General features: G+C 46.5%; 16 protein-coding genes across 47 annotated transcripts in view; 6 read left to right on the forward strand and 10 right to left on the reverse strand.

Moving 5' to 3' along the window:
• MEGF6 (multiple EGF like domains 6) overlaps window positions 1-27,002 on the reverse strand; it is a 201,376-nt gene extending 174,374 nt beyond the window's left edge. For 3 of the 4 annotated variants that reach the window (XM_060276165.2, XM_088671671.1, XM_060276164.2), the window contains exons 1-3: window positions 26,078-26,999; window positions 19,993-20,127; window positions 10,567-10,676 (exon numbers count right to left, since the gene is read on the reverse strand). In XM_060276165.2, the coding sequence (XP_060132148.2) occupies window positions 10,567-10,676; window positions 19,993-20,127; window positions 26,078-26,169 (337 nt within the window). In that variant the 5' untranslated portion in view covers window positions 26,170-26,999. Of the gene's footprint in view, window positions 1-10,566; window positions 10,677-19,992; window positions 20,128-26,077 lie in introns of all 4 variants that reach the window. The other variant, XM_088671670.1, reaches the window with a different exon arrangement.
• An 11,421-nt stretch (window positions 27,003-38,423) lies between these two features.
• On the forward strand, window positions 38,424-46,781 carry TPRG1L (tumor protein p63 regulated 1 like). Its single transcript, XM_035117823.3, has 5 exons — window positions 38,424-38,725; window positions 40,192-40,283; window positions 41,303-41,479; window positions 41,811-41,964; window positions 45,334-46,781. The coding sequence occupies exons 1-5, from the start codon at window positions 38,492-38,494 to the stop codon at window positions 45,526-45,528; spliced, it is 852 nt and encodes a 283-aa protein (XP_034973714.2). The 5' UTR covers window positions 38,424-38,491; the 3' UTR covers window positions 45,529-46,781.
• Window positions 46,782-46,980: 199 nt separating this feature from the next.
• On the reverse strand, window positions 46,981-80,900 carry WRAP73 (WD repeat containing, antisense to TP73). Of its 4 annotated transcripts, none has more exons than XM_088671678.1 (13): window positions 68,152-69,200; window positions 66,059-66,211; window positions 64,441-64,557; window positions 56,810-56,882; window positions 54,688-54,791; window positions 53,167-53,253; window positions 52,469-52,603; window positions 52,280-52,357; window positions 51,410-51,515; window positions 50,927-51,052; window positions 49,483-49,674; window positions 48,164-48,223; window positions 46,981-47,759 (listed from the first exon to the last, which is right to left on the reverse strand). In XM_088671678.1, the coding sequence occupies exons 1-13, from the start codon at window positions 68,218-68,220 to the stop codon at window positions 47,716-47,718; spliced, it is 1,344 nt and encodes a 447-aa protein (XP_088527804.1). In that variant the 5' UTR covers window positions 68,221-69,200; the 3' UTR covers window positions 46,981-47,715. The 4 variants fall into 4 exon arrangements, with proteins under 4 accessions (XP_088527804.1, XP_088527803.1, XP_060132146.1 ...); XM_088671677.1 differs by having other exon boundaries at window positions 46,990-47,147; XM_060276163.2 differs by lacking the exons at window positions 46,981-47,759; window positions 68,152-69,200 and adding exons at window positions 70,118-70,321; window positions 80,820-80,900 and having other exon boundaries at window positions 47,796-48,223.
• On the forward strand, window positions 77,030-168,893 carry TP73 (tumor protein p73). Of its 4 annotated transcripts, none has more exons than XM_088671676.1 (14): window positions 77,030-77,048; window positions 96,113-96,208; window positions 98,046-98,169; window positions 119,632-119,877; window positions 153,268-153,454; window positions 154,380-154,495; window positions 157,781-157,890; window positions 159,171-159,313; window positions 159,854-159,942; window positions 160,989-161,113; window positions 161,502-161,656; window positions 163,298-163,430; window positions 164,281-164,374; window positions 167,440-168,893. In XM_088671676.1, the coding sequence occupies exons 2-14, from the start codon at window positions 96,150-96,152 to the stop codon at window positions 167,758-167,760; spliced, it is 1,902 nt and encodes a 633-aa protein (XP_088527802.1). In that variant the 5' UTR covers window positions 77,030-77,048; window positions 96,113-96,149; the 3' UTR covers window positions 167,761-168,893. The 4 variants fall into 4 exon arrangements, with proteins under 4 accessions (XP_088527802.1, XP_060132144.2, XP_060132142.2 ...); XM_060276159.2 differs by lacking the exon at window positions 77,030-77,048 and adding an exon at window positions 89,032-89,094; XM_060276161.2 differs by lacking the exons at window positions 77,030-77,048; window positions 163,298-163,430; window positions 164,281-164,374 and adding an exon at window positions 88,978-89,094.
• A 5,108-nt stretch (window positions 168,894-174,001) lies between these two features.
• LOC118086823 (uncharacterized) lies at window positions 174,002-190,851 on the reverse strand. Its single transcript, XM_088671686.1, has 13 exons — window positions 190,662-190,851; window positions 189,880-190,017; window positions 188,095-188,281; window positions 186,376-186,623; window positions 185,011-185,185; window positions 183,035-183,135; window positions 181,930-182,016; window positions 181,139-181,267; window positions 180,058-180,180; window positions 178,649-178,813; window positions 176,584-176,751; window positions 175,176-175,336; window positions 174,002-174,601 (listed from the first exon to the last, which is right to left on the reverse strand). The coding sequence occupies exons 1-13, from the start codon at window positions 190,726-190,728 to the stop codon at window positions 174,545-174,547; spliced, it is 1,806 nt and encodes a 601-aa protein (XP_088527812.1). The 5' UTR covers window positions 190,729-190,851; the 3' UTR covers window positions 174,002-174,544.
• Window positions 190,852-193,214: 2,363 nt separating this feature from the next.
• On the reverse strand, window positions 193,215-207,836 carry CCDC27 (coiled-coil domain containing 27). Of its 6 annotated transcripts, none has more exons than XM_060276158.2 (14): window positions 207,704-207,836; window positions 207,038-207,137; window positions 206,045-206,260; window positions 205,744-205,873; window positions 204,325-204,456; window positions 203,332-203,477; window positions 201,865-202,044; window positions 199,891-200,121; window positions 198,513-198,708; window positions 197,684-197,814; window positions 196,562-196,639; window positions 195,326-195,538; window positions 193,583-193,687; window positions 193,215-193,462 (listed from the first exon to the last, which is right to left on the reverse strand). In XM_060276158.2, exons 3-14 carry the CDS (start codon window positions 206,210-206,212, stop codon window positions 193,331-193,333), a joined length of 1,842 nt encoding a protein of 613 aa, XP_060132141.1. In that variant the 5' UTR covers window positions 206,213-206,260; window positions 207,038-207,137; window positions 207,704-207,836; the 3' UTR covers window positions 193,215-193,330. The 6 variants fall into 6 exon arrangements, with proteins under 6 accessions (XP_060132141.1, XP_060132140.1, XP_088527808.1 ...); XM_060276157.2 differs by having other exon boundaries at window positions 207,038-207,220; window positions 207,704-207,811; XM_088671682.1 differs by having other exon boundaries at window positions 207,499-207,704.
• Window positions 207,837-207,898: 62 nt separating this feature from the next.
• Window positions 207,899-212,430, forward strand: MRPS16 (mitochondrial ribosomal protein S16). Of its 4 annotated transcripts, none has more exons than XM_035119844.3 (4): window positions 207,899-208,004; window positions 208,907-208,931; window positions 210,316-210,576; window positions 211,620-212,430. In XM_035119844.3, exons 2-4 carry the CDS (start codon window positions 208,919-208,921, stop codon window positions 211,742-211,744), a joined length of 399 nt encoding a protein of 132 aa, XP_034975735.1. In that variant the 5' UTR covers window positions 207,899-208,004; window positions 208,907-208,918; the 3' UTR covers window positions 211,745-212,430. The 4 variants fall into 4 exon arrangements, with proteins under 4 accessions (XP_034975735.1, XP_088527810.1, XP_034975734.1 ...); XM_088671684.1 differs by having other exon boundaries at window positions 207,997-208,113; XM_035119843.3 differs by lacking the exon at window positions 207,899-208,004 and adding an exon at window positions 208,024-208,316.
• A 2,617-nt stretch (window positions 212,431-215,047) lies between these two features.
• Window positions 215,048-234,190, reverse strand: LOC118087303 (uncharacterized). Of its 3 annotated transcripts, XM_035119837.3 has the most exons (15): window positions 234,079-234,146; window positions 232,241-232,390; window positions 231,188-231,298; window positions 229,919-230,003; window positions 228,420-228,493; window positions 227,024-227,083; window positions 225,211-225,318; window positions 223,984-224,040; window positions 222,313-222,443; window positions 220,355-220,409; window positions 219,529-219,621; window positions 218,476-218,610; window positions 216,674-216,775; window positions 216,191-216,355; window positions 215,048-215,753 (listed from the first exon to the last, which is right to left on the reverse strand). In XM_035119837.3, the coding sequence occupies exons 2-15, from the start codon at window positions 232,334-232,336 to the stop codon at window positions 215,637-215,639; spliced, it is 1,389 nt and encodes a 462-aa protein (XP_034975728.2). In that variant the 5' UTR covers window positions 232,337-232,390; window positions 234,079-234,146; the 3' UTR covers window positions 215,048-215,636. The 3 variants fall into 3 exon arrangements, with proteins under 3 accessions (XP_034975728.2, XP_034975731.2, XP_034975732.2); XM_035119840.3 differs by lacking the exon at window positions 232,241-232,390 and having other exon boundaries at window positions 234,079-234,190; XM_035119841.3 differs by lacking the exons at window positions 232,241-232,390; window positions 234,079-234,146 and adding an exon at window positions 231,697-231,860.
• A 3,603-nt stretch (window positions 234,191-237,793) lies between these two features.
• Window positions 237,794-247,601, reverse strand: SLC45A1 (solute carrier family 45 member 1). Of its 2 annotated transcripts, none has more exons than XM_035119906.2 (8): window positions 247,202-247,601; window positions 245,760-245,852; window positions 244,506-244,730; window positions 242,336-243,075; window positions 241,616-241,769; window positions 239,826-240,002; window positions 238,312-238,517; window positions 237,794-238,110 (listed from the first exon to the last, which is right to left on the reverse strand). In XM_035119906.2, exons 1-8 carry the CDS (start codon window positions 247,596-247,598, stop codon window positions 237,844-237,846), a joined length of 2,259 nt encoding a protein of 752 aa, XP_034975797.1. In that variant the 5' UTR covers window positions 247,599-247,601; the 3' UTR covers window positions 237,794-237,843. The 2 variants fall into 2 exon arrangements, with proteins under 2 accessions (XP_034975797.1, XP_034975796.1); XM_035119905.2 differs by having other exon boundaries at window positions 239,826-240,021; window positions 241,611-241,769; window positions 247,202-247,598.
• Window positions 247,602-253,903: 6,302 nt separating this feature from the next.
• Window positions 253,904-261,318, forward strand: LOC118086822 (claudin-16-like). Its single transcript, XM_035118818.2, has 5 exons — window positions 253,904-254,011; window positions 255,783-255,918; window positions 258,410-258,574; window positions 259,923-259,987; window positions 260,887-261,318. The coding sequence occupies exons 1-5, from the start codon at window positions 253,904-253,906 to the stop codon at window positions 261,079-261,081; spliced, it is 669 nt and encodes a 222-aa protein (XP_034974709.2). The 3' UTR covers window positions 261,082-261,318.
• A 1,450-nt stretch (window positions 261,319-262,768) lies between these two features.
• LOC118086821 (claudin-16-like) lies at window positions 262,769-267,380 on the reverse strand. Its single transcript, XM_035118817.1, has 5 exons — window positions 267,267-267,380; window positions 265,425-265,527; window positions 264,763-264,927; window positions 264,083-264,277; window positions 262,769-262,857 (listed from the first exon to the last, which is right to left on the reverse strand). Exons 1-5 carry the CDS (start codon window positions 267,378-267,380, stop codon window positions 262,769-262,771), a joined length of 666 nt encoding a protein of 221 aa, XP_034974708.1.
• Window positions 267,381-274,355: 6,975 nt separating this feature from the next.
• On the reverse strand, window positions 274,356-283,919 carry CLDN19 (claudin 19). 2 transcript variants are annotated; one of them, XM_035119096.3, is made up of 5 exons: window positions 283,529-283,910; window positions 279,219-279,383; window positions 276,825-276,909; window positions 275,103-275,249; window positions 274,356-274,741 (listed from the first exon to the last, which is right to left on the reverse strand). In XM_035119096.3, the coding sequence occupies exons 1-5, from the start codon at window positions 283,749-283,751 to the stop codon at window positions 274,708-274,710; spliced, it is 654 nt and encodes a 217-aa protein (XP_034974987.1). In that variant the 5' UTR covers window positions 283,752-283,910; the 3' UTR covers window positions 274,356-274,707. The 2 variants fall into 2 exon arrangements, with proteins under 2 accessions (XP_034974987.1, XP_034974986.1); XM_035119095.3 differs by having other exon boundaries at window positions 274,604-274,917; window positions 283,529-283,919.
• A 7,326-nt stretch (window positions 283,920-291,245) lies between these two features.
• P3H1 (prolyl 3-hydroxylase 1) lies at window positions 291,246-317,218 on the reverse strand. Of its 6 annotated transcripts, none has more exons than XM_088671691.1 (17): window positions 316,600-317,218; window positions 311,611-311,763; window positions 310,092-310,281; window positions 309,108-309,239; window positions 307,014-307,153; window positions 305,814-305,903; window positions 305,429-305,481; window positions 304,841-304,962; window positions 303,061-303,188; window positions 301,274-301,369; window positions 299,277-299,427; window positions 298,856-298,973; window positions 296,707-296,782; window positions 295,277-295,417; window positions 292,089-292,199; window positions 291,981-291,998; window positions 291,246-291,944 (listed from the first exon to the last, which is right to left on the reverse strand). In XM_088671691.1, the coding sequence occupies exons 1-17, from the start codon at window positions 317,158-317,160 to the stop codon at window positions 291,849-291,851; spliced, it is 2,376 nt and encodes a 791-aa protein (XP_088527817.1). In that variant the 5' UTR covers window positions 317,161-317,218; the 3' UTR covers window positions 291,246-291,848. The 6 variants fall into 6 exon arrangements, with proteins under 6 accessions (XP_088527817.1, XP_088527815.1, XP_088527816.1 ...); XM_088671689.1 differs by having other exon boundaries at window positions 292,035-292,199; XM_088671690.1 differs by having other exon boundaries at window positions 291,246-291,998.
• Window positions 317,219-318,215: 997 nt separating this feature from the next.
• On the forward strand, window positions 318,216-321,703 carry C6H1orf50 (chromosome 6 C1orf50 homolog). The gene is made up of 4 exons (XM_035120980.3): window positions 318,216-318,390; window positions 319,100-319,186; window positions 319,811-319,942; window positions 321,123-321,703. Exons 1-4 carry the CDS (start codon window positions 318,226-318,228, stop codon window positions 321,306-321,308), a joined length of 570 nt encoding a protein of 189 aa, XP_034976871.1. The 5' UTR covers window positions 318,216-318,225; the 3' UTR covers window positions 321,309-321,703.
• A 3,038-nt stretch (window positions 321,704-324,741) lies between these two features.
• CDC42 (cell division cycle 42) lies at window positions 324,742-348,293 on the forward strand. 6 transcript variants are annotated; one of them, XM_088671695.1, is made up of 7 exons: window positions 324,742-324,814; window positions 330,851-330,903; window positions 335,149-335,290; window positions 339,343-339,415; window positions 341,754-341,863; window positions 341,978-342,175; window positions 345,436-348,293. In XM_088671695.1, the coding sequence occupies exons 3-7, from the start codon at window positions 335,186-335,188 to the stop codon at window positions 345,523-345,525; spliced, it is 576 nt and encodes a 191-aa protein (XP_088527821.1). In that variant the 5' UTR covers window positions 324,742-324,814; window positions 330,851-330,903; window positions 335,149-335,185; the 3' UTR covers window positions 345,526-348,293. The 6 variants fall into 6 exon arrangements, with proteins under 6 accessions (XP_088527821.1, XP_088527819.1, XP_088527820.1 ...); XM_088671693.1 differs by having other exon boundaries at window positions 346,908-348,293; XM_088671694.1 differs by lacking the exon at window positions 330,851-330,903 and having other exon boundaries at window positions 324,742-324,856.
• A 21,179-nt stretch (window positions 348,294-369,472) lies between these two features.
• Window positions 369,473-415,863, reverse strand: WNT4 (Wnt family member 4). Its single transcript, XM_035118064.3, has 5 exons — window positions 415,558-415,863; window positions 377,319-377,554; window positions 373,381-373,512; window positions 371,798-371,940; window positions 369,473-370,507 (listed from the first exon to the last, which is right to left on the reverse strand). Exons 1-5 carry the CDS (start codon window positions 415,632-415,634, stop codon window positions 370,040-370,042), a joined length of 1,056 nt encoding a protein of 351 aa, XP_034973955.1. The 5' UTR covers window positions 415,635-415,863; the 3' UTR covers window positions 369,473-370,039.
• Between the last annotated feature and the right edge of the window lie 156,826 nt (window positions 415,864-572,689).

Genomic DNA, 572,689 nt, shown 5'->3' on the forward strand with positions numbered 1-572,689 from the left:
GCTCACTGGAAGGACAGATCGTGAAGCTGAGGCTCCAATACTTTGGCCACCTCATGAGAAGAGAAGAATCCTTGGAAAAGACCTTGATGTTGGGAAAGATGGAGGGCACTAGGAGAAGGGGACGACAGAGGACGAGATGGTTGGACAGTGTTCTCGAAGCTACGAACATGAGTTTGACCAAACTGCGGGAGGCAGTGGAAGACAGGAGTGCCTGGCGTGCTATGGTCCATGGGGTCACGAAGAGTCGGACACAACTAAACGACTAAACAACAACAACAACAGCTCTCAGCACCCTTAACAAACTACAGTTCCCTGTATTCTTTGAGGGAAGGTGTGCTTGCTTAAAGTTACCATGCTTTAAATGTATAATGCAGATGAGGCCTTAGACTCTTTTCCAAATCCTCCTTCATATTCACAAAGGACTTGGGCAGTTCTTTTAGCACTGAGTCAGACCACTGGTCCACCTTAGTATTGTCTACACTGACTGGCAGCATCTTTCCAGGATTTCAGACAGTGGGGCTTTCCCAGCCCCAACTAGAGGTGCCAGGTTTTGAACCTGCAACCTTCTGCATGCAAAGCAGATACTTTACCACTGAGCCGTGACTCTTCCCACAACAGCTTAAGTATTTGCAGTTGTGTTAAGACATTTGGGGCGTGCACAGGGGAAGCAGCTCTTTTGCACCACTCTTTATATTACTGATGATAATATTCATAAACACTTCTTTTGTTGAGTTTTATCATGGTGCCCCATCAATTATGACCCCGGTAATACAGAACAAGTTACACTCTGACAACATTTCCTGCTATTCTTGTTTCTGCCATGGGAAATTAAAGGCATTAAAATTTCAGCTCTCAGGAAGAATAAGGGAGGGACCTCAGTGAAGTGGTACCACTCGTTCTTTCCATACATAATAAAGGAGCCAGTTTCACCTCTTGGCATCTCCAGGAAAAGACCTATATTTGAGGTCACCTCCAGGCTGTCAGCATTTTGTGGGAGAGATTCAAGCGCATACCAGGAATTTAAGTTTGCTGAATTAAGCGGATTAAAGAACTCTGTCGTCCTGGCGCAACAAACCCACTTTTTTTTTTAAAAAAATGACTCTTTGCAATTGGGAGAGTTAACAGGGAAAGCATGGGGTGAATGAACGATTAATGGGAAGATGTATAAGCACTGCACAAGCAAATCAGGACGAATTTAGGAAAAATGCTGCCCACAAACAAATGAGAACAATGCTCAATATAGGCCAGCTGTAGCCTACTGTCTGCATAAGGTTTCTGCAAGCAAAGTTGGACATAGTCTAACCTCCGCATGAGCTTCACACAAGCAAATCAAGATGAATTCTAAATAAATAGGTCACCGAATGGAGCCCGGAGACTTCCGATAAACATTACCAATAGAGAGAGACTTTACCTGACCTTTGCCCTGATCCACCCAACTTGGTATCCAAAACCAGACCCTCCAAGTGTCCCTATTTTCTAGGGAAGTCACAGATTTACAGACACCATCCTGGTTTCTCAATTGATCCCGGGATGTCCTGCCTTTCCTTAGGACGTTCCTATTTTCAGCTGAGAGATGTTGAAGGGTATGGAGTTATTGCAACCCCCAAGCTAATGAAATAAGTACGGTAACTATACAGTCTTTAGAAGACATCTGAAGGCAGCCCTGCATTGGAAAGTATGTTTAATGTTTTATTATGCTTTTATTTATGTTGGAAGCCATCTAGAGTGGCTGTGGCAACCCAGTCAGATGGGCTGGGCATGATGATGATGATGATGATGATGGATGTCCCTATTTTCATAGAAGAAATATCGGAGGGTATATGCATTCCTAATGGCATGTTTAGCATGACATCGATTTTGGCTCCTAGGAAACAATGTGACAGCACAAACATCTGTTTGCTGTCATCCAAGGAAAGGCCGTAGCTCAGTGGCTGAGCATCTGCTATGCATGTAAAAGGTCCCATGTTCAATCCCCAGCATCTCCAGGTCGCAGTGGGAAGATCGCTGTCCAAAATTCTGGAGAGACATCACCAGTCAGCATGGGCAATACTGAACTGGACAGAACAATGGTTTGACTCTGGATCAGGCGGTTTCCTTGGTTCTCCATCCTGCCTATGCGCACAGCACCAGAGTCTCTCTTTCCTCTTGGCTTACATCTCAGCTTGACCGACACCTGAACCCCGCCACTACTTTGGCTGCATCAGAAGAGCCACGCCTGAGCTTTGGGACCTGCTTGAATTGAATTGCGGGTCACAAGTCTGTTCAGAAGCATCCCTATCAACGGATGCTTAGCCAGACAAAGGGCTCAAGCCAATGCTGCCTGTACCCACAAGGTAATGAAAAGTCGCCACCAGAATTCTACTTAAGATGTCAAGGGGGAGGAGGAGTCCATAATCTGCTCGGACCCTTTGCAACCATATCAGATACCTATGGCTAAATCTGCATATTTCATTTGTGTTCATTGATTGCTTCACCTCTCTGGAAACTCTAGCTCTGTGAAGGAAACAGGGTTCTCCTAAAACCTGCCGGCACCCTTAACAAACTACAGCTCCCAGAATTCTACGAGGGAAGCCATGACTGTTTAAAGTGGTATCATACTGGGTTCCGGTTTCCGCCTGCAGGAATGGCGGACCTGTTTTCCATCCCTCTGACCTTCGTAAGGAAATTGGCGGTTGCTAGGGGAGTAAATGGCAACCCCCTACCCTCTCCGGGGGTTACGGAGAGGGGCCGCTGGCCCGCGATGCCCCCAGACCCACTCCGACTGTTTATGGAGTGGGGGGAGCTTGGGCTGAAGCACTTACGAGGGTCAGGACTCCCGGACGCTAATCTGCATGGCGGGGATTTCCATGATTAAAGAAGATAATTAGGCTTAAATCTATGGACATACTTCAGAAGGAGGGGCAGAAGCGCTGTTTACTGCCGAGAAATCTATGCTGCTGAGGGTGAGGAGTTAAAGGCTGTATTTCATCTGGAAGAAGGATTGATGGGGACGGAGCGATAAGGGAAGCAAGTCTTTCTTTTTTATTTTATTTTCATATGAGTTACTTCGTACCTTCCCAGACGTGATGTCCTGGCTTGTTTGGAGTGAAAGAGAAGCAAAAGACTGTGTGAGTTGAACTTTATAAACTGTTGTTATTGAGTATATTTTTTGAAGATGAGGAGTTGCTGACGAGAAAAGCCCCCCGCTAGTTGGATGGGAGGAATGCCTGGACGCGTTCGGAGGATTTATGAGTTGTGACGCACTTTGAATTGGAGCAGCGACCTGAAGCTAAGTTCAGCTATAGGGCAAGGAGATCCATTAATTTACCAAGAGTCTATGCATGGTGTGAGGTCTGGTTCTTCTGCCTGGAAAAGCTGTAAATTTTATAAAGATCGTTAATCTATGAGAGAAAACGAAAGTGATTTGAGTTTTTTTAAGATGGCGCTGCTTCATGTTGAGAGTCGACGCAATAGGGACGCTCCAGACCAAGAAGATTTATGGGGAGGCTGGACTGATTAACTCACACAGGAGAAAGAACATTTGTGAAACTTTGTTTGACATTTATCTCAGCAGCTGGGAAATAATCGGTTGAAAGAGGAAAACATCTATGTGACTGTAAGGGAAAGATCTGGATTATTATGAACTCGGAGAGACGATTTGAACTTTAGAAAAAAGACGGCAGTGGACGGTTGCGAGGAATCCCCAATTTCTTGAAGCATGGGAACCCAAAAAAATTTTCTAGGTGATTTGGCATAACATTCGGTTTGATTGATATATATGTGTATAATTTGAAATAATGAATGTGATATAATTTGTTTTAATTGGAAAATTAATAAAAATATATTAAAAAAAATAATTAAGTGGTATCATACTGCTTTAAATGTATAATGCGGATGTACCCCATGTCTCAACTATGCTCGAGTAACATTCTGGTGTTTCTTTTGAACCTTTAAGCAAACCTTGGCCATCCAAACAGCCCAAAGCAAAAGACAAGAGGGTTTAAAGAAAAAAAGCTAAACATGAAACCAAGAGAGAGAGAGAGAGAGAGAGAGAGAGAGAGAGAGAGAGAGAGAGAGACCCCGTTTATGAGGTGCGATCTGACAGCATGAGAGGACATTATGAATCCAGCAGACACAATCACACACACACGATGGAAAGAAGCCGCTAGGAAGCCCAATATTTCACAAGGCATTTTACAGATCCCCTTGGAGCTGTTTTAAGTATACAGGCCTCTTCTTGCGGTGTCTTGTTCACCATCTGTTTTCCGTGAAAATTTTCCATCCATCTCCCAGCTTTCCTTTCACAGGGATGACGAAATTCTGAACTCAGTGATGGGGTTGTTTAAAAAAGGGGGGGTGCCGACCTGACAGCCCGTATGGCGTTCCTTCAGTCAAACAGGAATGAATTTGTAAGAATGATTTTGTAAGGGGGGCAGTACTCCTGGGCAAATTTCACACAGTTTGCATTGACATGTTCAAGGTCAATGTTTGCAAGAAGTAAAAAGTGGGTCAAATCATGAGAAGGTCCCGAGGAATTGGGGGGGGGATCACGATGCACTTTACAGAGGACAGCCCTCAATATCACAGGTGATCAGATGGAAGTCCTCTAACTGAAAGAATGACATTAATAAAATTATATTTACTCATATCAATTTTATCACAGGGTCTTAAATATTTTAAGCGGTTTTAACAGTATAGTGATGTGTGCTATTTAATGCGTACAAAGTGGTATAATGTGCATTATTGCACACCATTTTAGATTTAGCCTCTAATAAACATGTATAGATCTCAAGGTACATGAAGGGCAGTATTCAACTAAATTTTATGCAGAGTAGAAAACAATACGCCTAAGTTAACCATGTACATTCATTTCAATGGGTGTACTCTGCATAAACATAAAACCACCCTATGCACAGAGGGAGAGAGCTTGGAAAAATCATTTTCAAAAGAAACTAGTTCTAGTTGAATACGTCCTAAAAGAAACTAATTCTATTTCACATTCATCCCCCCCTTTAATATAAAATTCGCAAACAAGTTCCGTTCACAGCTCAATTCAAGTTCAACCAAATGATCCTTTAAAAAAAAAAGCATTCAAAATGTTACAAGTTTTGCCAAACTACAAAATGTACTTATGTAAACATCAACACACACCAACACAAACACACACACACACTGGAATCTGAATGGTTTAATTTATACCCCCTCCCCAAATATTTATGATATTTAGGCTATAAGGGCTTAAGGGGGGGAGGTGTCAGAGAATGAACTTGAAGATTATAGATCTATAATTTTTTAAAAATAGATTTTTTAAATAAAAAAAAGTTCTCCCTGAAAATGAACTTAATTCATATTCAGTTCACCCGGCACTTACAGAAATTACTTTTAAGTGTAGTTCAGAGATTCTTGAACTAATTCAATGAGCATCATGTAACTGAACTAGTTTATTTCAAGCACGGTAGTGTGCGCACACGCATGTGTATAGATACATAGCATGGTGGAAGGATGTATATTTATTAGTTTCTATCGCGTCATCTTTAACTCCCTTTTTACCTAAACGAAAAAGCCCCAAACATTTCAACTTTTTCCCATAGGGGAGTCGCTCCATCCCCTTGACAGTTTTTATTGCCCATTTGCTGAACCTTCTCCAGCTCCTTTTTGAGGTGAGGCAACCAGAACTATACCCAGTACAGTAAGCCCGCGACTTAACGTTATGTTCCAGGGATCGTGCCTAAAGCCAAAATCAAGTACAGTGGTACCTCGACATACGAATGCCTCGACTTCCGAAGGTTTCGACTTATGAAGTTGACAACCCCAGAAGTCTTTTCGCCATGCGCGCGGTCCACACATGCGCAGAAGATCTCAACTTACGAAGAGCACCGCGGAACGGATCACCTTCGTAAGTCGAGGCACCACTGTATAGTAAAGACCCTCTGGGCTCAATGGAGGTTGGCATCGCCAAAGACATTTTCCCTGGAACCCATTTTTTAAAATTGCCCTGCATGTAAGCTAAATGCAGACAAGTTAAACACATTACATGTAGGCTTACTGTATTCCAAACATGGTCACACCATAGATTTGTACAATGGCATTATGATACGAGGAGTTTTATTTTCAATTCCTTTCCTAATGATCCCTAGCATGGAATTTGCCTTTTTCACAGCTGGTGGGCCGATGTCTTCAGAGCTTCACTGGATGGTTCCTGGGGTGTGGTGTGGGTGTGGGTGTGGTGTGGTGTGGTGTGGTGTGTTTCCCCTCTCCCCTTTCTCCACAGCATGCCCGCTGTTGCTCAAACTGCAGCCATACAAAAACTCGTGACAATTGCTAGCTGGCAACAACACAGAGACCGGCAAATGCAGAAGCTCATTAGCTTTTAAGGCCGCTCCTGTTAGCAGGCAGAAAAAAAAGAAAAAGAAAGCAAAAACACAAACATTCCTAACTTTGGGTTCCTCCGACAAATTACACAGCAGTTCATAAACAGACGCAGACTATTATTATCATTTTTCTTCTGCACAGACGCTCTTCCTCTTCGTGTCTGCCCCCATTATCTCTCTCGCCCCTTTCCAGCTACAAATGAGAGATTTCCTTCTCCGGAGAGTTATCCATGCCAGCAGTTCAAATGGCAAGCTAAGATGCTGCTCTAGGCGTCTCTCTTTCCTATACTGGACTTCTGCTTTCCTGAATGGAATTATTCACTTCCCCTGCAGGAAACCTTTATGAAAGTTCTTTTCCCTCCTGAGTTGAGCTAATTGGCTGATTGCCAATTTGGGTGTACTTTTTTTCTTCTTCTTCTTTTTGCCGAGTTCAGATAAGGCCATTATGTGGTCCTCCTCCAAAGTTTCCTTTGAATTGTTGTTGTTATTTGTTTTATTTTTTTTACTCTCTTCATCACCCTCCCACAGCAGACAAACTGACCACATCTTGAGTTAAGCCAGGCATCCCCAAACTTCGGCCCTCCAGATGTTTTGGACTACAATTCCCATCCTCCCCGACCACTGGTCCTGTTAGCTAGGGGTCATGGGAGTTGTAGGCCAAAACATCTGGAGGGCCGTAGTTTGGGGATGCTTGAGTTAAGCATTATGGTTGTTGTTGTCACAAATTCACTGTTTATTCATTTGTAGACTGCTTTGCGGCAAGACAGGTTTCTAAGCAGTATTAACCCAGTTACACAACCACTGAACTATAAAACATCCATCGTGAATCAGAGAATTGTAGCACCGGAAAGGACCCCAGGGGCTATCTAGACCTAACCCCTGCAATGCAAGAATCGCAGCTGGCCACTGTTTAAAAGCCACCAGTGTAGGAGACTCCCAACACCTTCTGAGGTAGCCCATTCCACAGTCAGCCAGATCTTCATGTCAGAAAGTCCTTCCTAATGTTGAGTTGGAATCTCAGTTCTTGCGATTTAAAAATACACAATAAAGCAAAGCAATCCAGCTTCAAAGGGAATTCCTGAGCAATGTTTTGTTTATCTTCAACGTGATTTTATAATGCTAGGGGTGCCGTCTACCAGCGTTGGCTGGTACAGCCAATTTCTGGGCCCGGAATTATATAGTTTAATCTCAGGCATCCCCAAACTTCGGCCCTCCAGATGTTTTGGACTACAATTCCCATCTTCCCTGACCCCTGGTCCTGTTAGCTAGGGATCATGGGAGTTGTAGGCCAAAACATCTGGAGGGCCGCAGTTTGGGGGTGCCTGCTTTATCTACACATAAACACAACCTGAGCATGGCAGGGAGGGGCTCACAGCATTAACACTCCAAAAAATGCTGCTTCCCCATTAGGTTTCCAAAATCCAGAACCTGTCTCACTCCTTCCATTCGTCAGCATCCGTCCAGCTCTCACACTCTGCTCTGGCTATTGATGGGGTAGGGAAAGGCCCACCCATTTGCTTCTATGGCAACCTTTTGGACTTTTAAATTGCAGTACTTAGCTGGCCAGCCAAAGCCATTGCCTTGACAAAGGAAATTGGGTTGGCAAAGCTTGCTTGTATGCATTCCGCCCTCACGGATACGAGATTGCGGGTTGGGGAAGGAAATCCAGGGATTCATCTAGACAGACTCGCCAAATTCATAATAATCGTCACCACCACTGCATCTCTCTAAACTTTGGGAATGGAATGCTGGACTACAATGGGCCTGCGGTCTTATCCAGCTATGAGCAACAATGCCTGGCTCCTTTCCCCACACAATTAATCAGCGTACATAGAGTGATTCCCAATTTACCTTCTTCAGCCCAAGCTATTAGGAAAAACTCCAGAACGCATCGCACTAGCGGAGCGCAAAGGCATATCAGGCAACTCCCGGCAGCCTGATCATTTCTGCAAACATTCTGAAAAATGAGGAAGATGGATCTCGAAAACAGTCCAGAGTTAAATATCCTCAGTACAGGTCTTGGCTTTAAATAGGAACAGACCTCGAGCCAACTAGAATTTCAGTGATGTAAACTTAGAACACCTTCCATGCTAAGAAGAAGAAAGAACCAACCAAGAACAATGGAAAGGGTAAAAAACAAAAACAAGATTCTTCAGAATATTTCTCTTGCTTTGCTACACACTTGTGGGAAACAAACAAAAAACCCAACTTTTGAGGTCCTATGTAAGAATAAGCCACAATGTCTTTGCAAACCGGAATAGAGTTGATTCTCCTTCTCCCCAAACCCCTTTAGGCCAGGAGTGGAGAACTTCTTTCAGCCCTCTGGGCAACCCTGGGAAGGGCACATGCCACTCAGGCCATAAGATCACCTTTGGCAAGTTTCATGCTACTAATGAACTGGAAGAATAGAGATATGATTCCCCCTTAATCAATGGCTTGACAACGTGACAACATTGGCAACATACGAACAGACAGCTTAGAGATGCAGACTTTGGATAAATACAGCCGTATATGGTATGAGTTTACAAAGAATATATTGGGTTACTGACAATTATATGTGTATTAGGATAATAACAATATGCACATCTGTATATTAATGTATTAAAATGTAGTAGTATTTTTTCTTTTTTTATTCCCACTTTCTTTCTTTCTTTTCTTTTCATAGATGAAATTCTTGTTTGAAAAAAAGTTTCAGTTCAAGTTGTTTCAGAGCTCAGGACTTGAAATACCTCTATTTAGTTGTTTTTTTTTCTCCACAAATGAGGATGGCAGATGGGTATAGGTTATGCAAGCCGGTAATTTTTCTGAGGTTTTCGCCTCAATGCTGGAACCAAAACGGAGTCTTGCGCAATGATATCCTTGCTGACTGTAACAAAAATTCCAGGGGTTTGGGGGGGGGATTGGAGAGGGGTGGTGGTGGTAGAGAGAGTACTGTTCACCCTAGGGGGTGAGTGGCGGATCTTTTTCAGCCCAAAATCTTCATCCCTTCTGAGCAACTTTTTGATGACCACACGGCAGTGGAGCCAGAGGCAAGAGTAGGCAGAGCAATGAATGCAAATTTTACGTTTGTACAGTTGCCTTGTTTCTACACTAAAGGTAAAGGGACCCCTGACCCGGTCCAGTCGCGGACGACTCTGGGGTTGCGGCGCTCATCTCGCTTTACTGGCCAAGGGAGCCAGCGTACAGCTTCTGGGTCATGTGGCCAGCATGACTAAGCCACTTCTGGCAAACCAGAGCAGCACACGGAAACGCTGTTTACCTTCCCGCCGGAGCGGTACCTATTTATCTACTTGCACTTTGATGTGCTTTCAAACTGCTAGGTGGGCAGGAGCTGGGACCAAGCAACGGGAGCTCACCCCATCGCGGGGATTTGAACTGCCAATCTTGTGATCGGCAAGCCCTAGGCTCTGTGGTTTAGACCACAGCGCCACCCGCGTGGACTGTTTGTACAGTCACCTTGTTTCTACAGTACACCACACCAAAGCACACTCCTCTCTATTCTACATCCCTGACAAGCAAGAGGCATTAGCGGAGTTCAGTGATGCACTCCAGCCAGGCAAAAACACTTGAGGAGGGTGCAAAATGTAACTGGCAAGGGGTATGGCCTGTGGAGAGAAGGTGTGGCCTAAGAGAGACATGAGGGCCACATTTGGCCCCCGAGCCAGAGCTTCCTAGCCTTGTACAGTGTCCGCTTCCATCTGGGAAAGATGCCCACATGAGGCTCCCACCCTCTCTGAGAAGGTCCCTTTGGCCCTCCATACTATCACCACCTCCCATTCATTTGCTCTGTGTTCCTTTGAGTGCATACAACTGCTCAGAGATTCAGCAAATGTCTGGTCCCTCTGCTCTGCCACACACAAAGAGGATTTGTCTTTGCTACCCCACTATTAAAAAGCACAACATGCTTTGCCTTGGGTCAGCAGGGGTGTTCACACCCCACACATTCTGCATACACAAACGTTACGGTTGCTCACCTACACCATCCTACGAGGGTGCATTCTGCACCCCTGTATTCGCAATTAAAGAGACACATCATAGAACTGTAGAGTTGGAAGGGAGCGTGTGGGTCGTCTATTCCAGCCCACCTGCAATGCAGGAAATCTTTTGCCCAACGTGGGGCTCAAACCCACAACCCTGAGATTTTAGAGCCCCATGCTCTACCGACTGAGCTATGCCAGGTGACAAAACATGGCAGGAGGAAGGAGGGACCACTTACGATAAAGGCAGCCCGCGTCCTCTCCAAACTGAGACCACCCTGGGCAGCACCTGTACACCGTCTGGTACTGCATGCTGTAGAGCTGCCTGTTGTCCATGTAATACACCATCCTGAGAAAAGAAAACATCAAAACAAGCAGCATTATATTTTACTGCAGCCGGAGGCTACAGCTGCATAATTCAGCAGAAATCAGATGCAGAAAGTTGAATCCAGTGTTAGTCCTACTCTGAGTAGACCAGTTGAACTTTAATGGACGTAAATTAGCTCTGTCTATTAATTTCAGTGGGTCTGCTCTAACACTGGCTGCAACCCAGAGCAATCAAGCCATTGCAAATAGGGAGCAACATAGGAATCTGCCTTATCAGACCAAAGGTTCATCTGGGCCAATAACGTCTACACTGACTGGCAGTGGATCTCCAGGTTTTCAGACAGGAATCTTCCCCAGCCTTACCGGGATCAGCTTTAACTATGCAACCAGAACTTCGCAGTATGTGGTTGACTCCCACACCCCACCCCACACACCCCAAAAAAACAGGGGAGGTCTGTAAGCGACCCAAAATACAGGTGAAAAAACACTTTAACATCACATATAGCTAAGACTCCAGTTGAGTTAGTCTAACTTCACTGTTAGACCATTCTGGTGGTTTTAACATATGTTTTCAACACATCACATTGGCAAGAGATGAAACACAACTAACTGTAAAAGCCCACAGAATGACTGGATTTATTTGAGTGTAGCACTCTCACACACTTTCCTGCATAGCAGAAAATGCCAGGTGTGTCCATTAAAATTCTTTATATATAAAAAAGTGTCCAAAAAATTCCTGGTTACTTAGTGCTTTTAATTTACAAAAAAATCAAATCATCATCACCCTCATAATAAATAAATTAATAATAATAATAATAATAATAATAATAATAATAATAATAATAATATATTTATACCCCGCCCATCTGGCTGGGTTTCCCCAGCCATTCTGGGTGGCTTACAACAGAAAAATGAAATAAAATAATCTATTAAACATTAAAAGCCTCCCTAAACAGGGCTGCCTTCAGATGTCTTCTAAAAATCTGGTAGCTGTTTTTTTCTTTGACATCTGATGGGAGGGCATTCCACAGGGCGGGTGTCACTACCCGAGAAGGCCCTCTGCCTGGTTCCCTGCAACTTGGCTTCTCGCAACGAGGGAACCGCCAGAAGGCCCTCGGTACTGGACCTCAGTGTCCGGGCAGAATGATGGGGGTGGAGATGCTCCTTCAAGTATACTGGACCGAGGCCATTTATAAAAACATAGATTTGTACAATTGTTTCCCCAAGGGTGACCCAGCCCAACCCCTTGCAATGCAGGGCAAATGATCAGGGTTGTATCCAACTCAGTTCCACTCAAAGTAGACTCAATGAAATTAAGGAGCCCAAGTTAGCCATGCCCATTAACTTCAAAAAGTCAAAATAGGGCACAAGCCTTAAGGCATAATCCAGCTTCATCCAAATGCACGACATCTCCAGTCCGTTTTTGCAAGGAGGAAAAGAGAAATAAAACGGGGTTGTGGAAAACACGAAAATATTTTACCCATTTCAGCCAAGCATGGAGAAAGCAATCAGGGCCCAGATGTGTCTGGGAAAGCAATATCCAGTCATTAGACAGCAAAACAGCTCGCAAACTGGCAAAAGCCCAACTGGGTTGCGTGCTGCCAAAAAGACTCCCTTCTCCATTGTGCTCAAAACACATATTGCTTTCAACGTCACGCAATCGGCTTTTTAAAAAATCCGCAGGTTTAACATAAGTGATGGAGCAGATGCCCTGCAAGGGAAGCATGCTGAGGTTGAAAAAAATGAATGAAAACTCATTGTTACATTCCCTCCATGGTTAACAGTTCGCCTCAAGAGGGGTGTGTGGATTGTTTAGAACCAGGAGAAATTATTTGGGCTTCAAGAAACTCTCCAAGGTGACAAGAGACTTCTTCCCAAGCTGCTTACACACAGGAGGTAGGAGGACCTAACAAGATCTCTGCTGGATCAGGCCAGTGGCCCTTCTAGCCCAGTATCCTGTTCTTACAGGGCCCAGCCAAATGCCCCTGAGAAGCCTGCAAGCAGGACTTGGGCACAACAGCACTCTCCCCACTTGGAATTTCCAGGACCTAGTATTCAAAGTCATACTGTGTCTAACAGTGGAGGTAGAACATAGCAAGCATAGCTAGTCACCATTGATAGCCTTGCCCTCCATGAATTTGGCTAATCCCAAGGGTCATCTAATCCAACTCCATGCAATGAAGGAACCACAGCTGAAGAATCCCTGACAGATGGCCATTCAACTTCTGTTTAAAACCCTCCAGGGAAGGAAAGCCCACCACCTTCCAAGAGAGTCTGTTCCTCTGTCAAATAGCTTTCCCCATTGGATAATTCTTCCTAATATTTAGTCGGAACCTCCTTTCTTGCAATATGAATTGATTTGGATCCTACCCTCTGGAGCAGCAGAAAACAAGTTTGTTCCGTGTCATGGAAGAAGAAGAAGAAGAAGAAGAAGAAGAAGAAGAAGAAGAAGAAGAAGAAGAAGAAGAAGAAGAAGAAGAAGAAGAAGAGTTTGGATTTGATATCCCGCTTTATCACTAGCTTAAAAGGTAAAGGTAAAGGGACCCCTGACCATTAGGTCCAGTCGTGACCGACTCTGGGGTTGCGCGCTCATCTCGCATTATTGGCCGAGGGAGCCGGCGTATAGCTTCCAGGTCATGTGGCCAGCATGACAAAGCCGCTTCTGGCAAACCAGAGCAGCACATGGAACGCCGTTTACCTTCCCGCTGTAGCGGTTCCTATTTATCTACTTGCATTTTGACGTGCTTTCGAACTGCTAGGTTGGCAGGAGCTGGGACCAAGCAACGGGAGCTCACCCCGTCACAGGGATTCGAACCGGCGACCTTCTGATCAGCAAGCCCTAGGCTCTGTGATTTAACCACAGCGCCACCTGGGTCCCACTTAAGGAGTCTCAAAGCGGCTAACAATCTCCTTTCCCTTCCTCTCCCACAACAAACACTCTGTGAGGTGAGTGGGGCTGAGAGACTTCAGAGAAGTGTGACTAGCCCAAGGTTACCCAGCAGCTGCATGTGGAGGAGACACAAACCCAGTTCACCAGATTACGCGTCTACCACTCTTAACCACTACACCAAACTGGATTTGGGAGGGAAAGCCCCCCCCCACACACACACACACTAAATACTAGAAATGGATAAATGGTAGGATTTTGATTAGTTAGGATATGTATGAAAAACACAAGCTGCAGAACTGTGCCAGGCAAGGAACCCCTAGCAAAAGGGGACGGTGGTCCCTCAGGGAGGAATCCTTTGGCCTGGGGGGACAGATGTAGCCTATGTGATGGGGTGTGTGTTTGAGGTGACAGAAAAAAAGTTTGGGAGCAAGGGGTTTTGGGAAGAAGGCGGCAGAAGAAAGACTGGGATCCATCTTGGGCAGGTTGGCTGAAGGCTGCCTGCACTGCTGTGGGGGACAGACCCCTCTTGATATGGCCATGCTGTAAGATCTGGACCCCCTCCATGCAGACTGAAGGTGTAAATAGGCAAATAAACCATATTTCTTATAGCAGGCATCCCCAAACTGTGGCCCTCCAGATGTTTTGGCCTACAACTCCCATGATCCCTAGCTAACAGGACCAGTGGTCAGGGATTATGGGAACTGTAGTCCAAAACATCTGGAGGGCCGAAGTTTGGGGATGCCTGTCTTATAGCTACAACAGTCTCCACTGTGTCTCAGTCTTCCAAAGATACACAGTCCCGGGGGTGGGGGTTGAGGTCTGGAACCCCATGGACTCTTGCCACCACTCGTAAGAGAGAGGAGGAAGCACCCAACTTTTGTAACCCTCCATCTTCCATGCCACGGCCCTTCAGATATTTGAAGACGGCTATCGAATCACCTCTCAGGCAATTGGAACTTTGGTTTCACTCTGCATAAGGCAGCACCCAATGTTGCTATTCGTGCAACAGGAAGGCCAAGGTGCCCTGCAACAATCTGACATGTTTGGTTTCTGACCCGGGTAGTACAGCAAGAGACACGGTGTGGGAGCGGCCAGTTGGCAGAAGAGTCCGCCTAGGAAGGATTCCCCACAAGGAGGAGAACTATCAGGCAATGCGGTTTCAAGGAGGGATGCCAATAAAAGCTCATGTTGTCGAGCCCAATAAAAATTAATATGGCTCCTTATTGCATTGAGAACTAAGCTGGAGAAAAATAGCCATACTTAACAGGACCCAGAGGAGGGGGGAGAGGAAAGGCAGGTGGAACTACTCCGGCCGTCTTGCTCTGGGCTTGGCAGAAAATGCTGCTCTCATCTCCAGAGCCCGCCACTGCTCCAGGACGGAGGAGGTCAAGTATTCTACCTTCCAGATATGAGTTGCTCACAGGAGAGAAAGGGAGAGGGAGAGAATGTGGGTGCAGACAGTTGCTTAAAAGCTATTCAGGCCAGCTCGAGCACTTTGGCTACAGGCAGACTTTTTTCAGACCTTTGTCTTTTGACCCAGGCTCAGCTACAGGTTTTGAGGGCCTTGGGGCAAGAGACCACCGGCTCCCCCTAGCCTTGAGCAGCTCCCCCATCAGGGGCATAGGAGGTGGGGGTTGAGGTGGTCCGCCCCAGGTGTCATCCTTGAGGGGGGTGACAAAATCCCACCCCCGGGCTGGATCACCACACCGCCACCCCCTAATCAGATCGCCCCCCCGCCCCCCTGGGCACCGATCACCACAGCCGATTGCCCCCAATGGGCGCAGATTGCCCCCTTGGGCAGCTCACCCCGCCCCCTGGGCACACAGCATATGTGCCACTCCGGGTGCCCAAGCGGCTAGCTCCGCCACTGCCCCCATCCTCTGTGGCTCAGCAGCAAATCGTCCCAAGTCAATCCATTTTGTCTCCTTGTAAGGCTGGAAGAAATCTCTCTCTCCCCCCCTTTTTCTCTCTCCATATATATATATATATATATATATATATATATATATATATATATTGTTGTTGTTGTTTAGTCGTTTAGTCGTGTCCGACTCTTCGTGACCCCATGGACCAGAGCACGCCAGGCACTCCTGTCTTGCACTGCCTCCCGCAGTTTGGTCAAACTCATGTTCGTAGCTTCGAGAACACTGTCCAACCATCTTGTCCTTTGTCGTCCCCTTCTCCTAGTGCCCTCAATCTTTCCCAACATCAGGGTCTTTTCCAAGGATTCTTCTCTTCTCATGAGGTGGCCAAAGTATTGGAGCCTCAGCTTCACGATCTGTCCTTCCAGGGAGCACTCAGGGCTGATATTTAATAGGTATGTTTTGAACACTGTATTGGGCTTCATTCATAAGTCTGATGCACATCAGAGAAAGGGCCATTAATAAATTTATTGTTGTTACTAATGTTAAGGACTACTGTGATCATCTGGCATCTAAGGAAGTCCAGCTTTCTCAAAATGCTAAGAACCTCCTCTCGCTATCCTAGTTCAATTCATTGAAGGCTGGATGGCCCTCTGTCGGGGTTTCTTTAACTGTGATTCCTGCATTGCAGTGGGTTGGACTAGATGATGCTTGGGTGCCTTCCTATAATTTTACGACAGAGTGGTCTGGATGGGCACATTTGGCCCCTGGACCTGAAGCTCCCCACCTTTGGTCTAAAGTTACATAACTGCATACTCCCGGAATGACAAGGCAAAATCGGTCGTAATTGTTCCCTGCCAAAAATTAAAACATTAAATAATGTGTGACTTCTTCCAGAACTGCCAACGTGGTGCATGCCCTTTGCCTGCCGTTTTGCAACCCCTGCTTGGGCCATGCCCATGGCTAAGTGCCCCTGTTGTCCTATCTTCATCACACAACTGCTTATAACATAAAAAAAGGTGGAGCAGCTGCTGTGCCTCCCTAGTCCCATGAAGGAAATCCGCAATGCTGCAGCCAAGCTCCCGATTCATCTGCTTCCACAGCCCAGTGTTGGCCAATTGAAACAGCTCCAGAAGCCAACACAGAGGCCAGGAAACATACTTTGCATGATATGAACCATACACAGCGGAGCTATGAGCTTTCACTCCCAAGGAATATGGATAGATGGGCTGCAACCTTTGACTAGTTAAACTGGTTAATCAGCCAACTAATATTTTAGGTTGATTAACAAGGGATAGCAAGTCACAGTCATACCTGTTGATTAGTAACACTCACACTCATTTATTAGTGTTTTCAAACACTATTTTGGTTCTAGTGAGGTCTGAAGGATTATCATGAACCCAGCTGCAAACTTTGACTGCTTTAACTGGTAGATCAGCCAACTATTATTTTAAGGTTGATTAACATGGGTAATGCAGGTGAAATACATACTTGTTGATTAATATTTTCAAAAGCTGTTGTGGTTCTGGTGTGTTATCAACAATAGAGAAGGATAAAGAAATTAAAAGGTCTTCACCCACAGGTGCTGCCTTTTGTTTATTAAACAGAGAGCTATCTGAAGACAATTTCAGATTGTTGGCACATGTATTTAATAATTATTATTATTATTATTATTATTATTATTTATTATTATTTATACCCCGCCCATCTGGCCGGGTTCCCCCAGCCACTCTGGGCGGCTTCCAACAAAACAGAAATTCTAAAATACAGAAATCCATCAAACATTAAAATACAGAAATCCATTAAACATTAAAAGCTTCCCTAAACAGGGCTGCCTTGAGATGCCTTAAGCTTATATATATTATTAACAACTTGCACTAAAAAGAAAATCTAGCCTCCTGGTGTTCAGCTGAAATCTAGCCTAACTCAAGCTCAATAATAACACAGGGATCATGGGGGTCATCTAGTCCAACCCCCGGCAATACAGGAATCTTTTACCCAACATGGGGTTCGAACCCACAACCCTGAGATTACGACTGAGCCAGCTCTTGAGTTGCCTTATACCAAGTCAGACCGTAAGTCCATCTAGCTCAGCACAGTGGGAGTTGGTCCATTTCGGCAAATACCGGTATCATCCGCATACTGATGAACACTCAGCCCAAACCCCCTGATGATCTCTCCCAGCGGCTGCATGTAGATGTTGAAAAGCATGGGGGAGAGGACAGAACCCTGAGGCACCCCAGAAGTGAGAGCCCAGGGGTCTGAGCACTCATCCCCCACCACCACTTTCTGAACACGGCCCAGGAGGAAGGAGCGGAACCACTGTATGACAGTGCCCCCAGCTTCCAGTCCCTCTAGACGGTCCAGAAGGATGTTATGGTCGATGGTGTCAAAAGCCGCTGAGAGATCCAACAGAACTAGGAATCAGCTCTCACCTTTGTCCCATAATGAGGTCTGAATCCCGACTGGAAGGGATCCAAATGGTCCGCTTCTTCCAGGCATGCCTGGAGTTATTATTGATATTCATGGCATGGCCTCTTGGGGGCAAGACCCCTGCCTATTTGCTTATGTAACTCTTGCAAAATAATATACACAGCCATGGAATAACCTGGGATTTACTACCACTTTACCGGGTTGCCGTGCTCCGACTTGACGGTAAGCACAAACCCCTTTTGACTTTGCGTGCCAAAAACGTGCATGTTTTTCAAGCCAGGAAGAGAGCAGCTAGAGCCTCACAGAGAAGAGAAGAGAGATTGTGTTTATGCTTCCTGATTTACAATGTTAAAAAGAGGGGATGGAGGGAGATTCATCGCATGAGAGCGAGCCGAACATTTGCAAGACGGAGGATTCTGAGCCTTTGAAGTGCTGCAGCAGCAACAGACAAAGCCCCTCACATTTCAAAGTGTCCTCTCTGCACCAGACAGAGACACAGACTTTGAAACAAAAAAAAAAGAGAGAAATAAATCAGTAAGTTCAGCCTTACTGGCGGACAGCTCTCCATCAGCAAGGTAATTGCTGACAATTACAGGCTGCAAGGGATTCCTTAAATACAAGACAGGACTTTCTTAAAAAAAGAAAGAAGGAGCTGTTTTCATTTCTTTCAGGGACACAGGGTTGCACAAAAACTTTAATCCTCTTTAGAGTGAACCCACTGAAACTGATAGACAGGAATCTACTCTGAGTAGAGGTGCAACAAGCTATCCTTTTCTGTTTCTGTATTTGTTGCATGCAGCACTGTCTCCATTCCACTGCAGTTCATCTGCTGCCCGAAACTGCATTATTCACCTTGCTGCCCACTGCGGTAAAATTAAACAATCCAGACTAGATGGACCAATGGTTTGATTTTTGTGCGCAGCAGGGGTGCGGAGCCCCTCCAGATATTGCTGAACTCCAGCTCCCATCAGCCCCAGCCAGCATGACCAATGGTCAGGGATGAAGATGGGAGTTGTGGTCCCGAAACATCTGCAGGCACACAGGTTAGCCAGCCCAGCTGTAAGCAACTTCATATATTTATACTGGGTTGTGTCCAAGGTTGGTCCTACTCAGGCCACCTCTGCACCATACATTTAATACAGCATGACACAACTTTATAATATAATAATATTATAATAATTTATTATTTATACCTCGTCCATCTGGCTGGGTTTCCCCAGCCACTCTGGGGGGCTTCCAACAGAACATTAAAATACAATAAACTTTAAGCATGTCTTCCCTTCCAAAATAAATAAATACATCTGGAAGCTGTAGTTTAAGAGTGCTGTGAGTTGCTAGTTAGAAGACCCCTCTTCCTCTCACAGAGCTACAAATCTCAGAGTGATTTAACCAGGCATCCCCAAACTGCAGCCCTCCAGATATTTTGGCCTACAACTCCCATGATCCCTAGCTAACAGGACCAGTGGTCAGGGATGATGGGAATTGTAGTCCAAAACATCTGGAGGGCCAAAGTTTGGGGATGCCTGGATTTAACCATCAATCCTTCCCAAAAAAAACCTCTGGGAATTGTAGCTCTGTGAGGGGAAGAGGGATCTCCTAACAATTCTCAGCACCAGGGCTTTTTTTCCAGCCGGAACTCAGTTCTGGCACCTCTCAGGTGGGCGCCATTGCCATTATAAGAGAACAAGGGAGGCGTTCATGGTGAGTTCTGGCACCTCTTTTTTTCTAGAAGAAGAAAAAAAGCACTGCTTGGCACCCTTAACAAACTGCAGCTCCCAAGATTCCTTGGGGGAAGCTATTAAAGCTGTGCCATTTAAAGCACTGGTATAATAGTGCTTTAATTGAAGGTGTGGGTGCAGCCTTAGAGACGGCCCTATGACATCAGTGAGCATGACTGCAATAGGCCCATTCACTTTGACGGCTGTACGCACCCCCAACTAAGTCCTACTCGCTGAAATCAGTGGGCCTAAGTTAGCCGTGTCCATTAACTTCAATGGTTCCACTCTGAATGAACGTAACTGGCACTGAACGCATTCCATTATGGTCCAGGGGTGGAGAGGCTGCTCCACCAAGCTTTCAAGATGCGGGCAACGTAGCAATTGGAAAGAGCGACAAAACAAATACGGGAGACCCAGTGCAGCGACGGCACATACCTCCGTTCATAGCCCAAGCACCACGGATGCCCTCGACAACTTGGATTCCACACTTTAACCAACCGAGAGAAGGAGCTGACGCGTGGCTGTCGGTGACTGACCATTGCAAGCTGTTGCTCTGCACAGACGTTTGGCCTGGAGGGAAAAGAAAGATGTTATTTCTTTGCGTGGCTGAATAGTGGGACATTCTTTTCAGGCACAAGTGGCAAACCTGGCCCTCTAGGCTTTGTTCTTCTCTGGCCCTCAGACTATACTTCCTCTAACTCGCTCTCCTTGATTGCTTTTGCCTGGTTGGAATACGTCCTTGATCTTTGGCCATGCTTTCCTCTTGCCTGGACAGATGATGCCAAAAGGTGTGTGTAGGAACTAGCCTACCATAGAAAGGCAAAATTTACATGCATCGCTCCAGCTGCCTTTCCCTCTGGCATCTGCCCCTCGGGGAAGAAGGCAGCCCCCTGGCTGAAAACAGGTTGTGCGCCCCTACTTTTCAAGGTAGGCATCACAACTGCCTTCTTTCAAAATAATTTAGGGATTGGCACATGGGGGATATGGATTCCTTAGTGATTATGGTATGAATCCCTCCCCAACACCACCACACACACACTATTTTGGGCAGGGTGGGTGGAGGGAGGGAGAATAACCTTTCAGGAATGCATCGTTTCGTAAAATTAGCTAGCAGTGTAATGCAAGAAAACACAATGCAAGTGAAACTGGGGAATGGAAATGGATCCAATACCAGTCCAATCTGAAAATAATTTGTTGTATCCACCTAATTCCTCCCGAATGGGCCTATGTTGGTTGTTCCCATTCATTTCAGTGGATCTGCTCTAACTAATGGTGGATTCGACCCAGGTTCCACCCCCTACATCTCAATATAAAGACTGCCCACTCTCTCCTTGTTCCTATTTCCCACCTGCTTTTTGCTGGCTGGAATGTAACCAATACCGCAAAGTTAGGAGTCGCTTTGCCTCTGGCCCTACCAACACTTACGTGTGTGTGTCCCCCCCCCCCTTGTTGTCCACAAGGGAATGTGGCCCTCGGGCTCCAAGAAAGTCCCCCACTCTGGCTCTAACTACTACACCAGCATCTCAGCCACTCTAGGTGAGGAAACGCAGATCCTACGGACGTTGCACGAGTCACGTTTGGCTCTCTGGGGTTCCATAACCCCCAAACAGAAATGTTTGTTTACTGCCAGGCTAATTTTGTTCTTCATTCAGCTAAAACCGTGTCCTGAGAGTGAAATCTATTGTCTCCAGGGAAGCTGGAATGGAGAGGCAGGATGTGCTAAGCTAAATCAAGAGCTCATCAAAAGAAGCGTTCCAGTCAGTGATGATGAGTTAAGCTAACAGGGCTAGATTAAAGGCTGCAAGGGAGCCTCAGGATAAACCCCATGTGTGTGGGGGGGGGGAATCCTCCCCACCTGTCTCTACTTTACTGAGACGTGCAGAGATGAACACTGTCCTGGGCTGGGCTGCAAAACTGCCAACTTTTGCTTTCAGAGGTTTTGGCAGGTGAAGTTGAAAGGCTTTGGGTCGCAGCCAATGCTAGCCCTACTCAGAGCAGACCTGTCGACATTAATGGATCTAAAGTTGTCATGTCCATTAATTTCAAAGGGCTTATTCCAAGTAGGTCCAGCATAAGTATATCCAAAATGGAGCAGAGCTTTGCTTCCTTTAAAACAAAAAACAAAAACAAATCTAAGGACAAAAGGGCGTTCCTGAGAGTACACAGAGTGCTTTGACTCCCATTCTGAGCACATCAAACATTTGATTGAGCGCATCCATTTGGCAATTGGATCGCTGCGGACCCAAATGCGCAAGCTGCCTTTGTACTGAGACAGAGCGTCCATGCAGTATTATCTATGCTGACTGCCAGTGTTTCAAGCAGGGGTCTTCCCCAGAATTACCTGGAGATGCCGGGGATTGAACCGGCACCTCCTGCATGCAAAGCAGATGCTGTTACCATGAGCTACGGCTCCTTCCTCAATGGAAGACACAGCATTCGCTTCAAGTTAGACCACTGGCCCATCGAGCCAATATTATCCGTTCTGAGTAGCAGCGGCTCTCCAAGACCCTGAGAGAGAGAGAAGATTGTCTCCCATTATCTGCTCTCCCAACTCCTTTAATTGAACCACACCACCCCTCCCTTGAGCCACACACACAGTTGACCAAAGTGTACAAACATGCACCCAAATTTCCATATATCATGGATTCCAACTGCACAGTCTATGGATGTCTAACCAGTAGTCCCACCGACTTCAATGGGCCAGGCAAGATGTTTAGGCAGAAGGGGAGGCATGTCTTGTTGCTGCTGTTGTTAGACAACAGGGAAACCTTCCACAGCAAATCACCTTGCAGCACCCAATTTATCTTCTCCCTACAGTGGACTAGAATACTCAGACCAGCCTTTGCCAGCCAGGTGTGCTCCAGATGTTTTAGACTACAACTCCCATCAGCCCCAGCCAATCTGATAAACCTCCAGATGTAGTGCAAAACATCTGGAGGGCACCAGGTTGACAAAGGCCGATGGAGATTTGTGGTGAGCCAATCCAAAGGGCAATAAATCCACTTGAATCCAAGCATTTTGGGGTCTGACGGAATTGTAACAACGGCTTTCTCAAAATGCATTTGCGCTCAACCAGCCTAAGTTATGCCTGCCTCAAGCTGCTCAGCTTATAAACTTAATGAGTTTTCCAGAAATACGGGAAATGTCATCATGGCGGAGTCTTTCAAAGCGCATCAATGAGCATGGTCCTGTCCCTCTGTCCTCAACGCTAACACACACACCCCATCGCAAGGCAAACAACATATGGAAAAGATGGTCTGGATTTACTCTGTTGTTCAATCCTGGTTCAGTTTACAAAGGAAAACAAAAAGATTTCGCTGAGTCGAGAATGGCGCTCTTGGCCAGAGCTCAAGCTTGTAAGGAAACTTTCCAAAGATTCACATAGTCGTATGCCGATTGCCAGAGCTATAAGCTTTAATTGCGAGGAGAGGAAGACAGGAGGCAAATACTGCGCTCGTAAAAATGAGCAATCCTTTCAACTGAGCAGTGTGGACAACTTTCTCCTGGTTGAGCACTTTAAGAAGGCAGCCTTAAAACACACACTTCCTGGGGGTAGGGGTGGGACAACTGAAAGCCCTTCCAGAAATCCATTTTATTCTGCATTTGCGATGATTTGAGTTCATGATGGTATCAGGGCAGTTAATACACAATCCAATACTGTTTCAGCCTGCAAGAGTTCCGGGGCAGATGTCCTGTAGCTTCCTGGTAAAATCCTGCAACTTTTCATAACACAAATGTTCTGGGTTGTTTGGGGGGGGCAGAGGGTGTTGCTCTTTAGTTACACTGTAGGTAAAAAAAGGTAAAGGACCCCTGGACGGTTAAGTCCAGTCAAATTTGACTATGGGGTATCATGCTCATCTCGCTTTCAGGCCAAGGGAGCCAGCATTTGTCTGCAGACAGCTTTTCTGGGTCATGTGGCCAGCATGACTAAACTGCTTCTGGCGCACAAACACCATGATGGAGGTCAGAGCGCACAGAAACATCATTTACCTTCCTGCTGCAGCGGTACCTATTTATTTACTCGGGCTGGTATGGTTTCGAACTTCTAGGTTGGCAGGAGCTGGGACAGAGGAATTCGAATCACCGACCTTGTGATCAGCAAGCCCAAAAGGCTCGGTGGTTTAGACCACAGCACCACCCATGTCCCATGCTGCAAAAGTGCCCCTCCACACAGCAATGATGCAGTAACATCGGGGAATCCTTCCAGAACCACCGAGTGAATTGACGTGCTGATGGTCCAAGAGAAATCCACCACTATTGCTGCATAGATGGCATGTTGCAGAAGACACATACATAAAAGCTTCTAAATTTGTCTTTAAGTGGTTGACTTTGCTACAAGAGACTAACATGACTGCCCCTGTGGAACTTTCTCGGGTGGGGTGAGGGATGCTTTTTCAGCTCAAGGGCTGAGCGGCACCGGAAGTCGCTTCTATGCACTTCCGGACATGTGTATAAACGACTTCCGATGCTGGCACCGCCCGATTTCCGGTGCCTATACATGGGCAGAGCGGCACCAGAAACATGGCCGCCGGCAGGAGCTGCTTTCCAGGGGATTTAAAGGATATAAATCCATTCGGGAGATCAGCGGGAAACGGTAAGAAAATACGGGGGTTTCCTGGGAAAAACAGGGTACTTGACAGCTATGGGTGGAGCTGGGGCAAAAGTGAGCAGATCAATCCATGTGACTTTTGCCTTTGTACAGAGTACACGCACGCACACACACGCACACACACACACACAAACTGCCCTCTGTCCTTTATCCAAGCAAGCAGGAACTATTATCAGAGATCAAGGGCATATTCCAGCCAGGCAAAAACACTCAAGGAGTGTGCAAAGCAGGGCAAGTGAGAGGCGTGCAGCCTGGGAAGATTTCCGGGGGCCAGACAGAAAGCCCTGGAGGGCCACATTTGGACCCTGGTCCCAAGGCTCTGCACCTCTGCTCTAGTGAATACAGGGCAGTCTCGAGCAGGCCGGCCGCCCTGGCGCTGAGGGGCGGAGATCGCTCCGGTGCCCCCGCCCTCGAAAGGTGCAGCATGCCCCACCGGGGGTCTACCTAGAGCCGGCCCTGAGTGAATAGGTCCCATTGCACAGAGCAGAAATCACTTTCTGCACACATGTGTTCTGTGAGTCTTAACAGCTGCACAATACACAGATACTCAACTGGTAGAGCTTTTCCCATGTGGGCCAGGGGAAAAGCTAAGAAAAATGCTTCACCTACTGAACTGCTGCTTGACACTAAAGTGTTCAACACACAGGGGGAAGTGCTGGCTGCCTCCTATACTTAAAATTCCTTCGCTGGCTTAGAGAGCATGAAAGGATTATTTAAACTACCTGGGATTTTATTTTATTTTTGCAAATGGAGTAGATTAGCGCTCATTCTCCTGTGTCCTCCAGATGCACCAGCTTGGCAAAGGCTGGGAGAGTAGGTTGTCAAAATGCATTTATTATTTTATGGCATTGCTCTCATATCCCAGCTCTTTCTCCAAGGAGCTCAAAGTGGCGCACACAGTTTTCCCCTCTCCAATTAATCCTTACAGCAACCCTGCGAGGTGGGTCAGTGACTGGCTCAAGGTCACCCAGTGAGCTTCATGGCCGAGTGGGGAGATTTGAACCCTGGTCTCCCAGGTTCTAGGCAGAAACTCTAACCACTACTCCACACTGTCTTTTTATTAATCTATCCCAATACTGTGTTTGATTGGTTGTGGCTCTGAGCAATATGCACTATCCAGGTTAGGCTGGCTAACCTGCAGTACTCCAGATGTTGTTCAGATCTCATCAGCCCTCCCTGCTAACCGTGCTGGCTGGGGCGAATGGGAATTGGGAAGTCCAACAACATCTGGGAAGTCCAACAACATCTGGAAGACCCCACTTGGACTACCTCTGATTTAAACTAACCCCCTTCCTCGGGTTTTTTAAAAAACTGCCTGGTTCCCTGTAACTTGGCTTCTCGCAGTGAGGGAACCGCCAGAAGGCCCTTGGCGCTGGACCTCAGTGTCCGGGCAGAACAAGGGGGGTGGAGATGTTTCTTCAGGAATATCTTTGCCCCATGAATGATAAAAGTACAGGAGTCCAACAGGAGAAAAGAAATACAGAACCTTGCTAACCCTCATACTTAGCATTCACCATAGCACCTTAGCGTAATCATAGCAATTCACAACTATTATTAACTCAGGAATTCTTGCACCAGCTTTCCTAGGTAGGTCAGTATTAGTACCCCCTCCAATACTGCAGATTTGGAGTGGGGGGTGGCATGGGCAGCTGCACCCCCTAGATCAAGTAAAACAATAGAAATACTTAACTGACCAATCACGTTGGTTCTGCCCCCCCCAAAAAAAACCCTGGCTACGCCCATGGGTAGAGGGGGTGCACGGAGGAACAGCTGCAGAGAGCAGAATCTGAATCCAGGGCTTCCCACTTCACAGTTCAGTTTCTTAGCCACCATTATCCTTTTCACACAGCATATAAAAAAAGTTTTCCGCCCAGCTTTGGCCCCAATCCAAAGACAAGTTTGAATACCTACATGTTGGGCAGCAGCTTGTTCCCGTAGGCAGGGAAAAGCAGCTTGAGGACAAAGATGTACCGGGCGAGGGCATGGATCGCCATCGCTGCCATCCTCGGCCCCTCACCTCCCGCAGGATCGAGGTGCCTCCAGCAAGTTGCAGCGAAGTCACAGTTCTGGCAGGTCCCCGATTTTCGGAGGAAGGAAGTTCATTGCTACCATTTGAACCAGCCGGGTCTGTTTGTCGCTGTTCCTCCTGCCGCTGCTGTTCCTTTACAAAAGAGCACTTTTGGAACTCTCTGTCCCCCTTGCCGGGAGACAAATATATCTGTCACCCGGGGGACATTCCCTCTGGGGAGCAACCGAGCTCTCCTCTCCCTCCTCCTCACACATCCACGGGAAAGCAGGGAGACTTAAAGCCAAAAGGCGCAACAAACAGCTGCCCTCTCCGGAGTGCTGCAGCCCAGCCTTAAAGGGCTTTGCTGCGACGGTGGCATTCAAGAGAAGCCCATGGATGGCAGGATCCGTCCAGACAAAGGGAGATGCATTCGCGAGCTCGATCCATGCTTCTTAAAGTATAGTATTTTTGCAGCAAAATCCAGGCACGGTGAAAGAGAGGGAGAAGGAAAAAGCGCGCGCACACCTTTGCTCCCTCCAAACAGGATACAATGCGCATTCCAGGGCGCCTTCACGCACAATGGGGAGAAACTCCCATTAATTCTCTCTGTCTCTCTCTCTCTTTCTTTGCAGAATGCGAGCTATCCCGTTGCAGGAGAAGCTGTTCTCTCCCCTCCTTCCCTCCCCTTTAAACAAGCCGCTGAATTTTGGAGACTCAAGTTAAACAGAAAGCCATCCCACCCCACTTTTTCAGGTTCGGAGGAGGAGGAGGGGAGCCAGCTGGAAAGAGGAAGAGGATTCGGCTAGGGCAATTAATATATGTGTTTTCTTTTTGCTCGTGTTACAAGGATCTGCGTCCCAAGGTGGGAGCTTCCATCGGTGCCTCTTTCTCTCCCTCACTTAAAATACCCAAAGAAAAGCTGGATTTAGACCAAAACATGAAGATTCCCCCTCTCCACCAACTTTGTAGCCTGATCTGATTGCTCGTTTACTCTGAATGAAGCTGGCAAGAGCTTATTCCTCAGTCAGAATTGCAGAGATGGAAAGGACCCCGTGGGTCACATAGTCCAACTGCCTGCAATGCCTGAATCTTAACCACATGAATCTCAACATGCTCCCCACCATCCAATTTGAAACCACACCAGATCCTGCTCAGCTTTGCAAATATGCTAGTAGTTTTACGGCTGGTGTAGTGGTTAGAGTGCTGGACTAGGACCTGGGAGACCAGGGTTTGAATCCTCACTGGGCTGTGAAGCTCCCTGGGCGGCTTTAGGCCAGTCACTCACTCTCAGCCTAACCTACCTGGCAGGATTGTTGTGCAGGAGAACCACACAAGCCACCTTGAGTTCCAGGGAGGGAAAGGGTGGGCTATATATTCACATAGGTGCCAAGTTTTCCCTTTTCTTGTGAGGAAGCCTATTCAGCATAAGGGAAAATCCCTTTTAAAAAGGGATAACTTGGCAGCTATGATATTCAGGCACTAAATAAATTCTAACCCTGCTTACCCCAAAGCATAGCTGCCAAGTTTTCCCTTTTCTCGCGAGGAAGCCTATTCAGCATAAGGGAAAATCCCTGTAAAAAAGGGATAACTTGGCAGCTATGCCCCAAAGCAACCTGCACTGGCTTCTGTAGGACTTGCTTCTGAGTAGGGCATGGCTAGGATTGCACTGTTATAGACTGCAAACTTAACTTGGGATGGCCGCTGAACATGGGAGAGTTGCTTTTGAGTAGACAGGTTCTGTAAGCAAATGGGCAAATTTTTGATTGTACCCTTGCCAGTGCAAGCTTATCAAAGCCTGCTCAAGGAGTAAGTCAATTTAGTTGTGCGTCTACTCATAAAATCCATTGAGTTCAGTGGGATTTAATTCCAGGTAAGTGTAACTAGGATTGCATCCTTAACTGGGAAAAAGGTTCAAGGAGGGATTTGGATATGTACACCTGAGAGCCCGTAACCCACACATAGAGAACATAAGAGGCTGCCTTGTCCTAAGCTTGAGCCATCTAGCTTAGTACTGCCTACACTGACTGGCAGCAGCTCCCCATGGTTTCAGACACAGGTGTCTCTCTGTCCTACCTCAAGATGCCAGGGATTGAGCCTGGGACCTTCTGCATGCAAAGCAGATGTTTCCTTGTGGAGCCACATCCTTTCCCTGGTTGTAGAAGGAGGGTGTTGCGAGCAGGGAGAGGACATTTATGCCTGTGCTCATTTCTCTTCTTAAAGCTCATCTTACAAAGTTCACACAGCTGTGTTCATCAAGGGGCCACGTTGGAACCTGATGCCATTCATGCAATCAGCAATTTTGTGATTTTTTTTTAAAAAAGAAATAAATAAAAGTAAACAGCAGGTGTGTGCCCCACCCACCTCTTTCCTGACTGGGACCCTGGCAGGGGGAGGTAAGGGGGCTTTAATCCTTATTCTCCCTGCCACACACACAAACACACACTGCAGTCCTGTTCTGGATCAGAGCCCAGATGGCTCTTTGCTTGGGAAGGAAAGGCTCCCTGGGCAACAAATAATAATAATGATAACTTTCAGGTGTGGCTGGCTCAGGCCTCCCAGATCAGCTGCAACTGGATCTTCACTCTCCCCCTCTGACTTAAGGGTTTTCTCCATCCATTTCATTGGCACCTTTGGCCACCACAAACTAAGTGACCTCCTGCAGAGATGGGAGACTTGTTTTTCCACCAGAAGGCCTCTTTCTTTCATTGACAGCCTACCAAGGTTCCAGCGGCGGGTGGAGCCAGAAACAATAGTGGGCGTGGCCATGTGATTCCTGCACTGCACAGCTGTGATTCCTGCACTGCACAGCTCTCCCTCCCTCCACCTGAGCTAGCAGGAGGCAATCAAGGGCACATTCCAGTCATGCAAAGTCAATCAAGGAAGGTGCAAGAGCAGCACCAGTGAAGGCTGTGGCCTGGGGAGAAGGGCGTGGCTTAGGGAGAGCAGCATTTGATCCCTGGCCTGAGGTTCCCCCACCATTATCATATGCAAACTACTCAGGGATGAGGGACCCTATGGCGCTTCAGATGTTGTCAATCCCCATTGTCTCTGACCATGCTGGCTGAGGATGATGGGAGTTGGAGTCCCACAACATCTGGAGGGCAGCAGGTTCCCCACCATGGGATTTTAGGAGCTGAAAAGGATGCCTAGACCAACCAGCCTGGCAGTAGTCCAGGATCTTGCAGGTTGAGCATCCTTGGCAAGGGGGCCACCCACTGTCTGCTTAAATACCTCCCGCAGCCACCAGCTCCTGGGGCAGATCGTTCTTCTGCCAGAACAGCTCTTACCATCCGGAAGTCCATGGAGCAGGCTCCCCCAACCTTCAGCTCTCAAAATGTTTTGGACTACAATTCCCATCATCCCTGACCACTGGTCCTGTTAGCTAGGGATCATGAGAGTTGTAGGCCAAAACATCTGGAGGGCCACAGGTTGGGGATGCCTGCCATGGAGCAACAGAGGCTGAGAGCAGCAGCAAAGGCAGAGCTAAGTGTGGCCTCCTGTCTTGCTATCAGTGTTGAGTTAGCTGCAACTGGAAGTCTGGATGTCCCAGGGAACACAATATATATATTTGGGGGGGGGGTCATTTTCTTCTTCATGGACTTGCAAGATCCCTTTATTTTCAAGTGGGACTTGCTCCTAAGTAGAGGTGGGCATATCTGTCAATTCTGCTTTTCCTCCTAGTCTACAATTTCCAGTCTTAAGGTCAGTTCTCCACATTTCCACATCAGTTTGCATTTTTAAAAAAGCAACTAATATAAAAAGGTTTGCGTGCAGTTTTGCCTTACATGCACATTATTGCAAAGCAATATCCCATGACATAATGTATTCGTAGGTTATTTTCGTTTTTTATGTACACATTGCCTTAATATATGCCCCCTTTTGTACACATCACTCTGTTGCAGAACCTCATTTCGAAATTCAGAGAAGCGTGAATTTTGATGAAGCGCTACATTTCAGTTAGTGTATTGTTTGAAAAAGTACAAAATAGGCAGAGTCACCTTTCAGTGTGAAGTGAATTGAAGTTCTGCACCACCTCTCCTCTGAAGTAAACCCTGCCAAAATATAAAGATGCAAAAGTGCTTCTAAAGTTGCATCTGTGGGCTTTCTTTTTTAATAATAATAATAATAATAATAATAATTTTGTAAATACAGAAAAGGAGAGAGAGAAATCAAACAGGCCCACCTCCAACCTCCCTAGTCAACCTGGTTGGTTCAAAACAAATTATCCCAAAGTGCTGTTCCACATTATGTCCATGTCTGCTAGGCGAGAGAAAGCTCTATTCCTCTGCTACTGCATACAAAATAAAACTTCACCAGATGGTGTAAAACTTATGAGGAGCATGTTCATTGCTTAGGGCTCGAAGTTTACGAGTCGGTTGTTCCATCAGTGCCAAAGTCCCCATCTGAATAGTTCATTCTTTTGACAAGTTCTACAAAGCTTAGCTATAGCCTAGCTGCTTCGATAAGGTGTGCAATTAAAACTTGCCGCCGTAATAATGTTTCAGAATCAAAGAGAGAAAGGAGGGTGAGTTTAGGACTGGGTGGTGGAAGCTTTGGTTTAGGTATACATGTGAAACTCAGAAAATTAGAATATCATTGAAAAGTGCATTTATTTCAGTATTGCAACTTATTATTTATTATTTTTATTTTTATTTTTAAAAATGCTTTCCTTTGGAAATTCCACAGTAATAAAACAAATAGTTACAATAATACAAAAATAAACATTGCTATTACATTTCATTAATTACATTCCATTTATAATTGACCTGCCTAACAACAAATAATTATAGTTACAGGTAGGTAGCCGTGTTGGTCTGAGTCGAAGCGAAATAAAAAAAATCCTTCAGTAGCACCTTAAGGACCAACTAAGTTTTTGTTTTGGTATGAGCTTTCGTGTGCATGCACACTTCTTCTGTTTCAAGTGTATCTGAAGAAGTGTGCATGCACACGAAAGCTCATACCAAAACAAAAACTTAGTTGGTCTTTAAGGTGCTACTGGACAAATAATTATATTTACAACAAATAAAGGCTTGACATATCTTGCTTTGCATGTCATGCATCTATCTCATATATTGGTTTCACCTTTTAAGTTGTATTACTGAAATAAATGCACTTTTCGATGATATTCTAATTTTCAAAGTTTCACCTGTATGTTCCATTTCCAAAAATGCTTTCCAAAAATGCTTTGGGCAGGACCACGCATGTGATAACAAGAACCAGGGGCCCAGCATGCTCTCTGGCATTTATTGCCTGCAGACTTCAAGTTACCAATGGCGAGCGAGTTTAAACTCTGGCAGAAACTGACCTGGCATAAACCCAGCCCAGATTTCTTGCCAGTCTTTATCAGTTATGGGTTCCCCAATGTCATGCTCCTGCCTTTTTCTCAATCCATTGCCTAATGGGGTTTGAGTAAGGATTTAATAGAGTCTACGCCCCCTGATCCAAAAGTAATACAGTTTTATTATGGGAAAGGAGACCAACATTCATCCCTGGGGGTTTGACCAGAGAAGGTATACAATCATGCACAAATAGTTAAACATACACAGCACATGATTTTCACACACACACACCAAGAAACCTTCTAATGTCCTAATACAGAAAACAAAACAAAAATCTGCATTTCAAAACAAAAAACCAGTGAATGTGAAATCCATGTACACTTACCAAGAACCGAACCCCATTGGGCACCTATCATAATCTGGAAGATCTAGCACAATTTTGCCTGCTTCCACAGTCAGATAATTGAAATATGTGGATATCTTCTTTTATGCATATCTTAAAGAAAAAAGGGAAGCCATCAAGCACGTTTGAAAATGAGACATGATCCATTACTGTCTATTGTGACTTATAAATTACCATTATGTATTAGATTTGGTTTTTATATTTTTTAAAAAAACATTTTTAAAAAACCCAACAAATTACCAGTCCGAAGGATTGTTTGTTTCTTTGCAAACCACAATTAAGCTGTACTAAGTCCTTCAGAGGAAGAACGGGGTAGTAGTATAATAGATATTGTAGCTGACATCTGCCGTATTAGGAGTAAACCCTTTGAAATTAATTAATCAGTGCTTATGTGAAAAGATCTATACTGGCCACATTTGACTCCTGAAGCGAGGTTCCCCTAAATGCGAGGCTCCCTGACATACAGCAAAGTTAAATGCAGGAGGAGTGCCCATTTCCTCTAAACAGCCTGCTTTTTGCTAACACTCCCCCTGCAAACATGCTTTGTAAAGCCAAACCGTTCGACAGAACTATTTGGTTGTCATTTTAAATCTGACTCAGAAAGCAGAAAACACTGCCTCCACCTGCAACAGACATTAAGGTTTTGGCTAAGGAGAAAAAATTGCAGGCAAAGCCACAAGCAATTCTTCTTTATTGACTTTGGAATCGTGTTGCAAGTCAAGAGTGCCTAGTTCAGGAAGTGGAATACACAGGGATTTTCGTTTCTCGGTCCAAGCCCACAGGGGAACAAAAACATGCTGTTAAGTGAGCAACCGTGAAGCTGAGCTATTTCTGAACAGCAATGAATGCTTTAAATCAGGCATGTCCAACAGGTAGATCGTGATCTACCAGTAGATCACTGGACGTCTGTGGTAGATCACTGGTAGATCACTGGCTCCTTCCAAAGAAGCTCAACAACTTTGGCTCCCCTAAAAATGCTCAACATTTTAGCCCTTCACCCCCCAAAACAGGGCTTTCTTCCCACCTCAGAAAAGCTCAACAACTCTGACCTGAACCCCTAAAAAACAAGGCTTTCCTCCTCCCTAAACAACTTTGACCTGAACACCCCAAAAGGGGGTAGATCACTGCCAGTTTTTAACTCTGTGAGTTAGATCGCAGTCTCTTCGGAGTTGGCCACCCCTGCTTTAAATGATTTGGACAGATCGATATATCGGTCATTTTCGGCCTGTCACCACTAGGGAAGATCAAGGGAATCTCCTCCTTCCATCTTATCAGCAAGGCAGAAGAGGCCAATGGCCGATTAAAGCCAAGGCCCACAAGACCCACTCATGAGAATCAAGGAATTAAACTTTTTCCACATTGCAATGGTCCATCGTTCCATTCAAGCTCGCCTCCAGGCTGTCAGCATTTTGTTGGAGGGAGTCGTTCAGTCGCACACCGGAAATTTAGGTTTCTGCAATCAAAGTGGATTAAAATGCTCTGGCTCAACCAACCCACTTTTTTTATATAAAAAAAATGGCTTTGTATAGTTAGGAAAGTGATGAGGGGGTGCTCTACAAAGTGTGGAATGAGCAGATTATTAATGGGAATATGTATAATGACATATCAGTCACTCAGTAAAGAAGAGGCGTTGTCTAATCTCCACATTAGCTTTGCGCCAGCCTTCAGGATGAATGCTCCACAAACAGGCCACCTGGAGCAGAACCACACCTTCTGATGGCTCGGAGAAATCATGGGGAGACTGAATGCGCTCACAGGATCAGTAGGGTTGCCAGATTCAACAGAGGACAGGACTTCTGTGTCTTTAATTGCCCTGCTCTCTTTTGAGTCTGGAAACCTTAAAGAGAAACCAGCAGACCCTTTGCTAGGAAATTAAACAAAGGGTCTGCTGGTTTCTCTTTAAGGTTTCCAGACTCAAAAGAGAGCAGGGCAATTAAAGGCACAGAAGTCCTGTCCTCTATTGAGTCTGGCAACCCTAAGGATCAGTACCATCCTCTTGGGGACTGATTGCCAAGCCATTCTAGCTGACAAGAGGTCCAGGCCAGCTGTGAGGAGCACCGAAGCCGAAATCATTAGAAATAGAACACAGTATCAGGAAAGTCCGTTTACAATGCTTTGAAAACAAGCCCCTGAGACGGCTGGATTTGTGCATCCATGTCGATGATGTTCATTCCAGACACTTCCAGCTACGGTCCCTCGCTGGGCTGGAAGAAATGCAGTTGCCTCTTTGTGACAGGGCTTAAATGAATTACAATATATATTTTTGCAGTGGAGGAAGAACCAAAGCACATGCAAAATATAGTGAACAACAGGGAGAAATAACTTGCAAACCTGTTAAGGGATAAAGGCATTTCCTGTTAAAACTGTTTAGTGACTGGCTCCCCCTTGTGTGCGTGGAATAGAGGAGCAACTAGAAAAAGGTGCTTCACATAAGACAAATTCCCTGGTAGGGGGTCGATATCCCACAAAGGAATGGGTATGACTCGCATCTGCTTAGTGGTGGGTATAGGGCATTGGTGTTCAGCGGAAGGAAGAGATTCTCAGCCAGATTCAAGGAGCCCCTTTGGGTGTATTCAGAAGGATACAATGCAAGGTTTTTAAGAACCTTTGTTGTGGAAAAATGGGAAATTAGTACGGGAAATGACATGTCGAAGGGAGAAGGGGCCCGAATTTGGAGGGATGTGGCCTAGTATATGATTGGTGTAAATATGCAAGAGAACCTTTACAAAATAAATATTGGTATTTGAGGCTTCTATACAGTTGAAAGGTATGTATAACATATAATGCGACTGTGCTTTGTTGCAAATTCCCACTCCCTCACAGCGAGTCCCTAATCTAAGCTCACAAACTGCTGTCCACCCCTTAGATTTCAAAGATCTACATACACAAACCTTCCACCGATTTAAAAAGAAATCCATTTCCATAAAATGGAAGGTGCCTGCTTGAGATTATGGTGGCCAGAGATGAAGGAGGTCAAAGGCCACTGAAATTTTTAAAGAGTTTGATAGCAGATGAAACTTTTGCTTTCATCGATGATCACTGAACATTCGAGGAGGGAGAGCACAGTTGAAGAAAAGGCACGTTTTGTTGCAGATCCCTCTTGTGTTTCTCTGCCTACCAAACATGCCATCGCATATATTGCTATGGTCACTTCCAGACAGCCTGTTTATATTCATCCTTACGGAGTGGTGGACTTGCACAAAGTTTGCAGAAGTTGATTAGGCAACATCAATCAACCCTTTATCAAATATTCATTCCGATTTGTCTGCAAGGAAGCTTTGCGACACTGCACCAATCTACTGTTACCCCAAACTTCCCAGAGCAGTTGCCTATCACACAAATTTCAGGGGGGGGCAGGTTTCTTACACAACAGTGCCAAGCCAGTTTTACGTTGTGAACCGCCCCGAGATCTACAGATGAAGGGCGGCATACAGATTTAACAAACAAATAAATAATAACTGTGCCACCTAAAACTGCAGGTGACTGAATCCCACCATAAAATTGCAACAGTCTGGGCAACATCCTATGAGAGGCACAGGATCCGACCTTCTTTGGCATCTGCTCCCCAGAGTTGGGGAAGTCACACCTGTTCCCCCCCCCCCCGCTGTTGTTTATGGACAGGAGTGAGCCAGCGGTCAGTCACACAAAGCAAGTGGATTTAACTCTTCATTAGGAAATACAGGATCTGAACAGGAGTGCCAGGCCTAATGAGCATCACAACACATCTCTGGTAGGTCTTGCCCCCATGAAGCAGGAGGGTGCGATGCAGAACCTGGGGGGGGGGGCATGGCTTGGGAAAGTACCAAGACAGGGAGCCATGGAAGGCTGCCTTTGCCCACCCATTCCTGACCTGACACTCTCCAGACCTGGTTTAGAGTGAATAAATGGCTATGTTGCAAGTGAATGAAAACGTGATGAAAACACAGATATCCAATAAAACAGAAGGAATGCTATCAATGGGCTTAAAACCCAATAACTGCTGTTCTTGCTCAGTTTCTATTTGCATGGGCTCAGACTCATGTGCATTGAAACCACCACCACCCTGCCTTGAACATGCCCACATTTCATTGGGCACCAATTGCTAGCCCCTCCTGTCACATGCCAGCCAAAATAAATGCTCTCTTTAGAGATAGAGCTCTCGGGACTGAATATTTCGAAATCATGTCACTAGATGGCAGCACTTACCTGTAATCACATCAGTGCAGGTGAGATGGAACATATTAAACCGCAGAGTTGTCACCTGAAGAACTCCCAAGAAAACGACATATATTGCCTTTGTCACCAAAGCCAAACCCCACCTGGAGTTCTGGGCACCCCCGTTTAAGAATTCTTCTGCTTCTTCTTCTTCTTCTTCTTCTTCTTCTTCTTCTTCTTCTTCTTCTTCTTCTTCTTCTTCTTCTTCTTCTTCTTCTTCTTCTCCTCCTCCTCCTCCTCCTCCTCCTCCTCCTCCTCCTCCTCCTCCTCCTGGACTGGATGGCCCTTGTGGTCTCTTCCAACTCTATGATTCTATGATTCTTCTTCTTCTTCTTCGGTGATCACTTGTAGCTGAGTAAGATTGTCTTCCATGAACATGGTCTTAACACTGAGTCTGTAAGTGACTGTGGAGGCCAATTCTGGATCCACACATCCTTCCACAGTGGAGACATAGGTTTCTGGGTGGGAGTTGATCACGGTGAGGGTTTGCCAAGCATGCCTTCCTCTTAGCTTGTTTCTCCTTTTCACCTTGGGTTTGTGCTTCTTCAAAGTCCATGACACCTTTGGTAAAGGGTGTTTTCCAATTGGAGAGCTCGCAGGCCAGTGTTTCCCAGTTAATAGTGCTTATACTACATTTTTTAAAGATTTGCCTTGATAGCATCTTTAAACTTCGTGTTGTCCACCAGTATTTCACTTTCCATTCTTGAGTTGGGAATAGAATAGTTGCTTTGGAAGATGATAATCAGGTATCCGAACAACATGACCAGTCCAACGATGTTGATGTTGAGGAAACGTTGCTTCAAAACTAGTGGTCTTTGCTTCTTCCAGTACACTGACATTAATTTGCTTTTCTTCCCAAGTGAAGCAGAGGTTGGATGCCTATCTGTCAGGGATTCTTTAGCCAAAACCATACCAATGGGACTAGCCAGGTTTTTTGCCCCAGGCGAAGCCCCTAGAGGGGTGCCATTGAGGCTCCCAGACTGTGTGTGTGTGTCTACAGAAATGCATGTGGGTGCTGTGGTCTAAACCACTGAGCCTAGGGCTTGCCGATCGGAAGGTTGGCGGTTTGAATCTCTGCGACTGGGTGAGGCCTCGTTGCTTGGTCCCACCTTCTGGTTTCGCCAGAAGCAGCTTAGTCATGCTGGCCACAATGCCCCGGAAAAACTGTCTGCGGACAAACGTCGGCTCCCTCGGCCAGTAAAGCGAGATGAGCGCCGTAACCCCAGAGTCGTTTGTGACTGGACTTAACTGTCAGGGGTCCTTTATCTTTACCTTTTGTTTGCCAAACTAGGTCTTTGACCCGGGTGGAACAACAACTAGTTTCATCCCTTCTTTAGCTAAATGATTTCTGCATTGCAGGGGTTTGGACTAGGTGTGCATTATCTATCTATCTATCTATCTATTTATTTATTTATTGGAAGTGTTTATAGCCTACTCTTTATTGAATGTTTTCAATCCCAGAGCAGGGAACATAATAAAAATGAAGAGAGAAAAGTGATATACTGTACATGTATTTCAATTGTTTTTAAAAGCACTTAATATATCTATCTATCTATCTATCTATCTATGTGGTGTACAATGTAAATATAACAGTGAACGTTCTCACTAAAACAAAAATGCAAAACACAAACAATACAACAGTAGTATAAGGAAAGCATGTTAAAAACCAATAAAAACAGGAGCTCCAGGTATTCGGACAAATCAAAACCTGGGCATTGGTTTTAGTGAAAGGGTAGAGATGTAGATGGTGAAGTCAGAAGGGAGCTGAATGCCTGCAGCACTGAACACTGGCTGTTGCAAGGGCAGTTCACAGCAAGCACAGACAGCAACATCCTCTGTTGTTCCTTTCCACGTGCTATGCTGTGAGCAATACTTAAACATTGTCAGATCTGATTCCTGACATCTCAGGGTCTGGGATGCTCCTAGAGCTGGAAGGGATTCAGCGGGTCATCCTGCAATGCAGGAATCTCAACGAAGGCATTCGTGACAGGTGGCCACCCTGGCTTGGCAACCTCAATCGTGAACTACAAAAACAGCCCCCCTGGATCAGGGCAAAGGTTGCCCACCTAAGTCCAGCAAACTGCTTCTCACAGCGACCAACCAGCTGCCCGTTACGGGAAGCCAGCAAGCAGGTGCTGAGCGCACCAGCAGCAACAACTCTCCTGGCACTGAGCATCCCCCAGCAGCTGATACACGTGGAACGTATGAAGGAAGCCGACCCGGAAGTTGCGCCTTCGACCTCCACAGGTGATGAGTCTAATTTCCCTCTCCGCGTGAGTCTACGGGCTGCCGAGTCCCCGCCCCTCAGGACGGCCGTTGGACGGCGCGCGGGGGAAAGAGGAGAGAGGCTGCCGTTGCACGCCGCCGCCGCGCAGGCGCAGAAGGCGCTGCTGTGAGGCGGCCGCCGAAGAGGCCTGGCGCGCTGGGCGCCGGTGTGCGCGATGCTGCAGATGCGGGACTCGGTGGAAGGCGTCGGGCCGGGCTCCTGCGAGGGCTCCGGCGGGGCGGCGCTGCTGGTGCCCGCGGCCGAGGCCGACGTGCCCTTCACGCCGACGGGAGAGCTGTCGCCCTCCGCCTCGCTGTTGGCGCAGGCGCCGCCCAGGCAGACCCTCCGGCCCCTCAGCGTCCGAAACCCCACCCGCGGGGGCCGCCTCAAGGAGTACTTCGTCTTCCGGGTGAGGAGGGGGGAGGGAGCGGCGGAGGCCACGCCCACCTGTCTCGCGCCCGGGCGCTCCTCTGCGGGTAGACTGCCACTGTGGCTGGAGGCTCTCTTTGGAGGGGGGAGGGAGAGGAGAGAGAAACGGACACGCGATTCTGGGCGCGGTTAGGGGGATATTCTAGTGGGAAACCGTGGCTTGGAAACTCTGGAGCGGGAGCGGAAGAGGATCGCCGAATCGTAGACTTGGAAGGGACCCTGAAGGTCATTCAGTCCAACCCCCTTGCAATGCAGGAACACGCAGCTGTCCCACACGGGGATCGAGCCTGCGCCCTTTGTATCCTCAGCACCGTGCTCCAACCAGCTGAGCTATCCAAGGGCACAAAGTTTTGGAGTTTCAGTGCAGTTTCCCTCCATAATTTTGGATGGTAGGAGGGGGATGCTCGATGGAGTGGGGGTTGTTAGACTGCAGTTATGGAGAGAAGAGGGCAGAGAGAAATTTACTTTTGAAAGGAAAATATATTTGGGTAGGCCGCCCCTGTGGCTGGAGGCTCTTGTTTGGGAGGGCAGAAGAGAGGAGACCAAAGGACACATAATTTTGAGTCGAAACAAAAAAATATATAAAAATTCATTCCAGTAGCACCTTGGAGACCAACTAAGTTTGTCATAGGTATGAGTTTTCGTGTGCATGCACACTTCTTCAGATACACTGAAACGGAAGTCACCAGACCCTTATGTATAGTCAGAGGGTGGGGAGGGGTATTTCTCAGAAGGCTGGTGGGAATGGGTGATTGGCTGATAGGAGTGGTAAACTTATTGACTGTTAAAGACTGCAATTGGTCTTGTAGGAAAAAGCAATGGGTGAGATGGCTAAAGAAAGCTTTATCATGTATAATGAGATAAGAATCCAATGTTCTTATTCAGACCAGGTCTCTCTAATTTTGGGTAGTGAGGAATATTTAGCAGAGTAGACTGCAACTGTGGTGAGAAGAAAGACAAGAGAAGGAAATTAATTTTCAAGGGAAAGAAAGCCGCTCTAGGGGCAGACTGCTCTGGGAAGCAGACAGAAGAAGGGACCCCTGGCCAATAGGTCCAGTCGTGACTAATTCTGGGGTTGTGGCACTCATTTCGCTTTACTGGCCGAGGGAGCCAGTGTACAGCTTCTGGGTCATGTGGCCAGCATGACAAAGCCGCTTCTGGCGAACCAGAGCAGCACATGGAAACACCTTTTACCTTCCCGCTGTAGCTGTACCTATTTATCTACTTGCACTTTGAGGTGCTTTCGAACTACTAGGTTGGCAGGAGCTGGGACCGAGCAACATCACCCTGTCGCAGGGATTCGAACCGCCGACCTTCTGATCGGCAAGGCGTGTAATTTTTTTGGTGGGGGGGACTGCAATTGTGTATGGAGGCTCTGTTAGGGGTGAGAATATGTCAATATTACTCTAACTGGGGAAAATTTATTTCCTTTTTGTTTTTATTTAGCCAGGAACAATAGAGCAGGCAGTGAACGAGATACGAGTGGTGGTGATGCCAACTGAAGATGGAGAAGTGCAGAGTGTATGGCTGCTGACTGAGTAAGTAGCAGATCTGATATGCAGTTTCAGTGCAGTTTCCATCCTTTCATTCTTTCCAACAAAACAGGTGAAACTTAGGAGTGGTGGTTCAATTAACATCAGAAAAGCAAGCCAAACTGCATGCAGAAGATCTTGTGATCTGGCAGGAGCAATCTTTACAAAGTTCTTGACTCCAACCTCTTTAAAAGAAGCACTTGACCATGCCACCCCCAGGGCTCCCAAAAGCAGGGTGAGATGTAAACAGAATGACCAGGCGCAGGAACCAGACTGACTTGTTTTAATCCAGGCAGTAAGACAGGGGTGGGAAACCACAAGCCCAGAGGCCAAAGGTGACTCTGCGGGCCTCTCCATTTGACCCTCAGGACTCCCACAAGCCCCGCTCCTTGCATGTTCTTGCCTTGCTAGAATTTTTATTGAACTAAGATCCAGCTTCTTTGCCTGTCTGCAAGAAGGATGGACAGGGGTAGAATACCCAGACCTATTGACTTTTGCAGAGCTGGAATGTATGGTTCAAAGATAAGGATCATATCCATTGCTCTGCCCACTTTTGCCTCTGCCCTAGAAGGTGCAAGGGTGAAAGCATGTCAAAGTGCAAGTAGATAAATAGGTACCGCTCCGGCGGGAAGGTAAACGGTGTTTCCGTGCGCTACTCTGGTTCACCAGAAGCGGCTTAGTCATGCTAGCCACATGACCCAGAAGCTGTACACCGGCTCCCTCTGCCAGTAAAGCGAGATGAGTGCCGTAACCCCAGAGTCGTCCGCGACTGGACCTAATGGTCAGGGGTCCCTTTACCTTTACGGTGAATTATCATTCTATACTTCTTGATTTCAGGATTAGCTAATCATGCCACAAACCTTTTAGTGTGTATCTAATTGCAGTAAAAATAGACTTTCGATTTAAACTCGGACGGGCATGCGTACAAATTATTTATTTCTTAAAAGCCCTCCTCAGTTTATCATCTGTGTTAAGTTTAGGGAGATAAACCATGCTAACTCATCTTTATTTTTTCCCCTTTCCAGAATTGATCACTGGAACAATGAGAAGGAGCGCTTGGTTCTCATTACTGATTGGTCCCTTTTGATCTGTAAATATGACTTCATCAGCCTGCAGTGCCAGCAAGTGACTAGAATATCACTTAATGCCGTTGATACAATTTCGATTGGAGAATTTGAGTTTCCTCCTAAATCACTGAACAAGTGGGTTCTGGTTCTGTTTCCTGTTCTTTGTTTTGTCTATCTTGTAAATCCCACTACATTAAAGAAGACTTGCAGTTGTTAGCTCCTGTCTTCCAGTAGATATGGACTGTAGCAGCTTTTTGCTTAAGCTTCTAGCTTCCGGATCTCCATTTAAGCTCCTCATGCATCTTTAATTACTACAAAAACTATCAGATTTCACAGTGTAACATATTTTTATATAGGTTCTGTGTCATTGCTTTCCCATAACACAGTTTAAATGGTTGCAGGGTTCACAGAAACTGCATGACTGAAGGGGGAGCTTGAGTGAGCATACAATCTTTCCCTTTTTCAGACGAGAAGGCTTTGGAATCAGAGTCCAGTGGGATAAACAAAGCCGTGCCTCCTTCATAAATAGATGGAACCCATGGTCCACAAATGTGCCATATGCCACCTTCACAGAACATCCGATGGCTGATGCTGATGAAAAGATTGCATCTCTTTGTCAAGTAAGGTGTTGCCATATGTGCATTCTTTGGGTGACTTTAGTCGAGGTCAAGTTCTTTAGGTAGAAATCATAACAGAACTTTAGTACGGTGGTACGTCTAGTTACGAACTTAATTCATTCCAGAGGTCGTTTCTTAACCTGAAACTGTTCTTAACTAGAGGCATGCTTTCACTAATGGGGCCTCTTGCTGCCGCTGTGCCGCTAGCACACGATTTCCGTTCTCATCCTGAGGCAAAGTTCTCAACTCGAGGTAACTCTTCCAGGTTAGTAACATGAAGTGTTTGTAACCTGAAGCGTTTGTAACTCGAGGTACCACTGTACATAAGGACAGACCAGCATCCTACACTTCGTCCTTTCTGAGGGTTTGATGGAAGTGTAAAGGCTTGATTTGGAGGAGAAAGGGCTGGGGTTGATTTTAGCTGCCTTAATATTGTTCTCCATTGCTACTGACTCCTTCTCCACTTGCCTTTTAAAAAATAATGTGTGTCTTCTCTTTGGTTTTCTTAGCACAAAATCCACCCATCTAAGCATTCATGCAAAGGACAGTTGTTTGGTTTGCTTCCAAGAAAGGTAGACAAGAGTTTGCAGTATAGACAACTTGATGCCAACTGAAAGGTCTTGAGACTTTCAAATAAATAAATTTGTAGGTACATCTAAGGTTCTGGACCCATCCTGTGAGGGTCGTTCTTTTATACTGCAGATACCAGCATCCTACACTTCGTCCTTTCTGAGGGTTTTTTTTTTTTTTTAAATATAATTTTTATTAGATTTTATTAGATTTTAACAAGAAATACAAGAAAAAAGAAAAAGGCACAAAAAAGAAAAACGACAAAAAAACAAAAAAAACAAAAAACAAAAACAGATTCAGACTTCCTCATTTCCCCTTCTTGAGTTCTTATTGTTAAAAATAGTTCTCGCATTTTCCCATTCTAACTTCACATTCTTTTTTCTAAATTTCAACTTTTTCATCTTTTTCATTGCTATTATCCATTCTCCTTGTACTTTAACCTCTTTTCTCTTAACATCCTCTCTCCAAAATTATTATTATCTAATCCCTAATCTCTTTCCCTTACCCAAAAATATATAAGATTAACATCCTAATTTATTACCCATTTACTTCCACCCACACAACAAAGTTCCCACCCCCCCTTCCCTGGAATCGAAGTCTCCAGATGAATCAGCCAGGTTCTTCATACAATCCTTAATACATTCCGAGATCAGACCATATTATTTCAGACAATACCAAATGATCCAAGACCTCTCAACCCACCCCTAGTCTGTCCCATACCAACTTTTGCCGAACTCTTGCCCCCCTCTTCTGTAATCCCATCACTTTGTATCTTTGCACCTTTTCATCCTCTTTCTGCCCCCCAACTGTTTGTGTCCTCCCCTCTCTCACCGGGGCGCTGATTTTCCCAACCTCTTTTTTGGGGTGCTTTTTTGCTTTTACCCTCTCCTGTTTCACTTCTCTCACCAGTGAAACAGTGTTTTCTCCTACTTTCCCTCCCTGTTCCACCCCTCCCACCAGTAAAACAGTGTTCTTTTCAGGAAATAAATCCATTGGTTCAGCATATTGTCCTTCAGTATTATCTTTCTCCTCTTCTATGTTTTTTACATACGTCACTCCAGCACAGTCCTGGTCTTCCAATCTTTTTTCTTCTCCCTTCTCCTGATCTTCTATATCTGTTGGATCCTGTGTTTTACAGTCAAAAACAAATGTCTCGACAGTCTCTTCTCTCAGAAAGTTTACATCAAGCTTGGAGATGCTCACTTGCTTAGTAAGATCCAAAATTGTTGCCAATATTAAGTCCCACTGTGTGACTTCCTGTCCACTCTCTGGAACCTTCTCTCCTATTCCTTTGTCTAAAACCTCCTCCATCTTTGTACAGACCGGCCGTGGAGTTGAAATTTTAGTCCAATATATATGAAAAGTGAACAAATAGGCAAAAAGCCAAGAATCCAGTCCCACTTGGTCAGAATCTCTCTCTTTACTCCTTCTTTTCCTCAGAGTCAATACTGAGCAGCCTCAAGGCAAAACAAATCCTCTTTCACTGTTTACAGCTCTCAGTCTCTCACATTCAGCCAGACACATTCCTTTGTATTGTGACATTAATCAGTAAACTGACTGATCTTTCCTTTGACCCGACTCCAGGCTCGCAGGGGGCTTTTCTCATGCTGGATCTCAGTCTTTTGCAGAGATAAATACACCGCTTACTTTTTCCTTTACTCTGCCTCAGGAAAAAGCTCTTTTTACAGCATTTCTGGGTTTTCTAGCTTGCTGCGATCTTTAGTTACTCAGTCGGGGGGAGATGACTTCCCTTTTTAATCTCCGCCTCCCACTGCCAAATTCTTGTTTCAAATTGATTGGTTTCAACTTACTTCGTCCAGATCGTAACTTTTTCAGGAAGAATCCACCGCCTGCAGGTTGGAGGCTCGGAGCTTCGCTTCTTGGAGGTAACGATGGTATGCCTAAAATGGCTCCCGCGACTGCCACTCGGCTGGCTCTCAGGGGCTCTTGCGGGCTTCCTGGGCAGCTGAGGAGTCGCTTCTGGAGCTCCGCCAGGCAAAATTTGCCCCCTGGACGCTCAACCAGGGGTATTTACGGGGATCCGCGTACCCCCGCGGATTTCCCCCCCCCTCCGCGATGCCAGAAACCTCGCAGCGCGAGGTTTCTGCGCCTCCATTTTCCAGCGCGGCAGACCGGAAGTCCCTTTCTGAGGGTTTGATGGAAGTGTAAAGGCTTGATTTGGAGGAGAAAGGGCTGGGGTTGATTTTAGCTGCCTTAATATTGTTCTCCATTGCTACTGACTCCTTCTCCACTTGCCTTTTAAAAAATAATGTGTGTCTTCTCTTTGGTTTTCTTAGCACAAAATCCACCCATCTAAGCATTCATGCAAAGGACAGTTGTTTGGTTTGCTTCCAAGAAAGGTAGACAAGAGTTTGCAGTATAGACAACTTGATGCCAACTGAAAGGTCTTGAGACTTTCAAATAAATAAATTTGTAGGTACATCTAAGGTTCTGGACCCATCCTGTGAGGGTCGTTCTTTTATACTGCAGATACACTTGCTATGCCAACAAACTCTTGAGAGTCACCATGCTTTCAAAAGTAACTTGCCATATGGCACGGAGGGATGCTGTTTGAGAAACAAGCCCTATTCCAAAGTCCCATTGGCTGTGCTAATTGTATGGCTTCTTACATCCTTCTGTTATGGACTTAGAATGAAACCTGTTATTTCATGGCATACTTCTGGTGAGGGGTTAAAAAAAAGCGCTTAGTTGTACACGGATACAGAAGTTCTGCAGTGTTGGTTTACTGACTATCGTGACATCGGTATAATTAACAGGTATGGTTTGTGTTTGTTTTTTAAGTTGGAGAACTTCAAAACTCAACTGATCCAAGCTGTGAAGAAGGCCCACAAGGAGTGCCCTCTGCCTGGGAGGGCAAATGGAGTTCTGCTGCTGGAGCGCCCTCTTCTCATTGAGACCTATGTGGGATTGATGTCTTTCATCAATAATGAGGCCAAGTTGGGCTATTCAATGACAAGAGGCAAAATTGGATTTTAAAAGTCTGCTTCCAAAAAAAGGGTGGAGAGATCACTGCCTATCAAGTCCCTGGAAGAAGAGAGAGAGAGAGAGAGACGAACAAATAGAGGAGTTTCCAGCTCATCTAATAGAAGTCCTGCTTGTCATAAAATTCATTTGGTGAGTCAAATAAATATTCCAGTGAAAAGTTCTTTCCCTCTGTCAGTGTGTCTCAAGTAAGCCACCTGTATATTTTGAAGCATGGTTTCATTTTTAACTCTTATCAGTAAACCTATTACTTTTGCAAGTGTCCTATTTACATATGCTTGAGGTTCTGTTTTGCAGGGATAAAAGTTCTCTCTCTCTTGATTTAAAGAGAGCACCTGTCGGTTTGACAGGTTGTGAACTGTTTTGCTAATGTGATTATTTTGTCGGAACCCAAGTTATTTTCTGTTTATCTTTGGAGACTGCACATTTGAGTGGAAATGTGGTTGAGTGATGGTAGTTGCCTTTAATAACCTTCTATAGTCAGATGCAAATGCATCTAGCTACAGCTTCTCGTTGCAGTCAGATATCCAAAGAAGTCTCACTGTGAACACACAAGCAGCAGTGTCTGATTTTTATATTAACTTTTGCCACATGGGATCAAGTTTTTTTATCTTACAGGAAAAGGGAATTTTTGATTAGCTTTCTACTTTGTTTTAATCTAAACTAGATGAATGGCACCAAAGTACCTCTCTAATAAGAGGGCTAGGAGAAAAGACTATGGACATTTCCTTAAAACTAGACAAACCTGTATCTCTTAAAAGTCAAGTATATAGAGACTTTCTGCTCTATTGCATGAATAATGTTCTCTGGCTGGGATCCAAAGGGCCATGTGAGGTTTGTGCATAAGGATTTATCGGAAACTCCTCATACCCTTCCTCCAAAAAGGTATCCCAAAAGGTCAAGGATCTTCCCAAGTGGCATTCCATAAGATAAGATGCTGCCAGAAGGGAGGAAATAGCAACCATGCCAGCCCTCCCAGTGCCTGCACATAAGCTTTGGCTCCCGGCCTGTGTCACCTTTGCTGGTTGAATCTTTCTATGCTTACTGAAAGTTTGTCACTAATATGCAAGAAATCCCGCTTTGATACTGGTAATCCAATGTTTTATAGCGCTTATTTCTCTGAACCATTTTTTTTTCCTCTCTGAAAATTTGTGTCAAAATATATGGTGCTGGAATGGAACAGAATGCATGACCTTTTTTGTCTTAAGCAAGGTATATTTAAGCTTAATAAACAAAGTAAATGTGAATCTTAAATGTTATCTATTCCTTGTGGCAGGTTCAACAGTACTGGGTCAAAGGTTGGGCAGGGAAGAGCAAACCATTGTTTAATGGAAGGGAAACAAGTAAAAAAAAAAGCACACACAGACACACACTTACTACATTGAGTGCTGCCAGTGGCCTTCTTACACTATTTTGTATACCAAAGAAAAGCATTTTTAACCTAAAGCCCTTATCAGAATTCAATTTATTAGACCAGCTAACGTACCGTAATTACAAAATGATGTGCAGGGTTGCGTTGACAGACCTCTTTGTCCAGCTATATAGTAAAAATACGGGACAGGGGGCAGAATTGGCTGGTACTGTTCCCATCTGTGTCTGCATCTGGTAACAGCCTTTACCTTAAGTAGGTAAGAGTAGGAGGGGGTAGCAGGCATTCAAATGAGGTTTTGTTAAGTGTGGTTTGTGTAGTACCAAGGCATACTGGGGAGAACAAACTGGCTGGAGATTTTAGGCTGTATGCTAATTGTATGTATGTATGTATGTATGTATGTATATATATATAAACAACCAATTGGGTAACTTTACTTAACAAACAGGTAGATGTTTGCAGCTGCTAATATACAGACTGCCTAGCTTTTCTTCATTTCTGTTTTCCATTTACCAAGGAACTGCAGTGGAGGCGTGGGGTGGAATCAAATGAACTGCACTCCTTGCTCTTGATCCAAGCAGTTCTGTGTTTTCTAAGTCAGTCAACGTGACAAGCAGCTCTTCTATCCAAATTGTTGCCTTGGTTATCATTGACTGCATCCGTAACAGTGAGTGGCGGACTGAAGGGGCAAGTGCCAGGCCCTTCAAAACTAGCCCAAGTCCTGCTTCAGGCAGACCACTTCTGGGAACATTTCAGGTGCTGAGTTTAACCTGAGAGCTTTCCCTTTATAAGTCAGCACTGCACACCTTCATTCAATTTTTAGTTTTCATAGGCAACAGCACATACTGTTCATACTCTGAAGAATGAAAAAAATGGCACCCTTGTAGCCATGTTTTAATAAAGCATTATGTAACAAAAATGTTTTATTTTATTTTCAAAATAAACTAGGTAGTTTACACACTAAGATATACATTATGTTGTAGAAGGATCTAGAAGTTTAAAGCTAAAACACCTGCTTTCTCACTATTTCATAACATTTTATACTGCTTAGCTGTTTAAAGTGCATCAAGGGCAAATACAAGCTTCCATACATCTATATACAAACTAAGCCCAGCAGCAGTTTCTCTCCACCCTCCCCCTCCACTTGCAATGCTGGAGACTAAAACGAGGCTTCCGTTTTAACCCAGCTTAGCTTTGGGTGTAGCTATTTCACATCTTCCTCTTCTTTATCTAAGTAACACATACAAAAATTGTCCTTACTCAGGAGAGCCAGAGAGTCCCCACTGGAGTGCCAGCACAGAGAAGTCACCTGGAAGTCACCTGTGGACATGGAGCAAAAAATTTTAATGGCAAATAACCCTTTACACACATTTTGCTAGGTGATCATTATGATACCCTCCCCTTCAGATAAAAGATAGTCAACATCCTGTGGCCTCTTAAGCATGCTCAGAACTCGTTGGGCTGTTTTGAGGTTCTTCAAATACATATATTTGTTCTGCAAACCTTAGACCTCCTGATATCTCCCCTTTTGGTTGTGGGTGGGGCTGATTTGGTCACAGCTTCAGAATTTGAAAGGATGATTAAGATCATAATAATCCTAATAGATTTTAGGATTCCTTTGTGTTTTCTTCAGTATCTTAAAAGTGCACAAAGCACTCTAGAATGTGTGCTGTAGCAGCTGATGTAGGAAGATGACTCAGATCAAATCAGATTGACCATCTAGCCTAGTGTTGTCTGTTCTGACTAGCAGTGACTCTCTTCTAGAGTCTCCATCAGACAGTTTCATTCATCACCTGTTACTACTCCTTTTAACTGGAGATGTGAAGGATTGAACCTTGACATGGGCTGAATTCCACTGTTAGTCCTACTCTGAGAAGGTTTACACACACAGTGGTATCTCTACTTACGAATGGAGCTCCGTCCACCATCTTGGATGCGGTTTAGATAGGATTTTTTCTACTTACGAATTTTTAGATAGGGTGCTTCGACTTACGAATTTTTTCTCCCAATGCATTCCTATGGGATTCGACTTACAATTTTTTTCGACTTACGAATGTGCGTTCGGAACGCATTCAATTCGTAAGTAGAGTTACCAATGTATATGTGTGTGTGTGTGTGCGCGCACACACACACACACCGTGTGCTTCATGACAGCAATGCAAGTATGATCTATATGATTTTGGAGATTAGCACAGACTTAATCTCCAGTTGTGACATCTGCCTGTTTTTTCACTGTCACATTCAATACATTTAATCACCACTGCATATTTAAGAACCAAATGAGGGCCAACCAGCACACTGCTTTCAGTTCCTTTCTGATGTGGCAACATCAATCCAAGCATTGACCTAGAGTTGTTGAAATGATCACACATCTAGAGAATGTGAGCTGTATATTAAAGACGTGGAAATGATCAGCCAGTTTACAAAAAGGCTTCCCAGTTTAAGAAAATGTTAACGAAACCTGTTGTTGCTAATTGCCCAGTAGGTAATGGCAACCCATTCAAGGATACCCTTCTCCACTGTAGCAAAATTGCCCCTAGGCCTGACCTGTCTGCAGTATCAGTTTGGAGCTTCCTTACCTCCCACTGGTATCTGTACAGACACACATCCTGCTGGGGACCAGAGGTACACTCTGCTGCTCCCAGTACAAATGGCAAGCCGGGACTGACGGGGATCCCACTGGAAAAGCTGGATGGGGCACAGCTGCTCCAGGATCACAAACAGCTTCATCTTTTGGACATCCCAGATCCAAAGAGCGTTAGGAATATTATCTGTTAGACGCAAAACAGCAATTAAAGGTACAATACAGGCACACAATGCAATCAGTCCCTGGTTCACAATTGTACTAATATTGGTCTATGGAACTGAGGCAGACAGACCTCAGCAACCACCCACAATGAAAGCTTACTGCAAAGCCCATCAGGCAGTGAGTTTGATCTTTTGTTAATCTGGATAAAGATAAACAACCTGTTCTGGAACCAGGTACTGTGTTAGTCACCAAATACTAGAGAACCAAGCACAGAGTTTGGAGTTCCTCCTGGAACCAGGGTTATTTCTACATGCCCAAGTTGCATCTGCAGCCAGGAATGCATTCTACTAGCTTTGGCTAGTTCACTGGCTGCAACCTGGAGGAAGCCCATTGAGCCTCAGTTAACCATCTGCTTGTTACAGCCATACTAGATTACTTGCAATGCATTTAAAATTGAGCTGTCTTTAAAGACAAGCCAGAAGCTGCAGTTTATTGCTGGTTATTGCTCGAACCACCTGTGCCATGGGTGGGGAAACTGTGGCCTCCCAAGTGTTCTTAGGAACCATCAGCCCGAGTCAGCATGCCCAGTGGTCAAGAATGAGGGCAATAAGGTGGCAGGTTGTGCAAACCATTCTGCAGGACAAGACCTCACAAAGTTTATGGTGGAATGTTCTGGGCATGCTCCCAGAGCAAGTGTTTCACGGTGTTATTATTGCACGGGCATGAGAGAGAGAGAGACGTGTTTCATTTTTCTCTTAAGGTCCATCCTCAAAAGCATATAATAATAATAATAACAATAATAATTTATTATTTATACCCTGCCCATCTGGCTGGATTTCCCCAGCCACTCCGGGCGGCTTCCAACAAAATATTTAAAATATAGTCAACAAGAATTCATATTCCAAGCTAATCAAGATGTTTATAAAACAAGATAAGAACACATAGCTTCACAGAAGTTACTGGCTGATGTCATGATGAAAACATACAGTGCTGAATATTACAGCTGCTAGGTCCCTGTGCTCAATGTAAGAGCATTTTCATGTGCTAACCACTGATCACCCTGCTCAGTCTGAACTGGAGAAACCTCCACAATGGGTCACTCCTACTAAAGAGACCCTTGCCATGTAAGATGGGGCAGTTACTTTCCAAACTAAAACATGGGAAGTGAGTCATATACACAAAGCCATACAATGAGTACATTCTAGAGGCAGGACTTGAACTCGAAGTCACTAGGATACACGTTGGTCCTCATTCACCCCTCTTGAGATACTAACCATTTCTGGTCGCCAGGAAGCAGTTATCTGAGCTAAAAGCTAACATTCCGACTCCAATTCTAGGATTTGCTCGGTCCACCGCAGGTTTGACATGATGCAAAGAAACTGGGACCTGGGCAATTTCATCTGGAAGGAGGGGGGAAATTAAGAGTCATAATGACACTTAAACCACAGATCATTCTATTTTATGGATCCTGGAATAAACTTCCTTTTAATATTATGCACACAGAGTACTAGGGCTGTGTGCATCCTCCCACTGCTTCAATTCAGGGCCCAATCAGGTGCCCCAATGGGGACCTTGCAAAGTGTTTGATTAGCATTTAAAAACAATTACACATGCATCAGCAGAGGGAACGTCTTGTATTTCACTATGGGGGTCTTTTGAGCAGCAGAAGAGAGTAAAAGTTATTGCAAATACTTTTAAGTAAGTAAACAGACAAGTAATAACGTGGGTTTGTACACGCGGCCCCTGCTTTGACTTACATTTGCTCTTCGTGCTGAAGAGAGAGCTTGCCATTTTCTTGGTAGGGGGGAAGGCAAGTTTCTCCACTTCCACTGCTGGCGATTTCTCCACCTCCTTATAGACAATCTGAAGAGAAAGGCAAGTCAGCCCTGCACCTCTTTATAGGAGACACATTGCTAGATCATCCACGCTTGGGCTGGAAAGCATGGTTGTAAGCAAGGTCTGAGTGGTGGGGATGTAATCAGATGAAAACAGAAACTTAAGGATAAACAGGATGTGGGGTTTGGGTGAGAAGTCTCTTTAATCCTTCTCGACTATTGTTCTAACACAAATGAGAACATGGATATCCAGACTGTGTGATGTAAAGAGAAATAGAAATGCAAGAGAATTTGCAGAATAGAAGCTGCAGCATGGGTGTCCATGTTTTAAAAACCATTTCCATGGGGGAGGAAGAGCAGGAAGAAGAACACATGAACCAAGGCAGTGAATCACATTTCTCCTAATCTCCGATTCCCCTTGAATCTGCATATGTTTTTGGTTCAAACAAACAAACAAAAAGAAAATAATTATCAAAGCTGTCTATACTAACCAGCACTTGGCTGGTTTACATCAAGTGACTAAAAGGCTGAGATGTGAACAGGAAGACCCGTGTTCAAATCTCAGCTCAGCTGCATGCTTACTAAATGACCTTAAGCAAGCAGGCCACACAGCCTGAGCACCCTCATTGCTGGGGACAATGATACTGACCGCCCTTACAGAGTTTTGTAAGGACTGCTGAAAACATTTTGAAGAATTATACAAATACCAAGTATTATCATTATAAGAGGTCTCAGTGCCCCCCAAGTGTGTTTCCTGCAGCATGAGCCAACCACTCTTCTTTTTCTACTTACTATCTTTGGGCTAGCAATGTTGGCAGGATGCTCAAATTCTGTAATTTTCTTCCAAGTCACATGGTTCAGAATGCGCACCTGATTAAGAGAGGAGAAAGCCCAGGGTGAACACACACGCACAGAGAGAGAGTGAGTGAGAGAGAGTACTGTGGCACAAACTCAACTTTGGCAGGGCTTCAGAAGCCTTACCTTTTCATCATAGCTGCCGATTGCCAAGAACTGGCTGCTGGGGCTCCAGGCGATAGATTTAATGCCTAGTGACCATTCATAAGCACAGTATGTGGACAGCAGACGCCCATCGAGGGAGTACAGCAAAACTTTATACTGAAATAAAAGGTTTACATGTTTAAGACTGGCAATGGCTTAAGAGTTTTAGTCTGTCCCATCTGAAGGTCTTGAAGCAAGCAACCTCCACCCCAGTCCAAAAATGCATATGCACGGCCTGTCAATTATCCACACCCAAGTGCTGAGTGCTAAGCACTAAAGAAAGAGAATCTTCTCTGCATTTTGCAAAATCTCAAAGTGTTTTCACATTCAGATCCCAGCAACAGAATGCATGTGCTCAAAAAGTTGGTGCAAAGGCCATCTCTTGAGACAGGAAGGGGCAACCTGTGGCCCTCCAGATGTTGTTTGGAACTCCAGATCCCATCAGGCAGCATAGCTAATTGTCAGTCATTGGGCATTGCAGCCCAGCAACATCTGGAGGGCCACAGACTATCCATGCCTGTTCTCAAGAGGCCATTACCTAGATAATGCTCTCGTTAAAGCCACCTCTCAGCCACATTTCCATGTGGGCTATTAAATCAATATGGATGCAGCTGCTCTGAAACGCTGCAATGGGTTTGACAAAAGATCCCTCCACTGAGGCACTGGCAGTTTCCCCTCACCTCCAGGCAGCTGTCCCACACCGCCAACACGCAGCCGTTCGGGGCCCATTCTGTCCCAGCCAGGTCCTGTGTTTCAGTATCAAAATGCTTCCAAACAGAAACAAAGGAAATAATTTCAGTGTGACATTAAGGTGGGGAAACAGCAGAAGTGAGAGATGCAGGTGCTTCCTATGCTTCTATAGTGGGTGGGTGGGGGCTGGTTGTCTCTGCTGTACTGCTACATCTTGGATCTGCCCATAGATATGGTCCCCATTAAGAGAGCTGTTTCCATTTCTACTAATGTTCAAGAAGGCATCTTACATAATTGTTATATGAGGTACTGTAAAAAAAACAATATTATTTTGACTTGGCTATCTGTGATATTTTAGGATGTGGAAAACAGCTTAGATGAAGAGGTAAATGACTCTCCTTCATTTGCTGTTTTTAAACAGAGGCTGGGTGGCCATCTGTCAGGGATTCTTTAGCTGCGATTCCTACAATGCAGAAGATTGCACTAAATGACCCTTGGGGTCCCTTCCAACTCCGCAATTATGTGATTCTAAATACATTACGCAAATAAATAAATAGTTTATATTCATTTATGAATATTGGACCAGTTTGAGAAGAATGATTGTGGGCACCCACGGGGTGTCCCCCTGCCCCATACCTGATTGAACTATAATCCCGATTCCCAGCTTTCTTTTTAAAATGTGTGTGTGTGTGTGTGTGTGTGTGTGTGTGTGTGTGTGACATGAGCAACTTGTATCCATTAATGAATACAATCCTAACAGTGGAATTCAATATCCCGCTCTTCCAACTGTTCTATCTGTGCAAGCATACACACCCTCCTTGCTGTTCTGGGGATATTTTCCTGACACTCCCTGAGCCAATTTCAGAGGGCGGAAAGCCCCATTGTGCATGAGGAAGTGCTTATACAGGCCTTAGGTTAATGGAACTGGCTAGGTGAATCTAGCCCTGAAGTTCTAGCATTTGTAGAACCTGAGACATGAAGCAAAAATATTCAAGCACTATTCTTCTCACTTTTTGCAAAAAAACTAGCCTGCTCCCCACCCCTACAATTCACTGTCTTACTTTGCCTTCTCCCCTGGAATACAGTCATACCTCGACATCCGAACGACTCAACTTCCAAAGGTTTCGACTTCCGAAGTCGACAAACCCGGAAGTCTTTTCGCCATGCGCACGTTCTGCACCTGCGCAGAAGCGGTGCGCGCGGTCGGCGCATGCGCAGAACGAGCGCTTCAACAATCTTACGTGGAACGGATCGTCTTCGTAAGTCGAGGTACCACTGTAAGTCCTCTGGATTCCCAGGAGGATTAGCATTAACCATGGTTAAAGACAGCACCAGCTCTAGCCTATCAAAGAGAATTTCCAAACTGAACGAGGTGGGAGGAAAAGGCACAAACTGGTGGTTAACTCCTTATCATTAAAGGGATTTGGAACATTACATCTGCACAGGCCCTATAAGGGTACAAGGCACACGGGAGCCTACAAGGGGAAGGTTAATAATGGTGGGAGGGGTACCCTCAGAAGCTGCCAATCACTGCAAACAAAGAGGCTGATGTAGTCTTTGCAGTCCCTCCTCTCTGCCAAGGCCATGTACCGTCCATCCTTTGTGAATGCTATTCCTGCCAAACACACACACAAAAACGGCAGCACTTAGGAGAGAGGGAAATAGAGCAATTAATAATACCAGCCAAGGAATGGGCCAAACCCAAAGAAAAACAAAACCTGGACAGAAGAGGCATTTTTATTTTTTTATTTTGAGGATGGATGAGTATGACTTAAGGCATATTTGTTGCTGCTTAGTTCCTGTTCTCTTGAGAGGCCTTGCATAACACACACACTATACTTGCTCTGAAGTGGAGGTCTATTGCTTTCATTCGACTCTTCAAGGCCCTGAAGTGCCACCATTGCAAACTCCGCTACTGTCAAGACCAAGTAATGGAAACCCTGTCTGCGTGTGAAAGGAAAACAAAACCCTGACCCAGGACCCTTGACTCCCAGCTGTTTTTGTCTTATGTAGGTAAGAAATGCTTTCTGAAAGGCCACACAAAACCACAAATGTTTAATTCAAAATACTGCTATGAACTATGTAAGGGGAGGGGTGGAGGTTAGTATTCTCACCTCTAGTTTAGACAAGAGATATTAGAATACTTCCCTAAGGCACATGATTTGAGTAACAAACTGGCACTTATAACTACAAAGAATCCATATCTTGTGGAGTGAGGAGAGCCAGTCTAACAGCAGATTCATGAGACTGGTTATGTAATAACTACTATAGTCATCAAAAACAACTGGGTGCATGTAACCTGAGATCAGATATCAGGGAGATACTGTTTTTGCAAGATGAAGCTACTTCTCAGTGCGTTCTTTAACCCTTCCACTTTTCTTGAACATTTCCACACATGCCATTCAAAGCATTTTCAGCCTCTCCTATGGTATTCATATTCATGTGTGTGCAAGAACATAGTAAATACAGAGGAGAAAGAGAAAAACGTCATATTTAATTAAATTGCATGGGCTGCCCAATGGAATATGAACCTAAAATTAGCGCTGTTCAGTCGGGCCAAAGGGTCCAGCTTCCAGTTCTGTGGCCAACCAAATGCCCCCAGGAAGCCCACAAGCAGGACTCAAGTGCAACAGCAGCTCTCCCCTCCTGTGATTCCCAGCTACCAGTATTCAGAGGCACACTGCCTCCAACAGCGGAGATAGGACATAATCACCAAGGCCTGTAGAAATGAACAGCCACATTTTTCAAGTTGACACACATATAGAATCATAGAATCATAGAATCATAGAGTTGGAAGAGACCACAAGGGCCATCCAGTCCAACCCCCTGCCAAGCAGGAAACACCATCAAAGCATTCCTGACAGATGGCTGTCAAGCCTCTGCTTAAAGACCTCCAAAGAAGGAGACTCCACCACACTCCTTGGCAGCAAATTCCACTGCCGAACAGCTCTTACTGTCAGGAAGTAAGTATCAGGAAGTAAGTATCAGGAAGTAAGTGTCAGGAAGTATCTTCCATGTTGGCATTGTTCTTCTACCCAAACACCTTTGTTGTTTCGTATGTGTGACAAGGCCTTCCCCAATTGTACCAGGGGCAAAAAACCTTTCTCTCTTCAGTGCTATATCCCCTGAACAGAAGCACCACTTCATAGTGACATGTATGTGAGCAGAACTGGTTGTGGTTATTCAGTGGTAACAGAAAGATAATACTACACATTCTCAGACATTCTGTCCTCCAGTCAGCCTGCACATGTTGGCTTAACAATATCAGGCTGCTCACCTGACTTACTTCCTGCTCCAAAACTTTACCTACACTGAAGTCAGGAGTGTACTTTAAAGCTCACACACCCCTAATGTGACTTTGGATTTTTATTCCACAGATCTCCACCAGTCCAACAGGTGCCTGCATCTGACAGAATATGGCTTGGGAACAAGAGGGGATTGTTCACTTTTGAACACCAACATTCACGAGGACAAAAACATACACTACAGTTACCCTGCCATATCAGCACCCTTCCTGCTGGTAGACATATATCATTTGAAGGGGATATGGGATATCCCCAGATCATAGCAATCTTCGCTATAATAATAATTTTTTAAAAAACCATTCCTGTTTTATAGGTCAACTCCACTTACCCTGCTGACAGGCCTTGGGATACTTGATATAAGACACAGATTTTGTACACAAGGACCAGACAGTTATCCGCAGCTGTTGGAAACAGAGAAAGAGACAGAGGAAGCATTTGTTTATCTTTGCAGATGAAATGCATGCAGGGGGAATGTTTTTTTATACAGAACCCACTGAGCTTCGTTTCCGCACTCGACAACGGCGTGGTTTTCATTCTGCAGAAAGAATGGGGAACCAAACTAGAGGACAAAACTTGAAGACATATGGCAGTTTTGCTTCAGGTACCTTCTTCCCAGCACACAAGCAAAAGCAAACTTACATCCCTCAAGTATCTTAACTGGTGCTTCCCTAAAGTTCTAAAAAAGTGGTCTTCAACTGGTACACACCTGTGACCCCAATCTCCGACTCCCAAGCTGCATCATGGGGTGCACTTTTGTGTTTTCACTTTTGATTTATACTTAATTATGGCAATATTGCATGTTGTTAATCCTAAAATGGCAATTCACAGAGCAACACATGCAGTGTTAACTTAGCATTACTACTAAAGGAAAACCAGTGCTGCCATGTGGCAGGAGAAAGTGCTTGATCAGAAATACGTATCTTATTTAAAAAACAACTGGTGCCTTCTCCTGCCACACTGCAGCACTTGTGGAAACAGATGAAATGAGTGCCTTATTAAAATGCGTCCTGGTCCAGACATACATGTAGTTAACGCTCCTTAGACTAAGCTGGAAACCCACATGGCAGCAACAGCTTCTGAAAGTGTGGAACGCACATATAGCTGGGCTTTAGTTTACTACAGGGTTTCCCAAACTTGGGTCCCCAGCTGTTTTCAGATTACAATTCCCATCATTCCTGACCGCTGGTCTTACTGGCTAGGGATAATGAGGGTTGTAGTCCAAAATCAGCTGGAGACCCAAGTTTGCGAAACACTGGTTTACTATCTTGTGGCCCTAATCTCCCAGCTGTAAATGGGGTGTGTGTGTGAATAATGATGCTCTAAAGTGTCTGGGTGGGCAAGTAGCAGGGAGTGGTAAAGATGCCTCCCCAATTTCAGTGGTGGTTGGCAGGGTGAGGTACAGTCAGAGTGGAGGGGCTGATTACCATCAAGTGCAAGGGCCTAGGTGTTTGATCTCTTTTGCTTGTTCCAGCCCTCTCACAAAAGGAATCAGTAGCATATACCTTTTTTATTTACTGTACTTTTATTTTTTTACAATCAAGCTATGTACAAATTTTGTGAGATAAATAAATAAACAAATTATTAGCATTCAAGGGCACATTCAAGCCAGGCAAAAATACTCAACAGAGGCTGTAAGGCAGGGCCAGTGAAGGGTGTGGCCTGGAAAGAGGAAGTGTGGCTCAGAAAGAGGTGGGGCATAGTTAAAGTCCCAAGGGCCAGGTAGAGAGGCTTGGAGGGCCATATTTGGCCTTTGTGCCTTAGGTTCCTTATCCCTACTCTATTCTTTCAATCCGCATACTTTTAGTCGAGTTTGAAGTTTCCCTCAGCAATGCAACATTAATCACAAGGTAGCAAGCAATAATTTTCTATGTCCACTAAAAAAAAGATTAATTCTGGGTCTGAGCCAGTGAAAGGCTTTTTAGACCATCGTCTCATCAGCTTGTTTGCAGTCATGCCAAAATATAAATTTCAGACTACACTCCTGAAACCGGATATTTCTTTCGAAACAGCAACACAATGCTTATCTCAGCAGAAGAGAGATTGCAGTACGCTGCCCAAGAAAATCTAGGGATGATCAGGGAGCTACAGAGGTGATTTCAAATCTAGGCTGGAAAGAGGCATCCCCTTTCTCAGCCTTCGCCCACTTTGTGCCCTCAAGAATGTTGTTCGCCTACAACTCACATCTTCCCCAGTAGTCAGTGGGAGTTGTAGTCCAACATCTGCAGGGCAGCAGGTTGGTAAAGACTGCCCTATCTGCAAGCAAGTGCATGATGATAAAGACACACTCGTAGACAAGTGGCGAAAAGGGATGGCCCCCTGCTACTTATTTGATATCCTTAGATCCATTTATAAACCGTTCAGAAAATTACAGAGCAGTTTCCAAAATATATTCTCCAGATTTTGCCGATAGGCAGAGCCAAGAAATTCTGGTTTTGCCCCCATCCTCCTCTCTGCTGAGTTCTGCAAGGAGCAACACTGAGGCTAAGGAGGAGGAAGGTGATAGGCAGTGCCACCCTCTGGACTGTAAGTGAGGTGGCAACTGCATTAGGAAAGGCTGAGGTTGGTGGGGCTGTGTGAGCTTCACCCTAACAGGCCGGGCTCCAGTGCCAACACCGTTTCCCTGAATGTTTACTTTAAAAGAAAAATATTTAGCCTTTCTGCTTACAGTGATAAGGAACAACAAGAGGGCAGATCATCCACAATTCATGTGTCAACCTGCTCCCACCTTCCAGCATTGCAGATAATGCCAAAGCACTTAGGCACCCAACACCTACCACCATGAGATTCTCTCTAGTCAGCCCTCTTTTAAGTACGAGATCGAGAAAGTGAGAAATTTAACAACAGATTGTAATGCGGGGTGTGGGTGTGCAAATCCCAGCAAATGCCACTACAGGGGCTTTTAGCCAGCTTTTCCCTAACAGATTTTCCTTCCCGCCCACCCCCACCCCCAAATGTGGGGGTTACGGACTTAATTAAAATTTCCAAACTCACATCCTACTGCTAAGGTGCCTGAGGAGCATACAGCTGTTGTTTTGCAGCACAGGGCAGGGAAGGGTGGGAGGCGAAGCAGAAGCAGCATTTTTCAAATAGCCTAAAAACAGCTGAGAAACAAGAGGTATTTAGACAGTAACGCGATAAAACAGTCTGAAGTGCTGGGCTAAGGAGCTGCACCCAAGCTTTGACAACCCCAGGCAGGTGGCAAGACTGGCCATTTTCATTACACAAAACCCACGCTTAACAACCTTGTGTTCTCAAGTGACTGTCAACTTTTGTCCCAGACTTGACTAGGTCACTGGGCCTCCTTACATAGCTGTGTCTGTCAGCACAGGATTTCAGGGGATTACGCAGCACACATTCCTCGACAGAAAGTATTTTTCAACCAATATAGCCATTTACAGTTACTAAGGATTAGAGCGACAGGGCACCCAAGTATTCGCTGAAAGAGGGAAAACTACCGCTGGCAGCTCCAGTGGCCCATTCAGAGCACAAACATTGCTCCAAATGGTAATGAGTCAAGCAGCGACCCTGGAGCATTTTTAGTGTGCAAATACAAGCATCATACAACTAAGTTCACACCCGTCCTGCAAAATAAGAGGGGTGTGTGTGTAGCAGAGGAATTACAATGCTGGACTGAAATGGGCTCTGGGCTCTGCATGAAACATACTAAATAGCCTTGGCCAGTCCCACCTTCTCAGCCCAGCCTACCTCACAAGGTTGATGTGAGGATAAAATGGGATAGATAACCCATTGTATACAGTACTGGCTTCAGCTTCTTAGAGAAAGGATAGGAAACAAAACATGATAAATAAATAGGAGTGGCTCACTCCTCAGCTCTACATGCTGTCTAGCAGATGCATGAGAGTAAATATATGTCTTATAACAATAACATGTATATTTTGGTCAGCAAACAGCTTCTCAATAATTTGGTTCTCGGTGGCTGCCCCACCACTGTGCAATGCACTTCCCAAATCTTTTAAAGCTCATGGCACAAATACCATCCAGATGTTTTCTGAGGACTTTTCTTGTCTGGGCTGGCATTCAATGGCTAGAAGTTAAGCGGGCATGGGAATTTAATGTTTAAATGCTTTCCCTAGAGCTGTTGTTGGACTACAACTCATGGTATGCTTGACCGCTAGCCATGCTGACTGAGGATGATGGGAGATGCAACGCAACAACATCTGGAAGACTTCAGACAATTTTTAATGCCTCAGCCTTATAAAGGAAAAGTTAACCCTTTCCGTCCCATCAATCAGCTACAACTATTTGAGTAAAACTAACAGCTTTAAAAACTATATCAGTGTAAGAAATAAGGAGCCTCCCTTTAAAATCAGCACCTCACAGGAATATAAACTCTCCTCAATGGTATCACTTGCCTTCTTAAAATAGCTAGCATTACCAGAAATCATCCAAGAGTCACATAAAAGGAACTTGTTAGCACACTCTTCACTTTTTTACAGTCCTATTAGCTTACCAGGAGACACATCAGAAAAGGATCTTTCAGATACAATTTATTGCCACAGGTTAAGAAGACCTGCCGCTGTGAACCCAGTTATAGAAGCGAGTGACTAGAACACCCAAGTGAATACCACTGCATGCAACTGTTTCATAATTAATACTAGCTTATCTATCTATTGGACTTACAGCCCACCCAATTTAGAGAGCTCACATTAGGCAACAGTGTTTGCAAGCTTCCTCTACACTATCCCTAGCCACTGGTGCCAGTCTGGAAAAGAAATATTTCCAGAAGTCGAATCTGCAAAGAAACAGAATTTCACTGCCAACAATATCTCCTTGCTTTAGGCCCTTACGGACTGATTTGGCACATTTAGGGAGCATTCCCAGTAAACCTTAAACATCATTCCCAGTCCTGCAAAACGTTTATTACAGTGGGCTAGCCTCAAATCTATGAAGGTACAACATGACAGTCACTAGGTGTGCACCACTATGCAAAAGCAAGTCTTCTATCCATGAAGCTGGTAGAAACCACTTGCGACAAAACCGAGAGAGGAGGAGGACTGTAGCTCAATGGTTAAGAGCGCCTAATCTACATGCAGCAGGTACCAGGTTCAAGTCCCGGCATCTCCAAGTAGGACTTGGGAAAACTTCTGCATGAAAGCCCAGTGCACCACTGCCAGTCAGTGCAGACAATACTGAGCTAGATGAACCAGGGGTCTGACTCAGTACAAGGCAGCTTCCCATGTTCCAGTACCGTAACCTGGAACCCAGGCACCTCCCAAGGCTACAAAACTGAGTGATCAGAAGCAATGGGAATTCCAGTCCCCTCCCAGTTGTAATGCCTGCCAATCATTATCGTGGCCACCAACTCTGACAGATTTAAAATAGGACTAGACAAATATATGCAGGAGGTGGCTATCAATGGCTACTGGGTCATGATCCTCCCTCAACTGTCATCAGGCTGCAGGGGAGAAAGAGAGGGAAAGAGAGATGGGACCACAGAGCCTCTCCATTGGCAGGATGCATTAAATAATTAAAATACATGGAAACCTGATCAGAGCGAACTATGTTTATACTCTGAAACTATGTCCATTAACTTCAATGGGTCGACTTTGAGCAGCACTAGTGTTGGACACAACCCGGCCTTCTGAATGTGAGCAGCAGCGGCTGAGGAATAACTTGCAAAACCTTCTAAGCGATCCCTGAAATGGGCAATGTGCACAATGCAAGGATATTATGTATCCTTAAAGTGCTCATCTCAAAACACTAGTCCACAGTCTGCTCCAGCAGACGATGGATTTAGAGGACCTGAGAGAGTAAACAGTGCAGACATCAACATATCCCAGCCAGCTGTCTGCCACAAGTTAATTTAGCAACCTGTTTACAGCTGGGGAGAAAGTCTATCCCAAACACACATGCCAACTTGGCAAGGGCTTAATGAAAATCCTGCAGGGTCAAATGGAGTTCTGGTGGCGGGTAATAAATAACTTGTCAGCCCGCCCCCACGTACATGTGCCATTTGGAAGCCGTGAGAGGTATGCAGAGGGAGCCCACCATCTTCGATTCCTCAGTATGCTGTTAGCCATGCATCTGACTAACAAAATGAAGCCGGATAACTGGAATAGTTTTCACCCTATTAAAACTATCCAATACGGTGAAGTCTCGTGCCTGCTTTTTTGCCCCCATGGCCCCGGAAGAGCCATGGATCAAAAGGATGAACTGGCAAAGATGCAGGGAGAGGATAAGCCCGCACCATGAGGATAATATACACCTGTACTATGGGAGATTACTAGTAGCCTTGCCACAAAAAAAACCTAGAAGATATGATTGCTGAGAAATGTGAGTGAAGCACTGTAAGCACGTGGGGGACACTGGCAGCAGAAGAGACCAAAATGAGCAAAGGGACAGAGCGACCTCCCTTTGAGGAAAGGATGTAGCATTCGGGACTTCTTGGTTTGTAAAAAGGCAAGTTAAGAGGTGGCATGGTAGAAGTTTAAAAAATTATGCATGGCCTGGGGAAAGTAGAAAGAGAAAAGTTTTTCTCACTTTCATCACACTAGAACTCGTGGATAACTGATGATGCTAAAAGATTCAGGACAGATAAAAGAAAACACTTCTTCAGGCAGCGCATAGTTAAACTATGGAACTCACCCCACACAGGAGACAGGGAAGGCCACCAACTTGGATGGCTTTAAAAGAGAATCAAACAAATTCATGGAGGCTATGCTCTGCTTCCATGGTTGGAGGCAACACTGCTTCTGAATACAGTAAGCCCCCAACTTACACACATTTAACTTGTGCACACTGAGCTTAACACGTGTGACAAAGCGGGTGGAAAGGGGGCTGGGTTCCGGGGGGGGGGGGCAAATGACTTGGGCAATCCAATCCCCCATTGAACCCAGTGGGTTTTGACTATACATGATTTTGGCTTTAGGCACGATTGCCAGGAACATAACCCCTACGTAAGCTGTGGGCTTACTGTACCAGTTGCTGGAAACCACAGGACAGGGGAGTGCTCTTGCACTCAGGTCCAGCTTGCAATTTCCCACAGGTATCTGGTTGAGCTGTGAGAACAGGATGCTGGATAAGATGGGCCACTGATCTGATCCAGCAGGCTCTTCTTAGACAGTTGAGGAAAAGCATCCGACGGGCTCTAATGCAATACGGGGGGGGGGGGGATATCCTTCCCAAACTAGCCCTTCAATTCACTCAATAAGAAAAACAGAAAGGTGTTTTCTCTCTCTTCCTTTTGGAACATGTCCACATTTGGGGAATTAGAGAACAGTCCCAAGCAGAGACTCTCCACAACAGGCCTTCACTTCACACATACATCTAACTGACTGCATATTTGGAGATGGAAATAAGCTTTCTCCGAGATTCGGTAAGAAAGTGACCCTGTATTTTCTGACATGTGTTAGGGGGGGGGGAGGTTCACCATGTGCATGGTGACCTGCACAAAGCCATCTCAAGCTACTGTGCCATATTAAAAATATCAGTGGGAGAATAATTCCAATTCTAATTTGTATATTGCTTTGAAGTGTCCATATGCATCAATCACCTCAGTAGTCCTTACCTGTGAGGTAGCTCAGTAACATGCACATAAATCCAAAATAAAAAAAAGTGGCTGAGATAGTGGTTTAATTAAATTAGTGGTGGTGAACAAGGAAACAAAGACTTCATGGCTCACTAATCCTGTTCTTGGCTACTAAACAATGCATCAGTCCTCAGGAGAGCTGGAGATAATGTTTATGATTCCTTATATACCCAAGATTATGTGACTAAAATCTGAGACTTGTTACCTTTCTTTGTTGTATTCTCCTGCAAAGAATATTAAAGGAGCCTTTCCTTAATCATGCAGCCGCACTTTTTTTTTAAAAAAAAAAGGTCTCACAAGTACAACTTAGCAGCACGCTGCAGCTTTAAGAGCTTCAAGCTATTTTAGGGACTAGGATGTAGACAGTAACATTTGATATCTTAGAAGAGCAGCCCCAATTTCACACTTACGTGGAACTCTGTAGTATTGAGAATGTGACGGCCATCCGGACTCCAGCAAGAAGCCACTAGTCCCGCTGAGCCTTCATCGATCTTGCAGTGCCAGTCAGGCTGCTCCAAGGACCAGACCTAAGCCAAGGGAGGAAGAAGAGTCAGGTCAGCACTGACTTGAACAAGGCACCCAAAGCCCTACCAGCTTCCTCTCAAGGATCACTCTTCAACAGAAAAAGACAAGCCCACCAACAAAAGACCATGAAAGACTGGCGCTGGATCCCACTACAGAGGTAAGCCTTTTCTTCTTCTTCTTTACATTCAGTTAGATCCACAAAACTATTCCAAAAGAGCGTCTGTAAAGATCAAGAAGTTTGTTGTGGCACAGGATTGTACTGTATAGGCCTCCAGTAAAGATGGTGGCTGTCTTTAAGAGATCTGGACCACAATATATTTGTTTGACTTTAAAGATGCCATAAAACTCTGATATTATTAAAGACCCACCACACATTAAAATTTCAAAAAATTGAAAGGGTTTGCTTAAATTATTTTTTGTTTATTGAATTTACATACTGCCCTATTTATATGGTGCTTTTCAGATGCAAAGTGCTTCACAACAGGCTCACACTTACCAAGTTGCCTGTGGTAAGCATAATAATAATGATAATGATAATAATTTATTTTTTATTCCTGGCCATCTGGCTGGGTTTCCCCAGCCACTCTGGGCGGCTTCCAACAGAAGAATAAAATAATCAATTAAAGATTAAAACCCTCTCTAAACAAGCATGAATCACCTCCAGGTGACCAGGCAGGGAAATTTTATAACTGGTCTTTCATTAAGCATGACGTTGTTTCACTAAGTATATGTGAGCCATTAAAATAAAATGTATGGGCTAGGCAGTTTTGTGAAATTACTTTCAAGTCTGCTTTGCTAAGCATCACCTTGATGGTCCACCACTGCTATTCCCAGTTTGCAAATGATGACACCAAGCAAGTCTGGAAATCACCTGGGTCCTTAACTCAGCTGCCCAGCCCAGTCATTGTCCACAGGACTGAAAGCAGCTGTTTCTTTCTGAAACTAGTGAAACCCTAAGGCTACTTAAAAACCACAATTTTGCATCAGGGAGTGTAGTTCTGCGGTTTGTTGGTTTGTTTGTTTCTGGAAAAGACATGCTCTTTTCAACCTTTTCAATCTAGCTCAGTACTGTCTAAAGTGACTGGGAGCAGCAATACAGGATTTCAGGGAGAAGTCTCTCTCAGCCCTACCTGGAGATGTCAGTGGTTGGACTTGGGATCTTCTGCATGCAAAACAGAGATGCTCTGCCACGGAGATATGGTCCTTCCCCTAAACATTAAAACTTCTAGTCCTCATGTTTCTGAATAAAGACCTGATATTAATAGGAAGCAGCTTTAAACAGGGTCAGGCCAGCGGTCCATCCACACTAGGCTGGTAGAGGCTTTCCATGGTTTCAAGAAGAGTCTACCATCCCTATCTAAAGATGCCAGTTTGAACTTGGGGCATTCTGTATGTAAAGTGCATTTGTTTCCTCAGAACCTGTATTAAATACTTGCTACTTAACACCATCAGTTTAGAAACTGGCAAGTTCCAGAAAAGAAAGCATATTACATGGGTGCCCACCTGCACAATTCCACGCTTGTACATTGCACATAATATAAAAAGAGAATCTGAAGACCACTCAATGTGCTGGATTTGGTCTAGGCAGGTGAAGAGCTGCAGAATTTGGAGAGTGTTTACATCACGAACCACCAAACGATACTGCACACCTGAGGCCTGAATAGAACAAAAAATGAATAGCTTAGCTGAGGCGCTTTAGCTCAGTGACAGGGGGCAAAATTATTTCAGATGCGATTCCTAAATCCTCTAGTATTAGAGACAGGAGAAACCATCAGAAAACCTGTAGAACAAGATGAAAGCTCTTCAAAATATAGACTGATGACATACCGAAGACCTGTCAAGCAGTAAAAATAACTGATTTGTCAATTGCCAATTAATATATTAAATGTACCTGTTTTACAAATTTCAATATAGGTGCTTATTTGATATAAAATGAAGTGTAAGAAAAATATCTTAGGTTTTAATAGGAGCTGCCACTCTTACCACAGGGACTGCAAAAGAAAGGCAATCTTTCATACTTTCTTTTGCATTCCCTACTTTGTAACACAGCAAAACAACACATACACAAAGATTTTTAGACCTGATAGATTTTCTGATGAGCTTCAGTAACTACAAGCCCTGAAATTTAGAGTCAGCTCCCAAACCTTTGTAGGGTTTTGTAGTCGTTTAATAGGGTTTTGTAGGATGAATCCTGCATTTTGTAGGGCCCCTCAAACCAGGGGACATAGGTATCCCCCAGAAAGCCAACTTGGTCTGGTTCGTAGTTAATGAAACTCTCCTGATGGCTTTAGTGGAAGTCTCTACCCCCATACACATAGCTTGGTTCACACATAACTTCAGCCAACGACACAGAAACTATTCTTAGGCCTATGCAGGACAACCAATGCAATAAATGTGGCGGCTTCTCCAACTGTAACTGTCACATCACACAAGCTTCAGTTGCTGAAGCTCCCTTTTCATGTAACTATTACAGGTTCAGAAGCCCCCCTCCTCTTTTATATCTGAACACCTTTGGTTTATGCACTCCTCCTCCTCTTGAACTTCCTCGTCCTTGGCAAAGCATTGTTTGTCATTTCATCAGAACAAGGCAAACTATGGTTTGCTACAAAATAGGAAGTGCAGCTGGGGGAAAGAGGAACCCAAAATTGTTCATTTAAACCAAACGGGGGCATTGGAATAGGTCAGTGGGGTTGATGCTCCAAAGAAGCAATGCACAGGACTGCAACTCTAAACAACTACACCAGTTCTGCATACCCGTGTTTCTCATATTATAAGACCCATGTTTCTCATATTATAAGAAATATAAGTCTTATATTTATTTTTTCCGCAAAAAAAAAACACTATGGCTTATTTTCAAGGGATGTCTTATTTTTTTCCTCCTCCTCCTGCCTCGGCCGGCATTGCTGCTGCGCCTATCACTAGGTCTTATTTTCGGGGTATGGCTTATATTCCTTGAATGCTTAAAAATCCTGCTATGGCTTATTTTATGGGTATGTCTTAAAATATGAGAAACAGGGTACTAATGTCGCAGTAAACGTGCACTTCTGCAGATATACTACAAGGCAAAGATTTCACATCATCATAATCCAGGTTGTTAGAACTACTAACCAAACATAGTAATAAAAGCTTATAAATTAAAAGACAAGACATATTAAGTAGGAAAGAGAAGGGGGGTCAAAGGTGGCGCTGATTAAAATGGTTGTTATTTAAAATCAGTCAATGTATAATTCAATATTACTATGCACATCTTCTGGGAAGAGATTTTTCTGGGGTCATTTAAAAACAGTTAAGAATTTAATGGGCAAATGTCATACAAGGTTGCTAACTAGGTGGAAAGGCTCGTTTTATGGATGCTGCCCTCCTCAGCATGAATCAGATACTGTTTGGCTAAGGCTGTCCCAACATAAAACTGAGTAACAAGAAAATCATGTGTGTTATCATCAAATAACAAAGCCACCCCTGGTCCCCACATCTTCCATTCCTTCCCTGAATCCACAGCCAACCCTCCTGTCCGTCCACTCTTAGTCCTTGCCCCCCCCCACCAACCCGTTATCTGTAAAATAGACACACACAGCACACCACAAGGCTAAGCTCACCAAGCATTTTCCATCCGGAGAGAACCTGCACAACTGACTGGAGAGTTTAAATACCTCGGAGAAATTCATGTTGACCAAATAACAAGGGAGAAGGGGAGCCTTGCGAATGAGCAGGACCAAATCTAGTCTCCCAAGGGCGGAAGGCCCGTTCCTCTACCTTGTTGTATGTAGAGGCTAAGGAACAGGGAGCTTTCACATTAGAGTTTTGCTCCAAGCAGAGAGCGATGTTCAGTGTAAGGGCTCTGTCCTAGGGAGCAGATCCTGGGAAAGATGCCACTTTCCATAAAGAAAGGTGTATGAGTGTGGGTGAAGGGGTGATATGAACTACCCCAGCCTTGGGAAATATATAATACAGAGGTATCCGGAATAGTAGAGACTTGCCCACAGGATGCTGTATTTTGAGAAGTCTCAGAAAGTAGGGGAGGGGGACACATACAGAGGGAAAGAAATTTTCAAAATAAAAACACAGCCTCAAAGGAGAAGGTGCTGCCCATCAATGTCTAGGAGATGGAGGAGGGTGAGAATTTGAGTAAGAGGAGGGGGGACCCCAAGGAAGGAGTGGATGACTCCCCCGCCCAAAAACCCCCAAACCTTGCAGATATATAATATATATCATTATCCCCAATAAAAGAAAACAGGGGAGAGGTCCTCCTCAAAGGTGTTGAATGCAACTCTTAAGGGGGGGGTGAGGGAGATCTGGTCTTTGAAGTGAGGAAGAAACTGGGGCAACCCTATGATACTCCTCACAAACCCTCCCCCCCCCCAAAAAAAGAACAATACAGGGGAAGTGAGAAGTGGCCCACCCAGCCAGCCACCCTTCTGCGCAAAGGGGGCTGATTTGTAAGGCGCCCCCGCTGCCACCTCACTGACAGAGGAGATAAGACCACCACCCAAAAAAACCAGGCCCCCCTCTCTCTCTCTCGGGGGTGGGGTGGGTGGGCAGTGGAATAGGGTGGGGGAAGGGGAAGGTGCAGCTGCCGAGGCGAAGAGGCGGCCTCGCGCCCGCTTCAAAGCCGCCCGCCAATCAACCGGCTCTTCCCGGGCCGGAAACAGTTATCCGCTCCCTTCCGGAAAAGGCACGGGGTGGGGAGGAGGCCGCGAGGCACGCTGGGAGGTGTAGTTCTGTAGCGCGGACTGTCGAGCTGAAGGTTGCAAGCTAGGAAGGTCGGCCAAGGAGTTGTCAGCTGGCCGGATTGCAGGGAAGGGGAGGCTGCTTTTATTGTTGATGATAATGATGATTCCACTAGGCCAGTAGGGGAGATAGATAGGGGTGTGTGTGTGTGAATATATGTGCAGTATACACACACACACACACACACACACACACACACACACACACACAATAATACTATATCTAGATATAGATATAGATAAAGCAGTATACTGGTTAGAGAATCAGATCCGGGAGAGAGACCAGGGTTCAAATCACCCCACCGGGGCATGAAGCTTGCTGGGTGATCTTGGGGGTGGGGGGAGTCTCTGCTTCTTAGTCTTCTAGCCCATTTTGCAGAGTTTTATTATTAAACCACAAAATCATAGTGTTGGGTTTTTGGATACAATTTCGATACAATGGTGAAAGACTCTCTTTCGGTTCCAGCATTGGGGCCAACACACTCAGGAAAGTTACCAGCTTGCTCAGGTTTGCCCAACTCATACTCTGCACTCATCTGTCTTTCTCATTTGCGGAGGAAAGATCAACTAAGAGAAGGTAGTCTATGGCCTACAACGATGGTAAGAGTTGGAAGGGGCCTCAAGGGTCATCTAATCCTCAACAGTGCAGGAATTGCACCTAAAAAAGAATCTCTGACAGGTAGCCACCCAATAAGGGTCATGGGTTCGAGCCCCACGTTGGGCAAAAGATTCCTACATTGCAGATGACCCGGGTGGTCCCTTCCAACTTTACAATGCTGTGATTCTATGATTCTGACCTCTGTTTAAAAACCTAAAATGAAGGAGAGTGCCCCACCTTCCTAGGAAGTCCTTTCCACTGTCAAACAGCTCTTAACATTTTTCCTAATGTCCAGTCGGGATCTCCTTTCTTGTCCTTTGAATCCATTGGTTTGGGCCCCACCCTCTGTAGCAGTAGCAAACAAGCTTGCTCCATCTTCCATGTGGCAGCCCTTCAGATATTGGAGTGTGGAGGGGGACAAACAATGTATCCCACCTTGAGCTGTATGGAGAAAAAGGTCGGATGGAAATGCAATAAATAAATAAATAAAATAATATGGCATTTCAGCCATAAACAGATAAAATCCACTCAATGACAATTCAAACAAGGGCTGTAGCTTGGTGATAGAACAATTTGTTTTGCATGCAAAACGTCCCAGGTTCAGTCCCGGACAACTCCAGAAAGGGTTGGAGGACTTTTTCCTGAAAACCCAGAAAGCTGCTGCCAGTCAGTGTAGAAAATATAGAGCTAGTTGGACCACTGCTCTGATTTGGCAGCTTCCTCTGTTCCTGTTTAAACTGCATTTCATCAAGAACCACAGCGTCAACTTTGCAGGTAGAAGCTCCCAGTGTCTCTGAACAAGGCTGGGAATGTCTCCTGTCTGAAACCCTGCACAGCTTGCTGCTGCCTGTCAGTGTAGACACTACCAAGCTAGATGGACCAAAATTCTGACTCAATATCAAGCAGTTTTCTGGGTTCCTAATTAAGTTTTCAAGGGAGAGCCATAGCTCAGTGGTGAAGCATCTACTTTGCGTGCAACAGATCGCAGGTTCGATCCCTGGTATATCCAGACAGGGCTGGGAACCTTGAAGAGCCGCTGCCAGCAGTCAGTGTAGTACTGAGCTTGATGGACCCAAACCTCTAGTTCTATGTGGTACTTCTGGTAGAGTACTGTGCATGCATTGCATGCCAAAGAAGGTCCCAGATTCAGTCTCCAGATAGGGATTGGAATGCCCCCTCTGCCAGTTATTTTCCTAATGGAGAAATGCTGCCCTGCTTTCCCGCTCAGCAAACAGGAAAAAAAAAACCCACAAGCAATTCCCGGGAAAGAGCGCGCCACCTTCCTAACGATCATCTGGGCAAACAGAGCTGCTCCGCCCCCAGCTATTTCTTTCTCTCTCTCTCTCTCTCTCTCTCTCTCTCTCTCTCTCTCTCTCTCTCTCTCTCTCTCCTCTCTCTCTCTCTCTCTCTCTCTCTCACACACACACACACACACACACACACACACACACACACACACACCACCAGTCCATTCGTCGCCCTTTAATTCCCAATACAATTTAAAACCCAGCCAAAAATTTCCTTCTCCCTCCCACCCTCTCTCCTCTCCGTCCGATTTGCTCCGATCATGCATCCACAACCTGGATCCGATTCTTATGACAAACTCACTTTTCAGTCCTGTGCATGTTTTCTTGGAAGTCCTGTATTCAGGAAGGTTTACTCCCAGAGAAGTGGGCGCGTAGGATGGCAACCAGACTGAGGCTGAGCCAGTGTTTTTTTTTGGGGGGGGGAGTGTTCGCAAAAATGAGAGCGGTTTTTCCTCTCTATCTTTAATCGAAAGAGGTAGGCTATAATTATTTATTAGAGACAAAGAAAGGAAGTCAATGGGGTTTATACCTTCCTTCTTCCCATTACTCGGAAGTAAGTCCCGCCGAAATCAATGGCACGTGCTCCCAGGTAATGCGTGCCTAGTCAACATGGGTGTAGCCAGGGGGGGGGCAGGCCTTTTGTTTTGGGGGGAGGAGGATAACCTCAGTTAGCAATAAATTTTTATTTATTTTTATTGATGGGTGCATCTGCCCCTCCCCCTACGCCCATGATAGCAGGTACCCTGCAGTGCTGCAGGTATGTGAACTCACATTTTCCTGACGCCACGAGCATGTATTTCTTCTTTTGAGGTTAGGTCGGTGTGCCTATGCAGTGGTGGCCAAACTTTTTTCCAAGAGGGACAGATTTGATGAAGTGAAGGGCCGTGGGGGCCGACCAAAGTTGCTTTTTTGGAGTTGAGGGTTTTTTTTAAAAGGATTTTACCCCAGGAAATAAACTGCCACAGGGGCCGGATTAAACCGACCGGCGGGCCGGATTAGGTCCCCGAAACGGACTTCGGACATGCCTAGCCTATTGAGTTCTAGTCTATGACGAGCTTCAGTCCATTAATTTCAATGATTCTACTCTGAGTAGGACCGGACCAAAGCATTATACAAGGCACATCATGGCTTCCTCAAGGGATAAAAAGTCCCAGAGTTCATGTTTCATACATTAAAAAGCCTCCAAATGTCCATATTATTGCCTATGTGTGTGTGTGTTTTGAAAGTCTTTGCTGGGTGCATATGTAATAAAGTTATGCATATATTGATTGGTTGTATTTCCAATGCTGCTTTTCATTCAAATGAAGCCTAAAGCGGCTTACAAACAATAAATAACAATAGAGTGAATCGTATAACATAATCATATAAAATAACAAATCAACAGAAAAACAACACAGCAGCAACTAAAAAAAAATAAGCTAAGCATCCCAATCACAGCAAAAGACATATTATATGATTAAATAAACAGCAGCTAATAAATAAGCTAAGAATTGCACGGCAGCCATAATAATATCTAAAAATTTATCTAGAAAAATGGAAACTACTCAGGTGAAGTAAGTGCTATGCCTCAAACATATCTCCTAAAGTGCCTTACTAATAGCTTTGCAGCGAAACTCCATCCTTGACAATTAACAGGGACGCCTCGCTTGTACTCTCCCTCTTAAATAGTGATGGAGGCAACTGAGGGGCAGTAAAGGCAAGTGACGGTCCAAATCGGAGCTGGGGAACCTGCTTCTCCCCAGATGTTGCTGGACTTTCAACTCCCATCAGTCCCAGCCAGCATGATCAATGGTTAGGGGCTATGGAAGTTGGAGTCACGGGGAAATCAGCCAGGCACTTCCACTATATCATCCCAACTCCATGACCAGAAGCCAGCGGGGCTTTAGCGATCCCTATAAACACCGGAAACAAGTGCCATTGAACTCAATGGGGCTTCGTTTTGAACTGACGTGTATAGGGCTCCATTGAATCAAATGGGAGAGCTCACCTTCTGCTGAAATGGCAAGGCTGTGATTGCATCGTAGCCCTTCTAGTCAGGGCTTCGACCTGATTTCGCAGATGTCAAACTTGCCTGCAAATCCAGACTTTTTTTTTCTTTTTGCTTGAAAGCTGATTCTCCACATCCGTGGGTAGGAGGGGTTGTTTAGCGGAGAGGGGCCCTTTGTGTGTGGTCAGAGGTCCTGTTTGCTGCTTTCTCGTTGTTCCGGTTCTGAATGATGAGCCTCAACGTTAGTGGTGATATTTTACTATTTATTTCGTGTTATTACTATTGTTGCTGCTGTTCTTTCGAAAGGACAGTTTGAGAAATAATGAAATCCCGTTACAGGAAGTTCAACCGTGAAATCACGACTACTCAGAACTAAGTCCATCGAGTTCAATGGCTTTTACTCCCAAGTAAAACGGGGTTGGAGGGCTTTTAGTTGTTCACTTTCTTTCTTTCTTTGTCCGGGAGAAAATTGGGTTCTGCCACCCTCTTGCAAATTTTTATAGAGCACTTCTCGCGTTCAAATTCTGCTGAGTTAAGTGGGTCAGATTTATTTCTGAATTAAAGCTGCATTCTGAAAAGTGCGTTCCCATTCAAAATTTTTGTTGTTCTATTCGTTTTACTATCTGTTCCAGCCCGGATTTCTGCTCCTCTTTGGCCACATCAGGGCCCCGAGGGCGGCTCACGTGCATTAAAACAGCCTTCGCCAACCTGGTGCCCTCCAGAGGCCATTTGAAGTACAACTCCCACCAGCCCCCTGCCAGCACCTGCTCATGGGAATTGTAGTCCAGCAACATCTGGAGAGCACCAGGTTGAAGAAGCTGCATAAAAACAAGAACATCTAAATATGGATAAAATATTGACAGGACCAGAGTCTCACTTTTTCATCAAGCGTTCTACCAGGGTCCTGACATTATTACTAGTTATGACTTATTAAATAACCATAACCAGTGATTTTTAATGGGCTGTCGTTTTTTGTGTGGTTTTTAAAAATAGATTTCGTGTATTACCGCCTTGCGGCCTGTGCAAAGGTATATAAGTCACCTGAAGGTAGGAGTGGATAAAATATAACAACTTTAAAAGCAGCATCTTAATGCGAATAATACGATTTAATACAGAACAAACGGCAATCTATGCGTTGCACCCGATGCTAGTCCTCCTCAGAGCAGACCGTTTGGACATGACTAACAGGTTCATTCATTTCACTGGGTCTACTCTAAGCAGGACTTAGTTGGCTACACGCGAACTTAGAGGCCAGAGTCCCCACCGACCGTACTGATCGGACTCGCTCCGCCGTGGTAACGACGCTTGCCCCCGTTTACACCTGATGTGGAACACTTTGATTCGGATTGATCCTTGCAGCAGGGTCCAGCAATCCCGTCTATCTTGAAACATTCTGCATGCCATTTCGGCCCTGCGCTGCTGTTTTGTTGATGTCTCGAATCTCACTTCGCCGCCCCTCCCAATTTATTTATTTTTGCATCCACACGGGGCTCTGCGCTCTCCGGCTGCGGGTTCTTTTGGCGCACGGGCTAATTTGACACACGACCAGCGCTGGCAGAGTTAGGCAATTGCCGCCACCCCCTCCACCCGCCTCTATAATAAGCTCAAATAAACAACAAATGAACACCAAGGAAGAAGGGGGGAAACACCCTCAAAAACACCCACAAAGGAAGGGATCCACCAGGAACCCGCAGCAAGCTGCAAAACCGCCTGCGATCCCGGAGCAATTTCCAAAAAGGTACATTCACGTCTACATCTATATTTATATATGGCCTGATTGATGGGGGGTCCCCATTAACAGTGGCGTGTTTTGTTTTGTTCCATAAAAAAAACAATAGAGAATTCCGTTTGTTTAAAAACAAACAAATCTGTGTGCATTTTCGTTTCTTCTGTGCTTAAAAAATAAATAAAGCCACAGCCTTCGACGGCTATTCAACCATTGGGGAAATGTTTAAAAGAAAACTCCCAGGAGGAGGAGTGGGTTGGTGTGTGTCTCTCTCTGTGTGTGTTAGTTTGCAAGAGGGCGAGCCGAGCATCGTAATAAATTGCTATGATAAAAGATGGACTTTAAAGAGTTGGAACAGGGGAAGGGTAAGGTAACTTTTTTTATAATTTATAATGATAAACATTGGAGGGGAGAATCTTTTGCGATTTGAGAAGCAAGCACGGGTAGGTGCTGCAGGAAAGTCCATGATGTGTACGCGTGTGTGTGTGTAAAGAAATAGGATGGGATCAGGAACAGGAGGGGTGGCATGATCGCAGAGATCAATGTAAACAGATCCCTTTGGCATACAAAACATCGGGTGTCGTTTAACCTACATGATAGCAATTTCCCCCCTGGAGTGCAATGCGAACAGTGCCTACCTACTCAGAAGTAAACCGTATTGTATCCGATGGGGAGGTGCGGCTAGGATTGCAGCCTCGATTTGTCAATAGATGTCTAAAATCCTGCTTCCCCTCCAACCCCCCAACCCCCCACTACCACCACCCGGTTATGTGGGTTGCAGTCAGACGCTTCGGATTCTGTAGTTCCTGAACCGCCTCCCAAATTTGAAACAAGCGTGAGGTATAAATGGTGCGGAAAGGAAGGTCTCTAGTTCATGAATTCGCAAACAGAAACCCCAAAAGAGGAGACCATTTTCTCCTTTTGCTGCTGTCCTGCTTGGCACGCGTGTGTGTGAGGTATCTGGCCATGGGCGTCTACGGGGTGCAAGGAGGGCACCCCACTTACCCACCCATGAACCATAATTTCCAGATCCGCCCCCATCTTAAAAAAACGTTTTTAGCATTTGTAGAATGCAAAATATGCAAGCAAGATTCTTCTATTAAAAAAAAAATTAGGGGTGAGAAATTAACCTAGACCCAACGAAAAAAATATTGCGGATACCCAAGTGCCCACTTTGAGTGACAATTGCCAAGCTGAATTACCTATATACCTATTTGACATAGAGTGAAACGCAACCCCACCCCATAGTTCAAAAGTAAGTCCCACTGAGATGTATCTAGCTAAGTCCTACAGAGAGTTAAACCTATTAAGGGTCCTTAGTTACCATGGCTGTATTCAATGTTAAGACTAACATTGTCTAAAACCCGCTGAATGTAATCAACGGGATATTTAGCAAGGTGATATTGAAGCCAGCATTAGAAGGGAGAGGTCTAACCACATCTGCGCAGAAGTAAACCGCATTTAATTCAGCCGGGTTTATTCCCAGGAATGTGGGGTTATGATTGCAGCAGCTCTAGGGTTGCATCCAACCAATTTCCAGTCAGAGGCAGACCCACTGAAATTAACGGGCCTAAATTAAGCATGCCCATTAACTTCAATGGGTTTACTCTGAGCAGGATTCGTATGAGCTGCAACCCATAGTCTACGGTCCTCATCCACCTGACTAACTTCTGAAGAGACAAGAGTTAGGATTGTGCCTGTTTGTCAATGAACATGGGAATAGAGAAGGTAGTTTATCTGCAACAATGAAAGATGCTTGTCGTAGGTTAGTTTGGGTGTGGGCGATGTAGGTGGGAGAGTTGCCTTGAGGACCTCTGTGTGAGTCTCCTCCCCATCTTTCCCCCCTCTGCCTCTCTTTCTCTGCCTTCCCGCCTGCTCAGAGCAAAAAGGCGCCTTTCCTCCTGGCTATCCGCTTCCAAGAATGCCAGGGAAGGGTTAAAAAGGCAATGCATTGGGGGAAACACCCCCCTCCCAACAACCTGGAACCAAAGAGGGAGGGGAAGGAGGGGAGTAAAGCTCCATCTCATCCCTCCCAGCCCAGGCCAAAGTCAAGTGGGGAAACAAGAGAAGACTAGATGAGCAAGCTTGGCTCTGTTGGAAGAGGGAGCCAACCTCTGTCGTGCCCCGCCCCGCCCCCCAGTCAGCCAGGTAGGGAAGGGGGAATTGGGTTAGGCGGGCAGAGGGGCAAATGGCCCTAAGGAAGGCTGGAGTGCCTGGCCAGCTGCTAGGCTAGGGTGTTTTGCTTTCTCTAATTCCTAAACTTCTCTAGTTATTTATTTATTCTGCAAATAAAGCGGGGGGGGGGGGGAGCCACAGGTCAGTGGCAGAGCATCTGCTTTGATGCAGAAGGTCCCAGGTTCAATCTTTGGCTTCTCCAGGTAGGGTTGGGAAAGACACCTGAAGAGCCACTGCCAGTCAGTGTGGGCAATACTGAGCTAGATGGACCAAGAATTTGATTTTGCATAATGTGGCTTCCAATGTACCTATGTCTTAAGAGGAGGGTCGTAGTTTGGTGGTTAGAACACCTTGCACCAGAGTTTTGGTCCCTGACATTCTGCATGTACGGCTAGGAGTCTCCCCTGTCTGAAATCCTGGAGAGCTGCTGCCAGTTAAGTGTAGGCAGTACTGAGCTAGATGGACTAATGGTTTGACTTGGGAAAAGGCACCTTTCCACAGTCCTTACTGATTTTCTTTATTTACTACATTTATACCCCTCCATTTTCCCCAAGGAGTCCAAGGCGGTAAACACGCTTTTTATTTCATCTTTGTAACAACCTTGCAAGGTAGGCAAGGCTGAGAAAGAACAACTGGTCCAAGGTCATGCAATAAGCTTCTTGGCTGAGTGGGGATTTGAAGCTGGGTCTCTGGTCTTAACCCAACATTCTTAACTGCTATACTTCCCTGGCTCTTATTTGCTTAATCCTATTTCCACCCCCACCCCCCATAAAGGAGAATCCTCTCCCCTCACACACACACACCCCGGTCCATTATATGGGGCAACCTCCTCCCCAATGCCAGTTTAACAGGGGACAAAGGGCCTTATGAAATGAAATATTACTTTTATAGAGGGATGACTTAACCAGAGTTGGATCATTGGCCTACCTAGCTCCATAGTGTCTACACTGACTGACAGCAGCCCTCTGGGATTTTTACAGGGTCCTATCCCAGCATACCTGGAGATGCCAGGGACTGAACCAGGGGCCTTCCGCATGCCAAGAAGATGTTCAGCCGTTGACACCAGTTCTAGACCACACATTTAAAGCACGTGGCTTCCTCTAGAGAATCTTGGGAACTGTAGCTCTGTGAGCAGGAAGCTACAGTTCCCACGATTCTCTGGGGGAAATAATGTGCTTTAAATGTGTGTTGAATGTATGGTGTGGATATGATCTGAGCTACAATCCTTCCTGAGGAACAGGTGGGTCAACCCTCTGCTCCAGCAAATGAAAAAGAAAAGGGCCTTGGATGGTACCTTAAAGACGGATGATAGCATCAACTAGCATCGACTAGTCCAAAAAAGGGGAAAGAAAAACAAAATCCTATGCCACAATCAAACCTGTTAGCCTTTATGTGACTTCAAGACTCTGGTTGTTTCAATAGCGAGATTCGATTCTTCGTGGGATGTTGTTTAGGACTGGAAAAACAGTGTTGGCTGCCTCCCATTGAGACTGGTAGGGTGGAAGGCAGGGAGCCCAACAGTAGGGGGCGCCATAGTCAATTATAGGCAAAGCCAACAATTTCTAGTTTTGTTCCCATCCTCTTCCTCCCTGCTGAGTTCTACAAGGGCAACACTGAGACTGAGGAGGAAGAGGAAACTGGAGGGCAGTGCCACCCCTTGGGCTGGATGTAAGTAAGAAGGCAGGTTGGTGGGAGTTGGGTGAAGGCAGACTGAGCTTGGTGGGGCAGTGCTTCATTCACCCTAGTGGACTAGCCACCAGTACTGAAAAAGTAAGAGACGTGTTGGTCCACCAAGCCTAGTGCTGTGCTGAGGAGCAGCTCCGCAAAGCCCTAACACAAGATGAGGGAACCTCAAGTCCAGGGGCTGAATAAATCACCCTCCAGGTCTTTCCATCCTGTCCATTCTCCAGTCCACAGTCCATAACTATCTGGTGAGTTTTTGCTTGGCTGGAATGTGTCCTTGGGCTCAAATGATTCCTCTTGCTTGCCTGGTTGGAGAATAGAAGGGTGTGTGAGTGTGTGTAGGCACTAGCCTCCCACCCTACCAATCAGCCAGTCTAAATATAAGTCAGGGCAGCCACTCATGCAGGGATACTGCAGGGAGCCTCCTTCCTGGATTGTGGTCTCAGTCAGCCCCAGGAGCCTTTAGTCCAGGAATAGGAGCCCTCTAGCTTTCCAGAAGTCACTGGACTCCAGTTCCCATCACCCCTACCCATTAGTCATGCCATCTGGGGCTGATGGGACTTGTAGTTTAACAACACCTGGAATACATCTTAGCTACCTCTGGCCTAAGTTATCACAGGGCACCTCCTCTCTTTGAGCAAAGTTCTGCCTGCTGTTAATGTACTGAAGAGTGATGTGCTCTTTCCCTGATAGCAGCTGTGGCAATAAAAAAATTAGGGTCCGGGACTTGGTGAGAGCAAAAGGATGCACCCCGGTTTCCCTCTCAAAAGCTCAGGTTAACACAGATGGGTTTCTGCCCAACAACAACCTTGTTGTTGGATTAGCAAACATGATTTGCCCGGAAAAGCAACCTTGCAGTCAAGAGCGAGTGATTAGCAGAGTTGGGCTTTTCCCATCAACAGCCATCCTGTTAGAGTAAGTCAGAGCGAATGAGTATCATGCATGGGTTTTCTGCCAAACAACAACCTTGTGGATCAGATCAGGGTGAGATTCACTGTTGGGCAAGGATTTGAGCAAATATCCAATACGCAGAGTCTAATATAATAAATGCTTTTGCAAATCAGTAGAAATCATAGGGGGGGATAGGTGACAGACTGTTATGATTGATGGAACTATTCAGTTTAAATATTCTTCTCTTCTTCCCCAGTACCCTTAAATTGTTTGATGGAACTGCTGATCTCTTTGATCTCCTGATTCCTTCCTTTTTTCCAACATCCGGAGAGGTAGCCATGCTACCAATATACCGGCTGCTTGGGGTTGCCAACGGGGTGCCCGTGGGCATGACAGTGTTCATGAGGACTTCCCTTGGTGACTGTGCAGTCTCTCCTGTCACATCACATGGTGTTCAGGGTGGTTAGCTCCTTCCCCTGCAATAGAGCTGAAGGAGGAAGTGAGAAGAGGGTTACTCTTTCAAACCTCCTCTTTCAGCTCTATGGACTTTTGGAGGCTCTGATCAGCCGGTGAGGCACTGAATGGAACGCAGGGTGGGGGAGAGAGAAAGGGAGCATTCTGGGATACTGTGAGGAGAAGAATGGGGAGAAAGTGGGATGTTACAAGAGGGGAGGGAAAGAACGAACACACACACACACACACACACACACACACACACACACACACACCCAGTAAAATGGGTCCTCTGGTTAATTTATTCACGAGTTTGTCTCTCCCGCGGCCGCAACCATCACCAAATCATAAATCACATCTGCATCCACTGACTACACTGAGAATATCAGTATCTCCTTGCTTTCCAAACCGATTATGGCTCAAAAACACGGATCCAAAGTACTGTACAGGTTCTCTCCCCGAGGAAGCCTGGCTGGTTGCTGTAGTTTACCCCTCACAGAGCTGCAGTTCTCAGCACCCTTAGCAAGCTAAGGTTTCCAGGATTCATTGGAGGAAAAAGAAAGGAACCTTAAATGCATGAAAACAAATCAGGACGAATACCCAAACAATAAGGCTGTCTGGATGCACCCGAAGTGATCTGTTCCAAATTGTAAGCGCAAAGCAGCAAAGGACCTGAGTCAAGAGCCCCCCCTTTAAGACAATGAGCCAAGTTTTTACCTGCAAGAGAGCGGGGCCCTCTGGGTTATCCCACACGCCCAGCCCAGCCGGCAAAAGCTTGGTGGCCCTGCCTTTGCATTGTGCAATTGTGTTACTATGGCGGTTGCCATAGAGGCTAGTGTAACCAACAAGGGGATATTGCAAGGAGCAGGTACAAAATGTAACAGAACTAGTCTAAAGAGCTTGTCCCTGGTGAAATCAGAGAAAACAAGAGCCTTCCAAAGGAGGGACAATAGCGCTGCATCTGTTTCGGGCTGTAATCTGGGGCGGAGGATCCTCCCACCTGTCACGCCTCCTCTCCCCAAGCTTGGGAAGGAGGCTCATTAAAACCACGCTTCAAAATTCCTGGCTGACTGGTCCAGAATATCTTCCCTGAGCTTCCCATTGTGGTGCCTTAAGACGAGTTAAAAATAAAACCACTGCAGCAAAAAACAACAACAACAAAACAGAAGAAGCAGAGTGCAGGAGCTGGTGGCTTCGAACTGAAGCCCAGTGTACATAACTAAAGTTGGCTTTGTATGGAGTTGTCACCCAAGACTGAGAACCTGCTTTTGAAGGTTCTCGCATAAGCAGGGTCTTCCCTGTTGTTGTTGTTGTTGTTTAGTTGTTTAGTTGTGTCTGACTCTTTGTGACCCCATGGACCAGCGCACACCAGACACTCCTGTCTTCTACTGCCTCCCCCAGTTTGGTCAGACTCATGTTGGTAGCTTCGAGAACACTGTCCAACCATCTCGGCCTCTGTCATCCCCTTCTCCTTGTGCCCTCAATTTTTCCCAACATCACGGTCTTTTCCAGGGAGTCTTCTCCTCTCATGAGGTGGCTGAAGTATTGGAGCCTCAGCTTCAGGATCTGTCCTTCCAGTGAGCACCCAGGGCTGTTTTCCTTAAGAATGGATAGGTTTGTTCTTATGGTGCTGGATGAGACTTCTGGACTTCTCAAGAGTCTCCTCCAGCAACATAATTCAAAAGCATCAATTCTTCATCGATCAGCCTTCTTTATGGTCCAGCTCTCACTTCCATACATCACTAGGGAAAACCATATCTTTAACTATACGGACCTTTGTCGGCAAGGTGATGTCTCTGCTTTTTAAGATGCTGTCTAGGTTTGTCATCGCTTTACTCCCAAGAAGCAGGAGTCTTTTAATTTCGTGCCTGCTGTCACCATCTGCAGTGATTATGGAACCCAAGAAAGTAAAATCTCTCACTGCCTCCATTTCTTCCCCTTCTATTTGCCAGGAGGTGATGGGACCAGTGGCCATGATCTTAGTTTTTTTGATGTTGAGCTTCAGACCATATTTTGCACTCTCCTCTTTCACCCTCAGTAAAAGGTTCTTTAATTCCTCCTCACTTTCTGCCATCAAGGTTGTGTCATCAGCATATCTGAGGTTGTTGATATTTCTTCCAGCAATCTTAATTCCAGCTTGGGATTCATCCAGCCCAGCCTTTCGCATGATGAATTCTGCATTATAAGTTAAGTAATCAGGGAGACAATATACAGCCTTGTTGTACTCCTTCCCCAATTTTGAACCAACCAGTTATTCCATATCCAGTTCTAACTGTAGCTTCTTGTCCCACATAGAGATTTCTCAGGAGACAGATGAAGTGATCAGGCGCTCCCATTTCTTTAAGAACTTGCCATAGTTTGCTGTGGTCGACACAGTCAAATGTTTTTGTGTAGTCAATGAAGCAGAAGTAGGTGTTTTTCTGGAACTCTCTAGCTTTCTCCATAATCCAGTGCATGTTTGCAATTTGGTCTCTGGTTCCTCTTCCCCTTTGAAATCCAGCTTGCTCTTCTGGGAGTTCTCGGTCCACATATTGCTAAAGCCTGCCTTGTACCAACCTGTAACCCTCTAACTGGAGACAGCGGCACCCGGACCCGGGAACTTCTGCATGCAAAGCGGGTGTTTTGCCACTGAGCTACGAATCCTTGACTGGCTAAGTGCATCATGAGTTGGAGGGGGTGGGGAGATGTATCCCCACTTCTGCCATGAATTCGCTAGTAAAGAAATCACAGAAGCCCTGCTTCACGGTGGATACATAACAGCAGTGTAACGTCAGCAGGATGTAGCTGGCACCATATGCCCTGTTATCATTGTGTACAGGCAGTGCCGGATTTAGGTAAAGGTAAAGGGACCCCTGACCATTAGGTCCAGTCGTGACCGACTCTGGGGTTGCGTGCTCATCTCGCATTATTGGCCGAGGGAGCCGGCGTATAGCTTCCAGGTCATGTGGCCAGCATGACAAAGCCACTTCTGGCAAACCAGAGCAGCACACGGAAACGCCGTTTACCTTCCCGCTGTAGCGGTTCCTATTTATCTACTTGCATTTTGATGTGCTTTCGAACTGCTAGGTTGGCAGGAGCTGGGACCGAGCAACGGGAGCTCACCCCGTCACAGGGATTCGAACTGCCGACCTTCTGATCGGCAAGCCCTAGGCTCAGTGGTTTAACCCACAGCGCCACCTGGGTCCCAGTGCCGGATTTACATATAAGCTAAACAAGCTATAGCTTATATAGCTATATTTAAAAGAAAAATAAACACTGGATGTACATTTCCAAAATATAAGATAAAAAACAAATAAAATAAAGCCTACATACAGCAACAGTGTTTTGTTTTGTGTAGGCTCCTATGATGTAAGAAATGGCCCCTGCCTGCTAACTTGTTCCCTAAAATATCACTGGTTTGCTCATTTCTAACAGCGACAATTTGTTGTTGACAAAGGACAACTGGACATATAAAGGACCCCATTACCTTCAGTAGCTTAGGGCCTCATCCAACCTAAATACGGCCCTGTGTACAGGGCTGGCACCAGATTTCAGGTGACCCTTGGCAGCCCACCACCATTGCCCCTCCACACATGGTTTTATGGGTTCAAATCTCCCCTCAGGCATAATGCTCACAGGGTAACCTTGGGCTCCAGGTTCCTCACCTGTAGGAGCATACAATCTGAATTTCAACACTGGGGAATAATCCCTAACAAGCAGCAGAGAAAGTCTCCTGCTTTGCGGCCCCATTCAGCTCCCTGAGTTGCCACAGAACAACATGCTCCCTGCAAGGTACCAGCTGGAGAATCAATTCACCTTTCATTGCCTTTGCCAGTTGTGCGGGCCTTTAATTGCCTGCCTGCTGCTGCTTGCAGTTCTGCTGCTCTCCAAGGAGCGCCTCTCCAGGGCTGGGTGGGGACCTTCCTGCATAATTGGGCAGGCGTGCGTACATTTTGAACTGCCGCCACTGTTTCAGTCTCCTAGGGTGTCCCCAGCTCCAGCTTGTGGCTCCACACCCGAACCAAGAGTTTGGTTTAATAGCCGGATTTCTAAAATCCAGACTTGAATTTTTGCAGTAGATCAGAGGCGAGGAGCTTCCCCCACCCCAAGGGCCACATCCCCATGGGTGGGTGGTACCTGAGGCAAGAGTGGGTGGAGCAATGAATGCAAACTTCACCTTTGTAAAAATGGCTAGAGCAATGAAATTAAATTTTACTTTTTTGTCCATAGGCTAGTTGTTCCACACATTGTCCTCCACCCAGTCAGGCAAGAGACGTTATCTGGATTCAGTCCACTGTCATTATATCAGTGATACTATTCACTAGTCCTACCCATTATAGTAGCCTGAAAGTGGTTTTGTGGTTATGGTATGTAAGAGCAATGCCCTTCAACCAGTGATGCTGAGTGAGTTCATTTCCTGAGTCCAGACAAGACAAAGTTACAATAGGCAAAGTTTCTGCAAATATTCCTCTCTGTCCTCCATCCAGACAGGCAAGCGGCATTATAGATCATAGATAGAATCATAGAGTTGGAAGGGATCCAGAGGATCATCTAGTCCAAACTTCTGCAAGGCAGGAATATGCAACTGTCCCATATGGGGATCAAACCTGTAACCTTGGCATTATCAGCACCATGCTCTAACCAACTGAGCTATCCAGGGGCTGCCATGTAACTCATTATCTGAGTTCATTTTACCTTGCACAACAGGCTAATTTCTACACCAACACCCTTCTTGGTCCTCTATCCAGGCAAGCAAGAGGTATGATCAGAGCTCAAGGCAAAACCAGCCAGGCAAAAACACTCAAGGAGAGTGTAAGGCAAGACCCATGAGAGGTGTGGCCTGAGAAGAGAGAGAGAGAGCGGCCAGGGGAAAATCCCAAAGGGCAGATAGAAAAAGGGCCCTTGGTTATGGGGCTCCCCTGCTGCATTGTAATGCCGACTAACATCCTTACACATTAATAACGGCAAACGATGTTGAATATTTTTATATTGGAAAGGAATCTGTACCACACTTAATTACATGCAACACACTTCACCAGGCAATTAAACCTCCATTTCCCCCATCCCGTCACTCATTCCCCAAAGCCTAGAAATGTCAACAAAACTCCGTTGTAATTAGAAGAGTCTCCTATAATATTTACCCCCCTTTTTTTGTACATAAAGCATGTTCCAACTTGTTCCCCGATTCTTAATTTCTGATCACGGCCAGCATCCCTGCTAATTATGGGACGTAATGAGAGAAAATCGATAACAACAGCTTGTGGAAGTTGCCCTCAGCTTTTAGGGAAAGGCTGCAAATTACAAAAGGAGAGGTAGGTAAACAAGTCACTAATTGGGTTAAAATGAGAAATTATAGAGACTCCGGGGCTGATTTTGCATATATGGCATTAGTGTAGCTTTTATATACTATGCCTATAACAACACAATAAACAGCAGTAAAATCCAATGCAACACATTACCATTTTTATAAAAAAATTTTATGGGTGCATTTGCAATTCATATTACAGGTAGTTCAAAACCAAACCAGTTTAAAATTCAATGTGCTCAGAGAAATGTGTGTATTAAATTGATGAAGATTCATACTCCCCTTATTCTCCAGAAATGTCATTCCTAAAATGAACACGACTCTATTCCAGTACTGTATGCTGAGAGCTTGCATCCACCCTCCCTGCGGGAAAGAATGCTTGTGCCTGAGTTTGCTTTTCACCTCTTCCCTCCCAGTCAATTTTCCTTTTGTGTTGTGTCACGATAGTAAGTGCAAGGGCAGGGACTGCCTTATTGATAATTGCAATCTGTTTGGGAGCTTTATTTGGCTGAAGAATGGGGTAAAATACCTTAAATAAAATAACTGTTTCCTCCCCCCAATAGAAGTCCCTGGGCGAGATCCTAGACTGAGGCATCACTTATTTTGGAGTAAACCCCATTGCATTCCAGTGAACTTTCTTCTTGAGCATACATGCTTAGAATTGCATGGTGGTTTAGTTAATTTAGCTCCAATCAAAATCAGCCTGGTGCAAGTTAGGTGATGAGAAAGGACGAGGGATAAATTCACACATCAACCTACATTATATTAGGATAAAAATGTCCTTACAAGGCAAAAATCACATTAAAAAATGAGTACAGTATATTGGAAGAAATATGCTGTAGAATGCTGATGGGTTTTTGTATGTAATAGCAAGCTGATCTCGAAATGTAGTATTCTTAAGACTGACAAAATGAGAATCAGAGAGAATTTGAAAATGGCAGCATTGCCCATCCTTGGCCATTGATTTCAGTGGGGTCAATGCTCAGCTCACTTGTTCTGGATTTGACCCAGGCACAGAGCCATAGCTAGGTGATCTTGCGCCCCTGGCAGAACCATCCAGATTGCACCCCCTATTTAAAGAAAAAGGAATGTGGCACAGAAAAATATATAGAGAAAAACAGGGCCTCCACATATCATATAAAGACCCTTTATTAAAAACCTTTTCTTATGAGGCAATAATCAATCTTTTTATTTATAGACATATTTAAAAGCCAATTTCGCGTGCCTCCCCTGCGCCTCTTGGCGGGGGCCTTCCTCACCTACCCCCAAGCTATGGCCCTGCCCTGACATTTCTTTAGGATTAAGTTGGCCTCTTCCTGAGACAAATGGGAGAGAGAATTAATTTACAGATGGAGTGATGGCGACTGGCGACCCAATCTGGCTCCAGAATATGGTAGTTCCTGATTCTGAAGATATCTCCCCCAATTAATAAAGCCTTGCATTTGCTTATCAAGTTGGGAGAAAACAGAAAAACGCTTTAGCAGCCCTCTTTCCCAGGACAGCCAAAAAACGATCAAGGGACTGGTTGTGAAATGACCTATCTGAATCAGAGAGCCACCAAAACACACACACACACACACACACACACACACACACACACACACACACACCTTGGTGCCAGACACATGACACAGGCAGAAACCCAACAGGTATGTCATTGATTGCTCATTACTGCATCACCTTACTGGTGATGGAAAAGCTTTACCAGCTAAGTTCCACCTGTTATGTAGCTCCCACAGTCTTAGATGGTGATGTGTATCATATTGCTTATCCAGTTCCCATCTTTTGCAGACAATTTAAGTGTGTGTGTGTGTGTGTGTGTGTGTGTGTGTGTGTTTAAAAAACCCCAGTAAATAATGGGATGGGATGGAATGAATTTATGGATCAGCAACATATGACACCGACACAGAAAAGAAGCAGAGGGTTGCCTCCAGCTATGTTTTACTCACCTTGAAATTAATGGACCTAAGTTAGCCATGGCCATTAACTTCAGTGGGTCTGCTATGAGTAGGACTAGCATTGGACAAAAGTAGGAGAAGTAAAATTGGCTAAGCATCAGAGCAGGGATTCCTTTGATCTGCATGGTGGTTCCATGGATCTAGTGCCGGTATAAGGAGAATGTTGCAGGATTAAGCAAAGCAGTCTGGAAAAAGAAGCATGATGCATGTGTGGGTGTGCATGTCTGTGCATTTCAAGACTTTATGCAGAAGTTTTAACAGGCCTTAGCCCCAGCTTGACCCAAAGCTTCATGTCTGCCAAATTGCTACGCCTGATGATAAGGAAGCAAAGTTGTTTGCTGCGGCTGCACAGGTCACTCTTATCCAAATAATCAGATCAGGTGTGCTTCAATAAAACAATACAGGGCTGTTTGCATGAAATGGAAGGTCCAATGTCAGGTGATCAATTTGTGCAGCCTTTGCCAACCTGGTGCCTTTCAACTAGAAACATAGAATTGTAGAGTTGAAAGGTACCCTGAGGGTCATCTAGTCCGCTTAAAAACCTCCAATGAAGGAGAGTCTACCACCCTCCAAAGCAGTCTGTTCCACCTTCAAACAGCTCTTCCCACCATAAAGTTCTCCCCATAGCCCTCCAGATGCTTTTGGGCACCAGTTCCTAGTAGCCCCAGACAACCTAGTCAGGAAACTGGAGTGCTGTGATTCCTGCATTTCAAGGGGTTGGATTAGATGACCCTTGGAGATCCCTTCTAACTCTACAGTTCTGTGATTCTAGGTTCCTCCTTCCTGGCTAAGATGGTGCCTGCTGCCAGAATTTTGCCTAGACTATTTAACCAACAAAGGCAACCACTTAATTGGATAACAATGTGATTTGAAGCACCTTTACTCAGAAATAAATTGGGCTGTGTTTGAGCGGGCTGACTCCTAAGTATGTACATACAGGATGTCAGCTGAAACATAACAGTCAGCGGCCTCTTCCAGAGCAACTATCTATTGAGCATTCATCTCCCAGATTGCTTCTACAAAGCTTACGCAGTGGTTAGATGGCATTCAGGTCTGTTCATTCAGAGGTTATCTGACAATAAACATTCATCACAATTTGCTTACACAATCTGTCATTCCATTAATCATTTACTCATCTCACACTTTTCAGTGCACTTTCTCCCAACAGTTTCCTGCTGCAGTTTCCTAACTGCAAAAAAGGAGGTCTGTTTCTTTTTCAAAGAGGCTTTGTTGGGCTGAGGCAACGGAGTACTTTAATCCACTTTGATTGCTGCGTAAACCTGAATTTCCCCAGTATGCCTTTTAAATCCCTTCTGCAAAAATACGGATAGCCTGGGAGGCACCCCAAGTTACAAAGCCAGATGTGAGCAGGGTCATATACCTATGCAGAAGGTGTTGGATGCTTTTAGGAGAGTTTTCAGGAAAAGAAAAAAAGAAAGAAAAGGGGGACCAGGTGAGGCAAGTTGTCTAGGGTTTCCGCTCCAGGGCCTGCTCTCTAATTCCTCAAGGCAGGGACATAGTTGGGGGAGTGAACAGCCCCTCCCCGCCACACTTGGCGTTCCAGGAAGGAGTGTGCGGGCCTTTGCCACACATTTCACATAGCTTTCGACAGCTCCAATGTCATCACCTAGGCGACCGCGACGCTACTTTGTCAGCGGGTGCAGTTAAATAACTCAGAATCTCAACTCTTTAGGCCTCTCTCTCTCTCTCTCTTTGAGGGAAACCCAAACTTACTGGGGGCTGCGAACAGGTAAGAGGACACATTCCCCTTCCCCTCCTTCGCTCTGCTCTAGAAACTCTTTTTTTTTTTGCTTTTAAAAGAAGGTGTGATTTGCACACTTTTGATGGTCACAATCAGATCCTGGTGTTGCAGGCTGCAATGCAAGGGAGAGGGGGTGGGGTTTGCTTCCCTGGCTAATCCCCCTCTGGCAGGAAAGATAGGTCTGCATTTTTGGATGGGGCATTAGCACTACAGCAGACACATGGCCCATTTGCAAAAGTTGTGTGTGGATGACTTGGCTCTAGAGAGTGATGCTCGCCGGCATTTGCGTTCAGCTGTTTCTATAATTTCAATAGGAATGGAAGGTTCTGCTCAGTTTTGGTTCTCTGGGGTTCTCATTTTACCCAGTCTTGAATTCAGTTGTCCTTGTTTTTGCAGCAATTTGCACTTAAAAACAACAACTCATCAGCATTTTAGCGCAAATTTCTTCTAATAAGCATATTTCAGCAAAGCAATTTCCACCAATACATGCATTTGCACACACGCTTTCTGCCCAAGTATCTGCCCTTTTTTTGTACACATTACTTGGATGGAAACCTGCATTGCAAAATCCAGACACATGTGAATTTCAGGTGATGGTTGTGTATTGGTTCGCATATTGTGTGGCGATACCCCGATGCCACACAGGATGACACAGGACACATTGCATAAGGTTAATGGGCGTAGAAGGCCACAACTTTATTGATTACGGATGTAGAGAGGTATTGGCATAGGCATTGGATCTAACTGACTATATTCGACTCCAGCCCACTCTGCTGGCAGTCTGTGAAGGGTTAACCACTGTTGGATGAGTCCTGCGATGCACATCAACTAGGAGCTCACCCTGGGGCCACCACTAGGGCGCATGCCCTCTGACCCTCACCTACCATGGCTTCGGACTTGGCAACACCCCCGGACTCCTTAAGGGAGTACCCTTCCGCATTTGGGGGAGGTGATGGCAGCAACCTCCCCCCCCACACCTGTACCTTTCAGAGATAATCCAATGCCTACCACCAAAACCAAAGTTGTGACGAGTTGCTACGAGGTAGGCGAAAACCACCAGGCCAGAGCCAGTTTGCCCAGTGGGAAAATTCCTACCAGGCCCCTCAACGGCGACCAACCGAGGTCCACAGCAATGCCAAAGTAGAACCTTGCCTAAAGGGGTGGGGGTGGGTGGGAAAATGAAGTAGCTGGGGGTCCGAAAGAAGCGAGGCCGATTCCCTGCCGCACGCTCGCTTAAATCAGCGAGCCACGCCCCCTTGGAACCTCCTAATTGGATGAGCCAAGGGTGCAACGTGGCAGGGAGCTGACCAATGGGCTGGGGGGAATGGCAACCATTCCCCCCCCCACGTGAAGGCCTCGTGGGCCCACAATGTGGGTGGAAGAAAGTACGGGTTGCACAGGCTCGCCTTTAAATGTGAACTGAATCACCCCCAAACATATATGTGTTCTGAATCACAGCCTCAGTCTCCCACTGAAACCGCCAACAATTCCCAAGTGTTGAAGCTTGACCAGATTGAGCCAATGCTCTCATAAAGTTGTGGATTACTGTATGTGGCAAGTGGTTATTGTTGCGGCACCACCAATGAAAATGCGTTAAAAGGTTACATAAATAGAGAAGTATTTGATTCATTCTAAAATGGGCAGTGAGAAACAGTCACAGAAGGGAGGGGGTCAAATCACCTACACCTCCCCACCCCGATTCCACAAATAATATCCAAAAGCATCGAAAATTTTCTGAGGTTCTGTCCCCTCGCGTGCAGAAGTGTGCCCCCCGCAATGTCCTACTGATGGGTTATTTTTTATTTTTTACCTGTGATTTCCCAAGAATGGCTCAACAACTTTAATTCCCTAAAAAAAGTTCAACAATGCGGGCTGCCCAAAAAGAGCTGTTTTAACCGTAAAAATATAAATACCATAAATGTGTCTTCAGCAGCTGGTTGTGGGGAAAGGCAGACTGCAGCCTTTCGTTTGGGCTGATGAGAACAAAATGAAAGCAGGGGGCATGGAGGGAGACAGCACCCAGCAAAACATCGCCACAGGGAAGGCTTTTTTTCAGTCAAAACTCACAGAAACCCAGTTCCGGCACCTCTCAGGTGGGCACCAGTGCCATCGTAAGAGAACAAGGGGAGGTGTTTGTGGTGATTTCTGACACATCTTTTTTCTAGAGAAATAGCACTGATCACACCCACACACCCTCCCATCACCCACGAGCAGGCAATAGCCCAATCAAACAGGCCCCCCCGCCAAAACCCCCCCACCACATTTCACAACATAGGAGTACTGTGAGCAGGAGCTGGGCGAACCACATTGGAGACCCCAGGCCTAGTAGTAGGGGCAATCTCATCCTTTATTTGCACACTGTGGCTCCAGTTCAAATCATCTGTCAGGAGAGTTATTCCCAGGATGCAGGCAGGAGGCACCCATGAGGTTGCTGCTGGGGTGGGGTGGGGTGGGTGGGCTTCTGTTGCCTCAGGCAGTTACTTCACACCACTTCTTGGGGGGGGGGGCCTGGCCTTGCCTGAGGTCATTATGGGCATGCACACTGGTACCTGTTTACCTGTAAGCACAAACCCTTTGTTTGTTTGTTTCTTAAATACATGTTTCTCAATCTACCAGATTTGTACAAAACAGCAGCCGTGTGTGTGTGTGTGTGTGTGTGTGTGTGTGTGTGTGTGTTGCTCCAAGCCAAGAAACCTGAGATCCACGGGTATTTGTCTACATGTGCACATACACCTTTTGTGATCTACTTTTTGCTTGCACAAAATAGCAATCCAAAAAAACTAAAAATACAGTAAGCGATGCCTCACTCCAAACTAGGTAAGGATTTGGAATGAGGCATATTGAAAAGCATTGAAAGTACTCAGTTATCTGAGGTTCTGCCCCCCCCCCACACCCCACCCCCACACAGAAACCTGTCCCCCGCAATGTCCTATTTACAGGGTATATTTATCTGTGATTTCCTAAGAAAAGCTTAACAACTTCAGTTTGGCCCATGGGTCAAATCAATGATGTACCGTTACTTAGAATTTGGAAGGAATACTGAATGGATGAGCCAAAGACCATACAGTATTTAAAAGCAGGGGGTTTGTGAATAAAAGGAGAAAGAAATGGAAGGACTGTAGCTCGGTTGCAGAGTTTCTGCTTTGCATGCAGAAGGTCCTAGGTTTAATTACCAGCATTGTCGGATAGGATTGGGGTAGATCCCTGCCTGCATCTCCAGATAGGACTGCCTGCATTTTTGGAGAGCCACTGCCTGTCAACGCAGGCAATACTATGGGGGTAGCTTTCTGTTTAAACAACTATTCATTTAGAACTATTCATGATAACCGGAATCTTATTATCATTGAGAATGGGGCTGGGGTACAGTGGGAGAGCAGCTTCCTGTGTTTCTGTGTGACAGCAAGGGTTTGTCTAGAAAGAGCAGGGCTGGTGTCTGGTTTGACAGGGCCCTGATCAGTTCTTACTAGAGGGCAGCAGCACTGGGACAACTGAGCAGGCAGTGGAGCAGAACAGCAGCAAAGAGCCCAGAACTCTGAAAGTGCTGGACAAGGTGGCTGAAGACTCTGCCCCCTTAATTTCCCGAGAATGCCTCTGAACATGAGAAAAGTCTTGCTAGAGCAAGCCAAGGGCCCATGCCAGTTGCTGGGGAATTGCAAGAGGTGAAAGCATGGCTGATCTCTGGTGCTGCAGTTGGATTTCCCAGAGGTTGCTGGTTGGCTGTGGTTGAAAACCAAATTCTTATGATAACCTCAGGAGAAAAACCCTGTCCAGTTTCCCTACAAGTCACCACAGTTTCATATATGCAGGTCCACTGTGACACCTCTATGAGGAAAGGTCGCAGCCTTAGGGACTTTTTAGTTTGGAGAATGGAGAAAACTTGTCCTCTCTCTCTTGTAATGTTAGAACTCATGAACATCCCATGAAGCTGCAAGGCTCAGCACAGATAAAAGGAAGTCCCTGCAAGAAGTGAGGTTATAGGCAACCAGGCAGAGGGCCTTCTTGGTAGTGGCGCCACAGGAACACCCTCCCTTCAGATGTCAAGGAAATAAACAACCACCTGACTTTTAGAAGACATCTGAAGGCAGCCCTGTATTAGGAAGTTTTTAATGTTTGATGTTTTAGTATGTTCTGAAATATGCTGTGAGCTACCCAGAGTGGCTGGGGAAACCCAGCCAGATGGGTGGGGTATAAATAAAATCATCATCAATGACTACTAACCATGACAGTTATGCTCTGCCTCCATGTTCAGAGCCAGTAATGCTTCTGGGATGTACATCATAACCTTTTCTTGCAGAGGTGTTGCTCCAGCCCTTTGGTCATTTTAAGGGTCCAGAAGCATTCTGGGAACTTCAGGTGGTGGCTGCAGTTGCCTCACTAAAGGCTTATTTATGGAGTGCCTGGCTGTTAATAAACGCCCTTCCCCAAGGAGGCTGATGTCACCAGCATGGATGTCTATGTCAAGGCTAGCACCAGCAGTCAGCCAGGCTGATCCCTTGCCGAGGGCCCCAGGACTTGGCCCAACTCATGGCCTGTTACTGGCTTCCCACCTTGACCTCCTTGCCATGTCTGGGCTCAGAGAAATTGCCAAGTGGGACCTTCACAGAGCCTGTCTTTTTTGGGAGAGGTGGCCAGTCACTGCCTGCTCTTCCCCATGGGATTCAGAATCCACCTGAAGAAGGGGAACATCACCCAAGCACATGGCGATTAGCAAGGGAACAAAAGAGATATTTATTGATGCAAAGTTGCAGCAGCTCTAAATGTTGTATCTTTCCCCAAATTCCAACAAAGAAGAACCACTAGAACTTGAAATGTGGTGGATTAATACTTTCCTGGCTCCCCTCCCCCCTTTTGCTCCTACTTCCAGTTCGTTTGGGGTCAATTCTCTTAACAGTTTTGCTCAATAAGTTGTTCAGTAGATGTAAGAGTCCTCAGAAATGGATAACAGGGAAGGGGCACAGATTAGGGGTAAAGCATTTATTTTGCATGTAGAACCTGCTTTCCCAGGAATCTGTTCCCCCAGGTTTTAATTCCTGGCATCTCCAGGTAGGGCTGGGAACATTCACTATCTGAAACCCAGAAGGGCTGCTGTCTGTTAGTGTAGGTGATACTGGAGTAGATGGACCAACAGGACCATAGCAGCACAAGGCAGCTTCTTGTCTTTTGAGGAAGGGCCATAGCACCTGATTTGCATGCAAGAAGGTCCCAGGATCAATCTCCAGCACCCCCATGTACTGGGAGAGACTCCCTGCTGCTGCCTGTCAGTGTAGGCAGTACAGAGCTAGATGGACCAATGGTTCTGACCCACTTTAAGGCAGTGTGTTATGTTCCTAACAAGGTTTAGAAAACACAACTGATATGTCAAGAGCCACAAGCTCAAGAAACCCAGAAGACAACCAGCAGCTCCTCTGGGGTAGGAGCCAGTGTGAACTAGCTGCCCACCCCAATCCATTGAGATGAGATGGGGGCACCTGCATATTCCTGCACTGCAGGGTGTTGGACTAGATCACCCTTGGGGTCCCACCATTTCTGCAATTCTATGATTCTAAGTAAACAGGCTATATATATGAAGAGTTTGGATTTGATATCCTGCTTTATCACTACCCGAAGGAGTCTCAAAGCGGCTAACATTCTCCTTTCCCTTCCTCCCCCACAACAGACACCCTGTGGGGTAGGTGGGGCTGAGAGATTTCAGAGAAGTGTGACTAGCCCAGGGTCACCCAGCAGCTGCATGTGGAGGAGTGGAGACGCGAACCCGGCTCCCCAGATTATGAGTCTACCACTCTTAACCACTACACCACACATATATATAATGCCAGAAGCTGTTTACCTTTGACAGCCAAATAGCAGGCTGAAATGGGGAGGGCAAAGCTTTCCTAGCAAGGACATGATGAGGGGGGGATACTCTATACCTGCTGAATTTCTACCTGTGACCCCAATATGGAAAGTGAAAAGAGCATCCGTCCATAAAGCTGCTGGCTGGGCTAATTAATTATGTTGTATTTTTATATAGAGGAACACCAGAGCCTCCGACCTAACTGGTGTGCAGGTTGCTTCCTTCCTTAATCCCTTGGCTGGTCCCCTGGTTCCAAGAGCTTGGGGATCTAGCACTCATCTCCTCTGCGGCCTTGTGCTTGGAAACAAAAGCCCTGTAGAACTCATTACATTGAATTGTTACCATTTCAGCTCTAGGCAGAACTGGAACCTGGCCTCAGATGTAGTAGCAAAGCACTGCAGCGCAGCCTGGGGCAGAGGGAGGCGGTAAACCAGATTGTTATCCTCCCCCCCCCCCCCTGCATGCAGACCAAATTTGACAACTGAGTGGTACATCACAGTGACGCCTGGTTGACCCTTTTTGCCTACATCTTTTGACACCAAACCATGCTGGCAAATGCACTCCACAGGATTCAGCAATCAGCTTATTGGGGTATTATTATTTTTTTGTAAAGGGCTTTACAGATGCTGATCAGCTGATTGGTGGTGTTTGTCCTTCCACTTTTGCCTGAACCAGGACTTTTACCTCTACATAGGAAGAGAGAACGCTGCAGAGCCAGTCCATCTAGTTCAGCATTGTCTACACTGTCTGGCAGTGGGACATTCCTAGCCCTGAAATGCTCTGCCACTGAACTAGGGCTCCTCCCCTGCACAATACCTAACTTCTTCTATGACATATCAGGTGTTGGGCAGATGGCTGTGGCTTGGCTGAAATGGCCTTGAGGGCCAAATGGTGAGGCTTAGTAGACCTAATCTGGTTTGAAGGCTGGAAGTTTCCCAACCTTGATCTAGCTTCACAGTCAAATGGCTGTTAAAGAGCTTCACATCTATGGCTGTTCAAAATCACCTTATAATTATCTGTACTTCTATTTTATTTTATTTTTAAGGCACTTTGTGTTTTAACATGGTACATCACCTTATTTTATGACGCAGCAGTACAGTATATGAGCACTTCTTTAAATAAAATATCTCTGAGCTAGCTAAGCTGATTTCCTCCTCCCTTTCTCCCCTTTAGGGCCATCTATCCTTCATCAGAGACCCCTGCTGTGAAGATGTCTGAGTCTTCCCCAGCAGACGAAGGCACCACATTCGAGCACCTTTGGAGCACCCTGTAAGTTTCATTTGTATGCCACTGTCTAGGTGAACGGAGCTTTGCGGTGACGAGCCCCTGCCCCAAAGAGCTTACAGTAATGTCATTGTTGCCCTGAGTGCCTTTCCATGCACAATTTTGGCTAGTTTTTTCTCCCCTTCCAGGCAAACAGGAGACCCCGCATGTATTGTTTTTTGACGCCATAGCTGGATTTAGGAGCTTCACCTAGCTGATGCAGATAGTAGAAAGGGCTTGTCCCCCCCCCCCATTGTCAAGCAGGTGACATCAAACTGCACAGACGCCATCATTACAGTAACCTGTGCTTTTGGCCAGGACCCCACAGAGGAGCTGGCATGACTCAGTAACAGGACAGGCGTTCAGGACCCTGGCCAGCTCCTTGAAGCACAGATACCACCAGCTAAGGATGCAGCTCCAGCAAAGGTGCAGAGCCACCTGGGGGGTTTAAATAATATTGCAGCCATCTAGCTCCACCCCCCTCTGGGGGAAACTGCTGCACTTGAAGAGGTCATGCCCTATTTAAGCCGGAGGTTGCTAACCTTTCTGGGGCCCATGGGCCCATCTGTAAGTAGAAGAAACTGTTGAGGTCAACAGGTGCACAGACTCTGTTCAACTAGCTGCAGCAAAGTGCTGCCTTCAAGTCTAATTTTAGCAGAAGGAAAGGAACTGTGGGATCTTACAGAGACAACTCCTATCTGAGGCATTGGCGCCAGCAGGATTGGGGACCAGCACTGCTGCTCTAGGCTGCAGAGTGGTAATAGCAAAGTGCCCTCCCTCCACTGTGGACAGTTCCAAAAGGGATTTGTCCTCAGAGTCAGACCCCTATCCAGTGGGAGTTGACAGTGCAGGGTTGGTGTTTTCAGGGCTCTTACCAGGCCTGGCTCTGTCTGAACAGTTTCCCCCATCATCTCTATCATCTCTTCACCAATATTTCAGCCTTCACCAATCGCCATACAACAACCAAGTGCATGCATTTGTATTCCAGATGAAATTAGTTTGCAGAGATGCACAGTTTCGAAAGGCAATTTTAAAATGCATGCATTCAAAATGATGTATATCACAGGGACATAGGAAGCAGCCTTCTTCGGAGTCAGGCTATTGGTCTTACAAGCTTAATTTGGTCTGAACTACTTATATTGACTGGCATCAGCTCTCCAGAGTTACAGGCAGGGATCTATCTCCCAGCCCTACCTAGAGATTCCAGGGATTGGATCTTCTGCAGGCAAAGAGCACCACATAATGCCTGCTCTATGCTTGCAAGGAATCAGTCCTTCAGTGTGGCAGCACTTCTTATTTGAAACACACTGTCCATTGATATTAAGTAAGTGCCTCCACTGTACCGTTTTCTGTGCCCCAGACAGCTAAATTTGACATGCTATTAAATTTGCAAATTTATTTCATTATGTATATATTTAAACTGCTGGCTGTATTTTGCAAAAAGCAGCCCAGCTAAGACATGATTTTATTGGTAATTTTAATAAGTGCCTTATATTGCATGCCTGCCATGTACCAAGCAATCCTAAGTTTTGCCAGATGAGCCTCAACTCAGCTGGCAGAGCCCTGCTTAAGCTGTGGGACTTACTGACTGAGCTGAGGGTGGGGAACTTACTTTAGTGTAGCTCCAAATCAGTTGTGAAAATGCAAGATCCTCTAAACCCATACTCTCTCATCCCAGGGAATCTTGAATTTTGATTGCACCATTGAAGATTTTGGGGATTAAGCTGGTATATATATACCTTGCTAAATATGAATGAATGAATGAGTAGAAGTGCAAGGTGAGGCTGCATTCAGTGGAGACCAGACCAGATGCACTGAAGCCTTCTTGTTTCCTTTCCACCAGGGAACCTGACAGCACTTATTTTGACCTTCCCCAGTCGGGGCATGCAGGGAGCAGTGAAGCTTCTAACCGCACAGAGGTCACCATGGATGTCTTCCAGATGAGAAGCATGAATGACTCTGTAATGGTAAGAGATGGCAAGAAATTGGAAGGCTTTGTTGATTCAGTTGAGGCTGCAGAGGAATGACATGGTGATAAGGTGGTACAAGGGACACTTCAGACTTCAAGCAGTGGTGTCTGGACTGGTAGGGTGGAAGGTGGGGAGATGAACAGTAGGTGGCGCCAGAGCCAAGGGTAGCCAGAGCCAACTGATCCCAGTTTTGTCTCCATCTTCCTCTCTGTTGAGTTCTGCAAGAGGCAACACTGAGACTAAGGAAGTGGAAGCTGATAGGCAGTGCCACCTCCTGGGCTGTAAGTAAGAAGGCAATACAGCTGGAGACTAGCTGAGATCATAGGGCCCCTTTGGCCCTAGTGGAACAGCCTCCTTCAACTACTACTACTTCTACCACCACCACCACCACCACTACTACTACTACACACACACTGATATTTCACACTCCTAGTCTGAAATGGTACTGTTTCTCTATCATTTCAACACTCTACCAACTTGTCCTGCAGAGATTTGGCCTCAGGAAGTGTTTGCACCAGCTAAATTCTCAAGGAAAGGAGGAGGTGAGCTCTTTCAAGGTTGCCCCAATCCAGTAGATTGCTGCTTTAACACTACATCCTTTTCTTTTACATTTTGAATTTTGTGTGATGTGATTTCCTCACAATAAACCTCATTTTTGTTAATCACACTCTTAAACTACATATATAGTGAAAAGGAAACAATTTGGGGGACCACTTTTGTCATCATGTCATCACAGCAGGGGAGCAAAAGAGCAGCCAGTTCTTCTTCTTCTTCTTCTTCTTCTTCTTCTTCTTCTTCTTCTTCTTCTTCTTCTTCTTCTTCTTCTTCTTCTTCTTCTTCTTCTTCTTCTCCTCCTCCTCCTCCTCCTCCTCCTCCTCCTCCTCCTCCTCCTCCTCCCTTTGTTGGTCCACATCCAGGACCTAAGACCTTCTGGATGCAAAGCAGATGCTCTACCATTGAGCTATGCTCCATCTTCCAGAGTTGCTTTTTGGCTGAATCAGACCATTGGGCCACCTTTTGTCTCCTCTAATTGGCAGCCGCTCTCCAGAATCTCAGGCAGATGTCTTTCCTATCAGATGGTGAACTCAAGCCCCTACCACCCCATTAGCCTGCGGATATCCCCTCCAAACTCTATGCTCGCCATCTGCTCACCAAACTAACAGCCTGGCTAAGTGAAAATAACACCTTACATGAGGAACAAGCAGGGTTCGGAGCTGGATATAGTACCACTGACCAGTGTTTTACACTAACTCATATTATCAACAAATATACCAATCAAAACAAATGTAATCTGTTCGCTGCTTTCATTGACCTATCTGCTGCTTTTGACTCAATCAACCGTAATAGACTGTGGGAGATACTCTCAAATGCCAATATAGACTTACGGCTATTATAATTAATTCGTGAATTGTATTGCGGCACTGGAACACGAGTCAGAGTGGGTTTAAAGGGAGGTCTGTCGGAAGCATTCAAGACATCAAAAGGAGCGAAACAAGGCTGCATAATGGCTCTCACACTCTTCAACTTTTACATAAATGATATGGTGCCACACCTAGCACTGGTGCAATCCCCCACCCCATCAATTAGCAATAGGAAAATATCTTGTCTGCTGTATGCCAATGATGTGGTGCTCCTATCAGTCTCCCGATTACGGTAGGTCTTAACAATCTGCTTGCAGCATTTAGCATGTATTGCAAGCGGGAAGACCTCATTGTGAATTACCCTAAGACCAAAATTATGGTCTTTGGGAAGCGTAGTCCCAGATTCAAATGGAAAATGAATCAGCAGAATCTGGAGCAAACATGCTCCTTCTGATATCTGGGAGTTCTCTTCACTGAGATGCTATCATGGAAGGGGCACATTGAGGCTACGAAACTCAAAGTGCAGAAAGCTTGTGGGGCATTAATGAAATTCTATTTTATGGTGGGTGGACCTGTGCTGAAAATCTTTGCCAGCAAAGTTGTTTCCCAGATGCTCCATGGAGTAGCGATATGGGGCATGGACCCAAAGGCTAACAAAGCCCTAGAAATAGTGCAGAACAAATTCCTCAGGAAAGTGCTCTCGCTCCCCAACGGGACTCTAGCTGCTCTTCGTGCTGAAGTTGACGTGACAACAATACAGGCTAGAATTGATTACCTGTGCCTAAATTATGTGAAAAGACTTCAATCTCTTTCGGAGGACAGATTCCCCGCTATGTCTTACACAGAATGGGAACAGACCAAATGCTGGAAGGCTGGCATCCAACGCCTCTTGTCCCAATATCAATTACAAGATCTTCAGGTGACCATGAAGATAGATAAGAGGCACTTAAGAGACTGTCTCTTTAGGTCCGATGCAGAAAGGACATTACGAAGAGAGACTCTGTCTGTGTGGACAACCCTGTGCCATTATTTATTGCAGTGCCCATTATATATAGACCCAAGAGACCGATTTATAAAACCCCTGTTTACGAATGAAACACATTTGAATAGGGTGGAAAGGGTGAAATGGCTGCTGAGCGACACCAATGACTTTGTTACTTATAAAGTAGCACTCTATGTGCTAGCAGCTAAGAAGATCAGGAGGAAGGAACTAGACAAAATAGCAGTCAACTGCAAAGGGGATTTGGATATTTAATTTGGCACATCTTACCTGAGAATCTTCTGCTATTCTATTCTATTTAATGCAACAAATAATTTTAGTAGCCATGACCGAGGTTTTATTGTATGTATGTGCCCGATGATTTTTATGGTGGTGGTTGTTGTTGTTGTTGTTGTTCTTGTTGTTCTCCTTCTGAATGATGCCATGGCCTATGGCTAGTGCAATAAAAAGTTTAATTGGAAATGGAAATTGGAACTCAAGCCCCTTGACCTTACCCACACAACAGCCTTGTGAAATAGGTCAGGCCGGGAGACTGATCCAAAGTCCTCCAGTAAACTTCACAAGTGAGCAGAGATTTGAACCTGCCCCACCCCCAGACACTCTCAGTGCCCTAGCAGTGTGCTGAAATGTGTCCTCCGTTTTCTCAAAAGCTTGCTTTCCTCGCAAATGAGGCTTCAGATTTTCTGCCACATTCTCCAGGCATTTTAGAATTTCTGTAGGATTTCTCTCATTGTTGAGCTCACTTTATCACTGCAAAGGGTGCGTGTGTGTCACAGGTGGTTGATGTTACTTTCTTCCCCAGTAAACATTTCTCCAGGGCTCTGCAGCCTCCTGCCCAGTCACCCCGTCTGAAAAAGATCTACGGGATGAGTCACTCACAATGGCTTTCCCTGTTCTTTGATTGGAACGTGGGCACCCAGGAAGGCTGCAGACCACTGATGAGATGATGTGTAGAATAAAAGCAAGGACATTCACAGACCACTCCCTTGGCTCCCTCAAAAGGTATGCACGGCAAATGAATAAACAAACCAACAACATGAGAATTTCTCTGAAATTTTCACCTCCCCTTTCAATATTTTCCAAATGCAATTTCTTTTCATATTATTGGATGGGGAAATTGGGGGGGGGGGGAATGCAGGATGCAGGAGAAAATTTTGGCACAGCCCTCCTTTACATGCTGGATCAAATCAGGGACCCTCTGCATTCAAAAAGGAGTGATTTACCATGGAGTTGTGTGCCATCCTCTTCACACAGAGGTACCTCTGGTAACTTTCCATGGATCCTTCAAGGCTTCTTTCTGGGAGACAGTGGTGGAGGCCACTCCATTAGGGCCAGTGTGGCACACTGCCCCACCCATATCAGTGCAGGATCTTTGCCTGCCACGTTGCTTACACCCAGTCAAGGGAGTAGCACTGCCCACCACTTCCCCTTCCTTCGTCTCTGTGTAGAATCAGCTGGCTCTGCCTGTCATTGGTTCTGGCACCACCTACTGCTGGGCTCCTGCCTCCTGCCCCACTAACCCCAGGGGGCACCAGTTGCCTGAGTTTCAAAACCAAAGCTGAAGCCACTGCTTATAGTTTCTCTTGGTTGGTTCCCTCTCCTTCCCCTCCCCATTCTCTTACCATGGATGGGCCCATGGCTGCTGGGGTGGGGGAGGATATGAAGCAAGAGTCCCAAGAGGGAAGACCAGCTTTCTTCCTCCTTAAAAAAAAGTTCATCCACCTCAGCTGAACAGCAAAATGTCTTTCAGGTGTAGGAATGTGAATCATAGAACTGTAAACTTGGAAGGGACCCTGAGGATCATCTACTTCAACCCCCTGCAAAGCAGGAATATGCAGCCAGGGATTGAACCTGCAACCTTGGTGTTTATCAGCACCATGCTCTAACCAACTGTGCTATCCAGGTTTAAAGCTTCTGTTGCTTGACTGGACAAGTGGAAGGCAAACATTCTTGCAGTAGGTGGAGCACGTCAACAGCACAAAAGCAGAGGCCCTAATTCGTGCTGGTATAGAGTTATGCCGCAAGGAACCGTGAAAATGTTTTCCTGTGATAGTTCTAGGAATACAGAAAGTAGCCTTATACTGACTCAGACCGTTGGTCCACCTGGCTCAGTATTGTCTGCACAGAGGGCTCATCCACACTTCCGCTTGTTCCATGCCTAGGAAGCAGGGTCTGAGCGGATTCCTGCTTGCCTCGTGCTTTCTAGGCATGAGTCCGAGTGGTTTTGCCTTTGCCCCAGAAAACCTACTCTTTAGCCCTAAATTGGAGCAAAACTGCATTCTGCAGGGAACCCGGTTGCTGTTTGTTTCAATTTCGCACTAAACTACAGATTTTCCCTGGAAAAAGCAGGCGACAAACAGAGGAGATGATAAGCACTGAGTCGCAGGTTTTCAGGCAGGGCTTTCTCACCAGCCCTACCCTTAGATTCTGTGGACTGGACCTTCCACACAAAATGCAGATGCTCTACTGCTGAGCTACAAATGTTCCCTGAAGACACAGCAGCAAAGCACAGTGAGTCAGACCATTAGTGCATTTCACTATTGCCTACACTGGCTGGCAACAACTCTTCAGGGTTTCATACAGGATCTCTCCCAGCTCTACCTGGAGGTGCTGGGGATTGGACCTGGGACCTTTTGCATGCAAAGCAAATGTTCTACCACTGAGCTATGGCCCTTTCCCCTATGCACATTTACTTAGGGAGTCAGCCCGTCTGAACTCATTGAGTAGATATGCCTAGGTGGAGTAGCATTGTCTACAGAGTGGCAGGAGTTCTCCAGGGATTCAGTTAGAGGTCTTTCTATTGGGGTAACAGGGTCCTATTACATACTGAAACCCTTCATATGCATATTGAGCAGTGTTTGTCTACTGAAGCTTGGTTAGAGAATAGACTTTGTCTGTTGAAATCACACATAGAGAGATGCAAGGGAATAATAAAGTTGTTTGTTGTAGGAAATACATCACAAGGATTTTAGGAAATACATAGCTAGAAAGGTTTCTAGTTCTAGTCTAACTAGCCCAGAGAAGAACAAGGCAGCCATGCTTGCTCCTTCGATCTCTCAGAGGCTAGTTCAAAGAGGACCTGTCATCTTGAGGTCTAAGAATGAAGTGTGAGGAGGAGGAGGAAGTTGCAAACACGTCGCCTAAGATGTATCAGCCTAAACAGACAGAAGACAGAGAAAGAAGCTGACAGGTTAAATGCACAGGGATCATCTGGGGATATGGATGCCACTCACTCTATCTGTCTCAACCTCAAGCGGAGTTGCACCCAAACTTCCAACACTTTCATCACCTAGCTGAAGAGTCTGGGAATTGAACCTGGAGCCAGCTGGTTGTGGGAAGAGGGGCAAGACACTCTGACTAGAGATCTGAACTGATAGTTTGCAGAGGGTTTTTGAAAGTTGAGTGCATGCAACCCCAGAGGCAGTGGAGACTAGTCCATTAGAGCAAATTAGAGCAAATGGGGCACTACCCCACCAACCTTGATTCCTCTGGATGGGCCTGGATAGCTCAGTTGGCTGGAGCGTGGTGCTGATAAGATTGCAGGTTTGATCCTCGTATGGGACAGCTGCATGTTTCTGCATTGCAGGGGGTTACACTAGTAGATGATCCGCAGAGTCCCTTCCAACTCTATAATTCTATTATTCTATGTCCACCTGCCTTCTTACTTGCAACTTGCCTACAGGGTGGCCCTGGCTGTCTTCTTTATACTCAGTCTCAGTCCTTGCCCTGATAGAATTTAGCAGGTATGAAGAATAGGATGGGGAGTAAAACTAGAATTAGTTGGCTCTGTCATTGCTTCTGGTGCCACCTGCTGTTGACGTCCCTGCTTTCTGCCCTATCAGTACCACTAGGCATCAGCTACCATGGGATGCGAGTGGCGCTGTGGGTTAAACCACAAAGCCTGCCGATCAGAAGGTCGGCAGTCCGAATCTCCATGATGGGGTGAGCTCCCGTTGCTCGGTCCCAGCTCCTGCCAACCAAGCAGTTCGAAAGCGTGTCAAAGTGTAAGTAGGTACCGCTCCAGCGGGAAGGTAAACGGCGTTTCTGTGTGCTGCTCTGGTTCGCCAGAAGCGGCTTTGTCATGCTGGCCACATGACCTGGAAGCTCCCTCAGCCAATAATGCGAGATGAGCGCCGCAACCTCAGAGTCAGTCACGACTGGACCTAATGGTCAGGGGTCCCTTTACCTTTACCTTACCATTGCCTAGGGCAAGGATAGCCAATGCAGTGCTCTCTGTGTTGTTGGACTACAGTTCCCATCAGCCCCCAAGACAAATGATTTGGGATGATGGGCGTTGGAAGCCAACATCTGGAGAGCACGACATGGCTAGGACCACAGGTTTCCCAGCCCTCTTGGAAGCAATGATCCTCTGTAACATTTTATTGTAGGTTCTGCTTGTGGAGTGCTAATATGCCAAGCCCTGTCCATAATATCTAAGCTGAATAGCTGTAACCCCGCAATAACAGCCCCTTACACGGGAGCCCAGAGGATGTGGTTGCATCCAGGTGAGTCCTGCTCAGAGAAGACCCACTGAAATCATTGGACCTAAGTTAGTAATTTTGAGGACCTTCAGTGGGTATACTCTGAGTAGGATCCAATCCATGGTTTACAGAAGAACAGATCTTGCCCAGGATCTATATCTGGGTTTCCCAAACTTCGGCCTTGAGCCGTTTTTGGAATACAATTCCCATCATCCCTGACTAGCTCCTGCTAGCTAGGGATGATGGGAGTTGTAGTCCAAAAACAGCTGGAGACCCAATTTTGGGAAACTCTGGTCTATAGTCTAAGATACTGTGGGCTACAGGGCAGGGTTGAGGTCACTTGACCCAACACAAACCATGTCATGTACTCTACTTTATAGAGGACAGCCCTCTGTTGGAAGAGGATGAAGGAGAGACCTGGGAGATGCCCAACCACAGTTTCCACCTGGGCAGTAGGTCAAGCTGACCAAGCATGGTCATCCTCACTATGCTGAGAAGTTCCAATTAAATTGTTCCAATTAAATTGCTGTCTTTATCTCTAAATCTGCCCCTGCACATATAAATTAGCATTATGCGAATGTGACACGCATCTCTTTCCTCTTTTGCCCTCTTCTCCAGAGAAGTGAGAGTGGTCGTTCTTGCTGCCCCTCAGACTTTTTCAAGCCTGCTGGGAAAATGGAGCTCCGTTGCTCATGGAAAGTGTATGGATAAAGGGATGGGGGATGAATGCAAGAGGGATGGGCAGGAGGCAGGGAATGATAAAAGGAGGCTTCATCCCAATATCTCCAATGGTCCTGAGAGTGCGAATGTGGATCCAGATGAGCCTGCTGGTGGATATGCATGCACTTGTTAGTATGTGGACTCTGCATCCCTGAGTGTTGAGAAGTTCTTCTCCTATGGTTGGTAATTACTGGGCTAGGTTCAAAGTGCTGGTTTTGGAGTACAAAGCTGTCTATGGGGCCAGGACACCTGAAAGATCATCTCACCCCTTATATACCCAATCACTGTGCTCTGCAGGTGAGGGCCTCCTGCAAATGCCATCTTACCAGGAGGCCCTTTGCTCACAACATAGAAATTGGGCCTTCAGTGTAGTGGCTCCTGCCCTGTGGAATGCCTTCCCCTTGAATATTTGACAGCTGCTGTCTCCATCATATTTTCAGTGCCTACCCTCCTCCTCTCCCAACAAGCCTTTTAAGTTGAGATCTCTCCCAGTCTGCATCTGTATTGGAAATGTTTTCAAGGTGGTCTTTATTGTTTTATCACTTGTTACTTGATGCCCTTGGCTCCTTTGAGAAGGAAGCTCAGGACAGAAACAATTCCTTTGGAAGGAGAGGCGACTTGGAGTCCTGCTTTTGGCAGGCAAAAGCTGCTAGGTTTGGTTCTTGATAGAATTGGAAATGAGCCCTGTCAGAAAGGGTGGAGAGTCACTGTGGTTCAGCATAGACCAGGGGTTAGGAACCTCAGGCTGAATGTGGCCCTCCAAACCTCACATTTTAGCCCTTGGAACTCTTCCCAAGCCACAACTCTCAACTCTCAACATAGGCCCTGGGGAACAAGGTGGACACTGAAGAATCACCACGGTGTCAGGATTCTTTCTTGCTCAGATCTGGAACCAGGGGGTTCATTGGAGGAAGAGCAGGGGGAGCATAGCATCTCCTGGAGTGCTTCTGCCTAGCTGGACCATCAATCTTGCTTGCCTGGTGAAGGATAGAGATGAGTGTCTGAAAGTGTGAGTAGAAACCAATCTACTGCACAAAGCTGAAGCTTACATTCATTGCTCCACCTGCTCTTGCCTCTGGTACCACCCACCACTGGCATGTGGCCCCTCGAATATTGCCCAGAAGGCAATGTGGCCCTCAAGCTGGAAAAAAAAATTCTGCATCTTTGCCGTTGATGATTCTGAGCTGGATGGACCAGTGGTCTGATGTAGTAAATAAGGCAGCTGCCCATCACCCTCCATGCTTCCCAATCCTCTCTTTGCCAGTCCTTAAGACTAAAAATAAATAAATAAATAAATAAATAATAATACTCAAAAGACAAACTATTGCAGTTCCACACCATACATTCAAAGCATGTTCAGCACTCATGACTTCCCCCAGATAATTTTGGGAACTGTAGTATGTTAAAGGCATGGGGATTGTTGCTCCATGAGGGGTAAACTACAGTTCCCAGGGTACTTTGGGTGAAAGCCAGGTATTTTAAATGTGTGCTGGAGAGGCTTTAAATGTATAATGTGCAGGGTTGCCATATTTCAGAAAGTGGAAATCCGGACACAAAAGTTGTTCAGCTTCTTTTGAGAAATCTCTTGCAAAAAACATGGGTTTGCCATATGCCTGGGTTTTCACAGACATTTTGACCAATTTTCGGAAATTCCACCCAGTCACTATTTTTGGCGGTTGAATCCCAGCTATTTCCAGGAAATTCCGGACGTATGGCAGCCCTAATGGTGTGGACCAAGCAACCCCAAACTTCGGCCCTCCAGATGTTTTGGACTACAATTCCCACCATCCCTGACCACTGGTCCTGTTAGCTAGGGATCATGGGAGTTGTAGGCCAAAACATCTGGAGGGCCGCAGTTTGGGGATGCCTGGTGTGGACCGAAGCCTTATAGGTCAACAGAGAGAAGCTTTCATGGAGCTTGCCAGCTTGCAGAATCCATGATATTAAAATCCATTCACACCAGTGGTATGGAAGCAGCACAATCAGTACCTCGCTTTGCACTCTTGCGTATATCTGCATCTATCGATCAATGGATTGATACATGGTTTTTGTTGCAGAAAGAAGGCCTTCTCTTTAAAGCACAGACTTCTATAATCTATTACTATCTGTCTTGGGAACAGACCTTTTTTTCCAGCTTCACACACACACACACACACACACACACACACACACACACACACCTGGGGACAATTTCCAAATCGTTCCGTTTGCCCGTGCAGAGAAATCTCACTCTGTCCATGACAAAGGATAGCAATGTACCACTGAGATTTGTTTCATGCAGCTAAAAAAATATTTTGGACATGGGAATTAAGTCTGGCTCGGTTTTATTCTGTAGAAAGGATACCCACCTCACACTCCAACCCCCCCCCTTTCCACCGAGAACCAGTGGTACTGTCCAATACATCACCGGGCAAGTCTAGGCCTGCCTATTTCTTTAATGAATAGTCATGAGAGAGGAAAAGGGGTGGGTATGAGTTTTGTTGTTAGATGCAGCTAGATGACAGAACTAAGGTGTGGGGAGGGTGCCGGGGAGTGGGGGTAGAGAAGCAAGCAAAATAGCCAGCCACCAAAGTAGCCAGCCCCACATCTTTCCGCTGCCCTTTCCCCATTGGCACACCACAGGCACTTCACCGCCCTCCCCACTTTTGCATGCCATTTAATGCCCCCCGCGGCTCCACCGTCCACCCCTTGACTCCATGACTCCGGCGACAGGGATTTCCCCTGTTACTTTTAAACCCCAAGAAGACTAAAATGCTGTACGCTAGCAATCCAATGCAGCACTACACCACGGTAGGTGTCGACTTTTCTTCTGCCGAGGGCTCGGTTCCCGTGACGCGGTGGTGCTTGGCTAGACCAAAACAGGGCACCTGTGGATTCTTGAGGAATGCCAGTGTGGGCTGTCTCAGGATGGGTTGAAACAGGGTAGCGTTTGCTTTGCCGGTTAGCAAATGGTTCAGTGGCATAGGGCATCTGCTTTGCATGCAGAAGGTCCCGGGTTTAATCCCTGGCATCCCCAGGCGGGACTGAGTCTGAAAACCTGGAGAGATGCTGCCACTCACTGTCTTTGCACTTCTGAGCATGTGGGGAGAAGCATTGATCTCACTCTAGCAGGCTTGCATTGAAGATGGATTTGGGTCCCACAGCACAGGATGCTTGTTTGGCAATGCATCTGGTACAGTGGCTCAGTGGTGTATTTTGACCTTTGTCTCCAGTTGAGATAAAGGTTGGGCTCTGACTTGACTCCCACATGTCAATTTTTTTAATGCTTCTCTTGCGGGTCTGGAGGTGGTATTTCCTTCGCATCCATAACTTTGTAAGGGAGACTGTTTAGGAAGCTGCTCAAGAGAACTGGGGACAAAAAATGATCTGTTAAATCAAAGACCCAGTACATTTAGGATATGGCAGTCAACAAAGACCACAGGGGAATCCACGTTGTCCTTTTTAGGAATGGGATCATGCGATGTAGCCTACACTGTGACAGTTCAGCTGTTTGCAGGGGTTCCAACCCAATGCAGCACAATGTTTTGGTCCTCAGCATGGTCTTCAAAGAGTGACAGAGGAGGGTTTGTCAACATGCCCACAGAATTTGGCTCCTTACCACAGTGCATCGGAAACGAGCTTCCTTAGAATCAAAGAAAGGCACTCACTGGCAATTACTGATGAATGTGCTTGGCTCTTATTTCAAATATTATAAGTAGATAAATGCCTTTAGTCCATAGTATGTGTCAGTTAAGTAGTCTATTAAGTGTTCCATTAAGTAGTACGTTAGATTTTGCTCAGAGTAGACGCATTAGGCTTTATCTAACATTAGTCCTAGAGTAGACCAATTCATTCCAATGAGTATTTTAGGTTAAACTTGGTTGGATACAACCCATTGAAATTAATGGGACTAATGTTTGATAAACCCAAACTCTTGTGTTGGTGCCCTAGCCTTTGAAGTTATTGGATTATTGCTTGGTTACATATATGAAGGCTTGTTTCTTTATGGGTTTTCTGGGTTTCACTGATGGCATTCATACATTACTGTATGTGCTTTTAAGGCAAGTATATTAAGCACTCTTAACAAGCGAGAAAGGAAGCCTGAGTTCAATGAGACTTCTGCTTAAACATGTTACGTTCAGGTGGCGTGCTTCTTAGCTGTTCTGACATTATCCTTGGCAATCTCAAATAGTAAATACCTTTTTTATATAGAAAAATCACAACGTTATACTCTTAAAGCTATCTTGCAAAGAAAGCAATTTCACAGTAATTCTTTTCGTTTCTCTTTTGCTTTGATCCATGAAATTGCTGAACAATTAAGAACCCGCAAGAACATCTCCAATGGCTCAGAAATTTCCATGAAGTTTACAACAAACAATCTCTCTCTCCCCCTCCCAATATATATGAACAATGGCAATGTTAATTCATGCTCAAACCCTTTGCTGTAACTTTAAAAGTCGCTCCAGAGCCTGGCTTCTAAGTTGCGTTCATTAAATTCTGGCCATTTCATTGAGATCCTGCTTCCAAGCTTGGACCCTAAATGTATTACCTAGAAGTGAATTGCACTAAAATAAAAGGGATTTATAATCTGATTCATCACAGTTAGAAGTTGTCTGTCAATTTATCGCTCGGCATTTAAGGTGATCTGCCTTAGACCTTGTTGACTACCAAACAGTGTAACACAGCTATGGTGTGCGCTCAGTGGGGTCTGACTCTTAACATTGCACTAATTGGCATGAGTCACTCACGGTAGCTGCCTCCGATCCTGTGTAAGGCTCACAGGCCATGTGTTTTCTGTAACCTTAGGAGATAATTGCCAGAGTCAGAGTGACTGTGTCTCTTTAATTTACTTCACCAGTAATCGCCACCGTTGTGGTTTTGTTTCTTCTTCTTCTTTTAAAACAAGCCATTTATTATCTGTATATCTTGCGCTCCTGGTAATCTCTCATCTAGATTTCTGATCTAATCCATGCTGGATTACATTTAGTAATTCTGCTATACCACATACTAAAGCTCTTGAGGGTGTAGCGCAATAAAAATGCTGACCAAGTTCATGGCATTTTCTCGTAATAGTATGCACAATTTAAATGACATACATACACTTACTCGCAAGGAGTCTTCCCTAACATGATGCATTTTCACTAATATATGCATTACACTATGCACACTGCCCCCGCTCCCATATATTCACAGCTTTGTACACATCAAATGGTTATTGAACTGCCACCAACTTTGATGGCCTTCAAAAGAGGATTGGACAAGGACTGGAGAAGAGGGCTACCAATGGCTACTAGTCGTGATGGCTATTCTCTGCCTCCATAGTTGGAGACAGTCATATTTCTGAATACCAGTTGCTGAAAATCAATGGAGGGGAGAGTGATCTTGTACTCGGATCCTGCTTCCGGGTTTCCCATTGAGGCATCTGGTAGGCTACCATGAGAACAGGATGCCGGGCTAGATGAGCCATTGTGCTGATCTTACAGGCTGTCACTGTGTTCTTTTATCTTTTCAGAAAGTGCCAGTTAGGCAGAGGTCCGCAATAGCATCCTAACCAAAGTGAATCCATACCTTCTGCCCCCATTGCAATACTTCCATAGAAATCTATGGTGCAGTCACATGTGGAATGCTGTGCCCAGTCTCAGAAGAGGTTACAAATCAGAAAAAAGGAGTAGGAAAGGGCAACTAAAATGATCACCAGGGTGCAGCAACACCCGTATAAGAAAAAGCTGCAGGGATAGAAACTTTTTAGTTCAAGAAAAGAAAAGAAAAGAAAGTTCAGATTCTCCAAGTGCCCCTATTTTCCAGGGACAGTCCCAGATTTAAAGAAGTTGTCTGGGTTTCTGATTTGATCCAGGAATGTGCTGCTTTTCCTTAAAGGTAAAGGGACCCCTGACCATTAGGTCCAGTCGTGGACGACTCTGGGGTTGCGGTGCTCATCTCGCTCTATAGGCCGAGGGAGCCGGCGTACAGCTTCCAGGTCATGTGGCCAGCATGACAAAGCCACTTCTGGCGAACCAGAGCAGCACACGGAAATGCCGTTTACCTTCCCACCGGAGCGGTACCTCCATAGTTGGAGACAGTCATATTTCTGAATACCAGTTGCTGAAAATCAATGGAGGGGAGAGTGTATTTATCTACTTGCACTTTGATGTGCTTTCGAACTGCTAGGTTGGCAGGAGCAGGGACTGAGCAATGGGAGCTCACCCTGTTGTGGGGATTCGACCCATCGACCTTCCCATCGGCAAGCCCTAGGCTCTGTGGTTTAACCCACAGCGCCACCTGCGTCCTAAGGATTTTCCTTAGGATGTCCCTATTTTCATCAGAGAAATATTGGGGGGTATGGAATGGGACACCTCTATTTTCACAAGGGAAATGTTTGAGTAAAGGTGGGTGTGGGACTTGGCAGAGGTTTTTAGAAAGTTAGGCATGGTGTGGAGAGAGTGGATGGGGAGGTTTTTTTTTAACCCTCTCTAATGAGACATTGGTCACGAAGAGTCGTACATGACTAAATGACTAAACAACAACAACAATGAGACAAGGGCACAGGATCAGCCGAAGAAATGGATTGGTAGGAGATTCCAGCCCAAAGGAAGGACCGCACACAGGACATAGATAAACTATGGAAGCTGCTACTGCAAAATTAGGTGATGGCTTGAAAATGGGGGTAAGACACATTCTCGGTGGTGGAGGAGCAAGCTATCAGCGGCATCTAGTCATGATGGCTGTATATTATGCCCCTTATTGGGGATTGTTGTTGGGGAACAATGGTAGGATGGGCTTCTTGCAGCCATGTCCTTATGGCAGGCTTCTCATGTTCATCTGGTTGACCAGCTTGGGAAACTGGATGCTGTTCCTTTAGTCAGATCCAGAAAGACACCTCTGGTGTTCTTGTTGTTGTTGTTTAGTTGTTTAGTCGTGTCCGACTCTTCGTGACCCCATGGACCAGAGCACACCAGGCACTCCTGTCTTCCACTGCCTCCCGCAGTTTGGTCAAACTCACGTTGGTAGCTTCGAGAACACTGTCCAACCATCTTGTCCTCTGTCGTCCCCTTCTCCTTGTGCCCTCAATCTTTCCCAACATCAGGGTCTTTTCCAGGGAGTCTTCTCTTCTCATGAGGTGGCCAGAGTATGTTCTTATGCCTTTTCAATTCCCCATCATTAGCAATGGAAGGATCTGCTAGTTTGTGGCATCTCAGTGTCTCATTTTTCCAATCTTAAATTCAGTTCTATCTCTTTCTGCAGCAATTCGCAATTCAATCATCCTCATCATGAAAATTCTCCAGCATTTTAGTGTGAATTTCCTCCTGATAAACACATTTATGTATGTTCATGTGTTTTCCAGCCAGAAGTCTGTCCTGTCCTGTTTTTTAATAGTTTTTTTTTTAAATTGTTTTAAATGAAAATGTACTTAAATTATATACATACATCCTTGTGCACACTTTCCTCTGAAATATGCATTTTCCCCCACATACATTTTGTGCATTTCTATTATAAAGTGCACACTTTTTATGCCTTCCACCTTTGTATGCATTAGATGGTATCCAGTGCTAGTCCTACTCAGAGTAGATCTTCTGAAGTTAATGGGCATGACTACCTTAGTTTCGGTAATTTCATTAAGCCCAGCATTGGACACAACCCATTATCCTCATAAAATACAGATTTCATTTTATGTCTTTTGAACCAAAACTGCATTAAAAGAAATGGACTCTGCCAACTCTGTTCAAGCCACATATTAGCTGGAAAACTGTGAATTAGGTTGGTTTGTTAAAATGCAGACAAAATGAATTTCTTCCCCGTTCCTATTCTTGGGGATTTCTGTCTGAGGAGGCACCTCGAGATCCATGGTGCAGAGGGCGAAAGCATCCTGGAACTGTATTATCAAAAAGGACAAAGGAGTTTTGCATGCATATTTTCGGGGAGAAAAGAGGTGTTCTCCACCAGTGCAAGTTCAGTCTTGCTCCGAATTCCAACTGTTACTCACTGAACACTGATGATATTGTAGGAGTTGCAACGCGCTGGAGGTCTTGCTTGACATGGATGTCTCATGTTGGTACTTTTTTTAAAAAAAGGAAAAAAGAAAAAGAAAGGAAGCTATTAGAGTGCAACATCAGAAAGTTATCCGTGGGTGAGGTTCGAGAATCCCAAGTTATAACTTGTCGCTTGATTCCAAAGTCTGGTTAGTTTTAAAAATCTTAAGATTGATGGCACGTTGGTAAGAAGGGGAGGGTAACTAAGTTCCGTTGCTGTTTTGAACTGGGGATCTGCAAAATGAAATCCACCCAGCTTCTGTTGCTTTGGAGACACATCTTCAGAGTTTTGCTTTATCTGGTGTAGAGTCAGGTCGTTGGGTGGGATCCAGTGCTAGAGTAGACCCATTGATGTTGATGGGTGTGGCCAAAGAATGTATATGATAGGGTTTCCCCCAGAGATGCCTGGGATTGCAATGGCAGAATTAGCGTCTGGAGTGGGGAGGATTTTGGGAAATTGGCAAAATGTCTGGGTTTTAGAAAACCTCCCCCCCCCCATGTCTGGATTTTTAGTTCTTGAAATATGGCAACCCTAGTACATGCCGACCAGATGACCCTTGGGGTCCCTTACAAGTCTACAGTCCTATGATTCTATGGCTTTACTACCCTCTCACTAGCAGAGCCGTCTTTCCCATTGGGCTTACTGGCGCATTGCACCAGGGCGCCGGCCTCTCAGGGGAGCCCCAGTGAGTGGGGGAGCTGTGCGGCTTTGCCAGCGGCCTTCCCTTTCCCTCCTGCATGCCTGCCAGCTGTGCCCCGCCAACCATATGGCTAGCAGGCATGCAGCTTCCTTGCCAAGCCTCCGCGGGAGGAGAACGATCCTTGCAGAGGCTTAGGATGGAAGCTGAACCCCACCAACTATATGGCTGGTGGACGTGCAGCTTCCTTCCCAAGCCTCCGCAGGAGGAGAACGATCCCTGCAGAGGCTTGGGAAAAGGTCGACAACTCTGGGAAATGGGGGTGGGCCGCTGGAGGGATCTTTGCACCACGGCGCCGGATATGCTTAAGACGGCCCTGCTCACCAGCAAGGCAAGGTTAGCTCCAACAGTTTCCGGCGTATGCTGATAACAAACAAAGCCACAAACTTATTTGCCCAAGCATTTTTCTAGACACAGATATTGTGCTGATAATTGCTGCTGGATGTTGTAGGTGCTGTTGCTCTGGCATTTCAGTGTTGGCTAATTGCATTTTTATATTATTATTATTATTATTATTATTATTTATTAATTAATTAATTTATACCCCGCCCATCTGGCTGGGTTTCCCCCGCCACTCTGGGCGGCTTCCAACAAATACCAAAATACATTAAAATATCACAGATTAAAAACTTCCTTAAACAGGGCTGCCTTTAGGTGTTTTCTAAATGTCAGGTAGTTGTTTATCTCCTTGACCTCTGATGGGAGGGCGTTCCACAGGGCGGGTGCCACTACCGAGAAGGCCCTCTGCCTAGTTCCCTGTAGCTTTGCTTCTCGCAGTGAGGGAACCGCCAGAAGTGTCTGGGCTGAACAACGGGGGTGGAGACGCTCCTTCAGGTATACAGGACCGAGGCCGTTTAGGGCTTTAGTACATTATAGTACATCATCATCATCATCATCATCATCATTATAGTTTGACTGTAAACTGCCCTTAAATCTTCTGAATAGAAGCAGCGGTGTAGCATATGCCCAAGCTGCCCAGGGCAGGCACGCACCCGAGGGGCATGCGGGCGCTCGGGGGGGGGCAGAGCGCATTCCCGAGGGGGCCAGGGTGTGGAGTGTGCCCTCCCAGGCACGGGATAGCGACCCAGGTGTATGGAGAGGCACGCGCGTCTGCAGCCAGGGGTGGAGCGAGCCACCCACGGGGGCAGAGTGAGCCGCTGATGGGGGACATTCAGTGCACCACCCACCCAGGGCCATCTTAAGCATAGCTGGCGCCCTGGCGCTGTGACGCGAACTATCCCTTCGGCGCCCCCTCCCGGTTCCGAGCAGCTCAGCGCCCCCCTGGCAGCCCAGCGCCCTGGCGCCTTGTGCCACCCAGCCTTGCCTTAGGGCCGGCCCTGCACCCACCCATTACTCCTAAGCCTCCCCGAGCTGTCAAAATGAAGGGGGAAGGGGGGATACCACCGGGAAAGCGGCGCAGCTTCCCCTTTCCCCCGACGGCTTGCAAGTCGTGGGTGGGTGGCGTGACAAATGTCACCCCCCCTCAGCGAAGATACCTGGGGCGAACCACCCCCACCGCCCCCTTTCTCCTCCCCTGAATAGAAGGTAGCATATAAGTTTGTTTTTTTAAATATATTTATAAATTAATTTAACTCATATGAGTAGATGATGATGATGATGGTGATGATATTGTACTGATGTTTGATTCTTATGTACACTGCTCACACATTCATGTTCTGGATGAAGGTGCAGTTTAGGAATTTCCCAAAGAAATAAATGACAGTATTTTTCATGCCAGTTGTGAGGAAGGTCAGTTACAGGGCCTGAATATGCCTCTCCAAGCCTCTCTGTTTGACCTATCCGCATCCTCACACCTTCCTGGGCTGGTTTCACACCCTCCTTAAACCATCATAACCCCTCCTTCTTGGACCACTTTGGGTATCTCCCTCTCTCCTTCACATTTGCTTCAGATCTGGGCTTAACCAATCAGTTGTTGTGCTCTCTATTTTTTCCCTTGCATGCCATTGTGGCTGGTGGATGTTTGGACTGGTGGGGCGGAAAGCAAGGAGCCCAACAGCAGGTGGCGCCAGAGCCAATGACAGGCACAGCTAACTGATTCTAGCTAGGGTTGCCAGACTCAATGGAGGACAGGACTTCTGTGCCTTTAATTGCCCTGCTCGCTTTTGAGTCTGGAAACCTTAAAGAGAAACCAGCAGACCCTTTGTTTAATTTCCAAGCAAAGGGTCTGCTGGTTTCTCTTTAAGGTTTCCAGACTCAAAAGAGAGCAGGGCAATTAAAGGCACAGAAGTCCTGTCCTCTATTGAGTCTGGCAACCCTAATTCTAGCTTTGTCACCCTTCCTTCTCCCAACTGCATTCTGTAATGGCAATCAGGAAGCGGACTTTATTTTTTTGAGCCTGAGACCTAGAGTGTGGATACAGGTAATGACCCAGGCTTTCTTTTGAACACACCAGAGTAGACTTTCCTGTTGTTCAACCACAGCTCCCATCACCCCTGGCAGCTAAGGATGATGGGAGTTGTAGTGCAACAACTTCTGGGGACCCAAGGTTGAGAAAGGCTTGAAGAATTCAGCAGATAGGAGAATGGCAGCAGAAACTAATTAGTTAGAATCATAGAAGCTTATAATCGTTGAGCTGGAAGGGATCCCAAGGGTCATCTAGTCCAACCCGCTGCAATGCAGGAATTACAGCTAAGTGGTAGTTGGCCCTGCTTGTCATGTGTTCAGTGTTCCGGGCAGGGGATATTCCCAGCTGTACCAGGAGATGCCAGCAATTCAACCCGGGGTCTTCTCTGTGCAAAGCAGGAGCTCTAACCATTGAGTTTATGGTCCCTCCCCAGAGAGTGATGCTAGAAAGCTATTGAAGCCCTGGCATGGGCCTTCAGCATGGACACCAAGCACAGGGCAAGGGAATTTGTGTGCTTGTTCTGGGGTGGAAGACCTACGTACATGTGGAGGCTTGCCTCTGCCAAGACCAAAAATATACTTTGTTCAAACACGCTCACGAACTGCCTCGAAGACCTCAAAAAGGTGGGAGATGCATACGTTAAAATTAGGAAAGTGGATCGGAAGAAGGCTTTGTAACTCAGCAAGAGGGCCTTTGCTTTCTGCGCAGCATCCTCAGGTGTGGCACTGTGGTGCCCATTGGGAGTGGTGGGGCCAAAGGGAGGAGGCCCAACAGCAGGTGGTGTCAGAGGCAGAGCCAACGTATTCTAGCGGTACCCAATCTGCCTCCTTCTCCCTGCTGAGTTATACAATGGGCAACACTCAGGCTAAGGTGGACAAAGCCGTTGGACAGTGCCCCCCCCACTGACTAGTGGAAAGTAAGAAGGCTGGCAGGTGGGGGTTGGCTAAATGTAGCTGGCAAGTCAGGACCCTATTTGCCCCCGGGGAAGATTCTTTGCAAAGTCTTCAAGATTCATTTGCCCGTCCAGGGAGAAATCAGTGGGGTAGCCTCATGGGTGCCATGCCCAAAACCCATGGGCCACATCCATTGCAGGGGACTCACCAGCCCCCAGCAAAATCAGCACCCTCTTTTCTCCATCTCAGCACTGAGCTGAGCGGCTTAAAGCCCCTCTGCACAGCCCAGCACTGTAATGGTGAAATGGCCCGGTCAAAGCATGGAGTTGTATAGAGAGGTTTACGCCACTCAGCCCAGCACTTCAGTTGCAATGAGCGTTGCATGCACATGACCTGTGTGAGTGGCTTTATATCTGCTGCGTGTGTGTGGCATACAACCCTTGAACCTTCAGCACACAGTCCTCATGCTGAAAAAGAGTAGATGGGTTTTGTGTAAGGCAATTATCACCTGCTTCCAGTTCCTTGGACAAGTTTACCTGCACAAGGAAGTAGAGAACTGCTTTATTCTGAGCCAGACCCATTGGTCTATCTAGCTCAGTATTGTCTACACTGACTGGCTGTGGCTCTCCTGGGTTTTGGACAGCTCTGCCTGGAGATGTCACAGTTTGAAGCTCTGCTCTGCAAGCAAAGTTGATGCAGTTCTCTTAATAGTTGTATGCTTCTCCACAGATGACTACTGTGCTCATTCATTACATCTGTGGATGAGAATGCACTGTGGCCCATTGCAAGTAAACTTGCCCATAGACTTATAAAGCTGGAAGGATTCTTGGACATCACCTCCAGGTGTGGGGAACCTATGGGGCATCCAGAGGTTGCTGAACTGCAGCTCCCATCATCACTTTTGGCTGTATGCTGGCTGGGGCTCAGGGATGGAGGGGAAATTCATGTGGTCTGCATTTTAATACAAACTCCTCCAATCTGCCCCCCCCAACCGCTATGTGAACCAAAACACAGTTCTCCTTTGAAATGAGCACTTCTCCAAGAGAATATTTTCAACGAAATAGTCCAAGCAAAGACTGCATACAAGCAAGCATGCATGTATTAGTGAAAATAACAGTCAAACTTGCATCCTGTTGGAATGTGGGGTAATGGCTTTCAAAAATGCTCACAGGAGGTAAATATGTGTTGCAAAAATAAGGAGAAATGTGTGTAAAAATGCACACACACAAACACACATTTTCATGCTGTCTTATGTAAAAAATAATAATGCAATGTGTAAACTACGGTAGATTTAAGACTGGGAAAAGGAGAGAAACTGAAATTGACATCTCTGCCTATCTCTACCCACAGCTACACCTAGAGATAGTTCATGAGGGTCAGTCACTTATGCAAATGCCTTTAGTCTCACTTTCAGAATGGACAGCGCCCAAATCACAAGACCTTTAGCTCTTCCCAAGGGCAAAATGCAAGGCTTCCATTTTGCTAAATTCGTTATATGTATTCTATATGTATGCATGTATGTATATATCCTAGGTTGTGGTTTTTTTGGAGGGGGAGGGTTGCACACATGTCATCTCCATCCTGGATCAAGTTGAGGAACAAGGTCAGTCTTGTTAGAAAAAAAGGAAAAAGGCAAAAAAGAGAGTAGAGTATCCTTCTCTTTTTCTAACAAGTGGTGGCTTGTTTGGAATTGGGGGTGGTGTAGTGGCTAAAGATAAGAAGCTGAGCCATGAATGGCCCACGCTGGTTTTCTCTGGAGTGAGGCTACCCCTTTATAGGTGCCTGTAACAAGACACCTGGAAAACTTTTTTTTTTGCAAAATAAGGAGTGTGTTGAGATTTCCATGTGTTTAAACTGGCAGTGTTATTTCTCTCCATCCCTTCCTTCCTCCACCCCCCCTTCCATCCTCCTCCCCCTCCGTTTCCTTTCCTCCAGTCTCAGTTTAATTTGCTAAACAACAGCATGGATCAGAGCACTGACAGCAGGGCCGCCTCCTCTAGCCCTTATAGCTCCGAGCACGCCTCCAATGTCCCGACGCTCTCGCCTTACTCGCAGCCCAGCTCCACCTTCGACACCATGTCCCCAGCGCCTGTCATCCCGTCCAACACTGACTACCCGGGACCGCATCACTTCGAGGTCACCTTCCAGCAATCCAGCACAGCTAAATCTGCGACCTGGACAGTAAGTTGCATGGCTTGGTTTGGGGGCTCTTTTGGGGGGCAAGGCCACAGCTCAGTGGAGGAACAACTTCCCAGATTTGATCCCTGGTGTCCCAGGTTTGATCCCTGGTGACGCCAGGTAAATCTCATGCCTGAAGGTATAGGCTGGAAAAGGGGAGACTGAGAGGTGATAGGAGAGCCATCTTCAAATGCCTGAAGGGCTGCTGCATAGAATATGGAGAGAGCTTGTTTTCTCAAGCGCGTAGGACCCAAGCCAATGGATTCAAATTCCAAGAAAGGAGATTCTACCTAAATATTGTGAAGAACTTCCTGACAGTAAGAGCTGGTTTGATAGTGGGATGGACCACCTCGGAAGGTGGCAGACTCTCCTTCCTTGGAGGTTTTTAAGCAGAGGTTGGATGGCCACCTGCCATGGATGCTTTAGTTGAGATTCCTGCATTGCAGGGGGTTGGACTAGATGGCCCTTGAGGTCCCCTCCAACTCTACAATTCTGTGATTCAGTGAAGCCCCGGAACACAACTGCAAGGCAGAGAAGACAATACTTGGGTAGATTGACCAATGGTCCTACTCAGTGCTTTATTTCAAGGGGTACTCAAGGGCAGGACCTTTTTTGTTGTTGTTAAAAAGTGTGGCACTTACTATAACAACTTCATGGTGAGTACTGGTACCTATTTTTCTAGGGGGGAGAGCACTGGTCCTACTCCATATAAGGCAGCTTCTCATGTCCTTCATGATTTGGGGATTTGCCAGCCAGGAATGCACTCCCAATAGGTTGCTATCTTATTTATTTATTTTAGAACCTAAGCAGCTGCCTTGTGCAAACTCAGGCCATTGATACATCTAACTCAGTGCTGCCTACACTGATGGGCAGAAGCCCTCCAGGGTTTCTGAAGGACCTGGTGATGCCAGGGATTGAATCTGAGCCCCTTTCCATGCTCAACATGTGCTCAACCCACTGAGTTATGGCCTTTCCGCAAATGCTGGTGCATGCCAATAGGCTTTCTTTTAAATATGCATTTGCCTGTATTTGGCAAGCGGACTTTTCAGACGTGTCAATGCATCTTACAACTATCTTGCCTTTTTTGCTCTTCAGTCCAACTTTGGGAGCTAGGCCGCCGGTATGTCCATTATTTGGAACCTCTCTCTCAATAGGCCAGTTCCAAAATCCCATTACACCAGTTGCAATCAAGCAAAAGTGTGCAGGGCATAGCCGAACAGATGTGGCATTTACTGTTCACTTATTACACATATATCTGATCATACAACTTTGTGCAGCATAGGCGGGTTTTCCATGTAGCATTGCATCCACGTGCTGACCAGATCTGATGATGATAATAATAATAATAATAATAATAATAATAATAATAATAATAATAATATATTATTTGTACCCTGCCCATCTGACTGGGTTGCCCCAGCCACTCTGGGCAGCTCCAGCCACTCTGCTTAAGTATGGCAAGTTGGCTGTGTCATATTCCTTTAGATTGGCAGTAGCCAAAAGTGTTGCCTTCCAGATTTTGTTGGGCTACAATGCCCATCACCCCTGGCCTTGCTGGCTTGGGCTGATGGGAGTTGTAGTCCAACAACACCTGGGGAGAGCACCCTGTTGGCTGTAACTCTTCAGAACTGGCTTCACCCACTGAGCTCTATCAGACAAAGCGAACTAGCCACTTTCCACAGCAAGGTTGAGAGGGGTCTGAACCCATTTCTCCTGTATCACTCAGGTTAAGCAGCAGGTTTAGCCAGTTCCCTTCCACAGCAAGTCTCCAAATGGTCACCAGACACGTGGTACATGGTACATAGAGAGGCAGCCCTCTACGCTGCTCCTGCGACACACAGAGTCTTTCTTCCCACATGGTCCCTGGCAGTAGGGATGGAGGAGAAACTCGATTCACTTCACAGTTAAAGGCGAGCCTACCTTTTCCACGCTTTCTGAAACAACATGCGAACGGATACATGGCCATCCTTTGAAATTTGCGCTTCTTTTTCAAGGCAGCCAAGTTACGGTACTTGCACCAAAAGTGCATTGGCTGGGGTGAAGAAGCAGGCATGAAAATGCATGGCATTAAGGGAAAACAACATGCAAAACTGTATTCTGTTAGGGGAAACTGCTTTGCAAAAATGTGTATATTAGACAGAATTGCAGACAAGCATGCGTTTATAAGGAGATTGTCACATTTAAATCTTGGAGAATTTTCACGAGCACTTTATTGGGTGTGTTTTTTGAGAGGGAGGGGGGAAATCAGGAAATTGATGTGGAAATGTGGCAAACTGAACTTAAGACTAAGAAAAGAAGCCAAGAAGCTGATGCTGACAGATTCACTCATCCTTATCAGTCAGGATAATGGAGCGTGAGTGGTGAGGAGAGTGCCAAGGGTACCACAGCACCATTCTCCTCCTAAGTAAACTGTTTATTTGGGTACAAGGGCATTCTTGTTGGCAGACACGTGGCTTTGGAATTCATTGCCAGACCACAAATGCTGCAGGCTTTCCTGAGATATGTGGGGACTCGGCCCCAACCCCAACCCTTTGCAGGCTCTCCCTTGAAGGGTTGTTACTGGGTTTCCCTTTGCTTCAGACCTTTGATGATATTGTAGTAATTTTGAGTGGGTCGGCCTGCCTTGTCCATTACTGTTCTCCCAGTATTCTATTCACTAACTGTCGTCATTACATTTCTGAGTTTTATTGCAAGCTGCCATGAAGGAGGCAGCCTATAGCTATTTCAAACCAATAAAATTGTGCTGTTAAGGGCACCATCTCTGAGAAAAGCCTAGCCTCCATCACAGAATATAAGAAGCCACCTTAGACTGAATCAGACCACTGGTCCTTCTAACTCAGTACTGTCTTCACTGACTGCCAGGAAATCTATGCAGGAGTTTCTCTCTGCCATCCTTGAAGATGCTGGGGATTGAACCTGGGACCTTCTGTATTCAATGCAGGTGCTCCATCACCGAGCCACAGCCCTTTCCTTAAAACACAGGAACATAGTCAGCTGCTGTATAACGAGCCAGACCATTGGTCCATCTCGCTCTGTCTTTTGGACACTGGCTGGCAGCAACTTTCCAGGGCTTCAGGCAGAGGACATTTCCAGCCCTCCCTGGTGATTCTGCAGGGTTGTAGGACCTGTGCTCTTCTGCATGAAAAGCAGCTGGTCCACCACCAGGCTCCCCTTCCCTAAACTGAACTTCCTGAGCTGAGTGCCCCAGCCCAGAGTGACCAGGACCCCACAGGAAGGCAGAATTTCTTTTCATGGCACAGACCTTAACGTCTGTGCTGGTAATGGTGCTGGTAATGCTAAGGTTGCAGGTTCAATCGCTGTATGGGATGGCTGCATATTGCAGGGGGTAGATCCTCAGGGTCCCTTCCAACTTTACAATTCTATGATCACTGACTAGTAGTTGTTAAAAGGAGAGCTGGCACTCAGGCATACAAGCCCGTTGTCTGCACACACATGCAAATATTGTAGCAAGTGTCCCGCTAGCTGTTAAATCATTGTGGTCATATTTATAAACCAACCAAAGTTAAATGGCACGCACAAAACTCTTCTCATACTGGATGGTGTTAAGATAAGCTCATACCGGTCTTACATGCTACTGTCTAGCATTAAGATTTTAACTGATTTTTCACTAACAAGCTTAAGCACACTTACAGTACCTGGGAGTATGCTGGGGGGAGAAATATGATTCAGTTTGCATTTAAAGGTAAACCTAATCTGTACTTTGTGCAACAAGACACAGTCATCTTTCAGAATCTGGATGTCTCTGAATCTTGCTGTGTCTTTCTCCAGCGTATCAGAATGCATATACTGTGGTAAAGATGTCCATAAAAGATGCATATATTGGTGTAAGTGATGTACCAAAATGCACTGAGGGGGAAACTGCTTTGGAAAAACTGCGCACTTTGGGAAAACTTCATACCAAAAACTGTGCATACTAGCAGGAATTCACAAATGCACGTGAATTTTCATGAGAAGTATATAAAAAATGGAATACAGGCACTGATGTGGAGAAAACATGGGCTTGAGATCGGAAAAGCAAGAAACTGAAACAGACAGATTTTGTCCATTCACACTTGGGAGTAGTCCCGTTGAATTCAATGGAGCCCAACTCCAGAGGAAACGCACACAGACTCTGGATGCACATTTCCTTGACTATAGTTCTGCAGACAGTTAGGCAGTTGCAATCTCAATGTGGAGATGCCTAGAGGGACAAACTCACCCGGGAGTAAGCACCACCAAACATACTTCCAAATAAACAGGCATAGAACATGACTGCAATTGTGTTCAGAATCTGAGATGTTGCCTGCTCTGTGCAATGGCAGCTTGCTTATCTTTATCTATCTATCTATCTATCTATCTATCTATCTATCTATCTATCATCTATCTATCTATCATCTATCTATCTATCTATCTATCTATCTATCTATCTATCTATCTATCTATCTATCATCTATCTATCTATCATCTATCTATCTATCTATCCTCTCTCTCCCCCCCCCTCTCCCTATGCTTTTATTTCCCACCTTTCCTTCAAGGAGCTCAAGGTGACATACACACACGGCACTCTTCCTCTCCATTTTATTTTCACAACCCTGTGAGGTAGGTTAGGCTGAGATGATGACTGCCCCAAGAAGACCTACTTGGAATGTAAACTGTTTTGCCATCAGTTGGGATACTTTTGAGTAAGTGTTGCTAGGGACAGTGTGTCCATTGATTAGATATCCTGGGATTGCACATTATTTATTTATTAGTTAGCATAATGTATATACCACTTGAATGCAACAAACCTCTAAGTAGTGGTTTTCAAGAAATATTAAAATGATCAATTTTTAAAAAGTAACGCTATACACATTGAAAAGAGAATTAACACTGGTAATTAAAATGAGATCAAAACACTTGTCAGCATTGTTGTATTTAAATATTTTGCTGGAAGCCGCCCAGAGTGGCTGGGGAAACCCAGCCAAATAATAATAATAATAATAATAATAATAATAATAATAATAATATGATTAACAAATCTGAAATAATATTATTCCATATATATTATTCTATATATATTGCCCAGGGCTTTTTATCAGCTGGAACTCACTGGACAGCTATCTGATAGGGAGATGCAGGCTCTGAATTTCTATATTATAATAATATTATTAACAAATCAATAAATAATAATAATAATAATAATTCTGCATGTCTGCATAGGCTTGCCAAAACAAAAATATTTCAATCAGGTGCCAAAAAGAGTATAGCACAAAGGCCTCTCTGCCTTGTATCAATAGGCAGGGAGCGCCAAAGTGTAGGTGCTCCCACACTAAATGATTGATTTCTTACAATTGTAGAACGAGTATTATGTGGCATCTGTAACAGGGCCAGTTCTGCTAATTGAAGCAGTCAACTGGGCACACATGGGGTAAGGCTACCCGCAAGTAAACTTTCTCCAAGCCATTAAGGGCTTTATATACCAATTGTGGTGCCCTGAACTAGTAATGAACAGGCAAACACTCCAGGTCTCTGAGCAGAGGTATTGCATGCTGACAGGGCCACTCCTGTCTGCTCTATCTGCAATTCCTGGGTCAAGCGCAAGGGAAACCCCACATAGAGTGCATTGCAGTTATCCAGTACAGAGGTCACCATTGCCTGATGTTCTATAGTTAAGCTGGCACATCTGGTTAAAGTAGCTTCTAGCTACTGTAAGTTCATGGGTCTCTAGTGGTAAAGCTGAGTTGAGATAACAGCTTGTACAGGGCAATCCAGTGATGTCACAAGAGTTTGGACATACAGTAGATTCTCCAAGTCAATCCTATGGACCAAAGCAGATCTTTCTCCATTTCTCTCTCTCTCTCTCTCTTTAATTTTTTTTATTAATATATTTAAAATCTTACAAAGAGAAAATATATGGAAATCAAAATAACATCGAGTCTTACAAATCATAACAGTTACCCACAGTTATGCGAAAGAAAGAAAAACAAAAATCAAGAGAGAATGTTATAATCTTTCTCAATTTCTCAATGTGCAGTATGGGAAAATCAGCCTCCTGGTGGTTTGAGAGAGGCTGTGCTTCCAGAAGAGAAAACAACCCCCACCCCCACCCAGGGTTGCTTTCAAGTATGCTATACTCAGAGTAGACCCATTGAAATTAATGAATGCTGTAGGGGCCTCCCATTCTAGGGCAGAGATACCTGTATCCATTGATTATTGCAGGCATAGGCAAACTTGGGCCTCCAGATGTTTTGAGAATACAATTCCCATCATCCCTGACTACTGGTCCTGTTATCTAGGGGTGATGGGAGTTGTAGTCCCAAAACATCTGGAGGGCCAAGTTTGCCTATGCCTGGATTATTGAGAGTCACTAGGGGAGAGTAGAAATCTTCCAACAGCTACTGTTTCCCTCGCTCCGCCTCTGAAGAGAAAGATATTTAAGGAGGATATTGACAACCTGGAACATGTGCAGAAGAGGGTGACCAGGACGACAAAGGGCCTGGAAGCCAAGCCTTATTAGGAACGGTTGAGGGAGTTGGGTATATTTAACCTGGAGAATAAACGACTGAGAGGTGATATGATAGGCATCTTCAAATATCTGAAAGATGCCCCATGGAAGATGGAGCAAGCTTGTTTTCTGCTGCTCCAGAGGAGAGGACATCAACCAATGGATTAAAACAGCAATAAAGGAGATTCCAGTTAAATATTAGGAAGAACTGATTAATGGTGGAGCAAATTACCTTGGAAGGTGGTGTGAACTCTCATTCATTGGATGTTTTTAAGCAGAGGTTGGGTGGCCATTTGTCAGGGATTCTTTAGCTGTGATTCCTGCATTGCAGGGGATTGGACTAGATGACCCTTGAGGTCCCTTCCAATCCTATAGTTCTATGATTCTATATATATTGCCCAGGGCTTTTTATCAGCTGGAACTCACTGGACAGCTATCTGATAGGGAGATGCGGGCTCTGAATTTCTATAACTCAATAGGGGTTCAGATAGGATCACCTTTAGATGAACTATTTATTCTGCATTAATTATGATTTGTTTGCTGGGAGGTTATAAGATGTTGCATTAAGCAATCATTACCCCACACTTTCCATTTCATTTTCTGTTCACTTTCCTTATTCCATAATTTTTTGGGGGTGGTGGTGGTGGGTTTGCTGTGCAAATCAACTTTAATTGTACACCCTGGATTTGCTAGTGTGTGATTGAATCCTACATGAAAATATCGGCAGTCTTGAAGTACCCCAGATGCCCCATCAGCAGTGTTGCAGAGAGGCAAAATGTAATGCAAAATTTTGCTGCTAAACTAACTCTCTCTCTCTCTCTCTCTCTCTCTCTCTCTCTCTCACACACACACACACACACACACACACACACACACACACACACACACAAATATTTAGGGGTATGGGTACCCCTGCACCCCTCCGAAAAAGCACGATATATATATATATATATATGAGACTGTGTCCTGCAAAAATCTATCTATATATGCTACTCAATGCATTCCAAATTTAATAAATCCTGTCTTTATTTATCCGCTCCTCAAAGTACTGAAATAATCCTGTAATGAAAACGCTAGCATGTATGAAGGAGTCAATAAATTTTGACTTTGAATGTTTTAGTATTAGTATTATTTCTGTGATGGGATGTTTTTAGATGACAGTGGCTAACTGTTGTTGTTTAGCAATTAAAATATCATTCGGCGCCTGGGTGTTCTGTTCTGTTATTCTGGTTCATCTTGGTACTCTTCCTCACACTTTTTTGTTTTGTTTTAAGCTTTGTGTTCTTGGGGGGTTCATCACATTTGCTAAGGGGGTGAATTCCATGGAACTCTTCAGCAAAGATTGGGAGGAACTGAGGTCCTTAGAGAGCACCTGCTGGCTGTGCCTTCTGAAGACAATAGGATGGGCTTGGGTGATTGACCACACAAATCTGGCTTCCTTGGAGAACAGCAGAGCAGTTCCTTGGAGAACATGACAGAGGCATGTACTGTACTATTATGCATGGCGTAGACAGGAAGAAGTGCTTCTCCCTCATAGAATACTACATCTTTGAGACCATCCAATGAATCTGAATGCTGGAAGATTCAGGACAGACAAAATAAAATACCTCTCCACACAGCCCATAGTTAAACTATGGAATTTGCTCCCATGAGAGATAATGATGGCCACCAACTTGGTTGGCTTTCAAATACATTTATGTTGGAGAGAGAGGTTTGGAAGAGAGATTCAAGTTTGCTTCAGCATATAAGACACCATCTTTAACTACCTTGCATTTGTTCTTCTCAAAGTGCACTGCAAACCCTTTCTTGTCTAATGCAGAGACGTTTAGCATGTTGCAGCTCAGACTTGGAGCATACGAAAACATCAACCCTATTATTGTTGGCCTCTTGGATTGTCATTTACTCTGACATCTTAACGTTCTGGATCCCTTGTTTTGGATCTCCATTACATCACTGTTAGAAATCAGAATGTTCCTGCTCGTGGGTTCTAGACTCTTAAAGAAATTCCTGTTATGGGAACGGTGAGAAGAACACCCACTGTTGATAATCCTGCGAGAGGGATCCTGTAGGAACATATTGCTCATGTTGATCTGTCTCCTTCTATTTGTTCACATTCTTCTGCGGCTTCCCCCATTGTTGTCTAGAATGTGTTGCCTTGTGGGTAGGGTTGCTACTCCAGCACACATTGACCTTGTGCCCCTCCTACCCACATCTGAAGCAACTAAGAGGCTCTCTCTTGGGCAGGGCATTCTCCCTTGAATGGGAGAAGTCATTTGAGTCAGAAGGCTGTCTTTGTGATGGGGAACAGTGTTCTTTCAGAAATGCCATGGCTCTGTCCAGGGCATCTCATCCTTCCAACACTGTTGCAAAAGCATCAAGATTATCTCCTAGTGCAGTGTTTCTCAACCTTTTTTGGGCCAAGGCACACTTGTTCCATGAAAAAAATCACGAGGCACACCACCATTAAAAAAGTTAAAAAATTTAACTCTGTGCCGCCTTATATTGACTATATAATTATGACTGTAAGAAACACTTGCCAATTGCTGTGTTGGTTGCAATCTCCTGTAATAAGGCTTCACAAGCCACTGATTTCTCTGCCAGCACAATCCTTTGCTCAGCAAGTTTCAGGTTGAGCTCATCCAGCCAGCTTCTTTAAGTTTGTCTAAAACCACCCTCCCGTGGTGGTGGCTGTTGAGAGCTGCGCTCGCCCCGCGTCGTGACCCGGCCGGCTTCCTTTCCGGTGGATCAGTGTTGTTTATTGGCGGCCGCCAGGCACGCGACAATGCAAATTGCCCTTCTTGTCGCCGCACGTCGCGGCACACCAGCCAGTGTCTTGCGGCACACTAGTGTGCCGTGGAACAGCAGTTGAGAAACGCTGTCCTAGTGAGCTGATCAGAACTGAGACCTTTTGCTGGTCATAAAAAAAAGCCTGTTAGGGCCAGTTGGTGTTAGCACCTAGGTTAAATGCTTGCCACAGTCTCTTTCAGAATTCAGCCTTAGCCTGAATAGTTCCTTCCCCCATCTTGCCTGAGACCTCTTGCTAACAAATCCAAATGGAAATTCTAGCTTTCTTAAAGCTTCAGCTGCAGTTTCACAATGCTCAATGTGGATCAGCTGGCAATTCTCTAGGCTTTGCATAACGATCCCCATGGCAGAATTGCTTTCTCTGTCCCATTGGCATGCTTCCTTATCATCAGCTTTGGGCCTGGGATTCTCAATGCAATTTAATATGCCTTTCACCTTTAAAAAGGATCTCCAATCTCATTTTGCAATGGACAATTGTGGAATTTGTAAGCTTTGCAAGGGTGGAACTATGAAAGATCATTGGATCCAGGGCTGTCATGGTTAAAAAACAAGTTTCCCCAAAATGCTGGAACCCCCCTGCCTCTGCTAAAATTGCAAAAAAGCAGCTTAATAATAATAATAATAATAATAATAATAATAATAATAATACCTTCCTGGAGACTTGAACACAAATCTGGTGGGTGGGGATGGGGAGAAAAAAATGGTGGTGGGTACCTTTCCCCCTCAGTAAAAACAAATGGACAAAAAGAATTCTCAAAAACCCTTTCATGCACACAAGTGTGAGTCAGTAACTGTATATTACAACAGTTTCGACACATAATGTACATGGAGGATGAGCCTATCAATGGCTACTAGTTGCTGGAAATTGCAGGAGGGGAGAGTTGCTATTATACTCAGGCCCAACCTCTGGGCTTCCCATTGAGGTATCTGCTTAGCCACTAGGAAAACAGGATGATGCACCAGGTAGGCTATTGGCCTGATTTTGTAGGGTTTTTTTTTTAATGATGAGGAAGTTCTCTGGCAAAACCCTCACTAAAATAAATGGAAGATACACAAAGGAGAGGTGGACAAGCCTTTAGCCAGTGCTAACCCAAGACATTTTGCTTCATGAGGCAAAGGATAAGATGCCCTTCCCCCAATTACACCCCCAAAATCTGGCCAGATGGACAGTTGATTCTTATTTCAGCTCTGGTGGTGGGACAGCAGACTAGTTTGGAGGCTGAAGGTCAGACGGTGGGTGGCATCTACAGGACTTCTTTCCAACGTGCTGCCACCATTTTCTGCTTCTCTTCATTTGTCACCAGAGGCAGCCACCTCACTGAACCTTGGCTGCAGGCAGCTGTCCAAGTTGAGAGTGAAGAGGACCAGGAGGGTGCAACCAATGAATTAGCCAGAGAGTCAGAAACAGGGAACCAATCAGTAGGGATGGAAAAGAAAGCCACTTCTCTTTGCATCTAAAAGCGACCTTATTTACTCCCTGAAACAAATGGGTGAACCGAAACAACAGCCATCCTCCAAAATATGCACTCTAAATTTTATAGTGCAGTTCTCCAGCAGAGTAAAATTCACTAAATAAATAAATAAATAAATAAATAAATAAATAAATAAATAAAGCATCTACATGGGTAATGTGTCTCTAGCTGTAGTTCCCAGAGAAAAGGATCAATATTGTGGGCTCTCCTAATAACTCTCAGAATCCTTAGCAAACTACAGTTCCCCTGGATTCTTTGCCATTTTAAGTGGCACCATAGGACTTTAACTGTATTGTGCAGATGAAGCTTTAGAGTTGAACAGCCGCTGGAATGCCGCAGCTTCCCCACCCCTGACTTCTGGAAGTGTTCAATGCTGCAGTTCTCCGGCTCGCCAGAGGAGTCCCAGTTTGATCCCTGGAATCTTCCTACAGACACCTTCACAACTGCCATGCAAAGCGCCTGGTATTTACAGCAGCCCCAGCCAATCCAGAGGCTTCCCCTCTGCCAGCCAATCAAAGTTCTGGCATTACAAGCCATCATTCCCTTTTGTGCCTGAAGGGGGTGCGCCTGAGCTCTGAGCATACTAAAGTCCTCGGGTAGCTTATCATGGCTAGCCCTCAGCCTCAAGGCATGGTGAATGCTGCTACAAAGGATTGCTTGTGTCTCTCTTTATAGCAGCTTCTGCTGCATCTCAGTTGTCTATATCATCACCCACCCCTGAACAAGGGCCTCATAGGGTTAATGCATTTATTTAGAGCAGGGGTGGTGAAGCTCAGGCCTATGGACAGAATGTGGCCATCCAGATTTCTCAAGGCTTGCTCCAGGCCACACTCCTTCTCCACCTATATCCCCTTCCCCAAGGTCACACTTGTCACCAGCCCCAGCCTGGGTGGAATGTGTCATTGACCATGACTCTTGCTGACCTGGATGGAGAATAGAGAGAGGGGTGTTTGTGTGTGCTTGTAGAAACTGGTCCATTTTACGAAGGCAAAACTTTACATTTCTTGCTCTGACTCCTTTTGTCTCTGGCCGAACCTGCCACCAGTGTGGGGCCTCTGGAAGGTTGCCCAGATGAGAATGTAGCCCCTCAAGCAGGAAAAGGTTCCCCACCCTTGATTTAGGAGATTTACACCCAACTTTTTAATCAAAGTGACTTGTAATAGATTGCAACAACATGCCCTCAATCCACGCAGCCAAGCACTCTCTTCGTCCTCTGGCTGGTGGATGGTGCCTGGCTGGTTGCCCCCCAAACTATGATGTGCTTCCTGAGAAGCAGAGGGTGAAATTTCTCATTAGCCTTAGTATTGCAGCTGTTAAGATCACAGAATCATAGAACTAGAGTTGGAAGGGATCCTGAGGATCATCTAGCCCAGGCATAGGCAAATTTGGCTGTCCAGATGTTTTCGGACTACAACTCCCATCATCCCTAGTTAACAGGACCAGTGGTCAGGGATGATGGGAATTGTACTCTCTAAACATCTGGAGGGCCGAGTTTGCTTATGCCTGATCTAACCCAACCCCCAGCAATGCAGGAATATGCAGCTGTCCCATACGGGGATCGAACCTGCAACCTTGGCATTACCAACACCATGCTCTAACCAAATATAAATAATAGTACCAGAGTGTGTCTCTGTTCAGTTTTTTTGGTTTTTTTAAAATTTATATACCCCTTGATTGTAGGGAAAGCGGTATACAAATGAAAAGAAAAGAAAAAAACCAATAAACTTATCAGTAAAAAACAAATAAATACAACTATGATTTAAAACATACAGAAAGTTAAAACTGCAATAGAATAGATGAAAGACAAATGGAAACTCTACAAACTTCCTAAACATCTGGGTAGGCTTGTCTAAATAAGAAGGGAGGGACCTGGGCAACTGGCAGATGGAAGAAAGAGGGAGAAGTCCACTTCCTGCATCTGCTCCTTCTCTGGCTGATGGAGGGGGCCTGGCTAGTCTTGCCCCCTTGCTACAAGCTCTTCCTTGAGAGGCAGCAGGTGCACCCTCCTAGTGCCCTTTGGCCTCCTGACTAATGGACCAGTGGGTGCTCCCCTTCAGCTCTGAGGTCCTGGGTCAACTCATAGAAACCCCACATCCTGGCAGCCACACACCCCACCGCCACTCTCCTGTTTGTGATTCATTTTCATAGTGGGTGGGAGGCCAGAGAAGCTGGCTCTCTGATCCATGGGCATGATGGAGCATGTCAGTAGCCCGACAGCATGTGCAAAGCTATCAGGCTGTCTGCCTGCAGGAGCTGCCTGGACGTGTCAAAACCGGGAGCTGATCGCAGCTGCCATATCTGCCCCATACCCCCCCTCCCCTTGCCACGCCAGCCAGCTGGTAACTGATAGATAATTAGTATTTTTCTCAAGTCCAATTGCGGCAGCAGCAATGGCAGCTGTGGGCCACGCTGCCTCCCTTCTTTAGCACTCCCCCCCAAAAGCATGGGGGGTGCTTGAAGTGAGAAAAGCACCTTTGGCCCTCCATGCCTTGCATGCCGTGGAGGAGACTTGCAAGAACGTAAGGACATAAGCACACAGAAGAAGAGGAGGCCTGATGGACACCTAGCCCAGTGTCCTGCTCTCAGGGTCGCCAGCCAAATGCTTGCGGGAAGCCCACAAGTAAGAGTTGGATGTAGCAGGGAACGCAAACTTCACTGGAGGCTTCTAAGCAGAGGTTGACGGTGGCCATAATGACAGTGATTCTTTAACTGTGATTCTGGCATTGCAGGGGGTTGGACTAGATGGCCCTTCCAACTCTCCAATTCCATGATTCTGTGATCCCCTGCAATTCCCAGCAACTGGTACCCAAAGCCACACATTATCTCCATCTGCGGAGGCAGAACATAGCCATAGCAGAGAGTAGCCACTGATGGGTATCCTCCATGAATTTGTCTAACCCTTGTTTAAAACTTATTCAAGTTGGTGGTCATCACTGCCCCTTGTGGGTGTTAGTTCCATCATTTAATTATGCACTGTGTGAAGAGGTACTTTTGCCTGTCCTGAATCGTCCAGCATTCCGCTCCATCGGATGGTCCTAGTATTACAAGAGGAAGAGGGCGAACTTCTTCCCGTCCTCTTTCTCCACAAAACTGCATACAACTTTATCATGATTTCCCATTGGGAGCTGCCCTGGTGTTCTGCAAGGGAGTGGCCTTGTATGGTCCAGAACCCAAACTGTCTCCCGCTTCGGGCAAAAGAAGGGGTAATGAACATCTCTAGTTTGCATTGTATTCTGCCATCAGCTTACACTACACTTAATAAATTTAACTCTCTGCTCAAGATTCTTCAAGTCCAAATTCAGACCAAGGAGTTGGAATAGGTTTGCCATGTTGTTGTTGTTTAGTCGTTTAGTCGTGTCCGACTCTTCGTGACCCCATGGACCATAGCACGCCAGGCACTCCTGTCTTGCACTGCCTCCCGCAGTTTGGTCAAACTCATGTTCGTAGCTTCGAGAACACTGTCCAACCATCTCATCCTCTGTCGTCCCCTTCTCCTAGTGCCCTCAATCTTTCCCAACATCAGGGTCTTTTCCAAGGTTTGCCATATGTCTAGAATTTCCTGGATATAGCTGGCATTCGGAAACAGTGTCTGGGCAGAAATAGCTGAAATTATGGCAAGCCATGTAGGCAGTGTCATTTTTGGTGTTCCCCCACCTTAAAAATAGCTCAAAAACTTCAATATTTTCGAGCTCAACAACTTTTCCGTCCAGATTTGAAATATGGAAACTCTAGTTTGGAGTGAGGAAGTGGGCAAAAGAGGAGGAGATAAAATGAATTGAGAGGAAAAGGAAATGGGGATTATTTCCAGCAATTCAGCAATCACTATCATGCACACACACTGGTTTCTTCCAGTTTAAAAGTGCTCATGTGACGCAGCCTTATAGCTCAGACTCTCTGTTAGTCTCACCTAGGCTGCATTCACATAACAGTTTGTAGCATAGTCACAACTTTCCCCTTACTGTAACGTTCCACATTAAATTTGAGCTTTCATGCGATGTAAAAGCCACTTCTGGAACGATAGAGGAATATATAGTGTAACTTTAGTGCTCATTTTCGTGTTATTTGCTTCCAGGAAAAAGAAAATTTGTTTGCAAATAATATGGAAACGAATGCTAAACTTGCACTATATTCTCTATAGTTCTGGAAGTGACTTCTACATTGTATGAAATTTCAAGAGTTAGGAGGGCCATAGTATGATGAATTCACTAGCAGGATTTGTTCTATGAGAAACAGAAAGAATTAGAGATGGTTGCATCATTGTTATGATATAAAAGATAGAAGATAGGGTGCAGCAAGGGGGAGAAATAAAAAAATACAATGGAAAAGGGGATGCGAAGTTGACAGAACAAAACAAAAATTCGTGATTTATTGGAGTGTATATGTTACATTGCTGTGTATTGGAATGTTTATGTGAAATTGCTGTACATTTATTAAAATATATTGGAAGGGGGGGGGAGTTAGCAGGACCAGCCCACCCATTAGACAGGGCAAAGCAGCTGCCCCAGGCAGTGGAAGCTGCCAAGGTGATGCTTTGTGGGTGCCAGCAGAGAAGTGGCACCAGCACCGGTGCCAATTTCTGGCAAGATCTTGCTGGAAATTGACACCAATGCCAATGGCAGAGGCGGCACTGTGTAGGTGGCACGGCAGGAGGCTCAGTGGGTGGAGCTACACCTCAAGTTTCAAAACAGGATGTGCTGCCCCTGACAGTTGGGGAAATGTCATGCGAAATGGAATAAAGTGCCCTATGAATGCAGCCCCAGTTTTTAGCCAGCAAACAGAGTCTTTGGGTCTCTCCAGGTAACCCTCTTTACTGAGCCTTCATCCAGATTTGCTTACACAGACAAGGGAGAGATTTGACTGGGTTGTCTCCCACATTAATCCTACTCATTGCAAACACACAGGAATTAAGGGATGTGACTAACCTCAGTCCATTCACTTCAGTGGGACTACTCTGGGTATGACTTAGTTGGCTGCAACCCTATGCCCAGCCTTTATCAAGTGTTTGTTATATGACATCAATCATTTCTGCTGATTTGCTTGCACAGTGTTCACACATCTTTGTGTTGGTTGGTTGTTCATCCCATGCCTTTCGATCCCGTTTCCTTGTCACTTTCCTAATTGCTGAATGCCTTTTTCTTTAAGTGCATTTGTTGTGCTAGGAGAGACAGAGTACTTGAATCCAATTTAATGGTGCAAACCCCAATTAACAGATATGTGCTTGAAGCCTCCCTGCAAAATACTATCTGAAGATGCCCGAAATGAGAAACGATGATAAATTACAGGTGATCAATGGCTCCTTGGCAAGATGGCTGTGTATTACCTCCCATTTCAGAGGCAGTATGGCACTGAATACTGGTTGCTGCAAATCACAAGTGGGGAGCATAGCTGCCAAGTTTTCCCTTTTCTCGCGAGGAAGCCTATTCAGCATAAGGGAAAATCCCTTTAAAAAGGGATAACTTGGCAGCTATGGTGGGGAGAGTGCTGTTGTACTTGGGTCCTGCTTGTGAGCTTCTCAGAGGCATCTGGTTTGCCAGTATAGGGATAAGATAGCCCCTTGGTCCAATTCAGCAAGGCACCTCGCCGATTGCTAGAAGTCCAAGTGCAATGGTTGCTTTTCTTGTTGTTGAGTTCACCTAGAAGGCATTCCTGCCATTCCCCTCCCCCTTTAGTTTGTTGAGGCTCTCCAATTGCATGGGCAGGATCAAAGATGATCCTTGTTGCATTAAGGCCAGATTAAGAGCATTAACCATAAACTCCCACAAATACTCATGCCAGATTTTGACAAGAGTCTCGCATATTTGAATGCAACACTAATTTTAATTGCTTTGTTTTCCTTGCATTGGAGTGATTCTGTGAAGTCAACACAGGCTCCCTCTGGGACCCTTCCCCATATCTCAGTTTCACCTTCTTGCACTCTAAACCTGGGTTTGTTGACATCAGTTCCATACCGGGCAGCTAGAAATTTTTGCCCATATAAAGCAGGAGGGGGAATCTCTTTCAACCTGGGGGCCACATTTTCTTCCAGACAACCTTCCAAGGGCCACATGCTAATAATGGGTTGGTCCAGTGGCTATACTGGGTGGAGCAATTAATGTAAATTTCACCTTTGTACAGTAGACTAGTTTCCACACACACACACACACACACACCCACCCACACACACACACACACACACACCTCTCTATCTTCCATCCAGACAAGCAAGAAGCATGGTCAGAGTTCAATGACACATTCCAGAGAGGCAAAAACACACACGGAGGGTGCAAAATAGGGCACGGCCATTCTGGCTGGTGTTGATGGAAGTTGTAGTCCGAAACATTTGCAGGGTACTAGGTTGGTGAAGTCTGTCCTGAAAGTAGCCAGGGTTGTTATCTTGGTAACATAGCAATATCTATCAAGTTCCTTCCCTTGTAGGGAAAGTGGTTTTGATTTCACAGGGCCATTCATGTTTGTTATCAAAGGCCTCGTTTATTTTATTACTCATTAATTGAAATGATATTGGGTTGGTCACTTGGGGTGATAACCAACAGCATCCTACTTGGCATCCATTGAAATTAATGGAACTAAATTAGGCATGCCCATTAATTTCAATGGGTCTGCTTCATATAGGACTATGGTTGAATGCAACTCACATTCATAAATGTTACATTCATTTTGTTCCTCACATATTTATTAATTTACACATTCTTAAAATATACTGGTTAATACAACATTGAAGTGTGTTATGAAAAGACATTTCTTAGAATTAAAATTTAGCCAAAATAAATTAAAACCAGGCACTCCCAAACTGCAGCCCTCCAGATGTTTTGGCCTTCAACTCCCATGATCCCTAGCTAACAGGACCAGTGGTCGGGGAAGATGGGAATTGTAGTCCAAAACATCTGGAGGGCCGAATTTTGGGGATGCCTGATTAAAACCTAGATAAAAATCAAGACAAAACTTTCTATCACAAATAAAGCTGAGCATTATACAGAGCAGAGTTATAAAGGTAAGAGTCCAGGGAAGCTTGGGGGGGCCCTTTAAGTTTTAAAGATGTCTTTAAAGATCATTATGGCCTCTGCCTGCCTCACAGATTCAACTGGACTTGCTCCCAAGTAAGTGGAATTAGGGTTTTAGCCTAATTTGGTTTCCCCCCCTTCCACTGGGGCAATTGAGAAAATAAATCGAAAGCTACTAAGAGGAGTTACTAACATCAGCTCTACTGTGGACAGAGATGGTTAAGCACTCTCACTCAGCACAGATTGAGTCATGAAAACAAAGCCCATTCATTTCCACTAGTATTTGAAAAAATGAAAGGCCTCGTTCTTTTTATTCATTACAAAATGCACCCACCACTACCCTACTCTGTATAAGCGCACATTATCTGTGTTATTCTGAGTTGTTCCATTGGCTATTGGATAGTTGGAGATTGTAGAGCGCAGAAAAGTTTCAGAAAAGGGCAGCAAAAATAATCATTTGGATGGAGCAACTCCCTTATGATGAAAGGTTACATTTGGTCTTGGGTTTTCCTTTCTCTTTTTTAGTTTAGATAAAAGGCAAGTAAGAGAAGACATAGTTGTTGTTGCTTTTGTTATCTGACTGTTTGAGAGACAATGGATAGGAGTGTATAAAATCTGACATGGTGTGAAAGTTGCCGGGAAATGCATGGGCGGCGGCGGGGGGGGGGACTTCTTCATGCAGTGAATAAACTGTGGAATCAGTGATGACCATCAACCCAGAAGGCTTTAAAAAGGGAGTTGAATACATTCGTGGAGAATAAGGCTCCATTAGCAACTAGCCGAGATGGGCTACATTTTACCTGCATTGTCAGAGGCAGGATCCCTCTAAATACCAGTTGCTAGGAATCACAAGTGGGGAGAGAGCCCTCTTTGCAGGCTTCTCGTAACAGGCAACTGGTTGGCCACTGTGAAAACCAGCAAGCCCAGCATTGTCTGTGTCAGGGGTAGCAAGATCTACAAAACCTGCTTCTCATTGTGCAAAGATTCCTCCAGTTCTGGACCAAAATTCCTTCCAAGAATGTCCCCATCCCACCCCACCGCGCTCCACACCCCGATTCTGGGTGGGTGGGTGATTCTTGCTCTTATCCATAATAATGAAAAAAATAAAATAAGGAGGCAAGCTTTGTGGTAGGCATGTGCTCTCATCTCCCAGGATCCGTCCTAACAGATTTGGCCAAGCTGGTTAACGGTATTTGCGGTTTGCAAGATCCTACATGTTGAAGGGAAATGACAGACGCATTATTATCACCTCTCCGCTGCTATCTGCCCAAACCTGCCCAAACCAGGGAAGGGGGTCCTTGCAGCTGCTTGCTCAGGGAACGCAGAGAAATTAGCAGCCCAGGGCGCAATTTTTTCCCCTTTCTTCCCCCACCCCCCTTGTCTTGCTCCCTCTTTCCAGGGTAGCAGTTTCCTTATGATCCATTGACTGCTGCATCCCCAAACACGTCTGCAGGAGAACTCTAATGAGCAGAATGGAATGCCAAAAAAAACCCCTAACAAAAGAAAAATTAAGGGTGTGGCTTTTTGGGGGCGGTGGGGCGGTGGGAATGAGTAGGAAACAACAGTAATGGTTTGGATCATTTCCTTTAAGAAAGAAGGAGGACAAACCCCTCCCTGTGCTTTTCAAGTCTAGACACTTCTGTGTCAAAAGCTGATGATAAACGGGATCTTATCAGTTGGGATTCTGTTGAGACACATCCACCTAGCGGTTCCGGACACAGAGATATTTCTCCGAAGGAATATTTCTGGGCAAGGCAAGGCTAGCCTTCAGCTCTGCAAATGCTAAGGGGGGGGGGGGGAGAGAGAGGGACATTCATTGCATTGTCTCTGCCTTGTCTCCCTCTTTTATTTTCTACAATGGATAGGGAGAGGTGGATCTTGCTATGAGGCAGCCAGAAGAGATTTTGAGGGTCACAGAGTGGGAGGTGGAGAGATCCGATCTGGCAACTGGGTATGGGCTGCAGCTCTAGTGGGGGGGGGGGGCTCAACGCCTTGCATGAAGAAGGTCCCAGGTTCAATCCCCAACATCTTCAGGTAGGGCTCAGAGAAACTCCTTCCATAGCCTTGGAGAGTTGCTACCAGTCACTGTGGATAATCCTGAGCTAGATGGAGTAATGGCCAGGCAGTTTTTCTCTGCAAGAGTTTCTCCCCAAGTCAACTGAGAGAGACTATGATGCCCTGGCACAATTAGCAAATATTGTTAATCTATTTTTGATGGCCAGTCAGGCTTAGGACATGAGAGTCTAGGAAATACAGTGAAGGGTCTGCTATGACATATTGATTTGCATCCAACTGACTTTGTGCAAGACACCACTTTGGGGCAGGGATGTAACCAATATATAGATATAGGCACTGCAGGAATAACAAAACAATATCCTGTGGAATCTGTGGAATCCTCTCTCAAGAATCATCATAAGAGGGACGCAGTTGGCACTGTGGTCTAAACCACCGAGTTTCTTGGGCTCGCAGGTTGGAAGGTTGGTAGTTCGAATCCGTGTGATGGAGTGAGCTCCCGTTGCTCTGTCCCAGCTTCTGCCAACCTAGCAGTTCGAAAGCATGCCAGTGCAAGTAGATAAATAGGTACCGCTGTGTGTGCTCTGGTTTCCGCCACGGTGTTCCAATGCACCAAAAGCGGATTAGTCATGCTGCCCACATGACCCAGAAAGCTGTCTGTGGACAAACGCCGGCTCCCTCAGCCTGAAGCAAGATGAACACCCCATAGTCACCTTTAACTGGTTGTAAAGCACAGGACTCCTATAAGATGCAGTGATGTAAATCTTTAAAGGGGGAATTAGACAAATTCATGAAGGATAAGGCTGTCAGTGGCTACTGGCTGTGATGGCTATGTTCTGCCTGCATGTCTCAGAGGCAATTGCTGGGATACCAGTTTCTGGAGCTCACCAGTATGGAGAATGGTGTTCTATTCGGGTCCTGCTTGTGGGTTTCCCATTGGGGCATCTGGTTGGCCACTGTGAGAAAAGGGTGCTGGACCTGATGGGCCAACAGGAGTATTCTGAATGTTTAATACTCATAATGCATTCAAAGGAAAGAGAAAAGAAAATTCCCCATATTTGAAAAATCTGAACCAAGTGCCTAATTGCATGGGACATCCATTTGCATAAAAAATAGCAAAGCTATCACCTGTCCCTGTCACCACAAAAGTGTGTCTTACACCTGGTTTTCGTTTTACACCTAGACCAGGGTTTGGCATATTTCAGGCTAGTCAGTTCTACTCTGTCTTTTACTAGAACCCCCCAAGGTTTTCCAACCAGATGCAGAATAGTTGTTGTTGGCCATGATACAATACTTCACGATGTGAGAATGATTCTTGTTTATTGCCTCTCCTTCACCTTCTTCTCAGCCACAATGTCCACAGTATCAGCTGCTGTTGTTGTTTTCATTTCACTCCATAGGACAAATACCAAGGACAGCTCCTTTGACAAATTGCCAAATCAAAAGGCCAAACAACAAAGAACACCAGTCAGCTGTAATGGTCCTGAAATGATCTGGTCTTTTCTCCTTGCAATAAAGGAAGAGGGAAATGGAAACAATGAGCGTGATTTTCTTTTTACACCTAAACCAGGATTTGGCATATTTCAGGCTAGTCAGTTCTACTCTGCCTTTTGCTAGAACCCCAAGATCTTCCAACCAGATGCATAATAGGTATTGTTGGCCACATAATGAGCCCAGTGTTTGTTGGTGCCCCCTAGGACTGGTAGGGTGGGAGGCAGGGAGCCCAACAGTAGGTGGCGCCAGAGCCGATGACAGGCAGAGCCAACCCATTCCAGTTTTGCACCAATCCTCCTCCTTGCTGAGTTCTATGAGAAACAACACTGAGATTAAAGAGGAAGAGGTAGCTGACAGGCCATGCTGCCCCTCGAACTGAAATAAAGACTCACAATTAGAGACCTGTATTAGAGACCTGTATTAGAGACCTGTATTAGAGACCTGTATTAGAGACTCTGTATTAGAGACCAGCTAGGAGAACCAGCATAGGGCAGTGGTTAGTGTTGGACTAGGAACTGGGAGACCAGGCTTCAAATCCCCACTTAGACATGAATTTTACTGGGTGGCTATGGGTCCCTCACTGCCTCTCAGCCTAACCTGCCTCACACGCTTGTTAAATGAGGAAGAGGGGAGAACTATGTAACCCACCTTGAACTCCTTAGAGAAAAGGTGGGATATAAATGCAAAAAATAAACAAAAATAAGAATAGTTGAGGTGTTTGTCCAAATGGACCAGCCTCCACAGTCTGAGCATAAGAGTTTCCAGTTGTCACTTTGTTGTTTACTTTATTTGTTGGATATATAATCCACCCTTCATCTTGAAGGAGGCCAGGGTTGCATCCTTTGTTTAGCAGCCAGGAGCCGGAAAGCACTTGTTGATCTGCTTCAAATCACCCAGAGATCCACCAGAATAACCCAGCCTACTTTCTGCTCAGCCTAGAGTGCAACCTAGAAGAACCTCTTCCTCTGATTTCAGCCCACTAACCACTCATTAATTGGGTCCCATCATTAGTGTTTGCAAATGACGATATAAATCTCAGCCTAAGGCCCTCCTTGCCTGGAACTTGTTTTACTATAGAGTTTCTTGCCCTGGGCAGGTTGCAATAAAGCAAGGGGAAAGGTTTTAAAGCAAAAATGGAACCACTAGCCCAAAACAGTCTTACAATATTGTAGCGACTGGGAACGTCAGGCTTGAGGGCCAAATGCAGCCCTCTAGCCAGCCCTCAGAAAAATCTCCCAGAGCCACACTCTTCACCAGCTCTGCTCTGCATCCTCCTTGAGTATCTTGGTCTGGCTGGAATGTGCCCTTGAAATCTGACAATGCCTTTTGCTCACCAAGATGATGGGGGACAGAGTTGGGTGCCTGAACGTCTGTGCAGAAACTAGACCACTGTACAGCCCACCACTATTGCTTTGATCACTTTTACCTCTGGCCCCGCCTGCCCCTGGGAGAATAGGTGACCCTTGAGCTGAAAAAAGGTTCTTGCAATATTGTCTTGTCATAATTAGAGATATATTATTGTCAACAGCATGGGCTCTGAGGGGGTTAATGGGATCTGGAAAAGCAGGAATCAGCTCCCCATCTGCTCCCAGTAATTTTGAAACTGACTTGCACTGCTATACTTCCCACCTTTCTATTTTTCTCTCTCCAAGGGGCTCAGGGTGGTCTGTGTTGTCTCTCCCCCACGGCCAACATGTAGTTGGTGAAAGGACCATAGCTCAGTGGAGGAGGCTCTGCCTTGCAAGCAGGAGGCCACAGGTTCAATCCCTGGCATCTCCAGATATGACTGGGAGAAACTCCTGTCTGAAATCCTGGAGAGCTGCTTACAGTCAGTGTGGACAGTTCTAAGCTAGGTAGAGTAATGGCCTGACTCAGTATAAGGCAGCTTCCTGTGTTCCTATGCTTCCCAGTTTGCATGATCATTGGGGCAAGGAGTGGGAAGGTCTAGAAGCCAAAGTGGGTGGAGCAATGTCACAAATCACTGGTTATTTTCTCTATCCTACATCTAGAGAAGAAAGTTTGCAGTTCAAGGATGCATTTGGCCCAGACAACAAACAAACAAACATTCAGGATGCAAAGCAGGGACAGTGACAGATATGGGCCGGGAAGCGGATGTGTGACCTAGGGAGATTGAAGAGGGATTCCCTGGTGAATCAGGAGGTGCATTACATGTGTACATCTGTATCCAGCCTTTAAATCCCTGCTTGGCCATAAAGTTCACTGTGATTTTGGTGTGATTCCTGCATTGCAGGGGGTTTGAGTAGATGGCCCTTGGTTGGGGGGGGGGTTCCTTCAATCTCTGCAATTCAATGATTCACAAGATGACCTCGGTCCAAGAACTATCTCTCAATGTAATCTATCTCACGGGGGTTTTGGGTGGATAATGGCCTCATTTGGTTAATTTTTTTCATTTGTTCCTAAATGAGTTTTGTACAGGATTGTAGCTCAGTAGTAGAGCAGCTGCTGTGCAAAATATCCCAATGCTGATGACCCCTGAATCAGAGTATTTTAATATCACCTGCACACACATTTTGAATGACCTAGAAGGTGCCCTGATTTAGTTGGGCATCAGACTCAAGTACTTCTAAATATGACCTTCTAAAATGATGTCTGGTATGAAAGATGGTGGAGTAATCTAAAACAAAAATAGAATTATTTTTTTGCTCCAGAGCAGTTGTTTTAATTGCCGGGCAAATGTATGCAAATGCAATACTAGTCTATTAGTTGGCTACAAGTAAGACTTCTTTAATAAGATAATAGCTGCAATTATTATGCATGTCTGATGAAGCATGGGTGGGCAGATCAGTCTATTCCTGTTCATTCAGAAACCCAGTATGTCCTGGTTTTGCATTAATCTGCAATTACTTAAAAATGCATTCTAAACATATTTTATAGTTGGGAACTGCACCACAAGAGAGAGAGAGTAACCAGAGGCACAAAATAACTGTGGGGAATAACTGTGTTCTGGTTGTGCATATTACTCTAGAACAAGGGAGGTAAAAGGGTTTTTTAAACCCTCAGATAACAATGCCATCCCCTGCTCTACCCACTTTTGTCTCTGGCCCCACAGTCCATTGTCATGTGGGATTGTCACCTGTGGTCTGACAAAAGGTAACCCTGCTCCTGTTTTTGCAGAGATGGTCTCTTGCTACTCTCTGCTTCCTCCCTCCCTCTAGAAGCAAAGTGCATGGCTTGACTAGTCCTTACATGGCAAGGCATGTTTTTGCTGTCAAAAACATTCCTCCCATCTCCCCGCAAAATGCAACCCGAGCACCAAAACAACACGCACCACCAAAAAGTCCCTTAAAAACACCAGCTCACATCAAAAGCTCCCAAGGAATGTTCATCACCTGCCCAAACATGCCCTTCCAGGTAATATCCCAGGATTTAGAATGTGGTACCTAAGAGAGAAAAGGCAGGTAAAACCTCAAGTTTTGCTTTGCTTACATCCCCATAGTCACTTGGTGGAACCCCATAAGCCTACAAGGAGAGCCCTGGTGGATCGGGACAAAAGCTGGTTTAGTCCAGCACCCTCACAGTAACTAACCAGATTCCTCTGGAAGCCCGCAAGCAGAGCTCTCCCTGCTTGCAAATACCCAGCAACTGGTAGTGCCCGCAACAGTGAATGTAGTAGAACAGATGACTCCATTGTGTGCCAGAAAAGCAAGGTTTCCTTCTCTATTGTCCATGCTGAGATGGCGAGGTGCTTTGTCGAAAGCTTTTTGAAAGTCCAAGTAAGTACACTATGTCGACCAGATCACCACTATCTATATTCTTGTTGACACTCTCAAAAAATTGTGCATTAGTCCTTGCTGAGATGGGTACCAATTCTGTAGATTAGTTTTTTAAAAAAACAACTCAATCTGAAACAGGGAAGGGAGATGTTATTTTGACTTTTCACTTCAGATGTGAAATAGTCTAGAGTCAGCACTGCCTTTGGGGGTTATGCCTTTGCTTCACTTGGTTGTGAATCACTACTAAGACATACACACCCCAACAATGACTTGGGGTAGGGGGTGGGGATCTTACATTCCTTTCATCCTTAGACATGGAATCTTAACAATTATCTTCCTCTTTTTTATACTGTATATAAATGCTATTCTGTCACCACCTTGGTGGCTTCCAACTAGCCACAGGTAACAGAAACGCAAGGAGGGAGAAGGAGGAGGGGAGATACCCCACAAGTCAGGAAATCATTCATTTGAACCAGGCTAGCCAACATAAATACCATACTTTCTTTGTGCAAAGTTATGTTGTACATGTTTTGCCTCTCACGGTGGCCCACAAATTGCTGCTGCAGATTGAACGTGATAAGAGAAGCATTTAGGAAACTGGATTTTTATGATGTTTTATGGTATCATTTAAGAAGTTTGATGCAATTAAATCTTTTTTAAAAAATATATATGAAATGATGGTAAGTTTATCATTGCAGCATCGTGTACATTAAACAATTGTTAGCTGCCCAGAATTTGCAAATAAGGAAGAAGGGATATACAGCTTGGACACCAACAACAGACAACAGAGCACTGCCACAAAACGTTGCAGTGTGAAGTGCTTCTGTCCAGGGTTCCAACCAACCCGCTAGCCGGTTCCTCTTACACTCAAATGTGTTAGCAAGGCAGGATGTAGCCCAACATAAATGTTTGAGAATAATACATAATACATAACCACCCTGAGATCTACAGGTAAAGGGTGGCGTAATCAATCTATCTATCAGTCTCCACCCCCATTGTTCTGCCCGGACACTGAGGTCCAGCACCGAGGGCCTTCTGGTGGTTCCCTCATTGCGAGAAGCCAAGTTGCAGGGAACTAGGCAGAGGGCCTTCTCGGTGGTGGTTCCCGCCCTGTGGAATGCCCTCCCATCAGATGTCAAAGAGAACAACAACTACCAGACTTTTAGAAGACATCTGAAGGCAGCCCTGTTTAGGGAGGCTTTTAATGTTTAATAGATTACTGTATTTTATTTTTCTGTTGGAAGCCGTCCAGAGTGGCTGGGCGGGGTATAAATAATAAATTATTATTATTATTATTATTATTATTATTATTATTATTATTATTATTCAATCCCATATGCTGTTATCCGCATACTTCTAGACCTGGGGTATGAAATATATACATACATATATAGATAGATAGATAGATATAGATTAGATAGAGATTAGATAGAGAGAGATAGAGATAGAGATAGAGATAGAGATAGAGATAGAGATAGAGATAGAGATAGAGATAGAGATAGATAGAGATAGATAGATGCAAGGGCTGCATTCCTTTCAAGAGATGCATCCCAGTGAAAGACGGGGCAGAAGACAAAGTGGGTGGTTATCCTGCCCCTCCTCATTTAAGCTCAACAATAACCCTGTGAGGTAGGTTGGTTTGAGAGGCAGTGTCTGGCCCATGGTTACCCATTGAGCTTCATGGCCAAGTGGGGCTTTGAACCCTGGTTTCTCCCAGGCAGCAGCCTGCTACTCTAACCAGTGCATGGCTTTATTATACCAATTTGCCAAAAAGGCTCCTTCTGTATATTCCCCCCATCCCTATTGACATCAACAAAAGTCTCAAACTCTGGTCCTGCCAGTGAAACTGCCCTAATGTCTCCGCTGATTGTATGTGAATAAGGACCATTCCAACCTCTCCCCAGTTTCCCTGTGAGCTTCACTGTCCATTTGTGAGGAGTCCAATAATCCCTCTGGGGCTCCCCTTTGGGGAAGGGCTGGGGATTATAGCGGGGGGGGGAGGTATTTCCCCCTCACCTGGCCAGGTGTTAAACACATGGATGACTCCTGTCAAAGGATCCCTTTCATGGCCGACATTCCCAGGCACGTCCCCAGCATGTCTGGGAAACGAAAAAGTTCTGGGACAGCGGAGGTGCTTTACGCTAAGCCGCTCAGTACAAATTATCTCGTTATGCCATGTTATGACACGGAGAAGAAACCTTTTCTTGAGCAGCAGCAGCTCGGAGCCTTGCGCGGGGAGGGGGGGGGGAGGAGGCTGCCACAACCCCACACAGACAAGCCGCCTCTGATAACCCCATCAAGTCCCAACAGCTCCTGCGAGGCCTCCAGAGATTCTTCGAAAACAACAATCCCCCTTCGGCAGCACGTGCAAAGCGTTGCCGTGTTCGGAGGGAACCTGGATGGGCCACTGGGTTGGTGGTGCTTTAGGGTTGATTTATGTGGCTGGTTATTCCTATTGTTTTGCTCGGTGGAGCACGAAAAAGGGAACCTCAGGTCCCTTTGTGCGCAGAGAGGAAGCGTATGGACAGGCATGAAGGTTGATTTGACCCCCCCCCATCCAGATGTAGATCTTTACTCCCCCCCCCATTGTTCCCAATGTAGATCTTAATTTTTCATCCTTTTCCCCAATGCAGATATTTAAACACCCCCCCCCGGTTCCTGGTGTACCTCTTCATTCACCCCCTTCTTCCCTGCCTGGGGGGCGTGGGCGTTTTGTGGTTTGCCTCAGGTGCCAAGGCAAAATGTATTGGGCCAGCCCTGTGGGGAAGGAATAATAACCAGCGAAATCCTGTGACAGCCCCCACCTCCCTCACACACTGAAAGAACAATTACCTTATCTCAGCATGTTCAGTAAATGCAAGGGATGTAGAGCCCATCAGAAAATGCCCCTCAAACAACTTGAATAAAATACTGTGGAGGCCAGGTAAGCCCCGCCCCACATAATGGTTCACATGAAACAGCAGATGCACACCATATGAATGACAATGCCCATCAACTTGGGGGGCAGCCCCCTCAAGTATTTTATTGGGGGGAGCAGAAGGAACCTTGGCCCCTAGGAGTTCACTCCTATGTCCTCAAATGACTCCACCTTGAACTCCATATAGAATGTTTTTTCTCTGGCACAAAAGGAGTGTGGGGGGAGAGAATTATTAGTTTTCATGATAGCAATTATTCAAAATTTACTGCTCTTGTGCAACTTTTGGACTGATGGGCTTGGAATATGACAAAAATTAATCAGGCAACAAAGCAGGTGAACTGTATAAATTAGGAGGAGTGTCAGTATAAGTTGGGCTTTTCCTTACATTCCCCCCCCCAAAAAAAAACCTGAAGTCTGTCAGTGACAGTGGCTTGAACATTGTGAAGCCCAGAAAATCAACTACCCCTTAAGCATTGCATTTCAAAGCTGGAGTCCCTCCGCTAGGAAAATGGCATTTGCACTTTCACTGTGCCCTCTGTTGGGTGGGTGTGTTGAAGGTTTAAAAACTATGGACTAGAAGCTTGAAGTTGACAAAGCATGCAGGTGCACAATGGGATGAGGAGGAAAGGGAAGGGAGTGGAGGAAGAAAGTATTCTGCATCACAGGGGTCTCCCTTCAACTGAGTCAGGCCATTGCTCCATCAAGCTCAGTATTGCCAACACTGACTTGCAGTGGCTCTCCAGGGTTTCAGGCAGGGATCTTTTCCAGTCCTACCTGAAGATGCCAGGGACTGAACCTGGGGACTTCTGCATGCAAAGCATGTGCTCTACAACTGACCCATGACTCTTTCCAGATCAATGCAGAGGGGAGATTCGGTACTACACCAATATCCCACCAGATGTCCAAACATTAACAATGAGGGTTGCCACTTTTTTTTTTTTGCCCCAGAGCTCTAATAGCAATGTGGCAGGGGGTAAGTGATGGGATGTGCAATCATTTGCTAAATTATCAGTGTCAGGTTGCCATTGTCTTTACCTGTTCAAAGCTCTTTTTCTTTTTTTGGAGCTGGGTATTCTAGATTTTTCAACAGTGAGGTCTTGTTATTCTCAGCTTCCACCTCAAGCCAACTTGTCCCAGCAGATCCATGCAAGGAGCAAACTCAGTGTGAATTTTTGGGATCTCTGAGCAAAGGTGCTTGTTCCGGCATGTTGGGGAAACCCCTCCTATTCTCAGTCCTTGCCATGAAAGAGAGAGAGAGGCCAACCAAATAATCAGGATACCACTGGTTCGTGCAGAGGGGTGTGCCTAATAGAGGCTGGTCCACAATGGGTGGCAAAGTGGGCCTGTGGTCTTTGCTAGCGATGTTTGCATTCGAACAAGAAGCTACCTAATTTGCACTTCTTGGACCACTACATGAACCGAAATGCAGCTGTCATTCAGAATTTGCATTTTGCAAGGCTGCTCTCCTGCCAATGTTTGCAACAAAAACAAAAATGCATATATGAGGGGGGGGATGTGCATTAAAAATGAACATGTTAGGGGGAAATGACATACACAAATGCATTGTATATGGGAAAATTGCTAGCAGAAGTGTGTACCTGAGTCAAAAGCATTAATTACAGTAGGTCTACTTGGAGCAGGATTTAACTGGATACAACCATGTGCATTTGCACTTTGTCTTATGTCATCTGCTGGTACCCTGCTCAGATAGCTTTCTCTGTAGACAGACAGAGAGACAGGTAGATAACTAGCATGAGCTGGGCTTGGTGGTGGTGTATCTATTGACTGAACATGACACAGGTCAGCTTCTCACTCCTGATCATACATCTGCATCTGGCTATTGAAAACAAAAAGGAGTTCGGCAAGTAGATTTATGTATAATTTATTATTTCAAATTTTAATTAGTTCTACTTGGTTATACCGCATTGTTTATACAAAAGTTCAAAGTAGCTTGCATTTAAAACTAACTACCTACCCATCAAACTATGGAAATGGTTTAAGCTGACTTGGGTTGCATACACACTATGCAGTGCAAAAATGAAGTTTTTCTCAATCTTGAGTCATTCAAGCTCATCTTCAACATGCTGCTTCTATCTAGATTGAGTCTAGATCCTGCTGCCCACAAGGGTAGGTGCAGTTACTTGATATACAACTGAAAACCCTCCCCTTGATTAGGTTAGCCATGCCTTTTCCTCCTTGCACCTGCCTGAAGTGAATGAAGGAGGAAGTGGCAATTGTGATCTTGGTATATGCCCACACACAGTGTCATCGGACAGGTGTGGATGCATCTTCCCTCCATTGCCGGCCCTGCCTACACCTGTTTTCTAATGGACATGCTGTGGAGTAATGCAAGATCAATCTGCAATGAGCTTTTATTTTAAGAATGAAACCGATTCCACAAGAAACATTTGCCCACCCAAGGCATAGCTGCCAAGTTTTCCCTTTTCTCACGAGGAAGCCTATTCAGCATAAGGGAATTTCCCTTAAAAAGGGGGATAACTTGGCAGCTATGACCCAAGGCGAAAGAAAAAAGAAAGAAAGAAGACGTACTAGATCTAGATTGTGCATGGACAATGTCAATGAAACAAGTACTCAGTCTCCATTGATTCCATAATAAAATGACATGTGTATACAGCTTTTGAGTACTTGTCAATCAATTTCTCCCTGTCAAGCATATCCTATTAGCTGATTGGGATCAAGTGGAACTATAATTGGATGGGTGGATCAAAAGAGCAGTAGATTGAACTGCTTTGTAACAGAGATCTGCAATACTTTTTCTTCTATTTCATTATCACTTTTGGGTTGTTGTTTTTAGGACCCTAATTTGTTCCATTATAACTTAACAACTTAACTTAGTATTAGATTTACATTCCCAACTTTCTCCTAAGGTGCTCAAGGTAGCATATAGTGCTTTCCTCTTCCTCCCCATCTTGATCCTCACAACAACCCTGGGAGGTAGGCCATAGCTGCCAAGTTATCCCTTTTTTTAAGGGATTTTCCCTTATGCTGAATAGGCTTCCTCGCGAGAAAAGGGAAAACTTGGCAGCTATGAGGTAGGCTAATATGAGAGATTGTGTCCAGCCCAAGGCTACTCAACAAATGAAGGATTTGAATCCAAGTCTCCCAGATTCTAGCTTAGCCCTCTAACCACTGCACCATACTGGCATTAATTTAGTTGTTTGTTTATTTGGATTTTGTATTCATTTTGTTGATCATTTCCTCTTTTTTTCTTTAAAAAAAGTTTTTAAAATAAAAAATAGTTTTATTTTGGAATCCAGCAGCAAAGCTAGATTCTGGAGCCATTCCAAGAGACTTTCCCCCTTTCAGGACCCCCCCCCAATCCAGCATTTCTGAAGGGGGAAATGGTGGCCCCCACTAGTAGTTGTCATTTCCCCTCTAAAAGAACTATGCAACATCCAGGGCATTCTGGGAGGCAATAAATGATGGCCACTAGATACAGGACTCAGCTACATTTGTAAAGATAAAGTGGGTGGTGCTGTGGTCTAAACCACTGAGCCTAGGGCTTGCCAATTGGAAGGTCGGCGGTTTGAATCCCTGTGATGGGGTGAGCTCCCGTTGCTCGGTCCCAGTTCCTGCCAACCTAGCAGTTCGAAAGCATGTCAAAGTGCAAGTAGATAAATAGGTACCACTCCGGCGGGAAGGTAAATGGCGTTTCCGTGCTCTGCTCTGGTTTCTCCAGAAGCGGCTTAGTCATGTTGGCAACATGACCTGGAAAAACTGTCTGTGGACAAACATCAGCTCCCTCGGCCAGTAAAGCAAGATGAGCACCGCAACCCCAGAGTCGTTCACGACTGTACTTAACTATCAGGTGTCCTTTACCTTTTTTTAGATACAGGACTCAGCTACATTTGTAAAGATAAAGCACTTTATATGTGTTATAACACTATGACACTGACAGAACTTCCCTGTATGAAGTTTACAATGTGTTTAACTGAATTGCTTCTTTGATGTATCTAGATCCAGCCACAATTACAGACGTCAGCTCTATAACCACAAGCACCAAAACAGACCAGTGCTTCCCTCATGCTTCTAATAGGAGAACAAATGGGCATGAGCTGCAGTTCCACATCTGACTTGATAATTCATTCCTCTCTGCATCGATTTCAGAACATATCTGAAAACTGTACTGAGAGGTGCACATTCAGCCAAATTTTCCATTTGTTCTGAAATGAATTTTGTAAAGGGCTATAACTCAGTGGTAGATAACACATCTGCTTTGCATGCAGGAGGTCTCAGATTCATTCACTGCCATCGCAGGTAGGGTTAGGGGGGAAAAACCTGGAAAGTTGCTGTCGGCCCATGACAGTACTAAGTTTGACAGACCCATGGTCTGACTTAGAAGCTTCCTGTACAGTCGTACCTCGGAAGTCAACAGAATCCATTCCAGAAGTCCGTTCAACTTTCAAAATGTTCGACTTCCAAAGCGCAGCTCCTGCAGCCAATCAGAAGCCGCAGAAGCCCCATCAGACGTTCAACACTCACTTCCGGTTTAGAATCATAGAATTGTAGAGTTGGAAGGGACACTGAGGATCATCTAGTCCAACCCCCTGCAAGGCAGGAATATGCAGCTGTTCCAAATGGGGGTCAAACCTGCCACCTTGACATGATCAGCACCACGCTCTAACCAACTGAGCTATCCAATGCCACAAGCATGACCCTGGTACAAGAGTTCTCTTCCCTCTTCTGGTTTTAATCAACTGGTATTCAGAAGCATTATGGCCTCTGACCATGGAGGAAGGCTACTGTTCCTAGTAGCCATTGATAGCAGAAGTTCCATAGTACTTTCTTTTTACCTGTTCTGAATCTTCCAGCATTCAGCTTCATTGGATGTCCACAAGTTTTAATGTTGGCTAAACCTTTTCTGAACCTTTTCTAATGCTACAACAGGGGTCGTCAACCTAAGGCCCATGGGCCACAAGCGGCCCATTTGGGTCATTTAACTGGCCCATGGACCCCCGCTGCCCGCTCGGGGACCCCTGCCTCCCACTCGATCAGCTCCCATGCACCATGCTAAACCAGCGCAGAGCAGAGCGGGTCCGCTTTCCACAATGCTGCCGTGCTACACACGCCTCCCCCACGCCAGAAGGAGTACCGGAAATAGTGTTTGCGCATGCATGCATGCATGCATGCGCGCACACACACTCTGCCCCACGGTGGCATCTGCAGGACCGTGAACCGGCCCAAGCCACACAATCTTTGCTGATCCCTGTGCTACAATATCCACTTTGGAGGTGAGGTGATCGGTATTCCAAATGTGGTTGCACCATAGGTTTGTAGAATGACATCATGATTTATTCTGCCACTTGGCAAATGCAAAGGTCAGTGCTGGTTAGGAGGAGAACAGGTTTTCCAAATCCACCTTCCAGGCAGATTCCTCTTGGTGGCCATCCATGGAGAAAGAATGAGAAGTGCTAGCACACCCCCATTCACATTTGCACCTTGTTCCTCTTTCCAGTATTCCCCGTTGCTCAAGAAACTCTACTGTCAGATTGCAAAGACGTGCCCCATCCAGATCAAAGTGTCAACGCCTCCTCCTCCAGGGACTGTCATCCGAGCCATGCCAGTCTACAAGAAGGCGGAGCATGTGACGGAAGTGGTGAAGCGGTGTCCAAACCATGAGCTCGGGCGTGACTTCAATGACGGTGAGATCAGGTTCAACAGGAAGTGTGTGCCATTGGTTCTCAGGAAGTTCTGGAATGCATTGGGTTGTCTCCAGCTATGATTTACTCAGAAAAGACCCACTGAAATCAGTGGACCTTAGTTATCCATAGGACCATAAAACTGTACAAAGGGACCCAGCAGGCCATCTGGTCAATCCTCATGTCTATTCATTTCAATGTATCCACTTTGAGCAGGGCTCACACTGGATATGACCCTCTGCCCCCTTGTAATGGGTTGTCCATTGTGATTGATTCAGCATTGGGTTAAACCACAGAGTCTAGGGCTTGCTGATCAGAAGGTCGGTGGTTCGAATCCCTGCAACGGGGTGAGCTCCCGTTGCTCGGTCCCAGCTCCTCCCCACCTAGCAGTTCGAAAGCACATCAAAGTGCAAGTAGATAAATAGGGACTGCTCCGGCGGGAAGGTAAACAGCGTTTCCGTGCGCTGCTCTGGTTCGCCAGAAGCAGCTTTGTCATGCTGGCCACATGACCCGGAAGCTGTCTGCAGACAAACGCCGGCTCCCTCGGCCTATAGAGCGAGATGAGCGCCGCAACCCCAGAGTCGGACAAGACTGGACCTGATGGTCAGGGGCCCTTTACCTTTACCTTTTAAGGCAGTGAGAGCAACACTAGGTGGCACCAGAGCCAATGAGAGGCAAAGTTCATTCCTTACTGATGGCAAGACAGTTGGCACATCAAGGCAGCCTGAGGTTGGTAAGGTGGATTGCTTCCCCCAGCAGCCAGTCAGAAGGACAATCTTATTGGCTTACATTACGATGGGTCTTGGCCTCACAGGAATTTCTGCTGTTGATAGTGACATTCCATTGAGAGGCATTTCTGGCTTCTCCACCCAAAAAGACAACTAAAGGCGCAAATACTTGCAGTTAAGCCTGCTTTTTGTCTTCACAGGTCTCTCGGCTCCTGCAAGCCACTTAATCCGTGTGGAAGGCAACAACCTATCTCAATATGTGGATGACCCTGTAACTGGGAGGCAGAGTGTGATGGTTCCTTATGAACCTCCCCAGGTAATCTGACTTGCTAATGGGGGGAAAACAGCAACGTTTGAAGCAATGGGCATAATTTCTCTCTCTCTCTCTTGCCGGTGGTGAGTGGAGGTTGCTAGACCTCTTGAGGCTCGGAGCCAGAGGGAGAAGCCCGGGAATCCACAATGTTAATTGGAGAACAGGGTTGAGCTTTCAGAAAAAGCATGCTTCTCATGAGAGGCAGCTGCTGGCAGACTGAAGCTTTAAATTCACTATTCTCACCACTGTATGGTAACAGCCAGAGGTTTCACATACACACAAGTCCTGCATTCATCTCTCCATCCAGGCAAACAAGAGTCACAGTCACCTTGAATAAAATATTTGAGGGGCCCAGGTAAGCCCCGCCCTGCATAAAAAGATACCTTTATTGTCATTGTCCCCTTGCGGGAACAACGAAATTACTCAATCGATCGCATGATGTGGTGCAGTGCACCATTTGAATGGCAATGCCCATCAACTTGGGGGGCCCTCAAATATTTTATTGGGGGGAACCGAAGACCCCTTGGCCCCTAGGAGTTGGTTCCTACAATAACAGTCAAGGAGGAGGGCAGAACAGGGCCATTGAGAGCCGTTGTGTGAGGATAGGGGAAGGGGCGTTGCCTGAGAAGAGTCCCAAGGGCCATATAGAAAGACCCTTGAGGGCCGCATCCAACTCTTGGGCCTGAGGTTCCCCACTCCTGCTGCACAGAGTGCAGCCTCCCACTGTGTGGGAAAGGAAGAGGACACTGGTGCAAAACAGGTTTCTCCACTTCTAAGGGCCAAGCATGTTAAATATGCTTTAAAAGGCAGCAGGGAGGAATCAGTATTTAAGCTGGCCGGTTTTTATTCTGAAGGAAAAGCAGCTACACATGAGCATTGCCCAGTCTTAATCCACCACAGAGGTAGTAGCTCAGTGGCAAAGCATTTATTTTGCATGCAGATGGTCCCAGGTTCAATCCCCAGCATCACCAGGTAGGACTGGGAATGTCCCCCTTCCTGATAAGCTTGTTGGGCTGATGGTCTGACTAGATGCAATGCGGCTTCTTTAACAGCACCTCATCTGGAACCATGAGGACTAGAATCTTACTTTCACTTTAAGGGAAGAGATCACACAACTCAGTGGTAGAGAAGCTGCTTCGCCTGCAGGAGGTTCCAGGTTTTATTCTTAGCATCTCCTGGAAAGGTCCCCTGCCTGAAACTCTCAAGACCTGCTGCCAGTCAGTGTAGACAGTAATAATAATAATATAATTTATTATTTATACCCCGCCCATCTGGCCGGGTTCCCCCAGCCACTCTGGGCGGCTTCCAACAAAACAGAAATTCTAAAACACAGAAATCCATCAAACATTAAAATACAGAGATCCATCAAACATTAAAAGCTTCCCTAAACAGGGCTGCCTTGAGATGCCTTCTAAAGGTCTGGTAGTTGTTGTTCTCTTTGACCTCTAGTGGGAGGGCATTCCACAGGGTGGGAGCCACTACCGAGAAGGCCCTCTGCCTGGTTCCCTGTAACTTGGCTTCTCGTACTGAGCTAGATGGATCAATAGCCTGTCTTAGTATAATGAAGGGCTGTAGCTACGTTGCAGAGCATCTGAAGTGCACGCAGAAGGTCCCAGGTATCTCCAGGTAGGGCTGGGAATGTCCCTGTGTCTGAAATCCTGGAAAGCCACTGGCAGTCAGCATAGGCAATCCTGATCTAGCTGAACCACTGGTTTTACTTGGTGCAAAGCAGCCTCCTAACTTTCACCTTACCTTCCTTCTACATTTATTGAACTATGGATCTGGGGGTATGACATATGTACCTCCAATGTTTGCAAACCCCAGGAAGAAAAACCAAATGTTGGCTGCATCTACATTCAGGATAGGAACACCTACCAGGTGTGCTCTGCATCCTCACCTATCAAGAAGCACACCTGTAGCTCCTCACTCTTTAAAGGACATGCCCACCTTCTACTGCTCTAAACTTACATACATTGCAGCATCGCAAAGGAGGAGAAATGCAGGAGAGTTTTAGGGGGGAGCTGCAGCATAGCTGCCAAGTTCTCCCTTTTTTTAAGGGAAATTCCCTTATGCTGAATAGGCTTCCTCACGAGAAAAGGGAAAACTTGGCAGCTATGAGCTGCAGAAGGAAAAATGAAGACTGCTTATAGGAAGGCTTGGATCTCCCCCTACTGTTGGGCAGAATTATTGCAACTCTATTCTGCACCCAGTATGTAATATGCTTCAATTTGGGCATCATTACTGCAACTTTGATTCCACGCTCAGCTTGCAATGCTTCGTTTTGTTTATTCGTGCCTTTCTATGCCAAAGAGCTCAAAGTGGCATGTGTAGTTCTCCCCTTCCCATCTTATACTTACAACAACCCTGCGAGGTAGGTCAGGCTGAGAAATAGTGACTGGCCCAGTGAAATCCAGCAAGCTTCATGGCTGAGTGATACTTGAACCTGGGTCTCCCGAGTCCTTGTCTGCCACTGTAACCACTATACCACACCAAGCCTCTGGTTTCCACTTCGGGAAAAGGTCTGAGACCTCAAAAGGTCACCTACTATGGGGTGGGCAGAAGATTTACTAGTGGAGTTCTGAATGATCTTCCATAGATCAACAAGGATTCTGACTCCTGTTTGTTTAATGATAGATGCAACAACAACAAAGGGTTCCCCCTTATAAATTTCACCCTCTAAACTGTTTTCTTTTTTGGTGGAGGAAGGACGCTTGTTTATGGGGTCACTTTAAACCTGTTGTTGTTGTTTATTAATTAATTACCCTGCCTTTTTCCCTGGCAGGGTTCAAGGCAGCTTACAGATAAAAATGAGAACAGCTAAAAATGAGGCGAAAACCATCATTTAAAATGTTCTTAAACCATGCCAGCATGTTGGACCTCCACACAAATAATGTTGGGAGGCTTAGGACTTAAAGAAGAATCAGAATTGGCTGTTTGGTTTGTGAAATTGTGGATTGAATTTGGGATCCTGTCTTTGCACAGACACCCGCCTTTAGATTAGTACTGTCTACAATGATTGACAGTGCCTCTCCAAGGTTTCATACTGCCCTACCTGGAAATGCCAGAGATTGAACCCAGGGCCATCTGCATGCATAGCAGATGCTGTACTGCTGAGCTATGCCCTTTCCTCAAACCCATTCCCATCCAGCCGATCCTTTCTACTCTTCACCTTTTCCCATGGCCTCTTCCAACAAATGGGCCAGATCCCCATCCAGCTATAATAATAATGTTATGCACATCCCAAACATGGCTCACCACACCTTCTCCCCTCTCTTTCTCCTTCATCAGGTGGGTACCGAATTCACCACCATCCTTTACAACTTCATGTGCAACAGCAGCTGCGTGGGTGGAATGAACAGGAGACCCATCCTCATCATCATCACCTTGGAGACCAGAGAGTGAGTCAGTCATGTGAACACCAGCTCTGCAAGAGGACATGCAACTCCCCTGCCAATATAGTCCCCAACGGATAGTCAGATGAGTGGGGTTGATTTGCATTGGGTTGGGAAGGTAGATGAAGATTGGAGCCATGCCTCTATAGGGGGTATTCCCTTGAAGACAGTTTGGAGATGCATGCAAAGTGCAGCCAACAGGTTGCTTACTGGCACATACTTTTTAGACTGGCCTTATGTCAAGTGCACTGGGTTCTGATTTGTTTCCATGCCAAACCCAAGGTGATGGTTCTTATTTCTGATGTGCTAGGCCATGGGCAGGAAGCCAGTGAATCCCTGACCATTGGCCATGCTGGGTGTGTGTTGGCAGAATCTGAATTAGAGACAAGAGGGGAAAAGTTGGATCCCATCCCCCACTACCCACACCAAGTCATCCCTCCCTCTAATTGCCATTAACTGAAGAAATAACAGCAGGAGATGGATTCACCAACTTCTATGTTATGTCTAGTTTGGCCCTAACACACCCAGGGTCAGGCTTTGGACCTTCCTCACTTATTATCATTCATCTGCTTCCCACTGCCACCACCACACAGCAGCTCAGGGAAGTATGCAAAGTTATCCTCTTTTGACAAATAATACGGTGGTTTAGTGTATCAGCCTAGCACATAGGAGACCTCAATATCTCCTGATCTGAACCCACCCAGACCCTTAGATCTCTTCTGAGGTCCTCCACTGGGTTCCTTCTTTAAGAGAGGCTTGGAGGAGGATGGTGAGGTAAAAGGCCTTTTCAGTTGTGGCTCCCAAACTGCAGAACACTCTCCCTAGTGAGCCCCACCTGACACCTTCATTGATATATTGTTGATGCCAAGTAAAAATGTATCTTTTCCAACTTCCAGCTTTTGATAAACTAGGAAGATTATGGTTTTTGCTGCTAAAGCTTTCCAAGGCCATTATTTGGGGGAGGGATTGTTTTGAATATTTTTGTGACTTGCACTTTTTTAAAATGAATGTGTTAACATTACAAGACATTACACTGTATTTATGTTTTTATGTTACTGCTAATCACAGTAACAAGTCTAATAACAATTATAATAATTATAAACAAAGTCACTAGGTTGCATCCAACTATGTTCTGCTCAGAGCAGACCACCTGAAATTAATGGACTCAAGGCAGTCATGTCCATGGGTTTCAGTGGGTCTTCTCTGGGTAGGACTAACATTAGATATAGCCCACTGTTGGTATAGAGGTTTACGTCTTCTGAATTGACATTGCCTTTGCTTCTCAGTGGACAGGTCTTGGGGAGGAGGTCATTCGAAGGCCGAATCTGCGCTTGTCCCGGCAGAGACCGGAAAGCAGATGAAGACCATTACCGAGAGCAGCAGGCCCTGAATGAAAGTGTGGCGAAAAACGGCAACCCAAATAAGCGGAGTAAGTCTTTGGGTTGTGGATCATGGGCAGCATTCAAGGAAGGACAGCTGCCCCCAACCTGCTGCCTGTTGCTGAAGTCAATACTGAGTGAGGTGGGCCTATGGACTGGTCTGGGATAAGGCAGCTTCTTATATACCAAAAGTTAAAATGACTGAAATGACTGAAGCTAATTGGCTGTAGGTTCCTAGGTACGAACAGGGCTTTCAGGACCATGGACAGGTCACTGGAAGCTGCTTATCTATTGCTGCATGAGATAAAAGAAAGTACTTCTTCATGCAGCAAATGGTTAAACCGTGGAACTTGTAACCACAGGAGCTGGCAATGGCCACCAACTTAGGCGGCTTTAAAAGCAGGTTAGACAAATTCATGGAGAAGTCTATCTATAGCCTTGATGGACCGCTGAGGCAGCAATGCATTACACCACCTTGAGCTGCAGGTTCTCCGCCATTCTCCCCAAGATGCCTTTGTGCTGTTTCAACCTTGACTCAAATTAAGCCCCGTCTAACAGCAGTCACTGTTTCCTCCTCTCCCCTCACCCAGCTTTCAAGCAAAGTCCTCAAGGTATTCCAGCACTGGGAGCTGGAGTGAAGAAAAGAAGGCATGGGGAAGAAGAGACATATTACGTACCTGTAAGTAGCACCTGAGACTGGTTTGTGTTTGTGTGCGTGTGCAATGCTGTACAAGTGACAAACCACTCTAGTACGCTTTAAGATAAACTAGACCACGGCTTTCCAATCTGGCATGCACAGTCACCAGTGAACTCACCACTACCTCCTATGATGCCTGCAAAAGGTCCCAATGAACGCCCCCCCCAAATCAATAATAATAATAATAATAATAATAATAATAATAATAATAATAATAACAACAACAACAATTTATTATTTATACCCCGCCCATCTGGCCGGGTTTCCCCAGCCACTCTGGGCGGCTTCCAACAGAAACATTAAAATACCCTGTTTCTCATATTTTAAAACATACCCATAAAATAAGCCATAGCAGGATTTTTAAGCATTCAAGGAATATAAGCCATACCCCGAAAATAAGACATAGTGATAGGCGCAGCAGCAATGCCGGCCGCGGCAGGAGGAGGAGGAAAAAAAATAAGACATCCCTTGAAAATAAGCCATAGTGAGTTTTTTTGAGGAAAAAATAAATATAAGACATGTCTTATAATATGAGAAACACGGTACACTAATTTGTTAAACATTAAAAGCCTCCCTAAACAGGGCTGCCTTCAGATGTCTTCTAAAAATCTGGTAGCTGTTTTCCCTTTTGACATCTGATGGGAGGGCGTTCCACAGGGCAGGCGCCACCACCGAGAAGGCCCTCTGCCTGGTTCCCTGCAACTTGGCTTCTCGCAATGAGGGAACCGCCAGAAGGCCCTCGGAGCTGGACCTCAGTGTCCGGGCAGAACGATGGGGGTGGAGATGAGCACATTTGAACTGTGATCATAGAACCATAGAACTGTTGAGTTGCAAGGGACCCCCAAGTGTCATCTAGTCCAAGAGTCATCTTGAGAGGTGGTGGGCTCTCCTACGCTGGAGGGATGATAGCAGAGGCTGCAGCTGCAGATCCTGCACTGAACAGGGGGAGGGTTAGGTCAAATGACACCCCCCCCGGGGTCCCTTCCGACCCTTTTGATTCTAACTCACATCTGTTCTCCTTGATTCAGGTACGCGGCAGAGAGAACTTTGAGATGCTGATGAAGATCAAGGAGAGCCTGGAGCTGGTGGAGCTGGTTCCCCAACAGCTGGTTGACTCCTATCGCCAGCAACAGCAACAGCTCTTGCAACGCCAGTAAGTCCCCAATTGTCTTTCCCTGCTCTTCCCCAAAACAACATGCAGCACTATTAGGGTGAGCAGGGTGATGGAGGAGGATGGGGACAAAACAAGATTTAGTTGGGTCTGCCTCTAATTCGCTTTGGCACCACCTGTTGTGTTCTCTGTGTTGCAAGCCACTTTGTTTATATTTCTACAGAAGAGAGGATTCTGTGTTTTCAAAACCAGTCAGCAAATTTCAAATATTTCAAGGGTGGTTAACCCTTTGGTCCATCAGCTATTGCAGGATGAGAGCGCAAGTTTAAATAAGCTGATTAAATAAAGAAATAAATGTGCACTGGAGCAAACTTCTCCTACCCTCCTACTCATCCCTACCCCTGACCAGCAAACTCCATTCCCCATGCAGGACTCACCTTCAGCCTCCTTCTTCCTATGGCCCAGTTCTCTCGCCAATCAACAAGCATCACACGGGAGGGATCAATAAGCTGCCGTCCGTCAACCAGCTCGTGGGGCAACCCCCACAGCACAGCTCCGGCGCTGGGACCACCCTTGGGCCGATGGGTAAGGCAAGGCACCTGATGCAAAAGGCCAAGAATATTTATTTATTGTCTGTGCAGCACCCTTTCTCTGAATCTTCCTGGTTCCCTACAGACACCCTGTCATTTCATTTCCTGTAGTCAATTTCAGTGTGCCTGTATTTTGGGCTTCTTGCATGCTACCTGAGCCAGCCTCTCAGGGCTGTATAGGGTGGGATATATAGTTTTCTAAATAAAACGGAAAGCCTCGCTCTTCCCTTTGGAACCGAGATGGGGCAATTTGGGAATATGGAAGTGTAAACAGCTGCTTTGTGCTGAGTCAAACCATTGGATCATCTAGCTTACTGTTGTCCACACTGACTGGCATCAGCTCTCCTGAGGTTCATACTCAAGGGGTATTCACAGCCCTACCTGGAGAAGCCGGGGGTTGATCTGGTGGGGGGGGGGTGTTCTTCATGCAAAGCGGACACTCTACCACTGAGCTACAGCCCTTCCCCAAACTTGTGAGAGCTACTTTGTGGTTCCTTTTTCTTTTTTACAAAACTCCCAAGGTTCTAGCAAACTGCATTCAAGTGTAAAATAATGACTGTCAGGGGAGTGGGAACCCCCTCAAACAGCCAAGAAGAGGCGATGCCATCTGGACTTGGCTGCCCATTTTTTGACCACTCTAAATCTTTGTTTTAAAAACAAATAAAATTTATAATTACTTTGCTTTCCCACAATGTATTCTTGACTTGTAACTGACCAGATAAACTGTCTCTGCCTGATGCCTGAGTGAGGAAAATGGGATAGGACATCAAGCTTACACTGAGCTGCAAAATCAACCCCAAGTTACCTGGCGGTAACCCCACTAAATTCAGCGGGACTTACTTCTGTGTGAACATAGATAGGTTTGAAGCCATATATGGCTTTGAATGGGCTAATGGCAAAAGCCATTTTTTGGCTCTTTGTTGTTTTGGCTGCAAAAATTCTAAGAGGGCTACCCTTATGGAAATTTATTAACTTTGGAAGGGAACATGCAAGGAAGGATTGTGAATATCTGTTGACGACTGGGTTTTTGTGTGTCTGTTATGTGCTACACACACACACACACCATTAAAATATACATACTTGTTGCATCAGAGGATGACTAGATGGAACACAGACATGTGCAAAAACGACGCAATTGCAGCAGAACAAAAATTGCCAGGTGAAAGGGCAAATGAATACTGGAATGGATTGAGGCATGTTCAAACACCCCTACCTGGGTGTAAACCCAAGTGAACTCAATGGGATTTCCTTCTGAGTACACACATGCACCATTGTATTGTGAGACTGTCCTCCTAAGCACCCTTCCCTGGCAGCATGTGCCTGGGGAACAGTGATACTTACACATGGTGCCAATCAATGCGTGTGTGCCCACCTTTACCCACTTTGGAGCCTGCACAATGTCTCTGCTAAATACATATCTTTTTCTGCTCTTTTAGATGGGGTAGCCATTTTTTATTATGCCACCTCCAAGGCATCCATTTTGCACCACACTGCAGCCATTTTTCGGCATTTTATCAACATTCCCTATGATCTCATTGGCCCCAAAGGGTTGGCAGCCCCTGAATTGTGTAAGGTTGTACCTGGAATGTATTTTGCAAACTCACCAGGCTGGTTTGCTGCCATTTCTTGAACCCAGGGCCGGGAATGCTGAACAGCCACACCATGCAGTCCAATGGAGAAATGAACGGCGGGCACCCCTCGCAGTCCATGGTATCAGGGTCGCATTGCACACCCCCTCCGCCCTACAACCCAGACCCAAACCTTGTCAGGTAGGAAGGAGGTGGCTCAGCATGGGTCAACTCAGCAATGCCTGGTTTTGTTTTTGTTTAACCACACACTAACCTCTGTAGCAATTGGTTTGCTTAGGCCAGAGCTTTCCAAACTTTTCATGTTGGTGGCACACTTTTTAGACGTGCATCATTTCACGAAACAATAATTCAGTTTTGCTAGCACACCGGAGGTTAAACTAACCTCTTATGAGAGATACAGGCACTTATCGTGCAACAACACTTCAGCCGACACACTAACATGTTGCAACACACAGTTTGGAAAGCTCTGGCTTAGGCAATGCTCGGTTGGGAGTGGGGTGGGAGAGAAAGGCGAGCGCTCTGTTCACAACTTGTTTTCTTTAGCTAAGGGATAACAAGATGTTTAAAGTGGCACCACAGAGTTTTAAATGTTTGGTATGGATGTGGCCTAGAATGTTGCTGCCCTCCAGCTCCGGCCAGCAGGTCCAAAGGTCATGGATGATGGAAGTTGTAGTCCAGCAACATTTGGAGGGCACCATGTTGGCTACCCCTGCCTTAGGCCACGTTTCCTACCGCAGCCGTCCCTATTAACCCATCATATTCTTAAAAATTGATTTCTGTCAGAATTAAATGGGAGCCGGGGGAGGGGGAGGGGACAAGTTATGGGAACCATTTCCCCTCAATATTACAAAATATATTATCAGTTATTGGAGCCATCATAGGATATGAGAAGCTTGTCCATTATTTTACCATTCCTAGCTTACCTTACTGATAAGAGTTTAATTTACCTGAGGACTGAACTCCGCTTATGTTTCCCCCCATATCTATATCTATATCTATATCTATATTTTCCCCTTTTCTTCTTCTGCAGTTTTTTAACAGGTTTGGGGTGCTCAAACTGCATTGACTATTTTACTTCACAAGGGTTACAGACTCTTTACCACCTGCAGAACTTAACTCTAGAGGTAAATACCGAGAAGATCTGTTGATCACTGCTCTGTTTCTCTTGGGGCTGTCGTTCTCAAAACAACATTTTTTGGGATGGGATTGCGGGGGCGGGGGACGGGACCGGGGATCTCGAGCAGCTGAAATGCATGCTTGTCACAGGAGAAATACCTTGATGATAATATTAGTTCAACAATAAAGACAATTACCTGGAGCACCCTTCCCCACAACCTTGGGTACTCAGGTATGGTTGAAAAGGCCAAAAACTCAGTGGTAGAACATCTGCTTTGCATGCAGAATAATAATAATAATAATAATAATAATAATAATAATAATAATAATGTGACTTTCCCACACAATCATCGGTTGCATTTTTGTTCTAAAAATATGAAGAGCACAAAGCAGAAAATGGTGAAATAATGTGGTCGGTTCTGTCAAGCACTGAACATTTAATGCAAAACTTTGTGCAACTTTCAAAATAATAATCTGGCTTTACTCTGTAAACCACATTGAGTCTCTGTTAGATAAAAAATGTGGTATACAAATAGTAGCAGCAGCAGTAGTAGTAGTATTTATATGCCACCCATCTGACTGGGTTGCCCCAGCCACTCTGGGTGGTCCCAACAAAATATTAAAAACATAATCAAACGTTGACCATTAAAAACGTCTGAACAGGGCTGCCTTCAGATGTCTTCTAAAAGTCAAATAGTCATTTATTTGTTTGACATCTGATGGGAAGGTCCCTAGTTCAATTTCCAGGTACCTTCAGGTAGGAAATGTCCCCCACCTCAAACCCTCAGTGTAGACAATAGGGAGCTTGCGGGATGATACTGAGTTAGATACATATTCTGAGGGAAAGAACACATTTAAATATGTATTCTGAGAGAGAAATGTATTCTGAGAGAAAATATGCCTTTGACTATGTGTTCTGAGGAAAAAACATTCTGAGAGAGAATACAACGTTTTCTGAAAGAAAATGCAAAACTGAATATGCATTCTGCGTGAAAAAAACATATTGTGAGGAAGAAAAAAATATATTCTGAGAGAAAATATGCCTTTGAATATGTGTTCTGAAGGAAAAAACATATTGTGAGAGAGAATACAACGTATTCTGAGAGAAAATGCACAACTGAATATGTATTCTGAGTGAAAAACATATCACAAGGAAGAACACACCTTCAGACACCTTCTGAGATAAATGAACATTCTGATACATATTCTGAGAGAAAATGCACATTTAAATATGCATTCTGTGAGAAAAACATATTCTGAGAGAGAATACAATGTATTCTGAGGGGGAAATGCACATTTGAATACGTATTTTGAATGAAAAACATATGAGAAAGAATATACGGTACATTTAAACATAAGGGGGGAAAGGCCTATTTTGATGTGCTCTGAGAGAAAATGGACATTTAGATATGTGTTGTGAGAGAAAATGCCTTAAATGTGTATTCTGTGAGGAAAACATATTCTTAGAGGATACATATTTAAACCCATATTCTGAGAAAAGCACACATTTAAACACATGTTCTGAGAGAAAATATGCAGTTAAGCATGGGTTTTGTGAGGTGTTTGTTTTTTTAATGGCAGATGCAAGGGAATTATATGAAAAACATATGAAAGCGGTATGGGTAAGAAATTAGGCAGAGTTCTGTATCCCTACCCACTGTCCCCTGAGCTGTGAGACACCATCCCTTCGCCTCTCAGGCAACCTTCCCCAAACCTTCTGCCCTCCTATCATCCTTGGGGATCAGCCATGCTGGGGTGGGAGTTGGAGTCCAGTCATGTCTGGCTGGTTCCAGGCTGGAGAAGGCTGCTCTAAGGGAACCCTACACACATGTCTGCCCAATAAATGCTGCATGTTGCACAGAACCAAGTCTTCACCATGTCGTATTTTGGTGCCATGCATCGTATGTCATTTTCCACTCCGGGCTTCAAGCACTGAACAGAAAACCCGCAGAATAAGGGCTTTTCCTTCCAAAAACACCTGGAGCCAGTTGCACAGTCTTAGATTGGAATCAAAAGCTGCTTGCTGCTTAACCCCATAAAGTTTAGCGTTGCGCGTTCGCTTGTTTTTTTTTTAAAAAAAGAAATATCCCATTTTTGCATGAAGACTTTCTATGTTTGCTGAGTTATGCTAACTCCCAACAGAGAAGCCATTCATAACTTAATGAGCTCCAGACGTTTTGGGCCCCAACTCTTTTTGTTGTCTTTGTTTTAAAAAAACAACAACCATGAGGTGCTGATACTCATTTGTTCATAAAAGTTCTCTGAGTGCTAGTACAAAATGGTTGGCATCAACAGTAAGAAAGGAGAGGCAATGGTACTGCCAAACTCCCGGCAAAATAAATCCAAAACATCTGTAGGGCACAAAGTTGGGGAAAGCTGTAATAGAGTATTACAGTGCTTACTCTTTTAACTAAATTAACACTTGGGCATGAATCCGTGGTTGTTTTCATGAGTGGGACTTAAAACTGGCTGTGTTGTAAATCAGTCCTCCGAGAAGAACATGAGGCTTGTTTGGGCCTCTGTGTCTCCTCATTTCCTCCCCCAAATTCTCTCCTAGATGAATCACACACAGAGGGCCGGAGCACTTGCTATGTTAAATGTGTAGTACTTGGGCCTTCCATGTTTGTTTATTATTTCTTTATCTTGAAATAGTAGCTGTGAGGTAGAGAGATCAGGACTGGATGAGGCAAATTCCTAGAGATGGATATTGATGGCTATGAGCCACGATGGCTATGTGGAGGGAGGCAGCAATGCTTCTGAATGTGAATTATTGGAAAACACTGGAGGGAAGAGTGCTCTTGGTGGGCTTTCCAAAGGCCCCTGTGAGAACAGGATGCTGGGCAAGATGAGCTGTCGGCCTGATCCAGCAGGCTCTACTTATATTAAGGTTACCAGACGTCCCAGTTCCCCAGGGACAGTCCCCAGATTTACAAATCAGTCCCCATACAAAATCCATTGAAGTTGAAAAGTGTCCCCGGATTCATTGAAAAAAAATCTGGTAACCTTATCTTATATTCTCACAGTTCACCCAGTCCTTTTGTCAATCCAATCTCCCAAACCCCTTTCTCTGCAGGATCTTGGAGCACTGAAGATCCCGGAGCAGTACCGGATGATTATCTGGAGGGCCCTCCAGGAGTTGAAGCAGGGCCACGACTACGGAGCCCAGCAGCTCATCCGCTCCAGCAGCAATGCCTCCACCATCTCCATCGGCACATCCGGCGAGCTGCAGAGGCAACGTGTCATGGAAGCCGTTCACTTCCGCGTCCGCCACACCATCACCATCCCGAACCGCAGTGGGGCCGATGAGTGGGCGGACTTCGGCTTTGACCTCCCGGACTGCAAGTCCCGCAAACAGTCCATCAAAGAGGAATTCACAGAGGGAGAAATCAACTGAGTGTCTCTAGAGAGGCACATGGAAGCTGGCGAATTAAGGGCAAGGAACTGAACAGTTGGACCTGAAAGGTATTTGGCACAACAGCCAGGCGGAACGAGCCTTTTGGGTAGCCACCAAAAAGTATTTTTTCAGAGCTTGGGGCAGGACGTGACGGTTGCGCTCTGGAGCTGAAATGCAGTCCTTTGCAACGTACCTTTTCACGAAGGGTAGCTAATTTGGCGGTCGCATTTAGCAGCAGGACATGCACTGGGTTAAAAAAAACACACCTGTGTTATGTTGCACTTGGTTGTGTAGCAAACCTGGGTGAATTTTATATCACAGCATCAAGGACCTTAAGGATAACACGTGTCTCATCTTATCTATTCTCTTCCACCTCGTCAGAAAAGTCTCCAAGCCCCTAACTTCTTTAAGTGAGAACAGGGCTGACCTGTCACACATCGTGGGAGGTTTGTACGGCCAACTGGAACCAAACCACTTAGGGACTTCTTTTCTTTAACAGACTGCCAAAAAAGTGTTTGTTTTTCTACAGTACTTTGCAGAACAGAAAAGCAGCTCTTTACGATTTGATTAACCTGAGGGATATCTGTGTTAGCTGGGTGAAGGCGTTGCCTAGCAAGACGACTTTGTACACACACGCTGTATATACTGTATACTCGCCATGATGTTGTAAGGTTTATTTTCTATGTAAGCTATTGTGAAGAGTTCACAGATGGACAAGGTTTCACCCCCTTCTGAGGGGGTGCAAAGATGGCATCATTATTCCCCTACCCAAGAAAGGAAAACAATTCCACAACTGTTTCTAGAGTCAAAGGTTTATTGCTTGATGAAATCCAAATCATTATTTGGTCATTGTAATGGATTCCTAAGCAAAACATCAAAAAAAGGCTATAGTTTTCGTCTTTGGGAGAAATGAGCTCTCTGTCATTACACTTCTCCACACACAAAAACACACACAATGGTATATAGTTTGGTGCTAGCTGTTTCTTGCTTAGAAGCCCTATAGATGGGTTATGTTCCCTAGATTTCAGAACAAATTCATGCTTAGGTGATACGGGGTTGCATTCAACAATGTGGGTGTTTTATTGGCTCGGGTGCAAAATTTTGCTTTGTAAGAAACTTGCTTTTTCTTTTAATTTTCTTCTTCTTCTTTTTGTCGCAGCACATTTCAATAGACTCCAGAAAGGTAAGAGGTTTTGGAGGGAGCTTCCAAATGCTATTGGACTCCAACTCTCACCAACTCCAGGCAGTATGGCCAAAGGTTCAGGATAATGGGAATTGTAGTCCAACAACATTTGGAAGGACCACCCTTGCTTTAAAGCAACTCATTCCATCAGGTTGGCCACTTTGGGAACAGGATGTAGCTATGAACAAGGGGTATATAAATTTGTTAAATAAATCATCTGGATAGCTCAGTTGTTTAGAGTGCGGTGTTGATGACACCAAGGTTGCAGGTTTGATCTCCATAAGGGACAGCTACATATTCCTGCATTGCAGAGAGCTGGACTAGATGAACTTGGTTCCTCATAAGGCTTGGTTACCAGATTCTTGATTCTCTTTAATGCCATCCTCCACCCTCCAGCTTAGGGACGCGGGTGACACTGTGGTCTAAACCACAGAGCCTAGGGCTTGCCGATCAGAAGGTCGGCAGTTCAAATCTCCGTGATGGGGTGAGCTCCCGTTGCTCAGTCCCTGCTCCTGCCAACTTAGCAGTTCGAAAGCACGTCAAGTGCAAGTAGATACCTTTCGGCGAGAAGGTAAACGGCATTTCTGTGCGCTGCTCTGGTTTGCCAGAAGCGGTTTAGTCATGCTGGCCACATGACCCGGAAGCTGTACGCCGGCTCCCTCGGCCAATAATGCGAGATGAGCGCGCAACCCCAGAGTCGCCCACGACTGGACTTAACAGTCGGGGTCCCTTTACCTTTACCCCTCCAGCTTGGGTGCCTAGAATTGGGCACAGCACTCTTATAACCCCTCCAGATGTTGTTATTGATTCCAATTCCCATCAGCCCCAACCAACATGGCTAAGTGTCAGGGATGATGCAAGCTGTAACCGAGCAATACCTGGAAGGCCAGAGGTTCCCCATTCTATCCCAGGTGCACATAATCGGTACCTCTGGAAATTTCCTCCTGATTCTGACCAGGATTTTTGACATTGACTTTCCTTGTTTCACATGCTTCTGCTATTGTATGTTTTTGTTCTCTTGTCTTTGCTAAGAACAGTTTGCAATTCACCCATCCTGTTGCAGCATCCAGGTAGAATTTTAGAGCCCCCTTTTGTGACACCGTGTGATTTTGTTTGTTTGTTTGTTTAAAAGCCCCTTGCAGGGCAAGGGGAAACACTTTGATTTGGGTTTGGGTTTCTTGGTTTTTCAATAGGCTTCTTCTGGACTTCCATCCCTTAAAGAGAGGACTCTTTCAGAGGACTGCCCACTGTAAAGCAGGACACATACATCAGCTGCCCCTGCCACTGAACTAGCATAGCCAAAATGCTACAGATCTGTCACTTATTACCCAGCAAAAAATTCTCCTCCTTCTCTCTCTCACCCACTTTGCATCACTACTCAGTGAATATCTCTAGGGAGCACCCAGATTTGCACCTTGTTAAAGATCCTGTCTGAAAACTGTGCATGTGTTTTTGTCCTGCAGGGGCTGAGACTTTGGAAACAGCCAAGATGCAATAGTGCTTGTGAAGCAGCAGCAAGTTAAAGCACTTTATGTTGTTCTTTCCCACCCTCACTCACATCTTCAGTGGTCACAAAAATGCTTTCCCGGAGCAGTATTACTATATATAATTACTGTGTGTGTGAGTGAGTGTGCGTGTGCATCTGCATGCTTATGTTACTAGCAAATTTCAAAATGTTGGGCACATGTCATGAGCAGCTTGAGCAAAAATCCAGAAGCTCTGGAAGCATCCTGGAGTCAGCAGCAGGGATGGGAGAGTACATTTGTTTAGTATGCATGCAAAGGTGAGCCTTCATTCACACTTTCTGGAACAATACGAGGACCGAAGCACAGCAAAGTAATGTGTACAAACATGCGTGCAAAGGGTACTTGTACCTAGAGGTATACAAGGTTCTCAGTTTGCAGGAGAAAGGCCTACCATATATTTTGTTGATTCATAGCCATACTGGAGAGTGGAGACCCATGGGATGCACAGAGAGAGTGCTGTTGACCTACCTGGGCTTCAGCTAGAGTTAGGCCTATAAACACCTGCCAAAATCACAGCTTCAAAACCATGAAAAGGGAAAGAAAGGTGTTGGCACTCTAGATAACTGTAGGGAAATCTGGAGTGGCATCTCTCTTTCCCTCCCCCTCTCTTTCTTTTCCTCCCTTCCTCCCTGTCACATGTTGAGAAAGAACTTATGAGGAGGGAAGCCAGCACTTACAGGCTTCCACACAGTCTGAAAACCCAGGCCGTCCACAGTGATGGGCTTGTGCCTGTTAGGACTGGAAAGCAGGTGGCTCCGGAGCCAGTGACAGGCAGAACCAACAAGCTACTTTTGTCCTCCTCCTCCTCTTTCTCTGTGCCGAGTTCTACAAGGGCAGAGCTAGGAGTGAGAAGGCAGGTGAGCTTGGAGGAATCAAGGGGGAAGTTAGGGCAGTGCCCTAATGGACAGGTGTGTGGGGCCCAGCTCCCTATGCCCATAGACATCTATGATGCCTCATTATTATTTTGACTCCATTTCCCCTGCTGTAACAAGTGGTGCTGAAGAAGAGTCCCTTCTGTAATAACTGAGGGCAAAGTTAGATATCAGCTAGCTAATGCTCAGAGGTCCACACTCAGTGTACGGACAACAAGGGATGGGCTCCCATGTGGCATTGTGCATGAGGCCAAACCAATACCGTACCATGCACCCATTGCCCCTTCTATGGGTAGGGACTCCTCCTCCTTCGTTACCAGGTCTTTCATGCAGTTGCATTTCCCAGTTGAAACAGGGCAAAGAACAATCCATCTACATTGGTTTGTTCTGGAAATGGCCAGTAAACTTTCTGATGTCTGATACAGCAACCTCTGAATCTCGTCTTTCCAATGGCTGCCTGACCCCTCTCAGGTGTGCGTGCCCGAGCTTTTTGAGATTCACCTTAACATGGGCTTAAGAAACACAAGTGGAGTTTAAACTTTGTCATGAATTGTGAGGTTTCGTTTCGTTTTTATTGTAATGATATCTTTGAGGGGGAGGGGAGGGGAAATGTGTTATTTTTATAGCTTTCTTGGGGTAACACAATAAATGGATTTCAAACGTCGTTTGACTCAAAAAGGAGAGATGCATTGCTGTTGCACACACATGCACAAATGCGCACCCTTCCTTTCATGCTCCTAGTGTGGGGCAAGGGAATTGTTTCAAGCCAACGGGTTGCATTCCCTTCTGGGGGCCACAAGCTAGTGGGGGGTGCCTTTTCATAGAAGGCTAGTTTCTACACACATTTTCTCTCCTCCATCCCGGCAAGCAAGAAGCATTCGCAAGAGTACAAGGGCACATTCCAGCCAGGCAAAAACACTTGGGTGCAAACCAGAGGGGGTAGGGTGTGTGGCTGGGGAGGCGTGTGCCCTGGGGAGAGTCCTGAGTGCCAGATAAAGAGGCATGGAGAGCCTCCTTCAGTCTCCAGGCCTAAGGGGAGTGACAAAGCATAGCAACCTTTTAAGCACAGCTTTGGCACACTACTGTGAATTACATCATGCTTCCCTCTTTTTTCACTTTTAAAAAGCTGTCTGGTTTCTGAATTCGATGGCGGCAGCATTAGCACTGGGGGCATGATTGCTTGACCCTTCCCACTCGTTACAGATAGAAGAACAGATGTCACAGGAGAAGCATTGAAGGTGCCTGGTCTTCTCCTGGACATGCTAACTTCTCTACTGCAGGGATTGCTGTTGAGCTGCAGACACATTCTGTGATGTGACCCACCCCATCGACAGCTTGAAATGGTACAGCCTCTGACACAGGCTGTTCAATCAGGAGCAGCCCTACCAACAGGCAGGGTGGGATAGCACCTCAGTGGACACAGCACATGGGGAACTGCTGGAGCTGGGAGAGCCACATAGAATCGTAGAGTTGAAAGGGTCCCCGAGGGTCATCCAGTCCAACCCCCTGAGGCGCAGGCATCTTAACCTGAGATTAAGAGTCTCATGCTCAATCGACTTAGCTATCCCCTGCCCTTTACCCTCTAGTCTGCTCCCCTCACATGCTTTGAAGAATGCTATCCCGTCAACACTGCAGGAGTAAGATCTATTGCCAGTCCAGTTGAGTGCTGTATTACCATAAGAAGAAGTACGGTACCCTGCAGGATCAGGACAAAGGCCCACCTAGTCCAGCTTCCTGTTCTCTCAGTGCCCAGCCAAAGATGCCTGAGAAACTGATATTGCAGGGTAAACATGGCCAATCTGGCTAGGAGCCGCCGATTGCCTTATCCCCCTTCAAAGCCATCAAAGGTGGGTATGAAGGATAGGACTAACCCCTGCTGGACCATGCCAGAGGCTCATCTCGTCCAGCATCCTGCAGCCAAACGGATGCCAATGGGAACCCTGCAGGCAGGACTTGAATGCAACAGAACTCTCCCCACTTGCCACCTTCTTTAACTGGTTTTCAGCCAAGGATAGCTTTACCCTTCAGGATTTGTCCATATCTCCTTTTGAAGCCCTCCAAGTTGGTCGCCACCATTAATTCTTGTGGGAGCAAATTCCATAGTTTAAAGCAGGGGCTGGGAAGCTTTACCTCACCTGGGCTGGTTCACTCCAGCAGAGATCCCACCGTGGGCTGGATCCTGTGAGCACGTGCAGCCGCGATTTCCGGTGCCTGAGCAGACATGATTTCCAGCGTCTGCACAGATGTGATTTCTGGCACTGCGGAAGCGAGTCCCTGCGCCATGCTGCACCGATTTAGCACAGCGTGCGGGGACTCGCCAAGTGGGTAGCTCGGTTTAGGGGCGGCTCATGGGCCGGTTAAATGAGCCCTGTGGGCCGCTTGTGGCCTATGGGCCTTAGGTTGCCTACCCCTCATTTAAAGACACGCTGTGCACTTTCATTTGTCCTGAATTTTCCTCCATTTCATGCAGCGAAATGTTTTCTCGGAGAAGGTTGGTCTTTTATGATGGATGCATGAAACCTACTGTATGCCACCCCGAACCCCTGGAAGTAGAAGTCCTTTCTGTTTCACAGGGTAATAACGGTGCTGCGGAAGCCTTGCAAAACTAAGAGTGGCATAATAATAATAATAATAATAATAATAATAATAATAATAATAATAATTTGATCCAGTATAAAAGCTGGGGGCATTTTAATCACATTCATCATTGACCAGTCTCTGCCCTTTGCTGCCTGGGACCAGAAACTCCTATCTGTGGTATGTCTGGGTTCCTCAAATGACCACAGTGCACAGGCCCCTCTGCAAACACCACATCTGTGTTTGTTTCCAAAGACTATTGTGCACTCATGCAAAATCCATTAACTGTGGACATAGTCATGCATGATATTTCACAGGATGCTTCATTCCAGAGAAGATACTTGACAGCCCAACTCCAGGTGTTTCTCAGTGATACGGTTCCAAAGTTTTCTTCCCAAACCGTTCTTCGCTAAAGTTGTCCATTGGTGCTATTCTTTTCTCCCCCCCCCCCCATTAGCTTCTGGGCACCTAAGAATGGTTCTGTCTGAACTGGCCCCAATTCTCACTAAGCAGTGGGTGGATTGTCCTTTACAACACCATGAAGTTTGGCCCACAAACTGAGAGAAGCCATACTTGGCCGGTTGCTGGTATTCTTCCCACTGCTGCATTGGCCAGTGTTTGGGTACTCATTGAATCAGTTTTATAGATTCAGATGGTTTGGCCAGGTATTTGCAGAAAGCCTCCTGAATGCAATAAATAAATAAATAAATGAGAGAGAGAGAGAGAGAGAAAGAGAGACAGAGAGAGACAGAGAGAGAGACAGAGACAGAGAGACAGAAGAGTGTGTCAATAGCCAGACTGACAACATATTGAAAGATTGTGGTGGGGCAGGCACAATCTGCAGGTTGCAGATGCTTAATTTCCTGTGCATTGCTAAAATCTCACCACTGCAATTTTCAGAACAGAAAGCACAGAACATGCTTGCCTTTTAAAAAACAGCAGTAGCAGCAAGCACCACCACCCTGTAGACAGAATGCTTTTGGAAAGTAGTTTGCTAGTGGCCAAATCCCTTAGGCCTTTCCCTTTGGGCTGCTATCTAAATTAAAACCCTTCCTCCAAAACTGCTACTTGTCCTGGGAGGGGACATGCTAAAACGATTAAATCCCCCTCCACTGGTGCAATGATCCTGATCTGGGTACTCCCCTCTTGGAATTTGGGCCAAGGATGATGGGAGTTGTAGTCACAGGTTCCCCATCCCTGCCTGAAAATATTCTCCTGTCCTTTGTTGCCACAATTTCAAAAACTTGCTTCTCTCACCGGAAATCCACAAGAGCCTTGCTCGTGCCCATGCCCACTGCAGTTATGCCCTCCATGCTGTGGGGCAGGGTTGTTGCACTGCCGAGATCGGCTCACGACTCCTAGTCCGCAGGTGGTAGGGCAGGGAGTCCAGGATGCCCAGGGAGACCACATTCCGTCAACTGAGGCAGAGAGAAAGTGAAGGGTTCAATTTGTGTTTTTTTTTAAGAGATTTTTATTAATTTTTCAAACAAGAAATACACAAACAAGACATATAATATAACACTGTCCCTTCATTTTCCCTCCACCCACCGGTCCACTTCTGCCACCAGTAGGGCCCGTGTGCTTTAGGAAACAAAGGGGTCCAATTGTGAGTTGAGTTCTGCTTCCCCCCTCCCTCCTCCCTCCATATCCCCCCCTGCCACTGAGAGAACAGGGAGGAAGGAGTTATGGGGATCTGCATCCCCCAACTCTTTCATAATCATATTAATAAACCTAGAAGAAAAAAAGAGAAAGAAAGAAAGGAAAGAAGAAAAAAAACAAAAACAAAAAGAAAATTGGGAAGAGTTCAAACTTCCCAGTTCTTATTATTTTGACATCTTAATTGCGACTCCCTCGGTTGTCTTCCTCATGGTTTTCCTTGCAAATTCTAATTACTTGTGGCGAATTTTCCAACTCAGCTTCAAATCTTAATTATAAGTGAAGGGTTCAATTTGGGCTTCCCACTGGCCCGTGATATTCCGCTGCCTTCAGACGGTCAGTATTTTGTACGAAATATTCAAGTGCATACTTTAGGTTTGCACAATTAAAGGGAGGCAGGTGAAAGCACCATACTGAATAAACAAGACTTTTGCAGTTAGGAAAGTGAGGGGGAAGTGCATTGAAAAGTGTGGAAGGAACAAGTGATTCATGGGTTGGCCACTGTGGGAACAGCATGTTGGACTGGGTAGGCTCTCATCATCCAGCTGCCTTATGTTCTTGTCTTGGGGAAAGGGAGTGTGAGAATGTAAGATGAGCCCTGCTGAATCAGACCAAAGACCCGTCCATCAGCCTGTTCTTAAATGCCTTCAGGCAGGGCCGGCCCTAGCATTAGGCAGAAAGAGGTAGCGTCAGCCTCAGGCGGCAGACACTGGGAAAGAGGTGGTGTTGGAGAGATGACATCTCCATGCCATGCAGCCTGCTCTGTGCCCTCTACGTTTGTCTGCTGCCTTCAGATGTAGGAGAGGACCCTGTCCTGTTGCTGGTGTGTTGACGTAAGAGTCACCTGCCAGTCCAACCCATCGCCCTCGCCTTTTGGGCAGGAAGAGCTTCCCAGCTGGGGAACTCCCTCAAGGTTTCTAAGGATTCAGCATTCAAGCACAAAGGGTGCCTTATCCCAGCAAGGTCCCCTTCATGCTTGCCCAATCCCTCAGCAAGATGGTGGCTGCACCTGGACACTGCCTGTTGTTGCACATCGCAACCTCCTCCTTCTCCCCTTCACAAGGCAGGCCCCCTCCGGAAGGAGCAGGGTTGTCGCAGATTCGAATCCTTTTCTTGATCCCAGAACACGTCTCTGAACACACGGACCAGGGTGACCACTCTGACCAATGGCCGTTGTCTAAAGGAAGGAAAGGAGAAAATTGTTCACCGATTCTCTACATCAGATTTGGACAAGCAGGTTCCTTCTTCTTCTGTGGACATGACTGGTGTTGCACAATAGCCAGTGGCTAAGTGCATGTGTTTTGAGTGCTAGTATCTTCCCAGTTCTGCTCTTTGCTATTTCCTCTGGTTTTTCTCCACCCTGGTTTTATTTATTCACAGCATTTATTCCATACCTTTTAGCGAAAAGGGTAAAAGAGAGTGTGTGTCTAAGAGCAGCTTAGCAGCTCTAAAATTCACAATCTATTACATATTACAATAATCCTATAATGTAATACAGTGGTACCTCTACTTACGAATAACTCTACTTACGAATTTTTCTACTTACAAATGGAGCTCCGCCCGCCATCTTGGATGTGGTTTAGATAGGATTTTTTCTACTTACGAATTTTTAGATAGGGTTGCTTCTACTTACGAATTGTTCTCCCAATGCATTCCTATGGGATTCGACTTACAAATTTTTTCGACTTACAAATGTGTGTTCGGAACGCATTAAATTCGTAAGTAGAGGTACCACTGTACGATTATAATTTGAAAGCTGTGCAAATTGGGATATCATAAAGGCTCGGAACGGGAGGGACAGGGAAGTCAAAATTATGTTATGAAATGAGTTTATATAATGATTGTTTATATTTTCTTTTTTATTGTCTTGTTGTTGTTTTTGTTCTTGCATTTTTTTCTTTTTTTCTTTTTCTTTTTATTATTATTATTTTTTGCTATTTTGGTGTGTTAGTTTTGTTTTTGTTTGAAAAAATCCAATAATTTTTTTAAAAAATAAAATAAAATTCACAATCTAAAAACAGTTGACATACAAGGAAATAGGAATGGGAGGGGGAGGAGAATGGTTCTACTTCCTCTGGACTTGAGTTAAACAATAGGGAAGAGGGGGATAATAAGTAGTCAAGTGACAAAGGACATAAGAGGTGCTGTAAGGTCAGAGAGAGATGTGTGATCCTCTAACGAAGGGGGAGCAGGGGAGGGGGGACATCTCAGAATAGGTACAGGACAGAATTTTGGTTTTGTTTGCATTTAAATGAGAAACTGCCTAACTCACACTTTCTAAATCAATACGCAGAATAACGGCATATATGCAATATGAAGAACAACCGCCCTTCAGAATTTGCATTCCTCTTAATTTTGTGGTGTTCTCCAACAAAACAATATACACTTAAATGCATGCATCACAATGCAAAAGGAGATGTGTGTATGAGCATATATTTGCACTGAAACAATGGCATATTTTCATGGGGCTTTTAAAAAAGAGAGAGAGGAAAGAAAGAAAGAAATGCAAAGTGCTTGGGAAAGTGGAGAACTGAACTTCAAGACCGGAGAAACTAGAAACTGAGAGAAACCAGAACTAACAGATTCACCCAACCATAGTGGCAAGAACAAACCAGGAATCTTTGGGAGAAACCATGGGCCTCTCCAGACTGGTGGTTTATTGCAAGCATACTCTGGAACCTGTTTTTGACACAAGAAGGGCGGTGCCACGTTAGAGGTGGATTTATTCTGCTTTATTAATTGTTCTTGGATGCTTCCCCAAGGCTTCCACACGATTGCTGTCCAGAGGGGCTGCAGCAGAGCAAAAGTGGAACAAATACAAACCAGAACATTTCCGGTATAGAAATTTGTGAGGTTTCTCGGGAGGAGGTTATGTGATGTGCACTAACTGGAAATGAAGCAGTGTCACTGAAATCTGGACTGCGTATGGCCACCCTGTTGGCGGTGTGAGCACAACTGGAGGTTGTCTGGTGGGCCCCCATGAAGATATAAAAGGAACGTGCTCTTGCAGCGGAGATGTGCCTTTTGCAAGGGAGGTCTGCCTACCCCAGCTTAAGAAGTGAAGGCCAGCTTACGTGGGCAGGGTTTCATCTTAGGACAGAGCTTGAGATCAGCGGAAGGGCCCACACATCGCATGCCGCTCTCCGGGTGAGTGCACTGCCGGATGCGCATCTGGTTCTGGAGGCCGCAGGTGGCGGAACAGACGGACCACGGAGACCACGGAGACCAGCTGCTTTTTACTGTAACGGGAGAAGAGAGGTGAACACTGGCAAAAAGGCACACATGCACACCATGTGGGAGGTTGTGGAGCCCAAATCTCAAATGCACGATTGGCAGAGAATCACAAACAGGGGCAATGGCACCGTGCAGTTTCAGAACCAGTACAGAGGGGACTCTATGATGCCATATCCCCAAACCTGGTCACAGGAAAAAGACAATGGGTTAATCTTTACCTCTTCCATCGGGTTACACATTCATTTTTTCCTGCCTGCGATGGGGGAGGATGCTTCTTTGCTCTCCTCCAGATAGCAATCTCCATTTTGAACTGCACTATGCATATCTGTAACATTTAAGGACGATTGCCTGCCTGGTTTTCATCCCTGTAACTGTTGGATCCTGGCAAGACTTTTGATGTGAGTAAACCTTGTATTTTTCTTGTTTACTAAACAGTCTGAGAGTGATTTCTTTGTTCAGAGGGAAACCAATAAAAATGGGGTGGGGGGGGGGGGGAAATGGGAGAAGACACTCCAAGTCTGCCTAAAACATCCTTGGATATCATAATTGTTCTAAAAGGTTATGTAACCTTGTCCTAATAGCTTATAGAGATAAGATGTGTATGGATGGTGATTTTTAACTGTGCTGAAATACATATTTGCATTCTCACACAAGAGGAAGTATAATTACTAAGTAAACTATCCTCTCCTGCTCATTTATAACCATCCAACACACACTTCTCCCATAGATAATCAACTTGTTTCCAGAACGATACTGTATCATACAACTAGGAAAGGGTAACATAGATGGTCATGGGACAGAACATTTCCCTGCCCAGGAAGGCTTTTCAGTTTATGGATAAAGCCCACAATTATAGGAGGACATGAAAGTCTTAATAATATGAATGGTGTAGAGAAAGCGGGACAGCAGGAGGTAGTTTCATTCTCTCTCATAGTAGTTTAGAGCCATTCTATAAATCTGATCGGTTATAGAGTGTAGGGATGGAAGGGGGGGGGAATTCAATTCAGTCCGCATTTAAAGCCAAAGTCAAATTCACACTCCCCCCCCCAAATGTGAACCCAATCAGAGCTATCCTTCAAAATTGGCACTTATGGGCAAACTTTGCAATACAGCTGCTTTAGTTCAACAAAACCGCCATGTTCAGGGGCAGTATATCTCTGAAGAATGGTCATTACAAAGGCAAACGATAAGGGACGGTCTGTTTCATTCATGCTTTGCTTGCGGGCTTCCAGAAATCTGTGCAACTTACCTTCACAGTGAACACCGTCACCGATAAATCCGCTTTGGCAAACGCAGAAGTAGGATCCCAGGGTGTTCAAGCACATCACGTCCTGGTCACAGGCATGGGAATCCCTGGTGCATTCATCAATGTCTAAAAGGTGGGAGTGAGAGAGAAGCTGCACAGTGGGAGGTCATGCCCCAGACCTGTTTTTCTCCTTGTCTGCTGGGGTTGCCAGGGATTGGAGCCTGGAACCTCTACCACTTCTGCATGCAAATTCAGGTCTGCTACACCTGAGCTACAGGCCACCCATTACGGACCAGAAATGGGAGACCTGTAAGTGGTGAGCTGGTAACACCCCAAATATTGTTGGACCCCCCCACCCCATGCCCATGAGCTCCAGCTGACACAGCCAAGGTTCAGGGATGCTCTGTCAACCGGACCGGATTACTGCAATGCCCGCTGCATGGGACTGCCCTTGAAGATGACGTGTATACTTCAATGGCTCCAAAATGCCATGGTCAGGATACTGGGGCTCCATTTGGGACTCACATAGCCCCTATTTTGAAACAGCCACAATGTTTGTCCATTCCAGGCCCAATTTCAGTCGCTCACTCAAGCGCCCAAAATACCTGAAAGACTGCCTCTTTTCCTACAGGCCCCCTTGGGTGCCAAGATTGGCAGAGGGGTTCCTCTTGGTAATTTCACCACCCTCAGAAGTGCAGGCAGCGGCGGCCCAGGAGAGGGCCTTCTCTGCGGCAGCCCCCAGGTAGTCAAACTCCCTCCCCACAAGTATGTGTCTGGCACCTTGACTATGCAGTTTATATTGTATGTTAAAGCTGCACCTCCTTACTTTAGCCTTGGGCACTCAAGTTGCATATCCCTGGGACCCACCCTGTTATTGTGATTGCATTTTTAAAAAACCCAAATAAACCTGTTTTTAATGTATTTTAAATTGAGCTAGGACCTTGGGGTGAACAGTGGGCAATAAATCATATTAATGCAATGACATTGGTGGTGATGGACTCTGCAGCAATACCTGGAGGGGACACAGTTTCCCCAGCCCAGCCCAGCTATTCTTCACAACCAGAGGCTCTGACGTTTCCTCTACCTATGCAGCTGAGCACGCCGTCTCCTTCCAAGCCTTTCGGACAGCGACAAAAATACGATCCATATGTGTTGATGCAGGTTGCTTCATCCAGGCAATTCAGGGGCATCTCCCTCTTGCACTCGTCTATGTCTTTGCAGAAAAGAAGAAAACAATACTATATAGGAGCATGCTCTACATACATGTGCGCACACAGAGAGATTTGCCCATCAAGCCCAGCACTGTCTACGCTGACTGGCAGCTGCTCTCCAGCCCTTCCCCTGCCACCTGAATCCTTTTAAATGGAGCTGGATGGTGGCCTTCCCTTAAAAATAAAGCAAGGCCCCAGTCTTCATGGTTCTGAATACAGAGGTGATTTAAACAGGGGTTTAAGAAGCTGCCTTCCACTCAATATTGTCTACACTGACTGGCAGCAGCACTGCAGGGTTTCCAGCAAGGTTCCGTCCCAGCCCTGCCTGGAGATGCCAGGGATTGAACCTGGGACCTTCTGCACGCAGGACATGTGTCCCACCACTGAGCTGTGGGTATTCTAACACAGGGTGTGCCAATCTTTTGCAGCCTGTGGGCACAATAGGAATTTTATGGTAGTGTTGTGGGGCCACACACACACACAATGGATACTGTGGGGCGTGTGACATCACACAAAATGGCTTTGTTTGTGTGTATGTCACAATAATTCATGCATCAACGCTATCTGTGGAAAATAAATGGTTGTTTATAGCAGCATTATGATCATTATGTACTACAGTATGCTAAAATAAAGACTACAAGAAGCAAAGCTCACAATTATTTACCAACACAGTGTATACCATTTCCCTCAAATCCTGGATTGCATTTGCAGTGTTTTTCATCCCGGCTTCCATTGCAGGTTTTGGTGATATCTGATAGGAAACACGTGAATAGCAGAAACTTGAACACAGACACCAAATACCACAACAGGGTCTTCAGATTAAAAAGAGTAACAAGCACAGCCTTAGCTACTGACACAGTCTTTATGTTTAGAAATCTCTCTCTCTCACACACACACACATTTAGAAATATAGAGGCTACATATTTATGATTCCACAATGTTTCAATGATCACATTTCCACTGTGTCATTGCTTCATTTTGTGTTTCTTATGCTCCTGTTTTATATTTTATTAGTAGGGAGTGTCCGGCGTTGCCCAGATATTTTTAGAAATAAAAAAAGATGGGTTTTTAAATTGGGCTACAATTTGTGAGTTTGGACTTGTCACACCAAAAGGTGGGTGAAGCCATTTCAAAGTCATGTTTTGGCCCACCAACTAGATTCAAAATGCCGCCTGGAATTCAAACAAAGTCTTCCAGCCCCACCTCGAGAACCCCCATGCCAAGTCTGGTGACGATACCTTGAGAGCTGCCCAAATGTATAGAGAGCAAACAAACAAATAGACGGCAGACAAACCACTTTCCAAAATATCTAGCAGAGGAAGTGAATGGATTGGGAAAGGACATTGTGCTGTATTTTAAACTGGCTGAAATTGTTGTTGCAGGTACTGTTTGGCCACACCATCGTAAGCCACTCTGAACATACTTTGGCGCAGAATAGTTAATACCTATAATTTTAGAGTCACAGAATTGTAGAGTTGGGAGGGACACTGAGGATCATCTAGTCCAACCCCCTGCAATGCAGTAATATGCAGCTGTATCATACTGGGAACGAACCTGCCACCTTGGCGTTACCAGCACCATGCTCTAACCAACTGAGCTATTCAGGCATTGTTTATTCATTTGTGTAGCTGAAGCTACTGCAGAACAAAACCTGGGATGGTTGGGTATAAACTGACAATCAATAAAAGGATCGTTGAGTATCGCTTTAACAACCATTAACCACGACAGGATTTTTAAGAAGAGGGAAGGGGGGGGGCGAGATTCCATACCCCTATTTATTAAGAAGAGTCTCTGGGCATTTAACACCCTTCCGGGGACATCAGGGCTAAAATCGTAGACAAGTGCTCGGAAATAGCCAAAGTCAGTGTTCCTAAGAGACAAGGAAAGGGATAACAATGGTGAGATATGTTTCGTGAAATCTTGAAACCCAAACAGCAAAAATAACTTGAAACTCTCGGTTCTAGACACCCTCATGCACACACATTCTCTCCCACGTGTGCAGTCTCTAATTTAGTTAAAACTTTATAAAATTATGTATGGCACGGAGACAGTAGAGAGAGAATTGCTTCCTCCCTCCTCTCGTAAGACTAGAACTAGTGGACATCCAGTGAAGTTGAATGGTGGAAGATTTGGGACAGGTTTTTTTTTTAAGTACTTCTTCATGCAGTGCATGAACTGTGAATCTTGATCCCACAGGGGAGACAGTGATGGCCACCAACTTTAAAGGAGGATTGGAGAAATTCATGGAGGATATCGGAGACTGCTAGCCTCCCCTGACAAAGGCAGGTTGTTTCTGAATACCAGTTGCAAGAAGCCATAGGAGGGGAGAGTGCTGTTGTGCATGAGTCTTGCGTTTGGGCTTCCCATTGGGACATCTGGCTGTCCACGGGGATGCTGGACTAGGTGAGCCATTGGGCCTGATCCAGGAGGCTCTTGTTATGTTCTTACAATACACAACGCCCTTCCTTCCTGGAATGTAGGGGCTACTGCGTTAGAAGATCAGGTCCTTACACATGCAGAACAAAGATCGGTTCCATGATCAAAGGCTTGTGAATGCTTGTGATTCCCACTTGCTGAAAACCACAGGAGGGGGAAGAGCACTCTCGCACTCAGACCCTGCTTGTGAGTTTCCCACAGGCATCTGGTTGGCCACTGTGAGAACAGGATGCTGGGTCGGATAATAATAATAATAATAATAATAATAATAATAATAATAATAATAATAATATATTATTTATACCCCACCCATCTGGCTGGGTTTCCCCAGCCACTCTGGGTGGCTTCCAACAGAAAAATGAAATAAAATAATCTATTAAACAGAAAAATGAAATAAAATAATCTATTAAACAGAAAAATGAAATAAAATAATCTATTAAACAGAAAAATGAAATAAAATAATCTATTAAACAGAAAAATGAAATAAAATAATCTATTAAACAGAAAAATGAAATAAAATAATCTATTAAACATTAAAGGCCTCCCTAAATAGGGCTGCCTTCAGATGTCTTCTAAAAGCCTGGTACTGTAGTTGTTTTTCTCTTTGACATCTGATGGGAGGGCGTTCCACAGGGCGGGCACCACCACCGAGAAGGCCCTCTGCCTGGCTTCTTGCAACGAGGGAACCGCCAGAAGGCCCTCGGTACTGGACCTCAGTGTCAGGGCCAAATGATAGGGGTGGAGACGCTCCTTCAGGTATACTGGACCGAGGCCATTTAGGATAGGCCGTTCGTCTGATCCAGACGGCTATTCTTATTTTCTTATCTCAGAAGCAGCTGGAACCTGTTTTCCCCCATGAAGAACCTTTGAATTGCAAGGTGTCAGCCTTCTCAGTGAAGATGTTGTGTGGACTAAAACTCCCATCCTCCCTGTTGGCTATGCTGGATGGTGCTGATAGGAACTGGAATTTGACATCGGGAGAGCCACACGTTTCCCTACAGCCGATGCATACAACTTATGATGATGATGATTATAAAAATATATACTTCTTGATAACCAAATAGGCCTCCTTAAAAGCCTCGGATGCAAAATAACATAAAATATAAACACTCAGCATTAAAATACACCATGAAGCGACCCCCACCCTCTTTTTTTCATTAAACGGTGTTGTTTTTTTCCACAGTTCCCGCAAGGTTCTCACGGCAGACACCATCGAAATAAATAAGCCCTCCCCCTAAAGTGGTAAGTTGGAGGACACCTTTCTGCTTATAGGCTGAGCCTGAAAGCACCCGGATGATGGCAAGCGTACATTAATCCTCTGATCTCAATCTCATCCAGGCCGTTGGCCAACACCACTGCATGGCTGTCCAGCAGCGTCATGGGGCGGGGCTCCTTGATCCACCGGACAAAGCTGGACGGAGGAAGCCGGAGGTATTTCGGCAAGTGGATGGCAACGTTGTCCCCTTCCAAGAACTCTCCGACCTCTAAAAATAAAAGCAGCAGACGAAAACAGAGAGACCTCTCTATGCACTGGGACGTGAGCTGCCATGTCAAGGGAATCGACTCTTGGCTACGGGGCAGAGGAGGGAAACCTGAAAACCTCTAGATCAGGGTTCCCCAAACTTGGGTCTCCGGATGTTTTGGGACTACAACTCCCATCATCCCTATCTAGCAGGACCAGTGGTCACAGGGGGTGATGGGGATTGTAGTCCCCCCAAAAACCAGCCAGACATCCAGGTTTGGGGAACCCTGCTCTAGATGAAGTTGGGCTACAGTTCCCATCACCACCCCTGGCTGTCGGCCATCCTCATCCCAGACCATTTGGTCATGCCGGGCGGCACTGATGGGAGTTGGGAGTCCGACAACATCTGGCTCCTTACCTCTGCTGCAGGAAGGAATCCAGGAGGATCCAGGAGGTGGATCCACAGCCAATGACAGATGGAGCCAGAGCTAATGGCAAACCAATGTCGAAGCCAAGCAATTCCAATTTTGTCCCTGTCACCCTCCCTGCTTAGTTTTGCAAGGACTAAGGAAGAGGAAACTGCTACACTCTAGACCAGCTTTAAATAGGAAGGCAGGTTGTTGGTTGGTGGGAGAGTGCCCCACTTGCACCGAGAGCATCTCCTTCCACCCGCTGTCCTGTTACATTCTGAGCTCCTACAGCTACTTGTCTCATGTTTACACTGCACTCAAAGACCATTTAAAAAATAATAACATCCAACAACAAAAAAGAAAGGGCTAAACTGCTCAGTCTGCTTTAATTCCCATAACGTGTGCAGCAGTTACATGAATTTGGTGTTTTCATCGCTCACCCAACAGTCCGACTTTCAGTCCCTCTAACTTTCAGTCCCTCTAACAGCGAATCTGGGTGCTAATTTGGAAGTGAAATGAAGCTGGTCAGAAACAAGGTTGTGGTTTCTACACACTCAGTGTGTGTACGGGAAGGGGACCTCCTTTGGTATGTAGAAATATGGAAGTGTGTGTGAGTGTGATATTCATTCTCATCTCATTGTATGGAGAGGAAATGACCAGGTTTGAAACTTATGTCTGCTGCTATTTTAAGGCAGAGCTAACATGAGGAGTGGGGGCATGTTAATGTTATACTATTCATATATAGGATGAGCATGGGCCTTCTTTCCTACAAATCTAGGGGAGAATTAAAAAGTTGCCTTACCTATAGGCATGCTCTCCAGAGCAAAATAGTATCTCAGATTGGAAGGATTTAACAGCTGGAAGCCTGTCAGGTCATAGGCCTCAACCACGGCCGCCTTGGTGGGTGATGTGCTCGGATTCACTTCTGCCCAGAAAAGATTTGGGTAAAAATCATCCTCTTTGATTGAAAGTAGTGTCAGCGCCTGCCCACGTTCATGCACAACCATCCTCAGAGGCCTGTTCTTCCCAAGTGCCAATTTTCTTCGATAGCTGCAAAGCAACGTCTTAAGGGTAAGTGACGGCTGACAATGTACCAAATAAGCCATTTAATTTCATCTCCCTCAAGCTTTCAGGCCACCATTTGAAACCATTTCAGCCTTGCCTGTGTTCGGTTTCTCAGTGTTTCTCTCTCTCTTTCCAATTACATTTTATTAAGTTTCAACATTTTCAACATATACAGTCAAAGTACAATTTAATCTTTTCTCTTCTTTTTGTCAACTTCTTCTGTCTATCAAATCATAATATTAAAATCTAAATCCTTCTGCTGCTTGTAGCTCAAATCCTGCTTGTGAGTTCATCATACTACAATATTTCTTTAAATAGTCCGAAAAAGGCATCCATTCTTCCATAAAAGACTCATCACTCGATTCTCTTAATTTTGCTGTTAATTTTGCCAGTTCTGCATAATACCTTATCTTAACTTATCTATTCTTCTTTGGTTGGAACTTCTTCTTCCTTCCATTTCTGCACATGTGGAATCCTAGCTGCTGTTGTTACATACATAAACAACTTTAGCATTTAGGCGGGGTGGGGTGGGGTGGGGATTTCTGCCCCTATAATCCGTAACAGAAATGCTTCGGCCTTTTCGGACATACTCATTTTTTTAAAATCTCATCATATATCATTTCCCAAAAAAACCCCTTGCTTTCTTGCAAGTCCACCACATATGGAATTATTAGGAACCTTCTTCTACATTTTAGATAATTTATTAGGTGTAAAGTACCATCTATGCATCATTTTTGTATTATACAGCGCTTCTCAACTCCTTATATGCTCCTTCCTCTGGCTTGAAACCCATCTGGGAACAGGACTTGGGGAAGGAAATTGACAGGGTTATAGCTGGAATAGGATCTGGTCTACAAAACCTTCTTCCTCTGTCTCAGCCACTATTATGGGCAAACTGCATGAAAACAACCCACAAGTAGTTTATACACTCCAGTCAGATTGGCACATATTCATGGAACGAGCAATAAGCTTCGGGGGTGGAATTACACCTTGGGTGGTCCTGCCCAACAGCCTTTGGGGCTGCAATAATTTCTGAAATCAGTGTCGTTGTTGGTGACATTGTACATGCGCTGCCTGCCTTGCGTTCATTGTCTCGTTTCAAAGGGAGCAACTCAGTGGCTGTTTTTAAGCCTCTTCATGTTGTTGGAAGCTTCTGTAATGGCTCAGAATTGGAAAGACATTTCAAAGGCCATAGTGGTGGACTTGGGGCTTTCAAATTTTAGCGGCAATCGGAGTGATGCCAAAATCCAGCCCCTCCCTGCCTCTTGCCTTCTGTTCTAAGTCACTGCTGCTCTGCCCCCGAGCCACCCTCTCAGCTCGGTGCCCATTGCGGTCAAACCAGTTGTGCTCCCTGAAATCCACCTTTGGTGAACATCTGCCTTGAAAAGGACTACAGATAGGGCTGTGTCTTAAGAGACGCACACCAGATTGTATTTTGCACTCCACGCATGCATACCTGTGGAATTGTGGGCTTTGGCCGGAGTAGAATTTGTACCACCTCACTTCGTGTTGGCGGCGTCTGCCAAAGATGGAGACTGTGATGTTGAAGGTGACTTTCCTCTCTCTTGCCTTGAGGAGACAGACCTGCTCTCCGAACCCATCGCAAACAGATGCGTTGGAAATGGTGATGCGGAACCCAGGGTCTGCAAGTGGACAAAGAGTGAGGTCAGTTCAGGTAGGTAGGTAGGTAGGTTTTTCCATGAGGCTATATTAAAGCCAAGGAGAGCACTTAGAGCTCTTGCTAAGTTAACGATTACGTAAATGATTGTCGTTTCTTTGGTAGCTAACATGTGAGTGTTGTGACCTTAGATCATGTGAGAGGCACTGGGTTGCAAATCTTTTGAATGGAGTTGCCTTTGAGTCTTTTCTCCCAAACTCAATGGAATGAGGATGTAAAGGAAGTTCTCCTGAAGGGAGAGTAAACAGCCTAGAGGCTGGACTGCAGGGTGTGGGGAGAGAGGGAGAGAAAGAGAGAGACCTTTGCTTTTAGGTCTGTTTGGATTATTTCACATTCTGTAAAATGCTACGCTTGTGCTGGACAGCACAATACATTGTATGGATATTTTGGAGATGTGGTTTGATGTATCCTTTTTTATTTTAAAAGAGTTCCATCAGTAAAAGTTAGAATAATATTTTTGAGAGTCTGAACAATGATTTATTCCAAAAGGAGTCGGTTCTTATGATTCCAGTTGCTTCAAATTGGTCAATATTTGTACTGTATCTGCAACACTTGCTATTAATAATATAGGCAGTAATTCTCAGTCCACAAAATTATCTTTCAGTCTCTGTCTTTATCTCTTTCTTCCACAGAAGAGCTTTGTGAAGGAAGCATTTAATCATATCCCTCTTTTACAGATTGGGTAAATGGAGGCTAGGAGAGAGCGAGAGAGTGATCAACCAAGACCACACAATGTTACAAAGGTGAGTTTATTATTCACTTATTTCATTTACGAATCACATCCCACACAACATCATGAAGCAATTAAACAACAATCTCTCTCTCTCTCTCTCTCTCTCTCTCACACACACACACACACACACACACTGAATCCAGGTCTTTGCAGTTCCAAGATATTTACGCACTAGGGATACAAGAGAAATTTGTATTTAATTCTCATTTAACTCACATGTAATTCCCACAATATGTGGACCAAAGCACAATCTTTCCTTGAAATTAGAATTTTTCTGAAACTTGCAGTGCAGGTCCGCAGCCAAGTGCAAAAATACATATACTGGGGCAAAGTGTGCTTAAAATAAAAAAAATTCCTTCAGTAGCACCTTAAAGACCAACTAAGTTTTTATTTTGGTATGAGCTTTCGTGTGCTTAAAATGAATGCATTATGATGAAAAGTTGCTCTGTAAAAAAATGTGTGTATTAGGCAAAAATGTGTAGACGCTTGTGTATATTAGGAGAAATCTGCACTAAAATTCTGATTAATTTTCATGAGGACTTAAAAAAGAATGCAATAAGATGTGTAAATGTGGAGAACCAAACTTAGGACTGGGAAAATGAGAAATTTGGAGAAACAAAAATCGACAGATTCGCCCATCCCCATCACACACACACACACACACACACACACACACACACACACTGCAGTAAAAGCATTTTTAGGGTTCCTTGGGCTATCTGTGTGCACGAGAGGGAATGTTTTTAATGTGGTATAGAAGACTGAATTCTAGCCACTGTGGGTCTCTGCCGCCCCCCAAAAGAGCTAGATGTGCATAGGTATTAACTTACCTTGGCAACTGTTTATTCCATCCCCCTTGTAGCCTGGCAGGCACTGGCAATAGTAATCAGATGTCAGCTTGTCAAGTTGGCAAATGGCCTTCGGGTGACAGAGAATCCTCCTGGTGACACATTCCTGTTCATATGGATCTGGAGAGAGGCCGGGAAGAGATGCAAATATGTTGATCACTGCCACCACCCTTAACATGGAGATGCATGGCTTCAGTAGTCAGAAAGGGCACAAATAAATGTTAAATCACCACTTCCTGGGGTGGGACATACCCAGTTCAGAGTAAAGTTCATTGAAAGTTGTGGACCCAGAAGGGAATGAATAGACGGGTGCAGAGAAAGAGAGATGAATATCCACAAGGGAATATAGCCCTCAGCCCCAAAAATGTTGCTTCCCCCTGTTCTAACAGGCACAAATTACTCCAGCCCCCTAAATGAAGAGGCAACTAATGCAAAAGCTGGACATTCCTGCGCTAGCTGATTTGAAGTCTCCCACACTGAACACCTGAGATACACACTTTTGGGACTCACCCTCGATCACGCATTGCTTTTAGCAGATTTTAATATTTTACATTGCAATAATGCAATCCTGTGACCTTACGGGCAGGTAAGATATGTTAGTTGTGCTTCCTGCATCGCAGGGGGTTGGGTTAAGCGACCCTTCCAACGCTGCAATTCTTTGATTCTATGAAATCTAAGAACCATTAGTTGTTATTTTTACAAAGGCAGTCACAGAAGAGGTTCCAGGTTTCATTCGTCCCCCGCCCTTCACTTAAGGGTCTTACCATGGATCTTGCTTAGGACCTGTATGGTGATGAGGCAGAGGAGAGAAGCCAGGTGGCTCACTTGCATTTTCAGTTAAACCCCTCCTTTGTGGTTAGCTCGCATCTTGCTTGCTGCGGGCAGGATTAGGAGGACGGTGTTGGCGGCATGTCTGTGGGTCTGCATGCAGGTATTGTTTTCTCTCTGGGATCTGCAGGCGGGAGGCACCAGGCCCAGCGTCCAGGAACAGAGAAGGTCCGTTTCAGTTCAAATTATCTCGAAGGTTCTGCTTCCGGGATTCCAGGGGGATTCTGATTGTGGGTCAGAGTTCCTCGTTCCGTCCTGCAGAGCAGCAGTTTTCAAGCAATGTTCTAGGACAGGGGTGGCCAACTTCCAAGAGACTGTGATCTACTCACAGAGTTAAAAACTGGCAGTGATCTACCCCCTTTTGGGGGGTTCAGGTTAAAGTTGTTGAACTTCTTTAGGGAAGAGGAAAGCGATGTTGAGCTTTGGGTGGTTCAGGTCAATTTAGGGGTGCTGGGCAGAGATGTTGTGCTTTTTTTTAGGGGAGCCAAAGTTTGTAGCTTCTTTGGGGGGGAGCCACTGATCTACCAGTGATCTACCATAGACGTCCAGTTATCTACCGGTAGATCACAATCTACCTGTTGAACATGCCTGTTCAAGGAGATCCTGTGGGACAGGCTCCCGGTTCCGGTCTGCCTTAATGGAGGCAGCTCCCACGATAGTGGGAGGTCGTTAGCGATCCTACTGATGCAGATTGAAATAACGCAAGGAAATCAGATCCTGTCGTGCTTTATTTATTTTATAATTTCATTTCACGGTTTAGTATTGTTGATATCTTGAATTTCATTTGGGGGGGTACACCATAATCTTTTCAGGCCTTGGTCTATTGTCTAGTCATATAAATTAGCCTATGCAAAGTAAATGCAAATCTGTGCCCTCCCTTTCCTAGCAAATCCCTTTCCTCCTTTTGGGTGATGTGCAAGTGATCTGCTTAGCAGGGCACCCTGTTCACGTGGGGCAAAGGGGAGGCCCCAGGCAGGCTTGAGCCTAAAACAGGTACAAGGAGGCTTCTGGATAACTGGATCTATTCTAGGGATGGGGAATCTCAGACCCAAGACACAGTCCCCCCATCTCCAGGCTTCTTTGTATGGCCCTTAGGACTCTCTCTAGTCCATACCCAGGTCACACCAAATTCGCATCTGCCCCCAGATCCCAGGAGAAATTCAAACCTCACTCATTTCCTAGGTCCCAGCTGTGCTAAACATTTTAAGCAGTATTATAGCATTTAAAACAATCACAGTTTCTCTCCCCAAGAATCCAGGGAAATGTAGGGTTTTTTTCTAATATTTTTAAAATAATTTTATTATTTAATATAATTTATTTTCAAAAAAAAACCAAAGGAAATGTAGTTTGTTCAGAGGTGGGGACAGCCATCTACATTAATGCTTGGATGCCGCGCGCCATCACTTTGGCATGACTTTTCCCGTTCACTGGGATAGGTTTGGCCACCTCTCGTGATACCATTGCCAACCTTGGGACAAAGGTTTCTAAGATTGATGTTTGAACTCCAGATGCCATTTTGAATTAACATAGCGGACTGAAACATTTTGGGTGTGACTTCACCCATTTTTTGGCATGGGTTCATACTGCCTCCTGAGATATTGTCACCAAACTTTGCATGAGGGTTCCCAAGGGGGGTGGCAGTGGTTTTTGTTGATGTTTGGATGCTGGGAACCAATTAAAAACCAGGAAGGCAGACTGAAATGTGTGTTTCTTGTCACGGAATAGAGCAAATGTGCATTTATTGATGCCTTACTGAACACAGATAATGAATGACCTGGCCTCCTATTGATATTTATCCCATCAATATCAAGGGTGGGACCCAACATTAGTCCTACTCAGAGTAGACTCACTGAAATTAATGGATATGACTAACTTAGATCCATTCGTTTCAGTGGGTCTGCTCTGATTAGGATTTAACTGGATACAACCCTATAAATATATCTCATCTGAACGGTTATTCCTGAGCAATTTTTACACTTGCGTCAGATTGATGCACAGTGAAAACTTACAGAATTTCTTGCCACAAGGTTATGCCATGAATGCAGACTGCTATATATTTTGGAAAGTTGCTTGTCTGTTCATTTAGTCACCTCTTAAGATATTGTCACAAATTTGGCACGATGGTTCCTGAGATGAAGGAGCAAGTTTTCGTCCATGTCTGGATACAGCCAGACACCATTTGGAATAACAATGGAGGGCTGAACCCTGCACTGATTTCAACCACTGATTTAAAAACTGCACTGATTTGTGTGTGTGTGTCATAGAATTCCTGTGCAAAACCAGGTACGAGGCCCCTAGCAATAAAATTAAAATAAATAACGTGTTTTTGGAAGTAGTTGCTACTGTTGAGTCTTCAAGCTATATTGCAACGATATGACATGACTGCTTTGGTGGTAATGCAAATTATTAGCATCTTACAGCACTAGTAGGAGCAGGTTTCTTGCAGTATAAGAGGACGCGGCAAGTGGGTAAGAGAGAAAAACTAAACATTAAGTGCAATCATTTAATTGGAGTCAGGAAAAGGAATTATAAAAGATGACCAAGAATGGATCAAACCCCAGTTAGGAAAGAATGTGAAGAGAGAGAGACTTTAGCTTTCAAATCTCTATCTGCTGGAACTCTTTTTCTTAGAGGTAGGAGTGACTGGAGGGGGCGGTTCAGCGGCGCCCAGAGCTGGGACTTTCACCCCTTTCTGTTTCAGCAACTGGTAAAAGTCTAGACGGTCTGTTATTATTTTCTGGAAGACAGATCCACAGAGGAGCTTTCCGTTAGAAATGGAGGCAGCTATTCCATCCCCCCATCCCACTTCTGCATTGCAGCCACAGCGACAATCTGACTCCCACATGGTTGCCTTTACCTGCAAGGACTCTAAAACTTCGTCATCTGTGATTTCGGCCTGGGGAGACTTGGTGCCAGGGGTGCTGTAAGTTGCCTGGATGATTCTGCTCCGAAACCTTTCAAACTTTCAGTGATAAGAAGGGCGGGGGAATGAAGTGGACAATGCCTTAGTTCAAAAATTAGAGAATGTCATTCCTTAGAATCAAAGCTAATGCAGTGAGGCAGAGGTCGCTCCCGGCAACCTGTTTACATTCGTCCTGATACACGTGCACAAGGATTCCAAGAAGGACCATTGTTTATCCTGATTTCTTTGGGAGAAGATTGAACAACATTGCACCAAACAGTTCTTATCCCTCACTTTCCAGTGAATATCCCTGTCACTTTCCTTACAGCAAAAGGTCTGGTTTTCTTGGAAGTGGGTTTATTGCACAAGAGTGCCAAATCCACCTGAGTTGCACAATCTGGATGTCCCAGCACGCGACTGAATCGCACCCCTGAAACAGGGACATTCCGGAAGCGGTCAGGATTCTCGGTTACTGATTTGCAAGAGCAATGTTTCATGCCATTTTCAAATTTTTGATTTGTTTCCGTCTCTCAAAGAGCACTAGAAACTTAAATTCAGATTTTTTATCCATTTAAAATAGCATGGCTTACCACAAGGAACTCTGGGAAGTGGAAGTGAGGCAAACAGAGTACAGCCTCACAATAAGCAGCCCTCTCTGCCTGCCTTCCTTCTTGCTTACATCCAGCACTGTGGATGGCCCTGGCTGTAAAATTCCTTCTCCTTAGCCCTACCGTTGCCCTTGTGGAACATAGCAGGAAGGAGGATGCAGTCAAAACTAGAACTGGCTCTGCTTGTCATTGGCAGTGGCTGCATCTGTCACTGGCTCTGGTGCCACCTACTCTTGGGCCTCCCTGCCAGCTCCAATGGGCACCAACCACCTGACTCCGGGAGCTGCCGTTTTGCAGACCGACAGAATTCAGTTCTGTTCCCGAGGTACTAGTTAAAAGAGTTTGGGCCTGCGTGAAGACATCAACGTACTTTCATAACATTACATGCGCATATGCATGTAAGCATGCAAGTGTGCATTAAACACAGAAGGTCTTGGGTTCAATCCCTAGCAGGTTGCACTGGGCACAAAACTCCTGGAGAGCGTCTGCCAATCAACGTAGACCAGGGCTTCCCAAACTTGGGTCTCCAGCTGTTTTTGGACTACAGCTCCCATCATCCCTAGCTAGCAGAACCAGCGGTCAGAGATTATGGGGACTGTACGGTAGTTCAAAAACAGCTGGAGACCCAAGTTTGGGAAACCCTGGTGTAGACAATACAGTGGTACCTCGACTTACGAAGGCGACCCGTTCCGTGGCGCTCTTCGGAAGTCGAAAACTTCGGACGTCAAAGCGTCCATTTTGCACGTGCGCAAAGCGCGATTTTGCTCTTTGCGCATGCGCAGACCACGCACGCCGCTTCTGCACATGCGCAGAACACACGCAAGGCGAAAATACTTCCTGGTTAGCGGACCGTAAGTCGAGAGTCAAGGCATTCGTAAGTCGAGGTACCGTTGTACTCAGCTACAGTAGATGGACCAACAGCCCTGCCTTTGTTTTAACTGATTTTAGCAGTGTATTTTTGCACTGCTGTGGTGAAGGGTCGGTAAGAAATCCAAATGTTAATAATGGTAATCACAATGACGTAATAGCAATAATTAATAGCGGTGGTAGCAGTGGTTGAAGAAGCCTTGCGATCTGTGCAGAAGATTACCCTGGCACTGATGCTTTCCAGAATGACTCTGGTTTGCTGCTCTGCCCTCTGCAGGATCTCCAGCTGCCTCTGCAGATCATTCTGCTGGCTCAGCTGGTTCCCAACGTGGTGCTGATTCAGTAACAGCTCAGCCTGGAGACGGTTGACGTTGCTCTGCAAGTCATCAATCATCTGGCTCTTGTCAGTTAGTTTAGATTCCAGATCAGTGAGGTCCTGCGTGGCAGGAGAGGAAAAGGAAAGAACTGTTAACTAAGAGTAAGGATGGAAGTTTTGATTTCATTTGCTTTCTAATGGGAAACTACCTAATTTGCAGTTCCAGGACTAATAAACAAACCGAAACGCAGCTATCCTTTGAAAATTCGCACTGCGCCGAATTTTTCTCAGGCCAAACACTGTGTGCAGCAATAATTGAAATGTGAGGGGAGAGGGCAAAGGGAGACATTGAGTGCTGGTCACAAAACGGCTGCTGTGGGGGCACAGCAGCTTGGGCCAATCATTATTGCTCAGTCTAACCTACCTCAGAGGGCTGTTGTGAGGATAAAAAGGAGAGAGGGAGACACGTATACAGCACCTTGGGCTCCTTGGAGGACAGGTGGGATAGAAATGTAGTAATAAAGAAAGCAAAATACAAAATAGAATAATGCTTTGAATTTAAGAGAGGCTGAGGCTGCAGGAATGGAGCACGAAAAGCTCAGTCTCTTTCGCAGGTGCCTTAGGAGGTACTGGCAAGCACACTGGTGCCCATGGGCACCACACTGGAGACCCACAATTAGAACTTAGGAACCTGCTTTGTGGATTCAGTTTGCATTTAGAGACAAAGCCACCTGATTTGCACTTTCTGAAACAAGAAATGAACTGAAGCACAGTCCATCCACTGAAATTCACACTTCTCCAAATTTTCCAGTGCAGTGGCCCAGACAGGTAAGGTGTGTGTGGGGGGGGGGGGGGACATGCATATGCTAGGGTGGAGCACGACTGCAAATGCATATACCGTATATGGGGAAATATCATTTTAAGATGCATCAAATTAGGGGAAAATGCATGCAATAATGGGCATATTAGGAGAAATTCAAACGGAAATGTTGAAGAATTTCATGAGGACTCCTCCTCTCCAACCCCCACAAAAAAATGCAAACTGATGTGGAAAGGTGGAGAATCAAAGTTTAAGACTGGAAAAACGAGAGAAACCAAAACTGAGTTATTCGCCCTCCCTACTGGCAGGGAGCAGCAACTCACCTGCCTGAGTTTGTAATTCTCTCTCTCGATGGAGCCCATCATTTCTTCGTGCTTCCTCTCCTCTCTCAAGTTGCTAAACTAAAATAAAAAAGCAAGCATGATAAAAAGCTCCCCAGTACAACCTCATTTAATATGTTCGTGGCCCGGCAGAAATCCCAGCTAGAAGGTACAGCCCATAAGAATATAGGAAGCTTCATTAGACTGAGCCGGAGCACGGCTGCATCTAACTCAGTATGGCCTGGGTTACTTAAACTGCAGAACTTGCTCCCATAGGAGGTCAATGGATTCTAGCCACAATGGCTGTGCTCTGCCTCCATAGTTGGGAGACAGTAATGCTACTGGAACACCAGTTGCTGGAAACCACAGGAGGGAAGGAGTGCTCTTGTGCTTTTGGCCACTGTGAGAACAGGATGCAGGACAAGATGGGCCACTGGCCTGATCCAAGAGCAAGGCTCTTGGTATGTCCTTATGCCTACTCCGACTGCCAGCAGCTCTGCAGGATTTTGGGCTGGGTTTAATCCATAACGAATTAAACAAGTTTAATACAACTGTTTCCAAAAAAAAAGAAAAAGGTTTCCCAGATGTGTCAATAATTAACACTTTTTGTGAATTATCTCTAATTCACAATTTCCCCCTTTTGTCCTTGTCCATCCATTTGCCTGGCGTGCTATGGTCCATGGGGTCACGAAGAGTCGGACACGACTAAACGTCTAAACAACAACATCCATTTGTCAATTCCTGCTTGTGAACATTAGTTAACATTTCCAGCGTTATCAAGTGAGGAGTGCTCAATCCACATGAATCCGTTAATTATTATTTCTGAAAAAAAACTTTCATTTCCCTCCATCTGCGTATATAAAAACCTAATCATTCCCACTCTGTAGTTGTTTTCCATTCGATTCTTAATTTGCAGCAAATTCACATCAAATTAATTTGAATTCCCTACATCTTTAAAAGTGTCCTGAAGTGCAGGTGCTCAACCACTGAGAAACGGCCCCCTCCTCACCATCTCATGCATTCAGCTGTTACAGACCAGGCCTTAAAAAATTAAAAGAATTCTCAGCCTTCCCCACAATCCAAACCCAGCAGAACTGTGTGACACCCACCCACCCATCAACATACTTTATTAGACATGGCTTCCAGCTGAGCTCCCCGCTCCCTCAGCTCCTTCTGCAATAATTCTCGTTCTGCGTGAGCTTTCCGGAGCTGGGAAGCCTCAAAGGACAGCTCCCTTTGCAAGGAAGATATAGCGCCTAGGGAATCAAGAGAAAAGCCCATGAATGTGATCGAAGCCGCCCAGTATGGAGCACCAGAAAGTCTCTCCCTTTCCCACCCACCCCTTCTCAAAACTTTCTCCACTAGCATAAACCCTCTGAATTAACAAGAGAGGGACTTGCAAACCAATGTTGCTGTTTCGTTTTCGCCTTCTTGCAGGCATGCTCTCGTCCAATGGACAACCAATCCCAATCCCAGGAAACTCCATTCCGTTCTCCATTCCCTGGTTTTATTTTCTTTTTCCAGCGGGCTACCATGCCCAATCCCAGGAAACTCCATTCCATTCTCCATTCCCTGGTTTTATTTTCTTTTTTCAACAGGCTACCATGCCCAATCCCAGGAAACTCCATTCCATTCCCCATGCCCTGGTTTTCTCTTCTTTTTCCAACCGACACTCAGCAATCCATGGTTGCTGGGCACGCTCAGCTCTCATTGGGCTCTTGAGGAGGTCACCCGCTTTGGATTCCAAAATGATTGTTTTGCATTTCAACTAACCTCAGGGTTCCACTGAGCATGCTCACAACTCCCTCTTGTTTCTCAGTGGCCTCACCTTAGTTCCATTTCAATCAGCGCCTACAATGTGAGGTTGCCTCCAGAAGGAGTGACTCTTGGTTCCCCAAGGAAAATATTAGCCAACCAGTTTCCATATATAACCATCTCAGCTTTCCAAAGGTACCTGTGGCCATGTCATAATCGCTTTTCACTTTCTCCAGCTCGTCATACAGCTCGTCGTTCATCCTCTGGAACTCGAGAAGCTTGATAAAAAGGAGCTCCTCGTCTGATTCTTCCATATGCATTTCTTCGTAAGACCCACTTTCCACACGCATCTCTTCCTCGCCCTCTGTGCGTACCTTTTCCTGTATTTCAGAGTACTGCGCAGACAGAGCACAAAAAAAAAAAATTGTGATGCCGAAGTAAGGGCGTGGGAGAAAGCCAATTTCATTCGCATTTTAACAAGAAACTACCCAATTCATACTTCTCAAAGCAAGATATGAGTTGGAACGCAATTAACCTTTGAAATTTGCACTTCTCCAAATTTTGTGCTGCGGCTCTCCAAGCAAGGCCTGCAAAATATGCACACCCTAAGGAGAAGGTTTGCATGGAAATGCATACCTTACTGAAAAGGGCATTAAAAATGCATTATAGTAGGGGAAACTCCACCCCCCCAAAATGGATGTGTTAGGAGAAATTCACACTAAAATACTGATGAATTCTCACTAGTGTTTAGGGGATGTTGGGTTCCCCCCCCCCAAAAAAATGTCAAATTGCTGCGGAAATGTGCAGAACCAAATTTTCAACTGGAAAAAGGAGAAACTGGCCTCTGCTAAGTTCCTCCACCCAAATGTTCCCCCTTCTTCTTCCATTTTCCCTTCCTGGATTAGACATTTTACTCACCAGCGGGGCAGAACTTTAGGGTGCAGATTCTGGGACACCACAGAGTGAGAAGGTGGGCCCCGTTCAATGCAGCAGCAAGACTGACCACATTAAGTAAGCAAAGTGACAAGGATGACTTAGGCACATAAAAGCTTTCTTAAACCAAGCCAGAAGCTTGCTCCACTTTGTTCAGCATTGTCTACACGGACTGGCAGCAGCTCAACAGGGTGACCTGGAGACACTGGGGATTGAACCTTCTTAAAGCAGTAGGGTCCTTAAGACCGGAGTCTAAAATCACCTAACTTCACCACTGCCAAGTCTGACCCTGATAAGAAGGGTGCCAGCCAGATCAGTTTGGACACTGGAGACTGAGGTCTTGCTGTGGCCTGGGAGAAAGGCAGGATGGCAAAGGGAAAGGGACTCACAAGGGCCAGATAGGCAATCCTAGGGGCGACATTTGAACCACAGGTCAAAGGGCGCCCATCTTTAGCTAGGAGAGGGGACAGGGTTCTGCCCCAGCCCCATAGACATTTTGTACTTCCGCAAATCTTTGTGTGTTTCCCATGCTTGCAGAAACCTCCCCTCTTTTGTGTGGACGGTGCTGGACAGACACCAGGGCTTAGGAAACAAATCTGCTACGAGTGTAGAAAAATTTCTCCCCAACTGGCCTTTAGGCTCACCTCTTTCTCCAGCTGCTCCAGTTCATTCTGATCCTTCAGCAGTGTCTTGCTAAGGAGCTCCACCTTGGAGTCCACCTGTCTATCTGACTGGGCCAGCTCCATTTTCAACCGCTCCAATTCCTGCCGGAAATCTTCCGGGATGCTCTTCTGCTGCATAAGGACCGGCAGAGAGACACCTCGCCTGCGCAGGTTCGGGTCGCTCACTTGCCGCATAATTTTTTCTTCCAGTTCCTTTTAAGGAGAGGGATAAAAGATTCAGAAGGTGCTGAAGCTGGAAACTGAGGGTGCAGCCCTCCAGTAACTTGAAGAAATGCTGCTGGAACTTGTAAGGTTATCTCAGAACTGTTGTAGGAAATACAGTGGTACCTCGAGTTACAAACATCTCAGGTTACAAATGCTTCAGGTTACAAACTCTGGAAGAGTTCCTCGAGTTGAGAACTTTGCCCCAGGATGAGAATGGAAATCGTGTGCCGGCGGCACAGTGGCAGCAAGAGGCCCCATTAGCGAAAGCACGCCTCTAGTTAAGAACAGTTTCAGGTTAAGAACGGACCTCCGGAATGAATTAAGTTTGTAACTAGAGGAACCACTGTACTGGCCACAAAGGATGCAAAGCATAGGGGGCATAGGGATTCTGCCTGCCATTGACTCTGGCTATGCCTGCCACTGTTGGCCTCCAGGCCTTCTGCCCTACCAATCCCTACAGGCACCAGCCACCACTGAGGGTGAATCCACCAAGCATATCCCCAAGCATTTGCCATTAGCACAGAGGCTGTGTATTCACTTTCCCTGCTTTCCCTTTAGTTAAGATTGTAAAGTAAGAGCCCCTGGCACATATAGAGACTTACAGAATTACACACAGACAGCCAATGTGGTGTCATGTGGTTCAGGATCCTTCTTTTCATAGAACTGCAGAGTTGCAAGGGACCTCGTGAGTCATCTAGTCCAACCCTCCGCAGTGCAGGAATAAGAGAATCATAAAACTGTAGAGCTGGAAGGGACCATGAGGATTATCTAGTCCAACACCCTGCAATGAGGTAGCTGCCAGTGATCCCCTGTGGCTCATATCCACTAGGAGCCTCTCTGTGTTCAGTGCCATGGGTCCAATTCAGGCCTGTCTTAACCACATCGAGCAAAGGTCCCTCCGCCGTTGCCCCCCCCAACTCACCGCGGACGCAGAGGAGGGACATGGCATGGGCGGGCTGGGCACTGAGTGTGGGCCGGGCTCAGGGGCGCCGCAGCAGGTGGGCCGGGCTGCCTGGTTGTGCTCCGGGGCACCAGCGCTGCCTCCTCCTGCATGGAGACCTCTGCTGGGGAGGGGGGCAGTGCTGTGCAGCGCCCGGCCTCTTGTCCTCCTCATGCCCCCGACCCACCCCGCCAGGCTGAGGCCGGGACTCGAACCCATGGCGGGAAGGAGGGAGGGAGGGAGGCAAGGAGCAGGGCGAGCGGGAGGGCGGCCGGGCTGTCTGGCGGGCGCAGCAGCGCGGCAACCCTGGCACCCCGGCGCATTGCGCCACCCAGCCTTGCCTTAGGGCCAGCCCTGGTCCAATTTTTGTGGCACTCCCTTCCATTTGAGGTCAGCCAGGCCTGTTGAATGTCCAGTGCTTACTGAATTTTTTATTCTTCAAAGATTATCTCAGCAGGTTTCCAAGTGAGTGCTGATTTCATAGTTTTAACTCACATTTAGTCTTACTGTATAGTGGTTAAGTGGCATGCAAATTGTTGAAATGAAAATTTAAAAAACAGTGGTTCACGTGTCAAACTAGGACCCAGGAGACCCAGGTTCGGGTCCCCACTTGGGCGTAAAGCCTGCTGGTTAACCTTGGGCAAGCCTCAGCCTCTCAGCATAACCTACCACACAGGGTTGTTGTGAGAGTAAAATGCGGAGCAGGGGAGAACTACGTATACACCAATCTCAGGTCTTCAGAGGACAAAAAGTCACTAAATCAATAAACAAATAAGAAGGACTGGGCCAACCTTCGGGACAGGAACCTCCACTGGGGTGATTTCACCCCCCTGCTGGGCCTGGTCCAGCTGCATCTGCATCACTTCCAGCTCCTCCCGGAGGACTGAGATCACGTCGTCCTTCCGGATGCTCTCTGCTTCGCAGTTGGCAAGGCGGACGAGTTCCGCTTCCATCTTTTGCAAAGTTGTATCCTGGGGGTGGGGGGTGGGGAGAGAGAGAGAGAGAGATAAGAGAACAGCCAGGTTGAGACCTCAAAGACACTTCCTACAGTTGCATGACATGGGTACCACCAGGCAAGGCTGGTTCTACAATAAACACTTTTGCCTGCTTACATGGCCAGGGTGGGGAACCTCTGGCCACAGGTCAAATGCAGCCACCCAGGCTGCTCTGCCTGGCCCTTGCAGCAATCCCCGGCCATTCTCCCTTACTGGCCTTACTCTTTGCCCTCCTTGAGAGTTTCTGCCTGGCTGGAAGGTGTCCCAGAGCTCGGATCATGCTTGCCTTGGCAGAGTATGGAGAAATGCATGCTTCTGTATAGAAGCCCTGCTGGAATGTAGGCTGCTGTGAAAAGGGAAAGAGCTGCCCCCGCTGCCCCCCTACTTTTCACCTCTGGTCATGCCCTCTGCTGGCATGCGGGCCCAGCAGAAGGCCTGCCGCAAGGGAATGTGGCCCTCAAGCTGAAAACAGTTGCCCTTGACTGTTGTATGGGGTAGGGAGGAAAGACAGCCACGCTCAGATACAAGGAAGACTATTGATGTAGCCTAGTATTTTTTACTCTGGCAGGCAGAAGATCTCCAGGAGCCAGAGATCTTTCCATCAGCTGTATGTTCCCAAGCCCCAACTCATCATGCTGTCTTGGGTCTATAAAGGCCCGTGTAGTTCAGGACCCCTATATCTTTCAGAGCGCTTCTCCTGGTGTTGAACCTACTCAGATCCATTGACCTGCACCGGAGGCCCACTTCCAGGTGCCTCCCTAGAGGAGCACGTAGTGGAAATTATAAAACTGTTTATGCTTTGATAAATAGCCTACACATGATATAAAAAGCTGTATCTGTGGAAGGATAGCTCTATTACTCTGGCTGCATTAATGTTCGTGCAGGAGAAAACTAGCGTGATGAGAGAGCAGGCTCCAATACGGCAGGCATGCTTTCCCCCCTGAGAATGGGACTAAGTTTCCATGCACCTGTAAAGCTAAGGTGAAGGCATGGCTCTATATAAGCCTGCATAATTCATAGGCTTGCAGACTCCACGTTTGCGTTCTCCCCAGCGGCCGCTGCTGTGACCAAGTAAAGTTGTCTTAAACATCACAACAGTGTGGTTAATGAAGAACTCCACTAAAGGCATGAGTCCCCCCCATGCTCAGCATCCAGGGTACCAGGAAGGGCCTCTACAGTGCCAGTGCTTTCCAGTAAGCCTTGCACAGCCCAGTCCCCTGCTCCCTTTCCTCTGCCAAGCTGCTTTGACAGTCACATCCTTACCTTTTCTTGCAGCAGACTGACGTACCATGGGATTCTGCATCCTTTGAGGATTTGGCTTTTCGGGTAGCCACTGCCTGTGAAGCCCTCAGTGAAACTTCTCCACTTAGGCAACCCAAGCATGCTCTGAGTAGATGAGGCCGGACAATCTGTGTGCGCAGTGGCAATGGAGTGGAGGAGAGAAAGGCACCATCAAGGTAGTGCTATGGATCATCTCTGACACTAGTCCTGAATCTGCTGGGATGCCACTGAAACCCACACAGGTCTAGCAATAGTCTGAAAGCACCCAGGGTGCCATGGGCAATGGTGGAGCCCTTTAACGATACATTTAATACATTGCCATTATAAAAAGAAGGCACCGCATCAGAAAGCTAGAAATCGTCCAGCTCAATTGCCTGAAAAGAGGCGAGTTATAGCCGCTGAAACGAAAGCACTGCAGTTTTGTTTAAGAGAAGTTGCTGAATTGCAACTTATTACCAAGCTTAAAACCATGGAGAGCCTGGTCTGAATAAGGACATTGGATTCTTATCTCATTATACATGATAAAGCTTTCTTCAGCCATCTCACTCCTTGCTTTTTCCTGCAAGACCAATTGCAGTCATTAACAGTCGTCAACAGGTTTACCACACCTATCAGCCAATCACCCATTCCCACCACCCTTCTGAGTAATACCCCTCCCCACCCTCTGACTATACATAAGGGTCTGGTGACTTCTGTTTCAGTGTATCTGAAGAAGTGTGCATGCACACGAAAGCTCATACCTATGACAAACTTAGTTGGTCTCTAAGGTGCTACTGGAAGGATTTTTTTTTATTTTTTGTTTCAACTACGTCAGACCAACACGGCTACCTACCTGTAACTTGTTTAAACATAGTGAAAGCTGCCCACCCCACGCCCCTTTCTGCACATAGTCCTGAGATGTAAACTCCGGTTTGCATCAGGAAGGGGAGGGGAGGGATCTGTGTGGGAACCAGCGAGTCAGACAAAGGCACTCACATTTGAGGTAGCTCTTTGACTCAAAGATATCTGGTCTCTGAAATATCATGTTCCACTCTTCCAATGAGAGCTGGGAGGACAGACTTATAGTGCTGATGTTACAAGGCAGGTGGACTTTGGTTATCTCATTCCCTGCAAGAAGGAAGAGGAAGAGGAAGAGGAGGAGGAGGAGGAGGAGGAGGAGGAGGAGGAGGAGGAGGAGGAGGAGGAAGGAGACGGTTACATGGGTCTTTCATACACACGGTGCATGGAAATCGCCAACAATGGAGGTACCACTTTTTCCGTTTAGACAGCGTGCAGCAAATTACAAAACAAAACCTTCGGCTCTCAGCAGGCTACTGAATGATCACAACTCCCCTCTTCCCTGACCACTGGCCATGATGGTTGAGGCTGGTGGGAACTGAAGTCCAGCAACATCCTGAAGGACCATTGGTTCTCATGCCTACCCGAGGAGACATTTTGGATTTGAGCAGATTCTGGAAGAGGGGCAGGTTACGGTTACAATAGCACTTAGCAAGCTCAGAAGTCAGTTATCTGGAATGTACGCTAACATCCTGACAGTTCAAGTAAGATGTCTTGAGTTAGAGTTAAGATGCCTTCTTGATTGATAACAATGGATGGAAAGGTCCTCATTAAAGTACTTTGATGACTGCTTGCTCCTAGCTATTGCACACATCTCACCTGTTTGGGGGCAGCCCCCAGAGAAGGGTGGGGAACCTTTTTCATCCCAAGGGCCAGGTTTCTTTCTCCGCAACCTTCGGGGGGGGGGGGGCACATGCTAGTGGCAGCTGGGGCCAGAGGCAAAACTGGGTGGAGCAATGAATTTAAATTTTACTTTTGCGGTAGGTTATTTTCCATAGGCACCCCCACACCTCTCTATCCTTCCTATGTGTTGACGAGGGTAGAGTGTAGGACTAGGACAGAGCTTCCCAAACTTGTGCCTCCAACTGTTTTTGGACTACAGTTCCCATCGTCCCTGACCACTGGTCCTGCTAGCTAGGGAAAGGAAAGGAGATGTTAGCAGAGTACAATGCCAGGCAAAAGCACACATGCAGGTACACAGCAGGGGTGTGGGGTTGTGAACAGGATGCAGCCTGGGGAGAGTCCCAAAGGCCAAAAAGAGAGGCCTGAGGGGCCACCTTTGGTGCTGGGCTGAGGTTCCCCATCTCTGCACTACAGAAAAACACTTCAGCCCATTGCTCCACCTAGCTCAGGGATGGGGAAACTTGCTGCCTTCCATGTGTTGTTGGACTCCCAACTCCCACCACTACTTACCATTGGCCATGCTGGCTGGGGGCTGATGGGAGTTGCAGCCCAGCAATGCCTGGATGGAGGACCATAGGTTGGGGAAAGCTGTCCTCCAGCCCACTACACCACACTGTCCTCCCACAGAGACTGCCTCTTCCTCTTGAGCCTTACCAAGGCGAGATGTTGAAGTAGCTCTGTGGCTGTACCTGGGGCACCCAGGGCGCATGAGGAAGGATTTCCGCAGTTCCTCCACCTCGGGCGTGTAGGGAGACCTTGTAGGGCTCGGCAGCTGTTCCTTAGCCTGGGGAAGGAGAGGAATTGAGGGTGCAAAGGAGACGAGAAAGGAGGCACTGCATCGGCAACCTCTGCCGTTAACGGCATCATGCACTGAGCAGGCAGGGCTGGACTAAATGACGTCCAGGGCTCTTTCAAATTCATGCTAGGATTCTGCTCGTATCAAGGCTTTGCCTACCTGCTTCTCGTAGTACTCCCTGACTGCTTGGCCTGCTTTGCTGGAGATGGTTTTGCCGCTAGATGGAGGCGTCCACATCGGATTGATCTGCTGCTGCCGCTGCTTCCGTTCACTCATTTCCTGCAGCACAGTGAAGCTCTTCCTCATCAAGGTGTCGCGTGCCTCCATGAGGGCAGCGGCTCAGTTGCTTCCGTTGCAACAAAGGGGTAAAGAGCCCTGCAAAGTTTAAAAGCCCGTTATGAGAAAAAGAGATCTTCTTATTGTCAGATGGGGTATATAGGACTGAACAAAGACTGTGAGCCTATGCACACTGTGTCTGTGAATAGACACCGCCCCCCCACACGCCTACTGAACACGAGTGGGACATACTTCCGACTGAGAAGAGCCTGGCTGCTGGATCAGGTCAAAGGCTGATCCAACCCGGCCCATGCGCTTGTCATCTGAGGCCCTTCTCTACGTCCCCCATCGCAGAGAAGTTCGGAAGGTGACAACAAGAGCCGGGCCTTTTCTGTGGTGGCTCCCTGATTGTGGAACACTCTCCCATGTCTTTAGGCACCAGACAAAAACATTCTTCTTTACCCAGGCCTTTAGCCATTAAATAACCCATGGCCTGTGGAAAGTGTGTGGTGGGAGAGGACTGTGATGATGACTATTGCCTTATTAGGCTGCCTGTACATATGCTTTTTGTGTTTTTTTCCCATGGATGTTCTGTAATGTGTTTTTAATGTTGGACGTAGCCCTGGGATCTTTTGATAGCTGGCGATATAAAAATTGAATTCATAATAATAAAAGTCCAAACTCCTGTCTTCAGAGTGGCCAACCAGAAGCCCCTGGGAAACCTGGCAGCAGGAACCGAGTGAAGATACACTATCTCCCAGCAACAGGTATTCAAGAGGTCTACTGCCTTCGACAGCAGAGCGCAGCCACCGTGGCTAGTAGCCACAGGTAACCTTATCCTCCACGAATAACATCACTTCCACTATTAAGACTTACCTTGAGTAAATGCAGTTAGGAACGTGGCATAAAGCAATATATTTCAGGGCCGCAAGGTTTAGTGGCTAGATGAACCAATCAAACGTTTTTGTTGATCCGTCTGGAAAGACAAATTATAAAATGGTGGGGCTGAGTGAACAAGGAGAGACCCTTTTCCAGCTGTTTTCGATGTGCTGGTATGTTCTAACAACAGGAAAAGAAAGCAAAAAGAGAGAGAGACAAGATTACAGACAGCCTGTCCTAACATGCGACAGCACACAACTTTAAGTGTGGGTGGTTAAATTTTAAGTTCAGAGTATATACCAAACTATCTCTATACATTTTTTTAAGCACCTATATCAAGGTTTGATGACGTGCAGAGTTATTTAAATTCATCAATGAATCCATTAAAAAGAAACCAATTTAATATGTGTGGGGTGCTAACCCCCTCAGGGGGTTGGACTAGATGACCCCGGGAATACCTTCCAACTACTGTATGATTCTACGTACGCTACCAGCGCACGCATGCGCATCGGAAGCCGGCAAGCGCAACAAAGGCGTGCCCAAAAGGGCGTGGCCAAAAGGCAGAGGCGGGGCCTGTTCTCTTATTCTCCCTCTGGGCGTTGTGCTGAAGCTTCTCTCGGCCTTTCGCTCCGCTCTCCTCTCCTCCTCCTCCTTCCCCCTCACCTGCCAAAGGGCCACGGGCCGCGCCCTCCCCAGGCTCTCCGGCCGCGCGAGCCGGAGCCCGGCCAAGGAGCGCGCTGGCTGGTTCCCCGCCAGCGCGGCCTAATGCGGTTGCTTAGCAACGCGGAAGGGGAACTACAGCTCCCGTCGCCCTCTGGCGCATGCGCTTCGGTGTCTTTTTTTTTTAATACACCGAGTTCTGATTGGTCGCCGCTCCCACGCTCGTCCAGCCGCTCGTGCCTCCGCAAACGCATGCGCGGGGGCGACTCGGGCTCCTCACGCGGCTTCTGACCTCCAGGACCTTGTAAGTAGCGTTTCTGCGGTTGTTGCTTGGAAGGGAATTGTGGTCGTGTGAACGAACCGAGTTGCCTTGCGCGGGTTTGGTGAATGGCAGCTAAGGGCTCAGGCAGCAGGTACAGCTGCCACGCCGCTCGCCACGCGGGGGAGAAGCCGGCTGCTTCAATCACCCCTTTTCTCGGACTAGCGCCTTACTTTATTTTGAGGGGAAGGAGCGTAGCTCAGTGGTTGAGCATCTGCTTTGCATGTGGAAGGGCCCAAGGCTATGTGAGACCTTGCAGAGCCGCTGCGGATGGATGATAACTCTGCTAAATTCAGGGTATAATACAGGATTGCCCCGTATTTCAGTGTAAAATGCTCTCTCTCTCTCTGCCACTTTAGGTATCCTCTCCAAATGCACGTGTTCGAAAGGGTGTGTGAAAGGTCATGTATTTAAGCTCTGGGTAGCCAAGCACAGACAGATTTACAAATTCGTGGATGTGGGACAAATGTCAGAGGGGCCAATAGATTGTAATAGATTGCTTTGAATTCACTTCAGCACCAGCTGGAAAATAATAATTCTCTCCCCCCCCCAACTGCTCTCCCCCCCCCATCCTGTCCTATATTTTGCCAGAAAAAGGTGGCAGTTGTAAAAGGACTGGTGGTCTGACTGTATAAAAGGAGCTTTCTACGTTTCCGGGTTAGGAATAATTGAGGAATGGACCACAAGGATTCTCTGTTCTCATTCCCTGGGCCTAGCTTCTATTCCACTTCCCCCTCTCTCATTTATCTTAGAATTACAGAAATTTGGGTAGCCTGGTTCCTCATTTCATAACTATAAGCTGATGGCACCTTTTTGTTTGTTTTAAAATGAGACTGTTGCTAAGTGTTGGGATCTGATTTGTTACCTCTGTTTCCCCTTCTCTGCAGGAACCAGACATCATGGTTCAGCTGGGTAAGTGGGCTTAATAATATTTTGTCCTTATGTAGTGATGGAACAACACTGGAACCAGTGAGAAAGCCCTGCTGGATCAGGCCAAAGACCTATCAATTCTGGTATCCTGTTCTTACAGCAGCCAACCAAGTGCCCTTTATGGGAAGATCACAGGAAGACCCGAGCGCAACAGTGCTATCCTTACTTGTGATTCCTAGAGGCCTACCACCTCCATCAGTGGAGTTGCGTGACTTCCTCCATCATTATTAACTTTCGGGAGGAGTTTGAAAACATTCCCATTTACCCAGGCATTTGGTGGCTAAAGAATACTATTCTGGACAGCCTCTAGATCAGGCATCCCCAAACTGCGGCCCTCCAGATGTTTTGGCCTACAACTCCCATGATCCCTAGCTAAAAGGACCAGTGGTCAGGGAAGATGGGAATTGTAGTCCAAAACATCTGGAGGGCCGAAGTTTGGGGATACCTGCTCTAGATCACTGGGGGGAAGAATGCTTTTAACTTTGACTGGTATTAGGTGTTGTCAATTGTAATGGCTTTTAGAATGTGTTAACTACTAGATTTGTTTTTTAAACTCTGCCTCTGTTTACCACCCTGGGCTCCTTGGGGAGGGAGGGTCAGGTATAAATTCAGTAAATAGCAATAACAATAAATAAGAAGAAGAGAGACATTGTGACCAGTAGCATTCTCATCCATGAATTTGCCGAATCCTCTTTTAAAGTCATCCAAATGGACTGCTGTATGGTTTTTAAGGCATTGGAAGACTCTAAAAGCAGACATGTTTGAGATCTGGATGTCACAACTCTGCGGCTTGATATTAATGGACAAACTGGCAGCCCTTGTCTGAGTTGAACAGAGAAGAAAGTCACTACTCTTCAATCAACAGGGCATAGTTTTATTACACGTGCAACATCAATAGAACCCGTTTATAGACCTCCCAAGAACATGTGGTGATTTGTGGAATTGTTTAAGGGATGCGGGTAGCGCTGTGGTCTAAACCACTGAGCCTCTTGGGCTTGCCGATCAGAAGGTCCCCCAGAGTCGTCTACGACTGGACTTAATTGCCAGGGGTCCTTTAACTTTTTTTTACCATTGTTTAAAGACTGGAACGACTTAAAAATTAACTGTAACTAAACAGATATTAGGCACTTCCGGGGGGGGGGGGTTGTAAAAACAAAAATCAGCATTTATGAGTGATATATATTGCAGATGACGAAAAGCACTATGGCGTTGGTGGTCATCACTTCCTCCATTGGGAGCGAGTTCCACGGCTTAACTATGCTCTGTGTAAAGAAGTATTTCCTTCAGCTTGTTTAACCGCTGGAGGGAAATCTTCAATAAATGCAGGGTTTCTGTTGAGATTGCCTTTGCACGGTCTCCCTTCCAGGGCACTGCCTCCTGAAAAAGTACTACAATGTGCATACCGTCATCCGCTTTGCTATGGGTGGCTGCGCCAACAGGCCTTACTTTCGGATCGTGGCCGCACAGAACAAGCGAGCCCGGGACGGGAAGCACTTGGAGCAGATTGGGTGCTACGACCCGCTTCCCAACGGCCACAACGAGAGGATCGTTGGTGTGAACTTCGAGCGGCTGAAATACTGGATTGCCAATGGTGCCCACCTCACCAAGCCCGTAGAGAAACTTCTGGGTAATGCCACCTGGTTTCCTCCTTTTTGGGGGGGGGAATGTTGCTCCTATTTTGTTTTCACTTTGTGTGTTCCCTTAGATTCACATTTTGCTTGCTGAACAAAACATTTTATACAAAAATTAAATGTAGTTTATGCTTTTAATGGTTTCCCCACCATGCCCAACTCCTGCACTATTATAACCTATCCCTATGGGTTGGTGGTTGTTTTTTTTTTGCTGAATAAAATTCTGGTTATTGTACATCTATCCATTGAACGTAGGCAGTTCCTGATGGTGATGAATCATAGAATCATAAGAGTGTAAGGGACCCCAGGACTCCTCTAGTTCAACTACCTGCAATGCAGGATTCCCCCCCCCCCAACCCTCCCATTTATTTTTAAGTTGAAAATTTGTCCGGGGGAGCAAGTGGAACGGAAAGCACAGTGTGCTTCCTGATATCATGGGCAACCAGGCAATCAGTTCTTCCACAGCTTTGTGCTTAAGCCAGTGTCCCTAATAATTGGACATGTGGCTTGGGTCAGATGGGAGTTGTAGTCTAACAGCAGCACACACCCCTGACATATGAACTGTGAAATAGTTGGTACATTTTCTGAAGGCGATGAACTCCAGATTTTGTGTGTCCTGACTCTCCCCGCCGTGCTTTGCTTTAGACAGTTGACCTCGAGACTTAATGCAGGGAAGGAGAGCTTCAGAACCAGGGACCAAATGTGGCCCTCCAGCACTCTATATCTGGTCCTCAGAATTCTCCCTAAGCCACACCCCCTCACTGCCCCTGCTTCACACTCTCAGGTGTGTGGCTTGAACTCTGATAATGCCTCTTTGCTTTGCTGGATGGATGGATGGATAGAGAAGGCAGCCTATTGGCGCAAAAGTAATAACTACACAAATTGCTCCAGCCGCTTTTGCCTCTGGCCTCACACCCCATTCATACATGCCCCCTGGAAAGTTGACCGGAAGCGAATGTGACCCATCAGGTTGAGAGAGGTTCCCCCACCCCTGCCGTGAAGTAACAACAAAGTGCCTTTTTTTCTTTCCCCTGCCCAGGGCTTTCTGGATTCTTCCCCCTGCATCCAATGACCATCACAAACGCCGAAAGAGTGAGGAAAGCACAAGCCCAGCAGGCTGAGAGGGCTGCTCAGGAAGAAGCAAGCTCAGCTCAGAATGAATAAAGAGCAAAGTGTGGGGGCTCTCGCTACCAGCTCATAAGGCAGTGCCAGGATGAAGGACTGCCTGTTGTGCAGGAGAAGTGAGCAGACACAGGCTCTGTCTCTGCTTGCAACATGATAGAGCCACAGCCTTCTTCAGGTTTGGTGACGTGTGGCCCACCAGGTGCTCTTGGACCCTCCTCAACCCCTGCCAGAATGACCATTGGGCAGGGATGATGGGAGCTGGAGCCCAGTTCCACCTGGAGGGCTGCAGCTTCCCCACCCCATGGCCTAGCTCACAGCCCGACTCAACATAAGCGTTGCAACACCTGCTAGGAGAGGTACTTCCAGCAACATGGGATGGGAGCCTTTGCAGGACTGCAACTCCCATTATCCCTGTCCACTGCCTTTGCTGCCAGTTGGCCATTTATCGTCATCCAACCATCCGTAGGTTTCCTGCTCCCGTCTTTAAAAATTCAGTTCTTTCTCCCTTGGCCAGATTTAACGCTTCTCTGGTGTCTGCAGAGTCACTGCCTTGTGAGATACTTTATTGGGGGAAAGGCTTTCCTCCTGGACCACTTTGGCAGAGGAATGTTAATAGACTGATGGGAGGGAAGTTTTCCATCTACGCGCCTGCCTGTTGATCTACCTCCTCCCACTAAAAGGTGCAAAATTCAGCTTTCTGGTAAATAAAAAAAATTAAGTTTCTAGGTCTTGGTATGTTGTATATATGAATGTCCAGGGATGCCCAAGAAGAGGTGTGTCTGGCAAAAAAAACAAAATCATTTGCAGGGGTTGTTGGATGAGATTTGAGGGCTCTGGCCACTTCTTGGCTGTGACGAGCAGACTAAACAGAATTATAGACTTGGAAGGGACCCTGAGGATCATCTAGTCCTGCAATGTAGGAATATGTCGATGTTCCATATGGGGCTCAAACCTGCAACCTTGGCACTATCAGCACCATGATCTAAATAGTCTTGCTTTGTGGGTTTCCTCATCAGTGGTGGAGCACATGCTCTTTTTCTTCCATTTGGCAGTTCCCAAAGGCAGATCAGTCTGCAAAACGGCTTTTCTTATTTATTTCATGAAATTTATACATAGCTTGAATGATGAAAAAAATTTAAGACCTCAAAGTGGTTTGCAAAAAGATAGAACAAAATCAATAAATATTTACAGCTTTGCTTTAAAACATACAAAGGTCAAAATAATAAAACAGTTTAAAGTTACCTCAACTTTCTAAGCATCTGGGTAGGCTGGTCTAAACAAGAATGTTTTTATCGGACGTTGAATAAAGTGAAGGCTCAATCTCAAAAGGCTGGGAGTCCCAAAGTGTAGGTTCTGCCATAATGAGCAACCAAATTCTTGCAAATGCAGAGTCAGACCATTGGGCCCATTCTCTACTCAAGTATTTCTCAATATTGGGTCTCCAGCTGTTGCTGGGCTGCAACGCCCATCATCCCTAGCTAGCAGGACCAGTGGGCAGGGATGATAGGAGTTGTAGTCCAACTACATCTGGGGACCCAAGGTTGAGAAGCACTGTCTACATCTTCCCTGACCATTGGTCCTGCTAGCTAGTGATCATGGGAGTTGTAGGCCAAAACATCTGGAGGGCCGCAGTTTGGGGATGCCTGGTCTACATTGTCTGGGAGCACCTCTGCAAGGTTATCTCCTAGCCCTACTGGGAGATGCCAGGAATTCATAGCATCACAGAATTGTAGAAGTATGCCTTCTGCGTGCAAAGCAGATGTTCTGCTAGCAGCTGGCAAAGGAGGGGTAGAACACTCCATTAGAACATAAGAACTTTGCTGATGCAAATCAAAAGGGCCCATCTAGTCCAGGGTCCAGTTCCGTCTCCCCCCTCCCCCCCTCCCGCCCAAGAGGCCAGCTAGATGCCGAAAAGGAGCGGGTGAAAGAAACAGTTACCACACAGTATTGCTTCCAGGCAACTAGGTATTCAGACACATACTGCCTCCATTACTGGACCTCCGGGTATAGGGCAATATATAAATTAGATTAATACCATAATTAATAATATATAGCCAACGTGGCTATGAGCCACTGATTGCTTTATCCTTTGTAAATTTGTCTGAAGGGGAGGGGCATAAGTTTGGTGGTAGAGAATCTGCTTTGCATACAGAATATTACTGACAGTTAATCACCTAAAGTGTCTCAAGGTGATGTACATGAATGGCCATTCAAAACCAGAAAATGCATTTAAAACAAAACTCAAACCATACTTAAGACTGATACCTGTGGCAAAGACCCATTCATCCTGCTGGGAAAACCAGCCAGAACAAAAATGTCTTCATTTATTTCAGAAAACACAGATGTTAGGCACCTGTATCTCAATGTAAGCGCTACTCCAGATAATGGGTGGCTGTTGTGATGGAATAACAGTTCCATTGGGGCATTAAATTGAGGTAGGTAGCCATGTTGGTCTGACGTAGTAGAAATATATATTAAAAAATAAATAAATTATAAAAGAAAAGAAAAATTGTCCAGTAGCACCTTGGAGACCAACTAAGTTTGTTCTTGGTATGAGCTTTTGTGTGCATGCACACTTCTTCAGATACAGTGGTGCCTCACAAGACAAATTTAATTCATTCCGCGAGTCAATTCGTTTTGCGAAAAATTCATCTTGCGAATCACGGTTTCCCACAGGGGCATTAAAAATTTCTTTTTTTGCCCATAGGAACGCATTAATTAAATTTCAATGCATTCCTATGGGAAAACGCGATTCGCAAGACGAATTTTTCGCAAAATGAATTCGTCTTGCAAGTCAACATCAGATCGCAAGACGCATTCGTCTTGCGAAAAATTCGTCTTGCAGGGCATTTGTCTTGCAGGGCATTCATCTTGCGAAGTACCACTGTACACTGAATCAGAAGTCACCAGACCTTTATATATAGTGAGAGGGTAGAGAGGGGTAGGTTTACCACACCTCACCACCCTTCTGAGTAATACCCCTCCCCACCCTCTCACTATATCTAAAGGTCTGGTGACTTCTGTTTCAGTGTACCTGAAGGAGTGCATGCACACGAAAGCTCATACCAATGACAAACTTGGTTGGTCTCTAAGGTGCTACTGGAAGGAATTTTTTTATTTTGTTTCGACTATGGCAGACCAACATGGCTACCTACCTATAACGTGAGAACAAACTTAGTTGGTCTCTAAGGTGCTACTGGATAATTTTTTATATATATTTCTATTGGGGCATTAAAACATCCTCAATTAAAATATCTCGTTCTCTGGCATCTTCGGGTACGAAGGGGAAACGGGCAGCTGTCTGAAACTCTGGAGGGAAGCTCCTCAAATACAAGGCTGATCCATGGGTAAATTGTTTTATGGGTAAATCGCCTTTCCTGTGAGGCGATTTGCAAACACAGTAAAATCAACAAAAACAGGTTTTAAGAACAGTGCAAGCACTGGCTTGAAAACAATATGAAACACCTAAAACAGACCTTTTCACGTAGCTGGGAAGAATAAAAAAAAACCAAAACGTCCTCGGGTGTTTCCAAAAAGTGCAGAGAATTCACACCTCAGCAGGGATGCTCAAAATATGGGATGTTCCTCAAAATATTGGAAGCTCTCCTCCCTCCCTGGTTACTGCTGGGGGCTTCTTGGGGACTTCCAAGGAGAGAAACTCCTGCAGAATCAAGAGGGGGCGGGTGTGTCTTCCTTGAATGCAAACCTATAAAATTGAAAAATGCTCCTGTAGTTCTTGTGCTATAAAGGAATTATAAGGATGCCCTTAAGATCTTTGGAATGCAAGCTGTTAACTGCTTCATTTTAAGTATGCAAGCAAGCTGCTCCCTACATCTTAAGCGATTCAGCTGCATATAGTAGCAGCATAGCATAATCATAAACCAGCATAGCAATTGACCATGAGATACAACATCACCTCCCCCTATCTTTTTCATGGTTCTAGAAGCACAACCCGATTCTCTTTTCTGGATCTCTCGGCTTCAAATACAAGGAGATGCGAGTTTAAGGTGTCATCTGGACCGGTTCGAATCAGGGATGGGTTATTTTCCTGTTTTTTCAGAGAGAAACAAAAGATGTTTTAGCGAGGCTTGGAGATGAATAATAAACGCCTAGCATTTGTAGAGCCCTTCAGAATGTTTGAATTCACATTCTTGGGAATCCGTAAGGCAAGCCTATAAGGAAGGTCCTGTTATTAGCGTGCTCATTGTACAAAAGATGGAACTGAGGCTGATAGAAGCCTTACCCGAGGCCACTTCAGAATGTTCCATGTGTATGAATCTGCATTTGCATGCAAAAAAATAAGTTCTCAGCATGAAAGCACTGTGGCTATCAGAAACCAGTGTACACACAGTACAGTCCTTACGAATCTGAAGATGGGTTTGAAAGCATAGTGGGCAATCTCAGAAGCGGGGGGGGGGGGTGCGACAATACAATTCCATACTTACTGGGGAATTAAAACGGGGTGCATGTGCATAATAAACTCACCGCTACAGCTGAAATGAAACTCTCCATGAGGTAGTAGTCAGCACCGCTATGAGCACTTAAACACATTGGGACACAAGCTGCTTTATTTGGAGAAAAGCTGCTTTTCTTCCTTTCCAGGAAATCATAAATCTCCACTGGTCCTGAACCCTCGCAGGAAAGTTCTCCCTAAAGATTTAAAAATAATAATAATGCAGGAAGGTAAAACTGTTTTATGAAGACCACCAGTGTTTAATAAGACCAGAGGTGAAAATGACTGAAGGATTTTAATTTTATTCATTATTGTATGCACACCTTACCTTTTTCTCCAAAGATCTCAAGGTAATGGATACCCTCCCCCCCCCACTCTCCATTTTATCCTTACAAGCCTGTGAGGTAGGTAAGGCCGCGAGACAGTGATCGGCCCAGGTACCTTGGAGATCAGATTGCAGAATTGATAATTCCCTGGGTGCAATTTCATGCACAGAGCCCTGTAGTTAAGTTTACCTTTGTCCCATAGATGGTTGTTTTCCTCACGCCTAGTTTGTGTGTGAAGCCAACCATTGTCAAGGCGGCAGTGGCTCCACCTTCAAATTCCATATTGACAACCTAAGGAGGGACATGAAATAACAAGTGAAGACCAGTGTACAGAACATGGAAGTGAGCTGGAAGCAGGTTTCAATTCCCATTATTTAAACGGATGCTTCTAGTCCTCAAGACTGGTTTCAAAGCATGCCTTCTGTAAGCGCCAACTTGGGCTGATGGAAACAGGTAGGTAGCCGTGTTGGTCTGGATCGAAGTAAAATAAAAAAATAAATAAATAAAAAAGATGAATAATAAACGCCTTTAAGGTGCTACTGAAGGAATTTTTTTATTGGGCTGATGGAAGTTATAGTCCAAACTATCTGAGAACTGTGGGTTGGCAAACTTGGAATAGAAAGTGTGGATGTGTGTGTGTGATATTATACACATATACACAAATATCTGAAACCTTGAAATCTTTAACCAGGGCTTCCCAAAGTTGGGTCTCCAGTTGTTTTTAGACTACAATCCCCATCATTCTTGACCACTCGTCCTGCTAGCTAGGGATGATGGGAGTTGTAGTCCAGCAGTGGCTGGAGAAACCCTGGCTTGAATTAACAAACTAGAACTGTAACAAAACTTCCCACCCCCAAAACTGACAATGAAAAACATCACCATTCAGAAGTTTTATGTTGAGCATTGACATTTGGGTTTCAAATTCAAAGGCAAGGCCAACTTTCATTGGTTTAGAGTCGTTACTATTTTCACTGATCTGAAGGGACGTTTCTGTCTGGTTAAATGAAATGACGTAAGGAACTGTCCCCTTGCTATTTCGTGTCAGTTGTCAGGAGGCCATCAGAGGTGCATGTCAGATACTGCCAAATAGTTGACTGCCCCTGCAGACTCACTGGGAGCCAGCTGCTCTTAAACTATCAACTCCCTGAGAGTTTATGCCAGACAGGACTTTGTCCTTGAACTCTGATCATGCCTCTTGCTTTCCCAAATGGAAGAGATATATGTGTAAAAAACTGCACAAAGGTCAAATTTGCATTGTTCTGCCTCCTCTTTGCCACCCCGAACATTACCCAGGAGAGAATGCAGCCCTCAGCTTGAAAAAAAGGTTCCCCAGTCCTGCACTATATTAAAGTCAAGCAATTCATACTTCTAGAGCACGCATCCCCAAACTGCGGCCCTCCAGATGTTTTGGCCTACAACTCCCATGATCCCTAGCTAACAGGACCAGTGGTCAGGGATGATGGGAATTGTAGTCCAAAACATCTGGAGGGCCGAAGTTTGGGGGTGCCTGTTCTAGAGAATATTCACTGCATAGGTGCAGAGGATAATTTGAGGGTGGAGAGCATAGGCTATGAGATTAACCCTACCCAATGGACTAGAATGTGGTTTAAACTCCCTTTAAATCCGTATCAGCAAAAAGGAAAGAACTCACTCTGAAACTCACTTACAGATGGTACCTAACACCATGGAAACTAGTGCTAATAAGCCCAGGAACCTCACCAAAATGCTGGTGAGCCTCACCAAAATCCACAGGCACATACCTCCACATGTGGTGAGAATGCCCCCAAATCCAACTCTTCTGGACAGCAATCATATAAGAAATATGCAAAATAACTAAACAAGTATTAGAAGTCACCCCAGAACTTGCCCTACTAAACATCTTCCAAGACAATAATGCTGCCATTTCTGTGACTTGTCAATTTGGTTAAGAAATAACCGGAGGAGGGCGGCTGGGGAGAAGAGGAAGGAAGGTTTAGTGCAAGGCTGCATACCTGGTGATTAACAACATCATTGTCACACTCGTAAACGCACCTTCCGTAGGGGCCATGGCGCAAGGCGTCAGTCAGCGATTCTATATCGTACTCACCGCTATGGCAGACCACAGATACTGGCCACCCAAAGTATCCCTGAGAAGAAGCAAAAGGGAGACTGTGTCAACAGCAGCTGCCCAGCGGGATCCAGGCTGTCCTCAACAGTTTCAGTTCTTAGGAGCCCAAGAACTCCGCTGGATCCAGAGTCTGAAGACTGAATCTCCCCAGCCAGCACACACTAACCACTACACCACACTGCTGCAGCCCAACTAGCCCCACAGCGTTTTGTGCTGTTTACCATATTTAGTGGTCCGGCCGAATCCTGAGGTTTTTGCAACCGGAGGACCGCTTCTGCGCATGCGGCAAAACCCCGTGAAATACTTCCGGGTTTGCCACTTTCACATTCCGAAGTTTATGTAACCAGAGGGTTACGTAAACGGAGGTACTGCTGTATGCCCAATATTGTGGAGTTCCCTCCCAAGGGAAGTTAGACTGGCACCCTCTTTGATGCCCTTCCACCTGAAGGCTGAGACCTTCCTGTTAAGAGAGGCCTTTGGAAACTAAGGTGCAGACAATGCTGACCTCTGGGCTGCTGACCGCAGGACAAACTGTATTTTAGCTGCCGGTTCCAAAATTTGTCCTGATGTACTTTAGTTATTGCGTGTAACTGGTTTCTTTTTATTACTTCGTATTTTAGAATGGTGTTTTTAAATGTCGAAAGCTACATTGAATCCCAAGTTGGGAGAATGGCGAGATATAGAAACACCTGTGTGTGTGTGTGTGTGTGTGTGTGTGTGTAATTTTCTTGTTGCAAACTGAAATCATTTTCATAACTCTTTTTCTAAACTGCCAGGCACTTGCAAATTGATCAATGCACACTTCTACAGCCATAAAAAACAAAAATCAAGTGGTTTGTTTTGTTTTGTTTTTCCTTACTGAGTAACTTGTTAACCTGTGGTGGGGGAATAAATAAATCAACCTACCTCCAAGGTTAGAACCTCTCTCAGTACCTACCATCTTGGCCTGTGCCAGATAAATCTTCTTTGCTGAATAGGGGCAGGTTTGTTCAACCGAACAGTCTAAACAGCGATCTGCGGCACCTTCCGGCTAAGGGAAAGTTGGAGAGAAGTCATTGCTGAGAAACAATGGCACGCTATAACTAATCCAGAATGCGGCAGCTAGACTGGTGATTGGGAGCGGCTGCCGGGACCATATAACATCGGTCCTGAAGGATCTACACTGGCTCCCAGTACATTTCCAGGCACAATCCAAAGTGTTGGTGCTGAACTTTAAAGCCTCGGGCCCGTATACCAGAAGGAGTGCCTCCACCCCCATTGTTCAGCCCGGACACTGAGGTCCAGCTCTGAGGGCCTCCTGGCGGTTCCCTCACTGTGAGAAGTGAAGTTACAGGGAACCAGGCAGAGGACCTTCTCGGTAGTGGTACCCACCTTGTGGAATGCCCTTCCATCAGATGTCAAACACATGAACAACTCTATGAATTTTAGAAAACATCTGAAGGCAGTCCTGTAAAGGGAAGGTTTTATTGTTTGATGGTTTTTTGTGTTTTTTGTTGGAAACTGCCCAGAGTGGCTGGGGGGCAACCCAGTCAGGTGGATGGGGTATAAGAAAGAAACTATTATTACTATTAAATTCACAAACTGCATCTCAGAACATCATCGTTTCCACGGTATGAATTAGAGGCTTGCTTTTGTTTCAGGGGCAAAGTTGAAAGCTGTCAGGAGGCAGCTCAAATTCTGCACTCGCCCAGTGCGGCAAAATGCACAAAAGACTCTTCCTTTAAAAACATTTTTAAAAATAATCATTAGAAAGTTTGACTGACCTTGTGCTCTTTCGTGAAATGGGACAGGTTGCCAAAAGACGACACTTTCAAACATCTGAAAGAAGAATCGGGGAGGGAAGGGGAAGAGGCATTTTGACGTTTATTTATTTATAAGAAAATTTATAAAACACCAGCACTTTTTTTTTAAAGTATCAGGACATTGTACAATAAAAACATAATAAAATCCAGACCAAAGGGCCAATGTGGAACAAGATCCATATATATATATATCAATGACTTCCCTTCTTCTCTTTCCATATATAATCAATGACTTCCCTACTTCTCTTTCCATGGTTCATTTTGCATATCTTACATCCCTGCATATTTTACAAAAACTATTCCAATCAGTTTTCCATTATTACATCCCTCAAAGATTATTTGCACTGTTGAATTCATCTTAATGCTGCCAGCATTTTCAGCTGTGCACAGTTATTTTCCATTTACTCAGTAAACGTTTGACTATCTTCTTTAAATGTATGTTCTTCTTGCTCTCTTATTCTTTATGTTAAGCCTGCAAGTTTTCCATATGCCAGTCTTCTTTACCTGGGAGCTCGCTCACTTCCAATTTTTGGCCTAACAAAACACTGGCTGCAATTGTTGCATACATAAATAACCGTTTATGATACCTGGGAATTTCAGTCTGAGTTACCCTCAACTAAAAGGACTTTGGGTTTTTGTTTTGTGTTTTTTTTATAAGTACACTAATAGTAATTCCTTGGACTTAGCTCAGGAATTGACTGGCAGCCAGGTTGACTCAAGGAGCCTGGCAATTACTTCAAAGAGTCATTGGGGGGGGGGCAGGAGCAGACAAAAGCTGTTTGCAGGTTTTATCAGGAGGCCATGCAACACAAACAGACTTGATGCACTTTGTTCCTTTCACCATAGACGTTCATATACACCTTTCGTCTATCCTCTATCAGGCCATCCACAAAACAGTGGTGCAATATTCCTTTCCTTGGTACGGAATGTGTAAGCAATATAAATCAAGACACTCAGGGAAATCTACTCATTATTTAGGGGGTTGGACTAAATGGCCAACTCTACAACTCTGTGGGATGCCCCGTCTCCCTGGCATGGGACCCCCCCTGAACATATACACCAGCGTTGCCTGCCTGACCTACATCCAACATCCCATATCAATTAGCAACTGAATCGCAGGATTGTAGAGTTGGAAGGGAACCAACCATATAAGGGTCACCTAGCCCAAACCTCTGCAATTCAGGAATCACAGCTAAAGACTCCCTTGCAGATGCCCCCGCCCAGAAATCCTGTTTAGAAACCTCCAAGGGAAGGAGAACCCATCCGTTCCACTGTCAAAACAGCTCTTGCCATAAGGTAACTTGGGGGACACTTCCGCTGGGTATCTCTAGTGGGGAGGGCAGGTTGTTCCCCAGCAGTTTTTCAGGGGTGGGACTCACAATGAGCCGCAGCCAGTGCTGGATTTACATATAAGCTAAACAAGCTATAGCTCAGGGCCCCACTCTCTTGGGGGGGGGGGACTGGATGTACATTTCCAAAATATAAGATTAAAAAAACACCCTATATACAGCCTACATAAAACCTACATACAGCAACAGTGTCCTGTGTTGCGTAGGCTCCTATGATGCTAGCCTGCTCCCTAAAATATCACTGGTTTGCTCATTTCTATATACTGTATAGGGTGCCTACATTCTACATGGACTGGTTGCATGACAACATGTGCAAATGGCTTTAGATACCTATTAGGTCCATAAATTACCATATAGCATATATTAAACACAAAAAACAGTGACAATTTGTTGTTGACAAAGGACAGGTGGACATATAAAGGCCTTATTACCTTCAGTAGCTTAGGGCTTCATCAAAACCTAAATCCGGCCCTGGCCGCAGCCATTCACAGCTTTTCTCTTCCTCACCCCCAAAACCGCCTTTGCAAACAACAGCAGCCTCTTAAGAGGGAAGGGTTCTTCCCTGCATACCTTCTGCTGCCCATCCAGTAATTGATGAGGTCGACATCGTGGCACGATTTAGCGAGCAGCGAAAAGGTGCTCTCGGCTTCGTTCCGCCAGTTTCCTCTGACAAAGGAGTGGGCAAAATGCCAGAATCCAACCTGGGTGGGGGGCGGGGTCAGGGAGAGAAAAACAGTCCGTGGTCAGCCTCAAGGCAGGGAGCAAGTGCTGCCGGAACAGAGAGCATGAAGCACTAAGACTCAGGTGGCAAACTTCAGCCACCCCCGCCCTCCAAGCTGCTCCATCAGCCAGGGCAGGGGTAGGCAACCTAAGGCAGATGCCGATGCCAGAAATCGCATCTGCGCAGGTGCTGGAAATCGTGGGTGTGCGCGCATCTGGCCCACGGAGAGATCTCCACTGGAGTGAACTGGCCCAGGCAAGGTAAACCTTGCCAACCCCTGAGCCAGGGATGACAAGAGGGATATTAAAACCTTTTTTGTTTAAACAGACTTTCCCCCAAAGGTGGCCCAACTCTGTACCATGAATAATGTGAACTTTTTGGAAATATAATAATAATAATATGTATTAGACTCATATTATTATGAGAGACTTAGAACTTACTTAAAAGCATAACCAAATTATAACATTAACATGCTCATGCAATGCAATGCAAATCATAAACAAGTATAGACACACGTAAACATACACAGCCTTTCTGATATTTTATTTGTGTTTTAGGACATTCTTTTTTCTTTCTTAAAAAAAAATGTATATTGTCCAACAGACTTTTGTATTTGCATACAAATCTGTGCAAATAAATAAATTTGAGACATTACGAGAGCTTAGCCCACCTGTTCAGAAACTTAGCTAAAAACTTTTACAAGTAGGCTGGAATAGCTCGATAATGAATCATTTGTCTGTATTGCACCATCCACACACGTGGTCCTTTACGAAGAATTTGGGGACAGGTACACTGCCCAAAAGGATGACTGGTAGGGTGGAAGGCAGGGAGCTCAACAGTAGGTGGTGCTAGAGCCAGTGGCAGGTGGAGTCAATGGATTCCAGTTTCATCCCTATCCTCCTCTCTGCTGAGTCTTACAAGGGGCAACACTGAGAGTAAGGAGGAGGAAGCTGACAAGCTGTGCCACTCCCCAGAACTGATATAATTACAAAGGCAGGCAGGCAGGTGGCTGAATAAGGGAAGCATGGGGCTAGTGGGGCAAGGGGAAAAGAGAAACAGGCAGGAGAAAATGGGAGGGGGCATGCTATTCAGTGGATTCAGTGTAATACTGAAAACAAAGCCTTATGAAAAGTGTTTGAAGGAGCTGCGTATGTTTGGCGTGGAAAATAGGAGCCTGAGAGGAGATATGATAGCCATCTTCAAATATTTGAAGGGCTGTCACATGGAAGATGGAGCAAGCTTGTTTCCTCCCGCTCTGGAGGGTAGGACTCGAACCAATGGCTTCATGTTACAAGAAAGGAGATTCCAACTAAACGTCAGGAAGAACCTTCTGACAGGAAGAGCTGTTTGACAGTGGAACGGTCCGCCTTGAGAGGTTGTGGACTCTCCTTCTTTGGAAGTTTTTCAGCAGAGGCTGGATGGCCCTCTGTCATGGATGCTTTAGCTGAGATGCTTGCATTGCAGGGGGTTGGACTAGATGACCCATGAGGTCCCTTCTGACTCTATGATTCTATACTTACAGGTTCCAGGTGCTGAATGTGGCAAATGTCTCCAATCAGTCCAGCGTCTAGAAGTTCCTAAACAAAAAATAAACAGACAGGGCAGAGAGTTGTCAGAGAAAAAGAAAACAAGAGCAGAAACTGAGGATGTCCACTCGTTCGCTCCCTGCCTGGAACAGAAACCAATCCAGTGGATGCAGTTGGTTTCCTCTGAGGAGGCTGGACAAGAACTCACAGAGGAACCTCCCAGACCTCCAGGCCCTGGACCCTCTCAGCCACCTTCCCCTGTGAAAGAGGTGAATGTAATTAAGGTCAAGCTTCTGAGTCACTGTTCTGCGCCTTCTGACCCTCATTAACCGTCACCTTTAAAAAAGGAAATTTTGTGCATGCCAGTAAAGGTGTAGAGTAGGGGTCTGAGAAGAGAACATGAAGGAGACTTAGAAAATAGATAGTGTGGATGGAAGCGTTTTGTCAAGGGCATCCAGGAGGACCCCTTCTGTGGGAGCCGGCTGGGTGAATTACCACAGCGTGGAAGAGGCAGGAGAACTTTCTATCAGGAGAGGCAAGCCACCTTTGACTCCTGTAAGAACTGCACTGTTTCCTTGCACTTAAAAGGACTGCACCCTCTCGTGAGTGAGAGAGAGGCTTAGTATTGAAGCCTTGTGTTAGACGGGTTGCCTGTTTACTCATCTAAACCAGGCATCCCCAAACTTCGTCCCTCCAGATTTCTTGGACTACAATTCCCATCATCCCTGACCACTGGTCCTGATAGCTAGGGATCATGGGAGTTGTAGGCCAAAACATCTGGAGGGCCGCAGTTTGGGGGTGCCTGATCTAAACGCTACCTCACGGTCCTCAGTCGCTGTGAGAAGTGGTTCCTTCGACACTGGGGCTGGAGGGGGGAACCCGCTGTGCTGCAGAAACAACCAGCACTCCTTCCTTCAGGTCAGAGGGTTTGGCCCTTTATAGCTCTGAGGTTCTCTGCAAGGAGGTGGAGCCGCCTGATTTGCACGCAGAAGGTTCCAAGTCCAACTCCTGGCACCTCCAGCTAAAAGGAAGAAGTACCAGGGCAAAGAGAGATGCCTCTCTCCAAGTCCCTAATCCCCCATGCCTCCTTCTCTAGCTTCTCAGTAGCCATGTCTCTCACATCCAGTCCAGTCGGCACTCAACGGTCAAGTTTGGAATTAGAGGGGGTGATATTTTAAAGAGTACAATGTCCTCCCCTCACTGTCTGCCTGGCTAGCATACCTTTATTTTCAAGGCCACTGGGTGGTAGCGCAGGACGTGGCAGACTGCGAGGATGACGTCGTTGGTTTTACAGGCCAGAACTATTTCTTTACAGTCCTCTAGTGTTACCTGATAGATCAAAAGGGGGGAGAATAAACAATCAGTTTCAGCCAAGGCAACACTGGTCACCTCACCTGGGGATAAGCCGACCTACTTCCCCCCCCAGGTATGCCTGGACTACAACTCTCAGCATCCCTGGCAATGCCAGCTGGGCCTCTTGGGATCTGTAGTTCAAGAACATCCCAAGGGCACAGCTTCCCTGGCTTTGTTTCCATTGATAAAAGCCAGATCAGCCACTTATGAAGAGACACAGCAGGGAGACTCCTTTTCGGATGGTGCTTCAAGCATGGAGGATCCTTTAGCCCAGGGATGGGGAACCCAACGCATTCCAGGTATTACTGGACTACAACTCCCATCAACCCTGATTATTGGCCATGGCTGATGGGAGTTGTAGTTCAACATCTGGAGGCCACCACCCTGCTCTTACGTATTTTAGGAGTGCAGGGCATTTCCTACCCTCTAGGGCAGGGGTCAGGCCTTCCAGAGACGCCGTTGGGCTCCAAGTCCCACCAGCCCCAGCCAAGCACAGTCAATGGGTAAGGGATGATGGGAGTTGTAGTCCAAAAACGCCCCCAGGATGTGAACATATGGAAACGGTCAATGGAAGAAGATCAACAATCAGCTAGAGTCACACTTGAAGGCATTTGGGTCTTTCACAAGTGAGCAGAATGAGCAGGAAGGCTTCCGAAGACAGCGAGGTCAGCTGGCTGACCACCCGGGACCATTAAGCCCGGAGACTTAAAAAAGAAATGCTTGACAGCTCACAAGGAATTCAGTCAGAGATTCTGGCCTGAGGAAAGAAATTATAGCTGACATGCACACTTTTTGGCTCCGCTGAGTGCACATTTTTCGATCTCAGCCAAGTGCTACAAAGGCAGAGGAAGTGCGTCGAAGAGTCAACAGGCAGCAGCAGAACAAACCAAGGAAGAGTTCTTGGGAGCCCAGAAAACAGACCCAGGAAGGAAGGACCCTCGCTTGGCATGCTCTGAGACAGCTTCCCCTTTCCACTGGAAAGCATGTCCTTATGGTCCTGCATGCAGCCATTATACCCCTGTCTTAACCCTGGACGCAATGCCACTGTGGTCTCAACCACGTCCTCCACCAAAAGGTTCTGCCAGCACACAGCGTTCCAAATTCTCCAGGCAAAATTTTGCGCTTGGCCTTCAGCCACTTGCAACCAAGGGAAGATGCACCTGGAGGCGCATGCCTGGGGGTCCTTGGATCTCAACTGTTTTCACACACTACCAACACATACAGTTGTACCTTGTTTTGTGGCCAGGATCCATTCCGGAGCCCTGGCCACTAGCCGAAAAGGGCGCAGGGCAAAGCGTCATGTTTGCGCATGCACACAGAGCAGTCTGCACTTCTGAGCATGTGTGAAGCGCAATTTCTGCGCATGCACGAGCGGCAAACACAGAAGCAACCCATTCCGATACTTCCGGGTTTGCCGCGGATGTTCGCAGGAATGGACACTAGACAAGGCGGACGTTTGTGGAGGTATTACTGTGTAATGAATTTTATCCGTTATATTTTTCTTGCACAATCAGAATGAATTTCAGGAACCAAAAAGTCGTATTGAAAAATATAACTTTCGAGTTATCTGGCCCCCAAAAGGCAACTAGGCTGTAACCCTGGTTTAAGGAGCCTTTTAGTGCGTAGCGCGCGCGCACACACACAAACACACACATGAGTTTCTAACACAGGCAGCGCTTACCGCCATGGGCTTCTCCAGCAAGATGTGGTATCCTTTGTGGGCAAAAGCCACTGCCGGCGCCTGGTGGGGAAGAGACCGCCACAAATTACCATCAAGCAACTGACATTTCAATGCATCCTTAGTGTCTTGGGAAAGGATTGTTCTCAATATATAATTCTCCCCCCCCCCCCAGCAACTTAAAGGCAGACATCTTATTCGGTGGTCCCTCTCCTCTGGAACAGCAATGACTCCATTTTGGCTGTGTTTGGATGATGATCTTCTGGCTTTCAGCAGAAGATGGAATTGCAAGGCAACAATTGGCCAGTTCTTGCATCATTCACAATCAGTGGGGGCTGGCCCATCAGGTTGCATGGGGCAACCTCAGCCTGCCCCCACCTTCCTTCCTTCCTTCCTACTTACAGCTTAGCCCAGGTGTGACACAGACCACCAGCGTCCTACTACACAGTCTCGGTGTTGCCCGTGGCAGAACTCAGCAGGGAGATGAATGGGGACAAAACTAGAATTCCTTGGGTCTGCCGGCCACTGGCTCTGGCGCCACCTGCTGGTGGGCTCCCTGCCTTCCACCCTACCTGTCTCCATGGGCACCAGCCACCACTAAGCACTATCTCTTATCCCCATCCCTTTCCCGAAGCAAGGTTTGGGGAAGTGGCAACTGGCTGTCCCTTGGGTCACTCTCCAACAGCCTCCTCCTCCAGAACAGTTTTTAATGTGTAAAACAAACGTTGGAAAAACCATACTAAAATGCATGGATAAGCATGCAAGGTGTTTCAGGGGGAAAGGGGTGTGTGTGATATGGCAAAGCGGATATTAGGGAAATCAGGCAGCACCCTTTTCTGTTCTGTCTTGCGCTCTTCACACGCTGCGCCGTTTCCACGCCTCTGCAGTTTGCTTTCTGCCAAAATGGATGCTATTCATGCTGCTGTCAGGAACAACGTGGCTTAGGTAATTTGCAGAGTTAATTCATTGTGCACAATAAATTGCCGCCGAGTTACTCCAGCCCACTCATATAATAAAAGGAAATGGGGGAGGTGGAATGTAACCAATTTCACATCGTTTGCAGACCAAAAGCAACAAGCAGTGAATACCGATTGTATTTCTGGACTTGGAAGGAGCAAATTGACACTGGCAATTTCCTCTCTCCTTTCCACTGACATTCTCCAACATCCTTGGTGGGCATTCCCATGGCTGTATGGAGGACACTGTTAGATTCAGAGGCTGTGTGTACTCAAGCTAGACTCCTTCCTGATTCAAAGTATATCCCAAAGCTACTTCTACTTTTATTTCTACCTCAGGGCTAAGTTGAGCACTGCCACCAAAACAGTTTGCACACAGGCAGAGTCGAGATGACTCAGACTTGACTCAAAAGAAGCCTCGAGTGGGAGAAGGTTGGCAGTACCTTGTGAAGGCTGTCGGGCGTTGCTATGATAACAGCATCTGCAAACCTCTCTTTCTCGGCCGCCGCTGTCCAGTCTTAAAAGAATAAGATGTGAAAATTGAAAGGATGAACAGCAAGAGCAAAAAATTACACATATTATGCTGCTGGGTTCTCTTCCCCTCCACTCCCTGTTATTTGATTTGATTAGATTAGATTTCTTTATTGCCATAGCCTTTAAATGATTATTAGGAAGAAAATTCTAAAAATATTGATAGATCTTGGAATCGCCGCACCCACAAACAGGCATTTATCGCAAATGTACATTCTCACATCTGGGGGGAAAAAACCATAATGGGGTGTATCCAACTAAGTTCTACACAGAGAAGACTCACTGCAATAAATCAACCTACCATAGTTCAATGCAGGGCCGGCTCGCCGTAGACCCCCGGTGGTGCAGGGCACCATGGCGCCGGCCCGCCAGGAGGGCACCGCGAGCTGCGCCCGCCCGCTGGCCGGCCAGTTCGCTGCGCAGCTGCGCGCGGTGCCCACCTGCCCACCGCGCTGGGAAACGGGGCGGGAGGGCGCCGGAGAGATCGCGCTGTGCCTGCCCGCCCACCCGCCGCGCAGCAGCGCCGCGCCCACCCGCCCACCACGCCGGGAAACGGGGCGGAAGGGCGCCGGAGAGATCCGGCGCACCATGGCGACAGGGGCGCTTAAGACGGCACTGGTTCAATGGGTCTACTCTGAGTAGCACTAGCATTGGATACAACCCAATGTGTGAAACGAAGCAAAATAAGATCTCAGACGACGTTTCCAGAGGCAGGAGGAGAGAGAGAAACAAGCCCCCAAACAGTCAAAGAGATGTATTAATTTTTGCTCACCCTTGCCTTCCTCACAGAGTTGTTGTAAGGATAAAACTAGGGGGGCAGGCAGGGGAGAAATAGCAGTGTGCATGTTGCGGTAAGCTCTTTGGAAATGGGGAACATATGTATTGGAGAAACTTCTAGCTTCTGTGCAGTGTCACAGGGATGTAAGAAGGCACTGTTTTTCCATTCCACCCTGAATGAAGCGCAATTTCTCTTCCTCTGCAGTTCACCTTTGGTGAAAAACTACAATATTCGTCTCACAGTCCACTGTGCCGAAATTGCATTGACATAATTTCCATAAAGAATGACCCAAATTACATTGTCAATAGGTTATCCGCACCCCCCCCCAAAAAAAAATTCAATGCAAAGAAAACACAAGGCATATTGAAATCAGAAGTAACAGCAAATACCAATTGTATTTGTTGGGTTAGTTTCCTTTTCCAGACATGGAATGAATAACCAAACATTGGCAATTGCCTCTCTCATTTTCACCAGAATTCTGACACCCAGAGGCTACATCCTGATAGTGGTCTATTTTCTCCAGTTCCCCGCCCCCCTCTCCACACCTACATGAATTATGCTGAAGACCACAGATGGGACCCTCTCTGTTTTGGAGCAAGGGCAGGGCAGAGATATAGAGTAATAATTGCATACCATCAAACACATTGTCCTCATCAATGCCATGAGCTTCCTGGAGCCTCTTTCTCGCAAACGGATGTGGGTCTGCCACACCAATCACCTAACGGAGGGAGAAACCTGTTAGCATCTCACAAGCAGATAGCTGGACTATGGCGGTCCAAGACAGGTGATTTCAATACAGTTGTACCTTGGTTTTCGAACAGTTTAGTTCTCAAACGTTTTGGTTCCCGAACGCCGCAAACTCAGAAGCTGGAGGTTGCTGGCTACCCTCGAGCAACGACACTCCAAACCATCTTGTCTTTAATGCTTTTATTGTGAATGTTCTTTACAGTGCAAGAGCTTCATGAAAACAAGTCTACTCAGTACTCTCAGATTCTCCCAATGGTGCTTTTCGGCTCCTCCCCCAGCAGAGTAGTTTGGGGACCCCAAATCTCCGCCCCCCTGTGTTTGCAAGCCACTGATCGCCTTGGTTCAGGGGTGAATTTGAAAGGACGCCCCTCTGCTGTTTCCCCGCTAGAACTCTCTGCTGGCCCCTCCTTCCTTGCTGGTATCACAGGCTGCAGGTAGGGCTCTTGTATGCTGCCTGAGCCCTGCCCCGCTCCGCTCACTTCCTCCTTCCTGTCTGCTGTTGTGAGAGCCGTTCGAAGAGCTGGATTTGATGAGGGGTGGCTGTTCCCTGTAAGCCCACCCCCTTACATCCGTGTTCCGGTTTGTGAACTATTTTTGGAATTCAAACATCCGACGGGGCTTCCGCAGCTTCCGATTGGCTGCAGGAGCTTCCTGCAGCCAATCTGAAGCCACGCTTTGGTTTCCAAACGTTTTGGAAGCCGAACGGATTCCGTTCGACTTCCGAGGTATGACTGTACCATGGAAAGCATAATGGTCCATTTAGTTCAACATCCTATGCTCACAGCAGCCAACCAAATACCCACAGGAAGCCTGAGTGAAAGCAATACTCTCTGGCACCTGTGAATAGGGTTGGGAAATATATCAATATATTGATAAAACCAATTTAAAGTCCACAACGTGATAGCAGTTTCATAATTGTTGACCTGGCAAAATCATGAATTGCATGAATTGCAAATCAGTGTGTGTGTGTGTGTTTGTGTGTGTCTGTGCTATGCAAAAATCACAGTGCAGAAAAATGGTGCATTTGCTGGGGCTGGGTTGAATGAGTGTCAAGTGTTTTGTTTGAAGTCCACTGCACCTTTAAATCTGGAGCTATTTTAACATCGGTAGAAGGGTTTGTTCACAAGCCCCAGAAGATCCCTTGGCAGCTCTTACCTTCATGCGTGCAGGAAACTGCTGAGCAAAAAAGGAATAATTCCTTCCCCGACTTCCAGCTCCAATCACGAGAACAGTGACTTGGCGAGACATCTCGGTGTTGCTTTCCATCTGTGTCAAGGAAACGAAAACTTAGGACAAAGCTTACGGCTGGGAAGTTCCTGCAAAGTTATGGCTTTATCTGGATTTGACTACATCCCAGAATTTATTGCTGACCGCTTCAATGTGCTTCCAGGGAATCGTGATCATATTATTCATAGCTTTCTTTTTATCTCCCTGCCATAACCATGTCTATGCTCTGCAACATTCTCCTTCTTAAATTGTAGGCCACAAGATGTCAAACAGGCAAGGCCATCGTTTGTTTCTGCACCTCTGAAACATTTGTACTGTTGCATGTAACAAAACGAACTTTTTTTTAAAGAAAGGAAGGAAATGAAAATAACTCTCGCACGGAGAATTCAGGAAATGAATTCTCTGTTCAAACCACCTGCACACCACAATTTACTTACATGCCTGCTTTGTTTGCATTTCCTGGCTTCTTTTGCTAATCTTGGCAGAGATTCAGGGAAATGTCAAGAGGTTGTGAAGCCTCAAGCCTTAATCATCAGCTTCTAAAATGTCCTACAATGTCCCTTCAATTTCAAGCCGACTTCTCAGTCATAAGGCCTAGAAACTTGATATATATTTTAAAAGAAGAAGAGGAGAAGGAGGGTCTCACAAAGTAGAATTCTATACTCAACATCAAATTCCAAATGACCCTAAACTAATCAATAAAAACATATTTTTTTAAGATTTAAAAGGGGTATGTATAGAAGGGGCAAATCATGATGGAAGAGTATAAATCTCAGAACAAGCTCAGGCTTGCAAGAGAGGTTAAAAATAATAATAAATGGTTTTCTGCAGCTATGTTTGAAGCAAGAGGAAGAACAAGCAACTAGTAGGTCCTCTGCATGGAGAAGATGAAGAAATGCTATTTGATGCCAGTGAGAAGGTGGGTTCAACACCCATCCAGGGCCTGCTGAGCTGTATTCAAGGATTACCAAAGGAACTTACATATGGAATCTCAGAGCTTCCTCCTCTAACATTTGAGAATTCTTGGGGAACAGGTGAAGTCCCTGTGGGCTGGAAGCAGGAAGGTTTTGCTCCCATCTTCAAAAAGGCAACTACCAACTGGCCAGCTTGATGTAGATACCAGGAAAGGTCCTAGAACAGAATTAAACAGTCGGTCTTGCGAGCACTTAGAAAAAGATGCTGTGATTGCTAAGACCAACCATGAGTTTCTGAAAAACAAGTCATGCCAGACAAATCTTATTTCTTTTCTCTCTTTTTTGAGCCACAAGTTTGCTGGATCAGGGGAATGCTGTGGATGTAGTGTATCTTGATTTCAGTAGAGCTGCCTGGTAAAAATGTAGGCTAGCTAGACAATATTAGGTGGATTTGAAACCGGCTGACTGATCAACCCAAACAGTGCTCACCAATGGTTCCTCATCTTTCCAGAAAAAAAGTGAGAAGTGGGGTGCCGCAGGATTCTGTCCTGGGCCTGGTGTTGATAAATGACTTGGTTGAAGGAACTGAGCCGGGTGCTTGTCAAACTTGCAGATGACACCAAATTAGGAAAAGTAGCTAATACCACATAAGACAGAGTCAAGATCCCAGGATTTAAGATAACCTTAGCAGATTGGAGAACTAGGCCAAAACTAACAAAATGAATTCCAATAGGGACAAATATAGGATGGGGGACATCTGGGTTGACAGCAGCACATATAAGAAAGTTCTAGGAGTCTTAGTAGACCACAAGCTTAACATGTGTCAGGAGTGTGATGCAGCAGCAAAACAAAAAGCTAACACTGTTCTAGCCTGGATCAACAGAAGTATAGTGTCCAGATCAATGGAAGTAACAGTTCTACTCTTATACTGCCTTAGTCAGATCCTGTATCCAGTTCTGGGCAACTCAGTTTAGGAAGGATATTGACAAGCAGGAAAGTTTGCAGAGGAGATCAACCATGATGATCATGGGTCTGGAAACCAAGCCTTATGAGGAACGGTTGAGGGAGTTGGGTATGTTTAGACTGAAGAAAAGAAGACCGAGAGGTGATATGAGAGCCATCTTCTATGCTTCTATGAATAAAGTGCCCCCAATTTGTTTTTAAAACTGTTAGTTTGGGGTGGCATCCAACATTAGCCCTGCTCAGAGCAGACCCATTTAAATTAATAACCCAAGTTATTAATAACCTATTAACTTCAACGAGTCTACTTTGAGTTGAATGTCGGCTACATTTTAACTGTACTGTATTTTAATAAATTTTGTCTCCTTATTTTTTTTAATTTGTTGATACTTATTCAAAGATATACATAAATGCATACCCATTACAAAGTATCCTGTTATGATATGCCGAAATAAAACTGCTCTCTTTTTTTTAGATTAAGTAGCTAAGTCAGAAGGAGGAAAATACAAGAAAAGGAGAAATCTAAAGAAGGAGAAAGGAAGAGAGATGGAAAATAAAGAAAAGGCTATATTTTATGAACGTTTTATATTATTTTATGTAAACCGCTTACAGATGGTATTACCATTACTATCATTAGGCAAAATACAAATCCTGGTAAATAAATATTTTAAATATTTAAGCCCCACCACCTTGAGCTCCTTGGGGGAAACGTGGAGTGTAAAAGTATTTAATACAGCTTAAAAATGCAAGCCCGCCACATCCCACATAGCGCTGGCTGCAACAAGAAGAGGAAAGTACTGTATCTTACACCTGACTTTTAACGACGGGAAGCTTTGCGGCGATGCTTTGAGACATCGCCCTGGTTTGTTTGTTATAAAGTGATCTCCTCCCGCTAACAGGACCCCCTTGTTATCAGTTTTATAGTTTGCATTGGAAGAGACTCACCGGACAAAAGCAGAGACTGCTCTGATCTGATCGCTGACCACGATTAACACCGACCTCAGAACACTCAGCTGAGCAGGGAGCCACGCCCACTTCCAGATTCCCCATTCACGCGGGGCTCTCCGAACTCAAGCCAATCAATGGGCGTGGATGACATCACACGAGAGGAATTTTATTGGCCGACAAGAAAAGTTGGGGCGGGGAAATGAGGATGCCAGCTGTTGATTGGTTCTGCGTTTTGACCGTTTAGCTTTGGACTCCAACCCCAATTAGTTAACGGTGAGGAATTATGGGGATTGTAGGCAAGAACATCTGGAGCTCACCAAGCTATCCCTGAGCTAAGGAGATGTTCACACAGTACCCACTCAGAGGTAAGCATCATTGAGACCAGCGGAGCTTACTCACAGGTAAGTATGTGCAACATACACTGTGTAGCATTGCAGCCTCAACCTTTAAAATAGTAGTAGTAGTAATATAGAATCGTAGAACTGTAGAGCTGGAAGAGACCACGAGGCTCATCTAGTCCAGCTCCCTGCAATGCAGGAATCGAACTGACAACCCAGAGATTAAGAGTCCATATTCTACCGACTGAGCTATGTATCACTCTCCTTTCAACGGATATGTACATACTGCTAGTATCTAAAGAAATTCCTTCCAGTAGCACCTTAGAGACCAACTAAGTTTGTCATTGGCATGAGCTTTCGTATGCATGCACACTTCTTCAGGTACACTGAAACAGAAGTCACCAGACATATATAGTGAGAGGCTGGGGAGGGGTATTACTCAGAACGGGGGTGGGAATGGGCGATTGGCTGATAGATGTAGTAAACCTGTTGACGACTGTTACCGACTGCAATTGGTCTTGCAGGAAAAAGCAAGGGGTGAGATTGCTAAAAATAGCTTAATCACGTATAATTTTTTTATTTTGTTTCGACTGGCAGACCAACACTGCTACCTACCTGTAACTACTGCTTATATCTATTTATTCTTAATTATGCAAGTGCACATTGATAATTTATTTTTAAAGTGTGCGGTTATTTAATTGTATCTGCCTGCCACCTTCCAATGGAGCCCTTCCTGCTATCAAAGAGTTCCTGCCGTCAGAAAATTCTTCCTAATGTTTAGTCGGAATCTCCTTGTAACATGAATTCCATCTGCTGTATGTAGATAATAATTCACAACGTGCTGTGGGTTAAACCACTGAGCCTAGGGCTTGCTGATCAGAAGGTCAGCGGTTCGAATCCCTGTGACGGGGTGAGCTCCCGTTGCTTGGTCCCAGCTCCTGCCCACCTAGCAGTTCGAAAGCACATCAAAGTGCAAGTAGATAAATTGGAACCGCTACAGCGGGAAGGTAAACGGCGTTTCCGTGTGCTGCTCTGGTTCGCCAGAAGTGGCTTTGTCATGCTGGCCACATGACCTGGAAGCTGTACGCCGGCTCCCTCGGCCAATAATGCGAGATGAGCGCGCAACCCCAGAGTCGGTCACGACTGGACCTAATGGTCAGGGGTCCCTTTACCTTTACCTTTCCCTTTCAGGGCAGCTGTAAAGACTGCATGCATGTGGAATGTTTAGGATAATGTGTTAGGCATTTATTGTTACCCTTATTACAAGTGAGAACCCACAACAAAATGTTGCAGTGTGGAGTGTGCCAACCAGCCAGCCAGCCAGCCATTCCCTCTCCCCAAGAAGCACTCATCATCCCAGGCCCTACTGCACACCCTAGTCCTCGTCATGCTGTTCCCTGCCCTGTGCCGCAATAGCGCTTTCCCCCTAAATATTTTTTGTTGGCGCTTCAGGACTCCCTTGAGTATGCTGACAACCTCCTTGCTCCTGAGCGGACCATTTCATTCACCAACAGAGTTCACTAGAGGAAGCTGTTATGTGTTTATTGCTTTTTTAATATTAATATTGATATTGATGTGGCATTTATTGGACTCGACGCTGAGCTCTCCCCCCCCCCCGGCTAATGCTTTTAAAAGTTCTTTAGCTTACCTGTGGATTTCTGTAAACCGCTTTGAGCACTGATGTGATGCTCCAACAGATCACTTCCAGGGGCATATGGTTCTTGGGAAGGAAGGTTCCTTACCCTTGGCCTGCTTGTTTGAAATGGCAGGTTACATTTTTCAAACAAAGAAACAAACCAGCCTACTAACCCAGAAAACTGCAGGAGTAAAGTGGCAAAATCTGAAGCGGTATACGGTATACTTGCATTCAGTGCCGGATTTGCGTATAAGCTAAACAAGCTATAGCTTAGGGCCCCACTCTCTTGGGGGCCCCAAAAAAATTAAAGGAAAAAAAACCTGGATGTACATTTCCAAAATATAAGATAAAAAACAAATAAAATAAAACTTACATACAGCAACAGTGTTTTGTGTTGTGTAGGCTCCTATGATGTAAGTAATGGGCCCCGTCTGCTAGCCTGCTCCCTAAAATATCCCTGGTTTGCTCATTTCTATATATAGGGTGCCTACATTCTGCATGGACTGGTTGCATGCCAAAATGGCTTTAGATACCTCTTAGGTCCATATATTAGCATATAGCATATATTCAACACAAAAAAAAAACAGTGACAATTTGTTGTTGACAAAGGACAGCTGGACATATAAATGGCCCTATTACCTTCAGTAGCTTAGGGCCTCACCAAACCTAAATCTGGCCCTGCCTGCATTCAGTTTTCCCTGTTTACATGTGAGAACAGAAGCATGCATGTGCGGAAAAGGTGGAGTAGTGGCAACTTTGTCCAACGACATTCATCATTGTGTCCGACCGCACCCATTGTTGTGAACGAAATTTAGCTGGTGGCAAGCTGGTATGTTGACCAAAAAGCCACATTTCCATAACACAACGGGTCCTTGCAGTGGAAAAGGAACATCAGAACACAGGACAGAGGCACTAGCATTACAACTGTGAAAAGCAAGACAACACAACCCATGTCTGAATGTGCCCGGTGTTGCCACTTTATTGCCTTAGCGCAACAAAATCAGGACAGCCACACCGCCTGGGACATTTGTGGTATGAAGAGTCCCAGGATTTCAGCAGGAAGTGAAAGGAAATGCCCAGATTGGAAATGAAGCAGTATACCCGTCCTAAAATGTTTGCACGTGCAAATGGTATTGAGAGCAGGTTTGCTCAGGTATAATCATGAGCACAAATCTCAGGTAGCATAATGGGTCAGTGTGCCTGGCTGTTAAGCAGAAAGTTGGTGGTTCAAGCCCACCTAGGGATGGCCGTGGGCAGGATTTGTGCATTGCTGGGGGTTGGACTGGATGACCCTCGGAGTCCCTTCCGACTCTACAGTTGAATACAGAATAGGAAAGATGCTTGGAGGGAGCTGCTCCCTTTTCGTTCATAATTTCTTCACCCCACACTTTCCAATGGAATATCCTGCCACACTTTCCAACCTACAAAAAAAGCTCCCTTTACTTCAGTGGATTTGTCAAGTACTTGAATCCTCTCTAATAGCCCAAACCTCAAGTTGTGGTCCATGCTTGATTCCCTCTCACAGAGCATTGACAACATGGGAGCATCCTTGGGCTTCAACCCTAGACTGTATTTACTTGGAAATGAGCCCCACTCAACTCAGTGGGAGTTGCTTCTAAATAGACATGAGCAGGATTGCATTGCTGAGGTTGCCACTCCTCTCCTTCACTCAAAGACATCAAAAGGAGTCATGTGTGGTTTGTGTGTGTTTTTTGTTTATTAAGGGCACAGCTCCGTGGTCCCCCCCTCCACTGTCTCTCACACAGCACCGCGGCACCCGCACCAGCTTCATGCGCTCAGAATCAGCGGTTGTTGCTCCTCGGCCATTTCCTCGCCCGGCGAGATCTCGTAAATGACGCAGAGGGACGAATACAGGCAGCCGACAAAGGAGACCACGCTGGAAAAGTACATCACCCCATTGGCGCTGCCCACGGCAGCTGTCAAAGGCCCCATCACTATGGAGACGAGGATCTGAGCCAGGAAATACTGGCAGCTCAGGAGGGAGATGTCCACCCCCATGCCTCTTTTGGTGCCGTCTTCATTCGATCCTGCGAACTGTTCAGGGGACAGGGGAAAAGGCCTCTGGTTGGAAAACGGTTTCTCTGCAGAGGCGGCTGGCACCCCTTGGGAGTGGTGGGACGGAGCACAGGGAGGCCAACCATTTAGGAGGGCTGCAGGTTTTGATACCCGTGAAATGGAAACAACCGCCCCACCCCCCACTGCGATACATTGGGAGCTGCCAAACCCGAGGCTCACCTTTTTACTCTGGTAGTAGTCGCACAGCAGCGAGTATGGAAGCGTGCAGAGTGTCGAAAACAAAATGCCGTAAGTTACGCACAGCGATAAAATGACGTAGACGTTCCGCGACAGCGTCGCCAGTCCTGTGCCAAGCCCGAAGGCGAGGTAGGCTATAAAATACAGCGTGCGGATGCTGAAATATTCCTCCAGTTTTTCCAGGGAGGCTGTGGAATAAAAAGGACGTTGGCTATTCTCTCGAGCAGATCCGGCGCGTTTTGCTGTGCCCAAGGGGCAACTCCAATTGCGGCATCACCTCCCAGCTAGATGGCAACGCTTGGGGTGGGGGGAAGATGGGAGACCCTCTAGAAGTTGTGAGACTCCAACTTCCATCACCCCCAGCCATTAATACTAATGTAGAGTAATGGCGGGAGTTGTCCAGCGATATCCAATGTCGCCTCTCCTTTGAACATTCATCTGTTTTGGCCCCTACTCTCTGGTGCTCTCAAGACAGAGGTTGGATGCTTATCTGTCATATATGATTTAGTTGAGATTCCTCCATTGCAGAGGGTTGGCCTCGGTGACCCTTTTGGTCCCTTCCAACTCTACAATCCTATGATTCAAAACTGCTACTATTTACATGCGTGTTGGACTGCAGTGAGGGATCCAGATGTTGCTTTCAAACATGGGATGATGGGAGCTGGAGCCCAGCAACATCCGGGGGGCACAGTTCCCCCAGCCCTGCCATCGTGTATAAGAAATCATTGTTTTGGTGTGGCAGCACCCACCCTTTGGAACTCCCTGCCTATTGACAGAAGTGGAGAGTGGCGAACCTGGGCTTGCAGCAGCAGCAGGGCAGAGGGAGGGGGGTGGCAGAGTGGCATGGGCATTGGGCAAGCTGCAAAGGTTTGGCAAGAAGAAAGGGGGGTGCTTGCAGAATGCTCTCCCCAGGAAGGCACGCCTGGTGCCATCATTCATTCTAGGTTCATTGGAGTAATAATAATAATAATAATAATAATATAATAATAATAATAATAATAATAATAATAATAATAATTTATTATTTATACCCCGCCCATCTGGCTGGGTTCCCCCAGCCACCCTGGGCGGCTTCCAACAAAATATTAAAATACAGAAATCCATCAAACATTAAAAGCTTCCCTAAACAGGGCTGCCTTAAGATGCCTTCTAAAGGTCTGGTAATTGTTGTTCTCTTTGACCTCTGGTGGGAGGGCATTCCACAGGGTGGGTGCCACTACCAAGAAGGCCCTCTGCCTGGTTCCCTGTAACTTGGCTTCTCGTACTGTCTTTGGCGAGGAGTAAAGGGATTGGGGCTGTGGGCAGGGGGTTCAGGGGTGGGTGGGTAGGTGCCTTGAAGGGCAAACTTGAGTAGGAGCATGAGCCCCATGTGTTTATACATTCACATTCATGAATGTGCACAGACGTTATGCAAAGCCGTGGCAATGTTCAAAACCAGACTGCATGTGCCCTGCAAAAAAAATGCTCCATGGCGAAGGCCGGAGCAGGTTTTGTACCTGAATAGAAGGCGGCGCTGAACGCATAGATACACATGCCCCAGCAGCCCATGGTGACTCCGGCGTTGTACTTCTGATACTCTGCAGAATCGTGAGGGGCTTTGGGGTCCCCTTGGAAGACCACCTCTCCCATGAAGTCGGTATAGAACAAGAGCATCCCTTCGAAGGAGAGCCAGCCTGGGGGAGGAATCGGAAGACAGTGAGGGAGGCAGCATGGTTTGGAAGGCGAGAAAACCAAGCGGCGGTTATGCAAGGCAGCGTGGTTCCAAGGACGTGGAAACCCCGGGGCTATATAGAGAAGCAGTGATTTGTATAAAGAAAAATGAAATTGATCGAGTAACACTTGCAGAAAGCCAGCCCGTTTGCATGGGGCTCTTGACATCTGCCCTGAAGTTTCTCTGATGGCACCACTACCGTTTAACTTGCAGTCTCACCCATTCCACAATGCTGGCACTGTTGTTGACATTTGCTGATTGATAATAGTAGGGCTTGCCGATCAGAAGGTCGGCGGTTCGAATCACCGTGACGGCATGAGCTCCCGTTGCTCGGTCCCAGCTCCTGCCAACCTAGCAGTTCGAAAGCACGTCAAAGTGCAAGTAGATAAATAGGTACCGCTCTGGTGGGAGAAGGTAAACGGCGTTTCCGTGCGCTGCTCTGGTTCACCAGAAGCGGCTTAGTCATGTTGGCCAAATGACCTGGAAGCTGTCTGGCAGGGCCGTCTTAAGCATATTGGGCGCTGTGGTGCGAAGATCGCTCCGGCGCCCCCGCCCCACCCCGTTTACCACCACGGCTGTCTGGTGGGTGCAGCACGCAGGGCCCCCATGGCGCCCTGCACCACCCAGCCTTGCCTTAGAGCCAGCCCTGCTGTCTGTGGACAAACGCCGGCTCCCTCGGCCTATAGAGCGAGATGGGTGCCACAACTCCAGAGTCGTTCGCGACTGGACTTAACTGTCAGGGGTACCTTTACCTTTTATGAATTAGGTACCAGGTTGCATCCCTAAGGTTTTCCCCACTAGTTCGAAATTGCAAGGCCAAAAAGGCTGTAGATTCTTTCAACCCTCGGCTCTTTTGTGTGTTCCTCTCTCTTCCACGCTGTCCGGGAAGTGGCTTTTCCAGAACAATCAAGACAGCATGCTTAAACTAAAACAGCCAGTGCCACGCATCCAACAAATAACTGTGAAAGTGGCGAATAATAATTTGAATGGGATGCAAATAAAAATCAACAAAAGGATGAAGGAGAAACTCAGCTCAGTACAAATTTGAAGATGAATCTGCCATATTTTCACTTTCTTAAATAATATGCGAGCCAAACACAACTATCCTTCAAAATTCGTACTTATCCACATTGTGCATTGCAGTTCTCACAACAATGTATACAGACATGCAAATACTATGGGAAAGTGTGCATTTAAAGATGTGTCCATTTTTAAAAACCGTTATTTAAATGCAAATAGCTGCAAAATTTGGAGAACTGAATTTAAGATTGGAAAAATAGAAGGAACTGGGAGAATCAAAATGGACAGAGCCTCCCATCCCTGTGCTGGCAGTTTCAGGTGCCCAGAAAATGTACTTTGTCCACTACGGTTAATAAGTTTAAAAACACACAGAGACAGACACATTTTATCCAGTAGCTCTGTTTGGCAGAAGTCAGCCAAAATCGGGGCCTCATCTTGGGCAAACGTTGAAGACCAGCAAGTGGCCCTGCAAAACTACTGCTTTGGAGGCATTGTGAAGTCTTGGGACCACAAATGTGCAAATATAGCCAAAGCAGGATCAACTCACAGGTTTACCTAGGAAGTGGTTGATGCAGAGGTTGCGCAAGGGTTTGGGCATCCGGCAGATGGTTGAGCAAAGGAGCTTCATTGAAAGTGGCTGCTCAGACAGTTCGCTCGATCCGTTCAATTCACTCTCGTACTTGACCCCGTTCAGCAAAATGTTTGCTACCTGCACCACAAAGAGGATTCCCTGATCGGCATTCAAAAACGTACAAATAACATGGAACGGGAGCTGAGCAGGAAGAGCAAAAAGTCTCCGGAGTAAGATCTTTTTTCCAGACTTGATTTACAGTGCTGTTTCCCCCAGTAAAATGCACTTGTGCCCCCAGCGTGTCTGCGTGGAAAGTGCTGTTGAGGTATTCAGTGATACTGTACCCTTAATTAGAAACTTCCTCCATCCACCTTTGGCTTTCAATGGCTTTCTGTGCTGTTCAGCCCAGCGTTAACTGATGAATTGCTCCTTTACTACCCCATAACTAAGTAAGTTCCTGTACCCCACAAGGACAAAACATTTCATTGCAGGTTCCCCTCTTGAGAACAAGAATAATGGGAGGAAATCAGCCACTGAAGCTGGGGCAGGATTTAACCTACTAAGGATAAGAGAGGAGGTTGATTAAGCAGCTGAACCAAACTGGAAAGCATTATAGACAGAATCAGCAAGAAGGAAACTTCTAATTCAAGTTGCAGGGGCCTTTTGCTGAACTTGACTACTAAATAATCATTTCCACCACTCACCTGTTGGCTGAAGGTTACGTTCCTTCTCCTACTGCTCTCGGGGAGATTCCCTGTGATAATATCCGGGATGGCTAAAGTCTGCGGTCTTTTCAGGATTCCCGACGACCGTGGTTTTATCGCGTCCAGGGAACCCACCCTCAGGCCGTCTCCCTCTGGCCCAAGCACCCCGACATTCTCTCCTGCTTCGAAGGCGGCACTTTCGTGGCAGTGGAATCCTTCGGGGGCCCTAGGGAGGCTGACACTCATGCCCTGCCGGGGCAAGCTAGCCGGGATGCTCAAGTAGCCATCGTGCCCTGCCGTGAAGCAGTCGATGAGCACGCTGTCAATATTCGAGGTCCCGAAAGATGAGGCGAACTCGCTCAGCCCCGTCAAGGAGTTGTCCCGGCTGATGAGGCTGCCGTACTTGGGCGTGAGCGGGCTGAGCGGGGAAATGGGGCTCGTGAAACTGGCATACAAACGGACGGGGTTCTGGGCCGTGAGGTTTTCGTTCCCGCAGTCCTCGAAGAGAAGGGGCGGCGAAGGAGGAAGAGGGAAGTTGGGGCTCTTCATCACCTTCTTCAGCTTGCTGAAAGACTGCAAGGGCCTTTCGGGAATGCTGACTAGAGTCAAGGCAGTCGCTAGCGTCAGCGTGATTGAGGTAAAAATGTAAATGACCCGGAGCTGGCCCCCTGCCGCCCTGCCGAAGCCAGTCCTGTCCCAGTTGATTCCTCCCACAACGTAGCCAAAGCCACCTCCGAGACCTGCCAAGAGGAGAGGGGAACAGAGTTGAAATCGCCTCTCGCAGGCACTTACGAAGCTGCCTTATAACAGTTCATGTCATTGGTCAATTTAGCTCAGTATTGCCTACACTATCAGGCAGCAGCTCTCCAGGCTTTCAAACAGCGGGTTGGACTAGATGACCTGTTGGGTCACTTCCAAGGCTACCATTCCATGATTCTAGAGTTCTCTCACAGCCCTATCTGGAGATGCATTCGGAGAGCCTGCTTGGTTTAGTGGTTAGTGTGTCGGACCAGGACCCGGAGACTGGGCCATGCAGTCTCTTAGCCTAACCCACTTCACAGGATAATAATAAAAATTCCTTCCAGTAGCACCTTAGAGACCAACTAAGTTTGTCATAGGTATGAGCTTTTGTGTGCATGCACACTTCTTCAGATACACTGAAACAGAAGTGTAAATGCACACGAAAGCTCATACCTATGACAAACTTAGTTGATCTCTAAGGTGCTACTGGAAGGAATTTTTTTAATTATTATTTTGTTTTGACTACGTCAGACCAACACGGCTACCTACCTGTAACTACCACTTCACAGGGTTGTTATCAGGATAATATGGGTGGGGGAGAACCATGGACACCACCTTTAGATCCTTGGAAGAGAGGTGGGTATAAACATTATACATAAATGCCCAGAGACTTAAGAGGCTGAGCTATGATGAATCATAAAATTGCCCAGGTCAGGTCTCACCTCTGCCATGAAAATGCCTAAATGTCCTTACACCCACATTTTCTTCCTCTTAGCTTTATCTGTCCATCTGATACCGGTAATGCATAATAATCCAGACTTATCTTTCAATGTTGCTGTAAGGAGTGCTTTTTTCCTGGGGGGTAAGCATACCCCTAAAGATTTTGTGGATCTAAGTTTGTTCTGATTGTGGAGCAGTATTTCAATATGAGTAGGAAAATGAGAGTACCACTAAGCATTTGTTTGGGGGGGGGGGTAAGCACTGGCTATTAGGATTATTTAAATGACTTGAATTTAGTTAAGCTCAAGGCAGCATACATGGTTCTGCACACACCCAACCAGCCTGTGAGGTAGGCTCAGCTCAGAGATAATAGCAGACCCAAGGGTACCAAGCGAAGTGTGGATTTGAACCCAGATCTCCCATACGCTATACTGTCTCACACTTTACAGCAAAATAATATGTGTTATGTCTCAGAGCACTCTAAAATCACCAACTACGTTTAAGAACTTGCCCTCCACTTTACTTTTTCCTCCTCCCTCCCTGCTGTTCCCTTTTTCCTTGCTTGCTGTGACATTTCGGTTTGTAAACCCGAGGGGCAGAACCATCTCAGCAGCCAATCTGGGCATCTTTTCAGCTAGAGGGCCAGGTCTAAATGCTGAAAATAAGCCAACGCCCAGCACTGCCATTGCCGATATGCCAAAAACCTCACCAGCTAGCAGCGCGTGCATGTTGAGTCCTCGGTCCTGATCCGACGGGCTGCACACGTCCATCATGTAGGCATGGCTGGGGTTGTCTGCAGAGTCGGCACAGAAGTCCATCAAAATGACTCCGCAGATGGTGAACGCAATTCCCCACTTGTGGTCACTCACAGTGTCGGTCAAGGCCGTGCCCATATCCCTGCCGTTCAGCATCAGCGAAAGGCCCATCAATGCCCCTGAGGAGGAGGAAGAGGAGGAGGAACCAAATCAAGGCAGCCAGAAAACAGCAAAGAAGGCTCGGGTTCAAGTTGGTACTTTTTCATGAGCCACACATTGGTTGCGTTCCCTTCTGGGCAACTTTCCAGGCGTCACATGCCAGTGGCGGATAGAACAACAGTTGTAAATGTTGCCTTGGGTCTGGAAACCAAGCTTTATGAAGAACGGTTGGGGGAGTTGGTTGTGTTTAGCCTGGAGAAGAGGAGACTGGGAGATGACATGAGAGCCATTGCCATGGACTGGTTGGTAGCAGAGGAATGGTGGGAGGAACAAGCTGCGGAACCCCCAAGGGAAGAAGGCTCAGAGCCCAGGGATTGGTGGTGGGACAAGGGTAGGTGGTCAGAGGGAGACAAGGGAAAAGACTGAGAAGAGGAAGTGTTGTAAGCTGAAGAGTTAACAGGGCTTCGTGAGCGGGGAGAGTCTGTGGCAGAGAGAAGGCCAGAATCGGAAGCTGAAGCAGGTGAGTGAGAGGAGGGATGCCAAGAGGCAGAGTGGAATCAGGTTGGTGAAGAAGCACAGGTGTCTCTCCCTCCTGCTGTGACAAGCCCCTCTCCCTGCTGGTCTCCCAAGAACCAGAAGAGGCATGAAAAGGGAGGAGGAGAGGTTGGCTGCATGCCAACACAGTCTCCGATTGCTTAGTGAAAGCCCCAAGAAGGCAGGGAATTTCAGACTCAGCAACTGATTTTCATGGAGGAAGACTGCTAGACATGAGCTGCTGTACTCATTAGGCCTAAGACTCAAGACTGTGCAGATAGTGTTTTTGCTAAGAAATAGTGAAGTCCAACATTCTGCTGCAGTTCCCACTTGTTTTGACATAGAACAGAAACGTATCTACAACTATGTGCAAGTAAATTCTGATAAGCAATGACTGGGAATTACATCGTGCCAGAATGAAGGGGGGGCAAGGAGGGGAATAAAAGGACAACACGGATGCACTGTAAGTCTGGAAGGCATTAGAAGAGAAGAGGTCAAACAAAGCATCTATTTACCAATTGCCAGGACCAGGATGAAGGGTCTCCTCCGTCCAAAAGGTGAGGTGCACCTGTCGCTCCAGGCGCCCAGCAGGGGCTGTAGCAGGAAACCTGGAAGAGAGAAGAAGGGAGATGGGTCATTCCTCCATATGTGGTGAAAATGGTTTAAAAAAACAACAACACTAAAGGCTTTTGGGAAATGATATATAATGAAATGAAGAAATGTTTAAATGGGTTATTCCCAAAAGACCAGAACCTTTCCTTGAAGATATAATAGGGACAGAAGTTCCAAAGAAGATGACTAAACTAGTTATGTATGTGAAAACAGCAGCTAGAATATTATATGCACAGAAATGAAAAGAAGAAGAAGAGTTTGGATTTGATATTCCGCTTTATCACTACCCGAAGGAGTCTCAAAGCAGCTAACAGTCTCCTTTCCCCTCCTCCCCCACAACAAACACTCTGTGAGATAAATGGGCTGAGAGACTTCAGAGAAGTGTGACTAGCCCAAGGTCACCCAGCAGCTGCATGTGGAAGAGCGGAGACGCGAACCCGGTTCCCCAGATTATGAGTCTATGCTCTTAACCACTACACCACACTGGCTCTCGGGAGGAATGGCCATAACAACAACAACAACAACAACAATTTATTATTTATACCCTACCCATCTGGCCACTCTGGGCGGCTTCCAACAAAAGATTAAAACACAAACACAATCATTCATCAAATATTAAAAACTTCCCTAAACAGGGCTGCCTTCAGATGCAGAAATGGCAAAGCTGACAGCAAAATTTAAAGATAAAAACGACAAACTTTTCACAGAAGAATGGAGGCCTTTTGGGAATGATTTTTAAAAATAAATAAACCACCATAGTCAAATGAAATCATCAGCTGGATTCGAGATAAAAGCAGCGGAAGGCAAATGCTAAGATAACAGTAAATGGAGAAACTTTTAGTAATAGATAAAGATATAATACAGTTGAAAATGTTTCAGTGGAAACACTGTGGAGGTGGGGATTTAGGAAACAATGTAATTATTAGATATGGAGTTTATTTTGAAAATGTTTGGAAATTTCAATAAAAAATTATATTGCCCCCCCCCCCGAAAAAGAGTTGGAAAGAAGAGCATCATCCAGCACTTTCTGACCAGGGAGAGTAAGACAGAGGTCTCAGATAAAGGCCAATCTGTGTTGGGCTGTACCACTTCAGCCTGTGACTGGGGACCAGCAGGAGGGGATTGCCCTTAGGAACTTCGCACATCCATGCAACCAATCCCTGCTCAGAGCAGACCCATCAGAATGAATGGCACTGAGCTAGCTGCCCCTGTTGACTTCAGTGGGTCTACAACACTGAGTAGGACTAGCGCTGGACACAACCCAGCCACAGTTCGCTTTGCCAAGTCCCACCAGTTCCCAGAGCAGTGAAGCTCACTTCCTGAGGATCGGGGCCCCAGAACTCACCCAGTATTGGGCTGATGAACCAGACCATCCCGTACAGCTGATCCGGCAAGCCCATCTGGAGCAAGACAGGCGTCACGTAGGCAGTCTCCATGGCGTAGCTGAACTCGATCCCGAAGAGAATGCACCCATTGAACAACAGTTCCCAGAAGGACCTCTGCGGGTGGATCTCACCAAAGTGGACCCGGTCGATGGGGCAAGGGGTGTTGGGCGGAGGGGGAGGCGAAGGCCGGATGTGTTTCCTCCTCTTCGGGTGCCGCTTGAAGTTGTTGGCCCGGTGGCTGATGTGGCGGGTGACGGATCCAGAATACCCTGCCATCTGGGACCTCCACAGTTCCTGAGACGATAACGTGGGGAAGAGGGCATCGCTGGAAGGGCTCGCTGTGGTGGGAGGAATCATCGTGGATTTGGCCTGCAGAGAAAAGCCAGCGCTTTATCTTTACTTATTCTTTGCAACGTTTATCAGCTGCCCTAAACCAGACAGGCTTGTAATACGGAGTGGTAGTTTCAGCTGCACAGATCTGCCTTCCTGCAAGGCACAGGGTTGGACTAGATGACAATTGGGGATCCATCCCAACTCTACAGGGGGGTGGGGTTAGGGTTTTTTGGTTTTGTTTTGGCCGGGGGTATTCTGTAGCGTGGCATCGGTCGCAACCAAACCATACTTTTAAAGCACGTTGGGTCACATTCAGCAAAACAACTGCGCTAGCTTTGAGCCAGCACAATGAGTTCCTCTAGTGCAAAGTTACCCAGACTTCTGTCTCCAGATGATTTTGGACTACAGTTCCCATCATCCTGTGGGAATGTTGAGGATAGTAGGAGAGGATATATTGATTAGCATTATCCTTCCTCACTCACACTAGTGAGCTAGTAGCAGAGGACATTCCCTTGTACATAGCAGGAAGCTAGTTGATAGATCCCTTAGAACCTTTTGAGTTAAGCAATCCAGTCTGGCTTGTCCAGATTGGATTGTTCCTGGTAAATTCCCTTTGTTCCCTCTTAAAAAACAATAATGGCACAACAGTCTTCTTTTAGAAAGTAATGATAAGGTTTGTGTACATTCAGTTCATAGTATGGTCCTGAAGGCAGGCTTTAGCTTTTAGTTACAGTTACAGAGAAGGGTGTGGGTTCATCCTCTTGTGAGGAATGAGCCCATGTGCTGCTGGCTGAGAGCCAGCACACAGCAAAAGAGCATATCAAGAGAGTCAAGAGAGAAGGGCGAAAGGGGGAAGATGGCTGCCTGACCAGCCCTTTTATGGGGTCTGTCAGGGTCACACATGCAGGGGGAGGATGCTCCAGTCCAGGTGTGACAGGAAGTCCTCCTGGCTGGAGCAACATTCCCCTGTGTGTCCACTCTGGGCCAACAGGAAATGTTGTATTTGACTGCTTTTGTGATGTTAAATCCTATACATCTCTGACCACAGGTCCTGCTAGCTAGGGATGATAGGAGTTGTAGTCCAAAAAGAGCTGGAGACCCAAGTTGGGGAAACCCGGCTCCACTGCAATGGAGCTATCTACCGCTCTCCTTTGCCTGTATGTCCTCCCCACACACACACATCCCTGCCCTAATTCAGTTCTGTGGGGTCGGGAGACTCCCCCAAAGCAGGACGCAGGGGGAGTAGAGGGGGAAATGCTTGCGCTGACAGAGTGCTGTTGAATTCTGCCCATTGCTTCTGCCGAGGACTTCTGGGAACTGTCGGGAGCAGGAAACTGCAACCCCCAGGATCCTTTAGGGGAAACCAAGCACTCAAGTGTATGGTGCAGATGTGACCTACGAAGCAACGATCGTGCATTGGTGGTGGCTTTTTTACCAGTTCGCCCACACATCATTAAACTTTGTTCACTGTTCTGCAATGCTTCCCCCATAGTTTTATGACATAACTTCATCAAATAATTCCGGGGCTGTGTGCAAAAAGTGTGAATGCAATTAATTCACAGAGATACAACCGCATGCCGTTAGGTAAGCATGAGAAAATACACGACGCCTGTTTATCAAGCCCTTCCCCCAAATACCTCAAGGCAGCTTCCATTTTATGCCCACAACATATGCCTGTGAGGTAGGTAGGTCAGTCTGAGACAGGGGTAGGCAACCTAAGGCCCATGGGCCACAAGCAGCCCACAGGGGTCATTTAACCGGCCCACGAGCTGCCCCTGAACCGAGCTGCCCACTCAGTGAGTCCCTGCGTGCTACGCTAAACCAGCGTAGCGCAGCACGGGGACTCACTTCTGCAGCGCCGGAAATTGCGTATGCATCTGTGCATGCACAGCTTACGAAAATCGCGTCTGCGCAGACACAGACACCGGAAACCGTGTATACGCGGACGCAGAGGCTGGAAATCTCGGGTGCACGTGCTCACACATACACACACACGATCCAGCCCATGGAGGGATCTCCGCTGGAGTGAACCGGCCCAGACGAGGTAAACCTTGCCAACCCCTGGTCTGAGAGATAAGTTACTGGCTCCAAGTCACCCAGTGGCTGAGTGGGAATTTGAACCTGGGTCTTCCCAGTCCTAGTCTCATAAACTCATCATTGTATTATGCTCAGTCTCTCCTCTTTGCAAAACATTACCTTGAATAAATTCTTAACGGTAACATCTTAAATAACAACAACAATAATAATAATTGCATTCTTAATATTCATCAATTTGTTATCCCAATGCCTTTTCACTCATTGATTAGAAGACTGGAAAAGAGGGGCAGATTTACTGGGCAACCAGCTAGAATACAGCCCACATATTTCTCTCTTTTTTTTTTTTGCCTTATACCTCTGCAACCAAAGGGACTAGAAACTTAACAAAAATAAAACTGAAAATCCATCACCACTGATATATTTGCAACCAAAATGACTAGAAACTTAACAGGGGGGAAATAAACCTGAAAATCCATTTTTTCCTTCTCTCTCTGGATCCAAAAGAGTAGAAACTTTTAAAAAAAAAAAAAAAAGCTTATGATTCATGAAAAGAGCCCTGAGTATAAATATGTAGTCTAGACACCCTCATAGGCTAAGGCTCTAGTGGATTATTCTAACCTCGGGAATAAAACCCTCAGTCACGGTAGTTCTCTGTGAAGGCAAAAGTCCACAGCACACCTAAAAATTCCAGCACATTTCCCTCTCTTAACCACCATCACTGAAACACGCACCCCCCCTCCCTCCCTCCCTCTTGGAGCTGCAACAGGCAGGTAAGGCGGAGCCCACCCCATCTGCTTTAGCAAGGAGGGCCTGGTCTCAAAGATCTTAGGAAGCAGGCTGCAGTGATTCAGTAGGGAATGGATTTACCTGTATTAGAATAGATGGTGGAGCATCCTTCCAATAATAATAATAATTAAAAATAATATTTACAACAATGCCTGAAATTTTCCCGGTGATCCTTGGATTGACGGCGGCAGGCTCGCTCTCCGTCTTCTCTCCCCCTCTCTCTCTACTCCCGCCCCCCTGCACTAGGATCCTGCGTTTCTGGCTGGGGAGGAGGCTGGGTGATGTCACTGTGTCTCCTGCCCTGCCTTTCCCCCAGCCCTGCAGAAGCGCATCCGCCTTCTCTCCACCTCGTCCACCCCGTGCCTTAAAGAGGCAGGAGCCAGGGATGCTATTCAGCATCCTGCTGCTGCGCGGGTACCCTAGGCGGAGGGCAGGAAATGGATTGGTTGAAAGACGGGAGGGGAGGCGCGCACACACACGCACACACGGAAAAGTCTCCCCTGAGGGAGGATCCAGATTCAGGTATGCTTTGGGGAGCACGGAAATTGTTTGCTGAGAATTGGGTACGGAGGCAATCGCTGGATTGTATCCCTACATAACCCTTTTTCTAAAAAGAAAAGGAAAGTTTGGATTCGTGTCTGTTAACTCCAGAATCAGTGCCAGATTTACGTATAAACTAAACAAGCTATAGCTTAGGGCCCCACTCTCTTGGGGGCCCCCAAAAAAATTAAAGGAAAAAACAACAACCTGGATGTACATTTCCAAAATATAAGATAAATAACAAATAAAATAAAACCTACATACAGCAACAGTGTTTTGTGTTGTGTAGGCTCCTATGATGTAAGTAATGGGCCCCGCCTGCTAGCCTGCTCCCTAAAATATCACTATTAATATACTTCTTAATTTTATTTCACTATTAATATACTTCATCTTAACTGTGTTTCAGTTCAACAATTACTTTGATAAAATACATATTTTGTTATGTGCAAATGGCTTTAGATACCTATTAGGTCCGTAATTTACCATATAGCATATATTCAACACAAAAAACAGCGACAATTTGTTGTTGACAGAGGACAGCTGGACATATAAAGGGCCCCATTATCTTTAGTAGCTTAGGGCCTTATCAAACCTAAATCCAGCCCTGTCCAGAATGATGATAAGGAAGAGCTGTGGCAGAGCATCATCCGAAGGTCCCAGGTTCAACCACCTTCTGGCGTCCCCAGGTAAGCCTAGGAGGTGCCTCTGCCTGAAATCCTGGGCAGTTGCTGCCAAGTCCATGTTGGCAATATTGAGCTAGAATCAGGGGTCAGCAAACTTTTTTCAGCAGGGGGCCGGTCCACTGTCCCTCAGACCTCGTGGGGGGCCGGACTATATTTTGAAAAATATATATGAATGAATTCCTATGCCCCACAAATAACCCAGAGATGCATTTTTAAATACAAGGACACTTCTACTAATGTAAAAACACCAGGCAGGCAGCCCCACAAATAACCCAGAGATGCATTTTAAATAAAAGAACACATTCTACTTATGTAAAAACATGCTGATTCCCGGACCATCTGCGGGCCGGATTTAGAAGGCGATTGGGCTGCATCTGGCCCCTGGGCCTTAGTTTGGGGACCCCTGAGCTAGATGAATAAATGGTCTGACTCAATTTAATGCACCTTTCTGTGTTCCTATTATACAGCCCCCCCCATGCATATGGGGGCTGCCTCATCCTGAAAAGTTATACCAGGTGACATGGAATGTTTCTTTATATGCTTCTTTTCCCTAGTAAACCATGCCAAAAAAAGGGTCTCGCAAATGAATTTTAAAAAACCCTTCCTATCAAAATGCATAGCATAGCTGCATCCCCATTAAGACAAAATCAACAATTGAACAACTAGAACAAATTCAGTAGGATAGCGAAGTAATCCAGATTAAGTACGTAGGTAGCAAATGTGACATGAAGGCTGGCAACATTAACCCCTTGCAGATTATCTCGCAGTGCCTGGAGACAGTCAGGTCGTGTATCCTCAGAAGTGACCAGAAGAGGAATAACTGCTGGGAGGAGCTTAGAGAGAAGAAGATGCCATGGTGCATCTGTAACAGCAAAACTGGATGCCTTTATCTGCCCCAGCTACAATGAAACATGTCTCTCCCATATTGGTTTCTACAGCCATAGCAGTCGCTGTAACTCGATTTTACTTCAGCCCCGGAAGGCACACTCTTACATTGTCTTCCGAGACTGACGGATACCAACATCAGAAAAGCAGCTTGTATAGAAAACGAGCGAGGTCCCAACTAAAGAAGAATGGCAACTTAAAGTGATGGAATATGCGCAGCTTGCAAACCTATTAAACATATTAAATAAGAGAACAAGAAGAACATACGTTTAAAGTTTAAAGAAGATTGGAAAATGTTTATTGAATATATGGGGGGCTGTGTGCGCTTGGAAAATCTTGGCAGCATTAAGATAAATTCAACAGTGCAAGCAAGTTTTGATGGATGCATTAATGGAATACTGAATGGTTTAGGTTATGTAAAATATGCAGGGATTTATGATATGCAAATTGACATGGAAAGAGAAGAAGGGAAGTCATTGACTCTACAACTCTATGATTCTATGACTGGGAAATAGCGCTTTGTTCTTCTCAGCTTTTAAACAGTTGCCCCCACTGTGCAAAGCCACCAATGATGGGGTGCATGGGGTGTTAGGAGAGGGGGAGTACCTCTGGTGGGGGACACATTGTGCTCCTTCCGGTGTAGTTTGCCCACCCTTGCTTCCCATCCTGCACTCAGCACTCACCTGTGGCTCCAAGAAGCTGTCAGCACGTGACAATAGCCACGCTCCAGAAATGGCTTCACCTGGCCCTCTAGACCAGGTGAGGGTAGCCGATGGGTCTCAAACCCTCAGTGAGTTAGGGACTTCCCCCTGCCATGCAAAAACAAGCTCTGGTGGATTGAGCGGACAAGACCAATAGCGAGCCCAATAGTCAAGAAGTTGGTTTCTGTGTGTGCTGCAGAGGGAAGTGAGGAGCAGATGGGGGCCGTCCACCTGGGAAGGTATCCCATCTAAGAGAAGGAAAACTCTGATCCTAATCCTCTGTTGCTTTGTGGGAAATCTTCGGGAGAAGAAAAGGCTGAGGGGAAAACCCTACCCCCCAATCCAGAGTGGAGTCCCTAAGGCGGTTGGATGGTGCCTTTCATACGCCTCCTTCCAGCATCTCCTATAGCCCAGCTGATGCCAAATTGTATTCCTCTGCTTTCCTTTGGACCACATTGGGCTTGTGCCACTGGGGAAGTCACTTCACTTTATTTGCAGCTAACACAGCAGTTTGATTTCACCAACAAAAATGCATGTTCTTTCCAATTCCACAAGGGGGAACATGCTGGCTTTTACTAGCTTCCCTCCCAAAGTCCTTTCCACTTAGATCTGCTGGTCACCTTCTGGTCTACTGGTTCCAAGAAGAAAAGTGTGGTGTGTGTGATGTTGTGAAGGAAAATTTCTAGTTGAGCATGGAATGGAGATCCCGGGCATCATGGCAGTGGCAACAGACATCTTGGCGATGGGACTGGGAGGGCTGGGCCTTTTGCTTCTCGTTCTGGGCGCCGGAGCAGATTGCTGGAGGGTAAGAAACAAATTAAGAGGGCTTTAAAGCCGGGAAGGGGGTGAGGGGGTGGAATCAAAAGCTGTGTTGTGCCAAATACCTGCCCTTTGGTTTCCTTGGTTGTTTTCATTTTTCCCTGCCTCATCTGTGGGTAGGGAGGATGCACAAACCTGTCTGATTTCATTTTCCGAAGGCAAAGTGCAAGTTCTGAAACGAGATGCTAAGTGCAACGTAGCCAAGCTTTGCGCTTCTCCGGATTTTGCAGGGCTGTTCTCCTCCGCACAGTGTGTAGATAGCATACACTGGATCGCAGTCCCAAGCACTGACAAGATTATGGTGCCTCCCCCCCCCCCCAATGTGCAATAAAAACAAAAACAATACTGAACCGTAGAATAAAATTGTGCTATATAGTAATGACACAGAACTCGCATGTATGTCATTTGCGACACCCGACAGGATCTGATTTCCTCGCATTAGTTTGATCTGCGTTAGGAGGACACTCCCTGGCTTAGATGGAGATAAGTAATAAAAAGAGAACAGGAATAATGGGGGAAGTGTCCGCAGTGGAGGGTTAAGGAAGCCTAACGAAGTTCTGATTTTTCCCATGATGATTACTTAGAAGCTTTTTATTTTTTGGAATTCTCAAATGTTAAATTACTTCCCAAAAGAAATGTGTGTGTGTGTGTGTGTGTGTGTGTGTGTGTGTGTGTGTGTGTGTGTGTGTGCTGGTACCTGAAACATGTGCTTAATCAGTCCATTGTGCTTAATCTAGCACTGTGTGCTACAAGGCGAAGGCATGAAGTCCTTCTGGGAATTTCTTCAACTTGGATCAGCTTCAGAGAGCCATTCCCTCATCCCAGCATACAAAATTTTCTCGGTCCCCCTTTCCCTCCCTGAAGAAATTGAAAACTTGCTTGATAGAAGAACTGGAGGGGTGCTTGGCTTGTGCTGTTGTCAAACCCAAGGCCTGGTTGCCATAGGAACGCTAAGCTCTGGGGAAAATATATCACAGCAGTGAGGGCCGGTGTACTCCTGGAAAAGGTCAAACCTGCTTCTGGTGACTTTGACAAAGAGGGGCCAGTACCCCCAGCTTTGCCCTCGCTGGGAAAACACTGGCCACGGTAGCCATCGCTGCTGCTCCTTTCTCCGTTGCTGAACCCTCTCCGGGTGAAGTGAGCTGCCTGCGTGTGTTGTGTGTGTGTGTGTGTGTGTGTGTGTGTGTGTGTGAGAGAGAGAGAGAGAGAGAGAGAGAGAGAGAGAGAGAGAGAGAGAGAGAGAGAGAGAGAGAGAGAGATCATTCCTCCCTGCTCACCTTCCTTCTTTCTTACAACAAGTCCAGAGTGTAGTCCTGGGTGTCTTCATCTTCCTCCTTAGTCTCAGCGTTGAACTCAAGGGGTGGGGACAAAACTAGAATGAGTTGGCTCTGCCTGCCATGCCCTCTGGCGCCACCTACTGTTGGCCTCCCTGCCTCCTGTCCTACCAGACCTCATGGGCACCAGCCTCCACTGGCTACAATTCCCACCACCCCAGTTCATTAGTCGTGCTTCAGGGAGTCCAACCACATCTGGAGAGCCTCAGGTTCTTTCCATCCTTGAATAGGGTACAGATTCTCTCCTGCCACAATCCTGAGGCTCCAACCCATTGGAGGGGTGGGCAGCCTGGGTGCAACTGAGTTAGTCCACCAACACCTTTCTTCTCGACTCCATCTCACTTCATGCCACCTGTCTGTACAAAAATCCCAGTGGTGCCTCATTCCTGCACAAAATATTTCTTTCTCTCTTCCCTTCTCTAGCAAGACGCCAAGGACCCCCTGTCTTCGGTGGGGCTGAGTGCCCGGTGCCGGGGGTTGTGGAGTGAGTGTGTGTTTGATAATGTCGCCGACCTCTGGACCTGTGACATCCCGATCTCCTATCTCAGCGAGCATCCAGGTGAGGCAAATAAACCAGGTCCACATAGATGGAGCAGGTTGCAAAGGTGAACAGGACACACAGGAAGCTGCCTTGTAGTTGTACCATTAGTCCATCTAGCTCAATATTACCAGCACTGGCTGGCAGTGGTTCTCCAAAGTTTCAGAGAGCAGTTTTCCCCCAGCCTCACCTGGAGTTTCTCGGGGATTGAACCTGGGATCAGAGGCTCCCAGTCAAAGGTGCAGTACTAAGACTCTCACCTCAGTTACTGCCAGTGGGTTTATTTGACCATTTTGGTTGCCCTCAAGCTGGAACGTGTCCAGAAGAGGGCAACCAAGGTGGTCAAGGGCCTGGAAACGATGCCTTATGAGGAACGGCTTAGGGAGCTGGGTATGTTTAGCCTGGAGAAGAGAAGGTTAAGGGGTGGTATGATAGCCATGTTCAAATATATAAAAGGATGTCATATAGAGGAGGGAGAAAGGTTGTTTTCTGCTGCTCCAGAGAAGCGGACACGGAGCAATGGATTCAAGCTACAAGAAAGAAGATTCCACCTAAACATGAGGAAGAACTTCGTGACAGTAAGAGCTGTTCGACAGTGGAATTTGCTGCCAAGGAGTGTGGTGGAGTCTCCTTCTTTGGAGGTCTTTAAGCGGAGGCTTGACAGCCATCTGTCAGGAATGCTTTGATGGTGTTTCCTGCTTGGCGGGGGGTTGGACTGGATGGCCCTTGTGGTCTCTTCCAACTCTATGATCCTATGATTCCATAAGTCACAACAATGGCCAAACATTGGTCAGGTTACAAGGTGTGCAGGTCAACAGTCTCCGGGCGGAAATTGCTAAATGTCTGGGAAAATCCGGCCATATGGCAACCCATGTTGGGAGTGAAGGTTTTGTCGAATTTCCTTTAAAATAGCTCAAAAAGTTCCCTTTTTCGGGGGGGGGGGAGATTTCCCCCTCAACAATTTAGTCAAAAACTTTTGTGTCTGCGTTTTCACTTTTTGAAATACGGCAACCCTACCCTAGGGGCATGGCTAGGCCTAAGCAAAGACATTTGACATGGCCCCAGGGGAGGGCACAGACTTCTGCATGGTTGTTGGCCTGAGCCTTGGGGCTGCAGAAGTAAGTGGACACTCCCGCCAGCGGGCCGGGTCTGTTTACACCATCTCAGCCACCGCTGCCACCACATCCTTAGAGATGGGAGTTGATACAGCTGGCTCACTGTCTGATCTAGCCTCTAGCCTGGAGGTGGGGAACTTTTTAATGATGGGAGATGTGGCACCAGAGTCACTTTAGATGGCTCCCAAACGTCTGACCGTACTGAGGCGGGACTTCCCCTCCAACAACCCGCTTGGCCCCTCCCCCAATACCCAGATCTTCACCTCCGTTGGGTGGGATCCAGATCCACAACCTCGACCCCTTCCTCCTAGCCTTCTGACCAGCCCTGGCAAGACATCTCCTCAGGGTTCAAGGCAGGAACCTTCTGCATACAAAGCAGGTGTTCTGACACTGAACGACAGCCCTTCACCGAACCATCCTTCTCCAAACTCAAGGCCCCGAGGTCTGCAGAACTGCCTACTACATGATCCCGTGAGCCGTAATATGCAAAGTTAAAATCTACACCCAGTTTATAGAGATTGAGGGTTTTAAGAGTCTTGGGGCACTTCAAGATGAATGGTTTTTTGGGGTATTCCTCCTGATTTGTTTGCAGGGCGATTACTTTTCTCATCCCCCCAAAAGTCTGATCTTTGGGGAAAGTGGCTTGGTTGCACAAGACCTCCCAGGGAAATATGATTGTGCAGCTTCGATTTGCCAGTTTGCGACTGAATCCTAGTCAAATATAGCGGCAGCTTTGACTCACCACAAGGGTTGTATTTGACTCACCGCGAGCAGACCCATTTAAATTAAGGAACCCAAGTTAGCATGTCTTTTAACTCCAATGGGTCCATTCTGAGTTGGACTAGCATCGGATGCAACCCTTGGGGGGCGGGTTTGCAGACAAAGTTGCTATTTCATTTTCTAAGTTTATTTTGGTTAGCTAGCTGATTTATATCCCGTTTTGCATTTCAACAAATCTCTGCATGGTTTGTAAACCTCTCCCCCCACCCTACCCACCAAAAACAAGGAATTGATGTAAGAAACACAATACAAACCCCACATTCAAAATAAAGTGATACAACTCTATGGCTGAGCTGATAGAGCATGAGGCTCTTAATCTCAGGGTTGTGGGTTCAAGCCCCACGTTGGGCAAAATATCCCTGCATTGCAGGGGGTTGGACTAGATGGTCCTAGTGGTCCCTTCAAACTCAACAATTCTATTATTCTAACCCAGAGGAGGTTTTGGGGAGAAGGGGGAGATATTGTTTTGTTATTGCTGTCATTGTTAAATAACCGAGCACCAGAAAGCCCACCGCAAAATTTGCCTGCCGTCTACCATTAAATCCTGATCTCCTTTCAAGGTGCCGTCCATGTTTTAAAGTCTTGTTCTCTCTCAATTCTTCACCCCATCCCACCAGTTGTTCTCGTGGTCACTCGGGTCTTGGTGATCCTCTCTGCCTTTCTGACTCTTTCTGCCATACCTCCTTTCGTTGCTGGCATGAAATGTACCAAGCTAATGCATGGCAGAGTCCTTCAGAAACAGAAGTACTCCCTAGCTGCTGGGATCCTGTTCCTCTTAGGAGGTAAGCACAGCCTTGCCTTGTTTCAGGTTAGGGCAGAATGGCGCTCGATCTAAACCTCGCCTCCCATAGTCTTGTTTGTAGGGTGCCTCCGTCCTCTTCCTTTTTACATTAGTCCTGCATTAAAGCCTTTAACAGCAACCAAAAAAACAGAGGAACCCTTTTCTTCCGCATTCATGATGATTTGTGCTCACAGTGGTATTGGGGTGGTTAAACCTGATCCCACATTTATGGCTGTCTGCACCTGCAACTTCTTACAGTCTGAACAGCTGTAGTGATGAAGCAGGGCAGATTGGCTCAAAATAAGTAAATGTAAATTGGAAAAGAGTAATATGTGGAAGTATAGGGTCGTCTCCAACTAAGTCCTCTCAGAGCAGACCCATTGAACTAAGTTGGTCATGCTCATTATTCAGAGTAGGACTAGCATTGAATATGACCCAGAGTCATAGGAAGACGTTCTAGAATAAGACAAAGAGATCACGGCCTTCCAGAATTCAGTATGACACCAAGGATGGGCATATCTGCCAATTTCGTTATTTTCCACAGGCTCTCATTACCCCCCCCCCAAAAAAAATTTCTTATGATCAGTTCTACATGTCCGCATCAGTTTGGATTTTTAAAAAATCCTCGTGAAGATTCATCAGCATTATAGTGCACATTTCTCCTATTTTTTTTACATTTCCAATTTTGTCTAATCTACACTTTTTCCCCCCAAAGCAATTTACCCCCAATACAATGCTTCCTTCCCAATAACATCTATACTTTTGTAAACATTACTCGGCTTGAGAAACACATTGCAAGATCCTGAGAAGCATGAATTTCTAAGGATGGCTGTATTCTTGAATTGTTTTGGAAAGCCAATGTGGTTAAGAGTGTAATGGTTAGAAATGTTGGACTGAGAACCTGGGAGATCTGGGTTCAAATCCACTGGGTAACCTTGGGCCAGTCGCTGTCCTTTAGCCTAAATTACCTCACAGGGATGTTCTGAGGATATAATCAGCAGCCAGAGAACAATGTATGCCACCTTAAGCTCCATTGAGGGTAGGCTCGCCTTTCAATGCAGATGAAATAAAAATCTACCTCCATCCCTGTATGAGACGGAGGTCAATCTAATGTTGATCCTACTCAGAACAGACCCATTGAAATTCGTGGGCCCAAGTTGGCGTTGTCCATTTATTGCAGTGGTAATAAAAGTTAGCTAGGTGGATACACACCAGCCGAAGGTGTGTGTACAGCTATTTTTCCAAAAAAAGGGGGGGGGAGCTTAAAATTCTATTTATCCCTGGAGGAGATCTATCAAGGAGGCCACGGCATCGGGAAACTCTAATGTGGAATGGTCTCCCTTTCACAGGGCTCTCTGGAGCAGTTGCTTCTCTGTGGTACGGCATCGACACCGTTCAGAAGTATAAGCTTGAGGTAAGTAAGGTAGCCTAAAAAGAACATATGAACAGAAGAATCATAGAACTGTAGAGTTGGAAGGGACCACAAGAGGATCGTCCAGTCCATCCCCCTGCCTTGCCGGAAACTTCTGCCCAACATGGGGCTCGAACCAACCACCCTGAGGTTAAGAGTCTCAGGCTCTACTGACTGAGCTATATGGCAGAAGCTGCCTTATGCCAGAGTCCATTAGCCCAGTATTGCCGACACTGACTGGCACCAGCTCTCTAGGAAGGGAGACCTTCCCAGCCCAGCTTGGCGATGACTAGATTTGAACCTGGGACCTTCCTGCATGCAAAGTAGGCACTCTACCACACACTTTTGGCCATTCCACAATGGGAATGGAGTTTAGTCTAGAACAGGGGTCAGCAAACCTTTTCAGCAGGGGGTCAGTCCACTGTCCCTCAGACCTTGTGGGGGGCCGGACTATTTTTTGGGGGGGGGGATGAATGAATTCCTATGCCCCACAAATAACCCAGAGATGCATTTTAAATAAAAGGACACATTCTACTCATGTAAAAAATCGCTGATTCCCGGACTGTCCGTGGTCCGGATTGAGAAGGCGATTGGGCCAGAACCGGCCCCCGGGCCTTTGTTTGCCTACCCATGGTATAGAACGTCTTGGAAGCTACATGGATTATTTAGGGTGTTCCCCATCCACCTCCTGCTTTGACTGGCTGCAGTTCCCTAGGGTCTCAGCCCTTTCCCAGAAGTACCTCAGATGCCAGGATTTGAACCTGGGGCTTTCTGCCCGCAAAGCCCTACAAGTGGGAATTTTTAAAATGGTAATCAACACATGCTTTTAACATGCGCTGCTCCCACCTGCTTCGATGCCTGCAGAGTGTCCGGGATCGCTCACCATCTCAGTTCTCTTTCAGGTCAGCTTGGGCATCCCTGGCGTGACTTATGAGCTTGGCTATTCCTATTGGATGGCTGCCGTGGGCGCCGCTTGCGCCATTTCTGGCGGTGCCTTGTTGATTGCTGCCAACTGTCTCGATGTCCAGGCGCCGAAGAGAGAGCAGAACCTTCTCTGCAGCCCACTGACCTCCAAGGGGCCACAAACCTACCTATGAAGGCGACGTCCGGCCCTCTCTTTGCTGACAAACCAACCCTTGGCTTTCTAGCAAATGTCGTTTGTAAAGCCTGCTGGGGATTATAGCTCTGTGAGGCGGGAAAACTACGGTTCCCGGGCTTCTCTGGTGGAAGCCATATGCTTTAAATGCCACGTGCTGTAAAAGCTATATGGTTTAAATGTATGAAGCGGGTGCGACCATAAAGCAAGATTCCTATTAAACCAGAATCAGCTGGCTGGTCAGATTGCATTGTGTCATTTCTGCATCATCGGGCTGGTCTTCACACTTGCTTGCCGATTGGTAGCAGCACCAACCGGGGAGCTGCCAAAGGACCACATGGCCTTGGACTCAAGCTCAAGGGGGGGGGGCTCAGATTTAGCCATGCATTCGTTTCATTTCTGCTGCATTTGAGAAGTTTTGCAAATTTGTTTTTAAGTGCCGGAAGGTGGCACGTTATCCTCCCTTGGAGCTGCAAATATTTATTTAAAAAAAGGAGTTGTGATTTGGTAAAAGACATCCAGTATTTAATGATGGGTGAAGCTGTCCATTTTGGTTGTCTCCGTTTCTCACATTTCCAGCCTTAAGTTCAGTCCTCTTTGTTCCCACATCAGTTTTCAATTCTTTTTGAAAGTCCTTGTGAAAATTTGTCAGCGTTGTGGTGCAATTTTCTCCTACATATGCACAGGTTCGTATGCAGTTTCCCCTAAGAAACACACTTTGGCAAAGCAATCTCCCCCAATAGAATACATTTTTGAACATCATTTCCCCCACTGACAGGTGTTATTATTTGGCACCCTTTCCCCTAGTAGAGGCATTTACTTGGTCGGAGAACAACACTGCAAAATTCAGAGAAGTGTGAATTTTGAATAATGGTTGCACTTCTATTTAGGGAAGTACAAATTTCCATATGTTTGCCTTTAAATGTGAGATGAATTGAATCCCCCCGCCCCCATCCAGCCCCTGCTGCAATATGACAACCCCATATATCATCTAGGGGTGCTATAAATATATGTAGCATCAGGATTCGCTCCAAAGAGCTTGGGCCACACGGCAACCATGTAGTGATTCCTTCCGGTTCCCCGACATGTCCCTAGCTGTTAATTTCCACATCACATTTGAGCTTCCACATGACTAAGAAATATAGTGGGACGTAGTGCAAGTTTAGTACTCGTTTCCATGTTATTTGCAAATTATTTTCTTCTTCTTCTTGGAAGCAGATGCTCAGCTTACACCATATTCTGCTGCATTTCTGGAAGGGGCTTTTACGTTATGTGGAAGCACAAATATAATGTGGAAATTCACAGATAGGGAAATAGGGAAAATGGAATAAATCACCATGTGAATGCAGCCCAGGTGTGGAAAAGCTGTGTTGCGATCAATAGCATTTCCATGCTCTAGGGCACGAGTGTGTTTGCCTGTAGGGCTTCCTTTGCAAACAGCTGCGCTCAATGTACAAGCATCAGAGAGTGGATCTGAGGCAGAGTCACAATATCAGGGATGGGGCAAAGGTGTGGCTCCCTATTCCTGCTTCACCAGCAGCCATCTAAGCCACACAGGGGTAGGACTGCTGTTTTTTTGGGGGGGGGAGAAGCGGTCTTATCCCTTCCCTCTGAAGCCAGGATAGAGAAAAGGCTCGTGAGCAGCTGTTCCAAAGGCAGTTCGCTCTCTGAGACCGCCTGCTTCCGTGTCACACGCGGGAAGCCATGGCATACATCTTGCAAGTGACTATGGGCAAATGGTGTGTCAGGCGCTGAGGTCTCCTGCGGGGGGCAGCACCTGCATTGGAAAGAAGAATTGAAGTCACAATATTTAGAAATTGACGTGGCCCTCTCTAGTGCTCTTGGAGAGTGATGCATACACAGTGGCGTATCGTGGGTTGCCTCTGCCCGGGGCAAGGAAAATATTGCACCCCCTAAGAAAATTATTGCGCCCCCTAAGCGGCATTTCCATGTGGCACTGATGTCGCTACCGGATGGAGCTTCAGAGTAGCGGCGGGACATGTGCGTGCACCTCCTTGGTCTGGGGTGCCACCACCGCAGCAAGTTTCGCTGTCCACCCGCCTCCTCTGCTGGGGGGGGGGCGCCACACAGCCAAGGCATGCAAGGACCCATCCTCTCCCAGCTCCTGCTTGGCATGCTGCTCAGGTGAGGCAGGCGGGCAAGACAGGGAGCACTTTTAGTTGGGGCAAAAGCTGCAGAGCGGTGCCCCTAATAATTATTGTGCTCAGAGCAATTGCCCCGGTAGCCCCACCACCATGCTATGCCACTGTGCATACATTAGCTTGTAGTCCTCACAAGTGCCCTGTTAGGGTAGACCAATGTTATCTTCTCCCATGCAGGGGGAGCACCATGACCAGGGTTTCCTGACATCACCTCCAAATTGTCACTGTTGGGTGGGAGGAATTCAACTAGGCCCATCCGCCCTAGGCAGCATGGCTAGTAGCTAGAAGGGTGGTTGGAACCTGTAGTCCAAGAACATCTGGAGAATGTATGGACATAAAGAAAGCTCTGCTGAATCAGGCCAAGGCCCATCTAGTCCAGCATCCTGTGGCCAACCAAATGCCCATTAAGGGAAGCCCCCAAGTGGGATCTGAGCACAACAGCAACCCTACCCACTTGTAGTTCCCGGCAACTGATATTCCAAAGCATAATGTCTCCAACAGTGGAGGTAGAACATAGTAATAATGGCTAGTAGCCATTGATAGCCTCCCTGAATGTGTCTAGTCCTCCTGGAAAGGTATCCAAGTTGGTGGCTCTCACTACCTCTTATTACGTATAGTAAGTTCCATAATTTAACCATGCATTGTGTGAAGAAGTACTTATACCTGTCCTGAGTCCTCCCACGTTTGGTTTTCTTGGATGGTCCCAGGTCCTAGCATTATAGGGGGGGGGTTATCCATAGCATTATATGGGGGATATCCATAGCCAGTGATAACTACTACGGTCTTTCCTCTTACACTACCTTTGCTGCTGTCTCTGAGCTCTGAACTCTTTGTACTGACCTCCTGATGTGGCAGAAAGGCAGCAGGTCAACACAATGGCCGCCATGAAGCATCCCAAGGACCCCACCATTCCCAGCCAGCAAGACCATCCAAAGTCATAATGGACTCCCAAGAACACACTGTGCAAGACAAGATTGGTCCTCTCCAAATAGACGTCGACAGCATACCAGACAGAGCCCACCAGTCCGAGGACACCTGGTGGGCCAAGAAAACACAATTATCTCAAGAAAGGCAGAGGTGTTAGTCCATATGCTGGGCCACTACCCAAATCCCTCCATATATGTTCATATATGTGGCAAAATTGCTCCATATCAACTGGCCAGGGGTCGTGAACCATTTTGGGCCAGTGGGCATATTTGGGCCAGTCACAAAATGGCTGCCCTGAGGTGTGCAGCATAACACAAAATGGCTGCTGGCTGTAGGCATGGGGGCATAACACAAAATGGCTTCCACTGTGGGTCATGGCACAACACAGGATGGTTGTCTTATCTAAAGGAGCAGAAAAGGAAACCTGGATGGGAAACAGTGTGGTCGTGCCCTGGAATCAGGGGCAACACACCCCGTTGTGTAATTATGAGAGAGGTTGTACAGGAGACTCCACTTTCCACCTCAAGGCTTGCCTCGGTAGCTGTCCTGGTCGATAACAACAAAGCCAGACCCCAATGGAAAAAGGTGCTTACTTCCGATTCCCAGGACTAATCCTGACAAATACCGCATCTTCAGCTTAACCTGTGGCTCGTCCTTGAGAAACTTGATGCAGTCGAGGCCCAGCGCCAGCAAGACTAACGCGAATCCCGAGAGGATGTCAGCTGTGATCAGCAATGCTCGAGTCACCACAATCTTCACTGAGAAAGGAGAGCAAAAATACAAGGTAGTTGAAGGTCAGTCAGAGAAGCATCCCACTGGCCTGGCACTCCCTGGCTGACTCTGTTGGGAGGAACCTTGAAGGTCTGTTTAATACTGAGCCAGGTCATTTGTCCACCTAGACCATCAATGGCTACACCAGTGGGCAGTAGCTCTCCAGGATTTCTCGCAGCAGTCCCTCCCACTTCTCTACCCAGATTAAAATGGGACCTTCTGCATGCGTATCAGGAGCCCGACGTAAGCCTATCCAACCTTACTTTAAAGAGGACTCTCCACTGGTCAACCCTCATCTCTGCACTCCTGGAGGCCTGATCATCAGTTCCAGCCCTTTTAGCAATCTTAACATGCTCGGAAACACTTCCCAGCACTCCCAACAATTAGGGCGAACTGTAGAAGGGATAGGTCGCAATTGTGCAAAGGCTGAGAAAGCTTGAATGCACCTGAAGATGCTTCAGCCCATTAGCTGTTGGAGACTTACAGGGGTGCTCTGCTAAAATGGAGTCGTACTGGTCGCAGGTCCTGATGCCGTCTTGCATGTTGGTGACACACTCCCTCCACAGTCCTCTGCATTTGTGGCTGACCTGCAAAGAACACCATTGGAAGGTTTTTTTTTGGGGGGGGTTGCTTGGGGTTTGCTTGGGGCTGAGACAGATAGAGAAAGGGACCTCCACATTTCCAGGCTATTGCTGTACCTTTAAGCTTACTGTTTTAGCTCATTGTTTTTAGACTGAAACAGCTTAGGTTGCATCCTATTTACAACTTCCTCCACCTTCTCTTTTGGACCTCAGGATGAGAGGACACCTTGGGTCTATCCTCTGAGAACAAAGGAGCAAGCATGGCTGCCTTTGTATTGCCCAGATTAATTGGTTAGCATAGAACTAAAAGAATCTTCCCTATCCAAGTTATGTACTACCTATAATAAACTACTTTTCTTACTCCACAAGCATCTCTGCATGTCGGATTTCAATAGGTAAAGTCGACTCTGCAACTGGATTATCAGGCCATATACTACTCACTGAAGAAATGGAGGCAGTGAGAGATTTTACTTTCTTGGGTTCCATGATCACTGCAGATGGTGACAGCAGTCACGAAATTAAAAGACGCCTGCTTCTTGGGAGAAAAGCAATGACAAACCTAGGTAAAGGTAAAGGTAAAGGGACCCCTGACCATTAGGTCCAGTCGTGACCGACTCTGGGGTTGCGTGCTCATCTCGCATTATTGGCCGAGGGAGCCGGCGTATAGCTTCCAGGTCATGTGGCCAGCATGACAAAGCCTCTTCTGGCAAACCAGAGCAGCACGTGGAAACGCCGTTTACCTTCCCGCTGTAGCGGTTCCTATTTATCTACTTGCATTTTGACGTGCTTTCGAACTGCTAGGTTGGCAGGAGCTGGGACCGAGCAACGGGAGCTCACCCCGTCACAGGGATTCGAACCGCCGACCTTCTGATCAGCAAGCTCTAGGCTCTGTGGTTTAACCACAGCGCCACCTGGGTCCCTCCAGACACCTAGACAGCATCTTAAAAAGCAGAGACATCACCTTGCTGACAAAGGTCCGTATAGTTAAAGCTATGGTTGCCAGTAGTGATGTATGGAAGTGAGAGCTGGACCATGAAGAAGGCTGATCGCGGAAGAATTGATGCTTTTGAATTATGGTGCTGGAGAAGACTCTTGAGAGTCCCATGGACTGCAAGAAGATCAAACCTATCCATTCTGAAGGAAATCAGCCCTGAATGCTCACTGGAAGGACAGATCCTGAAGTTGAGACTCCAATACTTTGGCCACCTCATGAGAAGAGAAGACTCCCTGGAAAAGACCCTGATGCTGGGAAAGATTGAGGGCACAAGGAGAAGGGGACGACAGAGGCCAAGATGGTTGGACAGTGTTCTCGAAGCTACAACACAAAAAACAGTGACAATTTGTTGTTGACAAAGTACAGCTGGACATAGAAAGGGCCCCATTGCCTTTAGTAACTTAGGGCAGGCATCCCCAAACTGCGGCCCTCCAGATGTTTTGGCCTACAACTCCCATGATCCCTAGCTATCAGGACCCAGTGGTCAGGGATGATGGGAATTGTAGTCCAAAACATCTGGAGGGCCGAAGTTTCGGGATGCCTGGCTTAGGGCCTCATCAAAGCTAAATCCAGCCCTGCCAGGGAAAGCACTTCACAAGCAGAGAAGGGTGACTGCAACCTTTCTTATTATGGAGGGGCCCTAAGATCTGGAAAACAGGGAATGGTTGTGTATATAGGCACCAAGCTGGCTAACCCCAGTGTAGTAGAATAGGCTGAATCTCAGCTACCTGTTCCTGTTCCTCGCCCTCACCTCCAAACTGTCATCAGCATTAACCATCCAGCAGTCGGTCCATGTGGCCGCGACCAGGAAGAGGGTCGAAATGAGAGCGACGCAGAAGGATGTCAGTTGCAAAGCCACCGCCATTGGGAGAACCACGAAGGGCTAGGAGGAGACACAGGTAAGGCTCTGGGTACCTCTCCACCCTCACCCCGTGCGAAATTGCCACGGCTTCCCCCCAAATTGCAGCAACCTCTGAGCTTTGCCCCCAACAAGGGATTCCAGCTTGTCCCCTGTTTGCTTTGGGTGGGGAGACGGTTGTCGTTTGAAGGGAAAAAACTTACAGAAGGAAGACACACAAACATTGCAGGAGGTTGGACTAGATGCCCCTTTGAGCCCCTTCCAATGCTATAATTCTATAATTCCATGAAATGCACCGGTGCTCAGAGTCCATATATATATATATATATATATGCACTCTGCTCCCAAGAGGCTACCGGAATCATTTTGTTTCTTTCTTTCATGCTGATTTCTTTGACCAATGGCTTGAGGAAAATCGAGTTAGGCAAGCATGAAAAGACTTCCACCCTTACAAAAATAAAAATAAATAAAAATATAAGGGTGAGGGGGTTGCACAAGAATGCCAATTCCAAGCACCTGAATTGTCCTCTGTGCTGATAGCTTTCCACATAAAAAAAGGTTCCCCAAGGAATAAGGTAAGCTAGAAAATAAAAATAAGAACGACATACTAAGACCTAGGCTGGGAAGAAGCACCAAGAACAAAACTCAAGGGCCCTGGCTTCTTTGGTCCACACTGGAATTTGGGTGGGGTTTCTTTTTAAAAGCTCAGTGCTCTCTACACTGACTGGCAGCATTTATCCAGATCTTGCCCAGCCATACCTGGACATGCCAGGAATTGAACCTGGGACTTTCTGCATGCAAGTCAGATGCTCTGCCTCTGAGCTATGAATGATTTTAAGTTTTCGCCTGCACAGCCTGGCCGTGTTTGGGGGGGAAAGGAAGGAAAGTGACTGACTAAACTTGGGGCACCAGGGGAAGGAAGGGACCTGGTCATGTGTTGACGAAAACAATGACAAAGGATGTCCCGAGATTCTCTGTGCTTTGCAGGAGGGATCCTAGCGCATGCCATAATTGTAGGCTTGTGCAATTAAAACGGATTGAAGCGCTCTGTCACCCTATTGGAACAAATCCACTTTTGAAAAATAAATAAAAGGGAATCGGACTTCTATGGGGGAAGGCAGCAAAAAGTCCTGCAAGCACGCCGGAACAAATTGCTCATTGACTGCTCATTGTTGTATAACAGCGCCGCAAACAAATCACAACATACATTCAGTCAAGACTGAACTAAAGCCCCATCTGCACTGCAGTATCATATCACTTTCAACAGTGATGGCTTTCCCCCAAGAAATCCCGAGAACTGTACTTTGTTAAGGGCGCAGAGAGTTGTTAGGAGACCCCTATTCCTCCCACAGAGCTAAAACTCCCAGAGTGGTTTAACAATCGATTCCTCTTCCTAGGGAACTCTGGGATCTGTTAGCTCTGTGAAGGGAATAGAAATTCTCTGCGTTTTGATTCACAGATTGTTTCAGAGAAAGTGACTTTGTTAGGTTTTCCTTTAAATGCGAACTTAATCCGATTTCTCCGCCGTTTCTAGAAAAAGCCTCCCATCTTTCCAGAAAGAAAACAAGACTGCAAGAATCCCTACAACAGGTTAGTATTATTTTCCTCCTGCCCCCGTCCTGTTGGAGGTGGAAACATGAGACTGTAGGGAAGGGCCTTAACTCAGTGACACTCTCTCACAGACCACAACGCCCTCCCAAGGAAGATCACAACATTAGGAGTTTACCTTTAAGTCGGGTGCACAAGAGCCTCTGCTTCTGTCATCCTTGCGAAGGAGATCCCGCAGAACGTCTGAAGAGAAGTCAGAAATTCAGGTTACGGCAAGTCTTTTCCAGGAGTTTTAAAACGACAACAAGGTGACATGAGTTTGGACCACCAAACCCAGGAACCGTCACCTGGCAGTACAGGGGGCAGAATCAAACCCCACCTGCCAGCCCTGCCACTGGCCTGTTTAGTAGCAATCAAAACTGTCTCTGGATCAGACTCCTTCAAAAAATAAAAATAAAATCCAAGCCGTGTCAGCTGTGCTTTGGGCTTAAACAGCGTGATGGGCTTCCTGGCAATTAAAATGGCTATGGGTCAGAAAGCATAAACAGGTATTGGCATCTTTGGGAGCTTGGCAGGCGATACCGACACGCAGCGGTGTGCCCTCCCTCCAGAACTAAATCCATCACTTCTTCACTGAGGATCAAGACTACATCAATTATTTCCGGAATTAGAGGTTCCAGTCAACCTCTCCAAAAGAAAGGCTGGGAGGCTTTCCTGCGGGATCCTTGGGTTCCTGGTAGAGGGTTTGTTCAGAGGTCAAGAATGCAATGGCTGGTTTTGCTAAATCGGATCAAGATCCATCTTAGTCTTGTATTCTGTTGCCAACGGTGGCCAGCAGGATGGGGGGGGGGTAGCTGGTGCCCATTGGGCAGAAGGGAGGGAGTCCAACAGTAGGTGGCGCTAGAGCCAATGACAGGCAAAGCCAAGCAATGCTAGCTTTCTGCCCATTCTCTTCACTGCTGAGTTCTACAAGGGGTGACCCTGAGACTAAAGAGGGAGAGGGGGGGGAGAGGGAGAGGGAGAGGGAGAGAGAGAGAGAGAGAAGATTATCTTAGTTGGTAGAGCAGGCAACTGTGGGTTCGAGATTCCTGCATTGCAGGGGGGTTGGACAATTGATGCAAATGGCCCCTTCCAAATCTACATTTCTATGACTTTTGATTAAGACCGCAGCTTTGATGCAGAAAAGGCCAAAAACCTCTCCCTCTCTTCCTGTTTCCCAAGTCTGCAGCTGGAATTGTCACATGTGCTTGTTCCCAGTGCCTGCAAAGTGTGGGTGTCTCCTCTTGATGCTGAGCATTAAGATAACAGGTTGGAGCTGCCATTGTTGCCATGAACAGTTAAATCATTCTCACAGCGGCTTCATTTGCCTTGAGCATCAGACAAGAGGCTGCTTGCTGGGCCCTTCCAAACAGAAGTGTCTGTTAAAGCGGAAGAAAGAGCTTCTGTGTTTTGGTATGAAGCATTCTGGAGCTCTGCCAGACAGATCAAAATCTTGAGGCCAGTTCAGGAGGGCCACGTAGATTGCTTTGTTGCCTGGGCTTCCAAAAGGGTTCATAGAAGATCATTTATTGGACTTTTCAACCAGGTCCACCCTCCCCATCCTGTTATCTGGACCAAGGATGGATAAGTCCAAAATCTTCTGCAAGATGAGCTTTGATTCTCAAAGACAGCGCAGTGCACATCAGCTATTAGGGGACGTAAATCTTGGGCTGGGAAGTCTGGCCTGACTCAAATCTGATTTTTCTTTTCATTGCCATGAACTTACTAGGCAAAGGTTGGCAGGTCACCATTTTCTCAGCCCTGACTTCTTTTGTTTGTGACACGGGAAGTAAGAACACTTGTAAGTTTGTGAACTGTTACGTCCTTTGCCCGATAGGTTTAAAACACATGGCTTCCCACAAAGATCGCTGGAAATGGTTGCTTATTATATGCGCTGGCTGCTTTGTGTGGGAGAAATGACAGTTCTCAGGTGTCTTCCGGGGAATACATGCCAATTACATGTATGGTGTGCTTGCAGCAGAGTTCACTTTGGGTATCCTTTGGAGAAGAGCATGCTGTCATTTTTAATATATGTAATACTGGCTTATTTACAAATATATACATGCCACAGGTGGAAGTGCGATTTTCAGAGTCCTGGACCAGGGGGTCAGTGTCTGCCATGTATTTGTTGTTTTGCATGCCACTTTCAGCTTTCTTGGGCTCCTTGATCACTGCAGATGGTGACAGCAGTCACGAAATTAAAAGACGCCTGCTTCTTGGGAGGAAAGCAGTGACAAACCTAGACAGCATCTTAAAAAGCAGAGACATCACCTTGCCAACAAAGGTCCGTATAGTTAAAGCTATGGTTTTCCCAGTAGTGATGTATGGAAGTGAGAGCTGGACCATGAAGAAGGCTGATCGATGAAGAATTGATGCTTTTGAATTATGGAGCTGGAGGAGACTCTTGAGAGTCCCATGGACTGCAAGAAGATCAAACCTATCCATTCTGAAGGAAACCAGCCCCGAGTGCTCACTGGAAGGACAGATCCTGAAGCTGAGGCTCCAATACTTTGGCCACCTCATGAGAAGAGAAGACTCCCTGGAAAAGACCCTGATGTTGGGAAAGATTGAGGGCACAAGGAGAAGGGGACGACAGAGGCCGAGATGGTTGGACAGTGTTCTTGAAGCTACGAACATGAGTCTGACCAAACTGCGGGAGGCAGTGCAAGACAGGAGTGCCTGGCGTGCTATGGTCCATGGGGTCATGAAGAGTCGGACATGACTAAACAACTAAACAACAAATGCCATTTTCAGAGGGGAAATGGCAAAGAATGCAGATCATTCTAGCCTTCCATTTGAAAGGCTGTCTGGTCCAAGCCTGGTTTAAAGACAGAGAAGCATAAGAAAGGAGATAAGCTAGTTCAGTGGTTTGCAACCAGTGTGCTGTGGCACCCTGGGGTGCCTTGAATAATTGTCAGGGGTGCTGCAGGCAACACTGGACTCTGCCCCTCTTTTCTTCCCTCCCTTCTCTGATGCCCTCGCTTGTCTTCCTCCCAAAGGCTTGCACAGCTGTTTGTTGCAGCAGCCCTGGCTACAAGCTCCCCAGCCAAATGGTGCCTCTAGGGCTGACCAGGGGGTGCTTCCCAGGTCCCTGTGGGCAGTGGGAGGAGGCACCTCTCTTTGGGGCAGGGAGGGCAGCTCAGAGACCAGCGGGTGGCAGCAGCGGCTGCCTGGAGGACTCCCAAGGAGAGGGGAGAGGAGGCAGAGGGAACACTCCACAAGGGAGGATGTTCAAAAAAGGGTGAGGGGCTGCCAGCTCTGCAGGCAAGGGGTGATGTAACTGGGCTCCTGACCCCCACAGGGGTGCCGCAGAAGGAATGTAGTTGGTCAAGGGAGCCGTGGACTCAAAAAGGTTGAAAACCTCTGAGCTTGGTAGACTGCAGTCTTCAGCTGTAATATCCAACAGCAACCTGCTCCACTACTGGATCGACACCCCTGCTTAGATGGCTTAAAGAAGAACTGAGCCCAAACCAGTTTCAGGCTGGCTTGACACCCGAGCACACACTGTTTTCGGCAGCTCGTGATATCTTTGGGCCCAGCTGTTTTTTGCAGAGGCTTCTGAAGCTGCCCAGAACTTCTGAAAGCAGCCCCAATTAGCCCACATTAGGCACAAAAGCCGCAGGGGAGAAGATTACCTCTCCTTTGCCCCCAACCCTTTCCATGGCACCCTGCGTGTGCAGACGGATTAGGTTAATTAGCGTTTCCTGCATTCATCAGTCCAAAAAATGGGAGGAGGGCGGGGGGAGAAGAATGAACGATTTGGCTCAGAGTGGCTAGTTAGTTACAGGCGGCAGCAAAGCTGAGGCTCCCCAGTAGCAACTGGATGACTAGCAAATGGTGGTGGTGGTGGTGGTGGTGGTTTCCATCAGAAGCCAGGCAAGGCAGGATGCTGGCACACCAGACACAACACCATGGGGTCAAGAGGGCCAAGGGTGGTGTGGGAAAACCAGGAGTTAATTTTGCCACCAGGGATCTGCAGCTACGGCCTTGGGTTTGCTGACTTTGTTGGTCTTCCCCAATATGGGTTACCCCCATAAGCTATAGGGAAGGGCTGCTGCACGGTGGCCAAAGCATCCAGTTTGCACGCAGAAGCTCCTAAATCCAGTCCCTGGCATTTCCAGACCGGGCTAGGAAAGGGCCACTGTCCAGAACCCTGTTTTGCCACTGTTGGCTAAGCTAGATGCATGGGTGATCTGACTCAATGTAAAGCCACTCCTGTGTTTATATGGCTGTGTATGCACCCCCCCCCCCCGGTTCCAAAGAATCCTGGGAATTGCGGTACATTAAGGGTGCTGGGAATTGTAGTTTTCTGAGGTGCCAGCTGCAATTCCCAGGTTCTTGGGTGGTGTCCATGCTAAAGTACATTCAAAGCACCATCCTCTCCTGAATGAATTTTGGTCGCTGTAGTTCAACCCTCACAGGGTTACAATTCCCAGCAAGCCTTAACAAACTGCAGTTCCCAGAATTCTTTGAAAGAATGGGCTGCTTTAAAAGCACAAAGTGGACACAGCTTAAGTGGTGGCTGGGATGTGCTTTAAATGTATGGTGCATTCACAGCCTATTATGTTTTAAAGAAAGCAGCCTTCAACCTTTCCCAAACATGCATTTGGCATCCCACACCTTATATTTGCATGGTGGGAGTGCAGCTGTAGTGATCTACCTTAGTGTGGGAGATTGCAGACAAATCCAGCAATGCACATTCTTGATAGTCAGCAAGTTTAAGGGCGACCACAGAGCTGTATTGCTGATAGGCAGAGACTCAGACCATAGAAAATATGATTGGTAGAGGGGGCTCTGTGTGATGTCATTTCCCCTCCTCTCCGGGAAGGGAATATGTAATTTCCTGTTTCCTTCCCCTTCTTTCTCTCTCTTGAAACAGCCATGAGCGCAGACCCATGCCCTGTGCTTGCTCTATTCCCAGGCTGGAGACTCCCCCCGCCCCTGTAAATATAAGTATTTTACCTGCATAGTTTTTACTGCTGCTGTAACTGAAAACCAGTACAAGACTATGGAGTAAGTAAACCACATTTTAAACTTGCTTTCCAGTCTGTTCTCTGATTTCTTTGTAAAGCAGAGTAAGAAGGGGAAAGCTAGCCTAATTCCTATGCTTCAATTTTGCTGCTATGGGTGGGACTTTTAAATCCTGTTCAGTCCACACCTGTTTTGCATGTAGACGGTCCTGTGTTCAATCCCCAGCATCTCCAGGTAGGTCTGGGAAGGTCCCCTGCATGAAGCCCTCAATGCAGAGAATATTGAGCTAGCCTGGCTGAGTATATGTTTCCTTACTACCCCCTCCCCCCAAAAAATGTGATGGGTAGTGAACTTGCTGGACTATTCAGTTCAGCACTTATAAGGCACCCCAGAATCCGAGGAGGGATATAACGAACTTTAGAAAGCTGGCAATAAAAATATTTTAATAAGACAAATGTTTAGTACAAACCATTAGAAACATTTATATATTTTGTTGTTGAAAAGGTAGAACCATCTCGTCAAGCAGTATAAACGGTACCATGGGGGAAAGTTAATGCAACCTTTTTACATTTCGAAAACGAGCAACTTTCATTTTCAAAGATGCATTTCTGGTTTTTCATTTCTCTCTCTCCCCCAATAAGGAAAAGGGGTCTTGGGGAAACACAGTGGGGTGTCTGCTTTATTTGTTTTTAAATGTCCTCGCTATAGTCACTTTGGTCTCTTGGATTGAAAAGCTCAGGCCCAGAACCATGTCTCTCTCTTCCCCCCGGAGGCATTACACGGACTGATCTCCCCTTTTTACAGGGGGCCTGAAAAATGAAGGGGAAATAAAAAGAGGGCTGTTAGTTTCAAGCCCACAGATACACAACAGGTGGGTGGAAAGCATATCACGAGGTTGGGACTCCCTTCCCACGGCTCATCTGTGATGCCGTTTTGCAGAGCTGTGGGTGGGGAAGACGTTCCAAATCCCTTCTTGTGCATGGATCTGAGAAGGAACCAAAAATAATAACAACAACAACAACAACAACAACCCCTGAGATATTGTGCCTCTGGACTTTCTAGCCTGCTTGGAGCTGCAAGAGGCAACTTGGCGCTCTCCATTCCACGGACATGTAAAGGAACCCCCCGTCACTTGTCTCCACTCTTTCTTCCCTTGGGATTCAGACGTACTCTCTAGCCGTGGAAGGCTGCGACTGCCGGTAGTACTGCTGCCCTCTCTCTTCCGGTTTGGGGCAGGAGCAGCACAGGAAGGCTCCGCCCAGCACACTCAGGCTGCCTGCTGACCACCCCACAAAGAGAGCAGGTCCGAATTCATACCTAAGGCCAAAGAAGAAGAAGAAGAAGAAGAAGAAGAAGAAGAAGAAGAAGAAGAAGAAGAAGAAGAAGAAGAAGAAGAAGAAGAAGAAGAAGAAGAAGAAGAAGAAGAAGAAGAAGAAGTGTCGATTATAACAGCAGACATGTCAAGGTGTGCATCCTGATAAATCAGCTGCACCTCTTTGTGGGGACACGTTGCGGGCGAGCCGCCAAGCCTCCTCCCTCAGCATGGCCACGTCAGTTAGCCAAGTAGCCAATCAGGCGGCTTGGGGGGGCATGACCAGGGTCAATTTAAACCACGGTGCGATGCTGAATCGCCCCCTTTCAGCCTCATGCCGCGGATCTCCCGCCCTCCCACACTTTGTTCAGGTTGCGTCATTGGCCTTGCTATGGACTTCGGATGGTCGCCGTTAAGGGGCCTGGCAGCATTTTTTTCCCACTTGGCAAATTGGCACTGGCCGCTTGGTTTTCTCCTACCTCGTAGCAATCGTCACAACTTTGTAAGGTTAGGCTGTTAGGCATTGGAAAAGCAATGTGTGGGGGAGGGGAGGTGCGGCCATCACCTGCCCCTCCGTGCTCAAGGGTATTCCGTTAAAGGAATCCGGGAGTGTGGATCTTGTCCGAAGCCCAGGGAGGGGCTAAGGAACCCAGGGGGTGCCTGAGTCGATCCACGTTGGCAGGGCTCCCCCTACTGGTGGTTTACCCATACCAGACTCCCTGCCAGGAGGGCAGGAGTCAGATATAGTCTGTTGATGCCAATGCCTAAGCCAATACTGCTCACATTCTGTAATCAATAAAGTTGTGGCCTAAATTTGGCCCATTAACATTTAACCTAAAATTCTGTGTCCTTGTGTTTATTCTCATGGGGGTGGCTTGGGGCTTTGACACGCAAACTCAGTTGCCTCAAGGTGGCAAAAAATAAAGGGCCACAGTGGAGTGGCAGAACAACAGGACACCTGCTTTGCCTGCAGGAGGTGCTGGGGATCATTCCTTGGTATCCCCGGGTAGGGCTAGGCGACAACCCTGGTCTGGAACCCTGGAGAGCTGCTGTCAGTCACTGTAGACAATACTGAGCTAGATGGTGTGACAATCAGCTTCCTGTTTCAAGAATTTATGGGAGGGATTGAAGTGCATACCAGAACTTGCGTTTTGCACAATTAAAGTGGGTTAAAGTGCTGTGTTGCCCTGGTACATTAAAATCAGCGCTGATTTCCAGCGAGATCTCACACAGCGATGCCAGCAGGGCATGGTGCCAGCCCCATAGAAAGGGGTTTGTGAGAGTGTATAAAAATTAGCATGGTGTGCAAATGTAACATTTTCATTCATCCCTTTTCTCTATGGTCTCTCTCCCACCACTGGAATGTGGCCCTCAGAAGGTTGCCCGGAAGGCAATGTGGCCCTTGGACTGAAAAACGTTCCCCACCTGTGATTGAGGGGAGATGCTGTACACAACTGGGGCAATCTCTCTGGGTTTTGAAAGGCACACATCCGGTGCTATGATTTCTGGTTTGACAAGAGGCGTAAGAAAGCACACTCTGGGCTGGCACAGCCGCCCCTTGCCCAGGCCCCTGCTCTCACCTGGCGTTAACTGGCGTGCTTGGATTGAAAAACTCGTATGTCACCCGGGCTGCATACCACGAAACAGCCGTCACAGTGCACAGACCTGGGAACAGAGAAGACAACACAAATTATCCAGTTAATAGGAATTGGGGGCCAAACTACACATTACACTCATGTTCCAGGATTGGGAGTCATCATGAGAACATTCTGCTGAATCAGGCGAGGGACCCACCTAGTCCAGCATCCTCTCAGTCTCTGAGCAGATGCCCGTGGGAAGCTCACAAGCTAGACACGACTGCAACAACACTCTCCCCTCCTGCGATTCCCAGGAGCTGGTATTCGGAGGCGTGATATCTCTGACAGTGGAGGTAGAACATAGATGTTGTGGCAAGTAGCCATTGAGAGCTCTCTCTTCCCTTGAATTTGTCCAGTCCTCTTTTAAAGCCATTCAAGTTGGTGGCTTTCACTGCCTCCTGCAGCAGTGAGTTCTATAGTTCAACTAGGGGCTGCGTGAAGAAGGACTTCATTTTATCTGTCTTGAATCTCCCAACATTCAGCTTTATGGGGTGTTCTAATGTTGTGAGAGAGGGAGAGGAGCTTTTCTCTATCTGCTTTCTCCATGTCATGTACTGTGTTATAAACAAGGCATAGGCAAACTCGGCCCGTCAGATGTTTTGGGACTCCAACTCCCATCATCCCTAGCTAACAGGACCAGTGGACAGGGATTATGGGAACTGTAGTCTCAAAACATCTGGAGGGCTGAGTTTGCCTATGCCTGTTATAAACAAAAAAAGGGGGGGGAAGGAGGGTGTGGGAGGAGAAATACAAGCAAGCCCAGGAACCCGTTCTTAAAGTGACACAGTAGTAAATGAACAGCTTGAATGGAAAATGTTTGAGGGGAGGAACAGCCAAATAGAGAGGGTCTCTTAGCAGAGCCAATGAGAATAGACCCTTCAGTCCTATATGTCCTATGGCTGCTGCTATTTTGTGTCACATGTCTCCAATTCCCCCATTCCCGAAAGCAATATTCAGTGGTTGATGTCAGGGCTGTCTTAAGCATATGTGGCACCAGGGTGCAAAGATCCGCCCGCCCCGCCCCCAGGTTGCCCAGTCCCAGGTGCGCAGGAAGGTGGAGCAGGCCAGCAGCCTCAGCATCTCGCTGGCTCGGTCGCCCCCAAACTTGTGGCGCAGAGCCTGCCACAGCGCTCTGACTGACAGGTGGGCTCTTCCCCAGACTCAACGCTCGGGCCCCGGAATTTCAGCCCGGCGCCCAGGTGCCCTGCATCCCTAGCACCTATGAGTAAGATGGCCCTGGTTGATGTACTTCATAAGGCTTATTTGCAGGCACAGGGCCAAGGAGAAACTGCTATGTTGCCTGACCTACTGCCCTTACTAAGCCTTGGAGCTAGCTGATATATCTAGCTTTATCCTTTACTATCTTGAACACATGCTTTTGTTTCCCAAATCATCATTTAAGCACCAGTATAACAAGAACTTTGATATGCATTTCATGCTCCCAACCTGGATGTGCCCAGAACAATCCACCTCGTTAACTTGTTTTAACAAAGTTGTATTTGTTACGAGCCACTTCCAGTCCACCGAATAAAGCAAAGGTTTTTCAACCACATTCTCTTCTGGGCAATCTTCTGGGGGCTACATGCCAATAGTGGGCAACGGGCCAGAAGCAAAAGTGGGTGGAGCAATGAATATTACTCTCGTCTTACTGTATAACGGCAATGTAAGTCTGTCATCAGGCTGCAATTCACTTGGCCACTGACAGGTGTCACTGTCAACTTCCTGTGTAGTGAGAGGTGGCAAACAGGCAGCCCACGGAAACCGTGGGGTGACAGCAAGAGCATGCTGCAGCAGCCACCCAGCTCCACTGGCTCCCCCACCTGCCAGCCTCAAGGGCCTTGCTCCCAGGATTTAAATACCCAGGCTGACCATTGGGCTGCTGGTCACCTACCCCCCCCTCTGCACCCTGTCTTGGAATCTGTTGCTATTGATTAACAGGAAGAATGGCAAGGAGGAGCAGAGCAGAGAGGTGGAAGATGCCCAGAAACATAGTCTGGCCTTGAATACTGCAGGAGCAGCAGCATGGAATGGAAAGAGATGAGGAAGGCACTCAGCAGTGGCAGCCAACCAGCCTCCAGACCTGCAGCACAATCCAATTTTCACGTGTTGCCATACACACATGTCTGTCCTCCATCCAGGCAAGCAGGAGGGATTATCAGAGTTTGAGGACACAACCCAGCCAGGCAAAAACACCCAAGGAGAGTACAAATAGAGCAGGCTAGGGACTAGGGAGAATCCCCAGGTCAGAGGGAGATGCCCAGAGGGCCACATTTGGCACCAAGGCTGGGACAAGGGCACAAGGCCCACAGGGTATATATCAGCCTTCTGCTTACTTACCTGCTAGTAGGAAGAAGACACCCCCCAACACAGCGATCCAGCTTTTCACCACAGGAGTCTCGTCTCCTACTTTGGTGCATTTCATTCCGATCACACTGACAACAGCCCCCACAAAGCCCAGGAGGATGGAGACCACCATGAGTGCCCGGGATGTCTGGATATGAACTGGAAAACAAGAAAGTGCCTGTCTTTGGGATGTCCAAGGGGGGAAAGAGGCAGCTGCAATTGCAGGCTTAAGTTGCTTAAAATGGCCTGTAGGGTTGCCATATTTTGAAGAGCAAAAAAGAGATCACATTTGCCGACTTCTACTTTTAACTATGGATGACTATGATGACTCTACACAGCGGGTGACGTTGTGGTCTAAACCACTGAGCCTCTTGGGCTTGCCGATCAGAAGTTTGGCAGTTCAAATCCCTGCAATGACACGAGTTCCCGTTGCTCTGTCCCAGCTCCTGCCAACCTAGCAGTTCGAAAGCACGCCAGTGCAAGTAGATAAATTGGTATCACTGTGGCGGGAAGGTAAAAAGCATTTCTGTGCACTCTGGCCTCTGTGACGGTGTTCCATTGTGAAGTGGTTTAGCCATGCTGGCCACATGACCCAGAAACCTCTCTGTAGACAAACGCTGGTTCCCTCGGCCTAAAAGTGAGATGAGCACCACAACCCCATAGTCACATTTGACTGGACTTAACTGTCCAGGGGTTCTTTATCTTTACCTTTTACCTCTACCCATGAAAAAGAGGATATGACCTGGAAAAAGAGGACATATGGCAGGGGTCCCCAAACTAAGGCCCGGGGGCTGGATGCGGCCCAATTGCCTTCTAAATCCGGCCCGCGGACGGTCCAGGAATCAGCATGTTTTTACATGAGTAGAATGTGTTCTTTTATTTAAAATGCATCTCTGGGTTATTTGTGGGGCCTGCCTGTTGTTTCTACATGAGTAGAATGTGTCTGGGTTATTTGTGGGGCATAGGAATTCATTCATTATTTTTTTTCAAAATATAGTCCGGCCCCCCACAAGGTCTGAGGGACAGTGGACCGGCCCCCTGCTGAAAAAGTTTGCTGACCCATGCCATATGGCAACCCTTTCAGGAACTAATTTTTAACGAAGGTGTTTTGTTTTGTTTCATTTTGTTTCCAATTAAGAGTGCCTTGTTCCAACCTCTGATGTATGGGCAAAGGGCTCCCTTACCTTTTAAAGGCCTATTTGACACATTGGCTAAAGGCTCTTTTCCGCTCTACCCAATGACTCTCGCCTATTGACACATAGGCAAAAGGCTCCTTTAACACTTACATGCAACACTTATGAAAAAGCTCTGACACAGAGGCGAAGAGCTATTTAACCTGGATTTAACCTGGCCTCTACACCTTGAATCAGATCCACTGGCACACAGGCCAAAGGCTCCGTCTGCTGTGTATGCAAAGGTCTCTTTCAGCTGTGAAAGGGGTCTCCGATGCAGAGGCTAATGGACTCACACACACTGACACATGGGCGCCATTTTGAATCCATCTGTCAGGCCCAAACTGTGCCAATTTGCATGCCTCTGAAGATCTCCTAATTCCAATTTGGCGTGATGGGTTCCCGATAGCGAGGAGTGGGTTTTGGTCTATGTTTCTTAGATTCCTGGGGCAACACCGGGTGTACTGCCAGCTAACTAACTAAAATAATAATCTTCTTTGGCGATCACTCGTATCCGAGTAAGATTGTCTTCCATAAACACAGTTTTAACAATGGGTCCGTAAGTGACTGTGGAGGCCAATTTTGGATCCGCACGCCCTTCCACAGCGGGGACATTGGTTTCCGGGCGGGAGTTGATCATGGTGTGCATTTGCCAAGCGTGCCTTCCTCTTAGCACGTTTCTCCCTTGTGTCCTGAGATCGAGTGTCTTCAAAGCCCATGACAGCAGTTGCACCCATGCAAGAACATCACGCACGCATGCGCACAGTTACTGTTTTAGATCTTCGCTCTGTTAGGGGTTGCTTTGCCCATGGAAAGCACTTAGAGAAAGAGAGCTGGTAGCAGAGAGATCTGTTGAAGAAACAGCGTCCCTACCAACTGGTAGCTTTCCCCCTCCTGGGTGTCTTCCACAATCAAATTGCATTAGTCAAAGCTGGCCCATCCATGAGGCAAAGCGAGGCAGTTGCCTCAAGGCAGCAGGCTCCAGACAGCCACAAGAAGTGGCAGATCTAGCTGCCAGGGAGTGTACACCATGATTGCCAGGCTCCTTTTCCACTGCATGCCTGCCTGGCAGGCTGGCTAGCAAACAACTACGGGCACACAGCATTTTCCACTTTGTCTCCAGCAGCAAAACGTCCTGGCCTGGCCCTGGCATTAATGTTGGGTTTATTCTGGAAAGTCCGTACACCACTCCTCTTTATTTGTTTTTTCTTCAATTCATCTCCAACATTCCTGCATGGAGGGGTGGTCTTAAAGAGCAATGACAGTGGGACGCGCCCCCACCCCTTAGAGACAAGCCTCACTGGGAGTCACTTCCACCCAAGTCCACCCTGGATATTGAATACTGCAAAAATTAATAATAGTTTGTATCCAGTAATGAACTTAGGTTCATTGCTACATCCCCCCCCCAAACAAATAAACATGACATAAACAAATAAAAACATACTACAACAAAATAAACACTAACAGGAAAAAACAATACAACAAAAAACAATACTAAAGATTTCTTACTTATCCATTTCTTTTTTTAACATTGTAGGGTGACTTCCTCAGATTCCCCCCTTTCTGCTCTTCACTGTAAATCATCTTTAGTAATTTCTGAATCATATTTTTTCCAACATTTTCCAATATTTTATCTTTACATCATTTCTTACTTTATCTATTTAAATCATTTATATAAATTTCTGTTACTCACTAACCACTACTTCTACACCTACAGCGTAAATCTTCTTCCAAATATAGTCCATAAAATCAAATATTTAGGTTCATTACTGCATTGGCCCGAATATAAGCCTCACTTCCCCTTCCCAAATTCCGACCGTGAAAAGTTAAAGTGTGGCTTATATTTGTGACCTTACACTATGCAGCCAGGGGAGCAAGGGGCAAACAGCGCCAGGAGCACGGCAAAGCTGTGCCTGCCCCATGAGTAGTCCTCTCCCCCCAAGGCAGGGAAGGAAGAAAGCAAGGAAGGGGAAAGGCTGCTGGAAAGGCAGCGTGGCTCCCCCCTCCCCACAAAAAAGTATGCAGCCAGGAGCAGTGAGGAATGGAGAGGCTTATATTTGGGTATTTTCCCTTTTTTTCTTTTCCCGTCTCCAATTTTAAAGGTGCAGCTTATATTTGGGTGCGGCTTATATTCAGGCCAATATGGTAATTGCAGTGGGTCAGCTCTGAGTAGCACCTACCGGTACTTGGAGGCAGCTCCCAAATAATAAATAGCCACCACTGTCACCCTGAGGCTTCCTTTGAGGCAAGGTTCACCAGGGGTCACTTCCAGCACCTTTACATGAAGCCAAGGCTCAATGTGGATAGGAAATAGCACTAAATGTTAAACAATAATACCGTAAATAGCCACCACTATCACCCTGAGCCTACCCTTGAGACAAGGCTCACCAGAGGTCACTCGCAATGTCTTTATTATGTGATGCCAAGGTTCAGCTTGGATATGAAAGAATATGAAAGCTAATACTGTTATAAAAGTAAAAGCAGAGGAGATGTCAACGTGTGTGGCATTTTAACGGATTAACAAGAACACAGGTCTCTGCCCCTAAGAATGTACAATCCAAAATTCAATGCACTGGAGACACTCGAAGGTGGCGGGGCGGGGGGGGAGAGCCCTTTTCTTTTCTTTTTTAGGAGGAGAGAGAAGCAGAGCGCTCAGCCGCCGCCACTGCCTAACTAAAACCCACCACAACAAACACGCAGCGCGTTTAAGTGGGAAGCGGTTCCAGACGATGCGGCCATAGGTGTAGCCAGGATTTATATGGGGGGGGGGAGGGGCAGGACACCCACCTGTCACCATCCTCTTTCTAGCAGATTGTGAATAAAATGGCTCAACGATAGTCGTTTTAATTTTTTTTGACCCCCCAAGTGCTCAGGGAAAAAAAAATCTGTCAAAATCTTCCTACAATGTCTACTTTTAGTAAATTGCTTTTCTTTATTTACTTGATTTAAAGGGGGTAGTTGCCCCCCCCCAACGCACATGGATGCTGCGCTTGTGCGCTACATCCCGTCAGGCGAGAGACCCGCTTCCCGCACCCACCCGCAGGCTGCCTGCTGGACGCCAGCGAGGCGCAACCGCAGCCGCGGTTCCCCCTGTGCGCCCGCCTCCCCCCCACATGCACCCGTGAGACGCACCGTCGAGCGAGAGCAACGACTCGTGGAGCTTGCACTGGACCTGCCCGGTGCTCTGCGAGGCGCAGCTCATCCAGAGGCCCTCGTACAGCCCGACGGCCGTGATGATGGCGTCCCCGGCGTACGAGCTCTGCTTCCACTGGGGCAGCGCCGACGAGCAGATGGTGCCCACCAAGCCGGCCAGAGCCATGAAGTAGCCCACCAGCTGCAGCCCCGCGCTGGCCATGGAGAGGAGAGGACCGCGGGGAGCGACGGCAGGAGGAAGGAGGCCGAGGAAGGAGGAGGAGGAGGAGAGGGCTCGCCTCTTCCGACGGGGCGATCTGCAGCAGCGACTGCAGCGGCGGCCGACGATGCCAGGGGCCGCCCCCGCGAGGGAACACGCTCTGGCAGCGGACGAGCTCGCCCGCCCGCGCTCCCTTGCTCTCGTTCTCTCTCCCCCACCCCACCCCACCCCATAGCAAGGCTGGCCCCGAAGCGGGAGGAGCCAGCCCTCCAGTCCAGGCAGCCTGAGCTCCTCTGGGCCCTTCGCAGCGATGCGCAAAAGGCACCACAGGACCTCAGATGGTACAGTTGGAAGGGACCCCGCTCCCAAGGCAGCAGGTTTTAAGTGACAAGGGATGTGTGAGTAAATTTGTAGAGGATCAGGCTGTAAGGAACATTCTCATGCACAGAATGATGCCGGAGGGCTTCCCCCCACCCCACCCCACACAGATATGCAATGCATCAAAAACTGGTGCATGCCAAGGGCAGGTCTATCTATTTGAATAAAATATTTGGGGGGCAGGCAGGCATGGGCATAGTCAGGAATGGGGGGGGGCAGGACACCCACCTGTCATCATCCTCTGTCTTGCTCTGTCTAGCAGATTTGGAATGATATTTCTCAACGACTGTTGTTTTAAATTACTTTATTTTGACCCCAAGTGCTCAGAAAAATCTGTCCAAACCTTTCTACAATTTCTACTTTTAGTTAAAGTTTTCTTTTATATTTGTTTTACTTGATTTAGGTAGGGGGCAGCTGCCCTTCCTGCCTCCTTGGCTACACCCATGGGGATCACAGAAGAGTTGGAAGAGACCACAAGGGCCATCCAGTCCAACCCCCTGCCAAGCAGGAAACACCATCAAAGCATTCTTGACATATGCCTGTCAAGCCTCTGCTTAAAGACCTCCAAAGAAGGAGACTCCACCACACTCCTTGGTAGCAAATTCCACTGCCGAACAGCTCTTACTGTCAGGAAGTTCTTCCTAATGTTTAGGTGGAATCTTATTTCTTGTAGTTTGAATCCATTGCTCCGTGTCCGCTTCTCTGGAGCAGCAGAAAACAACCTTTCTCCCTCCTCTATATGACATCCTTTTATATATTTGAACATGTCTATCATATCACCCCTTAACCTTCTCTTCTCCAGGCTAAACATACCCAGCTCCCTAAGCCGTTCCTCATATGGCATTGTTTCCAGGCCTTTGACCATTTTGGTTGCCCTCTTCTGGACAAGTTCCAGCTTGTCAGTATCCTTCTTGAACTGTGGTGCCCAGAACTGGACACAGTACTCCAGGTGGGGTCTGACCAGAGCAGAATACAGTGATACTATTACTTCCCTTGATCTAGATGCTATACTCCTTTTGATGCAGCCCAGAATTGCATTGGCTTTTTTAGCTGCTGCATCACACTGTTGATCTCACAATCAATCACAAGTTGCAGCACACACACGCCATTTGAATGGCAACACCCATCAGCTGGGGAGGGGGGGGCAGTGCCAGATTATCAAATAGGAAGAGTAGGCACCGTCCTATGGGCCCCACACACTTTTGAGGGGCCCCACAACAACAGATCGAAACAATATTGATTTGATCTTGAAAGAAAATGGCAAGCAAACTGAGTAGAAGCTTTGAGATAACTTGCAAGGGGCTCCCTGAGATTTCGACTGCCATGAGGCCTCCACAGGGTTTAACCCAGCACTTGGGGGGGGGCAACTCTCAAATATTTTAGGGGGGGTGCGAAGAGAGCTGGCTCCTGTGCATGGGCACCACTGCAGTCAGTGTTAGGTGCCTCGTTTAGCAGGATCAGGGCCTCTGAACACAATGGCATTTGGAAAGTTTGACCTGCCCCGCTCTCATTTCTTCAACTCCTGCCCTTTGTCTAGTAAAGTAGCCCTGAGCTGCATGCTAATGAGCATAACCTTTCCCTCTCCTTGTCCAAAGGCTCACTTTGTGCCGTACGTGGGGGGCGCTTGGCATTTGGGCTGGAATCCGGGTGGGCTCCGTCTGTAAACAAAAAACCTCATTGACACGAGACCGTTGGGAGTGTTCGGCTTCCTGCTGATTACATTGACTCTCCCAACCCTGCAAGTATGTGCGTAAAAAAAGAATGCTTAAATATATATATATATAATAATAATCCTGGTGAAAAAACAAAAACCAAGTCACAAACAGAGTAGGCCTATATCTTGCAGTTCAGTGCACGCAGCCTCTGCTGCCCCCAGCGTGCATCCTGGCCCGAGGCCAGAACTCAATTCGTGCCCTGCACATTCCTGCCTAAAGCAGTTTAGAAAATTGCTCTGCAGGGTTGCCTTTGAGAGAATTGCTGGTGCTCTCCACCAAGACACATGATTTTTAGAAGTCCATAGAATTGTGCATGGAGCGGAGAAAGCAAAGAGCAAAACGTTTTCCTCCCTCTTCATTAACACCAGAACTCCAGTAGACACTGGACGAAGCGGGATGTTGGAAGATTCCGGGAGGGATAAAGGAAAAGGTAAAGGTAAAGGGACCCCTGACCATTAGGTCCAGTCGTGACCGACTTTGGGGTTGCGTGCTCATCTCACATTATTGGCCGAGGGAGCCGGCGTATAGCTTCCAGGTCATGTGGCCAGCATGACAAAGCCGCTTCTGGCAAACCAGAGCAGCACATGGAAACGCCGTTTACCTTCCCGCTGTAGCGGTTCCTATTTATCTACTTGCATTTTGATATGCTTTCGAACTGCTAGGTTGGCAGGAGCTGGGACCGAGCAACGGGAGCTCACCCCATCACAGGGATTCGAACCGCTGACCTTCTGGTCAGCAAGCCCTAGGCTCAGTGGTTTAACCACAGCGCCACCTGGGTCATAGGAAAGTACTTTGTCATTCAGCGCATAGTTAAAACTGTGGAACTCCCTCCCTCAGGAGGCAGTGATGGCCAACAACTTGGATGGCTGTAAAAGGGGACCAGACAAATTCATGGGAAAAGGTTATTATTGATGGCTAGCCATGATGGCTTGCTCTGGTCCATGGGGTCATGAAGAGTCAGACACGACTAAACAACAACAGCCATGATGGCCACGTTCTGCCTCCATGGTCGGAGGCAAGAGTGCTTCTGAAACCACAGAAGGGGGAGAGGGCTCTTGTGCTCAGGTCCCGCTTGCTGGTTTCTCCCAGGCATCTGGGTGGCTACTATGAGAACAGGATGCCAGGCTATAGGAGCCATTCGCCTGATCCATCAGGCTCTTCTTAAATGTTCTTATGCGCAAGAGGAAGGCCTTTTGGAGAAGCCTCAATGTGGGGCTACCCTCTAAGACCACAGGATCCTAGAACTGTAGAGTTGGACGGGACCATGTGGGTCATCTAGTTCAACCCCTGGCAATGCAGGATTTTCTTCTGCCCAAGGTGAGACTCGAACTCGTGACCCTGAGATTAAGAGCCTCGTGCTCTACCGACTAAGCTGTCCCAGATGGCTTGGAAACATCAGCTGACACAGAATATATTCATAGGCCAATAGGTGAGGAGAGGCAGGTTTTCCGAGGGCCCGTTTCACATTGACTGTTCTGTCGTGCATTCTTCCTGACCTGCTTGCACACAGCTTATGCAGAGGTTAGTTTATATCCAGCCTTTATTGAGCATTCGTTCTGATAGGTGTGTGGGGCAGTTATGCAACAATGAGCACTTGCATTCATGCTCTGATTCACTTGTGGGGCACTTACATGTTCAGTCGTTAGTTCATTCAAAACTTTTCAGTGCAGTCCCCCCCCCCCACAAATTTCACTCAGGGCAATTTGCAAAGGAAGGGCTATAGAGCAATGGTGAAGAACACCTGCCTTGCATGCAGAATGCCCAAGGTGCAATCCACAGAATCTCCACCAAAAGAGGGTGGCACATTAGCAGACCTGGGGAAGAATCTGGGTAAGCAGCAAACAAAAGTGGGTGAGGTATCATTGGAGTTGATATAATGCACACCCCTATATCCTTCCTTGAGGAAGGGGCATAGTTGAGGAGCAGGACACCCACTTCACATTCAGAAGGTTAAAGCTTCCACCCCTGGCATTGCCCTGTCCCTTACCTGAAGCCCCAGAGAGCTCTTGCCAAACAGCACTGAGCTAAGGGGACCTGTGCTCTAACATGGTACAGTATAAGGCAACGTCCTTAGGAGCATACAGTACAGGGCTCAAAGGAAAAGCACCTGCACTGAGTACAGAAGGTCCCATGTTGCAACAGCTTGAGGCAGCCATGTTCCTATGAGGGAGAGGGTTGTGTGTAACTGTGTGTGACAATTGTACAGCTGGAATAGTGTCTGTTGCCACATTTAGAGAGGTAAGAGTCTTCTCAACTGAACTGCCCACCTTTAGCACCCAGCTCTTCTCCACCCCTGGAATGTGGCCCCCAGACCATTCTCCACAAGGGAATGTGGCCCCCGGGCTGCAAAAGCTCCCCACCTCCTTAGAGCACTTGGATTTTTCTCCTTTCCTTTTTTGCAATGTTTCCAGTCTTGAGCTTCCTTATTACTTTTGGGGGCCCACCAGAACATCACACCCCCAAAAAGCTGTTGAGGAGACTCGAACCACAATTTGATTCTCCTTCCCCACAGCTGAGAAATGGCCCCTGGCTGAGAGTTGCCCTCTGGGCCCGGTCCTCGCCTGCCTTCCTCTCTCCTCCACCTCCAAGCTGCAAATATTTAACTCTCCCCTCTCATTAGCAATCTGCTCACGCTTTGCAATCTGGCTTTCACCTTCTTTCCTCGCAAGGAGAGAGCAACGCGTTCGCATGTGCTGCGAGGAGGCAGCGTAGACATGATAGAGGTTTATAGAACGATGTCTGGCTTGGAGGAAGTGGAGAGAGATTCTCCCCACACCCTTGTTCATTTGTAATGCCCCAAAGCAGAGAGGGGACAGTCAGAAAGGCAGAGGGGCTGTTACTCTATATTTGAAGTGTGGTGAGGTCCAAATCCAGCTTAAAGGTAAAGCGGGGACGCAGGTGGCGCTGTGGGTTAAATCACAGAGCCTAGAGCTTGCCGATCAGAAGGTTGGCGGTTCGAATCCCTGCGACGGGGTGAGCTCCCGTTGCTCGGTCCCTGCTCCTGCCAACCTAGCAGTTCAAAAGCACGTCAAAGTGCAAGTAGATAAATAGGTACCGCTACAGTGGGAAGGTAAACGGCGTTTCCGTGTGCTGCTCTGGTTCGCAGCAGAGCGGCTTTAGTCATGCTGGCCACATGACCTGGAAGCTGTATGCTGGCTCCCTCGGCCAATAATGCGAGATGAGTGCCGCAAACAGAGTCGGTCACAACTGGACCTAATGGTCAGGGGTCCCTTTACCTTTAAAGGTAAAGCAGGCATCCCCAAACTGCGGCCCTCCAGATGCTTTGGCCTACAACTCCCATGATCCCTAGCTAAGAGGACCAGTGGTCAGGGATGATGGGAATTGTAGTCCAAAGCATTTGGAGGGCTGAAATTTGGGGATGCCTGAGGTAAAGGGACCCTTGACCATTAGGTCCAGTCGTGACCGACTCTGGGGTTGTGGCGCTTATCTCGCGTTATTGGCGGAGGGAGCCGATGTACAGCTTCCAGTTCATGTGGCCAGCGAACCAGAGCAGCACATGGAAACGCCATTTACCTTTCTGCTGTAGCAGAAGGTATTTATCTACTTGCCTATTTATCTACCTATTTACTTGCCTATTTATCTACTTGCACTTTGACGTGCTTTCGAACTGCTAGGTTGGCAGGAGCTGAGACCGAGCAACGGGAGCTCACCCCGTCACGGGGATTCGAACCACCGACTTTCTGATCAGCAAGCCCTAGGCTCTGTGGTTTAACCCACAGCGCCAAGCGTGTCCCCCCAGCTTAAAGGTAGAGAACCCCAAAAAGGAATAGGAGGGAGCCACACAGGTGCTCTCTTTAGCTGGCACCTAGTCAGCACACCACGGATGCCTGGAGCCTGTTTCCCCCTATGTGGAACATAAGAATCTGCTTTACAAACCACTGGATCATTTACCGGGTAGCTTATTATTGTCTGCACTGACTGGCAGGAGCTCTCCAGGAGTTCAGGCAGGGGACATTCCCAACCCTACCTGGAATGCCAGGCGCATCTGCCCTGACCTCTGGTCCTTCCCTTAAACATAGAGATTTTGGTCTTCCTGTTTCTGGATAAATGGTTGATTTATATAGGAAGCTACTTTCTGCTAAGCAAGACCAACTGGTCTGTGTTTAGTTCAGTGTTGTCTACGTTGTTTGGCAGTGACTCTCCCGAGTTTTCTCTCCCAGCCTTACTTGGGAGATCAAACCCAGGATCTTTTGCACATGAACCACTTGCTTTGCTGTGACTGCCCCTTTGAAACGGGCAGAAATCTCATTCCTCCTCTCCAGGCTCCCACTGGGCCTTGTTCTTTCCACTGCTCTCTTCGCTGTCACTGCATTTATTGTCCTTTCTTCTGTTCGCTAGAAACATTCCTTTTCTCCTTAAGAAAGCACTTTTCTCCCCTTCATCTGCTTCTACAGTCCCTTTGTGTGTCTCTAATCTTGCAGACCTCCTCCCGTTTCGTATAACTGCTTATTTTCTGCCGCAGCACCTTAATTACGAAATGTCGCTCCTTCAAATATCTGCACCGCTCCACCTAAAAACTACTTTTGAGGAAACCTCCTAGAACAGGGCGGTCCAGCTATTCATACCAAGCGGACAGCAAGTATTTTGGCACAGAACCTAGGGGCTACATGCCGAATTAAATTGTCCGTATTGTAAATTGAAGGGTTTGCAATATATTTAAACTCATTTAATATACACCATGTATTTAATTAAATACATATTTAAATACAAAACTAATTAGAATTAATTATTAAACAAATTTAATACACATATTGCATGCAATTTTGTTAATAGTGCATGACATAAAAAATAAACTTTTAAGGCTTTAAGATTATTATTTTTCTTGAATGTTGCTGAGGGCTGTCAAAAAGGCTGCCGTTTGAACCACCCTGTCCTAGGATATACATTTTCCTTCGTCTCACTGAATCTTTCCCTTTTTTGAACCCCTTTTCTCCATTTCATGTCAGCCCATCATCTCATTTCCTTCTCCCTCCACTGTCTAGTTTCCTCTTGTGTCGTGTCTGCTTTAGCCTCCAGGCAGAATCTTTTGTCTACTTTGTTTTACATACAGTACCTAAGCCACTGGGGGGGGGCACTCAGAATAATAGAATTTTAGAGCTGGAAAGGGCCTAGGAGGTCATTCCGGAATTAAAACCCCTTTGTTCAACGGAGGACTCAACTGCAGCGCCCCTGACGGATGGCCATCCAGCATCTACTTCGAGGTGGGGAATATTTTCTTCAAGCCAAGGGCCACTTCCATTCTAGGCAACCTTTTCAGGGGCCACATGCTCATGGTGGGCGGGGCAAGAGGCAAAAGAGGGCAGAGAACAAATGCAAATTTTACCTCTGTATGAAGACTGGTTTCTACTGACATGAGACACTTACTTGTTCCAGAGCAGGAAAGTGGTATTTATCTTATTTTATTTGGTACATTTGCACCCCCCTCTTCCTCCACAGATCTCAGGGCTGCGTCTACTTTTATCCTCACAACAACCCTGTGAGGTAGGTTAGATTTGGAGATGGCGACTGGCCCACAGGTCGCCTGCTAAGTTTCGTAGCCGAGTGGGGATTTGAATTCAAGTCTCTGGGCAGCAGAGCTACCCCAAAACTGCCTCTCCCCCATTGGAAACAGCCTCAGGTTGAACCGAAACCCCTTCAAGCGGGGGCTCCGGACCCTTAAAAAAAGAAAAGGAACAAGAAAACATAGTTGGCGGTGTGGTCCCCTTTGGAGAAACAGAACATCAGGGGAGGGGGAGAAGGAGGGGGAGGCAGACGGAAACAGGAAGCTTCCCCCCCCCAAAAAATCGTCCTGGGCCACAGCAACCATATGTAAGGCACTTGGGAGGTGGTCATGTTCAGTCTTGTATGTATGCTGGACGAGGGTCCCAGTGCGCAGGCTGGCGGTCCCGCTATGCTTCTCAGCACCGAAAAAAGTTCTGTCTGTTGGTGTCTCTCGTTGGGCTCTCTTGGTTGTGTGCATTTGTGTACTGTATCAGGGTGCGGTAGATTACAGCTCGTCTTTCCCTAAAGTGGCGTCTTGCTCAGGGTCTTCTGCTGGGGCTGGTGTGGAACTCTTTGGCACAATCTCCTTCTCCGCCACGATCTCCTTCTCCGCCACGATTTCCTTTTCTGCCACCACCTTCTTCTCCGCCACGATCTCCTTCTCCGCCACGATTTCCTTTTCTGCCACCACCTCCTTCTCCGCCACGATTTCCTTTTCTGCCACCACCTCCTTCTCCGCCACCACCTTCTTCTCCGCCACGATCTCCTTCTCCGCCACCATCTCCTTCTCCGGAGGCAACTCTGCTTCCTCCGTGTTGAAGAGCATCCGCACCAGGTCGTCGGCCTGGACTCTATCCTGCGGTGGATGAGGAAGGAGACTTTGTTACGGGGGTGGGGGGTGGGGTGGGGTGGGGTTCAGGCTCTTGCAAAGAGCCCCAGGGATGCTCTCATTATCGATTCTACAACAGGGGCTCCCAAAATGGGCTGCGCCTGGGGCCTTCTGCATGCAAAGCAGGTGCTATGGCCGCTAAACTAGAGCCATACCCAAAGCAGCTGCCCATTGTGCAGGATATTTAAATGCAGCCCAACCAACAACTCACGTTTTGCCTGAAGGCGCATGAAGGGCCTGAGGCTCACAGGGTGTTCCTGCAAAATTGCTAGAGAGAACTCGGTGAGACCACTCCCTCTTGTGGTCCTGACAGGATGAAGGCATAGCTATATATCCCCCTCCCTGCCTGGGCTCATCCTCTTTCCACCCTTCTCAGCCATGAGAACACCTGCAAGTTCAGACTCCATCTTAAGCTAGACTTTAGCATGTTTTAGTAACTGAATTGCCACTGTCTGAACAAACCGAATCAATCTGTTATTCTTCAGGAGGCATACTGAGTGATTCGTGTTATTTTTACCCTTTACAAGACTGTGTGGTTGCTATTTTAAGGGGGAGAAAAAGGGGGTAAATAACAGGAAAATCCAGTCTGCCTTAAAGCATCCTGGATTGCTAACACTAAAAGGCTAACACTAGCCTATCTAAGCTTCCCTTTTAAACTGCAAAGGCATAGCACTCTGCTGAATGCACAAATGTGAGGAAGGAGGGGGTAATATCTAATAAATATATCCTCCCTTAGCATCTAATCACATCCCAACACATTTCTCCACAGGGCTGCCTGGGAAATTATGAATGGTATGGGAGGAGAACAAGGTGAGCAAACTAGCAAGCCTTTTGTAGAACTGTATCGTTGGTACACCCCTAAGAGGTCATCCATTCTAGCCCCGCGTTCATTGTGGGCTGCAGCTTTAGCCACCCAACCAGGTTAAACACCTGCAGGCGAGGAGAACACACCACCTCCCTGGGCAACTTGGCCTACTATCAAACAGCTCCTGAATATTTCGGTCACTGACCAGACTGCAACATATGCAACAGCAGAGAGCATACAAACATAAATCGATTAAAATTAAGCTCTGTGATAAATAATTCAGATATAAAACAGCTAAAACATATAAGCAAAAACCTTAATTGCTAATTTAAAACATAATTTAAAGCCACTGGCCTGGTGGAACAATCCCTCACAAGAGACCAGGGCCCTGCGAGATTTGACATCCTTCCGCAGGGCCTGCAAGACCGAGTTGTTCTTCCAGGCCCTTTGGCCAGGGTTCAGCCTGACTCATTTTCTCTTTAAGAACAAACACAAACGAGGTTTCCCAGCCCACTCACAGGTCCTTATAATATCAGCGGAAACAGTTGGTCCTGGCAAGTATTAACCGCTTTCAATTTTATCCTGAGGATTGTCATTTGTCCAGTCTGAACTTTAATTTTAATTTATTTACATTAATTTTGGGGTGCATTTTAATCGATGGCTTGCTTGGTTTTATGCATATTGTATTATTTATATGATGTTAGCCACTCTGGGCCCGGCTCCGGCCAGGGAGGGTGGGGTACAAATAAAAAAATATTATTATTATTTATTATACTTAGACATTGGCCATCTGATTCATTCAAAGCTTGACTGCTTAATCTTATAGCAGCAGCACAGAATTTAGCCGCTTTTAAGGTAGTCTCTGGTTCCCTGTCCTCTATTAAGTATTTTAAGTAATAATAATCAGTTCTGCTTGGGGGTTTGCTGCGTGACTGGAGTGACAAATATAGAGCGTATAACCTTGTAGTAATGACAACGCAGTAGGGCTTGGGTAGCAGTTTCAACTTCCTTCAAACCACAGGGGCATGTTCGCTCTGAATATGGTTTGCCTTCAAATCTGCCCTGCTGGTGGAAGGACATTAAATCCGGCAAGCGTAAAAAGCTCTTCTAAATTTGGGTATTTCTATTTTGGATAATGTCAGGGGGACTCCTTACAGGGACCCTCCCCCAGTCACCCTGACCAGCCCTTCCTTCGCCCAGTGATAGCGCTAGCAGGAGGAGGGAATGAGGAATGGACCGGAGTGGAGAAGGGGTTCTCAGACGTGTCAGAGCCTAGGCACCGACCCAGCTGGCCAGAGGGGGAAGGACAGCGCAGCAAGGCTCTGCAACACTCCAGCCAAAGGACGGGAGAAGGAACGCAGCCCCTTCCGGTGCCTGAATTGAGGAGCGCGCCCACATGCAGGGCTAGGGGAAGGCGCTTTGGGGTGCCCAGGCTTTTATGCTGGTCAAAAACACGACGGAAGCCATTGCCAGGTTCTGAATCGGACTAGGCAGTCATGTTTTCTGATATCTCTGCGCTGTAAATAATGTGCACAATAAAGCTCTTAAAGACAGAGCGGACTGGAGCGTCTTCACTCGAGAGTAGCCGCAACAATCCCCTGACAGACAAATACCTCGCTTTGGATAAACCCCTTCCCTTTATCTTTCATTTCTGGATACCTTGTCTTTTCAACTCTTGTGGCATTGCAGCTCAACATCCCCTATTTGTTGCTTAATTGTGGATTCAGCTTTTTCATATCCACATGTTATCAGAGCCCGTGGTGTTGAACCCTACGTTTCTCTTGCAGTGAGGAATTCCCCATTTTTGTTTCACATGGGTCTATTAAAGTTAAGGGTGCCAGAACCTACCGGGAAGTAAAAAGTAGTTTTAGCCAACAATGGATCTTCAGAATCCATTATCTGGGACCTAAGCAGCTCTTGCCATCTAGCAAGTACCTCCAAACGCTTAGCCAAAAGATCCGCTTCGATGCAGCGCCCCTACCCACTAGGCTTCCTTGCTCTGCCCTCTGCGTAACAACCAGGTGTTTTAGAAAGCACTTCCCTGGGAGAAAGGGCGGAGGCAGAAAACTCGAGGCCGAGTCGCCTGCAATGCAGAAACAAAACCCAGCAACCCCCCCCCTTATTTTATTTTTTTTGCAGAATTTTGCACACAGGCCTGGATATGGGGGCGGGAGAAAAAGAAGGGCATGGCAGGGTTGAGAAAGGAGGAGTGCGGCAAAGCGACAGCCGTCCTACATACCCGTTCGCTGTGACGGGGGTCCAGGGTGAACCACAAGGCAATGGCGCAGCGCTGGCCCTTGGTCACGGCTTTCACGCCGTGCGGGTTTTCGGAGCCCGATGAGAAACCCACAGCCCGGCCACACTGGGGCTGGACCTCTGCCTGGAAACCAACAAAAGGGATCAGAAGACTGTTCTGATTTGAACAGCACACCCCAAACGTATGTACGTGTGGGTGTGGGTGTATGTGTGTGATTGGGTTGTTGTTTTCATTTTGATTATACAGTGGTACCTCGGGTTACAGACGCTTCAGGTTACAGACGCTTCGGGTTACAGACTCCGCTAACCCAGAAATAGTACCGCGGGTTAAGAACTTTGCTTCAGGATGAGAACAGAACAGAAATCGTGTGGCGGCAGCGGGAGGCCCCATTAGCTAAAGTGGTACCTCAGGTTAAGAACAGTTTCAGGTCAAGAACGGACCTCCAGAACGAATTAAGTTCTTAACCCGAGGTACCACTGTATAGTGGTTTTTATGTTGATCTTTTCTGTGAACCACCCCGAGACCTCCGGGTATAGGGCAGTATATAAATTCAGTAAATAATAATAATAATAATTGCTCCCGGCCGAGACAGCTGTGCTAACTGGAGCTGAAGTCCCAAACACCTGTCAGGCAGGTGGCCTTTCTAGGCCAGTAGGCACATTAGGATTCATGAACGAGTGGCATGCCCCCCTTCCCTTCTTGCCACTCCCAGCAGAAAGAATCTTGAGTCTTGAAAAAGACATAGAGCTGAAGGAGGAAGTGGGAAAGAGTGTCACTCTCCCCCACTTCCTCCTTCTTCCAACTTCCTCCTTCTATGGATGTTTCAGGGGAGACAAAGCTAACCACACTCACCACCTGGCAGCTGAGGGCCACTGAGTGAGTGGGAAGGAGGCTCAGAGATCTCATGGGCACTCAGGGGGGCAGTGTTGCATCTGTTGGTGAGCCCTGGTACAACTGCTAACACTAAGCGGAAGAGCCAGAACCAGGACTCGGCTACATTGGCAAAGAGAAACCACTTTATATGCTTTGGTTTATGCATTCTAACACTGTGACACCAGATGGCGCTGTGGAGTTCCATTTTTGCTAGCCCGATTTCTTATACAAAGCTTGCAATGCATTTAACTGAAAAGCTTCTTTGATGTGTCCAGATCCAATCATGCTTATTCGCGCAATGTACGAAAGACGTCAGAGTCCAGCACGGAAGGGGCATAGCCCCGCTGAAACGAATGAAATCCACTAACATCAGTGGGTCTACTCTGAGCAGGGTGAATATTGGTGGCAATAGAGTTGGCTCATTTGCACCAAGGTCACACACAGACTGTGGGGTCCAGAAAGGATGACCTCGGGGAGGATTCCCTTCGCTCAAAGACAACCGCAAGAGCACAGAACACAAAGAGAAACGACCGACTCACAGTCACCGTCGTGGCATCCAGCTCCGTGAAGTAAAACGCTCCTCCTTCAAAATCACCGTTTAGGTAGAGAATAGCACTAGAATTAGCAGAGGAGGGGGGGGGGAGGTATTATGTCAATGCCTTTCCTTCTGGTGGAGCAGAGAAACACACAAACTAACTTTCACCTAACTTTCAGTGTATCTGAAGAAGTGTGCATGCACAGGAAAGCTCATACCAAAATAAAAACTTAGTTGGTCTTTAAGGTGCTACTGAAGGAATTTTTTTATTTAACTTTCACCTGGTTCGTTTTGAAAGTTTCCTGAAAGGACCCTCTTCCCAGGGGCTGCCAACGTTTTTTGGCCACTGGGCTCATTTGCCTTTTTAAGTGCCATGGGCACTTCTATGGATCTGAGACTTGAAAAGGGGCACAGAGCTGGAGGAGGGAGAGGGAAAGGGCGTCACACCCCCCCAACTCCCCCTTTCAGCTCTATGTTCTTCATCTCAGGGGAGAAAAAAGGTAATTGGTATTTTGACACCACATGGCCATGGGGTGGGGCCCTCAGAGGCTCTACAAGCATTAGGGGAAAACCATATGGGCACCATTGCGCCCGTGGGCACCACAATGGCAATTGCTGCTCCAGACTCTAATTTGCAGTGCATTATGGAGCAAAGGTAGACTGTTACGGTGCAGGGAATATGCATCAGAACTGCCTACCTCTTTCTTTCTTTCCTTTTTTTTTAAATAAAAAGGAGGATTCTAGTCCTCATTGTTCAAGATGGAAATTGGAAACCCCGCCAAGTCCTTCTGAGCAGAAGGGGCTGAGCAAAATGTATGCAGATAGGTGAACCAAACATGTCCCCTTGGGTGCCAGCGTTGCAAGCCACAGAACAGAAAACAAGGTTGTCATATCTCACTTGGGACAGCCTATTTGAAGGTAAACAGCGTTTCCGTGTGCTGCTCTGGTTCAGCAGAAGCGGCTTTGTCATGCTGGCCACATGACCTGGAAGCTGTACGCTGGCTCCCTCGGCCAATAACGTGAGATGAGCGCCGCAACCCCAGAGTCGGGCACGACTGGACCTATTGGTCAGGGGTCCCTTTACCTTTATATCTTATCAACTTCTCAGTCTCCTCTTCTCCAGGTTAAACATACTCAACTCCCTCAACCATTCCTCATAAGGCTTATCTTGCAGACCCTTTATCCTCTTGGGCGCCCTCCTCTGCACATGCTCCAGCTTGTCGATATCCTTCTAAAACTGTGGTGCCCAGAACTGGACATGGGACTCCAGCAAGTTGCTATTTCAAGAATAACCTGGCAGAGGTTGGCCATCTATGTCTGATATGTCTTTCCTATGCTGTTCTTTTGACAGGCTGCTCATATATTGTTTTATATGGGTATTTTAATTGCTTTACTCTCATGCTGCGTAACGCAAGTCTTTGGAGCGGCTCTGAGGCCCCCTGGTGGAAAAAACTGGGGTAGACACTTAAAGAAAATAAGCAAGGCAGAAATCACGAAATGAGCCCAGTCTCTCTCTGTGTGTGTGAGAGAGAGAGAGTGAAAAGTCTTGCAGGGATAGAGGAAGTGAACTATGCAATCCTGCAACACCCACCCTCCCGGCTGATTGACCTGGCCCACCACCAGAAAAAAAGGGTTCCCCACCACTGTCCTAAAAAGGTGGGTCTTCAGGCAGCTAGACCTTGCCAACTATCTTAAGAACAGGGCGAGAGACTTTTGACCTTCCAGAGGTTGCTGGACTACAACTCCCACCTCACCCCTGACTGCTGGCCATGCTGGCTGGGGCTGATGGCTGCTGCAGTAGCCCAGCAAAACATCTAGAGATCCTCAGGTTCCCCATCAGCAGAGCAGCCACTCATGCAGGGACACAACACGCAGCCTCCTTTCCAGATGGTGCTCCCAGGAGCCTTTAGCCCAGGGATGAGGAAGCTGTGGCCCTCCAGATGTTATAGACTATAACTCCCATCTTCCATGACCACCGGGTGCACTGGCTGGGGCTGATGGGAGTCGTAGTCCAACTACATCTAGAGGGACACAAGGTCTGTGCCCTTCCTTAAGTGGTCAAAAAGCTGCTCAGGAGCACAACCACTGCAGTGCCTTGCTGTTGTCAGTGGAGAGGGAATTTTTCATCCTCTCCACTTCCCCACAGCCATTACCTGTAGTCCCGAAATGTGTAGGCTGGCGGCTCTTTGACACACACTAAAGCTTCTGCGTTAAGGATACAGTTGTCCACGTGTACAGGGTGGCTCAGATCTGCCCGGTCTTCCTGTTTATCTGCATGGAAGACAGGCAGCACTGAAAGTCTGCACCACTGCGGCCAGCCTGCCACACTTTGCAGCGAAGATTCAATTACCCGAAGGATCCGGCTTTCAAAAGAAAGCAACCCTTCACGTTTCCAGTCCTCATGGTGCTTTTGGAAAGGGCAAACTCCAGGCAGGCAACAGGCCTTGCGAGAGTTGGAGGACACATTCCAGCCAGGCCAGAAACACCCAAAGAGGGTGCGAGGCAGGGCTGGTGAGGGGGTGTGGCCTGAGGCAGGGTGTGTCTGCTAGAGGGCGTGCAGAATGCCCCACTTGCCTTCAATAGCAGTGCGGCACACCAGGTGGGAGTAAGAGAAGTGCAGGGGCGTGTCGAGGCGGAAATAGGACTCCATCACCAGCCGGACCTTCTCAGTCACATTGTAGTAGAGGTAAGCACTTTGCATGGGCACTTTGCCTTCCTGTCCCAGCTGCGGAGGCACAAGAGGCACACAGAGGAGGCTCAATTACCGGATAACAACAACAACAACAATTTATTATTTATACCCCGCCCATCTGGTTGCGTTTCCCCAGACACTCTGGGCGGTTCCCAACAGAATATTAACAACACAATAAAAGGTCAAACATTAAAAACTTCCCTAAACAGGGCTGCCTTCAGATGTCTTCTAAAAGTCAGATAGTTGTTTATTTCCTTGACCTCTGATGGGAGGGCGTTCCACAGGGCGGGCGCCACTACCGAGAAGGCCCTCTGTCTAGTTCCCTGCAACTTGGCTTCTCGCAATGAGGGAACCGCCAGAAGACCCTCGGTGCTGGACCTCAGTGTCCAGGCAGAATGATGGAGGTGGAGACGCTCCTTCAGGTATACTGGACCGAGGCCATTTAGGGCTTTAAAGGTCAGCACCAACACTTTGAATTGTGCTCGGAAACGTACTGGGAGCCAATGTAGATCTTTCAAGACCGGTGTTCTGTGGTCCTGGCGGCCGCTCCCAGTCACCAGTCTAGCTGCCGCATTCTGGATTAATTGTAGTTTCCAGGTCACCTTCAAAGGTAGCCCCATGTAGAGTGCATTGCAGTAGTCCAAGCAGGAGATAACTAGAGCATGCACCGCTCTGGCGAAACAGTCTGCAGGCAGGTGGGGTCTCAGCCTGTGTACCAGATGGAGCTGATAGACAGCTGCCCTGGACACAAAATTGACCCGCGCTTCCATGGATACCTGTGAGTCCAAAATGACTCCCAGGCTGCGCACCTAGTCTTTCAGGGGCACAGTTACCCCATTCAGGACCAGGGAGTCCCCATACACTTCCTGCCCCCTGCCCCCCCAAACAAACAGTACTTCTGTCTTGTCAGGATTCAACCTCAATCTGTTAGCCACCATCCATCCACCAACTGCCTCAAGGCACTCACACAGGACCTTCACCGCCTTTACTGGTTCTGATTTGAAAGAGAGGTAGAGCTGGGTATCATCCGCATACTGATGAACACCCAGCCCAAACCCCCTGGTGATCTCTCCCAGTGACCTGTCCTGGTCCCTATTCCCATTGTCTCACTGGCTTTAAAAATGGACCACTGCCCCAAAGACAACAGGTCCTGCACTCCATCTTCCCTGACCCAGGCACCTCGTTCATTTGTTTATTTCATGACATTTTGCAGAATCATAGAACGGCAGAGTTGGACGGCCTCCAAGGGTCATCTAGACCAACCCCCTGCAATGCAGGAATCTTTTGCCCAACTTGGAGCTTGAACCCACGACCCTGAGATTAAGATTCCTGTGCTCTACCAACTGAGCTATCCTAGGCCTGCCGCTTGATGGTACACACACACAGCAAAAACAGCAACCTCAATAACTGTTTACAAAAAAGACAAACGTTTATTGGTAAGAAAAATTAACGACAATTCAAAACTCCCCAAAAGTTGAGGGAACAAACGGCCACGGCTTATTATTCTGCAGTAACGTTGGGATCTAGCCGCTTTCTGTGTTTGTTACAGCCCAAACATCACTGAAAACAACTTCCGTCTGTGTCTTTGATGACAAAGACAGAGATTTACACAGGAAACGGGCCCATTCAAGCAATTCGTGTCTACAAAACTGCACAGTTGGAGGCAGCAATGCTTTTTTTTATACCAGCTTCTGGGAACTACAGGAGGGGAGAGGGCTCTTGTGTTCGAATCCTGTTTGTGGGTTTACCATGGTGCGAAGAGGATGCTGGACTAGGGATGCCATCGGCTTGATCCAGGAGGGCCCTCCCCTTTACATTCTTGTGTCCTGGATTTCCCCCAGAAGTCTGAGCCTAGATTTATGCTCTTTCAGAGGCTTACCTTGAGTGCTTTATAGACAGTGACACCATAGAAAGTCTCGCTGGGGGTGTGTGGGGAGGTCTTCCCACGATAGCCGTCCCCGGCAGAGGCAGCTGCCTGCGTTGGGAGAGGGTAGAGAAGATATAGATATATAAAACTGAACACACTCTCTCTCTCATTTTTTGTGCTACAATTTGTGTTTTACAATTTAGAATATTCATTTATACAACCTTAAAATAGCAATGACTTCCCTTCTGTTTCCATTGTTCATTTTACATAGCATAAATCCCTGCATATTTTATATAAACTAAACCCTTCTGTATTCCATTATTACTTCCATCGATACTTATTTAGACTGTTGAATTTATCTTAATGCTGCCAATGTTTTCAAGTGTACACAGTTCCCCTCCCCCATGTATTCAATAAACATTTTCCAATCTTCTTTTAACGAATGTTCTTCTTGTTCTCTTATACCATGTTTCTCCAAAAATAAGACACCGTCTTATATTTAAAAGGTAAAGGGACCCCTGACCATTAGGTCCAGTCGTGACCGACTCTGGGGTTGCACGCTCATCTCGCATTATTGGCCGAGGGAGCCGACGTATAGCTTCCAGGTCATGTGGCCAGCATGACAAAGCTGCTTCTGGCAAACCAGAGCAGCACATGGAAACGCCGTTTACCTTCCCGCTGTAGCGGTTCCTATTTATCTACTTGCATTTTGACGTGCTTTCGAACTGCTAGGTTGGCAGGAGCTGGGACCAAGCAATGGGAGCTCACCCCGTCACAGGGATTCGAACCGCCGACCTTCTGATCAGCAAGCCCTAGGCTCAGTGGTTTAACCACAGTGCCACCAGGGTCCCTAAGACACCGTCTTATATTTCTTTTTCCTCAAAAAACCACACTATGGCTTATTTTCCTGAAGGAGCGTCTCCACCTCCATCATTCTGCCCGGACACTGAGGTCCAGCACCGAGGGCCTTCTGGCGGTTCCCTCGTTGCGAGAAGCCAAGTTGCAGGGAACTAGGCAGAGGGCCTTCTCGGTGGTGGCGCCTGCCCTGTGGAACGCCCTCCCAACAGATGTCAAAGAGGAAAACAACTACCAGACTTTTAAAAGACATCTGAAGGCAGCCCTGTTCAGGGAGGCTTTTAATGTTTAATAGATTACTGTGTTTTATTTTTCTGTTGGAAGCCGCCCAGAGTGGCTGGGGAAACCCAGCCAGATGGGCAGGGTATAAATAATATATTATTATTATTATTATTATTATTATTATTATTTCTTAATTTTTTCCTCCTCCTGCCGCGGCTGGCATTGCTGCTGCGCCTATCACTATGTCTTATTTTCAGGGTATGGCTTATATTCCTTGAATCCTTAAAAATCCTGCTACGGCTTATTTTATGGCTACGTCTTATTTTTTGGAGAAACAGGGTATATGTTAGATCCCCAAGCTGCGTGTATTCCATCAGTTTATCTACTTGCACTGGCATGCTTTCGAACTGCTAGGTAGGCAGGAGCTGGGACAGAGCAATGGGAGCTCACCCCGTTGCAGGGATTCAAACCCCCGCCCAAGAGGCTCCGTGGTTTAGACCACAGTGCCACCCACATCCCTCAAACAGGACTCATCTCAGGCCAAATGGCAGAGCTTAAGAACAGGCCCCTCTTGGTTCAATTCCTGTGCATCTCCAGGGTCAGACAAACAGGTAAGGCAGCTGATATGAGAAAGAACCACCCTGGACCAAGACTATAGAGCGAGCTGCAGCCTCCCAGAGTATCCACAGTGCTGTGCTGGGACCCGAGGGGCAGCTACTCACATTGGTCAGCCTCTGCAGCGCCCGGCACTCCTCTTCGGAGAGAAAGCCGTCCACCACCACACGCTGGGAGCCGTTGAGCAGCTTGGAGTTCATGGTGATGCCGAGCCCGTCGTACACCAAGGGGCCTCCTGTGTGAGGCAACAAGAAGCAGTTGAGGCGTTATGGAACCTGGAAGCCCTTCAAGATGCTGTTGGACTCCACCTCCCATCAACCCTCAACCGATAGGGATGCTGGGAGGTGTAGTCCACTGTCCTCTGGGGAAGCCAATTGGCTCTGCCCTAGCTTTGGTTTAGGAGCTGTCTTCAAGGGCGGCCCCATGCATAAGACACTGCAGCAGTCTAACCAGAGAGGAGGCGGCAGAAGCTAGGCTAGAGGCATGTCAGGGGTGTGGCTCATCTTGATGTCACTGAAACCTGCATCGTCTCCAGTCAACATAGCCAATGGTCGAGGATAAAGGGAGTTGGGAGTCCTTATTATTAGCGAAGAATTGGAAGAACAAAGAATTACCAACGATAGACGAATGGTAGAAGAAGATGATAGAATTTCTGGAACTGGCAGATTTAACCGGGAGACTCCGAGACCAGAGGGAAGAACCGGTGGAAGAAGATTGGAAAAATTTCAAAGTGTATTTAAGAAATAAACATATCATTGAAAAGAATTAATAGCAGTTTAGGAGGTACAGGGAGGTTGTATAAATAATATATGTTTAGATAAATATTGATATGGAAGTATAGTTATAAATAAGCAGTATGTGTGAGATTTTGTGTTATGATATAAGATAAGATATTGATGCTTTTGAATTATGGTGCTGGAGGAGACTCTTGAGAGTCCCATGGACTGCAAGAAGATCAAACCTATCCATTCTGAAGGAAATCAGCCCTGAGTGCTCACTGGAAGGACAGATCATGAAGCTGAGGCTCCAATACTTTGGCCACATCATGAGAAGAGAAGACTCCCTGGAAAAGACCCTGATGTTGGGAAAGATGGGAGGGCACTAGGAGAAGGGGACGACAGAGGACGAGATGGTTGGACAGTGTTCTCGAAGCTACGAACATGAGTTTGACCAAGCTGTGGGAGGCAGTGGAAGACAGGAGTGCCTGGCGTGCTATGGTCCATGGGGTCACGAAGAGTCGGACACGACTAAACGACTAAACAACAACATCATAAGATAAGATTAGAAAAAGAATAGTTATAAGGTAAACAAGGTACAGTTGTACCTCGGTTTACGACCCGCTCGGGTTGCAAACACTTCGGGTTACGAACTCCGCAAACCCGGAAGTGTTTTCGCCGCGTGTGCGTTCCGCGCATGCGCAGAAGCGGCGCTCAGTTTGCGACCTTTTCAGGTTACGAACCGCGATCCGGAACGGATCGTGTTCGTAACCCGAGGTACTACTGTATAAGAATAAGACTTAGAAATTACTACAGAGGATTTACAATGTAACGCAGTTGGAAGGCACATGAGGAAGTCACAGTCACTAGAATTGATACAAGTTGAAGTTTTGGAATTTTTGCTTTTCTTTTTTTGTCTTTTTGTAGTTTGTACTTTTTGTATTTTATATTTCTTGTATTTTGTCTATTTTTTGTCTTTGTGTGTTATAAAATAATGAATATATTTGAAAAAAGGGAGTTGGGAGTCCTTATGGAGGGCTGCAGGTTCCCCACGCCCGAAGAAAGGGATTAGACCCTGCAGTTGGGACACAAGAGCTGGAGACACAGCGGGAGCCATGGGAAGAGACCCCTTTCCCCTGGCCACCGAAAAACACCCAGGCTGCCCTTTCACCTTCTCGCACAAGCTTGTTCATGTCCGTGGACTCCTTCGTCTTCTCCTCCACCAGGTTCTCAATCTCCTTCATGAGGTTGCCTATTTCTTCTGAGATGCGGGCTGCCGTCTCGCGCTCCACCCTGCAGAGAATGCAGAGACAGGGCGGCATCATCATCGGCTGGAAGGTCAACAGGTAGACCTTGGAATGGAGCCAATCGCCCGTCTGGGTGGGGGAAAGAGTTCCCATGCAGATGTGGGAAGGAGAGCCAGGTTCAAAAGCCTAGCTCCGAGTTATAAGGCAGCCAGGAAGAACAACCCAGGCAAAGACATAAGCAGAGAGCCAACATGGTGTAGTGGTTAGAGTATTGGACTAGGACCTGGGAGACCAGAGTTCAAATCCCCACTTGGCCATGAAGCTCTCCATGGGTAACCTTGGAGCCAGACCCTGCCTGGCAGCCTAAGCTACCTTGGAGGGTTGTTCTGGGGATTAAATGAGGAGGGGAGCCATGGGAGTCACCTGGGGGCTCCTTGGAGGAAAAAGTGGGATATAAAAGCATTTAAAAGTGGGGGGGGGGAGAGAGAAAGTCTATTGAAAAAGGCGCTCACTTCTGCTTCTCTTGCAGCCTCTTAGGTATCACCTCTTCCGGTGTCCAAGTGTCCTTAAAAACAGGGGGAGAGAAAAAAACCTTAGCACTAGGAATTTCCCGAAAACTTACAACCGGGGTGTGTGTAGTGGAATTCTGGGCCTGATGAGGTTCCTGGTCTCAGCTGCCCAGTCAATGTGGTCAGAAACTGGGGGTGATGGGAACTGTAATCCAATAACATGTAGCTACCCACAGATCCCTCCCCCCTTGACTTACACAGCCCCAGCTCTGTCACCTCCCCACCTCAGAGCCCTAGGCCCCACACTTTGCACCTTCCCCTCGCCTGCCTTTCCTTAAAAAAAAGGGCAAAATGGAGCGGGTGCCAGGCCGAAGGAGCCTCCTCTTACCGGGTCCACAAAGGGGATCCCAAAGACGTCGTAGGCGAAGAAAAGCTGCTCTTTCTCCAGAATGCTGCGTCTCCAATAGAGCTCCGCATCCTGAGCGGCAGGGCAGAAAAAGGAGGGCAGAATAGTCAGAAGCGGGCAAATCAAACAGATGTGGCGAACCTCTTGACGTGGTTCAGCTGAAGGACCAGAACTCCCTCATTCTGGGATCTGAGATCTCCTAGGGAAGCCTCTCTCTCAATCCTGCCACCCTCCCAGGCGTGTTTGGTGTGAGAGAGGGACTTAGTAGCTGCTCCCAGATTGTGGAACTTCTTTCCACGGGGAGCCTAGGCTGGTAGGGGTGTGTTGAATTTTTTCAACTTCCGAATTCCAAAAAAGGAGGGGGCGCTAAGAAGTCGAAAGCAGACTTGGGAATCCGAAACATATTTTGGTTGAATTGATATACGTAATCTAGTTTTGCTTGGTAAGCGAAACGTGTGTAAAACTGCACAGAAATAATAAAAAATGACTGCCAAGCACTTGCAGGGATGTTTATGATGACCTGACAGGTAAGATTAAAATTATTTGGTTTCCCGAAAGCAGTTTATGTGCCTCTTCATCAAACATAGACTTATCAAGGTAAATGTTGTCCGATCACAAAAATAAAAGCAGGTTTGAATTCCTCACACCCCAAAGCCTATTTTTAAGACCCCACTCACTGAAGAAATCTACAAAAAGTAAGTTTCACTCCCTACTAGGACGTCCCCCTCTCTGCTTTCCTCTGGCTGGTAGGCAAAGACTTCCTTTTCTAATATAAATTGGATATACAGTAATAAAAAGGTATAAAATAAGTAACTGCAGAAAGGAGGAGAGGTAAGTTGAAGAAAATGCAGAATATGGATTGATGTAAAAATACCCAGCAAATATATGTAAAATGGAAAATAAAATAACATTTATCTAAGAATCCCTGTGGGGGGGAAATACTTTCTTTTCTTGTTCAGACAGGTCTTTGGCCACTAACTGGCCGTTGTGTTGTGGCAGGCCTTCTGTGTGTGTGTATGTGTGTTATGCATTCCTTTCCCCCCCCATTGTTGTGTTTTTAAAACGGTTTTGTTTTGATTTAGTGCTTTTTTTATAATACACTCACTTATTTAGTCTTGATATTTATTGTGTGCTTTTCATTGCACCCGTGAGCCCCTGCACCCGACCCGCCAGGACACCCACCTTTCTTGGGCGAACGGGCTTGGCCAGGTTGTCTCCCAGCACAGCTGTGTAGTAGGCCAGGTTCTGTTTCATCACTTCGTCGTTAGGGAAGAAGAGCAAATAGGTTTGGGCACACTCAATGGCCTTCTCGTAGTTGCCACCTGGAAAAGGGAAGAGAACTAGCCTAAGGACGTAAAAAGAAGAAGACGACCTGCATCTGGATCAGGCCAGGCACCCATTTGGTCCAGAGGGGACGGTTATCAGATGCCCCAAGGGGGATCCTGCAAGCAGGACCTGGGAGGAACAGCAACTGCTATTCAGAGGCATAGCAGTGGAGGGAGAATGTAACCGTTGTGCCTAGGGATGGAAAGCAGACACTTTGTGCTTTTAAAGAAGTGTCTTGCTCATCCATCCTAAGAGGCTCTCCATTATTTCCCCCCAAATAAGGAGCATCCTCCATGCTGACTTCTTCCATTTTTCTGGGCTCGAGTTGATAGAGAGTGAGGCCATCAACATGCCAACCGTATGCTCAATTGCAGCTTCCCTAACATAAGAACCCAGGAAGCTGCCTTAAACGGAGACAGACCATTGGGCTCATCCACCTCAGCGTTGTCTACAGTGACCGGAAGCCGCTCTCTGGGGCTGTTCGGAAAGCAGGTCTCTCCAAGCCCCGCTGAAGTTGCGTGCAAATGGGCACTCTGCCGCCGAGCTAAAATGCCAACCCCAGCACCCGTTACTCAGAGGTATACCACTCCTGAATATGGAAGTTCTATTTAACAATGGTGGCTAATGGATTTTGACCCGTCCTTTTCTTTCATTTGTCAAGTTCATAGCCAAGTTATAAGCAACAACAATAAGCACATGCGCGAAGCACCGACAGAGTGCTTCTGTGCACGCACAAAGCACGCTGAACGCTTCTGCACATGAGCGAAGCGTGCAGAATGCTTCTGCGCATGCGGCGGAACCCAGAAGTAAACACTTCCGGGTCCCCGAATATGCAACCCGAGAGTATGCAACCCACAGCGTACACAACCCGAGATATGACTGTATATATATATATAATAAATTATGGAATGGGATATATTTATTTGCTTATGTTGTTTGTTTGAGACAAAATTTATTGTGAGCCACATGATGGTGTGGTGTTGGACTAGGACCTGAAAGAGACCAGGGTTCGAATTCCCAGCCCGCCATGATCTTGTTGGGGGCTGGTCCCTGACATCAGCCTATAACCTACCTCGCAGGGCTGTTGTAGGGATTAAATGAGGGGCTGAAGAGCCATATATACCACCTTTTCCTTGGAGGAAAAGGTGGCGCATAAATGAAATAAATAAATAAATACATTCTTAATTAAATTGGTGCTGTTTGCATTTGCTTACATCATTAAGGCAATATTTATTGCGCACCATATGATGCATTCACAGTGTATTTGTAAATGCTTTTTTAAAAATGGTACAGCATTTATTTATTTATTGCTTACATTGTTTATGTGTGAGAAGCCCCAACTCTATTGGCCAGGGGTCAGCAAACTTTTTCCCTCAGACCTTGTGGGGTGCTGGAGTCGCCGGACTATATTTTGAAAAAATATATATGAACGAATTCCTATGCCCCACAAATAACCCAGAGATGCATTTTAAATAAAAGGACACATTCTACTCATGTAAAAACATGCTGATTCCCAGACCATCCACGGGCTGGATTTAGAAGGCGATTGGGCCGGATCCGACCCCCGGGCCTTAGTTTGGTGACCCCTGCTATTGGCATTACACCAGTTTCTGAACTCTCAGAGTCCCCTGTTGTTTCAATCGCATTATTTTCTCTCATGTTTTAATTGTGGAGATTTATGGTGGTGCAACTGGTTCTTATACTTGCAAACCGCTTAGAAGCCTCTTTGTGTGTTACGAAGTGTATATATTAACACATTATCTAGGCAAACACATTTATTGTATACTGTACAATGTGTGACGTGTTTTAGGTATGTGATATCATGAGGGTCCAAAGGATAATTTTTCCTGGAAAAGGGGCACAGAGTAAAACAGCTGAAGGGGGAATCAGGCCAGTTTCTTACCACAAAAAATAAGAACCATTGTGCCTGGACCTTTGCTCTCGACTTACTGTTGTAGTAGGCAAACTGAAGGTAGTTGAAATGAGATGGGAGGAAGTCCTCAAGGGGCTTCTCACTTCCGGTTTGAGATGCAAGTTCTGTGACGCAGCCTTGCTTGCAGCTCAACACTTGAGTGTAGTGATCTGGCAAAAACAAAGAAACGGCAAACCAGGTTTCTTCTTAAGAACAGGACCAGAGAGTTAAAGGGGCAGGGAACCTCCGGGTTGTGTGCCATACCAGACCCAGGGCAGCCCAAACCCTGGCTGCCTACCCCACACCTGATGTCATATGTGACATCAGGTATGGGACAGGAAAGGGGGTGGCTACAAGGAACAATCCTTAAAGTGAGCTCCTGGCTATTCCTTTGCAAACCTTGCCGCTCAATGCAGACAGGTTTGCCCCTTTGGAGCTGTGGTTTGGATTTAATTTTCTCAGACTGCATTAGCAAACCAAATCCCAGCCCTCTTCAGTATCTTTGCTCCTGAGTGGTTTTTAAAAAAATAAAATAAAAAAGTCAGTTAAGTCCAGTCAAAGGCGACCATGGGGTTGCAGCGCTCATTTCGCTTCAGGCCGAGGGAGCCGGCGTTTATCCGCAGACAGCTTTCTGGGTCATGTGCCCAGCATGACTAAACCGCTTCTGGCACAATGGAACACTGTGATGAAAACCAGAGTGCACGGAAACGCCATTTACTTTCCCGCCGGAGTGGTACCTATTTATCTACTTGCACTTTGATGTGCTTTCGAACTGCTAGGTTGGCAGGAGATGGGACAGGGCAACGGGAGCTCACCCTGCTGCGGGGATTTGAACCGCCGACCTTCTGATCGGCAAGCCCAAGAGGCTCAGTGGTTTAGACCCCAGTGCCACCCACGTCCCCTGCTCCTGAGTGGTGCAGTCCAGCCACAAACTGAATGGGGCACTTCAGCATTTAAGAGAAAATAATTCACAGAGTTTCTTTCACTTGTTCACGGCACTCAGGCTGCTAGGTGGGGCTCACCAATGATAGCTTGGAAAAGGTCCGCGTTGTACTCGAGGTAGTTGTAGCCTTCGTAATCATACGGCCCCTCGCAAAGGGTTCGGCACTCGGTGTCGGCGACCCAGTAGGCTTCTAGTGCTTTCTCCAGGTGCAAGACAGCCGCCTGGGGCTTCTCCTCTGTGTAGTAACTCACGCCCAGGCGGTATTCTTCCTACAAAAAGGGGGGGGGAGCATGGGAAGCAGTCAGAACTTGTGCGAGAGATGGGAAGCACAGGTTGGAAGCTAGTCCACCAACCTCCATCTTATCTAGACTGCACAAGGCATATGCTTGGAGGAATCTTGCTTTCTCAGACTGTATTATGGCTCACGGCAAAGACCCTTTTAATCTGGCTGGCAAAGCCTGCTGGAATAAAAGTGCCTCCAGTTATTTCTGGAAAGCGCAGAGGGTGGGTGCCTGTCGGATTCCCCAGAATGGGGCACCCACCTTGGAGGCCCTTGCTGCAGGTCAATGTGGAGAGGGCTCCTGGGATCTTTGAAACCAGAAGGAGATACATAAGGGAGCAGGCCGTCTCTCAGGTGTACAGTAAGAAGCACAGTGGCTTGTACGTCAGTGTCTCGAACTTGGCCCAGTTGCAGTTTGGCCACCAGTGCGAATCCCACAATCAAGGTGTTATATGCTGGCAGTAGTTTGGCTTGACAAGCAATGTAGCTGCTCTGGTCTGGACCAGCTCACCCCATTGCTCCCGCCACTGGGCAGAGAAGTCGAGCTGCAATGCTTCGGGGAGAACCCTGGCTCTTGCAAGAACCGGGACGTTCCGGCAATAGAAGGGGAGTGGGCCGGCAGCAATTGCTGTTTCGCCTCAGGTGGTGAAACAGGATGGGTCATCTCTAGGCCCTGTGGCGGGAATTTTCCAGTCAGGAACCCAAGCAACTGCTGTGGAGACCTCCAGTCTTATGGTGGGAATGACTGTGTTTGAACAATGAGGGATGCTGAAGATTTGTTTTTTTTTGTGGTGAGGGGGAGGGTTCTGCCTCCCCTCCTCCTCACAGGTGTCCCCAGGTTTCAGGCCTGGGCAGGATTGAACCCTGACACCTACTTGCTAAGTCTCCTCTGCAAAGCCACACACACACACACACACACACATGGTCCACAGAAAGACCAATTTGGAGACCACATTTGTGGCTCAAAATGTGGAATTTCTGTAGCCCAGGCTAGATTCTGGACCAGCTTAGGCAGCAATTCATAGGCAGAATCAGAGGAGCCAATTTGAATAAACTATTGGGGGGGGCTGGTGCGCCCCACCCCTCCTAATCGATGATATGATGTGGTGCACGCACACCATTTGAATGGCAATGCCCATCAACTTGGGCGTGGGGGGGGGCGTGGGACGGTCCCCTCAAATATTTTATTTGGGGGGCTGGAGATCCCCCAGGCCCTAGGAGTTGGCTCCTGTGGGAAGAATATGGACCCCCTCTGTGCATGTGTGTTGGGGGGAGAATCTGGGCACGGGTGACGTACAGTGGCCAATGGCGTTCTCACCATGTGTGGCTTGGCCTCCAAGTCCACAAAGTCAGAGTCTTTGACGCCAGCCATCATCTGGTAGTAGTCCAAGTTCTGCCGCATCTCCATGTGGCTGGGGTTGGCCACAAAGAACGTGTGGGCTGCGGCCACGGCTTTGTCAAGCTTGTTGATCTGAGGGAGGGAGGAATAAAGACAGTGTTGAGTGCATGAGATGAAACCTGGTGGACCAAAGGTGGGGAGCCTTTCACAGCCTGGGGGTCCCATTCTGTTTGAGCCAAACCTCTGTGGGGTGGGGTGGGGTATGCTAGTAGTGAGCACCGAAGTGAGCGAAGCATTGAAAATAATGATGATGATGATTAGGTGTCTCAAAGTGCACAACAAACTCAGACATTAAGATCAGATGGAAGCACACCAGCAAACAAATCTGAAATACGCGTTCTTTTTAAAATATGTATCTTGCACAAGTTCTCCCTGTTGTTGTTGTTGTTGTTGTTTAGTCGTGTCCGACTCTTGGTGACCCCATGAGCACGCCAGGCACTCCTGTCTTCTACTGCCTCCCCCAGTTTGGTCAGACTCATGTTGGTAGCTTCAAGAACACTGTCCAACCATCTCGTCCTCTGTTGTCCCCTTCTCCTTGGGCCCTCCATCTTTCCCAACATCAGGGTCTTTTCCAGGGAGTCTTCTCTTCTCATGAGGAGGCCAAAGTATTGGAACCTCAGTTCTCCCTACCCCCCCCCTTTAAAAAATGAGCATGAAAACAGCCAAGTCACATCCAAGTGACCCTCCCAATTAAAACCCAAGAGCCTGGGCAGATAAAATGTTTTACTTTTGTATACCAGTCCAGTTTCTACACATGCAGAGGTGTTGAACCTGAGATTACCAAAACTGGAACAACAAGCACTGCTGTTTGAGAGTTTCAGGGCCAGCCAGAGACATCGTGCTGCCCGAGGCAGAAAAGGCTGCCCCTCCCTCAACACCTTCTAGCACCATTCAAAGCCAACCAGAGGGTCAGCTGAATTTTGCACCAACACTGGTGAAGCTGGAGTCACCTCTGTGGCAGAACTTTTTACTCTGATGGCCAGCAGGTCACACTGTCTGCCATCCCTGAACAGCCAAGAAAACCCACCAAGGTTTTCCCACCAAATTGCTTGTGTGGATACTGCAACATGTCATAATGTGTTAGCAGTGAATTTCTAATGGACAGTCCACACACATCGTTCTGCTTTATTCACTGCTTCCCCAGAGTTAACCCATTATTGACATCTGGAGGGGCAATTCTGGAGCTACAGCACATCAAAGCAGGAAAAGAAAGGATGAGATTTGTTATGGCCACTCCATTCAAGTTCGCTGAGAGATGAAATGCTTCCAACGTTTCTGCTTTAGAAGTCATCTTAAAGAAGCCAGGTCCCTCTTGAAGGAACTCCCCTATTTCTTAATAAAAAATTTCCTGTTGCTGGGTTTTTAATTGGTTTTATTACTTGGAAAATGATCCATATATTTTAATTTTAAAAAGATATACATATATATCTATTAAAGGGCTTTTGGAGTCAAAACCTGATTGCTGCTGTTATTAATGCCTGTTGCTGTTTTAATGCATTGTGTTTTCTAAAAGCAATAAAGCGTCATTGGGGGGGGGGGGGAACCCAAGAACCTGAACATTTGCGAAAAGATTCCAGCAGGCAGTTTTGGAACACGCATCAATCGGAAAAGAAGGCGTGTGTCTGTGCAACGCATCTAACCATCATGAGCACAGCTTTGCACGAACGCACAATGAAAAGGATTTCTGGCGAGGGCCCCCCCCCCAAAAAAAACTAACAGGAAGACATGCAAACACCCCACAAGCAGTTCACTGTGAAGGCAGGGCAGCCAACTAAGGCACAGAGATCGTGCTATCCAATAGATAGGAATAGCAGAAGGATTAAACTGTGAGTTTTTGCCTTTTAAGAATGGAGAGAGCTTAGGAATCCGCCAGAGAGAAGCCAACAGGGTTTTGGTGGCGGAGAAAGGGAGCCGGGCTCTTTCCATATTTGCTTTCTCAACTCTGTTGAAAGGGCTCTGAAACCTGAGACCACGGGGGAGGGCCCCCCTCTTTTTCTTGTTCCTGCGCAACCCCTCTATGGACGTGGCACACCGCCCCTCCTAAGGAAGTAGGGAGGAGAGAGAGACGAGAAAGGAAGGGCTGAACTTCTGGCCGCAGGGGAAGGAGCAGGAAAACGCTTTCTAAGTGGCTGGAGTGAACATGTGGCAGTCAAATGGATGGAGACTATAAGAGAGACAGGCATGGGTCAACTCTTCAGAACTGGAAATGCGATTAAAGGCAAAACCCTTTCTGCAAATACTGTCCCTGAATCCAGGCAGCTCAAACTCACCAGCTCCTCCATCTCTGCTTTGTTCTTTTCAGACATTGCAACCGAGACCCAGGGCTTTCTACAAGGCTGCTTCCTAAGTATTCCTTCATTTTCCAATTGTGCCACAGGAAATCTGGAACAACCTCAGATTTCCAGTGGCAGATTCAGTTGTCCAACTTTCCCCCAGACTTCCAACAAAGGGGAGATACTTCCAGGACTCGGACAAAGTCCAGGCATTGGTCAATGGCATTGCAACTGACCCAGCCATGGGTGCATGAGGCAAAAGAGAAAGCCCATAGGTTCATCCACGGGGGCAGCAGCAGCGGGATTGGGGCTGAAATGCAATGGCAGGTCCAGCCCTAAGCATGGATGTGAGGCAGACCTGATGCATGCTGGACCAGGCTAGTGGCCCACCTGGTTCAGCATCCTTCTGTCACAGCGACCAACCAGAAGTCCCAATGAGAAGCCTGCAAGCTAGACCGGAGGGCAACAGCGCTCTCCTTGCTTGCAATGATTGCCAGCAATGGCAAAACGATTTCTCCGATAATGGATGCTTTTCGAGATGCAGATGGTGCTGTTTTTTACTTGCTCCCAGTGTGATCATTTTCGCCCACAGCTACAGTTTATGACACAGATGCGATTATAATATGTTCAACCTCTGCATGGCACTTTTAAGCGCTCGGCATATTTCACATGCATTTATCTAGCTGTAATCCTTACGAGCTCGCAAGATAAACCGATATTATGATACCCAATTTTGCAGGCGGAGATGCGAAAGAGAGTGCAGCTTTTCAACTCTGTCTCTTAGCCATTTTGCAGTTTCTATTTTCTTTCTCTCTCCTTCCTCCAGTCTCTGTACCTGTAGCCTGGTTTCTCTGTTTCTTTCCATCGAACCTCTTTAACGTTTCTTCGACCTGCATGATGCCAGACGGCAGGGAAGTGTGCTCTCTCCTGCCAGGACTGCCTAGTGCAGGGGTGGGGACTCCTCTTCAACCAGGGAGCCACATTCCTTTCTGGTAAATCTTATGGGGGCCACATGCTAGTGATGAGGAAAACCAGAGGCAAAAGTGGGCAGAGCAACCAATTAATTTCGTGTAGTAGGCAAGCTTATGTGTATATATATATATATATATACACACACCTCATCGCCCATCCATGCAAGCAAGAGGCATAACTATGGCACGTCCCAATCAAGCAAAGTATCTGGAGTGCAAAACAGAGCCATTGAAAGGCCTGGGGAGATTTCTAAGAGCCAAATAAATGGCCCTGGAGGGCCATATTTGACCTCTTGTCCTAGCCAATGAGAGCTGTCTCTTTCAGGTCATGCTGGATCAGCATGCTGAAACATCCTGTTTCCCCACTCTGGGAAGCCCACCAGCAGGGCATGAAAAAAAATGTATTTTGTGGTAAACTGCCTCTGAACCTAGAGGTTCAACAGAGGCATTTCGATTAGTGGCCACTGACCTTTTTCTTTCAAAAGCCCACCAAGTGGCAGTGAGGCCCATAGGCACAAGCCCTTTCTCTCAAGCTCCCCCCCCTCTATTCTCTTTGTTTCCCTTGTTTCTCAATTCCATCTCTCCTAAATTATCCCATTGCTGTATCTTCAAAATAAAAAACTTTGAGGGCTCCTCTTCAAAGGAGATTCCTTGCCAAATCAGATTGCCCAACAATCTGTCTCCAGAAACACTGCATGGAAGCTCACAAGCGTGGTGAGAGAGACTGCCATCGCTATTTAAGTCCCACCATAAGAGAAGGTATACTGCTCTGAACTGGGGAGGCTTTGATTTAGCTACCACAAATGCTCGTGGCATCTGTATTGTGTCCTGAACTTGCCATCGTTTTAGGTCACTGAAAGGCCACACAGCTTACTGTTCAAGAAGGAAAATAATTTCTTGCCAGAAGTAAGCACCACCATGTTCAGTGAGGCTTAAAGTGGTCGTGATGTGGAGACAGCACAATTTTGGACATGAATATTAAAATCAAAGTGAATGTTGGAAGATCAGGGATAGACAAAAGAAAGTACTTCTTCAGACAGTGCATGAACTAAGGAATTCAGAGGCAGTGATGGCCTTCAATTTAGACTGCTTTAAAAGCAGATTAGCCTAACTAAGGCTATCAATAGCTACTAGCCCTGATGGAGGAAGCAATGCTTCTGAATATCAGTTGCTGGAAACTACAGGAGGGGAGAATGGACATGGACTACTCAGGGCCTGCTTGCCAGTTTCCATGGTACGGAATTGTAGAATTGTAAGAGTTGGAAGGGACCCCGATGGTCATCTAGACCACCCTCCTGCAACGCAGGAATCTTCTGTCCAATGTGGGGCTCGAACCCACGACCCTGAGATTAAGAGCCTCCTGATCTGCTGACGAAGCTGTCCCAGTAGGCATCTGGTTGGCCACTGTGAGAACAGTATGCTAGACTAGATTTGAGCTCTTCCAACCCCCTCAAACCTTTGCTAAAACTGAATCCAACTTAACTCGACGGGGGCCTACTTCCCGGGTAAATACGCAGAGAGGATTGAGACGAATCCAAACCAAGCTGGATAGATCCCCCGGAGGGGCTCCCGTGACTCCTTTCCTCCCCGAGAAGGCCCCGATCCATTTGAAAAGATCCCCCCATCCTATCGCCGTCAGTCCCCGATCCAAGTGAACAGGCTACCTTGAAATAAGCCACTTGGAGATAGTTGTACGGACTGCGCTTGCGGAACTCCAGCTCCGTCTCCTCGCCGAGCTGGTAGCGGGAGGCGCCGTCGGGGAGGCACTTGCGGAGGCAGCCAGCGCGGCGGAGGAGCTGCCCGAAGAAGCGGAGGTCGTCCAGCGGGCGCCGCTCTCCGACGGCGGGAGGCGCCGGGTGCTGCTGTTCGTCCTCCGCCGGGCGAGGCGGGGCTCCGTCGGTGCTGTTGGCAGCGCAGCGCAAGCGGCACTGGATCAGGCGCGCCCGGTGCGCCTTCCGCGCCCGCAGCGCCCTCTCCATATGCAGGATGACGGCGCTCCAGTCCCCGCGGGCGTAAGCCTCCGTGCCCGCCGCCAGCAGCAAGTCCGCGGGCAGCGAGGAAGGGTCCGCCTCGGCCCCGACGGCAGGGACGGAGAGCTGTGCCCCCAGCAAGTCCGCGGGCAGCGAGGAAGGGTCCGTCTCGGCCCCAACGGCAGGGACGGAGAGCTGTGCCACCAGCACCAGAAGCCCAAAGAGGGGCCGCGCAAGCAGCTCCCGGGGCGCCATCGTGGCTCGCTTGCCGGCTGCGAAGGGGCGCACAGGGAGGCTGGCCACGCCCACCCCGACGAGAAGAGGCCCCGCCCTCGGTAGCAAATAGCCCCGCCCCTCTCCCGGAGGCCCCGCCTCCTGCATCTTATATGGCAGAGCCTCCGCCCTCCCTACAGAGACGTCTAAGGTTTGAGCGTCCGTCCTGCCAGTTTTGTGCATAACCACGCCGAATTTTTTAGTGCTCGGTTTAAATTGTGTGTGTACATATGTTCTACTCTCCTGCAATTCTTATTTAGCTATTTTTATTTGTTCCTTGCAAAGCTTGATGCGCTGCTTTGAACCTTGAAGTGGTTTATGAAAAAGAAGAAGACGCAAGAAATAAAAAAGAAACTCTCAGAAGCAGCTGTTTAAAACATTCAAGATTCAACCATCAAAAGCTAAAAATCAAAACACACGTCCGTGTTCTGTTGGATGGACTTGACTAAACAAAAATGTTCTTGGCAGGTGCAATGCTAAGTCCACTTACATGGGAGTAAAGCCCTTGCATTCAACAGCCTGCTTCTGAGTAGACACGGGTAGGTCTGCACAGCTACACTGAAGGCAGTGAGATTTCTTTCCGATTGCGCTTTTTAAATGTCACAAGCGAAACAAGACCTGGATCAGAAAAAGGAGGGATTTTCTCTCGCTTGGCACTTTCCGCCCTTGTTAAGTCACAGCTGACCTTAAAACTTTGAATTTCCCCTTGGGAGAAAAGAGTGGGGGAAAGTTCGGCTGATACCCGTAATACCACTTCACAAGCCTAGTGGTAGTCTAAAATTTTAGCAAGTCTATGCAGCGCTCCCAGAAGCTCCGCCCATTTCCTGCCTTCTTCCTCAAGAGGGGCTCTGAGTGGCCACGCCTACAAAAGGGAACCGCGCCTCAAATCTCCTGAGGCTCCGCGACTCGTACGTCCACCCCGTTCCCCGTTCCAAAGGCTGGCTCCGCCTACTCCGTTCTGTCTCCTGGGTGTCCCGCCTTCTTTCTGACGTAAGGCGATCGGAGGCCAATGGGCGGTCGAAGGGGGCGAGGCTTGTGCCACGAGGAATGGCGGCCAAGGCGGAAGCGGAGCCCGAAGCCGGTGCCGCTGCTGAGTCTCCGGCCCCCTTGTCTCAGGGGGCGGCGCTGGTGGAGTCCAACTTCCAGCTGGCCCCGTCTGCGCGGAAGGCTCGGCCTTCGGACTTGGTTGCTCTAGCAGAGCAGGTGCAGAAGGTGAGCGAGGAGACTGCCTCTGAGAGCGTGCAGAGCGTCTGTGTTTGACGAGCCCCCGGGCACGTGCAGAGTGGGGTTTTTTTTGTTTATTAATGCCTGATTGAATGTTCGGTGGTTGTTCCGTGGGCCTTGGCAATGGTGGCCTCTGGATGACAGCTAGTGTGAGCATGTCAGTGTGTCCCCCAAATTGCATTTGCTGGTTTCTTGTAGTGGTTAGAATGCTGGACTTGGACCTGGGACACCAGGGTTCACATCCCCATTAGGCCACGAAGCTCTCACAGGGTGGCCTTAGTCACTGCCTCTCAGCCTAACCTACCTCACAAGGTTGTGGTGGGGATTAAACAAGGAGGGTGAGAATAATGTACTCTGCCTTCAGCTCTGCAGAGAACAAAACACAGGATATAAGCACAATAAAGAATGAATGAATAAATAAATAAATAAATAGGGTCATTACTGCTAATCACATATGTCAAAATGTTTGAGCACACTAATGTTGGTTACACCCCTGAGTACAGACCTCAAAATTAATGGACATGACTTAACTTATTTCCCTTAATTTCAATGGGTCTTCACTGATTAAAATGCATTATTATTGTTCATTTATGAATGCCCTTCTGTGCAAATGTCTCAAAGTGCTGTACAAAAACCACCCTTGAACTTTTGTTGCTTACATGGTTGCTTATATTCCTGTTTCCGTTCTTTTCTACAGGCTGATGATTTCACCCGAGCAAATGCCTGCAACAGATTGACTGTCATAGCAGAACAAATCCGGTACTTGCAGGAACAAGCCAGAAAGGTAAGTGTGGGGAGGGGAAGAACTCCCATTATCAAAGGCTTGCACAGTTCTAAAATACCGCACCCCAGAGCAATTTTTTTCTCTACCTCCCTGTTTTATCCTCACAGCAACCCCATCTCTAACCACTACAGCACACTATCCAATTGGATGATTTGCTGGCCCCTTCAAAGCCAAATGCAAAGAGGTCCACAAGATCTGCAGGCAAAAAAGTCTTCTGCGGTGATTGCCTGGGTGATGGGTCATTAAGGGGAACAACGGAAAAGGGCTCTGTGTGAGACGGCAAATGGTTGGGCCCTCTTCCCAAGCACACAGCTAGTTAGAAGGACAAAGCCAGAGTTTAGAGTTGAAAGTTGCAATGATGTGACTTGGGAGGAAAGCAGCAAGCTTGAGAGAAAGAGCAATAGTTCATAGAATCAAAGAATTGTAGAGCTGGAAGGGACTTTGAAGACCACCATGCAATGCAGGAATATGCAGGTGTCCCATATGGGGATCGAACCTGTAACCTTGGCGTTATCAGCGCCACATTCTAACCAACTGTTTGTATCCAAGACTCCTTGGGGTGTTGATGCGCTCCCTCTCCCTCTCTCTCTCTCTCTCTCTCTCTCTCTCTCTCTGGTGTTCTAGGTTTTGGAAGAGGCTAGCAGAGATGCTGATCTGCACCACGTTGCCTGCAACTTTGTGAAAAAGCCGGGCAATGTCTACTACCTGTACAGGCGGGAGAGTGGCCAGCGCTACTTCTCTATGCTTTCACCTAAGGTACTGAGCCCTTCTCTTAAAAGGAAGGGTTTTGAGTTTAGAGAAAAGGCAAGTAAGAGGCAACATTATAGAGGCTTATAAAAATAATCCTGATGTGGAGAAAGTGAACAGAGGAAAGCTTCCCCCCCTCCCCCACTTCACCCGTAAGACTAGAACTGATAAAAATCCAATGAAGTTGAATGTTGGATAAAAGAAAGTACTTATTCACAATGAGTATACAGCTAATCTATGGAACTCATTTCCACAGGAGGCAGCGATGGCCATGTGCTTGGATCGCTTTAAACAAGGGTTAGACAAATTCATGGAGGGCAGTGGCTACTAACCCTGATGACTATGTTCTACTTCCACTGTCGGAGACAGTATCCTTCTGAGTGCCATTTGCTGGAAACAGCAGGAGGGGAGGGTTGCAATTGTGCCCCAGCTCCCACTTGTGTGCTTCATAAGAGGCATTTGCTTGGCCACTGTGAGAACAGGGTGCTGGATTAGATGGACCACTGGTCTGACTCTTTACATTCCTAAGAATGGTGTCAGAATGTGCTAGCAAAAAACTAGGCATCACTTTATGACAATGCAGATGTCTCTGCTTACAGAACGTCCCAATTCCAGCCCCTGGCTTCCCCAGGTGATGGAGAAAGACTTCTTGCCTGAGGCTCTGGAGACCATGGCCTGTAGCTCTCTAGATCTTACTGTACTTTTGCTTCCATCATCCCTGATCACTGATCATGGTGGCTCAGGGCTGGTGGGATTTGGGAGTCCAGCAACATCTGCAGAAACTCAGGTTCCCAATCCCAGCTGGAGACCTTGGACCCTGGAGAACTGCTATCATTCAGAGTAGGATATGCTGGGACCAGTGCACTTGGAGAAGGCAGCTTTAGGGCTCGGCCAACATGCTCGTCATAGCATAGTGCAGGGTTCTTCAGGCTTTTCCCCAGATGTTTGTGGGCTCCCAGCTCCCAATCATCCCTAGCCAGTGTTCAGGGGTGATGGGAGCTGTGGTCCGACAACAGCTAAGGACCCAAGCTTGAAGGACACTGGCCTAGCAGTAGAGAGCATCTCTTTTGCATGCCGATTTTGAGTGATTTGGTGCTCCATCAAGAGCACAGTGCAGACACTTTCTGCTGGCATTCTGGGGACTTGATAAGTGTTTCTTTCCTTCTCTTTCCCCCTCCAACTTTCATAGGAATGGGGGGCCAGCTGCCCAAGTGACTTCCTCGGTGCCTACAAACTGCAGCATGACATGTCCTGGACTCCTTCGGATGACATCGAGAAGCGCGACGCTGAGCTCAACGTTCTCGAGAAGCTGCTAAACCAGCAAGCGGCGCTACCCCCCTGCAGCGAGCCCAACTTCCGAGGACTTACTATGTAATGGTGGACCTAGACCAACTCCTCCTCCGAACCCGGTGCCTTCCACACACTTTGGACCACAACTCCCATCAGTTCCAGCGTTGTTGTTGTTGTTGTTGTTGTTGTTTTGATTACAACACCCATCATTCCCATACAGTTCTACTTTCTGGTGCTGATAGAAGTTGTAGTCCAATATATCTGCAGGGCCCCAGGTAAAAGCAGCATATGTAATTACGGCTGTAGCTGCATACCAGGTCAATCTTACTGCTGAACAAGGAGGCTCCACCCCAATATCATCATGACTAATTAAAACAAAACCAAAAAAACGCACAAGCATTTTCCTGCTATATCAGGGATGGACAGAAGACAGATCAGGATCTGCTGGGAGATCTGCAATAAATCAAGAAGAGGTTCTGACTCCTGAATTACTTATGGTGCATCCAAATAAGCTATCCTCTGAACAGATCTGATGAAATCAATAGTAAATCTATTGAAAATAATATGCCAGTATATCAAGAGAACTCTTGGGTTGTATCCAACTAAATCCTATTCAGAACTATGTTCATCTTCTTCCGTGGGTCTGCCCTGAATAGGACTAGCATTGGCTACAACTGTATGACTCCAAGGTCTTTTTCCTAGTCAGTTGCTTCTAGTTCGGACCCTGTCAGGGTCTGACTTTAGAGGAGATGATCTGAACTGGAGGGCAATCTTACAGCGCAGGGTTAAAACAAGAGAATTCTCACAGGAGGTAGTGATGGTCACAACTTTGATGGCTTTAAAAGAGGATTGAACAAATTCATGGAGGGGGAAGGCTATCGGTCGCAACTATGATTGCTATGCTCTGCTGCCACAGTTGGAGGCAGTAATACTAGTTGCTGGAAACTGCAGGAGAGGAGAGAGCGCTCCTGTTCTCGATTCTGGAATCTGGGTGGTAACTGCGAGGACAGGACGCTGGACTAATCGGGCCATTGGCCTGATCCAGCAGGCTGTTAGCTCTATACATAAGGCTGCTGTAGTGAGTGATTCCTCCTACAGAACATTTGGCTGTTGTTCAAAGAGAAAACATAATTATGTTGTTCTTTTTGAACTAAGAAGTTCAAACTGATGATGCTTGGTGTTTTTTCCTCAATTAAAAACAAATGTTTGCAAAAGAGGCCCAACTCCAGCACATGCATTAGGAAGTGGGTTTTTGACTCCTCCCGCAAGTTGCCTACAAAGGATATGCAACTCTCTCTCCGGAAGAGTGCTTGTACTTGCCAGGCAGAGCTGCCCTAAAGCTGAGCAACTTGCTTGGGTTTCTCTTCTATCACTCACCTCAATCACAAAAGTGCCCTGTGGTTAGGACGCTTGACTCCCAATGCAGATGATGTTTTACCATTGCAAATATTACAGCAGGGTAGAGAGCCTCAGGCCTGGCGGCCAAATGTCTCGCCTTCAGGACTCCCAAGACCCCATCCCTGCTTCACAACTTTTTTGACAAGCTGCAATGTGTCCTTAGTGTGACCATGCCTCCTGCTTACCTGGATTGAAAGGCAGACGCGTATGTGTGTGTGTTTGTAAGTGCATGCAGAAACCTTTTGTGGATGGAATGCAGAAACTGTACAAAGCAAGTCTTACCCTGCGCGCCACTGGCCTACTGCCCCCCTGAAACTGAAAAGGATGCCCCACTCCAGTCTTAAGGTACTGGGGAGCGAATCATAGCGGCAGCAGTTCTAATGCTTGCATGCTGGGAACTAAGTCTCATAGACCCAGTGCTGTTTCTTAACGAATTATAAAATGATATTGGCACTCATATCTTGATAAAAGTGCCGTGGGTGGCTGCAAAAAATGGCTGCCACAGGCAGCAAAAAAAAAAAAAGTGAGTACAGTCATAAAAAAGCGTCGCGAAGAGTTACATTTTTAAAATGTTATCAAAAAAAATGGACACATATTGATCAACTAAGATTTGACAACAATGATAATGCAGCATAAGGAAGCAAACTATTGGCTGTTCCACTGATGAGGAAGGAAGAAAAGGGAACCATGGGGACAGGGCCACCACATATAAGAGCCTCGACCAGGACAACCTCCACAGTACTTGGGAGACAAATCTGGATTAATGTAACTTAATTTCTCCCATAACTGATTTTTAAAATTAAAAAACCCTTTAATCAATCCATCTCTTAAGTATTGGGATGCCTAATTGGAAAGCATAGTAATATCAGCAAACATGCTCAAAAGTTGTTTAGTGACCACTAAAGTTATATCTAGTTAAGGAGAGGCTTACTGTGAAGAGTGTTGCCAAGTGGTTCCAAGGACTAGGGTGAAATAGGGCAATAATACCACTTGGCATGGGGACCAGGAGGGGGTAAGAGAAGGGCACCTGGTGGGTCAATGGACAGACCCTGGTGGCACTTGGTTCTACAGAATGGAGGACTGGGGAAGCTGATCTACAGTACTAGGAAGCATCCCCTGCCAAGCTAGGCAGAAATTACAGTAACCTGCCCAATTTACTCTTATTGTGCTGGTGCTGTTTTTATTGTAATTATGTTTTTAATAGATAATATAGAGTTTTAATTCTATCAATGTTTATTTTCAATGATTTCCCCTGCTATTTTTCTAGCTTTTATTAACTTTATCTGTAAGCCACCTTTAGTCCGTAACAGGGAAAAAAGACAGGGTATGAATAAATATAGTAATAATATTTTATTTCGTAATAATAAATACCATTCGCTCAGACTTCTTCTGCCAGAGATGCTGAGGAGGCTAAATCCTGAGAGTCATGGTTAAACTGTCTAGATCAGGCACCCCCAAACTTCGGCCCTCCAGATGTTTTTGACTTCAATTCCCATCATCCCTGACCACTGGTCCTGTTAGCTAGGGATCATGGGAGTTGTAGGCCAAAATTGTAGGCCAAAACATCTGGAGGGCCGCAGTTTGGGGATGCCTGGTCTAGATCTGCCTACTAAGTTCAAGCATAGCCAGGACTCTGCTTCCTGCAGATTTAAACAGGCAGGCTAAACTTTAGTTCCTGGCAACTGTCTGGTATTTGACCGTAATAAAGATGGACTCGTTGGTTGCAGTTCCCAGGACTGGGACCTGGGAGAGAAGAGCAGAGTTCAGATCCCACCCCTTCAGCCATGAAGGCTCTCACCGGGTGTGACCTTGGAGTCAGTCTCAGCCGACCTCACAGGGTTGTTGTTGTTTGTGTGTGTGTGTGGGGGGGGTATTTAACTGAGGAGTGAGGGAGAGAACCGCGTACACCCCGTTGGAGGAAAAGGAATGCCCTATCAATGCTATAAATAGAAATGGGCGGGGGGGTGAACCAACAGCGAGAGGCTGTTCCGCTCATCCGCTCCGCCTCCCTCCTCCCACCCGAAACGACGAAGCCTCTGTTCCGTTCCCGGAGCCCCGCCTCCTGCGGAGCGCGGTGACGTCAGCGCGCACGCCCCGGCCCTCCTCCCCCTCCCGCCCTTGCTGCCCAGGCGAGGAGACCCCGCAGCGAGCTGCCAACGCCCGGAGGAGGAGAGCGAGAGCGCCCTGCGTGAGGTAAGGCGGTGGTGCCGCCGAGGCGAAGGCGGACGGGCCCGGGTGTGTACGGATAGGGGTCGCGGGTGGAGGGGGGACGTTTTTCTTCTTAGCGGTGGGGCGGAGGCGGCGCGGTGGGGGGAGACGCAGCTGCTGTAGCCCTGGGTTTTTTTCTTTCCTTTTTTGGCTTGATTGACGGGGGGAGGGGAAACGGTTTCCCGAGCGAGGTGGGGGAGGGGCGACCGGAAGCTCCGTGAGAAGGAGGAAGAAGAAAGGAAGAAAGCGGGGGAGGGGGCTACTTGCGGGGCGGGGGCGCGTCCGTTAGGCTCTTTCTCCGCGCGCCCCGTTTATGAGGAGACAGTTCCTCTTCTCCCCACCAGCACCATCCTGAGGGAGGACACCGGGCTGCCTCTCCGCCGGCTTCCCTTATCTGCCGGCTGGCCTCCCCGCTCGGTCCCCCCTCCCTCCCCGCTCGGTCTCTTTTTCTTTCTTTCTGTCTCGGTTCCCCCATCCTCCCCAACATTCCTCCGTGTATATCCCCGCCGCAATCCCCCCCCCAAAAAAGCTGGGCGTGGACGGGGCCCTCGCCAATGCAGAGGAAGGGGAAGAGAGAGAACGGGGAGGGGGTCTCCCGGGGACAGGTCTCTGCTCTGTCTCTTTTTCTCCCCATCCAGGCCTATATGGAGCAGGCCTTTTCAGTCTGTTTCAGACCCAAGAAAGAAAGAAAGGGCTTCCACAAATGCACGTTTGGGTTAAAACCATATATATATATATATATATATATATATATATATATATATATATATATATATATATATATATATAACATTTTGCCATATATATGTTTGAGTAGTGGGCGGTGCTCCTGTTGGATCAGGCCCCCGACCCACCACCTGGAGACCATTGCGGCTGGATCTAAGGGTGGCCGCCATGCAAATGTATGTGTGTGTAGTGAAAAGAAATCGGTCCCAAAATGCTTGTTTGGGTCAAAAGTGTGTCCTGGGTCTGAAAACGGCAGAAGAGTCTCTGGCCCACCAGTATAGAGGGTAGGTAGGGTGGGAGGATCTTGCTTCTGGTGGTTGAGGTGGTGGGGATGTCCTTTTGCCTCCCTGCTTGGAGCAGCAGCACCCCCCCCCATGACAGGCCCTCTTAATCCAGGAAACTGGCAAGAAAAAGACAGGGGGAGGGGGAGAGAAAAGGGGGGATTCTGTTGAATATAACCTTGCCCCCCAGAATCTTGTGAGGGGTTTATGGAGCAGTTGGGAGGACAGGTTCCTTACCCCTGGGAGGGACTTAGGAGGAGTGGACAGGCCCCTGCTTCCAGTGGAGCTGAGAGGCTGAAGGAGGAAAGGGGATCTCTGTTGGCATGCCCCTGCCTCTCTCCCTTGCCCTCAGGGGGTTTACAGTGAGTGAGAGAACAGGTCTCTGCTCCAGAAGGGATTACAGAGGATAGGATGGTAGGCCCCTGCATCTGACAGGTCTGTAATGTAGGAAACTGGCAAGAGAGAGATGGCAGGAAAGGGGGGCCTGTGGAAGAGGTCCCTTCCTCTGACAGGCTTGCAAAGGGTGACAGGGCAGGTCCCTGTATTGCAGGACAGAAAGAGATACATTGAAGGGGGAAATGGAGTTTTGTAGACAGGTTGTTGTCACTAAGAATCTAGGAAATGGAAAGGAGGGAGACAACAAGGAGAGGAAAATGGAGGATGGGGGGGGACATATAGTTATCCTGTATTCAGGCTTAGCTAAAACAGGGGATGATGATGATGATAATAATAATAATAATAATAATAATAATTTATTATTTATACCCCGCCCATCTAGCCGGGTTCCCCCAGCCACTCTGGGCGGCCTCCAACAAAACAGAAATTCTAAAATACAGAAATCCATCAAACATTAAAATACATAATGCTAATCTCTTAATTAGGATTGCAGCCAGTGTGAATTGCTGTGAGTTCTAAATGCTATGGATTGCATGCAGTTTTGAGTAGTTGCATTGAAATCCATGGGACAGGTTAGTCATGATTTGCCTCAAGTCCTGTTGATTTCATTGTGAGTCTGAACCCAAAACTGGTGTAATTTATTTCCCTTCTCTGCAGTATGAAAACTATAATCACTCCCTACCCACCCCGCCCCCACTCCAAAGCTGGTGAATCAGTAGAGAGGTTTAGTTACTATTCAAGAAGTTTTTCTCACCTCTCCCCTGTCCTCTGCTGCCAGATACACCATAGGTGGGCTTAGATAAGGCATGGGGAACCTTTGGCCCTCCAGATGTTGCTGAACTACAACTCATCAGCCCTAGCAAGTATGGGCAATGACCAGGATTGATGGGCCTTAGATGAAGCTGCTCCAACCTAAGACTTTCCCCATATGTGATATTGGGAAGAGGATGCTGATTCTTCTGGCCTATTTCATAAGATTGTTGTCAGGGTTGCTGTAAGTTAATGTATCTTGAATATCTTGAATATCTTTATTGGTAGTCTCTGTCCTGCCATCTGTAGTATGTGAATTAAAATACCAGTAATTCAGTGGCTAGGAGACTGGAACTTGCTAGGTGACACATAGACAAGCCACCCTTTCTGTCTCATCCTCCCAGTCAGATATACATTGCAATCCATGTATATAGATGTTTATGAAAGATCGAGGAAACATATTGCTGATCTTTAGTGATACTATATCACCGCCTTGCGTTAAGGAAATCCTCTGACTTTAGACAGCAAGTGATCCCTTGCATCTGGGTGAATAAGTGGGGAGAGGACAGACAAATAGTTCCATTGCTCCCCCTGCTAGTCTTTTTCATTTTCATGTTGGCCACGAAGAAGGGGAAGCCTCTTTCTTTGTGGGCAGCATGGAAACTAAGCAGGCATTTTAAATTTTATAGCCTGCTAGAAGGGCCACTAGCTTACATTTTTATGCTGGCTGAGGAGAAACACAGCCCACCAGCCTACTTAGTAGGCAAGTTTAAGTAAGGCTAGAAACTTTAGTGACTTATTTATGAGTCTGTTGTTTCATGACAATAATAAGAGCAGAATTGAGGTACTTAATGCTCCCCTTGCATCTATAACTTCACTGTGCCTGGGTGTTCACATATTGTAAACAAATCTTAAAATTTACAACACAGAGCAGAATATATTACAGTACTTACCCAGAATAAATTGCATGTTGCAAACAATTGGCATATGGAGCTGCCTTGTACTGAGTCAGTCCACTGTTCTACGTACAGCTGGTGTTGCAGAATGGCAGAGAAAACCCTGATTCACATTTCAGCTCTGCACAAGTGGGCCTTAGGAAAGGTATCTCTCCCAGCATCAGACCTCTTTAGCCTGCCCCCAAATCTGAAACATGGGGATAATACAGCTGCCTTAGAGTAGCTGCGGTCAACTTCTGACCTATATGTTGTTGGACTTCAACTCTCTTCATCCCTGACAATGTGTCATGTTGGCTGGGCTGCTGGGAGTTGTAGGCCAGCAACCTCTGGAAGGCTTCAGTTTGCACACCCTTGCTATAGAGAATGGTTGTAAGGATTATTTGAAGCACTTTGAACACACTATAACTTCTCAGATTTTATTATCTGTCCAGATTGGGGTCCCTGGAGTGTAAGAAGGAATTGGCTAGTGGGATGTAGCTAATATCATCATGATCAAAGACTGTGTTAAGTGGAATGAGATTTTGATGTGATTTTTTTTTGCTTGCAAGTTTATTAAAGGTGAAAACAAAAATACAGTTTACTTTCACAAAACAAACATCCATCTTTATTTACACACACAGTTTGATACATGTTTTCTCAATAGGTACCAAAATGAAATTGGCGTGCATTCAAATGTAGCAAGGTTTTGAGATCTTAAGACTATTGCCTAGTAGTCACCTACACATCTGTGTATGTGGCTGCCAGAAATAATTGAGCCTTATGCACAACTAATTTGAGGCCTTGTAAATGCAGATTTGTTTTGTTGGTTTCACTGCAAAGTGGGGTGGTAATTCCTTCCCACTAGCTAATACTTGATGGCTAGAACATTGGCTTATAAGAACATAAGAAGCTGCCTTATACCCAGTCAGACCATTGGTCCAGCTGTTTTTGTACTGCCAGCACTTAACTGGCAGTGAGTGGTCTGCCAGGGTTTCTTGCAGGGATCTTTCCCAACCCTGGAGATGGAAGGAATTGAACCTTGGACCTACTGTATGGAAGGCAGATGTTCTGCCACTGAGCTACAAACCTTATTTCTGTTAATAAATATTGTACTTGAAGAATGTTCACAGAAATCTTGTGATGGAAACTCCTTAGGTTGTTTGACGCTGTATGTGTGCAATGAGATGTATGCAATATGAGGATCAGTTATTTATTCCAAGCATGGACACTGAAAGGACAGCCATAAAAGCCATTTTACTTTGTAATTAAACTCTCTGCATATGGCTGCAAACTTGTCTTTTCTCATAGTGTGCTTGTGCATGTGTTAATAATTAGATATTGATACATATTGACTAGCATCCAGCATAGACTTAATCATGTAATAGTACTTTTTGGTGTAGAAAGCTCCCTATGAAGCGTCCTTTATGATAAGAAAGAAGCAAATGGTAACGTGGTACTTTCTGTAGTGGTTCTCTGTTTGTAGTCTTCTTTGGCTAGGAATTGATGCACTTAATCTGACCTTGAAGCTATAAATCTGCCTGTTAGCTATAAATCAAATCCCCTAATGTATGTGTCCAGAGAAGTTAACCCAGATATTTCTTGTGCATTTATGCAGACAGATGATAGATGGTGTTAGAATAATGTCAGCCATGTTCACCCAGAATAATTCTCATTGATTACTGTAGGGCATTTGGAGGACTTTACTGTGGGTTAGTAGCCACCTAGAGTGTGTAGGCAAATCTCAGTTTACAGAGAGAGTAGCGCCTCTTTTCAATACAATTGGTTTTAGAGGACAATGTTTCTAGAAAGATGGGACAAATTATATACTGCTTTAACTATTGCAACACTTTATTCTAGTTGAATTGTGTCTGCAAAAATCGTTGTTTACTTGTTTGCTTAGCAAGCTGTTTTTTTTAATGTTTTTTATGTGCTTGTTAATTTAACAGTTTCCTTTTCCTATTGCTTCTTATCTCCATTGCATAAACTTGAGGTTTCTATCTGAGGATGGGTTTTTTTTTTTTGTGTGTGTGTGTGTGTGTCATTGACATGAATCTTTCGAAATTGTGTTTGCAAGAGTTCTACTTCATATTGCTTTTTCCATGCAATTGTTTTCAGGTTTCCCAACCTTTCTGGGTCCTGGGAGCATTTGGAAATCTAAGAAACTGTTGTGGGTACCACAAGATACAATTTTCAGAGAAGAAAACTGGCAGTGCTCAGTCTCTGCCTTCAGCAGGAAGAGCATGTACACCCCCACAAACCAATAAAACACAGACAAAAGAAAAAGACTCTCACTATGCATACGAATGACAGGCAAACACCCCCCCCCAATTAAAACCTAAAGCTTTTTTTTAAAAAAAACCTCATTTTTTAAAAAAAACCCACCATAAAATAGAGATGGGTAGAGGGCCTTGGCAAGCATCAGTGATGTGTCTGAGAACATTGGTGCCCATGGGTGTTACATTCATCAATCATTTTTTAAAGAAAGGTTAAAAGTCATGTAGTCCATTATGCATATGTGAATTTTTAATTCATATCTTATCAATGCAATGCATTCAGTTGTATGCCTAAAGTATTTAGCATGTTGTTGAGGTCTTTTATTTTAATGGAACCTTGTGATCCAAGTACTTGTGTTCAGGATTGCTGTCTTGGGCCAAGGGCTCAATGAGGCATTCCTAAATTAACCTGCCATATTGGACTAGTAGTATCATATTTGCCTACTTTAAAGAACTTGACTATACATTTGTCATTTTAAATCAGGGTTTCTCGCACTTGTGAGTCATGACCCATGTGTGAATACTAACATGTTTCTGTGGGGGGTCACACAATGATTAGCTATTTTTATTTTGGGGGCTTCCCCCCCCCCCCCTTTGCTAGATTGACTGCTATCTGTTTATTATTTTTTTGTTGCATTTATATCTCATCTTTTCTCCAAGGAGCTCAAGGTGGTGTCCATTGTTCTGCCCCTCTTCAAAACAAATCTGTTGAGGTAGGTTGGCTGAGAGGCAGTGACTGACTCAAGGTCACCTAGTGAGCTTTATAACTGAGTGGGGATTTGAACCCTGCTCTCCCAGGTTCTAGTTTTGACACACTCAACCAGACATCCCCACCCTTTGGCCCTCCAGATGTTTTGGACTACAATTCCCATTATCCCTGACCACTGGTCCTGTTAGCTAGGGTTCATGGGAGTTGTAGGCCAAAACATCTGGAGGGTCTCAGGTTGGGGATGCCTGCTCTAAACACTACACCACACTGACACTCTTACTATTATGTGGTTCCTTTAAGACACAGGGTTGCTTTCCCCTGTCTCTGTCATGCTTAAATTCTACTCAAATGTATTTAAAGATGAAAAATTAAAAATGTAAAATTTGTTCAGTGATAACTACTGATGAGGTAGTCTTAGCTTAGAAATGTTTATGAAGAACTGCTTTAAACCAAGCTATAATAATGCTCTATTTTCTCTGTCAGTGTGTGTCAGAAGAAATTAGCACAGTGAGTTTAGGAAGAGTGCAGCTGGTTATTATTTGTGTGGAATTCAGGTAGTTTCTTAGTTTTCAGGGCACCAGTAATTCTTTTGCTCAATAATCCAGGGGTCTGATGACCCTATTGCTAGGAGCTTCTGTGAAGCAAAGCATCTGCTCAGTGCTCTTCATCTCCTTGTTTCCAGTGTGTGTGTTCTGCTATTTGGAATATGTGATCTGAACAGGGTGGTGATGTGTGTGGGAACATGTTTTTCATTTTACCTCAAAATTAGGAAAGCGAATATTAAAGAAAGGTCAGGATTGTATTTTTTGTTTTCTTTGAAAAATATCCAGTGCTTTCAGGTTTAAAATGACAGCTGAAACTAATATATACCTAGCGTTAATCTCTAGTAACTCACTCCATACTTTCTAAAATATTTTTCTCATGCTTTTACTTGTAATGAGATTAGAGAAAAATTACTTTTGGGCATCAAAGCATTATAAGTATGGCACAGTGTGTATTGTGGGCTTGATACTGGGATCTAACACTAGCCCCACTCAGAAAAGAATTTATTACTGGTGTTCAGATTCCATCTCTGCTTCACAAAAATAATCCACTGAGCGCTCATATTCTTGTTTAAGCCCTTTATCAAAATTTTGCAGGTATGACCACTTTCAGTTAATGTTTGTGGTTGTTCTTGTTCTGGAAAGGTAGTTTTCAAGCAAATGATCTTGCATCACATTGCAAACTTGGTGCTGATAATGCCAAGGTCATGGGTTCGATCCCCATATGAGACAGCTGCATATTCCTGCATTGCAGGGGGTTGGACTAGATGACCCTCAGGATCCCTTCCAATTGTACAGTTCTATGAAATGAGGCAAACTGAAACTCACTAATTCAGAGTTATCCTCTATAAATAGGACACTGTTATCAGAGTCAACAAATCTTGGCTTATTTGGCCAGCTAAAATGTATTGTGGCCCTGCCCCACCCCTTCTAATTAGCATTATTGTTCGCCACAGCTGAGGAGAGGAATGGAGCCATGTCCCCATTCAGAAAGCAGCAAGAAGTCTCGTGTCTCAGGCTCAGCACAGGGTCAGGAACAGCCCTTATCATTTCCCAATTCTGCTGAAGTCAGACCTTCATGTTTCTCCAAGCATCGAAGAATACTGGAGAGTTTTGCTTGATCATGGGCTCTCTCCAGAGCAAAATACAGTGGGACCTCGACTTACGAATTTAACCCGTTCCGAATGCACACTCGTAGGTTGAAAACTTCGTAAGTCGAGTTTCCCATAGGAAAAGCGGTTTCCCATAGGAATGCATTGGAAACGGAAAAATTCGTAAGTCGAGGAAACCGCATCTAGCCGCAAACGGGTTTTCTGTTTGGATGTTGAAAAAATCGTAAGCGTGTGGCCACTTTTTCTGCTCGTAAGTCGAAAATGTTGGATGTTGAGTAGTTCGTAAGTCGAGGTCCCACTGTACGCTTTTTCAGGTCAGGGCAGTTTGGGATGTGGACTGTGTTAGTAAAGCTTCTTATTTACGCTTATAGGTTAGTATAAAGGTTATACATGTGTTTGACCACTTATGGCAGATTGTTAGTCTACACTTTGGTTTACAAAATCTAAATTAGTCATAGCTGCATAATCGTTTGAACCAGGCCACCCTGAAAATGATCAGTGGATGTTCCTTTTAGTTTGCTCTTCTGATCTGAAGGGTAGTATATGTAAGATTAGAAGAGCTACCTATCTTCCCTTGGTGGCTGGTATGGTGAAGTCTAAGAATGGGTAATATTCCTGTTGGTTGACTTCTGTAGGAACACTTTCTGAACTAGGTAAAATGAGAGACTTGTGAGGGAAGGAAAGTCAAGAAAGCTCTACTGAGATTACATTTCACAGTAAGTAAGGTGTGGCTTGTGTTTAAAGTAGGTGGGCGTGCATCAGAAAGCCCTGTTAAGTAGTTGTGCTGCCATAGCTGAGCATCAGCATAAGGACTCTACTGAGTGAGGTATGCTTTGAAGAGAGGGTGTTAACAAGTGTTAGCAAAGCTTTCTAAATAATGCTTCTTAACTGCTAAAGGCAAGCTAGATGTATGCCCTCCCACCTTATCCAGTATTCCTCAGTACTTTTCCAGTCCTACTTCCGTGTTTGGTGTGTTGGTGTGTCTCTGCAAAAGAGATAGTAAAGCACACAGAGGAAAGGAACAAGGCAAAGTACAGTGACTCAAAGGAGAACACACCCAACAGTAGGAGGGAGCTGTGACCTCATCAATCAGTGTATCTATGCTGTTAGAAGAAAGAACAGTGTATCTAGATGAAGGAAATATAGTGGTACCTTGGTTTACGAACTTAATTGGTTCCGGAAGTCCGTTCTAAAACCAAAGCGTTCTTAAACCAAGGTGTGCTTTCCCATAGCAGTGGGGGACTCAATTTACAAATGGAACACACTCAACAGGAAGCGAAACATGTTCTTATTCCAAGGCAAAGTTCACAAATCAAAACACCTACTTCTGGGTTTGCAGCATTCTTAATCCAAGTTGTTCATAAACTATGCTGTTCTTAAACCAAGGTACCACTGTAGCTAGCTTAGGGTTTCAAACAGTGAAAATCTGGACAGAAAGGTTTTTGAGCTATTTTTAAGGAAAATTGCAAGAAACGACACTGCCAACATGGGTTGCCATACGCCCGGATTTTCCTGGACACTTACTTTTTTTGCGATTTCTACCCAGACACTGCTTCTGACTGCAGTATTCTGGCAACCCTACTAAATGGGGCTTTTTTAAAGGAAGCGGGCAGCATACATATGCATATGTAACTTGCTGAAATGTTTCATCTTCAGAAAAGCGCATTAACATCTCACCACAGTAATACCAAAAAGAGCTGCATCTGATTTGTATATCCTTTAATAACTGGAAACTGATTTAGAGCACCAAAGGCTGGAATTAGATGCCATGTCAGAATTAGAATTAGAAGGGTTCATATTAATGTTAATTGATCTCAAACAGGCCAAAGGGTGTAGTGTGAAAGGTAGTATTTTTTCCTATGTAGTAGAAATTGTTTCTGAAATTAAAATATCAATTGTTTAGTGCGTGTGTTTGGTTGGCTAGGATGTCATTGTTACTTCTGGGTGTCTACTTGCAAAACAGGAAGGAAAGGGCTTGTGGTTAGAAGGCAGATTCCAGCTGTGGTACCGGATATGTAAGCTGGAGGTCCTCAGCTTGGCAAGAGCAAGACATTTAAAGCTTGTTATTAACTTTGAAATTCAGATTAGATAGAAATTGAAGTGTGTTGAGATGTATGTATATATCACATCATTTCTTCATAGACAAAATCATATAAAATGTACATACCGGTAGATCATGCACAAATACTTGCTTCTTTCTTGTTCCTAACCTTATTTGAAAGCAGGGGAGCATTAATGTCTAAATACCTTTTAAATAATGTGTCAGTAACTTTTTAGCAATGTTTTCTTGTAGGCCCTTTGAGCTTCCATGAAGGTTTACTGGGTTTTCAAGTGATGAGGAAATAAAACTAGAGCCCAACTTGGAATTATTCTGTAATCAATTGTGGTTCCTTAGCAGATGTTGAGAAGGAAAATAGTTTCCTCTTGAAAGCCTCTGAATTTTTTGTTTCAACTTTTTAGCTGCTTCAACTGTCATAGACCTGTTTGACTAAAGTTATTGGGGTGCTAATACAGAAGCTGTAATAGTGATGAAAAAATATTTCCCATTGTACAAAATTATAAAAATATGCAATTGTTTTCTTTTGTTCTTTTTAGATTAATCTTGGACCTGATAAAGTAGCAGACTTCAGCTATGCAGACGATTAAGTGTGTAGTTGTGGGCGATGGTGCTGTTGGTAAAACATGTCTTCTAATTTCTTACACAACAAATAAATTCCCCTCTGAATACGTACCAACGGTGAGTAAAGAGTAACATTTCCATATTTTTCTTTTCTGCAATGTGGGGAATAGGGAATCTTAACCCTGTCAAGTTAGATTACATACTGGTACATGTATATCATTGGTTGATTCCTGTATTGTATGTGTTTTCACTTTTAGGGATATTGTGTATACATGATGTGGCTGTGGCATTGTATTTTTGTATGTTTTACCATGTTTTTGAATTCATGTTCTGTTTGAGGGATCAGTTTTTCTCCTAGCATGTAGATATGGTAATTTGCAGACTCCTTTGTTGAGGCCATTTGTTCTCAGTTCATATAAGTAATTATATAAGTCTCTATAGTTTGCTCTGTCAACTATCCATTTGATCACTACACAGGTGTAAAATTTCTGGATTTTTTAAAATAAAATTTGAAATGTATGTAGTACTTAATCAGACTTTAAAGACCATAAAAAGTATATAGCACATAAATTGTACTGTTTGGTAACAGGTGCATTTATGACTCTTTAAATGACAGAAACCTTAGTTTTATTCAAACGGTAATTACAAAAGTATCCAGTATTTTAGATGGAGTAGGAAGTTGAGGGGGGTGGGGGATAGAAAATCTGCAACACCAGAGGAGGCAGTGGGATAAGCATACTCATAAGCTATAATCCCTCTTTCAGAGAGATTCCAATTTATTTGCAACAGAAAAAGCAGAAATAGAGACTGACTCCAACTTAACAGGTCATAGTATTGATGATAATTAAATATGGATCTTGAGTTTTGCTTTTTTAGTTTCAGAAAATAATGATCAGCTTGAATGTTGAGTTAAATTACTAAGTAGTACAATGTTATAAATTTCTAATTACAGCACAAAGTAAGTGTAGCAATTGTGGTCAAAATTAAGCACATGAAAGCCACATGCCACTTTAAAAAATGTTTACCTATAAATCAGCCATGGCCAAACTTGGCCCTCCAGATGATTTGGGACTACAGTTCCAATCATCCTTGACCACTGGTCCTGTTAGTAACGGATGATGGGAGTTGTAGTCCTAAACTATCTGGAGGGCCAAGTTTGGCCATGCCTGATATAAATACTAGCGTCAGAAGCTTTTATTGATTCAATAACAGTGTCTGAAAGACACAGAAATTCAATTCTAAATTATTATTTTACTTCAATAAATTTCAGAAACTGACGGTTTCAACAGATTGAAACAATCCTTTCTACTCTAAACTACCGTATATTCCAGCATATAAAATGACTGGGTGCATAAGATGACCCCCAATGTTTCCAGTTAAAATATAGAGTTTGGGATATACTCGCCGTATAAGAAATATAACCCGGCATATAAGACGACCCCCGACTTTTGAGAAGATTTTCCTGGGTTAAAAAGTAGTCTTATAAGCAGGAATATACAGAATATACAGAATAAGAATATTCTCTTATTTCTTAATCTCAGTGTTCGTAAACATAGACAATGTTTTCACTTGATGGACAATCAGGGAATTTGAGAGATCTCCATGTTTACACTATGCTAGAACTGGTATTACTTATCACTTATCTTAAAGAATAATTACATGAGTATTGGAAAGCATTTTTATAGTGTAAAGATAAAATAGTATTTTAAAACCTCGCCTTAAACCTTAAGGCTTAAAAGTATTTTCTTCATTCTGAAAAAGACATTAGTTCAGAAGAGGGTTTTTTTCCGTGTTTCCCCCTATGCCTCTAATTTTTCCATTGGAAAACTTAAGGACTTTGGCAGATTATTTTTTTCTCAGTTGTCTTCCATACCTTCACATCTCTAACCCCTACACCTTAGCAGTTACTGGATCTTCTGTGCTCTACAGTAAATCCTTGTATTGTGTTATTTTGTCCTCACTTACCATATCAAATCTTAAGGATGTGAGCAGCTATGCTTTGAGCTGTCTTCTTTTGGAGTTCCTTTGACCTTTGCTTCAGGCTATCACATCTTGGAACTCATAATAGAATGATAAAGCAAACCAGGGCTTTCTGGTGTAAGACAAGTTCCTCTAGTTTTGATAAGAGCATAGACCCAAGTTACTGTGGACTGCTGCCTAACTAAAGGTTTATCTTTAGATCAATATAGTATCCCTTTAGGGCATTCCCCCCTTCTGCCACCAAATTGGTTTCCATTTAGCAAGCATGTATCTATATAGCTAAATCTTCTGTATATATAAAAATGTAGAAACGGCGGAATTGTGGGCTCCCCTTTTCTCCGAAACCGTTTGACCGATTGTCTAGAAATTTGGACTCAGCGGTCCACGCCAATATCCGAGTGTTTGCATAACCTTGGATTCTACACATCTCATACCTAACACAGGTAAAAACGTGTTTTTTCCCAAACAAAAATAGCGCCCTCCAGTGGCATAATCCTGACACCACCTCTTCCACCTCCTCCCTCCCTATGGAGAGCAGGCCACACCCCACAGACCCCCGCCTCCAACACAAGCCATGCCGCCCAGGGAGACCCCTCCGCTGACGGAGTACACGCTCAGAGAGCCAGCCCACCCCAGAGACCAGGACACCCCAGACCCAGGCCGTCCCAGACGTCTGGGAGACGCTACCATGGACGAGCCCGCCTGGCAGGCCCCTCCACAAACACACCTGCCTCCTCGGGAACCAGCCCGCTCCAGGAACCGCTGCCACGCACCGCCCAACAGACCCCACCACAAACTCAGCCACCTCTGCGGGAACCAACCCACTCCGGGAAACACTACCGCACCACCTGGCAGCCCCCGACACAAACTCACCCCCCTCCTTGAGACCCAGCCCACTCCGGGAACCACTACCACGCCGCCCGACAGCCCCCGACAGACTCACCCGCCTCCTCGGGAGCCAAACCTCTCCAGGACCCGCTGCCGCACCACCCGACATACCTCACCACAAACTCAGCTGCCTCCTCGGGAGCGAGACCGGTCCGGGAACCGCTACCCCGTCGACCAACAGGCCCCGCCAAACACGCAACCGCCTCCTTGGGAGCCAGACTGCTCCGGGAGACCCTTCCACCTCCCCGAGACCCAACTCGTCCCGGGAGACCCTACCATCGACAGACCCAAACCAATCCTCACCTATCCTAACCTCCATCAACCCTTCTATTCCAAAAAGGCCTTCCCAGCTAAGAAAAACCATCTTAGACCCATCATTCTTGCCACAGCAACGCGTGGCCCGGTACAGCTAGTAAAACATAAAAGTGAGTTGCTAAGACAAAGCCATAACCTGAAGATCCTCACTTACCTCATTTGATGAAGGAAATTCTGTTGCAAGTTAGGGTCTGCAGAATGGACTGCCCAGACACCCTATTTTATAATGAATATCATTGAAATTACAATTCTTTATTTCAATTAGCATCTGAGAGAGGCTGCTGCTGTACTGCTTCAGCAGTGAGACCAAGAAACAATGGCATGATACAAAGCAGTATTGTATTGTTTGCTAAGCATGGAAAGCTTGCAGTTAAGATGTTCTTTTGGAAAGGATTGTGTTCTGTGAATGTTTGCAAGCACATACATGTAGTGTAGTAAGTAAAATGTTCAGCTTTGACTATTCTGCTACACCATAATCAGAGCCCTGAACCCATTTTTCACTAGTTGACCAATGTGCTGCCTGCATTAAGATGTAAATTTTAACATAAACTATCGTCTATAACTTGAACCTTTTAAAGATTCCAGTCTTAATAAAAGTGGCAAATCTGCTTTAAAAAAGAGAGAGAAAAAAAAAACAATTGTGCTATTTATTTTAACTACTTGTTACAATCAGTTTTTTCATTTGATTTTCAGTAAACAAGAGTGGGCTGTGGTTTTACTGTGTTGCTTACTTTATGCTTTGTACTTCATACCAATGGCAACTGCAAATTTTGAAGAATATAATTAGTTTTTTGTAAGTTTATTTTTATTGGCAGGTGTGCCAACTTCAATGTCGTTGTGTCTAGCGGTGATAATTGAACTCAGCCATCTGATAGGTCATGAACACAAAATCACACTTCTGTTTTGACTGTTGGTTTACCTGCCTGCGAATGGCTCATGTTTGGAAGGTGATGTTTTCACTCTGCCTCTTCTCTCTTATTTCCCAGGTGTTTGATAACTATGCTGTAACAGTGATGATCGGTGGAGAGCCATATACCTTAGGCCTCTTTGATACAGCAGGTAAGCTCTCTTTTGAAATTAAACCCATGGAGAAAGCAGGTGACTTGGTTTCCTAGATGCTTACCTAAATTTTCAAGACTGGCTTTTGATTTTTCAACCATCAAGTATACATAGAATTGCAGGATATGACTATATTATGTGGTCAAATTAGTGTTTCCCGAATTCGCCCCCAGGTGGTGAAGTTCAATCTCTTGTTATCCTGCATCCATAGCCTCTTAGGCAATCTTTGAGCTCAGACCATTTTGTGAGGGTGTGAAAGGGATTTAAAATATAGTGGAGAGACTCTTGTTGTTGTTGTTTAGTCATTTAGGCACTCCTGTCTTCCACTGGCTCCCGCAGTTTGGTCAGACTCATGTTGGTAGCTTCGAGAACACTGTCCAACCATCTTGTCCTCTGTTGTCCCCTTCTCCTTGTGCCCTCCATCTTTCCCAACATCAGGGTCTTTTCCAGGGAGTCTTCTCTTCTCATGAGGTGGCCAAAGTATTGGAGCCTCAGCTTCAGGACCTGTCCTTCCAGTGAGCACTCAGAGCTTATTTCCTTCAGAATGGATAGATTTGATCTTCTTGCAGTCCATGGTACTCTCAAGAGTCTCCTCCAGCTCCATAATTCAAAAGCATCAATTCTTCATCGATCAGCCTTCTTTATGGTCCAGCTCTCACTTTCATACATCACTACTGGGAAAACCATAGCTTTAACTATATGGATCTTTGTCGGCAAGGTGATGTCTCTGCTTTTTAAGATGCTATCTAGGTTTGTCATTGCTTTTCTCCCAAGAAGAAGGCATCTTTTAATTTCGTGACTGCTGTCACCATCTGCAGTGATCAAGGAACCCAAGAAAGTAAAATCTCTCACTGCCTCCATTTCTTCCCCTTCTATTTGCCAGGAGGTGATGGGACCAGTGCCCATGATCTTAGTTTTTTGGATGTTAAGCTTCAGACCATATTTTGCGCTCTCCTCTTTCACCCTCATTACAAGGTTCTTTAACGCCTCATCACTTTCTGCCATCAAGGTTGTGTCATCAGCATATCTGAGGTTGTTGATATTTCTTCCGGCAATCTTAATTCCGGTTTGGGATTCATCCAGTCTGCATATAAGTTAAATAAGCAGGGAGACAATATACAGCCTTGCCGTACTCCTTTCCCAATTTTGAACCAATCAGTTATTCCATATCCAGTTCTAACTGTAGCTTGTTGTCCCACATAGAGATTTCTCAGGAGACAGATGAGGTTATCAGGCACTCCCATTTCTTTAAGAACTTGCCATAGTTTGCTGTGGTCGACACAGTCAAATGAGTAAGAGAGACTCTTACTCTTCTAGTAAAAGTCGAATTGAGAACTAATCTGGTAGGCACTTCTCTTGGGGGACTAGAGAAGGAACAGAATGAAGATGAACAGGACAGTAAAGGGAAAGGAGTAAAGAGGAAGAAGCCATTGTAACAGGAAGAGTAGAAGGGAGGATGTAGTATAGTTTGTGAGAATGGGGGAAGGTTTATTGTATTAGTTCATCTGAGGTGTATGAAATAGCTTTGTGGCTATGTTATGCAGTATGTTGTCTTAAGGATTGTGTGTGCACACTCCAGTTTCCAGTCCAGGAATGCTACTTTGGCAGCACTCTATCCTTTCTTGCCCTTTAGGCAGGGTGCACATTGTCATTCATACAGCTTTCATGATGTTTCACAGTATTTCTAGGTTGTGAAATTAAACACAGAGGGTGACTAAGGCTTCCAGTTTTTGTCTGGCTGGGATGGGCACTTATGCATAGATGGTGTAGTGTATGTGAGTAAGCGCTGTGGCAGATCAGCAGGGAGAAAGGATGGTTCCAGTGGAGTTGTTGCTTGCCAAATTCTGTTCAGTGCAGAGCAGTGTCTTCTCACAGGGCGATTTGGCAATGTGCATGGCAGTAATAGGCTGCTTTTTCTCTGGATGAAGTGGAGAATTGCTGCTGCTTATCTGCCTGACATCAGAGTAAGTCAGACTCATGGCACCTGTGGTATTGGTATCAAAGAATTCTTCCTACCTGGAATTGAAAATCTCAGGCTGAATTTCTTACGGTTTTTACACCATCATTCTACACCACCAAGGTGGCTGCTTGATCTGGTTTCTGGTTGATAAATTGATATAATAGATGAAAAATGTCAGTTTTCTGTTGTCTGCCCATAATCTTGAGAGCAGAGATGGGTGCAAGGAAGATAAGTTGTTTGGGGTGTAAGAAGTTATTAATCTACAGTAGTATTCTTTTTTCCTGTATGCCTGCATATTTAGCTGAAAAAAATTACCCCATTTATAAGGCCTTCCCCCTCAAGAGAGGCTTCTGATGTCATTTTTTAAAATTTTAATAGGACAGGAAGATTATGACAGATTACGGCCCCTCAGCTATCCACAGACCGATGTGTTTCTGGTCTGTTTCTCAGTGGTCTCGCCATCTTCATTTGAAAATGTGAAAGAAAAGGTGAGTATGTTTTGACCCCCAAACTAGTTTTTGTCAGGCTTTGTAAAAGGTGTCCTGTGTTGTTTGATATCCCAATCTTTGCATTATGACCATCACATTTTATCTTCTCTTCAGTGGGTACCTGAAATCACTCACCATTGTCCAAAGACTCCCTTTTTGCTTGTTGGAACCCAAATTGATCTCAGAGATGACCCTTCAACAATTGAGAAACTTGCCAAGAATAAGCAGAAGCCTATCACTCCTGAGACTGCTGAAAAGCTGGCACGGGACTTGAAGGCTGTCAAATACGTGGAATGCTCTGCACTCACACAGGTAAGGCTTCTCATTTATGGTGTTCTGGACTATTTCTTTCTTAGTAGTGTGGAATAGCTAAACATGCTCTTTGGGGAAGTGAGTTCTTTGTGGTTCATTCTAGCTGCATGGGAAGAATTTAAATGTTTTTCACCTGAAGATACCAGAACTAGCTTTATAAATTTATCAAGTATTCTGCACTTACTTTCTTGAGCATTTATTACTGCAAGCAAATTATTTTCCTTACACATGTTTATCATTGAACATATAATAAATAGAATAAACACAAATTTTGTCAGGATGGTTAAATTATAGTCAAATAAAGCTGTGTATCTCACCATCATGGGTTCTGATATTCTGTAAGGGTTCTAGGTAATAGTGATTCTAATGCAAGAATACTAATTTATACAAGTGGACCAGTATGATTGACAATTCAAAACCAGTCCTATATAACACATACAGAATTGGATGAGTTTCTCACCTGCCTTTGATGCACAAGGAACAACTATTAATAAAAATAAACTGATATGTGAGATTGCATACTTTACAGCTAAATTTAATGCATGTACCGTGTTTCTCTGAAAATAAGACACCATCTTATATTTATTTTTCCTCAAAAAAACACATGGTGGCTTATTTTCAGGGGATGTCTTATTTTTATCATGTGTCCAGCCTAGCCTCTTCCTTGGCGGCCTCCAGAACTGTGCCTATATCACTATGTTTTATTTTTGGGGTATGGATTATATTGCACAAATGCTTAGAAATCCTGCTACGGCTTATTTTATGGGTATGTCTTATTTTCGGAGAAACGGTATTTTGGTGAAACATTAGTGGTATTATTGAACTGCACTAGTAAACAGTTGATTTTATGCATGAGAATCATGATGATTGCACAAATAGTAGATGGCTTAAGGTTTTGAGTTACTTTTTCCTGCATATTACTGGCACTGCAGCAAAACTACAACACCTTTTCAGAAATTAGGCTTTTTAAGGGGTTGTGACTTCCCACAAATCCCTTTCCCAAATCCCAGTCAACACATAGTTGGACATGGAACTGTAATATCATCAAGCGTAGGGCTGGAAATATTTCTGCTTATAATTCTGTGAATAGCATTAGGGCTTTACCTAAGTTCTCATTATCACTTGGTGGTGTACGCAAGTGGTGAAACACACTGTAGTTTTGAGCTGTGACCACCAGGTCCTCTCGCCCATTGCTGCAGCAGTCCCTTCTTTCTGAGATTTCACAGATTCTAACTAGAAATTCCAGCCAAAATTTCCACATAATTCTTCCAAGTTAGGGCCAATCTGGTGTCCACCAGTTGTTTTGAACTACAACTCCCAAACATATTTGTGATAGCTAAAGTAGGGAATCTCATTACTGTATGCTGTAGTCTGTAGTTGTCTCAAATGATAATACCGCTTTTGGCCTTTTAAATGTTCCTAAACCCATTTTAGGCAACAATGAACTAAAAAAACCAACCTGTTTTTGTGAAAATGGCTTTTCATAGGCTAGCCTGTCACAAATCTAAAACAAAGTTAACAAGCGTGTTAAGGTTGAGATTGTATTTAGAACAGTTGCTTTCATAATCCAGGATCAGATAGATTGCTTTTCTGTATAAAGAACAAAGCAAGGGAGAAACTGCTGCTTTATGGTGTAATAGATTATACCATTACACTACTTTATCATTATTACTCTGTAATGGAGCTGGCAAATGATTACAGCAGGCACTGGGATGCAGTCCCTGGTTGCAGGAAATCCCTTCTGTGGCTCTCCAGAGGATATTCAGCTGAGCTTACTACATGCTTGGATGATCTTGTACGCCTATTCCATTACGTCAGATCACTTAATCACTTACATCATTTTTTTCAATGAAACCTCTGTTCAGTACAAGATTGTTTATCTAAAGTAGACAGATAAATGAAAAATGGTGTGTTTGGGGGTGGGGTGTTTGTGCTGGTAAGATGTATATTTGCAGGACCTATTTCTTTCACTCTCTGGGCTATTGGTTGCATAAAGCGCAGTAGATTTAGGCGAGTCCAGTGTCTTCAGTTTCAGTTGCAAATATTTATCTCTCAATTTGTGACAGTGACAAATCTGTTACAGAGTTGCTGTTTCTTTTCTTAGAAATCCTGTTGCTGCAGATCATTGGTTTGTGCATTGATGTGTCTGTTGTAGACAGAAACGTTTGTTCACTTGGTGTTCAGAACACACAGTTGTCTAGAGCTCCCTTTTCTGATTTCTTTTGTCTGTCTTAGTGACCTCAGGGGCCATAATTGCTGTTGTTGACACAGTAACTGGAGCATGCCATTTTATAAGCTGGTGTGTGTTCATGCCGAAACTAGTGTTTGTGAGCTGCAAAAATCCTTGCTTCCCAGAGAGGTGGTGTGGTGTTGTCTTAACTTTAAACATGGTTAAGACAGTATTGATTTCTCGCATTCAATGAGAATTACTGAAAGATTTGTTGATAGCCAGTCCTCCCAACTGCTTGTGAACAGCACTTGAGCCTAGATTTACATGCATCAGGTTCTTCTACAGTTGGCAGAGCATGTTTTTAACCTTGGAAGTGGGTGGTGAGTATTTTGCTACTCATGTGTAGCAATATGAAATTGGGGAGCAGCAAATGAATTCCTGGGACATGCCACCTTATGAGGGTTCTAAACTCACCCATCCTTTGCTGTAATATCAGTAAGTTTTGAAATAACTAGAGGTTATATTTGGCCAAAAGTATTGCCTGTGGTGCTCTCCCTTTGTAATACTCTCTGAAATGAACTTGACAGCAGCAGATGGCCACCCAGAGCATGTGCCATCAGGATGTGAAATGGGAGGGACTGCAGCTGAGCAGAGTGTACCCTTAGATAAGCAACTACCTTGTGATTTTCTTGGCAGGGGTGCTGGCAGTGCTAGGAATGAGCCTTCCTGAGTAGATTTTGTTTAATTTTGAGAGGGACATGCAATTTTGAGGTGTTCACTAACACAACTACTTCTCAGCTCTTCCTTTTAACTTACAAAGCTCCTTTTGCAAAGGATACGTTACAATATTTCACTCATAGGGTATGAAAACAAATTATTCAGGTAGCATTCTTGCTAAGCCTTTGCTGTGCTTGTCTTGTTTCCTCTTTCTCTCAAAGATCTACTTTGTTACAAAGTAAATCTGCTTTGCTGACCACCTTTATCCTGAATGCTCTTTGTATCTGCTTGTGTGAGTGTGTGTGTGTGTTTGTGTCTCTCTCTAATCCTCTAACCTGGCTACTATTTTTCTCTCCTTCCCTCTGTCTTATAGAGAGGTCTGAAGAATGTGTTTGATGAGGCTATCCTAGCTGCCCTCGAGCCTCCGGAAACTCAACCCAAACGGAAATGCTGTATATTCTAAAACAGTTTCCTCTTTTTTTCCTTTCTTGTTGCTGCTTCCTCTGTCCTGCTGCTGTAGAAAGTTGGTTGAAAAACAAATAAAACCATCCTGACTGAAAGAAGCTGTGTCTTTACTTAACGTCTTAGAGCAAACTCTGTATTAGCTTTTGGATTGGAAACTGCTTATACAATTCGTTATGGCTATGGAACATGAACTGGACTCGCTTAAACCTTTTGCTTCTTGGGTTGCTGGATCTTTAATAGCTTTATAAGTTAGGTTGCTAAGGGACTGAAGGTCTATTTAAAAAGTTAAACTTGAGAGGAATAAGTGAAAACCTGGTTAAGAGTTTTTATATCCAAATGAGAAGTGATGTGCAATTCATTTTCTCTCTTGTGGCTCTGTTAACTGTATTTGCATGATGATTGTACCTGACATAGTGACCTGCAAGTGATGCTGAAATGGTGAAGGATTTTCTGGTTTTCCTCTGTGCAGTGGGGCTTGCTGTTGCTTTGGCTGTTTGTGCTGTAGTGGAGTATTTGTTGGTCCTCTAAGTGGGAGGGGAAGGAAGTTTGGTGTACCTGCTACTGCTTGACAGACGTCTTAACTTCTGTTTTCAGTGACACAGTATCACTTATTTTTACTCATTCTCAAAACTTGCAACTGTAAAATGTAAAGCTTTCTTTAAAACAAAGTCATACCATTTGGCTTCTGTTGTCTGAAGGAAGGAAAAGACATACAATTGTAGTTCTTTACATTTCAAAATTAAAATTAGTTGTTTGTATAAATGCCTGATGAAGCATTATTCCTGTCTGCATTCATTTGCTTCAGTTTAACATTTATACACTATAGTACCTACCTGTTCATTTTCCCATTATTGAAGTCTACTACCATTCCTTGCTTCCAAGTCTACTTCTGCTGCTTCAGTAACACATGGTACGTCACACGGCTTGGCTGATTTGTGCCAAAGGATTCTCCATTCTTGCTTGCTTGCTAATCTAACCTGGGTGTAACTTGCCCCCTTTCCTTGGATCATTACTTCTTTTCCAACACAGGGGATAATGCATTGTCATTGGCATGTGAGTTGTAATATTACACACACACACACACACACACACACACACACACACACGGTCCATGGGAATTGGTTTGGAATATATACTTCATTTCTTGAAATATTGAGACTTGCTGAAAATGTCCTCAGGCTGTTTTATGGGTGCTCTGTATTATTATCCTTTCAAAAAACTGATAAACAAGGTTCAAACACCCGGAAAGGAATATTGCTTCACTGCAGGATCTTCATCTCTACTCAATCTTTAACTTTGTCTTTGTGGGCTTTTTAAAACACAGTTTGCTTTTAATGACCCAGAAAATGAGACAGCCCCTTTCTCTTTGCCCCTTTTCAGAAAGGCCTAAAGAATGTATTTGACGAGGCGATATTGGCTGCCCTGGAGCCTCCGGAGCCGAAGAAGAGCCGCAGATGTGTGCTGCTATGAACATCCCTTCACGGCCCCCTTCTGCAAAGCTGGTGTTGATGTCATACTAAAAGCAATGTTGAAATCAAACTAAAGATTCAGATTTTCCCATTTGTTTTTGCAATAATGACAAATGTTGTGCACCCTCTTCCCATTCGCTCCCTGTGTGAGATGCAAATGTTAGTGCTCTTCCTCCAGTGCCCTTCAGTTAGTTGAATTTTTTTAAAAAAATAATAATATTGTATTTCAGCAAACACTGATCAGTACTAGGGTTTTTTGTTTGTTTACTGTTTAATTTTTTTGTTTTTAAAATTCAGGCATGCTTGTGGTGATTTTTCTCTGTAACAGACTAACTTTTAGGCTCTGGCCTCCAAGCCTTTCCCCATCATGCTAGGCTGGCGCTGCTTGGATTCTTTGATCTTCTGTGGCCAGCTTGCAGTCTAGGGTGAGCAGGTTTCAGTCCTTGGAACGTATTCTGGAAATGAGAATGTCCCAAAACTGGTGCTCCATTGAAGAGGGATGTAGTTCATCCTGCACCTCCTCTGAAGTTGCCTTCGATCTGTTTCCCTTTCTTTTCTCCAAGCAGGTCAGAAATTCCTATCTTGCCCTTTAAGAAATGAGATGTGTAAACAAGTCTTTTGTTTATATATTACGCCAAAAGCTTTTTTTGGGTGTGTGACGCACACACACATCTACACAAACCCCACCTAACTTTGCCAATTGCTAATTCTTTTGTAGTTAGTTTTCGAAACGACATTATTAGGCATTAATTGAAAGGGGAGAACTGCATCTTTTTAAAGTTAGTGCAGTCCATTGGATTTGCTAAACAGCCAGACTCTCTCTTGGCAAGCAGAGGCTTCTGATCAGCCACATGAGTGAGATTTTGAAACCCACTCACATGGCCTTTGCCTGCTGTAATGGAGGGTTGAAGCTAACCAGCTGACTACGCCGCAAAACGGTTTAGCATTCTTTTAGAAGAGGGGGAAGGAGACACGCCTCCATCAGGAGAAAATATGGATGGGAAAGATGTTCAATACGGCACCTTGGGGACCAGTAGAGGAATTACCTTAAAAGTGCATTGTGTGTCAGCAGCTCTTGCCTCCCCAGGTTGTTGCTTAGTATAACACACCATGTGAGAGTCTTTGACTCCAGTGTTAATAGGGATCTTACTAGAACTATACTCTGGCTTAATATTTCTCAGTCTTCCCAAATTCTAATTCTTATAGTCTCGTTAGTGTTGAACTGATGCTTTTTTCCATGTCTAAGTTCTTTGTATATGCATTTTTCAGATGTATTAAACATAAAGTATCTTCACAAGCCCGACTGAGAATACTTTTATTTTCCCTGAGTGATTTATGTCTAAAGAGTTGAATCCAGCTAAATTTTACTCACTATAGACCCACAGAGCCTAGGGCTTGCCGATCAGAAGGTCGGCAGTTTGAATCCCTGTGACGGGGTGAGCTCCCGTTGCTCGGTCCCAGCTCCTGCCAACCTAGCAGTTCGAAAGCACATCAAAGTGCAAGTAGATAAATAGGAACCGCTACAGCGGGAAGGTAAACAGCGTTTCCGTGCGCTGCTCTGGTTCGCCAGAAGCGGCTTTGTCATGCTGGCCACATGACCTGGAAGCTGTACGCCGGCTCCCTCGGCCAATAATGCGAGATGAGCGCCATAACCCCAGAGTCGGTCACAACTGGACCTAATGGACAGGGGTCCCTTTACCTTTATAGACCCATTAGAATTAATGACCCTTAGCTCATCATTTCTATTAACTTCAATGGGTCTACTCTGAGTAGGACTGAGATTGGAGACAACCTATAGACTGTGTGTCTTTTTAAAGAAATAAGCACACTTTCCCTCTCTAAAACCCCTTCTTCAGCTATGAGTTCAGGACCCCCACCCCTTTATATATATATATATATACTTTTTTCAGGACTCCCTTTTCAACAACTAGTTTAAAACTTCCCTCCATGCTCTGCTGACTGGAGGCTTCTTGGCCAGTTTTGAGATTTATTTTGCCTTATAGGGAGGATTTTGAAGATTTTGTTTTTACATGTACTTTGTGCATTCCAGAACCCTGTAGCTTAGAAGAAAATGTCCATTGATTACTTTGTGCTTGTGGTTTGGATTTAGTATCCAAATGTGCCTTTCCTCAAAAGAGAAGTTTGTTCTCTTGTTGTAAAATAACGGCAAACGAATAAACTTTTTGGGATGTCCATGAATAACCTCTTGCACTGTGAGCTTCTAGCTATTAAAGCACTTCTCAAAACCTAGTTGAAGTAAAACATCTTCAAGAAACTCCTAGAGTAGTAGCACCCTGAGAATGGGTCACAAATGAAATGTGAGTGTTGGCTTCTAGCTCCTACTATGTATTTTGTGAGTTTTTTTGTTTTGTTTTTTAGTGATCAGTTACTATGATGTACTTGCCTTACAGCAGTGTTTTTTATACTGGACAAGTCTTGGCATCTGTTCATTCAACCTGTGAATTGATCATACTCTGATCCAGCAATTTCAATTCTGGATTTTTCATCTAAGTGTGCTCTGGTAGGGCCCCTTGCTAGGCCTGATGCTTTATTCCAGGGGTGTATAACATTTGGCCTTCCAGATGTTACTGGACCAGACTACACCTCCCACCCTCCCTATCCATTAGTCCTGTTGGTACGGGCTGATAGGAGTTGGCGTCCACCATCATTTGAAGGGCCCATAGGCTAGTCATCTGTGTCCTGTTCGGCCTTACTATAGTAGTTCAGTTTAAAGCACTGCAAGATCCATACTTCATTTAGAGGCTGTTTTTGCAAACAGAAATTGTTATTCAATAAGCAGAATGGAAAAGAGAGGCCGCTAAATGTTGCTTTTTTGATTGGTGGATTTTCTGCCATCGCTCCTGGTTTTTGAGCCTTCACTGGGCATTGTCCACATGGTTCTTTAAAGTGATTTGAAACTTCATGGTTAAAAGGGAGCTGGAAATGGCAGCCTGCCATATTTCCTATTATACAGTTCTGAATGACAAAGTGATTACCCTTTTTTTTGTGGAGGGAAAGGCTCTCCAACAACAAGTATAGCTAGTGTGTACATAATCAAACCATATACTCTGCAGATCTGAATTGATTGCCAAAGGGAAGGGTGTACCTACCTGGGCTTTCTTGAGTTTCTTGCCTTCAGTCCAGGCTGAAGGAAAAACAAGGGATTTTCCTCAACCACCAATCAGCAAAAAGTGTTTAAGGTGAAAAAAGAGCTAGCGTTCTCTTTTGTGTGTATGTATGCAGTATCAGAATATTGCTAGGCATTCTTCTGTCATGACACACTCTACAGTGGTGCCTCGCTTAACGAATGCCACGCTTAACGAAATTTCCACTTAACAAAAGGTTTTTTCTAGCGGAGGTTGCCTCGCTAGACGAATGCATTTTACGAAATATTTGTCTAGCGAATCACGGTTTCCCATAGGAATGCATTGAAATTCAATTAATGCGTTCCTATGGGCAAAAAAAAATCAATTTTTTCCCCCAATGCATTCCTATGGGATTCGCTAGACGAATTTTTCGTTATAAGAAAAGAGCTGTGGAACGAATTAAATTCGTCTAGCGAGGCACCACTGTATTAGTACGGTTGTGTTTTGTCTTTCAGCTTGAGCTAGAGAGTCCAGAAACTTTTAACTGCATTTATTTGCTGTCTGTCAGTGCACTTAAGGTAGCCTGCAGTTTAAAATACTGAAATAGAACAGAACAAATAAAACAGAATTTTCTCAGGCGACTTGTAGTCTCTTCAGCAGCTGATAATGAGTTCCTTGGCCTGTTTTGACATCTACAGCTCCAAGGAATTATTTGTGGGGCCCATACTGAATGAAAAATTAACAGAAGGCACCAGTGGTTTTTATATGCATACTCCGCTCTTCCCCCTCCTCCCTCTTGTAATATGAATTAGAATACTTATTCCTGTGATATTGTACTCTGATCTTTGGAATCCTTTGATCCCAACTTGGGGAATAGGACCTGTGTGTTAGGTGAGAGAAAGCTAGGTTTTCCTGAGTTGGTGTCCTTTACAGTGGTACCTCCAGTTATGAACTTAATTTGTTCTGGAGTACCGTTCTTAACCCAAAACCGTTCTTAATATGAGGTGCGCTTTCGCTAATGGGGCCTCCTGCTGGCGCATGACTTCCGCTCACATCCCGGGGCAAAGTTTGCAACCAGGAGCATCTACTTCTGGGTTAGTGGAGCTCGTTATCTGAAGCATTCGTAAGGAGGACGGTATGTAACCCGAGGTTCCACTGTAGTTGTTGCTAGAGTGCAACTCCTATCATCCATAACTGTTGACCATGCAGGCTGGTGCTGATAGAGTCCCAATAACATTTTGTATTAAGTAGGTAATACAAAAAGGTTTCCTTTAGAAAATAGAAGTTAACTCTATTGTTAACTCTAAATAACAAAAAGAAGCACAAACTTTGAAAAAGAAATGCAAGGTATTGGATGGCCCTGCAAGAGCATCTGCCTTGCTTGGTAGGTAAGAGTACTTGCAGCATTCCTGGACTATAATCCCTGCACAAGATATGAAATATATAAAAGGATGTCATATAGAAGAGGGTGAAAGGTTGTTTTCTTCTGCTCCAGAGAAGCGGACACGGAGCAATGGATTCAAGCTACAAGAAAGAAGATTCCACCTAAACATTAGGAAGAACTTCCTGACAGTAAGAGCTGTTCGACAGTGGAACTTGCTGCCAAGGAGTGTGGTGGAGGCTCCTTCTTTGGAGGTCTTTAAGCGGAGGCTTGACAGCCATTCGTCAGGAATGCTTTGATGGTGTTTCCTGCTTGGCAGGGGGTTGGACTGGATGGCCCTTGTGGTCTCTTCCAACTCTATGATTCTGTGATTCTATGATCGTATTCCACTAGTTGTTGGAAACTGTAGGAGAAGACAGTGCTGATGTGCTCAAGTCCTGTGGGCAAGATGTTTCTGGGCTACAGCTCATCATTTCTGACCATTGACTGTACTGGTTGGGACTGATGGGAGTCTAACAGCAGCTGGAGAATCACAGGTTCCTACCTCCAGTGGTAATGAAGGGCTTGCTGTATGAGATAATATTAACCCCTAGCCACTGGAACATTTTCTGGAGAATACAGTGCACCCCTTTTATATAAAACTCATTCCCAGCATATAGCCTTTGTTGTGTACCAACCCATATCATATTCTGAGCTACAAGATCTTTCAGAATCTGATTGGTATACTTTCTGCAGGAATTTAGAATGGAACCAACCTCTGCGCACTTCTGAGGGGGGCCACTAGATGGTGAAAGTGGACTGCCTTTGCCAGCAATGCTGCTCTGTTGCTTCCCCGCCCCTCCCCAGAAAGAGGGAAGGCTTCTGTTACAAGATGTCCATGAGAGGCGTGACATATCCTAGCAATCTCCGGCTGGGGTTTGCATGCAGTCATTCATGTTTCCAGCGTCTCCGCGTTAAACTCGGTGCTGGCTGCATGGAGCGGACAAGCTGCCGAGCTGTTTACAAATGTGCTCCAAAGAGATCAACAGAGATTTCACTTGAAGAGCTGAGCAGCTGGGCCCAGGCGTGTTGAGGACCAGACTCTGCTCTAGAAAGTCTGCATGGTACAACTCGTGTCCGCATCCTACTGGTTTGTGCAGAAGTGTTGTCTCCTCTCTGATGGGCCAGTGACTTTTTATTAAAGAGACAACGGTATCTCCAAGGTTCATGGGCAGTTTGAGAATATCTGGAGAGCTACCTTGGACAGCTGCCCACACTGCAGTTCACAGCATTCCAAGCTTCACCTCATCCTTCCTGTTTCTAGAGCTAGTGTCACCCAAGCTTTCCCACTCATCTTCCTTGAACGTGCATTTTACCACTAGGAAAAGTAAACTAAACTAAAGAGCAGGCTGTGGTGGTTTTTATTTTTCTCTTTTATAACCTGGGCTTTTAAACATCCTCTTGTCTAGCTGTCTCTGTTGAGTAAGATTGGTTTCCACGAGACACAACAGGGGTGTGGGGGCAAGTAACCTGTCGATTTTTCTGCAACTTTTTAAAAGAATGGAAAAAGAGAAAGACTTGGGAGAACCTAAAGTTTTTCTCTGAAACCTGAAGTGTGTGACACTGGCTGTATAAACACCATACATTCAAAACACACACACACTGGAATCATGGGAACTGTAGTTTGTTAAAGGTGCTGGGAATTGTAGCTCTTTTCGAGTTAAGATTCAGTTTCCAGGATTCTTTGTGGGGAGCTGTGCTTTAAATGGATGATGTATGCAGTCTGTTGCCACCCCCAAATTACTTAGGTGTGGGGGCTGCCTTTCAGACCACCATGCAGTTATTGTAAAGTCTGTAGAGGTTTATAAATTGCATTTGGTTGATCTCTGATAAGACAGGATTTTATTACTCTCTGTGCGTGGGAGGGGGAACCTTTCTTTGTAGGGCCACATTCCCTCCTCAATCTGCCAGGGGCCACCTGCAAGCAGTGGGGTCAGGTGGGAGCCAAAAGCAAATGGACCACATCCGTCTCTATTTTTCTCTTTGCGTCTTTCTCTCTCTCCCCTTTTCACCCCATTTTTCTTCTTTGACACCTATTTGAAATTAGGCTGAGTGCCACAGGTTTCCCTCTCCTGTCCTTAGCCATAGGAAACATAGCCAGGGACAATGGCAGTTTTAGCTCCCCATACTTCTGTTACTGCCTTGAACGTGTTATTTGTTTCTTTTACAATTCACAGCGTCATCCACCGGGCTGTCATACCAGTGATGCACTCTGAGGGAAAGAGCAAGGCCAGCTAACTAAGATCTTGATGTTTCCATCCTATAAATCTGCCTGCGAGAGCCTTGTGGTTATAAACCCTGAGTCACGTGATCAAAACTTTTTCCAGCAGGTGGAGTCCAACTCTTTAGAACCACTTCTTTGTTCTACACAACCAGCCAAGGTCCTCATCTTCGGTGAGGAAACTTGTGTGGCAACTTTCCTCGATAGATCTCCGTTGTCTGGCCACTCACCCACCCCATGGCTTGAGCAAGTAGACGAGCGGTCACCAACTCAGCACTTGGGGGGTAGTGGGGCTCTTCTCATGAGGCCTGTGAAGTTTCTTCACTTCTTCCCCCATCGTTGCCCCCTTAGCCGTGAAGTGGTGGTAAGTGGTTGCCTTTTTCTCCCTTGAAAAGCCCATGAAGGCAAAGTTTGAAGGTTGACTCTTATTCCCATTTCCTCTTTCAGCTCTGTGCTTTCCAAGGCTTGGGTTAATTCTACTAGACTTTCCCCTGTATCTCTTGGGAAAATGTGTGTGTGTGTGTGTGTGTGTGTGCGCGCACACACACACACATTTTTAGTCTTTCTGCCTCAGACTGATCTGAGGGTATGAAATGACCAGAGGAAGTGGTGCCTACAGCATCTCCACATGTGCCCAGGAGCCTTAAAAAGTTGGCAACCCCTGAAGCACAGCCTTTATGGAACTCACGGGAAGCCCCACACCACCTAAGTATGCATAGTTAGGAGGGGGGGGGGGAAAGAAATTTGTGTAGAAAACAGTTCTGGCGAGTCACAACTCTGCTTACGAAACGCTCCCGAGCAGGACATCTTGCTTTGTTCGAGCAGCTCAGGGAGAGCTGGTGCTTTCCCACACCCCAAGTGCTTCCTGGCCTTGGGTCCTCACGTTGCTGTGCTCTACTGCTCCTTCGCAGTCTGGAAGCTGGAAACGCCCTTCTCAACCCCCCCCCCCCCCGGCCGTTGTTGTTTCAGCTGTAAGTGTTGAAGCAGTGTTGGCCAGCATGCCTGGGTCTCTTGCCCACACAGGTGCTGTTTGCAGAGTATTTATATCATCTCAATGGAGCTCTTCGAAAGCCGGAGCTGTTTTGAAACCACAGCCACGGCCTTGCATCGCCCGTCCTTCCCTTCCACCTTTAGTCTTGACGGGGGGGGGGGGGATGTATCAGGGGCAGGGGAAGAGTTCTGCATATACAGGGCCTTGTTTCCTCCTCTGTCCTCTTCTTCCTTGACCCCAGGCCCTTGGAACACAGGCTGCCTTTCTGCCGGTTGCTGAGTGGACTCGTGTGTATGTGTGTGTGTGTGTGTGTGTGTGTGTGTGTGTGTGTGTGTGAGAGAGAGAGAGAGAGAGAGAGAGAGAGAGAGAGAGAGAGAGAGAGAGAGACTTGCTGGCCAGGCCGCTCTGCCCCTCCAAGGCCGCCTCTTAACCTGAAGAAGCCCTGAGTTATTTGTGTTGTTCTTGGCAAGACTGGCCTGGCCCTTTTCAAACACAGAGGTGAGTGTGCGCAGAGGTGCCGAGTGGGAGCCAGCGCGTGCTGTTTGTGTTGGAGCTGCGGTGTAGGGAATTAGTTCAACTCCACTGCTAATTGCCCCTGAAGTGCAAGGCTCTGTGAAAACACACACAATAAGCGTGCGAGAGAAGGCTGGGCGCGCGGGGGGGGGGGTGCTTAGCTGTGTGCTTTGTAAGCTATAGCAATTGCCGGGTTTCAAGTTGGGATGGTGGACTGTCGAAGCACTCTGGCTGCAGCCAGAAAACCCTCTTATAGGGGTTTGGGGGTCTATGGCCTGCCCACTTCATTGCTGCTTGGTTCACATGCAGCTGCTACTCTATGGGAGGTGCCATAGAGTTGAAAGGGTCCCCAAGGATCATCCAGACCAACCCCCTACAATGCAGGAGTGCCAGCTACAGAATCCCCCAAGAGATGTCCATTTAATCTCTGTTTAAAAACCTCTGGTGAAGGAGAGTCTGCCAGCTTCCATCTTGCCCAGCATATTGCCTTCTGTTTGTTGAGGGCTGGGGAAACCTAATCCCAGAGGGCAAATGTGGCCCTCTGAGACTCTTTGTCTGGCCCTCAGGAATCATCCCACGCTACACCCTCCCCATGCTGGATGGATAAATACCCTGGATGGATAAATTTCCATGTAGAAGAAACCTCTGACCATTACATACGGTAGCTGTAGTACAATGATAAAAGAGGCACAATCGTTGGTGGGAGCTTTTAAACCGCAAGGGCCACATTCCCTTCTGGGCCACTTTCCACGGGCGATATGCCTGGGGTAGATGGGGCCAGAGGCAAAAGCTGGTGAAGCAAATAACTGAAGTCTTAACTTTGTACTGTAAGCTAGTTGCTACCCACACACCTCTCTACCCTCCATATAGGCAAGAGAGAGATACCATCAGAGTTTGAGGACATGTTCCAGCAAGTGAAAACACTCAATGAGTGTGAAGCATGGCTGGTGAGATTTCAGCCTGGAGAGAGCCCCAGGGGCCAGAGAGAGAGAGAGAGAGATGGTTCTTGGCCCTGAAGTTCCCCACCCTTGATATAAATGTATGATTAAAAAAAAGATCCATAGAATTGAAGAGTTGAAAGGGATCGCGTGGGGCATCTAGTCCAATCTCCTGCAATGCAGGAATCTTCTGCCCAACATAGGGCTCGAACCCACGACCCTGGAATTAAGAGTCTCATGCTCGGCTAACTGAGCTGTCCGCCCAATCTAATTCTTAAGAGAGAAATAAATGGGTGCCTAAACACAGGTTTGGATTAGAGGTGGGTCTGGAGGTCTGTATAAGCAAACTGTGACTGGCAGTGGCACCTCTAGGGTTTTGAGCAGGGGACATTTCCATCCATGCTGAGGACTGAACTTAGGACCTGCTCACAAAGCAGATGCTCTCCCTCTGAGCTATGGCACTGAGCTACAGAAGAATGATGCATGTGTAAACAAGCACAGCCTGTGCTCCTCTTCGGTCGGAGCCTTGGAAATCAAACTATAACTGATAGCCATTTGGAAAAAGGAACAGGAAGAAAGCAGCCTTGACATGATCTTGGTCTCGAAATCAGGAGCGTTAACTGACAAAACGCTCGTTTTTGGTCTTCTTTATTACCACCTCCTCAGTCATGGAGGGGTAGAGTTTGAACAGACTTTTTCTTTCTGTCTGTCTGTCTGTCTGTCTGTCTGTCTCTCTCTCTCTCTCTCTCTCTGGTGAGAGTCTATTCTCCTTTCTAGCAGATGGCAACCCCAGTTTGTGCTCTATGCATGCATGCGCTGTAGGTGTCTGTGCCTTGCATTGACATAACCAGGGAACAGCTACTGGTATGTTGCAAGGCTGGACAGGAGGATAATCTCAGCAGAGAGGGAGAGTTGGAGCAGGAAATCAGGTAGACTTAGCAAAACAATACACACTTGTCAGGGCATTGCTGATTAAGATAGCTTTACACGCGTTAAGTCCGTTGGAGCTGGGTGATTATAATGCTCTTTGAGGTGGAGAAATTTATTAAGGCAGCACTCGAGTAAAACGATCTGAGGCCTTTGCCACCAAGAAAGGAGAAAGAGAGAATAGGCTTTCCGTGCTTCGCTGTGGTGAAAAGCAGAGTTGAAATGCCAGATAAAAGTGTTTTATCTGAAAACCGAGAGGCAGGTGAAAGGGATAAAAATGACATAATTCTTGGAGCAACGCAATATGTTGGAATTACCGAAGGATCAGAGATGTAATTTGGAAGGTAATATTAGAGAGAAAGAAATGGTTGGTGTTAGATGAATGGAATAGAGGGAATAAGTAGCTTTCAGGGCCTGCTTTTAATTTTTATGGAGGCAATCAAGATTCATAGGGAAACCTTTGCTGGGTTAGCCTGAGGAAGGGCCATAGCTTAGTAGTTGATTCTGATTTGTATGCAGAAGGTCCCAGGTTCAATCCCTTCCCATTTCCAGGTAGGACTGAAATAGACCCCTGCCTGAAGCTCTGGTGAGCTGCTGCCAGTCAGTGTAGACGATGCTGAGCTTAGGTGGACCATTAGTTTGACTTGGTTTAAGGCAGCAGCTTATGTTCCTATGAAAGGGCTGTGGACATCTTTGATGCTTGCAGAGGTGACTACTGGCTGCAACTACAGATACAGGAAGCAAGCAGTTTTTGCAAAGCAGCACAGTTTTTAACCACAGCTCGGAGGCAAAGGTTCTAGCAGCTTTTACTTCCTGCAGAAGCGTTTTCCTTTTATAACATGCAGGCTTTCCTGGGGCCAAACTGCTTTTAATAAACAGAAACTGCTTTTAATAAAAGAAATGGGAGTCCCAGGTAGTATGCTATTGGGAGAATAGAACACACACACACCTCACTCCTGCAGAAATTCATAATGCTTCAATATGTTTTTGTAATTCATTGAAAGGGTTGGAGAAAATGAGCAGGCAGCACATTTTAAACCCTCTGTTGCAACAACAAAGTTGTCCGCAAAGCTTGCAACATACCATTCTCTCTCCCCCCCCCCTCCAAAGACGGTGATGGGCCAGGATAGATGGGGAAATTGAGCAATGAGCAGGAAGACCTTGAACAGCTGTCAGAACGTACGTAATATATTTGGGTAACTTTGAATTGACCACATGCTCCTTTAGAACAAAATAACTTTTTAGCTGCCCTTGTTGCACATGGATGTTCAAGTGGGAAGGACTTTCCTGAAATCCTTGTGGAATTTCTGCTAGTTTTAGATAACGGTCCTTTTACAGATGTCCTCATCTTATACCCCTGAGCTTATAATTAATGTGGCTGTGGCGTAATTCAAACTGTGGACAGTAAATATCCTTACGTAGCCCTCCAGCAACACCTAATTCCTATTTAGAAGGAATTGTCCTCCTTGCAGAATAGCATTGCTGGCAGCGCCTGTTATACTTAAGCTGGAAGGCCTGTCTGTGTTGCAAATCACAACATGCACATCTGTTCCCATGGCAGGTGGATACGCACTTGCCTTCACATCCCACAAATCTCTTAAGGTTGACTGCTTGGGGATGGCAGCATTGGGGGCAAAGAACCGGCCGATGAGGGAATCTGGAAAAGGAAAGAGATAAAGGGAGAGACATGCTATTTCTCAGTTATCTGAAGGGGATGGAACAGGCTTGTTCTCTGTGACACCAGAGAGCAGAATTAGAACCATTGATGGGAACTACAGGGAGGTGTATTTCAGTTAAATGTTAGGAGAAACGTCCTAGTGGCAAGTTCTGTTTGACAGTGGGACAGGCTGCATCAGGAGGTGGTGGAAGGCTTCTCCTTCGCTGGAGATGTTTAAGCAGAGACTTGACGGCTATTTGTCAGGCATGTTGTAGTTGCATCCTGCATTGAACCCATGGTTGTGCTGGATGACCTCTTAAGGTCCCAGGCAGTTATGTGATTCTCTGAGCACACTGCTTTTAAACAGGTGGAAGGTGCCATAAAGTGACTCGATCTTTTAAATCCAAGCTGAAGGCTCAGGGGCAAGAGCTGTGGGAAGACCAAACCAACAGTAAGCTAAAATCGAGTTCAGCATTTCAGTTGTAGTCAAATGCATCCCTTAAAGAGCTAAGGATTGTGCCCAACAAAGATCTATTCAGAGCAGACTCGTCGAAATAGATGGACATAAGTTAGAGGTGCCCATTAATTCTGTTTTGTTTACTCTTGAGTAGGACTAGCACTGCATAAACCCTGAACAGCTGCCCTTCCTTTTAACCCTGGTGGGTTTGCATTAAAAATGCAAATAGACCCTACAAGCACCAGCAAGGAGCAGAAGGCGACTTGTTGAATATACTCCCTGCTAGGCCACCAGGTGGCATTATTCTAAGTCGAGAAACAGTGTAACTGGAGCATTGCCTTGCTGGATCGGACTAGAGGGCTGTCACTGGACACTTAAAGAGCAGATGTTTGCGCAGTGCAAGGGGTTGGTCCTACCTAGGGTCACACGAACAACTGCCAGGATGGGGCAAGCATCTTCCCGACTGTTCTCAAGTACATGTCATGTTCGGGATAAACAGTGGAGTGTCCTCACGGCTGTGCCCTGCCCTTGCCCTTGATTGGTCCATGCTGGAAAGGAATCTTCTCTTTTCGCTTCCCCAGGTTTTGCTCTGCTTTCTGCTGGTTTTCCCCCCTGCACACTTAGAACATGCTGGGTGCCCCATGCGTCTTTGTTCCTTTCCCTTTCCCCCCTTTGTTTGTTCCTCGGCTGAGGACAACTGTGGAGGGGTAAAAGAGAAGTGTGTTTCTGTTTCTGTTTTGTTTTAATGCTCCGCCAGCAACTTAACTTATCTTCCTCTTGCATTGAGAACATCCTTCTTGTCAGTCCCGCGGGGGCTTCTTGCCAGGCGCTCTCCCTTTCTTTTCAGGAGAGCTCGTCTCATTCTTGCTGTGATCTCTGACACTTTTGACGAGGCACCATGTGTGTAGAGACCCTCCTGGTGCCGGCAGTGACCCTGTCTGTTCCCATGGGCACTGATGGGCTTTGAAAGCGGGTTGGACAGATTCATGGAGGATAAGGCTACTAGCCACAAAGGCTACATTGCACAGTTCCTACACTGCCAGAGGCAAGTCCAGCACCTAGTTTCTGATGGCCGCTAACCACTGTATGGTAGGACCAGAGGTCTGATTTTTAGTATAAATTAGCTGCTTGTTTGTATACACTTGCAAACATTGAAAGGCACTTGCCATGTCCCTGCCCGTTCACCCAGTTTAGAGAACACTTTTTGGAGTTTGCTCGCTTTCTCTCCCTCTGGCTTGGCTGTTTCCCTCTGCCCTCTTTCCTTCCCAGCTGCTGGGAAAAGCAGCCAAGCTCAATCATCAGGAAATGACGGCATTTGGGCAGGGGTGCGCTCCCTGCTTTCTCGAGGCAGCCATGCCATGCAGCCCTTCGATCTGCTACCATTGAGGGACGAGGGATTTGCAGGACCTCCAAATGAGGTTGGAATTCAGTGCCCATCGGCATGGCCAATGGTCAGGGATGATGGGAGTTGTAGTGCAACAAACATCAAAAGTGTGCTGCATTGGCTACCTCTGACATAAGCCGATTTGGGGTCCCTACTGGAGAACACCTAGGTGAAAAATGCAGCGTTGACATTGCCGTATCGGACAACGATCAGGATTGTACTCTAGTCTAGAGGGTAGCCCAGGGATGGGAAACTGGGAGACCAGTGGGGTTCCAGATATTGCTGAACTACAACTCCCATAATCCCTGATATTTTGGTTATTCTGGCCGAGAGTAATGGGAGCTATAGTCCAGCATAATCTGGAAGGCCACAGCTTCCGCCACTACCTGGAACAGAGATGTTGCTTCTCCCACTGGTGGAATAGGGGAACCTCAGACCTGGCCCTTAGTCCTCTCTACCTGGGTGTCGGGACTCTTCTCAGTCCACACCCTCTGTTCTCAGGCAGTGCCTCTCAGTGCCCCTGTTCCTTGAGTGCTTTTGCCTGGCTGGAATGTTTTCATGAACTGTAATAATCCCTCTTGTTTTCCAGGATGGAGGGGTGTGGGTGTGTGTGTGTGTGTGTGTGTGTGTGTAGTAGCCTCTGACTTTCACTATGCAAAGGCAAAAGTCATGCCTGATCCCTCACCCACTCTTGCATTTAACCCCACCCACCATGGTTCTGCAGTCCCCACAGATTGCCCATGAGGGAACATGGCCTCTGGTTGCGAAAAGTTGCCTTCCCCTAGGCTACAACCACAGGGACTAGCCCCATGCTTCTAGTGAAAAGCTCAGATTTGGCAAACGGATATTCCAGCCTTTACTGAGCCTTGCTAAATGCTGAACATCTCCCTGTCCTCTCTCTTCTTGGCCCAAGAGAAGCAGAAGAGTTCTACATTTAGCAAGGAATATAAGCTCATATGAGCGGAACACATAATTGCCAGAATTACAGAAAAATCTCTCTCTCTCAAATGGGAAAGAACCACTAAAAAATGTGAGTCAGGCTACATGATGGAAATATTGCAGCCAATCATACAGTATAAAAACAAGGGAGACCAAGGTTCAAAAAACAAGAGTCAAAAGTACCATGTGGTTTGGAATAGTAGCATCCAAAGTCTCACAGCAGCCCAGCTTCCAAGCAAAAATTTCGTGCCACAGGGGGAAACGTACGAGGGAAGTGGTCAGCCTTGGCCTTCCCCTCTCCTGAGCTGCCAACGGAGAGCAGAGTGCTGTGACAGCCAAAATGATTCAGAGAAGGGCAGACCCAAAATTGTCTGCGGCAATTTGACATTGTTTCCCCCTTGGAAACGCCATCAAAGAGAATCACAAAGGGGTTTGCGTTGAAACCCCTGCTAAAAGGAAGGTTTCTTTCCTCTGTTTTACCAGCATCTTCCTGCCAGCGAGGTGCTTTGAAGCCCTGATATCAGGTGATTGACAGACAGACAGACGGCCCTGCCCACCTGCCCAGTGTGACCCACAAGACCTATTCTGATAAGGATTGGGTCCATAGAACCAAAATGGTTCTCCACCCTGCATTAGGGAATGATTGGCCTACTGGAGTTGCCACTCCTGCAGTGATGAGGAACCCCAGGCGGGTGTGTGTGTGTGTGTGTGTGTGGCAAAAGTCCCCCCTGCATGCCTCTCTACCTGGCCTGTGGGATTCTCTCAAGGCCCCATACCAACTAGAGCTGAGCCCCTCTTCAGCTGTCCTTCTGACGTATTTTTGACTGGCTGGAATGGGTCCTTGAGCTCTTATAATGCTTCTTCTTTACCTTGATGGGAGTGTAGAGATATGTACATGTAGAAACTGGCCTACCGTACAAAGGTAAAAGTCACCTTCATTTTTGCCCTTGGACCCTCCCACCATGGATGTGTGGCCCAAGAAGGTTGCCCAGAAGAGAATGTGGCTGTCCAGCCAAAAAGCTCCCACCCCCCTGCTCTGCTATGTAGTTATGGCTGGAAGTGAACCTTGACAAAACAGCAACCTCTATGAAAAGTAAAGTTTGGCCTCCGTGGGTGTCAAATGCTTGCCGTTGCAAAGGCCACCTGGACCAAATGAAGAACAGAAATTCCTTTTGGAAGATGTCCCTAGCTGGAGGATTGAGCATGAAAATTGTAAATAGTTATTAAGAGTGGGTTTTTTGGGTGTGTGGGGGGGGGAGTGGGCTGCCTGCAGGTTTTATTATTGGGAGCAAGAAAACGAACTTGAAGCATTTAATTTACTTTGCATCACTTAGGTTACTTCTGAGTGTCACATTTTCAAAGATGCTTCTTCCCACCCCCTGCTTTTTGCTTTCCTTCCAGAGAGGATTGACAGAGTCGCACAGGAAGATGCAACCTATTTTTCTGTCTCTGCATTGTCTATGCCCTGCATCAGGGAGCCATCTATGATTCTATGTGGCCCATCTCCAGATGTTGATGAACTACAGCATCTGTCACCCTTCTCCATTGGCCATAGTTACTGAGGGCTGATGGAAGTTGGAGTCAAGCAATACCTGGAGGGCCACAGGTTCCCCGGCCTTGGCCTACACTGATTGACGGCAGCTGTCCATGGTCTTCCCCACTACCTACCTGATCATTTATTACCAGAGGGGGGGGGGTTGAACCTGGGGCATGTATTCTGCTGCTGAACCATGACCCTTCCCCAACTGGGGGAGGGACCGTTGCTTGACAAATCGATCTGGTTAATGTCCAGGCGCCCAATCAAGCACTCAGCAAACCCACAGCAGTGGAGAACAGCCCTGCCATTATGCTCTTACTGTCTGAGTTCCTTGAGGAGGAATCTTCTTGGTAGTGAGGGACTTCTTGGTACTGGCACCCACCCTGTGGAACCACCCTCCCACCAGATGTCAAGGAGATAAGTACAACTTTTAGAAGACAGCTGGAGGCCTCCCTGTATGGAGAAGTTTTGAATGTTTGATGCTTTATTACGCTTTATGTTTGTTGGAAGCTGCTCAGGGTGGCTGGGGCAACTCAGGCAGATGAGCGGGGTACAAATAATAAAATTTATTATTATTATTATTATTAGGCTAAACTTCCTGAATTGCTCAAGGCTCAGCCTGCATCTGGGTCCTTTGTGAACCTTTGGCTGGAGTGACTTTGTGTCAGCTGGACTCCGACACTTTGCTGTGTTTGTATCTGAACTGGAATCCGGCGTAGGAGGAAAGGAACTACACTTGATTCCGAATCAACAGCCTGTCCCTCAGTGATCCCTATAGCTCCAGGGAATTGGGATGGTTCTTTTGTTTTGGGAACATAGGAAGCTTCCTTATACTGACTCAGGCCATCGACTCAGGCCTAGCTCAGCGTTGTTAATGCCAGGGATTGAATTTGGGACCTTCTGCGTATGAAGCCTAGGCTCTGCCTCCGAGCTTTGGCACACACTGCTTCGCATGCAAAGGAAGACAGGTCTGCTGTTCTGCAGCTGCCTTGAGAGCCGCTGGAACTCCAAGGCCGGGGTTAACCTCCTACCAGGGTTAAGGAGGCGGCTAGTGATGGATGGCTTCGTTTATTCACAGGCAGGCCAGCCTTGCTCTAGAGCAGTAGATTGGGAAATTGAAACCCAGCTCATCACTCCCTGTTCCAGGCAGGCTGCAGCACTCCGCAGACTCTTCCAATTATTGCCAGCCAGCTGGAGCATCAGGAGAGGAGCCAGGGCCACCCAGAGCTTCCCAGCTGCCCCCTTATGTTGTGAGGCTACCTCTTGCATTGCAGAACAATGCCAACAGCTGGTGGGGGAGCCCATCCCACAATGCCGTCTCTGGCCGTGCATTCCCAAGAAACTGCTCCATTGCCCTGCTTTCTGCTACCACCCGTCACCATGAAAAATTATCCAACAAAGACCACGGGTGGCTCAAGCCTCATCCTTGTAGCCATCTTCTTTTTAAGTGGATATGGTATGCAAAGGCACCCACAACATGGCATTTGGAGGGATGGCACTGAACCAAACTGGCCTCAAAGTTGATAGGACAAGAGACAAGGAGACCAGCAGTAGAGGGAGCTAGCGCCAATGACAGGTGGAGCCAACCTATTCCAGTTTTGTCCCCATCCTTCTCATTAAGCAACACAAAGGCAGTGAGGAGGAGGAGGAAGCTAGCAGCCAGGGCCACCCCTTAAATTGGTTGTAAGAAAGCAGACAGGTCTGTTGTGATGAATTACAATCCACCTTGGCATGAATGAATGTCAGAAGCTACTTTGGTCAGACTAGTACATCTAGCTCAGTATTGTTGACACTGTCTGACAGCAGCCCTCCTAGGTTTCAGGCACAAATTTATCCCATTCTTTCACTATATTGCATGCAAGTATTGGTCCATCTAGTTCAGTATAGTCTGCACTGAGTGGCAGAGGCTTTCTGGGGTTTGAGGCAGGGACCTCTCCCAGCCATTCCCAGAGTCTGAACCCGTAACCTCTGCATGCAAAGCAGGTGTTTTACAAGTAAGCTATGACCCTTCCCCCAAATTTGCCTTTCATATTGTTGAAAAAAGCAAGTTACATTTTTGACTAGGTTTTTTTTTTAGCATCCTTCAGACCCATTGTGCAGGTATTTAATCCTCTTGTTGTTGTTTTTAAGGAAGTCATTTGTAGTAGAGGCCACTGCGGCATCTTTTTCAGTGAGTAGTGTAAAGCCTGTTAGGTTTTTAAGAGGATGAAGGAAGAGGGAATAAGGGATCTTTGATGGAGGCTCTGTTGAGACTGAGGGGAGCCTCTTCCGCTCGTGACTGAGGGAGTGGGGCTGTTGGTCTGAGTCAGGATGATGCCGCAGAGCCGAAAACATGAGGAGCAGGGGGGCCAGTGTCAATGCTGTTTCATGTCAAGAAAAACAAATCCCTAAGCTAATTTCACTTAGAACTCATTTTTTTTTAAACAGTCAGCATAAATAAAAGAAAAAGCAAATCCTGGAGCAGGCTGACATTTACAAGGGTCACTCTTCAAGCGATGTGTCCAGGAACGCTAATCATGCATGCTGATCTCGGTTGCCTTCTTGGCTGTTGTCCTAGCTGGATCCGTGCGGGAAGCCTGACAAGTGTCCTGCTGGCAGCCACATCGCCGGACTCATCCCCAAAAGCAGGAGAGAGCGCCTCAACTTGAGGAGCTGCATTCTCGTACTCAGCCTGGCAACAAGGTTTTGTGAGCAGGAAGCTGGAGCAGGAAACAGCGAGGGACTGTCCCGAAAAAAATGCCATTCTGTTGAATGGGGAACGGGGTGGCATCCCGTTGAAAACACTCTTCCTAAAGATAGAAGCTGACTTCTACCCAGGCCAATGTTTCCTAAACCTGTGTCTCCAGCTGTTTTTGGGCTACAGTTCCCATCGTCCCTGACCACTGCTCTAGGGATGATGGGAGTTGCAGTCCAACTGGAGACCCAGGTTTGGGAAACACTGTGACCTAGCTCAATATCTACGCCAGCCTTCCCCAACCTGGTGTTCTCCGGATTTTGTTCTGACTCCAACTCCCACAAGCCCCGGTCATTTGGCCATGCTGATGGCAACTGGGATTCCAACAACATCTGGAGAACATCAGGCTTTGGAAAGGCTGGTCTGTGTTGACCGGCAGTGGCTCTCCACAGTTTCCAGGAGTCTTTCCTAGCTCTTAACCGGAAAGGTCAGGGATTGAACCTAGGATGTTGTTTATGCCGAGCACAATGCTTTGCATGAGGCAGTGATGGCCACCAACTTGGATGGCTTTAAAGGAGGATTAGACAAATTGATGGAGGAGAATAAGGTTATCAGTGGTGTTCCAGTTCCACTGCCAGAGGCAATATGCCTCTGAATGCCAGTTGCCGAGAACTGCAAGTTGGGAGAGTTGCTTTGGAACTCAGGTCCTCCTTGGGACCTTCCCACTGGGGCATCTGATTGGCCACTGTGAGAACAGGATGCTGGACTATGATAAGCCTTTGACCTGACCCCACTGCTGGGTTGAATGAAGGGACATAAACCTTGTGGTTGTCCCTGACTTCAAGAGCATGACTATTAAGGATGCGTCGTCCTCATAGGAGCATTCAGCCATACATTTGGATTGGTGCTTAAACTGGAGATGTTCAGAATGTGGATTTTTTTTTTTTAAAAAAAAGGAGGGCTAGGTTCTCCTGTGCCATGAATCACACAGGGCAAATTCTACAATTCTACAGGGCAAAATCGCTCACCTAGTGGCGAGTATGCCGGAGACCGAACACTGGATGTATCCAACGGGTATCCAGACTTTTTTTTTTTTTAAAGTGCAGCAAGAAAGCATCATTTGCTAAAAGGCTGGAGATGATAGGGCAGGGATGCTTTTCAGCCCCCTTCTTTGCACAGCCACAGAAAATAAGCAGAATTGGCTTCTGCCACAAGGCAAGAGAGTCTACAGGGAAGACTGCGGATGGGGCAGGATGCTAGGTCCAAAGCAAGCTTCTGCCTCCTTCTCCCTCCTGGCAGACAGAGAGAGCAAAGGGGCCCATTCTGGGCAATCGGCTCGGCTCCCAACAACTGAATTTGCTGCTGTGTCGTTCAGCAGCCAAAATAGTCCAGCCGGACCTCATCTGGAGCTTGTTCCAGTGACCACAGCACTCCCCCGCCACATCACTGCCATGGCAGAGACAGCCTTGACTGTGTGCCTGCATTCCCCCCCCCCCCAACCTTTCCCCTCACTCAATTAGGAAGAAGAAAAACGTGAGGCCCATAGAGCAAAAGAAATAAGTGCTCTGCTCATCCACCAATCCTACAAACTGTCCCAGAATCAAGCAGCAGGAGGTTGGGTGGTAGTGCTTTTCATGGGACTTTGGCTGCCTTATTAAGCAAATGTCCCCGAGACAAATGGGCACAGAGGTCCCCTATTGCAGTGTTTCTCAAGCAGTGTGCCTCCAGATGTTTTGGGACTACAACTCCCATCATCCCTAGCTAGCAAGACCAGTGGTTAGGAATGATGGGAGTTGTAGTCCCAAAACATCTGGAGGCACACTGGTTGAGAAACACTGCCCTATTGTATAGCAGTGGCAGGTAGGAGACTTACTGTATGTCTCATCTCAGAAACAAGGCCCATCAACTCCAGTGGGATTGACTCCTACCCCTGCAATGCAGGAATCTTTTGCCCAACGTGGGTCTCGAACCCATGACCCTGAGGTTAAGAGTCTCATGCTCTACCAACTGAGCTGTCTCAGCTTGCCCTCTGTCATGGACTGCCATCATGTGGCTTGCGGAGATTTACGGTTGTATCCTTTGCTAGCCCTGCTTGGAGTAGAGCCATTGAAGTGAATGACCTGACTAGGGTTTAGGCTGCTCAGCAAAGATGGCTCCAACCTTTAGATGGGAGAGCAGTGGCCCTGAAGTTCTTGCTAGACTCCAACTCCCATCATCCTTCACTTTTGGCCATATTGGCTGGTGCTGATGGGAGTTGGGAGTCCAAAAACATCTGGAGGGGCCACAGCTTCCCCCAGCCCTGCTTTAGATTTTCTGCTTCCACATGGGTGCATTTTTGAGGTGGACACTGATTTCTTCATCTACAACCAAATCTTCAATCTTGTAAGATTGGTCTTCACCGGTTCCTCTCTCCCTGTTCCACCAGCATCTCACTCCTACCTATTCATTTGTCCCATGTGGGTAGCGAATACCTCCTGCTGATCACTGCCTGGTCTGTCTGTGCTGTCTTTGTTTGCCTTTAATATGTACCAGGGAAATAAAGCAACGAGCCCAGTCCAGTTTGGACAGCAGTTCCATGGTTCTGCTGTGGAAAGAGCACTTTTGATTGATTGTGCGGGGCAGGAAATCCCCCCCCCAATATTTTATTCAAGTTGGCACCCCTGACTGTAACTGTAAGTGGGGCCACGTGGTGCCTCTGTGCATGTGCAAAGTACCTTTCCCACACTCTGCCGAGGCCCCACCCCTCACTGGCTCCGTTCTATAACCTCATCAAAGGCAGTGTGTCTTTGAACTGTGATAAAACCTCTCACCTGGAGAGAGGGCATCCGATCACACTCACTTTTTGCCACTCCCACCACTAGCACGAGACCCCGGAAGGCTGTCCACAAGGGGAATATAGCCACAGGCTGAAAAAGGTTCCTCACCCCTGGTCTAGAATCTACAACAGGTATAGGGAAACCTTTGGCCCTGCAGGTGTTTTGGATGAACTACAACTCCCATCACCCCTGGCCATAGCCCATGCTTGCTCGGGCTGATGGGAGTTGTAGTTCAGCAACATCTGCAGGGCCAAAGGTTCCTCACATCTCCCTACAGGACTCTACATCCAGAGTCCTGGCTTAGATTACCCCCCCTCCCCCAGCAAGTACTGTATTACAAATAGCCTTGGGACTGGGGTGGTGTGGGGGAGATAAGGAAGCTTATCTACAAGGCAGTGTTAGAAACAGATATCAAAGCTAGGAGCTTAATAGCACCTTACACCTAGGTTATGGGCGCAACCATGTCTAGGCGCACTTTTTCATAACAAGAATACAAAGCTGAAAATGAATGAACCACAGCTAAAATATGTTCATTTTTCACATGGTCTGGTCCTTCCCCTGTCCACCCCCCTAATATTCTTCAGAGGGTCTCTTCTCCAGTCTTCAGAGAGTAGCTGGAAGTGGGGAGGCAGAAAAAGGTCCTCTTTTCCTTCCACTCTGCAGTTTTAATCTGACATCTTAGGCACAGCACAGCGCCCAGCGCTCAGAAACTGCTCGCGCTAATGAAATTCCCTGTCACAAAATGCGCCTAGAACAATGGGAGTTTCGAACACTGCTACAAGGGCTTGCGATTTTCTGGGAAATTACTTTGGCAGAGAGAGAAAGAGAGACTCACAGGTTGCGAACCTCATCCTGCACAAACCCCATAGAAGTGACCCACAAGAGTTCATTTTGACGAGACGTGTCCTGGAAGATGTCTTGGCAGATTGCACCCCGCGTTTATTATGTGGGGAGATGCAGGAAGGAAGGGGGACGCGGCCCTTTAGATGATCTGCCTCAGACGCCCCCCAACCCAACCCCAACGTCTTCCTGGTGGAAAAGCAGTTGCATCCAAAATCGTTCCATAACACCACATTTTCTTTCTTTTTTAATTGCCCCCCTCCCTTTCCAGGATCAGCCACTAGTCTCAAACATGCATCATTGCAAAGGGCAATTAGTTCCAGGCGTGACCTTTCCTTTCCATTTTAGGTCTGTAGGCGGAGGCAGGAGGGTCTCGGGGTGATGCAGGTGGGGGGGGCACACTTTTACCCGCAGCAAACCCCCGTCCCTTACTCGCCCCCAAAGCCAGGAGGAAAGGTTTCTGGTTCTGGGCAATAAATACAGCAGGCCAAAGAGGACAATGACAACATTGAAAAATAAAAAAAGACAATCACTATTGGAACTTTTAAATATTTTTCCTTAAAAAAAAAATCTGTTTCCCTTTGAAGCATCTCCCAAGCGGTCTCTGGGCCCTCCTCCTGCCACGGAGTCTGCTCTGCCCACGTCACCGGCAGGTGTGCATCTCTGCCACGCGGTGGCACTGTTTACACTTGACAAAGCAACACCAGTGGAACTTGCAGCTGCAGCGCTCCACCACCTCCACCTCGTCCGTGTGGAAGCCGCGTCCGCAGCACATCAGCTCGCAGCCGTCGATGGCCTTGGAAGTCTTGTTGCAGTGCCTGCCGCTGGTGCCCAGGACGCCGTTCCTCAGGTCGTGCTCGCAGAAGTCGGGACTGGAGTCCAGGTAGACCAGGTCCTCGTCCGTGTGGGGCTTGAACTGGGAGTTCTTGGGGACTAGCACCTTGGTGGAGCCCACCTTCCGCTGCTCGACCTCCGTGGCCCCGTCAAACTTCTCCTTCAGCACGTTGCCCACCTTGCGGAAGGGGGGCATGGCCTTCCAGCAGGTCTTCACCTCGCACGAGCCAGACACGCCGTGGCACTTGCACTCCACCCGCATGTGGTTCAGGATGGCCTTGGTGGGGAAGGAGCAAGAAATTCATTTACTTACAAACATGTTCCTTTCTTCCTTTCATTCTTTAATTCCCCCACCCCCACCCCATGGAACAAGACAGGAACAACAAAGCGGAAAACGACGACAATAAGATGAGGACGTGCCCAACATCTGCGACGCCTTACATCAGGCATCCCCAAACTGCGGCCCTCCAGATGTTTTGGCCTACAACTCCCATGATCCCTAGCTAACAGGACCAGTGGTCGGGGAAGATGGGAATTGTAGTCCAAAACATCTGGAGGGCCGAAGTTTGGGGATGCCTGTTCTCAACTGTCTTTAATTGCTGTTTTAAATTATATATGAAACTGTTTTTTTATTGCTAATTGGTTTTTTGTGTTTGTGTGAAATGGCTTCAAGATATTTCATGGAAAGAGATTCGTAAATGGAATTACACAAACTGCAAACACTTTAGGATTTCGAGGCAGGTGACATCCACTACCCATATGTGAGTGGGGGTGGGATGGGGGAAGTACTTTTTTCTGGGGGGAAAGCAGGGGAACTCAACATGAAGCTTGTTTATTTGTTTGTTTGTTTGAGGCCCAGTCGCAGTGGCATACCCCACACACCGGTAGTGTCTGATTAATAAATTCAAGCAGAGAATGTTCTGGATTAGAAATGGCCACAACTTTATTGATTACAGATATCGGTGGATTTTTGGCTCAGGCATTGGGTATATATCCATTCCAGTCCCCCAGACACCCCAAGTTCCTGCTTAAAAAACAAAACAACCCTTGATAGTGGAGAAATGAAATATACCAAATGTACTGAGAGTAAAAGTTAGTCCACATCTGCTAATGCTTGTCCACGGAAAGACAGAAGACACCCCCTCCTCCCCCCCAAACATGGCAACTATTTTAGTTTCTTGCCAGTTCTGCAAACTTTTTAAGCGTTGCGTTGTTCACTTGGCCATGAGTGACATGGTAGGGCAATGCAGTCTTAACCGACCTGATGCCCTGCCTATGTGTCGGACTACAATTCCCATCAGCCATTGCTGGCTGTAAAGCTTTGGGGGCCAGAAAGAGAAGAGATGACACCGATGCACAGAGGAGGGCAATGCAGAGTGCTCATTCCTCCTCTGGCATCCGCAAGGCTTGACCAGCTGTTTCCCACACATTCAAGTTCCTCTCTGCAGATTTAAGGGCTAGAAACCTGTTCTCTTCCAAAAGCCAGCAAGCGCAGGAAGATGTCTGTGGCTGCTCCGCCCCCCCCCCCCCCCCGGGGAAGCAAGATGCACAAGCCTGCTGCTCTTACCTTCCTCCCGGCTTCGTTGTTATGAAGGTTCATGAGTGCCCTGCTGGAGGAAGCCCCTTTGCTCCTCTCCCTGACGTCAACAAAGGACTGAGAGAAGGCCACCCCGTAGGCAATGTTGTCGGAACAGCCGGACCACTGGAAGCCTAGAGCAAGGAGGCGAAGGGAAACAAAGGGCAGCACTTACGTGGGGAGGATAGCACAACTCATTCCACAGCGCTGCAGCCCATTGGAGAGAGAGGTACTCCCTCCCTCTTTCTCCTCTGGGAGGCTACAGGGCAGGGGTGGGGGAACTCAAATGTGCCCCCCCCCGCCTCTATCTGGCCCTCAGGACTCCCCCAGGCAACACCTTCTGTCTTCACGAGACGCCCCTCAGAGGCTCTGCTCTGTGCACACCTCAATGCTTTTGCCTGTCTTGACTGTGTCCTTGAATTGTGGCACTTCCCCCTGCATGCCTAGGGGTGATGGAAGTTACTGTCCACCAACAGCTGAGGAACCAAGTTTGAGAAAAGCTCATCTACGCCAACAGTGGCCTTCCAGATGATGATGATGATGATAATATTATCATTTATATGCTGCCCATCTGACTGAGTTGCCCCAGCCACTCTGGGTGCCTTCCACCAAAATATAAAAACACAACAAAACATCAAACGTTAAAAACTTCCCTATTTAGGGTTGCCTTCAGATGTCTTCTAAAAAGTCATATAGTTGTTTATCTCCTTGACATCTGATGGGAAGGCGTTCCCCACAGGGCGGGCGCCACTACCGATAAGGCCCTCTACTTGGTTCGCTGTAACCTCACTTCTCACAGCAAGGGAACCGCCAGAAGGTACTCGGAGCTGGACCTCCATGTCCGGGCTAAATGATTGGGGTGGAGACGCTCCTTCAGGTATACTGGGCTGAGGCCGTTTAGGGCTTTAAAGGTCAGCACCAACACTTTGAATTGTGCTCGAAAACGTATTGGGAGCCAATGTAGGTCTTTTAGGACCAGTGTTATAGGGTCCTAGCTGCCGCATTCTGGAATACTTGTAGTTTCCGAGTCACCTTCAAAGGTAGCCCCATGTAGAGTGCATTGCAGATATCCTGGAATTCCAACTCCCACCAGGTCTAGTCAGCATAGTCAGTGGTGAGGGCAGATGGGAGTTGTAGTCCAGTGATATCTGGAGCAGGGAAGTTGGAGAATTCCAATGGAGGTGGCAATGGGGGCTGAAATTGCCAACTTTTGCTTATTTTGTCCCATATCTGGGAAGGAAAAAAGTCCAGTGAACAATGGCCAGGATCTTCTGCTGCTGCTTTCAGTCTGCAAAAGAGCACGTAATTGCTGTTCCTTTGCACATACAGGGATTGGGGTAGAGTAGCAAAACAGCAATGTCATTTACAAAAGCAATTACATAAAGTATGCAATTTGGGCACAGCAGACAGCACAGCAAACAATGCAACTTTGGGTGGAATGGAAACAGCGCTGCATGCGACAAACTTGGCGCAGAGCAGAAAACGTCCTGGCGTCCGTGCTCTGGAGGGCTGTCGGCCGCCCACCCCTTCAATGGTCCTACCTCCACACCCTGACCTCACACTCATGTACTTACCCTGTGGGCTGACCCCATGGACCGTGCGGTCGCACCCACATTTGTCGAGTTCCCCACTGCTGCATGCCCTCGTCACGGCAAAGGCAACACCAGCGGAGGAAATTGCATACACAAAGGCGGCCTCCCGCGTCCCTGGCGAGAAAGCAGAGAAGAAGAATAGAATTGTGGCGTTGGAAAGGGACCCAAGGTATCATCTAGTCTAGGCTTCCTCAAACTCGGCCCTCCAGATGTTTTGAGACTACAATCCCCACCATCCCTGACCACTGGTCCTGCTAGCTAGGGATCATGGGAGTTGTAGGCCAAAAACATCTGGAGGGCTGAGTTTGAGGAAGCCTGATCTAGTCCAATCCCCGAAAACGAGGCACAAGTTAGAAAATAACCTGTGCTTGGGTGTTTTAGGGGTCAAACCTCACACGGATCTGGCCAAATGGCTTGTTGCTCTGTACCAGCCCTTCACCAACCTGGTACCCTCCAGATGTGTCGTACTGACAAGAGATGTAGACCAGAACATCTGGAGGACAGCAAGCTGGTGAAAGCTGTTCTGCACGAAACCTGCTTGTTTATCTGCTTATCTCTCTGTTTGCTGTTCATCTTTGCATTGTTGTTATTGGGAGAAGATCCACAGGCCCCTTTTGAAAACAAAACAAAGCATGGCAAGCAATGGTCTTCCTTGCACAGAGATGCAGTCTGTGGGTAAAACTGAGGTTTATTTATTTACTTAACCTCAGTTTTACCCACAGACTGCATCTCTGTGCAAGGAAGACCATCATCAGGTGAATTGCTCCCGATCTTCCCCGACCACTGGTCCTGTTAGCTAGGGATCATGGGAGTTGTAGGCCAAAACATCTGGAGGACCGCAGTTTGGGGGTGCCTGTCTTAAACCTTTCTTTCTCTTCCATGGTTCCAGACCCACCCTGTATGCTTACTTGCTGAGTCAGTATTTGAACCCGTGTAGTTCCAATTGTAAAGGGACCCAGGTGGCGCTGTGGTTAAACCACTGAGCCTAGGGCTTGCTGACCACAAGGTCAGCGGTTCGAATCCCTGTGACGGGGTGAGCTCCCGTTGCTTGGTCCCAGCTCCTGCCAACCTAGCAGTTCGAAAGCACGTCAAAATGCAAGTAGATAAATAGGAACCGCTACAGCGGGAAGGTAAACGGCGTTTCCATGTTTTGGTTTGCCAAAAGCGGCTTTGTCATGCTGGCCACATGACCTGGAAGCTATACGCCGGCTCCCTCGGCCAATAATGCGAGATGAGCGCGCAACCCCAGAGTCGGTCACAACTGGACCTAATGGTCAGGGGTCCCTTTACCTTTACCTTAGTTCCAATTAAAGCCTAGCAAGGAAAATTAAACACACACACACACACACACACACACACACCCCTGTCTAAAACTCCTCTCAGTAGAGTCCAAACTCTGCTCCCAGGCTGGGAACATCTACCAAGCCAGGCTGAGAACTTCTCTTATTGCTTTCTCTCTGCAACTCTGCAAAAGCAGGGGGTGGAGGAAGAGAAGAAGAAGAAGAAGAAGAAGAAGAAGAAGAAGAAGAAGAAGAAGAAGAAGAAGAAGAAGAAGAAGAAGAAGAAGAAGAAGAAGAAGAGTTGAAGCTACGTTGGTGGCTCTGTGTGTTCTTCTCGCTACCTCCCCCCCCCCCCCGCCAGTCACCCTCATGTGGGTAGGTGCATGCGGGTGGAGTTAACGAAAGAGGAATATTGGTTTAGCAGTTCTCAATTATGTCTTGCAACACTCCGTTCCTGCCAAGGGGTGGTTAGACTGGAACAGACCCTTCTGTCTTGGAAGATCCTGGCACAGGCCCCACCGAGAGGCCTTTGCTCCATTCTCACAGCCCCAAACAGCCAGCAGGGGAAGGACACAAATGCCCTTGAAAACACACACACACACACCCCAATCCCAGAGCCTCAACAGGAGAGAGGGGTGTCTGGGAAGGGGGGTGGGCGCAGAGAAATAAAACGTCCCGGCGGTCAGGACGGCGCAGGCACCAGAGACTCAAAGCAACCGAGCAACCTCCGAGTTAATCAAGGTTAATAGCAGGCCTAGCGTCCGTGGGTTTCGCTCTGTGGCTGCCCGAGAGGGAGACGACTTCACTCGCTGGTATTTCTGGCATTTCCAGGGCGAAACCTTTGCAAGCACAAATCTGCAGCCCTCCTCTGAAGACGGCTGGAGGAAAGTTAAATAAGGAGGTGCAGCGGTGGCGAGGATGGCAACCTGAGTGTGGGTGGGTAGCTGTAAGGTGGTGTGCAGTTCACAGAGAATGGCAGAGGCCTCTGGGTTGTTGGTTCTCTCTGTGTGTGTGTGGTGTGTGTATATAACTGAGAATCTGAAGGATACTCCCAAACCAATCCCAGACCTTAATCCTGGACCTTTGAACCCTTGTGCAAATTCACGGGAGGTTGAACGGTCTGATTTGGTAGCTACCAGCTGTGCAGGTCAAACAGAACCTCCACATCCAGGTGCAGTCTACCTTGGAAGTGACAGGAGAAGTCTGCCGCCTTCGTGCCCCGCTTGTGAGCCCCTTTCCCAGAGGACCCTGCTAGGCTGCTGTATCTAGCGCACCTGAACTATGAGACTCCTGAGTGGGGGTGAGGGGGGGGCGCTACCTTGTGGCCTCGCATGTGTTGCTGGACTCCAACTCCCACCAGCCTCATTCAGCATGGACAATGGCCGGAGATGCTTGGATATTAATCCTGCCCATCTTCAACTTTGTAATGCATAATGCTGGGTTGGTCGGTCGGTTACGTATCTTATGCATTGGATTGCATTATTTTTTTAAAAAGGATTTTAACTGTGAATCACCACCTTGAAGGCAGGGGAGGGGGGCAAGCTTTGGCCCTGAAAGCCTTCATAGAAATATGTGTGTCCCCCAAAATATCTATAAACTCCCCCCACCCAATCTTGCTATGTCCCAGATGTCTGCATCTCTCCTAAACAATCTGCTTATTAAAATAGGATAGCTGCTGCCCGAGTCAGACCATTGCTTAGGGCTGGGCGATAATCAGTTTTTCAACACTGCGGTGCATTGCCAGCCAAACATCGTGGCTTGGCAATGTACCACGATGTTGAAAACACAAGATGCATGAGCCTCTGCCTGCGAGACATTGGGTGAAACTGCCCTAGTTCTCATCTCAAGGCAGTTTTACCCAGGCTTGCAGGCTGGGACAATGCAGTTTGTTTGCACTACTTAGCTGGAGGGAGGGAAGGGAACTGCTCCAGTTTAAAGATACAGAGGGAGGAACAAGCTGTATCAGTGCCTCGCCAACACAGCTTGTTTCTCCCTCTCTGTCTTGTGAGGGCAGAGTGTGATGGCGGTTTCACTCAGCGATATATCGCTGCTGAAACTGCTGCTGCTTCCGAGCCCCTCTGCTAGCAGCGCTGCTGGAGGAAGGAACTCTCGCGGACGCTGTTAGCAGAGGGAGCGGTGGCGATTTCCCCAGCGATATACCGCCGAGCGAAACCGACATCACGGTCTGCTCCTCATACTGGTCCTGAGCGATATATCGATATATCGCCCAGGCCTACCATTTGTTCAGCTATTTCGTTTTTTCCACACTGACCTCTCTACAAGGTTTCTGGCAGGGGACATTTCCAGCTCTACCTGGAAACGACAGGGATTGAACCAGAGAGCCATTGCAAGCAAAGCAGGTGCTTTTACAACTGTGCCATGGCCCTTCTATTAATAAAAAAGCAAGATTTCTCATGATTCTGAGAAAAGCTTGCTTAAATAGGGAGACGCCTCCATCAGGCCCATCAAGCTCACCGACTTGTGACAGCTCTCCAGGGTTGTCGAACAGGGGTATCTCCCAGCCTGAACCCAGGACTTTCTGCATGCAAAGGGGAGGCTCTGTCACTGAGCTATGGCCCTCCCACTACCCAGGGAACCTTCTGCATGTGCCCCAATGCACCAAAAGGGGGGAAACCTCACCTTGTGTCACCACTTTCCCAAAGACTGGCAGGCTGTCCAGCATGGAGCAATTCCAGCGGCGGTTGCGGAACTGGAACTGGCACTCCTCAATAGCCAGCTGGGCCCCCCGGCGCACCGAGTCCATGACCTCCAAGTTCCTCTTGCACATCTGCACCTGCCTCTGGATCAGACCCTTCAGCTTCTCGCAGGTCTCTTCCTCAGAGATGCTTCCCACAGAAGACAGCTTTGCCAAATATCTGCTAGGACGATATCGGTGTGGGGAGAGAAGGGAGGAGGAACAAGAACAACAATGAAGTGAGTGGTGTAACAGCAAACCCGGCAGCCAAGGACCAAACTGCAGGTTCATTGCATTTTTTTTTTTACACGAGCACCAGCAGGTTTTAAGAAATGCAAATAGCAGCGGTGTGTGTGTGTGTGTGTGTGTGTGTGTGTGTGTGTGTGTGTGTGATTATCAGCATTACAGCAGGGGTCAAAAGATCATTTAACCCTTTCCTCCATTGCTGTGGCCCAACAGTTTTTGCCAGCAGAAGGTCTCAGGTCTGATCCCTGGAATCATAGAATCACAGAACTGGAAGGGCACCCCAGGGGTCATCTAGTCCAACCCCCTGTAATCTGCATAGAGGAGTGAGAGATATATACTCTGAAGTGGGGGCTGAGAACCTTATCAGCTCCACGGGCCAGGAGCTTATCAGGATCGGCTTCCTGAGGCCAAATTTGACAAGTGGGTGGGGCTGCTCAGCTGTCAATCAACTGATGTTCCAAATGACATCAGGTGCAAGGTGCTTTGAAGTCCTCAAGTCTCTCCCCCCCCCATGGAATCTTGTGAAACTGAGCAGGATTCAAACCCTGGCCCATCAGGTGTTGAGCAAAAGGGTTAAATCCTGCCCCATCTGTTCCCTAAGGGGAAAAGATGCACGCATCCAATGCAGGGTTTAACCTTGCCCTCCTGCCCATCAGATGACATCACAAACCAAGTCAGCTGATGGGCAGGCAAGGTTTGTGGTTCCTGACAAATGGCCTCAGGGCTTTCCAAGATGGGCCCATGGGATGGAGGTTCCCCATCCTGCCAAAGGGAGTTATAGCAATAATGATCAGAATCACGATAGACAGGAGGGGTACATAACTGTTGCTGCAATCCTGATGAAAATCCCTTATATTGCTTGCTTTGCGGGGAGAAACACCCCCCATTTCCCCCTTCCATATCTGTTGTGGTTCCGATAATTATATCAGTATATCCCCTGCCTCATCTGATGCTCTTTTGCATTCCCCCCCCCAAAAAAACTTGCACGTTAAATGCAAAGGTGCCCATGACGCCACGTCTGCTTTGGCCCCAACTCTTGCTATCTGTTTCTTTACAACTCTTTAATAGATCACCCATATTTTGCTCAAAGAGCTCCCCATGGTGGCTAGCCATATAAGATCATTCAAAACTCTAGTAAAATACATTGGAAGTACCCATGAAAAGAAAAGAAAAATCCACAAAACAGCAGCAGGAAAACAAAACAGCAGCCGTTGGCTACTCCAACTCTGACCCTGTCTCCAAATGCTTAGTGAAATGAAGATGCCTCCGCCAGCTTTGAAAAGGTTAAAATAAGAGTGAGTTACATACATCACTTTGCCCAAAGAATCCTGGGAACTGTAGTTCACCCTAACCCTAACCCCCAAAACTCTGATCAAACTACAGTTCCCAGGATTCTTTGGGGGAAATGATGCACTCTAAGTATGCTTGAAAGATATGGGTTGTGTGCAGCCATGCAGCCAGCTCACATTTTGCTGTTTAGCGTGAAAGAACATTGGAAGCTGCCTTAGACGGAGTCATCCTGTTAGTCCATCTAGCCCAGTAATGCCTACACTGACTGGCAGTGGCAATCCAAGGTTTGGGGCAGGGGCCTCACCCAGCCCAGCTAGAGATGCCGGGGATTGAACCTGGGGCTCTTTTGCTTGCAAAGCGGAGCCCTGCCACTGAGGTACAGTCTTTCATCAGAAGGTTCCCCACTCCTTGGCTCTCAAATGCCAAAAACCCGGAAGCAAGTGTTCCAGTTTTCGAATGTTTTTCAGAAGCCGAACGTCCGATGTGGCTGTCGGCTATTGTTTCCGGGGTGCCTGGACCAATCAGAAGCTGCACCTTGGTTTTTGAACATTTCAAAAGTCAAATGGACTTTCAGAATGGATTACGTTTTGCGCTTTTGATTTTGTGTTTTTGAGGCTATATCGGTTAATTTGTTTTTGTGACTGTGTGGAACCCAGTTCAGCTACTGATTGATTGATTGTGTGACTGCGAAAATGGATAAATGCCCCCCCCTTTCCAAACAATGACTATCATCAGTGCAGGTAAGAATTTTTTTAAATTTTTTTTTATCATCTACAATACTGTCTTATCTATTTTATAGTACAGTACATATTGCTTTCATTTTATGGATCAATGGTCTCGTTAGATAGTAAATTTCATGTTAAATTGCTGTTTTAGGGGTGGTTTTTTTAAAATAAAAGTCTGGAACAGATTAATCTGTTTTGCATTACTTTCTATGGGAAAGCACACCTTGGTTTTGGAACGGACTTCCAGAACGGATTAAGTTTGAGAACCAAGGTACCACTGTATAGAAGTTGACTCAACCGGCAGCTGAATGGACTTGCAGCGAGACAGGCTGCTCCACTGCACCCAGGCCAGCAGGCTAACTTAGGGAATCAAGGCCACACACCTCTGACTTCAGACACCAAGATGCTATTGCCTGTCCACCCCCTGCCAACACCCAGTGCTTGCATTTGCCTAACAGCAGAGCCGGTCCTGCAAAGAAGTCTCCCTGGGGATGGGTATCTGGCCCAAAAAGATTTCATCAACTGTCCACTTTTAAAGCATTACTGTCACAAGAATGAAAGAGAAGTTCTAAAAGCTAAGATTATGATAGCCACCCACCAAGGAAGCGGACCACTGTGAAACCACGACAATTTCTTTTTTTACAAATAAAAAGTCGCAAATTGTTTTATTGCATTTTCATCCTCCCGTTCCCCCGCACAGCCACTGAAAAAGCTCGAGCTGACATACACAGTTCCTCCCATTTTGCCCTCTCAACAACTCTGAGAGGTAGGCAAAGCCATGAATGTATTACTGACCCAGGGTCACCTTGGCTGGGCAAGCACTTGAACCTGGATCGCCCTGATGCTAGGATGACCTTTTGCTGATTAGGTCACCCTTGCCTTTCCCCCCTGGGTAACTGTGGCGAGGTACTGCCCGGAGAGGCCTGCCACAATCCTGCACCCTGCTTACTTGGAAGTAAACCCCACTGAATTCAAAGGGACTTACTTCTGAAGAGCTGCGAACAGGATTGCACCATGAGCCAGGAAGAGAAGCGCTTTGTGGATGCCAGGAATCCCCCCAGCAAATTGCCATTCGCTGCTCTGCTTCCTAACAAACGGCACTGTCATGAAATTAAAAAGGAAGGCTGGCACCAACGCCATGGCACTCTTTTAATCCAGTGAATGGGAACCTCACACCCAGGAGCCAAATGCGGCCCTCCAAACCTCTGTCTGGCCCTTGAGAGTCTCTGCAGGCCGTACCCTCTAGCAACCCTGCATTACACTCTTCTGGAGTGTTTTCTGCCTAGTTGGAAAGTGTCCTTCAACTCTCATAATGAAAATATCACACACCCCCCAACCATCTCCGTCCCTCTTTCTCCCCCCTCTCTTTCCCCCCAATGTCTATGACAATAGTGTCTCATACCGAATGTATACAAATTGTGAAAAAAAGACTCTTGAAAGTGGGGACGCTATATGTACTTTCTCTTGTTTATCTGGTTGTTTTGTACCACAAATCTTTAATAAAAAATAATACTTCTTGCTTACCCGGAAAGAGAGGAGGAGTGTGTGTAGAAACTAGCTTAGTGTACAGAATAATATTTGCATCCATTGCTCCACCTTCTTTGGGCCTCTGCTCCTGCCCCCCACTGGCATGTGGCCCTTGAAAGGTTGTACAGAAAGGGATGTGGCCCCCGGGGCTGAGAAAGGTACCTCAGCTCTTGACTAGTCAACTCATTTCACGGGCTTCATTTTACAAAGCAGAAATAGACCTATGCTTCCCACTTCCTCTTGCCACGGGATAGTTGCCCGACTCAACTCAAGTTCAAAAAGCTGTTGCAAGAGCTAGATGCTTTTGCAAACACATCGCTTTGAGCACTGGCCTACCGCTGTTCAAGAGCTTCTTTTGCTGGTCTTGCCAGCTCCCCTTGTACTTCACCTCTTTGGGTGCTAGAGGGCGCCAGGATCCCTTCCGCCGACATCCCGCAGGCCCCAGAAGTCAAGAGGTGTAGCATTTACGTTCCACCCCAAAGCATGCAGAAGAAAGTGTGTCTGCACGACACACTACTGTCCTAGAATGCCACGCCTTAGCATCACACACTATTCGAAACTGCACCGCTTTACGCGCTCTGCTGGTTAGGAAGAAATTCAATTCCGTCCACATCTAAAAGCGAAGCTACTGAATTTACACTTTCTAAAACAACACACTAAAGAGAAATGCACACTTCTAAATGCACACGCCTCCAGACTTTGCAGTGCAGTTCGCCAGCCAAGTAATGCACGCAAAAATTATATAGGCAACAGTCAAGTGGGCGTAAAAATGCATATATTAGTGAAAACGGCATTGGAAAATGCATTGGGGCGCATTCAGCTAAAATGGTGCACTAGTGGAAGCCAGAGCAAGGGCTCTTGCTAGTGCGGTGGGTATTTCCCCTCCCCTCCCTTCCCCAAATCTGCTCTGGGGAGTCAGGAGAAGCCCCAGAACAGCACAGGGAAGGAGACGGGGGATTGTTCTGCTTGGCAAGCACAAATACTTGTGCTAATGGAACAACCAGAAGACTATGACACTGAATTCCTCCCATTACATTAGGGAAAATTGCTTTGCAAAAAACACGTGTATAATTACTGAAGCTTACATGCAAACATGTGTCCGTTGGGAGGAATCGGAACTGAGTTGCTGATGAATTTTTCGCGAGGACCCCCGTCTTTTAATCGCATTCCAGCATGAAAATATAAAGAATGGAACTTAACAGCGGAGAATCGAACCGGAAACAGAGAGGTTTCACTTCTCCCTAGCTGCTACTGTACACAAGATGTACACATGGGCTTGGACGTATTCCCTCCTCTCCCCGCCACTTCTCCCCCCCCCAGCCCTGCCCTGCCCTGCCCTCCCCCCCCGCCTGGGAGCCTGCTGCTCTCCCGAGCTCAACAGCTGTCCTTTGTCTCTCCAGAATGGAGAAGGATAGGACTTGCCCTGTCAGGGCTGAGGAGTCACAGTGTATCCAAGGGCTATTAGGAGAAGCCAAAGTGGTGGAGAGCCGGCCAAAGTCAGCAGAGCGAAGGACACTGGCTGCCAGCGCTGGCTGCCACAACCCTCCCTCAGCACGGGCAGCGTTCTGATCACCAGAGGCTCCCTCAAAACCACTTCCCTCCTGAAGGCCAGGCTGAGCTTTTCCTGGCTCCCTGTTCTCTTCACAGAGTCAGGCCTTTCAACCACTGGGCAAGCCAGGCTGCTGCGCCTCCAGGACAAGCTCAAGATTTGGGCAGTAACATAGAAGGCCCCATACAGTGTGAAGCCCAGGTTACTCGAGAGGCTGCCTTGCTCCTTACAGACCCAGGAGGTGACAGGAGAGACCCTCCTTCATCCCCTCTGCCCCCCCCAAAGACTAGAAGCCCGCCCAAATTAACTTGGCACAGGGCTTTCATCGTGGCTGCCCCCGTATCTCTGCTGAGATAAGACAAGCAGAAGCATTTCAAGACATATTTGTTTGTTCTTTTCAGCAGGCTTTTCCAGGTGGGTGGAAAGGGTCTTTTCTGTGGTTTGTGCCAGCCATTCAATTGGGTTTTTTTTGGGGGGGGGGCAATGTTTTCCTAAGTATTTGTGTGTAGATGATTTCATGGTGTTTGTGTGGAGGTTGCTTTGAGACTCATGCGGAAGATTCCTTAAGCTAGTTTATTAATGAGAAGAAAGCTGATTTGCAACAATGCTTGCGTCCATCTGGCACCGTGAGGTTGGCACGGACTGGCAGTGGTCCTCTGGTATTTCAAGCAAAGGACATTCCCAGCCCTGCCTAGAGATTGCCATTGGGGGTTGACCCGAGCTCCTTATTCCTGCAAAGCAGATGCCCTTTACCACGGGGTCCCAGCCTTTTGCAGACTAACCCCCACAGACTAACTCCTGTGGGGTCCCTGAGGCCCCAACCACCTCCAAGTCTCTCCCTCCTCTCTTCCAAGCCAAGCTGGGTGGTGAGGGAAGCAGCCCAAGGAGAGGCCTCCTCCATGTTTGGTTGTGAGAAGAAGCAACTTGAGATGGACTGGGACCAAGCCAGAAGAAGCCTTCAATCGACAGAGAGCTCAGTGCACCCACCCATCGACATCTCCATCTCCTTCTGTCTGCCTGACTTGTTTGCTTTAAAAAAATAAATAAAAGTAACTCATTGGGAACTGTTGCTCTTCCTCTTGCAGTCAAACATGGAGCAGAGGAAGTTGCCTTATACTGAGCCAGACCATTGGTCCATCTAGCTCTCAGTATCACTCACTGGTTGTGTCTCTCCAGAGTTCCAGACCAGGATCTCTCCCAGTCCTACCTGCAGATGTTGGGGATTGAAGTTGGGACCTTCTAGACTCATAGAGCTGGAAGGGATCCTGAGGATCATCTGGTCCAACCCCCTGCAATGCAGGAATATGGAAGTGTCCCTTACGGGGATCGAACCTGCAACCTTGGTATTATCAGCACCATGCTCTAACCGGCTGAGCCATCCGGGAGCTGTACCCAGAGCTCTTCCTCAAACATGCTATGGATTCTTCCCCTTCCCATAGCCTGCTACCAAACAGTAGCTGTTCTCTGCTGGCTCCAACGGTGCATGGACCACCCTAGAAAGATCTCCATTCCTCGCTCTTGGTGATGGCTTTGCTGACTGTTCTGCAGCCGTAATGCCCACCAGAAGCTGAAGGGGCAGCAGCATTCCATGCACTTCCGACTTCCCTTTTCATAGGATCCATATCAATAACCCTGGCTGTTGGAGGCATCAGAAATGTGTCAATTTCACATAAGAATCTCTTTTAAGGTGGACATATGAACCGGCCATGCTGAGCCTGTTGTGCACTCTCGAGTTCATCATTACTTACTCTAACTGGCGGCAGTTCTCAATGGTCTCAGGTCACCTGCTGCTTGGCCCTTTTGAACAGCATATGCTGAAAACTGAGCCTGGAAGATCTTCCTTCTCTGGGCAAAGCATGTGACCCCTTCTCCAAGTTACAGCCCCTCCAAATGGAGCAGTTTTGATGGGGGCAGGCATGCTTTTCAGAGATATAACTCATTATTTTTTCTGGCAAAGGGGTTTCTTTCTTTCTTTGCTGGATATTAGGGGTGAAGGAGAAATTCAATTCAGTGTGTGTGTGTGTGTGTGTACATATATACACACACACAGTGGTACCTTGATTTCTGAATGGCGTGACTTCCGAAGGTTTCGACTTACGAAGTCGGCAAACCTGGAAATATTTTCGCCATGCGCTCGTTCTGCGCATGCGCAAAATGGACGTTTTGACATCCGAAGGTTTCGATTTACGAAGAGCGCCGTGGAACAGATCGCCTTCGTTAGTCGAGATATATATATATATATATACACACACACACGTGTGTGTGTGTGTATGTGTGTGTGTGTGTGTGTGTGTGTGTGTATATATGTATATGTATATGTATATGTATATGTGTATATATATATATATATATATATATATATATATATATATATATATATGAATTACAGTCATACCTTAGAAGTCAAATGGAATCCATTCTGGAAGTCTGTTCGACTTTCAAAACATTCGGAAACCAAAGTGCTGCTACTGATTGGCTGCAAGAAGCTCCTGCAGCCAATCAGAAGCTGTGGAAGCCCTGCCGGACATTCGACTTCCAAAGATAGTTCGCAAACTGGAGCAGTCATTTCCAGGTTTGAGGCGTTTGGGAGCCAAAATGTTCGGGAACTAAGCTGTTAAAAAACCAAGGTATTATTGATCCACACAGACCAATAAGCAATAGAAAAAATTCAATAATATGCCCAACCAAAGGCAGGTGTGGGAAACAAGAACATATCAAATATTAACACCCCTTCTAAAATCATGACAACTGTATTTCTCTAGATGACACAGGGAGGGAATTCAGTTTGCATTTAAAGGCAAACATCTCTAATTTTCACTTTCTGAAACAACACGCAAAGCATCCTTTAAAATCCACACTTCTCGGAATTTTGCAAGGCAGCTCTCCAGCCAAGCAGCCTGTACACAAAAACACCTACTATGGTAAAGTGTGCCTACAGAGGCCTATTTTCGTGGAAAAAATGCATCACATTAGGAGAAATTGCTTTGCAATGATGTGAACATTAGGCAAAATTTCGCACAAAAAATTGCATCTCTTAGCAGAAATTTGCACTGTAATGCCAGTGGTTTTTCACAATTTTTTTTAAAAAAATGCAAACTGAGATGGAACTGTGGAGAACTGACCTTAAGAGTGGGAAAAAATAGAAAGTGAAAGAAATCAATTTGGACAGTTTTGCCCATCCATACAGTATATGCACCATCAGCAAGCAATCACAAGACTGGACCTTTGGAATGCCAAAATCTTGCTCACGGCTCTTTCGGCAGTCCTCTTCTGCCCATGACCAACCTGCCGGAAATCCCAGATGGGGAAACCCCATCTATTGCTCATATGGGGAACTGCAGCCTTCTAGACATAGTTGGACTAGCCAGCATGGTTGCCATAAGCCAGCATGGCCAATGTATGACCAAAGATGCTGGGAATTGTAGGCCAAATGACACCTAGCAAGCCACAGATTTCCCCCACCCCCAGCCGTGTCCTATGGCCTCTGCTGCAGTCCCTTTCCCAAGACAATGTTGAAAGCAGCACAAGATATCTCCAGCAGCAGCAGTAAGAGGTGCCAGGGAAGCATGAGAGAATTCCAGTTGGCAATGGACGAGAACGCCCGTTCAAAGGCCCAAGATATTTCCCAGATCTTTCCAGACGCTGGGAGCATCCGAAACTCAAGCGCAGGAGGAGCCCTTTCAAACGTCTCCAAAACAGATGCTCCCGATAAGAGCCTTCCCAAACAAACACTTATTGCGGCTCCAGAGGATGAAAACGAAGATAAGGCGTGTGGTTTCAACGATAGAGTGGAGTGTCATGGCATCATCGTAACCAGCTCTAGAAATACAGTTGCCAGATGTTGCTCCTTGCAGCTCACACCAGTGCCAGGGCCTCTCCTGCACTCTGCAAAAATGTCTTCAATAGGTGCCCCAGAGACTCCAATGGTATCCCAGTCACGGCCCCAAATAGCCTTATGATTAACTCATCTGGTCTCCACAGACGACCAAGGATTCTCTGAAGGCTAGTGTACATTGAGCGTGGAAACCAGCCTTGTAAATTAAACCTGCAAAAGTTACTAGCCCATAACCCACCCACCCCTTTTCTTAACAAGTGCAAAAATAACAAAAAATCCAAAATTTAAACTACAAAGCGCCGTCGCCTGGAAGGATGAAAGTACAAAGATCCAGCCCAGCTCCTATGGGATAATAAACTCATACAAAGATTCCCTTTACAAATAACACAGCTTTATAAAAAAGAAAAGAAAAGTATTATCCATTATTATTGAGAATAAAGGTTCTATGCAGTTAGAGAAGGTTCTGTGTGGCCTCAAAAGAGCCAGACATCTAAGCCATATTCATTAGCTTCAGCGGGACTACTCTGAGTAAGACTAGCATTTCCTGCAACCCTTAAAACCCATTGCACAAACCTTTAAATATAAATACAGTATCCATGCTGTTGACATGATCTATGAATTTTATTGATCTATGAATTTTATGACATTTATATGCCCTCATCTTAGCCAAAAAGGCTCTCGGAGCAGCTTGCAGAAATCAGTTCTCTCAGGCTGACAATTTAAAAAGACATAGCACACGAGGAAAAAGGAATGGAAGGGAGGAGGAAGCAAGGAAGCGTAGGCCCAAGTTCTTAAAGTTACAGTTCTTACAACACAAGACTTCACACTGCAAGTACTTATTTATATGATTTAAATGAGCTCCATTGTTTTTTTTGCAGCTATTCCCATATAAATATACAGCAAATGTGTGAACGGTCCAGTATAATTTTTACTGTTTTGATGACATGTTGCAGAATGCACCCACAACAACAAAGCCCAGTATGGAGAGACTCACAGATCAATCCCTCCTGAAGTATTTCCCCTTTGAATGAAAAACAAGCAGTGCAGCGAGAATTACAGCCGACTTAAGTCTTACTCAGGGTAGACCCATTGAAATTAGTGAACCTAAGTTAGAACCACAGAACTGTAGAGTTGGGTCCATGCAATGCAGGTTAGTCATGACCACTGATTTCGGCGGGTCTACTCTGGGTTTAAAAAAAAAAAAGGGACGTGGGTGGTGCTGTGGTCGAAACTATGGTTACCAGATTTTTTTCAATGAATCCAGGGGCACTTTTTTGGGGGGGGGGGAAGCTGAGTAGCAACAGGGAGTCATTAGTGGGGATGGCGAGGCAAAAGATCCTGGGCCCAAGCACACATGCATATTGTATAAAGGTACAAAGCCCTTCTTTCGCACCCTGTGAAACATAAATGTGCAGTTTTTTTAAAAAAAAAAACCTGGGCAACGGTGCGCCACATGCCCATGACTCCCAAGCTGTCCCCTAATCTCCTTCCCCCTTCCCCCTTTGTTCTGGCAGATCAGGGGAGGCTCAGGAGTTACGGGCGGCCGGCCATTGCCCAGGAGGGTCCAGCTTGTTAGCGCAGTTGCCTCTGGCTGGGTTCAGGAGCTGCTTGCGGTGCAGGAAAAATGGTGGGCAGCTCCTGAAGCCAGCCAGAGCCAACTGCGCTAACAGGCTGGCTCTGGGCTGATGAGGCCACGCTTCCCGGGGACAGATTTGCAAATCTGGGGACATTCCGGGGGCGGAATTTGTCTGGGGACAGATTTGCCCCCGGGAACCGAGGACGTCTGGTAACCCTAGTCTAAACCACAGAGCCTAGGGCTTGCTGATCAGAAGGTCAGCGGTTCGAATCCCTGCGACGGGGTGAGCTCCCGTTGCTTGGTCCGAGCTCCTGCCCACCTAGCAGTTTGAAAGCACGTCAAAGTGCAAGTAGATAAATAGATACCGCTCCAAGCGGGAAGGTAAACAGCGTTTCTGTGCGCTGCTCTGGTTCGCCAGAAGCGGCTTAGTCATGCTGGCCACATGACCCAGAAGCTGCACGCCAGCTCCCTCGGCCAATAAAGTGATATGAGCGCCGCAACTTCAGAGTCGTCCGCAACTGGACCTAATGGACAGGAGTCCCTTTACCTTTACCTTTACCCTGGGTAAGTCTAGCACCAGATGCAACTCTGAGTTTCTTGCATGTTCTAGAAACAAGCTTAACCTGCAATGAGCTTTCAGCCGTCTGGCAAAAGTAATGTAAGGCAGTGGAGAATAGTTTTGCAGGTCAGTTAAGATCTGGTGCTTATGCAGGTAGGAGCAGGTAAAAGTAGGTTTGTGGGGTGGGGAGGGAGAGGAGAGGAGAAATAAATTGCAGAGAAAAGGAGAGAGGTTTTCAGGGGAAGATTGTTTTGAGAGCAAAGTCAGTTAGTTCCCTCTAGGCCGAATTCGCTCACGCCAATTGGGGGGGGGGAATGCGAGCAGCGACACGTCCCGTGAGCTTTTCGCTGTCTGACAGTTTGACAGGTTCTCCTCCCTTTCTTTACGGACAACAAACAAAATAAATGTTCTGCGGCTTCTCAGGTTTAGGAGAGTCCAAACAGAGGGAGGGAGGGAGGGAGAGAAAGCATCCTTTTCGCCTTTGGAAGCCAACTGCTGGGGCACATGTCTTGGCACAGAACTGAGCAGGAGCATTTTCATGTAGGTTTCTGTCTCACTCAGGTTTCCATCTGTGCAGCGCAGCTCTGCCCAGGCCTGGCACCAGCACCCAGCACCCTCAAGCACTTGCTGGGACCCCAAGCCAGGCCCCCAGCAGGAATGGCCAGCACCGACGCCTATTCTAGGCATCTGACTTGGCAGTGGTAATGGCGGCAAGCAGCCATTTAAATCCCCCACCATGGCCTAGAGCAATGACAATGCAACAGGCACACCAGGGCATTGTGGGAAATTAAAATGGCGGCCCTCGAGGGCCAAGGGCTCCCTCAAACCTGGAGCCAGCCCTAGCAAATGCCCAAGTCTCCTCTAGACTCTGCTGCCTTTAACACTAATCTCCTGAGTCACACTCTCTTGGCTCGAAGCTGGTTATCTCACTCATTCCTTCTATCCCAACTTTCCTCCAAGGAAATGGTGTACATGGCTCTCCCTGCTTTTATCCTCACATCAACCCTGTGGGGCTCAAGCCCAAGCAACTGGCTCACATTCTGCCAATGAGCTATGTGGAAGAATGAGGATTTGAACCCAGTTCTCTCCAGTTATAGCCCCACATTCTTTCCCAGTCTGGTGCCCTCCTTCAGATGTTTTGGGTTGCGGCTCCCAGCATCTCTGACCATGGGCCATACCGGCTGGAGCTGACTGAAGTTGCAGCTCAAAACATCTGAAGACAACCAGCCAGGGAAGGTTGCACCATGCCATAATGCCTCGTTCAGGGTTATTGTAAGGTCTATGAGATCATCAGAGGGCAGGACCCAAAAACCAATGGATTCAAATGACAAGAAAGGAGATTCTGGCTAAACATTAGGAAGAACCTTCCGACTGTAAGAGCTGCTTGACAGTGGAATAGACTTCATTGGAAGGTGGTGGACTCTCCTTCCATGGAGTTTTTTAAGCAGAGGTTGGTTGGCCATCTGTCAGGGACTTTTTAGCTGTGATTCCTGCATTGCAGGGGGTTGGACTAAGATGGCCCTTGGGTTCCCTTCCACCCCGGCAATTCTGTTTGTCAAGAAAAGGCATAGGCAAACTTGGCCCTCCAGATGCTTCGGGACTACAACTCCCATCATCCCTGACCACTGGTCCTGTTAGCTAGGGCTGATGGGAGTTGTAGTCCCAAAACATCTGAAGGGCCGAGTTTGCCTATGCCTGATCAAGAAACTATGGGATCGATATAAATTGTGGCTAACATTGTGTGGACGAGGCTTCAAAAGCTAGCAAATTGAGCACACTGGATATGGAGTATGTGGCTCGTGGACATGACCTGATTCTGCCACCACCATTTGCACAGCACAGTGGGGGGTGGGGCGCAGCCATATGAAGCCTCAACACAGGATCTGGTCATGTGGCACAATAAGTCTATTTATTGGTTGGTTGGTTTGTTGCTTGTATAGGGATCCTGCTTGTTACAGGGAACCAGGCAGAGAGCCTTCTCGGTAGTGGCACCTGCCCTGTGGAACGCCCTACCATCAGATGCCAAGGAAATAAACAACTACCTGACTTTTAGAAGACATCTGAAGGCAGCTCTGCTCAGGGAAGTTTTGAATGTTTCATGTTTTATCGTGTTTCTCATATTCTGTTGGGAGCCACCCAGTGGCTGGGGAAACCCAGCCAGAAGAGTGGGATATAAATTTAAAAAAATATTATTATATTATTATGTGGCACAAGACTCCATGGGCATGCTTTTGAACCAAGAAGCTTGGATGGTGAACAAGGCCCTCATCCGCCATGAAATATTTACTCTGCACAAACCATCTTAAGACACTGCTCAGCCACTGCTATTCCAAAGAGCAACCCCGACATGCTTGGGTTACTCATTATCAGACCAGAAAAATGCCAAGAGGCTCCCCCACAGACAGAAACACCTCATCAGTTTAAACAGAAACCCAGAGTCCCATTTAGGTTCACAACTCCGAGCTTCTCTTTGCAACCATCGTAATTTAATACCTAAAAGGTAATCTCAGTCCCTTATATATTAGTCACTGCATTCTAGGAGACACTTCTGCAGATACATTTTTATAAGGAAGACCGTTCCATATGCTATAGGAACGGGGCCTTCAGTGTGGTGGCCCCCATCTCTTGGAACACGTGTTAAATATTAGATGGATGACGTCTCTGTTCTCTTTTCGGCACTTGCTAAAGACCTTCCTCTTTCAAGAAGACTTTCCAGAAGATATTTTGATCCTAATCCACATCTGTACTGCAACTGTTTTTAATTGTATTTATATGTGGGATTTTTAATTGCCTCTACGCTTTCTTTCTTTCTTTCTTTCTTTTAGTTGTTCGACTTTATTGTTTTATTAGTGATGTATATGCCACCCTGGGCTCCTTTGTGAGGAAGGGAGAGATAAAAATTTAACGAAGAAGCAAACAAACTCTAAAGCGCTCTCAAAATCAAGGGTGGTTGGGTGACCACAGGCAGTTCCTAATCATAATCATAAATCCAAAATATTGGTAAGCAGTTGTCATTAACCTGCTTCAGTAGGAGCTTCCACATACAGTGTGGACTAGGACCTGGGAAAGACTCCCCCCACTCAGCCATGAATCTCACAGGGTGGTGTTGGGTCAGTCGCTGCCTCTCAGCCTAACCTACCTTACAGGGTCGTTGTGGGAATCAATCGAGGAGCGGGACAACCCTAAATGCCACCTTGAGCTCCTTAGAGAAAATGGTGGGGTATAAATGCAATGAATGAAAAATGAAATCTACACTGGGGCAGAAGACAGGTTGGGAGCTACTGCTTCGGTACTTGCCAGAGAATGGCAATTTCTTCTTCTTCTTCCTAAACCTTCATATCGGGCAAAAATTACGTAAACATGTCAGAGGAGGTTTGCGTCATAATGTACAGGATTGCATTATTTTGCAAACAAGAAAGAAAGCGCAGCCTTTCAGTACAGATTTCATGAAATGCACGGATCACAAAAGTCTAAAATCTTACATAGGACCTAAAACCCCCTTCTGAATTCCAACAATTTGCTCAAGATGATAAAAGGAACGACAAATATGAAATTAGTCTCCTGAAATCAAATGAAACGAAATAGGTGTAAAAGGAGTTCAGGTCAGTTCTGGTACTGAAACAACTTATGAGGCTCAGAATGTGCTCCAACAAGGCACTCAGCTCTTTAATTCTAACTACATGTCTTTTGCACATGGCTCCAGCTGGTTCTGGTAAAAAATAAAAAATCCAAACCAAACTATTTCCCACAACTCTGAAATCTACCCACCTCTGCTTAAAGGACTGGCATGGTCACGAGACAGGTCTAAGCCCCGAGGTGCTTACATATAGATCTGGGGTTGGACAGAGAGCACTAAACCCATTGGAATTAAACGGTATCAAATGCAGCTTTCGGAACTGCATTTTAAAAATGATTGCCTAGCAGCCCTTAGCGCAGGTAGGCAACCCGTAAACCTAAAAATATCAAGAAAAAAGCAAAAGGGGGGTGTTTCCTTTGACTCAATTGCACACACCAAGTTTTGTGTTCCTGGAACGCCGCCGAAGTCCAGGTTGCAGATTTGCTAGGTGAGTCGTTGGCGGGGGGTGCTGCCTGCAGCTAACCTCTGATCACTGAACGAGACCTCTTCTCTGCTTGGAGGTACCGCCAAGCCAGGGCTGCAGAGAAGGTGTTGCCAGCTCCGAAGAGGAGCCCTGCCTACTCCCAGCTAAGCCCAAGAGCTTCTGCTGGGAGGAGAAAAGGATCCCTTAAACCCACTCTTGTTTTTCTTGCAACACTAAAATTAGCTGCTTGCAGGACTCAACAGAGGGGGGAAATTCCTGTAGAGTTAAGTGGTAGCTTTTCTCTGGCTTTACTCTGCTGGAGCCTGCCTCCCCCTGCTCCCCGCTTCCCAGGTCATTCGCCCTACCAGCACAACCAGACTATTGTCTACATAGGGGGGGGGGGAATCTATTTCTTTTTTTAAAAAAGCCTCTTCGTCACCTATGGGTGCTGTAAAGACAGTGTATCAGAGAACAGCTGACAAATATGTTGCAAGCCCATGCTATTCAAACAACAACAGCCCACAGTTCAGTGTTAGGTCATCTGCTTTGCATGCAGAAGGTCCTAAATTCAATCCCTGGCATCTACAGGTAAGGATTGTCCCATGCCTGAGAGCTGAGATAGAGTCAGTGTAGACAGACAGTGCTAAGCTAGATGGATGTTTGTCTGATGCAGTACAAAGCAGCTTCCTTTGTTCTTATGTCTTAACCCCAGCTCTAAACAGAACCGTGCATGGCTCTACGCTTATATAAAATTGCAATCCCACACCAAGAGAAGCTTAATTGCGACACTGTTCTTAATTATAATTAGAAGTGTGGTGTAGTGGTTAAAGTCGGTAGAGCATGAGACTCTTAATCTCAGGGTTGTGGGTTCGAGTCCCACATTGGGCCAAAGATTCCTGCATTGCTGGGGGTTGGACTAGATGACACTTGTGGTCCCGGTCTAACTATACGATTCAAACTGGGCAGACCTGGGTCCAAACCCCTACTCAGCTGTGAAGCAAGCACTCTGCTGTTTCATATAGGACAGGCACTATCTCTGTAGTCTCTTGGGCACCCGTTGAAGACTTTGTTCTTTCAACAAGCCTTCTGAAGGGGAGGTTTTAAAAATATATCCCAATGTATATGCATTTTTAGAACTGTTTTTATATATGCAATTCTTGCCTTTTATAGGAAGCGATTCATAAATCGTAGAGTTGGGTGGTCCACCAAGGGTCATCTAGTCCAACCCCCTGCAATGCAGGGATCTCAAATACAGTAGATCACACATGACAGATGGTCATCCAACCTCTGCTTAAAAACCTCTGAGGAAGAAGAGTCCACAACCACCCGGGGGAGACCATCCTACTGTTGAACAGCTCTTACTTTCAAAAAGTTCTTCCTGACGTTTAGTCGGAATTTCCTTTTTTTCTTAATCGAAGCCATTGGTTCAAGCCTACCCTCCAGAGCAGGAAAAAACAAGCTTGCTCCATCTTCCGTGAGACAGGCCTTCAGATATTTGAAGGTGGCTATCATATTTCCGTCTTTTCCACACTAAACATACCCAAGTCCTTCAACTGGGTTTCCAGACCCTTGGTCATCTTGGTCGCCCTCCTCTGTACAAGTTCAGGCTTCTCAATACCCTTCTTAAATTGTGGCACCCAGAACTGGACCCAGTATTACAGGTGTGGTCTGACCAAGGCAGAACAGAGTGGGACTGTTGCTTCCCTTGATCTGGACAATAGACTGATGAAAATTAAAACAGAAATGGAACCGTAAGAACAGCCTGGGTGCTGGATCATCTCATTGACCTATCTCACCCAGCATGCTGCTCTCACTGCGGCCTATCAGGTGCCACAACGGGGAGCCAGAAGCCCGTTCCATTCCCCTCGCAGTACAACGAGGGGAGCTGGCTGCCCAGGTAACAATGTTTTCCGAGCATGCCCAGGCCAGAAAAAAATTGCAGAAACCTGCTGTCCCTCCTCTGCAGACACTGTATCTCCCGTACAGACAGCCCTCGGGCCATCTGCGTAAGAAAAACATTTACACAAAAACATCCAATCCGCTTAGCAACCAAAGCGCCGTTGCCTGGGCTCTTCTCTAAGTCAAGTCTTTGCCCCCAGGGCTGCTTCACCACACACGCACTCTCGTAAAAAAATAAGAGGCAAGGTGGCGCCACGCCCTCGACCCAGCCCGAGGTGCCACAAACCCCTGTCCTGCGGTGCCCTTTCCAAGGCCAGGAAGGAACCAGAATGGGCGGCATTCCCTGCAGGATCAAGCCCATCTAGTCCAGCATCCTGCTCTCACAGTGGCCAACCAGAAGCCCGCAAGCTGGACCCGAAGGCAGCAACAGCAAGTCTCCCCACCTGCAATTCCCAGGAGCTCGTATTCAGAGGCACCCTACCCTGCCTTTGAAAGCGGCAACGGCAAATAGCCATTGTGGGTAGTAGCCATGGATAGTCTTACCCTCCAGGATCACTGTCCAATTTGGTGGCCATCCCTGCCTCTTGTGGGAGTCTAGATTTTTGGCTGAGCATCTTCTTGACTGTATGAATCAATTGCCCAGAACAGGGGGTGGGGGAGTCATTTTTTTTGCTCCGCTGAGCAAGCCACATGTCGTTATTGACAGGTGGGTTGCCCTGGCCCAACCTGGCCAAACTCTACTGCACAGGGTTCCTGCTGTAGCTCTGGATTTCTGCCATCAAGCAGGGTATTTAACTTACAAGACTGCTCTCCCCCCCCCCAACACAACAACAACAAAACCCTCTATCCTGGTGGGGGAAGGCTTAAGACGTCTTTGGCTTTTCCACCTCTGTCCCTCAAAAGTCATTCCTTGAAATCACTGTAGCGCAGCAGTGGAGAAACTGAGCTTGAGTTCGAATTTCACCTCTGCTTTGACATCATCAGGTGGCCTCAAAGCAGGGGCTGCCACGGCAGTTCCTCCAGATTTTGCTGAGCCACAAACCTCATCCCCGCTCACCTCTGCCTGCGCTGGTTGGGGCTGATGGGAGCAACTCCCAGGACCAGGTGCGCAGCCTGGGAGTCATTTTGGACTCACAGCTGTCCATGGAGGCACAGGTTAATTCTGTGTCCAGGGCGGCTGTCTACCAGCTCCATCTGGTACGCAGGCTGAGACCCTACCTGCCCGCAGACTGTCTTGCCAGAGTGGTGCATGCTCTAGTTATCTCCCGCTTGGACTACTGCAATGCGCTCAAGGTGGGCCAACCTTTGAAGGTGACCCAGAAACTACAACTAATCCAGAATGCGGCAGCTAGACTGGTGACTGGGAGTGGCCACTGAGACCATATAACACCAGTCCTAAATGACCTACGTTGGCTCCCAGTACGTTTCCGAGCACAATTGGTGCTGACCTTTAAAGCCCTAAATGTCCTGGTCTATGACCGTAATAAAGATATTATTATTATTATTATTATTATTATTATTATTATTAAATGTCATCAGCCCTGTATACCTGAAGGAGCATCTCCACCCCCATTGTTCTGCCTGGACACTGAGGTCCTTGTGGCGATTCTCTCGTTGCGAGAAGCCAAGTTGCAGGGAACCAGGCAGAGGGCCTTCTCGGTGGTGGCGCCCGCCCTGTGAAACGCCCTCCCATCACATGTCAAAGAGAAAAACAGCTACCAGATTTTCTAAAAAGGCAGCTCTGTTTAGGGAAGCTTTTAATATTTGATGAATTATTGTATTTTAGTATTTTTTTGGAAGCCGCCCAGAGTAGCTGGGGAAACCCAGCCAGATGAGCGGGGTATAAATAAATAAATTACTACTACTACTACTACTACTACTACTACTTGGAAACTGCTTTCAGCAAGTCGAGGAGCTCAGTGATAGCAAGGATAGGCTCTCTACCTGATCAACAGTTACTATTAAAAAAAAACAAAAAAACATATTAGCATATTATATGTAACATTCTGGAAATATTAAGAGTATGAGAAAAAAAAGTGTAAAAAAGGCAATTCTACCAGTATTACAAAAAGCTTATAATGAAAAGTTCACGAAGCTATTCATACAATGGTCCGGATTATATCCAATGTACTGTTGAAAAAATAAATCGTTCCAGGTGACAATCATATATCGATATGGTATTTCAATAGATGTAATTGTGTTATCAAAGCATCCCAATTAATTTTAACGCATCATGCATATCCTGAACTGATCTAATCGAACATTGCAAACCGATGTGTACATTTGGCGGTAACCAACATTTCTTGCGATATTTAAGGAATATAATTCAATTAGCCATGAAATTATCCTGGTTTTGGGTTGTGTCTGAGTCCTGCTCAGAGACGAACCATTAGAACAAATGGACCTAAGTTAGTCATGCCCATTAATTATTAGTATTAGTATTAATATTAGTATTATTTAGGGTGTGGGGCAGGCAGATGTGGTTGGAGCTTCACAGGCCATATTTGAACCCCTGTCAGATCACATTCCCTGTTTGGTGTGTGTGTGTGTGTGTGTGTGTGTGCGTGCTGCCCATCTGACTGGGTTGCCCCAGCCACTCTGGGCGGCTCCCAACAATAAGTATTGGGAATAAGTATAGCACTGCATTTAGGGCTATTTCTCATCTTAAAAACTTTAGGGTTGTATCCCACTCTAGTCCTACTCGGAGGACAGCTACTGAAAACAACAACTTTAGTCATGTTCATGTACTTTAATGGATCTACTCTGAGTAGGACTAGCATGGGATACAACCCAGAAATTTCTATGAGTCTACTCTGAGTACAGCTTAGTTGGGCACAATCTGCAAATATTTTATTTTTCTCTTTAAAAAAAACACCTCATACTCCAACCACACATAGAAAAATTCATATATTCCCCCCCTTCCTATTTTTGTGGGGGGAGTAATTAATGATTTTATGCATTAGCGCAAAAGTAATATAGTCCCATTAGCTTGTAACAGTTCTCTGTAATTGCCACATTTTAGGGAAGTGCCTGGTTTTTTTCATCTACCCACACCCCCTCCCCCCAAAAAAACCCTTTGTGGGAACCCTAAGCCCAGTTCACCCTATATTCCCTAATTCGTTCTGGCTCTGTATCATGTTTGACAAGCAGCTGATAACATCTTTGCAAATCCATGTTTGTTGTTTTTCATTATTAACTTCTCAACTTCTCTTGCTTCTCTTAATTGCTCGTGTATGCTGAGATATTCCTGAACACAATAGAGAACACAGAAGTGTTCACACCAAAGGGAAGGAATCCTTTTCAATCTCTGAGTAAGAGACTATATTCCTCTGGAATATTATATCCTGAAACATAAAATCACTCCATATTTTAAAGTTTTTACTTGTATCCATCCTTTATATTGGTAATTCCTGACTCAAGTGTAGACGGGCTTGTACTCAGCACCTGTTTATATCAAACTCATTTTCTAAACAGATTTGACTTTAAGAAATTCTCTTCAACAATCATTATCCCACCTAACATCTTCTGAAAGCGTGCCTTCATTATATGCTGCTCAAACCTTGAAATGAGAGAATTTGGTTCTCTTACTAAATTTGCAGAGTTTGCAATGTACGCTAAACTCTAATTTGGGATGAAACTAAAGCAGAATAATTAGGCAAACTGAATACTCTGAAAAAGCATCATCTGCTCATTCATAAATGCAACACAGGGACTTGGAGGTACCTTAAACACAGGGACTTGGAGGTACCTTAAATTTATGATGCTCAAAAGCTTTTGGGAGCTACAGTCCAATAATGAGAAAGATGTCGTGCTTGCCTCAGTTTTCAGGTGTAGAGAATGGGCATGTAAGGAGGAAATTGTAAGCTGTGGAACCGGATGGAAATGAGGTACATACCACCTTCTAGTAGTAGTAGTAGTAGTAGTAATAATAATAATAATAATAATAATGCTTTCAGTTCAATTTTTATCTCTTTACCTGTAAGCATATATGTGTGCCAACTGGGGATAGCATTGCATATGAGGACATATGCTCCAGATACCTGCCATTATAAATCTTAGTTTTTAATGTAGGCACAGCCCTCTCTCGTGTCTTCACCAAACGCGCCTTTGAGGGTGGCGGGAATGAGAGAAAGGCCTCCCCAGACAAGTTCAGCATTAGTGAAACCTTTACAAAATTAATATTCACCCTTCTCTAATTCTAACCAAATTCTTTACCATGGTCTTTGGTAGTTAAGTTACTGTTACGAGACTCAGCTGCTTTTGTTTTGGCTGTTTCTATACTATGCTGCTGTTGCATGGAATCGTTGTCAAACATTTTTCTGCAATTGTATATAGGCTGTGTTTGCTTTTTCAGAAAATGTTTTTAATGGTACAATTGTGTTGCTGAAACCCACCCCTGGGACCTTACGGTGAAGGGGGCTGCAGTGAAATCTGGCAACTGAATACATAAATTGACCCCACCTTTTTGTTTGTTTGCTTGCTTGCTTGCTTGCTTGTTTTTGCAAAATTGCTTCGAGGCAGCTTTGCCACCGGAATTGCAAAAATACAATAAGCCATGCAAAATGAAAGCAAGCAAGGGGTGTGCACACGCACACACACATATATCCATATGCACGCACAACATCAGATAAAATTGCCAGTAAATATGAAGACTGTAGGAGCCAAGCAAAGTTAAAGAAAAACCCAGATAAGAGCAGCCGAGGGGGTCAAGCATCATTAAAAACCAGTGAGGTTGAACTGAATATTTCTTCTGTGCCTTTATTAATCCTTTGCACCAGAATTTCCTTGGAGATAGATATATGTATGAATGCAATAACACCCCCACACACCTTCCCACCTCCTGGGTTATTGCTAATAATTTTTTAATGCATAGCATTCTGAATAGAAGTTTCAAAAGCTTGCAGCACTTCGTGTCTGTTTTCTTGCTCCAGTTCCAACGACGACTTTGTAAGGCGGACCAGTTTTGTTCTCGCCCTGTTGCAAATGGGAAGCAGAGGGCGGGCAGAGAGACTGGCTTGCTTGAAGGCAGGCACCCTCCAGACAGTATTATTATTATTATTATTATTATTATTATTATTATTATTATTATTATTTTATTTATACCCACCCATCTGGCTGGCCAGATGGAGCTGATAGACAGCTGCCCTGGACACAGAATTGACCTGCGCCTCTATGGACATCTGAGTCCAAAATGACTCTGGTTGATAGTAATCAAGGTAGCCGCTTATGCATTGCCCCCTCCCTCCCAAGGAAAGAGATTTGCACAACATGTGCATGTCCTGATGTTAGGTGTGCAATTTAGAAACAATTGCTACCGTTAAAATAGAAATGCAACATACCTTCCCACACTGAGGAAGACTGGGACAGTGTGGCTGGCGTGTCTGCCGAGTCTGCCCTCCAGGCACTAACTATGCATGGGCCGCCTCTAGGTCCTTCCCATTCTCCCTGAGAACTGAACTACGGAACTCACTGCCACAAGAGGCAGCAAAAGCGGCAACAAGAGTTTAAAAGAGAATTAGATAAATTCATGGAGGAGAAGGCTATAGCCATGGCTATGAACTAAGATGGCGATGCTATACCATTCCTGTCAGAGGCAGTATCCTTCTGAATACCAGTTGCTGGAAACTTCAGGAGAGGAGTGTGCTGTAGTGCTCAGGTCCTGCATTGTAGGCTTCCTAAAGGCGCCTGGTTGGCCACTGTGGGAACAGGATACTGCACTAGATGGGCCATTGGCCTGATCCCGTAGTCAACCTCTTCTTACGCTATTAACTATGATCTCCTTTGATGGCTTTAAAAGGGGATTTGACAAATAAAGGTAAAGGGACCCCTGACAGTTAAGTCCGGTCGCGGACGACTCTGGGGGTTGCGGCGCTCATCTCGCTTTACTGGCCGAGGGTGCCGGCGTACAGCTTTCGGGTCATGTGGCCAGCATGACTAAGCCGCTTCTGGCGAACCAGAGCAGCGCACGGAAACACCGTTTACCTTCCCGCTGTAGCGGTACCTATTTATCTACTTGCACTTTGACGTGCTTTCGAATTGCTAGGTTGGCAGGAGCTGGGACCGAGCAATGGGAGCTTGCCCCGTCGCGGGGATTTGAACCGCCGATCTTCTGATCAGCAAGCCCTAGGCTCTGTGGTTTAACCCACAGCCATCTTCAAATATCTAATGGGCTGCCACATGTGGGATGGAGGAAGCTTGTTTTCTCCTGCTTCGGAGGGTCAGGCCCGAATCAATGGATTCCAGTTACAGGAAAGGAGATTATTACCGGTATTACTTAGGAAAGCTTTTTAAGGTTTAATGCTTTGTTATGTTTTTGTATGTTCTGGAAGCTGCCCAGAGTGACTGGGGCAACAGAGTCAGATGGGCGGGGTACAAATAAATTATTATTATTATTATTATTATTATTATTATTATTATTATTATTCCTACTAAACATCAGGAACAACTTTATGGCACTAAGACCTGCTTGACAGTGAAATGGACTCCTTTCAAAGCAAAGATTGGGTAGTCATGGATGTTTTAGCTGAGATAGTGTTGTAGGGGGTTGGGCTAGATGACCTCTGGAGTCCCCTCCGACCCTACAATTCTATGATTTCTATGGAATTCATGGAGACAAAGGCTTGCAGTGGCTATTAGCCATGATGGCCAAATACTACCTCCGCTTTCAGAGGTATTATGCCTCTGGTGACCAGTTGCTGGCAATCGCTGGTGGGCAGACTCCTGATGGACTTAGGGCCTGCTGCTGATGGACTTCCCAGGGACATCTGGAAGAACAGGATCCACTGGCCTGATCCAGCAGGCCTCTTCTTATGTCTCTAGCACTGAGGAAAAACGAAACGCACGGCTGCGCATAACGTGCCATTGGCACCGAGAATCTGACAGAACGTTCCCTTCTATATTTGATTTCTCCGAAATGCTGCAGAGTGCGAGTCACTACAGGCTTTATTTTTACTTTTTTATTATTATTTAAAGGGCTTGTGGGACATGGGGAGCGGGAAGGCGGGGGGGGGTAGTAGAGAAAGAAAAACCAAAGAAACACCCTCTTGTCTTGTGAAATGCTCCCCGAGCTTAACCACTAATCCGGCAAGTTTTCTGAAAAAGGAAGACTCCACCAAGCTGCCTGAGGAGACAGCAAACACCTCCCCGCCATGCTAAAGCAACAGAAAATGCCACACACACCTGGGCATGCAGCAGGCAGGATCTGGGCCAAGCGCAGGCCCCACCCCGCCGTTGGGGGGACCCCAGGTGACCCACACAGGCCTATCGCAGCTCAGAATGGGACAGCAGTGAAGCAAAAGTGGGGGAAGAGAGAGGGGAAAAAATGCTGCAAGACCAGATTCATTCCAGCACGGAAGCCGTCCAAGCATTTGATATCTCCTGAAAGTCGTCTAACTCTATGTTCGCTGGCCCTCTGGCAGTCTCTCGAGTCCTCCTAGATGTGGATTGGAAGGGTGGGTGGGGGAAAAGCTCTCCATCCAATAAGCCCAAAATGTAATAAAATCTGCCACCTGTGGTCTCCTCATCTTGCAGCCTTCAAGACCCCTACTTGACCAGAAAGGTCCGATGTTTCCATCCCTTTGCCTCTCAAGGTGAAAGGACTATAGGGAGGTAGGACATTGGGAAACAAGTTCCAGGGACTGGATTGGAGAGTCTCTGTGTCAATCAAGAGAGGAGGGTGGGGACAAAACCAGAATTAGTTGTCTGTCCCCCAACTTTGGCGCCACCTACTGTTGGCCTCCTTGCCCTCTGCCGCACCAGCCCCAATGGGTACCAGCTGCCATTGAGCGGTCAAGGTGCCTGCCAGCTTGGAGGAGACAGGTCTGAATTTCAGCTCATTTTTAGATTAACCATTCCTAGCAAAGTTGAAGGGAGGCCCGTCAGGAGTGCCTCACAGGGACTAGCACCTTAACATAGCTGTCAAGTTCTCCCTTTTTTTAGGGGAAATTCCCTTATGCTGAATAGGCTTCCTCGCGAGAAAAGGGAAAACTTGACAGCTATGCCTTAATACCACGTGGAAGAACAGAGCAAGAGGCTTCCTGCTAAAATGAGAGAGGGTTCCTTTTCGGTATTAAAGGGTGTGCCATTTAGTTTCAGACAGAGGTGCCTCCTTTCCAAGGAGGCCATTCAGAGGAAATCTCATTCTGTTCTATTTCAAGACAAACCTATTTGCACTTTCTGAAACATAGCCATCCTTTGAAATTCCTGCTTCTCCGAATTTTGCAAGGCAATTCTCCAGCCCAGCAATGAGTACCCTATTATATATATATATATGCATGTAACAGTGTAAAGTGTGCACAAAGGCACACATAATAGAATATTAGAAGTGTAGGGCTGGAAGGTACCCTAGGGATCATCTAGTCTAACCCCTAGCAATGTAAGAATATCTTCCTGAAAAGGACATACCAAAAATGCATTCTCTATTAGGGTGGGATTTCTTTGCAAACATGAGTACAGTGGAACCTTGGTTCTCAAACGGCTTAGTTGACGAACAAATCGGCTCCCGAACGCCAAAACCCCCAAAGTAAGTGGTCTGGTTTTCGAATGTTTTTCAGAAGCTGAACGTCCGACACGGCTTCCGCTTCAGTGCAGGAAGCTCCTGCAGGCAATTGGAAGCCGCACCTTGGTTTTCAAACAGTTCCGGGAGTCGAATGGACTTTCAGAATGGATTAAGTTCAAGAACCAAGGTTCCACTGTATATTAGGCAAAATTGCTCACCCCAAAATGCACGTTAGGAGAAATTCGTACTCTAATGCTGACAAATTTTCATGAGGCCTTGTTTTTCAATTGCAAACTGATGTGGAAAACTCGGCTTAAGGTGGGGTTGGGGGTGGGGAAGAAATGAGAAAAATTTAACAGACAGAAATGCCCATCCCTGGAGTGCAGACAGCAGGCCACGGGAAGAAAAACCCAAGGCAGGCTTAACACCCTCCGTCGCTACCTGCTGACACAGATCTGCCACACTCAGGAGCGAGAGACAGAAGCCCTCTGGCGCATTTTCCTCCAGCTCGCACCCAGAACGAGTCGCAACAGTTTCACGCTCATCTCCAGTAATGCTTATGGTATGTGGTCCCCCCCCCCCAATCTCCCTTTGCCCTGAGGCTAGAGTTTATCTCCAGGTTAGGCAGTGGAAGTCTAATGGCAAGGAGAAGGCAGTCCATTTAATCGCATCCCACCCAGTTGGCAACACACACACACACACACACACACACACACCCTGCTTATATATCTTCATTCCAAGGATAAAAAGGTAAAGAATACCTAGGCTGCTGGATCAGACCAAAGGCCCATCTATTCCAGCACCCTGTTCTCAGAAAGACCAATCAGGTGCCTCTGGGAATCCTATCAAAAAGGATATTGTAGAGTTGGAAAATGTTCGGAAAAGGGCAAGCAAGAGGACCAAGGGGGTGGGGAGGGACACCCCCATCAAGAAGAAAGGTTGCAGCTTTTGTGACTTTTTAATTTGGAGAAAGGTGGAGTAAGAGCATGGTGCCGATAATGCCAAGGTTGAAGGTTTAATCCTCATATAGGACAGCTGCATATTCCTTGGACTAGATCTGGGTTTCCCAAACTTGGGTCTCCAGCTGTTTCCGGACTACAACTCCCATCATCCCAAGGTAGCAGCAGCAGAACTGTAGTCCTAAAACAGCTGGAGACAGCAAGTTTGGGAAACCCCGGACTAGATGATCCTCAGAGTCCCTTCCAGCTTTGCAATTCTGTGCTTCAAAGAGGCGGTGGATAGAAGTTTATAAAATTACATGTGGCATGGAGAAAGTGGATAGAGAAAAGTTCCTTCTTCCATACAGGCAACACTAGAACTTGTGGCTCTCCAATGAAGCTGAATGTTGGACAATTCCAGACAGGTCCTTCATGAAGTGTAACTATGGAACTCCCTGCAAGGAGGTCCCAAGGACAACTGAAACTCTGACCACTTTCAACTCCCAGCAAGTGGAATTTGGTTTTTGAAAATGACTGGCTGGTGATAGCCCTATCCTCCATGACTTTGCGTGATCTCCTTTTAAGGCCATCCAATTTTGCCACCATCACTACTACCGGGGCAACCCAGCAGATGGGTGTGGTAAAAGTAAAATCATCATCATTTTACAGGAGTCCGGTGCAGTTAAAGTAAGAGAACAAGAAGAGCCCTGCTAGATCTGGATTCTATTCCAACTTCCTCCTATTTCATTGGCCAACCAGAGGCCTATGGGAAGCTCACAAGCAACAGCACCCTCTCTCCACTTGCGATTCCCAGCGACTAGTATTCATGTGAGGACAGGAAGCTTTCTTATACCGAGTCAGACTATTGGGCTGCCTAGCTCAGTATTGTCTGCTCTGACCGGCGGTGCTTCTCCAGGGTCTCAGAGATGCCCGGAGAGGTCAGCCACCAAACCCTGGGACCTTCCTTGTAGCTCAGTCGGTAAAGCACGAGACTTTTAATCTCAGGGCTGTGGGTTTGAGTCCCAGGTTGGACAAAAGATTCTTGCATTGCAGCGGGTTGGACTAGATGAGCCTCGGGGTCCCTCTTCCTACGATTCTGCATTCCAAGGAAGATGATCTACCCTGGAGCTATGACCCTTCTCCAAAAGCTGCACAAACCTCCCGCTTGCCGCAGCCCTGCCATCTCATCCACAGCCTGCTGTAAATATGTAGGGATGCCAATCCATTCTTATAGCCCTTCTCAGGGATCTCGGAGGCTGTCTTCCACTGAATCAGTTCTAAGCTCGGTACTGTCTGCGCTTCCTGGCAGTGGTTCCCCGGGATTTCGGGAAGGGGTGCTGGAGGTGTCGCAGCAGATGTGCCATCTCCATGGAGCAAGCTCCTATCTTGCCTCTTCCTGGCAAGCAGCAAGCACCGCTCAGCTCCCTCCACACACAGCTGTAGCCCCCACGCGGCCAGCTGGATTTAAAAGGAACAGGCTCGGCAGGAACTCTGGATGCTGATAAATAAGCAAGGTCCACCCCCCACTCCATTCCCACCTCTTCTGAAGGACAAGCTCAAAGAACTGCGCCTGGCGAGTCTCTCTCTCTCTCTCTGTCACACACACACATATTTCGGGGACTCCCAGTTGAGGGTCACCGTCAGAACCACATCAAAAGGACAGCTGTGCCGGGAAGCCCAGACTAAGAGGCCATCCTCGCCTCCAAAAGCCAGCCCCAGAGACACCTTCAATGAGGGTTCGTAGGATACGAGCCAATAGTTTGTCCTGCTTTATTCATTTAATTTTATTTACTTATTTATTAGCTTTAGGTACTGCCCTCCCACATCATAAGATCTCAGGGCAGCTCACAGAATAAAAGAATACAGGATATAAACAAGTAAATAACTAAAAGCACAACAGCTAAACCTCCCCTTCCAACAGACAGGGAAGCCTTTTAATGTGTAATGTTTTAATATGTTTTTATATGTGTTAGAAGTTGCCCAGAGTGGCTGGGGCAAACCAGTCAGATAGGCAGGGTACAAATAATAAAATCTATCTATCTATCTATCTATCTATCTATCTATCTATCTATCTATCTGTCTATCTATCCCGTGCCTTTTTCCCAAAAAGTGTTTAGGGGTACTCCCATTTTGACTTAAGAAAAATCACCATTTTATAGTTCAAATTGGGAAAAATAAATACAGTAAATGGACAAAAGTACAAAGATTCACAAAATGTTTAGGGGTATACATACCCCTGCATCTCCCCAGTTAAAGCACTCTATCCATCTATCCATCCATCCATCCATCCATCTATCTATCCATCCATCTATCATCTGCTTGCTAAAGGCCTTGTTGAAGAGGAAATGTTTTTGCCTGGCACCTAAAAATATTAAATGAAGGCTGCCGGTGAACCTCCCCGGGAAGAGCACTCCACAAATCGGGAGCCACTACAGAAAAGGCTTGTTCTCGTGTTGCTACCCTATGGACCTTACGCGGAGAAGGCGCACGAAGAAGGGCCTCAGAGGATGAACACAGAGTGCAGGACAGTTTATATGGGGAGAGGTGGTCCTTTGGGTTTTGGGTTTTGCGGTCCTGAGCCATTAAAATCATTGCTTTGACTTTGCACACCATTGATGCAACAATAGTGCATTACTAAGGAGATTCACGATGACTTTGCAATTCCTGCATCACAGGGGGCTGGACCAGAAGACTCTTGGGGTCCCTTTCCAACACTACAGTTCTATATTTTATACCCCCCCACCCCAAGATGAAAGGCTATTCCAGACTGGTGGGGCAGGAACTCCAGGTGCATTCTGGGGCACACCATTGATGCAACAATAATGCATTACTAAGGGATTCACGATGGACTGTCCACACATCCTTTCCCTTTGTTAATTGCTCTGCATTGCTACCTCTGCCCCCGTGCCGTCTTGCACTATCACAGCACAACAAAAGCGGGCCAAAAACAAAAATCAAATGAACCGGAAAGTTTTATGGCATGAAAAGGGACAGGATCTCAGCAGGGCACACACACACACGCTGGAAAATGAAGCCACGCATCTGCCCCGCAAACCTCTCGCAGGTGCAAAAACAGTATTGACAGCAGGATCGTCTATAACCGCCCTGATACCGGCATTGCTAGTTCTCGTGACTGCGTGATGAAAAGGATGTCTGGAGGGGCCTAAAAGCTGCCTTCCCCAAAGCAGCCCAGGTCCATTTAAAACAATAAAATAAAAATAAGGGAGGGAAGGAGAAATCGTTGGGATCCCAGAATACAGTGGTGAGCAGTAAAATGGTATTTACATCCTGCTGGACCCAAGCTGTGGTTGTCCTGTACAGAAGTTGCACAGAATTAATGTTTAAAAAGGTTTTTTTTTCGGTTGGGGGGGGGCAGAGATCTCAAAGTCTCGAACATTAACACAGGGGTGGAGAACCTCAGTCCAGAAGTTAAATGCGGCCCTCCAGGCCTCTCTACTTGTCCCTGGGGACTCTCTCCAGGCCACACCCCTAACTAGTCATTCTTCATCTCCTCCCAGAGTGCTTTTGCCTGGCTGGAATGTGCCCCTCAGCTCTGATAATGATCTCTCACTGGCCTGGATGGTGCATAGAGAGGGGTGTGCCAGTGTGTGGAGAAACTAGCTTATTGCTGTCCACATTTGCATCTGCCCCCCCCCCAAGAAGGTTGCCCCGAAGGGACTGCAGCCCTTCAAGTGAAAAACAAATAATTAAAAGTCCTCTCCCTTAGACATCTGGAAGGTGGCAGAGAGGCCACAGACAGGCACCCACCCACCCCTTCACATAGAGGGAACCTGGAATATGCCCTGAAGCAGGTGAGTAAGGTTTCAAAGCAGACTGTGGCTGACCACCCAGCAGATGCTGTAGCTGTGGATTTCCTGCACTGGCAGGGGGGTTGGGCTAGATGGCCTCTGGGGCACCCCTGACTCTCTGATTCCACAGTCCCAGGGCAGATAAAATGATCACAAGGTGATCTATATGGTTTGTGGTGCAGGGCCCCACACAGTTCTGTGGGGCTTACTCAGCACACTGGCTGGGGCTGCTGGGCACCAGGTTGGCGATGGGCACATCTACTGACCAAGGCTGGGCCCAACCCAACACTTATCAGCTGTATTTCTGCTTGACTAATTGCTCGAACCTGTAGGTGCTTCCTCAGAAGTAAACACTGTGCTCGATAGGACTTACTCCCAAGTAAGCTTGGAGTGGCTACTACAGTTTAGGCTGTCTTTCATTAGAAGGCAGCCCCATTGATAAAGGCGGTACCTATAGATCAGATTAGAAGTGAATCACGTACATTATCTAACAAATTCCTGAATGACAACCCTGTTTGGCAAGGTTAATATTTTTATACCTATATTATAGACCAAAAAAAATGAGACTGAGAGGGTGGCTTTCCTTAGAACCTTCCCCCAACGTCAGTGAATTCACCAACCAGCAAATCCCTTTGTGGGTGCGGGAGCGGGGTGGGGTGGGGTGGGGTGGGGCAGGAAGAAATCACACAATCTGATATAAATAAAAGTGGCAGTATTCAGAATCTGGCAGAAAATTCCAATGTAATTCGGGATCAAAAGGAGCCATATTTGGACAGCAGAATTTGAAAGGTAGACTCTCGCATGAAACTACTGAATTATATAACTCATCAAGAAGCTCAGCACTATTCATTTGGGTCTGAATAAAGATAATGTTTCCCTGTATCATTGAAGGCTTTAACGCAATTATCTTAGCCTTAGCAGTGCTGAGTGAATCATCACTGGTTTGCTTCTGCAAAGGGTAACTGTGCATATTTCACACACATTTAAGCACCAGCTCAATTACCACCAACTGTACTTTTTTGTTTGTTGGTTTTGCATCTCATTGCCTTTCAGCTATCACCTAATCCAATTATCACCAACTGTACTTGTCTGGATCTCATTGCCAATCACCTCCCACCTTACATTCCTCTCCTTTCTTTGTGGCCTGTCCTACCTCCAGCTGCCAGCTGAGATTTCGCTTCATCCACCTGACAACATGGACTTCTTAAAGTCCACAAAAGCTTCTGCCACAATACATACATTGCATAGGAGCGAACTCCTAGGGACTGAGGTCCCTTCAAACCCCCCCCCAATATTTGAGAGGGCTGGGCTCCCCCAAAGCTGACGGGCGTTGCCATTCAAATGGTGAGCATGCACCATGTCTTGTGATCAATTATGTTCTTACCTGCCTCTCCCGATATTTTATTCAAGTCGGCACCCCTGTACATTTGTTAGTGCTGTGGCGCTGTGGTCTAAACCACTGAGCCTAGGGCTTGCCGATCGGAAGGCAGGCAGTTCGAATCCCCGTGACGGGGTGAGCTCCTGTTGCTTGGTTCCAGCTCCTGCCAATCTAGCAGTTCGAAAGCATGTCAAAGTGCAAGTAGATAAATAGGTGGCGGGAAGGTAAACAGCATTTCCGTGCGCTGCTCTTGTTCGCCAGAAGCGGCTTAGTCATGCTGGCCACATGACCCGGAAAGTCTGTCTGCGGACAAACGCCAGCTCCCTCAGCCTGTAAAGTGAGATGAGTGCCGCAACCCCAGAGTCGTTTGCGACTGGACTCAACTGTCAGGGGTCCTTTACCTTTACCTTTTTTAAGTGTCACAGGGCTCCTTGATGTTTTGCCTGCAGCAGACTATCACAGCTACCCCTCTAGAAATAGTAGATTCATGGCAAAGTGACTATACGGCTACCAGCTCAGCTTTAAGAGTAGATCAGACAAATTCTAGACCATCAGCGGCTTCAGCTGTTTCTGAATACCATTTGCTGGGGAGCAACAGCAGGAGAGAGCCAGAGCACTCATGTACAGTCCAGAGGCATCTAGTTGGCAACTGTGGGAAGAGAAGATGAGCCAAGCTGGATCAGGCCAGAGGCCTGCCATAGCCCAGAGTTCTCACAGGAGCCAGCCATATACCTATGGGGAACCCCCCTGCAAGCAGATCCTAATGCAGTGTTTCCCAACCTTGTGCCTCCAGATGTTTTGAGACTACAATTCCCATCATCCCTAGCTAGCAAAACCAGTGGTCAGGAATGATGTGAATTGTAGTCCGAAAACAGCTGGAGGCACAAGGTTGGGAAACACTGTCCTAATGCAACAGAATTCAGTACAGATGTGTTCTGCCTCGGACAGTGGAGGAAGACCGTAGACTTCATAGCTAGTAGCTAGTGATAGCCGTCTCCTCTGTGAACTTGTCAAATCCTCTTTTAAGGAGGATAGTTACCTTTTGTGGAGCAACTTTAACTATGTGCTCCCTCTCTCAACCATGTAGGTGTGATCACTGCTATTTGAGACTCTAAGGGGCTAACATGAGGGAAGTGCTCTAGCTTGCAACAAATAATCCATGCATTCAGAAAGCACATGTGTCACACAGAATGCACATATTAAACATGCACAGTAAACACGCCTGGCTGGCGCACGTTGGGACTGATAGGATGGAAAGGAGGGAGCCCAACAGTAGGTGGCGCCAGAGCCAACAGCAGGCAAAATGAATTCATTCTAGTTTTGTCCCCATCCTTTTCTCCTGCTGAGTTCTGCAAGGGTAAAACTGAGATTAAGGAGGAGAGGGAAGCTGACAGTCAGGTAGGCAGGCAGAGTCCTGTGAAATCACAGCACTTCAACTCATGCAGCGCAGAACACAGTGCTTCACCCCCATGCAGCCTTGCAGCAGGCATGCGCACAACAACACCAAATGCATGAATGTTAAGTTGAATTTCTAATTTGAGAATTAAGACTAGGAGACAATGATATGGATAAATGTAAAAGATAAATTATAAATACAACAAATGTAATGAGATTAAATGTTTGACTATGTAATATGCTTTATGTGAAAATTAATAAAAATATGTGGGGAACAACACCAAATGCAGATTGGATTGTTTTCTTTAAAAGCCATGGGTTGGTGTTGGTAAGAAAAAACAGATGCAGGGGGTTAGGGCTGTGGGAGGAAGGAGGAGGTATCTAGGACTAGTTGCAACACCCAGCACCCAAAAAACTCCTGCTGCAACAAATGCAAAAATGGCACTTGCAAACTTGCAGCAGTTGCACAAAGAGCCACCTTCCTGCAGGTGCCTTATTTAGCACCACACGGAAATTCAGCCAAGGCCCCTTGTGCAAAAAGTATTGCAATGAAATGGCTTGTTGAGAAGCTGTGGTGGGGAAAGAGGTGTTTTAACCCTTTCTCACCCCCTTCTTCTGCGTTTGCTCTGAATTGCTCAAACACAGTCCTTCACGAAGATGGCAAAGGCATGGTTTTTTTAGGGGTGGGATGGGGCTCTGTAGGAAGGCAAGAGCATCGGGGGGGGGGGGGCAGTTTGGAAAAGACATGAAGCAGGCAACAAGTGAGGAAAAGGGTTAAACACACACATATGGTGCCTTTGCATTCTAGATTCACCCCCTCTTTTTTTCTTAGAAAAAACAGCCTCCAGGCATCTCTTACAAGTGTAGCTCCACCCTAAATTGGTCACAAATCTACAAGTCAAAGAAGCAATCACTATTTGGGGAAGGGCCATGGCTCAGTGGTAGAGCATCTGCTTTGCATGCCCAGCCCAATCCCAAACATCTCCAGGTAGCGCTGGGGGTGTCCCCCGCCTGAAACCCTGGAGAGCTGCTGCCAGTCAGTGTAGACAACACTGGCTAGATGGACCAATGGATCTGACTCAAGATAAGGCAGATTCCAAGGTTTCAGTGTCTGAAGGGAAGGGCTGGTAGAGCACCTGCTTTGCATACAGAAGGTCCCAGTTCAATTCCTGGCATCTTCAAGTAGGGCTGGGGATGTCCCCTGCCTGAAACTCCAGAGAGCTTCTGCCAGTCAGTGTCGACAACACTGGCTATATGGACCAACAGTCTGACTCTGCATAAAACAGCTCCCATTATGAAGGGGTTTTTACATCTCTACTCCATCTTTTTTCCTGCGCTGAAAATCAAACATAAGGCGTCTTGAAAATAAATAAGACAAAATACAGTAAGACAAAATACACAGCATTCACCCCCCCAACCCCACATCAGCCTAAAAATGTCACCACAAAGGTTCAAATTAAAATAAATTAAAGCTTTAAAAAGCATGTTAAGAGTTGGCAAAGAGATGGTGAGACATACCTCTCCTGGGTTGGAGGAGGGCTCTTCTGCTCTGTACTGCATAGCTGAGATAGCTCACCTTTAGAGCATCAGACTCTTAATCTCAGGGTCATGGGTTTGAGCCCCACATTGGGCAAAAGATTGGGCATTGCATGGGGTTGGACTACATATGACCCTCATAGTCCCTTCCAACTCTACCATTCTATGTCCTGTATATTATACCCCAGAATCAAAAAACAAGCAAAAGCAACAAGGTCCCACTTACAACTTTAGAAAGAGGAAAAGATTATTTCTTCCACTTGTGTAGGTTACAACCAAGTTTAGAACAAGCATGGCTGCTGGATCAGGCCAATGGCTATCTCCCAGTGGCCCACCTGAGCAGGACAGAAACTCACCCCACCTGCAATTTCCAGAAACTGGTACTCAGATGAATACTGCCTCTGGCTGTGGAGGTACAACCTACCCATTGTGGCTAGGAGCCATCAATAGCTTTATCCTCCACGCATTTGTCTTTGAAAGCCACCCAAGTTATTTGCCATCTTGGATTCTTCAAGTTAATCATCAACCCAAATCAGCAATCTATGGTTAATTATGCATGGTAAACCACAAGCTGGATAAAGCATGCAAGCCAAACATTTTTGATGCTATTTCTCTCACTGCGAATAGATTCACCCTGCCTCTGCACATGTCGGGGAGAAAACCGGAAGCCTTAACAGGTGCCCCCCCCCAAATAAATCTCTCTTGTCCATTTCTGTGGCTTCTGGGATTTCACCTTTCTTCTGTGCCCACCCACTCTTAAAGCATGAGGTCTAGAAACTTGACTGATGCTTTTTAAACGAAAAGCTGAATTGTAATATTTGAGCCGTGTGCACGCGGTGAATGGGGTGCAGAACCATCACATTCCTACAGTCCTCCAAAACAGATAGTCCTACGGTGCAGTTTAAAGTCCCGCAATGGCTTGCCTCAAAACAGGCACCAACCCCCAAACAAATCAGACTTGTCCACAGCTTTAAATCAGATCATCACTAAAGTAGCTTTGAATGTCACAGGTAGCCAAGAGTTTTTAACTAGGTAGGAAAACCCTTCCATCTGGACAACACCAGAGACTGGTAGTGACAGGCGACAATCCCTTTCTTCAGTTATCTACTGCAATGCCACAAGGAGGTTAGCAAAGAGTGGCATTGGGAGATAGGAGAATTTTCACAGCTCCCTTTCTTTAGATCTGTTGCAAAGACTCACACTAAGAGTCCAGCGACTTTTGGATGGGGTAGCAAATGCTGTTGCAAGCAGCCCAAGAACAGAAAACTTCAAGCCAATGGACTGAGCTAGGTTGACTCAAAGAGTCAAAAGGGGGTCTCCCTCAAAGGACATACAACAGGGCCCTTAGACATTGCCCTTGCAAACTCCCAGATGCCATAGTTTCTTGCTTGGCTTCTCTTGAATACTACAGAATGCGTAAGCACATAAAAAGAGCTTTGCTGCTGGAACAAGCTAGTGGCTCACCTAGTCCCTCAATGTGCTATCACAGAAGCCAACCAGATGCCAACGGGAAGCCGGAAAGCAGGAGCCGACCACAACAGCACTCTCCTCACCTGCGACTCCTAGGCAACACTGCTTCTGACAGTGGCAGCAGAACATTTTCCTTAGACTACATTTTGCCAGATGAGCAAGCACAACAAGGCACCCTTCTGGAACCCAGACCTGTGAATTAAGCTGCGCAGAACCTCCGGATTCTTCAATGTTACATCAGCACTGGCTTCCAAGTGGGATTTGCTTCTATTGACAGGGCGGAGCGACTTTAGCAAAACTTGAGCATCGTGGGTGTTCGACGGCAAAATGCTAACAGGCTAAGTGGGGAGCTAACTGCACAGACTCCGAAAGCTTGAGAGATGTACATTTGTGCGGCCAAACAGCATAACCCTTGCAGTATACACAAACCCCAGGAACTGTGTGCTATTCTTCTCCCCTGCACCCAATTTTCTGCAAGCTTGGAATCACATCTAGGTCCTTCCCCCTTCCACAAAAAGTGGCATTGTCCACAATAAAGTGAACAAGAGTTAACACACTCTGAACAGCTCATTTAGAAACACCCAGAGGACAGAGTGGGTAGCAGAATTCATGTTTGGGTTAAGCAAAGTTGGAAGTACAACAGGTGGCCATCAAATTCACAATCTTATCAGCCCTGGTGCCCAACTATTAAACCAAGTGAAAACAAAACAAAACCTTATTTTGGGAAACTTTTTAACTGAATCGGCTTTAAAAGCAGAAGTCCTTGCTCGTTTTTACTTAAAAAAAAAGTTACAGTGGATTTTTTTTGCTTTTAGAGATTGAAAAGTTCACTGAGAGCGATTGCAGAGCAATCACTGTTTTATCAAGCCTAAAAATATTAACTTAATTTTGCAGGGTGTGTGTGTGTGTCAGATTTTCCCATGAAACCACACCCTCTGTTCCAAAAACTGCTCTACAATAAGTTCTCATTTTTGTTCACAAGAGCATTCGCCAAGGCACTCTGGCTAACATACATCAGGTTATTTCATGTCACAACGATCCCACAAGGTAGGCCAACCTAAAAAAAATCACACCAGCTCTTCAAGTCAGGCCCTCTGTCTGCTGCCCATGTTCCAGGAGTCAAAGACCATTAATTAAACAAAATAACACAAATCAGATTCTGGGGCTAATGTGCTCACAGCACAGTAAACCCCATTGAACCCAGTGGGAATTCTTCTGTCCTACTGAATTCAATGGGGCTTACACCCAGGAAAGTAAGCAGAGGATTCTAGCCTGGGAGACCTACAGCCTTGACACTCCTTGGAGCTTTATTGAAGGGGTTCTGACGGCCAAAACCCCGATGCTGGGATAGGGAACGTTACAGCGATTGGGAGGAACAATCACAGCAAGACTGCCCTTGAGCGCGTGCAGAAGGCGCCCTCGCAGCCTCCCGGTGGAGGTCCAGGATTGGATCTCTAGGCTGCTTCGAGTCCCGAAATACTATTGCCTACAGAAGGACGACTTTTTAAAACAAAACGTGCGTTTGCAGCTAAGAGCAGAGCAGCGCGCCGCCCTGGCTCATCGAAGGGACGGAGTGCGCGGCAGATAATTCCCAGAAACAGACCCCCGTCCACGCAGCAGGGTCCGATGAGGTAGGCAAATGGGACCTGCTCGGGGTCCCAATCCCCCTTCCCGAGCAGGGTGAAGCCAGACAACACGACCAGGGAAGAAGAGGGAACCTCGACAGCTCCGTCTCCGCCGCTGCCCGCAGACTGGCTGGCTCGGCAAGGCTGGCGCTTGCTCCGGCTGCCGGCACCTGCTGCAAGCGAGGGCGGCGTCGGCAGCTCCCGGCGGCCCCTAGCTCTCCTCGGCCGGCGGGCCAGGCTCGGCTTCTCCTCCGCCTTCCCTCCCACCCCGTCGCGGCGCCCGCACTCACAGCCAGTTGCTGGCGTTGGCCGAGAAGGCGGCGAGAATCAGCAGCAGCAGCGAGCGCAGGAAGTAGCGCGGGCTCATCCTGGACGGCGCGGCCGGGCGGGCGAGCGCGGACGGCGGGGCAGAGGAGCCGCGGCGGCTGGAGGCAGGGCCGGCGTGGGGCCGGCGGCGTCGGCAGCGGGCCGCAGCGCAGCCGGACCCGCGGCCGCCCGGGCTCAGGTGCTGCTGCCGCAGCCGGCCGGCGCTCCGACCCGACGGCTCGAGCAGCAGGGCGCAGCCGGGGCTGATGCGCCGGCGGCAGCTGCGGAGCCGGACTGTCAGCTCGGCCGGGAGCTCCCGGGATGGAGCGGCGGGCGGGCGGGGCGCGGCCCCAGGAGGCGGCTCTCGGGGCGGGACCAGGACACCCCTGAGGCGGAGCGCGCGGCGCCCGGGAGCCGCCTCGCCTGCTGCCGTCCGCGGCCCGAGGGGGCTTACTCGGCAGTAAAGCGGCGCGGAGCCCACGCGCGGGCTACTCCCGAGTAAGAGAGCGCGCGTCCGGGGAGGCGATCTTCCCGGAGCAAGTCTGAATTATGTCTATTTCCAAAGGACATTTCTCTTCTTTCTCGTTCTCTCTCTCTACAACTAGAGCTCTTCTGGGTTATTCTGGAAATGCGTTAAGCATTCTGCACTAGCTCAGAGAAGCCCTCTTCCTTTAATTTTCACCGCATGTGTTTTCTCAAAGGGGACATGCTTTCCTGAAGCCTCTCCCATCTCTCTGCCTTGGAAGTCCAAACTTCCTGGATGTAGATGCAGGGGACTTCTTAGCTTGGGGAAGGGTGGCGGTTGAGAAATAGGGCACTCTGTGCATGATTAGAGTGTTCTTGCTTTTGTTCGCTTGGTATGATATAGAGCTGACAGCTCTGGCAGTGAACACAGCTTTAAAAGATTAGCCAGGGCGAGCTATGGGAATGGCTAAAGAGCAATGGTCTGCTTGCTATGTGAGCTCATTTATGAAATGCTAACTGTTTCTTAAGGGATTGGGACATAAACTGTACTGTACTACCTTCTTGGCTGCAAAATGTGTTGGGTGTAGAGCTCTGCCCACACAACCCCCCTCCTTCCTTTTAAAGGTCAAGTTTCCAGCCCTCAAGGCCAGAGAGAGAGAAGGTTGAAAGTCTGCAGGCCCTATTCCAAGGGGAAACCTCAGCAGCACAGGGGTGGGGCTGAGCAGGTGAGAGTTCAGGGACAGCTGTAGCTCTCCCCTTCCCCTGGATTAGCAGAACCAGCAATTTATGCAAAACAAGCAGAATTCCGCTAAACTGGGTATATAGCCGAAGGTAGAACAAGGAAAACTGGCATGGGCTGAAACGACGGGCAGGCCTTGACCTGTCCTACAGTGGTGGTTCTTTCTGCTTTTCAGACTTTTAAAAATCCATGCAGAAAAGGCACGCATTCCTTCCATTGTCTCCTTGCCCAGAAAGAGTAGCTGCAGTAGATCGGTAAAAAGAGAGAGAGAGGGAGAGCATGAGAGAGAGAGAGAGAGAAGCTTCCAATACTTGTTTTAAAGCCCGTTGCCTTTCCCCAAATGCCTCAGTTTGGGCTTGCACTAGTAATAGGATGGGGAACCTCTGGATGCCGACAGACTCCAGCTGCCATCTTGCCTGGTCCATGGCCATGCTGGCTGGGGCTGATGGGAGCTGTAGTCCGACAACACCTGCAGGGCCACAGGCTCCCCTCCCCTGCGGTATTATTTTGGTAGAAGAAGGATCATCAGAAAAGATGTACCATATAAGCTGCTTTGCGCTGAGTGAGAACATTTGTCTATCTAGCTCAGCATTGCAACTGGAATCATCAGTATGGTGCCTGTGGACACAATGCACCCATAAAGACTTTCATTGGTCTCCCTAGGTAGGTCCCCCAGATGCTAAGCTCCTCCTCCTCCTCCTCCTCCTCCTCCTCCTCCTCCTCCTCCTCCCCCCTCCTCCAAAAGTCCATAGGCCACTTAGAACCATAGAATGGTAGAGCTGGAAGGGACCCTAAGAGCCATCTAGTCCAACCCCCTTCAATGCAGGGGTCACAGCTAAAGAATCCCCGACAGATCCCTCACCAAAGTCTGCTTCAAAACTTTCCAGTGAAGAAGAGGCCACCACCTTCCGAGGGAGCCCATTATCATCTCAAGTAGCTCTTTCTTAGAAACAATGTTATGGGCCGAAATGCGCAGGTACCCGCTAAGAGGTTTCCTTGAAATGATGGTGTGATGTGGGCATGTTGTATATTTTTCCTGGTGATGTTGTTACTAGGCAGCAAAAGTATCAGTGTCTCTCTCTCTCTCTCTGTGTGTAATCAATAAAAAGAGCCTGGCTGCTCAAACAGCCATTGGCTCTGGCGCCACCTACTGTCAGGCTCCCTGTCTTCCACCCTACCAACCCTGTTTTCCTTGGAAAGTGTGTGTGTGCTTTTGTAGTGGCTTTTGCTGCTCCCCTCCTCCCTGGAAGGCCAAACATGGGCACCCCTCCCAATCAGCAATATTATTGTTATTGGTATGGAAGGAATTTTTTTATTTTGTTTTGACTATGGCAGACCAACACGGCTACCTACCCGTAACTAGCAATGTTGTTGTTGTTGTTGTTGTTGTTGTTGTTGTTGTTGTTGTTGTTGTTGTTGTTATCACCTGGGCTTTAAAAAATCTTCTTCCTCCAACAAGCCAGCAGTTGTGTTATATGTGGAGTCCTCACATTTCATCCTCACAACAACCCTGTAAAGTGGGTGAGATTAGGAGACAGTGGGTTGTATCCAAGAGCAGTCCTATTTGGAGTAGATCCATTGAAATTAATTGACCTAGATAACTTATTCCTGTTAATTTCAATGACTCGCTTTGGAGTGATCCACATGTGATCCACACATCCACATTTCCCCCCTTAGCTCTCTGGTCGAAGCCCAGCGCCTTTTACATACTGACCCCTAAGAAATCCATGTTCGCTAGCTGGGATGTAGTGGACTACTATTTCCAAGGGAAGTCTTGGAAGAGACTATCAGTGAAGCGCAGAGGTGATTTTGAGGTCTTAGGCTATTAGCAGCTGCTCGACTAGCCACTAGAGGGAGACATGATCACATATAACTTAAGGCTTGAGCACCATCCCCCTTTGGGGCTGGGCCTGAGTATCTCCCACCCCCCATCCCAAGGTTAGAGAGTTGGGCCCTCACAACCATCATTTCTGGAAAGAGGCTGACATTTAAGTCGGCCATTGCCGCAGCAACTCACGATTCCTCATCTTGTTCTGGAGAAGTGGAAGGCTGGTCTCACTGGTCTGGAGGTGTGGAAAGCTTCTTGCTATTTCTGGAGAGGGTTCTGAAGGCCTCTGAAGAAAGGCGGTCTTCCCCCTTCCGACTGATGGCAATGGGTGGGGGCAGACCATCACGCTTTGACATGACTAGACCTGGAAACTGGTAAGTATCCCAAGTCCATGTTAAAGAGAAGAAGTGGGTCTACCTGGATGGTCCTCCTACCCCATTTAAACTGTTTTCAGAATCTAAGGTCACCTTCAGCTTGATCTCTGCTGGTTCAGTCTTCCCAGCTGCCTGCATCCTAACCATCAAGCACATCTGCCTAGAGTGGCAGAGGAATGACGCTCTACATACCATGCTCTATGGTTGCATCCTGCCTCCCTGCTGGATCTTCTGTTTTTGGGGATGCCTGGCATAGAGGTACCAAGGGGCTGGACACAGGGAGGCTGAGCGCCAACTTGTGCCTTGTAAGGAAGATGCCACAGTGTGAGGTGGATTCTTTAGCTGTGATTCCTGCATTGATGACCCTTGGGTTCCTTGTCAAATAATGCCTGGTCCCCATGAAATGGGAGGTGTGCTATGCAGAACTGAACACAGAGAGCGCTTCCAGACTCTTGCTGTGTTTGAGTGGGATTCAATCACATCCAGTCAAATTCAATCAAAGCTATCAACGCTGATTGGGGGCTCTTTTGAAACAGAGCCACTTCCTTTGCAATATGGAAAATGCTGGGATCATCTATTCTCCCCAGAAACAAATCAGGACGAATACTCATTAAGCAAGTTGCCTGGATCCGGAAACATTTATTATGTTATTGTTTTGCCATTCTCCTTGGCTCTGTTATCAGAGTCTATTTATTTATGCACACGAAAGCTCATACCAATGACAAACTTTGTTGGTCTCCAAGGTGCTACTGGAAGGAATCTTTTTATTTTATTTATGTATTATTCAAGGAGAAGCAATGTATATAGCTGTGGGCAGGAGATTGCAAGAGGGTGAATTGAAAGAGGAGTTATTGTATATTAGTACCAAAACTGGTATTGACCTACCTTTAAGGGTTGTTGCAAGGAATACTCAAGTGAGCACAAGTTAGGGTTGGATGCTGTGCTGTGTAGCCGGTTACCACATTTAAAACCAGAAGCAACCTCTGCTTATCCTCAAGCCTTTGTGGTGGGGAGAGAGTTACTCAGTCTCGTCCTCTTGAAACAACAACAACGGGCTGGGTTCAAAGCGCCACATTTATGCTGATGGCATTTTTCTTATTATTTGCTTCTTCCTGTTGTTTCTCATGTCCAACCTGTTTTGGACATTGCGACACAATTCTGAACCAAAACGGAATATAACAGGGTGAAATGTAAAGTACTACACTTGGGCAAAAAAATAAATAAAATAAAAATGAAAGGCACAAATACAGGATGGGTGACACCTGGCTTGAGAGCAGTACATGTGAAAAGGATCTAGGAGTCTTGGTAGACCACAAACTTGACATGAGTCAACCGTGTGATGCAGCAGCTAAAAAAGCCAATGCAATTCTGGGCTGCATCAATAGGAGTATAGCATCTAGATCTAGGGAAGTAATAGTACCACTGTATTCTGCTCTGGTCAGACCTCACCTGGAGTACTGTGTCCAGTTCTGGGTACCACAGTTCAAGAAGGATACTGACAAGCTGGAACGTGTCCAGAGGAGGGCAACCAAAATGGTCAAAGGCCTGGAAATGATGCCTTACGAGGAACGGCTTAGGGAGCTGGGTATGTTTAGCCTGGAGAAGAGAAAGTTAAGGGGTGATATGATAGCCATGTTCAAATATACTAAAGGATGCCATATAGAGGAGGGAGAAAGGTTGTTTTCTGCTGCTCCAGAGAAGCGGACATGGAGCAATGGATTCAAGCTACAGTACAAGAAAGAAGATTCCACCTGAACATTAGGAAGAACTTCCTGACAGTAAGAGCTGTTCAACAGTGGAATTTGCTGCCAAGGAGTGTGGTGGAGTCTCCTTCTTTGGAGGTCTTTAAGAGGAGGCTTGACAGCCATCTGTCAGGAATGCTTTGATGGTGTTTCCTGCTTGGAAGGTGGTTGGACTGGATGGCCCTTGTGGTCTCTTCCAACTCTATGATTCTATGATTCTAACATAAGAAGTGTCCAGCTCGATCAGGCCAAAGGCTCATCTTGTCCCAGTGGGACACCTGCAAGCTGGACCCGAAAATAGATCTCTCCCTCCTGCATTGCAGTTACACTGATTGTTGCTCATGGTCCCTTTTCAGGTTGTGTATGTGTGTGTGTGCGCGCGTGCCCACTAGGGCTTATTCCCCTGTCAGCAGTTTTCAAGTGTTATCAGACTGCAATCTATCTTTTCATCACCACTCTAACTTTGTTGTGAAGGCTTCTGAGTTGTTCACCTTGGAGAAAATAACACCCACTTCTTCCTTTTTGATGTCGCAAAGGTTCTGCATCGTGTTTAAGATATTTCTCATCTCCATGATGCCCACATTCCTTTTATTGACTGGCAGAGGGCCTTGTAGGTAGTGGCCCCTTTCCTGTGGAACACCCCTCCCATCAGATGTCAAGGAGATAGGTAACTATACAACTTTTAAAAGACATCTGAAGGCAGCCCTGTATCTGGAATTTTTTAATGTTTGGTGTTTTATTATGCTTTTACTGTACAGTGGTACCTTGGTTTACGAACTTAATCCATTCTGGAAGTCCGTTCTTAAACCAAAGCGTTCTTAAACCAAGGCTTGCTTTCCTATAGCAGTGGGGGACTCAATTTACAAATGGAACACACTCAACATGTTCTGCTTTCAAGGCAAAGCTCATGAACCAATACACCTACTTCCAGGTTTGCAGCGTTCTTAATCCAAGTTGTTCATAAATTAAGCTGTTCATAAACCAAGGTACCACTGTATATGTGTTGGGTGGGGCAAAAATAAAAATAAAAATTGCCTACAGCTGGGGCAAGATGCTGCAGCCCAGGCAGTGATTTCCACTAAGGGATATGCTTAGTAACCTCTGAACCAGTTTTCTTCCATTGCCAGATATGGGCTTTAGATCAGCAAATGGAACCTGCTTAGCTTTGCTGCAGCCTGATTATTATTGCCTTGTGGTAACCTGGAGGTAGGCCTCTTCACTAGTGGCCCCGGTGTTGCAGAATGCTCTTCCTGCTGAAATAAGGGGTGCCCCATCCATATTGGCATCCTGCCGGCTACCGATGACACAATGGCTTAGACAAGCGTTTCCCCGATGTCCAGACTTGAATCAGCAGTTTTGATTTATTGTTTCATTACGCTGTTTTAATGGGCTTGTCATATTGCAGGTTGTATCCAACGCCAGCTCGGAGTAGACCCATTGAACTTATTTGATTGTGACTACCTTGGGTCCATTAATTTCAGGATGGACTTGGTTGGATACGATCCATTATATTTGAATTACGCATGTTTTAACACAGTTGTTTTACTATGTATTTTAATTACTGGGAGATTCTTCTTTGAAAAAATTGTTATTCTTGTCATTTTGATGTTCACTTTTGTATGTGAGATGCCTTGGCATTTCTTCCTGAAATGACAGTATATTCTTCTTCTTGAAATGAAAGATTATTATTTTTATTATTATTAATCCAAACCTGTTTGCTAAGGTGGCCATGTGATTACAGAGGACAACCTTCCGTTTGATGGTGTCGTCTCTTTGAAGCGAATAGCAAACACCCTCAAGCCAAGTAGGGAATAGTCTGTTCCCTTAGTTAACTTTGGACTGCCTTCCTCGCTTAAGATTTTAGTTCTTCCTCTGGAGACCTTGAGAAGAAGACTTGAGCAGCAACTCCATACAGGCTTTCTAGGGCACCCTTCCTCAACCTGGTGCCCTCCAGATATTTGGACTACAGCTCCCCTCAGCCCTCACCAACATGGTCAATGGTCAGCATTGATGGGAGTTGTAGGCTAAACATCTGGTGGGCACCAGCTTGGAGAAGGCTGCTCAATGACACAAGTTCCAATGAGATCAGTGTGAGTTATTCCTTAATAAACATAAACATAATAATAATAATGATAATAATAATAATAAATTTTTATTTATACCCCGCCCTCCCCAGTCAAATCCGGGCTCAGGGAGGCTAACACCAATAAAATTACAATAAGACATAAAAGAAAAACAAACCCAATTAATTAAAATACAGAATAAAATACAATATTAAAATTTAAAATGCAGCCTCATTTTAAGTTGTCCATAAATCCAAACCATGAGGGAGGAAAACACAGGGGTCAGACTGAATCCAACCCAAAGGTCAGGCGGAACAGCTCTGTCTTGCAGGCCCTGCGGAAAGATGACAAATCCCGCAGTGCCCTGGTCTCCTGTGAGAGAGCATTCCACCAAGTTGGGGCCAATACTGAAAAGGCCCTGGCCCTAGTTGAGGCCAATCTAGCCACCTTATGGCTCGGGATCTCCAGGATATTGTTGTTTGTGGACCTTAAGGTCCTCCGCGGGGCATACCAGGAGAGGCGGTTCCGTAGGTACGAGGGTCCCAAGCTGCATAGGGCTTTAAAGGTCAAAACCAGCACCTTAAACCTGATCCTGTACTCCACCAGGAGCCAGTGCAGCTGGTAAAGCACTGGATGAATGTGATCCCGCGGCCGGGACCCCGTAAGGAGCATTCTGCACCCGCTGGAGTTTCTGGGTCAGGACTGCATTTCATGCAGAAGTTCCCATGTTCAATCTCCAGAACCTTCAGGGAAAGCTAAGAGAGGTTCCCTGCCTGAGACCCTGAGGAGATGCTGTCAGTCAGAGCAGGCAGTACTGAGGTAGATAGACAAATAGCCTGAAGGGAGGAGCCATAGCTCAGGGGGAGAGCACCTGCTTTGCATGTGGAAGGTCTCAGGTTCAATCCCTGGCATCTCCAGGTAGGGCTGGGAGAGACTCCTGCGGAGCTGCTGCCAGCCAGTTTAGGCAAAATTGAGCTAGACGGACCTCACAGTGCAAAGCGCAAAGGATTGTGCTGCAGAACTCTGAAACGTCGGGCCGAACTTGAGACGTGGCAACAGCCAGCACAGCCTTGTACATCCCTGCCCTGTGATGAGGCCCTCATGGGAGAGAGAGAGAGAGCCCAGAAAGCTGACGAGAGTGATTCTGTTTCCTCCTCCCTCGGCTCCTCTTCACCCCCTTTTTGCTTCGACCCAGGCTATTTCTGGAGCCTTTTATAGCTGCAATTTGTTTATGAATACAGTAAACAGTCAGTGCGGCCCAGGCAGACGCAAACACATCCGCGGCCGGCAGAGAGGCGAGTTGGGCCTGGGCCACTCGGAGAGGACAGCACAGCTGGTAGATGGTTGGAGGTTGCCCTTTCTAGAGGTTACAGATGTGCACTGGACGTTTGCGGGGATTTATTGTTTCTAACAAGAGGAATTGGTTTATTCCTGAGGTAAGCTGTATAAATAGGAGGAGGGGGAGACGATGTTTCCTGTTCCAGCGCAAATGCGAAAGTGGCCTACGAGCATCGCTGCATTGGCTATAAAAGCAACAGTGCCCATTAGGACTGGAGGTCAGGGAGGTCCAACAGTAGGTGGCGCCAGAGCCAACGACAGGTGGAGGCATGCCATTGTAGTATTTATTTTACTGTTTTCCTCCTCCTCCAAGGAGGTCAAGGGAGGCACCTGTGGGTCTCCCCTTCCTCATTTAATCCCCACAACAACCCTATGAGGTAGGTTAGGCTGAGAGGCAGGAACTGGCCCAAAGGCCACACACCCAGTGAGCTTCCTGGCTGTGTGGTGATTCAAACCCTGGTCTCCTAGGTCCTCATTTGACTCTCTATAAGCCCTACACCGCACTGGCTCTCTTGTGTCAGAAAATGTGAATTGGGTAGTGTAAGGGTGACTCCCTACAGGGAGCCAGCCCCCATCATCCTGACGTCCACCTCGCCAAGTACAGAGAGCACCAGTGGTTCTGAAGCAGCCAGAACGGGAGGGAGAGACTCGGAGGAGGAGAGAAATCAGAGGGAGGAACAATGGGAAAGCTCGGGGGCGGAGGGATGCAGGCAGATGCTCAGGGATGTTGCAGAGTCAGGGCACTGACCGCTTAGGTAGGAAGCTGAAAGGGCATCACTCCTTCCGGCGCTAGAAGTAAGGAGAGCGCCGCAACGCAGGTCAAGGGGGCGGCGTTTTGGGGTGCCCAGACTACTTTGCTGGCGTAGGAACAGACATACGCCATTGCCGGATTCTGATTTGGGATGAGAGGTCATGTTTTAAGCTGTCTCTACACTGTAAATAAATAGCACAATAAACGTCTTTGAAGACAAACTGGACTCAGGCGGAGTTACTCTAGAGTAGCCACGATCTCCCTCTGACAGGTTGGTTTGCAGCAGCAGTGCCATCTATATATATAAAAATGTAAAAAGGGCATGTGGGTGTGTTTCCACTTTTCACTGAAACCGCTTGACCGATAGCGTTCAAATTTGCGCACAACGTCCCATGCTACCGTGAGATTAATCTTGTAAAGTTTGCTAAGACAGATGTCACACCTACGCCACGTAAAACCCCCAAACCTCCGTGTTACAGAACACACAACTCACCCAAAAGTGCATGCTGGGAAAAGAACCAGGTTGCAAACCAGCGCCCTCTAGCAGTGGCTATACTGGTACTACACCTATAGAACCTTCCCTCTCGACAGCACCTCAGCTGCCGTTTACAGCTAGTCTCGAATAAAGTGTGTGTGTGTGTGTGTGTGTGTGTGTGTGTGTGTGTGTGTGTGTGATGTTAGTAAGCCCCACCCTGCATAATCAGCCACAAGATTGATTTGAATGGCAATGCCTATCAACTTTGGGCCCTCTCAAATATTTTTTCTTGGGGGGGGGGGAGAGAAGGGACCTAGGAGTTGGCTCCTATGGTTTTCATTGACATTTTATCCCATAGTTCCCCTGCTCCCCTCCAGTTCCTACTAGCAACGAGTCTCTGAGCCGAATGTCAATTTTTGCCCTGACTAGGTCCTCAGGTTTGGGCTGATGCATTGTGTGTGCACTGGGTACATAAGGGCATAAGAAGAAACTGGCTTCTCACATTGGTCAACCAGAAGCCCCAGTTTGGAAGCCCGCCAGCAGGACCACAGATCTCTGCCCACCTGCAATTCCCAGCCACTGGTATCCAGAGTGCTAAAACCTCTGACAGTGGAGATATAACTTAGCCACCGCGGCTGGCGGCCATTGACAGCCTCCCCCTTCACGAATTTACCTAATCCCTATCAAAGAAAATCACAATGGTTAACCTAAGAAGGGCCTGCTGGATCAGGCCAATGGCCCATCGAGTTCAGCATCCTGTTTTCACAGTGGCCAAGCAGATGCCTGCGGGAAAACCTGGAGCAGGACGTGGAGCACAACCGTAACTCTCGATACTGAAAGCGGAGTGGAGGCATTTTGCGTGTTTGTGTGCGACATCTTTCCCTCCGGCCGGTCTCTCCCTTCATCTTCTATCCTCTTGTTTTGCAACCAACATCCACGGAATAGCAGCAGCAGCAGCAGGATGCTGGAAAGCCAATTTCCTTTCCCCCGCTGGGGTCCGTTATCATTCATTTGCGCTCTGAAAGCGAAGGAGCTGCGAGGAGAGAGAGAAAGGGAGAAAGAGAGCAAACACCCCGCAGAGTATTTCAAGCCCAGCACAATATATGGCTTTGTTTTGGAAGGGTTCCTTCGCATAAACCATCTCCTGCGAGGCTTCCTAAGAAGAAACAAAAGAGCAGAGAGAGAGAGAGGGAGAGAGAGAGAGGGAGAGAGAGAGAGAGAGAGGGAGAGAGAGAGAGAGAGAGAAGGAGAGACCCCTTTAGCTGAGTTGGAATGATTGAGGGCCCAGTCCAGGGCAATTCAAGAGCTCCCTTGAGAGGGCAAGGTGCCAAGAGGGGGTGGCATGGAGGATCTCCCACCCTTTGGCAAGTGTAAAGGACACAGACGGGTTTCTCTGGATAAAGGGAGGACCAGCATTCATTGGTGGAGATGCTCAATGGGGATGGGCTGCAAGGATTGATGGATGACTTTGGAATCCAAGCGAATGCTGAAATGGAAGTCTAGGGAGGGGCAAAGTGAGGATGGGGGAATCCTATGTTGAAAGCGGGAGGCTGATCATTGGCCAGGTCAACCTAAGACAGGGCAAGGAGGCATGGTTTTTAACCGGGTGGCGGCTGAATGTGGCCTCTCAATCTGGCCCCCAGAATTCACCCTGGGCTGCCACCCACCCTCAGTAGTCCTCCTTTGCGCACCCTCCTTGAGCCCCAAGGAGATTCTCCATTGTGCCATCGCAGACCCGAAGGAAATAAAACAAACCATAGCGCAAATAGAGTCTTGTGTAATGCATCAATGGCATAAAATACCAGGAATGTCGGAAACATGTCTAAAATAAGATATGCAGCATGATATAGAAATTAGGAGCCAGTCAGTTGCAAAAAAATATAAAAAAATTGCAACCAAATTAAAAATTGCAATGTATGAGAACAGCAGCTGGGCAGGGTAGATTTAATCAAGGAGTGATTTCCTCTCTAAAGAGAAATCTAGCCACGGTCTCTGTTAATAATTTGTTTGAATTTGCAGAAAGGTGGGCCAGGTGCCATTCAGGAGTCATACCTGGAAATTCTGAGAGAATAGGAGTTGCCAATCCAATTCGGTTTCTTTGTAAAGCAAAAAGCACATGAGCCAAAGATTCTATAACCCCCACTTCATGGGGAGGCAGGCTATAAGGGGTGCCCTACAATTGGGCATCCAATACAGCAGAGGGTAAGCAATTAAATCTAGTTTCAGTGAAAATCCAATTGCATTTGGAAATAACTGGATTCTCCAAGTATCTCACATGACTTACTGGCAGATGCGGAGGGCGGGGGGGGGGGGGAGAGGAAAAATGCAGCGCAGGGAACAAACCTTCCAGTGCAAGGATATGCAATACTGAATATCAGTGTTCTTAATCCGACAAGCGAGAGCGGATTTCTCCTGGAGATAAGCCAGAGCAAGGAAAGAGTTTATGGATAAACTTAGAAATTGCAGTTTGTTGATAAGGGGCTTCTGCCGCCCCTTGCCATACTGATCCTGTTGGAGGAGCTACAGTGGAATAATAGAATTGTAGAGTTGGAAGGGATCGCCAGGGTCATCTAGTTCAACCTCCTGCAATGCAGGAATCTTTGTACCCAATGTGGGGCTTGAACCCATGGCCCTGAGATTAAGAGTCTCATGCTCTACATGTTTTTGCGAAGGAGCCCTTGAACTCTGACAATGCCTCTTGCTTGCCTGGATGGAGAGGGGATGTGGGTAGAATCTTGCCTACTGAACAAAGGTCAGTCTAGCTCAGTAGTATTGCCTACACTGACTGGCAGCAGCGCTCCAGGTTTTCAGATGGGCGGCATTCCCAAACCTACCTGGAGATGCTGGAGATGTAACTTGGGGATGTGAGCTGATGCTTTTCCATTGGGTGTGAGAAAGTGTTCTCCTTCCCAGGAACTCTGACGAAAAAAGGCAGAGCAGAGGAATTGGTTGTGGTACTCCAGACATAACCAGACATGGTGTTCAGAGAACTTCCTGCTCAGACCTAGTTAGTGCTTACTGCTTAAGCCTAGAAAGGCCCCCCAAATTTCTAAGCAGTGACCACTGGGTTCTGTCTCCGCTGTCAGAGGATACCAGTTGTTGGGAATCATGGCTGGAGAGAGTTGCTGTTGCACTCAAGTCTTTCTTAGAATCACCTGTGACGGGGTGAGCTCCCGTTGCTCTGTCCCAGCTCCTGCCAACTAGCAGTTCGAAAGCATGCTAGTGCAAGTAGATAAATAGGTAACTCCGTTGCGGTGGGAAGGTAAACAGTGTTTCCGTGCACTCTGGTTTCCGTCACAGTGTTCCATTGCGCCAGAAGCGGTTTAGTCATGCTGGCCACATGACCTGGAAAGCTGTCTGTGGACAAACACCGGCTCCCCTGGCCTGTAAGCAAGATGAGCGCCGCAACCCCATAGTCACCTTTGACTGGACTTAACCGTCGAGGGGTCCTTTACCTGCTTCTGATCTGATCTGGTAGAGTTCTTCTTGGGTAACTAAGCCCTGTTCTCAGGCTTACAATCTGAAAGGCGCAGCAGAAAATTAAGGAACACGGCTCTTAGCATGACACAAAAGGAAAAGTGATTGGGAGGCAGGAGGGAATGTCTCGGCATTCACTCTGTCTCACTGATCTACTGTGGGAGCCTTTTTTTGGCTGAAAAGAGGGCTGAAAAAAGTCATTCAAATCAAATGGGAGAGGGAGAGGAAGCCCTATGCCCCGCCCCGTTTCATTCATTTTAGCTGGATCTGGCAGCAACAGACCAGTTAACTGAGAATCATTGGGATCCTCACAAAACTGATCCGTTCAGAGTTCATCCTGGCAAAATGATGGCCGTTAAACCGGTTTCAAAACAGTTCGGGTTTGTGCATGGTGTGGACACACCTAAAAAGCTTGGTTTTTTGTTTTTGTTTTTGTCAGGATCTGCAGCAGCTGGCAAAAAGCGAGAGGAGGCAAGGGACCAAAGACATTGGAGGACATTCCTTAACATAAAAAAATTCCTTCAGTAGCACCTTAAAGACCAACTAAGTTTTTATTTTGGTATGAGCTTTCGTGGTATCTGAAGAAGTGTGCATGCACACGAAAGCTCATACCAAAATAAAAACTTAGTTGGTCTTTAAGGTGCTACTGAAGGAATTTTTTTATTTTACTTCGATCCAGACCAACACGGCTACCTACCTGTAACCATTCCTTAACATGTCGAGGATCATTAAACAACAACAACAACAACAAAGTTATCTCCTGCTTGGACTACTGCAATGCGCTCTACATGGGGCTACCTTTGAAGGTGTCCCGGAAAATGCAATTAATCCAGAATGCGGCAGCTAGACTGGTGACTGGGAGTGGCCGCCGAGACCACATAACACCGGTCCTAAGAGACCTACATTGGCTCCCAGTACGTTTCCGAGCACAATTCAAAGTGTTGGTGCTGACCTTTAAAGCCCTAAACGGCCTCGGTCCTATATACCTGAAGGAGCGTCTCCACCCCCATCGTTCAGCCCGGACACTGAGATCCAGCACCGAGGGCCTTCTGGCGGTTCCCTCACTGCGAGAAGCAAAGCTACAGGGAACCAGGCAGAGGGCCTTCTCGGTAGTGGCGCCCGCCCTGTGGAACGCCCTCCCATCGGAGGTCAAAGAGATAAATAACTACCTGACATTTAGAAAACACCTAAAGGCAGCCCTGTTTAGGGAAGTTTTTAATCTGTGATATTTTAATGTATTTTGGTATTTGTTGGAAGCCGCCCAGAGTGGCGGGGGAAACCCAGCCAGATGGGCGGGGTATAAATAAACAACAACAACAACAACAACAACAACAAGCACTCAGGGTAGATTTGGACGCACTGCAGCTTCAGGCAGTCCAGGGCTTTCTTTGGCCCCCTGGACAAGCGTGCAAAAGAGGAATCTCTTTCGAGATGGCATTGCCACCTGGAGCCTGGCACTCTGATCTACCCCCCCTGTTGTTTTAGAAGCCACCTGGAATTCCACTCCCCCTGCCCCCCAAATATATTTAATCAAACCCTGCTCCACGCCTCCTGAAAGCATCTTCCAAGGCGGTTATGAATCTGAAATCCTGTTAGTCTTGAATTAATTGCCTTTTCTCGCAGGGCAGTGGCCTGGAACTGTCTGCCGAGGCCAGTAATCATTAACCGGAGGGGGTGAGCCCTGCTAAAAAGGCTCGTGCTGTGCCTGGCTTCGAAAAACTAGTGTCTCTGCTCCCCACAGCTCCCCCCCCCAACCTCCCTGGGCTTTTTCTGTGCTGACTTTCTTCCCCCATACATCAGCCAACCTTTTATCTAGGAAGGGTCAGAGGGCTGCTCAACTAGATTTATTTATTTTTAACCACAAAGAAAGGATAACAAAATTGGGCTCATCTGGCTCATTCAGAACGAATGCGACTGCCCCAGTCCTCTCTTTCTGGCCCTCAGAACACTCTCCACAAGTCCTGCTTCACACCTGAAATATTTTTAGCTTGGCTGGGATGTTTCCTCGAACTCTGAACTCCGCTTGTCTGGGCAGAGAGGGGAGTATGTGTCAGCATGTATAGAAGCTTGCCTACTGTACATATGTAACATTTGTGGCTCTGACCATTTTTATTTATTATTTTTTACCTCATGAAATCTATGTACTTGTACACTTGATTGTAGAAAAAAAAGCCTCAAAGTGGTTTACAAAACAAACAAACAAACAAACAAACAAACAAACAAATAGGTAGTCACAGCCCTTAATCTAAGAGGTGCAGAAAGTCAAACCACAACAGAATAGGCTAAAACAACTTATAACTCCTACAAACCTTTTAAGCATTTGGATAGATTTTTCTAATGAAGAACGTCTTCATCAGGTGCTGAAAAGTGTAAAGTGAAGAATGCAGCCTGCCTGATATCAATTGGCAGGGAGTTCCAAAGGGCCTGGAGCTGCCACACTTAAATGGTCCACCAAAATGGCAGCAAAACTGCACCATCAATAGGCAGCAAAATTCTCAGTGTCCATCAAGTGCCTGGGAGAAGATACCAGTTTTTGCCTGGCACTGAAAGGATGTTAATGACGGTGCCAGGCAGACCTCACTGAGGAGAGCATTCCACAAACAGGGAGCCACCACTGAAAAGGCCCTTCTCTCCTTTGTCGCTACCTCTGAACCTCCCGGGGTGGGGGACCTAGAGGACACCCTTAGATTAATTCATAACTGTCAGAGTGGCAGACCAGATATATTCAGCAATGAAGCTCGACTTGGGCCTAACCTACCTCACAGGGTTGTTGTGGGGATTAAACAATGAGAGGGAGAACCTTGTACATCACCTTGAGCTCCTTGGAGAAAAAGGATGGGATAAAAATGCAACAAATAAAAAAAACTTTTAAATAAATTAACTTTTTTTTAAAAAAAGTCTGAATTTAAGCAACCCTGGAAATTGGTGGAGTGCAAGAACATTCTCTCTGTGCCCCTGCCCACACTTCTGTCTAGCTGGTGAGAACCCAGTAGGGCTTTGGGCAGTGGTGGCGGGTGGCCATTGGGACTGGTGGCGTGGAAGGCGAGGAGGCCAACAGTAGGTGGCGCCAGAGCCAATGACAGACAGAGCCAATTGATTTTAGTTTTGCCTCTCCACCCCCATCCCCACTCCAAGTTCTACAAGGTGCATCACTGAGTCTAAGGAGGAGGAAGCTGATTGGCAGTGCCACCCCATGGACTGGTTGTAAGGGGGCAGGCAGGCAGGCAAGGGCAGGCTGAGGTTGGCATGGGGCTTTAATGTGATTGTAAGTCTCTCTCTCTCTCTCTCTCTCTCTCTCTCTCTCTCTCTCTCTCTCTCTCTCTCTCTCTCTCTGTGTGTGTGTGTGTGTGTGTGTGTGTTTTTCATCTATGCGTAGGTCTCCAATTGAGCATCATTTACAAATCACCCTAGCAGAACCTGGATGCAATCTGTCCATTCAAGATTTTTGTTTGTTTGTGTGCTGCTTTACACACAGAGAGAGATCTAAACGACCTGCAGGGGCTGAAAGCAGAGATCGGCAGGGCAGCTTCTAATGCCCAAAACTGATGAGATAATTTTAGAGCCGGAATTTCAGAGGGAAGTGTGAAGTAGTGAGCAGTAAACGAACAGAACTGGATAGGATAAATGCTTTTATTTTCTGCATCTGCCTTTGCCAACCTGATCCTTGAAGCTGGGGAGTGCTAGTCTTGCAACAACCCCCCCACCCCAACAGGAATGCTCAAGTGCAAGATGGTTTGTTTCTAGATGATCTGGACTTTAGCTGCCATCATTACCGACTATTGGCCTTTGACCTAGGTGTCTCTCTGCCCAAAGCCATTCATCGAAACCCCTGCAGCATGGCAGTTGAGAAAGTGATCTATGCACCGGTGACACTGTTTGACGTTTGCCTTGCCCAGGACATTGTTAGAAGGCCTTTAGCTGGGTTTCCTGCAAGGCAGAGGGTTGGACTAGATGACCCATGGGGTCCCTTCCAACTCTGCAGTTCTATGATTTCAACATGATCCTCCTCCAAGTGTCCCTATTTTCCAGGGACAGTCCTGGATTTACAGAAGCCTTCACGGTTTCTGATTTGACCCCAAAATGTCCTTGTTTTCCTTTGGACGTCCCTATTTTCACTGGAGGGTATGGCAGGATGTGACCCCTGAGCCTAGGAGATAAGTAACTACACAACCTTTAGAAGACATCTGAAGGCTGCCCTGTATAGGGAAGTTTTAAAATGTTTAATGTTTTATTATGTTTTTATGTAAGTTGGAAGCTGTCCAGGGTGGCTGGGGCAAGGACAACAACAACAACAACAACAACAACAACTTGTTTATACCCTGCCCATCTGGCTAGGTTTCCCCAGCCACTCTGGCCGGCTCCCAACAGAATATTAAAAACATGATAAAACATCAAACATTAAAAACTTCCCTAAACAGGGCTGCCTTCAGATGTCTTCTGAAAGTCAGATAGTTGTTTATTTCTTTGACATCTGATGGGAGGGCGCTCCACAGGGCAGGTGCCACTACCGAGAAGGCCCTCTGCCTGGTTCCCTGTAACCTCACTTCTTGCAGTGAGGGAACCGCCAGAAGGCCCTCGGCGCTGGACCTCAGTGTCCGGGCTGAACGATGGGGGTGGAGACGCTCCTTAAGGTATACTGGGCTGAGGACAGAAAATAATAATAATAATAATAATAATAATAATAATAATAATAATAATAATGGAATAGAAGTCCCTATTTTCATCGGAGAAAAGGTGGAGGGTATGGATGGTAGCAGCAATCCAACATCATTCTCTCATGTTCCCGGACCTTGCCTTTGGGGGTTAACTGTGGTTATTTAAAAGAGGGAGGAAGATTGATGGGGACAGGGGGTTCAAACCTGCGATCCAGGTAAAATCCGAGGATCGTGGTGTGGTTGGAGATGAGGAAGGCGCTGAATTAAAATGCTACTTGTAGCTCCAGCTTTTGTTGTTGTTAAAAAACACCACCACAAAAAACACCCATTAATAAATCTTGTTTCAGGTCTGTGTGTGACAGTCAGAAAGGCACCACGGCCTGTATGAGCTCCATGACTGGGGAAGGGTGGAGGGGGAGGACGGACCCTTGGGCGACGCACGTCACTTTGCCCAGCCTCACTGGCGGGATTAAGCGGGATCCCTCCTCACAACTGTGGCTCGGTGGGCAGCATGAAACAGGAACTTCGACTTCCCAGACAAAAAGTTATTTTGGTAGCGCTGCGTAAACCTTTCCCCCTTTGGAAAATGTGACACGCTCTGATCCCTGCTTTTGTATTTGCTCACCAAACACTAATTAAGGCATGTAATGAAGACAGGGGCGTCCATTAATAAAGAATAATTATGGAGTGGGATTAGGCAGCTTATCGGAAACAGGTGGCGGCGAGGAGCCCGTCTGCTTGTTGGGCAGGGGAGGCATGAGCTAACCTTCTCCCACTTGTCCGGGGACCGGGGGGCTAATCCTGGGAACAAGGCCCCACCTTTCGCCGGTCCTCAGAACAGCCTTCCCTTTTGTCAGCTGTTCCTTTCCTTTGATACTTGACTTGGTGCGGGTCGGAGCAACACTGAGAGCCCTGCTAATGAATTGCCCGGGAACCAGCCAGCCAACAATTGCTTTTCTCCCCTCCCTCTCGCCTCTCTCTATTCTCTGGTCGTAATCCCACAGGCGGGTAACCTTGTGTGCATTTCCCCCTTTCCTATATAGATATATATATAGATATATGTAGAGAGAGATTTGTTAAACAACAACCAAAAAGCGCAAACGTAACAAAAAGAGGGGGGGGGGAAACACACTAAGGAAATCAAAGATGGAATCCGTAAGGGTCGCACCCTGAAAAGGACAAAAGTACAAAGATCTAGCAAAGCCCAAAGGGATAATGAAGTGTTAACTCATACAAAGATTCGCTTTACAAATAAGAAAGATTTCTAAAAGTATTCTCCACCTGTGAGTTTCGTTATTAATGAGAATAAAGGTTCTGTATAGTCTGAAATGAGCCAGGAATTTGCATATATACCAATGGCAGTGAGTGAAGAAATGAAACCATGCCCTAGATGTGTTAGAGTTGCCGTATTTCAAAACCGTTTCAGGCTGCTGTAATCCAGCTATATCCAGGAAATTCTGGATGTATGGCAACCCTAAATATGTATGCATGTGTGTGTATTGTTCAAGCTCTGCTCTTTCAATACTTTTAGATTAAGAGAGAATCTTTTTCAAGAAGGGCAATCTGCCAAAGCCTTTCAAACGCCCCATACAGCATTTTCAACTTGTTAATTGCAAATGATGGAAATAGCAGAAGCTGAAAGGATGGGGCCATCTTCCTTATGAGAGCCATACAGTCCCTTGCAAAAATAAATAAATCATTCTTTGGCCCCAACCCATGTTTGCAATGGGGTCGAGTGAGTTTTGGGGTGACACAGAACTCATTTGACCAGGCTGAATGCTCAAATGATTGGATGTCCACCCTGAGTTTTTCCTAGAATCCCATGCACACTTACCTGAGAATAAGTCAAATTGGACTTACATCTGGGAAGGGATGGTGCGAGGAATACAATTTGGTTTGCAAACTGACGGGATTCACTCTTCCTGAAACAATAGACTAGCCTAAACACAGCCATCCATTGAAACCCGCGCTTCTGCAAATTTTGCAGTGTGCTTCAACAGCCAAGTAATGCCTGCATCAAATTGTATATATTGTTGAACACAATGCCCCCCAAATTCTTTATATTAGAGGAAAACAAACTGTGTATCTAGGGAAAATCACTAAAGTTTCCGTTTTCCATTTTGCAATGCAATTCTCCATCCAAGCCATGCGTGTGCTAGAGTCAAGTGTCCTTTAAAACTGCACATTAGTGAAACCAAGATACAAAAAGTGACTTATATTAGGAGAAATTGCTTTGCAAAAAAAATATGTACATTAGGCACAATTCCACACAAACGTGAATATTAGAAGTTTGCCCCCAAATGCCATTCAGTTTTAAAGGAGGGGACCACAGCTCAGTAGTAAGAGTATCTGCTTCACATGCAGATGTTCCCAGGTTTGATCCCCGGCGTCTCCAGGTAGGGCTGAGAGAGATACCTGTTTGAAACCCTGGAGAGCTGCTGCCAGTCAGTGTAGACAATGCTGAGCTGGATGGACTGACAGTCTGACTCAGTACAAGGCAGCTTCAAATGTTCCCAAGGTGGGTGGGTGGGGAGTAACCTAGCTAAGCCTGGCAGGACAGCTCACTCTATGACATTAACCCCTTCATGCATTAATTAGACTTAAAGCATGTTGGTTATATGAGGCTATCCTACGCAGAGCGCAGCAGCAACTCCACCACTTATGATTCTCAACAACTGGTATTGAGAAGCATTCCTGTCTCCAGCAGGGGAGGTGGAACTTGGCCACATCTTGGCTATGCCCATGGCTTCGAGAAAGAGCTTATTTGTCCACAGTGGTCCCAGCAATTTTAAATGTAGCAGGGGTATTGGGGGAGGGAGAAGAAACTTTCTGCCCTTTTAAGAAAGGAAACTCAATTATCTATTTTTTTTTAAAGAAATGAAGAAGACAGCACAGACTTGTGATGTATGTACTTCCCCTCCCATCCAAGGTGGCTGTTTCTGTTTGTGGCAGGGATAAGAAAGAAATTATTGTGTTTTAACGAAGATCTAACTAATGTCTCCAACCTACATCTTCACCCACATCGTGACGCAAAATACAGCCGCCTTTGAAAATTCACATTTCTTCTATTTTTGTCTTGCAGCCAAACAGTGTGTGTGAAAGTGCAGGTATTAATTTTTAAAAAAGCATAGAAAGATGCATTATATTAGGAGAAATGGCTAAAAATGGTATACATATATGTGCATATTAGGATAAATTTGCACTCAGATGCTGATGAATTTTCACAAGGATTCCATTCTTTTGTTGCAAATTTCTGCGGAAATGTGGCAAAGTGAATTTAAGAATAGAAAATGTGAAAATGAGGGTGACTGAAATTGATAGATTCGTTCTGTTAAATAAATAGAAGCACTACCCAGCTATGTAAAGTTGGCATGCATTTTAATAATGCAATTCTGTTTGGCAATTTTAAAAATACAATAAATAATGGACAAATACATAGGGTTGGGTATGAAACCCGGAGGAACCGAGCCTCTGAAATGATCCTTGCCCTGATTCGCATCCATCCATAAAAAGTTTTGCAGGAGGGCGATTTGTGGTAACACAGAGAAAATTGCTTGATCCAAGTGGTAAATTGCTGCATGCTAACAGATTGTCACAAGGAGACAGACATACTGCAGAGGGACTTAAAATACCCCTGTGCCTGACCCATAAGCCCTTGTCGAACAGTTGCACCCCACATAGTGCCGGATTATCAAATAGGCAGAGGAGGCCCCGGCCTAGGGGCCCCACGCCTTTTAGGGGCCCCATGACAACGGATCAAAATAATATCGATTTGCTCTTGAGAGAAAATGACAATCAAGCTTTCTTAGTTTAATGCACACAAGCACATTTCATTTGTTCTAGATATAATAGTATTGTTTTGTGAAAGCTTTAATAAAAATTCTGGGGGCAGAGAGGGGAAGGAATCCTTTGCCCAATGTGGGGCTCGAACCCACAACACTGAGATTAAAAGTCTCATGCTCTACTGACTGAGCTATCACTTTGTTATAGTGGATGCTTAGAGGACCTGTGGGAGACCAGCGTTCAAATCCCCACTCAGCCATGAAGCTCAATGGGTGACCTTGGGACAGTCACTGCCTCTTAGCCTACCCTGCCTCGCAGGGTTGTTGTGGGGATTAAATGAGGAAGGGGAGGAGCCATGGAGGCCACCTTGAGCTCCTTGGAGGAAAAGGTGGGATAGAAATGCCAATGAATCAATAATGCCTTTGTGAGACCTGTTTGCAAACAGAGAAGGTAAGCCCCCAATCAAAGAGGGATATTTTTAAGTCCCATCAATTTCCCCAAAGCAGCAACATACCTTTGGGACCTTTCAAAGCTCCTCCTTGCCAACATCACCTGTGAATCTCAACCTGTTTCTCTGCAGAGCCATGAGCCATTAAATCTGCCAACACTCATGGAGATGGCACTTTCTCAGTACCTGAGCCCTTGCTGCTGGACTCCAACCCCCATCACTCCCAGCCAATGTGGCCAGTTCTCCGGGCGCCTGGGAGTTGTAGTTCAGCAATGTCTGGGTCATTACAGGTTCCCTACCTCTGTGTTAAAGAGACGTACCTCATGCTTAGCTGTGAAAAAGCCTGGAGTTAGGAGTGCACTCTTCCCCTTAGCTATAATAACAAGCACGACTGCTGGGAGTTGTAGTCCAAAACATCTGGAGGGCATCAGTTTGGCAAAGGCTGTACTGCGCGATTATTTCCTTCCTTTCCATGGGAAAGGGGAGCACACAGCCCCCAGGATGACACCTAACACAGCTTCTCACTGTTCTGCAGACAAAACTGAATTATGGCACAACTGAGTCCAGGACCCACCTCGGATCCCACCACCTAAGTTTCCCTGGAGCCAAAGTCTTTCTCCTCTGTTTTCTTCCTCCCACAAAACGCCTTGATCTTCCTGCCAAGAGATGCGGGGTGAACAGCTGTCTGACAACGGTCAGCGCAGGGTTGTTGTCATGAGCTGAACGCTGTTCTCGAGACCTGAAAGGCTTTGTCTGAGGGGGTGGAGGAGGCATGCCCCCCCTTGTTGCAAGAAGTGGGGTGGTAGATCTCCCTCACTCGTCCATTCCACTAGCACCCCCCTGCCAAAATAGGATGCCGAGTTGCATAACTTTTGCATGCATCAATTGAAAGGCATAGCTGTGGGTTTTGAAATAATGACTCTCATTTAAATCAGGAGTGGGAGACTTTTTCTGGCTGGCAGTTCTTATCCTTATTGTTCTACCCCTGGAGGGCCAATCTTGACAGGTGGAGAATGCTGTCCAACATTTTGAGGTGGGGGGTCCTCCCATTCCTACCTGTAGAGGTGAGAGATAGAACCTGGGACCTTCCATATTCAAAACAGATGCTCTTTCTAATACCCAGATGTCCTCCAGCTTTTGCACTTCCCCAAATCTTGCAATCTTTTTTGTGTGTGAAAAAACCCAAAATGCATATAAAAATGCATATTTTAGGGTAAAATATATACAAAACCACAATCTTTTTACACACGCAAGACTGAAAGGACATGGACTAGAAAGAGACGAATTAATTAATTCATCCATCGCTCATGCCCATATCAGAGAACCATAGAATTGTAGAGATGGAAGAGATTTTGAGGGTCATTTAGTCCAACCCTCTGCAATGCAGGAATCTCAGCTAAAGCAACCAATACAGATGGCCATCCAACCTCTGCTTAAAGACCTTCAATGAGGAGAGTCCCACCACCTTCCAAGGGAGTCCAACAGCTTTTACCATCAGAAAGTTCTTCCTGATGTTTAGTTAGAATCTTCTTTCTTGTAATGTGAAGCCATTGGTTTGGGTCCTACCCTCTGGAACAGGAGAAAACAAGCTTGCTTCATCTTCCATGAGGCAACCGTGCTTTCCATGCTCCAGGACATGGATCTCTTCATAAGTGCACATATAATGCTACTCCTCCCCCCTTTCTATTTGATTTATTCCCTTTGAATAGCTTATATCCCTGAATTTCTACATTGCAATCATGAGTCTTATCTCACCAAGTTTCAGTGATGCCTACTATGTCATATTTGCCACCAGGTATTAAGAGCTCAGATTCATCTTGCTTGTTTCTCATACTCTGTGCATTTGTATAGAGACAACTGAAGCCATGAGCCATTCCCTCCAGCTGCTTCCTTCTTGTAGTTTCCTGCCCTTCAGTGGGTTTCTGTAACACCACCTCAGTTTCCTGTGCATTGATGAAGCTATTCTCCTCAGTACCATGTCTTCCCCGTCATCTGGATTTAGTTTAAAACACCCCTGATCTTAGCAAATACATTTGTGCCAACCACTGTGACTACATGGCGTCAGAAGTGGTGAAGACAGTGACATTACATAGTTTAGTCACTAGGTGGCTGTGGACCTAGCTATATCTGGGCGGAGTCAGGAGTTGCCTGTTATGTTCCGGTTGGTGAGATCTCGACTCCTGAGTGATATATCCTCTTCCATGACAAAATCACCCAAAGCGGAGGGTCTGAGTGCCAAACTCAGCATTAGCAGCAAAGACTGGATCATTTCAGTCCTCCTATATCTGCAGATCCCACTTCCAGGGGGAGTTCCAGAGCCCTCAGCCCACCCTCTGCGATTCCTTGGAGAAAGAAAAAGCAAAATTTGAGAAGTGCAAATTTTGTAGGATGGCTATGTTTCGGAAAGTGTGAATTGGGAGAGTTCTCCTTTAAACGTAAACTGAGGGTTCACCCTCATTTACCTGTAGCCCTGAGCTTTCTAGGTACAGGTGTGCACTTTCCTGGTCCATGTCCAAGCACCATAGGTGCCAACTCCCAGATTGAAAAATCCGGGATTGGTGCGGCGCGGCACCGGAAGTCGCGCTGCGGCCATTTTGGAACTGGGCAGAGTGGCACCGCAAGTCGCTTCTACGCATGCCCTGCCCATTTCCAAAATGGCCGCAGTGCCAGAAATCACTTCTGCGCATGTCCAGAGACTCCAGACATGCGCAGAAGGAGCCTCCCCGGGCTGGTAAGAATCTGGGGGCTTTACGGGGTTTTTTAAAATCCGGGTTGCCAGCGGGAAACGGCTGGGAAAATGGGGTTTTCCAGGGAATACGGGAGACTTGGCAGCTATGCCAAGCACTCCCCTCCCCTCTTTTTAAGCCCTACCAATTTCCCCAGGAAAACCCACTCATTAATGCTGAATAAGAAACAAAAGCAATTTGGTTCCCCCCCCCCCCATGGATTGACTTTTGCTCCAATTCAACAGTAATGAGTGGGTTTTTGCAGGGAAAGTGCCAGGACACAGACACACAAAAAAAGCACTTGGACACAGAGCTTTAAAGTGAGGACCTGTGCCTAGACACTCAGCACAAAAGAAAGTCTGGGTGAGCCCTGAATCTGATTCCCTCTGCCCCACCTCATGTAGAAATAAATGCACACACATATACATTTCTCAGGAAACTCTCCCTTCTGCATCGTTTCTGGAAATCTTTGCTACATGAGCGCTGGAATAAATTTAGCAAGGCCACTTAAGCTTTTGCCTTCTGGATCTGAATTTGGATAATTATTTTGCATTGGATGGATGGAATTTGTGCAGAGTGCTTCCGTGGTCCCTCTGCTCCCTTGCCTGGTCTCCTACCCCCTTCCGATATCTCTCCCAGAGAGAAAGCATTGACAATGGCAGCTGGGGAGCATTCCCCTTTGATCCACCCTATGCCCCCGCTACTCTGCCTAGAAGCGGCAGAGGACAAGAGAGCTTGATCTGCCCTCTTTTTAATGGATCAGGGGATCTGTGGCATCCTTGGGTGGGTGGGCTTGTATGTGTCATATCCATGTGTTTGCAGTGGGTTGGGTGGGGGAAGGCGAATCTCAGGTTTTTATTCAGCCTAACAGGATTACCTGCTAATCTGGCACTTTGCTTTCGCTGCACCAATGATATTGTTGAGAAAAGACTTCTCTAAAACCACTCCTAATCCAACCCACCCAGCAGGGACCCTCATCTTCCTTTCAGGCCCTGTCCTTTGGAATGCAAAAAGGCTTGCAAATGCTTTTGATGCTCACCCAGGAGCTACACGACATAGAATGGAGCTGAGTTCCTCCGAGGTCAGCCAGGGCAGAGTCTTCTGGGAGCAATGCGGCTTCACGGTGATATTCCTCCTAGCCCGACTGCCACAATGGCTTGCGGGGAACCCCCACCGGAGCAGGACACTGTCTTGAAGCAAGAACATTCGATAGCAGCCAGTGGGCTAAGTATCAGTCGCTTTTGTGTTTCACAGAAATACCCCTTGGCCGGTGAGTGAGAATTTTCTTCCAACCCTAGATTCATTCATCTCTCCTCTTTTTATGCCTCTTGGTTTTCAGGGACAACCAGCTTTGAGGTTGCTGTTGTTTCTTAATTAAAGAAATCATCATTTCTCTAGCTGGAATCATTCCTTCTGTTTTGTGATGTTCAGATTGTAAGTGCCAATCAAAAATCATTTTTATTTGATTTTACAAATATGAATTTATAACCATACCAAATGCACATCCATGTACAGTGGATGCTCGGGTTGCGAATGTGATCCGTGTGGAAGGCATGTTCACAATCCGCAGTGTCACGTTTGCGCAAGCGCGGGTTGCAATTCGGCGCTTCTGCACATACGCAAAGCATGATTTAGCGCTTCTGCGCATGTGCGAGCGCCAAAACCCAGAAGTAACCCGTTCTGGTATTTCCGGGTTCGGCGCGGTGCGCAACCCGAAAACACGCAACCTGAGCGTCTGTAACCCAAGGTATGACTGTAATGAGATTACTCTGAATCTCGGGACTCCCCCCTCCCCCTCCCCTCCATGGGTCCTATTCTCAACATTTTCAACTGCATATTATTTCGTAATCTATATTTTATGTCTATCCATATTGTCCATAGTATTTCTTACATTACAAGTGAGATTAAAACCCTGCCACTGTTTTCATCTGCTTACAGTGGTCTCCTAAATAAATTGTAAACTTTCCCCATTCTCTCTTCAATTTCTTGTCTTCTTAGTCCCTGAGTTTTGCCATTTCAGCATAGTCTAACAGCTTAGTTTGCTATTCCTCTCTGGTAGGGATCTCTTTCTTCTTTCCATCTCTGGGCTAGTAGCATCCATGCCGCTGCTGTCGCATAACATAAAGAGACTTTTCTGTTCCTTTGGAATGTCCTAAGTGCCAATCCATATGTAGTTAAAACAAGAAGGTGGTGTCAGGAAGCTTTGGATACATTGAGAAAACAAATCCCAAAGGGTGGAAGACCTTCAAAATAGCCCCTGTGATTATGGCCACTGAATGCAGATTGACCGTTGTGTGGTGGTAATGAGAAATGGTGGGAAGGGGGAACCTCGTGGAGTGATGGAATCCTGAACGCTATGCTGCAACTCCTTATTGCAGAGCTGACTTGTTTCTCATGTTTCTTTATTTCATCCCAGTTCACATTTAAAGGCAGCTCTGTCAAATTTGCACTTTCTGACATGATACGAGAACTGAAACGCAGCCATCCTTCAAAATCTGCACTTTTCTGAATTTCTCTAACCGGTGTATGCATGCATATATTAGGCAAAAGTGTGCATAAAAACATAGCTGCCAAGTTTTCCCTTTTCTCACGAGGAAGCCTATTCAGCATAAGGGAATTTCCTTTAAAAAAAGGGATAACTTGGCAGCTATGCATAAAAATGAAATTAGAAGAAATGGCTCACCAAGATGTGCACGCCCATCAAATCTGCATACAAAATTTTCCACAAATATGCTGAACAGGATTTCTTCTTCTTTTAATTGTTACAAAAATGCAGGGGACTGAATTTAAGACTAGAAAAATGAAAAACGGAGAGAACCGAAAGTGACAAATCCTTACGTCCCTACTTGGGAGTCTTGCATGGCTAGAAAAGCCTTCCCCAACCTGGTGCCCTCCAGATATCATTTCATAATCCCAAGCCAGCATGATCATTGGTCAGGGGTGCCAACTTGAATAAAATTTGGGGAGGGGGGACCCAGGTAAGCCCCATCCTACATAATCGATCACAAGATGCAGCACACACACACCATTTGAACGGCAATGCGCATCAACTTTGGGGGCGGCCTGGCCCCCTGAAATATTTTATGGAGGGGTGAACAGACCTCGGCCCCTAGCAGCTAGCTCTTATGATCAATGGTCAAGGATGAGGTCCAGTGTAGTTTTCCACATTTGCAGAAGGCTAGTACAGGGGATTTCAAATAAACTGAAAAATGTTCAAAGGTTGGAAGTAAGGCTAAAATCATGCCTACTAAAGGTGGAAAGGGTATGTTAGGATGGTGCTTAGGCAACTATTATATATGATTTATTCAGTATCCATCCTTTTTTTTGGGGGGGGGTGGTGGAGGTTAGATGACATTGTGTTGATTATTGGGCATGACTAAATAGGGTATATTAGTTTCAATGGGCCTACTCTGGGTACATCTCAGTAGGGGACTTCTCAACGTCTTAATGTAAGATACAATTTTTTTTTTTTTGCAATTTCCACTTAATTTATGTATTTATTCTTGACAACAGCCAAGAAAGGGAAAAATCTATCCATTTTGGTTCTCTCTCAGTTGCTCATTTTTTCCAACCTTACATTCCAATCTCCACATTGGTTTGCATTTCTTTTCCTTTCTTTTTTAAATGTCCTCATGAAAATCCATCCCTGTATTTGTGTGATTTTTCTTCTAGCACAGTGTTTCTCAACCTTGGGTCCCCAGCTGTTTTGGGACTACAACTCCCATCATCCTTAGCTAGCAGGACCAGTGGTCAGGGATGATGGGAGTTGTAGTACAAAAACAGCTGGGGGCCCAAGGTTGAGAAACACTGTCCTAGCACATACAATTTTGCAAATCAATTTTCCTTAATAGAATGCATCTTTGTATTCACTTATGATGTGCATTTGTAATGCACATTTCACTCCAGAATGTGCAACTTTATACACGTTTTACTTGGCTGGATAGCGGCCTTGCAAAATTCAGAAAGCTGCAAATTTCAAAGGACTGCTTTGGTACACATATTTCTTGGTGAGGTGTGAATTGGAGAGGTTTGCCTTTAAATGCAAAGGGAATCGAACCTATCTCCCCCATCCCTAGCTATGATCCATGGGATATCCCCAACACACATACTACTCAGAGTAGACCCACTGAAGTGCACGGACACAACTAACTCGGGTCCATTAATTTCAGTGGTTCTGCTCTGAGCTGGAGACAACCCTAGATTCTTAACGTATGAAACAAAAATCCTTTTCGAAAAAATAGGTGTGTGTGTGGTGTTTGACAGCATCTAAGCAAACACACACACACTCACACTACAGCTCCCTCCGGTGTTTTCCTGGGGACGTTCATTCTGGTACATTCAACCGAATCTTCTCCTCGAGAGGACTTCCTCCCACCCTCTGAACCAGGCCCTTTCTGCCTCCAGATTTATGAGGGGATGAGGCTGCTCATCCTGTTATAGTTGCTGCTGCCAGAGCCGGCCGAAGCGAGAGGAATTCTGCTCCCACACAGAAATGTTTTCGAAACCTGGTTCTTGGCTCCTTGCAGAGTCTGGCAGGGAGATGGTTCGGCTCTGTTGTCACAGGAAATGCTGATCAAAGCTGTCGCTTGTTTTCCAACATCCTCTGTTATCTCTCGGCTGGCTTCTTCGCTGTGGAAGACCCTTCGTGGAAGCTGTTTTCGAAGAAGAAGCCTGGAGCGGACGCAGAGGGCGATGTGGCCATTCTCACCTGGGGATGGGAAGAGATGTTCAATGTGGTTCCTATTTTTAAAGGAGACCTTCAATCCTGCAAAAGTTGCAAGGCATTTCTCCCGCCAAGCCACATGTACAAAGTTGCATCTGCTAGAGTGAAATGTGCACACAAATGCAAATACAGTAGTAAATTCAGGATACAAAATTGCATTATACCAGGGGAAATTGCTTTGCAGGGAAGTGTAAATGAGCCAATATTGCATACAAAGCTGTGTCTATTTGCACAACTTGCCGAATTGCCACCAGGCCAAGTTCAAGGTTCTACTATTAGTATATAGAGCCCTTAACCTCTTGGGGACAGTTACAGGTAGGTAGCCGTGTTGGTCTGAGTCGAAGCAAAATAAAAATATTCCTTCAGTAGCACCTTAAAGACCAACTAAGTTTATATTTTGGTATGAGCTTTCGTGTGCATGCACACTTCTTCAGATGCATGCACACGAAAGCTCATACCAAAATATAAACTTAGTTGGTCTTTAAGGTGCTACTGAAGGAATTTTTTTTCTCTTGGGGACAGTTTACCTGTGAGACCACCTAACCTCATAGAGGCCCACTCAATTGCTTGGATCCACAAAACTGCACTGTCACAGGTGCTACATAATACGTGTTCTGCATTAATAAGAAATCAATCTTTTAGTGTGGCAGCACCTACACTTTGGAACTCCCTGCCTATTGATGTCATGCAAGCACCTTTACTGTACTCTTTTTGGTGCCTTTGTTTAGATAAGCCTACCCAGATTCATAAGAATGCTGGTGTGTGTTTTAATCTGTGTTTTTTTTTTTGGTTCATTGCTAATTTAATATATATATTTTAAACATTTTAAATAGTTGTTTTGAACTGTTTTTAACCCATTAACTGCTTTTGAGGTTTTTTACATTCAAGTAGTATATGAATTGTATGAAATATATAAATATATTTGGAGAAAATCACACTAAAGTAGTGATGACTTCATTAGGTTTCTTCGTCTTCTTCGTCTTAACATCACTGACTAATGGGAAAATGTGGAGAACTGAACGGAAGATGGGAAAAATGAGAAACTGAGAGAAACTGCAACTGATGCACAAACTCCGCCCCAGTCACAAGTGGTCAAAAGTGGACAATACCTCAAATTATTTAGCTTTTCCCAACCATTTATGAACTGCTTAACACCATAGTTCTGAAGCAGAAAATTGCCCCCCCCTTTTTTTAGAAAAGAAGGTTTCTAGTTCTCATGACACCTACACAGTTTGTGATGAGGCAACTGAATTGTGGTGTATGGTGAGCTATTAGGGGCTTGCTATATCTCTTGGTTTGCTTGTCTTGTGCTTTCTGACTGGCCAGAGAGTGTAGCTGTATTCACCTAGGACCTAGAAGATGCTTCTCTGAAGCGTTTTCTTCTTCCTATCCTTCTTCCTCTGTTGTAATGGTCCTGTTACCACCACCTACTGGCAACAGCATGAGCACACTGTACTCGCAGCCCTGAGGTAATTTTCTATCTGTTTTAGTATTTTGACTTTTGCATGTTTTAAAGCAGGCTTGCAATTCTCCCTCAGTTTTGCTGTTTTATCTTTTGCAAACCGCCTTGAGGTTTCTTACAATCAAGCCACGCATAATTTTTATGAAACAAACAAACAAACAAACTCTCCCATGGCAAACCTCTTGCCTCAAGCCATTTGAACCTGCATTTCTTTAGGGCCAGAGAGGACCTCATTGGCTCCTCGTGTCACCTGACCCCAATGGGCCTGAAACTGTGGTACACCCGCCGGTCGTCTTCAGGATGGTGCTGGAGTCTAGCAGAGGTCAGGTTGCTGGTCTGCTCGGCCTGAGGAGTCACATGTGTGGTATCTGTGGGCAAGAGTTGCTGGTTCAGTTGCAAAGCCTCTCCCTCAAAGGAGATGTAGACCAAAAAGGCAGCACAGAAAAGGGCTTTGGGGACAGGTTCTCCAGGAGGAAAGACCCACCTGCTGGAAGGACCCCCCCATGCACTATAATCCAGTTCGCAGAAGCTCTGTCCTCCTTTGCATCTGGCCAGCTTGAGCCACATCAACCCAGGGCTGGCCCTACCGTTAGGTAGAATGAGGCGGCAGCCTTAGGTGGTAGATGACGAGAGGCAAAGAGCAATAGTTTGCTCGTTTCTTTCTTTATTGCATTCATATACACCGCTCAAGGTGGTGTACATGGATCTCTTCCTCCCCAATTCACCCTGACAACAACCCTGTGAGGTTGGCTTGGCTGAGAGATGGTGGCTGGCCCAAGCTCATAGCCCAGCACCCTAACCCTTATGCCATGAAGTTGGGAGAGCCTGCTGTCATCTGGCACAGTGGGAAAGTAATCCCCAATGGTATTCTCCAGGTAGGGCTGGGGGGGGGGGGCGGGGAGACGCCCTGCTTGAAACTCTGGAAGGCCTCTGCCGGTCAGTGCAGGCAGTACTGAGTGAGATGGGCCAGTGGCCTGACTCATTATAAGGCACTCCTTGATTCTGCCAGCCCCGTGTTCCATCTCTTTGAGCTCCGAATGGAAACAGCTGCAGGCGGGGCCCTCCCCACAGCTTTCCTCGTCCCCACGCCCTGCGCCTCACCCTTTCTATTCCTGGGCCTCCTTTGCTGCGACTTGTTCAGGTGAACGGAGCAGAAATGCTGCAGGTAACATTCCTGGCTTCAAATATTTGTGTAACGTAGCTGTGGGTGGAGGAAGAGTATTGGGGGGTGGGGGTGGGGTGGGGGAGCGAAATACCTCTCTGACTAATTCCGTACAAATAGGCTAATATGCTAAGGAATGCTATTATATGAACAGAGGGTAAAAAACAACAACACAGCGGCTATCGGAATGTCTGTTCCACTTTGGACAGGCAGGCTGCAAACTTGCAGGTAAGCCGCAAAGGTGATCAGGTGCAGGGAGTCCTGGGAGGGAGGTGAGCAGCGCTTCCAAAATGCCCCCGGACACAGCGAGATTGCAAAGAGGAGCTTTCCTTAGGTGTGCACCCCTGTTTAGAAAGAGAGGGACAGGACAAATGCAGGTCACCTAGGCCTGCAGTGAAGAACACTGGGTCTGTAGGCTGACATCTGCCATTCAGGTGAACTATAGCCACCTCTCCTGCCTCTGCCACCATACAAGTCCCGATGATCAGCTTCTAGCCAGAGCTTCAGGGCACAGCACCATGCAAAACACGGGGCATCTGGTGCCATTGTGAGGATGGTTGTATGGCAAGTGGGGAGCCCTGCCCATTTGTGAGATTTGACCCACGGTGTGTAGGGGAGGCAGCTGTGCCTCTTTCAACGACCCACACTCAATTTAATATTTGCCACTACGGTGTTCAGTGAGGTGCTCAGGCCTGTAAAGATAGCTCTGAAATCTTATCTGGATGGAAAGTGACTTTTTAATCTGCCCTTTTATCCATTAGCAATGGACTCAAATTAATGGCAAGGCAACAATGACCCAGTTAGCTGGGTTTTTCCCCTGGATTCTGTTTATTTTTTATTTTTATTTTTAAAAACACAACAACCCTGGGGCCATCTGGGACATGAGGTGGCCTGGATTTCAAGGCTCTCAAGCTTTCATAGATCTGAGGGTATGAGACAAAAATTTGCAGGCAGTAGAGGCTGCTCTATTAGGGCAAACGGGCACTGCCCTACCAACTTCCGTTTGCCCCACCTGCCTGCCTTCTTACTTGCAACCACCCCTTTGCCTCTCTCCTTCCTTCTCCTTAGTATCCGTATTGCCCTTGTGGAACTCAGCAGAGAAGAGGAGGATGGGACAAAATCGACGTTAGTCGGCACTGCTTGTCATTCTCTCTGGCGCCACCTACTGCTGGGCTTCCTGCCTTCTGCCCTACCAGTCGCAACAGGCATACCAGACACTATTGATCTGTAGCAGGATTTTGCCCTGCAGTTTAGTGCAGGGATGGGGCAAAACCGTGACCTTCCAGATGTTGTTCAACTCACAGCCAGCTCTACCATTGGGCGGAGTGAGGAGCTGATTTTGGATGTTATGGAAGGGCAGCCAGTTGTTAGCTATTTCATTTGTTACTGACCTATGTTTACTGCCAAGAAGAGAGACTCGTGGGATTTTTCTGTCTCAGGTCTCAAGCCATACCCCCTACTGTCCCTGCCTTGCACCCTACCTGAGTATTTTGGCTGGAGCGTTCCCTTGAACTGGGGTAACACCCCTTGTTTGTCTGGGTGGAGGATGGGGTTGGGGGTTTGTAGAAACCAGCCTACTGTACAGAATCAAAATTGGCACCCATTGCTCCACCCACTTTTGGCCTCTGACCCCGCCCACCACATCCAAAAGGGAATGCCACCCGAGCTTAGACTGAGCAGCTGAGCTGGTGTCTCCAGTTTTATGCAGGCAGGAACCAACCCTATTGGTGCCTTTGTGCCACCTGACAGCCCCTGAGCCACTCATTCCAGTAATGCCTTCTAAGTGCTTTGATGGCACCCGAGCAAGGTGGATGACAGGTCAGTAGCTCCCTCTACTGGTGAGTTTTCACAGTAACGCAGAATGGAGATGCTCATCCACACTTAACTTTGCTCCACATTTCTAGGCACAGGTCCACACTTTAAAGGTCCCTGCTTCTTCCTCCATGAACACCTACTCTTTACCATTGAACTGGAGCAAAGAAAAACTGTACCTACCATGGATATTGACTTAATTAGGAGCTGGCTGATCTATGCTGATAAGGATTCGTTCAATACTATGTGATTCAAAAGATTGTATCTAGTGCTAGCCCTACTCAAAGTAGCCCCATTGAAATTTATTAGTGCGGCGACTAACTTAAGCCCATCAATTTCAGTGGGCCAACTCTAAATGAAACATTTAAGCCCACCTGAAATTTGCACACTCCCCTGTCTTGAACATCGATGAGCAGTTTTTGTTCCAAGATTCCTACATCCCCTCAGTTCCATGCCAAACCATATGTTTAAAGCACTATGATATCCCTTTAAAAAGTCATGGCTTTATCCACTGAATTCTGGGAGCTGTAGTTTGTGAAGGGTGCTGAGAGTTGCTAGGAGACCCCTATTCCCCTGCCAGAGCTGCAATTCCCAGAGTTGCTTCATACTCAACCCCTTTTGGGATAGGTTGGTCAGTAGATCATGAGACTATTAATCTTAAGGTTGTGGGTTCAAATCCCGAGTTGGGCAAAAGATTTCTGCATTTCAGGAGGTTGGACTAGATGACCCTCGCACCCTTAACAAGCTACAGCTCCCGGAATTCTTTAGGGGGTGCCATGACTGGTTTAAGTGGCACCAGGGGGCTTTAAATGTATGGCGCAAATGTGGCCATCTTTCTATTTTGTTGGTTCTTTGGTGATGCTCCCCCAATGTTGCTGCAATATTGCCACTCGGAAGTGCACTTTAGCACAATAACTCTCCCCAAAAGGAAAATTTGTGGTATTAAAAGTTACAGGATTTCAGAAGGGGCAAACACCAGTTGGAAATGAAGCAGTATATCTGCCCTGAACCCAGGGCTTTTTTTTATTTATTAAAAAAAAAATCCAGAAATTACCGGAACTCAGTTTTGGCACTTCTCAGGTGGGCGCCATTGCCATTATAGGAGAACAAGGGAGGCGTTCATGGTGAGATCTGGCGCCTCTTTTTTTTCTAGGAAAATAGCACTGCCTGAACCTTTTTGCAGGTGCAGACAGTATTGAAAGCCAGTTATCGTTTAGCCACCCCTGGTACCATCACGAAGAATGCAAATAATTGCAAACGCATGATTAAAAAATGATGCCTGGAGAAGAAGTCATATGGCTTTCTTGCTGCCGGATACCCACCTCCCAAAGATGTGTGCTGGCAGCTGAGGAGCCTGGGAGATCCTGGACCTGCTCCACGACCAGCTTATTCTTCTTGCAGGCGCTCGTAAGCTGCTGAAGAGATAACTGGTGGGGCCGAAATTCCAGGAAGCCTGAACATTTTTAAAACATAGATCTCATTCACGGTTTCTGTAACCTGAGAGCTAGCCCTGGAGCCAGCCGGGATTAGCAAAAGTAGTTTAGCTTCACCTGCCTCGCCCGGCTTGCGGAAGAGCCGGTGGGCTGCTCTCCCCCTGACGCGGCTGGCTGGGCAAGGGAGAAGCAAGGTGGAGCGAGTGCGGATGCCGACATGGGGTAGAGGCAGCAGGCGCACCTGCGGAAGGGCAGCAGACCCCCTGATAAGTTGTGTGGCGGCGGCACCACCCTCGTCCCAGTTGCCGCCAACATTCACTTGCCCTTCTTCCCCTGCCCGATAAATATTGGCTTTTTGAGGTAGCAGTTGAGGCTACGGATGAGAAAACCTGTTCCTTTTGGGTTCTCATTCTTCCAGGCTTAAGTTCCGTTCTACACATTTCCACTTGGCAATTTGGGAGGGGGGAAGTCCTCGTGAAAATTAACCAGCGTTTTACATAAGAAAAGTCTTGCTGGATCAGGCCAATGGCCCATCTCGTCCAGCATCCTGTTCTCACAGTGGCCAACCAGATACTTCTGGGAAGCCAACAACCAGGACCCAAGCACAAGAGCCCCTCTCCCTTCTTGTGGTTCCCAGCAAACGGGATTCAGAAGCACCGTTGCCTCGAAATGTGGAGGCACAGCAAAGCCAACATGGCTAGTAGCCCTTGATAGACCTCGCCTCCAAGAATTTGTCTAATCCTCTTTTAAAGGCATCCAACTTGGTGTCCATCGCTGCCTTCTGTGGGAGAGAGTTCCACAGTTTAACACTGAAAAATAACTTTCTTTTTTCTTTTAAAATATTTTTTATTAAAGATTTTTGTTTCTTGTTTACAAAAGTACATGCGTTGTCTCTTTTTTCAGGTTGTCTTTTCTACAGATCAGTTACATTTGTTGTGAGACATTAGTGTTCTATGCAGTATAAGGTTGGGAAGAAAAGAGGTGGCAGGGAGATGGGATACACACACACACACACACACACACAACCCCGTCTTGAATCTTCCAACATTCAGCTTTGTCGAATGTCTGTGAATTCTAGTGTTATATATTTTAGAGTAAATTTCTCCTAACACGTTTTTGCATGTGAGTTTGCCTAATATGCTCATTTTGCATAGTGATTTCCTCTAATATAATGCATTGCCATATGCTGTTTTCGCTATGTGCATTTCTTCGTACACAGCTTTTTGTACACATTACACAAAGCTGGAAGTCTGCCTTGCCAAATTTGGAGAAACACGAATTCTGAAGGATGGCTGTAGTTTGGTTTGCAAGCTGTTTTATGAAAAGCAAAATTAGGTAGGTTCATCTTCAAATGAATTAAGTTTCCTCCCCATCCATAAGTGGTGGCCTGGAGTTACCCTTCCACAAATAATTCTGGGTTTTGTTTTGTTTTTGTAAGAGCTAGCTGACAAAATCTGTGATTTTAAGTGGTGTTTGTGGCATAGAAATAACTGTTGTGTGCCACATTTATTCATTTTTAATGAAATGGGGGTATGCAAGAATTTGTGTGATCTAATGAATGAATAAATACAATTATTCTTCGTATAACCCGCCTTTCCTCCAAGCAGCTCGAGGCAGCCTCCACAGTTCTCCCCCATGGTTCTCCCCACCTCTCCATTTTATTCTCACAACAACCCTGTGAGGTAGGTTAGGCTGTGATAGGCCCTGGAAGGAACGCAGCTCGGGAAGCACATGCCAGAGCATGTGAAATAGTGGTTTGGGATTCAGTTCCCAGCATCTCCTGGTGGGGCTGGAATTCTCTGTAATCCTGGAGAGTTGCTGCCAACCAATGTGGAAAAGCACTGGGCTAGATGGACCAACAGCCTGACTCAGTGTGAGGGAGCTTCCTGTATTCCTGAGAGACAGTGATTGACTCAAAGGCCACCCAGCAAGCTTCATGGCTGAGTGGGGGGGCCTTTCCCTCTTTTTAATTTTAATTTATTGATACACCACACTGTCGCTTGATGTGCCAAGTAAGAGGGCAGGAATGGTTCTTGCTGTCTCAGATGATGGAGAGCCACTGCCACTTAAGGGAGACAAGAACTGAGCTAGATGGACCCTTGCTAGATGGACCCTGAGTTGGATGGACCCTTTATAGTTTGCATAAAAATGGCCATTTATTTGCATAGAAACAGGTAGTGACACCATATTGAGTGTGCTTGGAGGGGAAGGGAGCGGAAGGTATAGATCAGGCACCCCCAAACTTTGGCCCTCCAGATGTTTTGGACTACAATTCCCATCATCCCTGACCACTGGTCCTGTTAGCTAGGGATCATGGGAGTTGTAGGCCAAAACATCTGGAGGGCCGCAGTGTGGGGATGCCTGGTATAGATCTAAGAAATGTTTTAGAGGGACAAACAGATCTGGACTTCCATTAACACATTGAAAGGCTGTACCTAAGGGAAGGCTCTTAGGAATTTGGAGCTCTGTGTGAAAAAGTGAGAAGCTAGTCACTTCTTCCCAGACTAACCTTCCTGACAGGGTTGTTGTGGGGAATTAAATGAGGAGGAGAATCATGTCCACCCTTAGCTGGCAAGTATCCCGTTTTTCGCGGGAAACCCCGGGATTTTAATCCGTTTCCTGCTGTTCTCCCGAATGGAGAAAAATCCCGGAAATCCCCCGGATTTCCTACCTGCCAGGCCGTCATCAAGATGGCCGCCGCCATGCGGCCACCACCAAGATGGCCACCGGGCATGCGTAGAAGCGACTTCCAGTGCCGCTCTGCCCGATTTCCTGTGCCCACACATGGGAAGAGCGGCCCCGGAAGTTGCTTCTACGCAACTTCCGGCGCCGCGCCGCTGCTGATCCCACATTTTTCAGCGGGAGACTTGGCAGGTATGTGTCCACCACCCCAAGATCTTTGGAGAAAAGGCAGTGATATACACGCACCAAACAATTTTTCACTTCAAGAACCAATATGTAAACTGAAAACACAGCTGCCGTGTGAAATTCACGCTTTTCTGAATTTTGTGACGCAAAGTTCTCCAACACAGTTCCAATGTGTAGGAAACAAAAACGCAAATCTTAGGGGGAGGTAGGCATAAAAATATTAGTGAAAATGGCACACAGAGGTGCGTGATAATAGGTGAAGCTGCTTGCAAAAAAAAATGTGTATTTGGCAATATTATCACTAAAAGGCTGGCGAATTTTCATAAGGGTCTTTTTTTTTTTAAAAAAGAATGATAATCACGAATTGCTGTGGAATTTGGAGGACTGTCATTCTTAAAAAGAGGAATGGAGAGATCCTGAAACTGGCAGCTCCACCCCCCCCAACCCCAAGCTAAAACGGTCTTCCCCGAGGGAAGACAAGTGATCCAGTCCTGCAGACTCGCCTCCTTCCCCACACAGTGATCCAAGACTCTTCAGGGAGACTCCTTATCCTAGAAAGAGAACAGCCCTAGAGAAATCCGAAGCCGGGCTGGATCGATAACACTCGTGGAGAGGCGAAATACCAGCCCCAGCCCACTCCATACCAAGGAGATTCCAGCCTCTGGAAATGAGCAGAAGAGCCCGGAGGCTTGGACCAGCCAGCGAGACACATGTCAGATCGCAGAGCTGACATGTGGCAAAATGGCAGAGCGAGGAAGAAGATTGGGGGGGGTGCTCTTCTTCCAGGTAGTGTAAAAATCAGCCTATAAATTTATTTTAAAAATACAAATTAACACGGTAGCTTATGACATTCGAAACCCTAACTTTACAGCCTACAGATGTTTGTGTGGACATTTCCTACAGGTATTTTAAGAATATGGGCAGGTTTTCTGCACACAGGGTGTTTGGAAGTTGGGGTGCTCCCTAATACCATTTCTTTCCCATGATTGTCAAGAGGGTGATTGCCAGAGCCTGCTGTGACAAAGGCATAAGACCGAGATGGGCGTGCTCAGGCTCACAGCCGGAACGTGGTCTTTGAGGGATCCTTATCTGGCCCTCAGGACTCTTCCTAGGCCACAACTCTCATAGGCCCTGCTCTGAGTCTCATCAAGCGCCTTTGCCTGTCTCGAATGAGACGTTGGGCTATGATGAGCTCAGACGAAGCCCACAACATGCAGGGAAGATGCCTCTTCCATCGCCCCACCCACTCCCCCTTTGGCCACTCCCACATTTGCCCCAGCCACGCCTCCTCAGAAGGTTGCCCCACATGGAAATGCAATCCTTTGGCTGGAAAATGTCCCCCACCCCTGACACAACTACTACTCTGTGCACAGAGATGCTTGAGGAATTTGATCTTCGAGACATTCCAGTGTGAAGTCACTGGATCTGCACCTCCCAGATTAATGAAGGGATTGGAATTTTGCCTTTTTGCATTTCCTGAATATTCCATCACAGTTCTTGGCTCAAAAATATGTTATCAAAATGCAATAAAAACTTTTTTTTGGGGGGGGAGGGATATGCATTTTAAAATGCATCTTAAATGCATAACAAAATGTGAAATGTTGGGCATCTCTCTCTCTCTATATCTATATCTATATCTATATCTATATCTATATCTATATCTATATCATTTCTTTCTTTCTTTCCTTCCTTCCTTCCTTCCTTCCTTCCTTCCTTCCTTCCTTCCTTCCTTCCTTCCTTCCTTCCTTCCTTCTTTTTTGTTCTTTTCTTTCTTTTCTTTTCTTTCATGTGGAAACAGTATGGAATGGACTTATGGTTGAACAGGTGTGCAAGATGCAGAAACCATCGATGGAGGTCCTCATCTCTCTCTACATACAAAATAATGAGCCTGCTCATTGCATTTCTCTCTAAGTCACAGGTCCTGCTTCACATCTTCCTCAAGTCTTTCTGCCTGGCTTGAAAGAGTCCTTGAACTCCGATGATGCTTCTCGCTTGCCTAGATGGAGAGATGTTTGTAGAAATTAGCCTACTGTAGGAAGGTAACATTAACAGTGGTGCCTTGGTTCTCAAACTTAATCCATTCCGGAAGTCTGTTCCAAAACCATAGCACTCCAAAACCAAAGCGTGATTTTCCATAGAAAGTAATGCAAAACAGATCAATCCATTCCAGACTTTTAAAACAGTAATTTAACATGAATTTTACTATCTAACGAGGTCATTGATCCATAAAATGAAAGCAATAATCAATGTTCTGTATTATAAAATAGATAAGACAGTGTTGTAGATGATAAAAATTAAAATTAATTTTTTTTCTTACCTTCACTGATGTTGTCACTGTTTGGATGGGGGGCTTTTATCCATTTCTGCAGTCACACCATCAATCAATCATATATAAAACACAATAAAATCACATATAAAAACACAATAAAAAATGAAACATTAGAAACTTTGCAACACTTTGCCTTCAGATGTCTTCTAAAAGTTGTGGAGTTCTTCACATCTGATGGGAGGGCATTCCAGAGGCAGGGTGCCACCGCTGTGAAGGCCCTAAGTGCCGATTGCATGTTAACTTTCCAGTGCACTCAAAATACTTTCTACTTACACACTATTGTCCATTTATTTGATGATTATTTTACATGTGGATTTCATCTATAATTTTTATTATGCGCACGCCACTGAGGGAGTTTTAAGATTAAATGCTCTACAAATAAATACTTTGGTAAATAAAATAAATAAATAAATAGGGCAGCTCAGAAATCAGATTGTAAAACCACATCCTGATATTGGCCAATCCATGGGCAATTTGGACCAAACTATAGCAGTTATCTTTCCACAAGGGCTGACATTGATGTTGAAATCCAGCATTGTCTGAGCTCTGTGAGTGTTTGAGGACTGGGACATTCGCAGGAAAACCAAAATGCTTGTTTACAAAGCTATTGTACTACCAACCTTACTGTATGCTTGTGAAACATGGACTACTTATAAAATGCCTCGAAAGATTCCATCAACGGTGTCTCCAAATTTTTTCCCACATCACTTGGGAAGACAGGTGAACTAATGCCAGTGTACTGGAAGAAGCAAAGATCACCAGTGTTGAAGCAATGATTCTTCAACATGAACTCCGTTGGACTGGCCATGTTGTTCGGATGCCTGATGATCGTCTTCCAAAGCAACTACTCTATTCCCAACTTAAGAATGGAAAGCATAATGCTGGTGGTCAGCAAAATAAGTTTAAAGACTCTCTCAAAGCAAATCTTAAAAAAAAAAAGTAGTATAAACACCAACAATTGGGAAACACTTGCCTGCGAACGCTCCAGTTGGAGAACAGCCTTTACCAAAGGTGTCATGGGCTTTGAAGACACTCGAACTCGGAATGCAAGGGAGAAACGTGCTAAGAGGAAGGCACGCTTGGCAAATCCACACCGGGATCAACTCCCGCCCGGAAACCAATGTCCCCACTGTGGAAGGATGTGTGGGTCCAGAATTGGCATTCACAGTCACTTACGGACTCATTGTTAAAACCCTGTTTATGGAAGACAATCTTACTTGGCTATGAGTGATCACCAAAGAAGAAGAAGAAGAAGAAGAGGAAGAAGAAGAAGAAGAGGCCTCTGAATCCCAGTTGCTGGGAATCACAAGTGGGGAGAGCACTTTTGTGCTTGGTTGCCCAATGTAAGAAAAGGATGCTGAACTAGATGTGCTACGAACCTGATTCAGCAAAGGCTCCTCTAAGGTTTTTGTGTATACTTCCAATGACTAACAAAAAGAGGGCACCCCCTGCTTAATACCCACATCCAGAGTAGGGTCTCTGGTTATAGTCTAATGAATGTTGAGGTTTACATAGGAGAAAGGGATGCTTCAGATAGTATCCAAGTGTTTGAACATCACCTGTATTGATTGTCTTTGCAACCAAGGTATTCTAGATTGATCCTAGAAAGGCAAATCAGTCAATTTCTGTTCCACAAATCCCAATCTTAAATTCAGTTCTAGACACTTCTGCAACAGTTTGCAATCTTTTTCTTTTGTAAAGTCGTCTCACACACACACACAAAAAACCACCGGCATTTTGGTGCGAAATTCTCCTAATGTGCACATTTTTGGGTATGCAATACAAAAAAAAAAAGAGCAACGTACAAGGAGGGTAATAAAATTACTCAGACTAAATAAATAAATAAATAAGATCTTATTAATTGAAACATTATATAATCCTAATTAAAAAAAATAGGGGGGGATGGATTTTTTGGGTTTAAAACAAACATAGATGCCAAATAAAGACTGAACACAGTCTTTGGTAAAACTATTGTGTTTCTAGAGACCAACTTGATAAGCATTCTGACAAAAATGGGAATGAGTTCTAACAAAGTGGAACAAGAAGCCGGCTGTTAAAGGCACAAGAGACCTGCCCTACACTAGTTCACAGACCAACTTTTCAATTGAATGCAAAGGGGCAGCCAGTCATTGGCAAGGAATCAACATATCCAAGTAGCAGGAGGAGCCCAATGATCAAGCCCTCAATTTAGAACTTGAACTCCGAGCCCCCCTGGTCAGCTCACTGGCAGCCTCTTCCTCAAAACTGCAAAAGGCTTGCTACATGTCACCATAAAAGAGGATCTCATATGTAGGGGACAAAGCACAAGATGACTTATATCTCTTCTCAGTTGGGTGGCCAGGTGCTTGGCTGCAGCTCAGCGGCAGAACATCTGCTTGGCATGCAGAAGGCCCCATTCCTCCGGCACCACCAATTAAAAGGATCAGACAATGTATGGCAGGAAAGACCTTGAGAAACAGAGAAGACAGGATGTGGACCATAGCAACTTAGGTTTGGGGATTCAAAACTGGAAAATCCAAACATGCTTTTGAAGTTTAGACAGATGGCACTTAAGGGGCTCCTGGAAGCATCTGGGTGGCCACGGTGAGAACAGGCTGGTCTGATTCAACTGGGCTCTTATGTTCTTAGGGTGAAGATGTGATTACTCTAGCCCTTGACAGTCCTTTCCCTTTTCCTAAATGTGATGGAACTGCTGGCCCTCCCTGGACCAGAGCTTCATGAGAACAGGAGAAGAGCTTGCAGGATCAGGCCAGTGGCTCATCTACTCCAGCATCCTGTTCTCACAGTGGCCAACCAGATGTCTCAGGGGGAAACCAGCAAGCAGGACCTGAGTGGAAGAGCAACTTTCTCCTTTCAAAGGAGCTATTGTGGTGTAGTGGTTTGATTGTCAGGCTAGGACCCGGGAGACTAGGGTTCAAAAACCCACTCGGTCACTGGGTAGCCTTCGGCCAGTCCCTGTCTCTCAGCTTAACTTACTTTACAGGGTTGCTGTGGGGATTAAAGGAGGAAGGGGAGAAGCCCGTACGCCACCTTGAGCTCCCTGGACAAAAGGTGGGATATAAACTGCTCTAGCCCTAAAGACTCCAACCCGCTCACCTGGGAAACGGATTATTCATGTGCATCCCAAAGAAGCTGGAACTGACATAAATGCATCACAGGGGGTTGGACTAGATGACCCTTTGATCCCTTTCCAACTTGTCAATTCTACGACTGGTTCTCCAATCCCCTCCATTTTACCCCCCATCAACAACCCCACCGGGTAGGTCAGGCCGAGATCTCACAGGCAACTGACACTGGGTCGGCCCCAACGTGTTTTGCAGCTGAGCTGAGGATTCGAACCTGGATCTCCCCGCTGTCCTAGGCCGACGCTCTAACCAAGCCTTTGCTGCCCCAGACGTGCTCCAAGAACAGCTGCCGTCGGGCTGTCCACAGCTATTTTGGGCACCACAAGGGACAAGGGAGGGTGAGCGCTCCAGCCAAGGAACCCAGGGCTGGGCAAAAGGTAATCCCTGCCGCTACCGGGGTAAAAGTTCACTCGAAATGGGTCGCTTGCTGAGTGTTGTATTAGCTCATACACACTCTTGTGTTGTTGTTGTTGTTGTTGTTGTTGTTGTTGTTGTTGTTGTTGTTGTTGTTGTTGTTCACTCCACCCCCTTCCTCCTCCCCTTGCTTTCTTTTCCTTTTCCTCCCATGAGAGAATTCCGGCCCAGTCCAGCCTGCATTCACTTCATATTTCGGAGCATTTTCTCTCAAAATCCTGCTGACAGATGAAGAGCAGGGAGAGAGCCAGATTCCCATGGAACAATAGCTCTTTGGAGAGGGACTCTGTGCCCAGCTTGGCCCTGGAGAGGGGGGGGTGGCGGCCCGGGGGCACTGACAGCAGGAACCTTCCTGGTCTTTGGCCAAGGCACAGGTGCTGGCGACAGGACGAGCCTTCTGGTCAGAGCCCGGCCTGCTTTATAACCCTGGCGTCATGCCAGCCGGCAGCTCGGAGCGTTAACCTGTTGTGTGCTGCAGAAGTTCGCTTTTTTTCTCTTCTTCTCTCTATTCCCCCAACCACCAGCAGCCCCATGGGGCTTCGGGGAAGCCACCCACAGCTGTCCAAGCAGAGAGAGGAGGATGTCACAGAGGGCCGGAAGGGGAGAGCAGTTCAGCCCCTCGGATGGAGCGGAGCTCAGCTGCGAACGGGGGTGCACGCCGGCTGAGGGTAACCGAGGACAAAAGCGAAACCTTGAAGAAAAGGGGGAGGTGAGATCAATCTGAGGAGGCATTGTATCTTGGTGGAACCTCCATGTTTAGAGGGAGTCTACCCCTGAATACCAGTTGCTGGGGAACAATAGCAGGAGAGGGCTACTGCGTCTGTGGTGGGGCAAATTCTTTGAGCAAGTCCTACTCAGAGCTGACCCAGGGGTGTGGTTTTTTTAAAAAAATATGTAATTATTAATTTATTTATTTTGTCTGTGGGGGCCTGAGCCAAAGAACCACCCATGGTTTTGACCTTTAAAGCCCTATGAGGCTTGGAACCCTTGTACCTACGGGACCGCCTCTCCTGGTATGCCCCGCGGAGGACCTTAAGGTCCACAAACAACAATATCCTGGAGATCCCGAGCCATAAGTTGGCTAGATTGGCCTCTACTAGGGCCAGGGCCTTTTCAGTATTGGCCCCAACTTGGTGGAACACTTTCTCACAGGAGACCAGGGCCCTGCAGGATTTGTCATCTTCCCCCGCAGGGCCTGCAAGACAGAACTGTTCCACCTGGCCTTTGCGTTGGATTCAGTCTGACCCCTGTGTTTTCCTCCCTCATGGTTTGGATTTATGGACAACTTAAAATGAGGCTGCATTTTAAATTTTAATATTGTATTTTAATCTGTATTTTAATAAATTGGGTTTTTCCCCCTTTTATGTCTTATTGTAATTTTATTGGTGTTAGCCGCCCTGAGCCCGATTTTACTGGGGAGGGCGGGGTATAAATAAAAATTTATTATTATTATTATTATTATTATTATTATTATTATTATTATTATGTCGTACCTTGGTTGACGAATGCCCTGCGACTTGAACGTTTTGGCTCCCGAACGGCGCGAACCTGGAAGTGAGTGTTCCGGTTTGTGAAAGTTATTTGGGACCCGAACGTCCGATGGGGCTTGCACAGGTTCCAATGGAGTGCAGGAAGCTCCTGCAGCCAATTGGAAGCCGTGCCTTGGTTTTCGAACGTTTCAGGAGTTGAATGGACTTCAGAAACGGATTCTGTTTGTCAGCCAAGGTACAACTGTATCTGTAATTAATAAGGTTGTGGCCATTTCTAAACCAGATCATTGTCTGCTTGAGTTTATTAATTACATCTTACATTTAGCCACTGCCCAGGGTTTGTGTAGCACTGCGACTGGGCCTGCAACAAACAAACAAACAAACAAACAAACAAACAAACAAACCTTTTGTTCCGGAAAAACAAAGCACTGAGCTGATCCATTAAAATGAATGGACCTCAGCTAGGGAACTCCAAGGAGTCTGTGTAGGAGGCTGGACTAGATAGGCCTTTGGTCTGATCCAGCAGGACTGTTCCTAAGTTAGGGGATGGGTTGTGGCCCCATGGGAGAACATCTGATCTGTGTGCAAAAGGTCCCAGCTTCAACCCTTGGCATCTCCAAATACGGCATGAGCTATAAGGCAGTTCCCTTGTCACGTCTGTCAACTTTGTTTTAAGGATCAGCCCTGTGGGAGGTGGTGGTGATGGGACAATCTCATTGCTGCCAAGAACCGCAAGCGATGTCGGGTGGAGGGTTGTGAGATGCATGCCGGAGTGCAGCTAGAGCTGGTGGGAGGAATCACACACATTTAGCCGTCCCCTTCCTGTCACCACCCTGCTCATGTAAATTGCACCCCCACCTACAGTCGCACAAGCAGCTGTTTTGTGGGCCGAGGGGAGCTCTACTTGCAGAGAATCGCAGACTTGTAGAGTGGGAAGGGATGCAAAGGGCCATCCAATCACAGCAGGGCAGGGTGGGTAGGGTGGTGCCTGGGGAACACCTCCCCCCCCATCTCGGGCATTGTCCTCGCCATCACATTCAGTGGCGTAGCATGGGTTGCCAGTGCCCGGGGCAAGGCAAGTATACTCGGCACTGCCCACTAGAGTGGAATGAAGGGGCAATAGCTCGGCAATGTACCTGAACGGCAGCCACAGTGCCCTGTGACCACCAAGCATGGTGGAGAGGAGGGTGCGGAATAGGTATCTTTTTAAAGCTTGTCCCCAGGGCGCCCTAGCAACCAGCCATTGTGGAAATCCACTCCTCAGTCTGCCCATTGGGAGCTTTCCCATGTGAGGGGGAGGGCACACTATTTTATATTTATTATTACTCCTTTTCCCTTTTGAAATTTTGAACTCCTAAGAATTTTGCCCTTTTCATGGATCACTGCCTTGTCGTGGCAAAAGGGCTTGAATAACTCAGAGAGGCTATGAGCTATGCCGTGCAGGGCCACCCAAGACGGACAGAATTTAGACTAAATGTGATTCACCTGGAGAAGGAACCGGCAATCCACGCCAGTATCCCTGCCAAGAAAACTCCATGGACAATAACAACAGGCATATAAAAGGAAAGGAGTGCCTGGCATGCTCTGGTCCATGGGGTCACAAAGAGTCGGACATGACTAATCAACTAAACAACAACAACAAGAATTTTGTAACTGCCCCTGTGCAGTTACAATCAAATTTGCACCTCACCAAACACTGTTGAGGTTGCAGGGTGGGCCACCAACGTGGGTTGCATAGAACGTCTCAGAGCATGTGGCTTGTTGGGCTGCAGGTTAGCCACCAAAAGATGGAATCCTTGACTTAGAACAGGGAGACCAAGAACCTGATTTGAGCCACAATTTGGCCTAGCCTACCTCACAGGGCTGTTGTGATCCAATGGGATAATTCACGGAGAGGCAGAAGCATGACCAATAAATAAAAAGGGGAAGGAGCCATGATTCCCTTGCCAAGGAATGTTCTCCCCCCCGCATTTCCCTCTGGCTGGTCCATCCAGAATGGAGCGCAATGGTCTATCCCTGAAATTGAAACCATTCACCATCGAAAAGCTAAGAATCTTGAACCGACACCAAGAGGTGGGAGGCGGGGAACCGCTCTGTGCAGACATCTGATGGGCCCAGGCTGTTTGGCAGTTGTGCAAATACACGGATCGGCCACCCAGCGGCCTTGCACGATCTCCGCTGTGCTCTGGATTCACCAGCCCCTGCTGTGGCAGAAAGACATTTTCGGTGCCCTCTGCGGGAAGGTGCGAGTCTGACGGCTGTGACCGTGTGACGTTGCCTGTCTCTCCCCATGCCTGAAGGGAGAGGTCATGTTCCAGACACCAATGCCCAGCCAGGATCAGAGAACAGCTGGCCACCGAAATCTCCAGCTGGTTTTTTGGGGGGGGAGGGTGTTGCGGCGGTGTTACGTTCTGCAAAACAGGAACCACAGCAGTTGGGCTGGCTTGGGAGAGCTGTGAGGCATTGTGGGTATGCAAAGAAACAAGAGAGAGTGAGAGAAAGAAAGAAAGAAAGAAAGAAAGAAAGAAAGAAAGAAAGAGCATAAAATCGGTGGCATGGGCAAATTAGAAGCCAGGGTGCTTGCTTGCTGTTGCTGCCAGCCATTGGCCAACAGAGGTCAACAGTGGGTGGGCAACAAAAACCAGGACATCCAAGTTGGTAGGGGAAGAAGAGAAAGCCTTTTTGGCTCAATGTGTGGGGAGGATTCCTGCCTCGGCCGATGCTCAGGACGGCAGCAACTTTCCTAAGAAGAAATGGTGCAACATTTGAAGCATTCTTCAGTGCATTCCCACTGCTGGTTTGGGGAACTGTGTAATCACGATTCTAGCCACAATCAAGACCCGTCCTGACATTTCTTACAAAATTCTGCGTTTAGTTGCATTTCGCCCCAAACAGATCAAATGAGAACTGAGGGAAAAGAACGACTTCGCTGCCTTTTAAGCTGGTAATGTGCACACAACCTTCGTTTATGGGGTGGGGTGGGGAAATGGAAATGAACTGGCACAGAGGGAAAGGTTTATAAAATTAAAAATAGGTGAAGAAGGAGCTTCTCCCCTTCCCCTCACTTTGGCAAGCAAATCAAGAGGAAAGCTAAATATTGGATTGTAGAAACATGACTGTGAGGAAAAACTTAAAGGAAAATGTTCTTTTGAATTATGTACCTACTATATGGAATTTGGCAACTGGACAATGTAAATGGATTCTTTGTGTTCTTACTATGGCTGATGTTGACGCGCTGGAAGGAGAAAACTATGGCCCTCTTTAGTCAATGGATGGAAGATACGACAAAGCTTTCAACTTATGAATGGATTGCTTACAGATGTAGACCTTGTTTGGACAAGTGCGATTATATTTGGAATGCATTTAATATATATATATATATATATATATATATATATATATATATATATATATAGCAGGTTCTAAATAACCATACAGTATTTGGATAATAATAGGACATACACCTATATATTAGACAAGCATATATGAAATTGTAGTTGTTTGTATGTATATCATATACTTTTTCTTCTCTTTATGCACTTTTATTTTTATTTTATTTTGTTCAATTGAAATATCCCCCCCCAAAAAAAAGTAACCAGAAGAAGATGAAAACTGAATAAACAGATCCATGGGAGAAACCCCAAATTGTAACCCCGAGTCGCTTGGCACTCATGGAGTTGCTGCCACCTGCCACCAGGTAAACAAGCTAGGGTTCTTTTTTTGGGGGAGTAGGGGAATTGACATAGGAGGCCACACCTGCAAGAGACCTTCCAAACCAGGAGCCAACCCTACTTGTAAGTAGATCCACTCTAAACTCACTCCCAGCTAAGCTGCGTGCAGAGCTGCAGGAATTCCATAGGCTGACCCTGAACAGTGTTAACCAAACAGCATCCCCATCTAGACCAGTTTTTCCTCAAACTTGGGTCCCCAGCTGTTGTTGGACTACGACTCCCATCACCCCTAGCTGGCAGGACCAGTGGTCAGGGATGATGGGAGTTGTAGTCCAATGATGGCTGGAGACCCAAGTTTGAGAAACACTGGCCTGGATTCTCCATGCATGAAACTGTCTCAAAGCAGCGATTTCTCATGTTGTTATTCTTACTGGCATGGAAATGTGTGTGTGAGTGTGTGAGAGAGAGACACACAGTGTAATTTTATGTGCGAGAGACACAGGCATTTTATGATCAGTGGAAACAATTGGTCCTGGCAAGTATTAACCACTCTCCATTCCAACCTGATAATTGACACCTGCCCAGATTTTAGCGTGCCTGAATTAATTTTAAGATTTATTTTAATTAATTGATGTCTGTTTTTATGCATATTGTGCTGTTTTTATGATATCAGCTGCTCTGAGCCCGGCCTCGGCCGGGGAGGGTGGGATACAAATAAAAATTATTATTATTATTATTATTATTATTATTATTATTATTAAAGATGTCTTTTCCGTCAGCTATAATTAAAAGCATGAAATGCCGACATCACACATAGACACCCCCCTGCATTCTGTGTTAGAGGGTCTCTTTCTATTCTGCACGAACCCTCCCTGTGTCAGTTCCTTTCTCCAGCCCATGCCACACACATCTGCAGCTGGCTGAAACTGACAAGCTTGTCCGCTCTGCTCCAAGTCACTCCCAAGGGTGCCTCCCCTCCCTCCCTCTTTCCCTGCTCAGGCCCTCGAGGGGCTATTTCTGGCTCCCCCCGTGCACCTGTAGGGCCACCGGTGCCACAGACGAGAAACCTGAGCCAGCAAAATGACAAGGCACCTTCCAGCTCCCCGGGCGACAGAGGAGAGATTCCCTGCTCTGCCCAGACCCCCTAGGGAGCCCAGTGGGGTCGGGTGTCAGGAGCGGGCTCCTCTTACAGGGGGCTGAATCTCAGCAATGCGGCTCTGAAGCAGCAGGGCAACCAGGGGACGGTGCCAAGCTCCCCGCTTGCTCGGGCCTGGAGAGAGGAATGTCAGCTTGCCTGCACCCAGGCAACCGAGTGGGCCTTGGCAGGAACGTCTAGCCTGATTGCAGTGGGAGGGGGGGTTCGTACTGGGGCGTCATATGCAGGGATGGGGGAGACATTTGATCCACTTTGCATTTAAAGGCAGACGTACCTGATTCACGCTTTCCGAACGAAATGCACAAACCAAAAAACACCCACCACTTTTCAAAACCCACACTTCTCCGAATTTTGCAACACAGGTCTTTGGGCAAGTAATGTGTACAGAGAGAGAAAAAAACACATCCAGCAGGATAAAGTGCACCTATAAAAAGAGATATTGCCAAAGACAACAGAACAGAAATTGCCAACAGAAATGCATTCTCTTTTGACATTATGGCTGGCAAAAATGTGTATAGTTGACAGAACTGCTTGCGGAAAAGGGCTGTTTGGGAGAAATCCACATTGCAATACTGACAGATTTTCATCAGGATCTTGAAGTAAATGAGTTGCAAATCATTGCAATATTGCAGAGAGCTGAAAAATATCCCCCACCCCTGTGAAAAGGGATGGACATTGGAGCAGACTCCAGTCATGCAGACTGACCTTCAGGATCAGCGCAGTAGGCCCCGAACATCAGTTCCTGTGGATCGTATGTGGGGAGAGTGTTTTGCTCAGATCTTGCTTCTCCAAGTGGCACCTGGTTGGTTTCGGTGGGAACAGGATGGCAGACTAGAAGGGTGAACCGGCAGCAAGTAAAGGACACACTCTGGGCTTGTCACAGTGTTTCCAGAGCCAAAACTGGCCATCGCTCAGTGTTGGAGCCTGTGGAGGTTCATTTCCTAGTAGTAGGGTTTGTTCCCTGGAGAACCAGTGTCATTCAGAGGAGACACGGCTGGACCAGATGGACCCATTTCCTTGAATAGTCCTGAGACACGGCTGGACCAGATGGACCCATTTCCTTGAATAGTCCTAGGGTTGTGTTATGCAGCCACTGGATTCTGATGTGCTCTGGCAGAGGGAGGGGATGATACGGCATGGCAGAGAAGGAGCTTTTGTGCCCACCTTCTCCAGTTCTCCCCCAAGTTCCCAGAAAAACAGAGCTCAGAAGAAAGCATGCAGGGTCCAGCAAGATCGGCAGTTTCTCTCTATTTGCTAGAAGTGTTTCTGGATTATCGAAGGTGCAGGCTTACTTCTGACACCATGTAGCATATCCTGTGGCATCTGGGAAGGGTACTCACTGTGCGGAAACCTTGGGATGGGACTGCCATCATTGCAGGAAGCAGCAGGAGTTAGGAAAATGCCAATAGCTGCATTTGTTTGTGAACAACAGATCAACAACTCAGCAGCTAGGTGGGAGATGCTATATAGGCTCCAATTAGTTCCCACTGAGCTTGGAAGGAACCACACCCCGGGAAGGGAGTCTCTGTTACAGACCAGGCATGTCTCATAAAGAGACAGGCCACATTCACCAAAGGGGAGGCACAATTTTGTCGATCCCTCATTTCCCCTGCCTTCAGACCCCTGGAAAACATCTCTGGAGGACTGTGAGAACTTCTGGAGCAACACTGGAAGTGGTGTCACTGGGGACTGGATGGCGAACAGGGAATCAGCAAAAATCAACCCTCCCCACTTCTTTTCCAATTGGACACTCAGTTTGGATCAAAGTCTCACCCGTGAATGGAAGAAGTGGTTGATGGTGGCTGTTGGGACTAGGAAGACAGAAAGCAGGAATAGGTGGGTGATGATTTATAGATGGTATTGAACACCAAATAAGCTAGCCAAAATGCATAAAACAAAGTCAAGTATGTCTTGGAAGTGCAAAATGGCAGAAGGAACATTTTTTCATATGTGGTGGACTTGCAAAAAAGCTAAGGGCTATTGGGAAATGATATATAATGAGATTGAAAAGATGTTTAAGTTGATGATTTCCAAGAAACCCAAATATTTTCTTTTAGGAATGATAGATAATGATGTTCCAAAAGAGCTGGTCAACTTATTTATGTACACAACGAAAGCAGGACAAATATTATATGCTCAACGATGGAAAGAAGGAGAGGTTACAACAAAGGAAAATTGGCTTTTGAAAATGATGGAGGGTGCGGAACCCGCAAGAGTAACAGCAAAGATTAAATTGTTAAAAGCTGTGGATTTAGAAAATATGTGAAGTAGATAAAGGGATGAAAGACACGAAATAATATGAAATTTATTTAAAAATGTATAAGAAATTGCTAAAGATAAAAATGAAATGAAGCGCAGATCGATGGAACTCGAGGAGGTCCCTACACAAAACGTTAAAGTAATTTGTATTTGTATTTAGATTTTTCTGTTTTTCCTTTTTGTTATTTTAATGTTTTTTATATGTCTTCTGTTGTTGTTTTCTCTTTGTAAAATTAATAAAAATTATCAAAAAAAAAAAGAGTAACAGCAAAGATTAGAGACCAAAATGGCAAAAATTTCCTTGAGGACTGGAAACCTTTATTGAGTATTTAAATAACTATTACAGTGGAACCTCGGTTTACGCCTACCTCCATTTATGAACGCCTCCGTTTATGAACGCCGCGGACATGGAAGTGTTCACATCTGGGTTCCGCTGCGCTCGGATGCGCAGAAGCGATCTGCACAGCTCGTGCATGCACAGAAGCGATCTGCGCAGCTCGTGCATGCGCAGAAGCAATCTGTGCAGCGTGCGCATGCGCAGAAGCACTCTATCAGCGCTTTGCACACGCGCAGAAGCGTGCCTTCAGCGAGCGAACACCTCAGCAGGCAAACACCTCCGCGGAACGGATTGTGTTCGCAAACTGAGGTACCACTGTATAGCGATACGAAAATGCTAGCAGGACTTGAAATATGAGCAACAGCCTGAATTATTAAGATAAATAGGTTAAATTGAATGCATTGAATAGTGTAGGCGAAATATGCAGTATTTAAAGGTACATATAGAAACCATGGAAGGGGAGGGTGGGAAGTCAATGGATAAAATAAATCATGGTTTATGTTAAGAGTCGTAACTTTTATTAATTTTTTTTTCTTTGCAAAAAATTAATAAATAAGTGTTGTTGTTGCTGTTGCTGTTGCTTTTTTTTTTTTAAGAGTAGGTAGCACCAGAGCCGGTAACAAGCGGAGCCAATAAGTCATTCTCGTTGTGTTCCATCCTCCCCCTACTGAGTTCTGCAAGGGTAACACTGAGGCAGAGGAGGAGGATGGTGGCAGGCAGGGATTGGAATATTTATAAGTAAGGAGGTATGCTGGCTGGGGACAGGCTGAGGTTGGTGGGGGAGCCTCCACTGGCGAGGTGTGATGTGTGCTTGTGTGTCACCCATCCGACGAGGGCACTTAAGTCTGGATGGAGGAGTGGTCACGCTGTTGCTCCAACAGTCCAGCTTGGAGCACAAGTCCATACCCACCAACATTTCTCTGATGAAAATAGGGACATCCATAATTTTACTATTTATACCCCACACATCTGACTGGGTTGCCCCAGCCACTCTGGGCAGCTTCCAACATATATAAAAACATACAGTGCTACCTCTACTTACAAATAACTCTACTTAGGAATTTTTCTACTTACAAATGGAGCTCCGCCCGCCATCTTGGATGCGGTTTAGATAGGATTTTTTCTACTTACGAATTTTTAGATAGGGTTGCTTCGACTTACGAATTTTTTCTCCCAATGCATTCCTATGGGATTCAACTTACAATTTTTTTTCGACCTACAAATGTGTGTTCGGAACGCATTAAATTCATAAGTAGAGGTACCACTGTAATAAAACATCTAACATCCAAAAAAAATATTCCCTATACAGAATTAATATTCCCTATACAGAGTTAAAGCTATGGTTTTCCCAGTAGTGATGTATGGAAGTGAGAGCTGGACCATAAAGAAGGCTGATCGCCGAAGAATTGATGCTTTTGAATTATGGTGCTGGAGGAGACTCTTGAGAGTCCCATGGACTGCAAGAAGATCAAACCTATCCATTCTTAAGGAAATCAGCCCTGAGTGCTCCCTGTAAGGACAGATCATGAAGCTGAGGCTCCAATACTTTGGCCACCTCATGAGAAGAGAAGAATCCTTGGAAAAGACCCTGATGTTGGGAAAGATGGAGGGCACTAGGAGAAGGGGACGACAGAGGACAAGATGGTTGGACAGTGTTCTCGAAGCTACGAACATGAGTTTGACCAAACTGCGGGAGGCAGTGGAAGACAGGAGTGCCTGGCGTGCTATGGTCCATGGGGTCACGAAGAGTCGGACACGACTAAACGACTAAACAACAACATACAGAATTGCCTTCAGACAACTTAGGGGTCAGAGAACTCCATACCCTCCAACCAGGACGGCTTCTTTAAATCAGGGATGTCCCTGGAAAATAGGGACACTTGGCGAGTCTGTAGGTCTGGGGAGGGAATGCCAACTACGTCCCCCCCGGAAGTGTGTTTGGTGCAACTTAGGAACTACTGTACACATGTGCTTTGTCAATAAGGAATTTAGCATCACCACCACCACCACCACCACAACCACAACAACAACATTTATACCCCGCCCATCCAGCCACTCTGGTCGGCTTCCAGCACAATTTTTAAAAGTATTTTTTATTAAAGATTTCTTGAATTACAAAGGTGTGTGCAGTGTCTCTCATATTTTTACATGTGTCATTTTTGCAAATCACTTTCATTTGTTAAGACACTAAGAAGAAAGAGGGAAAGCGAGGTAGATAGGGGGTGGGAGGGTGGATGGGGGTGGGAGTAGGTGACAATGTTTCTGTTTTGCTTAATACATGTAGGGCTTGATGTCAGCTTTGTTTGTGTAGGTTCTCCTTTATTCGCTTGTGTTCTTTTGGTGGTGAGAGAGATTGGGGTTGGGGCAAGGGTGTGGTTGTTCATTTGTGATTGGCTATGATGGTCTTTGTTTTCATGTGCGAGTGGGGTGGGTGGGTGTTTTGGGTAAGGTTAGCCATACTGATTTGTATGCTGGCAGTAAATTTTTGTCATTATCTTGTTGGGCTGTGTGTGTGATAAAGGGGAACCATACCGGGGTGAAGGCATCCTCTTCTATTTGTCCCCGTGTCAGTTTCAGCTTGTTGGTTAGTTTTTCTAGTAAGGCTGTTTCCCATACTATTCGGTACCATTGGTCCATGCTTACTCCTGACAGGTCTCTCCAATGTCTGGTTATGACGTTTCTGGTTGCTGAAAGTAGGTGGGTTATGAGATCTTTGTGGTATAAATGGGCATTATTATCTTGGAAGATGTTTAGTAGGGCCAATTCTGGGGTAATTTCTATTACTTGTTTGGTTATTTTTCATATTTCTTGTATGGTTGTTGCCCAGAATAATTGGATTTTGGGGCATTCCCACCACATATGGAGGTAAGTACCTGTGGAGGTGCACCCTCTCCAGCATTTTGGTGGGGTTCCTGGGTGTATTAACGCTAGCTTTCTTGATGTTAGGTACCACTTGTAAGTGAGTTTTAGGGCGAGTTCTTTTCTTTTCATTGATATGGATTTAAAGGGGGGGGGTTAGACCACATTCTGGTCCATTGGGTAGGGTTGATTTCATATCCTATGTCATCCTCCCATTGTCTTATGAAAGCATAATAGAACATCAAACATTCAAAACTTCCCGATACAGGGTTGCCTTCAGATGTCTTCTAACAGTTGGGTAGTACTTTATATGCTTGATATCTGAAGGAAGGTTGTTCCACAGGGAGGGCGCCACTGCTGATAAGGCCCTCTGCCTGGTTCCCTGTAACCTCATATCTCACAGTGAGGGAACCGCCAAAAGGGCCTTGGAGCTGGACCTCAGTGTCTGGGCAGAACGATGGAGGTAGAGATGCTCCTTCAGGTATACTGGGCTGAGGCCGTTTAGGGCTTTAAAGGTCAGTACCAACACTTTGAATTGTGCTCGGAAACGTACTGGGAGCCAGTGAAAATCCTTTAGGGACTGGTGCTGTACGGTCCCGGTGGCCACCCCCAGCCACCAGTCTGGCAGCCGCATTCAGGATTATCTGTCATTTCCGAGTCATCTGCCAACGGTTTGTCCTCCTTGGACTGGGTGTGCTCAGGTTTGTCCTCCTTGGACAGGGTGTGCCGCAGCCCTCCCCAGCAATGCTTTTCACCTTTCTTGAGAGGTGGGTTATTGTTTTTTGCCTGGCTGGAATGCATCCTTGAACTCTGCAGGACCCCCTCCCTACATCAAGTTTCACCTGGCAGCATCCCTTTGATCCAGAGGAAGCATGAACATGCTGTGGTGAGAGCCTACCTCCCCTGTCAGAGGCAATATGCCTCAGGATACTAGATGCTGGGGAGAATCTGGGAATGATAATTGCTGTAGCACACAGGTCCTGCTTTTGGGCTTCTCACAACGGGCCTCTTTTTGGCCCCTGTAAAAACTGGATCCTCTAGCTTCATCCAGAAGGGCTGTTCTTCTGTTCTTACTTCTAAGATCTGTGTTATAAATCTGGTTTTTAAGTTTATTGTTTAATTATTTTTTTATTTTTTGTTTCATTATTATTTTTAAGTTTAATTATTTTTTCCAAAATGTTTTAAATAGTGCTTTTTTCTCAGTGCTGTTTTCTCCCTAAAAAAAAGGGGGGGTACTCGGAATTTTGACTCAAGAAAACCCACCATTTTATAGTTCAAATCGGGGAAAATAAATACTGTGACTGGAGCAAAGTGCAAAAATTCACAAAATGTTTAGGGTATGTATACCCCTGCCCCCCCAAAAGCACTGGTTGTTCTTAACTGTTTTTAAGTGACCGCTTTATTGTTTTTTCCTTATTCTAAACTGCTTTGAGGTTTTCTTGCAATCAAGTTGTATATAAACCCCATGAAATAAAATGAATGCAAAAATCACCCTTGCTCCAATGGCTGTGCTGAGCTGGGGCTGATGGGAATTGTAGTTCAAGGGATCTGGAAAATATTGCCCTTCTTTTAGCTCCTCCATCTGAGGTTGGTCCTGGTAAGGTGGGTGGTTGCCTGACCAGACCTGGAGGCACTAATTCCTCAGTGAGAGAGGGAATTCCCTGTCAAGCCAGAACTGACCTCCTCTCTTTCTCTCTTCACCCCCTGCCTTTTGCAGAGACGGGATTAGACACAAGACAATTCAGAGGTGCTTTCCCCCTCTCCCTCAGCCCCAAGCCCCATTGGCTGGCTTGTGGGATGCGATTACCGCAGGCGCCTTTGGAAGGCAGCGGAGCGCTGGTCAGACACCTGCCTCTGGCTGCCAAGTACCTAAGAGAGCAGCCAGGCTATTGTCTGCGATGCTATTTGATCTAAGAGGCCCAAAGCCCTCCTGCTGCGGCTCCGGTTACTCACACCGCCTGCTTGGAACGAGACCAGCCTCTGCCTGCTGCTGTAGGTTATTCCACACATGGAGGAGTAGGTAGCTTGGTCTGGCACCCTTCTAGGGCGGGGGCATGCTGCAGGCTCAATGGTGGAGCCTCTGTTCTGCATGCGAAAGGTCCCAGGTTCAATCCCCAGTATCTCCAGGGAAGGTTAAGATTGTTCCTTATCTGGAATGCTGGTGAGCTGCTGCTGGTCAGTGTAGACAGTACTGAACTAGATGAACCAGTGGTCAGACATGGGAGAAGGCAGCTTCCTATGTCCTAAGGCAGTGTTTCCCAAACTTGGGTCTCCAGCGGTTTTTGGACTACAACTCCCACCATCCTTAGCTAGCAAGACCAGTGGTCGGGGATGATGGGATTTGTGGTCCAAAAACAGTTGGAGATCCAAGTTTGGGAAGCACCATTTTAAGGGAAGGGCTGTTTCTCAGTGGTCGAGCATCTGCAGAAGGTCTCAGGTTCAGTCCTGGTAGAGCTGAGACTGATTCCTGGGCTGAAATCCTGGAGGGCCGCTGCCGGTCAGTGCAGACAGTGCTAAGCTAGATTGTCTGCGTCGCTACAAAACAACTTCCTATGCTCAATTTGAGCCAAAGTTCTAACCCTGGAGCTTGTTTCTCGTTGCCTCACTTTAGCCACGAAAAGCTAAGAAGCTTAGCAACACATTTACAAAGTCTTTCACAAATGTTGAAGACATTTGCCATGCCTTCCCATGGGCGCAAATTAGGTTTGACTTGCTTTCGTGTGGAAATGAAAGGAGAAGCCTCAAAAATCCCCGAGCCCTTCCCTTTCACTACTCCAATCCTGAATGCACGATGTGGAATGGGCCAAATCCTGCCATACAAGCCTTTTGGTCTAGTCCTTGGGACTCCCCCCAGCTCCTCCTTCTCCTCTCACCAGGCCACCTCTTTCACCAACCTATCTTCACAGCCTCATTAAGAGCTTCAGCCTAGCCAGGATGTGTCCTTGAATTCATAGAATGCCTCTTGTTTACCTGGATGGAGGGTAGAGAAGGGTGTGTGAGAGACCATGCATAGAAACTAGCCTATAGGACAAAAGCAAAATGAGAATCCATTGTCCCACCAACTGTTGGCTCCGACCTTACCCCCCACTGGCATGTGGCTCCCGGTAGAGATGCCCCACCATGTTGACCCAGAATTTGACAGTTGAGCACTTCAGGTTGGATGGTCCATATCGATTATTAAATGCTCAGTGCCATTGCATGTCATCTATCAGATGCTATCCAAATGTTTTCAAGTCATCCCGATGGTGCAACTATTATTTCAGAAGCCCTGAATAAGCAGCCAGTGTGAGACATGGTGAGTGGAAAGAAAAAGTTCTTCTGTTAGATTATTCCTTAACATTTATATTTCCTTTCCTACTTAAAACTCCAATTGTGCAAGTATTCAGATTCACATAAGCTTGAATGTTTAAGTTATACCCCTGTGGGCATCTCTGGCTATCACCGTTTCTGGCTTCTACAAAAGCACTGGTCTTAAAGCTCCTGAGCTCAGATTCTCTTCACTGGTTTCCTTACATTGTAATTAAATCCTTCAAATTTAAATCTTTAGCCCAGACTTTCAAAGATTAAATTCCTTTCCACGACCTTACTTTCTCTCCTAAGTTTTAAACTCCCTTGTTCAGCTCCTCAGTTTAATTCCTTAGGTGTTCAAAGCCTTTCGTTTAAGTTTTGATGCTTTTGAAATCACATCCCAAAGAATCGGGCAAGGAGAGAGACACCAGCCCACAGCCTCTATTGAAGGTGGTAACCATAGCAACAGCATCTGAGCCCCTCCTGGAGCGATCAAATGGATGGCCGGTCCTTTTGTAAAAAGCCAGCCCAATATTAAACAGTAGAGACTGGGGAAAATGGCAAAATGCACCCAACTGCACCGCCAATATAAATGTCAGTTTGCTACCTTATCATGGATAATTGCCTTAAAAAATGGCTACAGGATGAGAAAGGTGGTCTGAAATGATGACGAGTGTTTAAAATAAATATGCAAACTGATGAAGAAATGTGGTGCACTGGAAAATGACCCGGGGGGGGGGAGGGGAATGAGAAGCTGAAATGGTCCAGTTTTGTTCATCCCTACATCCCACTCAGGTTGCCAAAATTCATTCATTCATTCACTCACTCACTCACTCACTCACTCACTATTTTTTTTTTATTTAAATGGCCCAAGTAGAACCAGTGTAGGTCAGGAACAGAGCCTGGAGGAATCAGACAGCTCAGTAAAAGTTTCTGAAGAGAACACGGGTTTGTAGGCTAGTCCAACTCTGAGCAGACCCACTAAATATATTTATTCATTGCATTTATAGCCCACCTTTTTCTTCCAAGGAGTTAATAATAATAATAATAATAATAATAATAATAATAATAATAATTTATTATTTATACCCCGCCCATCTGGCCGGGTCTACCCAGCCACTCTGGGCGGCTTCCAACAGAAGAATAAAACACAATAATCTATTAAACATTAAAAGCCTCCCTGAACAGGGCTGCCTTCAGATGTCTTCTAAAAGTCTGGTAGTTGTTTTCCTTTTTGACATCTGTTGGGAGGGCGTTCCACAGGGTAGGCGCCACCACCGAGAAGGCCCTCTGCCTAGTTCCCTGCAACTTGGCTTCTTGCAATGAGGGAACCGTCAGAAGGCCCTCGGTGCTGGACCTCAGTGTCCGGGCAGAATGATGGAGGTGTATATCATCAACTCCCCTCCTCATTTAATCCCTGCAGCAACCCTGTAAGGTAGGTTAGGTCGAGAGGCAGCGAATGGCCCAAGGTCACCCAGTGAGCTTCATGGCTGTTGGGGGATTTGAACCCTGGTCTCTGCCAAATCCTAGTCCGACACTCTATCCACTACACCACACTGCCTCTCAAGTTAGCGAACAAGATTGACTAAGGTCCTCTCATTTCAATGCGTCTATGCTGAGTAGAGCTTAATCAGAGATAACCCTAAAGTCACATTCACACATTACATTTAAAGCATGATGATGCCACATTAAACAGTCATGGCCTTCCCCAAGGAATTCTGGAAACAGTAGTTTGTTGAGGGTGCTGAGAGTTGTTAGGTGTGTTTCTGATGCCTCTCACACAGCTACAGTTCCTAGAGTGGTTTAACATTTAACTCCTCTTCACAGGGAACTTTGAGAATTGAAGGAAATAGAGACCTCCTCACAACTCTCAGCGCCCAGGATTAAACAGCCATGACTGTTTAAAGTGGCATCACAGTGGTGTAAATGTGGTCTAAATTTCAGGTTTAGGATTGACCACAAGGCAACCTCTGGGGCCAGAGGACTTGATCTCATAGAATCTTAAAAGCAAGGGAGATCCCACCACCTCCGGAAGCTGGCTATTCCACTCTCAAATAGCTCTTGCCATTAGGAAATTCCTCCTAATGCTTAGCCAAATTCTGCTTCCCTTGCAAGTTCTATCTATGAGTGCTAGTCCTGCCCCCTGGGGCAACAGAGGTCAAATCTGCTCCATTTCCTCCTTGATAGGCCTTCCCAGGCTAGCCAACAGCTAAGCTTCCCACTAAGCCCTACTTGGAGTAGACCCACTGAAATTAGTGGTACCAGGTTAGCCATGTTCATCAATGTCAGCTCTCTCTCTCTCTCTCTCCCTCTCCCCCCCTCTCTCTCTCTCTCACACACACACACACCTGCCTCTAAAAAGTGGGCAGGAGGGCATTGTGGCCACTGTCCTCACAATTCCCACCATACGACACATCCCAAGTGGTGATAAACAACAGATTCTGTATCAACAGAGGCGGGAAAGTCCCTGGTGTTGAGTGTCCCGTTCCCCGACAACAAGCCCTCTCTGGTATTTTCTTTATTTCCTAACAAGAATTCCAAGATCTTGGGAAATAAAAGCTAACCGTACATTAACAACCGCAAATACCCCTTGACAATCCTTGACAAGAACTTCCACCCAGTCTGCCACCACAGCTGGAGCATTCCTCAGAGTTGCCAACCTCAGATATTTCCAAAACATGAGTCAACACCCTTCCACATCGCTCCCGAAGTTGGCTGAGATAACAAGGGACACAGAACCAGAGAACATCCGTTGTGCTCCTGTGTCTCTCAGGGTCACAGACAGCTGTGCCCAGATGCAAGCTGGGGGGTTGCCCTGTATGGATCAGGCAGGAGAATATATCGATTCATCATCCAAAACAAAGGTTGAACTCTCTTGCATGCAGAAGACCAGGGCCGTCTTACTCATAGGAGCTAGGGGTGCAGGGCATCTGGGAGCCGGGCTCTCAGGGGCACCAGGCCGAGAGTCCAGGGCCCGAGAGTTGAGTCCGGGGAAGAGCCCGCCCGTCAGACAGAACGCCGCGGCGAGCGGTTCTGTGCTGCAAGTTCGGGGGTGCTGCATATGCTTAAGGCAGCCCTGCAGAAGACCCCCTTCAGCTATGGCTGAGGAAGACTACTCTCCAAAGTCCCGGAGAGACACTGACAATCAGCATAGACCCAGTGCAGGGATCCCTTTTCATTGCAAGGGTCACAGTCCTGCACAGGTCACTTTCTGTGGTGTGTGTGTGTGTGTATCCTAGTGAGGGATGGGACTGAAGGAAAGTACATGAAGCAGCTGATGCATCTCTTGCCCTTGCACTCTATGTGACATCGAAGGACAGAAGAGCCAGTGTGGAGTAGTGGTCAGAGTGTTGGGCTAGGACCTGGGAGACCAGAGTTCAAATCCTCACTCAGCTCATTGGGTGACCTTCGGCCCATCACTGCCTACAGGGTTGTTGTGAAGTTTAAGTGAGGAGGGGATAGGGAAGGACTGCGTATTCCACCTTGAGTTCCTTAGACAAAAGGTATAAATACAAAATCCAGAACACCCACCCACACCCACACACCCACACCCCCCCTCCACTCTTCATTCATATTATTGCACTTCAAGGGAGGCATCCCACCCAGGCAAAACGGCTTGAGGACGTGTGGAGCAAGGACTGTGAAGGGTGTAGAACTATGGAACTCACTTCCATAGGCATCGGGGATGGCCACCAGTTTCGAAGGCTTTAAAAAGAGGATTGGACAAGGCTATCCATGGTTGCTGCCCATGATAACACATTCGGAGGCAGTAATGCTTCTGAATACCAGTTGCTAGGAATAAAAAGTCGAGAGAGTGTTGTGCTCAGGTCCTGCTTGTGGGCTTTTCAGAGGTTGGCCACTGTGAGAACAGGATGCTGGACTAGATGGGCCATTGGCCTGACCCAGCAGACTCTCCTTAGGTTCTGAGGACCAGTTAGGGAGGCCTGGAGAGCTTCAGATGGCCTGCTACCCAGATGTTTCCCAACATTGGTGGAGAAAATGCCAAACAGGCAGCTTTCTTAAGCACTATCCAATCAGTTGAACCCAGGATCTCCTGCATGCAAAGCTGGGGCTGCCTCCTGGAGATGCCTCCCTGCTCACATTTGGGTCACATGGCTGGTTTCTGCATCACTTTTATTCCCATCCCTAGAAAATGAAACAGAGGACCTTTCTGCTTTCCAGAAACCACATTGTCAGCCACATTGAATTCATTATGCTCAATTCAACTTGGGCTGATCCAGGGAACTTTGAGCCCAGCCCATATCCATAACCATATGAATTCATAGGGAAGGGCTAATGTTTAAGCAGGGTTTTGTCTTTGTTTTTTGAAACCACAACGGACATACAGGGATTGAGTGAGGGAGAAAGCAACAATCTCTTCAGGGATTGGGCAGTATGGAGGTCCTGGGTTGCCCAGATGACAAGACCCCCCTCTCGGCCTTGCTGATATGGTCCCAAGGAAAGCAGAACAATATGTTTAGCACCAGCTTGGCTGCAGGAATTTCTAGAAGGAGGCGTACAAGGTGCCATCCAGCCATCCACAGTGGATTGACATAGGTAGGGTTTCCTCCTTTGCCTCTTCTCCTCCCAAAGATGTCTCACAAAGCAGCATGTGCAGAAACCGCTTATTGAAGCCACTATTGGTGCACAGCCGTATAATTAACTGCCCTTAATTTGAGACAGTGGAAACACCCCCCCCTATACTTAGAAGCAGCCCTGGAACCCCTGCAGGAGGCAGGATATGCCTGAGGTGGTGGCTTTGGATGGAAACTCCCAGTCTGGCAGCATAGCATGCCTTTCTCTGTTCCCAAGAACGAGGCGTTCCTTCTGGCCTTTCATCACTTGGCAACAGGTGAAGCCGAAGAGAAGCTGTTGGCTGATGGCGCTCCCCCCCCCCCGAGCCCTACACAGTTGTATGGGGCCTGGGAAGCAAGGAACAGGAATCAGAGGGAGCTGCCTGATAACCAAGTCAGGCCGTTGCTCCGCCTAGCTCAGTATTGTCTACACTGACCGGCAGCAGCAGCAGCAGCAGGATTTCTCAGTCATACCTGGGGATGCTGGCATTTGGACTCAGGACCTTCTGCACACAGGGATGCTTGTGGATCTGTCCATCCATGAATACGACCAAGAATCTCAGTCTGTTAAAAGCAGTTTCCACTAGTCTTCCCTGCTGGCCAGGAAAATGCTCCTGAAATGCTTGCAGGACACCACTCCTCTCCTTCCTAATTCTTTCGCAAAGCCCACATTTCTTCCTCGCTTCCTCTGCCTCTCCAACGTGGAAATGTGGAGAATGGAATTTAAGATTGGAAAAAAATGAGCAACCGAAATCGAAAGCTTTGCCCATCCTCTAGCCTCACCAGAGGGAACACATGGCATCGTTCAGCCGCCCTTGCCATTTACAAGCACCTGTTCTACTTGCACTCTGCCTCTGATGTGAACTCTCAGCACCCTTCACAAACGATGGTCCCAAGGACTCCTTGAGAGAAGCCTTGACTGCTAGAGCGACAGAAGAGTGTTTTAAATGAATGGTGTACGAGACTGGCCTGCCAATGAGGCACATTGAGGCAGTGGCAAAAGATCCTGGGTTGTCCCTGATGGTGTGGATGTGAATTTGAAGACATTGCGGAATGGAGTATTCTGGGACAGGGCCGGCTCAAACTCTAAACAGAAGCACTCCATACTGCAACTTTTTGTTGCAGGCAATACACAGGGCTGAAGGTACAAATCCCTGATTGCTCTTCCAAGACTCGCCTTGCCCTGTTGAGCTGCCTATTTATAGATCTGGAACAGGGCTACTTGTTTTCTTTGGGATAAAATAGAAAGCCTGTCCGGACCCTCCCTGTCACTGGGAGGGTGGGCGAGGTCTGTATCTTTCCTTTCCAGGGAGGGCACCCCTATAGACACACAGAGAGGGGGGAGGGCAAAGGCACTCTGCATCTGTCGTCTTTATTGTTTCTTTGCCTGTTTTTCTTTGATGTGGAAAGCCTTCATAAACTGTTCTTGGAAATGAAAAGACGGGTGACCAGGATGGAGGATCTTTAATCACGCAGGGTGCACTAAGAGGCTGGGAAGGGAAGAGGAGCAGACTATCTGTGGCCATCTGCGCTCAGAGTCTGGCCCAAAGGAGGGTGTGGCGGTCAAGGAAGACATCGAGGAATCGTGAGATGGGAACAAAAATGTTCCAAAGGAGACTCCCTCTCTCTACTACGGTCATAGCTGCCAAGTTATCCCTTTTTTAAGGGATTTTCCCTTATGCTGAATAGGCTTCCTCGCGAGAAAAGGGAAAACTTGGCAGCTATGACTACGGTATCTATCTAGTCTAACCTTTCAGGGCACCCAGTTAAAACAAACAACCTGGAATACGGAGAAATATCTGGCACAGTCATAATTTGCTGAGTGAATGCATTGTAGAGATCTTAGAATCATAGAACTGTGAAGTTGGGAGGGACCCCAAGGGTCATTCCTGAAATGCAGGAATGTACAACAGCATTATGATACCACACCAGGTCGACAACTTCATTGAGCTCTCAGCTAAGGTCCCAAGGACCCATTCCTGGTCCGTCACCATTGTTTTAGACCTCCATGAATATATGCATGAAATTACGAGGAGTGTGTGTGTGTGTGTGTGTGTGTGTGTGTGTTTTTGCTCCAATATGCATCACTTTACACTTGTTTACATTGCTTACATTGAATTCCATTTGCCATTTTTTTCTGCCCACTGCCCCAGTCTGGAGAAATCCTTTTGCAGCAACTTGCAATCCCTTTTTGTTTAAACCACCCTGAACAACTGAATATTATCAGCAAACCTGGCTTCCTCGCGGCTCACCCCTAACTCTAGTCTAGATCGCTTATGAACATGTTAAAAAGCACAGGTCCCCAAAGTGATCCTTCCTTGGGGGATCCCACGTTCTACATCCAACTGTTGGGAGAACGGTCGGTTCATTCCTGCTTTCTGCTTCTTATTTCTTAACTGCAAGAGGACCGCTCCTCTTGTTCCATGATTGTTCATCTTGCTCAGGAGTCTTTGGCGACAGCTCTGTCTAGGTGTTGATCAACTGTGTGTCTGGATACAATGGTGGCCGGTGCTCACTGAGAATGGTAGGTCAGAAGGCAGGGAGTCCAACAGGAGGTGGAAACAGAGCCAATGACAGGTAGGGCCAAATTTTTCGACTTTTGTCCTCATCCACTTCCCTGCTGAGTTGTACACTGAGACTAAGGAGGTGGAATCTGACAGCCAGTAACACCCTCTGGTCTGAATGTAAGCCAGTAGGTGGGGGCAGTTTGAAATTGATGGGCAAGTGCCACATTTGCCCTAATTGACCACTGTGTGTGTGAGAGAGAGAGAGAGAAAGAGAAAGAAAGAAAGAAAGAAAGAAAGAAAGAAAGAAAGAAAGAAAGAAAGAGAAAGAAAGAAAGTGCTTCTAGCCTGTCACTATTCCGGGGGTAGGAGTGTGATCCTGTTAATTCTCCTGGATTTCAATACCATCATCTGCTACCGGTACATCCTTCTGAATTTGTTTGTGAGGCAGGAACCAGAGACTGTGTTCTTCGCTGGGTTGCCATTTCCAGAAGCCGATGCTGACGGACTATTGCTCTGCCTGGTGGCAGGTATGTTTCCACCAGAGCCCCCACCCCATTTAATATCCACACAAAACCAGGGACCAAGGTCATCTGAGGATACGGGTTGAAGTGTCACCAGTAAGCTGGCGAATGGGACCAGCAGTTAAATGCTGCAACTCAGCGATTCAGCCAGCCAGCCAGCCAGCCGGCCAGCCTTGCCTTCCCCCACAAAACTCCATTCCATCTCCATCCCAACCAGTTTGCCTAACCCCTTCTCCCAAAAGTTAGGAGCCAATTCCTAGGAGCTGAGGTCCCTTCACCCCAACAAATTATTTGAGGAGGCCGACCCCCCCCAAAAGTTGATAGGCATTGCCATTCAAATGGTGTGTGTCTGTCACATCTTGTGATGGGGGCTTATCTGCCCCACAATATTTTATTCAAGTTGGCGCCCTTGTCTCATGGCCACTGAACACAATGAGTCTTGCTTTTTGTAGGGTTCACCACTTAGGATCCTTGCAATTCTCTCTCTCTGTGTACCTGCAACCTTGGTGTTCCCCTGATGCTGCTGCTACTTCCCTACTCCGGTGGGTGATACCATTTTGGCTGCATAAGCCATTGTCCCTTGCCTCTGAACATTGGAAACAGAGGGAACTATGACACACCCGACTCAGTTTCTCCCTCGGAAGAAGCTGGAGTAGTTTTGAATTGGTGCTTTGGGGAAGGGGTGGTGGCAAGGGCTTCAGGGAAAGATCCTTGGTGTGAGACTAAAGATGCTTCAAGTTCTTGGGTGTGTGTGTGTGGATCAGGCAGCGCAGGCTGTGGTTCCCTGGGTGGGGTTTCCAGCTGATGTTGTAGCCTGGGCTCTCCCTCGGTTCCCAGGCAGGCGGTGCGGTGGCAGCTGCGGCCTCCCTCCTGGCTATCAGCTCATGGCGATAAAACAGGCTTCCTGTTTGGGAAGAAGCTTTCTCTTTATCATCTGTGAAAGAGATTCGGGACTAAACAACGGCACTGCCCTGCTGCAAAAGGGCCCTCTGCTCTGCCTCCCACGTTATGCTCACTTGATTGCAGTGGGATGATTAATAACAAATCTTGCAGGGTGTGTGGTGGGATTCCTTGACAGTAACTGACCAGAATTGTGGAAACAGAGGTCTAACCTTGTTGGGCAACCATTTACCAAGCTATCTGTTTTCTGCAGTTCATGTCTTTCTCTTTCTTTCTTTCTTTCTTTCTTTCTTTCTTTCTTTCTTTCTTTCTTTCTTTCTTTCTTTCTTTCTTTCTTTCTTTCTTTCTTTCTTTCTTTCTTTCTTTCCTTCCTTCTTTCCTTCCTTCCTTCCTTCCTTCCTTCCTTCCTTCCTTCCTTCCTTCCTTCCTTCCTTCCTTCCTTCCTTCCTTCCTTCCTTCCCTCCCTCCCTCCCTCCCTCCCTCCCTCCCTCCTTCCCCTTTTACAGTATATTCCTTCTCTCTCTCTCTCCCACCATGAAATATTGGAGAGCTGCTGCTAGTCAATATTGAGCCAGATAAACCAATGCTCTAGGTAAAGGTAAAGGTAAAGGGACCCCTGACCATTAGGTCCAGTCGTGACCGACTCTGGGGTTGCGGCGCTCATCTCGCGTTATTGGCCGAGGGAGCCGGCGTACAGCTTCCAGGTCATGTGGCCAGCATGACAAAGCCACTTCTGGCGAACCAGAGCAGCGCACAGAAACGCCGTTTACCTTCCCGCTGTAGTGGTACCTATTCATCTACTTGCACTTTGACATGCTTTCAAACTGCTAGGTTGGCAGGAGCTGGGACCGAGCAACGGGAGCTCACCCTGTCGCAGGGATTCGAACCGCCGATCTTCTGATCGGCAAGCCCTAGGTTCAGTAGTTTAACCCACAGCGCCACCCGCGTCCCTAAAAACCGATGCTCTGTCTTGGAATAAAACTGTTTCCTGTGTTTCCTGTCCATGGTTTCAGATGGGTCCTTTTCATCCTGCAGCTGAGATGCCAGGGATCAAACCTGGGACCTCTTGCATGCACAGCTGGTCTCTGCCACTAAGCGTAGGGCTGTACAGGAGGACAGATCTGACTGTCTCTCATTCAAGCACCCATACCTGCCAATTGGGTTGTCCACCCCTCCTCTGGAGGGGTCACCCCTGGAGGCACAATTTCCTCCAGTTGGCTCCAATAGCCTCTTGGACACAAACGAAGTGGCCCATCACATCAGTGCTGGCTACCCTAGCTCTTTCTTCTTCACTTTCCCTCTTCCTTTTCGATGCTTTGGTCCAGCTCACAGTTGGGAGTCCTCTGGAGCCTCTCTCTCTCTTTTTTGCATGGGAAAAATACCTGAATATGTTGACAAAACACCATTCAGTTGCAGGAGCCCTGTAGAGGAAATGGCAGATTCCTATGAGGGAATGCTGGCACATGTCATGGGGCTTTGGTAAGGCCAAGGTCGGGGCATGGGAATCAGGCATTGCATTACATAAGCCTTTGCCTCCCCCTTGCAACGGAGGTTGAGAGGGAGAGAATGATTCACTCTTCCAAAGGAAGGCTTCTATTTTATTCTTCATCTGGCACAATCCTCGTCACATCTATTCAGAGGCAAGGCCCACTGAATTCAATGGTCTTACTCCCAGGTAAGTGTGTATTTAGGGCTGTAGCTTAAATCACGTTTGCTTTATTCACCCCCCTACCCCACCCAAAGAAAGTTAAGTAATCTAGCTCAGTTGGTAGAGCATGAGATTCTTAAACTCAGGGTCATCGGTTTGAGCCCCACCTTGGGCAAACGATCCCTGCATTGCAGGAGTTGGATTAGATGACCCTCGTGGTTCTTTCCAGTTCTACAATTCTATGAATGGGGGTTAGATTGCTGGATAGCTGTCCTTCCATTGTGACTGCTTGTGTGTGTGAGAGAGATAATGGATCATTCCCTGCATTTTTGGATTCTCCTTGGGGGCATGGATTTGCAGGTTGCTATGAGGAGTTCCTGAACCTCACAATTTACCACCACTATTTATCTGCAACTATTATCTATAGTAGCTATATGGAAACCCCATGTATAGATTCAGGATGTCAGTGGGAAGCAACAGTAGGACAGGGTGATCAACTCCACAAACTCCTCTGACTGGCCACTCTGGTAACCAGGTTCTAGGCTAGAGGAGCCTTTGGACTGATCCATAAATGGTGCAGCCTGGGAGCAGGCGATGTGTATTTGTACTTCATATTTATATTTTCTATTTGTATTTGTCCATTGTAAGTGTATTACTCAAATCCTGCAAGTGAGTTGATGTCAATGCATTGTTTCTGTATGTACGCCATGAAAAGTTCCCAATCTTTTTTGAAGTCATTGTTGTCCTTATCTTTGAGTCTCTCGGTTAACTTTGCCATTTCAGCATATTCCATCAACTTTTCTTGCCAATGTTCTTTCGTTGGTATTTCATCACTTTTCCATCTTTGTGCTAATAGGATTCTGGGCCCTGTTGTCGCATACATAAATAAAATTTTCTTGTCTTTTGGTATATCTTGCCCTAATATGCCTAATAGAAACATTTCTGGTCTTTTAACAAAAGTTATCTTAAACATTTTTTTTCATTTCATTATAAATCATCTCCCAATAGTTTTTATTTTTTATTTTTTTTACAATTCCACCAGACTGGGGGGAATCTTAAGGATCAGACAAAGAGTACTGGAGGGTTCCTGGGCCTGAGGTTCCCCAGCCCTGCTTTGCACCTACAAATTCCTAATGACAAAGGAAAAGGCACTTAGGAATCTAGGAATTAGGAACCAGTGTGGCATAATGGTTAGTGTTGGGCTAGGATCTGCGAGACCAGGGTTTGAATCCCCACTCAGCCATGAAGCTCACTGGGTGACCTTGGGCCAGTCACCATGTCTTAGCCTAACTTACCTCGCAGGGTTGTTGAGAGGATGAAATGGGGATGTATACCACCTTGAGCTCCTTGGAAGATAAAGGTGGCATATAAAAGTAAATCATCATCATCATCATCATCATGAGTCAGACCATTGGTCCATCTAGCTGGAGATGTTGGGAGTTGAATCTGGGACCTTCTCTACCATATGGTATATTCTACCATATAGAAATAAAGCAAAAGAAGGAACATGATGAGTCAGATGTTGGTCCATCTAGCTCGCTATTGTCCACAATGATTGGCAACAGCTCTCCAGAGTTTTAGACCAGCGGGCCATGCCTGATTTGTTTAAGAAAAGATAGCTCTCACTGGGTTTGCTTATTTCCTGGCCTTGCAATGCTCTCTGCAAAGCTGTAAGCAGCTGATGACTCCCCCTCCCTCCCTCCGTCCTTCCCTCCCTCTAAAGGCTGGGTACAAGCCTCTCACTGGGAGGTGTCAGAGAGTGATGGAGAAGGAGCTCGCAGCAAAGCAGCTTGCAGCCGGGCAACAGGATCCAAACAAACCCATGGAACAAGTTCCAAATGATGCATAGCTGGGTGGGGGAAAGAGAAAAGTCGCTGCGACCCTCCTTCTTCTGGAGTGAGATTGACAGGTGTAGGCAAGGCTGTTCCAGGTGGAAGTGTAAGGGATGGATCCAAGAATTCAGAGCAATACAGAGGGTTCTACCAGTGCTCATTGACTAACAGCACAATCCTAACCATTGGGGCATTGGTCTGATCCAGCAGGACAACTCTTACATTCTAATTCACAATAGTCTCTTTCAGGGGCTTGGAAAGATGGTTTGACAAATGCACAGAGGATACAGCTACCAAGAGCTACTAGCCATGATAGCTGTGTTTTACCTGTACCAGTTGCTGGGTACCAGTAAGAAGACTGGTTGTGCTCAGGTTTCCCACATGTATCTGGTTGGCCACTGGCCTCTTCCTACTGGTCTCCACTTACATTGGAGAAGTTTGCAGCTTTCCCCCTGAAAAGCACTGGACATTTGCATCTATGGGAGTGTGCAACCCATGGGTCCATACATATGACTCACAGACCCCAAAGTGGTCCAGTCCATGTGAATTTGTAAGGAAGTGACCCCAAAACTCTTGTTGGCTCACTGAACCAGCTTATGGATTTTCCTGGGAATAATAATTTTTTTTAAAAAAATTGGGCTGGCCAGTTTTGACCTCATCTATACTGCCATGGGAATAGGTTGCCCACGAAAGGCAAATGTCACATCTGAAGTCTTTGGAAGACAGAGCAAAGAGCTAAAATAATTGCAGCAGTCACTGTTGGTGTGCATGGGGAGGGGGGATTTGTAGCCTCCCCAGAGGAGGTCAGATTTGATCCCCTCGCCATCACCCTGTATCGCCTGGAGGGAAAGAGAAACCTTCTGTTGTCGGCTGCGAGAACCATGGTGGTGGCAGTAGGGGTGTTCCTCCCCTCTGAGTGGGGTTTTGCAGAGGGTGGAGGGGCCTGCCAGAGAGCAGAGAAAGGGGGCACCACCATAGGGACAGGGACAAGTGAGAGGGTGGGGGTGAAAGCAGACGCGGCACCTGTAATAACAAGCTCCGGGCACTGGGCCTGACAGCAGGACGCAGGCCGAGCTGGAGTTACAGCTCCCCAGGGGGGTCTTGGTGGCTGAATGCCCAGGAAACACCTCTAAAATTCAGCTGCCCAACCCTCCTCCCCTTCCTCAAGTGGAGACAAGCAGAGGTCAGTCCAACCCTGCTCACCCCCCCTTGCATACAATTGATGCAGGGATTTCCAGTCAAAAAGACTCGAGTTCTGCCTACATAACTCTGTGGCTGTCTCGTATACCACATCCCCTACCACTGTGCCCAGCCCATTCCGGAGATGTCTGCACGCTGTAGTTCTGTTGCAGCAGAAAAGAGACAGCCCATGTAATACTACCAAATGCTTCTTTTGACCATCTCAACTTTTATTTAAAACATGTACATGGAGTCATGTTTCTGGCCCTCATGGGACCAAACTAATACCGGTACTAACATGACACATAATTAGCAATTGCCATACTTGTTTTTGTTCTTTGTTAAATTGCAGGCATGGGAGCCTAGGCTAAGGATCAGGACCACAGCATGAGGGGAGAGGAAATGTAACCCCATGCTGAGGCCTCGTTCTAGAAATTTGGTTTGCACCACATTTAAAGATGAACGCACCTAATCCGCAAAAACCAAAATGCAGCTAGCCATTGCGATTCGCACCACCCTGAATTTTGCAATGCAGTTCTTCAGCCAGGTAAGGTGTAGAAAACTGCACCTACCAAGTTTGCAAATTATATGCAGGGATTCAACTATTCTATGAAGAGCATGCATATAATGATGGTGATATTAATAGCAACAACAACCCATTGGGTTGTAGCCAATGTCATCCCTACTCAGAGTAGACCCATTGGAATTAGTGAATATGGTTGATGTAGGTGCTCCCCCTTCCAATGCATCTACGTTGAGTAGAGCTTAGCTGGATACAGCTTTGTGCCTCAAAGCATCACTAGATTGTGGGGGTGGGTGGGTGGGGAAACCTTAAGGACGGGTTTAAGGCAGGCATTAGCTGTGGACCTGCCAGGATGGTGTGGCCCTGGCAATGTCCTTAGGACATCAGGCACTGGTGCCAGTTGTGGCAGTGCACTCGAGTGTCCAAGCATTCATTTGGGGCACATGTACATGACCACATTCATGCACAGCTGACAACTTCCTAAAGAGCAGCCCTAGTGAGTCGTGATCCCAGAGCAAATAAGTGTTTCAGACAGATGCCTTTCTTGGCCTCTTCTTGAGATGGCAGGGTTTGAACCCAGGATCTTCTGCATGCAAAGCAAGGGCACCACCACTGAGCCGCATCCCTTTTCCATATCAGAGCATAGGAAATTGCCTTCTATTGAACAAGACCATTGGTCCACCTAGTGTGGTATTGTCTATGCTATCTGGGAGAGGATCTCCAAGGATCTTTCCCTGAACTACCTGGAAACACCGGGATTTGAATCCAGGAACTTCTGCATGCAAAGCAAGTGCCCTGCCACTGAGCAAGATCCCTTCCCTACAAAGAACGGGAGGCATGTGATGTGACCATCCTTGCTAGAGCTGGTCAGTGTCTACATGGGAGGCCAGCTGGGAACCTTAAATGTAAGAGATTGTGCAGTTGTTGCAATTACATAAGACACAACTGAAAAAAGAGCAACATTTCCAATATGGCATGCAGCTGGCTCCTAGAGATCCAAATCTCCTGTTTGTGTATCTGAGAGGGGGAGGATCCCTGAGTCTGGGAAAGACGAGCTTCCTAATTTATAGCTCAGCATCTTCTTTTGATCTCGATTACTCCTTTGTCTTTGGGAGTGCCTCGTCATAACCAGGCAAGTCAATGGGAGGATGGGTTCTATTTCAGGGCTTGCTGAACTTCTGGGCTCTGTCTGTTTCCTGTGTCTCTTTTGAAGTTCCTCTTGGCTTTAACCTGCTCTTTAAAGAAATGTTACAATTCCAGAGCTTCCCACCGTTTCTTGACATCATGAGACAATTCATCACGAGTTAGCCAAACAAGCCAGGCCAGGTGAAACCACCCACCGTGGTCTACAAGTCCAGTCCCTCAAATTATGCACATTTTGCAGAGTCTTCCCTCTCCACTTTGCCCCTCCTCACTTCCTCTACACAAATTCAGGCTTACTGCTTCACAAGGGAAAAACTTAAATGATGTAGGTTTGGCACATCTTTATTATGCAATGCATTGCAAGTGGGGAAATTTGATATACAGAGGCTTCTCTGTCTTGCCCTTGAAACTCTCCCCAGATCACACACCCCATAATAGCTGTGCTTTGTACCCACCTTGGGTGATTTTGCCTGGCTGGGACATGTCCTTAAACTCTGATAATGCCCCATGCTTGCCTGGGTGGTGAACAGAGAGGAATGTCTGCAGAAACTAGCCTGTTGTACAATGGTAAAATTTACATTAATGGCTTGGCCTGCTTTTGCCCCTGGCCCTGCACACAACTGGGATATGGCCCCTAGGAAGTAACTTAGAAGGAAATGCGGCCCTCAAGCTGAAGTTCTCCATCCCTGCAATACAGCTTTTTCTAGGAGTAGGAAGCCCCTGTCCATCCCTGACTGCTTACATCCATCCTGTTTTTTAGACAAATGTTATATCTTCAAGTGGCTCCCATCAATATATCTCTGCTATATAATAGTAAGAAAAATTGTCATCACACTGCAGTTTGCATGGCTGCCAGTAGGTGGCTATACCAATTGCAGTGCAATGACAGGCCAGCAAGCAGGCAGGCAAGAGAGTAAGTGGTGCAGGTTGTGGGCAGCTTAGGTGAGCTGCTGAGGAAGGAGTGACATTTAAAGGAGGGTAGGGTAGAAGGCACTTCAGAGAGTGGTTTGGGAAACTGACTAATCTCCACCAGCTAAACTTCAGGAAGAATGTTCTGACAATAAGAGCTGTTGGGCAATGGAACGGACAGCCTCAGAAGATGGTGGACTCTTTCATTGCAGATTTTTAAGCAGAGGTTGGATAGCCACCTGTCAGGGATTCTTTAGTTGTGATTCTTGCAATACAGGGAGTTGGACTAGAGGACCACTTGAGTCCCTTCCAACTCTGCAATTCTATGATTCACTCCTCCATTAAACCTGTAACAATCTGTGAAGGGCAGGTGTTTGGGGTGAACTGTGAGGGACAAGCTGGGGGAGTGAGTGAGGGATGGGTGGGTTGGCCAGGTATAAAGGAAGGGGATGGGGGGAAAGGGGCGAGGAGTTGGCAAATGGAGCAAGCATGGGTGGAGGCTCCTAGTAATGAAAAAGTAAGTCAGGTTTTTGAATGAAAAAGACAAAAGAAATCAAAGGCAAGAGGAGCAGAGGGGAAAGGCAGAAGAGAGAGAACAGTGCCAGAAAATATAGAGGTGGGGGATAAATTCAGTTCAGTCAACGTTTTGATGTGACTCTGCTTCATTTGCATTTCCTGAAACAATAAGTGAACCAAAATGCAACCATACTGAGAAATTCGCAGTTCTCTGAATTTTGTGACTCATTAATTCAAGCAAAACTAAAAAGTGTAAAGAAATGCATGTATACATAAGAAACGTATGCATGGAAATGTGTAGGTCAGCGATATAATGTGCAGACTCGCATTGTGTTTCGGGTGTGGATCAGGCAAGTCTACGTACAAAACTGTGTATGTTATTTGGAGGAAGGTGCACTAAAATACCAATGGGAATTTTCATGAAAACTTTTGTCTTGGTTTTCTTAAATGGACTAGTCTAATGGAGGGAATTGTGCAGAAACTCATTTTTGTGTGAGAAATACTCGTTCATAATTAATTGTCATTCACTTGTTCAAGAGGCTTCTTTGATTCTGCTTAATATTCCCTTCCACGGGACAAATAATGGACCAGGGTATCCTTTGAAAAGTGGAAAAAAGGACCCCATTCCGTTTGGTTATTGATTAGAAATGGGTACTACTTGCATGGGTCTACAAAATATCTACAGGTTGTTATGAATTGGCCTGATTTGGTTTGTGTATTTGGTTGAATTCTGTGCCCACCCCTTGCTTTTGACTCCAAGTGACTGGAAGCCATTTTGCCTTATATGGAGGGAGGGAGGCAAGAACTCTTGAACTCTTGTTGCATCGTTACGAAGGACGGGAGAACCTCAGGCAAATGAAATACCTCTTAAGCCACCTCTCACTCTATTTTTTTTTATTCCTTAAAAAGAGAGGGGGTGTGGAGAGAGAGAGGACTACAGGCAGCCGTTCTGCTTGTAAACCAGCCAAGAATAATTTGTGGCAGGAAAGTTTGAGCATTTGTAAAAATAAGTGTTTTTTTCCCTCCCTCTCGAAAACACACCATGCGACAGCACTTGAGAGTGTTTGAGCATGAACCTAAACAGAATTAGACATTTTGAAAGCAAACTAACCCCCAGTGGTCCCGGCACGTGGCATTTCTGGAATCGGAGGGCTCGTTCCCACCACCGCCACCACCGCCAGGGCTTTGCCTTATTAATCGCACTCTGAAACCGTGGCAGACATTTGCTGATTTGCTTTTCTAGCTAGCATGTTGGTGAACATCGGAGTCAAAGCCATTGGTCCACCAATGAGTCAGACCATCGGTTCATATTCCTTAGCATTGTCTATACCAGTGGGTCTCCAGCTGTTTTTGAACTTCAATTCGCATCATCCCTGACCACTGGTCCTGCTTGCTAGGGGTGATGGGATTTGTTGTCCAACAGCAGCTGGAGACTCAAGTTTGGGAAACACTGCACCGACTGACAGAGGCTCTCCAGGTTTTCAGACAGAGATGTTCCTAACCCTACCTGGTATAAAAAAGGTAAAGGTAAAGGACCCCTGACAGTTAAGTCCAGTCGCAGACAACTCTGAGGTTGCGGCGCTCATCTCACTTTACAGGCTGAGGGAGCCGGCGTTTGTCCACAGACAGTTTTTCCAGGTCATGTGGCCAGCATGACTAGGCCTGGTGCAACGGAACACCAAAACCAGAGCAGCGCACGGAAACGGCATTTACCTTCCCGCTGAAGCGGTACCCATTTATCTACTTGCACCGTGTGCTTTCGAACTGCTAGGTTGAGTGGAGCTGGGACTGAGCAATGGGAGCTCACCCTGTTGTGGGGATTTGAACCGCTGACCTTCTGATCGGCAAGCCCAAGAGGCTCAGTGGTTTAGATTACAACACCACCCACGTCCCTTTACTTGGTATGATAGAGGCTCTCCAGGTTTTCAGACAGGGATGTTCCTAACCTTACCTGGTATAGCAGGCACGGCCAACAGGTAGATCGTGATCTACCGGTAGATCACTGGATGTCTGTGGTAGATCACTGGTAGATCAGTGGCTCCACCCAAAGAAGCTGAACAACTTTGGCTCCCCTAAATGAAGCTCAACAACTTTGACCTGAACCCCCCAAAAGGGGGTAGATCACTGCCAGTCTTAAACTCTGTGAGTAGACCGCAGTCTCTTGGGAGTTGGCCACCCCTGTAGTATAGGAATGTTTCAAATGCATAGTGTGCTTCTGATTTCAAAACAAGCACTGTCTTCCCCCTTTTGTTTTCTCAGGGTTTTGAGTGCATCTATCCTATAACTCTCTATGTCTCCATTGTTACATTTATATCTCTACCTTTCCTCCCCCACCCCATTTTATCCTCACAACAACTCTGTGAGGTAGGTTCTGCTGAGAGAGAGTAACTGGCTGAAGGTCCCTCGGTGAGCCTTCATGGGGATTTGAACCCCCGTATTCCAAGTCCTAGTCAAACCTAGTTTCTTAGGTTCTAAGAGGGGCATTCTCTGTTCTTCTATTACCCCCAAATTAATCTCATGCTAAAAGCTGTAGAGTAGAATGATACACTCTGGAGCTGTCCGGTTCCACCTCTGGAGCTGTCCGGTTCCACCAGGGAACATCTGCAATCCTTCCTCACTCCTGGCAAAGCTGGACACTCCCCACCCTTGGAGATTTCTCTTCTCACCAGGATGCAACTGTAAACCCAAGACAAAAAGCAAGGCAAGGGACAGGAGGGGTCCCCCCCCTGTTAGAATTCCCCAAGGCAATGACATTCCATGTTGAGAAATGGTGACTGCCACACAAAAAATATCAAGTCACCAGAAGTCATTTCTCCCCCAGAGACTCCAGGACAATGGACAATAGCAGGGTTGGGGAAGGAAGGTGGCTGTCACCATCAGCCAGTGAGATATGATGTTTATTATTTTATTTATTGCATTTCCATATCACTTTTTCTTCCAAAGGGACTCAAGACATGGCTCGCCGCCTCCTTGTTTAAGCCCCACAACTCTGTGAGGAAGGTTAGGCTGACTCATGGTCAGCAAGCTACACCACGCTGGCTCTCATAAACAGCTTAAAGGGAACTATTTATTTATTATTTTTATGCCCCACCCTTTCTCCAAGGATCCGAACACACGTCTCCTCGTCTCCATTTTACCCTCACAACAACCCTGTGAGATAGGTCAGGCTGAGAGATGGCGACTGGCCCAAGGTCACCCAGTGAGCATATTGGTGGCTGAGTTCAATACCATTGAACCATGGTATCCCAGGTCCTAGTCCGGCACTCTAACCACTACACCACACTGCTGTTGCTCCTGAGATCTCCGCTCTCAGGGCTATTGAGAGGTAAGCCAGGAATGCCACAAATGGGCACTCTTCCTATTTGCTCTTCTTTGCTTTCATTACAAGGTGGGTGGGGAAACGAATCAAATCAGTCTCAAAATGAATGCACAGAATTAGCAGATATTGACCATAGCTGAATGGAGTATATATTCTGCAGCGTTTAATAGCTGAGACTATGAAGTGGTCCTTGGTTTGAGAATAGGGTATATTTATTACAAGGGTATCCCTGCTTTTGTTTCTGAGTTGTAGGAGGGCATTAATGTACTTAAGGAACTGTCCAAGATAAATTAAGCAAGAAGATTGTGTTGGGAAGCTTGTTGCCTTCAAGCTGATGTTGGGCTTCCATAAGCCCTGGCCAGGATTGCTGATAGTTAGGGATGATGTGAATTGTAGTCCAGCAATGTCTGAAGGTTCATGGGTTTCCCATCCTCGACTTAATGACAAGTTATCCATTGGGATTTTACTTCTTATGACAGGGGTTGTGGCACCTGTGGGACCAATGTCTCCCCTGAAGTCTTTCCTTAGAGACCCTAAAACCTCCGAGCACTCCCTCCCACCTCATTGACCCCTTGGCCATCAGTGTGATTACGTTTTTCTGCCTTGAAAAGCACATAGAGCCAAAGGAGGAAGTTGGAAGTGTGACACTCTTTCCCACTTCCTCTTTCAGCTCTATGGTTTTCAAAGATCTGATGACGTCTAGCGGACCCAACTTTTATCCTACATCCCTTGGAAAAGCAGAATGTTTATGCGTATGCTCCCTCTTTCTGTTTTTCTGGGGACTGGGCTGATCTGGGCTAGAGAGGCGACAAGAGGAAGTTGTGTCCATGACACTTCTTCAAAAATCCAAATATGCCCACGGGCCAAACGAAGTTGTCCACCCCTGTTGTTGTAAGTGACTATTCACTCACACTATTCTCTGAAATGATAGCAACTTTAAAAAAAGTTATTCTGGGATTAAGTTTCCAAAAATATGACCAGCCAGTAAATATTCTAGATGGGTGGTAGCCTTATGCAGACCAAGGCAACATTTTATGTATTGTCTGCCGATTCGGCAGAAACCCTCTTCAAATTTTGGTGGTCAGGAGGGAGGCCCCAGGGGCACAGACTCTGGCAGTCCTGAAAGCATTTTGGAGGTCAGATTGTGGGAAAGAGGAACTGAGATAGAGGTGAAATATTTGGGAAATTGTGGTTTAGTTCATGGAACTGTCTCAAGCACATAGCGCCATCTAGCCTTGGAAGGCAGAAATGTGCCACATCGTACGGATTGCAGTTTAGGATGAGGCCTTGGACCTCAGAATTAAATGGTAAGAAGGGGGGAACAGGAAATGGGGCTGACCCAAGGCCTTTCGCTGCCTGAGGTGGAAGAGCAAATGATGCCTTCAGACCCCCTCAGCAAATCAGAAGGCAAATCAAAGTCCATTTAGAACATGAGGTAGAAAATCCCATAACCAATGCTCCTTCTCCCAAGCCATAGAAATAATAATAAAATTAATATAAATCTGTTCCTTTCCCATGGCATGGAGAGCCAAGTGCATGGAAGTGGCTTCCTTGTTTTACCAGTGGCAGGACCAGCCCCTCAACCACTTTCAACCCAGTTTAATGGTAACAGCAGCCAAGGAAGCGGGGCCATGAGAACTGCAGTTCTAGGGACCTCACAAAACCACCACCTTCTGGGTAGAATGCTGGGACAACCAGGCGTCTTTCAAACTATCTCTTATTTGCTGCTTACACGTGCAAGAGAAGAGTGGAAGTGTTTTGGAGAATATCTTAGAGGGTACAATATTCAATATAACCTTCATGTAGGAGTTAACATATGAGCAGCGGGTAATATACAGTAAAATAAAGGAAGATTTGAGAGGAAAATGGGTGGAATATCAGAATATGCAGCCGACCAAGGTTCACTTAGAATGCCATGGAAAAAATGGACTGGGAAGTCCTAGGAAAAGGGATAAATGGTGGGTATTATATGATGCATGTATAAAAGTTGTAAAAAAAATGCATTAAAAATTAAAAAGGGGAAAGAAATGTTCCAGTGGTTTCTCAAGAGTAGGGACTGCCATTAGCAATGGCAATGGGTGCACCTGCTGTCTTCTTTTTGTTTTGGGATTAAGGAGTTGGGGAATAGGTCAGGGCGTACACGAGAGATCCCAGAAAATTCCCCAGAAAAATGGGGAATTTCTGGAGACATTTTGACTCAGCAGTAATTCAAACAGAAAGGGTTTCCTCCAGCAATCAGTAATTATCTTGCGGGATCCAATGTGAAGATGGTCAGTTCCCGGTACGAAGCTGTACCTAATGTTGGAAATCCTCAGAGTAGACCCATTGAAATTAATTGTTGTTGTTGTTTAGTCGTTTAGTCGTGTCCGCCTCTTCGTGACCCCATGGACCATAGCACGCCAGGCACTCCTGCCTTCCACTGCCTCCCACAGTTTGGTCAGACTCATGTTGGTGGCTTCGAGAACACTGTCCAACCATCTCGTCCTCTGTCGTCCCCTTCTCCTAGTGCCCTCCATCTTTCCCAACATCAGGGTCTTTTCCAGGGAGTCTTCTCTTCTCATGGCTAATTTAGATTCATTATTTTCCATAGGTCTACTCTGAGTAGATCTTAGTTGGCAACGGCATGTGGCCTTTTCAGAGATGGGGGCTTGGCTCCAGCAGAGTCTCATGAAGGCAGTCAGGATAGATGTTTGTCACAGCATTAGGGCCAACCAGACAAATCACTTAATCATTTCCATATGATGCTGTAATCCTTGCATATTACAGAGGGAGGTAGGGAGTGATGCTGCTGCTGATGGGACAAAGAACTTAACAAAAACAGAAGCCATCACTTCTTTAAATCTGTCCCAGGTTCTATGGAAGATGACAGCTTGGCTATAGGCGTAACCTAGGCAACAGATACTGGGAACATTCCCTGAGGAAACCGGTTAGCTTGCATGTTTCTAACTTGGCATCAGATTGCAACCTTGAAACCCAGTTGTTACACGGATGATTACAACTTGAAGCTAGGGCTGCAAATTTCAATTGGGAGGTCATAGAATCACAGAGTTGGAAGGGACCCATGGGTCATCTAGTCCAACCTCCTGCAATCCAGGAATTTCAGCTAAAGCATCCCTGACAGATGGCCAGCTGTCAGCCAAGCAGAGATTTACAGTGAAAATCCTCCCAGGAAGGACATAAGATGGACCTGCTGGATCAAGCCAATGGCCCATCAAAATTCAGCATCCTGTTTTCGCAATAGCCAACTAGATGCCTATTGGAAGCCCAGAAGCAGGACTTGAGTGCAACACCACAACTTCTGATCCCCAGCATCTGATCTTCAGAGGCATTTTGCCAAGGTAGAACAGAGCAAGGTAGAACTGTTCTTACCCTTTGTGATTTCATTTAATCCTCTTTTAAAGCAATTGAATTTGGTGGCCATCACTGCCTCCTGTGGGAGGGAGTTCCATAGTTCAATCACATGCTGGGTGCATAAATACATGTACTTCCTTGTTCCGAATCTTCCAACATTCAGCTCCGTTGGACATCCGTGAGTTCTGGTGTCACAGGAGAGGGAGAAAAACTTTGAAAGCAGAGAACGAACAGATTCACAAGGACTAGTAGCAATGGACAGCCTTCTCCTCCGTGAATTTGTCAGATCATCTTTGAAAGCCATTCAAGTAGGCTCTGTTTGAACCAGCGCTTTATTGAGAAGCATGAGAACTGAAATCATATTTCATATCCAGGCGAAAGACCATAGCTCAAGTCAGTCAGAGCTGGCAGAAGGTCTCAGACTGAATTCCCGTGCTCTAGGCAGGGCTGGAAACATCCCTCTCCAGAAACATTAGAGAGAGAGCCATGGCTAGTCAATGTAGACAATCCTGAACTAGATAGACCAGTGACCTGACTTGGCATAAAGCAGGTTGGCTCCAAATATTTGAGGAAGGGCCCTAGCTCAGCTGCGGAGCAGATGGTCCCATTTTCAATCCCTGAGACCTCCAAGAAGGGATGGAAATGTTCCCTGTCTGAAATCCTGGAGAGCCAGTGAGTATAGACAGCTAGATGGACCAATAGCCTGACTCAGTATAATCCAGCTTCCTATGTCTTATAGGAAAGGTGGGGTTATTCAGGGAGGCTTCCCCCCGTCCCACGAGAGCATCTTTCCCAAGGGACTTTCAAAACCTGGAGCCACCCTTGGGTAGGTCTGGTTTGGCTGAATGGAACTCAAACAAAGGACGTATCTCGTGGCTGCACTCACGAGTTCCCCATAAATCCAGCAGAGTCTGGCGATGGCATCACCACACGCTGCTCTGCCTCTCTCTCCCAGGAAAGCCCGACACGGTATCTGTAATCCCCCAAAGAAATCTATCACATAACTGAGCTGGGCCTCACACCAGGTCCATAAATTGTCTGCAAGGCAGGCACGGGCGGGGAGCTGACTGATTTATTTGGCCTGTGCTTTATGCTTTGAGAAAGAAGCCTGCCGGGCTGGGCGCTGTCTCCAGGCAGACGCCCCCTTTCCCAGGAAGGAAAAATCTGGGCTTTTGCAGATATATGATGTAGATCTTTTGCCAGCAGCCAGTGGCTTTCTCCCACAGCTTCATGCAGGTGGGTGTCTGGGGTTTTCCATCTCAGCTTCTCCATCCCCCAAACTACCTCTATTGGGGGGCAAAAGGATATGTGGATTTGAGTTCTCCCAGTTTCTCATTTTTCCAATCTTAAATTCGGTTCTCCACATTTCTGCAGCAATTTGTGATTTTTATTTTATTTTTATTTTTAAGAAATATTTCCTCGTGAAAATTCACCAGCATCTTAGTGTGGATTTCTCTTAATAAACACATTTTATAAGCAGTTTTGACTAACCTGTATGCTTTGAAATAATTGCTTCCTAAGATTATGCATTTTTATATGCTGTTTTCATGAACAGCTTCTTTTTTGTCCCCAATATATCTCCCTGATATATGCCTTTTTGAAAACATTGTTTTGCAATCCACATTCGGATAAGTGCAAAATTCGGATAAGGTGGATTTGATTGATTTGGCTTTAAATGTGTACTGTACTGAATCTAATTTCTCCTCCACCCTTAGTCTCTACTGTCCCCCAAAACCACTCCCCATCTTCCCTTGTATTTATATAGAGCATTATTAGCAATACAGTGCTCATGAATTTTCACTTTAAAAATGAATGAATCACAAATTGCTGCAGAAATGTGGAGAACTGAATTCAAGATCATAAAAATGAGAAATGAAGTGAATATTTTTGTTATTTAGTTCAGCATAGATCTATCCAGCCTTGCCCAGAGGTATAAAAAAGAGAGACAAATGTATCAGTCTCAGATTCAAGCCCTGTCTGAAACTCTGGAGAGCCACTGCCTGTCATTTCAATAGGTTTACTCTAGGTAGGATTAACATTGGATACAACCCTAAACAAATTCTATTCCTGGCATATTTATGTAGGGATCAGAACTCTACTTTCTAAAGCCTTAGGGAGTTACTGCCAGTCTGTGTAGACCCCGTGTAAAGGGACCCCTGACCATTCGGTCCAGTCGTGACCGTCTCTGGGGTTGCAGCGCTCATCTTGCGTTATTGGCCGAGGGAGCTGGTGTACAGCTTCTGGGTCATGTGGCCAGCATGACAAAGCCGCTTCTGGCGAACCAGAGCTGCACACGGAAACGCCGTTTACCTTCCCACTGTAGCGGTACCTATTTATCTACTTGCTCTTTGATGTGCTTTCGAACTGCTAGGTGGGCAGGAGCTGGGACCAAGCAACGGGAGCTCACCCCGTCATGGGGATTCAAACCACCGACCTTCTGATTAGCAAGCCCTAGGCTCTGTGGTTTAACCCACAGTGCCATCAGTGTCATTATTGAACTAGACGGACCAATAATCAGACTTGGCATAAGGCACCTGCTTGTGTTCACTAGGGACATCTGTAAGCTATAAGATGGAGCACATGGCAACACAGGGTAATTTCAGAGGATTTGCTTATGGAGAATTTATTCTGACTTGTGTGCAGGGAGGTTAGACAGCATTGTGTCAAGCAAGCATCACACCACTCTAGTGCACTTCCGCATCACTTTCCTGACCGCAAAAACCACAGACTTTGCAGAAACCGGGTCCGTTGTGCAAGACAGACAAATAAACTTCAATTGTGCAACTTGAATTCTTGGTATGTGACCAGATTCTACCCCAGAATAGTGACAGTCTGGAAGCACTCTAAGCCCGCAGAAGAAAGCACAGATCCCCATTGGTTGTAGAATGTAAAAAGATGCCTTCTACCAAGTCAGACCAATGCTCCATCAAGCTCGGTATTGTCCACACTAACTAGCAGAGGCTCTTCAATGTGTCAGATGGGACATCATTACCCGCTCCATTGGGGATTGAACCTGAGCTACGTACCACTGAGCTACGTACGGTGCTTTTCTCCCAGGGGGAGTTGCTCTACACCCTTTACAATTTTGGTTGCCCTTTTTGTTCCAACTTCTTTAAGGGGTGAAACACTTTGCATGAAACGCGGCTGGGAAAGGAGCTTCTTAGCAGGCTGGTTTCTCCTTGAGCTGCCCCCTTACCTTACACCCCAGCATCCTCACCGCCAGTTCTGGCACATGTGATTATAACCTAGTCTTCTCCCCAGATTCCACCGCCCCCCCCCCCACTTTCCTTTTGAGCAGCTGACCCATCTGTGGGGCGCTCCGGGGCTCGTAAGAGCTGTTTCACACCCTCTCATTCTCTCCAATGATCCTTGTGCTTGGCTCACGTTACCCGCCTCTGAAAGGCAGCCACCTCTGGGGTGCAATCGTTCTTTCCCAGCAGCCTCGAACGCAAGTGTGTTGATTGCTGCGCTCTGCAGCCTGTACAACACACACACACACACACACACACACACACTCCTTCTTCCCCTGACCCCATGAGGCGCAAACCTGATGGCACTCTGAGTCATCACCAGCTCTATTTGAACGACAAGGTGGACGGAGTTGTAACCCTGGCAGGGCGGAGAGCCGCTTGCCGACGGCTCTCTCCAAACCCTTTGCCGCAATGGTTCCCTCGATCCACACCCCCTCCACGTCTGCCGGGGCCTATAAATCTGACGGTGCAAAGGCTGTTCCCTGCTTTGTTTCCTCGTCAAGTAGGACTGCTGTTTTTCTTGGAGGGCTGGACCACCGTAACCTTCCTCCAAGCACCTGCTCCTCTGCTGGAAGGCACATTCCTCAGGAGCAGTGATAGGGGCCAATCCCACACAGGGGAGATTTCGCCACTGGCCATGATGGCAGGTCGCAACCCCCCCCTTCCCAAAGACTCTGGGAGGAGTGGAGTTGCCTGCACTTTGCTGCATGCCCCTCCTGTGCTCCTTCTCCTTTGCTCTTTGCTAAAGATGGGCCATGGCTCAGTGGCAGAGCATCTGCTTTGCATGTGAAAGGTTCGGTCCCTGCCATGTCCAAATAGGGCTGGGAGAGAATCCTTGTCGGAAAGAGAGCGTCTGCCAGGCTGTGTGGACTCAAGATGGAGGAGAGCCATAGAACCATAGAATTGTAGAGTTGAAAGGGGCCCCTAAGGTCCTCTAGTCCAACCCCCTGCAATGCAGGAATCTCAGCCAAAGCATCCATGACAGATGGCCACCCAACCTCTGCTTAAAAACCTCCAAGGAAGGAGATGTTCAGATTCTTTCAGATTCAGATTCAGATCGTATTCAGGTCTCTTTCGAAGCCGAATTTACTGGATTTGCTCTTTCCGAAACAATACGTGAACTGAAACACAACTTTTGGGTCCTCTACTTGAAATCATTCCATTCCAGCTGTATCTAAGAAATAACACCCAAGTTTGCTCTCCTCCCCCTCTCCTCCCCCCTTCCAATCTCTTTTCCCTTTGTGTCCGCTCTTACATTGGGGCACAAATGCCTGAAGACTGGCCACCCGCTGACTCTGAACTGAGACTTTCTGCAGAGCCATTTAAGGACACATTCTCACCAGTTGTCTGCCTGCCCATGTGTCCCCACCCGTTTGGTTCTCAGCCTCCCCATCCCCTTCATGCTGTAAAAATAATCAAATGATTGGAATTGATGGGAGAAGAAATGAATATGTAAAGCCCAGAAGGCTTTCGCTGCTTTAAGCTTCTGAGAATCTGAAATTATCTTTGGGGAAGCAGCAAGTAGCTGGCCTGTTCAGAGTCTTGGGGAGAGATTGCCAGGATTGGCCCCTTTGCTCGTCTTGCGGTAGGCAAGCTACCAAGGGGCAGAGCACCAGCAAGATGCCTTTTAGCCCTTAAGCTCCATGATATTAGCCTGTCTCTGGCAGGAAGGGCAATCAAAGTGAATAAGGAGATCTGCATTTGCGGCCTCTCCTGGTAGAATCCTGGGGTTTTGGAGTGCTTAATTCATTGGGGGGGGGGGGTTAGTTAAAACAGGTTACACAAGATATTGCAAGCATGATGGATTTAGATCCCTTATCCGTCCTTGGATCTGTCTCTAAACGCTTGGGAGGGAGAGCTGACTGTTCCACTACCATCATTTCATCTGCCTACCACACATTGGGTTGTAGGCGACTAAGTCCTACTCAGAGGAAACCCATTGAAATGACAGAACCTAAGGTCCTCTGAGTTGGACCAGCACTGAAAGTCACCAGTTGTTCTTATAATTAAAAAGCAAGATTTATATCCCAAACTGATTTGCATGGTTTATGGTTGAAGATGACCAAGGGTCTGGAAACCAAGCCTTATGAGGAAAGGTGGAGAGAGTTGGGTATGTTTAGCCTGAAGAAGAGGTGGAGAGGTGATATCATAGCTGTCTTCAAATATCTGAAAGGCTGTCACCTGGATGATGGAGCAAGCTTGTTTTCTGGTGCTCCAGAAGAGCCAAACCGATGGATTCGAACAAGAAGAAAGGAGATTCCGAGTAAACGTTAGGAAGAACTTGTTGACATTAAGAGCTGTTTGGCAGTGGAACTGACTCCCTCGGAAGGTGGTGGACTCTCAGTCATTGGAGGTTTTTGAGTAGAGTTTGAATGGACATCAGACAGGGATTATTTAGCTGCAATTCCTGAAATACAGCGGGTTGGTCTAGAATGATGATTGGGGTGGTACCTTACAGCTCTACAGTTCTATGATTCCTCCTCCCCATTATATCCTTACAAAAACCATTACTGTATTTATGTGAATCTAATGTGCATCTCAATTTTCAAAACCTTGAAAGCAAAAAAAGGATTTGCTGGTGAATGCATTGCATTCAAGTAAATACGGTATAGCCATACAAGCTGTCCTTCGAAATGCACACTTCCACAATGCATGGTGAGTGCACAGTGGGGCTGGCAAGGGCTGTGGCCTGGGGATAAGGTTCCCTTCCTTGCTTTAGCCCTACAAATAAGGGAGATGGTGCCTTAAGTACTTAGGGTCATAATGTGTCCTTGGGTTGCCCCATGTGTTTTGCTCCCAGGTGCTCTTACAGACCAGCATTTTTTCCTCCTTCTTACAGGCCCATCCCTTGCTGAGTAAGGGCTTGTACAGAGTGGGGAAAGCGGCCCACTGAACGTACTCCCCGCCCTGCAATATTGCTGCTCCGGCTGCCTGAGTGAGCTTTATTGTTTGCTTGTTGAGGTGTGAATGAAGTAATGGACCTTCTCTGCCACTACATCCATCTCCATCTGACAGGCTGCCTTAGACACATTGTGTTGCTCTCCATAAACCTTGTCACCTTGCCATCTCCGAACAGGCCGCTTCCTCTGGGAACCTGCAAGCAGGCTCTCGCGGGCAGTCGGCGAACCCTGTCTGCAGGCTGTAAATCATGGCTGCTTTTACAGAAAAGCCCTGAGAGGAGAAAGGCATCCCGACGCCTGCCATTAGGCCATGGGGGATTCCTCAGCCCTTTCTGCCTTTTGCAGCAAGGGATCATGGGACTTGATCGTGACATGATGGTGCCTCCAATGGGTTCGTGGTCTGCAGCCCCTCCACTGAGACTGCAAGGCGGCCATAAACCACCGGTGCAGGTCAGCAGACCGGATTCTTCCCTCCTCTACATCAGGCCAATGTTGACAGGTGTGCGGGACCACCCACCTATCACTTACCTAAGCCAGGGGTGGGGAACCTCTGTCCTAGAGGCCCATCTCAGCTGCCAGGGAGTCCAAGTTGACCATGCCCATTTGCCCACTAACAGATGTCATATTTATGACAGCTGATGGGAGGCAGAATGGGGTTGATCCCAGCAGGAAACAGGAATGTACAGAGTAACTGAGTAGGATTTAACCCCCACTCATCAGCTGATGAGCAGGGGTTTAATTCTGCTCAGTGTGATAGGATTCTATTATTCAGGAAGGGGCCGCTTACTAAAACAGAGGGGGGGGGACTTCATTTTAGCAGTACTCTACCCTATAAAAAGCATTCTTCAGAATAGCAGTTTGCATGACCCACTGAGGAAGATAATAGCGCAACCAAATTGGCAAGAGAAACAATTAATTGCACATTCCTTCGAAATCCAATCCAGACTTTTAAGTTGAATTCAACAAAATTGATGAACTTCGTCCAGCGATGCCAGCTTTTCAAAGGCTGCTAGTCATGTACATCTTCACTGCCCCCTGCCACCCCCTGCCTCTTAACGCCTCCCAAGGCAACCCTCCCCCAGGGGATGGTACAGCCCACTTTGGGAACCGCCACCCGAGCAGAACTTTCCTTTTTAAAAATCTTATTTTTGAATAATTTTCCAACCTGTTCCATATATACATTTTGTTATTATCTCTCCCATCTCTCAGTGGTTTCCCTTGTCAGGCTGTATCACTGCCACCCCTTTTCATTCATCTTAAGGCCTTACTTTGACCGCTGTTCATGTTTCACCTCCTGCTTGTTAATCTGACTATTACATTTCTTCAAGTATTCTACAAAGGGTTTCCACTCCTTTCTCAGACCCTCCAAATGTCCCTATTCTTGAGGGACAGTCCCGGATTTACAGAAGCCTTCCTAGTTTCTAATTTGATCCCAGATTGTCCCACTTTTCCTTAGGATGTCCCTATTTTCATCAGAGAAGTGTTGGAGGGTATGGAACCACCTGAAGGCAGCCCTGTATAGGGAAAGGTTGTTTTATTTATCAAATGTTTCATTATGTTTTTATATATGTTGGAAGCCGCCCAGAGTGGCTGGGCAACCCAGTCAGATATGTGGGGTATAAACAGTAAAATTAATATTATGGAATGGGATGTCCCTATTTTCAACAGAGAAATGTTGGAGAGTATGCTCTCTTTTCCATTCTTCCTCCTGATACCTAATTTTTGTTGGCATACTTGTTAGCTCCACATATTCCTATCTGTTTTGCCATTCCTCCTTGGCTGGTGTTTCTTGGTCTTTCCATCTTTGCGCATACAGTATAATACTTTTGCTGCCATAGTTGAATAGAGAAAAAGATGAAGCACCTTTTGGGGGATGTCGGTATTCGTTATCCCTAGGAGGGAGGCCCCTGGGAGATCTCTCTTTCCCTGCCTCTCACCCAGGGGCCTTCCATCTATTTGCCACTTCCATGTGGGTGTTTTTTATGATCAGAGTATCTGGAAGCCAGTTTAGGTTTTGCTGCTCCAACTGCTGCTTCCAGTCTATAGCCGCGAGCAGACCTTGCGCTGCCAGCCCCACTCTGGAGACCATCAGTGTGATATGTAACCCTCATTAAAGGGGGATAAAGCCGGCAGTGATTTCAAACACCAAGGCGGCTTTGCCGGGTTCTGACTTTCTTCAGTCTCCTAGAGGGAGAGCGGGGAGGCACCCCCCCCCAAAGAACTTTGCAGTGTCCCTGATTTATAGGGTCCACTTGGACATTTTAAATAGAGTATTAAGTGCAATAAATGTAGATCACTTTCCTAAATATTGCATGATTTATGCCCCGGTCCCTTCCCTGGGGCATAGTTCATAAATCCTCAATGTCGAGCTGTCGTAAGGGTATAATTGTTACGCAGTTAGCAGAAAGGAACAGAGTGAGATGGAGCAGGCAGAAGGAGGAGAGGCGTTGAGCTACATGTGGGGCAAAATCTGAAGCGGGGCAAGTTGCTTGGAGGCCGCTCAGCCTGTGATGCTGGCGAGACCTCCAGGGATGTCCTCACACTGGACCAGCCTCTTGTGTGAACTTGAAACCCAGGATTGCTCTCCATCAGGGATGGGGAAAGTTGCTGGACTCCAACTCCCATCAGTGCCAGCCAGCATGGCCAATGGTCAAGGGTGAAGATGATGGGAACTGTGGTCTAACAATGTCTGGAGGACCACAGTTTCCTCATTCCTGCAATAAAGGAAGGCAGAGTTGGATGGAACTGGGAACTGAGTAAATGGTCTGCTCCAGGTGAAGGGAATATGTCAGGCATCCCCAAACTGCAGCCCTCCAGATGTTTTGGCCTACAACTCCCATGATCCCTAGCTAAGAGGACCAATGGTCAGGGATGATGGGAATTGTAGTCCAAAACATCTGGAGGGCCGAAGTTTGGGGATGCCTGGAATATGTGGTCCTACAGATGTTGCTGAACTGCAACACCCATATGCCCCAGCAAGCATGGCCATTGGCCAAGGTTGATGGGAGTTGTAGTTCAGCAACATGTGGAAGGACAAAGGTTCTGCACACCTGGGATAGTCCAAGGGCAGCCGATGTGGTGTCCTCCTGATGTATTCATCTTCTGGTTTCTTGATGATGATTATTGGTATTGTTTCATTTCATTTATGAATCACTTCCCATGAGGCACTGCCACGGTCCGGGCTGTTTACGAGCGAAGTCCCAGCAAGGAGCGTCGGGACCAGGGGCAAGATGGTAGGCATGAACGTCCGGAGAGCAGAGGTCCAAGGGTCAAGAAGCACAAGGGAAGAAGTCACAGTCCGAAGGTCAAAGCACAAAGTCGCAGTCCGAGGGTCAAGGCATGAAGTCACGATCAAAAGATAAGGAGGCGAAGCAGAGAGTGTGTTGCTGTGGCAAAGAGCTGAGGGGAAATGCTGGTCTTATATCCCCTGCTGGCTCTTGCCACCAGGTGCAGCAAATACCAAGTGGCCTCACCTGTGTGGCTACGCCCTACCTCTCTGGAACAAGCCGAAGAGGATCCCAGTCCTGCAAAGCCCTGCTGGTCCCAGGGCCCAGCTCCTGCACAAACTCCTGACAAGCACCTTGAAGCAATTGACAATATAATGGCATATATAAAACTGTTATGAATAGGGGATGAAAACAGTTTGAAGCAACAATGCATACATAAAATCAATTGAAATCCAATACAGGTTCCAAGTAGGATAAAGATTTTGGAAAGCTTGTTGAAAGAATAATTTATTTAGCAGGTGCTGAAAAGTCAATAGAGAAGGCATCTCTCTTAGCTGTCTGATTTATATTTTGTCCATTACCTTGGGATGTACTTGGAAGATGATAAAGAAGCAGCAACAACATTGCTGGACTACAAATCCCACTATCCCTGACCATTGGTCAGACTTGCTGTGACTGATGTGACTTGGAGTCTAAGAACTTCTGGAACATCACTATCCAGAACATCACTATGTGTCCAGAGTTAGGAACACATGGCTTTTGTCATATCCCGAATAAGGCCATTGTATTGCTTGCACCAGGAATGGCTAACATGTGCTTATTCAGATGTTGTTGTAGGGACTACAAATCCCATAACCATCCCTGAGTGAGCATTTGTTCTTCCAAGGGACAGATGTTCTTTTTGGATTTGGGCAAGGCAACGAGCACACAACACACAGGACTCCTGTATTGGTCAGTGTGCAGTCCAGTCCAGGTCTATGAAGGCTGCCTCCTAGCTGAAAGGTCTCCATGCTGGGACCAAAAAACAAGAACAATAAACCAAACAAAACCCACCACCTTTTGGCTGCTTCCAGAAACTCCAATGATTCATGAGAAGTCATTTTGCAGTGGTGGTCCTTTGCACTGCGGCCGCATGAGAAATCCTGGTGACTTTCTTGAGTTTGGGAAGGAGTAAAGCTTGATAGGGGAAACCAGGGAGAGAGGGGTGGGTGGGAGGCTGCTCATGCTTTTTGTCTTCCGTCCGACAAAACCTGGCACTTTAATCATGATGGATTTCCACTGTAAATCCAAGTTGCAAGGCTTTGCCCAATAAAGCGAGCCTTGCCTTCTTGCCCTGTTTCAGACCCTCCCTTTGGGATGAGCCAGAGTGAAGGGAATTAAAAAGCTGGGGGCCAATGGGAGGCTCCCTCTGCACTCCTGGCCGAGGAATGTTTGGCTCTGGTTTTACAGGGGAAGACTATTGAGTTAAGCATGGATGCTGTGTCCAGACCCAGTTCAAAATGCCAGTGGGTTGATCTAGAAAGCCATTAAATGGATCAAGGCCTTTCCCCATCTATATCTGCCCAGCCCTTGAAATCTTCATTGGAGGCCCTTCTCCAATGTCTCTAACGAAGAGGCAAGATGGCAACTATGGATGGGGGCTTTTCTGTCTTTTTGGCAGCTGTTTATGTGAATACCCTTCCTAAACAGACACTCTGGCACCTGTGTTATGAATCTGCTTGCAAAATTCACATGGAGAGCCTGTGTGGTGTAGTGGTTAAAGTACTGGACTAGGACCTGGGAGACCAGGGTTCAAATCCCCACTCAGAGATGAAGCTCACTGGGCATCCTGGGAGCAGTCACTGTCTTGCAGCCTTACCTAAATCACAGGAGTGTTGGGAGGATAATTTGGAGAAGGGGACAATGATGTGTGGACCTTGAACCCCCTGGAGGAAATTGACAACAACAGCAGGCACCTGGTTGGCCACTGTGATAACAGGATGTTGGAATAGAAGGGCCTTTGGTCTGATGCAGCTGGAGGGCTTTTCTTGTTTTCTTATGACGTTTTGGCACCAGATGAAGACCTTTTAAATCTCACATGCATTTCATATTCTCAGCACTAATCTTTCTCTCCTTCCTGGTATTTATGCTAGTTTTCTCTTGATTTTGTGCTTCTGCAGGCTTTTAGGTCTTGTGCAGTTTGCTGGCGATCATGTGTTGATATTGTTTAGGTTATTATTGTTTAGCAAATATATAGTCAGCCTCATGGCATGAATCCATCAAAGTGATGTATGGAATAAAGACGGAATTAAACACGGGTTCGCAAACTCTAAAAACAATAAAAGGCCTTCCTAAACAAAAAAATGTCTTCAGTAGGTGCCTAGACATCATTACAGTAGGAGCCTGTGTGATTTCAGCTGGTCACTGATTCCAGACGGCTGGAGCTGTGACACTAAAAGCCTGGTTTCCACACCTTTTCCTCCCTGCACTTGTCATAGGTGATTGAAGGAGGAAGTGGTGATTGTGATCTTGGCCAGTGTTTCTCAACCAGTGTGCCTCCAGATGTTTTGGGACTACAACTCCCATCATTCCTAGCTAGCAAGACCAGTGGTCAGGAATGATGGGAGTTGTAGTCCCAAAACATCTGGAGGCACACAGGTTGAGAAACACTGATCTTGGCTGTCTGCAGACAAATGCCGGCTCCCTCAGCCTATAAAGCGAGATGAGTGCCGCAACCCCAGAGTTGTCTGCGGCTGGACTTAACTGTCAGGGGTCCTTTACCTTTTTACCTGTTGCATTATGGAACTGTGGCATTTTGACTAATATACCACCCGTGCCACTCTAAATGCCATGCACATCAGTGGCTGTGGTGTGACACAACAGCAGACACCATCAGATACCCCACCAACCTTTATGTGCATGTGAGCTTCTGTTCCCTGGTGAAAGTGGTAGGAAAGGAATGTATGCCAGACTATCGCCCCAAATCACACGGTGTGATATATGAAAATGGTGGGGAAATCACAGCGTAATTTTCTAGGTTAAGAGGTTTGCAGATTGATCTTTTTTTCTAGAAGCAATTTGCATAGAACTGAGCCCTGAAGTTTCACTAAATCCCATTGCTTTTGCTAAGACGCGGGTGGCACTGTGGTCTAAACCACAGAGCCTAGGGCTTGCTGACCAGAAGGTCAGCGGTTCGAATCCCTGCGACAAGGTGAACTCCCGTTGCTCGGTCCCAGTTCCTGCCAACCTAGCCGTTCGAAAGCACATCAAAGTGCAAGTAGATAAATAGGTACCACTCCGTCAGGAAGGTAAACGGTGTTTCCGTGCACTGCTCTGCTTCGCCAGAAGTGGCTTAATCATGCTGGCACATGACCCAGAAGCTGTACGCCAGCTCCCTCGGCCAGTAAAGCGAGATGAGCGCCACAACCCCAGAGTTGTCCGTGACGGGACCTAATGGTCAGGGGTCCCTTTACCTTTACCTAAGATCATGTGAACCATGAAAATTATCAGGTACAGCAACATCAAGAAAATAGGATATCAAGAGCTGTCTGGATGCAGCCGGTCCAGTGTCACAAACCCTCCAAGTGTCCCTATTTTCCAGGGACATCCCTGATTTAGAGAAGCCACCCCAGTTTCTGATTTGATCATGGAACGTTCCACTTTTCCTTTGGACCTCCCTATTTTCATTGGAGAAATGCTGAAGGGTATAGAGTTATCCGACCCCTGAGACATCTGAAGTCTAGGGAAGATTTTTTTAAAGGAAGTTTAATGTTTTATTATGTTGTTATATATGTTGGAAGCCACCCAGAGTGGTTGGGGCAACCCAGTCAGATGTGTGGGGTATGAATAGTAAAACTATCATTAGCGAATGGGATGTCCCAGTCTTCATCGGAGAAATGTTGGAGGGTATGGGGGCCAGTGCCATAAGAGCTAGAGCTGAACATCCACAAGGCTTGGCTTGGGATCTCTCTCCCCTCATGCCTTGCACCTATTCAGGACACGGACTGCACGAAATTTGATCAGGAGTCAGAAAGGCTTCCTCCTGCTCAGATAACTACTGTTTTTTAACAGCGCATTCTTGGATCCTCGGCCAAAGAAAGTCAGCAAACCTTGGTCTAAATATAACACAGAGATTTTCAAGCCCGAGATGAATGTCTGGCTCCACGCAGGGCCAAAAGCATCCTCATGTCGCGAGAGAGCGAGAGGCAGATGAAAGGGGTTGGGCACCGTGACTGTCAGTAGAGATGCAGCTGGATGTAGCGCCTGAGTTCAGTGCGGGCAGCTGAGTCCCTGGAGCAGGAGGGCTCTTCAGACCATTCATTGCACAGCCAGGTCGACAGGCTGGACTGTGGGGTCTGCTGCTACACTTTCTATTCTTTTTTTAAAAAATTGAAACCAAACAAGCTTGGCTGGAGGGTGAGAGCTATATAGCTTGAGAGTGGCTCTCCTCCAGGCACAACATGAGAGTTGTGCTTGTGTGTTTTGCATGCATGAATGCGGCTGTCCGTCATTTTCGTTGCACAAGAGCCATCGTTTCTCAGACCATTCTTGGAGCCTCTGTGTCTGTCACCACGGGATGATGGTGCTCTGCGGCCGGGTCCGGGGCGCTTGGCTTGCATATGTTTCGGAGCAAAGACCAAGCCTCTGGAGGGTTGACCTCAGAACAGCATGACCGTGCACCCATTTCCTGCAGCGGCGGACCTCGGCTTAGCAGGATTTGGGAGGTGACGGCCCCTCCCCAGGGCATCAGGCCTTCTCTGTTTACATGGCAGGGATCCCAAAGACCTGCCAGCTGCCATGTCTGTAGGCACTGTTGATTTATGGTGCCGCGGTTAAATCCGGCACTTGGAAGCCAGCACCGTTCCTTGCTGCTTAGCCCAGCTAACAGCCAGGGTTATCACAACAGCTATAAATCCCTTGAATCCTGGATGGGAAATCTCATTATTTCTCCCCTCCCCTCCCCTCCCCTCTTTGGACCAAGGGATCTGGCACAGCTGCAGGGAGCTAGGATTGATTCAGTCCAGCTTCAGCTAAAGCAAGTGACTCATTCTCCCCATAGGATCTTCCGCTTCCTTGGCCCTGAGCTCAGAGGGAGACACTCTGTGGCCATTTCGTCCATCATTACGCTGGCCAGAGGAGAAGACAGTGAATCTGCGAATGCCTCCTACGTTCTGGAGTGGTTTCTGTGCCAGTACAATTGCACTGGAGAGATGTAGAGGAGCTTTGGATGTGACCGGACACGTGGAAGAGAGGAAGGCACAACTTCCTTGCATATTACCAATGGTTCTTGGGTCGGATCAAGGGCTTGAAGATACTTACACTAATCACCATTTGCAAAGAGGCAACCAAGTGTCAAGAATGGCTCACCACTGCTCTGAGTGGTGAGCGGCGTTGTTGCAGCTTCTCCGTAGTGTGCAGGGAATGGCTGACCACTGCCCCATGTCTCTGTAACTCCTCAGTGAAAACCCTCCAGGACTGGCTCCACCAAGGAAGACAATTAGCTTTTCCTGGGCATGAAAGCGTATAAGAACTGTAAGGTTGTCACCCATCCTGTGTACTGCAGGATCATCCCATATTTCAATGTAAAATGCTACGCCCTTTATTGCTTCAATACAGGATGCGGTTTGTCCTGTATTTCCACCATAGTTGTCAAGTTTTCCCTTTTCTCGCGAGGAAGCCTATTCAGCATTAGGGAATTTCCCTTAAAAAAGGGGAGAACTTGACAGCTATGATTACCACATCCCCCAGCTCTTTCTCTCTCTCTCTGCCAAGTTACAGACCCTCTCCAAATGCATGTGTGTGAAAGATCATGTATTACAGCTCCCAGAATTCTTTTGGGGAAAGGCATGACTGAACAAAATCTTAGAGGTTTAAGTATAGCTTTTGGATCCACCTTATTCTTATTATTGTAAGTTGTTTAAAACTGTTTTCGATAATGTGTTTTAATGTTTTAACACCCCACCCCCCAAGACCTTAGGGTTAAGGGTAGGCAGTAAATTAGTAATAATAATAATAATAATAATAATAGTAATAATAATAATAATAATAAATGTGTGTTGTGAATATGGCCCTGGTGGGCAAAGACTGCATTAGTTCATCACTCCCCCTCCCACCCACCAGTATTAGCTGACTATGGGTTGTATCCAGCTAAGCTGAACATGTTAGTCATGTCCATTACCTTCAATGGGTCTACTCTGAGTAGGACTAATGCTGGATGCAACCCAATACTCATTGCATTCCCCATTAACCGAGCGAAAATTTCACCCCACCCTGCAAACGTTCAGTGAAACCCCAGCCCCCACACCAGTGGCATAAGGGGCTGGAGAATTTCAGGAGGACATTTCTGCTCAGCCTCTCATATTTCCTTTTAGCCTCAGCTCTGATCCTGCGACAGTTACATCTCTTTCCCCACCAATAAGCCAGTTTCTTCTCACCCCCATGAAGGTAGGTGTGTGTGTGTGTGGGGGGGGGGAGAAAACGCATTGACTTCCAAGCTTGGTATCTATTTTTAAAAGACAGGGGGCTTATTCTAAGTCACACACATCTCTCTCTTCTCTCACCCCTCCTCCTCCTCCTCCTGTGCCTCCCAACTACAAATTTAACTCCTCACCAGTTAGGAAGAACTTCAGCCCCTGATTACCCTGTCGCTTGCCAAGTAAGCTTTGGTGCTGGCATACCGGACCCAGCAGCCTGAATGCCCCTATGAATGGCTCTGATTCAGCAGCCCCGGGCTCAGAGTACCTGACACCTTCCATGACACAAAGGAGGCTTTCTCCCTCACGAAAAGCAGTAGGCATGGAGACAAATCACAAAGCCACATTGCATTTGCAGGGGGTGGGGGGATTTCTCTTTTCTTTTTCTTTTTTTTTTAAAACCACCCATCAGCAACAATACGTGGCTTGTCTGTTAAGTGTGTTGCAGGCTTGCAGCTCACACAAAGTCTTGCTGCTGGTGGCCATTGGCCACCGGGAAAACTCCTCCTCTGTCTTTCAGAAGCCCGAGTTGTTCAGAAGCCCCATGAGGTGGCCAGGTTTCTATGGGTTGACCCAGCGTTCCAGGTTCGATGCTCCTCAGTGGTCTCCAGAGGAGGGGGAGTATGTTCTTCAGGTGACGGACCAGAAGTAGGAAGCCCTGTCTTTTTCATTGTCTGGCATGGGCCACAGCTCAGTTGGAAGAGCATCTACTTTTCATGCAGAAGGTCCCAGATTCAGTCTCTGGCATCTCCAAGTAGGACTGGGAGAGGACCCCTGGCTGAAACCCTGGAGAGCCACCGCCAACCCAATACTGAGCTAGATGGACCAATGAGCTTGATTCAGTACAAGGCAGTTTCTTCAGTATAAGGTGTCTTCTTTTATTCTGATGACTTTGATATTAGTTGCATGCCAAGACCCAGTGACCCCGCAGTTCCCTAAGGGGTGAATAACGAGACAAGTCAACAACATATGGATTTTATGGGTTCAAACAGGCCCACAACTTTATTGGTTACAGATGTGAACCGTTTGGCATAGGCATGGGGGCGAAGCCAAGTTACATCATTCCAGCCCATGTGCTAGGGGGGGCGGCTATGACATACATCAAATAGGAGTAGCCCCTCAAAGGGTCCCTGTTGGAGGAGTGCTATGGTTCTAGCCCTTGCCTGGGTGTCGGACAGAAGCCACTCCTCCTGGATCTCTTTAATAGGATACCCTTAACCAAGGAGTCTAGAGAGAAAGGTCAGAGGAAGGACCACCAAGGCCAGGCCACAATTTGGAATGAGCCCAGGTGGATGCTGATTGGTCGGCTGGGCCCGCCCTCAGGAAAGCCCACCCAAGACCTGGCCCCCTCACCGGATTACCGCAGGGCTCGTGGTCCATCTGCAACACTGATCACCAGATAAGTTGAGTGGACCTCCAGCGCCATCTTAATCAGGCTCCATTCATGAGGCACCAAGCACAGCCATAAAGGCTCATCTAGTCCAGAATCCTGTTCCCACAGTGTCTAACCAGATGCCTACGAGGTGCCCACCAGCAGGACATGAGTGCAACATCAGCTTGTGATTTCTGGCATACTGCCTCCGTCTGTGGAGGTAGAACATAGCCATCATGGTAGGTAGCCATTGGCAGCCTTGTTCTCCATGAATTTGACTCACCCTCATTTCAAGGTTGGTGGTCATTGCTACCTCTTGTGGGAGGGAAGTCCATATTTTAACTATGCGATGTGTGGAGAAATATTTCCATTGCCCAGGAGCTTCCAACATTCATAATCTTACTCCCTCAAGTGTTGTTCTGCAGGAGGAAAGAGTTTTAGGAGTTGAATATAACTGTTATGTACTGAGCTGAATCCTAGAACAATAGGATTCAGAATCAGCGGGAGCTACCCAATCCAACTCCAGGTGGAAGTGAATCCGCAACCTGATTGGCCTGCTGGAGCAGCCAATCAGGCGGCTGGCAGAAGTGAATCTGCTACCTGATTGGCCTGTAGGAGCAGCCAATCAGGCTGCAGGCAGAAGTCAATCCACAATATAATTGGCCCACAGGTGTAGCCCTGAAGTAGCCAATCACGCAAGGCCCATTGTGTAAATAATGTATATAAGCAGATGGTTTTGGGAAAAGAGCCATTCGTCTTCTCTTCTCCTCCTTGATGACTATGAGCTGAATAAAGAGCATGAAATTCACTCTCGACTCCGAGTATATTTCACTGGCGACGAAGGTGGGATCCTGCTGAGCTGACCGCCACCACGCACTGCACCGCAGCACCGCCACCTGCTGCACCGCTGCATCGCACCGTGCATCCAGGCTTCAGCTCCAGGACCCAAGGAACCCAGAATGGCAACCGACAGCAGCTTCTCGCCATTCAAACCAGCATCAGGAGACTGGGAAGGGTACGCCGCCCGTTTCAACTTCCTCCTGCAAGCGAAAGAAGTCACCAACGATGCCATGAAGAGGGCGACATTCTTCAGCGTCTGTGGAGAGGAGACGTTTGAAATCGCCCGGGCTCTCCTTGCACCTAGAGATGTCGCTACCGTCTCCTACAAAACAATAATGGATCGGCTGAAGGAGCACTTCTCGCCACAGCCCTCAGTGGTGGCTTGCCGAAATGCCTTCTACGCAAAGCGGCAAGCCCCGGGGGAAACCATAACTGGGTTTGTGACCTCCCTCCGCCAAGCCGCCCGGCTATGCAACTTCTCAGAATTGGAGAACATGCTTCGTGACCGCCTCGTCGGTGGCCTGAGGGACGAGATGTTGCAACGACGCCTCTACGCCAAAAAAGACCTCACGTTCCAGATTGCTCTGGAGGAAGCCCTGGCAACCGAAGCCGCCGAGAGGTCAACGCAAGAGGCACGACCGGCCCCGCCATCCCAACCGAGGGTCTACCACGAAGACCTCACCGACGATTCCCAGGAGGAACCCGGGAGGAGAGCAGGACAGAGGGGTCCCAAGGGGACAGCAGGGCAGTGAGGCCTGTAGAGCGAGAGGGGTGGGCAGGGGAAGCAGAAGCAGTAGGCACAGAGGGGCGCCCCGAGGCTGGAAGGACACTGGAACCAGAGCTACAACCTAGTGGTTCAGTGGCGCCAGACCAGACAGCCCTGGCACAGCCAGCAGCCTCGGAACACGAGCCAGAACCAGAACCCCTGACCAAGGAACACCCCAGGCCACAACGCACACGGAGGCGGCCAGCAGACCTTGGGGACTACGAATGCAACTTCCCGGGCAGGACTGGAACTTAGAGGGGAGGGGTGTTATGTACTGAGCTGAATCCTAGAACAATAGGATTCAGAATCAGCGGGAGCTACCCAATCCAACTCCAGGTGGAAGTGAATCCGCAACCTGATTGGCCTGCTGGAGCAGCCAATCAGGCGGCTGGCAGAAGTGAATCTGCTACCTGATTGGCCTGTAGGAGCAGCCAATCAGGCTGCAGGCAGAAGTCAATCCACAATATAATTGGCCCACAGGTGTAGCCCTGAAGTAGCCAATCACGCAAGGCCCATTGTGTAAATAATGTATATAAGCAGATGGTTTTGGGAAAAGAGCCATTCGTCTTCTCTTCTCCTCCTTGATGACTATGAGCTGAATAAAGAGCATGAAATTCACTCTCGACTCCGAGTATATTTCAATAACGCTCATAAGAAGAAGGGTTTTTAAAAATTTTATTAGCTTCTTCACAAGAGTGGAGGTAAGGGAGATGGATTTTATGAATCAGTATGGCGTGGGATACGAATGGGGAGCCTGTTTCTCTTCAAGTATTCTTGGACTCCAGCTCCCATAATCCTAAACTATTGGCCATACTGGCTGGGGCTGCTGGGAGCTGGAGTCCAGCCATCTCTGGAGGGCTGTGGGTTACCCATCCCTTCTGTAGAGACGAAAAAGCACTTCTATAAGCTTATAATGAATACATAATGATAAAGTCTTCCTCCAAGTAATCCTAGAAGCTGGACTGAACGTGGCACAAAACTGGTACAAGTTTCTTCTTCTTGCTCACTATCTGACCAATCTGACTATCCCAAAATTTAGGACAGTATTTACCTAGGCTAAGTTTAATGTGCTCCTGAATCTGCAGTACTGAAGTGTGGATACAACAATGTACCATACTGTGAATGCTTATGCCCTTGCGAAGCATAGAAAATAGAAACTGTGAGGCATGCCTTATTGTAGTGTTCCTTCTACTGATATCCACCGCCATTTTATTAATCCAATTTTACAAAGTACACCAGGAAGATCTGAAGTGTTTTTATATTGACTATCTTTTGGTTGACCAGTTTCCTGAGATTACTGCCAAGGTAGCTAGTTTTTGTGCGGCAGCAATAGCTTGTCGGCCCAGGATCCCATCTTAATTTTAAAGAGCTTAACCCCTTACTTTTTTACCATTTTAATAGAATTGTTTTATATTTCTCATTGCTTTTTAAAATATTTTATATTGTTTTTAATTCTACATTTAATTGTGTATTCGATGTATTATATTGCGTTTTGTGTGCTCTGTTTTCTTCCTAGCATAGATTTAACTCAAGGCTCCCCCTCGAACAGTGAACTTTTTATTTCTCTTGTTTTGTCTTGTTAGTGGTCTTTCCCCACTACCAGCTCCTCCTAGGCACCATAAGAGGCTCAAACAACAGGAGTCCAGTTTCCTGACAGCCTGAAGCAAGCCGGAGGACATTTAATGCCAGGGGTGGGGGACATTTTGCAACCTGAGGGCCATATTCCCTTCTGAGCAACTTCCCGAGGGACACGTGCCAATGGTTGGTGGAGCCAGAAGAAAAAGCGAGTGGAGGAATGAATGAATGTCAATTTTACCTTTTGCTTGAGGAGTTCAAGGACACACAGGGAGGGTATTGCAGGGCTGGTGATAGAGGGTGTGTCCTGGGGAGAGCTCCAAGGGCCAGGTTGAGAGCACAGGAGGGCCCGAGGTCCCCCACCATAGTTTTAGGGAGAAGCTCTGTGGCATATGGGGATGAAGGAAAATCAGGCTAGTGAGCTGTACGAGGAGTCAGGAGTCTCAGAAGTGGCCAAAAAAGCTAAATGTTTACTTAATGGGGGTGGGGAAACCACACTTTTTGGGGGGTGGGAAGAGAAGAAAGTTGTGCTTGGGTAAAAATGTGTTAATATTAGAAACAACAACAGCAACAAAAATATCCAGCTTGCAAGCATGCCAAGTTCCTACATTGACTGGGGCTTTTCTTACAACGTAGAGATTCACTGCAGGCTGTTTACCCGAAGGAAAGGATTGCCAGCAAATTGCAGGAAAAGGTCACGAAACAGGCAGCTCCAGATAGTTTGGAAGTGGGCTTAAGTGGCTCTTGTGTAGGCATTAAATACGAGTTGCATCGGGAGGAGAGTTTTCCCAAGGGCAACTTCTTCCACGACAGCCCTGAAATGAGTCTTACCCCAGCCTTAGCCAACCTGGTGCCAACATAGCATAGGAGTGATGAGACATCACAATACAGTCATACCTCGGGTTGCGATCGCTGCAGGTTGCGGGTTTTCGGGTCACGGACACGCAGAACCCGGAAGTACCAGAATGGGTTACTTCCAGGTTTTGCTGCTCGCACATGCGCAGAATCACTAAATCGCACTTTGCGCATGCGCAGAAATGCTGAAGTGCATCACGCGCATGCGCAGACACAGCACTGCAGATTGCAAACGCTGTGGGTTGCGAACGTGCCTCCAGCATGGATCACGTTCGCAACCCGAGGTTCCACTGTATCTGTAGTCCCACAACATCTGGAGGGACTAGGTTGGCAAAGGCTGCCTTACCCCATAGGGGATTTTCCATTTCTATTTATGTTTGAGGACTTTTCTTATAATATAATTTAGATCTGCTTCGGATTAAGGGACAATCAATCCATTTTGATATCTCTCAGTGCCTCATTTCCCCCACGATTTGTATGATCTTTTTGTGCACAATTCTCATAAATATTTTCATTTGTGGATACATTTTTGCCTTTAAAAACATCTAGGTTGATTGTTATAGATAGATAGGCTGTGCGCTCATATAAAAAGCTGCAACAAATTTTACCAGTGCAATAAAACCTAAAATGCCTAAAATGCCATAAAACAATCCAGACTATTCATAAAAATGGCGTGATCTTCTTGATTTTTTTTAAAACAGCAGAATAGTCAGTGTGATAAGATCTTTGAGAGATGTGTGTGTGTTAGTGGTGAGGACACCTGCTGATTCTCGACGAGAAGAGTATTCCACAGCATGGGACGTGCAACACAAAAGGCTCTGAAGCCAAATATAGGAGACAATTAATAGTGCTCATATGGCTCATCGCATCATATCTGCATCAATTTGTGATTTTTTTAAAGTTTTGTTTTGTTTCATTTTGTTATTTAATAAACAGCTGCACGAACATTTTGTATTATTTTCTTGTGCCCAGTTCTCATAAATATTTTCATTTTTTGCATAAACTTTTGCATTACAAATATTATTTATGAGACTTCTTAGCTCCCTTTCACAACAAGGCCTCATGGTGGGTTGCATAACCCATAACACACACACACACACACACACACACACACACACACACACACGTGTGTTTTAAAGTGGTTTTTTTTTAAAAAAAAAGAATGCAAGCATTTTCTGTGGACTTTTTAATGTATTTTTTGGGGGGGTTGCAGAACTGCATTGCAAATTTTGGAGAAGTCTGCATTTCAAAGGATGCATTTGGGTTCACATATTGGTTTGTAAAAAAATATTGGCAGGTTCCTATTAAAATGTTAACTGAATAATTTTCTCTGCATACTTTCTAATAAGGAAAGGCGTGTGCATATACATTTGGAAAGCATTTATCCCTAATGTAATGCAATTAAGTCTGATCGATGCATTTTTGTATATATTACTTGGAACTGCAAAACTCGGAGACATGTGAATTCAGAAGGATGGCTGTGTTTCACAGTTCATGTATTGTTTTGGTAAGTGTGAATTATGTAGGTTTGCATTTAAATGCCAACAAAATCACATCTGTCCTCCGTTCTTAGTCTGAACAGCCCTGTTGATGTTTGTGGAGAATCAATTTTTTTTAAAAGAAAGGATCCACCCCATTTTCTTGCATGTGATTTGTTTTTAACAGACTTCAATTGTGTGTGTTTTTAATTGTTGATACCTACCCTGGGACCTTATTCTGGAAACTGGGCAAGAAATATATATGATGATGTCAACGATGATGTGTAGGATATGCCTGATAAAGAGCTGCTGGGTACAAAAGTTCCTAAGCATAGAATCACAGAATTGTAGAGTTAGGAAGGGACACCAAGGGTCACCTAGTCCAAACCTGAATCAAAGTTAAGGAATCCAGGACAGATAGCCATTCAACCTTTGGTTAGAAACCTTCAATGAAGGAGAGTCCACTATCTTCTGTGGTGGTCCATTCAAACGGCTCGGAATGTTCTTCCTAATGTTTAGTCAGAACCTCCTTTCTCATAATTTGAATCCATTGGCAAAGGTCCCATCCTCTGGAGCAGCAAAAAACAAGCTTGTTCCATCTTCCATGAAACAGGCCTTCAAATATCTGAAGATGGCACATAAGTCAAACGTTCAAATTTCACCTCAACCACAAATTAGCTACATGGCCTTAGACAAACCCCTTTCTTCCCAGTAACAATACTGATTTACCTTGGAGAGCGTTTTTAAAGACCATTGAGGTGATATCTGTTAAAATACTTCCAGAACATATAGAAGAATATTTTAATGCCTTTATTGTTGAAGCCTCGGTGTTTCAAATACACACCAGCCAGGGGCTACTGAGCGCTGCCATTTTGCACCAACTAAACCAGGATGCCGTTCATGGAGAGTTCTTAACAGCCCATCCCTTCTTTGTTACATTTTAAATCAAAATCTGCTGTTTGCTTCCATCGCTAATCCTTTATCTGTCTCTCTTCCCCCCTCATTCCTAAAGACCAGCCTTAACAAAGGCTTCAAATCCTCCTGTAAAGAACACTTAAGACGAGGGCTAAGGCAGGCTGGAAAGTGACTGAAATCCTGCTCTGTTTTTGAAAGCAAAGTTGCTTAAAAACAGATTAGTTCCAGGATTTCCAACAAATATAGACCATCAGAGCCTTTCAAAGAGTGTATTTTGTGTCCACGTTATTTAGGGCATTCCCTAAATTATGTAGGGCAACTCATTGAAACTCAGTTCCGGCATCTCTCAGGTGGGCACCATTGCCATCCTAAGAGAACGAGGGAGGTGCTCGTGGTGAGCTCTGCCACCTCTTTTTCTAGAAAAATAGCCCTGGTGGCAACCATTACAGATCTGTTTTAGGATCATTTAGAACAGGGGGAAATGTCCTATTGCCACCCTGATTTGTTTGCACACTGTTTGCAGGGAGGTTAGACAATGCTGGCTTTTTTATTAAGCATTCATTCAGGGAGGTTTGACATTGTTGCATCTGGGAAACTGAGTGAATCGCCTCACTTAAACAATTCCACCCCATTTGTTCCTTGCTTTCTAGCAAATTCTGCGAGTAGATTTTGAGTTATGTCAAAACTCTCCTTTGTCTGCAGATTCCCTGCTCCTCTGTAGTGTTTAGTACCAGCCTTTTAGATAGACTCTGGAAATGAGTGGGCAGTTAAATGTAACTGATGCGAAATTGGTGTCATGCCAATGCACTGCCTTGCTACCTTGAGCATCCTGACAGCCGGATTTTGCACCAGCTAATGTAAAGGCAGTCCTACATAAAAAAAAGCATCACCAAAGAGCATTTGTAACTGATGCTAGGTGCAAAACATGGCTAGTGATATCACTGGTTGCAACTGCTGGGCTCCCTGTTGCTTCATGTTCTCAGAAGCAGCATCTTTATCTGGCCAACCCATGATACACTGTCCTGACATACAAGCTGAACCCTGGACATCCCGGGCTTCCAAAAGCATGCCAATACTGCACACATGGCTTTCATTTTGTACTAACCAATCAACCATCCACACATTCATTCATGGTGTTCCCTCACACACATGCGATCCTCTGAGGGCTGAAGTGTGAGCCACCCATTTCTGCTTTCATTCTTTCCATCCCAGAAAGTTGGAAAACTTATTTCCATCCTGGTTCCAGCCCCCCCCCCCATTTTGCTAGTTGCCCCTTGACTCCTAAGTAAATTATGGAGATTTATTAAGGCCCTCAATCACCTGCCTGGGAAGGAGCTTACCCTCCTGATAAGCCTTGTCTCGTGAGGTTCTCTCCACCCACACCATGCTCATTGCCACCTGCAGAGCCAATGCAGTCCTGGGACTAAAAAGCTCCTTTGGCTGATCTGTCAGAGATAAGAGACCATTCATCAGTCAACCTTCACTCTCTTGATGCACTGTCAGGTATTAAAATTCCATTGCTTGCTCCCCACCTCCTCCATCCTCTGCCATGCAGCTGCTGATGCTGGAGAGAGGACAACACACTCTGACTTCTCTGCGATTCCCCCACAAGCCAACCTGAGTGAGGGTTAGAAGGGTAGACACATTGTGTCTCTGGTGTGCTCCCATCTGCTGCATTTTCTTCTTTCTTGATAAGTACCTATCCCTTAGTTCCATGGCTGTGGGAGTTATATCCATGGTGAGTTCTACTGAGAGTAGAATAATAGAATTGTAGAGTTGGGTCATGTAGGGTGATGTAGAATTGTTGGGTGATGTAGAATTGTAGAGTAAGGTCGTGTAGTCCAATCCACTGCAATGCAGGAATCACAGCTAAAGAATCCCTGGCAGATGGCTTCCAGCCTCTATGGAAAAATCTCCAGTGAAGGAGAGCCTACTACCTTCTGAGGGAATCAGTTCCACTATCAAACAGCTCATACCATCAGAATGTTCTTCCTAATCTTTAGTCGGAATCTCCTTTCTTGCAAATTGAATCCATTGGTACGGGTCCTATTCTCTGGAACAGCGCGAAACAAGCTTGCTTCATTTTCCATGGGCGACCCTTCAGCTATCTGAAGAAGGCAATTAGATCACCTCAAACTTCTCTTGGCTAAATATACCCAACTCCTTCAACCATTCTTCATAAGGCTTGGTTTCCTTACCGTATATCCTCTTGGTTGCCGCCCACTGCACATGTTCCACTTGGTCAATATTCTTCTTAAACCATGGTGCCGAGAACCGGACACCACACTTCAGGTGGGGTCTGCTCAAACCGAAATAGAGTGGTTCTATTACTTCCCTTGATCTGGACACTATACCTCTGTTGATGCAGCTTATAATTGCATTAGCTTTTCCCACTGTTGCATCATGTTTTGACCTTTTTACGCTTGTGGTCTACTAAGTATTTTCCACATGTCTGGCTGCTAAGCCAGGAGTTTCCCATCCAATATTTGTGTGGTGCTCTGCTTGGGATGGATTGAGTTTTATGATACCCAATCACATGCAGTGGAATGGGGCAGTATGCAGCCAGGGTGTTGGTGTGGGAGAGGAGATGATCAGGGGTTAGAAGTCTGTCTACAAGCAGGAGTGAGAACTCCTCTAATCCAAAGAGCACACAGGTCATCGGATGCTCGGCCACCCAAGGCTTCCTGGAAGCTTCGATTGCACCTCCCAATGCCACCCTCTTCCCAGAAGTAACTCGAGGTTTGCTTCTCAGAAGGCCTTCAAACGACACACACGCTGTCTCACCAGAGCAGCTTTGGGAAAGGACAGGGCCAAGCCAAGACTCATCAAGAAAAATGTGATACAAAATTGTTGCATCTGTTAGTGATTGGGAGTCGGCGAGCTTCACTTCAGACTGCCCAATAAAACTGGCTTGGGGGAGAATTTCCTGAGTCCCAGATTAAGTGGATAAAGATGTTTTAGGGCAGCCGTTGGGTGGTTTTGCACACAATTTGCTGTTGGTTTCGCCCTTTGTTGCTTAATAAAGAGCAGAAGGAGTATCTCACAATCTTTTCTTTTCTTTTTTTTTTGACCAAAATATTCTTTCATCCCCATTTGAATTCATTTCCTGTCACAGGCCAAATTCTCTTTTAGCTGATCTAGATGGTGGCTCCAGCAACAGAAGGACTTTGGGCCAGAAAGGCAGGAGGGGGGCATTGAGAATGGCAGGTGAGCTATGGATTGTTGGCATTTTAATGGGAAGCTGGTTAATTCACATTTCTCAGAACCACAGTCTCCAAATTTTGTGTTGCACTTCCTCAAGGAAGCAGTGTGTGCAAATATGCACACATGAGTGTGACATCAGCATAAAATGCATACCTTAATGGAAACAGTATAGACCTATATAGACTTTGGCCACCTCATGAGAAGAGAAGAATCCTTGGAAAAGACCTTGATGTTGGGAAAGATTGAGGGCACTAGGAGAAGGGGACGACAGAGGACAATATGGTTGGACAGTGTTCTCGAAGCTACAAACATGAGTTTGACCAAACTACGGGAGGCAGTGCAAGACAGGAGTGCCTGGCGTGCTATGGTCCATGGGGTCACGAAGAGTCGGACACGACTAAACGACTAAACAAACAAACAAAATAGACCTATATTAGGTAAAATACTTGCAGGCATGTGTATAATGGTCAAAACCACATGCAAAAAAATGCCCATACTAGAAGAAATCTGCGCTGAAATGCTACATAAATATCTGAATATTAGGACTGGATAAATGAGAAATAGAGGGACATCAAAACTGACAGGCTTTGATTACAGACAGGATCATATGAATACAGGTGCTGCCTGGGGCTGATGGGAATTGGAGTCCAGAATAGCCATGCTGGCCGAGGCTGATGGGAACTGTAGTCCAAATTATCTGAAGGATGCCAATGTTGCTGAAGGCCAGCCTAAAAGATGGGGAACCAAATGGAAATAAGTAACAATCTTTTCTGAGAATTGGGGGGGGGGGGCGACAGGGGAAGCAATTTTTGCAAAGCTTTCATTTGTGCCGGAGAGTCATTTCTCCAGCCTGACACAAACATCTCATAGTAGGGCTCTTGTCTGTTTTTTGAAAATGGGAGTGTTGCTTCGTGCCCCTTTGTCCTTTGAGTTTTCCCCTTTGTTGCAGATCTTTCCATTGCTGCCTGCCTGATAAGTATTTATAGCCAGCCCTGGCACTGGGCCATAGATGTACATTAATGATAGACAAGCAACAAATGCCATCCACATGCTGTCCTCTGTCCCTGTGATCGAGTCTCTGCCCATCTACGCAAGCAAAAGACCAAATTGATTTAGAGGGGTCCAGGCAAACTCCCCTTAAGAAAAACAAAAACAATGCATTCAATCAAAACCACACAATTTAAAAATATGTTAAAGAAGTTAAAAAATGAAACACTATAGCTGCATGAAAAATCCCTTGCATCTTGAGAGGGCTCAAATCTGGTCTGGAAGCTTTTGTACATGGCCACCCATAACTCAGTTCTGTCCTGTTTCTGCATCAATCTGCTATTAAAATAATACAGTGCCAATAATACAGGGGGGGGGAATCCCCAAAGAAGAACAAATTTTTGATGCCTACTGTACTCAAATGCTTGCTCGCCCCACCTCGAAACATGCATTTTAAATGTAAACAATTTTAAAAGACGAGGGCTATATTGGAGCATTTGAGAAGTGTGCAAAACGATGGTGAGACAACTGTCAATCTGTGCATTAGTCTCACAGGTACAAATCAGATCAGCTTATAGAAAGTCCCCAACATCCCAAAATCTCTGTTTCCTGTTATTGTTTCCATCAATTGCCCCACCCCACTAATATGTTTATATACGAAAAGACAAATTTAAAGAGACTGTTGTCCCTGTCCTGGTTGTGAACCACCCTGAGATCTATGGATGGAGGGTGGCATACAAATTTTATTATTATTATTATTGTTGTTGTTCATAACAACAATAATGCTTCTAGAGCGGGTCTTAGGAACCTTCAGTTCAAGGACACATTCCAGCCAGGCAGAAACACTGAGGAAGTTGTGAAGCAAGGCCTGTGGTGGCTGTGCTCTGTGGACGGGATAAGTTTCAAGGGGACCAAACAGATGCCTAGAGGGCCACACTGGGCCCCTGTGGCATGAAGTTCCCTGCAACAGGGTTCTGGCTGACCAATTTTGGAAACAGGACCCTAGGCTAGATGGATTTTGGGTAGGATAAGTCTTCTATTGACCAGCCACTTCCTTTCCTCTCCGCCCTTTCCCCATAATGATCCCCTGCTTCCCCACGGATTGCCACACAAACCATCCTCAGGAAACCAAATACAACCCCCCCCCAAACATTGTCAGGAATTCTCCCACACACAAGCACGCAATCTGCAGAATCATCACTGTGGGCACCAGAAAGCATGATTTGGCCAAACTCCCCCGGGGAAGAGGTTCTGACATCTGTCTGCAAGAATGTGGGGGGTATAGACAACTGAGAGGGTGCCTCCGGGAATGCGAGGAGAAGTGGTGGTCCAAACTGAGAGCATCAGAGGTTTTTTTGGGCAAGCGATCAGGAAATCTTTCCATGCTCACAGCACTGTGGAACGTCTCCCAAGGCGGCGGGCTGGGGGGGGGGGCGGAGGAGACTGCATCAGCCCCATGGCTGAGTCATCTCAGGCCGAGCACTAGATAACGCAGGCTGTTGGGAAGAGCTGTGCCTCGGCATGGGCTGGGCCCCCGATGATCTCACGGCCTCATCCATCTGCAGCGCCCGTGCATCTCATCAGGCCCTGTCGTGTGCCAAGTGTGTGCATCGCTGCTCTCCGCCTGGACTCAGGGCGGGGGACAGGAAGGGCAGGCAAACATCCTCCAGTCCCAGAAGCTGAGTCCAGCCAGAGCAAGGCCTTGGCAAGATCGCGTCATGCCAGGCATGATGCAGAGGTCACTTTGGCTGAGGACCAGCTCGACTCACTGGAATTTCTGCTCCTCTGGACTGGGAAGGAGCCAGATGTGGCTAGATGTGGTCCTGAGAGATACTGGTTGGAGCCCCTGTTGAGCCATGAAGCTCACAGGATGAACTTGAGCCAGTCAGACTGGCCCACTGTGGGGAAGTGCCAGGGCTAGGATGTGGAGCCTTCAACCCTGGGCACCTCCGCCCCACATGGTGAGCCAGCAAGGCTGCAGTTTGGAGCATCTCCTTAGACCAGGCGTGGAGAACTGGTGGCCTTCCAGATGTTGCTAGACTGCAACTCCCACCACCCCTGTCCACTGTCCATGCTGGCTGGTGCTGATCGGAGTCAGAGGCCAACTGTATCTGGAGGACCATACAGGCTCCCCATCCCTGGAATGGAATAATACCATCTACTATGAGTCCTTACATGAACTGGAGTCACCATGGAAATAATTTCCCCCATATGTCAGAGACTTTCATTGGGAGGGGGTGAAAAGCAACAATGCCTCATTGTGATATGGTCGCAAACCATGAGTTGATCACTGGGAGGTGGGAGACAGGAAGCTCACCATGCGGTCCCTGTTTGCTAGGACCAACTAAAGTGCTTAGATGCAGCCCCAGACATCAAGGTCATGTCCAAGGAAAGTCACCTTGGATCCATTAATCCTTGAACCCTTGACTGTTCTGTAGACTCACTGTGGTACATCCCAGCTCTGAGATACAAAAGTGAACCGGGAACCAGTTTAGTTCGGCTTGCATTTTTATGCAAAGCTACTTAATTCACATTTTCTGAAGCAATACAGAAATACAGCAACCCCTGAAAGTTTGCATTTCTCTGAATTTTGCAATGCAGTTCTTCCAAACGTCTACCAAAAACAAAAAACAAAACAAAACACAAAACAAAACAAAACAAACAAACAAAAAACAAACCAGATTTGGGGGAAGTGTGTGCACAAATGCATATATTCATGACTATAACAAACAGCATGCATTGTATTTGGAGAAAATTGCCTTCAAGGACAGGGTTGGGTCTTAAGAATTAAAAACATAAGAGGAACCTGTTGGCACAGGCCATCTAACCCAGCATCCTGTTTTCACAGTGGCCAACCAGATTCCTGTGTGAGACCTGCAAGCAGATTCAGAAGTTGCTCTGAGCATCTTAGCTGTGTCTTCCATTTAATCATAGAATTATAAGGCACCACAACGGTCATCTAGTCCAACCCCTTGCAGTGCAGGAATCCTTTGGCAATGCTGGCTGGGGCTAATGGGAGTCCAGTAGATCTGAAGGCTCCCCCCCCCAATCTGGGGTTGAGGGATAGACCAAGAATTGACAACTTCCAACCCCTGTTTGTAGGGGTGATGGAGGAATTGGAGCTTGGTAAATTCTGACCAGAACTGACCCGATCAGATCCCAACTTGTGAACTCCGTAAGTTAACAATGGGCCTCTTTTTGTCTCTTCTCAATCTCTCCCCAACCAGCTACAGATTCACGGAGGTTAAGGCTATCAATGGCTATTAACCCCAATGACTCTTGCTGGTATGCCTCTAAATGCGAGTTTCTGGAACCACAAGTTGGGAAGACGGTGTTGCATTCAGGTCCTACTTGTGGGTTTCTCACTGAGGCAGATGGTTGGCAAATGTGAGAACAGGATGCTGGTCTTTGATGGGCCACTCCACTGGCCTGATCCAGGAGGCTTTTCTTATGCTCTTATAAGCCTCTTAGCCACAACAAGGGCTCGCAGAACCCACTTTTCGTGCCCAGTCCTGGAAGCCCAATTCTGGAATCCGACGACACTTGGGCATGTTCAATGTAGAAGACACCAAGCCAGTGCAACACTGAGCTGGAAAAAAACAAATGATCTCTCATGCATCATGGATTTTTGAGGGCACCATAGGTGTACTGGCAGGCATGATGGCACCTATGGGTGCCACATTGGAGACCCCACATAGATTAAGAGAATGGTAAGACCTTCCTCCCAGCTTGATTGGCAAAGATGTCTTCTTTCACTCTCCAGCTCTTCTTGCTGGGCAGGCAGATGTTCCACGGACTGCTACCCTGTCCCTGGTTTGAATTAGCTGTTGAGCATTCCTGGAAGGCTTGTTCTGATTAGCAACTCTGTGTCTGCATCGACACTTTCCCACTCAAATTTTATTATCATTTTCTGGTTCGCATCCCAAAAAACAAAACAAAAAACACCGAAGTTGTCATGTGCGCTCCCAGGACCAGGGCCAGGAGAGCTGATTCCTGCCTCGCCCACCCAAACCCTCTTGCTCCTTCTCATTGAGTGGGGTGAGGTAGAGGAAGGAGGGAGTCATCATGGAAAGCTCGGTCAGGAAGAAGCCTGGCCAGATTCCTGATATACATTGCTACCTCGGGTTAAGAACTTATATTTTTATTGAAAAAAAGAATTTTTAAACAATACAAATTACATAACCAATTACAATTTTTTTCCTTCCCCCCACCCCATCGCTCCCTCTCTCACCCTTGTTTTCTGCATGTTATAAAATTGTACATATCATTACCTTATCTATCATAAAAAGGTAAAGGGACCCCTGAACATGAGGTCCAGTCGTGACCGACTCTGGGGTTGCGGCACTCATCTCAAGTTATTGGCCGAGGGAGCCGGCGTACAGCTTCCAGGTCATGTGGCCAGCATGACCAAGCTGCTTCTGGTGAACCAGAGCAGCGCACAGAAACGCCGTTTACCTTCCCACCGGAGTGGTACCTATTTATCTACTTGCACTTTGATGTGCTTTCGAACGGCTAGGTTGGCAGGAGCAGGGACCGAGCAACGGGAGCTCACCCCGTCGCGGGGATTCGAGCCGCCGACCTTCTGATCGGCAAGCTGTAGGCTCTGTGGTTTAACCCACAGTGCCACCGTATCATATGTTCTACTAATAAATTGTGGATGTTTATTCAAAACCTGCCAAGGAGTCCAAATCATTTTGTCATCTTTTTAAATAATCTGTGAAAAGTTCTCATTCTTCTTTGAAGCCACGGTTGTCCTTCTCACGTAGTTTGTATGTCAACTTTGCCAACTCTACATAGCTCAACAGTTTTTCTTGCCACTGTTCTTTCGTTGGGATTTCTTCAGTCTTCCATCTTTGTGCTAACAAGACTCTTGCCGTTGTTGTAGCATACATGAATAAGTTCTTTATTTTCCTTGGCAGGTCTTGTCCTAAAATCCCTAACAAAAATGCTTCTTGTTGTTTTTTTAAAAACAAATGTCATTTTAAACATCTTTTTCAATTCATTGTATATCATCTCCCAATTTTTTTAACTTCTCTACATTCCCACCACATATGATACAACCTGAAACTGTTATTAACCTGAGGTACCACTTTAGCTATCAGGGACCCAGGTGGCACTGTGGGTTAAACTACTGAGCCTAGGGCTTGCTGATCAGAAGGTCAGTGGTTCGAATCCCTGTGACGGGGTGAGCTGCCATTGCTCGGTCCCAGCTCCTGCCCACCTAGCAGTTCGAAAGCACGTCAAAATGCAACTAGATAAATAGGAACCGCTGCAGTGGGAAGGTAAACGGCGTTTCCGTGTGCTGCTCTGGTTCACCAGAAGTGGCTTTGTCATGCTGGCCACATGACCTGGAAGCTATACGCTGGCTCCCTCGGCCAATAATGCGAGATGAGAGCACAACCCAAGAGTCGGTCACGACTGGACCTAATGGTCAGGGGTCCCTTTACCTTTACCTTTACCACTTTAGCTAATGGGGCCTCCCGCTGCTGCTGCGCCGCTGTGCCGTGATTTCTGTTCTCATCCTGAAGCAAAGTTCTTAACCCGAGGTACTTTTTCTGGGTTAGCGGAATTTGTAACCTGAAGCGTCTGTAACCTGAAGAGTCTGTAACCCGAGGTACCCCTGTAAAGCCGCCCCACCCTGGTAAGTGGAGAAGAAGGGCATTTTGCACATTCTCTATCATAGAAGGGGAATTTGTACCTTATATAGCCTTATATAGGAACGTAGGAAGCTGTTTATCCTGAGTCAGGCCCATCTAGTTCAGTACTGTCTACACTGACTTACAGCAGCTTTCTGCTGCTTATTCCAAAGAGTTTAGTACAGGTGTGGGGAACTTCAGACCCAGAGGCTGAATGTGGTCTTCTAGAGCTATCTACCTGGTCCTTGGGACATGGGTGACATCTTGAATAAAATATAGTGGGGGCCCAGGTAAGCCCCACCCCGCGTAATTGATCACATGACATGGTGCAAATATTTTATTGAGGGGGCCGAAGCCCCCACAACCCCTTGGAGTTCGTTCCTATGCCTTGGGACTATCTACAATCCCACCTTCCTCAAGTGCTTTTTAGCTGGATGGAATATGTCCTTGAACTGTGATAAGGCGTCTCTCCTTACCTGAACAGAGTATGAAGGTGTGTGTGTGTAGAAGCTTCTGACTTTTGTGTGGCTGGAATGTTGCCTATTTTATAAGTCAAAATATGGATCCATCTAGCCTAAGGTTACCCGGGGGACAGTCCCTGGATTTACAAATCAGTCCCCTGACAAAATCCATTCATTTAGTAGGAAGTTGTAAAGTGTCCCCGGATTCATTGAAAAAAATCTGGTAACCTTAATCTAGGCCAGTCCCGTCTACACTGACTGGCAGTGATTTCCCAGGATTTTAGACAGTGATCTCTCCCGATCCTACCTGGAGATGCTGAGGACTGAACCTGGGACCTTTCACATATAAAACCTTTACCACTGCGTGACAGCCTTCCCTAAGATGTCCCCAGATGATGGGTTGAATCACAGTCTAGAGGCTTGTACGGCACACAGAAATCCAGTCTCTAAAATTGGATTGAAATCCTGCTTGCTTCCACTAGGAAAGAATGGCTCTGAGGATGTTGACAAGCATACAGAAGTGTGCCTCTTCTTCCAAGTCCACAGTCAGGATACGGATCCTTTGACCCTCCTGACATTGTTGGACTGCAAGTCCCCTCATCCCCAGCCAGCTTAACCAACGGTCAGGGATGATGGGGGTTGTAGTCTGACAAGATCTGAATGCTGAAGAACAAGGCCATGGCTATTGCTAATATCCATGGGATAAGGCTCTCTTCCAGGAATGTATCTAATCTGTTTGTAAAGTCTTCCAAGTGGGTGGCCAACACCACATCCATTGGTGAAGAATTCCTTGCTAATGATGTGTTGTGTATGAAGAAAGCCTTCCTTCCTTTATTTTGCATTTTCTGCTGAAAGCAGAGCATCCAAGTGTCCCTATTTTCCAGGGACGTCTCTGATTTAGAGAAGCTGTCCTGAATTCTGATTTCATCCTGGAACGTCCCGCTTTTCCTTAGGACGTCCCTATTTTCATTGGAGAAATGTTGGAGGGAATGGTAGGATGTCCCTATTTTCACTGGAAGGTATGGAGTTATCCGACCCCTGAGCTGTCTGAAGGCAATCCTGTATAGGGAAGATTTTTTTTAATTAAAAAAAATGTTTAATGTTTTATTATGGTTTTTATATATGTTGAAAGATGCCAAGAGAGGCTGGGGCAACCCAGTCAGTTGTGTGGGGTATAAATAGAAAAATGATCATTATGGAATGGGACACCCCTAGTTTCATTGGAGAAATGTTGGAGGGTATGTGAAGGCGCTGCCTGATTTGAGCTCCGCTGCATGTGAAATACCTTCCAGGTGGACAGGGCTGCCAACCTCTCTTTGGCATCACCCGCCTCTTTTTTGTATGTCTGCTGGGGGCCAGATGGATCTTCTCCCACTGGCCTTCGCTTTGCAACTGTACTTTTGAGCTTTGGTGCCTGGCTGCCTCCCGGGATGGAATTCACTGCCTGCCACAATTTTAATTTGACTAACTCCCTGAAAGCAGGGATGGGGTTCCTCAAGCCTGAGGGCCTCTAGGGCTTGCCACCAGCCATCTCTGACCTGCTGGGAGCCAGAGGGCCCTGTTCCTGCCTCTCTCCACCTGGCCCAGGGTGGGGCCTGACAGGCTTCATAAGAACTGCTCCTGCTGCCCAGCAAGCACTGGGGTATTTTGGGGAAAGTTTTGTTAGGAGTTTTTGCTGTTATTAATACAGTGGCACCTCAACTTATGAATGCTTCGACTTCTTAAGGTTTCGACTTCTGAAGTCCGCTAACCCGGAAGTATTTTCGCTGTGCGTGAGTTCTGCACATGCGCAGAAGTGGCACACGCGTTCTGTGCATGTGCAAAGTACAAAATTGCGCTTTGCGCATGTGAAAAATGGATGCTTCGACTTACGAAGTTTTCGACTTCCGAAGAGAGCCACGGAACGGATCGCCTTCGTAAGTCGAGGTACCACGGTATAATTTTTTTTATCTTTATTTTTATGTGGACATTGTTCAGTTTGGTTATGCAGTTTTTGATGTGTTTCATTTATTTTTATGACTGCTTTGCTATGTTTGTAACTATGTACTGTATTTTTCCATGTATAACACACCCCTGTGTATAAGATGCTCCCTATTTTGGGGGACTCCAAATAAAGAAAATGGGGGGGGGGAATTTCCCAAAGTTGTTGAGCTTCTTTTGGGGAGGATTGCCGAAAATCGCTCACCTGCCTGACCTATACTGTCACTCGCAAGCTTTGCAAAAGCATCTTATCATCTGTCCCATTGCTGGCAGAGGCCGCCAATCACCCGCCCAATTGCCGTAGCGATAGCCAATCAACACCAGCCCTTGCCGCAGCCAACAATAATGTGCTCAATAGCCGCTGACAATCTCTGGCTCACAGAACCAACCAATCCCACGTCCCCCTTATGCACTATCCGTGTATAAGACGACCCCCAATTTTTAACATGATGTTAAAACAAATAAACATCGTCTTATACATGGAAAAGTACGGTAAATCTTTTCATATTGCAAGCCGCCTTGAGCACTGTTTTAACCGTGGAAAGGCAGCATACAGATAAAATGATGGTGATGATCTCTTTTCTGGAGGCTGCACAAAGTCTGAATCCCGATTCCTGCTGCCTTGACTGATCTGCAGCTCCAGAATCCCGTCTTTCCTGCCTGAGCAGGGTCAAGAGATGAGGAGCAAGCCTCCCGCCAAGTTCCCTACACCCAGGTTGGTTCTTTCAAAGCTCGTCTGACAGCCAAGCTCTTTCCAGGTCCCTGACCCCAGAACAAATATCCCCCTGGGCACTCAGCTGCTTCTCAAACACACGGCCAATGGCTCCTTGGAGCTCTGTCCCCACACACAGGCAACCCACACATCACCTCTGTTGACAAAGCCAGAAATAACAGCGACGTCTCTCTCTCCCCTGGTGAATGGGCGCTCTCTCTCAAGCCCTGAGCTCTCCCCCGTGACACTATCAATATTTAGAATTGTGGCGACTTCCAGGCCTCAGTGATTTATAAGGGAACAGGGCTGTCAGGCAGGGTTCCTGTTCGCCTTGCTTGTGGTTGCTACAGATGAGCAGTGTCTGTTAGCAAGGCTCTCCCAAGGGAGAGGTGGCAGGGGGCGGGGTGTGTAAGAGAGAGGATTCAGCAAAGGCTGGGCGCAAAAGAAGGGTCCCTCCAAGAAGGGTGGTGTTTTTTAAATTTGAGGGTGGGGGGAGAGATATTTTGTAATGTGTCCTTGATGCCTTAGTGGTGGATCTATTATATGTTTACACACGTACCACCCCCCTTTGTTAGCTGTTCCTAGAGAGGCATCGTTTTCTGTCCTGCCCTGATTTTGATGCATGCCCCAATGTCTCGGTTCTGCTGCAGATCATCTTCCCCCGCGCCAAAACCACATCACTCGTCTCAGCATTGGCTGTGCTGAAATGATGCAACTTAGGCAATTGATGTGATTAGTTTTGTATAAGTGATGTAAATTTTGTTGTCATTGCTCCAACCCATTCATTTCAATGCAAAGGCATTGCACTGCAGAACGGTGGGAGCGTAATCCATTACATATCGTTTGCAGACTGAAAGCAAGAACAAGAGTGCATATTGATAACTACAACTCCCAGGATTCTTTGGGGGAAGCCATGACTGTTTAAAGTGTTGTGACAGTGCTTGAAGCGGATAGTGCAAGTTGCCTGAGCATCTCAACAGACATAGGAGGGCAGGGCCGGCTCTAGGGGTAGGCTGGGTGGTGCGGGGTGCCAAGACGCTGGGCCGGCAGGGGGGCGCTGCATGGCAAAGCTGCGCGGAAGCCATGCTGTGCGCTGCGCCCACCCACCAGGGCGAGGGCGCCGGAGCGATCTCTGCACCACGCTGCCAGGGCGCCCCCGACATGCTTGAGATGGCCCTGTAGGAGGTAAATCAAAGGCATAATGAACAGAGACACCTTCCAAGAAACGTGGACCCCTTTCTTTTAACTATGTTAATGATCAAAATCAAGATCTTATACCAATATTCTCAGTGGAGAGGTTACATAAAGCAGAGGTTTTCAACCTTTTTGAGTCCACGGCTCCCTTGACCAACTACATTCTTTCTGTGGCACCCCATAGGGCTCAGGAGCCCAGTTATGTCACCCCTTGCATGCCGAGCCATCAGCCCTTCACCCTTTTCGAACACCCTCCCTTGTGGAGGGTTCCCTTAGCCTCCTCTCCCATCTCCTTGGGAGCCCTCACCCACTTGCTTGCTGACTCCAAGGCCGCCTCCGTTCTTGGCAACCAGCACCCCCTGACTGACCCCAGAGGCACAATTCGCCTGGGGAGCTTGTAGCCAGGGCCACTGCAACAAACAGCTGCGCAAGCCTCTGGAGGCAAAGACGTGAGGGGACATCAGAGGAGGGAGGGAAGGAAGGAGGGGCGGAGGGATGGGGACTGGTGCTGGCTGCAGCACCCCTGACCACCATTCAAGGCACCCCAGGGTGTCACGCCACACCAGTTGAAATGGTCGCTGGCATAAAGTGTTTGAATGTTGAATGTGTAAGTGTATGTCTAGAGACAATGGATAAAACAAACACCATTAGATGTAGTGCCGGACAAGTGTTTAATGGGTATTGTATTTGTTTGTTTAAAAATCAATTAAAATTGTTGTGTGTGGTTTTTTTTAAATGGATAGTACAGATAGCATCCCAGGGGTGCAGCGGAAACAGAACCCAGCAGAGAGCAGTTCTGGGACATATTTCAGAGCAGGAAGTATGGTTCCTTCTACCAGAGTGCAAGATGAACTAATGGACCCTCCTTGTTCTGCAGAATTCTTGAAACTGTTCAATCTAAATTCCTAAGACAGATTTTTGCAGTCCCATCGTGTGTCCCAAATGCTGCATTATGTCTGGAAGCAAGTCTGCCCTCTGTAGAAACCCGATCCTGGCAAAGAACACTGAATTACTGGCTCCGCATAAATTTAAATACGTCCGGCTTACTGCCCTTAGTCCTACAGGACCCTCATAAAAGTGCGTGGTCCAAACTAGTGCACCAAAAACTCATTTCCTGCGGACTCCATCCACACCAGCTCCTTATGATAAGCCTTACCAATGCAAAAAGGCTAATTGGAAAGCGCCTCAAGGACCTTGAGCAACAGAACAATCTGGCCATCACAAAGAAATCCTGCCCTTGGTTTGCCTTCTTTTCCCCCTCCCAGCTGGAACCCCTGTCATGCTATCTGTATAAATTAACCATCTCAAAATACAGACGTGCTTTTACACTAGCCAGATTGGATGTGCTGCCCTCCGCCGTACTCGAGGGCAGATTTCAAAAGATTCCAGCGGAAAAACGACTCTGCCCCTGTGGAATCGGCAACACGGAAACAGTGGCTCACATCCTTCTGTCATGTCCCCTCTATAAAGACTTGAGGCTCAATCTCATTACACAACTCCTTCTAACTATCCCAGGCCGCCCAACTGAGGCCATGTTGTTCTTTCTTCTATCAGATCAAAATGACCTGAGAACAACACAAGTTGCCAGATTCATCGAGGGCTACCTTTTAGACGATAATCATAGTCATATGACTGACCCCTTTTAGCCATGTTGTTTTTAATTGTATATTGCGTGTATTCTGTTGCTATGGCTGTCAGCTATGCAAATAAAGCTTATTGATTGATGCAACGACCTTTATGGTCAGGGAGCTGTCAAAGCTGACAGATCACCATCCAACCTCTGTTTGAAAACCTCCAGTTTTAAGGTTTTAAACATGTTAATGAACTTGGCTAAATTAACAGCCATTAATTTCCATTAATGGGTTTACTCTGAGTAATTGAGTACAACCCCTTCCATCCCATTTTCTGCTAGGTATATATATATATATATATATATATATATATATATATATATATATATATATACAAAATTACATTTAAATTGTATGTAAAAAATAAAGCAGGGCTGGATCTAGCTCAGACAGGTCCATTTCTCCTTGAGCACATTTGACAGGACAGTGAGAGCACCTAGCCGTCAATCACCTGACATATAATCATATATTGGTAGAGTTGGAGGGGACCATGAGGGGCATCTAGTCCAACCGACTGCAAGGCAGGAATCTTTTTACCCGATGCAGGGCTCGAACCCATGACCCTGAGATTAAGAGTCATTCTACCAGCTGAGCTATCCAAAGTGACACCAGGTGATGGGTCTTTGCTTGTGTTGATGAACTGCTGATCACTGGGTGTTGTGCATAGCTGATAACCTGCCAACCCCTTTGGCCCAGGCTTTACCTGCCCCACACCTGGGGCCCTTTATAATTTCAGGAGTAGGGCAGAGGGCCTTCACGGTAGTGGAACCCTCCCTGTGAAACGCCTTCCAAACAGATGTCAAGGAAATAAACAACTATCTGACTTTTAGAATACATCTGAAGGCAGTCCTGCTTAGGGAAGTTTTTAATGTTTGATGTTTTATCGTGTTTTTAATATTCTGTTGGGAGTGGCCCAGAGTGGCTGGGGTAACCCGGCCAGATTGGTGGGGTATAAATAATAAATTATTATGATATTATAAAATTATTATTCTGGTGTGAGGAAAGCAGCCTTGAAAGTCAAATGCAGGTGACTTGTGAACTGAAGGACACCCCAAGTCCAAAAGTGCCCCCACCCCCATTCTAAGGTATCAATTCAAAATGGTATTTAACCTAAGGAAATATAATTGTATTGCATTGGTTTAATTCAGTGGTCACTAATAAGGTGATACTTTCCACAAGAGCCAACATTGATGCCGAAATCCAGCATCGCCTGAGCTCTGCGAGTGCAGCTTTCTCTCGATTAAAGTGCAGAGTGTTTGAGGACCAGGACATTCGCAGGGAAACCAAAATGTTTGTTTACAAAGCTATTGTACTACCAACCTTACTATATGCTTGTGAAACATGCACCACTTATAAACTCCACCTCCAACTCCTCGAAAGATTCCATCAACAGTGTCTCTGAAAAACGTTATACATCACTTGGGAAGACAGGCAAACTAATATCAGTGTACTGGAAGAAGCAAAGATCACCCGTGTTGAAGCAATGATTCTTCAACATCAACTTTGTTGGACTGGTCATGTTTTGTGGATACCTGATGATCGTCTTCCAAAGCAACTACTCTATTCCGAATTTTAAAATGGAAAGTGTAATGCAGGTGGTCAACAAAAGAGGTTTAAAGACTGTCTCAAGGCAAATCTAAAAAAAAATGTAGTATAAACACTGACAACTGGGAAACACTGGCCTGCAAGCGCTCCAGTTGGAGAACAGCCTTTACCAAAGGTCTCATGGGCTTTGAAGACACTCGATCTCAGGGCGCAAGGGAGAAACGTGCCAAGAGGAAGGCACGCTTGGCAAATCCACACCGTGATCAACTCCCACCCGGAAACCACTGTCCCCATTGTGGAAGGACGTGTGGGTCCAGAATTGGCCTCAACAGTCACTTACGGACTCATTGTTAAAATCTTACTCAGCTACGAGTGATCGCCAAAGAAGAAGAAAGAAGATAATTTAATAGTATTAGCTAATAAAGACTATAGGGACCCAGGTGGCGCTGTGGGTTAAACCACAGAGTCTAGGGCTTGCTGATCAGAAGGTCGGCAGTTTGAATCCCTGCAACGGGGTGAGCTCCCGTTGCTCGGTCCCAGCTCCTGCCCACCTAGCAGTTCGAAAGCACATCAAAGTGCAAGTAGATAAATAGGGACCGCTCCGGCGGGAAGGTAAACGGCGTTTCCGTGTGCTGCTCTGGTTCGCCAGAAGCAGCTCTGTCATGCTGGCCACATGACCCGGAAGCTGTCTGCGGACAAACGCCGGCTCCCTCGGCCTATAGAGCGAGATGAGCGCCACAACCCCAGAGTCGGACACGACTGGACCTGATGGTCAGGGGCCCCTTTACCTTTACCTTTACCTAATAAAGAATATAGTAAGGTGAACTGTGGTGAATTTTATTTTGATTTCTTTTTGAATTTTGCTGGAAACAGTTTGTATGCTTACAAAGAATTGCATTGTTACTTTCTTTAAAAATATATTTTTGTTTTGTTTTGCGGAAATGTGTTAATCTAATAACAAGTATTCTAATAATGGTTAATACTGCTGCTGTTGGCGTCTGTCTGTCTAGGGAAACAATGGAAAAGTATTTAGGCATTTCCCCTAAAAATGAATTTCTTGTATTTCTCCCTAAGTTGCACATTTTTGTATCCCAGGTTTTTCTGCAGAAAAAAAAAACTTCACTCACATATCAATTGTTTGCGACTCCTTAATTGCTTAACTGCTAAAGTTGTTCGTTTTCTGTTGGGTAGTTTCATGCTGCCATCTGTTGACCAGCAGAGTGCATTGCTGCGGGATTTGCTATGGCATTATAAAGCCTGTGGGGAACTCTTCTTTTATAATTTTATGGTTAAAACTGACTTCAAGAAGCTCCACACCACTGAAAGTGGAGCACCATGAAAATATGAGATGGAAATCCAGGACCTGAAAAAAATAATACAGTACTGTCACTTCTGCTATATTTACAGCTGTTGTTGTTCAGTTGTTTAGTCGTGTCTGACTTTTCATGACCCCATGGAGCAGAGCACGCCAGGCACTCCTGTCTTGCACTGCCTCCCGCAGTTTGTTCAGACTCCTGTTGGTAGCTTCGAGAACACTGTCCAACCATCTCGTCCTCTGTTGCCCCCTTCTCCTAGTGCCCTCCATCTTCCCCAACATCAGGGTCTTTTCCAGCTAGTCAGCTCTAACAAAAGGGTCTTTTCCAGCTAGTCAGCTCTAACAAAAGAGGAATCTGTTGAACCAAGCATTTTTATATATATGGATGTGCCATATTCAAGGGAAACCAGCATGGATGAGGATGAGGATGATGATGATGATGATTCTGCATTTATACCTGATAGGGACTCAAGGCAGCTTAAAATAGGAACAGCTAAAAACATAGGGGTTTCTCTCATGTCCTCGCCAAGCATGCCTGTGAAGGTGGTGGACCCAGATAAGGGGCTCCCTTGAAGATCTCAAAACCCGGGCAGGTTAATATGAAGAAATACTGTCTCAATTGGCTAGTGCCTTATGACAGGGGTGGCCAACTCCGAAGAGACTGCGATCTACTCACAGAGTTAAAAATTGGCAGTGATCTACACCCTTTAGGGGGGTTCAGGTCAAAGTTGTTAAGCTTTTTAGGGAGGAGGAAAGCCCCATTTTTAGGGGTTCAGCTCAAAGTTGTTGAGTTTTTTTTTAGGAAGGTGAAGTCCCATTTTTTAGGGGTTCAGGTCAGAGTTGTTTAGGGGAGCCAAAGTTGTTGAGCTTCTTTGGGGGGAGCCAGTGATCTATCTACCACAGATGTCCAGTGATCTACCGGTAGATCACGATCTACCTGTTGGACGTGCCTGCCTTATGATGTCACGAGATGACTTCCACTCCAAAGTAGCTTAAACAATTTATTGCCTTGTCTTCTGGAAGACAATAAGGTGTGGAAAGTACAATTGGCTGAATATTTGAGCCATGCATTAAGATATTCTGACAGGCCGGCAGCCTGCCTGAGAAATGAGGTGAGGTGTATGAAGACAGATGAGGTGTTTAATTCCTTCTACAGCTTTCCATGCTTCTATTTTTCTCCTGCTTCCAAGATATCTGACCGAAATCATGACATTCATTCATTGAAGTCTGCACATTCAGAGCTCCCGGTCATGTGGAGACAGAGGAAGTGCATGCAAGAAAGTTGTGGTTTCTCTTATGTAGGTCTGTCCTGGAGGCGTTGCAGCCAAATTTGGAAAAACTGGGCACTTCACCTCAAAAAGGATGTTTGGAAAGTTGGGAAAGGTTCAGAAAAGGGCAACCAAAATGATTCAAGGGATGGAGGAAGGTGTATTGGGGACTTCCTAGTAGGAGGCAAACTATGGCAAGTTCTTAAAGAAATGGGAGTGCCTGATCACCTCATCTGTCTCCTGAGAAATCTCTATGTGGGACAAGAAGCTACAGTTAGAACTGGATATGGAACAACTGAGTGGTTCAAAATTGGGAAAGGAGTACGACAAGGTTGTATATTGTCTCCCTGCTTATTTAACTTATATGCAGAATTCATCATGCGAAAGGCTGGACTAGATGAATCCCAAGCCGGAATTAAGATTGCCGGAAGAAATATCAACAACCTCAGATATGCAGATGACACAACCTTGATGGCAGAAAGCGAGGAGGAATTAAAGAACCTTTTAATGAGGGTGAAAGAGGAGAGCGCAAAATATGGTCTGAAGCTCAACATCAAAAAAACCAAGATCATGGCCACTGGTCCCATCACCTCCTGGCAAATAGAAGGGGAAGAAATGGAGGCAGTGAGAGATTTTACCTTCTTGGGCTCCTTGATCACTGCAGATGGTGACAGCAGTCACGAAATTAAAAGACGCCTGCTTCTTGGGAGAAAAGCAATGACAAACCTAGACAGCATCTTAAAAAGCAGAGACATCACCTTGCCGACAAAGGTCCGTATAGTTAAAGCTATGGTTTTCCCAGTAGTGATGTATGGAAGTGAGATCTGGACCATAAAGAAGGCTGATCGCCGAAGAATTGATGCTTTTGAATTATGGTGCTGGAGGAGACTCTTGAGAGTCCCATGGACTGCAAGAAGATCAAACCTATCCATTCTGAAGGAAATCAGCCCTGAGTGCTCCCTGGAAGGACAGATCGTGAAGCTGAGGCTCCAATACTTTGGCCACATCATGAGAAGAGAAGACACCCTGGAAAAGATCCTGATGTTGGGAAAGATTGATGGCACAAGGAGAAGGGGACGACAGAGGACGAGATGGTTGGACAGTGCTCTCGAAGCTACCAACATGAGTTTGACCAAACTGCGGGAGGCAGTGCAAGACAGGAGTGCCTGGCGTGCTATGGTCCATGGGGTCACGAAGAGTCGGACACGACTAAACGACTAAACAACAACAAGTAGGAGGTAACAACAACAACAACAACAACAACAACAACAACAACAACAACAGTAATTGTATCCCACCCATCTGACTGGTTTGTGCCAGCTACTCTGGGTGGCTTCCAACATATATAAAACCATAATAAAACATTCAACATTAGAAAGCTTCCCTATACGGGGCTCCCTTCAGAGTCTATATCTCTTTGACATCTGGGCTGGATCTAGATACATAAAAAAAAAAAGTTTTAGGAAAACGTGTTGTAAAGTTCATAATGGGAAATCACATTGCCGAAGGACCGAACTCTACAGCGCTATCTGGCATCACAGTGTTATGATGCATTTAAATAGGGTTGCCATATGGCAGGAATTTCCTGGACATAGCCGGAATACTGCAGTGGGAAGCGGTGTCCTGGGCGGAAATTGCAAAAAGAAAAAAGAAAAGGAAAAAAGTATAGGAAAATCTGGATGTATGCCCCCCCCAATTTTTTAAATATATCTTTATTATGTTAATTCTTATACAATCTTATATACATGTACACCAGTAATTGCTTATATTATTAAACATTTGTTACATATTTTTGAATACATGTTAGTTTATTCTTTTTTCCTATATTCTTTGCATTAAATCAAGTGAATACAAAATAAAGAAAAGTTCATAAATTAAACATAATCGAGCCTAACTTATTTACCTAAGAATACAGTGGTGCCTCGCTAGACAAATTTAATTCGTCCCGCGAGTCGCTTCGTGTAGCGAAAAATTAATTTTGCGAAGCGGCTCCCATAGGAACGTATTGAAGTGTTGTTTCCCATAGGGTGCCTCGCAAGACGAAAACAATAATTCGTCTTGCGAGGCACCCTATGGGACGGGAAAAAATCGTCTTGCGAAGCGCGCCATAGGAAACTTCGTCTTGCGAGTCTCCATTGAAATCGCCTTGTGAGGCATTCGTCTAGCGAGGTACCACTGTATTGACTTCCCGTCACCTCCGGAAGTACATTATGTTTGTAATTTTGTCCTTACTTTTCTCACTGTATTCTTACTGACCTCTTTTGTACTTCTCATTGTTGGATTTTTTGAATAGTCAAGTTACTTTAGAGCCGGTGTAATGTAAATACTGTCTGTTTAAGAGAAACAGGTGCCAGTGTTTCTGTTAATTGCTCACAGGCTCTGATTCTTGTATATAAGGCTCTGCCAGAAAGCCTTCTGTATCTCTTAGTTAGATTCTTTCAGTTTGATTCATCTCTAAGTAGATCACTCTCTCAGTTGTTCTCAGTTTAAGAGATTCCTTAGTTGAATCTTTGTATGAGAGTTGCTTAGTTATAATGCTAGAATGTTGTTAATTCTCGGGTAGTTTAATGGGAGGTTTGTGGGAGGTTTTGGAAAGTGGGTAGATAACATTGCTAAGAGAGAAAGCATTTATCTTTAGTTTAAAGTCTCTTTAGAATCAGTTTGTTTTTCAGTTAAAGAAACCCAACCATTTGTATTTTCATCTGCATACTTTTACAAGTGTGCAGCTAGTAAGGGGTTTCATATGAGGGAGATAATACCCTACACTCTTGGTGGTGTTTTATTAGCCAGGTCAACTTCTGACTGTGTATACTCTGCGTGAAGTGTACTTTAAAGGGCCACTGGAAACTGGGATATATGATTTAGGTTAAGCAGGTTTCAATATCCAGTTTTCTCCAATATTATTCTTATCATATATATTACAATCCAATACTCATATCATGTCATACCATCATTTTTCTGTGAATTATATGTTTACTTCATACTTGAGTCATTCTAATGCTGCCATGGAGATTGCATCATTGTTGTTATTTTCTTGTTGGTACCTTTTGAACATATTCCCCCCCCCCTTTTTTGCAAGCAATTGTTTTGAATTTCCCCTCAGATTATTTGTTAGTTGAGCCATTTCCGCATAATCCAAAAGTTTGTTTTGCCATTCCCTTACTGTTGGGATTTTGTCCCCTTTCCAATTTGCGTCTATTAGGAACGGGCTGCTGCGGTAGCATAAATCTGGACGTATGTCAACCCATGTCGGCAGTGTCTTATGCATGGCACAGAGAAAGTGGATTGAGAAAGGGTCCTCTCCTTCTTTCACAACACTAGAACATGGAGGAGAGGGCTCTGCCTCCACAGCTGGTGGCAGCAATGCTTCTGGATACCAGTTGCTGGAAACCACAGGAGGGGAGAGGGCACCTTACCTTCCAAGTCCTGGACTGCAGAATCCGGGACCGGCTGCCGTGTGACACCAGAAGTTGCGTCGACGTAACTTCCGGTGTTCCTTTGCCCTTCTATGGGCACAAAAAATGGCCGACGACGACACCGGAAGTCGCGTCTGTGCACTTCCGGACATGCGTAGATGTGACTTTGGAAGCCAGCGGCGGCCATTTTGGGTGCCCATAGAAGGGCAAATCAGAAAAAAAGGCTGACGGCAGGAGAAAATAACGGAGAAAAATGGGAGACGAAGTGATACGGGGGACCACCGGGAAAAGGTAAGTAAAAACGGGGGTTTCCCGGGGAAAACGGGGTACTTGGCAGCTATGGAGGGCACTTGTGCTGGAATCCTGATTGTGGGTTTCAACATGAGGACATCTATTCGGCCACTGTGAGAATGGGATGCTGGACTAGATGGGCCACTGGCCTGACCCAGCACATTCTTCATATGCTCTTAGCAACAGAAGCACCACCTTGCAGCTTCCTCTTCCTTTTCTGCTCTTCATTCCCCTCCTTCTCCTCCAGCCCTCCTTACTCGTACTCAGATAATGCACGGCGAAGATTGAAAATAAATATGTAAAGACTATGTGTAGCAATGCCCAGGGTAAACAGAAAGCAGCCAACAGATTGCCTGCACAGACATCCAATATTAGAGCAATGCTGATTTGTACTAATATACGGGAGACTCATAAATAAATAACAAAATATAAAGAAAGAAACTGGAATAGATGATTAATATTTTACAGGGCTCCTAATAATATATGCAGCAGAATATTCCCTTCAATCCTGGCACACCAATCCATAAACAAATATGCTCTGTTTTTCAATGAATAAATGATTAGATTCCCCTCCTTTCCCTCACCCTGGTTATGTTTGCTAGCTTTTACCATGGTTACTGGTTCCCGAGTCCTCAAAATCCATTTCTCTAATCAAAACTCCTGTCTATTCACATCACCCACTTCTCATGAGTAACACGCGGCGGACGATCTTGCTAAACCTGAATCCAGGAGGAGCAAAACACAGGTCACAGAGTAAACCCGTGGAGCAGCAAAGAAAGACCTTTCCTTATCCCATTCAACACTGCAGGGGGGGGTGTATAAGCCTCCAGCAAACAGGAGAGGCAGTGTGGTGTAGTGGTTAGAGCAGGTTCAAATCACTACTTGACCAGGAAGCTGACCTTGGGCTAGTCACTGGGTTGTATCCAGCTAAGCTTCAATCAGAGTAGGCCCACTGAAATTAAGTTGGTCATGTCCATTAATCCCAGTAGGTCTTTTCTCAGTAGGTCTCAACTAGGGCCAGGGCCTTTTCAGCCCTGGCTCCGACTTGGTAGAACACTCTGTCACAAGAGACCAGGGCCTTGTGGGATTTGACATCTTTCTGCAGGGCCTGCAAGATGGCGCTGTTCCACCTGGCCTTCGGCTTAGACTCACTCTGACCATATGGGATTTGGTATATAAATTTTCCCTTGGCTTTTTTTGCTGGCCCATGTAGGACCAGCATGGATAGCTGGCTTAGGTGAATATCTGATGTTTGCTCCCTTTATGGTCTTGAATTATGGGCTACTACTGAAATGAGGCTGCATTTTAAGCCGTATTTTAAGCCGTATTTTAATTAACTGTTTGTTTGTTGTTGTTTTCTATTACGTTTTATTGTAATTTATATTTGGTGTTAGCCGCCCTGAGCCTGACCCTGGCTGGGGAGGACGGAGTATAAATAAATTTATTATTATTATTATTATTATTATTATTATTATTATTATTATTATTGAGTAGGACTAACCCATTTCCCACTTCCGCCTAATCTACCTCACCAGGTCGTTGTGAGGACAAAATTGAGAAGAGGGGGGAAACCATCTACGCCACTTTGAGCTCCTCAGAGGAAAGTTGGAATGCAAACGTAATAATAAATAAATGACCAGGGCTGGGAACTGTAATTTGAGAGCCACATAGAGCTACAGTTGTCAGAGTGCTCTGGAAAGAGGGATTGACTGTTGAACCACTATGGCAGCTCTGCGAGGGGAATAGGGGTCTTCTAACAGCTCTCACCACCTGTAACCCTATGGAACAGAGCGTGACAACTGCCCCCAACCTCAGTACAAGGGTTCAAATGGCAACAGTGGGGAAGGAATACTTCAACTTATTCAAACAAACTGAACGCAATGTACAAATATCATGCCAGCAGGGGGAGCCAAAGACTACAAATCTGCAGGTGTTTAGAAAGATGGGCTGTTAAAATAACCAGTTGTGCACTTGGGGGGGGGGGGGGTAACTTGACAGCGCTGCTGAAATTTGAGACCCAAATTCCACCATATAGGAAGCTGAATTGTACTGACTCAGGATATTGCCCATCTAGCTGTCTACTCTGACCACCAGCAGCTCCCTGGGGTTTCAGGCAGGGGATATTCCCAACCCCCCCTAGTAATTCTGGGGTTCGAACCTGGGGTTTTCTACATGCAAAGCAAATGGTCTACAGGGATATCATTAGACCATTTTGCTCTTGGGGGTTTTCAGACACAGGACATTCCCAGTTCTTCTTGGAGATGCGAGTGATTGAACCTGGGACCTTCTGCACACGAAGCAAATGCTGTGCAACTGAGCTATGATCCATGCAATGTGAAAAGAGCTGGCATACCTCTAAGGTCCAAACAAGCGTCATCAAGAGGAGAAGACATGGATAAGCAAACGGCCTCGGTCCAGTATACCTGAAGGAGCGTCTCCTCCCCCATCGTTCTGCACGGACACTGAGATCCAGCACCGAGGGCCTTCTGGCGGTTCCCTCGCTACGAGAAGCCAAGTTACAGGGAACCAGGTAGAGGGCCTTCTCGGAAGTGGCGCCCACCCTGTGGAATGCCCTCCCACCAGAGGTCAAAGAGAATAACAATTGCCAGACCTTTAGAAGGCATCTTAAGGCAGCCCTGTTTAGGGAAGCATTTAATGTTTGATGGATTTCTGTATTTTAATATTTTGTTGGAAGCTGCCCAGAGTGGCTGGGGGAACCCGGCCAGATGGGCGGGGTATAAATAAATAAATAAATAAATAAATAAATAAATAAATAATAATTATATAAGCAAATGCAGTTGCCCCAAAGTGTGAGAGGGATTGGGGACATTTATAGGGGGGAGGGGGGAAATCACTGTGTTTCCTTCACTTTTAAAAAAGAAGTTAAATAAAAGCTATTGTAATTACCCCGCTTCCCCCGGGGTGATTATCCCTCTGGAGCTGACAGGGCAAAACCATGAAACAGGCGACTAGCTCGATTACTAGCTTAAGCCTGATTTTCCAGACCAATTTCTCTTGTTTCTTACTGAAGAATGAACCAGGGGAGCTCCTGAACTCCACTGTGGCTGTGATTTAAAAGTTCCCTGTATGTTTTAAAAGTAGGCGAGACTGGGAACCATTTACAATATATATGAAGAGACAACATGAAGAGTTGGACTCATTGGCAGGGTTTGAGTAAACATTCACAAATGTAAACAACAACAACAACGATGTAAATGTATTAGGAATTAATTGGGGAAATAATATGCAGCATGAATAAATTGAAAGTAAAACAAAGTGGAAGTATGTGGGAAGTCCAGGGGATGGGGGGCAGGGAAAAAAATGGAAAATTGTTGGAGAGATATTTCATAAAGGATGTATATATTGAAAAACCAATAAAAACTATTTAAAAACAAACAAATAAAAGAAGGTGAGACAAAACTATCTGTGGCTAAACCGTTTCTAGGGAGCAAATTAAGAAGTCAGCTGATCCCTCTTTCTGAGGCTAGATCTGTTGTTGTTTAGTCGTTTAGTCGTGCCCAACTCTTCGTGACCCCATGGACCAGAGCACGCCAGGCACTCCTGTCTTCCACTGCCTCCCGCAGTTTGGTCAAACTCATGTTTGTAGCTTCGAGAACACTGTCCAACCATCTCGTCCTCTGTCGTCCCCTTCTCCTAGTGCCCTCAATCTTTCCCAACATCAGGGTCTTTTCCAAGGATTCTTCTCTTCTCATGAGGTGGCCAAAGTATTGGAGCCTCAGCTTCACGATCTGTCCTTCCAGTGAGCACTCAGGGCTGATTTCCTTAAGAATGGATAGATTTGATCTTCTTGCAGTCCATGGGACTCTCAAGAGTCTCCTCCAGCACCATAATTCAAAAGCATCAATTCTTCGACGATCAGCCTTCTTTATGGTCTAGCTCTCACTTCCATACACCACTACTGAGGCTAGATCTACACAGCTATAAAAAAATTGCTCTGAATACACTCTGCAAAAAAAGTTGTAAATCTCACAATTGAAAACATTGAGTTGCAATTTCAGCTCTACAGTGCCACCTGGTATCACAGGGTTATAGCACACTTAAAAAGCTGTATTTTGACTAATGTAGGCAAGTCCTGAAACTTAAAAGTCCAGCAGTTGTTTTGAGGTGTTTTAAAGGTTTGTTTCAGGTTATTAATGCCTTTGCTAACCTGGCGCCTTCTGAATCTTTGGACTACAACCCTCATCTTCCCTGGCCAGTTAAAAAAACAAACATCTCGAGTGCACCCAGTTGGAGAAGAGTGCTCTAATACAAGCTCCCCCCTGGATTCTGTTTCACAGAAACTTTTTTTTAAAAGTTTCTATTCATTAGGATTATTATAATAGAAAATGGTTATAATGCTAATTCTATTGGTGCAGAGCTCTAATAAGTAGGGGAAGCTCATAATGCAACAGCTGCTGGAAGGGCTTCTGTTACTGGGCAGCAATCCCTAGAATATCTGGTCTCTGGTGATGATCGAGGTCCTTGAAAGAATCGTCTGCCAATAGATGTGATCAGATGCCTTTCTCCCTTAGAATAAAGACAGACCTTTGCTATTTTTATTTAACCTCTCCCAGACCCCCCTGTTGAAACTTTGTTTCTGGGAAGAAACCTCTCTCCTTTCTTCCCATTCTACGAAGCTAGCAAGGCAGCAAATGCTTCCGCTTTGTGAATCGCTGCTGGATTCCTGTCCTTCCTTTGAAAGGGCTGTCAAAATGGAGAAGGCGTTAATTTCTAAGAGTGTTTTAAGGCTTGTTGGGAGAACTCCCTGGAGGTTGGGTTGTGATGAGCGACTCTCATTTTACATGCCCATTAAAAAAAAAAGGATGCATCCTGGAAAAAGAGGATACATGGCCACCCTATTAAAGTGCATGCTTAGTCCATCAAGGATTGGGTGGGGGCTTATATGACTGATATTAGTCATAGAACCATAGAATTGTAAAGTTGGACGGGACCCCCAAGAGTCACCGAGTCCAATCCTTGCAATGCAGGAACCCCCTGCAATTAAGTTCTTAGTATTCTCAATAGGTACAGATATTATCGTATTTCTTATTAACATAAACATGAGACCACACACTTATTTTATATCCTGTGAAATGTTTTTTTATCCAGTCTACCCTTGCATGAATCCCCCCCCCCCCCGGTCTTGGTGGCTCTGCATTCTATAGACAGGGACCTGCCGACAGAGAAGACGTGTTGTCTCATCGACATCCTATTTACCTTCCTTGAAGATGGGGTGCAAAGAATGGCCTTGGATGATGATCTCGAGGTCCTGGCAAGTTCAGAGGAAAGACAGTCCAAATAAGGCTTTATAGCTCAAAACCAGCATCCTGAACTGGGCTCAAAAACATATTGGCAGCCAGGAGAGCCAGCCAAGAACCAAAGCTTGCCCCAATGGTTGAGGCAGCCCTGCTTACATTCTTATTCTTCATACTCACTTTGGATGGCTTGAAAAGGAGATTATACAAATCCATGGGAGAAGAAGGCTCTCAGTGGCTTCTGGCTACAACGCCTTTGTTCCAACGCCACTGTTAGGGGTATATGGAGTGTTGTTGGGGGGGGGAAGGTTAGTACTTCTGGTGGGAAACACACTCAGCTCTCATCTGCAGCCCCTAGAAGCTGTCAGCAGGTGACAGTGGATACACACCAGGGATGGCTTTGACTGGCTGGCCAAACTAGTTGAAGGAAGCTGATGGATCTCAAACTCTTTGTGAGTTAGGGACTTCCCCTGCATGAGAAGACAGGCTCCAGTGGGATTGAGTGGAGGAGACCAGTACTGGGTCCAATGGTCAAGAAGGTGGTTTCTGCATGTGCTAAAGAGGGGAGAGAGGGGCAGATAGGGCTCGCCCACCTGGGAAGGTGGCCCACCTAGGAGAAAGAAAGCTCTGGTCCTAAATCTCCGCTACCTTGCGGAATATCTTTGGAAGAAGAAAAGCTAAGGAGCAAACCCTACACAGATATGGAGCGGAGCCCCTAAGGCAGTTGGATGGTGCCTTGTACGCCTCCTTCTGGCAACTCTTGCTGCCAAGCTGGTGCCAAAGGTATTCCTCTGCTTTCCTTTGGACTACATCAGTAGACTACTGAGAGGGGGTGGGTGGGTCTTGTCATCTAGGCCAGTGATCCTCAACCTTGGGCCTCCAGATGTTTTGAGACTACAATTCCCATCATCCCTGACCACTGGTCCTACTAGCTAGGGATCATGGGAGTTGTAGGCCAAAAACATCTGGAGGCCCAAGGTTGAGGACCACTGATCTAGGCAACCCAGGACCTCCATACACACTCCCCAGACATGCGTCCCAGGGAGGTCACTTCAGTGCTGCTATCATAGTGGTTTGACTTCACCCCTGGAGACGCACTCCATTGTCTCTTGAGACAGATGGATGCCAACCACCTCCATTGTTGGAGACAGTATGCCTCTGAATACTAGTTACCTGGGGGTCAAAAGCGAGGAGCGTGTTGTTGCATTTAGGTCTTTTATATGAGCTTCCCATGAATGGGCATCTGGCTGGCCGTCCTGTGAAAACAGGATACTGGTCTGGATGGGCCTTTGGCCCGATCTTCCAGGGCTTCTCTTAAGTTCTTACGGTTGTTGCTTTCTCCTATTAGAGAGAAGAAAAAATGGTCAGGGAACGATGTAGCAATGCCGGGGAAGTCAGCAAAAGGACAGCAGCAGCAAGGTATGCTTTGTTCCCCAGCAGTTAGAAGCATCCCTGCCACAGATCTAAGTGAATCGCAAAGCTCATCCCAGGCACGAGGCGAACAGAAAACACTTTGCTATTCTCTTTAAACAATGAAAGGGAAAACGTCTCATTTATCTGAAGGCGCACCAAAGCACAAAGCGAGCTGGTGGTTAATGTTTGGTGTACAAGGCCACAGCTGGCTGTCAGATGGAAGTGTGGGGGGGAAACAACTCTGCTAACTCTCCAGAGGCGGTCAAGGAACCTCTGGTCACCCAACCGCTGAGCAAAGGCAAAGTGTGTCTTTAGAACTGGCTGCGACAGAAGCAGGCAGAAGAACCCTCCCAGGAGCAGGTGTGGGCAAGCGGTGGCAGGCCCTCCCCCCCCCCCTGCACGTGGGCAGACTCCAAATCCCGTCAACACAGCCCACAGTCAGGAGGAGATTGCAAAGGGCTGGTTTGTGGCCCTTTTGGCTTCAGCTTGAGGGGAGGGCATTATTCCCACCTTGTTCCTTCATCTCCAAGGCCAAGGGTGAAGAACATTAGACATAGGGGTCAAGTGCAGCCCTCCGGGCCTCTCAAAATATTCTCCAGGCTGGACCAGCCATACCTCTCCCTGACCCTGCTTTGGACCCTCTTTGGACTTCCCTCATGGGTAGCACTGTGGTCTAAACCACTAAACCTCTTGGGCTTGCCAATCAGGTCAGTGGTTCGAATCCCCACGGCGGGGTGAGCTCCCGTTGCTCTGTCCCAGCTTCTGCCAACCTAGCAGTTCAAAAGCACACCAGTGCAAGTAGATAAATAGGCACCACTGTGGCAGGAAGGTAAACGGCATTTCTGTGTGCTCTGGTTTCCGTCACGGTGTTCAGTTGCGCCAGAAGCAGTATAGTCAAGCTGGCCACATGACCTGGAAAGCTGTCTGTGGACAAACGCCAGCTCCCTCTCCTTGAAAATGAGATAAGCACCGCAACTCCATTGTCCAGCCTTTGACTGGACTTAACAGTCCAGGGGTCCTTAACCATTGAATATTAGACAGGCACTATCTATATCACGATATCCCCATCTTGGGTTTCCAGCTGTTTGGGGACCACAGTTCCCATCATCCCTGACCACTGGTCCTGCTAGCTAGAGATGATGTGAGTTGTAGTCCAAAAACAGCTGGAGACCCAAGTTTGGGAAATATTAGTCTATATTGTCTTTTCAGCACGTACTGAAAACCCTCTTCTTCCAACAAGCCTTTTCGGCAGGGACCTCTCCCCATTGGCCTCTGTGCTGGAATTGTTTTTAAGATGTTTTAAAGAGGGTTTTTTAAAAATTGTTTTATCACTTGTTGTTTGCTGCCCTCCTTGTGGGTTTTTGCATTGCTGGAATGTGCCCCCGAGCTTTGATCACCCCTGTTGCTTGTCCGGAAGGAGGCGACAGAGGGGTGCGTTGGGAGGAAGGGCAGGATAAAAATTACATACATAAAAATTTACATATCAGTAAATAAATATCATGGCACAAGCATTCATGGACCATGATCCACTTGAATAAAGGAATGTCAAAGGGACACTAACTTAACAGCTTACAATCTACGGATGGACAAAACTTAAATTCAGTTCTCCACCTTTTCACAGAAATTTGATTTTTTAAAAAAATCCTCTTGAAAATTCACCAGCATTATAGTACAAGTTCCTACCAATATGCATTTTTGGTATGGAGTTTTGACTGACCTATTCATTATGCAATCACTTTCCCCTATCAGAATGCAGTTTTGTATGCTAATTTCACAAACGCCTTCAATTTTATGTCCCATTTCCCCAAACATTTTGGTACTGCATCTGGGAGAACTGCATTGCAAAATTCCGAGAAGTGTGAATTTCAACGGGCACTTCTGTTCCGGTTGAAGTATTGCTTTTAGCAATCAGTGAGTTTTTCACTAAAATGCAAACGAAATTGAATTCTCCAATCCCCCCCCCCAATATTACAATCTCCCTTCATGTGTTCGCACCTTCTGACTTAGGACATTTCAAGCATCCGACGATGTGGACCCTGATCCATGAAACCCGGTTCCATACATTCAAGAAACCCTGTTTTTATAAGTTGCCACCGAACTTTCTGCCGTTTTCACGGCTTGTTGGGGCTGTGCACAGCTTCATTAAAACAGGATCTGTTCCAGAATTTTAAGCAAAGCCCTGGGATGCCTTCAACTCATGCATGTCTTTTTTGCGTGCCATGGTGTTGTTCCGTGAGTTTGGAGAGCGGTTTCCTCGCGTGTCCGACGGCTCCTGCGAGCATATCCCGTGCATAAAATATGAGAATCAAGACGATGAGACGCAGCAGGGTTAACACATTTGCCAGAATGCACATTTAAGAAGGAGCCAGCAAGCAGCTTTGTCTGAAAGCACAGTGGGCTCAGCAGAATTGCGGGTCCCCATTTAATTTTCCTCTCTCCTTTTTTTTTTCCGGGGGGGGGGGAGTGTTGACGTGGCATTATTTGACCCAAATATTTTACTGTTCAGTGGTAAGCCTAAAAAAGGAAAAGTTAAAAGAACATTACATACTGGGATGGCAATTATGGTCTCCCTCTTGTATCATATATCGGGAAAAGGGGTTTTTATGCGTCTAAGATTTCAGCCAGTGCCCTTTGCTTTTCCGAATAGATTGCCCCCTTAGCCAACCTAAAGTCCTCACTGGCCCATGTTGGGTGGCTGTGTTGGCTGGTGAGTTGCAGTCTGAAACATCAGGAGGACACCTGGTTGGCAAAGGATGCTTTCAAGACTCAGTGCCAGATTTATGTCTAAGCTAAACAAGCTATAGCTTAGGGCCCCACTCTCTTGGGGGCCCCCAAAAAAATTAAAGGAAAAAACAACTGGATATACATTTCCAAAATATAAGATAAAAAAACAAATAAAATAAAACCTACATACAGCAACAGTGTTTTGTGTTGTACAGTCATACCTCGGTTTAAGTACGCTTCGGTTTGAGTACTTTCAGTTTAAGTACTCCGTCTGGAGCGGATTAATCCACTTTCCATTACTTTCAATGGGAAAGTTCGCTTCAGGTTAAGTATGCATCAGGTTAAGTACAAACTTCCAGAACCAATTACACTCATACTTCGGGTTAAGTACGCTTCAGGCTGAGTACTCTGTGGACCCATCTGGAACGGATTAATCCACTTTCCATTACTTTCAATGGGAAAGTTCGCTTCAGGTTAAGTACGCTTCAGGTTAAGTACAGACTTCCGGAACCAATTACACTCATACTTCGGGTTAAGTATGCTTCAGGCTGAGTACTCTGTGGACCCATCTGGAACGGATTAATCCACTTTCCATTACTTTCAATGGGAAAGTTCGCTTCAGGTTAAGTACGCTTCAGGTTAAGTACAGACTTCCGGAACCAATTGTGTACTTAAACTGAGGTATCACAGTATAGGCTCCTATGATGTAATGGGCCCCGCCTGCTAGCCTGTTCCCTAAAATATCACTGGTTTGCTCATTTCTGTATATAAGGTGCCTACAGTATGCATGTGCAAATGCCTTTAGATACCTATTAGGTCCATAAATTACCATATAGCGTATATTCAACATAAAAAAAACCAGGGACAATTTGTTGTTGAGAAAGGACAGCTGGACATATAAAGGGCCCCATTACCTCAGTAGCTTATGTCCTCATCAAACCTAAATCCGGCCCTGACAAGACTCCTGATTTATTATAGCACCTTTTCTTTGGGGCTACGTAATTTTGGACTCCAGGCTTAATGGTCTTCATCAGAGATGGTGTGTGTGTGTGTGTGTGTGTGTGTGTGTATCTTGAGATGGATGCAGGACAGAGTGGGGTAGAGTAAAATTTGCATTCCTTGCTCTGCATAGTTTTGCCTCTGGCCACTCCCACACACACCCAGGAAGAAGACTCATAGAATTTTTGAGATGGAAGGGACACCCAAGGGTCATCTACTCCAACCCCCTGCAAGGCAGAAAACTCAGCAAAATAATCCCTGACAGGTGGCTATCCAACCTCTGTTTAAAAAAAAACTCTGGCAATGACAAGTCCGACGCTTTCTGTGAGACAGAGTAAAGGTGGAAAGGTTGCATCTATTCAAATAATAATTTATAATAATAAAATTTATTATATATGATATATATGATATATATTATTTATACCCCACCCATCTGGCTGGGTTTCCGCAGCCACTCTGGGAGGCTCCCAACACAATATTAAAAAGGTCAAACATTAAAAACTTCCCTAAACAGGGTTGCCTTCAGATGTCATCTAAAAGTCAGATAGTTGTTTATTTCCTTGACATCTGGTGGGAGGGTGTTTCACAGGGTGGGTGCCACTACCGAGAAGGCCCTCTGCCTGGTTTCCTGCAATCTCACTTCTCGCAGTTGAGGGAGCTGCCAGAAGACCCCCGGAGCTGGACCTCAGTGTCTGAACTGAACGATGGGGGTGGAGTTGCTCCTTCAGGTATACAGGGCCAAGGACATCTAGGGCTTTAAAGGTCAGCACCAACACTTTGAATTGTGCTCGGAAACAAGGCCATCTCAACCATGTCAGGTGCCCTGCGTACTGGGGGCCAATGTAGGTCTTTTAGGACTGGTGTTAAATGGTCTCAGTGGCCATTCCCAGTCACCAGTCTAGCTGCCGCGTTCAGGATTAGTTGTAGTTTCCGGGTTGTAGTTTCAAAGGTAGCTCCAAGTAAAGTGCATTGCAGTAGTCCAAGAGGGAGATAACTAGAGCATGCACCACTCTGGTGAGACTGTCTGCAGGCAGGTAGGGTCTCAGCCTGCATACCAGATGGAGCAACAGAAAGTCTGCCAAGCAATAACCAATTGATCTAAGTATGGGCAGGTGGATATTGAATTGTTGTATATGAGGGAAGCACCCTTCCATTCCAATGGACATGTAAACAGCTGGCTACCCATCCAAGGATTGGGAGAAAATCCTCTGTTCCTTCTCAGTGAACCAAGATGTGCACCTTGGCTCCACTGTCCAGTGTTCACAAAGGCCTAGAGCAGAGCTTTCCAAACTGTTTGTCGCAACACATTAGTGCGTCGGCTGCAGTGCATAGGTGTGTCGCGTGAACGCTCCCCATGCTCTTCCCGGGGCTGGAAAGGGGTTAGTTTAACCTCCGGTCTGCTAGTAAAACTGAATTACTGTGTCGCAAAATGCTGCAAAACTGAATTAAAATTATGCATGTCTGAAAAGTGTGCACCAATGTGAAAGTTTGGAAAGCTCTGGCCTAGAGGGCAGACCCCAAAACAACCCCCACCCACCCACAAGTCAAAGGCTGCAAAAAATTGGCTCAAGTGTGCCCTTAACCCAAGATGTCTCAGAGTGCCCATCAATTAAGTTCTTAAATTCTCTTACCTGCCTGCACTGAATGCCAAACAGACCAAAGAAGTACTCCCCTACAGTGGAGAGTATGCAAAAAAGAAATGTCCCAAGGGGTGCAATCCAAATTCTGACTTGGCCCCTGGAAATGGGAACTAGAACGAAAGACTCATGCTGTAGAGGGAGGCGAAGAAAGAGGGAACTGCAAACAAGAAGAAGGAAGCAGAGGGGTTGGAGAGGACTTAAATAGCAGTCTGATCACACACACCCTCCTATTGGGCACCCCAGCCCCTGAGACCCCCAATGCCAACTCACATCTTCTCCCAAATGTGCATGTGCGTGGCCAATTTGCTCCCACTGATGAAGAGCGAGTGTGGCCCAGATGGAAAGTTTGTCTAGAAGCATTTCGTCAGAGCCTGCCGGAAAGCTCAGTCAGTAGAACACGAGACTCTCAATCTCAGGATTGTGGGTTCGAGCCCCATGTTGGGCAAAAAGATTTCTGCCTTTGCAGGTGGTAGGACTAGATGACACTCATGGTCCCTTCCAGTTCTACAGTTCTCTGATCCCTTCCTTAGAAGGATTTCAGGTCACAGGTAATAATAATAATAATAATAATAATAATAATAATAATAATAATAATAATAATATACCCCACCCATCTGGCTAGGTTTCCCAGGTGATGGGATAAACCTTTATTTGTCCACACCTTTGCCAACTCTCCAGGTGCTTTGGACTGCCAAGACTCCCATCCTGTGGATGGCTGGGGTAGATGCCAGTTGCAGCCACAAGGACCGGGTTTCAGCCAGGAGAAAACACTCAGGGAGTGCAAAGAAGGGTTGGTGATGGGTATGGCCAGGGGAGACTCCCATGGGCCAGAGAAGCCTTGAGGGCCACATTCAGGGTTTCCCCCACCCCGTAGCATGCAGTCAAGAAGGATAATAGAATCCTAGAATTGTAGAGACGGAAGGGACCACGAGGGTCATCTATTGCAACCCCCTGCAATGCAGGAATCTTTTGCCTTATGTGGGGCTCGAACCCACAACCCTTAGATTAAGAGTCTCATGCTCTACCAACTAAGTTATGGGCGCCTGTTGCTTGCCATGCCAGTAAATAAATGAGCAGTGAGAAAAAAGAGTGAACTCTTGGCAAATCTTGTCAGCACAGCCAATCTGAGACAGTTCCAACCCCCCCCCCCCGAAAACCCATAAAGCTCTCATCTGCGCAAACAGAGTCAATTACTCCTCTCCTTCTGCCACAGTCTTACGACTCCTGCTTTGTGGCTTTTATTAGGGTGGGGGACCAAGAGGGTGGAGAGCAGAGCTTCCTGCCCTCCCTGCTTCTTGCAAAATAGCTGCTATAGAGAGGCATTCTCTGTTTTGAGCCGTTGCTCCGATACATCTTCCAGTCAATTACACACCTAATCTCAGACCACTCGGCTGATGCATGGAGAAAGTTGCCGAGCGAGGAAGACCCGCTGGTGTCACAGATCCTATTTATCCCAGCAGGGATGAGAACAGCCCCGGGAATAGTGTTCCACAGTCCTCAGTTGCGGCAAGTCGCAGTTCACCCTGCTCCCAAATTAACTTTGGGACTGATATTTCTCTTCTTCAAGCTCAGAAGTGATTTTTTTTCCCAGAGAAATTTGACGACAATCCATTTCTCATCTATTCGGTGCTTATTTTTAGCTGCTTGAGAAATTGTTTGGGCCCTTTCTTTTTTCTTGTTTTTCTTCTTTTTTGCAATCAACTCAAAAACAGTGGAGATCCAAGAGTTCTAAACTTGGTCCTGGGCCTGTAATTGAATTTTCTCTTCTCAATGTCTCCAGGCCAGGGAGACTCCTGGATAGAAAGTCTGTCGTGATGCGACTCTGAAGGTCCAAGAGAAGCAGAAAAATGGACTGAGCTATAAAGAACAGGAGAATAGAGGGAACAAGGTATTACAATAGGTGTTGCGTGCATGCTACATAAGGCCTGTTATTTGCACAGGGTGCTGTTCCCACTAATGTGCAACACTCTATTGAATTTCACACAGGAAGGGTCAGAGTTCAGCTTTGCACACAGAAGGTCACTTGTCCAATCCCTGACCCCTTCCTGAAACCCCAGAGAATTGCTGCTAGTTAGTGCAGGCAATACTGAACTGGTGGCTCAATGGTCTGACTCAGTATAGGGCAGTTTCTTGGGTTCCTATTTAAGAGGAAGGGCTAAATAACAATAGCAGAGCACCCACTTTTTCTTGCAATAGGCCCCCAGGCTGGAAATGTCCCCTTGAAGAACTGCTGCCAGCCAGTGGTCAAAGAGCCTGCCGGCAGTAGATCACACCATTCAAAGTCTTTATTAGCAAAGAAACTCAATCTCTGTAGACCTGGTGAGTGTCAGGTCTAATGAGCACAGTAGCTCATCCCTGGTAGGTCTGGCCCCATGAGACTGAAAGTCCCTGCCTCCCTTCCTCCCCACAGCCATCTAAGGCCCCCCTCCTCTCCAGTGTTCTTCCCAAGCAATCAGAGACTATGCCGGCATGAAACCAACCTCTCCTCTGCCCTTTCATGCCTCTTCTGGTTCTGGGGGACCAGGAGGAGTGGGAGCTTGTTGCAGCAGTAGAGAGAGATATACCCGTGACTCTTCACCAGCTTGCCTCATCTCTGCCTCTTGGTTTCTCCCCTCCACTCTCCTGCTTCAGCTTCTGCCTCTTATTCTGGACTTCGCTCTGCCACAGACTCCCAGCTTACTAACCCTGTTACCTCTTCAACTTCTGACACCTCCTCTTCCCAGTCTTCTCCCTCTTCTCCCTCTGACCACCCATCCCTGTCCCACCACTACTCCCCAGCTGGTTCCTCCTGCCATTCCTCTATGTCCATCCACTCCATGATACCAGGGTCAACAATACTGAGCTAGGTGGGACAATGATCTGACATGGTATAAAGCTGCTTCCTGAGTTCCTATTTAAATCAGCCCTTTGTTTGGGACCATGCGGACTAGAATATTAACTTATATTAAGGGAAGGTCCATAACTCAGTGCGACAGCATATACCGGTAAATTGCACACAGATAGTCCCTGGTTCAGTCCTGGCAGGGCTGAGGAAGGCCCCTGTCTGAAACTCTGAAGAGCAGCTGTTAGTTATTGCAGATAAACAATACTGCGTTAAAGAGATGGCTGAGTTGTCTCACTGTAAGGCAGCTTCTTATGTGTACTACACGTGAAAATTGGCATAAACATGTATACCTTTTCTGGCCCGGGCTTCCAGATTCTTTGACACAGCCTGACCACTTTGATGGTCATCTCTGCCTGCCCATCGTACAACCTCAGGCACCACTAGGCAGAAGTAGTAAGTGGGCAGATTCTGGCTGCACATTAGCAGGAGCTTCTTAACAACAAGAGCTATTTGACAGTGGAACAGGTGGCTCAGGAAAGCTACAGGATAGAATCCTAGAACTGAAGAGCTGGAAGGTCCAGCTCTACAATCCTATTATATTCTATGACCTCAAAGGGTCATGTAGTCCAACCCCCTGCAATGCTTAAGTGTATGGTGTTTAAACAGAGGCTGGACAACAGATTCCTGGACTGGCTTGCACTAGATGACCTTCAGGATACGACCTTTCAGCTCTTTGATTCAAGGATCCATCAACACTATGAGAACTCAATATCCATGTTTTTCATTTTTCCCTTTCCTTCCCCCCCCCCCCCTTTGAGGACCTAGTAGTTTATCTGCCAGCGAGGAGTTTTTACTTGAATATTTTTGACACTCTAGGAAATGAGATCTTCTCTCTCCTTAATACTTCTCGCATCTTCATGGGGTAGTCAAGCAATCTATATGGCATGGTACCCTAAAGATCTTGCTTTGAACTATCTGTCAACTAAATCTGGAATATTTCAGGTTTGCCCATGTTAATTTCATACCCTGCAATTTCTCAGAGCCTTCCAGTTTGAATTGCTTGGAAATGTCGTTACCGTAAATAAAGTAGCACCATCTGGAAATTGACTGATCCGACGCATCGCAGAACCAATGCGATAACCAACTATTTTAGGATTATCCCTGATGGTGCGAGCAAAGGGCACAAGGAGTATAGGAAATGCAGGAAAGGTGTCTTTCTCTCTCACTGCCCCGCTCCCCAAAGCAATTTGGTTTAATATGCCATTTGCTGCTATGGCAGCCTTGGGGGATACGGACCATTTTAATAAATCTAGGGCCAAATTCTGGGCACCTCAGTTTAACAAGGATATTGACCAGCTGAAATGTGGGCAGAGGATAAAGAGTCTGGAAACCAAGCCTTATGGGGGAGTTGGGTATGTTTAGAAGAAAAGACTGAGAGGTAATAGGACAGCTATCTTCAACATGGAAGAGAGAGAAAGCTTGTTTTCTTCTGCTCCAAATGCTAGGAGATTTCAAGTAAACATTGGGAAGAATATTCAGATGGGAAGAGCTGTTCCACAATAGAATATACTACCTCAGAAGGTGGGCTCTCCTTCTTTGGAGGTTTTTAAATGGAGGTTGGATGGCCATCTGTCAGATATTCTTTTGTGATGGTTGGACTGGATCATCCTTGGGGTCCTTTCCAACTCTGCAGTTCTATGATTCTGCAAGATTTCATTCTAATTAATGTTGCTTTCTCCAAAATTGCCAATTAAAAGGCCAACCACTTTCTGCATATCAAGGACAACATTGGCTAGAGGACCCCTCCTCACTTTCTTCCTTGCCGCTTTGTTACAAAGAATTGTGCAAATGGATGTTCTTATGCTATCTGCACTGGATTATCTCCACTAAAATAATCATAGGATACATTTTTTAACGGTGTAATCAATTCTGACACGCGTGAGTCTGAAATCAGAAGAGGAAGAAACATTTTGAAAGTGTTTTTTTTTTCTTTTTAGAAAGTACATTTTTCAACATTTGCATAGTGATGTTATCTTAGGGTTTATTTACTGTTTGTCCCAAAGGCCCCCAAAGCTGTAAACAAATAAATCAAAGATCCATCCCTGGGATCAGACACACCGTCCCCAATGCACGCTCAGCAGTCTTGTAAGGCGCAAGTGTTTCATGAGTTAACTTGCCTTGACCTGCCTTTGAAAGCTTGGTGGGTGGGCATGCCAACTCATTGGGACACCTCTGCTGCTTCCACGGAGTTCTGAACTCCTTGCTCTGACCTTGGACTCCTTAAACTCGGGTGGCTGCCTTTAGGCCAGCTAGCCTTTCCTTTCCTGTTGCCAAGCCTGATCATAACAGCTGCTGTGATTCATTAACTGTTGCTGCACTTGTATCTCTTTTTGGCACCCATAAAGATTTCTTCCTGCCTCTCAAGTAAGACTCTCTGTTGACATGGTTTGGGAAGGGTCAGGACAGAAGAGGAACCACAGGTCTGGGGGCAAAAAAAGTGGCCCCCAGGACCGCTCTACCTGGCCTTTGAGTCTTTCCCCAAGCCACAACCCCTCCATAGCGACACCTCCTTTCCCCAGGCCACACCCCTCTCTAGCCCTGTTCTGTACCCTCCCAGAGTGTCTTGTGCCTTGATGAAATGTGTCCTTGAACTCCAACAGTGCTTCTTTGCTTGCCTGGATGGTACAGAGAGAGACGGGTGCGGAGGTTTGTGTAGAAGCAAACCAGACATAGAAAAGTAAAATTAGTATTCATTGAGCCACTCAGTTTTGCCTCCGGCTCCACTCACCACGGGCATGTGGCCCCTGGAAAGTTGCCTTGAAAAGAATGTGGCCCTCCGGCTGGAAAAGGTTTCTCACCCCTGATTGAAATGAGAGCAATTATTTCTGCATTTGCATCGAGACATACAAATGTACCTATGTAAACATTTCTTCTTTTCTGGGAATGTTCACATGACCGCCTTAACACCAGCCAGCAGATCAATCCCTACCTTTGCTTGTTGTTCCTGCTTGCATTCGGAGGTCTGTTCTCCCACCCTCCTCTCGCTCTCCGGCGCAGTGGGGTGCTGCATTGATCTGACTATTATGTCTTACCTCTGCTCCTATAAGCCCCCTGAGGCTGCGTCTTTAAATCTGTGGGAAGGGGGGGGGAGGCAGAGAGGAGCAGCCAGGGCAGTGACTGCTGGGTATCAATCATGGGGGTGGGGGAAAGAGGATTTGAAAAACCGAGAAAGTTTTGCAGCGATCTGCCAGTGCGACTCGGCTCTGCCCTTGATTTGATCTGTGTGCGACTGTCTCGGCTGCTTGCTCATTCCGCCCTGTTCCTCACCCCTTCCTCGCACACACACGCCAATCAGGAACCAGCAAGTCAGTTCATTAAGCAAAAGGTAAACTCAATTTTGGATTAATCTCTCGGGAATGGAGGCACCTTCCCTCCCTGCATGTGTGCAGCATCCTCCACCCCAGGCCAGAACTAGATGTGATCTCACCCAGTGATGAACTTAAAGAGTTCAAGGCTACAAGCAAACACAGGATCCGAGAGATTCTTATCAGTGGAAGCCAGGAACATACAACTCAATACGCAGTCTTTCCTATGTCTTTAGGATGCAAATCCTGTGCTGGATAGATGGTGAGGGATGTGATTCATAGAATCATAGAGTTGAAAGAGATCACAAGGGTCATCCAGTCCAACCCCCTGCCAACCATCAAAGCATTCTTGACATATGCCTGTCAAGCCTCTGCTCAAAGACCTCCAAAAAGGGAGACTCCACCACACTCCTTGGTAGCAAATTCCACTGCCGAACAGCTCTTACTGTCAGGAAGTTCTTCCTAATGTTTAGGTGGAATCTTCTTTCTTGTAGTTTGAATCCATTGCTCTGTGTCCGCTTCTGTGGAGCAGCAGAAAACAACCGTTCTCCCTCCTCTATATGACATCCTTTTATATATTTGAACACGGCTATCATATCACCCCTTAACCTTCTCTTCTCCAGGCCAAACATACCCAGCTCCCTAAGCTGTTCCTCATAAGGCATCATTTCCAGGCCTTTGACCATTTTGGTTGCCCTCTTCTGGACACGTTCCAGCTTGTCAGTATCCTTCTTGAACTGTGGTGCCCAGTTTTCATACAGAGGTTGGATAGCCATCTGTGAGGGGTTCTTTAGCTGTGATCCCTGCATTTCCAGAGGTTGGACTAGATGAGCTTTGGGGACCCTTCCAGCTCTACAATTCTGTGCTTCTAAATCACAACTGCAAGAATAGTGTGGGCTCCTAAAAATATGCACCTCAGCTACTAAAGGCCAGACTACTACAGATCTGCATTGTCAGTGTGTGACATGGTAAAGGTGGCAGACTCACTGCTGTGGGGAAGATGTTCCACAATTTATGGGCTCTTGGGTTTTGTAATTTTGGAGAGAGGAAAAAGGTAGGTTTATAATTTATTGAAAGAGTTTAAAAGCTTGGAAGCTGGAGCTACCAGTCCCACCAGCAGAGAGATAGCTCAGCTGGTAGAGCATGAGACTCTTAATCTCAGGGTCATGTGTTTCAGCCCCATGTTGAGCAAAAACATTCCTGCATTGCAGGAGGTTGGACTAGATAGGCCTCACGATCCCTTCCAGCTCTATGATTCTGTGATTTGTAAAACCCTTGCACCCCCCACCCTTGAGAAATTAGCGGGCATTGTCTTTCCCCTTTGAAAATGTTTGAATGTGATTTCTTTTCTTGTTCGTTGCTGGATAATGGTCGAAAACAACAGCAACACCACAAAAGATATTTTCAATACAGTGCTAGGTCTCCTGTCATTAAAGTGATGCTTTCCCCCTTCCAAAATAATAATAATATTACGCATATCTGCTACGCACCCTTCACAAAATGTCCCAGGGCGGGATATAGTAAGACTAAAAAAAATCACTTACTATATAAAATAAGGAAGCGTCAATTTGAAAATGAAGCAATCAGGAATGGAAAGGAAAACTCACATTTATCCCGAGTGAAAAGGTGCATCTTGAAGAGTCACTAAAACTTGTACAATGCAGATGCAGAATAATTGCATGGTGGCTGTAGTGGGATGAGTGTTTCATTCAAAGGCATTCATAGAATTGAATGCCCCGGCCCCAGTTCTTATTGTTTCCACACTGGGATGTATATCCAAGTTATGCCTGCGGTTCTTGATCTGATACATATGCAGCAGAAGTCTCTTTCCACATATGGCTTGTCTTAGCTGGATTGGGGCTGTTGTATTTTAGGAACAAAGGCTGGGGCGGGGGCAGATAGCTAAACAAAACCTAAAGCGGTTGGGAGAGGAGGGGAAATTGCAGGGCGACTGATGCACAAAGACTCTCTCATTATCCTTGCCTTGTCACCATCTTTTCCGCCAAAGATCCAAAACTTCATGCAGCCATTGTTCTGTTTGTTTCTTGTTCCTGGAAGGCAGCCTCTTTTCATCTTTAAATAAGATGCACGGACTGGCTTCTCTGATTCTCACAGCCTGGCATGCAAATGTGCACGAGCAGAGTCTGCGTAAACAGTTTAAAACATCAAATGCATTTTAGTTCTGAGTTCGCCGCAGGCAAGCGCAAGGGTGCCCCCTGAAAGTCCTAGGCGCTTCTTCCCCAAACCAGTGTCCTCCACATGCTTTGGACTACAACTCCCATCAGCCCCAGCCAGCAAGACCATACTGACTGGGCTGTCCAAAACACCGGGAAGGCACCAGGTTTTGAGGGGTGGGGGTTTGTCCTACATCATAAGCACAGATCCTCGGGGTTCCCTTCCAACTCTATGATTCTAGGTGTTCTAGGACTTGTTGATCAGAATATTGCTCCATGAGGGAGCAATAGCAAACAGGCTGAATGGGTAGGTGGGTCTATGTCTGGGGGTTCACGTGAGTGGGGCAGGAGTCAGACCCTATTGCCTCACCAGTAGGCCCATGACCATGTCTGACTAGATTCAAATTGAATTAAACCAAACTATTTCCTGATTTATTTGCTGGTAGGAAAATGTCTCTCCCACCTCACCTATTAATACAGGTGAAGAAGAAGAGTCACTCTTGATTCCCATTTCTGCAACACTGAGGAACATTTTGCCCTTGCATAGAGGCTGGTATCTACCCACAGAGATTTGTATCTTCAACATTTCTCAGATGAAAATAGGGACATCCTAGCCTAGGGCTTGCCGATCAGAAGGCCAGCGGTTCGAATCCCCGCGACGGGGTGAGCTCCTGCTGCTCGGTCCCTGCTCCTGCTAACCTAGCAGTTTGAAAGCACATCAAAGTGCAAGTAGATAAATAGGTACCACTCCAGTGGGAACATAAACGGTGTTTCTATGCGCTGCTCTGGTTCGCCAGAAGCGGCTTAGTCATGCTGGCCACATGAGCCAGAAGTTGTACACCAGCTCCCTCGGCCAGTAAAGTGAGATGAGCGCAGCAACCCCAGAGTTGTCTGCGACTGGACCTAATGGTCAGGGGTCCCTTTACCTTTTTATTCAATATTAATAATGGTGATGATGATGATGATAGGTATTTTGTTATTTATACCCTGCCATCTGACTGGTTGCCCCACACTTCCAACATATATAAAAACATATATAAAAACATATATAAAAACATTAAACATTTAAAAAATCTTCCCTATACAGAGCTGTCTTCAGATGACTTGGGAGGTGTGCATTCCTCCAACATTTCCCCAATGAAAATAGGGACGTCCTAAGGAAAAGTGGGACATTCTGGGATCAAATCAGAAACCAGGGTGGCTTCTGTAAATCCAAGATTGGCCCTGGAAAATAGGGACACTTGGAGGGTCTGCATCCAGGCAAGCAAGAGGAAGGTCAAGGACATAATTTAGCCAGGAAACAGCATTCAAAGAGGATGTGAAGCAAGGTCAGTGAGAGGTGTGGCTTAGAGAAAGGGGATGTAGCCTGAGAGAGTCATGAGGGCCAGATAGAGAGGTTGGGAGGGGCACATTCAATTCCTGGGCCTGCAGTTCCCAAACCCTGCTTTATAGTATTTGCCCTGTAAGTTTGCCATTCCACCCCATACCAAAAGCTGCAAGAATGTCTCAGTTCTGGGCCTACCCATTTTGCAGCTGACCCCCAAACGAATTGTCCCTGCTGCTTCCAAATTAATATTCTGGGTACAAATCCCATCCTTGACAGCTTTATCTGTGTGATGCCGGCAGCTCACATTGCTGTTTGCATCAGCACAACCCACATTAGCCCACTGAAATGTCACAGGTTACACACTGTGGCAGAAAAACCTCACTTTTGTGCTTCTGGCCGATCGCAAGAGAATCAGCCGTTCTCTGACCTCTGACCTCTGCTGAACCCCCTTCACGCTCAGGATGGTGGAAATCTGCAGCTGGGAGAGCAAAATTCTAGGGTTGGAGACTGCGAGCTGATACTGGCTGGTGTGTGACTAGCATCGCTCAGCACTCCATGCCATCCCATCAGTGCAGTCATGAAAGGGACGAATCAATCTGCAGACAGCTGACACCTCAAGATTTCAGATACAAAATGAGGCCCCTGCTCAGAGATTCATAGCAGGTTAGGGGCTGGGATGGAGGGGGAGAGGAATGGAAATGGCAGAAAGAGAAGGGCTTCCACCTGTCCAAGAGCATGGAAAGGACTTTCTCCGATTGGTGTTCAGCTGTCCAATCGCCTGTCCACTACAGGTTGTATCCAGCAAGGGCCACATTTAAACCACACATTTAAAGTGCTATGATACCACTTCAAACAGTCATGGGTTCACCCAGAGAATTCTGGGAAGTATAGCTTGTTAAGAGTGCTGAGAGTTGTTAGAAGGTGCCTATCCCCTACTAGGATGGCAGTTCCCAGAGTGGTTTACCAGTGAATTCCTCTTCTTAGGGGAACTCTGTAGACCCTCCAAGTGTCCCTATTTTCCAGGGGCAGTCCTGGATTTACAGAAGCTGTCCTGGTCTCTGATTTGATCCCTGAATGTCCCACTTTTCCTTAGGGCCTTCCTATTTTCATCGGAGAGATGTTGGAGTTAGGCAATCCCCTAGCCAAGGCAATAAGTTAACTGTTAGAAAATGTATGAAGGCACCCCTTTTTTAATGTTTGATGTTTTATGTGTTCATACATGTTGGAAGCTGCTCAGAGTGGCTGAGGCATTCCACTCACATGGGTGGAGAATACTACTACTACTACTACTACTAGAAAAAGCACCCTTATTTTCATGTGAAATTTTTTGGCATAGCTGTCAAGTTTTCCCTTTTCTCGCGAGGAAGCCTATTCAGCAAAAGGGAATTTCCCTTTAAAAAAAGGGGAGAACTTGACAGCTATGAATGTTGGAGGGTATGACTCTGAGGATTGTAGGTCTGCATGCAGGGCCAGCCCAAGACATTTTGCCACCTGAAGTGAACCACAAAATGGCTCCCCTCACCTGTCAGGGAAGAAGGGGTGAGTGAAGATGTACACCAGAAACAAGAGAGGAATAAAGATATACATTGGGGACAAGGGTGGGAGGAGACAAGTGAGCCACTGTAGAGGTGACATGGGATGGACTGCTGAGGAGGAGGCAGATCTAGTCTCCAAGAAGTGCACCACAGCCATTTCTGCAATTGTGGCACCAGCACCAGTGGGCAATACATTCCTTGTAGGATGAATCTATTGCCCCTGTGGATCCTGCTGACCAAGGCAGTTGCCTAACCTTAGCTCATGGGTGGGCCGGCCCTGTCTGTGAGAGGAACAGAGGTCTCCTAACAAGTCCACACTTTATTCCATTTCATTACTTGTCCTTCGAAGCTTCTGCGGTGCCAGCAGAATGTTGCAATATGATGGGGCTCTCTCATGCCATAGAACAGGCATCCCCAAACTGCGGCCCTCCAGATGTTTTGGCCTACAACTGCCATGATCCCTAGCTAACAGGGCCAGTGGTCGGGGAAGATGGGAATTGTAGTCCAAAACATCTGGAGGGCCGAAGTTTGGGGATGCCTGCCATAGAACAACAAAAGCAGGACAAAAACACAAACTGGAGTGGGAGAAAACGTTCCACAATTTCAGCTGGTAATTGCAGGATATGCACTGATTATGAACAAAGCTGTAGAGAATCATAGACCCATAGACCTGTAGAGTTAAGGGTCATTTCACCCAAGTGTCTACAATGCAGAAAACACAGCTAAAGAATCCCTGGCAGATGGACATACAACCTCTGCTTAAAAACCTCCAGTGAAAGGGAGTCCACCACTTTCCAAGGAAGTCCGTCCCACTGCCAAATAGTTCTTCCCATTAGAAAACTATTCCTAATGAATAGCTGGGATTTCCTTCTTGTTACAAATATGTGACATTGTTTGATTCTCTCGGGGAGCATTGCAAAACAATTGCATCTGATTCGCGTGATGTTAATAATCTTCACTGGAATCATGTTCAACATTGTTTCAAAGTGAGGTGTTCCATACTGAATTGCAGAATAACATCGACGTCACTGGTATATAATATTATTCTTATAAAGGCAATTTTCTTTTCAACCAGTTTTAAATCCCTTGGACAATTTCATTCCCCTGTATAGCAATTGCCAAGTATTACATACACTAAACAAGCATTAGACGTGGTCATATTCTAGCTGCGTTACGTTGAAAAGTGAAAAACCATTAATGGGAATCATCCATGCTTTAGGGATATTATATATCAATGTTAGCCATTGTTTAAATACATTCCTAGGGCATATTCCCCAGTGAGACTTTTCAGAAATTTCCATTCTTTTGGGCATTGAAAGCCTTTCAGGTACGCACCAGTAATTGGAAAAGGAGGACAGCTTTTTAAAAAGACTTTCTAATTTTGCTATTATACTAATCATATATCATAGAATCATAGAGTTGGAAGAGACCACAAGGGCCATCCAGTCCAACCCCCTGCCAAGCAGGAAACACCATCAAAGCATTTTTGACATATGGCTGTCAAGCCTCTGCTTAAAGACCTCCAAAGAAGAAGACTCCACCACACTCCTTGGTAGCAAATTCCACTGCCGAACAGCTCTTACTGTCAGGAAGTTCTTCCTAATGTTTTAGGTGGAATCTTCTTTCTTGAAGTTTGAATCCATTGCTCCAAGTCCGCTTCTCTGGAGCAGCAGAAAACAATCTTTCTCCCTCCTCCATATGACATCCTTTCATATATTTGAACATGGCCATCATATCACCCCTTAACCTTCTCTTCTCCAGGCTAAACAGTAAACAGTATCAGAGAATTTGCACCCCTGTGTGATCAGGACTGGTATATTGATTGGAAAATCCATATATAAATGGACAGCTAACAGTGTAGTCTGGAGAGAAATAGGCTTTGAAGAGTCTTAAATCTACTTAATTTATGGATTATTACCTATTTTGCCTCATCCCAAGGATAGGATCCTGCTTAATCTTATTAATTCCTCCCAGATGTTAATTAAAAAAAAATAGGTGATAGAATAAAGGCAAAGTTTTAGTAAGATTCTCCTAGCACCATCCAATCCAGATAATTAATTTAAAGAGTGTCTAATAGCCCCTTCTTCATCTGACTGTATTGCAGGACTATTTAATAATTCCCTCTCAAAGTCGATAACCTTTGGAAGATTTTGATTAATTGCTCAAAGAACAAGATGAAACATTAGGAAGAAAACATAGGTTTGTCTCCAACTAAGTCCTACTCAGAGTAGGCTGGCTGAAATTAATGGGCCTATGTTAGCCACGTCCATTCACTTCAAAGGATCTACTCTGAGTAACAGTAGCACTGGATACAACTAAAGAGCCAGTGTGGTGTAGTGGTTAGAGTGTTGGACAAAGACCTGAGAGACCAGGTATCAAATCCCCACTCAGCCATGAAGCTAACTGGATGTGACCTCATGGCCAGTTCACTCAGTGTCAGCATCTACCCCACCTTAGAGGGTTGTAGTAAGGATAAAATGGGGAGAAAGAGAACTGTGTATGTCACCCTGAGCTCCTTGGAGGAATGGTGGGATATAAATATGATAAATAAACAAACAAAATAGACCGGTTTTCTTATAGCACGAACACGGGTAAGCCTGCATCCACCTGAATTGGCCCAATTTGGTTCAGGATCCAGCCTTTGGCCAGATTCGGTGCATGGCCCCAGCAAGCAGCACCTGCCAAGCTCCCTCTGCCTCCAAACATCTCATTCCCATTATTGCCATCACCATATTCCCAGTCTGGCTCTCCATGTGCTGCCAGACTCCTATCGGTCCGAAGTCAGGATGGCCAATGGTCAGAGAAGATGGGTGTCCTCAGGCTCCCCATCCCCACTCTAAATGCCATTAAATATGTGCAGCATAAAATTTGCTGTGCTAATGTTCAGCAGGTGCAAGATGAATCGTGGAAAGGCTGTAGCTCGGTGGAAGGGCATCTGCTTTGCATGCAGAAGGTCCCAGGTTCAATCCCTGGCATCTCCGAGGCTTGCAGGCACAGGCACCTCCACCTACCACAACTCCGTGCAGAGACAACATCTGATCCAGCAGCCTCTTGGAGCTGTCCAAGGTCCTGTTTCTTTCTGCTCTCTGCTTTGAATGGGCACTGCTTGCTTATCCTACGAGCCTCAAGCTCTCAAGGAACTGGACCCAATCAAGGGTCTGAATTGATTTGGATGGACTCAATTAAGCCGTGTTATTTTCCAATTTGGGGTGAAAGAGCTCTGCTTAAACCGAGCTAATCAACTCTGAGCCTAAGGGAGTTAACTCATCATGCAACATATGGCAAGAGGCCGCACATGAAGCAGAGCATCGTGCTCAAATGTCCCTTCCTCGGGGTCACTTTCATGATGTCAGAATCGGAACCCCTCCACTTATCAAAGGGGCCTGGGCCACTGGGAAAATCCAAATGGCTTGTGAGGGCTCCAGCTAGTACGGTAGGGATTCTCCGCACGAGCCGGGAGCTGTCTCACCTCGTTCCTACAAGGAAATCACTTCGTTGTCAAACTGGGAGCTTGACATGATTCCTTCATGTACGCTAATGTGCTAAGAGTTCCGTTTGAGAGTGTGGCTTTGTGTGGAAGTGAAAGTACAGGTACTCTCTCTCTCTCTTTCAAAAAAAGGGGGGAACATTTCACCGTCTCTGACACTCCAGTATGCTAATGCATCAGCTCCCTGCATTTTCATTTTCAACAGGGACTAATTTAAAAGAAATGACCAACCTCCCAGTGGACTTCAAAGCAAGCATTTGATGAGTTTTAGCAGTTTCAAGCAAGCTCTAATTTGAATTTCAGAGTGTGCCATGCAATTTTCCTGGTGACATTCAAGAGGGATGATAGCACCAGTTCTATCTGTCAGTGGAACTGCTTCCTCTTGCTGTGTGTTACTGATTTGTTACGGCGGGACGTGGGGTGGGGGGAGAGAAAAGAAGGGAAGGGAAATCTGTAAGAGGGGGTGGTGACAGTACAACAACAAGCAGGGAGAGAGAGGGATTGAATTTGTTAGGAAAAGGAACTGCCGCATCGGTAAAGGTCATCATAGATATCTTTTTCGGAGATACAATATTTGTGAAATATCAGAACTGCAAATAAATAAAGATATAAATGGTAACATTCCCAACTGCATGTCATCACTGCCATATTCTATATTTTAAATCAGGGATAAGGAACCTTGTATCCCTGGGCCAAAATTGGCCTTCAAGACTCTCTGTCTAGACCTCAAGACTCTACCCAGGACACACATCCCTCTACGCAGGCCACACCCCCACAGAAGTGCTGCTTGCACCCTCCTCAAGTTTTGCTGAGGGGCTGAAATGTGTCCTAGAGCTCTGACAATGTCTCTTGCTTGTCTGGATGAAGAATAGAGAGTGCTGTGTGCATGTGTGTGTATAAGCTGAATTACTGGGCAACATAGCTGCCA

Source organism: Zootoca vivipara, chromosome 6 (genome assembly GCF_965207765.1).
Source record: "Zootoca vivipara chromosome 6, rZooViv2.hap1.1, whole genome shotgun sequence".
Classification (NCBI taxonomy): domain Eukaryota; kingdom Metazoa; phylum Chordata; class Lepidosauria; order Squamata; family Lacertidae; genus Zootoca; species Zootoca vivipara.

Bases quoted from the DNA above. Each gene is read 5' to 3' on its own strand.
- CLDN19 (XM_035119095.3), bottom strand. From the start codon at position 283,751: ATGGCCAGCGCGGGGCTGCAGCTGGTGGGCTACTTCATGGCTCTGGCC. The intron at 279,384-283,528 runs GTGCGTCTCACG...CTTGTTTTCCAG, and splicing joins GTCGTTGCTCTCGCTCGACG to TTCATATCCAGACATCCCGG. The intron at 276,910-279,218 runs GTAAGTAAGCAG...CTCTGTTCCCAG, and splicing joins TGTCTTCTTCCTACTAGCAG to GTCTGTGCACTGTGACGGCT.
- LOC118087303 (XM_035119840.3), bottom strand. From the start codon at position 234,183: ATGGGGAATCTGGAAGTGGGCGTGGCTCCCTGCTCAGCTGAGTGTTCT. The intron at 228,494-229,918 runs GTATGCAATTAT...TATTCTTTTAAG, and splicing joins TGAGGACAATGTGTTTGATG to ACTGGACAGCGGCGGCCGAG. The intron at 216,356-216,673 runs GTAAACTTAACT...TTAAATCTTTAG, and splicing joins CAACCATCTATGGGACAAAG to GGAGAACTTTCCTGCGAGGG.
- LOC118086822 (XM_035118818.2), top strand. From the start codon at position 253,904: ATGGAGATCCCGGGCATCATGGCAGTGGCAACAGACATCTTGGCGATG. The intron at 254,012-255,782 runs GTAAGAAACAAA...TCCCTTCTCTAG, and splicing joins CCGGAGCAGATTGCTGGAGG to CAAGACGCCAAGGACCCCCT. The intron at 255,919-258,409 runs GTGAGGCAAATA...CCATCCCACCAG, and splicing joins CTATCTCAGCGAGCATCCAG to TTGTTCTCGTGGTCACTCGG.
- C6H1orf50 (XM_035120980.3), top strand. From the start codon at position 318,226: ATGGCGGCCAAGGCGGAAGCGGAGCCCGAAGCCGGTGCCGCTGCTGAG. The intron at 319,187-319,810 runs GTAAGTGTGGGG...CTGGTGTTCTAG, and splicing joins TGCAGGAACAAGCCAGAAAG to GTTTTGGAAGAGGCTAGCAG. The intron at 319,943-321,122 runs GTACTGAGCCCT...CAACTTTCATAG, and splicing joins TCTCTATGCTTTCACCTAAG to GAATGGGGGGCCAGCTGCCC.
- TPRG1L (XM_035117823.3), top strand. From the start codon at position 38,492: ATGCTGCAGATGCGGGACTCGGTGGAAGGCGTCGGGCCGGGCTCCTGC. The intron at 38,726-40,191 runs GTGAGGAGGGGG...GTTTTTATTTAG, and splicing joins AGGAGTACTTCGTCTTCCGG to CCAGGAACAATAGAGCAGGC. The intron at 41,965-45,333 runs GTAAGGTGTTGC...TTGTTTTTTAAG, and splicing joins AGATTGCATCTCTTTGTCAA to TTGGAGAACTTCAAAACTCA.
- CCDC27 (XM_088671679.1), bottom strand. From the start codon at position 206,212: ATGGAGGCACGCGACACCTTGATGAGGAAGAGCTTCACTGTGCTGCAG. The intron at 204,457-205,743 runs GTAAGGCTCAAG...TCCTTCTTGCAG, and splicing joins TACTTCAACATCTCGCCTTG to GGAATGAGATAACCAAAGTC. The intron at 198,709-199,890 runs GTGAGCCTAAAG...CTGTCTGCGCAG, and splicing joins TGGAGCAGCTGGAGAAAGAG to TACTCTGAAATACAGGAAAA.
- LOC118086823 (XM_088671686.1), bottom strand. From the start codon at position 190,728: ATGCAAGTGAGCCACCTGGCTTCTCTCCTCTGCCTCATCACCATACAG. The intron at 183,136-185,010 runs GTACGCTTGCCA...CTTGTCTCTTAG, and splicing joins ATTGAGATCAGAGGATTAAT to GAACACTGACTTTGGCTATT. The intron at 174,602-175,175 runs GTGAGAGAAGCA...TATTGCATTCAG, and splicing joins AAGGCTCTTGTGGATTTCCG to GAGGCTTTCTGCAAATACCT.
- P3H1 (XM_060276156.2), bottom strand. From the start codon at position 317,160: ATGGCGCCCCGGGAGCTGCTTGCGCGGCCCCTCTTTGGGCTTCTGGTG. The intron at 301,370-303,060 runs GTGAGTAGCTGC...CTCCCAACGCAG, and splicing joins CGCTGCAGAGGCTGACCAAT to GCAGCTGCCTCTGCCGGGGA. The intron at 295,418-296,706 runs GTGAGTCGGTCG...GTTGGTTTCCAG, and splicing joins TGGATGCCACGACGGTGACT to GCAGAGGTCCAGCCCCAGTG.
- CDC42 (XM_088671694.1), top strand. From the start codon at position 335,186: ATGCAGACGATTAAGTGTGTAGTTGTGGGCGATGGTGCTGTTGGTAAA. The intron at 335,291-339,342 runs GTGAGTAAAGAG...CTTATTTCCCAG, and splicing joins CCTCTGAATACGTACCAACG to GTGTTTGATAACTATGCTGT. The intron at 339,416-341,753 runs GTAAGCTCTCTT...AAATTTTAATAG, and splicing joins AGGCCTCTTTGATACAGCAG to GACAGGAAGATTATGACAGA.
- MRPS16 (XM_035119843.3), top strand. From the start codon at position 208,290: ATGGATGATAACTCTGCTAAATTCAGG. The intron at 208,317-208,906 runs GTATAATACAGG...CCTTCTCTGCAG, and splicing joins ATAACTCTGCTAAATTCAGG to GAACCAGACATCATGGTTCA. The intron at 210,577-211,619 runs GTAATGCCACCT...TCCCCTGCCCAG, and splicing joins GCCCGTAGAGAAACTTCTGG to GGCTTTCTGGATTCTTCCCC.
- TP73 (XM_088671676.1), top strand. From the start codon at position 96,150: ATGTCTGAGTCTTCCCCAGCAGACGAAGGCACCACATTCGAGCACCTT. The intron at 96,209-98,045 runs GTAAGTTTCATT...CCTTTCCACCAG, and splicing joins GAGCACCTTTGGAGCACCCT to GGAACCTGACAGCACTTATT. The intron at 164,375-167,439 runs GTAAATACCGAG...CTTTCTCTGCAG, and splicing joins TGCAGAACTTAACTCTAGAG to GATCTTGGAGCACTGAAGAT.
- WRAP73 (XM_088671677.1), bottom strand. From the start codon at position 68,220: ATGAATTTCTCCGAGGTATTTAAACTCTCCAGTCAGTTGTGCAGGTTC. The intron at 56,883-64,440 runs GTAAGTGTGAAA...TGTTTCCAACAG, and splicing joins TCAATACTACAGAGTTCCAC to CTGCGGATAACTGTCTGGTC. The intron at 51,516-52,279 runs GTAAGTAGAAAA...CTTTCTCTTCAG, and splicing joins ACATTGCTAGCCCAAAGATA to ATTGTCTATAAGGAGGTGGA.
- LOC118086821 (XM_035118817.1), bottom strand. From the start codon at position 267,380: ATGGCGGTGGCTTTGCAACTGACATCCTTCTGCGTCGCTCTCATTTCG. The intron at 265,528-267,266 runs GTGAGGGCGAGG...TGTTCTTTGCAG, and splicing joins ATGCTGATGACAGTTTGGAG to GTCAGCCACAAATGCAGAGG. The intron at 262,858-264,082 runs GTCAGTACAAAG...TTTCCAATGCAG, and splicing joins CCTTTCTGCCACATCAGGAG to GTGCTGCCCCCCGCAGGAGA.
- SLC45A1 (XM_035119905.2), bottom strand. From the start codon at position 247,598: ATGATTCCTCCCACCACAGCGAGCCCTTCCAGCGATGCCCTCTTCCCC. The intron at 243,076-244,505 runs GTGAGGTTTTTG...TCCTCTTGGCAG, and splicing joins CATGCACGCGCTGCTAGCTG to GTCTCGGAGGTGGCTTTGGC. The intron at 240,022-241,610 runs CCTGTGAGTTGA...CTCCCTCACTGT, and splicing joins TCAACCACTTCCTAGGTAAA to CTTCCGATTCCTCCCCCAGG.
- WNT4 (XM_035118064.3), bottom strand. From the start codon at position 415,634: ATGAGCCCGCGCTACTTCCTGCGCTCGCTGCTGCTGCTGATTCTCGCC. The intron at 377,555-415,557 runs GTGAGTGCGGGC...TCGTCCTAGCAG, and splicing joins GCCAACGCCAGCAACTGGCT to ATATTTGGCAAAGCTGTCTT. The intron at 373,513-377,318 runs GTGAGGTTTCCC...CTTTCTCGCCAG, and splicing joins TGGGAAAGTGGTGACACAAG to GGACGCGGGAGGCCGCCTTT.